At 38.0% G+C, this 576,716-nt stretch overlaps 2 protein-coding genes across 4 annotated transcripts in view; one reads left to right on the top strand and one right to left on the bottom strand.

The window, feature by feature from the left end:
- Positions 1 to 95,598: 95,598 nt before the first annotated feature.
- On the top strand, positions 95,599 to 482,915 carry UNC5C (unc-5 netrin receptor C). Its single transcript, XM_060147584.1, has 16 exons — positions 95,599 to 95,722; positions 328,567 to 328,788; positions 355,411 to 355,554; positions 373,551 to 373,654; positions 414,010 to 414,190; positions 419,288 to 419,455; positions 422,181 to 422,345; positions 439,702 to 439,893; positions 440,910 to 441,254; positions 444,319 to 444,406; positions 454,648 to 454,816; positions 458,713 to 458,946; positions 472,232 to 472,381; positions 474,348 to 474,512; positions 480,177 to 480,355; positions 481,113 to 482,915. Exons 1-16 carry the CDS (start codon positions 95,599 to 95,601, stop codon positions 481,276 to 481,278), a joined length of 2,796 nt encoding a protein of 931 aa, XP_060003567.1. The 3' UTR covers positions 481,279 to 482,915.
- A 16,403-nt stretch (positions 482,916 to 499,318) lies between these two features.
- BMPR1B (bone morphogenetic protein receptor type 1B) overlaps positions 499,319 to 576,716 on the bottom strand; it is a 424,915-nt gene continuing 347,517 nt past the window's right edge. For 2 of the 3 annotated variants that reach the window (XM_060147586.1, XM_060147587.1), the window contains 10 exons: positions 561,293 to 561,452; positions 544,310 to 544,412; positions 543,674 to 543,776; positions 532,059 to 532,155; positions 530,868 to 531,006; positions 524,275 to 524,467; positions 523,187 to 523,484; positions 505,439 to 505,614; positions 501,252 to 501,382; positions 499,319 to 499,790 (listed from right to left, as the gene is read on the bottom strand). In XM_060147586.1, the coding sequence (XP_060003569.1) occupies positions 499,665 to 499,790; positions 501,252 to 501,382; positions 505,439 to 505,614; positions 523,187 to 523,484; positions 524,275 to 524,467; positions 530,868 to 531,006; positions 532,059 to 532,155; positions 543,674 to 543,776; positions 544,310 to 544,412; positions 561,293 to 561,452 (1,526 nt within the window). In that variant the 3' untranslated portion in view covers positions 499,319 to 499,664. Of the gene's footprint in view, positions 499,791 to 501,251; positions 501,383 to 505,438; positions 505,615 to 523,186; positions 523,485 to 524,274; positions 524,468 to 530,867; positions 531,007 to 532,058; positions 532,156 to 543,673; positions 543,777 to 544,309; positions 544,413 to 561,292; positions 561,453 to 576,716 lie in introns of those variants that run through there. The other variant, XM_060147588.1, reaches the window with a different exon arrangement.

Here is a 576,716-nt window from a genome sequence, read left to right as displayed (position 1 = left end):
CTTTTGACACCCAAGGAGCCTTTCTGCGCATGTGTAATGTCTCCCTTGCCCCAAGGAAGGGCGGGGGGAGTGGTGTTCTCTTGATCCTTTACTCAAACAAGGTTTTGCCTCTCTTTGTTCTTGCCTTGACTGTTATCTTAAGGTGTCCACAGGAGACAAATCCTGGCTATTTACCCTGTTTCTGTTGTTACTTCCATTTCGGAGGGCAAACAGGAGGCTGATTGTAAATGCCTAACCTGGAACCCACCTACCTCCTGTCTCAGGAAATACAAACCAAAGGCTAGTTTTAAGTGTCTGGCCTGAAGTCCCTCTATCTCCTGCCTCAATGTTAGGACCCAGTGAGACAGTACCTGTCTGTACCTGTCTGCAACCCAGGAAGAGAGCTCTCGCCAGACACCAAACCCTCCTGGACCTTGATCTAGGATATTTAACCTCCAAAAATATGAGAAATAAATTTCTATTGTTTAAGCCATCCAGTCTGTGGTATTTTGTTGCAAAATAATATAATGTTGCAAACTAATTACTTGGCTCTTCAGACTAAATGTACATATATATGCTTATTTCCAATTTTGTCTCATTATAGTTTTTATTGGTTAAGTCACTGCTTAATTCCATTGTGGACATTATTTTCATACCACCACTCTACGGGCTTCTTACATTTTCTTGGAATTTTCCATTTTATATTATAGTCTTATGAGTAATGGCACTGCTTTTTTCTTGACTCTCCCCTAGTTCATTTTCCCAAAGCAGGCCTACAGCTTTTGGCAACAACGTCAAATACTTTCAGAGAAAATTCTTACAAAATCCCGTTGAATCAGCCACGATTATTTTGAGGCTTCTAAGAAACTTTATCAAATCCACAGACTATCTCCTTTTCTTATTCCCTATGATTTCCCTAGTGCCTAACAGCATGGTAAATCTTACATGATATTGGCTAAATCAATGAACAAACAAAAGAGTATGCTTTTTCATCCTTCTCTCGCTATCAAAGGTAGCATCAACCCAATCTAGTTTCCAAAAGCAGCAAAAGTCAAATTTTCTGCAGTAGCTTGCAGTGTTGGTGATACAAGCCCTGGGTGGGCAATGACATACAGTGGTGTGTTTGGGGCACTGTTCTGAACTACATAGCCACCTAGCCTAATTCTCTGACCCACTCAAAGATTCTGTAAGCTACTTACAATCTTTTAGTAAGTCATGTCTCTACTTTAGCTAACCAGAATTGGTCCTGGTGGTTCACAGTGAAGACTTTGGTTGACATAGCACTTTTACCTAAGCAGAGGAGTCACCACTTTCAACAGATACCAAAGAGGATCAGTGACCCAATAAAGGGTAGGAACTACAACTTAAAGGAAAACAATTTGCTTGAGAAAACTGTGGTGAAATTTTTTTTTCCAATTAAATTGGGTTTTAAAACTTTGAATGTGAAACATTTAAGAAAAGAGACTGTAGAGACAAAATGGCAGGCTATAGTAAAAAGATTAATACTGGAATACCTTCTCTATTTTAACCAAATAAATGCCTTTATTCTTTTAATCATGTAACACATTAAAAATGTGAATAATTTTATTTTATAGTCACTCATTCATTGTGAAACACCTGCCTATGTTGTATAATAAATGCTTTGTCTTAGGTTTCAACCTGAGTTCAGAGTTCTATGTATAGTGGGAACACAAAATACCTATATACTTGAAATTTTATAATACAAATTAAAAGAAGGCAAGTAAATTCTTTATATTTACATCTCTAGCCATTTACAAGTGAGCCTGAATCAAATGACAATACCTTTCTCTAAGGAGCTACAGAAACTTGACAGGCATTATCTAATTCATGTTCTCACAAATCTTGGTGATTAGTGAGATTATTTTAACACTGGTGTAACTGAAGGACAGAAAAATTAAACATTAGTCCAAAGCCTCCCTCCCACATACACACTGTCTACTTCTCTTAAATCCAAGCTCATGAGAAAGGAAAGAACAAGTGAAAAATGAATCCTTTCTACAACATCATCTTCAGTTAGTATGAGTGTACCTAGTGGTAGGAAGGAAAATTATCTGCTCTGAAAACTTGAATTTTATTGTTAAAATTTCATCTTGCTGATTGAATTATGAGACTATTCAGAACATGTCTATACTGCAGTTAATCTTAGGTTTCTTGAGTTAACAAACTGTTATTACGTTTACTCATCATCTTGTACCATAATTGCTCCTCCATCAATCCATGAAGAATAGAAATTAACAGACAGTTCAATAACATCCAGAGCTTCTGATCTAGTTTCCTGTCTTCTTGCTTATCCTAATGTGACAGCTAGCCCACAAAGCTAAAAGTCTTCTTTAAGCATATAGAAAAGTGCATGACACAGTGATTGGCATAGTTAGATTTTTCTTTTCTGTAATTCTACAACCACATCTAAGCAGTTAGCTCTTCATTTTATTTTAATTTGGTCTACCCCAGATAAAAAGAGGAAGGCATCCTACCTTGTACTATATAAGAATAAAAATAAGAAAGGAAAATACATTGTTTGTTTATTTGTTTGTTTTTTAAGTTCCTAATGCTTCAATTAATAGCTGAAGCAAATTCAGAAAATTCAGCAGGAAATTTCAGGAGAGTTACCTGTGTGGTTGAAGGCGCTGGACTGCAGGAAGCAGTGCGAAGAAGAGAGAAGGAAAGGGGGTAATGGGAGAAACAGTTTAGCCTAAGATCAACTGACAGCTTTCATCACACTCAGAAGTCAAAAGGGAGTTCTGAACAAGGAGAATAAATTTATTCAACAATTGTAATTTGAATCTCAGAAAGGTGAAAATAGAACTGCCTTGTTCCTAATTTGTACTAGAGTCCCTCAGTGTCTACTAAGTGGGGCAGACAGGCAAACCTCCTGCAGCAGAGGAAGAAACAAAAATCCAGAAACAAAACCCCCATGCCCTTGGGTATGGGCAGTAGTGTGGTGGCAGGAAGTATGGAAAAGGGAGAGACATGACAGTAGTTCAAATACTCAACAAACTTCATAAGCTGAAATCAAAATTAGTCATCATTCCACTTAATGGGATATCTTTGCAGTAAGTGGAGCTTATAGGTTTTTATTCTCCCCCTCTTTCTCTCTCTCTCCCTCTCCCTCTCCCTCTCTCCCTCTCTCTTCCCCTTTCTCCCTCTCTCCAATCTTGGCAAAATTCTACAACCTTTACATTACAATAACAACAAAAAAAGGATGTGACTTAATCTTTCACATAGCCAGTTTCTGGAATATTAATATTTCTTTTCTTCTTCAGAAATGGTCAATATGCAATTGACCACTGAGGGGGGTGGATTGGAGAGAGATTGAAACAACAAAATTGTGATATGCAGGTAACCCCAGGACTTTAAAAAATTTAGCTAATGTGTTACTCCTAAGGAGATATAGGTTATGTCAATTAAAGTATTTTGAAGACCCTTCTTACCATGCAGCTGTCTATCTCCTAATGCAGTTACATTTCCTAACCATCTCAAATAGCCCCTGGGTTCCACTGAATATCAACAGGAGGATCTCATTTATCACTTCCTAATCCAAACCATAATTCATGTTTTCAGTGCTGTACCCTCTTCTTAGACTAATCTTCTTGGACAAAGGACCTCTCTCCTTGAGGCTATTCCATTTAGTGATCACTCCTGTATTGTTTGTGACTTTCCATAATCAATCATATCAAGAATGGAGAAGTCAGACATCACTAGATTCTTTATATTTCTGCTCATCATTGTTTGTGGGAGCTTTATGCCTATTCTAAGGCTTTGCAAATCACATCAATGACTTGTTCTTTGAAAGGCCCTGTAGCCATTTTGACATGGCATAACCTGGCAACCTCTGCCCAAAGAATCACATCTTAGAAATTAGAAAGAGATATGTGTGCCAGACATTTAAAACTACAGAAATACATCTTGATGCAAGGTCAGTTCTCTATTTTTACCATATTTTTTTTGCCCTATTTTTACCACATAGATGGCTAGATTTCTCTATACAGACAGAATGAGTCTAGTTAGCTCACCTCATATGTAACTCAATCTATTCCCATTAAATATGGTGTGTTTACTCTTCAAAGGGATGATAACTGTACTTAAAAGTACTTCACCTCTAATTCTGCATTGAAACTGCAGAGCTATATTTAAAAAGGAGCAGAGTAGAGCTCTGAAATCCTCTAAACATTGTTTGAATCTTTGCTTTGCCAATTATTTCTTGTGAGGCTATGAACAAGATCTTCACCTCTCTGAGCCTCAGTTTCCTTAATATGGACATGTTAATACCAATTTTCAGAGTAGTAAGAGCTCTGTGACAGTGTTTATGAAGCATATACCCTATATTTTTTAGTTTTAAAATTTATTATTATTATTAATGACACATTTCAGAGTTGTTTCCTCATGTGACATTCTAAGAAGTCAAAGTTCCCAGAGCTCAGTCTTTTAAAAGGATAGCAGTCATATAATAATGCAAATTATTTACATATGTAAACATATATACACAAATGTATATAATATATAAATATAAAGTATATACATGTAAATATATATAATATGAATATATAATATTTTCATACAAATATATATGTTAATATACAATATATAGATATGGATATCTATATGCATATATATACACATATGTATAAATACATATGTGCAGAACCTGGTTTAATTATTAACAAACTCAGGTCTACAAAACTTGGAAATTAAATAATTTTTAACTGATCAAAATGACTTTCACAATATAGTCAGTGACTTAAAAGTAACATCTAAGAAATTGTATATTTTTAATGATGGATCAATAACACTGCTGTTCTTTACTCAAGAAAGCTCATGATAAAGTATGCATTACTGAAAGTGCTGTTAAAAAATGTATAAACAAGCTTTTTTCCCTTGTCGCTTTAAAATGTCTTCTATTGGTCCTAAAATGGAAGTGGCTCCAAAGTCATTTTTAAATCCCTCCATACCCTCCTATAAAAACAGAGAAACTAAGATAACTAGACTAAAATTAACAAATAAAAGCACAGGCCACAAGCACAGGAAATAAAAATTACGCTGGAAATGAATAAAATGGAGAATAGAAAAACAATAGTGATAAATCGACAAAAACAAAAATTGGGTTTCAAAAAGATCAACAAAAATGACTCACCCTAACTATACTGACAAAAAAAAAATCCATATTAAGAAAATCAGGAATGAAAGAGGTGACATCACAACTAACTTTACAAAAATAAAAAATATTATGAGGAATACTATGAATAGTTGTATGCTAACAAATCAGATAACACAGATAAAATGGATTTATTCCTAAAGGGACATAAAATATCAAATTAACTCAATAAGAAATAGAAAATATGACTAGACCTATATCAAGTAAAGAGAATTAATTAATAATTAAAAACCTTTCAACTTCAAAGAAATCCAAAACCCAGATATTATCACTGGTTAATTTTACCAAAAATTTAAAAAGCTATGACCAATTCTTCACAAACTCTTTCAAAAACAATAAGAATGGCATGCTTTCCTACTCATTCTATGGGGCTAGTATTTCCATGAAATCAAAACAAGATATTACAAGAAAAGCAAAACAAAACAAATTTTTAAAAAACTACAGACCAACAGGCTTTATGAATATAGACAGAAAAAATCCAAGATAATACTGGAACATCAAATCCAGAAACATGTAAAAAAGAATTATGCACCATTACCAAGTGAGATTTACGCCAGGAATGCAAGGTTGGTTTAACATATCAAAATAAATCAACATAATATGCCATATTAATAGAAAAAAGTGCAAGAAACACATGATAACTTCAAAAGACACAGGATATATATTTGACAAAATCTCACACCCTGTCATGATAAAAATCACTCAACAAATTAGAAATAGAAAGGAACTCTATTAGTCTGATAAAGGGATCTATGAAAACCCCAGAGCTAACATCATACTTAATGGGACTGACTGCTAATAGGTTTCCATTGGGGTTGATGAAAATGTTCTAAAATTGACTGTGGCGCTGGTTGTAAAATTCTGTGAATATAATGAAACCCATTAAATTGTATACTTTAAATGGATGAATTGTATGGTATGTGAAATAAAGCTATTAAAAACAAAGAAGACATGCAGATGGCCACCAGGCACATGAAAAGATGTCCAACATCACTAATAATCAAAGAAATGCAAATCAAAACCACAATGAGCTATCACCTCCCACCTCTCAGAATGGCTATCATCAAAAAGACCACAAATAACAAATGTTGGCGAGGATGTGGAGAAAAGAGCTCCCTTATACCCTGTTGATGGGAATGTAAATTGGTGCAGTCACTGTAGAAAACAGTATGGAGGTTTCTCATAAAAACTGAAAATAAAACTACCTTATGACCCAGCAATTTCACTCCTGGGTATTTATCCAAAATAAGCAAAAACACTAATTGAAAAAGGTACATGCACCCCAATCAGAGTAGCATTGGTAACAACTGCCAAGATATGGAACAACCTAAGTGTCTGTCAACAAATGAATCAATAAAGAAGATGTTGTATATATACACAATGGACTACAACTCAGCCATAAAAAAGAATAAAATAATGCTATTTGCAACAACATGGATGTACTTGGAGGATATTACACTAAGTGAAATAAGTCAGAGAAATACAAATATTGTATGTTATCACTTATAGTGGAATCAAAAAAATACAACAAACTAGTGAACATAACAAAACAGAAACAGACTCACAGATGTAGAGAACAAACTAGTGGTTACCAATAGAGAGAGGGAAGCGGGGGGCAAGATAGGTATAAGGAATTAAGAGGTACAAACTACTCTGTATAAAATAAATATGATACAAGCATATACAGTACAACACAGGGAATATAGCCACTACTTTATAATAACTATAAATGGAATATAACCTTTAAATATTGAATCCCTATATTGTACACCTGAAACATATAATATTATAGATCAACTATACCTCAATAAAAAAAGAAAAGATACATGCAGCCCAATGTTCATAGCAGCATTATTTACAACTGCCAAGATATGAAAGCAACCTGTGTCCAGCAACAAATAACTGGATAAGGAAGATGTGAGATGTACACACACACACACACACACACACACACACACACACACACACGCAATGGAATACTACTCAGCCATTAAAAAGAATGAAATTTGCAACAATATGGATGGACCTGGAAGGTATTATGCTTAGTGAAATAAGTCAGACGGAGAAAGACAAATACTGTATGTTATCAGTTACAGTGGAATCTAAAAAATAAAACAAACGAATGAATACAACAAAACAGAAACAGACTCACAGATATAGAGAACAAACTAGAGGTTACCAGTGGGGAGAGGGAAAGGGTGAAGGGTAAGATAGAGGTATCAACTATACTTCAATTTTTAAAAAATCCGACAGACAACTTCTACAGCAAGATCAATGACAGAGTATTCTCCAAATAACAACACACGAAGGTGGGGCCGAAGCACAACTGCCAAAAGGACTGTGTGGTAGCAGCAACCATGCAGGAGGACACAGAAAGAAGCCAAAGAGATTCCCACTAGCCAAGAGTCAGAGACATCAGGAAGGGAACTATCAACCATACTCTTTCCCAAATAAAAAGAGTCTGAGCAGCATGCAAAATTTCACAGGTGAATAAAGGAGACACTGGAAAATGTGGACAGTACATGGCAGTCCGGACCCTATAAACTCTAGAAACCAACCAAATGTAGCTGGTTTAAAGGATTCAGTCCATCTTGAAAAAAAAACTCCTGGAAAGAGAAACTTCATTGAGAAGGAAGGAGACACCGGTGCAAAGTAAAAAGAAGTTCCACGTAAAAGAGGGAGAGAAGCAGATGACACAGATCTCAAAGAACACATGTCTATATTGTTGAACACTTAGTGTTAACAACAGAGGAAGGAGCCCTAGAGATGTGAAGCCGGAGCACATATCCCTCCCCAACTAAGAAAACAGAAAACTGGTAATCGTGCCAGTCACTGATTTATCAACCTTTAGTTTCAAATCTGTCCTTCTGTACTCTCCCCTTTGATGCTGAATCTGGGACTCTGCAAACTATCGTCAAATGGCAACCCATTACATTCTATCAATAGTATTAGGACTTGAAGGCAGAGGAGGGGAGAATGAATTTATTCTTTTCCTCTCTTCATACTGTTCCTGATAGAAATGCCCTAGTCAGGACATTTCAACACAACAGTAGGAGTTGTTTCCAGACTCTAACTGCCTTGAGCATTCCCAGACCTGCTCCATTGTCCCCACTCACCACTATCCTTGGCAGTTGGACAGGCGTCCCATAAGAAATTCTAAATTATAACTACATGATGCCTTCCCTTAATCGTCTACGTACTGATAACCTCAAGCTCTTGCCTGTAAATGTAGTAGTTATTTTCTGCAGTTATTATCATCATCTTACCCAAGGGTTCCGTTTCTCATTCAGACTTTCAACACCTGTGTAATCAATTCACTTATTAAATTCCTTCTGTTGAAATACCTAGTTTGGTTGCTCTATTCCAGTATGAATCTTGACTGAGAAGATTACTGGGTTGGTTGGCAATGTGTTAGAATGCAGGCTAGATTCCATGTCAATGTGAAATAAGATTCTAGCAATCCACCGTATTCAGAGTCATCATGGTAAATTAAATTGTAAGCAGTTGTTTGTAACAAAGTGCCTACTGAAGTAAGTACCTTAAGAGATCAAATGGTTGTTGCACTTTACAGCTGTAAAGTGGTGGTAATGGTGACTTTCAAAGCTGTGAGGAAGGATAGATATTTCTTATTGCACTAGAGAGCTTTACAAAAAGAAGACAAGATTGGGACTTTAACTCTATTTAAATCAGATTCTATGGCAGACCTAAAGAAATTACTTATACTTACAGCCAACAGAGTGAAGCCTGCTGAATATAAGACCCAACATTTAGTTGTGCAAGTTAAAGCCAATTACTCTCTTGAGTAAGTTATTCTGAATTTTATGGTAAAGGGGCATAAGAGAAATTAGCTAACAACTAGGAAGCATGTATCTCCAAGGAAAACATTTGTAAAGGGAGATATTTTAGTATATTTGGATGCTAATGGGAAGTGAAGGAAATATTCTAAAAAGCAGATGAGAAAGGGGACAATCAATGGCTGGAATGGTGTCTCTGAATGCATGGTATCCAGAGACTGGAGGAATTGGACTTCCATAGGTGCATGGAGAGTGCATCCATGATAAAAGGACAAATATAGTTAGACTATGAAATGTGGTGGTAAGAGTGAGTGAAAACTCTTTGGATTGCTTCTGTTTTCTCAGTGAAATAGGAAGAAAGGTTATCAGCCAAGAAAGAGGATGGGAGAAAAAATATTGCAGGTTCAAAGAGTGATTGTGGAATGAATGTGAGCTAGGACCAGATCAGAAGGGCTAGTGTAGCTGCTTATGGGGCTATAGTCCTGAAGTAGTATATTTAGAGCAGACAAACCAAGGTGTTACACCTATTAGGTGGGGTCAGACCACTGTTAATCTTCAGGTTCAAGTGATGTTACAGGTTGAACTAGGGTAGATAGGCAAACGTGAACACTTATATGACAACTCAAACTCTTCATTTAAGAGCAGAAAATAGCACCTATGCCCATTTTGAAAGGCCTTAGAATAGAGTGAGATGGTTGTTGGTTCTCTAATCCTCCCAAATCATGGGAGTCAGTCAAATTTAATGTCTTCTTCATTATTGGGAATAAGCATGGGGATATGGCAATGGTGTGAGGACTGTGGGGAACTATATGTAAGTAGTGAGTAATTAATTAAATTTCAAGCCTAACTTTTGCTGTGCTGTTTTGATGGAGCAACAAATCTTGTAAACTAAAAGAATCTGGGGAGGAAAAGTAAGATCTTAGCTCTTCTGTGAACTTTGTTCTTTTACAGTTAATCTCTCTAGACCTAATTTAGTCACCTCTCTGGGACCCATGTTAATAATTTGCCCATGGTTTATTAAAATTAAGAAAAACACATCAAATGCCACCTGTTTAACATCATCATTTCATTGTTGATTGTTGGTTGTTGGTTATTTTCTTAAGACATGGATATAGAAATTAAAGGTATGCTTAGTTTTCACTACAAATGTTTTATGGATTTAATAATTTAGTTATCATCCTTGTGGCTTTTTATTTAAAGTGTAACAACTCTGATAATCGGAAGAACATAGTGTTATAATCACTCCTTCAAGTTGAATTTTATGAACAAGAGGAAATTTTTAAAATGCTAGAGTTTCACAAGCCTCTTAGATAGCCTCATCCACCAGAGGGCAGACAGCAGAAACAAGAATTAGAACCCTGCAGCCTGTGAAACGAAAACCACATTCACAGAAAGACAGACAAAATGAAAAGGCAGAGGACTAAGTATCAGTTGAAGGAACAAGATAAAACCCCAGAAAAACAATTAAATGAAGTAGAGATAGGAAACCTTCCAGAAAAAGAACTCTGAATAATGATAGTGAAGGTGATCCAGGACCTCAGAAAAAGAATGGAGGCAAAGATTGAGAAGATGCAAGAAATGTTTAACAAAGACCTAGAAGAATTAAAGAACAAACAGAGATGAACAATACAATAATTGAAATGAAAAATACACTAGAAGGAAACAATAACAGAATAACTGAGGCAGAAGAACAGATAAGTGACCTGGATGACAGAATTGTGGAATTGACTGCCATGGAACAGAATATAAAGAAAAAAGAATGAAAGGAAATGCAGACAACCTAAGAGAACTCTGGGACATTAAATGCACCAACACTCACATTACAGGGGTCCCAGAAGGAGAAGAAAGGACCCGAGAAAGTATTTGAGGAGATTATATTCAAAAACTTCCCTAACATGGGAAAGGAAACAGCCACCCAAGTCCAGGAAGTGCAGAGAGTCCCAGGCAGGATAAACCCAAGAAGAAACATGCCAAGATACATAGTAATCAAACTGACAAAAAATAGAGAAAAAGAAAAATTATTGAAAACAACAAGGGAAAAATGACAACATACAAGGGAACTCATGAGGTTAACAGCTGATTTCTCAGCAGAAACTCTATAAGCCAGAAGGAAGTGGCATGATATATTTAAAGTGATGAAAGGGAAGAAACTACAACCAAGATTACTCTACCTGGCAAGGATCTCATTCACATTCAGCGGAGAAATCAAAAGCTTTACAAACAAGCAAAAGCTAAGCGAATTCAGCACCACCAAACCAGCTCTACAACAAATGCGAAAGGAACTTCTCTAAGTGGGAAACACAAGAGAAGAAAAGAACCTACAAAAAAACCCCCAAACAAATAAGAAAATGGTAAGAGGAACATACATATTGATAATTACCTTAAATGGGAATGGATTAAATGTTCCAACCAAATGACACAGGCTAGCTGAATGGATACAAAAAGAAGACCCATACATATGCTGTCTACAAGACACCCACTTCAGACCTAGGGACACATACAGACTGAAAGTGAGGGGGTGGAAGAAGATATTCCATGGAAATGGAAATCAAAAGAAAGCTGGAGTAGCAATACTCATATCAGATAAAATAGACTTTAAAATAAAGAATGTTACAAGAGACAAGGAAGGACACTACATAATGATCAAGAGATCAATCCAAGAAGAAGATATAACAATTATAAATATATATGCACCCAACATAGGAGCACCTCAATATGTAAGGCAAATGCTAACAGCTATAAAAGAGGAAATCGACACTAACACAATAATAGTGGGGGACTTTAACACCTCACTTACACCAACGGACAGATCATCCAGAAAATTAATAAACACAAGCTTTAAATGACACAATAGACCAGATAGATTTAATTGGTATTTATAGGATATTCCATCTGAAAAGAGAAGATGACACTTTCTTCTCAAGTGCACACGGAACATTCTCCAGGATAGATCACATCTTGGGTCACAAATCAAGCCTTAGTAAATTTAAGAAAATTGAAATCATATCAATCATCTTTTCTGACCACAACACTATGAGATTAGAAATAAATTACAGGGGGAAAAAATTAAAAAACACAAACACATGGAGGCTAAACAATATGTTACTAAATAACCTGAGCTGAAGAAATCAAAAAATACCTAGAGACAAATGACAACAACAACATGATAATCCAAAACCTATGGGATGCAGCAAAAGCAGTTTTAAGTGGGAAGTTTATAGCGATACAATCCTACCTCTATAAACAAGAAAAATCTCAAATAAACAATCTAGCCTTACATCTAAAGGAACCAGACAGAGAAGAAAAAAAAAAAGAAACCCAAAGTTAGTAGAAGGAAAGAAATCAAAGATCAGAGCAGAAATAAATGAAATAGAGACAAAGAACACAATAGCAAAGATCAATAAAACTAAAAGCTGGTTCTTTGAGAAGATGAACAAAATGGATAAACCTTTAGCCAGACTCATCAAGAAAAAGGGGGAGAGGGCTCAAATCAATAAAATTAGAAATGAAAAAGGAGAAGTTACAACAGACACCTCAGACACCTCAAAAATACAAAGCATCATTAAGAGACTACTTACAAGCTACTCTATGCCAATAAAATGGACAACCTGGAAGAAATGGACAAATTCTTAGAAAGGTATAGTCTTCCAAGACTGAACCAGGAAGAAATAGAAAATATGAATAGACCAATCACAAGTAATGAAATTGAAACTGTGATTAAAAATCTTCCAAAAAACAAAAGTACAGGACCAGATGGCTTCACAGGCGAATTCTATCAAACATTTAGAGAAGAGCCAACACCGATCCTTCTCAGACTCTTACAAAAAATTGCAGAGTAAGGAACACTTTGAAACTCATTCTATGAGGCCACCATCACCCTGATACCAAAGGCAGACAAAGATACCACAAACAAAATTACAGAGCCATATCACTGATGAATATAGATGCAAAAGTCCTCAACAAAATACTAGCAAACAGAATCCAACAGCACATTAAAAGGATCATACACCATGATCAAGTGGGATTTATCCCAGGGATGCAAGGATTCTTCAATATGCACAAAACAATCAATGTGATACACCATAGTAACAAATTGAAGAATCAAAACCATATAATTATCTCAATAGATGCAGAAAGAGCTTTTGACAAAATTCTACACCTATTTAGGATAAAAACTCTCCAGAGTGGGCATAGAGGGAACCTGCCTTGACATAATAAAGGCCATATATGAGAAATCCACAGCAAACATTCTCAATGGTGAAAAACTGAAAGCATTTCCTCTAAGATCAGGAACAAGACAAGGATGTCCACTCTCGCCACTATTATTCAACATAGCTTTGGAAGTCCTAGCTATGGCAATCAGAGAAGAAAAAGAAAAAAAAGGAATGCAAACTGGAAAAGAAGAAGTAAAACTGTCACTGTTTGCAGATGACATGATAGTATACATAGAAAATCCTAAAGATGCCACCAGAAAACTACTGGAGCTAATCAAATGAATTTGGTAAAGTTGCAGGATACAAAATTTATGCATGGGAATTTCTTGCATTCCTATACACTAACAATGAAAGATCAGAAAGAGAAATTAAGGAAACAATCCCATTCACCACTGCAACAAAAAGAATAAAATACCTAGGAATAAACCTACCTAAGGAGGTAAAAGACCTGTAGTCAGAAAACTATAAGACACTAATGAAAGAAATCAAAGATGACACAAACCGATGGAGAGATATAAAATGTTCTTGGATTGGAAGAATCAATATTGTTAAATTGACTATGCTACCCAAAGCAGTCTACAGATTCAGTGTAATCCCTCTCAAACTACCAACAGCATTTTTCACAGAACTAGAAGAAAAAATTTCACAATTTGTATGGAAACACAAAAGACCCCGAATAGTCAAAGCAATCTTCAGAAAGAAAAACAGAACTGGAGGAATCAGGCTCCCGTACTTCAGAGTATGCTACAAAGCTACAGTAATCAAGACAATATGGTACTGGCACAAAAACAGAAATATAGATCAATGGAACAGGAAAGAAAGCCCAGAGATAAACACATGCACCTACGGTCAACCAATCTATGACAAAAGAGGCAAGGATATACAATGGAGAAAAGAGAGTCTTTTCAATAATTCCTGCTGGGAAAACTGGACAGCTACATGTAAAATAATGCAATTAGAACACTCCCTAAAATCATACACAAAAATAAACTCAAAATGGATTAAAGACCTAAATGTAAGACCGGATACTCTTAAAATTCTTAGAGGAAAACATAGGAAGAACACTCTTTGACATAAACCACAGCAATATCTTTTTTAACCCACCTCCTAGAGTAATGGAAATGAAAACAAAAATAAACAAATGGGACCTAATGAAACTTAAAAGCTTTCGCACAGCAAAGGAAGCTATAAAAAAGATGAAAAGACAACCCTCATAATGGGAGAACATATTTGCAAATGAATCAACGGACAAAGGATTAATCTCCAAAGTGTATAAACAGCCCATGCAGCTCAATATTAAAAAAAAACAAACAACCCAATCCAAAAATGGGCAGAAGACCTAAACAGACACTTCTCCAAAGAAGACATACAGATGGCCAAGAGACACATGAAAAGTCGCTCAACGTCACTAATTATTAGAGAAATGCAAATCAAAACTACAATGAGGTAACACCTCACACCAGTCAGAATGGCCATCATAAAAAAATCTACAAACAACAAATGTTGGAGAGAGTGTGGAGAAAAGGGAACCCTCTTGCACTGTTGGTGGGAATGTAAATTTATACAGCCGCTATGCAGAACACTATGGAGCTTCCTTAAAAAGTAAAAACAGAATTACCATATGACCCAACAATCCCACTACTGGGCATATCCTCAGAGAAAACCATAATTCAAAAAGACACATGCACCCCAATGTTCATTGTAGCACTATTTACAATAGCCAGGTCATGGAAGCAACCTAAATGCCCATTGACAGACAAATGGATAAAGAAGACGTGGTACATATATACAATGGAATATTACTCAGCCATGAAAAGGAACAAAATTGGGTCATTTGTAGAGATGTGGATGGACCTAGAGACTGTCATACAGAGTGAAGTAAGTCAGAAAGAGAAGAACAAATATCGTATATTAACATATATATGTGGAATCTAGAAAAATGGTACAGATGAACCAGTTTGCAAGGCAGAAATACAGATGTAGAGAACAAACCAGGTCACCAGGTGGGGAAAGCGGCTGCAGGGGGTGGGTGGTGTGATGAATTGGGAGATTGGGATTGACATATATACACTAATGTGTATAAAACAGATAACTAATAACCTGCTGTGTAAAAAAGAAATTAAAAAAATAAAATGCTACAGTTTCTACTATACTTTTTTTTTTTTTTTTTTTTTTGCAGTACGCAGGCCTCTCACTGTTGTGGCCTCTCCCGCTGCGGAGCAGAACCTCCGGACGCGCAGGCTCAGTGGCCATGGCTCATGAGCCCAGCCGCTCCGCGGCATGTGGGATCTTCCCAGGCCAGGGCACAAACCCACGTCCCCTGCATTGGCAGGCAGACTCTCAACCACTGCGCCACCAGGGAAGCCCTATACTATGTTTTAAATTTGTACACTTAAATGACCTTTTTAATTTCATTTATAATCATGCTAAATGAGACTTTTTCTCGTAACATTTTTAAGTATTAGAAAAGCCTTTATACTCAGTTGGCTCTAAAGATCAATCTTTAACATTTAGTAGATGTAAGTACAAAAGACATGATCTCATCAAACCCTTGATATGAAATTTCTTTTTATTTTATAGTTTGTAATTTTACTTTTTCACTACCTAATAAGAATGTTGTTCAGGGTTAGACTTTGCTATTCTAAAGTTCTATATTCCACCTGTTGTATTGACATTTGAAATACAGAGAAGTTGTTGAATGGCTAGTATCATATAAGGCTTAAGTAGGAGTCATTACTTCACAATTGATTTTTTTAAGTTTTTTTTAAAAAATCATTTATTTATTTGATTTTTGTGTGTGTCGGGTCTTTGTTGCTGCACGTGGGCTTTCTCTAGTTGCAGTGAGTGGGGGCTACACTTCGTTGCAGTGCATGAGCTTCTCATCGCGGTGGCTTCTGTTGCAGAGCACGGGCTCTAGGCATGCAGGCTTCAGTAGTTGTGGTGCACAGGCTTAGTTGCTCCACGGCATGTGGGATCATCCTGGACCAGGGCTCAAACCGGTGTCCCCTGCATTGGCAGATGGATTCTTAACCACTGCACCACAAGGGAAGCCCCTCAATTGATTTTGGTGTGCACCAAAATTAACCAAATCTTCCCACTAAATTGTACCTTTAAAAATTACAATGTGTTATAAATTTAGTTGCTGCTGTCTATCTCAGAACAATGTCATATGGGGAGAATTTTGGGACTGGTATACCTTCCGTATATTACTTAACTGACCAGACCCTCAGTGTCCTTTTGTACACTGAGGGGATAAATGAGATGGCTTTGGAATCTAAGCTTTTCTGACTCTAAGATCCCATGAATCCATTTGAAGTTATGTAATAAGTCTTTGCACATTTAAAAGAGTTGTCTAATATTTACCTAATTGATAAGCAAGACCAATTAAACTTTCCCTATCCAATTAAACGTCTCCTAGATTCATTATTTACTCTCCTCCTTTCATTGCCACTACTTGACTTGTGGAACTAAGCACTTGGACTTTTGCATTGGCTTCCAAGCTGCTTTTTGGTGATATCTATACTAAACTCCAATAACAGATTGCTCATTAATTACTTCATTCAACAATTTTTTTTTTTTTTTTTTTTTTTGCGGTACCCGGGCCTCTCACTGCTGTGGCCTCTCCCGTTGTGGAGCACAGGCTCTGGATGCACAGGCTCAGCGGCCATGGCTCACGGGCCCAGCCGCTCCGCGGCATGTGGAATCTTCCTGGACCGGGGCACGAACCCGTGTCCCCTGCATCGGCAGGCGGACTCTCAACCACTGTGCCACCAGGGAAGCCCCAACAAATATTTTTTAAATGTCTACTATGTTCCAGGCACTATTTTGCTTCAGCAGAGGTAGCAGTGAATAAAATAGACAAAACTACTTTATTTCATAGAGCTCACTTTCTAGTGACAGAAGAAAGACAATTATAAACCAGTATAGTATACGTGTTGAATAGTCATAAGTGGAATGAGAAAAATAAGCAGGGTTTAAATTTAGGGAAAACTGGGGTAGCGTAGGGTGGAGGAATCATTTAAAGTAGGATGATCAGGGAAGGCCCACTGATAAAAGGACTTTTCAACTGAGACTGCTCAAGTATTTATTGTAACACATTTAGTGAGTGTCAGATAATGTGTCATGTGAAGCATCTGCAAGAGGAGGAAAATGCAGAAGCACAATCTTAAAATTCAAGATTAGAGTTTGGTGGGAAAAATGAACAAATAAAGCATACAGTAAAAAAGGTGTTTATGATATAATCTCAAAAACTTGAGTCCAGGGGCTTCCCTGGTGGCGCAGTGGTTGAGAGTCCGCCTGCCGATGCAGGGGACACGGGTTTGTGTCCCGGTCCGGGAAGATCCCACATGCCGCGGAGAGGCTGGGCCCCTGAGCCATGGCCGCTGAGCCTGCGCGTCAGGAGCCTGTGCTCCGCAATGGGAGAGTCCACAGTAGTGAGAGGCCCACGTACCACAAAAAAAAAAAAAAAAAAAAAAAAACCATGAGTCCAGATTCATTCTCTGCCACGTTTCAGTTGTACTGTCTGGAAATTGATTAACATTGCTAAACTTCAGTGTGTTCATCTATAAAACTGATATTATAACAGTACCCACACCAGTATCCTAATATAAGTAAAAAGGTTAAACGCACTCATACATTTTATTTTGTATCTCATAAACTGAGTGTTGTAGCCAGCATACAAGTTGGTACTTAATATGTGTTCAGTGATTAAATAAAAGAACAATAATTTGTTTTTTAAAAAGTGATTTTTGTTTTACAGTTTTACCCATTGTACATAAACAGTTGTAGAATTTTTTAATGGTAAACTTTTTTTTTTTTTTTTTTTGCGGTACACGGGCCTCTCCCTGTTGTGGCCTCTTCCATTGCGGAGCACAGGCTCCAGACACGCAGGCCCAGCGGCCATGGCTCAAGGACCCAGCCGCTCCACGGCATGTGGAATCCTCCTGGACCGGGGCACGAACCCGCGTCCCCCCACTGCGCCACCAGGGAAGCCCAATGGTAAACTTTTTAAGCTTTTAAAATTTATGCTTATCTTTTGAATTATATGAGCTATAAAATAATCTGAGCAGAATAGTAACTGTGAATTCAAATAAAAACAACCTTAACAACACTGATTAAAATGTTAAATCTTTGGTCTATAAATATAATTTTCTATGAACAAAAAAAATTTTGACTTTAAATCCACAGCAATTTTTGTTAGCCTCTAGGATCCTTACGTAGCGTGAAAGAGTGTTACTTTACAAGATGAACAAGTCTGTTTCGTTCTGCTACATGAAGGTTTAATTTTGATGACAATGAAGGCTATCCCTAGTACATAGGTAACAGCTATTTACATATTGGACTGAAGTTAGCATTTAAAACCATTTTTAGATAGAGTGAAACAAGCTGTAACTCCTTTTAGCCGAAATTGGGTTAATCAAAGACACCAGTCACTTTCATACTATAAAAGAGGTAATATGAAAAGAATGCAATATAAGTACTGTATGTATTTGTTTTGCTGCTCAGCTGTGCAGTACAACTATAGAACCCACTATGAAATATCATGTAGCAAACGACATTACTTTTTATCTCACACTCTTCCATATTTCAGTATGTTGAAATCAAAAGCCAAGTTTAGGATTTTGTGAAAAGCCACAACTCTTTCATCAAATTGCTATACCTAGTGCATTTCTAAAATGGTAAACCTGATACAAATAAAACCAGGAAAATTGTTTTTGATGCATTTTAGCTTTGCATCAGAAAATATTGAAATAAGCACTTAAGGTAAATAGTTGTCTCTCAAGGCAATAGTAGCTATTTTCCCCCTCACAAAATCCATCAGCTTTTGAAGAGGAATGAGTCATTCACTTGAAAACAGAGGTTATATCAGCAAAAAAGACAATACATGCTTGACAAACAAAATCCTCCCATTCATGAGAAGAATTTTATTTAAATTTCAGGTCAGTAGCAAACCCTATCCAAACAATTTTGACCAGAAAAGAAAATGAACTCTGTATTTCTATGGAGAGTTTGTGAAGCATAACATATGATAGATGTTATCTTTCTTATACCCTTGCTTACCACTGGAAAGAACCGTAGGTCATGAAAAAGTACAGCACAATTCATAATGTTTACTTCAGTTTGATAGTACTCATCATTCTGCATGGAGCCAAATAAGTAATCCTTGAACCCAATTATTATAATTTAATTATCCTTAAACAAACCCTTATAGTACACAGCAGGAAATATTTTTTGATGGTTACAAATAAGCTTTAATATAAGTTTTTAGCAAACAAGTGTAAATCATATCAAATCACAGAAATTCTTTATTTTCAAGGATGAGGCAGGGCTAATGTCACTTTAAATTTTTATACCCAGCATCTTTATTTGCAAGATTAGCAAGCCATCTTTGACTTTTTTAATATTATACAACTTGTTCGGGAAAATACTTGTAGAAAAATACATTATAAAAACTATAGTTAGTATATCATTTGGGAAATAAAAAGAAACATGTTATTGGAAATGGAGGTTACTGAAATTTTCAGTCTGAAAGTGATTTTGAATTAAACTCTGTGAAATAATCTGACATTGTAAGAAACACATGAAAGGCATTTTAATATTTTCAAGTTCTGGATATTAAACATTTTATAGACCAGATAATTAATTATATTTTTCACTTTCAGTCTAATGTTTGGTATTGTGCATTCATTGCCATCCTGGAAAAAATGTTTGATGGGGCCACAGATTATGTAGTTTGGGCAACATATTTTCCTTTGGATTACATCAAATGCACATGACTACCAACCCTCTAATCACAAATACAACCTGTCATTGTAGAATAATAAAATATGACTTGTTGGAGATATTTTTCAGGAAAGAGTCATAAATAGCATGTTTTTTCCACACATAAGTTCTGAACCAGAATCAGACAGATAGAAACCAAAATAACTCACTTATTGATTGTGAGAATTACAGGACTTGGTTTATATCTGAAGGCAAGAGGGCTTCTTAAATTCAACCACAAGTTACCTAGAATTCTTCCCATAGGGACAGACTTCCTAGAGGAACAGAGTGGAGTGAAAATATTTTTGACGTAAGTCTGTTCTCTTACGAGAAAGAGAAATAGAGGGATGGGATTGTAAGTACCCAGTTTCTTCTCCCATGCTTACTAGTTAGAAAAATCAATTCCACCTAAACTGGAGTCAAAATATGATTAGAGAGGGCAAGAATATTAGCCAATGAGTGATCCTTTCCCATGCAAGGAAACATCAGGGACTGGAGAAGCAGACTAATGCTTGCTTCACCTAAAACGTCTCTTGGATATAGGATAATGGAGACAAATAAGGAATGGTGCTACGTAGACAAGGAATCTGACCAAGACTGCTACTTAAACCAACATTTATTAAGTAGCTGCCATGCACAAAAGACAAAGCTTTATACAGATGTTTACAAAGAGGCTGAACTCAGTAAATAAAGTTAATTAATAAAAAATGATATAAAACCTCCAACTGAACATAAAAATCCAACGCAAGAGTTAATTAATTGGTGCCACAATTCCAACTGTCTTTGTTTATGTTTTGGAAAAAGAAAAAGCAAGCAAGCAATAAGCAGAGTACCAAGCTGCACTGTCATGTATTTAACATCTTTATTCTTTTGCTATAGATTGCAAAAACTGGCCTCAATTCTTCCCTGCATCATGCATCCATGATCTTTTCAATCTAGCTTTGCAGTATTCTGGGATTGGCCATGGGGCTTGGTTGGGTCAGTAACATGTAGCAAACGTGACTAAGTAGAAGCTGGAGAAGTGCTTGAAAGAGTAAGCTTACCCTCTCTCTTGCATTGCTGTCAGTACCAGGCCTGGTCTACAGCCTGCTAGAGTGTAGAAGGCATGTAGTAGAGTTAATTTATTCCAATTGTCCCAACTGAAGCTGGCCTAGGTAAGCCTGATGCCAATAAAGGGAGTGCAGCAAAGTTCAACAGATACAACTAGAAAGTAACCCATACACTTGGGCATCGAAAGCTTACTGTTACAGCCACTGAAGTTTTTTATTTTTTTTAATTTTTAACATCTTTACTGGAATATGATAGCTTTATAATGTTATGTTAGTTTCTGCTGTATAACAAAGTGAATCAGCTATACATATACATATATCCCCATATCCCCTCCCTCTTGCGTCTCCCACCCTCCCTATCCCACCCCTCTAGGTAGTGACAAAGCACCAAGCTGATCTCCCTGTGCTATGCGGCTGCTTCCCACTAGCTATCTATTTTACATTTGGTAGTGTATATATGTCCATGCCACTCTCTCACTTCGTCCCAGCTTCCCCTTCCCCCTCCCCATGTCCTCAAGTCCATTCTCTACGTCTGCATCTTTATTCCTGTCCTGCTCCTAGGTTCTTCAGAACCATTTTTTTTCTAGATTCCATATATATGTGTTACCATATGATATTTGTTTTTCTCTTTCTCACTTACTTCACTCTGTATGACAGACTCTAGGTCCATCCACCTCACTACAAATAACTCAATTTTGTTTCTTTTTATGGCTGAGTAATATTCCATTGTATATATGAGCCACATCTTCTTTATCTATTCATCTGTCGATGGACACTTAGGTTGCTTCCATGTCCTGGCTCTTGCTCTCCCAACTCCCTGCCTTCAAATTTATTCTCCATAGAGAAAAGTCCCAACTACCCTTTTAAAGTCTAAATCATATTATTTTAATCCTATGCTAAAAGCCTGCAATCACTTCCTGTCTCATTCAGAATAAAAGTCAAAAACATCCTCTACATCTGGTTCCCTGCCACTTCTCTAACCTCACCTTCTCCACTTGGTTGCATTAACTACTTGGTTGCATTAACTACTTGGTTGCATTAACTTCCTTGCTATTCTTTGAAAAGACCATGCTTCCACCTTGATATCTTGGCTTTTTGCAGTTCCTTCTGCATAAAATGCTCCTGTCCCAATATCAATGCTCATACTTCCTTCCTCTCTCTACTCTACTGTCATCTCATCAGCCAGGCTTTCCTTAAACTCTCCACGTAAAATAGCAACATTCCCTCTTTGACTCTTCCTATCTCCCTTTCTCTATTTTATTTACCACCGTAACACTTACCATCACCTAACATGTGCCAGCCTCCCACACTAAAATGATGTGTCAAGGTGTGAACATTATTCTGTTCACCGTTTCATCTTAGTACCTAGAACAATGCTTGGTAAACAATATATGAAGGTAACTGCTCTTTGCAGCCAAAAGGACGATTCTATGCCTTCCAAATGCAGTCAACTCTTTTTTTTCAGGCATTTTCATCAAAACAACAGAAAACTTAGTGGAGGTCTACACAGTTTTATATTCCTGATGGATGAATCTTGGCAAATTGTCTTTCTCACTTTTATAATCCCCTTGGCTTCCCACCTTGGCCCACCCTTCTTTTATTTGCCAGCATAAATTTAGAAACTTAGCACTGTCTATTTTATTAATGATCTTCTATACTCCATAGTAAACTGCTGCAAATAATTGCCACCAGCACCTAGGGGCAGAGAGCAAAAGCGACAAACACTGTACTATCAAGTGCAAAGGAGGCCTCAAGCTCTGCTGTAATCAGAAGAACAGATAAATAGTAGGGTTGGCTTACTATTTGAAGTGGCAACTGAAACTTTGTCCTCAGATTTATATAAGGAAGTCACTTTGAAAAGATTAAATTCCTGGTACAGAAGCCAAAGACAGAAGAGCTAATTTCTCTAATAATTAGGTAAATAGCCTTCTTTGAAGGCTAGCTAGCCATATTGGTGCAGCCTTTTGGCTGATGGCAAGTAGATCTGTGGGTGCTACCATTCCGGCTGGCTGGATATCTTTTAGAGCAGGGTTCAGCAATCTCTTCCTCCAAAGGGCCAGACAGAATGTAAATATTTTAGGCTTTATTAGCCAAATACTGTCTCTATCCCTGATCACTTTTATTTAAACAACCCTTTAGAAAACGTAAAATCCACTCTTAGCTCCAGAACTATAGAAAAACAGGCCACTTGCTGGATTTGACCCATTGTCAATAATTTTCTGACTTCTGTCTTAAGAGTTTAGCATTTGTTGTAACAAGTGAAATGGGTCAAGTGTAAGATTCCCTGGACATGGGAGAGGAAAGACCTATAGAGATGGGTTATTTAATAAAAGAAACAACAATTAATAAGCAACTGAGGAATGTCCCAGCCAGTCATCAGTAGCAGACAAGGCAATGGAAACTGTAAGTATAGACCACTGTATGTTATAAAGAATGTTGTTTGAAGTTGTCTTACAAGATGCAGTGGATGAAAAAACTAGGCAGGTGGAGTATATTTACTGTATAATATTGATCATATCAGGAAAATGAAGAAGACCAGAGAACTGGCATTAACAGCCTGAATCTTATTCCTATCCTTGTGAGAAGCATGGTGCACACAGATCTGCCTGCTGGGAAGAGCCCAGATGAAGCAGAGTTTACCAGGTATGTATGCCATGTATTCAGTGTTCATATTTCCACTGAAGACCTAATATATGCCAGGTACCCGTCTGGGTACTGCAGATGTAGCAGTAGACAGAGCAGACAGAGTCCCTAGAATCGTGGAGCTTGCATTCAAGTCAGGAAATGGAGGCAGTAAACAAGACCAATAAACAAACAAGATAATTTCAAATATTCATAAGTTCTTAGTGTCAACTGCTCATGGGCAATGAAGCAAACATAAAATAACAATCAAGCCTTTATTCACCCACTGAAACAGTGCAAGCAAGAGGCAAAAAGAAGCATCAATTTACCAATGTTCCATTTTTCCCCACAGAAAGCACAGGGTGAGTGTCAGATGGATGAAGCACAGATGAGGGAATCATCTCACTGAAGAGGAGCCCATACAGCAATGCTTCTTTCTCTTTCTAGATCCATGGGCTGGGAGAAGGTAGAGGGGGAAGGGCTAGGAGGAGAAAGATGCTGTGTCAAAGTACATGTGCCTCAGCCAAAGTCCCCAAGAAAGAGACCTTAGAATGGAGAAGCCTGGGCTAGGAACACACAGATGAGAGTATGAGCGTGCTTGACCTGGTCGGGGGGAGGGAGGGGCTGACTCCTGTCTGCAACTCCCTCCAGAAAACTGCAATACACTTGTGGTGTGCAGAGGGCGAATGTTCCACTGTCACCCCACCCTTGTTATGGTCTGTGGTTAGGTCTGAAAGATCACACAGAAGGTGAGCACCTGGAGGGGACTCCTCACTTAGAGGAAAGCTGTTTGTATATAAATATAACTGGGAAGGCTTCCCCAAGGAGTTAGGCAGTTAAGCTGGTACCCAAATAACAAAGAGAAGGCCACAGTATCTAGAGCTGTGGAACTGCTGTGGAAAAGAAAAGCGCAGCTGTAAAATGCAAAAGATGTGGCAAGGAGCTTGAAAGATGCAAGGGAAAGAGGAAAGGGCAGTGCGCGTGGAGCGCTGTGCATGAGGCGAGGCTACGAAATGAGACCTCTTATCTCCTGAGTTCCTGTCACGTTCTAGGCAATTTTCTGGGAGCTGGAGATTTTGTCTGAAAACGAACAGTCTCTGCCACCACCACAAACGTTCAGACTCAGGTACAGTTATTGCAAACAAAGAACAAACATTTAGTGAGCTCCACACTCTCGGGGGCTGTGCCAGGAGCATTAATATGAAGTCCTCAAAGCAACCTTGCGAACTGGGTTTTATAGTACGTGTCAAAACACATATAAAGCAAGTAAGTCTCAGAGAGGTTAAGAAAAGTGTCGAGGGCAACCACTTCAGTGAAACTACAGCCCACATTCTTGCTTCGACACCACAAGCAGCTGGAAGTTTGGAGCCCATGTTCCTGGCAAAGCCCACTGAGGTGTCCGGGAAAAACAAGACGGAATCTAAATGATAAAATAAGGTCTGACCTCTTGTTTTGTCCTTAGTCCAGTTTCACTTGCCTGTAGGGGGCCGTGTGCAGAGGCCTTGCACCTGCCTCGTCGGACTGGCTTTCCCGGCGCAGGACCGCCGCGGGGACACACCTCGGCGCCTGTGTGGAGAAGCGCTGCGCACACCACCACAAGCCAAGATGGCGGCGGCCGGCTGTGCACAGCGACGCTGCGTCAGCTCTGCGCGCAGGCGCCGGCGCTGTGAGCAGCGAGACTGTGCCCGCCGAGAGCTCCACCCCCTCCCCACGGAGGAGAACCGGGGAAAGCAGCTCTGCCTGAGGGGACAGCATGTGCTCTAGAGCGTGAGCTCGCACCTCTCCATCCTCTGATCAAAGAAAAACGCTGTCCTTTGCTTCTGAACCGAACTCTGTCTATTGGCGAGAGTGACACCGGGCAGGAGGGCCCTTGTTGGAGCCCTTCTTGAAAGGGTAGGTAACAATTGGTCGTTACAAATTAGGGCGCAAAGCTAGAGAAGGCCCAGGAACTCAAGTGACGTGCTGTTAAGCTTCTTCCTCTTCTCTTAGGACTCCTTCTCTACCTTTGTCTCAGGAGTGATTTGAGAGTGTTGGAAGATGCCGAATGGATGGCAATAGTCCAAGTGGCTGATACTGCAAACGCTAGAAGCTGCTTAAGTTGGTAAAGCAGACTGTGACTCCAGTGAGCCTCACAACAGCCCACAAAGTGCCCGGGTCCTTTGCCCCTGGACACCATGAGAGCCTATGCCTCACCTTGTACCATGACTCAATTTTATGCCCACATGGTTTCAGAAACAACGCTGTTTAAGCGAACATCTTTAACCGGAACACAATCCTTTTAGAAGGATTCATGACTGATTAAAAGAAAGAAGCGGTAGGAAGCGACAGAATAAGCAAAAGCCTAAGACTGAAGAGCTCAGTGTTATTAACCTGCCTCAGAAATTAATTTCTGAGTCTTCCTTGGTGATTTAGTCCATCTTCTTTTCAACTTTGGCTCTGTTTTACTAAGAATGTTAATGTATCAAGCCATGGCAAAAAGAAATGTGTCTTAGTGTTTTTATCTTTGAAATGGGAATAATATATACTTACATTAGAGAATCTGGGTGAGATAGAAGCAATGCGTGTTGCCTAAGTACAGAGGAATCTGATTATACAATAATTAGGGTCTTTTTCTGGTCTGAATATTTTTCCTCATTGCTTAGAACATTTCCTAAGGCTCAAGGGGAAGGTCCCTATTACCATCTGCTTTTGTTATAATATTTTTTCACTGGCATACCATCTTCCAGGCCTACAAAGAGAATGATTAATATTTTAGAGCAGCAGCACAGAGTGTTATTATAGACTGTCATTCTACCCGGGGCATTTTAATGCAATTTTGCAATGTGACTGGAGTGGAGACCTCAGGTTAATGTCTACTGTCTTTCACTTTCAATTTAAACAGTAGATTAAAGATGATTTGCTCTTTTTGAACATGACAGGGACCTTTCGAGATGAAATGTTTTTAAGCCAATTTGGTTGCTGGACTTGTTGGGCCCAACTCCCTGGGTAAACATTATGGTGACTGCTGGGGTATACCTCTCAAGTTCTTAGAAATGACTGTGTTTCAACCGTAGCGGTTACAGACAGGAATACCAAGACAAGACTCAACATCAGCTCCTTCCTTTACCAACTTATCTATTCATAACAAGAGAACGTTTTCCTTAGGAAAAGAGGTTAGAGCTTCTCTCCATTCACCACGTCTTTTACTTTTCCTTGTATTGATTGGTGCATCACTGATTCCTTTTTCTTTCCTGAAAATATGCTATACATCCTTATCCACCATAGTTATTTAAGCCTGCATCACCCAACTCTTAGTTGGTTTCCTATTCAATTAATTCAGTGTTACCACAGGCTGTCAGGCATTACTCATGCAAGCTTAGGCAATTAACCCCTCTTTTGTATTGTGTTTTTCTCAATTCTTTCAGTGGGGTGAACCAATATAAACTCAAAAAAAAAAAAAAAGTCACGACGTCATGAACTAGATACATTTTGTGCTAGAAAACCATAGGAAAACATTAATTATTCTAGCCATTCATATGCAGATTGATTTTTTTTCCTACTGTTGTAGAGATGTGCACAAATGAAGCGCTCAAAAATTATCTTTTGCTTTATTTTGTTTGTTTTTAAGGAGCATAAATGAATGATGCATTTTTATCAAAAATTTCCCTGGATTAATTTAAATAAATCTAAGCATATACATTTGATCTCTGATGTTTTAGTTATTATAAGCATAATTCGTTCAGTGATTAAGTCACTTACATTTCATAATCTAAAATACTTTGAGTCAAGTTTCATGACTTTCTCACTACTGAACAGCTTTCAAACAAAAATGTTGACAGTGTTTAAAATTGTTAAAAACGGTGTTTAAAACAGAAAAGAGAATACAACATTAGAGAAAGTATTCTAAAGAATTACAATGAAGGGGGGAAAAGCTAAATCCACATAATACCTAAGACTAAAATAATCTCTTCTAATCTTTTCCAGCTTGCTCAGTGAGAAATGAGAAAGTTCAGCAGAACCTGATTACAAAAGATTCAGTAAGGAAAAACAAAGGTAAAACTGTGCCATGCATGTGCATTCTATCTTAATTTTTTTCTTGCAGTAAGTTTAATATATTGTTAATTGAATCATAAACATACCATAATAAAGTTTTTAAATTGCTTTTATACTTTTTAATTTTAATTTTTAAAGATAGCTTATTTTAAAAAATCAAATGTGGATTAAGAGTTTCTACTAGAAGAAATCTAGACTAAGAAAAATAAGTAATGGCTTAAGTAAGTTCTTATTTGTTTAAATGACATTATTTCTCTTAATTCACACAGTCAGATGTACATCCTTTGTTCCTCTTGCTTCTAGTTTCAGAAGTGTTAACTTCATATCACACACAAGGCAGGATGTTTCGTAGTGTAGTTCCCAGCTGGAGAGGGAACATGGGGTGACTTCTTGACTACCTCTCCTGGGCATGCTCCTCCTATGGCTTTTGACTATATCACAGTGATGTAAATGGCACTGGGCCTTTTTCATCCTAGATTCCTTGTGATCAGAAAAGTAGCTCAGTCAGAGCAACAACCTCTGGAGCTCAAAATTCCACACCTAACTTCAACATGATCTCAAAGAGTTTCTTATTTGAAAAGAAGCTGGCAATACTATTACTTCATAATACACAGTATTGTTTAGGACAATACTTAAAGGTAGAAAAAAAATCTCTAACTTATCTATGCTGTGACTGTCTCCTCTGTATTCATTCTCTCTCCTCCTCCCTTCCTTCTCCCCTTACCCCTCTTGTTGATTGAATTCCTGAAGGATGCAGAAGGCACACACAGCTGGGCCTAAGAAAGTTGTATGCAATATGGGTTGTGTGTGTTAAACTATTTACACTGGTGTGTGGGAGGAAGCGAGAGATTTTATTGCCCGATAAAGAGCAAGGCTAACACAGAAATGGGAATTGGAATAATAAGCATTAAGAACCTCAACAGCTGACATTTAAAATGTTTACAAACCACAAAATTTCCATTAACATAAGCAGTGTTATTATAAAGCAGTAAGGCACAACATAAAGAGACACACATGCACAAATAATCTCTGTGCATTTCGTACATCAGAACAAATTGTACAAGATGACCTCTAAGATTCTTATGGGACGACCTAATTTACTCTTAGTTCATGTGTAGTGTGAATATTGGTAACGTTCAGAAAAAGCATAAAGCATGAGGACATTTTCTTTTCAGATTGCAACTGATTCTTCCACAGAACATTATGTTCCTGTGTTCCCTAATGGCCCAGTCAACCCCTATAAAGTATCTATTTATATTAGAAGATTAAGCTCTAATAATGTGTTTAAATTTTTTTCTTAGTTCTCAACAAAGTACATTAGTGCAATGCAGACTCCTTGATTTTTATAATCATGTTTGCTAATCTGCAAAATTCAGTAATTTGCAATGGATCTCCCAGTCATTAGTGTCAATTAAGGAGGCACTCCCTTATACCAGATGGTACTGAGGGAACAGAACAAGAGAGTGGGAATAAAATGTGTTTTCTAAAACCTCCTACATGCCAGTTTAAACAAAACCTGTGTGATTTTTTTACGGAAAAAATATAGTAAGAAAAAAAAATATAGTAAGACTTGAGAACATAACGCCTTGTACTCATGGAGCATCTTAAATCCAGGAAATCCACAAAAAAAGAATTTACTAATGCCACCCTTATGAGCTGGGTGTAGAGAGTCCATATGGCAATGATTTCCCTTTGCATATGAAACAAAAATGGTAGTCTACACAGATAGGGTCCTGTTTTAGCTCTGCCCTGTGCTTATGTTTAAAACCTCCATTATTTGTAAAGGAAGAATTAGCCAATCCCCCTTATTCCATCTTGTCAATTTAGAGTTTGGTTCCTAGCACAGGGGAAAAAATTGTAATAGTGTCAGCCTTTTAAAGCCTTCAAAGGCCAGATATTTTGTTAACCGTGAGCTTCCCTTGAATGGGAGTGAAATATTTATTAGTCATTACAAGGTCTACCTTAATTATGGTAACATTACAGACTCTTATCAAGTAAATGATGAATGAGGAAGTGAATGAATGAATAAATGAACAAATGAAATGGTCTACCCTTATCCGTAAGTTACTCTTTCTGAAATCCTACCCACAACGCTTCTGCATTTTTTATGACTCCATGTCTTCAGTTAGGATCCCTCTGGAGGGAGAGCTAAAGATAATTATTTGAGTGAAATATCAATAGTTTATTTGATAAGTGATCCCAGGAAGCATAAGTACTGGGGTAGAGAAGTGAGACAGGAAAGGAAGTTTATACGGAGTGTGTAATGAGTAGATTGTCAATGAGCAGATTATCACAGTGTGCTGCACAGCTAGGGCTCAGTCCTGTTGGGGACTTCTGGGAGACCCAATAATGTAAGCTTCATAGTTATCCCACCCAAGGGGAAAGAATGCTGGGGTATTTATCCACCAACTCCTGTCCAGCATTGGTTAAGATCTACTCCTGGAATTGTTAGCAACAAGGCAATTCAAGCTTGTCCCACAAAAAACTGAGAGAGACAAGAGTCACAGGTGTTTGTATACACCATTAATGTATACAAATGATGAGAAGAAATGGGCAATGCATCCAAATTAACTGGTATACTCTCATATTTCAACAGACCTTGCAGCCTTTTTCCACCACTCTATGACAAAAATGGCATAGACTTAAATTTTGGCAATCCAAACCAATTACAATTTTACTATCATTTTGAGACAAATTATCTATACAGGTATAAATATGTATGCAGATAAGTGCAGCGTCCTTTTTGCCCTAATAAGCAAACAACTTAACTTCATTGCTTCTTAAATTGTTTTCCATTAAGACCAACTGAATCAAGGCCCAAGTGTAAACATCATGATAGCAAAATAGGTCAAAAAATAAAAAAGAAAGACCATTTTCTTTTGTCATCAGTCCTGTTAAAATCTGTGAAGTCATGGGAAAATGGGCATCACATCACAACTCCTGTGGGAAGATCATTTTCACAGACTCATCCAGTAACATTTTCCTAACCCTTTTTCATTCTACCCCTCCACACGCCTCCACCATTTTAGGACCCATCATCCCAAAAGACTTCAATAAGATATGTTTAATTGGTATTCAAAAGTGAGAAATTAACTCCACCTTGGCACACAGTTGACTTTTGGACTTTCTGTTCCCATCAAAGTTGTTTACTAAAATAGCATCTATAATAACTTGATTTTCTCCCAGAATTATCCCACATATCTTCACCTTCCTATTGAGTAAGTTTAGAGCTCTCAGCATGGAATGATCTATGTGCTGCGGTTTAAAGGAGGAATATGCACCAAGTAGGAGTTTTTGGATGGAAGAACTAGTCTGAGAAGGTGTGTTAGTATGCCACTATACTTAAAGTCCACAGGCCCATCTGGCCCCAGCAATCTGTGTCTGCCCACGTAGGAGCTCCCGAGGTGCTTCAGAATGTAGTCAAACGTTCCCTGAAGAACACACATATTTAAGGCATTTGTTAAAGTCCAAATAGTAAGAACAACCACAGAAGGGCTTATTGATGTAGTTACTAATGGATATAACAGCTTTTTTCTGTTATAAAGGCTGCTGCTGAAACTTAAACCTGAGATCCATGCCATGACTTTAAAATTCACTCCTTTTGCCAATTGTCATCAAGGTTAGTCTATGAACACTCCTTTTTATGATTTTCTAATCCCCACTGTCTAGCCAAGGTAAGTTTTGTGATTCCCTTTTTCCTATATTCTTTCTCTTGCTCTATTCTAAACTGAAAAATAAATTTTACAGGTTAGAAAAGAATAAGGCTTAAAAACGTTAATCAAGTTTTCCCAGGACACACAGCTAGTTAGTGGCTGAGTCAGGAGCTCACACGTGACTGACCACAGAGCTTGAGCCATTGTCACCACGCAGCTCTGGCTCCTGCGTCATGTTTGCAGCAGTGACGTGACAGTGCCCAAAAGAGATGAAAGAGGAGATTTGTGGTGCAACTAATAAGAAATTAAGGGAGCACTCATTAACAGTTGGGAAGAAAGGAAAGGCCCATAGGAGAAAAATAATTAAATAACAGAGAAATAAGGGAAGAGGTAATTGCAATAAAATTTTTAATGTAAGTGATAATATTTTTCCTTCATTGTATCAAAGCATTTTGTTCATGTAAATTATCCAACATCCATACATGCCTACTGTGTTCCAGGCACTATTCTAGACACTGCTGATACCAAAAAATTACCTGACTTCATAGATTTTCCATTGTAGTGGGGCAGAGAAACAACAGGCAAAGAAATAAATGGATAGCGTATATAACTTCGTATGGTGAAGAATGGATCATGATCAAGGAAGAAGGGATTATTGAATTACGCAAATTTATTGAACTAATTATTTAACTTATTTAACTATTGAATTAAAAGTACTCAGTGCATCTAGTTTACTACTCCAATTCCAGTTCTAGTTTAAGCATCTAGTTAAAAAGCATCTAGTTTAGGCATCTAGTTCATTGTTGCATTAATGAACTCGATACTATTTCAGATGGGCCGGCTTCACTGAAGAAATAGCCTTTAAATATCACTTTATTGTTATTGTTATTCAAACATTGCTTTTGGGAAGCAGAGCAGAGGAGAGGATTCTTATTTTCCTAAGAGGAACTGAGGTCCCAGATCAGTAAAATGACTTGCTTACTCTGTCATTATAAAACCTAGAATGAAGTAGGGAAGTTCAGAAATTCAATTTGCTGGTAATGATAATTGTGTTTGTTTGTTTGTTATATATATTATCTCATTTGCAATTGCTTAGACAGGGCTTATACCATCATCCAAATTTTTTTTTTAACTGAGGAAAGAATTATTAAGAAACAACCAAAAGTCAGAGAGGGAAGGTTCTGAGTCCAAGTAGAATTCAATCCTCACACCTCTGTGTTCTTACCACACACTCCAGAACCACCCAATGGAGCAACAGGCTTCTAGTGAATACTGACTTGACCTTTCTCCGATAGTAATTTAAAGTAGTGGATATATTTCAACAAGTCTCACCCGCTCACCCACTCAAGTTTCTTAAAAAGAGCAGTGCCGTGTTTCAAAGGAATATATGAACATGTTTCTTACCAGCTTGTCATGTTGATCATTCATGAATATTTATTGATTTTTTAGAGTTTTAGGTGTTTAGTAATCAAAGATCCTTGTAAGAATCTGATGAAGGCTATAAACATTCTCCCTAAATAAATGTTTAGAATTTCAGGAAGTTCATAGGCACAAAGCATATTCTGGAACCCACTGGGGTCAATGACCTCAAGTGAAAAACTTTTGATAAGGTGTGAACCCACACCTTCCATAAAAGCGAAAAAAAAATTAGCCAGATATCCTTAGATATATTTTCTGGGTTTTTTAATTAATGTAATGTCCATCAAGACAAATGTCCATCAAGATTAAGGGGAAGGCAGGCAGATATGCACACAGTCTAGAACGGGATAAGACCTGAGTCACAGAGACTTGGTTTGATTCGGTGAGCTTTATATTCTTGGATATAATGCTTAATAGCTTTAATTTAGTTTCCTCATCAATGAAATGTGAAAATGATCACCGATCATTTTCAAGTAGATAATGCATGTCAAGTACCAAGGTCACTGCCTACACTTCTATAAATACTCCATAATTGATTGTTATTTGGTTTATTTTTAATGTTGTCATGGTTTTATGTCTATATGAATATGGATTATGTTACTACATTACTGTACATCAATGTGATAGAATTTTGACAAAAGCTTCTACTTGAGATGAGAAGTTATTACTAAACCAAAAGTTCCAAATTTGCCCAAAAGGAAAAACAAAGGACATGATCAGAAGATAAACCTCTACACATTGTACAGATATTTTGTAAGCACAGAATGCTATGTAATTGTAATAAGGTATAACAAAACACACAAATAGTAGATGATATTTCAGCCTTTCATCTTACTTTAAAAATTTGTTTTGTGAGCAAAACGTGTTTATGTGGATGAGATTTTAATTAGGCACATTTTCTATTAGCAGGATTGTATCTCCAAATTTTGAAACATTATACAATGATAAAAAGGATTAACCGAAAGGAAAGAACACCCCCAAAATGTTTTCCGCTGCATCTGGGGATATGCTAAACAACATCTGAGCAAAGATAGCTGACTTTTCACTGCCCCCATTGATATGTTTGGATTTATCTATGAGAAAGATGAGGCAGTCAGTGTTGATATATTTGGATATATTTGTCTTAAATATTTACACTGTGCAAACTGCTTAAGCATTTTGAGGATGTTTTGTGAATTCCTCATTAAGTTTTAGTTCAAATGAAATTTGTTGAAAATGTCAACATAAATGAAATCATTTGTTGACCAGAATGAGCCTTATGTTATTAGGGTGACAGGAAGTAAGAAAGTGTGTAGATACAGATATTCATTCTAACTGACCTCATTTTTTCATTTATAAAATGAGATATAGTGGAGCTCATCTAATCAGAACTGAGTGCTCAAGACTTCTAAAAGATGGCTCATGTTTGTTCTACTCTCTCTGTTTTCATTATAACCACCATATGGCGGAGACCGCTCATGGTCCACACCCACACTCTCATTCTCTCCTTCTTTCTTGATAACAGAACCCCAATCGTTTCTGGGAAAACATACTCCTAGAGCCTTTGAAACTAGTTATGACCACTTAATATTTGTCCGACGCGATGTAAAGAGTAGTGTTCTGTGGAAGTTCTGGAAAACCTTAAAGAGAGGGTGCATGCCCTTTGCCTCCCCTTCCATTTCTCTACTGCCTGGGATGTAGCCCTGTTGCTAGAATTTGTGTGTCCATCTTGGTTCAGATAGTGCCATGCTTGGGAAAGCAGGTCAGTAAAATACATGGCAGCTAGGAATCTGATGAGTGTGGAGCTGCTGTATTTGTCTAGGACCACCTACCTCATGAAATGAAAATGATAAATTTTTATCTTATTTTTCTATAGCATACAATTGCACCAAATTCCAACTTTCACTATTTTTTATTACCAAGTTTTTTAAACAGATTTTCTTTCTTCAAACTTGATACCTGGCTTTCACATCATTGACTGTCATTCCTTTATTCACTTATTCATCAGGTTTTAAGAAGAACCTACTTGTGCCAATGCTTGGGATAGCAGCTAGTGACTGATCAAAAAACAGAATAGATATGATTATGGAGTTTATAATCTACCAGGGGAGCCAAACATTAAACAAATCAACAAATAAATTAATATATAAGTATAAGCTATGATGTAAAAAAGGAAATGATGTGATGAACGTTAAAACAAGGTCTTAATTTGAATTGCGATTCAAAGCAGAATTCTCTAGGAATGATATTAATTGAAACCAAAGGATGTTTAAAGTTACCAGAAAGAGAGTTGGAAGAGAGGAATATGTGAAAATACCATCAGCTAGGAAAGAGCTTAATTCATTTCAGCAACTGGAAGAAAGTCAGTATAGCTGAAGATTAAAGGGTAAAGTAAGGAGAGGCAAGAGATGCCACTGGAAAGGTACGCAAGGGGCATATAACACAGGGCCTGTTGGTAATGTTGACTTGAGATTTTTTTCTAAGGGTCATAAGGAGGGACTGAAGGAATTTAAGCAGAGCATGCATGAGCTTACTTTGGCTTTAGAAATGTTTTTCTTGCTATAGTGGGAAAAATGGATTGAAAGAGGCAAGAGTAGAAGATGGAGAAAAGTAGAGTCAATTGCAAGGATCCAGATGAGGAGAGCTGGTGACTTGGACTAGAAGTGAAGGCAGGGAAGTTGAAGATAAGTGTGCATATTTGAAATCTGTTTTGCTAGTAATGTTGACACAGTAGAAAAAAAAAGCTAAATATAGAGGGGTAAATGGAGCAAGGGCATTGTGGCATGAACATATAAAGGAAAGGAAGTGTCATTTCCTGGACTAGAGAAGCCCGAAAGAGAAGATATGGAAGGAAGTCAAGAATTTACCCTTAAACTGGTTTAGTTTACCTGTCTGTGAGACATCCAAGTGGGAATGTCAAGTAGGAAGTTGGATAAACCAGCATAGTACTTAGAAGAGTAACTTATGAAAATGCAAGCAATTTATATCTCTTCCCTGCTCAAAATCTTTCAACAGCCTCTCATTGTCTGCAGGTAGGAAAATATCCAAACTCATAAGAATAGTGTTCTTTTCCATTCATGATAAAACAACTTTTCTTGTTATATATCCTGCTATGCCCTCCAAAAGCCCTATGCTCTAGTCACACTGGTCCCTGAAGACAACAATTTTCGCAGCTATGTGCCTTCTTTGTTCATATTGTCTGCAGCTGGTATACAGTTTCCACCCCTGCCTCTCTCCCATATTTTTTTGTCTAATAATGCTATTCACATTTCAAGGCTCAATTCAGAACCCAAATCCTCTGAGAAGTTTTCCCTAATTTCTCAATATAATCTTCCTTCTTTACTATGATGTTGTTAGTCTACTTATCTGAAAATACAGGAAATATTTAACTGCTTTATATTTTCCAAACTGAACTCGGTTTCTATTTCAAGCCCTTCTTCCACATGATGATAGAAAACTCAGTTAACTCCAGTTTTTCCTAGTCAGTTTCTCAAACGTAATAGATTTAATTCAATTGCCAAAATGTTTTCAGTCAGTTCAAGATGGATGCAGTCACTTCAGGATCTGACACCCCTTCCTCTTTTCTCTGAAACACATTTAACTTCCTTGGGTACATACATGGTAATTGGGAAGTCAGTTACTTGTTATTCTATAACCTCCTCCATATTGACTGATAGTTCTGTATTTCTTCTGACATCAGGTTATCACCATCCACCTTTCCGGGTCCCTCTATTTGATGCCCTTTTACTCTGCATTCTCCTTATCCTAAACTTGAGCCTACCCCCAAATTAAAGTCCCTCTTACCTAACTTCCACACACTCTGTGACGGCACAGGAAAAATGAAGTGTTCTTCCATGTTGACACAAGTTCAGAAATTTGTGGAGTTTGCCTCCAACCCCCTGGTTCTTCTATGGAGGCATATTCACTCTAGATATCTATTTCATAGATATCACCATTCCATGAGGATCTTCTGAGAGGCTGACACTCCCAGGGTTCCAGCCAAAAATATCACCTACATCTCCACTACTCTCTAGTTCCCTAGAAGAGTTATTTGGGGCCTCTATCAGTTGCTCCTTCCCCAATATTTTCAGACCCAGGAGAATAGGTCATAGATCCCTTTTCCTCAGCTCTAGCTCCCTTCCTTCCTTTCTGACTCTTCTTCTCTGTCTAGGCTACTGTACCTCCTAATTTCTGAGTAAGATGTAGACTTGTTCTCATGCCCTTTTAAATCCATTGATAAAGACATGAACTTCATTTCAATACTCCTAGGATCCTAACTATTTAAAAGTTTAAAATCCTGGCTCTTAAATATCACAAGTCTGACTCAAAAACTAATTAACTCACTATAGTTTAAAAAGTCAATTTAGATATTCAAAAGCCAAAAATCTGGCTCATTGTTCTCTATAGTCTACATAATCATTGCCCTGAAGAAATGCTTGCCTCTTATGAGTAAGAGTAAGGAAATTACCAGGTTTATAAAGTCTCAAAATTTAATCCCACCACAGATATTCATTAAACAGTATTTCATTCTACTTACATTATAATTCACTCTACAATTCTGCCCACTCTTTGGGAGAGGTAGGCTTGTGAGATGGTTAAGAGATCTCAGCTTTTGTGTCAGATGGCAAGGTAAGCTCCACCGCTTACCAACTGAGATCCTCTGAGCATTTTAATTAGCTTTTTAATTGTCAGTGTCTTTATCTGCAATATTAATTGTACCAAAATTCAAAGGGTTGTTGTGAGGATTAAATTTTACATGATCCATATTAAGCACTTATAACGGTGTTCTGAAATGTAACTAGAAGAGCTGAAAATAAAAGGTTAGTTTTAAATATTGTTGGCCAAAAAAAAATATTCCTTGAGTTTCAGAGTGAAAAAGAGCATATGGATCATCTAATTGAATACTGTCAATCTGTAGAGAAGGAAAACAATTTTGTAAAGGACAAAAACAATTTTGCAAAGACCATAAAGCCTGGATGCACTCAGCCTCCTAAGTGTTGTGCTTTGTTTTCTCTGCTTTATCTATTATACCACACTAACTGCTGTACTTAGTGGAATGATCACAAGGTCTGATTCCATTTGAGTGATTATATTATATTTGTCAGTGACAATCACGACCTAAAGATGTATAAAAGGGTCATTTTTAATACTGAACATTGATAATGAAAATATATAAGAACATTTGGCTAGATCCTGAATATGCAAATCCATGAGCAGTCCTCTTCACTATATCCATGAGAAAGATGTGCTCAAGGGCACTCAGGGCAAATAAATCCAGATTTGTTGCTGACCCAAGCTTTGGAGTTAATTCCCCACCCTCTTTTGAAATGTTTCTCAAACTCTAGTCCTAGATTTAGGAATCTAGAAATTGTGTGAATTTTAAATATATTTTCCTTTTGGTGATAATCTAATAATATAAATGTGTTCTTGGTCAATCTGATATTTACCTTTTAACGGAGTATGATCTATGTTTAGAATTTCTATATACAGTGCATAGAAAAAAGTTGGGGCCATGATATTCCATTAAGTGACATTGTTAATGTATATGTGTTGGCAATATGTTTAATTTTAATGTCTAACTGAAGTAAAATTAGAACGATTGAAAAATGAAGGCAACCAGCCCGCTATTAATTGTGTGTATGTTGTTTGTTTTGCATGGAAAATATTATATTGTGTTTGCAAGGTAGTGGGAATAATCCTTTAATAGGAAAATTTTGATGATGCAGAAAAGAGGTAATATATTTGCAGGAGCAAAAGTCCTTGAGTAGAAGAAATTGAATGAGATCAAATATGTAAGTATAGTGCCCTCAGTAAGAATAGGACTGTTCGATGCTTTGGCAGGAGGAAACATAGAGTATACAGATACATAGGTATGTATGTGGTAAAGTTGTTGGCAGGAGGATAAAGTTTTCTTCTCACTGATATCATATTCTCAGTGAAATAAAAAGCAAAGTCATCAGCTGAGTCTATTTAAGAATGTTAGAGTGAATTGACTGGGAAATACTGTGGATATTACCTGGAAGTGCTGAGAACCCACTTGAAGTTTGACCTAAGCCACAGAAATGTTCCTGTAATAAACAGAAGTACTCACTGAAGGAAAAGAGAGAGTATGAATAGAAATGTAACCGATCTGCTGTCCCTAAAATATAAAATGTTGGCAAAAATAATTTGTATATTTTTTGGTAATAATGTGGTAAAGGATGAATGCAGAACAGCAAAAGCACTCAGATTGACACTAGCCTTGCAAAGGTTGTCTGTTGCAAGTTGACGATGTACTTGAGAAAAATGGGGACAGCAAAGTAATCTACTAAATGGCTCAGGCGACTGACAAGTATAGGAAGTGGCAGAAATGCCAAGCCAGGAAATATAGACAAATTCTTCCAGACATATACTAGAGGCATAAAAGCAAAATCAATGTTTGCAGTGGTTTGCAGTAAATGAAGATCTTGATGTAATTGATATCCATGACATGTTTATTCAGTTTCAGAAAAGAGAATACCAAAGTAAAAGTTAAGCATTTAATAGGAGAAAAATGAAAAGAGTGGCTCTGACTATCTAAAGAAACTTTTACAAATAATAAAGAATAGCAAGACGAGTGTGAACATTTAGGCACCCCTAGCTGATACTTGCTATGTGAGATACAATCTATGAAAAGACTGTTCTCTAAATAAATTGAAAGGTGGAATCATTGGGACCATTTGGTCTTTATGGTACCAAATTTGTGCTCAAGAATGACAAGGAAATAGCAAACACTCTATAAACTCTATTTTGGTATTTATGGAAAAAAATTTACAGACCATTCCCATCTCAAATAATCTTTTAGCAGATGTACAAAAACTGCATCTCTAACCAAAATTTTGGGAAAGCCTTAAGTATATATGTAGAAAACATGGTTAATGTACATGGCCTTACAAGTAGCAACTTTCTGAGAACCAGAGACTTGCCAAGATATGCCCCAACTCTCAGAAAGCTTCCAGAAGAAGCAACAGATAACACAGTTAAATTAACTTTATCTCCATGGCAAGGAAGTTATAGGCATAGAGCTATTTTTTGAAATGCAATCTACTGATATAAAGCAACGTTAGTTTTCACTAATCTACTATAGTTCTTTGGAAAGAACAAGTAAATGGTTGAAGAAGGAGGAACTTGAAGGGAATAGTTTTTGACAGGAAAATTTTTCAATATGTTATTAAACCTGTAGTAGAATAGATTATATAATAAAATCCCTTTTGTTGTCAAGGCAAGAGAGAAAGTAATTTTTAAAAAACTCTGTAAAATAGCCAGGTGAACCTAGACTTCTAATTCACCTCACCTCCAACCCATTCCAGATCCCAAAGGAAATTTGTAATATAATATAAAAATAGGGATCAGTACTTGAAAATATTACCCATATTTCAAAAACTTAATGAGAAATAACTACAATATTATAGTGCAATTAGTTTCAAAAGATGTCATAACTTCTTTGCTTAAGAAATGAAGGAAGCAAGAAGAGGCAATTTTGATCCCTATAATTTGAAAATACAAGAGCTGGAGTTGAGAGAACGTCCTAGTACAAATTGGATCCACTCTTCCTGGTTCATTCTCCCCACTAGAATTCCACAGCAGTGTGCTAGACAGACAGGTTCTATAAGCCTCACCTAGTGGAAGGGCAGTGGGCTTCCACCAGACATGAGAGTGAAAGCAATATCAATAAGGAGGTCAGATATCATCATGCCACACATCTGGGGAAAAAAAGCCAGCCCAGACAGAGTATAGATATTTGATCTTTCAACATAAATTCACTGAGCATGAAGTCTCCTGGAATTACACACCTAGGTTGTGCTCCCTTCTCACACTCTGGCTCCAGGATCTCTGTACTAATACTATAAGCTTACATCAACCAGCCCTTCAGTCAAAAAAAAATGAATTAATTAAAAAAACTTTAATAAACATGCACACCAAAAGGCGCGCACACACATACACCTACACACACAAACAGAAACTATATAGATCACAATCTGTGACTTATATTCAAAATAGAGATCACAGAAGGAGAAGCAGTTTTAGGAGCAATAACAATGAAGTCACTTCTGGACATGTTGAATTTCAAGTACCTGTGATACACTGGAAAGAAATGTTTGGTTCATACGTGTGGTAGGCTACCTCTACGATGGCCCTGGATGTCCGCTTCCTGGTATTCAGGCCCTTGAGTAACCCCTTCACCTGAGGGGGGACTGGACCAAATGATTTACTCCTAATGAAGAGAATATGGCGACAGTGATGGGTTGACACTTGCAAGATTATATTTTAATAAGACTGGCTTGTTGCTTGCTCCTCTCTCACTGTCTTGCTCAGAGGGAAGCCAGCTGCCAAACTGTGAGCTGCCCAATGGAGAGGCCTATGGGGCAAGATACTGAGAGAAGCCTCAGGTCAACAGCTTCATGGAAGTGAATCCTGGAAACATGAGAGTGCTCTTGGAAGCAAAGCCGCCTTCAGTTGAGTCTTTAGATGAGCGCAGAGTCAAGGCCTACAAGTGCTTGCAGCCTTGTTTTCTGTGAGACCCTCAGTCAGAAGACCCCACTAAGCTAGGCCCAGATGCCTGACTCCCAGAAAATGTGAGATAATTAAAGTTTGTTGTTTTATGCCCTTAAGTTTTGGGTAATCTGTTACACAGCAGTAGATAACTAATACAATACAGTACAGGCATACCTTAGCGATATTCAGTTCCAGACAATCGCAGTAGAGTGAGTATTTCAATAAAGTGAGTCACATGAATATTTTTGCTTTCTCCAAAAAGCATATAAAAGTTATGTTTACACTATACTATAGTCTATTAAGTGTGTAATAGCATTATGTCTAAAAAAATGTACGTATGTTAACTAAAAAATACTCTATTGCTAAAAAATGCTAACCATCATTTGACAATGCAGATTTGTCACCATCTTCAATTTCAAAGAATACAGTATCTGTGAAGTGCACTAAAATAAAGTGCGATAAAATGAGGGATGCCTGTAACTGAACATAGCAGTTTGGAGTTCAGGATAGAGAATGATTTGAAATCTTAGTTGGCATTCTAGGAATATCAGTGTATAGGTGATAGTTGAAGTCACAGTTGAGAATGAAATAACACAGGGAAAAAATAAGAATGGGAAAGGACCAATGATAGAAGTTTCCACACTAATCTTGTCAACTTACCTGCTAACAACTTCAAAACAATAATGTCTTTGTCTTTCTATGGGGTTCTCTTGTTTTAAAACGGATTCACCACACATTTGAATGCACAGTGATAAATAATCTCATTCAAAGACATGTCAACTTCACATGGTTCATGACTCTATTAGCTTTAGATCATACTCTTTCATAAGTATGTAATGAACACAAATATCACCCTGGGTTTTTCCTCTCAGGACCAACTATAACATATAAAATTGCTAACATTGGGATGTCTGTATTCGTGGACAGAATGCTCACCAAAAGTGCCTTTGAGTTGTTCTTAATCAAGGCTGCTTTCCGAGAAAAGGCAAAATATCAGCAACAAGCCAGTTAAACAGGGTTTTTTGTTCTTTTTATTTCGTGTTTTTGGATCATATGCTATGCTGTTTGGGGAAAACAATAAAGAATAGAAAAACAGTGGCAGTGAAAATTAAATCATTTCACTTTTTTCCTAAATGACGGTAGGAACAGTAAACCTTATACTATGATGAGACTTTAATTATCAATATTTCCATGCTGACATCCACAGCCCATGCTTCCTTAAAGCTACCACAACTGCTGACATTTAAGTTCCAAAAATACCATAGAAACAATCTCCATGTGATAGATAAAAGCTGTTTGTATAATTTGTCATTCATATGTCAACTAGACTGATTATACTGCAACAATAATTGGAGAAGAATCTTAAGCCATGCTGAGTATCTAAATGTTTGTTGCAAAAACTTAATTTTCCTGAACTTGTTCTTTCTAGATTATGAAATAGACTGTTATGATCTACCTCTAAAATGTTCACATCTGCAATATATACTTCCATTCATGATAATTTACCAAGATATATAGAAATTGCTATTTCCCAGGGGATTCTATTTTGATTCCTACCTACTGTCTAATGTTCCAGGTGATCCTGTATGTAGATTATAAAGGAAGTAAAGTACAGAACCACTCCTCCTTCTTTTATTCAAATGTCGACCCATCCTTTCTCCTGTGAGCCAGTAAATAAGCAAGCTGGAGCTCTATGTTCGTTCATCAAATAACATCTTCACTCTTCACAGTAACACCTAAGAATTCTGAAAATTTCTAAGTGCTGAATTTGAGACTTGGTGTTTTCTCCAGGAAAAGTCTCTTTTCTATGTCTCTAGTTGGCATTTAAAAACCTCAAACTGTGCTATGAACGGCAACGTAAATGTGCTTTCCTACAAAACATAAAATATCAAAGTGATATTTACAGAACTGTAAAAATTTTCCTCATTGAATTGGAATTGTTATATGAAAGGGCAAGAAGTCACTCCTCAGTAATGCTAGGAAAATTAGGACAAAGTGAAATAGGCAAGTTTTCAGTCACAGTTCAGTCTCACCACTGCAAATGTCGTCATGATGAAAAGTCAAATAAGAAACAAGCATGCTGTGGCAAGACCTAAGGAATCATTCTTCTTTCAATACGTGGAATCCTGGCCTGGAGATTAAATTTTATCAGAATTTTTTCAAAGTAGAATTCAAAACATCAACGGTCACTAGACCTTTCTGGGCCTCCCTCTCTGTAGAATGAAATTAATGCTGTCACATACAGTTCTTGAGAAGATACTGTGCTTGCTCCATTGGAGTCCTCATTAAATGTTAGTTCTCTTCTCCATCACAATTTAATAGATAAGACATGACCACAGAAAACAAATTAAGTGAACTATACTCCATAAAAGATGTATACCTTCCTATTAGAAAGGAGGTAATAATGTCAGATATATATTTGGGTAAGGCTAGGTAATAAAGAAAGGAAAAGAGAGAGAGCAGAATTAGAAAACCATGTGACACATTTTTTTAAATAAAAAACAAGATATTTTTAAGAAATGGAAATAGTCTAGTTTACCAGCTGAGTGGGCTACTTGCAAAAAGAGCTTGTGGAAGACTAGCCTAGAAAGATGAGTTTGATTCAAATTATGAATGGTCTTGATGGTTTAAAAGAGTCCTTGTAAAATATTGATCTAAAGTTGGTAGGTAGGTAAAAGGACCCCGTAGTGTTCACAGGTTGCTTTTGTTCTTTCGTTTTCTTCTAAATGATTAGAGATGGGCTTTAGGATAAATCCATCTGGAAGTTATACATTGATTGGATCAAAAGAAGAGAAGCTAATAGATGAGGGAGATGAGTCAAGAACTACTGAAGATAGCCCAGGTATTGATGTTATAAGTCAGAATAGATGCAGAACTAGAAAGTGGAGGAGAAACAGGAGAGATGCACTAGTGGTGGCAATAAAGGAGGGCTCACAAATGGCTGAGTGTTACTCTCCAAGAAGAGCAAGTCTAAGAAGTTTCTTAGGTTTCATACGCAAGTAATTAGAATAGCAATATCCTAGCCAGAAGAAGGAGTAGTTTTGTGAGGAAAGATGAGTTTAGGATCTGACTTAATGACTTTGAAGTGTATGAAGACATCAAGGTAGCTCTATTCAGCAGATAGTTGAAAATAAGACTCTGAAATACAGTAGGGCCCTCAAGTCTGGAGATGTAAATCTAAGAACAATAAAGGAGAATGCTGAAGACATGGATTTAGATAAGATCATAAGACAAGGAGAAAGAGGATAAAGGGCTGGGAGTTTAAGAAATGTCTATAGTTAGCAAGTAAAAGAGAAGCTATTAGAAGAGATATAATTAAAGAGTTCATGGGATTAGGAAGAAAACCCATGAATTTGGGTGAGATTAAATCCAATAACTCAAGACAAACATCTAGTAGCATGTTTGGCATAGAGTTAGTAACCTATAAATTTTAGTAATAAAATAATAATGAAAGAGTATTTTTATAAAAAATAAAAATGTGAAACTGATGGGATAAATATCCTTATTGTCCCTATTTTACAGATGTGGAAAGAAGCCAACAATGCCCAAAGTGTGATAAAAGATGGCTCCAGGCTCTAACCTGGATCTGTCTGATTCTAGAACTTTCTTGCTGGTAGTAATTATTCTTCAGTGAAGCAATGTGGACTCAAAATTCTTTGGAATACGATTCTTAATTTTAAGAGTGTTTATCCCCACTTGCTTTCTGAAACTTCCATTTTTGTTTACACAAACTGTTTTGCTCAGAAGTCTGGAAACCTTAGCTTAAAATAGCATTTATAGTCAAACGTGTTTGTATTATTAATACACACACTTGGCCTCTGGCACCCACACATTTTGCCTCTAAAAAGTTGCCTAGACAACTTAAATTTGTTTCCTAGTACTGTTCCAGGGTTTACAGGAAGCACTAGAAATCATGTGCTTTCCAGTTTGTGAAACATTTATATTCAGGGTTTCCATTTTGAGATTAAATTGGGAAATGAATTAAACTAATACCATTAGCTCTCCTTTGATTAGACATCTGCTTTGATGAGATATAAAAATATTCTCAGCAAAAGGCTAGTACATCAACCCCCCAAAAACCTTTTTATTATGTTCCCTACTGACCAGGTATGCCAACATAAGCCAGGCTAGAAAACCTAAGATAAATATATGTAGATCCATACACACCCATATGTATACATCTATAAGTTGATTAAATCTCTACCCTGAAATGCTCTCAAAAGAAAAATATGTTTTTCAAAATCTAATAAATACCAGCCAATATACTCTTTATAAGAAACACACCTAAATCATAAGTAAACGTGTAAAAAAAGAGATATTTAGGCAAACATTAGTCAGAAAAAACTTTGATATAGCTCTATTAATAGCAAATAAAAGAGGGCTTAAAGCAAAAAGCACTTCAAGAGATATTGATCACTATATGAAAATAAAACTTTCAAATCACCAGGAATCTAATCATTCTAAATGTGTATGTCCTTAATAATGTGGCTTCAAAATTGAAAAATCAATCATAATCGGTGGAGTTTTTAATACATCTCTCCCAGTAGTTGATAGATTAAGCAAAGAAAATCAACAATGAAAATAAATTAATGTTACTTGCATCAACATAGATACATTTCATAAGCATAATAATGAGTGAAAAAGCAAGTCACACAGAACATAGATCAGTGATTGCACAGGGCTAGGGGCTCTGAGGAGGTATAGGGAGTGAGTGTTAATGAGTACAGGGTTCTTTGGGAAGTGATTAAAATGTTCTAAAATTAGTTTGTGTCCATGGTTGCACAAGTCTGAGTATACTAAAAACTATTGAATTATACACTTTAAATAGGTGAATTTATACTACATGGATTACATCACAATAAAGCAGTTCCTTTTAAAGTCACAGAGAATGCCCAAAGTGTGTTATCATTTTAATAAAATTTTAAATGCATTATTCATGGTAATAAATATATGCACAAGATAACAATAAGCAGAAAATCAAAATCATGATGCCTCTTATCTCTGGAGGCAAGCCAGGAGAGGGTTATGGAAACATGGCACACAGGAAGCTGCAACAGTAATGCTCTGTTTTTCTGGTTGGGTGCTCTCATAATTTTATTATTACAAATTTAAATTTTACATTTTTTTTTTTTTTTTTTTTTTTTTTGCGGTACGCGGGCCTCTCACTGCTGTGGCTTCTTCCCTTGTGGAGCACAGGCTCCGGATGCGCAGGCCCAGCGGCTATGGCCCACGGGCCCAGCCGCTCCGCGGCATGTGGGATCTTCCCGGACCGGGGCACGAACCCGTGTCCCCTGCATCGGCAGGCAGACTCTCAACCACTGTGCCACCAGGGAAGCCCCATAATTTTAAAATACTGATAATATAACTGGTTTCACATCAATTCTAAGCATTTTTGTATTTGAGACTAAATATGATGGATATTGATACTTCTCAACATAAATTCCCACATGTTATTTTACTATCCTCACAACTAACTGAGCTGGGGGCTCAAATATCATCATCCTATTCTACAAATCAGGAAACAAAAAAAGCGCAGTTTAACTGACTTCTACAGAGTCATTGAATGAACCTGTAAGTTCTTCTTGGAGTCAAAACTAACACCCTATGTTCTGATTTTAGTTTAGTGCATTTTCCAGTACAACTGACATTCTGTCGTTTGTTTGTTTCCTTTAATTTTCACCTCTAGAAAAACTCTGTAAAGATTATAGATAAAATAATCACAACAAAAATAAGTACCACTCACTGAGTCCTTACTATGAGCAAGGATCTCTACTCTTGTTATCTTACTTAATATTAAACAACTCTGTGTTGCTGCTGTTGATATCCTGAATTTATAAGTGAGGAAAAGGAAGAACAGAAAATTTTACTTAACCAAGGGTATAAAACTAATAATTGGTAAAGATGTGATTCTGAAATCCAGGCTTGCATTGCATTAAAACCAACATTTTAAATCACTGTAATAGATTATCTGCCTAAAATTCAATTCCAAAATCCACACTGCAAGTTAGGAGTGTGCAAAAAAAAGTTATAGGAACTCTTTGAGAATACATTACATGCATGTAATTGACAGTACATAGCAATAATACAAGAACTGGTACTCTAGAATCTGAAAGTTTTAGTTTGTCTTCTGTTTACCTACACTTAAGTGGATAATTTAGGCCCAAAATAGAACACTGACCACATCTACTCCCTGATACAGATTCGTATAATTTCTAAAGTTTAAGTTTACATGTCTCTTTTAACAGATGAACTTTCTAAATTTCATTTATATCAATATAATCTCCAATGCCTGGGATAAATAAATGTCTCAGTTTGGAGCTTAAATTAATTCATTTTAAGTAGTAGTTTAATTATTGTCCTAAAAGAAATGCCATGCATTAGAACATGAGATTGGCAGAGTCAGCAAAAGGTAAGCAATGGGCTTTCAAGACGAGATGGAGCCGTTGGGTTAGACCGCCTACGTAAATCAAAGCTCTGTTTAAGCCAAGGAATTTGTAAAACACCTGTTTTTTGTAATGTGTTTTATTTTGAGCCATACAAGCTATATTTTGAAGGACAGGTAATTTGGATAGTATATTTGGCTTCTCCCTAGGGTTTACTACTGTCAATGAGAGAATGTGTTACCTGTAACTTCTAAGATTAAGTCACTAGTACCCTTATCACATGTCTAGATATCAAGTTCACACTCAGGCAAATTATACTTGAACATTTGGAATTTTAAGAGCATTTCCCATCATTGCTTTTTAAAAACAGTTGTAAAGTGCACCAACAGAATTGCAACAACATCAGTGACTTTCAACTGTATTTGGAGATATTGGTGAAGAGGGAAATTACGTTTTCAAATGACACATGCTTCATACTCCCTTAAGTCCTCTCCTGCCTCTATGAGACTGTTCTGCCCAACTTGAGAATAAAGAGATAAGATTATGTCCTACTACACTTGGTGAGTAGTGTTTTGTCAACAAAAAGATTGTGAATTATATACTTTGCAATTATTCTGTGAAGACTTTAAGATGTCTTCATGGAGAATAGCATGGAGAGTCCTTAAAAAACTAAAAATAGAATTACCATACGACCCAGCAAATATCCATAGAATTACCATATGACTGGGCATATATCCAGAGAAAACTATAATTCAAAAAGACACATGTATCCCAATGTTCATTTGTAGAGACATGGATGGACCTAGAGACTGTCCTAAAGAGTGAAGTAGGTCAGAAAGAGAAAAATAAATATTGTATATTAACGCATATATGTGGAGTCTAGAAAAATGGTACAAATGAACTTGTTTGCAAGGCAGAAATAGGGACACAGATGTAGAGAACAAACGTATGGACATCGGGGTGGGATGAATTGGGAGATTGGGATTGATATATATACACTAATATACATTTCTTATACTAAAATATGTATAAAATACATAACTAGTGAGAACCTGCTGTATAGCACAGGGAAGTCCACTGTACAGTAGAAACTAACACAATATTGTAAAACAACTATACCCCTATTAAAAAAAAAATCAGGCTTATTTAATCACTCTGACATAATCAGATAGTAAAGAAAATATATGACCATACAAAAGTTCAAATATTTTTTTAAATTAAAAACTTTAAAGGGAATGTTGGTATATTCTACTTCAGTGGTCTATGATATTAATAAAGATACTAAAATTTCCTTTGGATTATATTTCACTAAGTTCCACTTTATACAGTAAAAATAATTACTTTGGTAAAATGCCTAGAAATTATTTAAACATGTTTGCTCTAGTTTAATGTGTATGCTTAGTTTTATATTATTGTTTCCTAATGTACTTATTAGAGATTTTTATTAATTGATGCATTTTAATTCTATTTGACTAAATTTGACTATGAAATATAGATATATTAAGGGATTAATGTTGAATAGGTAATTTTGGAGTTCAGTACAGAGTGAGAAAAAGAACAAAATATAAAAGTTTGAAAAATTATATTAGGTTCTTTTAAATATTTTTATGTAAAATAATTCTAGGACTAGAAGAGTATATGGGCCAGAGACATGACTTCAAGATAAACCCTTATAGTTAATACAGCCAAGAAGAAAATCCCTGGAACATTTAAGAGGATTAAAAACTTCATCACCCAGGAATATGCCAGGTCAAATTCAAGGTGGATTGTTCGTTGACATCTTAATAGGTGCCAATTAAATACGGTAATGGGTACATTTTACACAAAGTAAGATCCCTTACAGTCAAACTACAATGAAGCTCTTTTTTTTTTTGAGAATAAAACAAGATAAACACTCAGGAATGTCTAATACAGAAGGAAAGGTGACCATAAAATGACAAGATTTTGGTAATCAAACCACATTTCCTGCGTGGACGTTTTGTCTGAGGGATGGAGAAGAGACTCAGCTATGCAGAAAAACTCAAGGACTGTATTTTGAACACTTTCTTGAATTGGATATTTGAGAATCAGGAAATCCTGTTTACTTCTTATCGTAAAAGGCTTGTATGATGTGGGAATAAAGAGAATAGAAGACTTCCATATTGACAGCTTTATCTTCAGAGGTCACATGGCAACGGAAGCTTAAGCTGAGGAAGGCAGATCCATTGAGTGATGGAGGCGAACAACTGTGATGTGATAACAGCTATAAATGCAAAGTTTTCATACCTTTAGGAGTAGACTTTTAATTCCTTTGCATAGTGAAAAAGAACTTGGGGCTCCCTAATGAAGCCTTAAACTTAACTGCTCTACTTAAGCCTAGTACCAAAGGGAATGTAATTGTATTGAAGGTTTTCAGAGGCTGTGACTTCCTGGAGCAAAGTGATCAATGGCAATGGAAACCTTTGAGGAAGTTACAGATCTTGGTAAATACATACTAAGTGTATTGCAAAGTGAGCCTTAGAATTGTGTAAACTGCAAATAAGTGATATGGCTGCTTTGAAAAATGCTCAATGAAAGAGGACTTGAAGACCAGTTGAAGGGGTCAAAAGACATCTATCATTGGTTATGTCATGGAAAGGTGAAGAAATAAATTCCCTGGAGGGAGAAAATAAAACTCAAAAAGAAAAGAAGAGTTTGAGAAAGAGAAATTGATGCTTAGTAAAGAAAAGAAAGAAATCACATAAGAGACAGGAAAAGATCAAAAAAGCTGATGGGGGGGCTTCCCTGGTGGCGCAGTGGTTGAGGGTCCGCCTGCCAATGCAGGAGACGTGGGTTCGTGCCCCAGTCCGGGAAGATCCCACATGCCGCGGAGCGGCTGGGCCCGTGAGCCATGGCCGCTGTGCCTGCGCATCCGGAGCCTGTGCTCCGCAACGGGAGAGGCCACGACAGTGAGAGGCTCGCGTACCGCAAAAAAAAAAAAAAAAAAAAAGAAGATGATGGGGTCTTAAAACAAAATCTGCTAAATACTGCAGTATCTCATTACACTAAAGTTGAACTGTAGTGTCCTCGGGCCCCAGGTAAGAGGAGCTCCTGCTCTGGTTCCCATGTTTTATAGGTCCCCATGTTATCACGTGCACACTCACACACACAGTTGTTTTGAACCACACATAGGCAACTGTGTGCTTGGATGTTACGCTTAGCACTGGCAGAGTATGACCATTGACATACCACAGAAAGTACTTCTCCACATCTCTTGCCCTATGACCTCAAAACAGGTCATTGTGTACAAATTCCATGAGGCCTGCAAGTTGTCCTGCTGCAGATGTAAGAGAAGAACACAGTTATTACTAAGTGGGGAGGATTGAGCTGTGTCATTGTTCACATAAGAAAAATGGCAAATTTTCTTATCAAATCTTTCCTCTCAGATAGCATGAAGAAATAAATTCCTATGTAAAAAAGTATCGGCCTCAGTAATGCCAAACATTCACTTTATTATTTTGCTTGGTATTTCAAATAATGTCTCTGGCAGTAGTCTTGAATTTGGGCGATATTTACAACAGTTTCCCGTGATGGTTGAGAAACATTTTGCAACATTAGACAATTTATTTATATTACTCTTAAATATGCATATGCCTAGGTCTAAACATAACTAGATGGATATTGAATACTATAATTGATAATTTTTATAAAATATTTAATAAGATTTCATATTATCTTTTAAAGATAAAATTAATTTTAATATAAAATTTGAGTACTTTCAAAGAATATATATTTATATTTAATAGCATAGTAGTCAGGGTGCAATCAGGAAAACAGAATACACACCAGTTATTTTCACAGAAAGAATTCAATATGCCAAATGAGTTAAATAGATTCTAGAGAAGAAAAAGGGCAAAAATATAACACAGAGATAGTTACTGCTTAAATAAGCCAATACTCCTAGGACTGGGAGAACAAAGAAAAGAGATTGGGTGTTTAGAACCTAGAAGTTTATATGGAGCCCTACAGAGCTGGGACATAAAACTTTAAAGCCAGTTCTTCAGGAGCTTGGAAGAGTGCCCCCATGGAGCTGGAACTAAGATATGTGGAGGGGCTTCCCTGGTGGCGCAGTGGTTGAGAGTCCGCCTGCCGATGCAGGGGACACGGGTTCGTGCCCCAGTCCGGGAAGATCCCACATGCCACGGAGCGGCTGGGCCCGTGAGCCATGGCCGCTGGGCCTGCGCATCCGGAGCCTGTGCTCCGCAACGGGAGAGGCCACAACAGTGAGAGGCCCGCGTACCGCAGAAAAAAAAAAGATACGTGGAGACTACACTAGCTTTCTGGAGCTGATATCTCTTGGGACACAAGACCAAATTCTTCATACTGAATAAAACAAAACAGAAAGATGAGTTTATGGCAAGGCTTTTGACCTGCAAGCCAGGAAACTCAAGGCTAAGGGAGCATTGAATTCCAAGTTGCTCACAGACTAAGGGATTTTTAAGGGATCCATATGGAAGTTATTCGGCTTTTGGTTACCTGATTGGTTACCTAGTGGTCTTCTTTCTTACTTGGATCAGAGTAGCTGAGCCAGGGCAATAAGGAAGTCCAGAGATGGCATGAACAGACTTGGCATTTGGGAATTGGCTGGTGTTCTCTGCTGCTTTCTGAAAAGTGTTATAAATTCCTATAAGGTTAGGTTAAGATTCCTTTATGTGCCTGAGCTGATCATCTTCATTTTGTCCCTGACATAGGTGACTCCATTTTAGTTTGGTTGGTTTTGAATGTGAAACAAACAACAACAATAACAAAGGAAATTGAAGCCAGCAGCCACTACTAGGGTGCAGAAACATTGCCAGAGAGATTCTGACAGCAACAGGAATTAAAATCATAAGAGACCCTAGTCCTTCTTCTTCCTTTTGCTTTCCAGTCTTCCCTAGTGCCCCTACTGGGACAACCTAACAGGGAACTAGCTGACAAAGAAGAAATGGGCATTGCCAAGTCCTAGACTCAGCATAAAAATGTAGTGTAGAAAAGGGTGATTTTGAAGCGGAGAACCAAAAACTTAGTAAGTAACCTACATGGTTCATACCCCTTTAGTACTCATATTATCTTCTGCATATATTTGAACTTTCTTGTAACAATAACAATTTTTTTTGGCCTACCAAAATACATCTCTTCTTAAACAAAACTCTCACTTTCTCTTGTAAAAGGAGGAATATATATATATATATATATATATATATATATATATAAACAGTCATTGCTACTCAGTATAGGTACTTTAGCATATTCTGTGACAATCGCAGTATTTGTCTCTGGAAATTATTAATACCTCCTTAAAAATCAGTCAAGTTTCCACCTGAGTATTCTGTAACCTAAAGATTAAACAGCAGGATTAAACAATGCCAACCAACCTTATGGAAAACAATAAGGTGACGTGCACACATAAACAGCAAAGGACACTATGCCTAGAGTTTAAATCCCTCATTCCAGTCATCAGCCATGAGGACATAGTTATTCCTCTTTCACTATTCACTTTATGTTACCTTTGCCCCCAGGCAGAATCTTGGCTAATTGGGGTTCTTTACGTGGTGAGGTGATCCCAAACTTCATTCCTAAAGAGTCTGAATCTGCAGCGTTTCTACCTTTTTTTTTTCCCCTGGGTATAGTTTTTCATTAACTGTTACTATTTGATATGGAAATAATTAAATGTACCTCAGGAATCTACAGGGTGCCAGATACAGTCCACCATACCCCCATTGTAAAGAGGATTCTAATTTCTTCTTGATTAATACCACATCCATTAGAGTGGCACCCGGCCCTGTTTTCTTTGCCTGTTGGTTCAAAACAATGAAAATCCAGAACGGCCACAAAGCTGTCCAGTTCACTGGACTTCTTGTCATGACCCCTGGTAGAGGCAATCCCTCCTTTAGAAACTAAGAGCTCCAAAGCAACATAACTCCAAGTTGCAGGAAATGGAAGCAAAAAGAAATTCTGTAAGTGGGTTGTAAGATGTAGTATGAGAAGAACTATTACCGTATTTACCCTTGATTCCAAGACCAGTATTCTGGCTATAGGAGTAAATATTGTAATGAATTTGTCACTGATTCAAGCATAGACTGCACCCTCTTGGATAGAACTCCGTTGTTTCAGGATACTATCTCCCAACTGCTGCAATCACATATTATTGAGAAAATAACTTACTAACCAACACATATATGGAATATAATTTTTAAAATTTGATATTTTCTGTTTCATATACATTTTTGATGAAAATATATTCAATTCTGAATTCTTTAAATGCAATTACATTTTATTTTTTAAACCTTTAGGTTATGATTGATCTCAAGTTGAGATCATGATAGCAATAAAAGATATGTAAATGGAACTCAAAAATAAGATGCTGAAAAGAAAAAAATAGGAAATCTTCCAAGAGTTAGTCTTCTCAAGTTTTTAAAATTCTAAGAATAAAAATGAATAATATAGGGATATATGTATATTTATAGCTGATTCACTTTAAGCAGAAACTAACACACCATTGTAAAGCAATTATACTCCAATAAAGATGTTAAAAAAAATGAATAGACTTCTGTCAAATATGACAGATAAAATCCACAAATGAGATGTTACTAAATATTTAATTATGCTGTAGTTACTAATCAAAATAATAAAAATAAGCATTATAAAATTATAAAAGTTTATCATCTAATTTTCAACTTAAATAAGTCAGCTGAAACCAGACATATTATACTATTTACTAGATATGTAATTAATGATCAAAATAATTCGAATTAAAAAAGAATTACTCATGTCAAATTTATGATTCAGAAGCAACAAATGCAACCTTGGACTGCCTGTTATAATATGAAAAAAACATATTCATGAAGTTGGTAAATTAGGCAGGAAAACACAAAAGTTCTTGGTGATTTACTGTGTCTACTGGGTGTTAATTCTGGAAAGTGGTAATCATCATTCTGAGAACATGAAAATATTTCTAACAAAACATAATCCTATTCAAATTTACTATCACAATTTTCCTTTCTATTATCCTGACAGAATATTTTTATTTAAATTTATGTCAAAATTATTTCAAATGGAGAAACAATAGAAATGGGCTTTTTAAAAATTGTGGCAAAAGGTACATAATATAAAATTTGCCATTTTACGCATTAAGTGTATAGCTCAGTGGCACTAAATATATTCATATCATTGTGCAACCATCATCACTATCCATCTCCAAGATTTTTTCATCACCCCAAACTGAAACTCTGTACCCATTAAACAATAACTTCCCGTTCTTTCCCCCCACGCCCCCGGAGAAACAGGTTTTTATATTATAAATTCCAAAGCAAAATATTTTGTTTCTCCCATTACATTTCTCACAACCAATCTTCAAGATCAACTTTGGACTTCATTTATAACTGGAAACATTTAAACTAGCAAATAAAAGAATAAAACAGGAAATATCGCTTGCACAGAAATACACACAAGCAATTACTAGAACGGGGTAGGGGTAAGTGAATAAACAATAAGAAAACAATAGTATTCAACACAGACAAGTAATTGCCAAAATAGAGCAATGTTGCTCTTAAAGATTAATAATGTTTCTTCAATATTTAGCTAAGCACAATAGCGTTTTGTGGCAATAGCAGTACAATATTTTTGGAAAAATTTGGAAAAATTTTTCCATTGGAAAAAGCAGTGGAAAATGATTAGCTTTAATAGAAATGATTCAGAAATATGATGGTAGAATGATCAAATATTAAGGCAGGTAAAATATTAAGACAGACTATTACTATCTAAGATAATTCAGAATGATATTATTAACATAAAGGGCATTAAAGTGAGAGAATGTATTATACCTACAATAAAAAAAGAAATAGTACACAGTTCAACTAGTTTGTAGCAAAAATCATGCTGAATAATATTTATGGTGGTGTGATGAATTGGGAGATTGGGATTGACATATATACACTAATATGTTTAAAATGGATAACTAATAAGAACCTGCTGTATAAAAAAATAAATAAAATACAATTCAAAAAAAACCCCAATATTTATTATCAAAATATTGAACTACCAGACAAAAATATGGAAGTCAAAGTTAAAGAGATTTTCATTGGATTGGTTTTTTTGCCTGATGTAAAAAGGATATATTTTGAATGAAATGAAAAACAGAGAAAACAGCTTTCAGTTTTAGGCATTGATTTTCAAGATAATTGCATAATGGTTCAAAGGAAAGTGTCTACAAGCTGGAATTTTGGCTAAAACTCTAGGTATATTCTAGGTGCCAAGCATGGCTTATAGTTTGAAATTGTTGTGCAGAAACATGGTCTCAATTATGCCAGTAGCAGTAATGATCTTTAGAACAAGTCAAGATTATATGATATTTTCCAGATCTCTCCAAAGGTAGAACAGCTTGGTGAAAAATGTATCTTATTCAATCTTATAATGACTCTCAGACACATTATGGAATGCTGACTAAGTTTGGTTAATACCATTAGAATTAATTTAGACAAGACAGAATTCATTAGCAGAATTAAGGAAATATACTAACAACCCTCAAATCAAAATTGAATCATGTTTTTGGTAGAAATTAAATGAATTTTTAACTTGAGCTACGTGCAGTTATTTGTTATGAAGTACTAATAATATTAATCATGATAGGAATAGGCTATAAAAAGTAATTAAGCTTTATTATTTTACTTTACATTCCTAAATTTATTTTAACTTTGGGGATTTTTTTTCTAAAGTGAAGCAAATTTTATGTGCGCTATGACATTTCAATAAAATGTAAGGAAATTGGAGCATATACAAATCCTGAAATTAATTCCTATACAGACTTTTCTATTACAGATCAAGATTTAATCTTGAGTTAAGATATGTGGCCAAGTTTAGCAATATGTTGTTATTTAATTCCTCTACTACCATAGCTTTGAAATACTTAAAAGAAAAGTATCAACAAATACTGTGATTTATATACTGCTTTGGCAGTAAAAGCTGTGAGGTACATTGAACTGTAAGATAAAATATTTTGTAGTATTTTCTGTGATCATGAAAATTTATATTTGATTCCATTACAATGTATGATCATAGTATCAAATTTATTGTATGTTTCCTATTTTAAATATGGCTTTAGTAATTTTATTCCATCTGCTACTGCCTGAGTCAAGAGAAAATTCTCTAACTTGAAATTAATAAAATAAAACTGTAAGAACTGTAATGCTTCAAGAAATGTTCAATATAAAAATATGAACATCTTAATTATAATAAACTAGTCAGTGATTTTATTATGATGAAGGTAAGAAAATTAAATGTTATGGAATAAATATATAAAATATGTGAATTATACATGATTTTATTACTTACCCAGATGTCGCCAACCTATCAACAGACCACCCAGTAATGAACAATAATAATTAATTAAACTCTCAATTATTTTACTGACTTTCATTGATAAGAAAAAAATAATGTCACTACATTTGTCATCAATTTTGTCATTCTGAAGGTATACTTGCCGAGGTTGGGGGAAGTAGAGACATCCCCACGTGTCCTCAGGTAGCATTGGAAAGTAATTACAGTGGCCTTACTAGAACTCCAGACCTTTTCCAACTCACCTACCTCACTCTTTTGTAGCTCCGGGACAGGCAGGAGGGAGCAGGTAGAGGTGGACCAAAGCCAGCAGACCCAACACAAAACATACAGGCTGTTGAGTCCAATTTAGGGGCACAGAGCATTCTCACAGCTTTCAGATTATTACAAGCACTGAAACCAGCAAATGCAAATGAAATAGCTGATGCTGGTCATTTTCTGGAATTCTACCAGAAAGCAACCTTGTAGGAAAGGCCCAAGGCCAGGGATTAGGAAACACTCAGAACGAATTCCGAGAATTCTCCAATAAGTAATTGATGAGGATAATTAAGTTTTTTAATGAATAAGAAATGTGAGAAAGGAAAATGAGAGAGGACAAGTTATATCATTATAGATGTGCTTAATTAGATGAAGTTTAGCCTGTGTGGTTTCAGTTTAGGACAGTTTTTTTTAATTAATTAATTTATTTTATTTATTTATTTTTGGCTATGTGGGGTCTTTGTTGCTGCCTGCGGGCTTTCTCTAGTTGCGATGAGCGGGGGGCTACTCTTCGTTGCGATGCGCAGGCCTCTCATTGTGGTGGTTGTGGCACGTGGGCTCAGTAGTTGTGGCTCGTGGGCTCTAGAGCACAGGCTTCAGTAGTTGTGGCACACGGGCTTAGTTGCTCCGCAGCATGTGGAATCTTCCTGGACCAGGGCTCGAACCTGTGTCCCCTGCATTGGCAGGCAGATTCTCAACCACTGTGCCACCAGGGAAGCCCTAGGACAGTTTTCAAACAACAGTTACTGGTCAGTAGAGAAGCATAAAATGGGATTATCATCCTATGGGCCCTTAGTAGAAGTCAAGAAGCCTCTGGCCCATGGGACAATAGAATTTGTCTTATGAGGCCAGAACTCATCTAAGGAATAAACAGATCCCTGGGCTTCTGAGCTTTACTCTTATACTCTGGATACCTACATCTGTACCTAGTTTTAAATTGTATATCTAAATTATGTTTTATTAAACGGTGTGTATTTAATCTTTTGTAAAAGCTGTTTCTTCAGTATAAAATAAACTCTCCCTTAGAGTTTCTATGGTTTACTTAAAAAGGTATTAAGGAAATCATTCAGTATTCAGAAACTGCAGAGTAAAAATAAAAAGGAGTTTTCATGTGGAAACAGAGTTCTATTGTTAAATTTATGAAAGCCCTTCTCCTATGAGCATGTGGTTTGTAACAATTATGTGGTCTGGCTGGGCTGCTTACCCATGTTTGTTTGTTCTCCATTTCCCTCTTTCACATGGGCTGAGAACATACATTCAACAATTAATTCTTCCTAATGCTAGTGAAAATCACACAACTTGAGGTGGCTTTGTGTTCAGATTTGCTGGAGAAATATCTGATCTTTGAATAATTAAACCAAAATTAGTTTACTCACATGCTTTGTTGTGATTTTCTTTTCCTGTTTTAGGTGTAGGAAATTCTCCTTGTCTGGGAGAAGATTTTTCTTTTCATTTATGCATATGTTTCCTTTTTTGAGGAGTGGGAGTAGATAGACTTTTTAACATGTCAGTAAAAAATTTTTCCTTGTATTATTTGGGAAATGGGACACTCTTTTTGCTTTTTAGGACTAATTTCCATTTCTGTTTCATGGAAGAAGACTCTCAGTACCAGAAGCAGGCTCTAGTGACCCAGTGGGGTGGATGTCAACTATAAAAAGGCAAATGTATTAAAAAGGCCATATGCCTTCAGTGAGTTATTAGGTGAAAGATTTGTGCCTTTGGATTTTTTCCCTGAAGACATTGTCTCTTCCTCTGAAAGAAAAGGGAAACAGAACATCAATTTTCCTCTTTTAGAGAATGCCAAATATAAAGTATGTTTTAGAATTTATTATATTCTTAAAGATTACAAAAGTATATGGCATAAAGAACAGAAATATATCACTCCTTAGTTCAGAGTTTCTTGCCTGATGATCGCAGCTGAGATAAACTTTTCTGAGGTGAGAATGTGCTTCACCTCTGTGGTAACTTGTGACTAATACTGAACACAAAATTCAAGGAAGTAACGTGGGTTTTATAATTCATGAAAAAGAAAAAGCTGATGCTAGCACTGAAATATTTGATGTTTGTGATACGATTCACTGTGAACATCTAGAAAGAAAGGGAGGGAGGGCGGGAAGGAGGGAAGAAGGAGGGAAGGGAGGGAGGGAGGGAGGGAGGGAGGGAAAGGAAGAAGAAATTAACCTTCATGGGGTTCCATGTAGTGGGATTAGGATATTGTAAAGTCAATGTACAGTGTAACTACGATTTTGGCAATTTGATTTTTTGTAGAGCTAGGTGATGTTTAAAAGATTGTATGGAAATTGTTTCATGTGAATTTTCTAGATAAGAATTTTTATATTCTAGCTCTACATTTTCCCCCCAGAAATTCTTAATATGACTTCAATGTTGTCCTCTAAGTGCCTTTAAGCAACTAAATTTAGGTGAAAGTTTCACTGGAAAAACCTCAGCTCAGATACCTTAGTCGCTCACCTGAAAAGATTAGCCTAATTAGCCTAAGTATGAAACAGAGTTTGCCTAGGACTTGCTTTGCCTGGTAAGATTTGTTGCTTTAGATATGGGTAGGAAACCTTTGATTTTTTTTTTTTTTTTGACTCTATAGTCAAACTACAGACCTTTGTACTATTCAGGGGAAAAGGGCACAGACACATACATAAGAAGAATTGAAATGATGTTATGGGGGAAAGAATGGGAAGGGAGTGGTTTTATAGAAATGCTAAAAGATACAAGTTTTTCAAAATAAGAGAAATAAGCATCTCTAAACTTACTTCTGGAAAAAGAAGGGAAAAGGACAATCCTAATGCGATCGATAAATAACACACGTGCAAAAAGTAGGGGCTCTTTTGTCAGCCTGGGGACTTATGTCCTAATGGTTGGGAACCAGGTTGGGAATTTCTTTTTCTTTTCAGATAGCTAGAAGTTGACTCTGGTAGGGCTGACAGAAATAATCAGGAGAATCTGCACTCTTCTGGGCCACTTTCCAAACACATAACTGAAGGTCAAGAAAAAGAAAAGAAGGAACAAGAAAAAGCAGACAAGCATTTTACCACACTATTTCCATGAAGGCTCTACTCATACATTCTATGTGTAAGTCATGTTAATCTTCAAAAAGCCAGTCATAGAATGGCTAATGCACAAGCGATGATCTGTTTTGGCATAAGTGGATGATGCCCAGAACTCTGAACAGCACTCTTTAATTTAAACACATGGATTGGGGAGCAACTTCTAGCATTATAATGCTAAATTTAGCAGGATAATTAATATATGTATGATGCCTTAACCAATCATATTGAGAAATTAACTGAAAAAGAAATTGTAGAGCTTTGTTCAGGTAACTTATAAATATCAACTCAAGTGCATCACATTAAGGAATTTTCTTTTGTCTTCTTCCCTGTCTACCAACACAACCAAACAGTTCTGTGTGGTCTCACCCAGTGACCAATATGTTATGTCTAAAGAGGCCAGCTACATCCAGATTTTTTTCCTTCCCTGCACCACCCTCCATTAACGTAAACCAGGTCTTCTAGGAAGGTGTTTGAAACCAGATTTGGGGGTAGTAAAAGAGGAAGAAAATGGCAGAAAATTCCTGTTGCTCTCACACATATGAAAAAATAATAAAAAACTATAGTATTATAGTATATAAACTTATATACTATATTATAGTATATAAACTAGTGAATTATAGTATTATAAGCTATAGTAACTCCACTGTGGTAGGACAGTGATATACTGAGGATTTAAAATAATAGCACAGTAATTATAATTCTGTAATAAATAGAAATTGTTGTATAATCAATATTGTAATCATTTGGAGTTGTTGAGTCTACCAGAAGAGATGTGCGTACACACATACACACACAAACACATACACACACACAGTGTGTGTATGGATTTTCTAGTATTTACATAATTTTCAATGTTTTTATTCAAAAGTTTGTATCTTAATCAAAACAAACTATTCATTTATTCAACAAATTTTATTGCTTTCCTGCTAAATGCCAGGCACTGTTCTACTGGTGATACAACAATATACAGACATAAAATCCTTACCCTTATCAAACTAGTATTCCATTATAGATTTTATTCTCTGGTTTTGATCAACATTCATCCTCCAAATTATAATTGGTAAATAGACGTAGAGGGGAAATAAAATTAAGTGCCTTCAGAAATCAAAATATGCTTATATTTGTAGCATAGTCTATTCATTTTAAGTTAGGATGCGTAAGTGCATGAGTGTTAGGACATATGAGGATCATTTAATGTTGAAACCAGTTAACTTCAGTCTCTGATAAAATTCAGTGTGGTTCCAAGCAGTAATAAGTTGCAGATCACTGGCCATATCCAAATCTCTTAAGAGTTCTAGGGAGAACAGCCCCCAGTAAAGCTGATCAGAAAGCTGTGTGTTTTTAAGAGTTCATTTTGGCTCTATGTACAAGTTGACCTCTAATACCCTGGGTGGTTCTCTACTCACCTAACTACAGCTGTCACACTTTAAGACCAGTTCACTTAACATTACGTATATGAAAAGATAACCATCAAAAAAAAATCCAATGCTACAGCTGAAATACAAACTGGATCTCCCTTTAGGGGACTAAATAAAATTCAACCAAAATCAATTTTAGGTTACTGACCAGAGAGAAAAGTTTCCCTTAGCTGTCTGCTTGCCTTGGTTACCACTGTAAGCAAATATGGAACTTGATGATAACCATTTGGGAATTGCATGATATAAAAAGAGGAGGCAATAAAACATGGATTTTATGATAAACTTTTGATTCTTAAGTAGGGATTGGACAATGACCACAAATGTGAATCCCAAGAGATCAATCCATGAGGCTTTCTGCATTGGATTTTCTGAGCTTTCAGAGTCTTGTTACCACCTGTTTACCTTCTTCTCTGGAAGGTCACCCTGGAGTGGAGACAGAGAGCCCAGGACTTCTCAGAGGTCGAAGGCTTAGATAACTTGTAGTTACATGAATGTAAGAAGCCTCTAGGCTCTCCAAACTCAAGACGTGTGGGGCAGTTATTTTATGCTGTGGATATGAAATAGTGACAACAGCTAAGTCAGTGAAACCAGAGCCACACAATTTAAGAGAATATGACCGGTCACTCTGACTGAAATGTATTAAAATATCCCAGCCAAATACGAATTCCGTTTTCAATGATATACATATAGAGAGGCTACTTTTCATAATATCCACATCTTGTCTTAATACCTGTCTTACTTTTAATTTTTCTTGTTCTGTTTTCATTGGTGAAAATTTTACCTCCATATTTTATATATATATATATATTATATGTACATAATATGTATACACACACATAACTTGTGTATGAAAATTGCTGTCACTCTTGAGCCCTATGTTTCCCATATCAAATAAATTGTGTCTCTTCTTATACTCTTTTAACCATTTTTTTCACTCATATTTTGTCAAGAGGTAATTCATTAAAACTTGTATTTAGAAATACTTAATTCTGATATAAAAATTTTTCAGAGAGAAATTTATTTTATAGATGAGTTAAAAGTTGCCCCTAGCTCAATGTTACAAAAACTATATCTGCTCCATTTCACATTAATTTTTCTACCTTTTAAATTCTGCTTAATATTGCTAGCACTTCCATTCCACCTCTACTCAGACTGAAAACTTTCAGGTTTTCAAAATGGTGCCTTGCTTCTTATCTTCCCTTCTTTCCTTTCTATTTCCCCCAAACTTCTATCTGTGTCTCATTACTAAATCTTAAATGAAACTTTCCCTGTCTCTAACTTCCTTCCCAAGCTTCATCCTGAGCCCCGTTTCTTGGACTTCTGTAATGTGATCTACATTCTTGCTCTTTCTCTTGTCTCTGCACTATTCTCTGTGATTGCTTATCTCTGAGGTGGGATTTAGTCCTTTAATCCAACCAGTTTATACCTTTCAGTAACAGAATTCCTAGTCAATCCCTGCATGGTCTGTGTCTCAAAGATAGCTTTCAGATCCTCTGATTCTTAGGAATTAAACACAAAGCATTTGGGCTTGACCCTCAGTTGACATAACAAAGTGGCACCAGTCTCAGCTCCTTAATGTTAAGCCTGTTCCACAGTGCATCCCTCCAATGCTTACAATCCTCCAAAATCCCCAGTGCATGCTAAGTGCCTCTCTGGTTACTCTTTAAGTTCTGGAACCAGGCCACCTGGATTGGAAATCTTGGATTTGGAATCCTGGATCTACTGCTCACTAGATGTGTGACCCTAGGCAAGAATAGCACCTCCCTCATATGAAGTTGCTGTGAGGTCTGAGTTAGCACAAAGTTCTTAGAACAATGTCTGGCATTTGAAGGCACTAATCAAATATCATTTTATTTGAAGGATAGATGAATTAGAAACACCTCAGTGTTCTATTTTAGTTGAGACCTCCAGTTCTTCTTTACAGAACATTCATGCCTCTCCTTTAACTCTCATACCCTTAAACTCGTGTCACTTGTCACCTTAATGTATTGTAACACACCTGCTCCCAGAAATCCTTGTGTGTATACCACTCTCTCTCTTATTACTTTTTTATTCTTAGTCCTCATTTAGAAATGTATCTGTATCTGTATATATGTATATATGTGTGTGTGTGTGTGTGTATCATTGCATAATTTTTAACATGTATTACAATTGTCCTAAAATCATTTTATATTTCGGTCTTTTGTCTCCTCAGATTTTAAACTCTCAATCCACTCATCTCTCCTATATAGTACAGGACTCTATCCTAATAAGATCAATAGCATAATAATCCATTTTTAAAACTCTTCCTTACTATGTGTCAGGTCTATCACATGGAATATCACAATCTTTATGGTGGCCCATGAGGTGAGCATTATTACCCCCACGTTGATGAGTAAACTGAAATACAGAGACATTATCTGCTCAAGCAGGATTTATATCTGAGATTCTGATGCCCTTAATCATTTCTTCTCCTACAGAGAGTTCACCTAAGGTACTTAGAAAGCACTCCTAGACCAAATGAGTAACTAATCTGAATGCTGTCATGATGTAACATGATTTTCTCTTGGACGAAACCTGGAGAATTAAATTTTAAAAGTTTATGTAGTGGTAGGAGTATGAGTTTTAGAGTCTGAATGACTTAAGGTTAATTCCTGGCTCCAGTACTTTCTGGTGCATAAGCTTAAGAAAGTAATCTAATCTCAGCAAGTCTCAGTTTCTTAATTTATAAAACAGAGTACTATTCATCTCATGGTGTTTTTTTACAATTTATTTTATTGAAGTCTAGTTGATTTACAATGTTGTGTTAATTTCTACAATACAGCAAAATGATTCAGTTACACACATATATACATTCTTTTTCATATTCTTTTCCATTATGGTTTATTACAGGATATTGAATATAGTTCCCTGTGCTACACAGTAGGACCTTGTTGTCCTTATAGTGTTCTTTAGGGAGTAAATGGACTAATGTTTTAAAGCACAAAGCATGGTGCTTGCCTCTTTAAGAAGTCTCAAGACGTGAGAAAAAAAAACTCACTTAAAGGGGGGACTTAAATGTGGATTGATGTTTGAAATGAACACTAAAATATAAATAAGAAGCCCCTGGAGGGGCAGGACAGTAGGATGTGGGAGGGTAGCGGAAGGACAGAGGGCAGAGTGTGGGAGAATTTAACAAAATTGTCTCTACCTCAGGAACCCAATTTTGCTTCTGTATGAAAAAGCATTAAAACAATTTATCGTTTGTTTAAATATTCTCAAGGAAACTTAATGATTCATTATATAATTTTGTTTCCATATAGTTGTCATGGAAACACTCTATTTGGCTTATGTTATTTATTTATATGTTCTTCCTGTCAGTAAAAACGGATAACTTTTCTCCAAGAGGCAACCAATTTCACAACTTGGACAATTCCTCCCACTTCCTGAAACTCCAGATTATTGAGTTTTGATTTCAATATAATGGGTCAAACTGAAGAAGGGAGAAAAATAGCAAATTAAAAGTCATGGGAAGCAAAGAAATTCTGAGCTCCTAAGCAAATATAAACATGCTTCTGGATATTTTCCTATGACGTTTTTCTTACCAAACTCATCCTAATGTCATGAGTCACTAACGTGGTAAAACGCTAGAAAACAGATTGCAAAATCACATAATCTCATAAGTCTTTCTCTTCCAGACTCACATTTAGAGTCCTAATTCTTTCTATGTACAGTATACACTGGAGAAGGATGATATGATTAGATAATCAACAAAAACCGGCCTCACTCCAGTGCCTTCCTCTGCAATGAGGCAAGTGAATTTTGCATGTTTGCAATGAAAAGTACTTTATATATGAATGAAGAGCACAATAAACTGATACAGATAACACTTAACCTGTTTTATTTCAATCAATAGCAAGATTATTACTTAGATATCTTTCACAACATCGAACTTGGGCCTCACACACTTGTGTCATCATTTTCTGCATCTTCACTTTTGCTAGAGTCTTGAGTATTTCCAAACAGAAAAAGAGATTATTTTTGGTAGGTGAAATATGGTGCTCAAAAAAGCACAATGTTTGACACAAGTCATCAAAATTACATATTATATCTTGCTCTTATCAAAATATTAATACTGCTTCACCAAACAGACATGAACTTATTACCCATGAAGGGAAATTTCTTTTTCTTTTTTTTTAAGGCCAAAGCAGCAACAATGCTATGCTTAAAGATTGTGCTAAAATTTGTAATATAATATTCTTATCTCCTTTCATCATAGTGCAATATATTTTTTCATGTGGATAAGACTGAGAGGAATATACTATCTCTTTGTTGTAATATTCAGGAAAAGGGTATTTTGATAGTTTTCAATTTTCTAAAAGTATAGCACAGGTATCAAATTTAATTATAATAAATATGTACAAATAAAAGTTGTAGAAAATCAATTTGAATGTATATTGACCCCAGATCTTATATTAGAAATGTTATTTTTAATTTAAAGTAGGGATGCTTAAAAACCTAATTTTCTGATATCTACTTATTTCCCTGTGATTTTCTCCTTAAAAATTCAGTGTGGATAACAATCTGATCAACTGAGTGTACTTTCGTTGAATGCATTCATGTGTATATGTATACATATGTCTGTATGTATGTCTGTATTTGACAAATGTCATATACATGTTAGTACAGTGCCTGACATATAGGAATGACTTAATAATTTTAAATAATTAAATTTGGATCTTTTGGATGTGTGGGGGGGCATCCAATAATATTTGTATAAAATAAAAATCTTTGATTATACAGCGAAATTGGGTCATTTTAAAAAGTCCTAAAAATTCTAGTTGGTTGACAGGACATATTTTCCAACATTATTTAAAGTAGAAATACTGGGGACAAAAGTTCTATGCAGCTCAAATATTTAGACAAACCTATAGAGTGAAGCCTATGAAATACACCTAATGGATATTTTATATGAAACATGATGCAATACATTTTTTAATCCTGATTTTTTCCTTTTATTTTTTGCATTGCTGGCTAACCTACTTCATGCATATACTAGATAAACATAAAATTGTCTGTTGTGAACAGAGAGACTATAAAGCCTAACATTCAGATGATAGATGATAGATAGATTCAGATAGATTCTTTAGGCGTTTTGGTATTATTTAAACATGAATTTAATGATCAAAGCAAACAAAATATGCATTTATCTAGCATATGGTTTCTCCTCACAGATTAATGCTCTTTAGGCACTCACCTATCTTAACCTCTACAAGACAATATTACTACTAGATTTCATAACTCACACTACCTTTCAACCCATAGACCTTTCTTATAACTGCCCTTCATTGCCTTATTCTAAACCACACCATTGTCCTATGACCTATTTCACAAAAGGCCGAAAATTGTCAGGAATGAACTACTTCAAATCAATATGCTTCTTATTTCTAAAGCCACCTTCTGTAAGTCTTTTATGCTCCCTTCCCGCCCCCCCCCCTTTGTTTTTGGTTAAATCAACCAGGATATTTTATTTAATTGATGCTTTTTATGGTCAGTGGCTCTTCTAAAAAATACTTCTATTATTTGGCACATATTTTGAAATTTTATTTGCATTTTAAGTCATATTTCTATTGGCCTCTTCTCTTTTCATGGAGTCACTGGAATAACTAGGAACAAAAATCATATAATTTGATATATTGGTTCACAGGAGATTTAATTTTCTATGGGTTTCTGCTTTTACATTTGGTTACAGTTTAAGAGCTCAAAGTATTATTCCTGACAACATGTTAAACGTTTGATGTATGGATGTATAATGAAATAAAGCAATAAATGTCTTGTGTCCATATTGATTTTGTAGATGAATCTGCTTTGAAAATTCTGGCACCCAGTAGTCCAATATCATTTAACTGGTAACCCTTTACTTTTTTAAAAGAGTGTGGCACCTCCATACCCAGGTATGATCCCCAGCAGACTCTTAGTGACAGGAAGAGAACTGATTCTCATCCTCTCATGCTATAAGGTCATTTCAAGGAATCTGGCTCTCAAGAGCTGCACTTCCAGCAAAGCTAGGCAGTGCCAAAAAGTTGAGACATGATCTGAGTTCTCTACAATATCTGTTATTATTTTCAAGAAGAAAATGTTCCTCAAGAATTAAGGAATTACTGTGTCATGTGGCTTTGAGGTGTGACAAATAGGAAGCAAGAGTTCATGCCTTGGCATTAGACTTATTCATATGAGGTTTTTGATGATATTCTGATATCCATCAAAGATGTGGATAAACCTGATGGAACCAGTGAAAGGACTCTCTGTTCAATGAACGTAACTGAAGCACCAAGAAAATGTGGAGAATCAAGGCAGGTATTTATCATGCACCATAGATGCTTCAGGATTAGTGTAAAAGTGTAATAGGAGAGACAGACTGTGAAGGGAATGAGCAAGTCAAGGAAGATAGGGGAATTTTAGAGTTCCCTTTGTTTCCAAATCCCTGTACTTTCCTGGCTCATATCCTTGGCACCTGTTAAAGTGAATAGATTCCTCTGAAAGTGCCTTACGCCTGTCCAGCTCTCAAAGCAGATGCTTGAATCTTTTTATAAGGCTTCCATTTGCCTGGAGTTCAACAGGGAGGAAGGAAAGAACAAAGAGAGGAAGGGAGGGAGGGAGGAAGGAAAGAAGAAGGAGCAAACTAAGGAACAAAATGGTCTTTATTGATAAATTTTGATGAAAGAATTAAAACCACAAACTATGTTGCACTGTAGTTTTGCTGTGGATCCACCACCTTTTTATTTCTGTCTTCTCTTGGTCTCTTTTCCTATCAAGGTGAAATTTTCCAAAACCAAAACATAACAAAAAAACAGTGATGTATTCCTTTTAAGTGTTTCTCTTTATCTGTTCCTACAATTGAGGATACGTAAGTGATTTTAAATTCATATTTAGAGTACTTTTAATTTTTTATTACTTGCTTTTCCCTACAGAATTGATGGTAGAAATTGTTTGGGAGAACTATAACATCTTCTATTCATGATCAGTTTGGCAAAACTCTGCTTTCATCCTCCTGAACTCAATTTTTCATATCCATATCATTTCTATCCATTCATATCTATTCAGAATGCTTCATATTCAGTCATATCTTGCTTTTCTGTGCTCATTTTCTTATTAGGGCTTTTATCCATATATTCAACAAAAATGTCTTGAGGGTTCAAGGGTTTATTGTGTGCCCACACTTGTCCAGCTCCTGGAACTACAGCAGTGAACCACACCCCTGCTCTCAGATACTCAAGAGACTGATCCAATAGAACAGAATGATTCAAGACATAAATATTCAATTTATATGAGATCTTTTCAATAATTCACCTAAATCACTAGGCAGTTAATCACACATACTGTGCTCTCTTTAAAATACCATAAGTAAGCAATTTAGAGAAATAATCCTAAGCCATTTCCCTGAAATAGGAAAAAAAATAATTTTTATAAACTTCTAAACTTTGCTTCTAATACAAATAAATTTTTTTGTTTGTTTGCTTTTCATTTTTCAACTTGGTAAAATGTCTCTAATGTTAATTGGGCCATTTTTCAGTTGTCAGCATGTTAGTTTTTTCAAATTTAAATTCTGTTCTCAGCATTCATTTTTCATATCATTTAATATTACAGAGTGCACTCTTTTAAACTGTATGCCCTACATACAAAACCATCTAGCATAAATAATACCTGAAAACTGGAGTAATGCTAAATTCTTCAACTAATAGGATTGAGCCCTATGAAAGCAATATGTAGGCCAATGAAAACAAGTTTGATTGGCCAATCCTGAATCAAAGAAAGGACTTTTTAAAGTACAAACATTATCCATATCACCAGCAGTAGAAATAAATCATAACTTTTAAATTTGTATGTCCCCTTGGCCTAAATTTTATTGGATTATGTGGCATTTAAGAAAAAATAGATATGTTCAATATCCCTTTTACACTATTTCACAACTGCTAAAAGATTTTAAACTATCAAGTGACCCAAAGGAAAAGCGTTACAACTATGAAGGACTCAGAAGCAATTTGGTGAAATACTATTTGAAGTCTCTGAGGCTGCTAAACGCCAAACACATGGAAGTTTATTTTCCATTTTTATTGACTGTAGTTTTATCCAGACCAATGGTCCTTTCATTTCATGGTATTTTCTCAATCCATTGCTGTAAGTTCTCAGCTCTCACCACATTCAAGATGACGGAAAAAAGCAGAGCTACAATTATCACCGCGAGAGCCTATCTGCAGTGGCCTCAATTGACATCACTACTTTCCAAGCCGCTATGAATGTGTTAGGCTGCCTTTGACCTTTTTCCTCATTTCAGTGAGCTACAAAAGAGAAACTTTCACTGAACTGTTATTTTTCTCCTAAGATCCATAACTTGTAAAGCCTTCAAACTGATATATCCTGATCATAAGAGAATATAATCACAATCTAGTGCCTCCAGAAGCTTCCTGGAGATTCCAGCTTGCTGCTTCTACATTTTTTTTTTTTTTTTTTTAGTAATACAAAACTCTACTTAGCAGTTATTGCTCACCAGAAATCACAGCCTAGCCAGTGAATTTTATCTGGTATAACTTAAATTTGTGGCTGCGCTGCTTTTATCTTGCTGAATAAGGAGTATATTGAAAATAACTGGGGTGAGGAAAAGTTTCCTTGTTTTCTTCTTTTATGTTCACTTTTTACTATACTTTGTGGAGATATAGCCTCATATTGTTTCATTTATGTTGTCTCTCTATGTGAACTATAAATTCCTCAAACCAGTGAAGAGGTTTCCTAATTTGTTAAACCTCCCTTCATGTTCAATACTGAACAAAATGTGGTGAATACTGGCTTCCTGAAATAATTAATTAATGACCACTTGTTTTAAAAGAAGTAAAATTTACAACCATTATCTATAAAAGTTTAATTTCCCAAATAGTAAGACTAATTTTGAATAAATCCATTAATGCTTTCAAGGTAAAATATTAGTTTACACCTTCTGTGGAGGATAGTATATAACCTACTTATGTTGTCACACATAACATACATGTGCACTGTACATATTTATATATGCATAAAATATACATGCTCAAATATACATGTATATTTTAATGTACTATCAACTAAGTTGTGAAATCATAAGGCATGAAATGAGCCAAGTTCTCTGTAAATTGTAAATGTAGAGTAGTGTGTATTTTTGTCAAAGGACCGTTTTTATATAGTCTTCTATCTAATCTTACATTTCTAAGAATTATTAGAAACCTCAACATTGAAAAATCTGTGGGAATACAGTTGTATACCTAGTGAAATTATCAATCTAATCTAAACATCCAGATAATGGCTTAACTTTCTAAGTATAGTATAAACTAGCAGGAATCTTTGTTTAATCTCCCTTGAGGGCAAGTTCTCTTTGACCTGTTTTGTTTGGTCCTGTAATCCAAACAATTAGAATAATGCTTGGTTCATATTAGGAGCTCAATAAATATTTGTTGAGTAAATGACTGAATGGCTTGTGATTGTGTACCAGAGGGCAACTTGTGAGTTTATGCTGATGGAGTTATCTAGATGAAGGGAGAAGGGCTGAAGAGCTTAGCAAGGAGAGAGAACTGGCATGTGCAAAGGCCCTGTTGCAGAAGATAATATGTAATGGTCCAGTGCTGAAAATCCTCAGAGTAGCTGGAATATAGAAAATGGGGAAAGTGATTTGAGATAGCCATGGAGATAGAAATGGACTATATTATAAAAATCTTTTCAGGCTGTGTTAAGAATAGTGGTCTTTATCTTTAGAGCAATCAGAAGCATTGCAGGATTTCGGGCAGGGTGGATTCCTGATCTGATTTGCATTTTGAGGAAATTATGCTTGTGGAGTTGAGAAAGGGTTAGCGTTCAGCATGAGTAGAAACAGGGAGGGCAGTTAGTAGGCTGTGTGGTACTCCAGGTAAAAGATGATGTGGGCTGCACTAGATGGTAATGGTGAAATGGATAGAAGCTTGTAGCTTTGACTAAGGTCACAAAATACTCTGCCCTTTCTCCATACCATTTATCAAAGTTTGTAATTGCCCATTTGTTTATATGACTATTGAGTAATGTCTGCCTCTACTAAGCTCTGACCTGCATAAGGCTGATTCTGTGTCTAGTCTGGTTCACCATTCTACACCAGCATTTAACTCCACACCTGGCATGTAGTAACTGCTCCAAAAAAAATTGTTGATTGAATGAATGAAAGTGCATTCAAAATTAAAACTGTTTTGTACCATAGATAAAAGTAAAGAGAGATTTTCTAAACAATCTATGTGTGAAACACTGAATTTTAGAATTTTTAAAGAAATTTCAAAAAACTATAAAAACCTTAAAATATATAGCAATTCTAGAGTTTACTGTGTTTTATAATGTTTCTGAAAGATGATTGGCTGGGATAGCTCCATCTTGAGTAGCCCACTAACTTACGAGGCAATTTATTCCATTGCCAAAGAACTGGGCTTTGAAGGTAATTCTTACGATAAGACAAAGTCTATATTCTTTTCACTCCCACTATTAATCCTAGTTCTGAATTCTTGGAGCATCATAGGAAAAATCTAATCCTTTCATTACTTTTAAAATTATTTAAATATTTAAAGGTGGTTCTCTTGAGTCTACTCTTTCAAGGCTAAATAATTTCAGGTGCTTCCAGATGACATGCTTTCTAGACTTTTTATAATCCTAAATGCCTTCTTCTGGAGGCATTCTATTTTGCTAGTGCTCCTAAAATGTACACTTACATTTGGAGAGCACTAAATTGTATATACACACAATTACACAGTTTTTAAATTTATGAGGCAAAGGGTCAACACAGTACTGCAATTGTGATTTGACCAGCCAAGTGTGTAGTGGGTTTATAGTTTCCCACGATCTGAGCATCGTCTTTAAACAATATTAAAAACTAAAATTGAGGATAAGTCACATGCCTAAATTGAGATCTCCTCATTCAGAGCTCATGCTTCTACCTATATGATTATTTCCCACTACATGTGAACCTCAAGATTTTCACAGTAAAAACATTATGATCAGAAAAATAAATGATCCTTGCCATAATACACTTACACTGATTAAAAAACAATAATTATCAGTATATTTCTAATTTCCAAGCAGGATCTCAAAGCAATTAATTTAAATGCAAATACTTTCTAATAAATTAGGCTGGTTTTCACATGGAAGCATAGATAATGTTGCACTTGTAAGTCGTCCTCTTTATATAAAATATGGCTCATCCAAGGAATGCACATGTTTTCTGAAAGACAATTCTAAACTAAGGACGTTTTCAATTTTAATTAGGATAATAATACACACCACACTAATATGGTTATTTTCTCACATCTAATAAGCCTGTCGCTAAAAATCTAAAAATGTATTTAAAGCACATAAAATCATGTCCAATTATTAAGGGCAGCTGCTATTTTCATCCATTTGTAGTTTTTCAACCCAAATACAAATAATTTTTTAAGCCATTATATCGATATACTGAAGTCTAAATACTATAGGATAATTGAGTAAGTTGTTAACTGTGGAATATAACTGAATCAGAATCAATTATAAACTATAGTACCTATTATTAAATGATAATCACTGCTATAAATATTAACATTGTCATAATAAATATAATGAAAAATGTTAAGAAATTTCTAATTTTGAAGTGTATTGCTTTGTATCTTGTCTTATTGGATCTTCTAATAATAGATAAAATAGAACTTGCATGAATTCTTTAAAAGGAACTGATATGGATAGAAACAGAAAAAATTGAACCTGTGTAGGAAAAATATGTCATAATATATCAAAAACTAACAATATATTTTATAATCAACAATTTTTACTGAGTAGGTACTATATGTAATATATTATCCTAACAAGAAATTTAACATCTATTGTATGTATGTATTATATCATTTAATAATAACTAATAATGTTTAATAATATACCTATACTATATTTAATAATAGTATGTAATCTCTACATACTATATATAAACGTATATATGTTTTCATAGGTACATAATTTTTTTGTACTGGATCACATTCAGATTCAGTAGTCCCCTCTTATCCTTAGGGGATTAGTTCCAAGACCCCCAATGGATGCCTGAAACAACAGATAGTGCTGAACCCTATGTACACTACATTTTTCCCTAGACACACATACCTATGGTAAAGTTTAATTTATAAATTAGGCACAGTAAGAGATTAACAGTGATACCTAATAATGATATAGAATAATTATAACAATATACTATAATAAAAGTTATGTGAATGTGGTCTCTCTCGCAAAATATCTTGTGGTACAAATATAATGGCTTTTTCATCTTAACTAAGCACTTACCACACACTGTGGCCATAACTTGTGCAGTTTGAAGTGCGACAACAAATCTCTTTTTCCTTCTTTACAATTCCATGGATAGAAGATTCCTTCTTACCATAGATTTTAGCAACCTCAGCACACAATTTTTTTCCCTTTCCTTACTAAGTTGAGAACTCTCACCTTTTAATTTAAAGGAAACATTTATAGCTTCTCTTTGACATATATGAATTGCCAGCATCTCTACTCTTGTACTTTGGAACCATTATTAAGTAAAATAAAGGCTACTTGAAGACAGGCACTGTGATACTAAGACTGTCCATCTGATGACCAAGTTGCCTGCCAAGTGAGTAACCAGCAGGATACACAGGACAAGGAGGGGTCACGTCCTGGGAGGGATAGTGTGAGATTTCATAACACTACTCACAACAGCACACAATTTAAAACTTACGAATTGTTTATTTTTGGAACCCTTCATTTAATATTTTCATACTGGGGCCAACTGCAGGTAACTGAAACCTCAGAAATCGAAACTGTGGATAATAAGAAACTACTATAATTACATTTATTCATTTTTCCATAGGCTGAGCAGTTAGTTTTTCAGTAAATAAGTACTAAGTGTAACTAAGTTCAGATTCATATTCACAAGATTCTTTTAACATAACAAGTGCATTTGGTACAACAATTGTTAGTTTGTACAATAAATAAGTCTCAGCTCATAAAATTAAAAAAATAATACCATCTGGACAGTCACCTAAAAGCTGGACCAGATGGTCACTTGAGGTTTCATTCATTTGTATTAGTCTTCATTTCTGGGTTGTAATTTCTACTGGTTGAATAAATTTTCTTTTATTGTGGATAAGAAGCATCCCATAAATAGATCAGAACTAGCCCAAAGGTCCTTGAACTTTTGCTTCAATACTTAGATACTATGAATTTTGAATGACTATATAATTCCTTCACACAGTCTTTAGTCAGTGTTTAATTTCTTCATAAAACCTTAAGTAGCTTCAATTTATACTTTCTAACATGCTATAATTATTGACAGTTTTTTAAAAATCCAGTGTCATTTTAAAATGTAACAAATGGAATCTAAATATCATAGCAGCATTATACTTGCTATCATTCATATTTTAAAAATACGTGAAAAAATTTCAAGTCAGAAATTTAACATCATGAATTTTCTCTTGAACTCATACATCCATTCTACTTACCCAATTTGATTAAGATGTAATAAATTATTAGGTTTTGTCTTTTATTGCCCCACTATCATAATTTTCAACACTAAAATATTTATATAAATTGAAATTTAATTTTTAAAAAATTTTGTGACTACAAGGCTCTCAAGTCCTAAAAGTTTCTTTTGGATTGAGTTAGAATTATTTGTCTTACAACCCTGAGTAATACAACATGAACATATTACATGTTTTGTAATAGTTATCTGCAAAATTTTATTAGAAATGCATCTCTTAATGAGATGAATGCAGTTTTATTCCCCAATTAATTTGTGTATCCAGGGATGAATATTATTTATTGCTAGAATAGGGTAGAGTTCACTATCAATTCTATTCTATTTGATCTATCATCAAATAGCAATCAATTAGGTACTTTTTCAATTTCGTTGAAAGCAAAAGATTAGAAACCATGTGATATGCAAATGGATTTGGTGCTGTTATTAGACTCATTTACTTCATCAGTACAAATACCAAAATTTGTAATGGTCATTTTATTTAATGCAGAGAGTGGGGCTTCTACACTAAGACAATTCAACAGTGGCTGCAACACAGGATGGAAGAGAAGTGTGATTTTCTTTTGTGAAGTAAGAGAAGGGCAGTTGTGAAGGGGGAAGTGGGAAAGGAAGCCAGGTTTGATACAAGTATGCCTACTCAAGCTGATCTTTCATGTGTGTATATGTTGTTGTTTTCTAGTACTTAAGGATGTTTGAAGACCTCTGATCAAGTCCAGTGTTCCACTAGCAAAATAATGCATTTTAAGACAACCTTGAGAGATATTAAAAGCTATTGGTAGCCCTCCATGTCCACATTACCTCAATTTGTTTCAATGTCAAAGATACTCTCAGGTTTGAGAAGAGGAAATAATGTGGAGAAAGTAATTTTATTCCACTCACTGGTACCCAAACTTTCCACCCAAATGTGCTGAATTTCCAATTCCTCTTAATTGTTCTGGACAATAGTGGGTCTGAGCACAACATTAATATGTATCACACCATCTTGAGGATTCCCTGCCTCAAATGATTTTAACCGGAACTAACATTCTGGAGAAGCAGTCTGTACTTTTAAGAGGAAACTCTACCGCTCTCAGCCCCAAACATACTCACCACTCAATATCAGAAATCCATTTCTGCAATCACTGAAGATTCAACATTTGGTGGATTAACTTTGTTTTACTAATAACACTGATTATAGTTACTCCCTTTAGTTATTATTATTACATAGGTCACATTTTATCATTTTGTTCAAACATACATCAGAAAAAATACCAGCCCATATAGGGTATGTATGGCATTCCCTTGAGATAATCTAGACAACTGTCCTAAAAGAAAATGGTGTTACTTAAATGTAAAGTTTTCTTAAAGATTCATGCTGACTACTAGTAAACTTTAACTTGTATATAAGCTCACAACTCATTGGACCTAGAATTTTTCCATGGATTGATGTAAGCTTACCAAAATGAAATATGTAGGATTTACCTATCTCCTTTTTTGGAAAATACTGTAACATTTGCCAGTTTTTCAGCCTTATGTCATCTCTACCACTTATATTGATTTACCAGCTATCACAAGAGTTTATATGAGAGTTTATATATATACATATATGTATATGTGTATACATGTATTCTTCTCTGCTCTAGGGTTTGATTTTACATGGACACTGCTAATGTAAGACATCTAGGTGATTTATCATCTGTCTTGATTTTAATATCTTTTAAAATAAATAATTAATACTCTTCACTTTTAAAATATCTTTCTGACAGAAAATGAGGAAGCAAAATACTAATTTTATAAAATGAATTAGACTGTGCTGCATCTCTATACTAATGACAATATTAGAACTTTTTTGTTTTAATCATTTGAACAAAAATATATTTGAATATGGCATTTTAAGTATTGGGCGTCATCCACTTAAGCTGACATTCAAGTATGGATGATTAATGTGTGGACTGTAAACCCCATTCATAAGCGCGTTTAAGCCACTGGTGTGTATTCTGTTCAGTGTAGTCCAGTGAGGTTGTTATTGTCTGAGTACATAATTTCCCTTAGGGTAGTTCTGACACTCTAACATGGTCATTATCATAATAAGTGCACCAGGATTTTTTTTCTTCTCTTACCTCGTATGATATCTGTTATCAAAACTCTATCCTAAAATGTTCTTCTCCGAATGACATCTTTCTTTAATAGTGTTCATAAAATGAAGCTAGTATTTAATTTTAATAATTGTTTGTAATGAATGGAAATATCAAATTATTGTCAATGTCCCAATATTTAATAATTATAAATATTTAATAATTCAGGAAAGACTAAAAGTGAATGGAGAATTTAAAATTCCAAATTCTTAAAAAGTTCTGGAAATGGAAAAGGGTTCTTTTCCATTGAGTAATTCAAGTAGTTACTGGGTGCCTACTATGTGTCAGGCACTGTGAGAGGTACTATGGAGTGTGTGGGGAATACGATAGAAAGATCCGTGGCTTCATGACACTTTCATTTAGTGGGAGAACACAGAGAGGTCTGGTGGTGGTTAAGTGTGATGAAAGAAGTAAACAAGAAAATGTGATGAAGAGTGGAGATGGAAGTGGGCACCCTCTTTAGGTAGCCAATTATGGACGACCTCTGAGATACTGGAGGGCAGGAAGTCGCAGTAATGAAATGAAACATCGCTGCCAAGCCTTAAACATTTCTGACCTACACGACTGCCATCTTTTTAATTGACTCAGTCTAATTTTACAATTTGTCCTGCCCTGTCCTTTTTAAACTATATCTTCTCTCCATGTCCTTCTGTGTTTCCTTCTGCCAGATCTTCATTTTTATTTTATTCCTGTTATATGGAGAAATATAGCAGTCCTGTAACTCTCGAGTTTTCTCTTGGGAGATTATGGAAATGGGGAGGCTGGCAAAACTCAGAACCAATAATCCAGCTAGCATTGGCTAGTGTGTCTGATATGGAAAATCTCCATGGGCAAGGAAGGGGTCCCACACCAGAACTGTAGTTTTTATAGGGGAGATGCAAGAGAGTAGAAAGGCCAGAGTTAACACCAAATCCAGATCTGACCTGAAAAAGCAGAGCCATACAAACAGGGTGAGTTGGAGCCCACAGTCCTTCTGTTACTATGTGTGCAGGTCTCGGATGGATGACTATCAAGATTAGCATATTTCTAAGCTATTACACAAATCAAGTGCTATAGTATTTTGGGGGACCCCACTCTGCTGTGCTGGCATCTGGGGATACAAAGCTCAAAACCATGGAAGCTATCCACCGTGTCTTCACATTAAAGAAGTAGGCACAGATATGCAAACAAATAATATGCCCAGGGAAGGGAGTGGCTCTCTTTCTCTCTCTCTCTCTCTCTCTCTCTCTCTCTCTCTCTCAGAGGGGTCAGTGATTATTTCAGAGACAGCTAAGCTGATTTGGCACATGAACAGTAATTTGACGGGGAACTCTGTAACAAGTGGACATTAATGAGTTCTCTTCTGCTCATGTGAGGTAAAAAGTGTCTTAGGAAGTAAATCAGGAAATTATGCAGGGCTGGGCTAAAGAGATAATCTGAAGAAGGAGAATAAGATCACACATTTCTTCAAACTCCACAGCCTAGCCACAGACTGTGGAGCACATAATTTGGGACTGAAGGTTTGTACTGATTTAGAGGGTATAAAGGAATTGGGATGAAGCCTTCTACCTTTGACCTTGAAGGGAAAGAGACGTCCAGGTGTCCCCATGCATGTCAGGAGAAAAGATGTCATCCAATGAATCCATCTATGACCCAGGGGAACATGAAGTTAAAGGAGATGCTTTAAAAAGCAAAGCAGCACCATCCAGAAGGGACAGGAAACTACGGTTTTGAAACATGACTCTTTATCTACTGTTTGTATTATATTTCGTACTTCCTTATCATGTAGCAAAGGCACTTTTGAAAATGTCGTATTGTCTCAACTGTTTTAAGGGAAACAGGCTGCTGTCCAGGCTCAGGTCAAAACGCAAGCAAAGGTATAGATGGCAGCATGAGAAAAAAACTCCGTAATGAAATGGACTCTAGCTGTATGTGAGGGCTGGGAGTATGGAGTGGAAGATTCAGGAGTAGGTGCTCAGAAATGACCCCAAAACATCACCCTGACTCTGCCCTTGAAGTTGACAGTGTCCTTATAGAGACCTATCAAACCTTGGTATCTTGGCCCTTCTGTGAGGTTAACAGTTATCAGGAGAGGCTGGAGAACCAGCTGCTTAACATCTAAGATGTTAGATGAGGCTAACATCTAAGATCTAAGATGTTAAGAGAGGCTGCTGTTTCATCCAAGTCCTGCACAGACGGGCCCACAAGTAAATCACCAGATGTAAAATCCTGCATAAAAACACTTCCTCCCCACTCTGCTTAGTGAGAGAAGCAAGGACTAATATATTTATTCAATCATTTATTCCTTTATGAATTTCATAAATATTTATTGACTACCTGCTAAGCTTTGTGTTTTCTGCCAGTGGCCAGAGAAAGGCAGCGCCCCTGTGATGGTGCTATAGGTAAAAGTCAAGTCCTCCAGAGAGTTCAGCAACTCCAAACACTTGCAAGAGGGGGAGCCACTGCAGCTCTGGGCTACCTCAGCATGCAGAGGTGCAGGTTGCTCTGCGAGGCCTGTCACTGTATGATTTTCCATCTGCTCAGCTTCAGACAAGCCTGCAGACAGGAAACGGCTCTGTCATTCAAGATGTCGTTAAGAGATTTGGAAAAGGTTCCTCCAGCCTCTGAAGTCTGAGCATGGACATTGAATGAGAGAAAAGACAGTAAACTCATAAGAAAAAAAAGAGTAATTTTGCAGAAGATAAAAGAGTGAACCAAAAAGGGAGATAGCAAGGAGGTGATGTGACCTAAAAGACAAAGCATTGAACTTGGTAGGAAAATCATATTTATCGTGCACTTAGTATATTCCATGCATCGTATTAGGTCATTTGATATCCATTCACACAGTGATGCTTGATAACAACTCTATTTATTCAGGTTTTATCATTCCCTATTTAAAGATAAGTAAACCAAAGTTTATTTGGTTGGGTTAAGTAACTCACCCAAAATCATATCAAAACCTAATATCAAGAGTGGAACTGATACCAGAAATCTCTATTCTAGGATCTTTCCAATATGACTAGAAAACAGAAGACATGGTTATCGGTACTGATTCTATCATTAAAATATCTTGATTTGGATTAAGTCAATTTGACATTCTGAAGCTCGGTTTCCTTATCTATAAAATTACATTCCCTAGGGTCATCTTCTAATCATGATAGAAAACTAAGTCATGCTTTGGCTCTTTAGAAGCTCTGTAGAAGACAGATGGAGACAAAAGGGGGAAATGTGGAAAGAGAAAGACTAAAGTAGTAGTAAAATGGGTGGTGGAAGGACACAGTATAAGCAATTAAAAATGTTAGAAGGGAACTGGGAGTCCTAGGTTGCAAGAGGGGTAAAATTGTGAATATATATACGTGTGTGTGAGAGGGAGAGATCTACTGAAGCATTACCTCTTAATGCTGGAAAATGGGTGATAGAGGAGCATTTGGTCTGAATCTCAGGAGAAACAGCTAGTTGACGTACCCTCTATGCATATAAGCACACACACTCACCACCCCCCCCCCACCAGCATACACATGGATCACTAACCTTGAAAATCAGGGCAAGTTACCTCACAAGGCAAACACAAAATGCAGAGACCATTGCAGGCCAAGTGTCATTTGGCCTGGAGGACAGACGTACCCTCAGTGATAAACTAGAGTTTCTATGCCCCAGCACGGTCATGGATTCTGGCATGGTTTTCAATGGCTTCAGTCCTTTTCTCTCTTTACATATACAGTCCTCTCCAGGAAACAGGTGAGCTCAGAACTGGGCTAGAAGGGCTCTTGCATCCACTGCCTTGTCAAACCAGGACTTGACACCCAATCTTTCCTGTAGCTTACTCATCCAATTCTGACCATTTCTTCTCTTTAGATATTCCACATTCATCTGATTACAACGCCATCTAAAAAAAAGAAAAGGAGTTGTCCTCTTATCCTCTTACCTTCCCAAGAATGGGAAAATCTGATGCCTCCAAGGGAACACAGGCAACTCCTTTTGGGTGTAACAAAGGTTACTTACCCCCGATGGAAACCAGGGTAACTTTCTGGCACTTCTTCCTGGCATCTTTCACTTCTTTGGATTCAATAATCACTTGAAAGTCATAATGGTTTAAATGCTCGAACATCTGCATATAGATGTTTTCCTCTTATCCTTTAGTTTAACAAGATCTTAGATTTTTAGAATGCATAAGAATTACTGGGCAAATTTGTACACACAAAACATATACCATGCTTGATATATACCATGATATGACTTAAAGGATTTTTCAAAGGTAATTTTGGTAATTACCGAAAGGTAATTATTTTAATTATTCTGATTCTCAAACTTACTTCAGTGGCTCCACTAATAAGACTTGCGGATGTGGTTACTTACATTATAATGACATATATGTGTGATCCGTTTTATTGTGACCTATGTATATGGAAACCTATCTAAAATAAAAATTAGCTTTGAATGACCATGTGGGACCTGCCATTTAATGCCACCATACAAATGGAAATAATGTAGTATTTGAACTAATCAGAAGTTTTAAAATGAGTCAATTTTAAGACATTGTTGGGAGGTTCAGGCTTTGAAAATTATGGCATAAATGCAAAGAAATGCAATCAGACAAGTTTCTACCAGGAAAAGAGTTCATTTTTTACTCTGCAGCTCAAATTAGTGTCTACATGACATTTATGTATCTTTAAGCTTTAAATCAGTGCTGCACAGTAGGGGCGAGGTGGGAGGCTCTCAGAATCACCCAGGAAGCCTTTTCAAACTACACCAGCCCTCCTCGTCCCACAGTCCCCCTCCCCCTGAGATTCTGCCTATGACGTGTCTCTGAACTTGAGCAACACCATCTGTTCACTTACAAATAGGCATTTTTATCTCCAAAAGGGCAGGTTTCTGCACATGAGCCTCTAACGTGTGGGGGAGGAGGGGGGCTGAAACATACATCAATGACATAATCTTTCAATCGAATGCTGACATGTTAAAAAATGGATACGTCTATATTTTCTGAGTGATATATTCAGTCGGTGAGCCCCTTGTACTAATGAGATGAAAATTGCTGCTTTAAATACTCATATAGGTCAGTAAGCTTCATTCTGGGAATGTTCCATGAATTCAGGCTTCATTCTGTGAGATTTTCATAAATGCAAGCATTTGTAAAATTAAGTAAAAAAGTGTGGCAGACTCAGCTCAAATCAACTGCTACTATTAGAAAAGCATGGTGAGTAAGTAACATCAACTTTATATCACAAGCAGTGTTAAAAGCCATTTTTATTATACACATGTTTCCCATAGCTTAAATTCCTATGACAACTATGTTACATTCCCTGGAGTGCATTTTTTTCCCTTTAAAAAACATTGTGAGGCTTGGTAGATATTGTTCTATTCTCCATGGAACTGACCTTTGAGGCCTCCTTTGCTGCAAGCGTTATCTTGACTTTGTGAACATAAGGTATCAACATAAACACATACGCTGCTCACATTTTTATGTTGTAATCACATAATTGAATCATTTTATTCTAGCATGCTTTTGCCAAATTTTTGGAATATAGAATACGTTGAGTTTTTTAAACTAAATATTCATAAATTATAATTTTCATTTTTGAAAGGAAAAATATTCATATGAATGGAGATAACACATTAAAGTACTTATGGAATTAAAATATTCAAAATATTACAAATATATTTGATATAACAAGTTTTTATATTGGTGAAATGACTAAAAGATTTCTGAAGCTCTTTGACAGATGGATACATATTTACTGAAATTTCAATAATAATATTTTAAATATAGGTAACATTTATTAATGTTTATTCAGTCCCATGCATGGTTAGTAGTTTTTATGTGAATTAATGTGTTCAACTCTTACAACAGTACTATAAAGTAGGTACTGTTAGTATCCCAATTTAGAGACCAGAGTGCTGATGAAAAACAGGAATTTTTCTAATGTCACAAGGTTAGTCAGGGGCAGAGCAGGGATTGGAACCCAGGCACTTTCACTGCAGAGCCTGTGCTCTGAGGCACTTGATGACTTTCAAGGTCCTCTGGTGCTCTGGGGCTCATCCTCAGGTTGAGCCCTGCTAGCCCTGCAGAGCACTCTGATTCCCACTCATGCCCATGGCATCCCAGAGTGGGTATTGTGGAAGTTACCATGGCTTTCAAATCAGTGCTACCCTGTGTGTCTTTTTTTCATTAAGGCCACTCTGGGTGCCTTTCTGACACAAAACTGTCTTTGAAATACAAAGTAGTTTCCATTTAAAATTTGTTTCCACTGAGGTACATCATGCTGACGTAAGGTGATCTTGTTGTCTCCTCTTCTTAATCCGTAGGGTTTCTATCTTCCTCTCCCTCATATGTAGACACCATGAAAAAAAAAGACACTGGAAAAAAGACCTGACATCCTGGCTCTTCCTTACTCTTTCTGCTTTTTGCCACAATACCTGGAGATAGACATGGTGAGATTTGGATTTCCAGTTTTTTTACTTCCCCGTATTATATCCTCTAAATCAGCAAGTTCAATAGCCTCGATCTTACTTAGAAGTAGCATCTTCTCTACACTATAGAAGCTGATTTAAAAATCCATTGTTTGGCTACAGACATAGAAATGTTACCTTGGTGTTCAGAAACTAAATATGAATTGTTTCCCATATGCATTTCTGCTCTATCCATAAGTATGCCCATTTCCTGCACCTTTCCCCTCTTCCTCAAATCAATGAGTGCCTTGAGATGACAGGGAGGACTATTCTGTTCATGAAAAGAGCCCATTAATATCTAAATAAAACTATTATCGATTTACTATATGTCAACCAACAAGTTAGCTGTTGTTAAAGAGTCCAAAGGTGTCTGAGACCCAAACTTGAATCATACGGGCCATATAAATTAGTAAAAGGAAACGATACATTTGTAGAGGTATGAATAGAAGGTGATACAAATGCATGTGGACATCAGAGAAGGGCTGAGCACTTCCAGCTGTAGCACCCAGGGAAAGCTTGATACCTGGGTTAGCATTTGAACTAGACTTTGAAGAACCGTTGGTCTGTTTGTCAGGAAGGAAATTTCAGGTAGAGTAAGGGTCATGAGAAAATGCAGAGACTTGAAGCTGTCAATTTGCCAACTTATAGGCTGTGACCAGACAAAAGTTTTGATTCCTGGGAGAATGAAAGTTGGCCATGGCAAGCATGGAGGCAGAGGTACGGTTCCCACACCAGGATCCAGATGCTAACACCCCTCCTCAAATAACTTATTTTCAGTTTCTTGAGAGATTTTAGCCTTCTCAGATATTCAAATAGATTTTTTTTCAAGTTATTTGGCTCTATCTCCTACAACCACAAATTTGCTCAATAGATTCCTCAATCTATAAACCAGAACAATTGGTAGCCTTTGGTTAGACAGGTCAATAAAATGAAAAGTGAACCATTGCCTGTAAATGGTCTCCTTGTATTTTTAAAAAGCAATATATTCACAAACAAACAAAAAGTCTGTGAAGAATGAGGTCCCCTTTGATCTACTAGTGTCAAAAATGTAGGGTGAAATTTATCTTTGAGAATAATAATCATCAAAAGATCTTTCTGGGGCTTCCCTGGTGGCGCAGTGGTTGAGAGTCCGCCTGCCGATGCAGGGGACACGGGTTCATGACCCGGTCCGGGAGGATCCCACATGCCGCGGAGCGGCTGGGCCCGTGAGCCATGGCCACTGAGCCTGTGCGTCCGGAGCCTGTGCTCTGCAATGAGAGAGGCCACAGCAGTGAGAGGCCCGTGTACCGCAAAAAAAAAAAAAAAAAAAGCTCTTTCTGGTTGGTCCTAAAAAGAAATACAATAGCAAGCAGCAACAACAACAAAATAGCACTGATTAAATTAAAATGTACATAAATTATTCTATCATTTACTTATTTTTAGACTTATTTTTTCATTATGTGGTCACTCTTAGGGTCTTCTAACACTTCGGCGTTGGGTAGGTGATGTTGATGATTAAAATATTATTACAGTAGGGGAAAAGCCTTCTTAAGAAGCTCAAAGTCTAGAGAACTACACATGTAAACAAGCAAGCAAATAAGCTTTAAGGCCTCTCTTCTTAAGAGTGGTTATTTATAATATTCTCATAAATCTTAATGCTAGGTTGCCCCCTGAATTCTACTCTACAACACCAGGCTGTTCTTGGCCCATGGGGCCATCTGGTGGACCGTGTGGGTAATCATCTGAACCATTCTTGCTTCCTCACTATTCATCTCAGGCTTTTTAACTTGTTTCACACAGTTCTGTTTAAAATACCTCTGGAAAATTCTCACTTTAATTATTTTACTCCTTCTTTCTTTCCCTGAATTTTTCATTTGTTTTCCTCAATTTTATCAGAAAAAAAAAGTATTCCTTCTTTACCTTCTTTGCTCCTTGTAATGAAAACTGTTAACCAAAAAATAAACAAAAAACAACTATGATCAACATGAGGCTAGTTAACACTAGTGCAACATCTCTGTTAAAGAAAATAAAATGTCCCTATTTCCAACTGAAATTAAACATGAAGTAGAAAAAAATGGCTTCATTGTTGAGCATTATTGGAACTATCATGAAATAAACTTAGGAATCTCAATAATATTTACCTTTTTTTCTCATTCTTCTTTATTTATACCATAAGCACAAAGATCAAATGTCTTGCTTTTTGTCTGATTTAATTATAAATTATTTTTAAAAATTTTTGGTAAAATTGCATATGCTGTAATATCATTGTTTTCCATATAATTATGCATGATGAACGTGATTTTGTGGGCTGAAGTCTAGATTATAACTTATGTTATGTTTCTGTAAAATAAAGCACAACACATTTATAACAGTGAACTCACAAATAAATTCGGGAAAAAATTGAAAGTAAAAATCTCTAGTATATAATAACTGATTTAATTTATATATTTTAAAAGTTTCTTATAATTGTTATCCATTTATTCTTTAAATGTCTATCAATTACATTTTCTGTGCCAGTCACAGTATTAGGGACTATGAAAAAACTCTTGTTATATAATCAAAATCTTAGTGAATCATTGCAATATTGCTTGAACAAACCACTTCAAGTCCCAAGTAGTCCTAGGAAATTAATGTGACCCTCTCACCCTTTAAATCTTATTTCTAATTCTTTAATGCCTTTAATTAAGTTAAGGATAGTTTACTGTTGCAAGTAGCTTTGGGGGATTACATAGTTTATTCTTAATTATATCATGAATATTTAATGATATAAATTTGTCACCCTGCGTTCTGGAATTAGTAACCCACCATCCCAACTGAATGTCCCATTTTTCTGTTTGCTACTTGTTATGTTAAGGCTTTCACTGCTTTTCATCTTAATTATTAGAAAAGACTCCATGACTTTTCCTCCCACTTTAATTCATTTTTCACGTTAATACAAGACTTGGTCATGATAGTATCTCATTGCCCAAAGCCCTTTGGTACCTTTCTAGTATATTCATGATGTAGGATAGACCACTTAGCAAACTACAAAGAGCCTTTCAAAAATTAGCCCTACCTTCCTGTCCAAATTTACCTTGCTGTATTTGTCTGTATCCAGACAAACTTAAGTTCAGATCCCAATGTGACACTAATTTAGGTACGCTAGTTACTCAACTCCTCTAAGCCGTGACTTCCTTATTCATCCTTGAAGTGAGGGTATTAATAATACCTACTTCATATAGAGTATTGTAGTGTGTATCAAATGAATATATATGTAAGATGTCAGACTACTGAGAGTTCAAAAATGTTAACTGTAAGAATTTTTTAAAAATGATAATTAGTGGGTTTCCCTGGTGGCGCAGTTGTTGGGAGTCCGCCTGTCAATGCAGGGGACGCGGGTTCGTGCCCCGGTCCGGGAAGGTCCCGAGTGCCGCAGAGCGGCTGGGCCCGTGAGCCATGGCTGCTGAGCCTGCGCATCCGGAGCCTGTTGCTCCGCGGCGGGAGAGGCCATGGCAGTGAGAGGCCCGCGTACCGCAAAAAAAAAAAAAAAAAAGATACTTAGTAATTACATTAAGCGTAATGCTTTCTGGACTCCAGACAAAGCCACTCAGTATTTGACATCCGCGCTCTACCCTTCTTTCCTGCTTTTGCCCCAGTAGTTTCTTCTGCCTGAAACGCTAACCTTTCCAACTTCACAAATTCTATTTATTTTTCAAGGCCTAGGCCTAATGTGCTCTCATTTAAGTCATTTCAATTTGAAGTCCTCTTTCCTCTCACCTACCATAGCTATGTTTCCATACCTTCCTGTTGCACTTCTCAGGGTCACCCTATTTAGTTCTCTATTCCGTCTTATTTTCTACTAGCTTATTAGCACCACAGGGGAGATTACCATCTGATTTATCTTTAACTTAATCTGAGGACATGATTTCTCACACTATGCATATCAAGTACTTCTTGCTATGATACCGCTGCATAAAAAAATCACCCCAGAACTTGGTAGCTGAACTCAACAAGCTTGTTTTTGTTTGTAATTTCTTGCTCATGGGTCACTGGGTCTGCTACCACTCAGTTAAGCTGGGCTGGATGCAGGCACCAGGCTCCAGGCTACACATCTCTTCATGGGTCTTTCACTCACTCTGAGTGGCTACCTGGGAAATGTTCTTCTCATGACTAGTGGCAGGAGCACATCAAAATGAGTAGAAGTATGCAACGGAAGGAACTGGCACTCTGTAGCATCTGCCCACATTCATTGGCAAAAGGCAGTCCCATGGCTAAGCTGTCATCAGTAAGGCAGAGAAGTCCATCCCACTGTGGTGGGTGGGACTTCAAAGGCAAAAGGCAAATCTATTAACAGAAAAGGAGTAAAAATCTGGAATAATGCAATCTAGCACGATATGCTTACTCCAGAACTCCTTTTTTAAGGACAGGAGTTCCCTGTAATGGACTTTGAGAAAGGGGGCCTAAGACGATGAGGAATCAATGGACAGGTTTTGGGGACAGTCAAATGACAGGATTGGCATTTTATAAGGTCATTCTGGGGTGTGTGGAGACGATGGATTGGGGTGTGAGGGCAGACTAGCTACTGAGGAAGTAACTACGAGAGATCACTGAAAACATGCCAATATATTGTGTGGCTGTGGTGTTGTAGATAATGGGATAGGTCTCCAAGACCTATCAGGAGTAAAACTGGATTTTAGTAATGGAATAGGTGATGTGGGAACAAGTGAGGAAGATACTGAGAATAGCTCCAGGGTTACACTTAGAAGGTATAATTCATGTATGGAGAGCCACATCACTAATATTATTCCTTAGATGATTATGCAAGTTAAGTACTATGGACAATACAGAACATATCATAATAATGTCCTAAGTACAGACACATTACAAAGCACCTTCACACACATTTCATCTTCAGGGCACTTTATGTGTTCATATTGTTTCTGGTTTTTATAACAAAGAAATTAAAGTGCAAAGAAGTTGCAGGAATATCTGAGTAAATAACTTAGATAAATGGAGACTTAAATCTGTATTTCCTGATTCAGAATCTTCCCACCATTCCATAAAGTATCTCATTTCTTCAATCTGTAACATGAAAAAAAAAACAACTGTGGTCCAGTTTGGCAGATAAATTTAAAATAAAATGAAGTATTTGAAGGGCTCCAGTCAGCAAGAAGTTATAATATCTATCCCCAGTAATATTCTAAATTACATATTCTATTAGTTTTCTTCTAATTTTTATTGGGTCTTTCATTGTTTTCTCCCTCTTACAGCAGTTACAGCCTGCTACACAAATGCAGAAATCACCCTGGAATTTCTTTCTCTTCCTTTATTTATTGTTTTTATTCTCTTCCTACTTTTCCTTTTGCCTTTCTTCCTTCCTTTGTTCCTTGCATCCTTACTTCCTCCTTTCTCTCTCTCCTTTCTCTTTTCAATCTTTTGTGTTACCTTTCCTTTTTTTGTTTTATTTCTTCTTTTTTGTAAATATTATCTCTACACCTCAGTTATAAAATCCTTGAGGAGAAGATGCTATCTCAGGGCTACACACCTCCTAAATTTTCAAAAATAATCTCTAGTGGACTGAAGAATACAGTCTGTTTCATCCTTTTATTTCCCAGCATGATAGAAAACACTTCCTCCCTTTTACTCAACTAAAAACAGAAAAATGACTTTCCATCTACTTACAATTCTCTAAATAAACTGTCATCTTCTGTCTTCATGTTTTTCTCTTTGTGCCTTCGTCTTGTCCTTTCTCTCCAATAAAATTGTCTCCAACATAGATGATCGAGCCAGCGTTCACAGCACCCTTTTCCTTATTCACTACACATGACTGGTCTAGGAGGGTCATTTGACAGGCCATTGAGAAAATGCAAACTTCTTGGGCTGAGAAGTTCCAGAAATGTGATTTGGAAGGCAGCTATGCTGGCTGTATCCCCTAGGGCCTGTTGTTCCTTCTTCTTCCTGCCTGGGAAGTGGACCATGATGCCTGGAGGCGGAAAAGCCGTCAAGAAACTGTGAGAATGTAAGTCACACATTGTGGAACATGGAGCCAAGCCATGAAAAGAGCATAACTGAGCTGCTTTTAGTCCAAAGTGGCTCTGAAGTGCCCACTCCCAGATTTCTTATTGTTTGAGATGAATACACCTTTTGTGTTAAGCTTATCATTACTGATACACAAGTGCTTAAGTCTTCCTTCTGGGTAATTTTCTTCTCAGATTCCCCTAGTTAAGATTTTCTCATATCTTTATATTTCCACCTTATTTTTGTATTTATGTGAAATCCTTTTGTTTATTCATCTATATTATCTGTTAGACTGTAAACCCTTGGTGCACAAGGACCCTTACTGATTTGTGTTCTTTGCCAGGGATCCTGGAATGGAGCCTCAATGTAACAGGGACTGAGTGAAAGTTTTCTGAATTGAATTGAATTGAGTTGACTTGAACTTAATTGAATTGTTTTGAACCGAATGGAACTGAATTGAATAGTACTCAATTTTCCCAATTAATGGAAAAAGCAATCTACTAGGAGCTGTCCTTCAGCTCTTCATTTGGTGCAGTGATGTGTTACGGGACAAAACTCAAGCTTGAAGAAGAACTCATTCTCCCCTTCCACACCACAGAATAGGCAGAGTTATTTTGTCTGCCCTACATCCATTTTCTTGGCATCTGTTCTTTCATATTACTTATTCCTTCTCAGTATATTGATTTTCCTCTCGGGAACCCCTTCTCCCTGCTGTCAATCCAAGTTTCCAGGTCCCAAAAATTGGCACATGATCCAGGCCTTGCCACTCAGTATATTCTAATCACCTGGCCACGGTGATTGGCTCAGGTTTGGGTATGTGTCCCAAGATAGGCCAGGGTCATGATTCTGGTATTTTGTCCGCTAGATGGGAACGAGAGTGCTCTTTTTGCTGAGACTGATAATGCTAAAGGCACTATAAACCTGGAGCTGCCAGACATCCCAGTGTGGACACCATGGGTTTGTGAAAACAGAGGAGAGCAGAACTAAGAGACTAGGGGGAACTGGGGAGGGACTAAGTCCTGTGAGTGGTGGTATTTAAGTTCTTGGATCTAGAACATGATCCCTGAAATCAGATTGGGCAAAGTTACTTAAGCCCTCTGTTTCCTCATGTATAAAATGGAGATAATAATAGTACTTTAATTTAATCTTCATTTTGAGGATTAACTGAGATAGGACACGTAAAAGGCCTAGCACAGTGCCCAACACACAGTGTGTGACTAATAAACACTAGCCATTATTAACGTAGATATTTTTATCTATGTCTTTTTTTTTTTTCTTTTTGCGGTACGCGGGCCTCTCACTGTTGTGGCCTCTCCCGTTGCGGAGCACAGGCTCCAGATGCGCAGGCTCAGCGGCCATGTCTCACGGGCCCAGCTGCTCCGCAGCAGGTGGGATCTTCCCGGACCGGGGCACGAACCCGTGTCCCCTGCATCAGTAGGCAGACTCTCAACCACTGCGCCACCAGGGAAGCCCTATCTATGTCTTTTGAGTTATGTACAGCAATAAATTATCTTTTTTGCTTAAGGTGGTTTGAGTTGGGTTTCCCTCACTTGGCAACCTAAAGGGTCTTGTCTAATACAATTAATATAAAGCCCCAGAGTGTATGGGTTTATGGCAGGCCAAATTTCCTTCTGTGGGCTGAGGCAGAGAATGGGCATTGAATCAATTGAATCTGGACCATCTGGCTCTCCTCAGTTGATGTCTATCAGTAATTTTACCTGAGGCCTATGAACCGCCAACTCCTAAGTGAGTTTCCTCATCACTATCCTCTTTATATTCACTAAAATCCTCCTTCTTATATGTTGCCAGTTAATAATATCTCTGATATGATTTATTTTTAAAAATATATAAAAAGACAAAAAATGGGGAATCAAACATATGAGATAAAATGAAAGAAAATATTTCTATAATTAAAATAAATTTTCACTGTTTTTTATGTCTTAAGCCTTAAGCTGGAAACTTTTTCCATACTAGTTTAAAGTAAATAATACTATAACTAAGCAGCCTACATGCTAAATAGCATACTTTTCTAGGTGTAGATTTCTGGAGGGATATGCAGGGATTTGCATGTTTAATTCCCATTAGCACCTGTCACTGGTGTTTATTATCTCAGAGCTAATTCTCCACTCACTGCAGCCAAGAAAAAGGAAGCCCTTGTACATGGATTTAAATGAAGCTTTTTATTTTTCAAAATGAGATGAATTTCATGTCTGTTCCTTAAACACCTGCAGTATTCCAATCCTGAAAAAGTCATAGTTAAATTCATTTTTGTGAAAATTTGCCCCAATATGATTTTAGCCAATGACTAGAAAACCCTATTCATAATTTGAAAATTTGTCTTGGGGGAAATAAAAGAAGTTTTAATTGAGGACTTAGTTTTAAGATCCATTGGCTCTCATTCATCCATTCAATGTTCAAGAAATGTTTATTGACCAACTATTACGAGCCAGGCAGTTTTCTAGGTTCTGGGTATAGACCAGCGAAAGTGTTAAGAAAAAAATTCCTCCCCTTGAGAGGCATACATTCTTTTGGAGAGTATTCAACAGATATACATATACCTATACACATACATATACATATACATACATACATCTATGTATACTTGAACATAAACATATGTTTTTTATAAAATAAGTACTATATGGAAAATCAGAGCAGGTATATGCTGTTGAGGGTGATATGGTAGGTGCTATTTTAGGTAAATTGGTCAGAGAAGGAATCTCTAAGTAGTGACACGTGAGCCCAGATCTAAGTGAGGTAAGTTAGCAGTTCTAGCTCAGAGGCCTATGCAACACTGCATTCTCTCTTCCATAAAAAAAAACTAGGCAGGATGTTGATACACAAGGCAAGTTCCATCTGCAATTACAGATTTCAGAAAAGTCACCTGTTTGGTAAAGCGGATTGATTTGCTGGTACTTTTTCTGTCCTTGTTCTTGTGCACTAACTCTTCCCTCTCTTTCCCACCTCATCTCTACATACCATTTCTCAAAACATTCTCCTGCTCTCTATAGACTGAATTTCAGTATTGAACTACTTTTCCCCTTGTCTCTTACTCTTTCTTTCAAAGCATTAATTTTATGCAGTGTCTGTCATTGAGCACTTCAATAACCCAAATAGAATTATGTAACAATTTAATTCTATTTAACTAACTAGACTTTGAGGATTCTTCTCTACTGAGCTTTTCTAACAATCAATCAACCAATACTGACTGAGCACTAACTCTACATTGGGTTCTGTGTTTCGAGCTGGGGCTGAAATGGTGAACAAGGCAAAGTCTCTGCCTTAAAGAGTTAAATTCTAGTTGGAAAAGATAACCGATAAAATTGCAAATGAATAAACAAATTTTAGATGTTAATAGAGTGAGTATACGTGAGGGTTTCTTAGTATTTAAGCTGCTGTCCTTCTTGGAAAAAATTGTAAGGACAGGTATGAAATATAAACAGAACCCTTTCTATTGATGCCATCCTCAAAATAAATGACATGTTATAAGTGGCCGAGCTGCACTGTCCAACATGGTAGCCCCTAGCCATGTGGCAATTAAAATTAATTAATTACATGAAAATTCCCAATTCACACTAGTCACATTGCAAGTGCTCAGTAGCCACATGTGTCTAATGACTACCATTTTGGAAAGCATAGATACAAATATGTTTCTCACTGCAGAACGTTCTGTTGGACAGCACTGGTCTAGCCAGCATGCAGCTGATGGGAATCTTTCCTCAAAAATAAGAACAGGAGCTAACAATTTTATGTGTCAGGCACTTCACACATGTTTAACTCATTTATCTCTCACAAAAACCTAGAAGATAGCTACTGCAAATAGACCCATCTTACAGATTAAGAAACTGAAGCATCAAGCTTTATTTTTCAATATCGGTCAGCTAGTAATACGAAATGCTAAGAATTAAGCTCAGACAGTCTGACACAGGAACTTCTGACCTTCTTACCAAAACATCTTGGTATCTTGGTGTAGCGAAGCTGAAAAGGGAGAAGAAGTGGTTTTAGCAGGGCAGGCTGTGCCTCCACAGAAATGAGAAGTGGCCAGATTTGTCAATGTCTCTGCCAAGAATGACCTTTTCAGATCTACCAGACTCATCCAAGACAGGTATTATTGGCTAGAGGTTTAGATGGAGGTTAACTTTGAAACTATCTAATAAAATATTTCACAGATGGAGAAACTGAGACATGCAGTTCACCTGACCTGTCCAGGATGACAGAATGAGTTAGGACCACAGCCAAGATGAGACCACAAGCTTCCTGCCTGTGTGTGTGTTTACACATTGCCCCCTTGGCACCAAGAGCTTAAAATTTCTCTGATATATTATTTAATATTAGTTTAGAAATGTAATAATCTTGGGAAGTGGTTTTCTTCTTCCTGGAAGGTCAGTGTGCCAATGTGTATTGGACTTTCCATCCATCCACTTTCCTTTTGTCCAGCCTTTCCTTATTTTATCCACCCATTATTACATTTCCCCTTCACCATTACAACAGGGATCCACGACTTAGCTACCCAGGCAATTCTTTCCTGAGGAAAAATAATAAAAACGCACTGCAGTTTGAGTCCTTACACACACACGGTTAGGAATCTGGAAAACATGTCATAGGTTCCACCATCACTTTAAGTGAGTATCTACAAATTTTGTTGTGCATCGTTTCTGGGAGTTTCTCCGGTTTCATCTCACCACTCTTTACATACTCAACCTTGCCAGCCACCAAGGTGCACGAAAATAAAGCTCTGTTGAAGAATGAGTTTTCCTTGAGCTTTTGGTTTCTGTTCCACTACAGAGGAGTCATAGGCACCCAGAGCATAAAGCAGTCTGAGTGGCACTGACCACTCCAAGACTGCCGCGGGCTGGGGCTCTGCAAAAGCTTCATGCCTTCTTCCCGGCCCCGCAGGACTTCAGCTCGAGCCCGCCCCCGCCCCCACCCGCCCCCACCCCCGCCTAATCAACCGCAAGACCCGAAGTCTTAGAGCGAGTCCAGTCTCGGCGAGTCTGGCTCAGGCTCTGGCGGCGCCGTGGAGGAGCTGGGAGGCGGCAGACTGGACACAGCCAAGGGGCTCGGGGCGCGCCCGCTGCGCTCTCGAAGTCCGGGTCTGGCGCACGGCGTGAGGCCGGCGCGCTCCCACGCTCCCAATACGCTTCGTTCCTCAGGTCGCTCTCGCCTCAGCTTCCGCAGAGAAACCAACAGCCGCTCTCCACCTCCGGCTCCGGGCACGCCGCTCCCGCAGTCCTCGTTTCCCTAATGCGGGCGGGCGGGCGCGCTCCCGCCGCCTCTCACATCCCAGCGGAGTTGGGCTGGGCCCTCCACGCCTCCTGGGCGAACCCCTCGGCGCGCCCGTGCGCCCCGCACTACTAGGTGACCCTCTTCGGCCACCCAGCAGCCGCAGCCGCAGCCGGGAAGTCTCTCCGCCCGCGTGAGAACCCCGAGACTGGAGCCGGGAGCGCCTCACTGTGCACAACTCCCACCCTCCGCTCCCTCCTCCTCTTGCTCTCTCTTCCTCTCCCTCCGCCCGCCCCCCGCCCCGCGTGCCTGTGTGTGTTCGGCACAGGCGAGGGGACCCGGGGAACAGTCCGGGCTCGGCGCGCGGCGGAGCGGCGGCTGCTCCCGCTGCTGAGGGGAGCGGCGAGGTGGCCGCCCTGCGCCTTCCCGGACTTCCCAAGTGGGGGCACAGCCGCCGCTCACGGAGCCGCCTGTTAGCAGGCACAGGGAAAGCGGGACCTCCAAACTCCTCCTCAGCGACTCCTCTCCACCCTCTTTTGGCCCCTGCCCTTGGAGAAAGTGGAGTGTGGCGCTCGGTTGTCGTTACTCCTTCAGACAGCTTCGCGGTGCACAGATTCCGCTGCTGCCCGGTGGGGCTCTCCGCTGTCGGCGCTCCTCCGTGTGTGCCTCCCCCCCGGCGCACCTCTGTCGACGATGAGGAAAGGTCTGCGGACGACAGCGGCCCGCTGCGGACTGGGGCTGGGATACGTGCTGCAGATGCTCGTGCTACCTGCCCTAGCCCTGCTCAGCGCCAGCGGCACCGGCTCGGCCGCTCAAGGTAAGGGGGTCCGCCGAGCTCCGCGCCACCTCCCTTCGCTTCTTCCTTTCCTCCTCCCCACTTCCCCTGGCTTCCTTAACCCGCCTCGTCTCCCTCAACTGGAAACCACTTTAAATTCTACTTTCCCAACTAGTCAAGAAGCTTTGGTTAGGATGATTTTGAATCTGTCTTCCGAGATGGGCACGGATGGGCCCGGACGCGCGGGGTGTCGGACCCACGTCTGTCTCCGGGCATGTGTCTCTTGCACTTTCTGCTGCACGCTCACACGTTGTTGTACCTTGCGCACAGCGAGGTTTGGAGAGACTCTGGGCGCGGGTGGCTGCGTGGCCTGCAGTAGAGGCCCCATGACGCGCAGAGGCTCCCCGCGCTGTGCCACGTCGGGGGTTGCCGGATCCTCGCTGAGTCTCTGAGCGCCACACGCCGAAGGGCGCTCCGCTACGGAAACGTGTCCGTGGCGGCCGAGGACCCGCTGGCGCCGGTGGCCCTCGGCTGCTGCTCGGGCTGCTGCGGAGACTGGCGGCGCCCCCGGACCCGCGCGCCGCAGCCCGCAGCAGGCCCCGGGGTGTGCGCGCCTCCTCCGCCCTCTTACCCTCTCCTCTCCGGCTCTCCCTCCCAGCCGGCGACGGAGAAACGTACCTCCCCTGCCGCCGCCCCCCACCTCCCCGGCTCTAGAGGAAACGGACTGGTCGTTCAAACCAAAGCCGAAACTCCCCGGGGTAACCGGCCACTTTATAACTCTGACATTTTAATTTGATGCGTCTGAGCTTGAAAATAAGTGTCCGGGGCTCTGGGCAAAACCGGGATGGGGGAGAAGCTCGGCCAGGAGTTGCGTGTGGGTAAGGGAGAAGGGGAGGCCCGGGGGCTGGCTGCCTAGTTTCCTTCTCGCCCTTCGAGGGTGAGGTGATAGAGGCAAATCCCAGCCTTCCGAGCCTGGGAAGCTGAGTGGAAGGGAGACTGCGAGGAAGGAGCCCAGGCGCCCCTCTCCGGGGTCTCTCTCGGGTCGTCTGGGTCCCCAGTGCCCCCGCCACCTTCTGGACAAGCCGAGGGCCCACCTGGGTCTTAACCGCCCAGTTTTGTGGCGGTCGCTGGCACAGGGGAGGGAGCTCAGCTCTTCCTTGTGATGGGCGTGCGAGGGATGGAGGAGGCTTCTGCAGCGTTCGGAGGTAATCCAGGCATCCCATCCTCTCGGTTACACTCGCTCCAGAGTTGGAAAGCAGAGGAGGTGCGGCGATAGCCTCAACTCCCCGGAGATGCTCAGACACTCCGGAGGTTACCGACAGCATCCCCCTCAGATCTGCGGAGGCGCTGGGGACCAGGGCGTTGGAGGCGGAGGGGGGCGCTGAGCGTAGGCTAGTGTGTTCCGGGTCGGGAGGTACGTGATCAGCGAGGCTCTGCGGATTAGCCACAGCTACTTCGGGAGTAAATTGTCCTGCTGCCTCGCTAAGTAGCCACGCTCATAAATCCTTCCTTCCCTTCTTGCCAAATGCCTCCCATCCCCGAGGTTTGGCCCTGGTTTTCTCAGTCATATGTCTAAAGCTCATCTGCCTGTCCATTTTACAAAGGAGTCTCCCCTGAGAATCATAAACTTATTGCAGGTTTCTTGAAATTGGGAGAAGTTCTCAGGACGGCTGCTGAGGGTGCTTAGAGGGGGTGTTTGGAAGTTGAAGGGAGCAACCTGATGAATTGTTGTGGAATCAACCGCGTGACTCCCTGTGGAATTCGCCTGCTGTTATTGGTCGCACAAAGGACTAAGCTATAGGGTGCGAGTGGGAGGGGGACCAGGCGGTGAGAGAACTGTTTGGGAAAAGGACAAGTTAAAGTCCCCAAAGATGCCAAATAGGAGACATAGGATCCCTGCCGAGAGCTTCCTACAGCCAAATTAAAAAGACTGGGTAGGAAAAAGGATCAATAAAGATCAGCAGACAGGAGATTGTGAGTGGATTAATATTGAAAGAAGAAGGGAGAAGAGATGAAAAGAAAAGACAGTCAGGACAGACTGAGCGTTTGCCACTTACACTTTTTTCATCTTATAGACCAGGCAAGCCAGAGATTGAGGATTGAACCTACTCTTCTGATCTTAAGTGGAATAATTAAATGTATTCTTTTGGGTGTGTGCATTTCACTGCTGTTCTTCTCCGTTTAGTATAGTTTTTTTCTTTCAGTTCCTGGTGAGCAAACTATTTATATTTGAATCTGTGGTCTTTGAGAGACACTATTCCACCACTTTAATCTTTGTTTTCCTCCATGTTGCAGGATACCAGCTATTCCTGTGTTGTGTGTTAGGTATCAAAAATGTAGAAAGCACCAAACCCTACTTTCAGCTTCTATCACTATCACTCTATTCCATTCCCCTAGCCTGTTTACTATTGAACTACTAATACATACACTTTCTTCTCAGAGTCACACTCCTATAATTCTCTGATAGTCAGACCTTCCTTTCCTTCTAATGTCTTCTCCTTTCTCCTCTCTCTTCGGACTAGATCACTAGGTAAATCAAAGATGCTGTTGCTCCCTCAAGGTATGATTTCCTTGTGCCGAGGACTTAAAGATGGGAATAAACTACTTTTTATGGATGGAAGTATGTATGCAGTTAAGATGAGAAAGTTAATTTAAGCACTTTACACAGTGGAAAAGGTTTTTATTCTGTTGTTGGAAAGATACTAGAAAATTGGAAGTTTTAGGAAATATGTGTCTCTTCAGAGAGAGCCAAGAAAATAACAGGTGTTTAAGATAAAAAAGCAGAATGGGTGTTATTTGTGAGTGTACTTCATTTTGTAAGTGTGGTTTGAAGAAGGACATCAGTCATTTTAAACAGGTCCTTGGGAGATTCTCTAGACTTTAGGCAACAGCTTTCTCCTATCTGGCTATGTTCTAATTGTTTCGTTCAGGACTGCTGGGAACTCCTAGCTGCAGGGAATTTGTGGTGTTTCTGACTTTAAAGAATGAAAGATTTTACCAGGAAAAGGCAGCGTGTGTGTGTGTGTGTGTGTGTGTAGGGGTGTGTGTGTGTGTGTGTGTGTGTGCACGCACTTGATCAGTTTGCTTCAGAATTAGTGCCCTCCTGTTTTATAAATGCATTTTATTTCTGGATTTACACAGCATTGATATTCCGCTTATCTAGCACCAACTAGTGTTATGAGTGTTAACACCATACTCAGAACAGGAAATTACTGAAGATTCTAATTATATTGGGATAATTCTCTATTATCGTAAGATAATTTGTAATGTTTTTAAAATAATATACTTCTTCTGAGAAAAGAGTAAAAATTACTTTCGTGCATTTATGCATATTGGGGTGGTACAAATAGACAGTTGGCATGAAAGATTGAATTTCATGACAAGTATACCATATATTTTCCTATTTTAGGAGCAGAGTAAATTCATAAATTCACGTTTGGAATTTGCAGTAAGGAAAAGTAGGCTAGTTTACCTTTGTTTAGAACAATAATTTCGTGTATTCTAGCTTAGGGAATACTTAAAAGGCTTCAGAGAGCAAACTTTTCAAGTACTTGCAGAGAATGAGGAACCACAAAATTGTTAACATTTATTGACTTCCTGGCCTTCTGTGTTCTGGATACTGGGGATTCCAAATTCAACAAGACAGGGTCCTAGAGCATCTCCCATTGTAGTCTGGTTGTCCTGATCAGAATACATACTGATCCTTTTTTGAGCAACCCCCCTGAGGACCTGAAGGAGGCACCGAGCTGTCCTAAATAAACTTTCTTAGCTTTCTTAGAATTATTGTTGAGACTTAAAAATAACTTCTCTAATGTATGCTGCGTTCTCCAATTAGTGCAAATAGCCAGAGTGCCTTAACTGCGTTTAGCACTTTTCTGATTTAGGTCATGGCTTTGCTGGAGCAGCAGAGGGAGTCACTCTGAGAAGAAACATTAAAATTACAGGCTGCAACCACTTCATGGAGATAATGGGGACGCTTGTGGGGTGGGGATTGAGGCAGTGCTCTTCCCTTGCTCTTTTAGCCTATATCTTTTTAGTTTGACTTTGGTGTTTGTGGCAGTTAAAAACAAACCTGTTCACATCCCCACGAATTAGAAACCCATTAGCTCATTTGGATAGTGTATGCTATTAGAAGTAAAGTTCTGAACAATTATTGTGCATTTATTATGTCCCACACTGTATGCTATTTGTTAGGGACACAGAGTTGAGGAGACAGTTTCACCCTTCGAGGAAGACTGACTTACAAGCATAGAATTATAATTTACTTTCTGAAATATAACAGTGGGAATAGGTATAGTATCTTCTGGATTTAAGCATCCAATGTTAGTAAACATAAGACTAGCTAGGGTTGTAGTGTGAGTGGTAGCAGGACTTCCATGATTTCTGTGCAGAGAAACTTAAGGGTGGCAGTTTGGTTGGAAGTGGGTTGTTCTTAAAGCTGAGTTTGCATTGTAACTGTCTTATTAAATCTTACTTAGATTTAATATATAATCGGTCTGGCTTTGGGGAGCCACATGCTAGAGACTGTTAGTGGTGTGTGCCCATCCTCCCTGGTAGTTTAGTGGTTACCACTGCCTCATAATGCTGCCTCCACCACCTCCTAGCTGTGTGGCCATTGGTCAGTTACTTAGCATCTCCGTGCCTCAGTTTCCTCGGATATAAAAGGAGGATAAGATATACTGTAAGTCATATTAGGGTTGAATGAATTAATACATCTAAAGTATGTAGAGCAGAATTCTTTGGCTTCCAACTCTGTAAACCATGGGCAAAGAAATCTAGAAGTTAAAGAAATTAAAGGTCAATAATTTTGAACTCAGAGTAGAGGGATTGCTGCAGACACTGCTTCCCCCAAAGCAACAAATGGAGCTGTCTGAGGAGATGCTCCAAAGTACTGCAAACTCCTGGACATGGTGTGGTTCTTTGAACGGCCTGTGGGAAGCTCTCTCTTTTCATAGCCGCATTTCTTCCTTTCTGCACAATCTGGGAAAATTAACCTAATACCAGTTCTAAAAATGCCATTTTAAGTCAGAGCCTGTTAAACCCTGGCTACAACCTCCACTCTTGACTTTCTATCTTTACAATGAATATTGAAAGATAACTGCATAAATCCATAAACACTTTTATGAAAAAAAAACATGCAAGTTCCATGTTTTCAGATAATGGTTTTGAGAAAACCAGCCCTTTATGCAAATGTGGATTGTTTTTCTTAAAAAAAAAGACACAAGTGTGTCTAACGAGCATAATTCAATACATGATAAAACAACACCAAAAAATAGAGTAAGTCTCATATATACTGAGTTCTGTTCCAAGAGTGCAGTCGTTAAGTCCAACAAAGTTAGCCAAGGTACCCAACTAACATAATAGGCTATATAGTACTGTAGTGTAACAGGTTTATAATACTTTTCACACAAATAGTACGTTAAAAAAATGAACAAACACAAAAAATAAAGAAAACATTTTTACTTTTACAGTATGGTACCTTGTAAAGTACAGTAGTACCAGCTACATCACCGCTGCTTTTACGCTTGCTTCCGGACATCCTGGGCTTGAAATAAGGACACTGTACTACTGTACTCTATACAGTACTGTACAGTAAAGTACACAAAAGCACAACCACTCGTAGAGGATGCATGCACGTGACAGTGTACACCAGGCACGTGAATAACTTACGCGATTGGACATGCGAATGCACGTTCGCCTCTTTGAAAAGTTCTCAGCTTGAAGGTTCATATGTAGGGGACTTACTGTATAGAAAAATAGGTTGACTTGAAGGCAAAGCAAATTCACCAGGACTTTCATATTTTCAAATTATATTTGCAATAGAAGGTTTCAGCATCATAATTTAGAACAACATGAATAATCTAGGTAATATATATTTTGAAAGTGTCACATGTAATTACTTCTATTTGTTTAATGGTTATTGGCATTTTTTTCATGTTTGGTGTATTTTTTTTTTTTTTTTTTGGTCGAGCTACGCAGCTTTCAGGATCTTAGTTTCCCGACCGGGGATGTAACTCGGGGCCCTGGCAGTGAGAGCACTGGGCCCTGACCACTGGACAGTGAGGGAATTCCCTTATGCTTGGTATAAATGTTGTTTTCTAGCAGAATTTAAGATAAAACTAGACATTTGTGGGAGTTTTATGTTATTTAGAGTTAAGACACATCTTTCTCTTACAGTATTTTCATTCTGCTTTTATTTTTGGATTGCCTGGTCTGCAGTTACAAAGCCCCACATTTCTCATTCTTTTTCTTTCTTAACCTAGCTCCTTAAAGCAATGTATGGGCTCTTCTTTGATTTCAGATTGTATTTGGTTTTGTTACTGCTTATATATTTGTGGAAGAGAGCTCCATGAATCTGAGACCTTGGATATTGTTCCAGTATCACTCACTTAGTTCAAGGATGTTTAAACTAGAACAGAAACTCACAGAAACTCAGTGCTGTGTTTTATGTGACTTTTTTGAAGTACCGTAAGTTTGCCTTGAGCAATATTAATAGATCTACTGTCTCCTTTTTTCTAGTTTTTAAAAAGAAATCCAATAATTTAAAAATTTATAGTTTCTCTTATTTTTAATATTATAATCTCTAAATTTGTGGAGATTTTAATTTTAAAAACTTTATAGTAATAATTTTATGAGCTAACAAGATCAAAAATAGTATCTTTTTTTTCCTCTTCTCTACCTGATTAGAACTCTCAGAAGAATTTCTGCCTTTTCATGATAACCCAAAACATATTGGGCTGGCCACAAAGTTCCTTTGGGTTTTCCGTAACATCTTACAGAAAAACCTGAAGGAACTTTTTGGCCAACCCAATATATTCTGTTGCAAATATTTGGATGCTTTATAAACAAAACGTTAGAAAATATTGTTATAATTTTATAATTAAAAACAAGTTTTGAGTTGAAGTTTTAATGTGGTTTCTCACTTTGAGTATTCCTGCCCCCAAAAAAGTTGCTCCCTTAGGTTTATATAATGAGGTTTTGAAAGACACAGAAGAGTATCTCCAGGTACTTAAAACATATCTAGCCTTCTACACATAGTGTTAAAGTTACTGTGACATTAAATTGAAGTTAATTTGGAAAGTGAGCTGTAGCTTTGAAAATGCCAAATATGCAGATATTTGTCCTTATGTCAGTATACATTTTATGAGCAGTGAGCAGTGATTCAAAAGTGCTTTGCGTGGCAAAAGTATAAGTCTAACATCTGAAAACTCCAATGTTTGGGGACTACCCTCTTCTAATTAAATAACTAACCATGTTTCATTGCCAGTGTGGGAGTGGAATGAGAGAGAGAGAGAGAGAGAGAGAGAGAGAGAGAGAGAGAGAGGAGACAGGTGAGACTTCATTTCATTGATGTGCCTGTTACAGTTCTTACTTAAAATGTGAGGGCACCAGATAATCATGTTAACAGGTGATACTGATTAATCAAATTTAACTCCAGAGTTTCCAGTCTTATTTATTTTAAAATGTTGTGAGGATAAGGGTTTTATCTTCATTAATCATTGTCATTTGGGTCCTGTGGCTAGATTCATTTCTCAGCAATTATGAGAGCCATAAAAACGCCTCATGTAGATGAACGTGTATTATCTCTTCTTCTAACTGAGGATGTTAAACAACAGAAACTCCCTCAGCACATTAAACAAGTTTATTGATGAATGCTAACATTTCTCAGTTTTAGTCAATGTCTTAATTGATTATTTAATCATGGACTGACTGAACTCAAATGTAATTTATTGTCTTCTCTTTTTTTCTCTGTTCAGAATAAAACCCTTTTGTATGAACATTCATTTCCAGTAAAAACACATTAGTGCTTGCACATTAAAATGCATCTGTAGCCCAGTTATAAGGGTAAATATATCTATGAGTAGAAATGGATTCAAAATTCAAGAAAATTAGTTTGCCTAATATAAAATATGAAAGAGCAGTAAAGAAGTAAATTATACCATTTGTACAGAAAAGTAATTATTTTAAAATAGTGCATAATATATATTCTCTTAGACAATAAAAGTTTAGTGCAATATGATAGGGCATGTGGTGTAATAATATCCTCTTATAAAGTACAGGCATAGTGAAATATGTTCATGTATCAGATAAAAGTAAAGGGGAACAGTTTGGGACTATTCTAGTCTCTATGAATTTGCAAGTTCATTTTTTGTATTCAAATTGAATATTTTAGATGATTCTAATATCTTTCTGGAATTTCAAGAACCTAAAAACATTATTTCAAGATCTAGATCAAAGACTACACTTTAACAAATGGTATTCTCTAACTTTTACAGGAACAAAAAGTGACAGTCAGTGAAAAAAGCACTGTTGCTGTTTTATTATATGTGCTTGTCAAAGACCTGTGTTATCCCTGATCCAAACCAAACAAATAACCAGATTACTACCACAACAAAAACTTTATGATTGGAAAGACATAGTAAATAATGGTAATTTCACTTTAAGCATTATGTCTGTGTGAAATATGTTGACATTTGAATTTAACTTTTGCTAAGGGAAAATGATATATTTTATCTTCCGTTGAATAAAGAGGTTGCCAAGTATCCACATTGTAGCCACCCAGTGGAAAGAGGCAAGTTTGGCAAGCAGCAATCTTGGAGTCATTCTAAATAAAACAGTAATTACGTTACCTGTCCTTTTCTTTAGCAACTTTCCTTCTTCCTTCTGTATCTCCATAAGGTGATGAGACGGTATAAGCTTTAAAAATGTGTTAAGGATCAAATGCAAGGATTGAAAGAGCCTAAGACATTTTCCTCCCAACCTACTACAGCCATCACCTACAGAGCATGCAACTTGGTGGAAAACAGAAGCCCATTTCAGAAACTGCTCTCAGAAGCTGAGGAAAAACAGGCATGTTCAAATGATTTATTGCTTGTGCTATCGGAATAGAGACCTAAGATCAGTATTTCATCATAATATTATTCAACGGGCACTCTGACTTGAACCTTTATATAAATAGAGTCTTGATACACACCTACTTCAATTAACAGAGCAAACGAGTTTCTAAAGTATTTAAAAGATGTATTTTTGAAAGAAGTTACGTTTGGAGTTTACTTGAACCAGTTTGAGTAGGATGTACTTGTTTGAGAAATCTACACTTAAATCAGTGGTATACTGATACACAGCATCCTTCAAAGGTCTTTATAAAATGCATTGATATTTCCTCAGCTACTCTTAAACAGTGTCATTAATAATGTCAGCGTTGTAAGTTAAATCTCACCTGTACATCAGAAATTGAAAAGCATTCTTAGGATTATATGGGAGTTATTAGGGACAGTTGTCCCAGAAAAGAATTTGCTTAAATGGAGTTTTATCTTTAATATAATTACATTTTTAGGAAATGTTGCCAATATCTTTCTCTTATATATTGATCAAAATATGTTTATTTTTGTTATACACACACACACACCCCCCCCACAGTGGAGAAAGTTAGAGCTTACTTACTATAACCTGATGAAAAAATAGAGAAGAAAGATGGCTAGAAAATGTTTTAACAATAGATATGTTTTCCCAATAGGGATGGGGGTAATCAGTTTATTGGATTTATTAGAAATGATGATCACATGAAAGATCTACATATTTTTTAATCAAATTAAATAACTATGGAATTATTTCCTAGCAGGGCATTTCCAAGCAGAAATGGAGTAAAGAGTTATAAGAAGTAGACATATATAGTTCAGTAATTCTCTGTGAGCATATATATATATGTGTATATATATATATATGTACACACACACACACACACACATATGCTTGCACAAATTGTGTGTGTGTGTAACTTTTTGTTTTAGGAGAGTTTATTTTCAAACAGCCTTGGCAATATCCTTAAAAAACAGCAAAACCTATCAAAGAAATGAAAACAAACTTTTATTAAAAAAAAAATTCATAAGTAGTCATTGAATACGTAATCAGGTTTCATCACTGGTTTCTCACTGCAAAATTATATTCTTTTCTGGAAAAAGTGCCTTGTTGTCGACCAGTAGCTAAGTTGTTTACAATAGCATACAGTAGAGATACCTCTGCCTCAGGTGGCTTATCTGATAGAAACAGTTTCTTCCTGTCCTCCAGATGACAGAGACTGGGGGATCTCCACGTTCACTGGCTTATTTCAAACACGTGGAGAAGAACTTCTGTATTTTCCTACACAGTAGACTATAATTTTTTGACCAAAGGAGGTCAGCTATCCTGTGTGCATGAGTAAAGTCCTTCATTTACATGTGGGAACCCCCTCTTCAGGAGAGACAAAGTTTCCCCTGGTAAGCACCCTGCCTGAGGTGACCTCTTAGGATCGGGCTGATTGAAGGCAAAGTCAGTTGTGTTGTTTTTCCCTGAATTCGGTGACGATTTGAGTATTTTTTTTTATAAAAAATAAAATGGAGTTAATAAAATGGAGTTATGTTTCCAGGCTGCAGAATGTTTAATTTTCTTGGAGTCCCTCAGGTGCCATACAGGTGGCTTGATTTCCAGATGTCTCCATTACATCCATTGATACCTTGATTTAAATGAATAAAGATAAAGTTAGTTGAGGGGGGAAGAGAAGGTTGTTACTAATGAAAGAATATAAAAAATTTAATTACACGTAGAGGGATAATGTACTTTCTTGCTTATTTTTAATATTATACTAAATGCAGATTAATATATATTTACATGACACATCAGTATGTAAATGTTAATTATTGCCATATGTTTCCACATCACTTGGCATTTATGAGCTAGGATTTTAAAAGATGCAATAAATTCTAGTGTGCAGGGAATTGTTTCCTGTGTTCCCTGTCTTACATATCATATGTTCATGGATGATATGGGGTTTTCATAAGAAAATATGTAGTACTCTGTTAAGAAGAGCAAGGTAATAATAATGTTCCACAGAGTTTTCTGACTGCAAGTCTAAATGCTCATGAGAGAGGTTTCCTGTTGAATGCTGAATGGCAAGGTTAAAAAGAGGGTCTTAAAGATAAGAGTGGATTCCACAGTCCTTGAGTTTGTTTTGCATTCAGTGACAGTCACTAAATTAGGGAAAGGAATGTTCAAACAACACACTTGAGGAAAAGTGATTTTTATAGAAAGGAGCCATTTCTGCTAATAGCCAGTAACTGCACGTAACCCTGCTGACATTAAAAGTCCATTAGCTAAGCCCAGTTTAAATAGCAGCTGATGCAGTGTCAGCTAAATGTACCTTGGAATTTTTTCATATAATGCAGTAATAGCAGTTCCATAATTTTTTTCTAAAACTACATGCATTAAGTAAAACAAATGTCATCTGATAGTAGTGGCAGGGCTGCTAATAAGCAGGCAGAGATTTGTGATGAAACAAAAGTAACAGTCTATATAACAAGAAGATAATAAATGGTAGTGATGGTTTTAAAAGGGAGCCTTTGAGAAAAATCATATGGAGAAGCTTAAGCTGAAATCCAGAAAGAGTTGTTTGCATAGAAGCGCATATTAATGTGCACTACTTAGAGATGCTCATTTGAAGTGAAGTGACTTTTTACTGTCAGCCTCAGAGTTTAGTATCGCAGTGTATTTTGAAACAACAGGGAGCCCTCTCCTTAGACCCTGATATGTGTGTAAATGGCAGGGAAGTGGGGAGAGGCGGTAAAAGGGGATTGAAAAAGGAAAACGAGTGAAAAGGTGAAAACAGAGATATAACTTCATGTGTGTTAATACCTTTAAGGTGATTACTGTGGTACTATTTTTAAGCAATATGATTTATTAATGCTGCCTACAATGAAATCAGAGGTTGAACTGTTGATATTCTTCCCCCATCCTGTTTTTCCATCCTTTGAATATTTCCCAATCTCCATTTGAATACTCTGAAACACAGGAAGTTTTACTGCAAATTTATAGTAGAATCCAAGAATTTTGAATAACTCCTCTTAAAGAATTCTCTAAGACAGTGTTCTGTAACTATGAGACCATTGTGAAGACAGTGAGGATTGCTCAGTAATCTAGTGTGTGAGCTGACAAGAGGGCAGTAATTAATGAGTGACTGTCGTACTCACACCACTATGAAGTACTACGAGAACCTCCATGCTGACCACCCCTCCCCATTATCAGACCATTAGTAAAACCCTGTACAGGCAACAGTGGGGAGCTCTGCTTAAGCTTATGACCCTAATCACTTGGGTATAAAGCTTCGTGCATATTTTCAGAATGGTCACTCGAATTCTCATCACACTTTGTAGTACTCAGAATTATTTATCATTCTAACCTGAGAATTTATTTATAAGTCTAACCTGAGATATCACATCTTTTGTTTATTTTTATTTTAAAGTTAACTCAGTTTTCTTTACATGATTAAAAAAATACCTCACATAACCCTGCGTTGCTTGAAATGGGGGGAAAAAGAAAAAGAAAGGAAAAGGAAAAAAGAAGAAAAGGACTACTGTTTAATCACAATGGGGTGGCAGAGATCTCCCTTTTATGTTCACAGATTTTCATACAAGCATTTCATAATAAAATCAAGAAGTTCTCTTTGGTGTTGGTAACTGTTTTAATTCAGTTCAGGCCACTGTAAAGGCTTATTTTGAATGAATTGGAAGCTTCTAGAGACAGACTTTATGCAATTAAACTCCTAACCAAAATCCCATTTACTAACATATTGCATGAGGGACTGATGAATAATCTTGTCTTTAGTATGTAACTCAAACATTAATAACAGATGCAAATATGCCTCAGTTCAACCAGTGGGCTTTGATTTTTAATTCTAAACTGACTTAAGTTTTTTCAAACTAAGACATCTGTTAAAAGTGACTATTTCCCGTATGTTTTTCCTTTTCTGTTGCATAAATCTATTGCAGGAAGAAAAGAGAATGCCATAATATTTGGCCGCACAGTAAATTTGTACGCATCTATGAACGAGTGTTGTGAAATTGAATTATGTTGAAAATTACGAGATGATGCTAGACTGATTGAAATAAGACAATTATTACATTAGAGTTTGGAACAGTTTTTAGAAAAACATTACCTTGCAATGTTAATATACTGTTACTTTCTTGGAAGTTTTACAGTGTATCTCTTTTTGGGTAAAGAATTACATTTTTAAAAATTTTGAGTGAACACAATATATAGTTTGGTTTGGTGCTAAATTCATTCATTTATGCTTGGAAAACTTTTCTTAAAATAGTCTTTAATAATGTCTATTCTTTACTGTGATTTTATGGCTGTGTTTAGAATAGTGAATGGTTTAGATCACTTCTTTTTTCTTTTTTTCTGTTTAACATTTCTTTGACTGTTAGGGAATTAAAACGTATTAGATACATGCACGTATGTGTGGGTCTGATAATTTCCTGGTATAGGAAATTAATCAAAATGCATTGAAAAAAATGAATCAATCAAATCAGTTGTTTATAATCAAGAGTATTCTTGGCAACTATGCTAGGGAAATACTAATGCAACCTTTATATAAATAAGTCTTTTGGTAAAAGTGAATAAACTGTGCTAAACTCTAAGCTTGAAAATTGCGTACAAGTTTAAAATCTCTTAGCATCACTCCACATTTGTAAGTAGAATGTCAGAATCATAATACTATTAACATCACAGAATTGTGGGGATTAACAGGGTTATCAAAAGTGAAGAATTGAGAGCAGTGCCTGGCACCAGATAAGCGCTTAATGCCATTAGCGACTGTCATTGCTGTTGCTGTTGTATTTTCATTATGTAAGTCTATACACCATACAACAACTTTCACTTGGCACCATTATGAAAATAATTGAATCTATCACAAGAATGAGAGGATTGCACTCAATTGGGGGTACCATCAGGTGGAAGAACATCACGTGAACCAACAAAAGCATGTTGCCAAAGGTGAAATACTTAAAAAGGAATTGGTAGATTTAAAAATCACATTTAAAAATACCCTGTTAAATTATCAGATTTTAGTTGTGCATTAAAACTATGTGGAAACTCAACACAGGTGTGTTTGGTTTTATGGACAAGTTTTAGATGATTTTTTTTCCTATGCTAGATTCTGAAGGTAGAATATATTCCATTAAAACTAGTATCTAATAAATGTTAAGGAAATAATCAGTTTATATTTTTCTCTACTATACATTGGCTATACTTATAAAGACAAATATTAGTACAAAGACTGGAAAAAACAATTGGCAAATTCTTTGTTTTTTGAATTTAATTTAATTAAAAATTTTTTTATACAGCAGGTTCTTATTAGTTATCTATTTTATACACATCAGTGTATACATGTCAATCCCAATCTCCCAATTCATCCCACCCCCCACCCCCCCCACCCCCACCGCTTTCTGCCCTTGGTTTCCATATGTTTGTTCTCTACATCTGTGTCTCTGTTTCTGCCCTGCAAACCGGTTCATCTGCACATTTTTCTAGGTTCCACACATATGTGTTAATATACGATATTTGTTTTTCTCTTTCTGACTTACTTCACTCTGTATGACAGTCTCTAGATCCGTCCACGTCTCTACAAATGACCCAATTTCGTTCCTTTTTATGGCTGAGTAATATTCCATTGTATATATGTACCACATCTTCTTTATCCATTTGCCTGTTGATGGGCATTTAGGTTGCTTCCATGAGCTGGCTATTGTAAATAGTGCTGCAGTGAACACTGGGGTGCATGTGTCTTTTTGAATTATGGTTTTCTCTGGGTATATGCCCAGTAGTGGGATTGCTGGGTCTAATTCTATTTTTAGTTTATTAAGGAACCTCCACACTGTTCTCCATAGTGGCTGCACCAGTTTACATTCCTACCAACAGTGCAAGAGGGTTCCGTTTCCTCACACCCTCTCCAGCATTTGCTGTTTGTAGATTTCTGATGATGCCCATTCTAACTGGTGTGAGGCGATACCTCATTGTAGTTTTGATTTGCATTTCTCTAATAATTAGTGATGTTGAGCAGCTTTTCATGTGCTTCTTGGCCATCTGTATGTCTTCTATGGAGAAATGTCTATTTAGGTCTTCTGCCCATTTTTGGACTGGGTTATTTGTTTTTTTAATATTGAGCTGCATAAGCTGTTTATATATTTTGGAGATTAACCCTTTGTCCGTTGATCCATTTGCAAATATTTTCTCCCATTCTGAGGGCTGTCTTTTCATCTTGTTTGTAGTTTCCTTTGCTTTGCAAAAACTTTTAAGTTTCATTAGGTCCCATTTGTTTATTTTTGTTTTTATTTCCATTCCTCTAGGAGGTGGATCAAAAAAATCTTGCTGTGATTTATGTCAAAGAGTGTTCTTCCTATGTTTTCCTCTAGGAGTTTTATAGTGTCTGGTCTTACACTTAGGTCTCTAATCCATTTTGAGTTTATTTTTGTGTATGGGGCAAATTCTTTACTTTTTGCTAATTTAAACTTTTCCTAGAGGAATGGAAACAACCTTCATTTATCTTAGAAATTTTAATATAGCAAAGCATTTACTGATCCTAAGGTGGAAGCAAGATTTATTAAATTAAACTGAAATTTCCAAGCAAAGTTAAAGTTCTTATATGTGCAAGAGACATGTTATAATATAGGCAAAAAGAGAAATTAGATACCAGACTGTTAAATGTATATGTTGTGATTGACACTTTCATTTAATAAAGTAGTATTCTAATGGATTAGTTCATGAACAAACTGTAGCTGAACTCATAGTTTCTCATAGGTATACACATGTTAATTATGAAGTATAAGAAGGGAAAGGGGAAAAAAGTGCAGATCATAGTTTTGCTTGAAAAAAGTTTTCTAGTGTGCATTTATAAAATGAAAGTGTACTGTTGCTTAAGTAACAACTATTTTGAAAACAGTGGGCATAGAAAATGCTTTCAGCTATAAACAATTTTCAGTACTATATTTTTTAGTTTACTGTGTCATTAAATAATCTTGTTTGTTCTTCTTTATAATACTCTTTAAAATGCTTCATTTTAAAATTAAAATAAGACAAAACATAGAGAACTTTTTCCTCAAAATGTGTCAACTTGATAGGAAGAGTATAACCCAAAATATTTATAACGGAAAATAATGCAATTGTGGACCCTTAGCAAACAGAATGTAATAGATGCATTAACTAACTAAATAAACAAGGATAACTCCTTCACCACACTAAAATGATACCCACACAGGAAGCACTTTAAAAAGCCCACTGAACACTGATCCCGTTACCTTTTTCTTTGTCCAAAAGGCAGAGTTTATACCTTTTTCTTTGTCCAAAAGGCAGAGTTTATACCTTTTTCTTTGTCCAAAAGGCAGAGTTTAACACTCTTAGTTTTTAACTTCAGCCCTCCCCCCCACATCCCCCTCACTTGCCCAAGTCCAGCACTGTAGGAAACATCCCACTTATAAAAGATAAAATTAATAAGAACTCTGGAATCAACAGCGTGGTTTAGTTCCTACGTAACTATGAATACTTCTTATCTTTATAGAATCTTAGTCCATTTAAAAAACCCAACAGAAGCAACCTATAATGTTTTAATGATTGATTAAACTGCTTATTTTGGGTTTTCTGCTGTATATAGCATTGGTTTGTAGTAGTTTTCTTTGAAGATTTCCAGGGGAAATCAACCATTAAAAAGATGAGACTGTATTTATAACCCCTTCTTCTAGGCTATACCTGTTTTTTTGTTTATTTGCTTTTTTTAAAATAAAGACAAACTTCTCAAAACTTTAATTTTCTGAACACTAAACAGTCTTAGGAAGTTCTGTCATGTGATTACTGAGGTTTTGGAGTTTTAAAAGAATTGATACAACAGTATTTATTTTGTGCCAGAATGTATTTTTATTTGTTATTATTATATTGAGGGAGGAGAGGAGCAATTTAGAAAGCCAAGTTGTTAAAACAAACAAAAAAATTATTTCAGTCTCATATATTTAGAGATTTGCATTTAAACATATTCAACCCTTTAATGTTATATTAGCAAAGATGATATACATTACCTAAACATGTTTCGAATATGTCCATTTCTCCCAGCTGGATCACTAAGGAAGGTTCTTCCTGCTTCCTGTCCTGCCCCACTCTCCTCTATCCTCCCCACACAGAAGTGAGGCAAATCCTAGCAAACATCATCAGTAAAGCTCTTCTCCTGAAAACGCTTTGATGCCTTTCCATTGCCTCTAGAATCAGATCTAAACTTCTTAACATAGCTGATGGAGATATTTATTCTTATACCTCTAATTCCATTCCTGGAACTCCTCTGTGGTTATAGTCTCCTCTGACCATGCACCTTTCCCAAACCTGGCACAGGTTGTTCCAGTGCAGCCCTAGAAGGGGACATCCTTCAGGTATTTTTAACAAGCTGGCAGTGAGTGAGTAAGCGGCTTACACTCATTCCTTTGCTGTGAACAAGTGTTCAATCCTCATATTCTATCACTTTCTGCTAGCTGACTTTTGTTCCATCTTGATGTTTAGTTTAGATCTGTATTTCTTCATAAAGCTACCTTTCACACCCAACGGCAACACTCTTTCCTTTTCCCTGTGTCCCCAGCTAGCATGTCAGCATAGGGAGGGCAGGAACCATTTCATTGTGCTATCTCTAGCACGTAAACTCGTGGTTCACACAAACAGTTGACATGCAGTATAGATCTTTTGAATGATGTTGGATGAATGCATATTGGTTCATGCATAAATAACACGTCGTAGAAGGGCTTTTGGTGACTACTTATTGTGGTGGAGTTAGCAGGGACTTTCCAGGTTCCCTCCATCACCCACTTGGAGAGCTACTGGACAGAGTGAGCTGACTATGAAGTTGTAGGTGGAAAGGACAGTCTCAGGAGTGAAAGTTCACCATCTCTTAGGTGCCTAAAAGACCAGTCTCCTTACCCTGCTTTCAGAAATCCATTCTGATCCATTCAGAAATCCATCCAGATCATCTGCCCTATAATTTGGGGCTGTTAAGTAATGAAGAACTTGGATTCTCATATAGTTGAAGGAAATAAACCTGAGACAATTGATGGGTAAGCAGTGTGAGCACAACTAGACTGTTAACCGCTTTGGTCAAGTTGCCTAAACATAGAATGGGGAGTTAAAGAGGTCTACAAGTCAAAACAGCACCCTAGCACACCCCAGAGAACATTTCTGATTATTTAGTTGTAGAATTCTATCATATGGAATATGGTGAAAATAGACTTTCTACTGGGTGATGAAATTGTTTTATATTAGGATTGTTGTGTCAAAAATTGCCCTATTGAGTATTTCTTCTTCTTTCTCTTCACTACAAAGTAAATCAGTCTCTTGCAGGGTATGTGTCTTAGTCTGTTCAGGCTGCTATAACAAAATAACGCAGACTGGATGGTTTATAAACAGCAGAAATTTGTTTCTCACAGTTTTGGAGGCTGGGAGTCCAAGATCAAGACACCAGCATGGTCATGTGGGTAAGGATCCACTTTCTGGTTCACAGACAGCCATCTTCTCTCTGTGTCCTCACATGGCAGTAGGGCATAGGATCTCTGTGGGGTCTCTTTTGTAAGAACACTAATCCCATTCATGAAGGTTCCACCCTAACAACCTAAGTATCTCCCAAAGGCCTCACCTCCTAAAACCATCAATTTAGGGGATTAGGACTCAGCATATAAATTTGAGCTGTGGCATCTGAGCTGTGGCAGTATGATAGTATGAATATGAGGTGGGAGGGCCGGGGGGAGGGGGAAGAGTAGCCCAGAGTCAAGAAAAATCAATCTGTTTGGGAGTGCATATTAAACCAGTTGTCTTCCTGTAATTGACTATTGTTTGAAAGTTATTTTGCTAGGACCACAGTCTATTATATTGAGGCAGGGTATTTTGTTTCTTAGACTAGGAAATAGTACAGTGAAATATAACATTATAAAGCATTATTGAATCAGATATTCTCATAGGCACTTTCTTTTTTTAATACATTTATTTATTTATTTTTGGCTGCGTTGGGTGTTTGTTGACACATGTGGGTTTTCTCTAGTTGAGGTGAGCGGGGGCTACTCTTCGTTGCGCTGTGAGGTTTTCTCATTGTGGTGGCTTCTCTTGTTGCGGAGCGCGGACTTTAGGCCCCATGGGCTTCAGTAGTTGCGGCCCATGGGCTTAGTTGCTCTGCGGCATGTGGGATCTTCCCAGACCAGGGCTCAAACCCGTGTCCCCTGCATTGGCAGGCGGATTCTTAACCACTGCACCACCAGGGAAGTCCTCATAGGCACTTTTAAGGTCACCAAGATATGTTACGGATTATGCTACACTGCCAGCAAAGAGGAAATTATAACAAGTAACTACTTCTTTTTGTTAAGACTTCAGTAAACACAGGCCCAACTTGCCCTGAGTAATTACCACAGAGAGCTATGCAGTGGTGTTTAACTGGTAGTTGTATGTGATCAAGAAGCCTGAATCTTGCCTTGACATAAAGCAGAGGAAGTGGTTAGGAGACAGACCTGTAATTATCAGCAGCAGGTGCCCATAATGGAATGCCAGAGAGATGTTTAAAGAGGCAAATATTACTTTAGGAAAGCTTTCAAGACTGGCAATTTAGACCAAAAGACATCTAAATAAAAACTGGCTTGAGAGCAGTATTAAAAGAATGCTTCTTTGAAAACAAAAGAAAATGTAATAAATTCCTTTTATGCAGATTAACCCCTTCTTCCATATGCCGAAGTATTATCAAGATATGAAGTCTGAAACAGGACTGGACTCCATATTCAGAAAAGGGGTAATTTAACAACTTTAGACATTTTTTGTTTATTAAAAGGTTTATGGTGTAAACAAAAGCTTTGCTCTTTAAAGTATCACATGAATAAATTGAATGAAAAATTAGTTTTTCTAAAATGAATGTTCATGGCTTCAAAGAACACTGGATCATTGACTCCATAATCATATAAGACCAAAAGTTTTTACTTTAATTATATAAGTTAACAGTCTTCTCCATTGTAACTTTTAATTTGAAGAATAAAAACAAAAGAAACTCAGTATTAAATGGGAACCAAAACCTTACTATACATTTTACTAGTTTACTATATATTAATTTATTACACATTTGTCAATTGTTGTACAGAATTTCACCCTTCAGTGATAATGTTTTTCAATTTTCACCTTTTTTCCAAAAGAAATAAAATATTATCATCCCTTCTGGGTGGTACTATGAAGGAATAAAGATCTATATGATAAACTATATTCAATAAAAACTTGTAATCAAGTTATAAAACAGATGTTAAATGTAGGTTTATAATGCCAATTCCCCTTTAAGAAATGCACTTAGCTAAGTTGTTTTGATAGTGCACTATTATTTCAATATTTTACTTTCATCTTAAACTGTAGACCAAAGGCTGTGGTTTATATTAAAGGAAATTCTACTCTATGAGGCATAGACAGACTAAAGGAAACCAACAAAACGTAATTGCCTGGGTAGCTTTTTACGTTTTTAAACGGGGAGTTTTGCTTTTTCTTTCTTTTCCAAGTAAGCATACACTTCGGCTGTTTTTATGTTGTGGGAGTGAATGAACTGAATGGAACTGAACACCTTCTAATTGAGAGGAGTCATGATATCTCTGTAAGACCACGTTCATTCTCAGATGTGCTTAGTATGTATTTTGGGGAATATTTGTTTTCCTGCCTAATGCTAACCATATATTTACCACTATGAAAACATGTGGAGAAGTCAGTCATTCACTGCTCTTGCCAGAAATGCCTTCAGCTCCCACAGTACTTGTATGTCAAGATTTTGCCCTACTTAAAAGGAAGACATAAGGTTTATTCTGGAAATTTACCAGGACAGACCAGCCCTCAAAAATGTGAAGGAAAAGATCTCTGTAGCTAAATTAAAATAAACATAAGTCACACTTGATCCATTATGCTTAAGATAACTCCATCTAAAAATATATATGTAAGTTGTAGAGGGTATCAGTCCTTGTTCAAGGTGGACCCCAAATATGGAAGAGAGATTCAAGAATCACCTAAAAACGGATGGATAAAAACAAGGAAAATAATAGTTTTATGACTTGAAATTTATCTGCACGTTTTGACTTATCTGGAGTTCTTTTCCTTCAGATTGTGAAGTAAAATTAAACCAAGCTGGACATAGGGCTCATTTTATATAGGTGTAACAAAGCATCCAAGTACTTACCTGCATTCTCACTAACAAAATTTAAAATTTATGTAGAGGAGAAAGATGTGGTTAGAGCTGGTGGATGTGTAAGTTAGAATATGTTTCTAACTATTTTAACATGTAGTATATCCTCTCAAACCACAGTTCCATTTAACCTTTTTTTTTTTTTAATGGAGAAAAATTCCAGTACAGCTGAGATCAATTCAATTTAGGAAGTATGAATTGCTGTAACCTATAGAGATAAATGAGATAAAATAGAATAAGATGTGGTACCGGTTTTTAAGAAACTTAAACATCTTGTTTAGAAGATGAATATTGCAGATAAAATATACAAAACTACAAGATGGCAAATAAAAATATTTTGAAAGAGATAAAAGGAGAGATAAATGTGATTTGGTGCTAGAACTTTCCGCTGGGATAAACTCTTAGCCAATTTTAAGAAAGGAATTAAAGCAACATATCTCATTCCCTTTTATAAGTACCGCTGCCACTTAACTTAGAGGCCACTGGAAATGTTTTGTTGTAGCTGTGCAAGATTCTATTCTCTCTTCACCTCTTCCCATTTTCTTCCCCTTTCAGTTTTGAGAGCAATTCTTCCCTCGGGCTTTCTCCTATTAACAGCACTTGTCTTTGCCTTGAAGTGAGGAGTTACAGAGACCTGGTTTCTGATTTCTTGAGTAGCTGTTGCCTTTGCTCTCCCAGGGCTACGTTACACTTCTTCAGTGCAAAGTGAGTCTCCAATCCAAATTTAGCTGTTTTATTACATACTCCGTAGCCAAGCTACTTTAGGCCAGACATTACCGCATCTCTCAGCAACAGAGTTTGAGTTTGTCAAGTTGCACAGGTTTGTTGTCTCCTTTGAAATACAGTTTTACATGTTTTAAAACTTGTTTGGCTTTTGAGTAAGGGTCTCCTTGGTGCTCTGATGTTTATAAAATGATGTCAGTGCTTGAAGGTAGACGATTGCTAAGGCAGATATTTGCCCTTCTCTATAAAGGATATATGAAGGGGAGGAGGATCTTTTGCATGAATCTCCAGGGTGGGGAAATGGATAAAGTTAAGCGTATGTAACCTGAAGAACTACTTCAAAGTCAATTGTAGAGCCTTCTATACTTAACTAAAATTCTTCAGGTAAATTTAAATTGAAAGGGCCAGAGGGATCTATGTGAACAGTTCTGAAACTTTGATTTAAAATTTAAAACATAGGAATATCTTGCCAAACATCTTTCACAAATGTTTGAAAATATAGATAGATGGTTAGATAGATACATTGATAGATATTAATTTTAAATTAGGTAGTATAATAATTTTTAGAACTCTAATGTTCTTACTCCTTAGATCTCCCTTTACTAAAGGCTTTTTAACTTTTTCACTTGCTTTTTGTCATTTGGAGAAACTAAGAGTATTGCTAGGGTAAACTATATGGGATGCCAATGAATATTTCTGAAGCTCTGGTATCTTCCAGTTTTAGAATTGTGAAAACGAAAATGTGGGAAGAATGTGGGAGATTATTGTAAAGTGATTTTTCAGTATAGTGTGACAGCCATGCATGTGGTAGGATCTTATTAAAAGTTTCTGAAATAACTGGATTAAAAAATACATATAAAGAAAGTTCATGTTTTAGATTAATAAGAAAACCACCTCATAGTCTTTCAGATGAAGCCTTCATAATTTTTAACAACTGCTGTTCTTCTCATCTGTCCCGCTAATGAAAAACAGTCTGTGAAAATAGACAATTCAATTTTCCTAAATATATGAAAATAACAGTCATTAGAGCAATTATGAATGCTTTACTGTGTTAAATGACATACATAAAAATATATATTGATATTGATAGCTCTATAGAATACCAGCTTCAGGACTATGAAGAAAGATATGGAGGATAAGAGCTACTCCAGTATTTCAAAAATCCTAAGGTTGCACAGCTTGCCAAACAAGAACCTGGAGTTTTTCATTAATTTAACAGTATTGACTCAATTTGATAACACTGATCAGAAACCCTAATTTGTAGCATATCTTTGTGATTAAAAGTGAGTTAATCTATTATTTTTCAATAAATATAATTATTAAGTAGTTAGTATAAAACAATGTCAAAGGCATGGGAAAATATGAAGAGTCCTAAGTAGTGTAAAATATGCAAAATACAGATATATTTCGTTTATTAATGTGTGTGTTTTTATCATTTGTTAAAATATTTAGAATCGAAATTGACCACATTACATTCAGTCAATTTTTGTCATTTGATTTTGTTTATTTGAATTTATTTGTAAAAATTTTTTATACTGAATTTTAAATATTGTCACTTGGCTCAAAATTTTATCCTAAAAAGCTGTGATACCATATCTGTATGAAAGATATGTTTTCGTTCCTATTATTGGTTTCTTCAGTGCTACATGTTCTTTTAAAAAAACTAAAATTGAACTCTCAGTTACTTTTATTCATGAGGGAATTAATGCAAGTAATTATTCTTCTGCACCTTCATTGTTAGTCTAATGTTGGTAATATAACTATATGTTAGGATCATTTTCCAATCCATATGATTAGTTTCAGAGACCCCAACACAGAACAAAATTGGCTTATTGTGAGAATATCATTTCAACTTTGGAAAATGAGAGGCCCATTTAGGGCACATATTCAACTTCTTTAAAAACTTGACTTAATTATACAGTTTTTGGAATATAGTTCTTTTGTGGAGATTACTTAAATAGTTTGGGCTTTAATTTTGACTTTAAGATACAAATTTAAAACTTCATAGATATTGCAAGTAATGCATTTGTTCTTATATTACATACTAGTTTAGTTATTTTGAACTATTTCTGACCATTCTTCATTAAAAACTTTTATTTTCATTATCGAACTAACCTAAATTTAAGTATATCTTAACTAAAATTTGTATAGGAGTATATTTATTTATATTTTATATCATAACCTCTTTTATTGAGCATTTTCTTTTATTAGGTGCAATTTTATCACTGAATCTACATGTCTGTCTATCTGCAGCATGTTGAATGGAAGACTAAATTCATTACAATGCTCCGGAGGTAGGGAGACCACATAATTACTGACTAGGTCATTTCTGTGAATGAATGGGAAAGCTATTAAGTATTATTTCTGGAAACAAGCATAAACTGGGATTGTCCTGGGTTAACAGGATGAATAATCACCCTACCAGGACACTGCAGGGTCCTGCAGTACCTTCTAAATCACTAGGTTAAAAAGTTAGTTTATATTCATAGTGGTTTTATAATTAAATATACTTTATTCCCTGTTTTTGAAGTGATTTCCCATTCTTGATGTTGAAGAAAATAATAGATAACCAGAATAGCTACTTTCTTGCCTGTGTCAAATAATAGAGTGTGCTTTACATGTGCACCTTCACTCTTTCATAAAACCTATTTGAATGTTTTATTAAATGTATTGTAGGACGTAAAACAGATCGCTTCCAGTAACAGATTATTTTTCAAAAAGTATTAAAAATCAAGATTTGTTTTAAAACACCTAGTAGATTCTTTGCCAGGGTTGGTCTTGCCCCCTTTTCTCCCATATTTGTTAGTTGTCATTCTACTGCTTGGAATTGTCACCAAATGGCCATATGATTTGAGAGGCTCTGTCAACACGTTCATTTGGGGCAGCTCCATAGATACTCAACAACAGAACACAAAGCAGAGAAAACCTTGACAGTAACCTTCTCTAAGTTGGTTTATTTGTCTTTGTTGATTTTTACTTCAGAGCATATTGAAACTCAACTGAAAGGAACAAAATGCATTTTTGAACTGAAAAGAAGTAATATTTGCAAGCAAGTATGGACAAAGGCAAGATATATTTGCCATATACTGTATTATGTCTTCCAGTCTTAGCTCACTGATATGAGAATTGCATAAGGTTGTTTTTTTAAACAGTACTTACCTTGGATGAAAATTTTGGTGAAACATATTTGAGCTACATGTGTTTCACATCTTTTTATCTTGTGGAATTTACAAAAGTCATTTTATTAAAATTTTCTAGAATGAAAAACACACACAAACACACACAATCATCAAGTTTCAAAAGGTTGTTCTGCAAAGTTATAGGAGGATAAGGTTGGAATTTCCCCCAAGAAGAATTATAAAACTGATCTAATTACTTTAGTACTTGAGCAATCATTAGTATTTTAGGAAGAAGAATAAATGTGGGGAAACAATTAGTTGTATTTACTCAGTTAAAACTGATGCATGAGGCCAGCAACACAGGGGAGAGCATTCTCAAAATTGCTACGATTATGTCTATTATACTTCCTTTTGGCGTTTGAGCTTCCAAAGGTATTCCATCAAGTCGGTGTGCAATGCTTCTTTTTTTGACAGGGGCATGTGGAGGGAGGGCTTTCTCTAATTCAGCCAGGCTTCAGTGACCCGCTAATTTGGCATCATCTTTAAAAAAGAACACATGAGAAGCTGAAACCCAGATGGGGAACTGACTAGCCTTGTGTTCAGAAACTTGACCTACCCAGAACATATATTTTACAGATGAGGAAACAGACCCCCATGGAGCCCAGAGTTCACACAGGTGTTAATGTAGACGGGGGATGCAACTCAGGTCCCCTGGCTCCTGTGGTCCCAGCTGCTTTCTGCCATGCAGCACTGCATCTGCAACTGCCCCTGTGCAGATCTATATTTCACGCCTCTGAGTCTTATTCTTCCTCGGCAGATCCAGCAGTCACAGGCTCCAGTGCCTACTGGGACCAGTGAAGTTACGTAAGTGGGCTGAGTGGAGGATGACAGATACTGCTGGGGAGTGTGGCACACCAGAGAGCACACGTCCTGCCTGACAGAAGGCTCTAGTCCTCACTGAAGGAGTGTGGGCCTGATACGGTGACGGCTTCCAGTTTTTCAAGGAAAGCCAGAAATCTCAGTTTTTATTTGAAATTTCTCGGGCAGGACAGGCCAAAGAAAACTTGCACTCCCGTGGACATCTGCCAGCTGCCTGCAGATTGCAACCTCCATCTCAGTGCATGCTTCTCATCTCCCTAACAGCAGTCATAATAGGCCCTGTTGTTTAAAACATACAAGGCACCATTTGTACATTATGTCTTGTAATCCTCTCGCTATCCCAGGAAAATATTGAAGGTGAGAGACTGAGGCTCTGACAGTTTGAAGTCATTTTCCAAAGTCCAACAGCTAAATGCAGGGCTAGGATTGAAGCCTAGCCTTGTCTGATCCACAGCTTTTAATCTTATTCTCACACCCTACATCCTCCCTGGTAGTTCAGCCATCACTGGTTGAATTAAAGCTACTGGTGAACCTACAGAGTTTTCCAATGTCCATTTCATCTCAGCTTTTCAAACATGTATTGAATTATCACTATCGAAAAAGCATTTTGGGTAACATTGCATAAAGCATGCTATTTGGCCTGGTGAACAAGCTACATTTGTAAACTAATAATTATTTTAAACATGGAGAGTGATAATTTCTAGAATTTAAATCACATCTCTGGTGTAATAAATTTCTAACTGGCTATTTAGTTGAGTCCTAGCTGGGATGACACTTTTTTTTTTTAATTAATACATTATTTCTATACATGTAATGGAGATGAAATCCAGGCTTTTAAAAATCTTATTAGGCGACTGATACTTTTGACATTTTATTGCTAAAGGTAACATTGTTTCAATTTGATTTATTATGTATTTGGAATTGGAACTCTGACTCTAAGTTCACATTTGTTGTTTTATTGCACTTCGTTTTAAAAGAAATTATAAAAATTATTTTGTTATTATTTTGATCTTTCAGCTTTGAATACAGTACTGTCATTGTCAGTTTAGTGGAGCTAGTAGAATCATTTAAAAATATATTTCTAATATTTTTATTATTATTATCTTCTCTCTCTCTCTCTCTCTCTCTAAGCATGGCCACACATTCTTTCACAACGTATATCCCTAATTAATTGCACGGGCACATTTCATTTCAACTACAGTCTTAACTTTTCATCTGTCCTAACGTCTGTTTCGGCTACATGCAGAGATGATCAGTTATATCAGAAGCGAGGTGACAGGAGATCTCTGAGGAATGGGCACCACAGTGGATGATCTTGGTTCCCTGTCATGATCTTCTTTACTGGCCCAGTGCACGCATCCCTCAGCTGCTATGATGCTGGCGGCTAAAGGCTTACAGCTGTCCCTTTCTCCAAAGAATTTCCATTGGCTGAAGCAGGAGCTGCCTTGCCTTGTAGGTTTCTTCAAGGTGGGAACAGCACTGTGGGGCAGTTCATGCTCCCTGTCTGCAAGGCTGAAGCCTGACTCTAGCTAAGAGCAGATTTTTGCTTAGTTCCTCCTCTGCCCTGTCCTGCTCCCTCAACTCCATTTCTTCTGAGAGTGTCCTTCAGTGAATCAAAGGCACAGGAATCCCTGTATCAGGCTCTTCTCTGAGGGAACCCAGGTAAAGAAGACACAAGAGTACCCATCAGTGTTCTTGAAATACACTGTAATTTGCTAGAAAATGTGCCTACAAGTGAGGAGCCCTTTAATTTCTTGTGCTTTGCTCTGGTCCCTGGTGGTGTTCAAAAGTAGAAACTATACAAGACTTTGGGGTATTTGAATACAACAGTTATGAGAACATATGGCTTGAAACACAGGCTCTTCTGCTCTGTGGTGTCTAATAGAGATACAAATCCACTATTAGGAGAAAAAGAAAGGTTAAGATGAAAATACTGAAGTGATTTTAAGAATTCTGCTGGGGATTTCAGGAGCCCTTTGTTTTGAAGGTAATAACAGAATCCACTGTGATTTTGGATGTTGACTCTCAACTCTAAACCTTAAATGATTGATTGAAAATGCAGAACACTTTATTTACTACAACGGCAAAAAAAAGAAAAATTACAGGTTTTTTGGTAGTGGTGTTTCATGTTAATAACTTGTTAGTAATGATGAAGTTGTTAAAATTTTAATAAAACATCTCTTTCTCTCCCTCCTCTTTCTCATTTTCCCTCCTTTCTACCCCCCTCTACCACCCTCACCTCCTTTCATACACACCTTTCACTCTCTCTCATACCTTCTTTCAGAATGCCTTTCATCCAGCTTTGTTTATTTTTACTTAAAGAAATATTACCATTGCACTTTAAAAATGATCATTTAAATTCTCTGGCCATTTTAAGGTACCAATATATGAATAATTGAGGGATTTTTGTTTTTAATTCTTTTATGAAAAAGGTATTTTACAAAAACTGTTTTACATATAATTTAATATCTGTAAATCAAATATATAAACTGTACCTTAATAAAATACTTAAATAATATCTTTTTTCATATGCATTGGTTCAGCCAGGGAGTATTTGTAGATGATCTGGGAAAATTGAATATGATATAGAATGTAATATTAAATTATTTCAGAAATAAATTACTAGAAGAAATTTGGTCATTTTTTTCTTAGGAAAAAATGCATATTTCTGACAGTTATTTTCAGTTTGATATTCATTAAGTTGAATTACATAATTTGTAGCTGCCGTTTTCTCATTCACCATGCCAAGATCAAATTGAATGATAAAATTGAATAGGGAATTATGTTTACTTTTACATAATTTTACTCATTTTGTTCTCCCTTGCATTCTGTAATATATAAAGATGGGTGGGAACTTTTAAAAATAAACAATTATTTCTTTCTAGAGTTCATATTTTTAACCAAGTATTTTGGGAAATTTATGAAGATCTACGTACCTTTCTTGCATTTTTCACGTGGATATCTCTACTTAGGGTGCCAAGACAGAGAGGAGAATTATTGCTTTATAAGGGTACATAGTAAAAGATACCCAAATTACCAAAAAGCAGCATTTACTTTTAAAAATTTTTCTGAAAATAATTTTTAAAATGCAGCTTCCTCAATGACTAAAGAAATCTCACTTTCATGTTCTATTTTTAGTCACTTATCCAAAGAGATAATGAATATTTCTTTAGATCAAGCTATTTATATCAGAGTTCAGGTATAAATTTCTATCACGTTTCACCATTCTGGATTTTGGAGTTTGTTCTAGTAACTAATATAACCTGAACAAATACAATGAGTCAATTAATTATAAAAAATGAAAAGGATAAGTCTTGAATTTTACTCTTGACTTAGGTTTAAACTTTACTTGAAATAGCAACTATCTTTTTGTCTTGAATTAATTGGAGTATCTTAGAACAATGACATAACAAAGCATCAATACACCTGTAAATATATTTCATATTCTGTATGTGGAAGTGGTGTGATCTATAAAGAGATCTAGATATCTCTTTCTAGGTTGGGTATCTAGAGACCTGAGAAGCTCTGTGACTTTGGGCAAGTTATTTTACCTTTTTGGGGCCTCAGTTTCTTCATCTCAATGTTTTAGGGAGTTGATAGAGGCCCCTATATACTTCAGCATGTCTGAAAGGCTAAGAATCCATTTTGGCATCACTAACAGAATAGTTTCCCACTGGTTCCCAGTGGTTCAGGCCCTGGTGATGTCTGGGTTAATGACTCCTCTGGGAGTAGAGCTTCTTTATTATGAAGTCAGCATGCTCCAAAAGCTCTTCATAAATAATTTCTTTTAAAGATGCAGGCATTAGGAGCTATGCAAGACAAAAATACCTTCAGCTATGTTTGCAATTTAGGTTTGAAGGTAAGTAGGGCAGACAGTGGAAGAAATGGGAAATTCATAAAAGTCTCCTCTTTCTGTTCCCTTATGCATTCTGGACAATTCAGACATTTATTGAATGCTCCCACAATTAATTCCATCACTTGTATTGATATAGGAAAGTGTTTGCTGTGAGGCAATTAGGTAGGTTGATTGTACTTTATGCCAGTGAATTCCAGTCAAAATGTTGCCTGAATCATCATTTGAAGGAGGAGAGAGTTAAACAAGAAAGGAGGGAGACACAAGAGGGAAGAGATGTGGGGATATATGTATATGTATAGCTGATTCACTTTGTTATAAAGCAGAAACTAACACACCATTGTAGAGCAATTATACTCCAATAAAGATGTTTAAAAAAAAAAAAGAAAGAAAATGTGTGTGTGTGTGTGTGTGTGTGTGTGTGTGTGTGTGAGGGGGGGTATTTATTTTTGCTTTTCTGTTGAAGTTTTCTGAACTAGTAAGTGAAGCAATGTTTTGGGTCATTGGGTGTAAGTAATGGTAATGGTAGTGTTGATGAAATAATCTTGTCTATTTTATGGTCTGTAAAGGGGAGAAATCATTTAATCACTCCGGAATGATAAGGTGGTATTATGGCCTGAAGGGAGATCTCTAGTTTCTCCCATCAAATGATCCTTAATTGTCTGGGGGATTCCGGCCTTGCTCTAAAACCAAGCACCCAGTCCCACTTCTCAGTGGGTTCAGGTGTCAATTACCACTCTCCTAGAATGTTTTTTTTCTTAACCAGCTGCTTGCAGGTTAACAGTATACCCAAGCAGCATCATAAAATTCTCTTTAACTCCCTTTTTTCTGTGTCTTTGAAGCAACATTCCCCAAATGTTTAACCTTGAAGCTACATTTCCCAAAGTGTGTGACCCTTAGGAAATAGGAGCTGATTCTCTAGCCAAACTTCTCCCTCTCTCTTTCTTTCTCTCTGTCTCTTTCACTCTTTCTCTCTCAGCTTCAAAATGAATTTCAAATAAGACACTTTCCGAAATAATACTCTGAACCAATCTCTCTAATTCTCTATCCCTAAGACACCCAAGTCACTATATTTTGTGTGTGTTGCACATGTATTTTTAAATATTAAATTATATTTCTCACTAGAGTCTCATCTATGCCTCCTTTAAAAAAATTGCATAAGTTTATACGGACTTATACCTCAGGAAAATAACCTCTTCATCAAAGGAATGGTCATACTTTACTTAATTATTCTTTGAACTCAGTCACCAAGTAAACCCTACACAAAACTGATATTATTTGATTACTTTCTTATAAATGAAATAAAAATATAATTCTTCTAGACTAAATGGCTGAAAAGCTCTTTTTAAAGTGAGATGGTTGTTCTTTTGCATATTGAAAATGACAAAGTTCTTCCAACTGTAGTGAGCTACTACAGTTGTAGTTAATTTCCTAGGCCTTCCTCCATATTTACATACCTGACATTGGATCTTCATATAGTTTTCTCTATAAATGTGCATATTTAAGGTCAATATTTTAAAATATTTTAACTATATTTCGTAGCATAATTACTAAGTCAGGTTTTTCTGTGTATGTTATGAAGAGCTTAAATCTTATCATTGTATATGGAGTCTTGTCTGTAGTGACCTCTTCTTTAGGTTAGTCAGTTAACAGATGAATGAAGTGTTGCTCGAAGAAAGGGAACAAAGATCATCGTCTTGTTCAGTGTAAATATGGGGCGCTGGGTAGCTGATGATTTATTTGCAGTAAGAAAGTGGGCCTTGTTTTTTCAGACACCATCACCAGTGACATGTAGGCCAAACATAAAGGAGATTGTGTGGCCTTAGTTCTGGAAATCTGGTGGGGCAAGGCCTTCTTCTAGTGCTTTATCAGTTCTCGGACAAGGACTTCAGGGTTATGTTGAGTAACACATTCACTATCACAGTCTTTTCTCCTCATTAAGGAAAAAAAATTCTGCCATAATGTGATCCATGATTAGAGTTAATGCAGTCTCTAACATCTCCCAGATGTTTTAACGTCACTCACGTCACTTGCAGAGTTTATAAATGTGATTTGTCTACTGGCTTTTTCTTTTTTGGACCAAACATTATCTTTCTGCTTGAGGGGAAAAAAAGCTAAATCAGAGACTCAGTGAGTTACTTAACATAATTTACAGTATGTTTAGAAACAGTGCTAAAATGCAGAGTATGTAGTCAATGGCACATTCGCATAAAGAATGTATTTGCACTCCCTAACAGAAGCGTGACCATGCCAAAATGATGTCTCTTCTTAATGGTGTCCCTTTTTCCATACTGTGCCTCAGTTCCAACTTTTCATGACTATAAAATATTTTTCTTTTCCAGTACAAGGATAGAAATAGCATAATCCCAGCCTGGAAGAGTATATATTTGTGATGTTGAGTTAGTATTTTAATTTTCAAAATTGTTGTCTTGGTCATGATATTTTTAGGAGGACTTTACCACAGTTATCCTTTTTGGTCATGTTTCAAGTTTCTATGTTGTTTCAGTTTTTAGGAGTGTGTGTGTGTGTGTGTGTCTGTTTATGATACAGATGGAACACCTTCTTTTTCCTTTTTATTGTATATGCTAGGCACCCTATATCAGGTAGTTATATATCTATATGTAGTAACCATGACTCCAACATAAGGTCATTGGAGCTTAGAAACCCCCTAATTCATAGATTAAAACATAAATCAACAACAGAATGAGGAAGGTACAACTTTCAAAGAATTTTCTGAGTTAGATTTAAGGAATAAGATACTTGTATCTTGCATTTGAAGAACACTTTAATATTTTTATTACTATTAGTTTTTTATCTAACTTTATAATTTATAAAGCAATGCCTATATGTTATTACATTTAACCTTCTTAATTAATCTTTGAGTCAGGTAAAATAGGTATTATCCTCCAATCTATAGAGGAGGAAACTGATCAGTGAGTGACTGAGCCATGTACACATCCTTTCCCTTCTTACACTCTTTCATTACTTCATGGGACCTATAAACCTCTATGCTGGGGACTTCAGTACTCTTTACCTAGTGCCCTCCATGTGGATGTGCCATGGGAAACACAGTAACTTGGCACTCACTGTATGTCCTTTAGGACACACAGGAAGTGTCATTCCAAGTAGAGATTTTAAAATGCGGGGTTGAAATGAAGCCTTCTGTTGCTTGGCTCTCCAAGAGGTAAACACCAGATGCAGACATTGATGTAACAATGATTATCCAGGCTGACGAGCACATTACTTTGATTGCAGGGACAGTGGACTTAGAGGCAGTGCTTGGGAAAGCTTTGGGAGCAGTGGGAGATTTTGCAAATCCATCACTTCCTCCGCTCTAAAGGGTCATGTGCCCACTCTGACCAGGGCAGCTGACCAGCACTGTGTGTTCACACACACTCCTCCCCAAACTTTTACTGTCAGCCAGCTGAAAATCTTGGAAAACAAGGCGCTTGATCTTCATAATCTGAAAAACTGGCCCAACTTCCAGCAGTTTCACTAAAAGTATGGGCCATGTGTTTTTACTCTTCATTGCATATTCACTGCTGACTATGTTTTGGTTAAATGAATAAAAGCTATTCCAAACCATAGAATATTCTGTCCTTGTCAGTACTGTTTTCATTTGCTTAGTATTTAGAACCTCCAGTCCAGAATTTATATATAAAAATTTTCTGTGAGGAGCTGTATTTTGGGGTCAAATTGTGATATCACATCACATTTTAGGCAAGTATCAAATATTTCTAATTTTAATTACATTTTGTTCTAGTCCAAATAAAGTGATTGACTATGGCAATTGTTTTTAAGGATTAGGTTTGAACATTTAGGTAAACATTATTACTACAGTATTGAGAAAAACATAATGAAGATTTTTCTGCATAGGTGATCCAAACCAAAAGCGCAGACAGTTACAGTGGCTTAATTTTAAGTTGTCCTATGTAGGCACAGTTTATAAGTTGTAATAAAAAATTTAATTTGTGCACACATGCATGCACTTATAGAATATGTATACATGCACAATGCCACATCATTTAAAGATTGGTTAATATTTATAAAAATTTTGCAACATCTAATACGCTCTTTAGACAGCCAAGTTTTACTTGTCTGAAGCCACGATACAGCCCTACAATAGAAAAACATGACCTCTAAAAGTATAAGAATTGCTGAAATTTATTATTTTTTGGTGAAAATTGTCCTTTTTTTTTGAGGTGCAATCCGATTAGACATGTAAGGTGTTTTTTCCTTTAGATCTTTGTTGAACATCTGTTGACTATTGGCTATGCATAGTAGATGATTAGAGCTACTTAACTACATTATTCATTCTTATTTTTTTAATTAATTAATTTATTTATTTATTTTGGGCTGTGTTGGGTCTTTGTTTCTGTGCGAGGGCTTTCTCCAGTTGCGGCGAGCGGGGGCCACTCTTCATCGCGGTGCACGGGCCTCTCACTGTTGCGGCCTCTCTTGTTGCAGAGCACAGGCTCCAGACGCGCAGCCTCAGTAGTTGTGGCTCACGGGCCTAGTTGCTCTGCGGCATGTGGGATCTTCCCAGACCAGGGCTTGAACCCGTGTCCCCTGCATTGGCAGGCAGATTCTCAACCACTGCACCACCAGGGAAGCCTGCATTATTCATTCTTAACATTCATTTATTTCTCTATCATAAAGGAAATTTTAGATGCTTTTAATTATCCATTTTATTCAGCTAACTAAAACTTTGGCTCACTGAGGAAAACCTAAGAGGCTAAGCACAAATACCTTATTTTAAGGGCAAACTATGGAATACTTTTCAAATTCTGTCGTTGGGATTTCAATCAGAATACAGGCTGTGCAGATTTCATTCTGTCATTATCACTTACCAGTTGTTTAAATTTGGGCAGGTCCTTAACATTCTGAGACTCAGTTTGTCCATCTGTAAAACAGAAACCATAAAACCTTACCCTAAGACCCTTGTGATAAGTTATTGAGAAGACATATGTGAAAGCAGCGTGTTCTATGGAATTGGATTACAATCAGTAAATTCATTGCATGTATACCAGTAGAAGATATACTGCATAAGAGAAATATTCTCAATGCTATTTTTGAATTATTCTTAGTTTTCCATATTACTTATGTAAAGCAATTGACTTCTTTCCTGTCGTCTGTATGTAAATAGTCCTCTGGTCTTTCTCTACAAATTGAGGAATGCCTCAAGAAATTGAACCACACAGTCTGTATGTAAGAATTACTTCCTTCAGAAACAAGAAATTAGATACATTTAAAAGAGTACATTATTAAAATGGGGGAACTATCAAGGAATACATGAGCATTCATATGTTTATTCATTTGATAAATATTTATTGAACCTCTACTGTTTGCCTGGCACCTTTCTTGTATCTAAGGATTCACTGTAAATAAGACTGATGTGTAGTTCCTGCCCTTATGGTAATGTAAGAAATAAGCAGTGAAGAGTGATACAGAAAATGATTTAATTGCAACTGTGGTAAGTGCCTTGAAGAAAAAGTACAATAAATTATAGAAACATACGATAACTTGTAGAGGCTGCCTAGGAAGACTTTTGAGAGGAGGCTTTTTGACCCCTAGAAGAGTTCTAAGAATTAACCCAGCATACAGGGAATTCCAATCCACTGCAGGGACCAGTAGAACTACTATAAAATTCTATAAATTTGTCAAAGCATACTAAGGTCACGCATATGTTTTTGAAGTCTGGATTTATTCTGTTTGTACTTAATTTAGAGAATAAATTTTTTAAAAAAAGTTAGATACACAAACTGTATATAGCCATTTAAATATAAATGCATATTTTGTTAGTTGAGTTACTCCTTAGCTAATCAAGCTAATCTCTAACAGATTTGATCTTGAGTTATTATATGCTCTCTCTGATTTTTGAATGATTTTCCTGTATCAATAACTTCTGGTGAAAGAGACCATGGAAAAATGAGGGAAGTGGTACTGGGACTGGCAAAACTGGTTAATCTCAGAAAGCTGCTTGGAGAAACAAGTTAAGAGGTTTGTCATGATGATTGGCAGTGCCTGAGCATCCAAGAAAAACATCCTGAGGCTTGAATTTTCAAACTCCCAGAATATTCCAAAGGGATTTGCCAAGCTGTTCTACAGCTATTGCCTTATTCTGCTTCCCACATTGCCTGTCTCTCTTTTAAATTCGGTGTGATCTATCTAATATATTCAGCTATAGAAATAAAATCGTTGAGATGAACATTTCAATACTGTTTGGTTCATGTGTCTTGATAAATATATAATAAGCTTGAACTTTGTGAAGAAATTAATATGGATTACTATTAAAATTTTAACATGACGGGTCTGCTTGTGAAGGAAAAGGAAAAGTAGTACTGATACATAGTAATGCTGGCAGATCTTTATGTCTCTGAGAGATTTCAGTCTGCATCCTGAGATGGTATTACAGAAAGGGAAGTTTGTGAGAGAAAATTGCTCCCTGATGCAGTTGGATCATAATGTATTTGTTTCTCTAACCATTATCTTCTTATCACGTTATGAATGGAAGTACCACTTAGCACACCAGGTCTGTGTGCGCCTGGCATTCTGAACCTTAATCTGACTAATGCCCCCATTGCAAGATGTAAATAGATTACAAAGAAGAATTCAATATTTTCGCCTTTCTCCCACCAGAGCAGCCCACATTAGTTGTTTCCTGCCACATAATTGCATTACCTGCCAGGATGTGATCCATGGTTAATGGCAGTCACAGTCAACTGTCACTTTGCTTTTAGCCTCGGTCATTCAGTGTGATTTACATATTTAGCACCATGACAAGAACTAGTTCTGTCAAACCACTTGTGGAGGCAGGATACCAGGCTCTATCAAGAAAATAGGTTTTTAAATTTTTTCCCAGAGGGACACCTTCGCCAGAGAGTAAAGAACATATACGCACAGCATCTATAAGGTAGATTAATTAATTTGTGAAGGATTTTTATGTCCTTAAAAATACTAGATTTCTGGGTCAGCACTTCTGAGAAATGATTTTTATTACCTGAAAAGGTAATTTTTGTTTTAACCTAATTTTTAAGAACAAAACAAAATTACTTTTAAGTGGTAGTGGCACATACCCGAGCAGTTTTCTATGAATCTGGCATGAAAAAGTTGAACATCTAGTTTATCATAGTCGTTAACAAAACAAATATAATTTCAGGTAGAGAATCTTTAAACCCTATTGAAATGTAAGAAATGGTAAATTTTAGGAGATCTTATTTTTATGTGTAAGCAGATATCAATTTAAATGTACTTAAATCATTCAGGAAAGTTTCCTCCCGGGGGTGACTTGAATATCAAAAGATTTTTGAGGATGAAGGGTGAATTTCTTTCATTGTCTTATTTTATATTTGGATTCTTCAGAAGCCTGCCCAGTTTCCCTCACTACATTGTCTGGGGGAAGAGGATTAGACAGTTGCTGGCTGTGAATGAGAAATTCTCCATGCTTGGTTGAAAACAGTCCATCCAATTTCTGTCAATATCCTGATCTGTAAGCATAGGAAGAACTGCCTGATTCTAATCTGTTTTTCATATTTTCATCAGGGTATTTTTTTGTGCATGTGAAATGCAAATGTAATTATTTTTTTCATGTGTTCCCTCATAAAGTTCAAGCTTGACTGTCTACTTTAAATCTTAAAATGGTCCTTTATCACCAACTAAATGAAGACCCAGGTCCCTGTAGTCATGGGGCATGCTAGGTCCTTCACATTCTGGTCCTGCCTCCTGCCCTCTTTTTCAGCCCCATTTTTATTTCCATATTCCACTTGTATCGCTATGCTGTTCAACTACTTGGTGCCCAGTATCTGGCATCCTGCTTCCACCCTGTCTAACAAATATTCTTCACTCATTCTTCACTTTTCTTCCCAAACAGGATGAACTTGACAAAGCAATCTCCGTCCCTCGTCCCCCCCTTGACAAAGCAATCTTCCAGACAATGCCCAGAATGTTACCCCCAGCCACACCCCTGAACTCCTCAGAAGAAAACTTCCACCACTTCTATTCCACAGTCATTGGTACACATTGCTGTTTCTCTCAATTTTTCCATTGCATAGTTCTGAATCCCTGTGTCTTTCTCCCACACGTGCAAGGAAACCCTTGAAAGGAAGGGACCAGGGACCATTTGATCCGTTTATATCTTGTGCATCTAGTGAGGACCGTACAGGTTCTCTCTCTAGGATGTAGACAGGAGAGCAAATCTGCTGTCCGTAGAGCTTAACCAGGAGCTCTGTACGTATCTTCTGAAGGTATGAATCAGTGTAAATATTAAGTGAAGAAACCACTAGCTAAACAAATGTAGATTGTTGTCTGGTGGTTAAACATTTCTCTATCAATTTCTACATCTTGTGCTTTTTTCTCCCTAGGTAATTCAATTACGTTGAATTTTTAACATTTACAACACTAGTTCTGTGTGCCTCATTTTTGGCATGTGGAAGAGAGGCAGATTCCATTTTCCTTAGTCATTTGGCAGAGATAGTCTAGAACTCTAGTGTGCCATGAAAGTGTTGAGGTTAGAAAACGCTCTGAACCTGAGATGAATAAGAATTAACAGCAATCTCTTGTTAGAGAAAACACACACATGCGAACACAATTAAAAATATGTGTGTATTACTAAACTCTCCTTTGCGGTATTTGGGTTGGGCTTCTACCCTGGAATTCTTAGCTCCTGCCAATTTGACAGGGTCATCAATGGCACTGTCTGCCTTGCGGTTATCAAGGGTTGTAAGGAGTTTCTCTTGAGTGAATCACAAAATCATTAGCTTTTCTGTCACTGAAAGAGTTTCCAGCTCTTCTTTCTGTTTTTCTGGACCAGTATCCCGGTCCAGGGTATCAGTGTCCTATTATATTCACTAGGAATTATGAAATCATTTCCCCCGTTTCTCAGGGCACTGGCTGATGGGGACCTGAAGAAACCTTGAGTTATCTCTGACAATAACTCAACCTCTTTTCTCTCTGTATATCAATTTATCTCTCTGGACCACCTAATAAAATAAGGGACAAACTTAGGAAAATGCTGAGGTACAAATTTTGTACAGGGTTATAGAATGTTCTATGGGCTATTGGTTTTATTTATTAGTAAGCTTGATACCAAAAGGTGCTCTTTGATTTTCATTATTGGCGACGTCCGAGTTTCTCTACTACAACCTGTCTGCTAAGTCTGAATTCTGATTTTGCTATCACACACTATATTTATGATAACATTTTAAAAGTAAGAAATTGTGAAGGGATAAAATAACACTGAAGGAATGTATTAAAAACATTTTTCAAATATATATGCATATATGTACATGGAGAGAGAGAGACCCAAGGATAGAGAGAGCCATATTTGATTGCTTTAATTCTGGATTCCCAGTGTCTGGCACACAATAAGCACTGAAAAAATAGTTGTTGAATGAAATAATAAAGCGAAGAAGGAAAGAAAGAATGTGCATTAGGTATAATTAGTTATTTTAAAGAGCTCTGTCCATTTACTTATTTATAACTGAGATCAGAGTGTTGCTTGCCCTCTAGTGGTCTGTTTTAATGAAATAGGAAAGTAAAACTTTAAGCTGGCTTTTAAAAGATGAACATTCACTTGATAATATAAAGTATTTATAGATGGATAGTAGGGTCATTTTAATTTTTAATGAATATATGTCTAATAAAATTTTCTTTTGACAATGTTAAAATTTTTGCAGTGAAACATATCAGGGAGAATTTGGGAAACCAAAAAAAAAAAGGGGGGGATTTTCCCTTTAGAAAGATGCAGATATTTTATGTTTGATGTTGATATCTTAAACCTGATATTATTATATTTTAGGTATATCCCCAATTTGTTGTGCCTCAAAAAATATAGATGGAATTCAAATTGTGTTTCATGTCTTGCAAGAATCAATCAGGTATTTCACAGGTGGAAAACAAAATCTGTTTAACACAGTATTGTAATTATAGACATGAAATGCAAACACACTCTTCTTGTGGAATATTCTGATTATAGATATTTAGAAAACTACTGACAAGTTAGACACCAGTGTGGCTGATTAATACTTACTTAGTTTTTTAAATATTATTTCTATTGTTCATGTTTGGTTACTATTATGCAAATAATTATTTGGATGAAAATGGCCTTCTAGTCTAACAAGTATAATAATCTAATGAGAATAAAATTAAATGAACATTCATAAAAATTTATGTTATGAAGAATGTGTTTTTCTCTTAACGACTCTAATTGTCTAATAATTGTCTTTAGTCTACATAATTGCAATTATTTTTTAATTGAATTAATAACAGGGTATATACAGTTTTAGTCAGCAGCAGTGGTTGAATCAGTTATTTAAAAGACTGGATGTCAATCTTCAAATTTTCATTAAATCTCTTTCTTTGCTTCAGTTTATAGCTTATATAATAGAAATAAAGATGGATTTTTTTCTAGTGATAATAAACATTGGATTATATTTCTTTGACTGGCTGCCATCAGATACAGCAAAATAATTCCACTGAAAAATGTGGGCAGATATTTTTATGGGTACTAAAAGAAAGCTTTTAAAAAATCTTTCTCTGGGCTTCCAAAGTTTTTAATTGATATAGTAACATAAGTGAGGAGTATACTTAATTAAATGTTATTAAACACTTTTTGTGTCATATGATATGTTGACCCTTTTACTGAATTGAAAATTGTTTCCACATTCTCAATTCTCTAGGATTTACTTGAACTCACTTTTGAAATTTAGAATTATAGTGAGAAACTGTGAATACAACAGTTTAAAAATTTAAAGGTTTTCAGTTCTTTTCTTGACTCTTGAATGTTAGTGTCCAGATTTCTAATAGTTTCTAGAAGGAAAAAAATGTTTCATCTTCAAATAAATTTGGGACACTGTGTTTAATAAAAGCCGTTTATGGTAGGACTTCACAGATTATTATTAACACAATAATATTAATATTTAATTAAGTAATGTGCATTATTAAACTCCAAGATGGGTTATAACATACAGCTCTGTCCAAGTTTGAGGAACACTTTTTCTAGAAACTTTGTGCCTCAAGAAATGCTTATCTGGTTCACCCTCTTTAGGAACAAAGAAGACTTAAGTAGGGCATTGAAGAAAGAGTAGTAAAGGTGGACAGAAAAAGAAATGTTAAGTGAAGAGAGAAACATCAGAGTCACAGCAAGAACGAAAATATAATTTCCAATATGTTTTATTAGTTCACCCTGACTGGACCAGAGGATTTATATTAGCAAATACTATTCATTGAATATGGACCGTTAACAGGGGCCAGACTGTCCAGAGCCTTGATTAAGGATCTGGACTTCATACATTGTGTACAGTAAGCTGTTAAACGTTTTTAATGAGGAAATTGATAATAGTAATGATAAAAGTAGTCATCATTTATTGAACACTTGTCTTAGGAACTTTTCTAATTGCCTTTCTTGTATTAACCCATGTATTTCTCTCAACGACAGGAAGTGGCAGGTAGGAAATAAGGCAACAAAATACCAAGTAAATTTGACAAGATTAGTAACCTAGTGAAAGTTGGAGCTGGCATGCATGCATGCATTCCCAAGCAGTGTGATTCCAGAACCTTTGCTCTTAAACTCTATTCCATGGTATAAAAACAGTGTTGTATAAGGAGATTAAAGTGGAATCATATGAAGGTTGGTTACAAGTGGAAGTAGACTGGAAGAAAAATTGGTCGGTTCAGAGGTTCTTTTAGTAAACCAAGTGTGAGATCCTAATACAGAGTATTTTTCACTAATGTGGTGGTAGTGGAAATGTACAGGAAGGGGTGAAGTTCAGAGATCCTAAGAAGAAAACATTAATGCTGAATATTTTGACTTAATTGATGGCTTCACATTGATCTAGGGAAATAAAGGAGTTCCCTGTATCAGTTACAGCTGACTGTGGCCTTTTGAACAAGATGATGGGAAGAATTATGATACCACTGACAAAACTGAGGAACTCATACAGATGAAATAGTTATAGGGGAAAATGATGCCTCTGAATTTTAAAGCTCTGTAGTTGGAAATGACGTCAGCATACTAGAATCATGCGACTGTATATTGGGAGGGAGAAATGGCTATACAAAGAGAATTGGAGTCACCAGCACCATTGTGATAATTGAGATCCACTGGAGGCATGAGGCTTTTTTAAGGCTAAGGAGAAGATAAGAGCCAAGGTTAGAGAAAGGGGTCTTGGGATCTGCTCAGTGTTACAAGTCTGTGGAAGAAGAAAAATCAGAGAAGGAAACTAAGAATGTGTAGAAAACAGAAAATGTAATGTTGCAGAGGTTACATAGAAAAAAGATACTTAAAGTGAAGACATCCAACATTGTTAAAGAGGACAAAGCGGGGGTGTGGAAAGGGACAGAACTGGAATGAGGGAGGAAGGGTTAAGCCATTTCATTGATTGGTCTGTTTGGCTGTCATTAGAAAGAACTTAGTCACTCCAGAGTTACCAGCTGTCAGTTATCTATCCTAATTATCTAATGGTGTATCATTAGCTCATTTTCTTCAGGCAGTTTAAATAGATGATACTGTCCTTTGTCTCTGTCAGTTAATTTGCTCACTATGATATTATATTAGAGAAGAAATGAAATTGCATGCTTTATTTTTCTGGTATGTTCGATAGTCTCAAATTCATGAGAGTAAAAACTTTGAAAACTGAAAAATGCAACACATTTATTGGACTCTTACATCTTTATTGAATTCCTAACCTGTACCTCAAAATAAAATTGGTTAGAGTGCAATTTCTATTTATTTAGTGTATATGTATGTGTTGTGTACACACCTATATAAGTATACCATTTATTATGTCACTCATACCTTGTTTGTATTATATTTATTAATATACTTGCACTCAGAATCTAAGAATGAAGACATTAGAAGACAATAAGAAGGGAAGAAATTGAGATATATCCTGGATATTATCATTGCCATATACATAAGCAAGCATTTTATTCTATTTCATTCTTCTTATAGATATAGTACAACTTAAAAAAAAACCAGATTGATGATATGGTTTCTGATTAATTTTCCCCAGATCTACCATCTGTGTAGACCAACTACATAGTCATTTTGTTAGGTCTTCTTTCCAATTAGCCTTTACTCAACATGCTGGGTTTTTAAAAAAATATAAGTAACACCTAATATGTTATTACACCAAAGACCACTCAAAATAGCAACTTTCAAATGTGTGAGTGACAGGATGAATTACTACTGAGTATTAGGGTTAATATCACTATCACCTAGGGGCAAAAAACATCATGCAATGTTGATGGTTTGGTGACATATTTTGACTGGAATGTGCTGCACTATTGGGCATCAGTCAAATGTAGTAATTTATGATAATTACTGAATCTGAGGAAGATGAAAGCAACATCGTAAATACAAATACTTTCATAGCATTATTGCTCTGAAGTTAGTTCCCCAGAGTTGAATATCGTGCAAGTACCTAATGGTTTTGCTTCTAAATTATTTTTTGGTTATTTTCATATAACTATAGAATGTTTTTACTTTGTCTATATTTCTTGGGAAGGCCATAAAAATAAATTTAGCTAGTTGTTGCGATTACAATGAATTTATAATGAAAATACAAATTCGATGAATGAAGTAAATAAATGAAACATGATTTTCGTCCTCTTCTTTTTGCCAGCTATTAGGAGAAAGGATCCAGGTCAGCACATAGCCTAGTCTTCTCTAGCATTCCCAAGAAAGAAAGCCCTTAAGAGTGACTCTTCACCCTTGAAATGAGTTCAGTCTTGTGTTCTTTGAATCTGCTCTTGGATTTCCTCAGAGAAAGAGATAAAATCAGAGTTGTGACCTTAATGCTTCCTCTTTGCAGAAGACATAGTTTCTCACTTCTTGCAGAAAAGATGGTGTTGCTTTTTCAACATCCCCTATATTTCAACTAGAGGGGCAGCAGTTTCACCATTAGATATAAGGTTATATAGACACATATTTTTCCCCAGTAGCATAGTAAGTGATAAATTCATTTGGATATCATTAAAATTTCTAGAACACAAACACAATGTGCTCCCATAACCTAAATTTGACGTGTTGAGGAGGAACTTTTCATAATAATGATCAAACCAATTTGCTTTACCCGCTTAAAATATTATGTCACCCAATGACAGGAAAAAAAAAAGTGTTTATAAGGCATACTGCATAATTAGGAAGTAAATTCCTAAGATATATGGCTAATACAGCAGGGTTTGAATAGCACCATTTCTAAAGCTGAATCGTGGTCTTTGATGAGAGTGGGCTGTAACAATGCAGGCTTTGAGAGCCTTGCAAAATCTCAATTAAGCTGCTGAAATGTTTCCACAGTTTATTTTTCTAGGATCTTTTCCATGACTGCTTGCTCATAAAGACCTGGTTGTGGAAGGAAATTGGGCAGGAACTCTTGAATTGGCCTCTTGTTTGCCTAGTTCTGTTGACCTGTACCAGGGTGGTAACACTTTGGGGGCCTTAAGTTGTTCATTTGCTACTGTTCTTAATCGATAAATAGTGATAAATTGTTCTCTGTTAACAAATAATTAAAATCAAATTCTAGTAATGGACTCATTGAAGCAGGGAGCAAAATTTCAAAATTGAGAAGTGAATATTTGTTGATTTTTCTCTTTGAGTCCCTGCCATATCTAGCATTGTTATTTTCATTTTTTTAAGGAGAATATCAGGAATATTTGGATAAATAAGCTAAGCCCCTGAGCTTTAGACTGCTTGAATTTGAATAATTCAAAAAATATAGAAATCCTTTGTTGAAAATAATTGTAAAAAAAATAAAAATTAAATATCATAAGAAAAGATCGTCAAAATTATAAAACAGACCACCCCCAAATGTAAACTGAAATATATGACATCATGAAGCAGACATTAGTCAATGATTCACGTGAGTGTATTGCATACATATATGCATATATATCTTTGCAAAATACATTTTTTAAAAATTTTGCCATAAGGGTTAACTTTTCATTCCCTATGTGTCAGCATCTCTTTTGAAACCACAGCTTGATTTTGATACTGTGTGTGTAGACGAAGTAGTGTGTGTTTTTCTCCCATTAAAAACATTTTTTCTACTTATCTTCAAATAATAGGGGAAATCAGTAATGAAATACTCCCTAAATTATTCAATACCATGGTTGTGATTATGATTCATGCTAGTTTTTTCAGGAGTACTACTAAGAAGTTGGGTTCACAAAGATGTGATTCATATAACAAATGTGTATGTCCTTTATATATATTTGCCGCAGACATGGGGTCAGGAGGAAATGAGAGGTGCCCGAAAGGGACAACTGGGGATTTAAAGACAGGAGGTTAAAGAAATGCTTAAAATTTTCAGTTTATTTTGTGCTATATTTAGAAATGAGTGGTGGGGAAATTTGCTCAGAGGGGAATTCTGTTTGCAGTAAGAAAGGGGAAGAAGCCCTAGTATAGAAAGGCAGAGAAAAATGGAGAACTTTTTCCAGGATCTGAGAACCGGAAGTGCCATCTTACATTACCATACACTGAATGTTCATTATTTCATAGAAAATGTCAGTGGGATTTCAAGAACAAATGTCTTGGCTTTACTGTATATTGTGAATGGGATTAAGATAAAATCATATATCGTAAAACCTGTAGGAAATAAAATTTCAGGATTCTTACTGATAGTAGATAACAGTGATTGATTAACGTTAATTTGAAGTTCCTCTTAGGTTGATATGAAGTGATAATTAGGGGCTGAGGTGAAAGAGAAGAAAATGCCATAGGTCGGAAACTAAAGTTACATAAGGATACTAGTGAAAAATTTCCACTGAGTATAAGCAAAATGAAATTGGAGAGGATACAAGCAGTGTTCAGTGTCAAACAACAGTAAAGAATTTAGAGGACTGGGGGCGGGGCGTGCTATTTTATGCTTTTTAAGAGTTGGCTAGATGGTTTTGCATATTCTGCAAGTGAAAAGAGCAGAAATAAAATAAAAAGCACATAAATCATATGGCTTCTATTCTATTATTTTAGTGCCTCTTAATAAATTTGCTGAAGTTTTTATTTCATTTGGCTTCTGTTCTGCAATAACTTTCAGAAGGTTTGTGTCCTGATGGCAGCCAAACACTGAGAAAAAAAAGAAACTGAATTTATTGCATTAAGAGAAGAATTATGTCAAATCACTCTAGCAGACAATAAATTACAATAAGAATCTAAATGAATGTCAACCTATTAATGTTCAGAAAGAAAAGTTAGATGTAGTGTCCAATAATTACAAATTTGAAGATAATGGAAGACATATGAATTAAACTTTTTTCCTCAATAGGAAGTTAAGATATGGAATACATTTTGGCAATATTAATAAAGGTCAAATGAATTTTTTTATGAAGAAGGAGGAAAGGTAAAACTAGTTAGAATCCAGCATAACATCATTTGAAAAACCTGGGATAGGAGATGTGTGGAGTCTTGGCAGGGTGGAAATTTTAAAGATTCTGGTGGTAACATTTCATAACACTACAATATTCAAAATAATCTGGACTGAAATTTATGTTTTACCCTAAAAGGAAGCTATGGGGGACGATTCTATTAAGCATTCAATGTAATGAAAATGTCTACTTCCATTGTTAATAATGCTAAAAATGGTAACAGGTATATACTGAGTGCTGTCCACAGGCAGTGAAGCCTGTGCTGAACATTAGAGGTCATCATGTAGTTATGTTCTGTAATTATGTCATGTAACAGTTTGCAATTATGTATAAGTCAAAAACATGTTTATGTGAAAATTATTTTTGTTACATTTTTAGCAGAGTTTCTGATCCCATTTTTACTAGGTGATCAGGGCTGAATCAAATCCACTGTAATAAAACAATCAAACAAACTAGGAAAAATTGTATTTGTCAGTAAAAGATCAAGTGTAAGTGCTCATTAACTTGTGTCAAAATTAGTGATGAAGTTTGAATATACCACCATGGCAAGAATTTGAAAATATGAGTATTCTTCAAACTAATGAACCACAGTTTTTGAATTAAAAAAAAGACCAATTCTTAGAACCCTAATTTGTCAAAATAAGAGTAGGATTAATTTGTAATATTTACTTGACATTTTTTATAAACTGAAGGAAATAAATCTCCTCTTTCCTCTTACAGTAGGGTTTGTGTGTGGCTGCATCACCACAGGCTTCCAATCAAGAAATAAACATTTCAGCATTTCCAACATAAGAGGAAAGGAGCTTTGTTAAACGTACATATATTTCAAAAACTGTTTTATATGGAAGAAGTCATTCATCACTGTGAGAATATTGTCAAAGGTGGTATCAGATGTGAAATTCAAAACTGCCTCAAAGCTGAATCCTGAAAAAGGAACTGTAATAGACAAAAGAATCCTGTGTCCTACTCATGTTCCTAGGATTCTGATTTGCCTTTTTAATATTTGTACAAGTTATAGGGTGGTATTTTAAAAGCGATTTCACTTCAAAATTATTTTATTTCAGATATATATGTATTAACAAGAGTCAAAGAATTTATTAATTTAACAACAGTGATTGAGATTTTTACAGTCTTTAGTATGTATCAGTAATAACACTAATATTTGACAGGCTGGAAATGACATTTCAGCTATGAAAGGGTTCATTAAGCTAACCAGTAACAAAAAATATGTTGCAAGTGGAGATGGTTAGACTTCTTAGAAAGCAAACTCCTTTCAACTTGTCTTAATTAAATAGTAAAATTATATGTAAATACCATATTTATAGAATGGTTGCTGACAATAAAAGCCCTATATAATGATCTGATCCTAACAGTGCTGAGCCAGTGAAATTTGCCTCGAGCTGGTCCTTCTTTTAAAGGGCACAGGCACATTACAGAGCAGAGGACTAGCTGTATATATATCTTTAAGAAGGAAAATCTAATTGTACTATCTATTTCAGTATTTCAAACACAAAGCACTTTCTAAGAAGTAAAATAAGTACATTAATTTGTCCCTCTGTGTCAAGGCAGAATTAGAATCACATCTCTTTTAGTGTCTGTGAATAAGGTTTTTTATCTCTAACCCAAATTACCTAAATTCTGCAAATACTTATTAGCACATAGGAAACAGCATTATTCTGGGAGTTCACTAATGGTCATGTAGTTCTATTTGTAATAGCTATTAATATTAGAACGCTGGAAAATTTATGTCTCCATGTTATGGCACATGGCTTGCCCAAGGGAAAGAATATACCATACTTGTATGTAAACCCAATCAAGGTGATATCAATAGGACTGAATTTTCCCTCCTTAAATAACCAGTAAATGAAAATTACTCTCTAGTATTTCAAAGAAGAAAGTGCTAAAAACTATTAGCTAAAAGAGCTTTCTGCCTGACTGCATTAATTTCCTATTCATTTCATTAAAGAGAAAGTTTTGATAGAGCTTATAAATTACAGCATGTTCCTAGAAGACTAATAGCTTGAGGAAAAACATATAATGGTTCTCCTTAATCAAAATAAGAGCAAGTTGTTGTTTATCCAGCGGAGGAGCCCTGGATCAAGGGTACTCATTTTATTATTTCTATGGCAAATCAAAAGTAACCCATAGAAACATGACCAATGAAATAAGTATAAAAAGTTAGGAAAAAAACACTAATGTGGCTATGATAGACATAGTTTCTTGGGAAATCATCTATTCATTAACCAGCTTATTTATTTAGGACTTAATGTAGGCCATTTATTGTGCTATAAGTAGTGGGGCTGTCATGGTAAGCAAAACACTTATAGTCCCTGGTCCTCATGAAATTTATTGTCTGGGAGGACATTGAATGGGTAGGATGAGGCTTGTAGAGGCTTTTGACTCCTTTGAAACTGGAGAGCCTAATATTCTTTGCAGCATAACAAAGTGCTAAGAATGAAACCATAATGGAAATTAATTTTCTATTAAAAAGAAAATATTACAGCACTCTGTGAACTAGGGGTTAAAGGATTGGCTGCTCCAAAAACAAAATAAACCTCCAAATTTTATATCATTTATATTGTCTCCATGTCAACTGGCTTTACAGACTGCCTTTAAAGTACTTTAGCTACTAATGAGTCAGACACTAAAGGTGTATTCAGTGTTCGGAGGATGGAGGGATTCTCCCTCATGTGCCTTCTGTTTTCTGACATGCGGGTCTGCACTTAATGGCCTAGGAGGTAGCCAGTTAACCTTTCTGAAACACAGCCCTGTCTGGTCATGTTAATCACAGTGAATGACTGTCCTTTCACTCCTACTTTTTCCTCCCCAGCGTCTTCACCTTCCATATGTGCACACACATACCAGCTTCTAACTGGACATCACTGTAAACTCACCGTAATGGCTTAGGCAAATGTCCGTGAATGAGGAGAGGGGGCATATGGAGTGCGTTTAGCCTCTTTACAAGACTTACAGGCCTTTAGGTTTCCTGTGATTAACTGCTGTGCTCCTCCCTCCATCTCCCCACAGCTTCACTTCCCTGGCCCAGATCAGTGTCAGTAGTTAAGTGAATCTGTTATATGAATGCTGTCTGTTGACTTTGCCTTCCTCATTGATTGCATGAACAGTGCACAGGAGTGAGGTTTCTAGGGGAAGAGAGCTGTCCTGCCACTTGCCCTTGCCACCCTCCCTGAGATCACTGGGGTTTCCCACAGAAATGTGGGCTACTTGTGCAGAAGCAGGACCTGAGAACACTCAGGTAACCACAAGAAAGCTGAAAGCCACATCCAGCCTTTCTCCATAGCCTGTGGGAATCATTTATAAAGGGAAAACAGCAGTAGAGTGGTTTGTTGGCCTTCAAAACATTCCTGAAAGGGACACTGACCAGATCCTCAGTTGCCTAAGGGTATCAAGCTGACTTTTTAACCTCCACCCATTACATCCAGAATATTCCTCCCACCTTGAACTCTGAGAATCACTGGAATTTGTGCTTTTTCAACTTGGAAATAACATAATGAATGGGATTTGACCTAGAATAAGAAGTACGTTTTGAAACTGTATGTCTGAAAATATTTTCCTCACTTGAGTGCATTTCACCTTGTAGTTGATAAACTTAACCTTTTGCTCCATTTCCATGAGGGGAAAGAGGTTTTACTAGCAAAACACTTTACCAATACAGAATGCTGTAAACTTGCTTGTTTTTTCTTCGCTAAGCATAGAGAAGTGCTTTTTTTCATTTGAAAAGGACAACAGATTTATGGCAGTAAAAGATAGAAAAGTATCAGCAGTTAAAGTAGCATTTCTCTGTGTCTCGCCCCACCTGAGTTTTCATGAAGTGTTACATGTCACTTCACATAAATCAACTCTGAAATAAAATATTTAAATGTAAAATATGAACTTGGTTATAATGATACATGACCCCCAGAAAAAATTGTATTTCCCAATCAGAAAATATTTTGGAAGAAATAAAATTATGTAACAGATTTTTTCACAGATTTTTAAAATTCCAAATATGTAGAGATTGACTCAAAATTTGAGCTACAACCAATCTGTGGAGAAAAAAATGCTACAATTAAATGATAGTATTAGCTAACAATTGTGTACACATTTAAATTTTTAGAGCACTTTGACAGATAGTATCATTTGGTATCTTTAGAGAAGATAGAATGCTTTTCTTATGTAATACTTGTCAACTAGTCAGGGAGGAATGTTGTATTTTAAGTACAGCTACTCTTGTCCTTCTTCCCTTATGACTCCCTGAATGATCTTTCTTTTTGCCAAAATAACTACTATAATATATTTCTGATTTGAGGTTAGAAAATAAGAAATTCAGTGATTATAAAAATGATAGGCAAAATTATGCATGTTCCTCAATAAAACAATCTAAAAGGAATAATTATTTAAAATATTGTAATCTAATTCTACAACATTCAGGGAATAATAATAAGTAATAGCTGCTGTTTCTTAGTTCTTTACTGAGTTTCAGCATCTGCGGTAGGTGCTTCAAAAATTAATAGTCTCTGATGTTTGAGAAGCCTGAAAGGTATATATTATCATTCCCATTTTATAGAGAAGAAAACAGTCCAGTTAAGTGATAGTGGAGCAATTACAAAATCTAAACCCAGGTCCGTGAGATTGAAAGATTGTGGTTTTAGCCTTATTCTATGATTATGATTTATCTGATCACTGAATGAAATATTATGTAGCTACTTAAAAGGTTATCATAAAATTATGTGAGATTATCTGAAAATGCCTATGAGGGAGTAAATAAAAATGTAGGTGAAAATAAAATGCATATTTTTAGAAAGACTGGGGAAAAACATGTAAGATTAAAGTACTTTCTGTATTATGCTTTTTCTTTGCTGTACCTTCTAAATTTTCCTTAATATCATTAAATTATATTGTTCATAAATACCTATCTTTAAATAATAAGTGAATCAAATGCCTGAGTGATTAATTAGTGTGTGGAGAATATTAATTATTATTTGTGTTTCCTGTGTGCCTTTTGTACCATGAGTTTACACTTACTACATTAAGCCTTACAATTTGTTTACACCCCTTAATGATTAAACCGTTAATGATTTCCACACGAGTGTGGGATCCAGGATCCAGCATGGCCTAGAGTGTTCACTAAAATATACCCCAGGTGAATCACTGTTGAATAAACAAGGGTCTTTCTTAAAGCTCATTAACAATACAGAGTTCATGGAATAAGCATAGAATTAATGAATATAATCTCTCATAAATGCCTTACATTACATATATCAGTATGGGTTTGTATTTCAAAAAATATATAAATATATATTTCTTGTTATACTTGTTTTCAGTGCTATTGTCACTTAGTGCCCAGTGTTTATGCCACTTGATCAAATTAGAGTTATCCTGGATATGAATAATGTCTCTATTTTAAACCTATAGTGGGCTAAAAGTGATTCTTTTGTTAGTAGCAAACTTGAAAATATTTTAGGTTAAACCTTACAAATGGGCTGAAAATGTGCAGTTTATAGTTTCCTAATTAAAATAAAAACAACCTATAATTATTTCTAGTTCTATATTCTTCAGGTATTTTAACACACCACAATATTCAGATATGGTACAGTTTGAAATAGTTAATACTTTTAATTTCTTATCTGATACTAATATACCTTTTCTTGGCCCATCTGGGTTATTCACTAGTTTGAAAGAGAAAAGAAAAAGACCGTTAGACACATTTGGTTAAATCCTAATTTCTGAGGCTCACTAAATGTCTCCGTTGAAAATTGGGGAAAGCTAAAGCATGTAAGTAGTGTGCATACACAGGCAACAGAGGAGGCCACTCTGCTAAGTTGATAAGTAAGGATTTATGCAAACTAATTTATGTATAGAATGGCCAATACTGTTTTTCTCCAGAATAGTGTAATATCCCAGGCCTTGGATTTTCAGTTTTCTTGTAGTAGTTTTCCATTTAAAAAATTTCTTTAACTAACATTTATTGAATTGCTCCTATGTGCAATATAAATGGGGTAATGTATGTATGACACCTTGGAAAGGACAAAGTCCTATACAAATGAAAAGTCTTGCTATTAATATTATGTCCCTGAATAATTTTCTAATTTCTCCAGATTACAGAGTGTTGCCTGTAATCTGGATCCTTTGTCATGCATTTGAACTTTGATAAATCCTTACATTAAAGCTTCTTATTTTTGGCCCTTTATGTTGTTGCTGCATATGACAGAGATTTCCACTAGATTCATAATTTAAAAATGAAGATGACTTGAGTTGGCCACTAAAAGAATATGAGTTTTACAGTCAGAACTCCAGATTTTAAGTCCTAGATGTGCCATTTAATAACTGTTCAAACTTGGGCTTCTGTTTAAGCTGCTGGAGTCTTAGTTCCCTGTCCATAAAATATGGATTATAACCTGTGTCTTAATTTACTCACTGATATTGTTGTGAAAGTGCAGAGAAATAGTATATATGAAACTAATGTTATCTTAATGATAAGTACATATCAATTATTATCTGTTTTATTTTAAATATGTGGATCTCAACTCCATATAATGTCCACCCTTTTCCTCAGAGGTTCTATAAATGCCCCCCCCAAAAAAGTCAATGCTTAATTTAATCTTGAAATTGACAAACTCCTCCCTTCTGGTGTTAGAGACAACAGCTTTGTCAATTTCCGGGCACCCTCTATAGACCAGCAGAACCTGCCCTCTATACTGGTGCAATTTGTCTGTCTTAAAACTGACCAAAGCTACAGGTGATATCCAAAAGGAATATCCTATTGTTAAGAACTTTCACAATAGAGGAGAGTGGGAAATGTGTTACAATCTTCATTTCAGTTAGGCTTGGAAAATACAGTATTATGTAGAAAGAGAGAAATAGAGAGCAATACTTTCTTCTTTCCAGCTTAATGACTTGCTGATTTCCATTAAAAATAATTAGAAATACCCATACAAATGACAAAAGTGGGTCACTTTTGTTACATTTGGAGAAATATCCTATATAAATCTAATTTCCAAATAGCTCTATACATGGGAACCATATGTTTTATTATAAAATATTCTAATTTATAATGAAATCACCTTTTCCTCAATTTTTTTCAATCAGTTTAAAAAAAAAAGGTAATAGTTACTTCCGGGTACTAAGTTTAATGAAGACACTCACAATAGGTACTGACTTAAAAAATTGTATCAATTCTGCACTTTAAGAGCATACGAATACATTGTATGAACATCTTCATTTTAAAATTGGATTTTAAAATGTTTTAAGTTTAGCTAAGATTTAGTTTCATAAGTTTTAATTTTAGCATTGACTTTTTGAAACAGAAAACACCCCTCCTTCCTTCATCAAATTTGCTTTTTCTCATCTAAATTTTACATCTGTAATTTTGAGAATTCCATTTAATGTGAGAAAGCATTCTAAACAGACATACATTACATACACTTTATTTGATAAAAGCATTGAATTCTCTTAACTATATATAAAGGTGGAGGGGTGGGGAATAGCAACAAGATCTGAAAAAGATCTCTAAGGCCCAAAGCAAATTATGGGGGCCTTTTTGGTCTAATTTTTAACATCTGAAAAATCTCATCAATAGTAATTTTTTTTTACAGTTTCTGAAATCTTTGAATGAATTATGGGTTATTATTATATGCCAGTTGAATATCTGAATATACAGACCCACCTTGACACTGTCATTAAATTATAAATGGTTTGCTCTTTTATAAAATTTAAATGGATTTAAATATCATTTGATTTGTGCTTTTACGTTCTCCAAATAGTACCTAAAGCCTATCCAGTGATTTAAGCTCTATTTAGTCGATCATCTTTTTTTTTTTTTACTCACTGACCATATGAGTGATTTTTCTTTCTTGCCCTTTTCAATCTGGGGAACATTTTTTAAGAACCTTAGAGTGAGTCAAGATAACTGACTCCTGCAGTTTTAATATCTCCTTATTGAATTTTGATATCATACTTTTGATTTAATCATAAAATACACCATATATTTGGCATCTTTGGCAGATTCAATTTTTTAAAACTTAAAAAATGGCATTGTAGTTTAAATAGAATACTAACTGGGAATGGTAGTGGAGATTTCCTATCTATCATTTGCTTTCAGATTGTTTATTAATAACAGGATTGGCCTTCAGGTTGGAATATTGTTGATCAGCCAGACATATTTAACTTTGAATTTAAAAATTAATGGCTTGCAAAGATCTCTGAAACAAGCAGGAATATGCAGCAAGTTTTGTCAACATTTTAAAAATTCCTAACCCAGTTACTAGATGCCTTAAAAATGTAGACAACTTTTGCCCTACAGTAAATGTTGGAAATTAAAAGAAAGATTTATTGAAAAGCAAGTAGTGCGTTTAATTTTTACCATTTATATTACTATTGGCTTTTTCACAGATTAAAAAAGCTGTTCAAGTTTAATAAAACTCACCATCTATTGTTTTCATCCACTGACTAAAAAATGCATTGTTGGGTAAAGACATTTAGAAAACCCTCTTTATTTTTTTTTAAATTTTTTATTGGAGTAGTTGATTTACAATATTGTGTTAGTTTCAGGTGTACAGCAAAGTGAATCCCTCTTTAGAAAGAGTGTACACACTAGAACCTTAATTTGAAATTTGGTGTATAACAGTCTGTTTCTAACTTACATTTCCTGACATCTTTCCAACCATGAAGTTCTGCATAGTAATTGGATTGTTGTGCTCACAGTTTTCCAAAGAGGTTTTGTGAATTCCTCCTTCAAAACTGTGTCCTTACTCTTGGTTTGGAATTTTTCGCACCTTCTTTCCACTCCATTATGGTCTCAGATTCTAGCTTTGGGAGCAGCTCATCGCTGCTATCCCCAGCCCATTGTCATTTCACGTTTATCTGAAATTATATTGCAATTATTATCTCTTTTCTAATTTGGGATTAAGCTTATATTACCATATATTAATGCACCTCTAAAGCTGCCCCCCCAGTAAATCGTCGTATGTACTTATAAATTCTCTCCAACATATATCCCAACATTTAATAGTGGTTTAATAAATACGTGAGCTATTCTCTAGTTGAAAAGAGTAGTATGAATCAGTCAAAATCAGAATTATTTATTAATGTAAAAGAAATAAAGCTGTCTACTGCTATATATGTGTCTAGCTATACGAGTACTACCTAATAGGAATCCTCGGACAATTAATACATAAATGAGAATGAAGTAAAATAAACCTAAAAATCTTATCTAAGTTAATTGAAAGCTTGTTCTAAGTTAAACATTGCATTTGTAGGAATTTACTCTGCTGATTTCATTATGTGATGAATTTATCTTAGAACAACAGTAAACTTCACCATGGGCCTCTCCATTAGTAAACTAATGTGCATTAAAGATGAAGTTCACATTTTTTTTTGCGTGATAACATGGATGAAAGATTAAATTTATTTTTTCCTACATTGAATAAAATATACTTTTGAATCTTAAGCAGGGTTAAAAATGTTTAAGGCACAATGCTACCTAAAGACAAAATCTTTAAGCTATATGGTATATGTTTTGAGAGTATCATAAAAAAAAAAAAAAGAGCAGAAAATTCAGGTTTCTAATGCTGGAAAAGGAAGGCCCATAACTGTGGATAGTTTCTGCTAAGTTGATTACCTATTATTTTTAACAAGATGCAGAAACAACTTTTTAAGTTATACAACAAAGTATTGCAAACAGTCTTTTTTAAAAAAGCTAACAATAAATGGTGGAAGCATGATAGAAACAAACACATAAAGAGTCCTGAGCTATCATAATCTTGGCTACTCAGATAGTGCAAGAAAAAAAGTACTTTATTAAAATAATGTGGGTAAGCATAAAATAAAAGTATAATTCATCCAAAAACCCTATGACTATATAAACAGCATAGGAAATATATCCCATTTTACATCAGATTTTTATTTCTGTCATTCATTTCCTTTCTTCTCACAACTACACCATCTCCCTCACACACACAGACACAAGCAAACTTTCCTATAAAATTTTGCACAATGAATGGTAACTAGATAACTAATGAGCTATTGTCAAGAGTTTCAGTATATTTCCTTAATCTTATATGCACATATTGATATAAGCCAAGATTTTCTCGCTAATCTTGATGTTAACTGAACAGTGCCAGGGATAATGACATTTGTACACATATTGGTATTCAATTGGCCATTTCTGTTTGAGAGTAGAACGAATCAGTAACTGTCTCAGGAATGTCTTATTTAAAAAATGGAACAAAACAAAATGCATAAATAAAATCATTTTCTTTGGAACTCAACACTAACATTTCAATATTTATAATTTATAGAGTACTTCCATGTAAATTATCTCATTTGATCTCTGAAACTATCTTAGGTGATAATTATCATTTCTCACTGGACAGCTTGGTAAACGGGTTCACTGACGAGTGAATGAATCCGGATTTGGGTACATGTTCTTTGTGATTATCTAGTGGTCTTCTCTCTCTATCACAATGTCACAGTAAACAGAATGAATTGTCTCAGAAATAGAACGCCTTTTTCTGACTTGCCCAATTTTCTGCATATAGGTCTTCAAAATGTTCATGAAAATCACATATCTTTGGCCTCTTTGCCGAAACTCTGAATGTTTGTTATCCTAAATTCTGCATATTTTTTCCCTATCAGTGAGTGACTGAGATCACTTCTATGAAATACTGACCCGTTTCCATCTTTAAAATGGCAATACAGTACTATATTGCATTTGTGCCTGTGATTATTCTGTCAGTCTCAAGTTAAATATTACTATGTTCACATTTTTCCTTGTTTCATGCAAATAGATAGATAGATATTGGGTTGACCAAAAAGTTCATTCGGGGTTTTCTGTAAGATGGTATGAAAAACCCAAACGAACTTTTAGGCCAACCCGATAGATAGATAGGTAGGTAGGTAGGTAGGTAGGTAGGTAGGTAGGTAGATAGATAGATAGATAGATAGATAGATAGAAAGAATAGATAGATAGAATATACATATATCACTTTTTTGGCCAGTCATTGAAAAATGTTTTATTTGCCAATATTATAACCTTAGAAAGGACGCAATTTGTATATTCCCTCTTATTTTTGTGGTACCACCTGCCTATTCATTTGTTCATTCACCAGATGTGTATTAAGTTCCTACTCTATCCCATGAGCTAAGTACTGGAGAATTAGATAAACCTAGTTGCTGCCATGAAGACCCTTTTATCTAGTGAGAGAAAGAGGAAATATATAAAAATTACAGAAATAAAGTATATTCTATAATTGATCTAGTACAGTGAAATGAGACCTGCCTGGGTATGTAATTCAGTAGTTCAGTTTAAAGCATTTTATACTTACAGAATATTTTATCTTTTAAAGTGTTTTGTTGTTTATTTTTTAGCACAAATTAAAAACTGAGACAATGGACTAGGTCTTAGATGTTCTTTTAATCAATATTACTAATGGATACATGTATTCAGAAACAAAATTTTCCTCTTAGTAGGAAGATTATTGACAGATAACTACTGAATGGTAATTTTCTTTTCCATTTATATTTGTAATTATGCTGACATTTCAGTAAGGTTTTATTGAAGCAATAAGGTCACTCACTAAAATGCTGATTATGAATCTAATAATAATGTTAATTATGCTTTATTCATACATATAGACATTCAGAATCTGAGTCATAGTCAAGATGTTAATTACTTTATAAGGATTAGAATAAATTAATGTAGGGGCTCCTTTTATGTATTAATTAAAAGTTCACAATGGGATCAGCAATTCAGGTAAGCAATAAAATGTGGTTGAATGCTTATTTCACTATGAACTTCAGGATGTTTATTGGCAGAAATATCTTGAAAAGTTCAAAATATTTAGCATTGTCACATTTTAATGGCTTTTCCCCTTTGAGTTGCTTCTATAAAGACTTTTGGTAACTTGCTATATTTGAATTTGACCCTTTCAACCCCTTCCATCTTCTTGAAATACTTGTTTTGACTGCTCTGAAATCATATTCTTTCATGTTTCCCTCCATCTCTCTACCTCTCAGATCTTTTTTTCAGTCTCCTTTTCTGACTCCTCTTTTTCTTTACAACTCTTAAGTGTTGAGGTCTGAGAGCTCCATCCTGAGTCCGTCTCTGGTCTCTATCTATGTATTAGGGCTTCCGCATGTATTATTTCAGTTGTGTGCTATGACTCTGATTATCTTTTTTAGGTAATCTCATTTAGTCCCGTGGATTGAAATTTCAACTCTATGATGCCTCCTAAATTCACAATTTCAGCCTGAAATCCAGAATCATATAGTCAACTGCATATTTGATATCTCTACCTGGAATAGGCTGTCCATGACAGAATTCTTGATTTCTCTCCCTTCTTCCTTCACCCCAAAACTCGTCTTCTGCATCCCATCCCACTCCTCATTTTCTCCCTGTGCACTTCACCATTTCTCACTGAGCTCCACTTGCCTTCATTCTGTTCCTTATAAATGCCACTGTACTTTGCACCTAGAGCCTTTGGTTCTTCTGCCTGCAATTCCCTGTCGCCAGAAATTGACCTCTGCCTTCTTAACAGGCATCACTATTGCGTTACTCTATCATAACTTCTTAGATCTTGAAAAGTGTATTTCTTACTTATTTCCTTCCTCCCGCCCTCCCTTACCTTCTTCCTTTCCTGAATTCTCTCATTTTCCTTACATTGTTATACCCTCATCCCCTTTGTTCATAACACAATTTAATGTAGCAGAGAATAAATAAATACCTGCCAAATGGCATGGTTTAGTCAAATTCTCATTTTTCTAACTGATCTTTTCTGAGGCTACCGCAGAAAGCTGGAGGGCATGCATATCCATGTGAGAGTGAGCTACTACTTTACCTAACATTATCATTATCTAAAGTTGTCTAAATATTTGAAATATTCTGTGCTAACAACTCTTGCTTCCTCCTGAGACTGTGAATAGAATTATTTCCAGATGGTCCTGAAGTTTCAGCATATTGCTACAGTTAACAAAAAGCTTTTGTAAATGTTATATTAACCACTAAGGAGCGTGTGCTACCATTAATTTGTGTTATGAGTTCCTGTTGCTAATGGTAGAATTTGCCTGTACATGCATTTTTCTCCTTAAAAATCATATATAATAATTAGAGTACTGGTTGCGAAGAATCACAGATTCCAAAGGATTGACGTTGCAGTACTCAAAAACATGTTAGGTATGCCTCTTAGCAAAGAACTAATTTTCAGAAGTTATGGAAGTATTGCACTGTTTGATCGTAAGAAAAATTTTTTTTAAAAATCTCCTAAAACAAAGCTAGGAAGACCTGGGTTATTGTTGTTAGGGAGTATATAAAGTGTAATTCATTTATCTTTTTCTTTTCTTATATTTATATCAAATAAATTAATGGAAAATTCTCTTCAGAACATTGTATTTCTCTTTGTTACTATGAATAATAATATTATGAATAATAGTAGCAGCATATTGCATTCAGTAGTACAGTATTTTTCGAAGTTCTTTAATGTGAACATAAATAAAGAAATAAGTTTAACATCAATATTCCTGCTATTGCCTTCATTATTTCCAGAACATTTCCAGGATAGAGTATTTAAAAAATCATTTGGGCTCACTGTAGTTTGACTGAAGGAAGCTGAAGATTGCTTTATTGATTGGACCAGTGTATTAATCGAAGAAATAAGAAAGGTTATCACAGAACATCTGAAAAGTTTTAAAGAAAATGGGATGGCATTTACTAAAAGTCTCTTCCACCTACCTGTAAACAGGTAATTTAAATGAAAAAGACAAACTTAAAATCACCAGGAGGAAGGAGTTAACCAATAAAGAATTCAAGGTCATAAAGTATACTTACTATTTCTTTACAAGAACCTAGGGCTATAGTTTCTTTTGCTGCTTGCCAACTTATACATGGTTACCAGGGAAACTTCCTGTTCTAAATTATGCTGCATGAAACTTACATGTATTCTCTTAATTTAGACCCCATATTTAGATTCCATTTAAAATAACTAGGATGTGGTAGGAAGGAGTTCTGTAATATATCATTTAACATTTGTAGTTTCTTTCTTAAAAAGAAAAACTTTGGTGGCACGTAAGTGTAATGCTGTAAATCAATACATAGCACGTTTAACCATCTCATAAATCTAACCAGTCTGGTTTCTTTGTCTAAAGAGAATAAATTAGGCAAAAAGCAATGTTTTACTTTGAGTGATTTTATGTATGAATATTAAAAAGTATACCACAGAGTGTAGTGTTTATATGGTATTTCCCTTTTGTATCTCTCGTGGCAAAATATGTGCTGGAGGTTTGTGGGCGTATTTTCAAATGGGAATAAATATTTGTAACATCTTAGAGAATATGGTACTTCAGTCCTTTATGAAAACCTTGTATTCAGGTATCAGAGATGTCTATTCATTCACATCTTTGTTCATTCAACAAGCACATACTGTTCACTATCAGGTACAGGGCAATGTGATAAACACAAAGGATCCCAAATCAAATGTTTTACCCACTCTCAAGGAGACTAGCAGGAAGGATGGCAATAAATCAATCATCATAGTACATTGTGATAAATTCTATAAAAGGGAAATATACTGGGGGCCAGGGGTCATGGTGGAGGAGCATTCAGATTAGGTGGTAAGACCCAGGACCATCTGGGTTCTTCCAGGATCTGGAAGAAGAAATACGTTAAAGACTTTTTAAGCCAAGGAGTAACTCAGATGATCAGACTTGCATTAGAGAATAACTCTGATCGCAGTGTGGCGGCTGATGGGGATGAGTCCAGATTAGAGATAAGAACACAGTATGCTTGGGAAACCTCTGTGTTATTCAAGTTTGGGTGATGAGAACCTGAATGAAGGCAGTTGCAGTAGGAGTATCAAGAAGGGATGCCAAAGGGTGTTGACATGGCAATGATTTGGAGTCAAAGAATGTTAGAGAGGCAAGAGACTGTAGATGGTGAACGCCTGTATTTTATAGGTTAGGAAAAGATAGCCTAGAAAGTGATGCTTACATATAGTTTAAAACTTAGACGGAGGGGATATTGTCAGTGGTGAGTATGCAGTATTTTCAGGAACATTTTGTACACTGGGTTAAAATAATTAAAACTTTCTGTAATGGTTATAAATTATGAAATTATACATTTAATTTCTTTCATGTATATTTGACATTTTGAAATTGAACAAATCAGAAACTAAAAAGGTAAAGACTGATTTTTTAAAAATCAAAGCTGATTAAATCAGATAAAAATATTTCAGCAAAGGGTGCCCCTTAAGAAACCTGATATTTTTCAGAAAAATATTTTTTAGAGTTCGTTTCTGACATAAATTTATAAAATCAGTTAATGTCATCTAACATTTTCTTAACTATAACAATATTCTTAATGGAAAAGATAATGGAAGGTTGTATAATTAAATGCATATTTGAACCTGTGGTTATTCTGTTCCTAGTATTACTCATAAAAGTGACCATCTGGGTAAAGCAGAAATGTAGTTTACAGAACCCTAGCTGATACCTTGAACCTTTAAACCCATAGCTGAGATTTAATTTCAAAATAAATTATAGAAAAATATGATGACAAAACATCAAAACAACATCTCTTTTCTTTTCCCCTTTAAAAATAGTTAAAACTCAGGATGTATTGCATATCTGGCCTCTACTAATTTAGGACCATTTTATAATCATCAATATCATAATCATTCAGTTTTAAAGTACTTGTGAAATGCACAGAGAAAATATGAGTATTCCACTGACTTGTGAGGAGGGAGTCTATATTATATAATGTTATGACACTGTTAATTTACTTTGGGACCACATGAAGGTCCTTATACATCGTGTTTTTCTAAACACCATAAAGTACATACTTCAGGCTGTAGGCATTGATCTTAGAAAGTTCAGTAATTTTTTATTTGATCATGACTCATGTGCCCTGCATAGATTCTCACACATAATTGTTTCCTTACTACATTTTTGCTAAATAAATAGCTTATGATATTTAACTTTAGGCACAATTTTAAGCATAACTCACTTAGTATCACTATAATAGACATTGTCATATTCTGTCTCAGCATAAGATATCTAGTAATTCTCAATGCAGTTTAGTGCAGTGAGTTTTTAAAAATTAAATGTCTTTTTATTGGAAATCGTTGCTGGAACATGTAATTAATAACATACCATGTTGCATTAAATGGAAATTTATGTATTTTTTTCAAAATATATGCTCATACTAAAGAAAGGAAGGCAGAATATAAATGTCAGATATTCATCACTGCATTTGTTTTGAGACCACTTTATAGGAATTACATTGCCTCAACCAAAAGAGATTTATATATGTTTGGATGAATTATATTTGTCATTTGCTAAATATTTTGTAAGCAAGGACAAAAGTTTAGAAAGTGTTTTCAGGTTAAAAAATAATTTCTTATCAAAATAACAGGAATTTGTCAAAAGGTTTGGTTTTACCTTCAAAATTTATCCAGAATCTTGCCTCCACTCCTTTCACCTTGGTCTGAGCTACTGGCATCGCTGGACTGAGTCATATTTCCTAACTAGTTGATTTCATCGGAACAGACCAGGCTTTTGCAGCAATGACTCTCAACTCTCCAAACCTCACTGGCTTAATACAAAAAAATTCATATATCTTTTTAAAAAAAAATTTATTGGAGTATAGTTGATTTACAACGTTGTGTTAGTTTCTGCTGTACAACAAAGTGAATCAGTTATACATATACCTATACCCACTCTTTTTTATATTCTATTCCCATATAGGTCATTACAGAGTATTGAGTAGAGCTCCCTGTGCTATACAATAGGCTCTTATTAGTTATCTATTTTACATACAGTAGTGTGTAGATGTCAATCCCAATCTCCCAATTTATCCCTCCTCCCCTTCCCCCTTGGTAACCATATGTTTGTTTTCTACATCTGTGACTCTATTTCTGTTTTGTAAATAGGTTCATTTGTACCATTTTTTAGATTCCACATATAAGCAATATCATATCACATTTGTTTGTTTTTATTAAATTTTTTAATTTTTGGCTGCGTTGGGTCTCTGTTTCTGCACGTGGGCTTTCTCTAGTTGCAGTGAGCGGGGGCTACTCTTCGTTGCAGTGCGCGGGCTTCTCTTGCTGTGGAGCACGGGCTCTAGGCACGGGGGCTTCAGTAGTTGCAGCACGTGGGCTCAGTAGTTGTGGCACACAGGCTCTAGGTCATGCAGACTCAGTAGTTGTGGCGCATGGGCTTAGTTGCTCCATGGCACATGGGATCTTCCTGGACCAGGGATCAAACCCGTGTCCCCTGCATTAACAGGCGGATTCTTAACCACTGTGCCACCGGGAAAGTCCCTCATATGATATTTGTCTTTCTCTTTCTGACTTATTTCACTCAGTATGATAATCTCTAGGTCCATCCGTGTTGCTGCAGTGGCATTATTTCATTCTTTTTATGGCTGAGTAATATTCCATTGTTTATATATATACCACATCGTCTTTATGCATTCCTCTGTTGATGGACATTTAGATTGCTTCCATGTCCTGGCTATTGTAAATAGTGCTGCAATGAACATTGGGGTGCATGTATCTTTTCGAATTATGGTTTTCTCCGGATATATGCCCAGGAGTGGGATTGCTGGATCATATGGTAGCTCTATTTTTAGTTTTTTAAGGAACCTCCATACTGTTCTCCGTAGTGGCTGCACCAATTTACATTCCCATCAATGGTGTAGGAGGGTTCCCTTTTCTCCACACCCTCTCCAGCATTTATTGTTTGTAGATTTTTTGATACAATTTTATGATACAATTCATATATCTTATTCACAAATGTCTACTTTATTTCGACAAGATGAAAGGGGCTGGGGACAACTTCTTATAGTCATTCAGGGATCCAGGCTGATGGAGGCTGCACCATTCACTGTCGCCAGCTGAAGCAGTAGGTGATGAGACTGGAGAATCCTAGAGCATAAAAGTGACACAGGCCACTACTGCTCCCATCTCATTGTCCAACCCCAGTCCTGTGGCCCCGCTAACTGCAGAGGGGCTTGGAAATGTACTTCTTGTATGCCCAGGCAGAAAAAGGGGACCGGGAACTCCTGAGCACTGATAATGTCTTTACACCTGTTTGGAAGATCAAACCCTTCCTTGCTACAAGACAATCTCAGTAGAATGGTAAAATGATCATTTTAATGTGTCAGATCATGTCACTCTTCTGCTTGAAATCATTGAATGGCTCCCTATTTCACTCAGAGGGAAAACCAGTGTCCTTACTATGAACCACAAAGCCTAACGTAGACCCCCCTTCATGGCTCACTCCCTCACTTCCTTTAGGTCTCCTTGTTAGAGAAGCCCTTCTTCATCACCATTCTTTATTTTTCTCAGTGGCACCTACCACTCTTTGATGTACTATGGTTGTTGGTTTTGCCTATTTATTGTCTCTTGACTACTAGAATATAAGCAACAAAAGGGCAAGAACTCTGTTTACTTCACCCCAATGCCTAGAATGGTGCCTGACATGTTAGAACATGAATTAATGGATGAATGAATGAATGGGCTGCCCCTAAGAATTGTATTGAGAATCTCATTTTCTCTGTATAGTTAACTTGTTTGTCATATATTATTCTTCAAGAAGCATATTTTCTTTTTTTTTTTTCCTTGATTTTTTTCCTTGTTTCTGAGGGTATCACTAAAATTAGTTATACACAGATTTGCCCCATGCTTAATGGGATCCAGGTTGAAAACAGTAAAAATAAGAAATCAAGGGAAAATCTGGGAGTACATTTACTTTATTCAGAGATTGTATCAAGGGGAGCAAACCTGCAGGTCAGCAGAGGCCTGATTTGGGGTGATTTTTTTAAGGTAGCTTCTGAGCCGTAGAGAATCATTAATAGAATATAGAACCATAAATGGATCTTTTTCTTAGGTTTATTTCATTTATTCCTAGAATGGGACTGTATCTGATTGTTGAAGTAAGAAAAGCTTATCACTGCCATTTTTTATACTAAAGTCATATTCCACCAACTTAAAATTATAATTGTTTAAGATTTCTAGTAAGCAGTTCCTAACTAACATAACGAGTAGAGAGAAATATACATTCCTTTAAATATACACGTTTACACTGGTAGAGTTAAGGAGTACATCTTTATTTTATAAAGAGAAGGGGTTAAAGGTAATATGAAAAATGCTGATTTGACTTTAATAGTTGCAAAATGAAGAACGTTAATATCCTTTTTAGTTCACTTGACAGGAGATGAACTGTCAAAGAAGGGAAGACAGAAGGGAGTCTGGGTGAATTATTTGCTAGTGTGAGACTGATGATTTATTATGCCTGAATGAAACTTGAGTTCTTTGCCAGGGGACAGTCTAATATACCAGAACCAAACCCAGGCATTGACTATTAGCAGGAGGTCTTGAAAACAAGGTAGTGATGGGCTGGTGCTTATAAAGGGCTGGCTTGTGGGAACTGCTGGAACTCCCTGCTGCTATTCCATCGAATTCCATTGTGGTCATCTTAACATGCTTTTTTTTTTTTTTTTCCGTCTGAGGCATAACGAGCAGGCTGTGTGCAATGGCAGAAAAGTGACAGGGGGTGATCTTTGAGAAAATTCTCAGCCAGATTCCGTCATATATACGTGCAAATGGTAGCATTTATTGCCCATTTCTGAGGACAGGGCAGCTAGTATTTTTAGGCAACTGTTTCCTAAAGTAACAAGTATCTCAGAAGTAATAAACCAATGTTCCTTTGTATGTCAGAGTTCTCCAGAGAAACAGAACCAATATATAAAAACAGATTTTTATAAAGAATTGGCTTACATGATTATGGAGGCTGAGAAGTCCCCAGATCTGCAGCCAGCAAGCTAGAGACCCAGGGGAGCTGATAGTAAAGTCCCATTCTGAACTGAAGGCTTGAGAAACAGGAGAGTCAATGGTATATGTTCCAGCTCAAGACTGATGTTCACAGCTCAAAGATAGGCAGAGAGAGCTAATGCTCCCTTACTCAGCCTTTTTGTTCTCTTCAGGCCTTCGAAGGACTCGGTAAGCCCCACTGACATTGGGGAAGGCAGTCTGCTTTACTAAGTCTACCTCTACTGATTCAAATGTTAATCTCCTCCAGAAACATCCTCACAGATACACCCAGAATAATATTTAACCAAATATCTGGGCACTCTTTCGCCCCATCTGTTGACACATAAAATTAACCACCACATCCATGAAAGGTAAATTACTTTTTGGCGGAGAGGGAAGGTTTCTGGGTGGAAAATACATTCACATTCTTGGGTCTCTTATAAACTAAGCTATTCCTTAGAGTATGAGGACTCATCTCTGTTAAATGCCAGTTCATCTGGCATTTCAGACTTTCCACTGGGTATTGTAGTTGCTACATTCTAAACCACCATATTGTTTCAAATATACATTTAGGTAACTAAGGGGGAAAATACAGTCCACTCAAATGATAACCTAGTTTCTATCCTCTGCTCTGGTTTACACTACAAGATCTCAATCCTGGCTGCATGTTTGTACTATCTAGGGGACCTTTTACAAATACTCAGCCTTGGTCTGCCATCCAGAACAATTGGATTCATTGGGGTGAGACCTGGCATCCATGTTTGGTAAAAGTCCTCCAGGTGATGCCAGTGGGCAGCCAGGATTGAAATCCCCTAATTCCATAAACCAGAGTTGATGTTGCAGCCCTTTACTGTGAGTTGCCTTCTGCTTAAGTAGTGCCCTGTGCTGTGTGTATTGTCTGGTAGTCTAGAGGTCCCACTTCACCTCCTTAGATTGTAATGTCTGCACTTTGTCAAATAAATGCCAATTCTTGGGCTCTCAGATGCTCTTACAGGCTATGTTGGCAAGTACTTCAAAGTTTCTCACCTCTATCATTATTTCACAAAGTCTGTCGGTGGCTGACTAAACACTCCCCAGGTCATGATTGTTGGACAACTCAGGGAACCTCTAAATTTAGCACCTCCAAGTCCAGATTAAGCTTGGATTCCATCTCCTGCTGAAAGAAGATTAAAACTCTAGTGTTGCATGACAATGTCAGGAAGCAGACAGCGGTGTCTTTGAGGAGTTTGCTCCAGTCCTGTGGAATTTGGAAAATTCCAAATTCCAAATTTGCTCCAGTCATTTGGAAAACAAGCCTGAGGAGTATCTCTGTAAAACCTTAATTTCTTTGTCCTATACCTTGATTATAGGGCTTAGCAGTCATTCATCTTAAGAGTGACTGACTTTCTTTCCCGTATCACAGGATACAAAACGTATCTCTTGCTTCTGGCATGATCTTTAGTCATACACTCAGGGATCTATCCAGTGGCCTAAAACTCCATATCATATAAGCTCACACAGGAACATTGATAAGTTTTTTTTAACCAAAAAACACAGACACATGACAAGAAAGAATGTGCATATAAAGATAATGGGGGGGCTTCCCTGGTGGCGCAGTGGTTGGGAATCCGCCTGCCAATGCAGGGGACACGGGTTCAAGCCCTGGTCCGGGAAGATCCCACATGCCGCGGAGCAACTAAGCCCCTGCGCCACAACTACTGAGCCTGCGCTCTAGAGCCCGCGAGCCACAACTGCTGAGCCTGTGCACCACAACTACTGAGCCTGCGCTCTAGAACCCGCGAGCCACAACTGCTGTGCCTGTGCACCACAACTACTGAGCCCGCGCGCCTAGAGCCCCTGCTCTGCAACAAGAGAAGCCACCACAATGAGAAGCCCGCGCACCGCAACGAAGACCCAACGCAGCCAAAAACAAATAAAAAAAAAAAAAAAAAAAAAAAGATAATGGGGGAGACTATTTAAAATCAAGAATGACCTGGAAAATAAAAATTCATGTAAGTCTGCATACAAATAGACATAAGAATAAAGCTGCTATTTATCTGTGCTGCTATAACAAAATACCACAGACTGGGTGGTAGCTTATAACAGAAATTTATTTCTCATGGTTCTGGGGGCTGGAAGTCCAAGATCAAGGCACCAGCATAGTCGGGTAAGGGCCACTTCCTGGTTCACAGCTAGCAACTTCTCACTGTGTCTTCACATGGTGGAAACACTAGAGGTCTCTCTGGATCCTCTTCTGTAAGGCATTAATCCCATTCATGAGGGTTCCATCCTCATGACTTCATCACCTCCCAAAGGCCCCACCTACTAATACCATCACCTTGGATTTCAACGTGTGAATTTGGGGAGAGGAGGGACACATCGTCAGACCATAAGAAGCATACCACAGTTCTTAAAGGTAGATGTTCAAATAAAATATAAACCTAGATTCTGGACATCATAGACCATTGTGTCTGTTATTGACAGAACTAAATAATAAAATAATAAAAACCAGATCAATTAAAGAAAAGGCACTTGTGCCAGTTTAAACTAACTGAACCGTTTGTGGGGGAGCATATGCATCAGTTTAATTTACAACAAGGGTGTGGAATAGAAACAACCACCCAGATAGTAGAAGGATCATCAGGATTGTCCATAAAGTTGACAGGAGGGATATATAGGGAAGGTGAAGCAGTCCCGAACCACTGAAATACATGGAAGAGTATCATTAACTGATTATGGAAAGTAAATGTCAGGTAGCACAGATATTAAAAGAGGAGAGGTTGGTGAGTGACCTTGGGAAAAGTGATAGCGAGAAACAAGAAGAATGACAATCTCTTACCCTTGTCCTGTGAGTCAGAAAGATTGATGACAGAGGCACTAGGCCCACCCTTCGTTAGCAAGGGTTATTACAGAAAAGAAGTGATGTTAATTGAGAATGAATGACGTGGTGGAAGGAGCTTTGGGAGCAAAAACCAAAAGGTAGGAGCTTGTCAGTATAGAGAGGGGATGGTGTAAGGACTGAATAAGGGGTTGAGGTTGGGTATTGGGTTTGGAGAATGGTAGAACTGAGCTAAATTAAAAATCTAGACTAGTAACAATAAAATCAATATCAATAATAATAATAGTTAAAATGTATCAATATCAACAAAATGTATGAATAAATTTAATAAAATGTATCAATAAATTTAAATGTATCAACATAATGTATCAATATCAACAATAATAGTTAAAATATATTGAGCACTATGTTCCATGCACCATTCTAAGCATTTACACATATTAACTTATTTAAATTGCATATCAGTCTATAAACTAGGTACTATTATTGGTCCCAGAGAGAGGCTACATAATTGGTCAGGATCACATGACTAGTGAACACTAGGGCTGCGATTCCAGCCCAGGTAATTGAGCTACAAAGTCTGTGCTCTGAAGTATGAGAATGTGCGCTTAGGTGTGAAAACAGCTGAAAGCAGTTGTGTCTAGATGACAGTTTTTTCACAAAAATCATGCTTTTTGCAAAGACAGTACTATTCTAAATTTAGGAAAGTTCTAATGTAATGTACACTTGATGAAGAAAAAGGCTGGTGTGTGGTCTACCCTTTTGGGAAGTTGTCTGGTGAATGTGGATGGATCAGAGTGGGAGCATCCAAAGGAGTTCCGGTTAGAAGGTGGCGAGAGCTCTGACAGCTCGGCGTCTCCATCTCATGCGGGGTATACCTGTCTGGCAGATCACAGAGCCCTCTCCTCAGACAGTACTCTTAGCATGGTTACACCAGCTTCAGTTTCTCGGACTTTTTCCCTTTCTTCGATCCACATTATTTGCCCCCTTACACTGACTTATTCTTTTCTTGGTTATGTCATCACTTAAGTCTTTGGCCTGGGAAGCAGGAGTCTTTTTAATTTTGCAGTTTTCTTTCCTGTGATCTATTTTGTATTGATCTCATAGTTTTTACTCTCACAATGCAATCTTATTTCCAAATTAGTAGTCTGCCTATGTGTGTAACATACAAAGAATAACAAAATCACTGGGCGAAAGGGGATCTCAAGAGGGTACCTAATCTGTGTCACAACCAGTTGGCAAAATCGTTCTCCAGGTTTTAGGAAGATGGTTCCCTGCATCCTTTTACCGTCTGTTCCTTCCCCAAATATATGAGCAGTCTGACTTAATCATCCTAATGGTTAGCTTTAGACATTTTTATTCAAGTTAAAATCCATATTGTGTTTTGCTGGCTGTCTTTCTCATACTTGTGCCTGTTGTGTGTGCACAGGAACACATACACATCGTCACAAACTATCGTAATTCAGATTCTGGATATGTCCAAATGAGTGAATTTGGTATCAGATAACTTTTCCCCATACAAGGTTATAGAAAAGAGCACAAGCTCTGGAGGCAGGCAGACCTGGATGAAAAGGCTCTGGGTGACCCTGAAGAGCTACTTTATCGCTACCAGCCTTGGTTTTCTTTTCTGTAAACTTGGGATAAGAATAGTATATAACTCAGAGGGTTAAGAAGATTTTTTTTAAAAGTATGGAAAAATTCTTACTGCTATAATATGTATTATATAATATTAAACAACTATAATTTTTTTCACATATCACCTCCACCGTTTAATATGTGATCTTAGACAAATTACTTAATATTACAGAACTTCAGTTCTCCAACTTTTTTTTATTGGAGTATAATTGATTAGTTAATTTACAATGTGTTAGTTTCAGATGTACAGCAAAGTGATTCAGTTATACATGTACATATATTCATTCTTTTTAGATTCTTTTCTCATATAGGGTATCACAGAATGTTGAGTAGAGTTCCCTGTGCTATACAGTAGGTCCTTGTTGGTTATCTATCTTATATGTAGTATAGTTTTTATTAGTAGAGTCATATGACTTCTCTTCAAAGCAATACTGTTGTTGTTTTTTTTTAAAAAAAAGGTGGGGGGAACTCTTCCCAAACAGTACTAACCACGTACGTGATCACATTGGCTTGATCTGATCTGACCAGAATGCCACCCCAAACCAATATGTATTGGGGATTTTTTTCACATACGAACACCTGAGTGTTTTAAGTTCCCAAATTAGTAATGATAGTCTGCTTTCATTGGGCACTTAATCTTGTTGTGAGACACAACTTAATATATGTAAAACAATGGATAAATAAGCCATTGCTAAATCTTCATGACAAATTGCAATTCAAGTCTCCCTGTTCTTATTTTATGAATGAGGATGTGAGAAACTTGCCCAAGTTCCCACAGCTAGGAACGGCCATGGACTTGGAACTCAGGCCTGGTCTGGGCTGTTCTCATTACATCAGCTGCTTTTCAGCCTGTGCAATTTTTATGTCATACAGGACTTTTTGGTATATTTTGGGGTTTTTTTCTTTTTTTTTTTGATTAATATGAGATGTATGGTTCTTTGTAGCATATGAAAAAATTATAACATTTTAGAAACTATATCAAAATATCAATTGTGTTTTTAAATTTAGGAAAAGTGATAGAGGTAAAGGAAATGTTCTCTGACAAAACTAATGGACACCCCAGTTCTAAAAAGTTTTATTGTTTTTCACTTGGTTATGTGAAATTTTATGTCATTTGTGCAATGTTTTATCCGTAATCTACTGTTACCTTCTGGGGCAAAGAAAATAACTCACTGTCATCTCCAAACTGCCATTCCTTTTACAACTGCAAAATACCCTGTGGAGATGATATATGCCAGGCCTTTTTAAGACTTTACAAAGACTGGAGACCAACTGCTTTCAAACAGAAATATTTACTGAGAAGCTAATCCATGTATCAGAGATCTGAAGCAAGAGAGCATAACTAACAGCTGAAAAATAGGGCTTATTTACTGGAGAAATCTGCAATGAGCCCAGGGGGAAGTTCTCTAATTCTAGAAAGGATGTGTTTAAAAGGAAAGACCAAGAAATGGAGTGAGATCGAATGATACATTTGAAGTAAGAAGTTGGACAAACAGACTTCAGTTAGTGAATATTAATAGAAGTGAATAAAATGGGCCCTATTATTACAATGCATCATATGATCTTTAATCAGAAGTATTTGCTTATCTGACTGGGAATCTTGGCCTGTACTCAATAGTATGTAGTAATGCAGGGAAACATAGTACGTGCCTGGCATAATTACATGAACTTTTAAAAGTACTTCATTCCTCTGAGAAATGTAGTGGGGACCTTCTTGTTATCACTAGTGATCATGCTGCCTATTCAGGGAATGAATAAGCTGGTAATAGTTTTTATTCAGGGTCAAGCATTGAGAGAATGAAAACAACTAATGAATTAATCGTATGAAAAATTAATACTGACCATGGAGATTTCCTAGGAGCAAGTTGTGCTTGCTGTTTTTGTTTTTGAATATTCTAATGTCATAGAACAAAAGTGAAGAGAAAGGGCCCGGCATGTAAAATTCATAGCGCCACTTGTATTTTTAATATATGCCATCATTTAGTCCTCTCAGCAACTCTTCAAATTGGGTGTCATTATTACTTCCTCTTTATAGATTGGGAGATGGAGCAAAGAAGAGGGAATGACTGAAGCAAGACCCCAAATGGGTCTCTGATTCATATTCCATGTTCTCATATGTTCTCTTCAATCATGGGTTTTTCACAGGGTCCCTGGAGTTTCTATCATCCTTAAGTCAGTTTTCAGAGCACAGAGTATACAGACACCTCCTAATTTAAAATTAGATTATGCCTTTGTCTTCGGGAAAGCGGAGACATTTGACCTCAGACACGAGTGAACAGAGCAGGAGGTAGAACCCCAGCTTGACTCCCAGCTGCGGCTGCTTGTTAGCGTGCAGAGCAGGCTGTGGTGAAGACAAGAAGGTGGAAACGCCTTCACCAGGAATGTGCTTGGTGATGTAGGTAAACCAGTGTAAACCAAGGCATTGTAAAGCAAACACAAAAAATTCAAAAACGGGGAAAACTAATCTGTGGTGTTAGAAGTCAAAATAGTGATTACACTTGGATGTTGTGAGTAGTGACTTGAAGACAGCATGAGGGGGACTTCTGGGATTCTGGTAAATTCCTCTTTCTTGCTCTGGTGCTGTATGGGCAAATGTGTTCAATTTATGTAATTTAATGAGCTCTACATTATAATCCGTGTGTTTTTCTAAGTGTTTTTTATTATTTATTTCTATGTTTTTGTTTGTATATAATTATGTCTTTGTTTCTACATTTTCTGGTTCTTAGGTTTTACTCTTTACCCTGTTGTTCCATGTCTTTTTTTAACTATATGTATGACCAAAAAAATGTGTGTGTGTGTTTATGTATTTATATATATGTCTATGTTTGTGTATATATATATATATATATATATATATATGCGTATATATGTGTGTATATATGTGTGTGTGTGTATATGTCAAGCCCAGTTGGACTGCGTCTCAACTTTGTGGCTGAGGACCAGTCACAGAAGACAAATAACTCTGAGGAATGCAATATAAACATCAGAGGGTAAAAATAACACTAATGCTTTCTGAGTGAAAGGAAAAATATCAAGTACAGAACCATTGAAGGAAGAATTTATTGCTGAAGGTTTAGGTGATATAAGTAAGCAATTTGATTATATGAAATATCATTGTCTTCAACACAGAAAACATTGAAGGCTGAGGAAAAATGTGTTTTGTGATTGCAGCCTATCAGGGTTGAAAAACCCTGTGATCTATGTGAGGCAGTTGGACTGCGAAAAGAAACAGACTGTCAGGTGGGAGCTATTATCCTAACAAACAGTTCCCTTCCAGAATGCTGCCCTTCTGAGACACTATATTGACCTCGCTCTCTCACAATTAAGTCATTAATGGCTACTGTCTCCCCCATGAAGAAGTCTTCAGTGCAAGTGATATTAGACTTGGAATATGCCACAGAAGAGTGGAGATTTTAATATTTCTGGAGTAATTTCAGCATAGGGCACTGACTTTGAAAATCTGCCTGAATGTGACCATCTCTAGTAACATTTCATCTTTTGATAGCTTTCTTGAAGATGAATACTTAAGAACAGGTCACCTCAATTTAACATAAAGTTATACTTGTATCAGGAGAAAATGAAAGAAAATTATACCATTGTTAAAGTCATGAATTCTAAATGGAATTTTCTCTTACCGTGAACTCTAAAGATAAATGCAGGGACATTTCCCAGCAAAAGGAAGAAAGGATGCAACACACTGTTCATAAAGCACAAAGAAGCAGCAAGCTCTCAAGAGAGAAAAAGGGCATATTTTGCTCAGCTACATAGTGAGAACTTCAGTATTCACAAGTGAACTTCCCATTCGTAGATGTTAAAACAGATGGGGACGGGGCAGAAATCTTAGGCAAGCACATCTTTATTAAAATCATGTCTTAGATATTTGCGGTACAACAGGTCCCTGATCACAATTTCCAAGGGCAAATTTTAAGGCAACTTGTAAGGAGAAAGTCAAAACCAAAAGAAGAGGCTTCATCATTAATTATCATTGGGTGAGTCTGTCATCAGATTATATTTTGAGGAACCTAATAGGAGTTAAATTCCAAATGCTCTGTACCGTTGGCAGCAAAATATAAGATATTTGAGTAACAGTTTTGTTATTAACCAATTTATGATCCTTTTATTTCAGTGAAGCATAAGGGACATGATAAGAATTTGCTCTAAATAAATGACAGCTTTGTTGAATAGGGGCATTTTTTTTAATATTTTAAAACAATAGAATGGGCCAAATATCCTTGTAAATTACATTAATGAGATGGATTGCTGCTTTTAATGGAGGCTCTGTGCTCTATGCTGTGCCTTATGCAGATTTGCCAGTTAATAAGCCTGAACAGTGTTTCTGTTTGTGGAAAATGAATCTGAAACGATTGTCAGATTATCTGTTTGGCATGCCTGGCTGGTGTCTGGAATGGCACTTTGCTAATGTGCTATTACTCAGTGTCATTAACCCACACAAGTGATTGAAAGGTGAATTTATATGTGTACCATGGGGCTCAGCACAGGGAACATGATGCAGTGAAATGATGCTACAAAGGATAAAATGAACCATCCATTCTGGATTTCCATTCTTTAGTCTTCATGTCCTCACTAAAGAAACATAGGATATTGAAATAAATGGAGAATAATGAGACAAAACTACTACCTAAAAATCACAACTTAGTATTGCCTCAGTGGTTGAAAAGTTATATAGTTGAAAAGTGAGTAGTCATCTGTCTCTCATGATTCCCATATTGGAGGAATATTTGTGAAAAAAAGTCAGATAAAAACTTTAGAACTTATTTCATACACGAATATTTTGGAAAACTTAAACAGAAAAGTAGAACTTGTGATGGAAATGTGAAATGAAAGGCCTCTCACTCCTTCATCACAGGAATTTAATTTATACTTTTGTGGATTAATTAAAATACTTTAGAATGCAAAGTATTTTTTCTTTAAATAACGTATCTATGACAGACTATTACAGCAAAAACATAAAATGGAAGCTACCAAAGATTTTTCATTTTGATCTTTTTGGTGAGTTTTGCTTAATATTCCTTCAGCAGATATTTTAATATACACCGATTCTTTAAAATTGCAGTCTCTGTAAATTTTGAATAGATTTGTAAATAGGTTGTATCCTTATCCTTAAGGAAATAAACAGAAACTATGCAAAATATGCTCTGACTCTGATTCCCATTATCTGCAGAGCTAGATTTTGTTTAGATTTAACAGAGATGTTTGAGGCCTTTATTTATTTATATTTATAACAATATAAAATAAATATAATAATATATTATTTTTATTAATCCAATTTCAAACCAAAATCAATAGTCTCAAGGGAAATCTTTTTTTCTGCTTTAAATTCAAGACTCCTCACCACTGGCTCCCTCATTCTTGGCCCTCAGAAATATTAAGAGTTTTAAGTTTCAGCCATTTTTCTTATATTTAAATTTAAGAAGTTGTATGAAAAGTATTTTTAAATTTCCTAATTTGGCTTCATTTTACTTGGATAATGGTTTCCATCTTTGTATCTTTTCTTTGACAAGGTTAAACATAAAAAAATTTGTTTCCCGACATAGCAAGAACTTTTTCAGCACCATTAATCTATCTTGTTGAGAGATTAAATATTTCATATATTTTTTAAAAACAGGACAGTTTCTTGCAATTTAAAAAGAATAATTAGTAATTTCTGCTTAGCTAAGCAAATAGACCATAAGGGTAATTTGGCCTTGCTAGAAATAGGTTTTCTTTATCACCTCTATAAAATATTTATCAAACCAGAATGTTGCTTGTTTTTCTGCTCTAGTTATAAATGTGTGTTAAGCATAAAATTTGATAAATATCTGACCCATCTCAAAACCTATTATGAAATAGCCTTACTTTGTTTTGAGTCCTCACTTTATTCACTCTTATAATTTATTGCCATCACATATTGCTGCAGTTTTTTTCCTGGCCCTTCTATCTGCCCTTTATTATCCATCAGCTTTCCTTTATCCCCACACTAGAGCTACTCAAGGAGGGTTCCCACTTCTAGGGCAGTATCTCATTCAAAAGTGCAGTCCCCATCTTCCCTAGTGTTGTGATGTCCTTGTGGTGTGTTCCATCCTCCGCTGACCAGGCAGTACCAGCTAAACTGATAAATGGATCCATGTTACATTGCTCACTCATCCTTCCCTTTAAAATATTGACCCTTCCTCAGAGGCCCTCCTGGAAACAATACTTTATGCAGTGAATATTTGGACACAGGGCTTCACTTAACTTTCACATAATTTTGTGGCTTTTCAAAACAGTTTTAGAATCTATGCAGCGGTTTTGGTCAACTATGGAATATGTTGCTACAGAATGATGATTGTAAATTCCAGGGACAATCTGAAAAGAAAATAAATATATATTGCAAAGCTCCTATTCTCTCTCTCCTCTTCTGTTTATATCTATGATTGTTCTTTATGTGACTCTCTTTTCCACACACACACACACACACACACACACACACACACACATCGATTGCATTTCCTGGAATCCTATGCCTTCTCTACCCTCCAAAAATAGTGTTATTGCATTAGTTATCTATTGCTGCATAACAAGTTACCCCAAAATTTAGCAGCTTAAAACAAAAACATTTTATAACATTTGTAAACAATATGTTTATACAGGTTCTGAAGATCAGGTATCGTGGATGAGCTTAGTTGGTTGGGTCTAACAGAATCTTTCATGAGGAAGCAGTCAAGCTAACAGCAGGGACCAGAGTCATCTGAAAGCTTGACTAGGGCTGGAGGGTCTGCTTCCAAGTTGGCTACTCCAAAGTGTGTCAGTATGCCAGTTTTCATAGTTAAGCCTCTTTATTCCTTCATTTTTTTTAAGTTTATTAATTAATTTATTTATTTTTGCCGTGTTGGGTCTTCGTTTCTGTGCGAGGGTTTTCTCTAGTTGTGGCAAGGGGGGGCCACTCTTCATCGTGGTGCACGGGCCTCTCACTATCGCAGCCTCTCTAGTTGCGGAGCACAGGCTCCAGACGCGCAGGCTCAGTAGTTATGGCTCATGGGCCTAGTTGCTTCACGGCATGTGGGATCCTCCCAGACCAGGGCGCGAACCCGGGTCCCCTGCATTAGCAGGCCGATTCTCAACCACTGCACCACCAGGGAAGCCCCCATTTCTTCATTTTTTTGGGAGACGGAAGTTATAGGCAACAATATGGCTTGAGAAGCTATCCCCTGACAGGGATGGATAATATAGGGAGTCTATTTAAAATAATTCATCCTATTCCCCTCATGAGTGTTCCGAAGTCTTTATGGCCATTTGTTTTACATTTTTTATTGTTTACTTAAAATGGCCTGCAAGTGACCCATACAGTTTCATTTGGGACTCTGTGCCATGGTAGTAGGATGTCAGGCAGTCACGTGGTTCTCGGTGAACCACGTGAAACAGGCGAACCACGCTGGGAATGCATCGCTGGGAATGCATGTTCAGCCTGGATCATCTCTCTGTGAAAAGCTCCAAAAGAATTTCTTTTTTTATTATTTAACACCTGATAATATTATTTCATGTGAACATCAGAACTCTTCACTTATTTTTCCCAAAGTTAAAACATAGCGCTTAACCCTATTCAGAATACTAATAAATGTCCTAAGTTCTGAAAATGATTCTTTTATTTATTGTTTTAAATCATTATTATTTTTTTTTCAGTTTCACAACTTACAGGAAGGATAGGTGGGAAGATACTCTTCAATAGATTCAGGTTGAAGCAAAAGCCAATTTGGAATTTTTTTCATGTTCATGATAAGAAAGTAAGACAATGACTTTTAAGAGAACTTCAAACAAATAATTGCCATAAGTCATTTCAGTTACAAAATGATGTGAATTTATTTATATTTAAGAAATGCATCTGTGACATTTGGAAGTATTATTAGTGAAATGGTGTCCTATATTTAATTATACTTTCTGTAGATAACGCATGAGAGTACACGTATTATGTTCATGAGTTGAAGAATTTAAAATACTACTATTTTAGATTCTCTTACTTTTCTAGCTTAAAAAAAGCCTTTCACGTACCACACAGGATACTGTCAAATAGCAATTCCTAAGGCTTGGAAAGAAACTTCTCTAATCAGACTCTTCTTAATAATGCTGTGCTCGATACTTGTCATCTTTTAACTGTCTTTAACTAATTCTCACATCTTAAAGAAAGATGGAAAGGCTTGCAAATGCTAAGATTAAAATGCCAGATGCAGCACATGAATCAATTGTAAATGACAAAAACGAACAGTAACAATTTCACTTTGGTAGGAACCAATTCATTATTATGCAGCCTGCCAGTGATGTTCCAACTCCTCCCAGCAGCCCTACTTAGCCTTCACCAAGTATGTTCCTTAAAAGTAAAAGCAAAATAGAGCTTTTTAGATGAGCCCTATGCTGTAGTTCACTATCAGTAGTTTCCACATCGATCGTATTAGGTCACTAAAATGAGATTTGCTTTGCATCCACACATCCAGTGCTTTTCTGTGATGTGGTAAAAATGGTAGCTTGTGAATAATAAAGCTCTATGTAAGCACATGTTTTCACCTTACATAAAAGTACTAATACTGATGAATTTCGTCTTGTACGTCCTGAGAATGCTCGTTTATAATAATCATCAGCAATCATTTTATTCAAATGCTCCTTTATTGAACTGAATATTAGCAATTTAATAATATGGTTGTAGAGTTTAAAAATACTTAGGTGAGAAATCTCCAGTTTGTTTACATATTTCTTTCCGTCCCTAGACTATCCCCAGAGGGCAGAACCTGCTTCTTATTCATCTTTGTGTAGGAAGTACCCAAAACTGTGGTTTGAAAATCGGGAGTCAACATAGGCCTGTTGATCAAGTGAATGAATGGTTAAACGGAGGTAAATGTTGCTCTAAGACTTATGCCTAAGATTTACATTTACAGTGACATAAGAGTTATAATCCCACATTTTCTTAAGCCCCGTCACCGTTTCTCTCTGTCTCAAAAGTCATGTAAGTCACGGGGATTATTTGTAGTTTCGACTTGGAGGATTTTGCAGTACTAAGATTCTGTAGGCTTCCAGCCCTATCCTCTACTCCATCTTCTATTTTCCTACTTTCAGTGAGAGTGGGTTTGTGTATCCTTCTGCTTCATGGTTTGTCACCTGAGCATCAGCCTCTGCTTGTGCCTCATCTGTGTCCACCACTGATTGCACACTTGGGCCTCTTGCCCTTTGAATCGGAAGAGGCTGCTGTCTTCCTAAGCTGAGACCTCTTCTGCCCCTACTGCTTCCTGAGAACCCTTCCTCTTAGCAGCAGAAGCTTCTTGTTCTCACTTGTTACCAATGCTTCTACACATTTAGCTGCTCCACCGTCCCTGTGACCACTTGTCCCAGGACAGAGGTTGTAACTGGATCCTGCAGCTTGGTTGCCACTCCAATCACTGGCTTTATTCATCAGCCCTTTCTTTAGCCCTCTTTGTGACTGGAAGCCTGGTTTTTCTCCAACGTAAAAGCCCAGGGTTTAGCCGGTGGGGAGCCACAGCATGTTGGAGGGTGGCAGCCGGAGGACTACCTGCCCCACCAGAAACAGATCAAATGATCATTGGAGATTTTTCCAGGTTTCCTGTTTAAAAGGCAGACAGATCAAAGACACTGCCACCCTCTAAGATTTGAAGACTAGCAGAGCAAGTCCTTTACCCCTCAAGGCCTTCACCCCTTTGTGACCCCTAAATGTTCACCAACTGTGTGTTATTTCACGTTCAAGTGCCTGAATGCATGTGGTGACTTTGTAGTATGCGATTTGAGTATCCACCTTAATCAAGTAATCTGGAGAATCAAAGAGCACACTTACATATACATGTAAATTTCTTGAATACACTTAACGAGAGAAAGGCCATTCATTAATTATTTGAATACATTGGAAAAAAATCATCTGCATAAGTTGTTTTTAAATTTGTCACCTAAACCCAGGATGCTTGGTAGTAATAACTGTATTTTTTCGGGAAGGGCTAAAACATTACAGATTTAATTCTTACTCATATCCAGAAAGCTTTATCTGACTTTCCCTTAAGACAGTTACCTCCTGTATGTTTCCATATTATAAGAACTTACCCTTGAACTAGGAATTTCTCCTGAGGATTTCATTATTATATTCAAGGCTAACTTGACTATATTCTCCACTAGAATGTTTTTAGGCCGATAAGGGCCTTTATGGGCAGGGAAAGGGTCTTGTTCATGATTTTATCGCTAATGCCTAATATAGTACCAAGAACATATTTATCACTCAATAAATATTTCTTGAATTTATAAGTAAATCCATAGTGTACATTATGCCATTATCCTGTGACTGGTTTGAGTGTTTTATTTTTTGTTGTCTAAATTTATAATTATTTACTGTGTATCCACTTAGGTATAATCTGTTTACACATGCATATGTCAAAGAGAAGGTATTTATAGAGAGAGAGGGAGGGAAAGTGAGCAAGTATTGAGGAAATATTTTACCCATTCAATAGCAGTTTAAAAGCAGCACTAACTGTTTTTGAATGTGGTTATATTTTATGTTAGTACAGCATATCATCTTCTTTCTATTCCCTCACCTAAAAAACCCCAAGGCTCTATCAAGTTGATTGAGGGAAGAATTGTGGGAATCAGTAAACAAATAAAAAGTCAATAAGTAATTCCAAGTGCCAGTCACATAACCACACGATAAAAATGAGAAAATCAAAAGGGACAAAGAAATGTTTCCTCTTATTTGGCCAAATTCCCACACATGAAAGAACATCTTAGGTGAGGAAGCAGCCTGATTTTGCCAGCAGCATTACAAGCACCATCGGTATCATCACATGCATCAGCTCTGACAGACTTCCTCCTGTGTGGCAGGCACTGGGACCAACAAAGGATTAAGAAAAACACTTGGTTTGAGCTGTGCAACTGCAAGCTGAAGGTGACTTGCCCAATGAAAGACCCAGTGTTTTCGCTGGTGTTTTTTTTTAGTAGAAAAAGACTCAGTAAACAACTTAACTGACTAGAAAATAATGATAATGTATTGTTTTCATACTACCATTAATCCCGTTTTATCACCTTGAGATATTTCTAAGGTAAAACTGAAATTTTATTTAGATTAATGTGAATACTTGATTCTCTCTCTTCTGGATGTTAATTGTATTTTGAATGAGCCAACAAGAATTTATAATTTTACTTAGGAGAATATTGTCGTATCGTCATTTGTTTATAATGTGTTCATAATACAGTATTTTAATCACAAAGAGAGCAAAAATTTCTTTCTCTGATTTCTCTCTTCTGACATCTATTCAACTAATTTCTGCCTCTGCTCCAAATTGTTAAAGGACTGTATCACATCTTAACTTCACAGGAAGATCAGTCTAATAATATGTGAGGTATTATAAATTTCATGCCTTACATTGTCCTTGGAGGAAGAGATATTTTGCTTTAAGAAGTCTTCTCTTCAAGGTTTTCTGAAAAAATAAACAGAGGACCTGTTTACCTCATCAGAGTACTTAACAAAGTGAAATAGTTGTCACTGTCAATAATTTAAAATTAATACTTATCAATATTTTCTATGATAAAATGTGACTTTTCAGAATGTAATATGCCAAAATATCAAAAAAAATCTGAAATATTTTAAACCATCTGCTGTGCGTGTGTAGAAAATATTACTCTGTTTATAATTTTTGTAAATAATAAGAATCTTTTATCTACATGTGGTAGATAGAATTCTAAGATGGCCTACAAGATTACTTCCCTCTGGTATATACACCCTTGTAGAATCCTCTCCCATTGAGTGTGGGTGGACCTATGAAAATGATGGGATGTCCCTTCCGTGATTACGTTACATTATTTGGCAAAAGAGATTTTGTAGCTGTAATTAAGATCCGTAAACAGTTGGCATTGACTTAGAAGAGAAAAAAGCAGATTGCTAACTGTCTTGGTTATTCTACAAAGAAAAATTATTATAATATTATTTAAATTAATATATAAAATATATTTATATGTTTATAAATTATATTTATATTATATATAAATGTGTAATAATATAACATATAAAATAATTATATTTTAAATTTAATATTTACATATGCATAAGTATAAATGGATGGAACTCTTCAAAAAGCAAGTTTATTTCAAGGAAATATGAAAAACACACTTTATCCTTAATCTCCCCCCAAAAGTTTGAGTTTTGATACCATCCATCCAGACAGTTTCAGAAGCAGGCTTGTAAGATGTACGTACACACAGCCATGAGGGCTCTCTGGTCACTTGTTACTCTTACCCTTTTTTAAAAATGCAGATTTCTTGTATTTGATCCAAAGAAAAACTCATTTTCACAAGAAAGAAATGGAATCTGAATCTAGTACCTGTCGGTAGATTTTGACTCATTGGCTATTATGAAAAATAACTTCAGTCACTGTTTAAAGTAATTGGTAAAGTGCTTAATGTTATATGAATTATAGTTCATACAAATTCTTAATCCATGAGTAAGTAATTACGGTACTTATGTAGAAAATTGTTGAAAATACTTAGATATTTATAACATTGCTAGTTGCTCGCAAAGTTGAGAACAGCATTGTTACTAGTTCACCACACTGTATTGCAATAAACGGTATCACAGTAAATGATTGCAGTTCTGCATGAAGAGTCTTCTGGGGGAATTGTTTTAGACTACCCTGGGGTCACATGATCTACCACCATTGCAACGTGATGTGAGTTAATGCCACATTCAAGACCCTTCATTTATTTCCAAAGGAATTGGAGCCCACATTAACTGCTCTGCCTCTAATTCTGTTATCCTTGATAAAACTGTGGGCAGAGACATTAACAAGGTTGTAAGAATATTTATAACTTATAAAGAAGTATATCAAATCCATTGTAGTATTGAACTGGGTTGTAATTATAGTCTATTTGTATATATTGATTGTATTTTGTCCATTTACAATGTGACTTATGGGTCTGATATATTCTCAATCAATAATATGTGCCTAATCATTATTGAACCAAAACAGACAATGGCAGGTCTGGAGCCAGTATAGTCTGATACCCTGATGGGCCTTTGGGGACTTTTAATACACTTATTACTGGAATGATACAGCGTCAATCTACTGAATGACTGTGCATTTTGATGTTGTTTTAATCTTCAGGTACGCACCAAAGTCAGTTCTTAGGAACATAAAGTAACTATTACAATGCCATATGAAAGGAATTAAATTGAATTCCAGGTGTATTTCACTATACTAAATATAGGAAGGGATTAGCGATTTGAAGGGAAATTCAAGAGTTGGAAGGAGCAGGAAAAACACTGCACCATTGTAGTACTTTTGCCTCTAATGGAAGATAATTTTCAAATGGAACACAGGGTTCCTTTTAACTGTAATTTTTTCTTAAAATAGATGTAGTGAGTAAATAACCCAGGAAAATTCCTAGGTGGTTAGCTGGGCTTAAATGAGAAGGTGCTAGGAATGTCCACGTTACTTTTCTGGAATTATAAGAGAAGTTGGAAATCTTTTAACAGCAAGCCAAAGGAAATTGTAATTTTAGAGTTCATTCATTCATTGATTTATATATTAATGAATAAAAGCTTGGAGTAAAAGACAAACTAATGGTTATAAATTCCTGCCATACCATTTAAATTTGGGGGCCGCTGTGAACTTCAGTGTTCTATTAAATAATACAAATAATAGTAGTCACTCATTCAATCATTATGAGGATTAAAGGAGTTAACGTGTAAAGCTAGAGTAGGTACTCAATAAAATTAAATCATTGTTATTTATTTAAACCAAATCTTTTGTGAGTACTAATTACCTGTCTGACAGAGAAGATCTACTTTTGTAATCAACCTACTCTGAAACAGTAATGGTAATTTTGAAAGGCTTTAGCAGAGATCTCATTGAAGTCCTTTCCTTCTTCAATTGGCTCTGGTAGGAGGCTATATATTTTGAGGTTGAAAAAAGGAGAGACGAGTTTTATAACTTTAGGGAAAAAAAAAAGGAAGAAATGGAAAAAGCAAATTGAAACTATGTGTTAGCTTTTGTGGAAAGCAAAACAGGTATGTAAGGAAAATTACAGAAAATTCTATTCTCATGTTTGTTTTCCACCTGACTGAAAAATCATTCAGCAAAAATGCTGTTGGTAGAAAGATGTGGTATAGACATTCTCTAAACCATCTTTTTTTTTTTAAACATCTTTATTGGAGTATAATTGCTTTACAATGGTATGTTAGTCTCTGCTGTATAACAAAGTGAATCAGCTATACCTATACATATAGCCCCATATCTCCTCCCTCTTGCATCTCCCTCCCACCCTCCCTATCCTACCCCTCTAGACGGACACAAAGCACTGAGCTGATCTCCCTGTGCTATGCGGCTGCTTCCCCCTAGCTATCTATTTTACATTTGGTAGTGTATATATGTCACGCCACTCTCTCACTTCGTCCCAGCTTACCCTTCCCCTTCCCCATGTCCTCAAGTCCATTCTGTACGTCTGCATCTTTATTCCTGTCCTGCCCCTAGGTTCTTCAGAACCATATTTTTTTTTTTAGATTCCATATATGTGTTAGCATATGGTATTTGTTTTTCTCTGAGTTCACTCTGTATTACAGTCTCTAGGTCCATCCACCTCACTACAAATAACTCATTTTGTTTCTTTTTATGGCTGAGTAATATTCCATTGTATATATGTGCCACATCTTCTTTATCCATTCATCTGTTGATGGACACTTAGGTTGCTTCCATGTCCTGGCTGTTGTAAATAGAGCTGCAATGTACATTGTGGTACATGACTCTTTTTGAATTATGGTTTTCTCAGGGTATATGCCCAGTAGTGGGATTGCTGGGTCGTATGGTAGTTCTGTTTTCTAAACCATCTTTTTTATCTCAGTGATCCCTATTTCATGGCCAACACAGAGGTAAAAATGTAATATTTAAGGCAACAAATACTATTTAAATATTATTGTAATATTTAAATATTTAATTTTATGGGGCAGGCTCTCTTACTCCTACCCTAGGTTCCATTTTTGGTAATTTGAAACTCCTAAACCCCTAAAAAAAAAATCCCAGCCCTAGATTAATAATGTGTAGTTTGGAGCCTCATTTCTTTGTAAAATGCATTGAAACAATGTAATAAAAAATTGTAAATGAGAGGGTAACATATACACACACACAGCCCACACGTTCAGGCAGAAACAGAAATACAAAGGAAAAGTAGATGAAAACACAAAAATATCTCCACAATAAGTAAATATTCTTGGACATGAGATGCCATATCACATATTACATGCTGTTCACTTTTTCTCCTATTCCTTATGAAGCAAACAAACTGATCTTAGACTGGAAATTTTGAACTCACTTCTAAGGATTGATTCTCCTAGTTTAGCACCACAAAGAAAGCTGTTCACATTTCTGAGTTGTGTAAGACAGAACTCTGGGAATGGGCTAGCAGGGTTCTTGGCCCAGAGTCTTCTCAGGCAGAAATCAAGGTGTCAGCCTGACCTGTGCTGCAATGCCTTCTAGGGTATAGGTCCTTGACCAGGGTCTTTGTTTGTTGGCAGAATTCAGTTCCTGTGGTTGTTAGACTGATGTCCCTATTTTCTTGCTGACTGTTAGTTCTTAAAAAGTGAATCTCTCTCTCTCTTTCTTTCTCTTTCTTTCCCTCCCCTCTCACTCACTGTCAGTCTCAATCTCTTTCTCTCCAATATGACTGAGATTCAGAATTAAATAGATAAAAATTTCAGTTTGACCCTAGTACTGCAGTTGCTGAAATATTAACATTAAATGTGTAAATAGGAAATGTGAGTGCTCTTGTCTGGTTGGTTACTTGGAGTTCCCTTCCCAGACAAATGAAAAGTGACAAAGATGGTAAGAGTATTTGATATGGTCACCTCAATTCTTTGACAGCACAATTTGGTAAATGGATAAAGAGGACAAGGCAAGTCACTCTTTTCATGTTTGTTTATTTCAAGAAACAAGTTTCTTAAAAGAGTGTCTCACAAAGCAATGTTCTATATGGAAAATGGTTCCCTTCTGTACTTTAAAAAACGTATTTGTTTACAATCAGTGAAATAGCAGGTGTGAAAAAAGGAAATAACAAAAAATAAGTGCATTCCTAATGTTCCTGAATTCAAGTTGAATAAACTCAAAAAACAGTATTGAATAGTGTGACATAGATTATTTTTTAAATAGGTACATAAACATGTAAGTGAAGACATTTTAAATTATGTCAACTGATTTGTAATTCATTCAGGAGTATCTATTAAGTATGTTAAAATGCACGGTATTTTCTGGGAACATTGAAGTTAGAGATGCTTGTGTTACTCTTATTAAATTTCTTTGATTTTAAGTACTTATAGACTTAGAAAATACTCTCATTTGCTTTTAATTTTCTAAACAATTTCATGTTTATATAGGAAATATAATTTTAATAGTATTTTTTAAAATCTCTTGTCAATTTGTTATGCCTATTAAATATGTAATTATATTTTTAAGAGAAAACCTTTCTGTTTATATCTAGGTACATAACTTTACCTTCTTCAACTTACCTGAAATTTCCAATGTCCAAATTTTGGATAAGTCCTTGAATATTTGTAATCTTTATATGCCTTCCAATAATTTTTTTTAATCAGAAAATACTGGTTATCTGAAGATCAAGTCTAAAAAAACCATTCACTTCATTTTCAGGATTTATATTAAACATCAGCACCAAATTACTATCTTGCATCCAAAAATTAAGAAGTTTCTAATGACACAGTCAGTGAAAATGTATAGACTTATGACAGCTGAGTTTGCCAAAGCAAATTAGTCTATTTCTACTATTGCTGTGGTTGAGTTCCTTCAACTCAGTGAATTCTCTACGCCTACAACTGACTTTCCTGCAGTCCTGTTATGCTATTTGTGCACAGTCCTCATACCTGTGGAATTTAAAGGTGAAATTAACTTAGCCTGTAATTTTATTTTACTTGAGCAGATTTTCTTTTCTTGATTTTGTGATTTTAACCTCTCTTGGATAGTTGGTGGTCTGCTCCATTTGTTAATATTATACTGTGAATTAACGTTGCCTTATTATAATCATGACCATCATATAGAGAGCAATTAAAATTGGGAGGCAGAGATACCTCTACATAAGGGGAGACTGTATGTTGTTAACCTGGGACAAAGCCCCTAACTGTCACCCACAAGCCTCGAGGGGCAGCAGTCATTATCTTAGCAGATAAATTAGCATCTAGGGCCTGGCTGTCACACTTGTGGTTTCAGACACCAGTGGATTCAGTCCTCTCTCATGGGTATAGTAAGGTATCAAACCAAAATTCCAGTTTAAAATGGAAAACATAACCATTATAGGGATGGAGTACTCCCATGGACCATAGTGGTGCATTCTCTCCCCATAGTCTAGACACATGAGAAGTCAAATGAATGCTAAGTTATTCAAAGCTAATAAGAACTAATATCTCAAGGAAAAGATTATCAAAGTCTGTATGACAGAAGCATTTTGTCTCTGTAGGCAAATGTGCATGGAAAAATAAGTAATAAATGTTGCTTGGAATCAGGGCAAGGAGAATTAGGTAAATCATATGGCTCTGGGCCATTGCACAGAGCTACCAAATGCAGTAGAGAAGGTTTTGCTAGTGGAAAGGGAACAATACAAGCCCCTCATCTATCTCCAGTTTAGACATGACTTTGCCAATGGGAAGAAATTCATGAAGTTTATTGCCCAAAGCTCATACTCTCCTGAACAAAGTTTGGAAGATACTTTGAGTACTGACCTCTGTGACTCCTCTTTTAATATGATCTTACGGATGATTAATGGTCCTCTGCCTTCTCCAGGGATTGAGACACTATTTTTAATACATATATACATTTTGAATAGCCCTTTCTTGTTCCATTATGTTTCCATTTTATAGTTTAACATTAAGAGGACAATATTTTATTGCTATTTTCAGGTTTGGGGGAATATCTCATTCTGGTCTGCAAATATCGACAAGTATATATTTCTTAATGTCCTTTCCATAGACTTAATTGTAAAATTAGAAATGTTCAGCAGATATTTGGGTACTGATATATTCAAATCATTAGAAAATGAGTTTTACAGATACAGAAAATGTATGTATATATATGTAAAAAAATATATGTATATGTTATTAACCACAACTGCAACCAGAACATGATTAATTCTAAGTCCCATTCTATGTTCAAGAACACCTAGTAGATATTTTCTGCTGGGTTAAAAAGTGAATCAGCTGGGGCTTCCCTGGTGGCGCAGTAGTTGAGAGTCCACCTGCCGATGCAGGGGACACGGGTTTGTGCCCCGGTCCGGGAAGATCCCACATGACGCGGAGCGGCTAGGCCCGTGAGCCATGGCCGCTGAGCCTGCGCATCCGGAGCCTGTTGCTCCGCAACGGAAGAGGCTACAGCAGTGAGAGGCCCGTGTACCGCAAAAAAAAAAAAAAAAAAAAAAAAAAAAGTGAATCAGCTATATCTGCAGCTTATTATATATTACTTCTAATTCTCCTCTTCCTCAGTACACTGTTTCCCCTCCTCCACAAATCCCAGTTGCTTGTTTTCTTGCAAAGCTGCCAAGAAACTGTGAACAAATTTAACGTCTGAATAACTGCTTGCTCTCTCAATGACCTTGAAACATTACTTGCATCATTAAAAATTCATAGAAAAGAATTTTTTTGAGAAGACTGACATATGTAATCATAGTACCTCCTGTTATGCTACTGTACTATTACAGTCTTATGAACTTCAGAAATTATCTCAAAGACATTAACTTTGCTCTCGTTACCCAATTATATCAAAAGTTTTTGATTTTTTTCCGAGAGAATAGCACTATTTTCTGCTAGAGAGTGAGAAAGGTAAAACAGAAGACTGATTGATGCTATAAATTTTTGTGGTATTTCACAATGACTGTTTCAAACAGTGACACAAAATTTCAAGTGAGGTGTTTCGATTGCTTTTTTCATTGAGGTGAGGCCCGCATAGCGTACGATTAACCGTTTTAAACTGTACAGTTCAGTGGCACTTAGTGCATTCACCGTGTGTCTCTCTAGTTTCAGAACTTTTTCATCCCTCTAGAAGAAGGCCTTGTAATCACTCTCCAGGCCTCTCTCCTCCCTTCCCTTGGCAACCACTAATGTGTTCCCTGTCTCTGTGGATTTACCTGTTCTGGATTTCAGTGGTTCTAATTGTAAATATGTATAAATTTTGAAATCTGTATATGCATTGATTTTATTCCCCATTTTTCTTGAGGAAAGAGATAGGGAGGAAAAGGATATAAAATCCTAAGAATAAGTTATGAAAAATCTGACAAGATGGTAAAACGTCATCAGAAGAAGCCTTCTGATACCCCTTCCAGAGCGGGTACCACACTGTATTGTAATCACCTCCTTACTTGTCTGTTTCTCTTCTAGACTGAAATCACTGAACTTTTTTCACTTTGGCCCTAGTGCTTGGCGCTGTGCTTTCATACATTTGAATGCTTGCTGTTTGCTGAAGGGGATGGGAGGTGTGAAAAGAAGAGGTAGAGCTCGTTGACAATATTTTGCACTAAGTTGATAAGTAAATAATCATGCTGGATCCCTCTTCTTTTTTTCTTTTCTTCTCTTTCCTTTCTTTTCCTTTCCTTTCCTTTTTTTCTTTCTTCATTTCTTTCTCTCCCTTGCGTGTGCGTGCGTATGTGTGTGGTTTTGTTTTTGAGGTCTGTTTTCCAGAATTCACTTTGAAGCATATAAACTTGGTTCCAAAATGTATTTATAGAATTAAGATTGGCCTTACCTTCATTTATCCAACATTTAGCTTTATTGGCATACCGGCAGTAATTATGATCATGTATATTACTGTCTAATATGTGACAGAGCATCAATTATCTGGGCAATGCAGTCTGACTTTGTTCTGTCTCTTTTCTTTCTTTAGGCGTTCTGTCCTTTTGGTACAGCCTTTGTCTTCCAGCTCCAGCCCCATCCCCTTGCCCAAAGCATTAAGACTCAGTCTGGTGGGATCAGTCACTGAACACTAGGTACTACATTGAAAGACACATAGTTAGAAAAGTGCCTATGAAAAAGGGGGAAAAACTAGATCTAAATCACTTCCTTCTGTATAATTTCCCTAAAATATGATTTTTATTTTGCATGGGGTAGTGGGAAACACAATCATTTAAAAACCCAATGTCGATCCCATTCAGTTTCCTACAAGGCAGCTCTCTTTGGGTAGACAAATTGCCAACCATGGAGAACCGTGGATATCATTTCAGCAATGGCTAAGATGAGCATTTTCCTTTACCTTACCTTATTTTTCATTTCATGTTTGAGGATAATTCCACTAATGCTGGCAGATCTGTTTGTTGTGTCTGAAGAAAGTCAGTGGGATATAATAGCCTTTTCCATAATTCTTTAAACATCAGTGTCTATGAGCCCTCATTCTGTGTTGGTTTAGACAGACTGCTCCTTCACAGGTGGGGCGTTCGGAGTGTATTTTAATCTTCTGTTTCCAAGGTTCTGTGAAGATACCTCTGATTTATGGGCAAGAATAGGTCATTGTTTATTTCACTGAATTCCTAAGGAAGTTGTTTTCTGCTCATTTTGTCTTTCCTCTGGGTAACACATCACATTATCGTGTTTGGGGGTGTCTGCTTCTTGCTGCTCGGCACCATTAACATACATCTGGGCCACCCTTTGTGTGGAACTGTCCCCTGGTGAAAACCTCGGTGGTCTGGGATAGAGAAAGACTGCAATTTACAGAGTCCATTATCACCTCTGGACGTGTAGAATGATAATGGAAGTGACAGAGGTGCAGCTGAAAATTGGCTCTTAATATTTTATGTGCTCAAGCAAAGGATTAGAAATCTCATGCTGCTCTTTAGGGAAAATGAAGTATGTGGGATTTTTTTTTTCTATTAGAAAGTTATATGCAAAAGATTGACTGCAGGGTTTCAAAGAAAGTATTACAGCACATTCATTTTGTGTTAACCAATACTTCTCACTGGAGGTTTAGAGAGAAAAAAAAAAAAAACAAACTTCTGCATGAAACATTAAAATATGGGAACAAAGTATATCCAACATCGAAGCAAAGTTTTAGAACTGACAATTCTAAAATAATGCACCATATACATTACCACCTTGTTTTAACTGCTGTGTTATGTCTAAAACATCACAAATATTTGCCTAAAAAGATTATCTTAAAATTTGGGAGTTTTGTTTCTCATTTTTCCCCCAACATATATTTCTTCTGACTTACAACTTAGGATAAAATTTCAAGAGCAATCATTGCCACATTGATTTTGAAAACAGAAATTCTGTCAGAATTTTTAAGCGTTTAAGACATATAAGATAGAAAATAAATACAGTTTCTGATACAGTCATATTAATAATTTAACATTTATCTTAATATATTACAGTGCTTATAATAGCACTGAAGAGATGCTTGTTGAAATAATTCTTTCTTGAAAAATGTAGTTTCTGACTTGACTAAGATGAGACACAATACAGTGCCCTTTTCATAAGTGTTTTATTACTTGTCACCCATCTTATTTCAGACAAAACAAAAGTAGCAAGGTAGTAGATTTTCTTAATAATAAAAGACTAAATATTATTGAAATTTAGCAAATGTTAGGTCCTGTCTGTATTTCCTTGATGGGTATTTATGATATCAAGGATTTCTAAGTTGTCTACTTTACCAATAGAGTGTACATTAGTGACGTTACTATATCACTATTACCTGATGATTAATATGTCTAGATTTTACATTTTGAGGCATTTGGAGATGATGGAATAAGGCTGGTGGAGTTTTTCTTTAGTTGCTTTTCAGAAATGACAGCCTACTTTCTCTTGTATGTTTCTGTCCGTGTTTCTTTTCTGGATATGAATGAAGATCAGTTTACTCAACTGTGAGTAGGAAAAGTTTGAAGCTGCTCTGGTGGATTCCAAGCCTCATTTAAATCAGCAATGCCTGCCTTTTGAATAAGGTCTCTGTAGATCAGTTTATTTAGATGTGTCATTTGATTTAGTTGCCACTGACAGGATCAATGTAACAAGACTCCAGATTGAGACTTAAGGAGAATTCTAAATACTACAAACACCCTGTCAGTGATGCTCAACGAACTACTTGGATTATAAATTTCTCATATTTTCGACACAAATGAAGTCTTTATATTGTATGGAATCATTATTAGTTAATATCATTAAGTTTTATCAGTACAAAGTTATTGAGCATTATATGCCAAGCAAATATATATTCTCTATATGACATTAGTCTTTTGGGGCTTCCAAGTTTATGAGGGAGAAGATGGTTACCTTGGGCACTGTTAGCCTGAGAGCTAATCCAGTTCCTGGAAATTAATAAAAACTCAACAAATATTTGTTGAATGAGATAAAAGCATTACTTTATTTAATTCTAGACATGATAACAGGATAACTATGTAAACATTTTAAGGGGCAGTTTCATTAAAGATCTGGAGTTCTGGTATTGATGACAGGGCAGTGGTCCTCTCTTTGCTTTTGGGTACCTAGAATGTAAACAAATAGAATTCCAGAGATAAAAACTTCTTCACCAAATTGGGGCTTAGTTGGTTTGCTATTTAGCGGTGAGCCAGGTAGCAGTGGTCTTTCCTTTAGTTATCAGATACAGTTGCTCCCACTGGGTCTTGCCAGGTCTAGAACGAAGTGTCAATATTTAAAGTGTCTTTTTTTCCTTTTTAAATAATTGAATCATACGATGAGAAAATATTCATCTCAAAAGAGTGTATCTGTTGCTGACAGCTTTTCTCTGTAAACATGTATTTCCCAGGTGTTATTACCTTACCATACCTCTGTGTTAAAAATCTGCAGGCATTATTGGTAGTTGTGAAAAGGAAAATATGTAGAAAATTCCATGACTTCACACTTTCTCACACTACTGAACATTATGAACACTTGTGAACAGGTCTGCATCCATCGCCACCATTTTCTCTCAGCTCCATGCTGTGGTAGAGCTGCTCTGTGCACTGCACATCTGGTAAAACCAGGCCAGGAAAGCAGGATATGGACACTTTTTTATAGTCTATCCGTAAATTGCTCCATTGTGTGCCATCATTAGAATTTATTTTATTTATATATGTATAATATATATGTAAATTACATATATAGTCCACAGATGAGGGAAGTAAGTCCCAGCTAGTCTGTATGGTTTGCCCCTGATAACGAGATTTTCAAATGTTGCATGTGGGGCTAAAACCCTTGCTCAGAGTTCTTCCACAGAAGCTATAGTACAGTGTCCAGAAATCAGGCTTAGGTGTCTTTTTTGAGTGAGAGAAGGTCTTGACCATAGGAGAAGTCACACTCTAAACTGGACATTAGCTAAAAAAGTGTGAGCATGGAAGTGATTGTTTCCTCTATTGGCAAAGTCTTCCGTCTTGCTTTCACTGATCAAAGCTGTATCCATCCTATAGGGTCAGCTCCCAAGCCCCTTCTTCCTGGAAGAAGAGCCTTTTTCCTGCAGATTCCTTTTCCTCTTTTAAAATATTCTTCACAGGCTGCCTTGTGGTAACCTTTTTTGTTTTCTATCATTGTGTCTCAATGAATCTACAATTAGTCAGGCCTGAATTTTAATCTCAGATCTGCCACTTTAAATTAGCTGTGTGTCACTGGGCAAGTTGCTAAATTTTCTAGTGTAACTTTCCTTGTTTATAAATTAGGTCACCTGCCTCATAGTCGAGTTTTCAAGCTTTAAACATGTAAATAGCTTTGCAAAATGTGTGACACAGAGTAAGTGCTCAATAAATAGTAGCTATTATTATTTTTGGCCTTTGTATCTCACTAGAGTTTAATTCAGATATTCATCTGTCTATGAATCTAACACACTACTTGGATACTGGCTTTTTTAAAGAATATCTATCTAATCTCCAACGATTCAGCTATTACTGGACAAACTAGATTCAGGTCTAAGCAAATGTTTCTAGATAAAATGTAGTATTTTCAACATGTTATATAGGAACTCTTTTATCTTGATTCCATGGTTCAAGGTACTATGAATATATTTTAAAATAATTTTTATAGAGAGTTAATTCTTTTTTTTTTTTTTTTTTTTGCGGTACGTGAGCTTCTCACTGTTGTGGCCTCTCCCGTTGCGGAGCACAGGCTCCAGACGCGCAGGCTCAGCGGCCATGGCTCACGGGCCCAGCCGCTCTGCGGCATGTGGGATCTTCCCGGACCGGGGCACGAACCCGTGTCCCCTGCCTCGGCAGGCGGACTCTCAACCACTGTGCCACCAGGGAAGCCTAGAGTTAATTCTTGATTGGGGTCAGAGAAAGAGATGAGCATAGATAATGTTAAGCCCCACCCAGTCTACTGAACTGTGCATAGGGAATGAGAGAGAAATGCAGCAAGGACCGCCACGTGAATGGATAGCCAAGATTCAGCAGTGGTGCCCGAGTCATACTCAGTCAAGAGACATATTTAATGCTCCACTATTTACAAACCAGAAAATGAACTGATTTTTAAATTGTGGTATCATTTACATAGAGTCAAAGTCCCCCTTTTTAGTTTACAGTCCTGTGAGATTTGACAAACACATTCAGTTATGTAACCATCACAGTTGTGTAGCCAACACGATCAAGATATTACAACGCTTATCACTGTCACTGAATCTGGAAATAGGCAGGCCTAAGTTTAATTCTTGGATCTGCCATTTTCAGGCTGCTGGTCACTGACTGCTTCCCTCACATCCAAAATATGGCTTCATGTCCACTCTTTGCCAATCCCTTTCCGTACTCCCAGCTTCTGGCAATACTTAGCTGTTTCCTGTCCCTATAGTTTTGCCTTTACCAGAATGTCATATAAATCTAATCATATAGCAGCTTCTCTCTCTGGTTTCTTTCATGTAGCATCATTATTTGATATTCACCCCAATTTTTGTGTATGTCAATAGCTAATTCCTTTCGTTCCTAAGTAGTGTTCCATTGTATGGATGTATCATGGTTTGTTTATTCACTCACCAGTTGAAGGTTGCCTACAGTTTTTAGTAATTATGAGTAAAAACACTACAAGCATTTGTGGACAGGTTTTTTAAGTTTTTATTTCTCTTGGGTAAATACCTAGAAGTGGATTGCTGGGTCACATGGTAAGTGTTTTGGACTATTTCTTAGAGTGATTTTTTAAAAAATATAATGAAAGACATACTGATTTTTTAATTGAAAAATTATAGATTTACTCTGACTCATAATATTAAGCATCGTGTAAGATTTTCTTAAATAGTCATCATCTTGAGCATCGCTTATTGAGTATTGAGTAATTATTATATGTGAGAGTTTGTATTACGTGATCCTTCAGATCATCGCCATATAGAGTGCTACTTTTCCTTGATTCAGGCAACTATGGATTCCCATCTTCTATTTTGTAGATTTTTTCCTTCTGTCTTTACAACTTGCTTTCAGTTTGCCCTCTGGCTACCTCTTGCTGCACTCTGCCCTTCTTATTTACTATGTTTTATCTATTGCTTAATAGTAAATTAGACTAAATAACTTGTTAAATTGTTGGTTACTTAAGAACAGGTAAGCTGTGAACAAGAGCCTGTCTCTTTTAGTCACTCTTGAGAAGATGTGTCCTTTTATCATTTTAAATACTTTTCATAAAATCTTTTGTAAAAACCAACCACTTCTTTGCATGTTCTTTGTCATCTTCCAGAAACTTTATATTCTTGATAAGTAACTCCTGGTGGTACTATCTTAATGATAACATAAATTCACATCCCCATTGTACCCTCTCTTCCACTCCAGCAGTGAATACCCATCCTGCCCAAGGTTACTTAAGACTTACTTCCTTCCTCTTCAAGAATGTATCTGGATGACTCCATTGATCTTGATTTCTCTAACTCAGATTGTTCAGAAAACTCATCTACTGCTTTATTACAGACTCTGTTTTATAATAATTTTAGGCTTATCTTAGCAACCAAATTGCCAAAAACGTTCACATTCTTCTCTGAAATGCTTCCCTTTGCACTAGATATACCAACCAATTGTCAAACCAATAAATATTTATAGATATTATTATTGATTAGATAGTATAAAGCAACATTACTGAGAGCATTTTCTTACTGAATTTGCATACCTAATGTTCTGAGTCTATCACAGGGTGCTATTAAAAAACAAATCCTATATTCTGGCTGTTGCTGTCACAGGGTGATGAAAAAAAGCCCTATCTGATTCCAGATGGAATGCAACAGACACCTAAGCCGTATTCAGCTACACTCGCCTCCCTTTTTCACCATTACTCACCTAAAAGAAAAAAAAAGAATCCATCCCTTTAACTGATGTGTCTAAGAAAAGAAAGAAGGGGGGACAGATGGAATTAAGGAGTAAAAAGTAAGAATGAAAATGATATATACTTATATGTAAGGAGGGAACAAATAAACCTTGCTTATTTAGTTTGCAAAGCATCCCCTGCAATTTGATACATATTTGATATATGAATTGTCTGTAAACTCTCTCCTTTGCAAAAATAGAAAAGCAAAAGACAAATAATAATGAAAATAAGCTGAGTGAGGTGGCAGCTTTGTTGTTTTGTTAAATTGGATTTGCTCTCTACTTCCCTTCCGGAATGACCCAAGCACCCAAGGCTCAGCCTCCACCACTGTCAGTTTAGTTTCCTCCAATGTTATTAAACCCTGCCGTGAGAGTTCCCTTATAATAATTCTACTAAGAGGCGCTATTTATATGCTTCTTGGTACATTTCTAAATATATTTGAAGACTGAGTCTAATATTTCAGTTAATTTTTTAAGGAAACAAAATCTTGGATTTGCACAATGGTGATGATCCCCCTAAAACACATAAATATCAGAGCTAGACCAGAGGCACTGAGTACCAGTAGCCACTGGAAGAAAGAGTTATTAATCCACTGCTCCAACCTGAGTACCATTCTCCTTAAACCTATGGTACTTTTAATGTCCCCTTGGCTAATCGTACAGGTGCCTAAAGGACTTCACAAGGCAATCCATTCCTGCTACCTATTGTCAGACAAGCAGGTATCCCCGTTTTATAAATGGGATTGCTGAGGCCCAAAGTTAACTTCCCAAGATCCTGTAGTGAATAAAGGAAGATGAGGTTAATGAGAACCAGGTCTCCATCTAACCAGTGCTGTTTTCACTGTAAAAACCCCTGTTACCAAGGGTAACCCCAATTCTGTTGCTTGTCGTCCGTTTTCACTATAATGTATAAAGAAATTTTTGTGCTCTCAAACTTTCAGTAGACTATCGGTATATATGGAGATGTACTATTTTAATAGCCATCGCCATGATAAAAGACTAAGGAATTCATTCTGTGGTATTTAAAAAGGGTGATGGAGTCTTTTTTTTTAAGGTTATTTTTATTTACAAGTTTTGAAAAATGTACATTTTTTACATGGGTTACTCATGCAAAGTTAGATTTAGAAGAGTGATAAATGCACAAAAGGTGGCAATGGAACATCAGACAAAACATTTACAAGCCTTGTCTCACACTGCTACTTAAAGATACTGTCTATCTAAAAATATACATATCAGAAGAAAGATTGCAAGTATTGACTGTAAGGTTCTTATAGTACTGAAAGGGAGGAAGAAACTAAAGCATGCAGCATTAACTGAGGATTTGAGTGGAAAATAGTTTGCCACAGATATGTTCCCTTCCTTGGGTTAATTAAAACTCTAAAAAAAACCAAGGAGGGATTATAATTTGTTTATCTAAGGTAGCACTGCTCCTTTAAAAAGATTAAAGGATCTCCAACCTTCCTTAGCTTAAAAACTAATGATTGGCTCCAGTCCTCTGGGAGTATGGAAAGGGATTGGCAAAGAGTGGACATGAAGCCATATTTTGGATGTGAGGGAAGCAGTCAGTGACCAGCAGCCTGAAAATGGCAGATCCAAGAATTAAACTTAGGCCTGCCTATTTCCAGATTCAGTGACAGTGATAAGTGTTGTAATATCTTGATCGTGTTGGCTACACAACTGTGATGGTTACATAACTGAATGTGTTTGTCAAATCTCACAGGACTGTAAACTAAAAAGGGGGACTTTGACTCTATGTAAACGATTCCACAATTTAAAAATCAGTTCATTTTCTGATTTGTAAATAGTGGAGCATTAAATATGTCTCTTGACTGAGTATGACTCGGGCACCACTGCTGAATCTTGGCTATCCATTCACGTGGTGGTCCTTGATGCATTTCTCTCTCATTCCCTATGCACAGTTCAGTAGACTGGGTGGGGCTTAACATTATCTATGCTCATCTCTTTCTCTGACCCCAATCAAGAATTAACTCTAGGCTTCCCTGGTGGCACAGTGGTTGAGAGTCCGCCTGCCGAGGCAGGGGACACGGATTCTTTCCCCGGTCCGAGAAGATCCCACATGCCGCAGAGTGGCTGGGCCCGTGAGCCATGGCCGCTGAGCCTGCGTGTCTGGAGCCTGTGCTCCGCAACGGGAGACGCCACAACAGTGAGAGGCCCGCGTACCGCAAAAAAAAAAAAAAAAAAAAAAGTTTAGTGTAAAGTACAGTAACACAATACTGCCCTAAAACTGGAAATGAGATACAACAGAAAAGGAATTAAGCATTAGTAATTTTTGCATGTAACCCAGGTACAGTACCTTTGATCTCATAGAGGGTGTTTTCTGATGTTTAAGGAGGGGGTAGAAGGGGTAGGAAAAGCTTGGTAAGGGAAGATGAAAACAGCACAACAGCTATTTTGCTTTTAATAAAGCAAATGTAATGACACTGAAGAATAGGAAGGTGATAAACACATGAATATATATTTTTCTTATGACCAGCTTCTTCTCTTCCTACACCCAGGTCAACAGTCACACCAGCTCTGTTCTACTGTCGCAGAAACATGTTTTTCATACTCCTGCTTATTCTCCTGGTGCAACTGAGCAGCCTGGCTGTTTGCTGGCCTGTTGGGGTTGGGTTCATCCAATAGAGACTGTATGGATGTTAAAATGGAAGACACATCATAGGTTGGACTCCAACGGTTCTGAAGTATGTCCAGACATATACTACCATCTGCATAGACCTCATGAGGTGCCACTGAGCTGGGGTGGACACGTCTCTAGCGGGGTCAGGGGTGGGGCGTACACCGAGATCTGGGGTCCCTGCAGGCGGTAAGGTGGCCAGGGAGGCTGAGGAAGCTGAAGGAGCTGAGGGGGAAGTGCCCAGAGGAACTGCACTGCCTCTCCGAATGGGTGATGGAGTCATAATGGATTAATATAAGATTATATATGTAAAAAACATTCATGATTTAATTTAAAATTTTTCTAAACTTGGCTTGAGTTTATCTTTAGTGAAAAATATAGTATTTGTATCATACAGGAAGGAACAGTTCAAATCCTATTAGCATTTAGACTTAAAATTCAATAATCCCACAGAAACCCAAATAAAGAACAATATTTTAAAACAACAGCAAATATATAGCCCAAATAAACTTTGCTGTCCTCCCTTAAAACTGGTAAAATTCTATTTAGAAACATCAGTTTTCACACTGTAGTTCTGAAAAAGTATAAACTTAAAATAAAAGAATAAAATAACAAAAAGGAATATTGATAAAAACCAAATTTTCAGTAAGTTCCAAAAGGAGGAATTACTTATTAAATTCTCAAAGGTTGTAGATTCCACCGAGGCTGGGTAGGGGAAAGAGGACCAGCCAATCGCTTTGATTGTTCATATAATACCTAAGTATATTTAGGTTAGCAGATAGCAGTAGATCATTCACAGGAATCGCTTGAAAGTTAGTAAGGCTTAAGGAAAGAGTATTTCAAACACTGATTCATACTGTGAGTAGAAAAAAATAGGTAGCTTATTGCCCTTTAGTAACTTTTAATTACACTTGAAAAATAACAACAAAAACAAGCAAAGGCCTCTGAGCCCTCTGTAATCTTTCAGTGGCCTCTGCCTGACTGTGTCCTGTCTAATCTGGTCAGTACCATTCTCCCCTTGCTGTGTCACACTGGCCTCCTGATGTCTCTTGGCCTATCCAAGCTGGTTCCTTCAAGCCTTCTGCATTAGCTGTTCCGTCTCCTGGGGATATTCTCAGGGCAGAATCCTTCCTTATTCTCATCATCTAGTCCTTTCCTGACCAGTCCCACTAAAATATCACCAACTTCCGACTTGCTTTCTCTCCAATTAGCTTACTTCTTTATATGTTCCCTCCAACTAGAATGTAAGCTCTTTGAGGGCAAGGACTGTCTTGTTCATCATTATGTCCCATAACCCTAGGAAACGCCTGCCTGGGTTATTAGTATGATAAATAGTACAGGAAGAAACTATGCATAGTATATATTTATATGAATATGTGCACGGGACTTCTATGAAAAAAGTAAAGGGCACATCTACATATATTACTAATTATTTAGAATATATTGCTAATTATTCTTTGTAGGATAGCTATTATTTTACCTCACCAAAATTTTTCCAAGTACAAACGTTAGAGGCAGAAGAGAACATACATTGTTAAAAAATAGTAGGGACCTTCAAGACTTTGTAATTTGGTTTCTTTCTCTCTACTTCTGTTGTACGGCTAAGGTAAATGGGATCCAAAAAAGGTGACAGTAGTGCACTGGGTCACATGTTTGGTAAACTATACAAGCCATTCTCCAAACTGGGCTTCTGAATGGAAGTCAGTTGAACATCCTTTCTGCTTATCCAGGCTGTCTTTCTTTCCTCTGTGCAGGATGAGCCATTGATCTACCTGCCTGGCATCTCTTGGTCTAGGTAGTTTCCTATACTAGTTGGCTTCATGTAAGTGACTTATTGTGAAACAGTGCTTAAGAGTCCAGACTTCAGAAGCAGACTGTCTGGTTTGAATCCTGACTGTACTATTCACTAGATATAATATCCTAGTTAAGTACGTTACGTGACTGTGTTTCAGTTAATTCGCCCATAAAACAGTGATAGAAGTACTTATTTTTTTCTCCGAGAATTAAAACAACTTATGTAATTAAAACAGTTGTTATATGTATTTTTTATAAGGGCTTTAAAACATTTGTTTGTAGAGTTATTTTAGATAAATAAAAATTGAGTACTAACATATTAAACAAATAATACCTAGCAAAAGTAATTTAGAAATTTCTTTGTTAAATATTGATTTAAGAAAAAAGCACCCTGGACAGATTTTTTTTACCACAAACCAAGGAGTTCTCTTTCACCATTCATTAAATGTAAAACAATTTTAGTATTGTCTTTTGAAACATACAGTTTTAAATTTACTGCAAGGAAAGTAATAAATTCATTTGAAGTCCATTATGAATGATTTTTATATTATGTCTTGCATCAGCAGTGCCATTGCTTCTTTTCATTAAGCCAGGTAATGAGGAGATAGACGTAGTTGACTCTTCAGGAAATGGATGGAAACAAGATGCAAAAATGGAAGTCTGCTGGCTTTAAATTGCAGTTAGCCCCTTTGTATCCATTTTTGAACCAGTTTCTCAAGCACTCTTGAATTTAAGCAACCTCCATGAAGGAATGCTTTTGTGTCAAAAACTAAATTTAGATATCAGGAATTCTAAATTCTAATGTTATACTAAGTCTATTTCCAATGGCCTGATAAGTTTTTTTTAAAGTGTTTGTTCCTCTTCTTTTTAAAATCAGTTGAGTATGGCTTAAGTTTAATGTCTGTGAAGTCCTTTTATATTCTTCAAATGAGTGACTCTATATAAATGCAAGATATCATTGTTACTTCTCAGGAGTGTTATAAAAATTACTTAATGTTTGTAAAATACATTGAAGATGAAAATTGAGATATAAGCACTGAGTGATAAGTTTGATTTATTAAAGAAAACCATGTTAGAGCTAAGTTTGCTGATGAACACTTATTAAATTTCATTTCCCTGAACTCCTTTCAAAAGTTCACTGAGGCATGCATGCCATGCTATTCAAGCACTTCAGGAATCTTTCCCTTCTTTTTCTTTTCCCCCTTTTTTTGTTTTGTTTGTTTGTTTTGTTTTCTTTAGTGTCAGGTCTCAGGAATTTTAATTTTCTCTTCTTAACCATCACCATTATAAACATCTAGAAACCTATATGTAACATTGTATGCAAATGAGATTAGCTGTGTAGGTACTGTTGCCTTTTTACTATAAAGAAATAAGTAGAGTTTTCTACTCAGACTTTATTAATTAAAATCATACCGATATTTGAAATAATTATGAGAGTATTGAGAGAGACTCTTAACGTCCTCTCTTGATGGTAAATGATGTGAATGATCACTACTAACTGTTGAAAGTTATGAAAAAGTGGTCTGTTTCTCACATTTCTCACATGTAGAGAGCAAAATACCTTTTTTAGATGTGACTAAGTTCACCTGGGGTATCTCTTTTTTTGTTTTCATTCCTTCTCTAATACTAGTGGTGGTGGTGGGGAACCAACAAACACAGATAAGTGACCTCCCACTGAAAATAATCTGTAACCTGGTATCTCCATTTATCCCATTACGTATATTTCTGGCAACTCTGTCCATGTAGAACAACAGTGAGCCTATCTGTGGTTTTTACATGTCCAAACAGTAACACAAACAAAAATCGCTGAAGGTAGCTGCCCTGCCAAACAAAGAATGGAAGTGGCAGAAATGCCAATAAAAAGCAGAAACAGCAACAACTGGCCAAATCTGTGGCCACAGAGAGCTGGAAGACAGGAGAGAAATGTGAAGGAGAGAAAACAGACAATCGGTATTATGGGTGTGGAAGCTTTGGGCTTGTCTTCTCCTTCTGCACCCTTCTCTCTCCCTTTCTAATATTTCAGCCTCTGGTAAGGAGTGGGTGAAGGAGCAGTGCTATGAGATTACAAGAGAAAGACTGACATTCCATTTCCTTGTGCTTGTGGGGTCACTACACACTCTGACATATGGGTTTATGTTTCCCACCCAGTTAGCCAGCCAAATGGGAATGTTCATTGTTTTAAGAAAATCCAAGTTGACATCAGAATCTCCTAAATTTATTTGACCTCAGAACACATTTTTTTTCCTGAAACACCATTAACATCCTACTTCTAGAGCTAGTGTTCCATAGAATGCACTCGGGGGGGTGATGCTTTAAATAATCAAAAAAGGTTTAATTACATTTTCAACATACCACACAAACAAGGAAGTATGTGATTTGGTTTTAGAAAGTTTCCTTCAAAAAAAGTTTGAATAAAAATGCTTGTTTCTAAAAGCGTTTCTCTTTCATCTATCAGAAGCTTATCTATAACCCTAGCCATATCTGATAACTAAGGGGATGCATATGTGTTGTGTTAAATAAACTTTGTCTTAAACCATAAAAAGGAAAAGAGGAAAGAAAGAAAACGAAAACTCACATAACACTCTTCTTTTTGCTAAATGATTCAGATTTTTCATCTTGAGTTTATGGTTCGAATGGCCTCTGAATCCTTCTTCATGTCATCCATGCCAGCCGTGCTTATAAATCTTTTACATTCTAGAAGCTTAGGATGTTTCATTATTTATTTGTATGAGTTGGGGCCAGCCTTGATGAGGAAGACTGTTTATAATGGACTGCTTATCGCAAGGGCCTGTAAGAGAAAAATAAGCTGAACTTGGCCTGTGAACTTGGATATGCACCAGAGGTGCAGTTTTTCTTCCTACATGACAGGGCAGAAGGAGACTGAAATTACTGATGGGAGTTTTTGAGGATTTTAGGGATTAAAAACAAAGCTACCTTGTATCATCTTCACTTGGGGAGAAGGAAAGACATTTAGCATTTAGGGATGACCTAGTACTACATAATGGCCCTCAGTTTATTGCTGAGTTTCCTCACTGTTTATGGATAACGTAAAAAAGAGATGGTATCTGTAGATCATTTCTGGAAAACAGTATTTTCAGAAGTTAGAACTACTATTTGTAAATTTTTCAAATAAATCAGTCAATACAAGCAGCTGTTTAGGAAGCTCCACATGTGCTGAGCATTTTCTATTCCAGCACATTATCTGAGGATACTGTGTGCTTAGATTCCTTAGATGCAAAATGCAGACAATAAGAAATACCTATCTCTTAAGACTGTTTGAGTGACAACTGTATTTTTGCTCTTATTATTTATCAGTGAAAAGTTAAAAGCATTTTTCACAAATTGTGTTTTTCTGGAATATGAGTATGTTTTTTGCCTCATACTATACTTTTTAATATATTTTTAAGATCGTTTCATTTACAGATATTTTTAAAAAGAGACTTTTACATGGTTGAATTATTAACTAAGAGGGTACTTATTCTCAGACAGTCATCTTGACTCCGAAGCCACCAGAATTCGTTCTTCTAATCTGCACTGCTAAATAGTGATATGTGGTTTGGGGGAACTTTGTTTTAACAGAGGAATGAGAGGTATGGTTTTGATTTTTACTTGTATTAGTTTAAAATGCTCATGGAATCTCTAAGTTTAGGTCTAGGGCCATCTGTGTGAGGAGCGACTTGTTAAAAATAGAGCAATCCCTGGAAGAACAGATTTTATTTTTTAGTTATGTTGGTAGACTTCAAAACTCTGATCTAGTAAAGCAGTGGCAACATCTGTAAATGGAGTTCCTTTGTGGCAGTTTCTTTTACCATGTGTTTTGTTATAGTAATAGAAAAGAAAACCCAGACGATTATTAATGAATTTAGAAGCATGAATGTGCAAAGCTTACCTGCAGCTCTGCCTTTATTTCTACACCTAAATAAACTCCAGCTAAATTGTGAAATTAATCACCCTGAAGTCCTAGGCTCTGATAAGGATCCTGCCACTCAATTTTATTTCTTTTGATGGTGCAAAACAATTTAGCAAAGTTTTCTTAGTTGGGTTTTTGCTTTCATTGCAGAATCGTATAGCACCACATGAGACCTTATCTTGATGCTGTATCATTCCAGTGATTGGATCCAGCTTATTCAACTTCTTTGCTAAATTGCCATGTTGCAGGAAAGCTAATTATAATTCTCCATCGGACTGGCCCTTATTATCTACTCTACCCACTACAAAATATGGTGATCTCTATGATAATCACAATTTTTCAGTATTTTATTTTATAGTTTCTCGCTTTATCATCTCTATTTATGAGAGGACTATATTGTTTATTAAAGATTATTTAGCACATCTTCAAAATTCTAGACTTTCTCCCTAGTGTTCCAGGTTCTTAATACAATATGTCACAGAATAAAGACAGACTTTTATTTTCTCATTTATATGACTCTATTATTTATGAATCTTCAATAAATAAAAATATTGAACTTAATAATTTAAAATCTTTTGCATTTCTTGAATCCTTGAGAATTTTAGGTTATACAAAAAGGACTGTGGTGATAAAATACCACCAGTTCAAGTATTCAGGGCCATCTAAATATGAATTTTTAACAATATTTTTAATAAAGTATAATGAATATATTAGAATTGACATGATATACTTATGTAAATTTCACAATTAGAGCTACATAATTTATTCACATCAATATTAAACCTATATTTGATGTTCAGCTATGCTTTTATTCACTTTAAAATGGTTTCTGTTCTGCTTAATTGGTTTGGATTTGCTCTGTCAGGTTTTTTTCCTTAGTGAGAAAGTTGCAGACCTGCTGTTTTATATTAAGTCTCTATTTTTCTTTAACAAAAAAGAAAAAGGCAAGCAAAAATCCAAGCCTGATTAAAAACAGTTTATTCAGAGTTTATGAGCACTTCAAAAATTACTACCGGCCTTCATTGAAGCATTATGAAAATCCCATGATACATCCTTCATAGAAAATAGACATGAGAAAAAATGTAAGCCATAAAATTCCGTTAAAGATCATTATTTCTAAGATCATAATATTGACCATGTTCTAGAAAAATAGAGCATAATGTCATGGGGACACCTCCCCCTCACACCCATCCTTAATTAGTTTGCTAACTATTTCTATATTTCTATTGGCTATAGATCAATTTGCATTATTCTAGTATATATTGGTAAAATATTGTGTTATCCTAGTAGCTTGAAAGTGTTTATTTAATTCTGAGTTATTCTTAGAGTTAATTAGCAGAAACAGCCTACAGCCTTTTGTCATGAGTGACCAGTCTTCACACTTTTAGCAAGATGACTGCTTCAGAAATGCCCAAACAAGAACTGTTCATCCATTGCAGTTTCTGCAGTTATTTGTATATCTTTGCAATATTCAGTGTAATATTTGAACAATCACCATAGTTACAATTTTCCTTTAATTTCATAATTATGATTTTTTTCCACTCTGTTATACTGAGGAATCTGTTTTAGTTTCAAATGAGTGTTGGAGTTCACCTCCAAGAAAATAACTCATGAACTTCTAAAAGATATTATTATGTCATAGAGGAGGATTTTCTCAATTTCAGAGAAATAGACTATGGGTTATTATTTTTAATCTACTAGTTAATGATTGCTACAGATAATTTTCTCTTTAGATTGTTTTTCCATCAAAGAAATTGTAATTTATTATATCCATAGTTATTACCAATCCTGCAAATGGATAATCACAGAAAATTATTAGAATAAAATTATTTTAAGTTAAATTTGCATTTAATATCATAAGGCACTTTTAAACCGTGGAGAGCGTCTTCATAAAAATCATACAAAGAGCAATAAGAAATTGTACAACTGGTTCTGCTACAACATAATATGTATGTTCCTAAAATTCACCTCTTTATGCAAAATCATGAAATTAAAAGTCACAAACACTTAATGGGAAAGGTGGGGTTGGGGCATAACACTCAAAATCGGAAATAGGCGCACACACATACAGAGACAGTAACCTAATAAAAATGGTAGCATAGGGACTTCCCTGGCAGTCCAGTGGTAGAGAATCCGCCTTCCAATGAAGGAGATGTGGGTTTGATCCCTGGTGGGGGAACTAAGATCCCCCATGCCCTGGGGCAACTAAGCCCACATGCCACAACAATTGAGCTCGCGTGCCTCAAGGGACGGCCCTCATGCCACAATACAGAGTCCACATGCCCTGGGGCCTGGGCGCCACAAGCAGAGAGGGGAAACCCGCATGCCACCACTGGAGGGAAGTCCACGCACTGCAACTGGAGAGAAACCCTAGCAGACCGCACGCCGTAATGAAAAAGATCCCGCATGCCTTGGCAAAGATCCCTGTGTACCGCAATTAAGACCCAATGCAGCCAAAAAAAAGGAAAATAAGTAAAATAAATAGATATTCAAAATAAGAAGAACTAAAAAAAATTATTATAAAAAAGTGGTAGCATAGTTTAACACATGTAAATGGTTAAAGAAATACATGAATGCTACAATAAATATGGACTTTACCTTGAAAGAGACCTAAAGTTTTGCTTATAGAAGAGTTGCACATAGACAGTTATTGTGAAGGGGTAGAAGGAAGGTTATCTGAAACCTGTTAGGAAGCTCTAACACCGGGTGTGGATGGATGTGCTTCTTAACACATGTGATGAACTGCAGTAGCTGGTAGATGTTTGAGGGGCGTTGTGTGTGTGTGAGTGTGTGTGTGTGTCTGTTTGCATTTTGTGGATTCCTATATAACCAATTCAGTCGGGTGCAGTTTTCTGTGTTCCTCTATTGTCTGTCACAAGCAAAATAATGCATAATCAAATAGGAAATTTATGTCACCCTCAAATTATTTCCTGTTGGGAGTTTGCATTTTCAAAACAAGAGTTACAGCGGAATTGACTATACATTTAAAAGATAGGCACAATAACTTCCTAACTGAAGATGATGAGCTTTATGGTAGAAAGAGGTGACTGTTCAATATTGTCAAAACCATCAGTATAATCAGTATGCTGCATTTTGATTTTTTCCCTCAACTGTCATGCAGAATTGAACTTCAGCTTCACTGTCCAACTTGATTCATTCATTCAAATTGTTTTGCACTGAGAAATAATATCTCACCTGGAAGAGATATCAGAATCGGGAAGACTACTGAGAATTCATGTAACATTTAAAAATCTTTTGTTTGTCTGCTTTCTTTTCTTTTTATCCAGAGATAAATTCTTTTATCTCTGGAATTTATGCTTCCCACACTGGTCAGTACAAGTAAACATGGAATTCTCTATTCATTTAATGAATGAATGAATTTAAAGGACTAAGTGAAAGTATGGGAAATGCAGAATTTATTCAACCTATCCTATTGCTGCAAGAGCAAGAATGTCCTGTGATGTATTTCTGTACTGTGAGAGAACTTAACAAATATTGGAAGGAATGAGCTGTGACAGACTTCAGTGTTTCTGTGGCCCTTGAAATGTGCTTTCATATTATGGAGCTAGACTCCAGTGCACAGAGTAGAATAATAATAAGTTCTTTGAGCTGAAACTTCATAGTCACTGTGGGATATTCAAGAAGGAGACCAATGGGGAGAAAGATAACATGGTTTTAACTTTGAACTTGTCCTGGGTTTTACTTGCTACAAGCCACGTGAAAGTCACTCTGAAAGAGCTAGTTATTATTACTAGCTCTTTCTCCATATAGGGAAAAGTGCTCTACAGTCCATGGTGATAAAACTGAAAGAGAGTTCCACACATGAGAAAGTAGGTGGTCTTGATTTTAGTGTGTAAAAGAAGGATAGTAAGACTAAGATCCACTCCAAGCCTCAGCTTGGAGGCCACTTTCAATGGCAAGTCTTTGCTACCCATCTGATCCAAGATAGGTATCCCTTCTTGCATTCCCAAAGCACTTTTCAGGCAGTAGTGTATTTCTCTGTTTCCTGTGTCCTGTTGTGGAATGAGAATAGGTACATTTCTGTCTCATTCCCTATTTATTGCCCCTGTTATTAATTGTTTAGTTAATTGTGTGGGGCAGAGTAGGTGCTTAATAAACATATATGAATGAATGAATATGCATTGGAACTCAAAAGCTTACTATCTAGAGAAAGAGAGAAAAGATAAACATACAAATTGGCTGGGAAATAATATGGCTCATTATTATAGAATGAACAAGTAGTGTCTGAGAAAGAAGCAATCAAAGATACTATAATTCATTCAGTTAATAGTTATATGCTATATGCCTACTGTGTTTCAACATGTTAGATGACATAGTGAATTAGAAATATATAGTCCTGGTATTGAGTGTGGTGGAAAATGTTCTCCAGCTCCTGTAGCTGAAACTGGGTGAACGCAGAATGGTAGCAGCGCTGCTTTCTCGCTACAGTCTGTGGCCCCTCAGCGGCTGGGGAAGGCCAGCTCCTCCTGATGCCGCGGGGGCTCAAGACCACTGCTGTTGCCCTCACGGTTTTCATCCAAGGGGCTGGGCCTGGCCGCATCAAGGTAGTCTGCTGCTGCTGCTGCTTCTCTGGGCTCAAGTTTGGACGGCATATCCTAGACCTCCTATTCTCCGGTTACAGCCTCCAAGGTCGAGGTTCTAGGGGAAGGACATGAGAGAACATGAAAGAAAGAGGAGTTCATTTTTCAGATTGCAGTGAGTAAATGAGCCACAGTACCTGAAAAATGATGCACCATTTCCTTGTGGCCTCCTTGGTTTCGGATGAGACGTCTGCTGTCATTTGAATTGCTCTTCACTTACAGCTGCCAAGGGAAGTGAACAATGAAGCCACCATCTTTTGGCCCTTGTGTCTATTCTGTAGTCAACACAGATTTGAAGATGGTGTCGAAGAGAAATTCTGCCGTGTGGCTCACAGGGTCTTGGTGTTCAGGCCGGGTGTCAGGCCTGAGCCTCTGAGGTGGGAGAGCCGAGTTCAGGACATTGGTCCACCAGAGAATGCTGGCTCCTTGTAATATCAGATGGTGAAAGCTCTCTCAGAGATCTCCACCTCAACACTAAGACTCAGCTCCACTCAATAACCAGCACACTACAGTGTTGGAAACCCTATGCCAAACAACAAGCAAGAAAGGAACGTAACCCCATCCATTAGCAGAGAGGCTGCCTAAAATCATAATAAGGTCACAGACACCCCAAAACACACCACTGGATGTGGTCCTACCCACCAGAAAGACAAGATCCAGACTTATCCACAAGAACACAGGCACCAGTCCCCTCCACCAGGAAGCCTACACAACCCAGTGAACCAACCTTAGCCACTGGGGGCAGACACCAAAAACAATGGGAACTACGAACCTGCAGCCTGTGAAAAGGAGACTCGAAACACAGTAAGTTAAGCAAAATGAGAAGACAGAGAAACACACAGCAGATGAAGGAGCAAGATAAAAACCCACCAGACCTAACAAATGAAGAGGAAATAGGTGGTCTACCTGAAAAAGAATTCAGAGTAATGATAGTAAAGATGATCCAAAATCTTGGAAATAGAATGGAGAAAATACAAGTAATGTTTAACAAGGACCTAGAAGAACTAAAGAGCAAACAAACCATGATGAACAACACAATAAATGAAAGTAAAAATGCTCTAGAAAGAATCAATAGCAGAATAACTGAGGCAGAAGAATGAATAAGTGACCTGGAAGATAAAATAGTGGAAATGATGACCACAGAGCAGAATAAAGAAAAAAGAATGAAAACAATTGAGCACAGACTTAGAGACCTCTGGGAAAACATTAAACGCACCAACATTCGAATCATAAGGTTCCAGAAGAAGAAGAGAAAAAGAAAGGGACTGAGGAAATATTTGAAGAGATTATAGTTGAAAACTTCCCTAATATGGGAAAGGAAATAGTCAAGTCCAGGAACTGCAGAGAGTCCCATTCAGGATAAATCCAAAGAGAAACACGCCAAGACACATATTAATCAAACTACCAAAAATTAAATACAAAGAAAAACTATTAAAAGCAGCAAGGGAAAAACAACAAATACCATACAAGGGATTCCCCATAAGGTTAACAGCTGATGTTTCAGCAGAAACTCTGCAAGCCAGAAGGGAGTGGCAGGGCATATTTAAAGTGATGAAAGGGAAAAACCTACAACCAAGATTACAACCCAGCAAGGAACTGGAACTACAACCCAGCAAGGATCTCATTCAGATTCGACGGAGAAATTAAAACCTTTACAGACAAGCAAAAGCTAAGAGAATTCAATACCACCAAACCAACTTTACAACAAATGCTAAAGAAACTTCTCTAGGTAGGAAAAACAAGAGAAGGGAAAGACCTACACTAAGAACCCAAAACAATTAAGAAAATGGTAATAGGAACATACATATCAATAACTACCTTAAATGTAAATGAATTAAATGCTCCAACCAAAAGACATAGACTGGCTGAATGGACAGAAAAACAAGACCCATATATATGCTGTCTACAAGAGACCCACTTCAGACCTAGGGACACATACAGACTGAAAATGAGGGGATGGGAAAAGATATTCCATGCAAATGGATATCAAAAGAAAGCTGGAGTAGCAATTCTCATATCAGACAAAATAGACTTTAAAATAAAGACTGTTACAAGAGACAAAGAAGGACACTACATAATGATCAAGGGATCAATCCAAGAAGAAGATATAACAATTGTAAATAATATTTATGCACCCAACATAGGAGCACCTCAAACCATAAGGCAAATGCTAACAGCCATAAAAGGGGAAATCGACAGTAACACAATCATAGTAGGGGACTTTAACACCCCACTTTCACCAATGGACAGATCATCCAAAATGAAAATAAATAAGGAAACACAAGCTTTAAATGACACATTAAATAAGATGGACTTAATTGATATTTATAGGACATTCCATCCAAAAACAACAGAATACACTTTCTTCTCAAGTGCTCATGGAACATTCTCCAGGATAGATCATATCTTGGGTCACAAATCAAGCCTTGGTAAATTTAAGAAAAGTGAAATCATATCAAGTATCTTTTCTGACCACAATGCTATGAGACTAGATATCAGTTACAGGAAAAAATCTGTAAAAAATACAAACACATGGAGGCTAAACAATACACTACTAAATAACCAAGAGATCACTGAAGAAATCAAAGAGGAAATCAAAAAATACCTAGAAACAACTGACAATATTGTAAAGCAATTATACCCCAATAAAGATGTTTAAAAAAAAAAAATGACAATGAAAGCACAACAGCCCCAAACCTATGGGATGCAACGAAAGCAGTTCTAAGAGGGAAGTTTATAGCAATACAGTCCTACCTCAAGAAACAAGAAACTTCTCAAATAAACAACCTAACCTTACATCTAAAGCAATTTGAGAAAGAAGAACCAAAAAACCCTGAAGTTAGCAGAAGGAAAGAAACCATAAAGATCAGATAAATAAATGAAAAAGGACTGAAGGAGACAGCAGCAGAGATCAATAAAACTAAAAGCTGTTTCTTTGAGAAGATAAACAAAATTGATAAACCATTAGCCAGACTCATCAAGAAAATAAGGGAGAAAACTCAAATCAATAGAATTAGGAATGAAAAAGGAAAAGTAACAACTCATAAGAGATTACTACAAGCAACTATAGGCCGATAAAATGGACAACCTGGAAGAAATGGACAAATTCTTGGAAAAGTGGGGCTTCCCTGATGGCACAGTGGTTGAGAGTCCGCCTGCCGATGCAGGGGACACGGGTTGGTGCCCCAGTCCGGGAAGACCCCACATGCCGCGGAGCAGCTGGGCCCGTGAGCCATGGCTGCTGGGCCTGCGCATCCGGAGCCTGTACTTCGCAACGGGAGAGGCCACAGCAGGGAGAGGCCACAGCAGTGAGAGGGCCGCGTACCGGTAAAAAAAAAAAAAAATTCTTGGAAAAGCACAACCTTTCGAGACTGAACCAGGAAGAAATAGAAAATATGAACAGACCAATCACAAGCACTGAAATTGAAACTGTGATTAAACATCTTCCAACAAACAAAAGCCCAAGACCAGATGGCTTCACAGGGGAATTCTCTCAAACATTTAGAGAAGAGCTAACATCCATCCTTCTCAAACTCTTCCAAGATATATCAGAGGGAGGAACACTCCCAAACTCATTCTATGAGGTCACCATCACCCTGATACCAAAACCAGACAAAGATGTCACAAAGAAAGAAAACTACAGACCAATATCACTGATGAACATAGATGCAAAAATCCTCAACAAAATACTAGCAAAGAGAATCCAGCAGCACATTAAAAGGATCATACACAATGATCAAGTGGGGTTTATCCCAGGAATGCAAGGCTTCTTCAATATTCGCAAATCAATCAATGTGATACACCATATTAACAAACTGAAGGAGAAAAACCATATGATCATCTCAATAGATGCAGAGAAAGCTTTTGACAAAATTCAACATCCATTTACAACAAAAACTCTCCAGAAAGTAGGCACAGAGAGAACTTACCTCAACATAATAGAGGCCATATATGACAAACCCACAGCCAACATTGTTCTCAATGGTGAAAAACTGAAACCATTTCCACTAAGATCAGGAACAAGACAAGGTTGCCCACTCTCACCACTATTATTCAACATAGTTTTGGAAGTTTTAGCCACAGCAATCAGAGAAGAAAAAGAAATAAAAGGAATCCAAATAGGAAAAGAAGTAGTAAATCTGTCACTGTTTGCAGATGACATGATACTATACGTAGAGAATCCTAAAGATGTTACCAGAAAACTACTAGAGCTAATCAATGAATTTGGGAAAGTAGCAGGATACAAAATTGCTGCACGGAAATCCCTTGCATTCCTATACACTAATGACGAAAAATCTGAAAGAGAAATTAAGGAAACACTCCCAATTACCTTTGCAACAAACAGAATAAAATACCTAGGAATAAACCTACCTACGGACACAAAAGACCTGTATGCAGAAAACTGTAAGACACTGATGAAAGAAATTAAAGTTGATACAAACAGATGGAGAAATATACCATGTTCTTGGATTGGAATAATCAACATTGTGAAAATGACTATCCTACCCAAAGCAATCTACAGATTCCATGCAATCCCTATCAAACTACCAATGACATTTTCCACAAAACTAGAACAAAAAATTTCACAAATTGTATGCAAACACTAAAGACCCCGAATAGCCAAAGCAATCTTGAGAAAGAAAAACAGAGCTGGAGTAATCAGGCTCCCTTACTTCAGACTATATTACAAAGTTACAGTCATCAAGACAAGTATGGTACTGTCACAAAAACAGAAATATAGATCAATGGAACGGGATAGAAAGCCCAGAGATAAACCCATGCACATATGGTCACCATATCTTTGATAAAGGAGGCAAGAATATACAGTGGAGAAAAGACAGTCTCTTCAATAAGTGGTGCTGGGGAAACTGGACAGCTACATATAAAAGAATGAAATTAGAACACTCCCTAAACACCATACACAAAAATGTATTAAAGATTAAAGACCTAAATGTAAGGATTAAAGACCTAAATGTAAGGCCAGACACTATCAAACTCTTAGAGGAAATCATAGGCAGAACACTCCATGACATAAATCACAGCAAGATCCTTTTTGACCCATCTCCTAGGGAAATGGAAATAAAAACAAAAATAAACAAATGGGACCTAATGAAACTTAAAAGGTTTTGCACAGCAAAGGAAACCATAAACGACAAAAAGACAACCCTCAGAATGAGAGGAAACATTTACAAATGAAACAACAGACAAAGGATTCATCTCCAAAATATACAAGCAGCTCATGCAGCTCAATATCAAAAAAACAAACAACCCAATCCAAAAACGGGCAGAAGACCTAGGCATTTCGCCAAAGAAGATATACAGGTTGCCAACAAACACATGAAAGGATGCTCAACATCATTAATCATTAGAAAAATGCAAATCAAAACTACAATGAGGTATCACCTCACACTAGTCAGAATGGCCATCATCAAAAAATCTACAAACAATAAATGCTGGAAAGGGTGTGGAGAAAAGGGAACCCTCTTACACTGTTGGTGGAAATGTAAATTGATACAGGCTCTATGGAGAACAGTATGGAGGTTCCTTAAAAAACTAAAAATAGAACTACCATATGACCCAGCATCCCACTACTGGGCATATCCCTTGAGGAAACCATAATTCAAAAAGAGTCATGTACCTTAATGTTCATTGCAGCTCTGTTTACAATAGCCAGGACATGGAAGCAACCTAAGAGTCTATCGACAGATGAATGGATAAAGACGATGTGGCACATATATACAACGGCATATTACTCAGCCATAAGAAGAAACTGAGTTATTTGTAGTGACGTGGATGGGCCTAGAGTCTGTCCTACAGAGTGAAGTAAGTCATAAAGAGAAAAACAAATACTGTATGCTAACATATATATATATAGAATCTAAAAAATGGTTCTGAAGAACCTAGGGGCAGGACAGGAATAAAGAGGCAGATGTAGAGAATGGACTCGAGGACACGTGGAGGGGGAAGGTTAAGCTGGGACGAAATGAGGGAGTGGCATGGACATATATACACTACCAAATGTAAAAAAATAGCTAGTGGGAAGCAGCCACATAGCACAGGGAGATTAGCTCAGTGCTTTGTGACCAACTGGGTCGGGGGGGCAGATAGGGAGGGTGGGAGGGAGACGGAAGAGGTAGGAGATATGGGGATATATGTTTATGTATAGCTGATTCACTTTGCTATAAAGCAGAAACTAACACACCATTGTAAAGCAATTGTACTCCAGTAAAGATGTTAAAAATAAATAAGAAATATATAGTCCCCGCAGTCATGGAGTTTCTAGTCTAGTGAAGTACACAGACATTAAATAAAGAAAACCTAAACAAATGTTTAATTCAGAATTTGATAGGAACAATTACAGAGCATAACTGGGAAGACAATCTACATGAGCAGGCAGTAAGGGCATTTTTTTAAGGAGGTGATATTTAAAAGTGACAATTGAAGAATGCCGAGGGGCAAAAAGAAGGATTAACCTGTGTGTAGGCTGTGAAGATAACAGGAGCTCAGCTTGTGTGAGAAATAGAAAGAAGGCTGGTGTAACTGGAGATGAGTGAGCTAGAAATGATGGACTGGAGTTGCGGTTAGAGAAACAGCCTGGAGCCAGATCATGCTTGGTGTAGAGGGTTTGGATTTTAATCAAGATGAGTTGCATGCATTTGGCAAAACATAGTGAGTTTTAATAAAGTGAGTTTGGGATTAACAGATATACACGACTATGTATAAAATAAACAACAAGGACCTTGCTGTATAGCACAGGGAACTATATTCAATATCTTGTAATAACCTATAATGAAAAAGTCTGGAAAAGAATACACACACACACACACACACACACACACACACTCATATATAACTGAATCACTTTGCTGTATACCTGAAACTAACACAATATTGTAAATCAACTATACTTCAATTAGAAAACAGAACTTTTACTCAGAAAAAAAAAAGTGAATTTAGTCTTAGTATTTGTGAATTCTATTTTGTGTAAATGTTACATAAAAAACTAAGCAAATATTGAACATATAATGATATGCATTCTTAAATATTTACAGGGAAGTGTACCAGAGTCTGTAATTTACTTTGAAGTGCATCCAAAATATAAGATTGATTGATAGGTAGAGGAATGGATAGATGTATAGAAATGTGTAAGGTTACTAGTAAAATATAGGTGGTGGATATGTAGATATTTTCTGTAAAGTTTCTTCAACTTTGCTGTATGTTTGTATTAATATTCATAATAAAGTATTGGGAAAGGAAAGGGAATGCTCAAAATGATAATAAGGAGCGACATGATAATCATAAAATCTTACAACCGTAAGGAAGGATTATTCTAGCATATGACCACTTGATTCTTTTCCTATGAGTTTTTATTTTTATGGAATTGGTACCTCTTTCATGGTAATAAGCATATCTCGTAGCTTTAAAAAACATTTTAAATTATTTGCATGATTTACCTCACTTAAACTATCAAATCTTTGGATGAGGTATTTCTCTGAGTAAGTACAAAGATAAATCTGTTAGACTAAGAACTCATGAATCCTCAGCTGTCCACCAGCACCTACCAGTACCTACCAGTATAGTAGAAAGGAAATGAGCACACTTGAGTCTATTAGTGTGATCAGCTATCTGCAGAAGATTCTACTTTAAATTTTGTTTTTAGTTTTGTGGTTGACTTAAATGATATAAAAGGAAGAACTTCCGTTTCTTTGAAAGTGTGCCTGAGAGGCTTGGTGTACTTAGGAGTCTGGCTTCTAACCTTTCTGTGAGAATTTAAGTAGCATGATTCTGAGGCTGTGGAACAGAGATTACTCTTCTCCTTGATTCCTTACCCACCGTGAGCATTTCACTGATAAATTAGTGCATCACAGAATTACATCAGAAACCTCATGCTTGATCTCCCTGTGTTTTCAATAAAAACATTTCTCTTTTATTGATGTTTGTTCTTATTGACCCTTTGAGGTCAGAAGACAGAGTTTCTTTATTAAATCAGTAAATCAGGGGTATTTAATTGGCTCTAGAAACTTCTGAGTGATCTTGGCCTATTCCAGCCCCAAACAGGGTTCTGACCAACCACTGTGAGTTCTGCTTTTCCAAGAAGGTAGGGGGTAAGAGATTATAACAGACTCTGTGTAAGTAGTCAGTCACTTACTGCCTTCAAAGCACTGATTTTCTTGGTGTAGGCAAAATGCCAAAATCAATGTTTTTGTCACATATAAAGAAATAATTTAGCATGTAGAAAACTATATGGTTATTTCCTTTTTTCTGAAAAACCATCAGACATTTTTAAAGTAAAATATGTGGTAGGTTTTACAGAGGAACTTATTTTTATTCTCCGTGTTGCAGAGAAAATAATTAGATGCTTGTTGGTATTAGCAACTGCGCTAAGATCAATTATACTGCAGGAACGATGAAAGCAGACTTTCATAATGAGAGCAAATGGCCTGGAGTCTATGAGAAATTGCTGAGAATCTTTTTAGGGTGGCACCATTGCTAATTAAAACCTGAGAAACAATACCAAAATTGTTCAGGAAACATGAATACTCATTGCAGAACCAACCTTGAGGGTCATTCCAATTTCTAAACCATCTTCATTGGAATTTGAGTTTTAAAAAATGTCTTCAGAGCTGCATAACCTCATTTATACTCATTTCTTCTATCTTTTTCATTTGGTTTCCTTGGTTTTCTGTTCTTGTGCTTGACATCATTATTACTTGATATGGGGCATTGAGAAGTGAGGGAGGCAAGTTGTTCAGAAATCATGCCTGTGGCAATTATTTTAGACTGGAGAATGTAGCCTCATTTATCATCATCATTATCACTAAAAAGCTATAGGTCACAAGTGTCTTAAGTCCCCTGTGTTTCAGCATTGTCTGCTAAATTGAGGTTAATTAAAATGTCGCTTTTAAAAGTACTTCACTTGAATACACACACACACACACACACACATTTTTGCTCCAATCTTCTTTAAAGGAGTCATTATTCTGTGTCTTGCAGGGAAGAATGAAATGGACATGTATAGGGTATTATTTCATTTTTCTAGACTAGAAAAGGAAAGAAATCATGTAGAGAATTGTGACTTTCAGATGTGTGTATGGTTCTACCCCCCTGTAAAGGCTAGATTCCATTTTTAAAATAATATGTTTTTGAGCCATTACCCTTATTCTCTTGATATTTTAAAACAGCAAAAGTATCTTCAATCTGTGCTTTTACGCCTCCAAAGAATGTAGCCTCTGAAGCCAGGATGGGTATTATCTGGGAAGCTTATTTATAAAGGGCAGCTTTCTCAGCTCCATTCCCAGAGATGTTGATTCAGTAGGACAGTGGTGGAACCCAGAAGGCTGTGTTTTAACAAGCCTTTGAGGAGGTTCTGATGCACGTGATATTTGGACACATTTTGAAAACCTCTGCTTCATACCATCACTCTTGAGTGTTATGGGAGTGAGTGAGGGGTGCCATTAAACTGCACAGGAGGGGAACCTAAATTGCCATGGTGGTAGCACTGGATTCAAGTTGAGTACTGAAGGTTGAGTGACAGTTACCTAATCAGGAAGGTGGGATTAATAAGAATGAGAAGGTGAGTGTATTTTAGGTAGAAATAAATTTAAGTGCAAAGACTTAGGGGCTAGAGAGAAAATGGTGCTTTCTAGAGTCCACAAATAGATCTATCTGGATGAAATATGTCATATGAGTGGTTGAGGAGGCGTGACGTAAAGCTGAGGTTGGAGAAGTGGGTTGAGATCAGATTACAGAGTTCTTGTAGCCAACTCAAGGATTTAGGGCAGCATCCTGCCAGCCATCACAACTACCGTAGGCTGGGTGCCCTTGCCAACATTCCTGTGCTTGTTCATGTTCTTAAGCTCCGTATAATCTTGGGTCTATCACCACCTTAAGAAGATAGTAGCTTTTGGTACAGTTACAGTACTGCAATTTCCAAGGGTGGAAACCCTACAGAAATAGCAAGTCATGATGTAACATGCAAGAAGAATGACTTTTTGAATATATTTTATTTGGAGATAACTTTTACCTAATAATTCAGACTGCTCTCTTCATTAACTATGTTTGTAAAGATTAGGAAATGAACAGTAGCACTATGGCAAAACAATGTCTTGTGACAAAAGTAAAAGGAAAAAAATTGATCTAAAATTCTGCCGTTTAGGTCCATGGCCTGAATTTTTAAGTGCATTTCTTTTCTACTTAGTAATAGAAGGTAAACCAGACATTTTTTAATATTTTATTTTGAATACATTTTACCTTGAAATTTAAGTAAGTAAATATCACCATCCTGCTTCACAAATTAACATTAAGATACACATTAACATTCAGACTGAAGAAATTTCGTGTTTTGTTCGTGTCATTTGGCCATTAGTTTTTCAGTCAGTTACCCATTCCTGTTTTCTTTTCCTGGTTAAGGACATGTATGTGTTTAAATGTGTACTTATGCGTCAAGAATTGCCAGTCAAGAAATGGCAGGTAAATGTGCACTAAATGTAAGAAATGTAAGAAGACACCTGCCTTGAATTTAAACTTGATGTGTTAACATCAAGCAGGAAGCAACTTTTTTTTTCTCCTCTCCTTTTTCTCCATTTAACTTTGAAAGCAGGAGATTTGGTTTTTTGAGCTGCCAAGTAGCTGTCAACTAGATTTTATTTTCTAGTGTTTGATTTCTTGATCTGGATTTAGACTTGAACACGGAAACATCTACCAATCTAAACAGGTATTGGGTCAAGAAAAACTAAAGCTTTTACTCTATGAGTTCTTGATAGAATGCAGACACAACCTGTAGTCTGTATGATTAGACAGAAACTCCAAGTTTTTTTTTTTTTTCTGAAAGCATCACTAACTGTTATTTAAAGGAAGATGCAAAGTATTCCTTCAAGTAGAAATTAAATCCTTCAGGCAGTTTTTAAAGACAGTTTCAGACCTGTCATTTAGATGCTACTTTTAAAGTGCCACCTAATGAACTGGAAAAGGCCTTTATTAGCAAATTTACTTGCATTTGGCCTACCATAGTGAAAGGCTTGTTTAGGGTGGGTTCTGCTTTCTCAAATTGCCCTCTTTAAATAAACAGAGCAAGGGAAGAAAGCTTTTAGATGTATAACATGAAGCCATTACAAAAAACTGAAAGTCAACCCATGAAAGAAAGGAGCTGTTTAGTGCATTTCCAGTTAAGGATCTGGGTGGTGCTGGAGGGAGAATGGAAGATAATAGACTCCTAGAGATGGGGCTGTCAGGGGACAGAAAACTGTAGCAGCTTTGTGGGAAAACAGAATTGCTGGCTTTGCCCACTTGACCTTTAGTCTGAATAGATGGGCTTAAGAAGATCACAAAGGGTTTGCAAAAAAGTGGTCTGCTCAGTTCTTTTGGTTCCTGAAACTTCTCTTTTATTCAGGGGAGTTTTAAGTTTGTTTCTTGGTATCCTTAAAGGGATTCCCTGAAATGTCTATTATCATAGCATAGATATGTGTTACTCACTGTATGGCCATCATGTTTCCTGTGCAGCCGTGGGATGGAGTGTGTTTATGAGGAAGGGTTACTGAATAGGGACTCCAGCATCTGTACACTCCACATTATCACTCCTATCAAAGGCATGCATTGGGTCCCCTTCTGTGTTTCTGGGTAAATGCATAAGCTTATTTAAATCAGAAACACAATCACCATTTGAAAGCACAATGTATGTCAAATGCATAAGCATCTACTGCTCTGTAGATGAAAGACTTATAGATTAATTGCCAGCATTTTCAGAAAATGGGGCTTGACAGTAGTGGTTCGTGTGAAAAAGATCTGGGAGACTGTAGTTAAGTACCAGTTGAATTCGTGCAGAGGTTATGATGTGGTAGCCTACAACTCTATTTAATCTTAGTTGCATTTATGGAATTATAATTTCCTGCCCTAAGATACATGGACACTGATGGTGCAGTTAAACAATTGTATCCAGTTGTGAACATTCCACTCCCAAATAAAACTGGCATATCTGTGAACATACAGAGGAGACTACTTTCCAAACCCCATTTGAAAAAAGAAGGAATTGGTCGTATTTAACAGAGACGATTTGTGATTTGAATGGAAGAGAAATGATAGGCATGATCATAGATTTCAGATATCTGAAGACCTGTTATATAGAAGAATATCATTTGTGGGGTTTCAGAAATTTATAGTTTCTCAACCCATATGAATATATGCCAGAATAAATGACAGATGGATTAAAGAGATAACACAGAAAATATTGAGAAACCATAAAAATTACACAAGAAAATAGAAACAAATATTTTCTTTTGGAGTTGAAATGGATGATACTAATGAAGAAACCATAAAGAAAATATTGATAGTTATGAGTAGGATTATCTGATTTACTCAAAAATTATTAAGTTATAATAAAAAAATTTTAAATATAAAGCTAAAACAATTAAAAAAATCATATTCACCAACAGTAGTTAATGGCATGAATAAATGTTCACATTATACTGTTGAGTAAAAAGATCACTAGATCAAAGTTTAATTCTTAAAGTTGAAATATGTATATTAAAATAACTGCCAAAATATCCTTTTTAATGGATTTCTCTGAGTGGTTAAATTTAAGTTTTTAAAATTTATTTTTAGTATTCCTGTATTTTCCAAAACTTTACATAATAATCCTGTTTTCTTCATGTTTGTAGAAAGTTATATAAAAAGCAAAGGATACAAAAAAACAAAAGAAGTGAGTTAATATTTAAGCCTTAAGGGTAGATATAGTTAAGGTAAATAAGAAGAAGCTATTTCTAACTATTAAACTTTTAACAGTGTCTCTTGTCCTGTGGGCTATATGCCCTTCATTGGAAAAATTCATGTAGAAAAATCACAGTAAATCAGAGATAATATAGGATGAATTGCCTTAGTGGAGAGAGGGACTCCGGATTTGGGCATCTCAAATGCGCTTTCAGCACTAAACTTCCGGGGGCAATTTACAATTTGAAAGATTATGCAGATTGGAGCTGGAAAGTGACATAGAAATCTACAACTTCATGTTATTTAGATATTTTTGAAGTGAGGAGATTGAGCTTCAGAGAGTCATTATAATGGAAAAGAAAGCAGCTAATTAAAATTTCCTGAGCCCTATTCCAGTTCTTTTCCCTCCAGTAGAGACAGAATAATTGTTTGGTAGTTAAAAGTGCGTGGATTTGGATCCCAGTCCAGTCACTTGCACTTTCTATAGTTCTCTGTGCCTCGGTTTCCTCATCTGTAAAACTAAAAGGGTTATTTTACTTGTGAGATTGCTGAGAGGATTGAATAATATATATAAAGCACTCAGCAGAGTTCCTATCATATATGAGCAATCGATATTACCTATTCTTTATACATTAAAGATATATATATAGCTATATGATAAGTTTACTGTTACAATTTGGGAGGAGAGGAATGTCAAGGGTTATTCCTATTTATTTATTTATTTTAATGATATCTTAGTACCTTCAGAAGTCTCTAACCACGTTTCTCATCCCTCAATCAGATTTAAAATTTGAAAAATTAAAAATTTAAACAATTCATGAAAAATTTCATCAATCAGGGAGAGAAAAAGTGGAGCCTGTTATGTTGCCCTCGTGGAATAAGAAAGAAGGTGGCAGTTTTTTATGTGTGCATTCATGCTTTCCTTTCATTTAGTGTTTAACGTTTACGGAACTGGCTAATTTTGTTGTATAGTTATCCATGCTGAGAGCTTCTAGCTTAGACCGTGAGCATATTTCTATTCATTCTAGAAACAATAGTAACTCTTGAAAAGCTTGTTTCACTGCCATTTGTGTCTTCAACTTTAGAAGATTATGGAGGTGTTATGGAATGTTTACTTTAGAGTTAACTAGAGCCTGGCTCTTAATCACATCAATACAGATGCTCACTTGTCCCAGTACTTCTCTCTCAGGCACACAGGAATGGGCATAGAGTCTGTACATTTAAAGGAAAAAACTAAGATTCTTACGGCTTTGGAAGTCTACTCTCTATTTTAAAGGACATTTCTCCGTAAATGCTTTTTAAAATACCTCTTATTTGTGATTTATCTTCCCCAAGTTCCAAACATATTTTAAATATTAAAAGCTGAAACAGAAAATTTATAGAAAAGGACAATGTAAAAATGTTCTTTTCTATCTTGAGGATGTATTTTCTTATGAAAGCTTTTTCAGATCTTATAGTGGCCCATGGTTGGAATCCCTAACCTGCAATTTCATGACCTCATAATTCCATGGTGTTACTCACAAGTATTTAAAATTTTAAAGCACAACTGCATAGGAAAAGGTGAGCCGAGAGCAGACACCTTGCTTCCTCCTGCCGTATAAAAGCGCCCACTGGGATAAGCTGCCTGTGAACACAGGTGGAGGTGATGCCCTTGTATTCTGGGTAGCATGGCCAAATCACTGTTGTCTTAGTGTCACAGAGGTCCAAGATGCAGTTTTGTTTCCTCCAACTCCCAGAGAGCTACTGCTATTGGGATGCTCAGGTGATATTCAGTTCAGGAAATTCTCTTCTAGCAGAAGACATAGTCATTTCATATAGAAAGTATCATCATTGCAGTAGGGTTTGTCAAAGGATTTATCTGCATTGGTAAAGGTATTCCCTGGAAGTAGCAGGGAGAAGTCTCATTGTTGAGCCTAGACCACCACTACTTTATGTATATTTAATAATGATGTTCCTGAGATTTAAAAATCAGCAAATTATAGTTCTGAAATTGTGGGTTGATATTTTTGTCTCATATGCATGATGCCTGTAGTCATCCTTGGGATTCCATTTTCAAGAATTCTGTTCTTAACGACTTCCCTCATAGTTCTGTTGTTGGTTTGTATCTGGAAGAGGAAATACACCTAACCACGCATGTGAGTACAAACACACATATAAGTCCAGCAGAATCATCCACTGGCAGCCATTATCTGTAAAACTAATTAAAGAGAATAGCATATTAACATGCACACCGTGAAGCAAACTGCATTCTCTCTAGAGTATTCTCTCATTGAGATACAAGGACTTTATCTTTGGCACAGTGGGTCTGAACTAATTGAGATGTCATTAAAAAAAAAAGAAGTCGGTTAAGAAGGTTAGAGGAGAGGGATGTTCTTGCAAAGTTGTCAGTTTGCAAGAATACATTTTTTAGCAAAAATACAGCCCCCAGTTGCAGATCTGATCAGTGCCAGGAATGGGGGAGGGATGAGAGGGAGATAACAGAGAAAACTAACGTCTCAAAGAGAAAAAAAACCCAAAAAAACAGCAAGACCCTAATTGAAATGGGAAGCACTCTCATTTTAGAAAATGTTTCCTTAACAGATTGTTCTAGTCCTCTGCCTCAAGGTTTTTGATTAAATTAATGATAGTAGTGATAAGCTCCATTAGCGTTGCTGTTTCCAGAGGGACATTTTCTACAGCCTTCTCTTCTCTTTCCTTCCCCAAATCTCAGGTATGACAGTAGCATTGCTAATTGAGGCCAGAACAAGCCGAGAAGGTGAACTTATTATTACTATGCAAATGCAGACGATCCAGGAAATTAATATTTCATGTGTGCCTACCTAAACGAGTAATGTCTGCATCATAGGCTTCGTGTCACTCAGCTGGGAAGCTGTTGCTGCAGCTTTTTGCCGTCAGTGAGGTCTTGAACTTCTCTTTTTTGTTGCATGTTGCCTGCTGTCTGGGGACCAGTCAGCACGTCTGACATGTTGTGTTCGGCTGGCCCTTGCTGTTACCACAGATCTTCCACCAGTGCAAACAGATGAACTTGTTATGATCCATAGGCCACTATCAACTTGATTTCCTGTCTTGGTAGTAAAGTATTAGAGGAAAGAAAGCATCCAAGTCTAGATAATAAAGAAGGGAAGAAGTATTTCAGTAAAATGAACCATAAAATTCATCATAGGGGATATATTAGGGGCTCTTCCGTGCAGCATAATTATCTTACTGAGAGCTTTGGAAAACACAGTAAAAAGAGTATTACATTGGGGGCCTGAAATAGTTACATTAAATTATTCATAAACATTTGTTTGCTAAACACCATAATATTTCATATTCTGATGAAAGCTATTGTAGTTAACAATTAACATTGTTGTGTGTATGAAAAACAGAGTGTGTAGTAGAAATGAGTGAGAAGTAATTTTGATTATAACTTTCTGATTCTTGTTTTGTATTAGATGTCTAATAATAGATATGCTACTTAAGAGCAGAAACCAAAAGAAAATTTCTTTTTCATCACCATAGTGCCTGAAAATAAGATTAAGCATTGAAATAGTTGTCCAATCAATATGTTGAATTTAATTTATTTTTACTTCCCTAACCATGTTGAAAAATAAATTCCAGAAATGGAGGAAGGAGACGAGTGACAGAGAAAAGTGGGCTTGTTGTGGTGTCCACTATTCTCTGTCATTCTGTCTGCAAAGCCATTGATTCAGACATTATCCTTCACATTTTGCTAGGTCTTTCTTTACCTTTATGAAGAATACTCTATAGGTATAAGTGGTATTCAATAGGAAAGAGACTTTTACAGTAACTAGAGGCAGGAAAGTCTGTTCCAAAAAGATCATGTGGAAGTTTTGAGGATGCAGAGTAATTTGTTTAGACAGAAATGAGTGGAAAGTACATGTGTGATAACTGGGAAAAGGAAAAGCATTACTTATATTGATATTTGCCCAGATGGAGTAGAAAGACTGAACTAGAACATTATAGAGATTGAGGTTAGTTAGATCTTTCAGAGAAGTGGCCCCAAATCTCAACATCTAATATATGGTAGACCTGAAATCAAATTCTGGAATGGCCTTGCTTTGCTAATCTCAAGTGTTCATCATGTGATTTATAGAATTTGATCAAAGTAGCCTTTACTGGAGAATTTTCTTCATTTAAACTCTTTTAAAAATGTAACCCGGATTATATATATTTCCCTTTTCTGGTCCTTCTTTGAGTCTCATGTATCTTTTCCATGTTATTCACAGAACAAGTATATAGATCCCTCCATGAAAGAGTATGTTTTCTACTAAGTTTGCAGGACCTCTGTGTTGAAGGCAATTTTTGTTAGATTTTTTTAAATTATTATAGCTCATTGTAATAAAAACTGCAAAAGATTCCCATTTAAAATAAAGGAAAACAAAATGAACAAATAAATGAATTTAAACCAATTCAGAACTCTAAAAAATATTTCATATGTTTTAGCATATGCATCAATAAAACATACTTGCATAAAGTTTTCCTGGGAAATATTTATCAATCCTCTTTTCAAAAATAAAAGTGTGCAAGTATGGGTAGCTAAAACAAATTAAATTTCTTGAATCTCTAGACTTATGAAAATATTGATTTTTTTTGGTTACATTGGTTACACCATCTCTTCTTAATTTTCACACATTAATTTTCTTTCTCTTTGATACAAATATATCTGACATTCTCAATGAAATTGCTTACAAAATAGACTAAATCTGCCTGAATTTTATGTCAGACAGAGATACTGACTTGGTACTTGTTCAGTGAGTTTTCGTCATATTTTAGAGGGTAGACATTTGTAATACTTTTCAAATAAGACTAATTTAACCTGATCCATCTTTTTTCAGACACACAGTAAGTGCAGAATAAACTAACAAATTCTAAATACTTACTAACGCTTTGTTTTTATATTTGATTCTTTGTATTTATTCTCAGGCCCTCTCAAGTGGAAATGTTGAAAATGTCATTTCTTCATAAAAAGAACATCAAAATTATGGAGATATTGTGTTGCATATCAAGTTCTTTTTATTTATCTTGTAACCAAGATCATGCTACCCATTTCTAAAAGAACTATGGAATTATTCTGGGCTTATATTTTAGAAGGCAAGAATCCTAGGGGGCAAGAATCCTTTGTTGTACATATTTATATTGTCTGGTATATCCATTATAGCATCAGGAGTAATTAGTATTTTATAAATGTTCAACATGTACCAGAAAACCACTCCAGGAATGAATTCCCTGGGTGCCAAGCTCTGAAAGAAGAAAAGTTGTGAGGGTCTTTAGGGTGGGAAGGTGGTGACTGCATTACCACATTACTGCAACATTCTGTCTTCTGTACAGCTCAGTGAATATCTGTTTACTTTAATTGAGTGGGCATAAATAGCATTTACCAGAAATCCTTTGCTGGCAGCCAGCTGCATTAGGCTGCAGAGAACCATAGAATATTGTCCCTGGAGTTGGAGGGAAAACAACCTCTTTTTAGTGTTCACCTCTGCTCAAAGGGAAGACTCAAGTTGAAAGATCAATTATGATTTCATTCTGATCACTAGTAAATGGTTTACTAGAAAACAAAGTTCATATTATCATAAAGAATCTATGGGCAAAAAGGCAAATGGAGTAAAATACTGGGTTTTCAGATAATTATTTGAGTTTTTTGTGGTTTTCATCGTCTTAGGAAATTAAGAATTACTTTATATATGTTTACATAATAGCAAGGTTACTTTGTCATCTGAATTTCCCTGATATAAAACCAGGTGAGCTACAGGGAATATTTAGAAACCAACGAAAAAACTGCATGGATGTAGTTTACTCCATCTCCATCAATCATTTATCACAAACTTGATATCTTAATGTTTCAGCTGTCAGAATATTGACTTTAAGGAAGTCTATCTTTTGTTTACATTATCTCAATTCCAAGTATCTATGAGAAGAAAATTAAGGGATGTCAAAAATATCAAAGATTATTATGTCTCACCTAATGAGATGGACGCTCCCGAAACAAACTCAAGTCAATGACACAGAAAGTGAGCAGCAGAAAAACATTCTGAAGTCCAGGAAGGCTGGCGTGCGGGGAGGGCAGTGGAGTGGAGTTAGTCTGAGATATTTGCCTGGTGTTGGCCTCTCACTGTCACAAAGAACAGGGACTGTCTTGTAATCATTTCTTATCTTTCTAAAGAAAGTTATATTTTCTCTTGTTAGCGCTGAAAGTTTTACTTTTTCTCCAAAGTTTTACCTCTTCTCTTTATAAATGCTCAGGAGTCAGAGCCATGGGCATCTGGTGCTTGTTCAATAAACGATATTCATATTAATGTAGCAGAAGATAGTTGTGCACATACTTCCCATCCCCAGCTGGCATCCCTATGCAGATGGATTGAGATCGCAGCATGATTACTTGTAATACATTTTCTTTTTATTCTTTCTTAATTTTGTGTTTCTTAAAATTCGTAACCAAGTTTATTCTAAAAATTGCCTAAAAGGTAACATAAACTCTTTCTCATTTCCAAAAACCATCAGTAAATTAAAGCGAAAACGTCTTATCATGGCATTTCTTATGCTTGTATAGTTTGGGAATTGAATTCTGAAAGAGAACAGTAACCTCATACTGATATTTCAAGGGAGGACACAGTCGTTTTTGAAATGTGCTATCATTCACTCTGGCCAGACGAAGACTCTAAAGCTATCAGAGTCCCCAGTCAAGGGCGAGTGGGTGGGGTCCTCACTGCTCCTTCACCTGAGTGGAGGAACTGTCCACAAGATGAGTTTGGAGGGTGAAGCCTATTGAGAAAACAGTTTCCCAGGGACTTTTTGCTCACTCCCAAGCTACCACTTCTCCATACTAAAGGAGTAAGAATAAAGTTTCTAATCACTTCACATGATCACCAAGTATCTTAATTTATCAGTAAGTCATTTTCTTTGGGAGAAGCAGCAGCCAGAGATTACCTGGTGCCTGGAGGGAACGGTGGCTTATAAGGAGGATTACAGGTACAGAAAAGGAAGCGCAGGAAGACAAATTTCAGTTGCTTTAACTTTCTCTTAGAACTGACAGGATAACAAGCAGGTAAGTCCATTTCATGAAATCCCACAATTTGAAAGCATTCTGAGAAGTTTGGAGGAGATGCATATAAGTCAAATGAAGTGAAATCCTAAAGAAGATTGTAAACAGATTACTAAACAGAAGACTATAACTGTCTTGAGGAGTAAAACTAAAAATATAAATAGACTCAGAAAGCATTTAGCTAACGCCTTGGATGAACTGTACTTATTTATTTAGGGAGTGCTTGTGTGTGTGTCCCTAATCTCTTGCCATTGATATTATGGGAGAGAAAACAGGTATTGCTTATCTCAAAGCGCCATTATATCCAAATTCTTTGCATAAAATTGACACAGCATTCTTGGATTTTTAAGGACTCTCTCGTGCTTTGCATTTTGTGTATAGTTGTTTCAAATGTGCTTGGTACCAGGTCAGGGGAGAGGAAATGACTGGTGTGGCTCTGACAGAACGACAGGTAACAATGAGTGTTTATTCAGACTTGGTATAGTGCCAGAGGCATACCCTCAGTCCTCGGCATGCACATTCACTTATTCATTCCCTTTGTGCCTGCCCCCATTTCCTTCCTGCCTTGGCTCTACTTCATGAATAATCACCGTATGAATGATGAAATACAGCTATGAAATGTTATGTCAATTCCAGAGACTTTATATTAGGCTAATCAGCTTAGGAACTGAAGATGCTTGCCTCCTTTTTCCTCTAAATTAGTTTTAATCAATCTAAACAACATCCCAAGGAAACATTTTCAAGGAGAATTACAAAATGGTCATCAAGAGGATGATTTTTCCTGCTCACTAAATGTGAAAATCACTATGCAACAAGTGCACGATGTCAAACACTGGAGTTTATTAATAATGAAAATACAGGTCAAAGAGTTCTGTCGTGGAGGGAGGCACGTTTAAAACAAATGATTAAACTTAATGCACATTTAGGACTTACAGTGCTAAGTTATGTAAAACGATGTATTAAATCTCTACCTGGCAAAATCATTTTCATATACAATTCATTTTTCTGTGTGCCATTAGAGCTATAGTTTCTCAGACTTACAGAGGTCCTGATGGGGCTCCTTCTGAAATATATAAAAATAAAATAAGCTAGAGCAAGAGGAGTCTGAAGATCACTCAGCCCAGACTTACAAGTGGGTAAGCATGTGGTTTGGGCTATTGAACAGACTTCGGTTCAGTTCTTCTTTCTAGCACTTAACTTACCTTGGGCAAGTTGGCCTCAGTTTGTCACCAATAAGAGAGTTTCATAGAATCTACCTCATAGGGCTATTTAAAGAAATAAATGAGAGAATAGATTTAACACCCCTTGAATTCCTGGAACAGAAGTTTGAGCTATCATAAGCACTCATCTAGTTCTACTATATGCATTCCATACATCTTTATGGAGTATTTACCTTGTGCAGGATAGGCACTCTGCTGGGTCCTTTCAAACAGCTTTAAATACTATTTATTAAATACTATAAATGCTTATTTTTTCAAGAAGCACAAGCTATTTAATTATGTCATATATTTTGTTCTGCTGCCCAGTGACTTGGAAGTGGTATGTAGACATTTTGATAATGATGTCATAGAAGTTTTGGAAATGAAAGCATATTTCTGTAATGCTGATAAAAATATATTTAAGCGAACTGGACCTAACTTCTAATTGCCCGACAAATCCAATTTATCTTGAATCGAATTGTATCTCTTCTTAATTTTCACACATTAATTTTCTTTCTATCCCCTGGAGCCAGGGAATCAATGTAGCACTTATACATGACAGCAGAGATTTTGTATCATATCCACACCCTTATTGCCTCCTTTTTTTGTTGATGTTTAAATCACTGTCCCCAGGATAGTCTCTAGTTATTTGGTGTTCCACTTGATTCTTAAGGATGCACTGAAGAGTGAACTTTCCTTAAATTAAACTTTCTAATTCTCTAGGGAAGCTGCAGTGCACACCACCATTTCAGGTGCTTCCTCACTCTAAAAACTCATATTTAGCCAGTAATCTTTCAAAACCCTTAGTCCGAGTGCCCACAGAAACACTGGGAGATGGTACCCTTGTTTCTGCTGACATGCCGGCCCATCCTTGAAATAAGTGCTTAAACGTTCTTCCTTACATTGACTTAAATCTTTCTAAATTCCATTAACCATTCTTTTTCTAACTTCCATTCTATTTCTGATCTCTGGATGTTCATAAATAAATTACAAAACCCCCTTTCTCCCACTTATTCTCTGCTGTTTTAATCTTAACATGCCCAGTTCCATCAATGTTTTTACATCATCTGATGAAGTTTTAAGTTGGGGTTGAGGGACTTAGGGACATTATTATCTTTCAGTTATCGCCAGAGTAAAAACCAACAATTTTAAGCAAATTTCAGAGCACTTGAAAACTGGTCTCAAAGCAAGTGCCTTTTTTCAGAATGATGGGTTCACACTTCAGGTTGCCTTTAAACACCTGCATTTCCTGAACTCAATAAGTTCACCCTGTTTATCCTGTACTTTCTAATGACTCATCATGGACACTCTCCAAGGTTGTTAATCAGTAAGGTTATTTAGGAAATGAATTCTGATACATGTAATAAGCCTTATTTTAAAAATCATCATTGCTTTAATGAAAGTGAGACATTGAACTTGTTAAAACCAGACAATTAATCTAATGAATAATGTGTAAATAGTGCCCAGGGACTAGAAAAGAACTGACACATAAAAGAACCTCAATAAATATCAACTCAATCAGTGAACAATCATTTTAACATATTCATTCTATTTTTCATTGATTTGCTTTTTTATTTGTTGTTTTTCTTAGAAACCTGTGTTCTGGGAGCAAACTCCAGGTGTTTGCTATGAATCATCTGTATTCCCAGCCCCACCTGAGATTTGGTTTCAGAAAGTCAAATTAGGGCTAGGAAGCTATAATCACCGAAACAATTCCAGTGATTCCTTTTGCCAAGTCATTTGAGGATCATTGTCCTAATGCATTTGTAAACTTGAACTAAAAAGTTGTGACTAGAAGAAGGAAGTAGGGTGTAAGTAAAAATAGGCTAGGTTAAGACGAGTATTAGTGGCTAATGAACCTTTTGTATGCCTAGTATTTTAAAAAATTATTTACGTGGTACTTTCACATTTATTTTTCTGGTACTCCCTTTAAGAGTTAAAAGGGTCTGTGACAGCTCAGGCTAGAGTACCAAAAAGATGAGAAAAGAAATAAATCTTTAGTTGTGGTGGCCAGGGCTTAGATGGATTTATAATCAAGGAGGAGGCTTAAGGTTGTATGAATTTAATATGATGAGTAAATATTATTGTACTGAAGATTTGGACTTTATTTCCCACTTGTAAAAGAAAGGTCACAATAATCTCCAAAGTTCTTTTCTTTATATTTTCAGCATAATTATCCAGATCATTTTTTCTCCTTCACTGCACTATATAACCTCCTTGAAGAAAACGTGTTTAAGTTCAAAGGCATATTACTGAACCTAAAAGAATTACCTTAAAATATTAAGTTATGAGTTTCTACCTGCCTAATTACAAAACGCAAAACAGTTGGGTCTAAGTACCTTCATTGCTAAGTGTTTTCTTTATACTCTGCATTTTGCCATCATATGCCAGTAAGTTCAGGTAATACCACCCGTTGCCTGACAGAATTCAAATCATTGCCGATGATCTTCATAGTAAAGCCAGTTGAGTTCCACACTCAGCTTGTGTCTTCAGAAACTCATAAGCAATCATGGAGGTGCTGGGAGCACAGAGTCAGCTTTGCAGGCAGGGTAGACCTTAAGATGCATGCCCAATTTCTTTGTTGGTATGACTTTCTACATTTTCATTTCATCTGTCCTTTTTTTTTTGGAGGGGTGGTAACTTTCTGGAAAGAAAAAGAAATGGAAACTGAAACAGGAAATTTGAGAGGTTTATAAAGAACTAAAGAAGACTCTCCTTAATTTCAGAATTTTTCCCAACCATATGAGTGATTCAATAAGTTAACTTCATGTGCTATTTAATGTGATACTTCGATCTAATTGTAAAAAAAAAAATCCGTATTTGTCTGTGCCTCCACTATTTGATAAGATCCAGAGAAGTTTTACAGTGCCTTTGGGCCTCAGTGCAAATTAAGAAACAGCTTTTCTCTGAAGGTGAGGACTCATCCTTCCCATTTGCAGGCTGTGTCTCTTGTTCTAAAAGAAAAACCAGGGAACCATTCTGCACCTAAGTGCACACTATACATTTGCAGGGTTTGCCGTGGGGAGCTGTGTAGTCTAATAATGCAGGAATGAGAAATGTATGATCTTCTGATTCCTTGGCTATTGCACAGACTTACAAATAGATTATGAGGAAAAGTTTTCAACTCTTTGGAAGCAACATGTTTTTATATGCAGAAATTATTATTGTGATAAGAACAAAAATGAGGTATATGACAGAGCTGCAAAACACCTTCTCCAATCTGTGTAGCTTTAAAACCTTCATTCCCACCACTGGGAGAGTGAATTCAGTTGATTATTCTGAATTGCATCGTCTTCAACAAAGTACAAAGGTAATAAGACCCTCCACACGAATGTGGTATAATCAGAATAATTAGATGTTAGATCCCATTTGAATGATGAGGCAGATGAATGGCAATTCTGGAAAGCAGTGTAACCTTCTGTGGGAAAATGTTGGAGGCCAGGCTCCACCATGGGTGGCCTTGAGAAGGCAGGGCTGAGGAGGTAGGCAAGGAAATATGGTTCAGTGCTCTCTCTAGTCGGCACCTCTAGAGGGCATAAGAAGAAGCCCACTTGGCTTACGTTAGTGATGTTATGAGAGATGCTGGAAGCAGAGGAAGGGCCATACCAAAAATTGAACAGGATATGCCTCAGGTATATTAAAGTAGTAGCTCCAAAAAAGTCAATGAAGTGTAAGACCAGGAGGCTGGAGTATGGCAAAGGCATTGGGATATGAGTGGGGAATTGAGTTTGGTGAAGAGGGAAGGTGGGTTTATCAGAGGTTCACCTGGGATTCTCCATTCTTTGTTTACCAAGATCTGTTGTACCTTCAAAAACAATTGCCCTGTTCACTTTTGTTCAATTCCCGTAAGTGAAAGAAGTCAGGGAGAATCCTGGCTTTGTAGATGGAAAGCGAGAGCTGATGCCGGGGAAAATTCTGAAGCTGAAGACTTTTACTCTTCTCTGCTCCGTGTGCAATGTAGCCTCACTCTTTTGCTATCTGCCCTTTCTCTTATCTCCTGTCTTATGCTCTCAGTTCTTTCTGGTGACAGTGGGAACCTAAAACTAGTCAAGGTCAGGAGTTGGTGACTTTCTTTGCTAATTCTCACAACAGTATTTACACTTTAATACTCTTCCAGGAATGAGGCAATAAATCATTTACCGAGTAAATCATGAATGATAGATTTTCAGGCATCAGTGTAATTTTGGGGGGAGACATTTGACTTTTCACTGCTCATTTTATACCAAATACAGTGAATTTCAACTCAATATACTCTTAATATATTCATTTATCCAACAAACATTATCAAGTGTCTACTAATATATATCAGGCACAACTTTTGGTACTTGAAAAACAGCTATAAGATAAAGGTTGGTTCCTTCAGGGAGCTCACAGTCCAGAAAAGGGGGAAAAGGCTACCATAAAATTATAATAAAGTGTGAGAAAAGAAAAGCAGATCCAGGGGCTTCCCTGGTGGCGCAGTGGTTGAGAGTCCGCCTGCCGATGCAGGGGACACGGGTTCATGCCCCTGTCCAGGAAGATCCCACATGTCGCGGAGTGGCTGGGCCCGTGAGCCATGGACGCTGAGCCTGTGCTCCACAACGGGAGAGGCCACAACAGTGAGAGGCCCGCATACCGCAAAAAAAAAAAAAAAAAGAAAGAGAAAAGCAGATCCAGTGGGAACCCCCAGTGGGACAGTTGCACCACACAGAATGTGTTCAGAGAAGGCTTCATGGAAAAGGTAATATCTGAGCTGAATTTTGTGTAGTGATATGAACCCAGGGAACAGAATTGAGGAGGGGGAGTCTTGAGAAGGGGGAGACGTGTGTATGAACATAAAAAGGCTTAAAGAGCATATCCCATTGCAAGTCATTTGGCCTGACTCACACATGAGATAAGGATAAGGACACAGACAGGAGGGGACCTGCTGGGGGAAAATAATGACTAGTTTAGGATCCATGATTGCCCCTGCTGAAAGCCATCAGAAAAGCTCCAACTTAATAACCAGCTGTATTCTCCTAGACATCACTTAGCCAACTATGAGGATTTAAAACTTATGAATAAAGAGAAAAGACAGAGATCCAATTTAATTGCAGCTTTTTCATTTGCCTAATTTCCTTCAGTGTAATACAAGCTCATATTGTGTTATGTGAATTATTTAAAATATGTGTGCTTTTCCTCTCGTGTGCAGATTTATGGGTGGATGTGAGGGAGCCTGATGTTAAACATATGCGTACATTCATTTTTGAAAATCGGGAAACTAGAGAGTTACTGTCTCCTGCAGGAACTTCTAACAGAAACCAAAAAGTAATATAATGTGCCATAAGGGCCAAAGGAATGTATAAAAGCAAATTGCAAGGAAGAGAAACCTGGCCACCCAAAGGAAGATAACTTTCTCTTTAAAATGCTGCCCTCTGTGCCCCTAATCAGGTAGGCTGAGTGACTGACACAGGACCCTTTATGGACGTCCAAGTTTCTTTTGCTCCCTAGACCAGAAACATAAATCTTACTTCTCTAATAGGGACATTTAAAGCAGAAAGTTATGGTAGTATCCTCAATATCTTAAAGTTAGATGTGTCAAGACATTGGAAGACATCCATCTTCCTTGTCCTGGCCATTCTCTGGTTTGTCCTGAGGGGCCGTGGCATGTGTTTTCCTTGAAATTTTCAATAAAAGATAAGAAAATAATTTTGGTTCATCAGCTTTCCAGCTTAACTCCTGAAAGTTGACTTGTAGAGACAATTAAACTAAGCATTTGCTCAGTTTACGTGGACATTGTTATTGCAGCATTTGTCCCTTTCCTGACAAATTGCATTATTCCTTTGCCCTCTGAACCATTAGAAGGTCCAGAGGGGATCAGGTGGTGATGAGGAAGGGCCGATCTCACATTTGTCAACCCTGAGGCAGAGCCAGGCTGAACCACGAGCTCCCTTTGATTCTTTACACTGGTGAAGGGGGCAGGGGCTGAGTTTGCGGGGGGCGGGGGGGGGGGGGACACACACATTTGAATGCTGTCATTTGCCTTTGAGCAGAAGGCCATCATCTCTTTAGTGTTCAGAGTGAATGCGATGCCCCAGATTTGTTCAATAATTGCCCTGATTTCTGCCTGAGGCTTGACTTTCTTCTAGCTCGGTGTTGTGTCCCCTAACCCTCTCCCCCATTACTAACAAAGTGCCTCTTTCATTTGCTCTGGGCAGTAGCTGCATCCTCTGCCTGTGCTTCAACTCTGAGTCTGATTCAACATCACAGACTTCCCTTTGTGAGCATCCTGCCTCTCTTCCCTCTTCTCTCCCCTCCTCCAGGAATTGAAAAAATAATAGGGGATTTTAGGTAATGCTGAAACATCTGTTGAATTCTAAAGGAGTAGAGTTTGTAATGAATGCACAAAAATAGGAGAGGACAGGTAGCCCCTTGAATGGAATCTGTTGGTCTTCTCTTTTTTATTAAAAAGCTGTGACCGAGTGTGGGATGCCATGTATTTGGAGTGGTACCAGGGACAATATAACCCAGTGGATTAGGACAGTTTTTAGGAACATGCAGATGTTGTTAGGAGGTGCATTAGTACCTCTTCCTGGTGTGGTCCAGGGTATGGTGTCTAACTCCTCTGAGAATCAGTTTGTCATCTGTAAAGTAGAGGTAGTAATACCCATCTTACAGACCAGGAAGCAAATACAATACATATGTAAGGTACTAACACGATGTGCTAAGCACCCCAAAACTATCAGCAGTCACCATTTTCATTGGCATAGTTGTTTTACTACTTACGCTGTGATCATCTGCTCTCTAAGAGGATAGAGCCAGGAGCCAGCTGGGAGAATGGGTGTGGCAACATTCCTTCCATATGAAGTCTGCAGAGCTTGGTGAAGCCCATCCTTTGCCCCAGGCCAATCCTGGGTGCACACAACACTGACTCTGCCCTCATGGATCACACCCTTTTGTGGCAGGTGAGAGACGGATCCAAGTGGACTCCAGAACAAGTCAGAAGGTAAAAGGAATGCTTGTAAGTGTGGTGAGTGCTGTGAAGAGAAAAAGGGGCTAAGCTAGAGAACAGTGCATGGAGTGGGTGCTTACTTTAGTTTGGCTAGTCAAGTAGGGCCTCTCTGAGAGCATGGTGTAAAGTTCCCCAACTTTATTCATGTAGCATCCCTTTCAACAACCAAAACTGTGACCACCTCCACAGAATTAGTGGTACTTTCAATTCTCATTGATTTGAGAATACACAGAGATAAAAGGCTATTGTGAATTGAGTAAAAACTTTTGCACAAATGTATATTTTATTCATCAGAGCAACATCAATGTATATTTGAAAAGTAAAAGTACACATGTGCGTAGGATATGTTGTTACTGGTTCTTCTGAAGGTAATGCCAGGATTGCATTTGGGCCTGAGGATTTGAACACTAAAATTAGTCTGAGTCTCTTGGCTTGTTTGAGGGCAGTATGTTGGAAATCACTGACAGCGTGAAAAAAGATTTGGGTGGAGAAGATAGGAGACCTGAGCCCTGTTTTCTGCTTTTTCTAAAACTAAACAAAGAGCAAAGAAGCCAGTTAACTTTTTTGAGTCTGTTTCCTCGTTATTGCAATGAGGATAATAACATCTGTCATTTAACCTCCTAATGATTGTGTAAGGTTGAACTAATCTGACAGATAGGAAAGTTCTTACAAAGCATTTCAAATTATATGAAGATATTAGCAGTGGCTTGAAATAAGAAATTCTAATAATCTAGAATGCAGTTCAAACGTTAAAAAAGCAAATTTGTCAAACTACCTACGTTACCTGCCTCTTCTTGGATTAGGGTCCCAGAAACTATACTGGCATCAGCTGCTTTAGCCTGTGTCCGCTTCTCTAATGATGTGAATGTGGGTCAGATCATGGGCTCAAAAGAGTAAATGGATTATTATCTTTAACTCTCTAATCTTTGGGGAGGTTATACTATGTAGGCTACTTAAATGCTACAGAAGTGGCATATTTGAAGTAGCTAGAAATGTCTCTTTCTCTCTTTCTATATATACAGGTGGATAGATATTTATAGAAATGAACAATTTATTTAGCAATAAATGTATTTAACAATACATTTAACAAGGCAGAGACATTTATTTTAATTTACATATTAATAAATGTGTAATATTTTTATAGTAATAGTCAAAGATAACATTTTCAGAAGTCAAATTATTCCTTACCTTTCCCTTTCAAACCTCTGAGCCAACCACTTTTGACACTTTTAATTGTTTCTTCTGGTTTTTACCTATTTATTCCTAAATAAACTGTTGGTTCTATTATTTCTTAGCATTTTTAGCTATCCGTGATTGACTTTCAACTATTGCAAACTGCAATTTAGCTCTATTATAGCTCCCTTTTCCACCCCACATGCTCCCCTCACTTATCTTCCCCATCTAGTTATAAAACACTTTTTGGTTAAATTAGTATTGCTTACAGCCTCATGATTGTGTATATATCATCATATTTATTTATTTTCTTGTCCAACTTTTTGTTTTTATTGAAATAATAATTGCCTCTCTCTCCACCTCTCTCTGTATTTCTCTCTCTTTCTCTGTCTCCCTGTCTTTGTTTGTTACCCCCTCACTTTAGATTTCTAAGTACTAACATTAACGTATCCCCAAAGCCTTCCACCAAATTCTAAAATTCCTCCCGGCAAGGCCAGATGCATCGTGTAATCTATCTGTTGTCCCTTGGAAACAATTGTTTTGGAGCCCGCTGTCCTCTGTCCCAGCTCCAGTGTTCTTGGTGCCCCTCCAGGCTTGCCACACAGCTGTCTACCTAAGATTCCCTTGCCTGTTGCCCCAGAAATACCCTCTGCTTTTACTGGACATTCTGCCTCTTGAAATACCTCACTTCTTCTTGTCTGGTTTACTCTCTAGTGTTGGTGAAATACACCCTTTAGCATCTTCCTAAGAGTAAATGTGTAAAAGATAAAAGATGAGGGGCTTCCCTGGTGGCGCAGTGGTTGGAAGTCCGCCTGCCGATGCAGGGGACGCGGGTTCGTGCCCCGGTGCGGGAAGATCCCACATGCCGCGGAGCGGCTGGGCGCGTGAGCCATGGCCGCTGAGCCTGAGCATCCGGTGCCTGTGCTCCCCAACGGGAGAGGCCACAACAGTGAGAGGCCCACGTACCGCAAAAAAAGAAAAAGATAAAGATGAGAAAGATTAAATTTCAGTGTCCTTGGTATATATGAAAACATCTTTATTCGCTTCAGATAGTCAGTTGGTCAACTGAGCTGTATATAGATTTCTAGATAAGAACTTTATTATCTAAAACCTTAGCTTTTAATAATTCATCATCTTATTTCCATATTACTTTTTTTTTCTTACAACCAACACCTCCTATGGCCTATTCTCCCATTCTCTTTTTTTCTACTGTGCTTGTAGCTTTTCATTAGAATTAAAGAGTTTCAGGAGTGAGGTGCAACCATCCACTTATAATCAATAAGTTGTTCCTCCTTCATGAAACCCCTAAAATATGCCCATTTAACATCATATTTGTTGAATTTACCATCAATAACCATTGAATTATTTTAATTTTAAAAGAAAATGTTTGAATTTTTGAATGGGCCTATTTTTTAAATAATTAAATTGCTGAAAATATAGTTGGGAGTGAACCAGCTTTTGAAAAATATAAAAATTATTTTTAGTTAACAATTTTAACCACTAAGATTTAAATGTCACTTTCATTCTCCAGGAGTATATCACTATATTTCTCATTGTTTGAATTGCTTTATAAATTATACTCAGAAATTTAAACTTGGAAATAAGGAATGAATATACTTTGTTACTGAAGTAGAGTGGCTTAAAGGACTAAGTGTAAAAGAAGTCAAGGTTATGACCTATTTTTTGTTATATAACCTATTTTTTTGCCACATTCTGATAATTTTGGACTATGACTCAAGTCTGCCCTACTTGCATCACATATAAGCCATGCCTAAGTCGCAGTTGTCAGGTTTCATTTTAGAGAAATGAGATCAGGCCTGGCCCTAATGGAATCAAACAGTAACTTTTCAGATGAGTTCAAGGTCTTTGAAAAGCCTGCCACAGTACCTGCAGATTATGGCATTGTCTCCAAGAAGCTCACGCTATATATTGCAGCCTATTAACTGGAGGGCAGGCAACTTCTCACCCAACTTAACATTGATACAGATGATGTATTCCTACAGGTGGGCAGAACATTGGAAAGTAGTGAAATGGGAAATAGAACTAGTAAATGATTAATGTGGGAGTGGAGTCAGAAGTCAAGATCTGGGGAAGTCAAGTAGTCTTGGAATCATACCTTGATCTAACACGGAAATAGAGTTGTTCCTGTTTCTCAGAACTCATTATGACAAGAGTTTCTATGTTTTGCTACTTGGCTGACATCTCCTAACATTTGCTAATTTCTGTTTTTAACAGAAAGAGTCTGCCTTAGGCCCCAGGCTTATGGCAAACAAAAGTATTTTACTAAATGATGAAGCATTGTTTTGTGTTCATTTTACATATTATGGTAACCTTCTGTTGAGGGCAGTCGATGCTATTTCCATTTAAAGTGATGATATACAGAATCCTCTTGTAATAAATACGCTGAAGTAAAAACATGAATTGATTTCAATTTAAAAAATCACAAATAATAGTTCAAGACGAGCAAATATATCAGAAACTGTGAACATGGAGCTAAGGTTTAGAATGCAGGATGGGAGGCCTGGACTTCGGTTCTGTCCATAGCAAATGTATAGCATGGGCAGGCCATCTAACTTCTCCATCTAAAATGAGGCATCAGACCAGATTTCTTATTTTTAAACCCCTCATATTTCTTAAATTTTTTGATTTAAAAGATTTTTTTTTCTGACACTTAATATATGTATAGGTTGTTTTTAGTTTGATGCATCTGGGGAGGAGTGAAAAATTATGAAGAAGCTGGTGATAAGCATCAACAGCATTGCACTAAGGAACAGAGGGATTACAGAAGAACAAACTGACTTCGTTTCATAGAACTTCAGAGCTGGTAGCACCCTTAGCAAACATAAAGACTAACTTCCCCGGTCAATACTCATTTAATAAATGAGAAAACTAAAGTATCTCAGAAAACTTACAAAGCTCGTTATCATACAGCTTAGCAGTTAGAGGCAAAAAAACTCCTTGGATCCTTGACTTTGGCCTAGAACCTTGGGCCCACTTTGATCCTCTCCGTATGGCCTTGTGATATGATTTTCTCAAACTTGTCGAACGTAGTGTGGATCATGCCAGGATGCTGAATTTTTTTACATCCAACACAATCAGAAGTGAAACAAGGCTCGGCCAAGTAGGCACTTGAAGAATCATGTGATTTGCTTCATCAGTACCAGCAGCTAATAAAAATAACTCAAGACTACTAATTTTTATCTAACATACCTTTGGGTAGTTTTGTTCAAAAATATTCCATTTCCCTTCAGTGGTTAGATATAAATGAAATATGAGCAGGTATAATCAGACCTCCTTCCAGGAGAACATAGAAAGATTAGCAGACATTGTAAATTACTTCAGAATTGTAAACAGTTGCATTATTCATTTGTTTTTGTAGCTGACATATTGACAAATGACATTGTTTTTGTAGTAACATAAAATAAGTTACTTTTAAGGAAAAATAGAGCAGGGGAATGTTTATGTGCTTTTTTATTTTTTCCTGCCAGTCTGTTAGAGTCTATTGACTCTTCATCAATTTAATTATTGTGTTATATATGTCTAATGTACTTGCCACACAGGAGGCTAAGTAGTTTCCTTCCCCCAAGGTAGCTTTCTATTGCTAGAAAGCCATCTATCTGTGAGCCACACTGGCTACTTTGGAAATATGCCCCTATTGATTACAAGAAAGAACTTTAAAAGATGACTCAAGAAACACTACTGAGGAAGCATACCAGTGTTTCCTTCTTTAATTATGACCTAAAGGAAATCCTTGAAACAAGAAATTGTAAAAGAGCCATAGAGCAGTGCAGTGACACAGACACTGAGGAAAATGGAAAGAGATAGACTTCGGCCAGAAGAAAAGAACTTGTGAAATAGCGATTGATCTGCAGCTGACAATGAGTATGGAAAATATATATTTATTTTATTTCCACAATGAAAGTATTATATTTAAAATGTTTACAGTGACTCCTGAGGGGGAGCAAGGCATTGAAAGGTAGTAGAAATCAAACAAAAATATTAAGAAATATTTATTGAGCACTATTGACTTCCTGAGTAGAAGCTTTCAGTGGCTTCCCACTATCTGTCAAATTAAACACCTTCTCTTCAGCTCCACACTGAGCTTCTTCCCAAGTGTGAGTCCCAGCCACACTGACATGTTCAAGAACATGCTCTCAGTTGCTCTACCAACACATTTTTTCTCAGGCTGTTTCCTTAAATGTTCTCTTCCCAGCTGACTCCCTGTCTCTTACTTTTGAAATGTCATTAATACTGACAGGCTTATTTAAAGACCTTACTCTGAGAAGCCTTACCTGATTCTCCCAACCAGATGCAATCTATTGCTCCTTTCTTATTTTTAATGCCTACTGTATTTACTCTTGCATTCCACTTATTAAATATTGGTGCCCTTGTCTAATTCTCTCTCACTGCCTCTAAGATTGTGAATTTCTTGCCCTCCTGAGCATAGAAGTAATTTATACTCCTAAAGTTGAAAAGATATCTTAAATACCTTACAGTGTATTTTAAAGAATTGCTGTTTAATACATGAAAAAGTATATAACTCAGAGTTTAGATCACTCTTAGGAGCACAGAAGAAATGTCCCAAGGAGACTTTAGATTGTTTAATAACATTAGAAAAAAAGGAGAAATCTATTTAGACTAAGGGGCTCTAGAGAAGTTGCTGCCAAGGAATCAGGATTTCAAATAGGTTTCGAAAGAACTAGCCTGAACTAAAGTGGAAAGGAGGAAAGTATAGGGTACAACCCCGAAATAGATAGTAAATACTTGTTATAGTATATTTATATAGTGATAGAGGATTTTTATAGTTTGTAAATTATTTTTGTGTATATATTATCTTTGTCCTCAATACCACCCTGTTAACACTTAGGTACTATAACCCTTTAAGGCCATCTGGGATTATCTGTTTATTCCTCTCCCCTATTGGTCTTGCATCATCAGAATCAGGGAGAAGCATTTGTGTGCATTTTTATTCCCTCAAGGCTAAGCAGTTCTTCAAGAAATAAACAAATGGAGAAAGATTATACCTATTATACAAAATAAGTTCCTGAGAGAAGTGTGCTTGATCACAGAGCCTAGATTTAAACATAGGTCTTCTTTGTCCATGCCCAGAGCTCTTTCTTCCACGTCAAGGTCTCCGTGTGCTAGGACAGCAGGCCCAGGCAGAAGAGAGGAACGTGGAAATGCGTAGCTGATGGATGCTACACAGGGGGTAGGAGTCATTTAAAAATTATATCCAGCAGAGTGAAACATAGGTAATATCTTTAAGTTGCATAATAACATTGATCAGAAAGCATTCTGAAAACTATTACCAGGAGGTAGAGGTGGAATTAAGTGAAGATGCTGCATTAATAGTATTACATTTCACCAAATGAATAAAACTACAAATGATACATGTTTAGAAACAGCTTTTAGGGGAAAACTAGATAATTATTACCTGAAATTACATAAAGACAGGAGAAGAGCTATTTCTCAAATCTCTCTATTAATAACTGCTGTCCACATCTTCAAAAACCAACTAGGACACCACTTTCAAGATGCTATCCTTGATGTGCTCCATCATTCTCTGATATCTCTCAGACTTTCAGTTAAAAATCAGTATTTCCTGAATATCAAATACTCATCGGAGAATACACAAGTGGAAAAAAAAAATCGTTCCTGGCCTCATATGAGAAGGACTCATATCAGACAGTTCTGCATGCTGAGGTCTAATTAGCCTCACCACTCTCAGGCACTTGACCACTTGTTCTGCCCCAAATACCAGCAGGGGCTCCACCCCAGCCTCTTATAGATGAGGACTAGAATAAAAATATCATGAAGAGGCACGAAATATATATGATTGAGTTCTTTGTATTACTCTCCAGTCTGTTTTATATTATTGAATTATGTGTTTTCTCCAGCAGCTTCAATACTCCCCCCCTCAAAGAGTGCACTCTAACTTATGCATCCTGTAGTGCACTCAATTATTAACAAGTTAAAGCCTCCCAATCACAAAATATATTGAAAAGAAAAGTACCTCTAAGATTATATCTTAAGGAAAAAAAATATTTCTTTTAGTGAGAGAATCATCTCTTTAAAAATAAAAAAGGAAAACACGCTACCATCCAAAACTCAGTTGATAAAGTAGAATAAAAAAGAACACATTTGATGGTTATTTGGCTTTGGAGGTGATGAAATTTAGCAGTTGTATTAGTTTCCTGCTACAGAAAAAAATACCACAAAAGTAGCAGCTTAAAATAGCACCGGTCTTCTGTCTCACACTGTCTGCAGGTAAGGAGTCTAGGCATGGGTACCTCAGTTCCCTGCCCAGTGTCTACCAGGCTATAGCACAGTTGTCAGCCAGAAGGGAGTTTTTATCAGAGGCTTGATGGGGTGGGAGAAAGGTCCACTTCTCGGCTCCCATAGGTTGTTGGAATAATTCCTTTCCTTATGGCCATAGGACTGAGGGCCATATTTCTTTGCTGACTGTTGGTGAGGTCTGCTCTCAGCTCCTACCACCTGCCCACAGCACTTTGCCACACGCCTCTCTCAGACCATGGCAGCCTGCTTCTTCAAAACCAACACAGGGAGTCTCTACCTGCTAAGACAGAATCTTTTATAATGTAACCTAATCATAAGAGAGACATTCCATCACCTTTGCTATATATTCTGCTGGTCAGAAGCAAGTCACAGGTTTCTCCTGCACTCAAAGAAAGGGGATTATACAAGGATGTAAGTCACTGGAATTAGTTTAGGATATGTCCACTACAAGAGTTTTGTCCACTAGAGTGTGTGTGTGTGTATGTGTGTTTCTCAAAAATTGGTTACCTTTTTCTATAGCAATTTTAGGAACCAAATCCAATGATTGAGAAGTTAACCATTATTTCAAAAAATATATGCAGACAGCAGAAGCAAGAAGAACTGCAGTTCTGCAGCCTGTGGAAGGAAAACCACATTCACAGAAAGACAAAATGAAAAGGCAGAGGACTTTGTACCAGATGAAGGGACAAGATAAAATCCCAGAAAAACAACTAAATGAAGTAGAGATAGGCAAACTTCCAGAAAAAGAATTCAGAATAGTGATAGTGAAGATGATCCAGGACCTCGGGAAAAGAATGGAGGCAGGGATCAAGAAGATGCAAGAAATGTTTAACAAAGACCTAGAAGAATTAAAGAACAAATAAACAGGGATGAACAATACGATAACTGAAATGAGAAATACACTAGAAGGAATCAATAGCAGAACAACTGAGGCAGAAGAAGGGATAAGTGACCTGGAAGACAGAATTGGGGAATTCACTGCTGCAGAACAGAATAAAGAAAAAAGAATGAAAAGAAATGAAGACACCCTAAGAGGCCTCTGGGACAACATTAAACACAAAAACGTTCACATTATAGGGGTCCCAGAAGGAGAAGAGAGAGAGAAAGAGATTGAAGAGATTATAGTTGAAAACTTCCCTAACATGGGAAAGGAAATAGCCAGCCAAGTCCAGGAAGTGCAGAGAGTCCCAGGCAGGATAAACCCAAGGAGAAACAAGCTGAGACACATAGTAATCAAATTGACAAAAATTAAAGACAAAGAAAAATTATAACAAGCAACAAGGGAAAAATGACAAATAACATACAAGGGAATTCCCATAAGGTTAACAGCTGTTTTCTCAGCAGAAACTCTACAAGCCAGAAGGTAGTGGCATGATATATTTAAAGTGATGAAAGGGAAGAACCTACAACCAAGATTACTCTACCTGGCAAGGATTTCATTCACATTCAATGGAGAAATCAAAAGCTTTTCAGACAAGCAAAAGCTAAGAGAATTCAGCACCACCAAACCAGCTCTACAACAAATGCTAAAGGAACTTCTCTAAGTGGGAAACACAAGAGAAGAAAAGGACCTACAAAAACAAACCCATTACAATTAAAAAAATGGTCATAGGAACATACATATTGATAATTACCTTAAACGTGGATGGATTAAATGCTCCAACCAAAAGACACAGGCTCGCTAAATGGATATAAAAACAAGACCCATATATATGCTGTCTACAAGAGACCCACTTCAACCCTAGGGAGGCATACAGACTGAAAGTGAGAGGATGGAAAAAGATATTCAATGCCAATGAAAACCAAAAGAAAGCTGGAGTAGCAATACTCATATCAGATAAAATAGACTTTAAAATAAAGAATGTTACAAGAGACAAGGAAGGACACTACATAATGATCAAGGGATCAATCCAAGAAGAAGATATAACAATTATAAATATATATGCACCCAACATAGGAGCACCTCAATACATAAGGCAACTGCTAACAGCTATAAAAGAGGAAATCGACAGTAACACATTAATAGTGGGGGACTTTAACACCTCACTTACACCAATGGACAGATCATCCAGACAGAAAATTAATAAGGAAACACAAGCTTTAAATGACACAATAGACCAGATAGATTTAATTGATACTTATAGGACATTCCATTCAAAAAGAGCAGATTACACTTTCTTCTCAAGTGCACACTGAACATTCTCCAGGATAGATCACATCCTGGGTCAAAAATCAAGCCTTGGTAAATTTAAGAAAATTGAAATCATATCAAGCATCTTTTCTGACCACAATGCTATGAAATTAGAAATCAATTACAGGGACAAAAAACATAAAAATCCACAAACACATGGAGGCTAAACAGTATGTTACTAAATAACCAAGAGATCACTGAAGAAATCGAAGAGGAAATAAAAAAATACCTAGAGTCAAATTACAATGAAAACACAACAATCCAAAACCTATGGGATGCAGCAAAAGCAGTTCTAAGAGGGAAGTTTATAGCAATACAAGCCTACCTCAAGAAACAAGAAAAATCTCCAGGAAAAACCATAACCTTACACTAAAGGAACTAGAGGAGGAAGAACAAAGAAAACCCAAAGTTAGTAGAAGGAAAGAAATCATAAATATCAGAGCAGAAGTAAGTGAAATAGAAACAAAGAAAACAATAGCAAAGATCAATAAAGCTAAAAGCTTGTTCCTTGAGAAGATAAACAAAATTGATAAAGCTTTAGCCAGACTCATCAAAAAAAAGAGGGAGAGGACTCAAATTAATAAAATTAGAAATGAAAAAGGATAAGTTACAATGGACACCGCAGAAATACAAAGTGTCATAAAAGAATAGTACAAGGAACTCTATGCCAATAAAATGGACAATCTGGAAGAAATGGACAAACTCTTAGAATGTTATAACCTTCCAAGACTGAACCAGGAAGAAATAGAAAATATGAACAGACCAATCACAAGTAATAAAATTGAAAGTGTGATTAAAAATCTTCCAACAAACAAAAGTTCAGGACTAAATGGCTTCACAGATGAATTCTATCAAACATTTAGAGAAGAGCTAACACTCATCCTTCTCAAACTCTTCAAAAAATTGCAGAGGAAGGAACACTCCCAAACTCATTCTATGAGGTCACCATCACCCTGATACCAAAACCAGACAAACATGTCACAAAGAAAGAAAAGTATAGGCCAGTATCGCTGATGAAAATAGATGTAAAAATCCTCAACAAAATACTAGCAAACAGAATCCAACAGGATATTAAAAGGATCATACACCATGATCAAGTGGGATTTATCCCAGGGATGAAAGGCTTCTTCAATATACGCAAATAAATCAATGTGATACACCATATTAACATATTGAAGGAGAAAAACCATATGATCATCTCAACAGAAGTAGCAAAAGCTTTTGACAAAATTCAACACCCATTTATAATAAAAACTCTCCAGAAAGTGGGCATAGAGGGAACCTACGTTAACATAATAAAGACCATATACAACAAACCCACAGCAAACATCGTTCTCAATTTTGAAAATCTGAAAACATTTCCTCTAAGATCAGGAACATGACAAGGATGTCCACTCTCGCCACTAGTATTCAACATGGTTTTGGAGGTTTTAGCCACAGCAGTCAGACAAGAAAAAGAAATAAAAGGAATACAAATTGGAAAAGAAGTAAAGCTGTCACTGTTTGCAGATGACGTGATACTATACATAGAGAATCCTAAAGATGCCACCAGGAAACTACTAGAGCTAATCAATGAATTTGGTAAAGTTGCAAGATACAGAATTAATGCACAGAAATCTCTTGCATTCCTATACACTAATGATGAAAAATCTGAAAGAGAAATTATGGAAACAATCCCATTCACCATTGCAACAAAAAGAATAAAATACCTAGGTTAAACCTACTTAAGGAAGTAAAAGACCTGTACTCAGAAAACTAAAAGACACTGTTGAAAGAAATCAAAGATGACACAAACATATGGAGAGATATATCATGTTCTTGTTTTGGAAGAATCAATACTGTGAAAATGTCTATAGTACCCAAAGCAATCTACAGATTCAGTGCAATCCCTATCAAATTACCTGTGGCATTTTTTACAGAACTAGAACAAAAAATCTTAAAATTTGTATGGAGACATAAAAGACCCTGAATCACCAAAGCAGTCTTGAGAGAAAAAAACGGAGCTGGAGGAATCAAACTCCCTGACTTCAGACTATACTACAAAGCTACAGTAATCAAGACAATATGGTACTGGCACAAAAACAGAAATAAAGATCAATGGAGCAGGATAGAAAGCCCAGAGGTAAACCCACACACCTATGGTCAACTAATCTATGACAAAGGAGGCAGGGATATACAATGGAGAAAAGACAGTCTCTTCAATAAGTGGTGCTGGGAAAACTGGACAGCTACATGTAAAAGAATGAAATTAGAACACTCCCTAACACCATACACAAAAATAAACTCAAAATGGATTAGAGACCTAAATGTAAGACTGGACACTATAAAACTCTTAGAGGAAAACATAGGAAGAATACTCTTTGACATAAATCACAGCAAGATTTTTTTTGATCCACCTCCTAGAGTAATGGAAATAAAAACAAAAATAAAACAATGGGACCTAATGAAACTTAAAAGCTTTTGCAAAGCAAAGGAAGCTACAAACAAGATGAAAAGACAGCCGTCAGAATGGGAGGAAATATTTGCAAATGAATCAACGGACAAAGAATTAATTTCCAAAATATATAAACAGCTCATGCAGCTCAATATTAAAAAAACAAACAACCAATCAAAAAATGGGCAGAAGACCTAAACAGACATTTCTCCAAAGAAGACATACAGATGGCCAAGAAGCACATGAAAAGCTTCTCAGCATCACTAATTATTAGAGAAATGTAAAGCAAAACTACAATGAGATATCACCTCACACCAGTTAGAATGGGCATCATCAAAAAATCTACAAACAACAGATGCTGGAGAGGGTGTGGAGAAAAGGGAAGCCTCTTGCACTGTTGGTGGGAATGTAAATTGATACAGCCACTATGGAGAACAGTATGGAGGTTCCTTAAAAAACTAAAAATAGAATTACCATACAACCCAGAAATCCCACTACTGCACATATACCCAAAGAAAGCCATAATTCAAAAAGACATGTGCACCCCAATATTCATTGCAGCACTGTTTATAATAGCCAGATCATGGAAGCAACCTAAATGCCCATCGAGAGATGAATGTATTAAGAAGAAGTGGTACATATATACAATGGAATATTACTCAGCCATAAAAAGGAATGAAATTGGGTCATTTGTAGAGACGTGGATGGATCTAGAGACTGCCATACAGAGTGAAGTAAGTCAGAAAGAGAAAAACAAATATCGTATATTAATGCATATATGTGGAACCTAGAAAAATGGTACAGATGAACCAGTTTGCAGGGCAGAAATAGAGATGTAGAGAACAAAAGTATGGACACCAAGGGGGGCAAGCCGTGGCGGGGAGGTGGTGGTGATGGGATGAATTGGGAGATTTTGATTGACATATATACACTAATATGTATAAAATACATAACTAATAAGAGTGTGCTGAAATAAGCAAAATAAATTTTTTTTAAAAAAGAAATATATAAGTGAATATATGCAAACATATAGGTTTGGTAAACAGTGCTAGGTTAGGGTAAACAATGAAGACAGTCCCTACAGTTGAGGAGCATATACTCTAATGGGGAAGACTAATATTAAAGACAAACAAAAAATCCTACTCACATATATAATTATAGTTTCTAGTAAGTGCTGAGAAGGAAAGTAGCAAGGTTCTCAGAAGAAGATTAATGAAGGAAACCACTTGGGTGTTATGAGAGAATAAATAGCAAAAAGTACTCTGGATTTGGTGATCATGGTATGTTTCCTTAAAGAAATGTCATCTGACCACCTAAAGAATGCCTAGAAGTTATTCAAGAGGAAGGAAAGGGAACTTTAAGTTGGAAGAACAGTTGTGCAAAGGCCTTGAGGCAGAAAAGACTAAGCCCCTCTGAGAGACTGAAAAAGATCAGTGTAACTAGAGAAGACGCACTGTGGATATAGATGAAGATAGGGAGGTAAAAAGGGGCTGTGGACCTTGATGAGGATTTTACATTTATCCTGAGTGCAGTGGGAATCCACTGAAGGGTTTTTCAGTGGGCAACCGACATGATTCAATTTGAAAACACTAATGGAGAAAAAAATACTTTGCATGTTTTTTTTTATCCTCAATAACTTAACGATTCTTGCCTGTTGTATGCAATACAATGTCTTTTTGTGAAGTTGTTGACAAGGTTTCCCTGGTAGTCTCTAGGGAAGGCCCTACTTAAAGTAATTGCTACTTAATCATGTCTCATTTAACATTTTTAGAATACTTTTTTGGCATGATAATTTCTGTGTCTTGGTTTTTTTCTTATTTTCTACTGATTGCATTTTTATTTTAGGGGCATAGCATTGCAGGTGAAATACTTCATATTTGTTATCCTAATTATGTTGAAGATGTTAGAAAGAGCTGTGATATAAATAGCATGTTTAAAGTAAATTGACCTTATTTTGGAAGATTTCAGTGGAGAAACACAGAACCTAAGTTCTATATTTTTCCAGTATTATTCAGGGAATTCATGGAGTAAAATAATGTTTAGTTTCCTCACAAGTAATTAGCAGTATTTTTCCTGTGATTTTTACCTAATTAATTCCAGAGCTGCATTTATATCTGAAAGCCTTCTGCAGCAACCTCATTCCCACATAGAATTCACCGTTGGCAGAAAAAGGACATGCTGCTGAAGTTTTTTTCCTACCAATTAAATAGCAAAAACCATCCCACTGAGAAAGCACAGACTAAACTTTATCTCATTAAGACAAAGTCCAGATGCCTTGTTTACTTGCGGCTGAAAATCAATGCCCTATTGTCTTCTAGAAATACATAATTTGCAACAGAAACAAGAAATAGGAGGTATGTGTTCATTGCTTTGTCTAAACTAGTAATTAAAATGCAAGTTTTTATTTTCAGATGGACAGTTTTAGCAAATCAACAGTGGTTTAGAATGATATAAGCACTCAGTGGGGAGAATCCTCTGCTATGGTAGAACCTCACTTACTACCTTGTGCCTAGGCTGACACTCAAATAACTGTTGAATGAATGAATAATGAGTGGCTGAATGAAGTTAGACTTCTGACTTGCAGCTGTTATTCTCACTAATTTGGCAGACAGTTTACAGAATCTGGCAACCGAAACTGAGCAGGACTGGTATCACAATTGGGGGTGATCTTGGTTGCAACTTTGGTAAAATGCAGAACAGATTCAATTACTCAGCAGTACAGAATACCTTGCATTAAAATTCTGGAGAGATAATTTCTTCTGATTACCCAAGTCACTTTGATGTCCCAAGTAAACGGTTTTGATTATAACCATGGAATCCTTTATTTCAATTTGCATATGGTTAGAAATAAAAATTTTCTTCCTGCCCTTTGGGAGCAGGGATGTATATTATCCACTGTAGCATCTTACATAGGAAGCAAAAAAAGCTACATTTGGCTAGTTCTTCTTGGGAAATTGTGTCCCAAGGGTGCAATAAAGATGCCAATTTTATGAACAGACTGTAGAACTAGACACATTGAATTATGAAGATGGAGCAAAATGCAGACAGTGAATAATACTACTACTCTAAAATATAGATGAGAGTTTCCAAGAAGTGTTTTGTTGTTGTTGTTGTTGTTTTGTTTTTTTGCGATACGTGGACCTCTCAGTGTTGTGGCCTCTCCTGTTGCGGAGCACAGGCTCTGGACACGCAGGCTCAGCGGCCATGGCTCACGGGCCCAGCCGCTCCGCGGCATGTGGGATCTTCCCAGACCGGGGCACAAACCCGTGTCCCCTGCATCGGCAGGCGGACTCTCAACTACTGCGCCACCAGGGAAGCCCCCAAGAAGTGTTTTTGATTGTTGTCTCAATGTTGTGTGATGAGATGATCTCTGCTCTCTGCCTTGCACAGCTAATTTAAATGTGCTTTATTCCCTGAAGCCTATGTCTAAAAATTTGAAGGGCAGTAGAAATGCATACATTGTTTCTTCAGTAGATGGACATTTGTCCAAAGAACTGAATTTTAAGGAAGTTACTGGACACATTGTGTACATTCATGTCCTAGGCATCTGATGATATAGATAAACAAAAGCTATCAAAAGAGCTACTTAAGTTTCTACTTGTAGTGTATCCTGTACAGTGTACTTTTTTCTATTTTGGCAGAATATATTTGGTGTTTATTTGAAAACTAATTGTTAGTTTAATGTCTAATGAAAAACCAGGAGGGATATAAAGATAAGAGTTTCTTTGTCGAGACCATAATTACATAAATCCTTTAGATGCCTAAGTGTTTTCTTACTAACTTTAATGTTACTGTTTAAAAATCATTAATGGAATGAGATTAACAGAAAAACAAATGTGAGTTCTCATGTCCATAGTTGTTTAGTTGAAAATAATACTGATTGGCAAAGATATAAATACATCAATTTATTAACCTCGGAATTTGGTAGACATTCTTACTTTTTGTAAAGCACTTGGGTTTCTCAGAGTCATGAGTGAAATTTATTTTATATTCATTGGGAAAATTCTTTCTTCCCACTTGTCAAACCCCTACTTTTTCCTTCTGTGCTCTGCTCCTCCCGGGGGCACCCAGACAGCACAGGTAGATTTCTCACCTTTCCTCTTCTTCCCCTCGCTTCTCTGGCACCCAGCCTCCTGGCTTCCCTGTCTGAATGCACTGAACCCATGGGCTCTGCCATAAATCCTAGCACACAGTACGTAGGAGGTGAATGTCAGTGTCTTTAAGCTCTTTGGGCCTCAACTCCCTTATCTGTAAAACAGGCATAATTATAGTACTTACCTCACCAAGTATCTATAAGATTAGATGAGCTAAATATAAACTAAATTAGTTAAATGTAACATGTGAAGCACTTAAACAAAGCTTGGCATATAGTATTATCATCATCATCATTACCCTTCTACAAACATAAATGCCCATCAAAAGTAGAGGTGTTATATATATGGAATCTAAAAAAGAAAAAATGGTTCTGATGAACCTAGGGGCAGGACAGGAATAAATACACAGAGGTAGAGAATGGATTTGAGGACCCAGGGCGGGGTTGGGGGTGTGTGTGGAGGGGGAAGGGTGAGCTGGGACGAAGTAAGAGAGTGGCATGGACATATATACACTACCAAATGTAAACTAGATAGCTAGTGGGAAGCAGCTGCATAGCACAGGAGATCAGCTCGGTGCTTTGTGACCACCTAGAGGGGTGGGATAGGGAGGGTGGGAGGGAGACGCAAGAGGGAGGGGATATGGGGATATATGTATATGTATAGCTGATTCACCTTGTTATACAGCAGCAGCTAACACAACACTGTAAAGCAATTATACTCCAATAAAGATGTAAAAAAAAAAAAGTAGATGTGTTCCACTAGGATGGCTATAATGAAAAATAAAAAGTGTTGGTGAAGTTGTAGAGAAATTGGAATGCTTATACATTGTTGGCAGGAATGTAAAATGGTTCGGCCATTGTGGAAAACAGTTGAGCTGCTCCTCAAAAAGTTAAACATAGAATATTCATATCACCCAGATATTCCACTCCTAGGGATATACCCAAAAGAATTGAAAACATGTATTCAAACAAATACATGTACATGCATGTTCATAGCATCACTATCGACAACAGCCAAAAGGTAGGAACAGCCCAAAGGTCCATCAGTGGATAAACAAGTTGAGGTATATACGTACGATGGGATACTGTTCAGCCATAAAAAGGGATGAAGACGTGATTCACAACGTGGATGAACCTGAAAACATTATGCTGAGTGAAAGAAGCCAGACCTAAAAGGTCACATATGATTCCGTTTATATGAAATATCCAGAATAGGTAAATCCACAGGGATAGGAAGCAGAATGGAGGTTGCTAGGGTCGAGGGATGGGGAGAAAAGGGGGAGGAACTACTTAATGAGTACAGGGTTTCCTTCTGGGGTGATAAAAATGTTTCTGAACTAGATAAAGTAGTGGTTGTACAACATTATGAATGTACTAAAATACTACTGAATTGTTTGCTTTAAAATGATTAATTTTATGTGATGTGAATTTCACGTAAAAAATATTGGAGAAAAAAGGATGAGAAAAAGCCAAGAGTGGACCAAAATACTGCACAAAGTGTTATAATTTCCAAAAAAAAAAAGTAGAGTTGTTTCCCTCTTTGAGAAAAGTGAATACAGGTCATCTCTCTTTTTTTCCCATCACACAGGTTTAGCAAATATTTCAGGGACCCTTGGAATCATATATCTGACACTTTTACTTTATAAGTGAGAAAAAGGAGCTCCAGAGAGCTGGAATATCTTTACAAGATCACATAGCTAGTTAATGAGCATCAGATCCTGAATCCAAGTGTTCTGATATCTATAGGGTCATCACATGTTTTCTACTCATCAGAATCTCTTCCTTTCTTTGTAGCTTCCCAGGGTCCTAAAGGCACAAACCCTCAGGGTCATATCCTGTGAGTTTATCTCAAGCTGAAACTCCTTGCCCTATTTATCAGTTACCTGTTTATAATAGTCTGCAGGTTATTTCCTAGGTCTTTTACCATAAAGGTACCATATTTTTCTGATTCAGAAAAATAAAGAAATTGCTTTGGGATGAAGTCAGAGAAACTATGCTGCTCTGAAAGCTGCCCACAGCCTCATGCCAGGTCAGTGAGACACAGACACAGGGCCAGCTTCTCGAGTGTGCCACTGGAAGGGTTGCGGCCCTTAAAAGGGTCCCAAGATTAGTTTAATGCTCTGCTGTTGCTATCTTGAAATTTGTAGTATTTTTCAAGTAAGGAATATCACATTTTCATGATCTCTTGGCCTTACAACTTATTTGCCCAGTCCTCTGATGAAGTAGCGGATCTTTGTGGTAAATCCCTTGGTACTCAGGAAACTTTAGATCTGCTCTGCATGGAAGGAACCAAGATGCAAAACTCAGGACTATTAAACCCCTCAATTAGTACTATAGATAAGAAGTGTATTTTCATTAAAGCAGCCTGCCGCATTTTATTTAACAAGAGGATTCTTTCGCTTTGATATGGCAGCTAAGGAGGAAGAAACCTGCTCTGTGACAGCTGTACCCTTTGACAGGTCATGGAGGAAACTCTATAGATTTAACCTGGACTAATTCCTCGCGAGCTCTATTGAAAGGGACTTTGTTCTGATTTTTTGAAATAATGAATATAGTTTTACATATAAGAATAAAGTTAATAGTGCGTTATTAGAACCTATGCAGAAGAAAAATTGCTTTACTGTGATGATCAGCATTTAACCATACAACTGAATTAGCGACTCTGTTGGAAAAGTAAGGCAGTAACTAAAGAAAAATCACAGAAGTACATTGCTGAAAGGCAAATAACTGGATCCAGTTAGCAGTCGGTTAGCTTTTCAATGTAGACCACTCACAGAGCTCAAACTAATAGTCTACAGTACAAGGGGCCACTTTTACACTGATGTAAAGAGAGACCTGGCCAAATGACCTGCCCACCGTGGAGGGCTCCTCCAAACCATTTAGCTCCTGGGCAGAGAGGAGGGCTGAAAAAGCAAACTGGTGGGAAATGGGGGGGCTCACTGTGAATCTTTGCCCTTTGAATTAATTCTAGTTGACCTACTTGAGCAATGATTGAGGAATTTTTGATTCAGTTTGCCCTGATCTATCCCCTGGTGAGCCTGGACTTGTTATTTTTTAATGAAACCATTTTCACTGCCTGTTGTTTTAGGTGTCAGCAATAGAAGAGAGTAAGGTTCTTACTCCATTTTTTAATCAGTTCTTCTAGTGCTGTTTGTGCTGTCGAATTGCTTTGAACCAGCATCTTTCTGCAGAGCGTATTTTCTAGCAAACAGCTGGATAATACTAACAAAGGATAAAAATAATCCCAGATAAGGACAGATGAGAAACATCTATATAGCAAATACCTTTTTTGGAATTATGACTGTATATTTTTTTCATCCCTTCTGATTTATGTAGAGAAATCTGTTGGGAGGTACTTGTCCCAGTACTGAACTTTTCCAGCCCAACTCATAGCCTATCTCTGGAAATCAATGGAAAAATATTACATTATATTTTTTGCTGTTAAGGTTTATTTACTCCAGTTTTCATCCTTTGGCAGTCAGAATAAGTAAAGGTCAAACTTTGTTCTACCAACAGGAATTTTCCAATTAGAAACATTTTATTCATAGTACAAGGAGGGACTGACTGCACAGTTAGCTCCTTCTGGTTTGTGAGATTTCATTACTGCCTTTCAAAAATTGCGTTAGTAGGATTGAAGGTGCCTTCACAAATTATTTAGAAAGCTTCAGGCGTTGACAGAAGTCTCAGTTAGATGGTTAGAGAGCAGCTGCGTACAGAAGTCAAGCTTAGCTAACTCGTAAAATAAAACAAATGGAGCAACAATACTGCAGAGAATAGCGGATTTATTTCACTGTGTCAGTATGAGCTTCGGTCCATCAAAGCACCACTAAGGGCAAAGCATTAACAGTACTTGGTACAGGTTTGCAGATAAGACGTCCTTAGCCACTCAGCCATACATCTTCATTTATTTTTCTGTTTCTTAATAAAACTATCAGATAATAGGTTTTCAAAAGTGAGTGCCATTATCATGGCACTTTGTGGAGCACAGGCTCAGCGGCCATGGCTCACGGGCCCAGCCGCTCAGCGGCATGTGGGATCTTCCCGGACTGGGGCACGAACCCGCGTCCCCTGCATCGGCAGGCGGACTCTCAACCACTGGCGCCACCAGGGAAGCCCCCTGCTTTCTTTCTTGATATTCCCCCCTTGATTCCTCCAACAGTGTTCTACAGCCAAGGAGGAGGATTAGGTCAGAAAAGTTCCATCTCGGAAAATTCAAATTACTTACATTCACTCAACTTTTGTTTTATCCTTTGACCTTCTTAAAATAGTAACTCCTAATATATTGGTGTGGGGGAGTTAACATTGCAGCCAGCAGGCATGACTGTTAGATTCCTTCTGAACCATCTAATTCCTCCATCTGTCCTACTCCCACCTTGCATTTTATCATGAAGTGACACACAATAGAAGAGCAGTATAGTAAATCTAAGCCTGTGACTTACTATGTTTCCCCAAGGATGGAGATCTCTTCTGTTTCTTTTCTCTTTTGTTTCCAGGTTAAAGGGTGCATGTGTGAACATCTAATACCATGAATGTTGATCTGAAGGAATTTCCCCAGGGAATGTGAGATGTATATATCTTATTTATAGTCTCCTGGGAGATTTTTACTTTTAGATAGTCACAATTAAATCAATATGGCCTCAGTCCTTCCGAACAAGTAATATACATTTAGCTGAATTGGTTTACAAAACATCTGATAAATAGAAGTTTTCTTATTTTCTATCTTGTGACACTTTTAATCACTTTTCAGTGATAAGATTTTTATGGTAAAATAGTTTATTGGAAAAGTGTTTAGATAATTCAAAGTCTTTTAAAAACAGCTTTGCCAATTGTTTAAATTTTACCAAATTTTGTACCAGTTTTAGACTAATTAATGACTAATCATTTACTGGAATGCTTTCTCCCTGCCTAAAAATGGTATCAATTATATAATTATTTTCTACTCACTCACAGAAAATGTTAGAAGTAACTGTATAATTACTCATTAATGAACCTGGTTTCTGGGGGGAGGAGGTTCTTGGTTGAAAACTGGGTAAATTTTTAAGCAATTTAGTTCTTCTAGGTCTCAAAGATATAATTCTGTAAAAACAAATGCATTTAGTTTTCAACCTACATTAAAAAATATTATGACTACCTATTACAAAGTTACTGCTTTTCCTCATGTAAAGAACATGGCTCACATCATAGTTTGTATAACACGGTAGTTGAAAAAGTTAAGAGATTTGTCATCATTAAGATAGTTATGACACTGTCTACCAAATAGTTTTTATCCATATTTAATAGATATTCTCACTGAGTTCTAATAGTTTACGTGTAAAATAAGTGGTGTTGACAGTGAAAGAAAAGGAAAGAGTGGAAGATATATTTGAGAGAAAGAAATGACAGTCATCTGACTGTCTAGCTCATCTCTTGTAAATGATTTAATATATGGTAACTGTTCAGCATAATTTATGCAATTGTCAAGAGAATGACAATCAGTATAATATACTAGAAAGTGATTTAGATTAGTTGTTGTCCCAGGCTCCCTAGTTTCTAAAAATGTGTCAGTTTGGAGGACGTTTAGCCACTTTGCATCTCAGATTTCTCCTCTGTAGAAGGGGGTTAAAAAGCCTGTCACCAGGTTGTTGTGAATTAAACATGGAAAGTGCTATGAAAAATGGAAAGCATTCTGTAAGAGTTAGCTTTTTAGAATCTGTTTAGAATCACCCACTTTAAGAGCTATAACGAGCCTTTGGAGATAATGAGCCTCCCGGTCTCCATTTGGGAAATCAGAGAACAGGCCAGGGCGGTAGTGATCTTTGCTCCATGGCACACAGAACTTGGACCTCAATTTAGACCTGTTGATACACTGAGCCATCTCATTTGTTTACTTGTATGTTTATTTGTTTTGTTTGATTATATCTACTTTTAGAATGTAGCCCAGAAAATAGAACGCCATTGGGGTTATTAAGAACTGTATTAAGGGTATTAAGAAGTTCAAGCAATGAACTTTTAACTTTACCTTCTAGAACAGCTCTATCCAGTAGAACTAGAATGCACACTGAGTATGTAATTTAAAATTTTCTTGTAGTCACACTAAAAAAGTAAAAGGAAGCAGTGTTAAAATTAATTTTAACATTTTTAACTCAATATATCTAAAATATCATCTTAACATGTAATCAGCATTTTAAAACTATTAATGAGATACTTTACATTCTCTTTTTAAAATAAGTCTTTGAAATCCACAACACATCTTAATTCAGATGCTAAATTTTCATTGGAAGGGCCTGATCTGTATTTGATTTCATAAAATTTGCATTTGAAAAAAATACCTTTGCACATTCCAGCTGCTCCAAAGATACTTTAAAAAAAGTCCTATTACTAAATTAAATATCAGTTCAGTTTGCCAGTTCTATTAGCCAGATTTTCAGTGCTCAATAGCCTCAGGTGCCTAGTGGCTACCATATAGGATAGCACAATTTCAGAAGCCTGTGCAATGCTCTTATGTTAGCATATTCCTATTTATGTGAGAGAAAAAAAGAGTCAAAAATCCATCTATCCATCTACTTTATTTCATTGACTATTGCTTTATTTTGTTACGCAGACACCTTCTCCATACTTTCTGTAGTAAATACTTAGATTTTCCTTTTCATACTGACTAGTAAAACATCCATTATAAGAACTGATGGGAAGCTAAATGTTGGGAAATTGCCTTAACTGTGATTGTTAGTACTTGAATTGACCAGATTTCCTCTCCCACAGCTTTGAATGTTTTGTGGGTTTGTATAACTGTGTGCCCTGCTTTGTTTCACTTGATTGCTCTAGTATGGTTAAGGACAAATGTTTTGGAATAATAACAGACCTATCAAATTGCCAACTGGGAGATCCATGGAGTATGCTTAGGGCAGCTTTTTGTAGCATTTCCTGTACCTGGCAAATCATTTTAGAAAAAATGTTCTTAACTGGCAGATTCTAGAAAATACTTTTTAATATAATATATAGGCTTATTAGTTACCATTACCTTCTTAAAAATTAGTGTTCTGGGGCCATGTATAGAGATGGTATAACAAAGGAATTAAGAGCATGGTTCATGAGTCAGGCTGGCTGTGTTTGTATCATGATTCCACTACTTATAAATTATATGAATTTGTGCAAAGTTACTTCACCTTTCCAAGCTTAGTTTTCTCATTCTAGAATGGAGATAGGAATTGGATCTACTTAACGGGGTTGTTAGAGAATCAAATGAGAATATATCTTCAGCCCTGTGCCTGGCACAGAATAAGTGCTCAGAATATGAATTATTACTATACAAAGCTGCTACAACTATAGGCATTGTCACACTTTAAACCCATTTCCAAAGGATAAAAAGAGGAACAGCACATGCTATACATGGCCATGGTAAAGGAAAGTCAAAGGGTATAAACCTTGAAGAGTGGAGTGTCAAAGTGGAGAGTCTCCAGTTTCTTCTTTTCGTTGTTTTTCTTTTGAATTAGTGTGCAAGTTCTTTCTCCCAAGACACAAAAGGAATTGTTCATCACTTTCACTGTGAAAATTTTGCTTTTCCTACCTGTTCCAAGATGACTAGTTTGCATCTGTTTTGAAACAAGACTTTATAAACAACTTCTCAAAAATTGTTCTATGAATAATAATAGATCAGACTTTTAATCAACCTATGGTTTTACGTTCTGAAAATTATAGCAAAGATAAACATCAGGAAGTACATTTGCTAGTTTTATGTAGTGCCAGACTGGTAAATTACTGTACTTTTTTGCTGTCCTATTATTGTTGTTGTTGGTTGTGTTTTAATTTACATCATTCTTCATGTTCCTCAACTCCTATTTCCCAGAACTCTTTTCTGTATTATTATTATTATTAATGAGGCATGTGTTATATTTATAGTGTTTGCATAAAAATAGATCATCTCTGTTAGGTAGTTTTCAATGTTTAAAACAAGTTTGCTTACTCACTGACTATGAAAAATATCCTGGAACAAATGTAGAACCATCCATCTCCTGAACGGAATTCTTACGGGCTTTGCTTATCTATGTAACTGCCTTGATAACATAGCTTGGAAATCATTCCCATACTTTTGGAGAGGAGTCAATCATTTTAAGCATTTTCCACTAAACAGCAAAATCCTTGAGATAATCAGGTTATTACAAGTAAAAATATTTTAGGAAGGGGGTCTTTGTCAGCTAAAGTGAAAACCTACACTGAACCAATGTTTAAGATGCATTATCATGGGCAGAAAAGAAATCTTACTTCACTCTTTGACAGGGTTAGTTACAAAAGTTCATAGTCAGGTCAGCAAAGGAAGAAACGGGGCTTTAGAATTTATTCAGCATGATTTTTAAAATATTGAGTTGTTAGCTTTGTATGTGGATGGAGCTTCAGAACACTTTTTTTTTTACATTTTAAAAGTAGAACTAAGTCAGAAAGGTGCACAAAATTAGAAATGTCAGGATATTTAATTCAACGTGTGGCTGTTTATCCTAAAAGATACTGGGTTCAAACAAATAGAGCACAGAGTCACATAAAACATGAACACATTTTTAAAAATATTATTTCTTTGAGTTAGAATGCATGTTTTTTCTTCCGTATTTGAATTAATATTCTTTAGATTTGACATTTTATTTGTGTGAGGAGTGAAAGAGAAGTGAGTGTATCTAGAAGACCAGAGTTTAGATTAAACATTATCATAAATGTCCAAGCCTTGGTAATATACCTTTTATTTCATTGACATCTTGTGTAGGTTTCTAATCTTGGATTCTAACCCATATGAATGTCCATTAAGATCCACAAGAAGATTTTCATGGAGAGAAAAAAAAAAATACTACATTAAATTAAGTATAAGAGGAGCATAAGATAAGGACATTTTTGGTGGGAAGTGAGAACAGCTCCAGCATTTGCCATTCCCAACAAGGCAAGGACATGGTCATGGTGTCTCCTGCTATCAACATTCTTGTCCCCAAGAGCGACTAGCAAGTCACAGCCCTGCAGAGTTTGTCCATTTTTTTTAAAGAGAACATCATCACCAGGGAGACTGAGAGATCGTCTGCATCTCAAAGTATAAACAGGCATTAGATAGAGGACAGAGGGCTTCAGAGAGAAACAGCAGAATGATCAAAGGCATTCATGTCCAAATTATGCAGCTGTGCTAAATGTGCTCAGAAGAAAGAAATATTTGAGTGCATCAAAAGATGAGTGCTATAGTGAGGAAGGAGATAAGACTGAAAAAATACGGAGACATGAATGCTTGACCAGCAGTACATGCGAACAGAGTATCTGGGCATAACGGTAGTGTCAGAGAGACCAGTTAGAAATTGGATGTAATTATACAAGAGTGAGCTGGGGGAATGAAGAAACAGATGGAAGAAGCATTAGAAAAATTGCAGGGAGAGACACTGCAAGTTATGAATGGATGACTCACTGATGAGTCAAGATGGGTTTCAAAATGGGTACCAGCAGTAACAGTGGCACCATTAACAGACTCTGTATGTAGAGAGAATGTTAGATGTCTTTTGAAGAGAATTGGGGCTTTTTGATGTTTCAGCTTTGGATAAATCTGATTCAGCCCTTGACCAGCTTTTTGGCTTGGGATGATGCAACAATTGTCATCCTAATAGAGCCTGATTTTTCTCAGGTCACTACTAAAATATAGGCAAAGAAAAGAATTCTGGACATATCAGAGCACAAAAGGATATTAAATAAAAAACAAGACTGACATGGTGTATTTCTTAAATATGTATAACTTGAGGTCCCAGGAGGACATCCAGACTGGAGTTGTTTGTTATCATGGGACTAGACCTTCAGCCACTGGCCAGCTCTGGAGATAAAGTTTGTGTAGCCATTAGCAAAATATAATAATTTTGTTGTAAGAATATAAGTATTTGCAAGTCTATAAGCACTTTTTTTGTGTGTGTGGTACGCGGGCCTCTCACTGTTGTGGCCTCTCCCATTGCGGAGCACAGGCTCCGGACGCGCAGGCTCAGCGGCCATGGCTCACGGGCCCAGCCGCTCCGCAGCATGTGGGATCCTCCCGGACCGGGACACGAACCCGTGTCCCCTGCATCGGCAGGTGGACTCTCAACCACTGCGCCACCAGGGAAGCCCTATAAGCACTTTTTTGTCTCTTCTTTTTCATGTAAAAACTGTCTACTTGATAGCAATAGAAACTTCTGACACTTTTAATTGCAGAATCCTGGAATAATACACTGTGCTATTAAAATTCCTCTTTCTATGTTCTATAGTTCTCTGAAGTATCACTGAAAATCATTTGGCTTTAGTTCTTACTTGTTTAGTGATGATAAAAATGAATTTTAATGAAAATATAAATTTTTTATAAGAACAAAATGAAATTGAGCAGTACAACATTATATATTCTTCTATCTTTCTGCAGATGGTAATCTACAACTTTCTGTAAGTATGAGTAATTCAACATATCTACACAATAGGGAAAAAAACATGAGCAGCACAGTTTGTTTTCAGAGCATGTTTGAAATAAAATGAAGTCTTTGTGTGCATGAAAAGTTTTTCTTTCTGTAATTCAGAGTCTACAAAGCACTGAGTGAATGAATGATATAAACAGGGACCCATAATCTTTCTAGTGATTGAAGACATTTCACTTCACTCTGGGAGAGCTCCTACTGCCACTTCCAAATGGGTTCCAGACCTCCCTCTGGGCGTGAATGCAATGTGAGGGAACTCATCGCCCTTCTCCCCTCTTTAAACTCTTTTCTTCTTACATTCTTTGTCTAATTTATTGGTAGAACTATTGGGCCAAGTCAGACACTTCATCTCTCTTCTCCAGTATCCATATTCAATCGAATATCTAACCATCTCAATTCAGCCTTTATGGATCTTTTAAAGTTTCTTCCTCATCTTCTTCAAAGCCACTGTTTTGGTACGGCCTCCGTAATCTCTCACCAGATTTGCAATATCCTGCCTACTCATCCCTGTTTCTGTCTTCCACCCCTTTCAGTCCCTCCTCCACACAGCTTCCAGAGTAATTATTTTTAAATGGAAATATGAACCTGTCTCTCTCCTCTGGAAAATTCTTTATTGGTCTCTTGCCAGGATGTCATTCAAGTTTCTTGGTTCCACCCGCCAGGCCCTTATCTATTCTCTAGCCTTTACCCAAACTCATACACATGAGGCCTGTGTTCCAGCTCTGCCACATTTCCTGTGCTGCTTCACAGCTGCTCTGTTTGGCCCTACTTCTGTAACATGGCAAGTGTGTAGAGTGCCGTGTGTAGAGTGCCCTTTACCCACTTGCTGACCTAACCAGGTCATCTTTCAAGATTCTGCTAAAACATAATCTTCTCTGACCTCCTCCCTTGTAGGCACAATTTGTTCCTTTTGTTTTATACTACTATCTATTATTCCTATAATTTTAATTATTTTTCAATCTCTCCTTCCATTTTACTGTGAATTTTTTGGACTTTCCATAAGCACATTGTATATATGAGCCCAAGCACGGGACCTGGTACATAATAGTTACTCAATAAATATAAATAAATAAACTCCCTCATGAGTTTATTTAAGAAAGTAGATGGGCTTGATGTGGGAAAATACTCAGTTCTGTTCTTAAACTTACCATTGACAAGCTTTCATATAAAGCTTATTGGAAAAAAAAAAAAGTATATATCCATATATACCTATATATATTACATCTGTATTTAGGATATATATAATTAGTTATAGTTATGTACAGTAAAATATTTGAAATATACTGTTTTAGTTATTACTTTATTTTAGAGTAAATTATTTTTTTCAACACTACTGCTCATTTAATAAGTGACACTTTATGAAGTAAATTAGTTAATGCTATTTACAAAAGTGTATAATATACTAAAGTAAAATAATGTTTGGAAAGAATCTAGTGCTCTTTTTAAAATGAAAGATGAAAGAGACAAATTAGAGTATCCTGACATGAAGAGGAAACCCGTGGTCTTATTGAAAATTAAGATGAAAAGGTTATGTGTACAGTTATTTGCCAGTGTAATGAGAATGTCCATGTCTCAGCTTGTTAAAAATTGGGAAGTTTATATTAAAACTAGTTGTCATGCTTCAATTAAGTTAGCAAATATGAATGTCAGTATTATCACAAATGCAATATTAGAACTGATGTTTAGTCCTAACTTGAATGCAATGAGTGATTAAGTCTAGTACTCAACTCTCTCATATTGAATAAGGAGTAAACAGCTTGTTTTCCTTATCACAGAAATCTCTTTGGTGTGCTGTTGTTTAGTATTTATATAAATAAGCAGTTAGAAAAAGTTAAATAGACTCATCATTAAGTTGTTGTGTTGAATCAGTAAAGTGATAACTGAAACAGAAATCTTGAGGATGACTATTATGGAAATAGTTTTTAAAAGGAGAAAACATTAAATCACCCAAAGAGATTTAACATCCCATTACTTTTATGCATTTAACAACAACAATAAGGAAAATCCATACACACAGAGTTTATAGTACTTACCCTTTTGTAACTGTTTATCAGTTTGAAAAAGATGTCTAACTAAAGGTAAATATATATATCTCACAGATAATTTGCTTGTCTTTTTTTGGAAGAAGAAAAAATGAGAATGTGTTGATGATTTAGCTTTTTTTCTTCAACCTCTTCTTTTGATTTGTTATTTTCACACTTATCTTCAGCTTTGATATTGCATTAAGCTTTGGCAGCATTGTTTACTGTTTATTCTAGGGATGCTTCTTGTATAGAGCCTCTGTTATTGTATCCTGCTAACAATACAGTAAATGGAAATTTGGGAAAAGCAACAGTAGGAACTGCTGTGTATCTGCAGTAAGTTAATCAGATTTAGATACCCACAAACTAACACAGCCCACAAGACTGATAGCCAAATGCTACAGTAAATTGTTTCTTAGCAGGAAATCTACAGTACCAGTGTAATTTGGACAATGGAGCATTTGACAGCTAACTCATCAAAAGCAGTGCACCCTGAGGAAGTTGCTCACTTCTAGTTTTACATTCAGCCAAGCATTGATAAAGCAGTGGCTAATAGGAGAATCAACTTAGAAGCAAATGATGGCAAGGCTACTTATCCCATGGCCAAAAGGAGACACAAGCAGATAGTAGATTACTCTGCCTGGGGACTCTATACTATGTACTTACCCAAATTAGAAGGTGGGTCACCTATGCCTTATGAATTCCTTTTGAATGCCAGTTTGATCATATATTAATAAGCACGATTAAAAGCTAAGCTATTTTCTGTTCCCCAAAGGTTGACTTATGCAAAATGACACAGGATAGTTCTGAGTTGTCTCTCATGCAAGTGTACTAGAAGTAATCAGATAAGCAAGATGATGTTTGTGACTTCAAAGAAAAGAGATCTTTGGAGAATATGTACATTATGTTTCTATATGGAAGTTTATCTTATATAGTGGGCCAAAAAGTGTTAAAATATTTAAAGCAAATAAAGATGCTTCCAATTCCCAAATTTGGGAGAGCACTTCTTTGAATGTGAGCTTTTATGTTTTATCATATTAAACAAAGTACACAGAGTTATCATCTATTCTTTTCTGCTTAAAGAAGGATTTCAGGTTCAGGTTCCCTGCTCTGTATCCCAACTTGCTATAAGGAAAGGCCAGAGATACAAGTCACAGTGGAGTCAGGAGAGAGAGCAAAGCTGTCACAGGGAGAAAGACAGTGGTGGCAGTGAAACCAAACCCATTGTCACATCTGCCGGGCAGTGTAACTGAGAAGAGTGATTCACTGAAGTAGGTGTACTAACCAGGCCAATGACCTCCTGCCATCAAAAGTAGAACAACAACAACAAAAAAGATGTTTGGAGAAATTAAAAAGAAAAAAATCTTCTCTTACAACTGTAGACCTTATGAAATCCTTATACAAATCAAATATAACTGATCAAACTTAACTTTTGAATTGAGATGTGCTATAATCGAAGAACAGTGTATTTCAGGCTCAGAAAGAACAAAAGGATATAATATACCTTGTTCTTCATTCTGATGTAGACTACATTTTGAATAAAAATGTTTCAATTTATTTGGTTAAATAAAAATGTTATTTAAAAAAAACAAGTAGAACCAAGCATGTGCGTTTAGGAATAAAAAGCTAAAAGGAAGTAGCATTGAAAAACGTTTCAAAGACCAACATGAAAATGGACTTCAAGCTTGAAATTATAACCCAAGGGAAGGAGACCTTACATTGATATATACTAAACACAAAACCTTTGTTACATGGAAAAGCCATCAAAGAGCAGGTAAATTAAAAAATACAAGAATAAAAAGTATTATAGAAGTGTGATACGCAGTTACTTAAAAGGAAAAAAATGTTACTTTTCTGAATTGTGATATTTGTCATTTTTTCAGATTTTTAATTTGTTATTTCTTTTCTCATTGTAAATAAAATATCTAATTTGTATGTAAATGTATATACGTGATTTTGGATTCTTCTTTTTTTTTTTAATTTATTTATTTATTTTTGGCTGCGTTGGGTCTTTGCTGCTGCACGCGGGCCCTCTCTAGTTGTGGCGAGCGGGGGCCACTCCTCGTTGCGATGTGCAGGCCTCTCACTGCAGTGTCCTCTCTTGTTGCGGAGCACGGGCTCTAGGTGCACAGGCTTCAGTAGTTGTGGCTCGCAGGCCCCAGAGCACAGGCCCAGCAACTGTGGAGCATGGGCCTAGTCGCTCTGCAGCATATGGGATCTTCGTGGACCAGGGCTCGAACCCGCATCCCCTGCACTGACAGGCGAATTTTCAACCACTGCGCCACCAGGGAAGCCCTGGATTCTCCTTCTTATTGGGGCCTCCCAAATTTTTAAAGCTTAGGTGCCACAAAACCTGGACATATTCCTGCAGGTCTGAGGTGATGATCCTGGTAAAAAGTGCTGACACTGGACTTTGAAATAGGCCACTCTTGACCTGAACCCATTCATTGGCATCAATTCCGGATTGACTGGGAAACCTAGAGACCAGATTCTCACCCAGCTTTGTCTGCAGCTCCTGAGCTTCTGGGTGGATGCTTTAGCAACCCTAGAGTGTGGGCTTTGCTCTTTTCTTCTAGAAACACTCTCTTACAGACCAGCTGACCCTACCCACCCCGCACACATATATTCATACTTATATTCAGGGTTGTGTCAACAGCCAATCACTATTAAACTGATAGCATAATAGCATGAGAAGACCCCATACTAGCGTGTCTGAATATCTTAATAGTTTTGTAAATTTATAGTTTTCATTTAATGCTTTAGCAGGATTTGGGTGTTTTTTGGTTTTTTGGGGTTATTTTAATATCTAGGCACATATGTTGCCATTTAGGTAGTTGGTAAGTGTATGTGCAGTATTTTTCACAATTTTCCAAGTCTTCATTATTGACAGTAACATACTTAAAATTTAGACATAAAGTATCAAAAAATTAAGTTGTACAATTTAATTTGATATTCTGATATCTGAGCTTTAGACATATTCTTCAAAATTTAATTACTTTTTGTTAAAGTTAATGCTAACCAAGGTTACTGTCTCACAGACGGGGATATATGGTGGTGGCGGTGTGGATATATAGTGGTGGCGGTGTGGTGTTTTTCTTGGTTTTTTTGGTGGAGGGGAAGTTAAGAAAGGCATGTTTATTTGAAATAAGATAAAATAAGAAGAAATAAGAATAGGAATAGTTACTCCTTCCACTTCCATTTTCTTCTAGCAACATGGCACCCACACAGGCATATTTTCCTTTTACAGCCGATCTGCTGTGAACTTCAAGCCATTCAGCACCTTCATGAATAATTTCACAGAAATATACAATCGACACATCACATCAGCTCCATGATGTAACTCTTCAAAGTGACTCGCTTAGCAGCACTATTATGCTCAATAATGATGAGTGTTCATATTCAGAGGCAAAGCATGCATCTCATTCTGTGCCTATGAGAAATTCAAGTTGTGCCTTTAACGTTAGAGGATAGTGCAGTAAAAATTTTAAAAAACATATGATTCTAAAATAAAAAGCTCATTAAGAATCTATTTATAAGCAATAAGGGTATTACATATTAGCATTTAAAGATGCTGAAATCCTAAGTGTCTTGTTTTTCGGTCTTCTCGTGTACTAAGTTAAATCCTCTCTCGTATAAATTATATACATAACAAATATTCATATGAAGATTTAACAATGAAGATTTAAAATTGGCCTGGTAAAATCGAACAAAATATGAACTTTTACATTTCACTTGTCACATGGTCCCTGGGAAAGAGATCCTTTCTTTAATGAGGTTAAATTAGTTAAAGTGGGCTCAGTGCTATTAGCTACATGCAAAATCTGAAGCTAAGTGCTTAATCATAGAAATTAGAAATGATCATTTAATGAATTCTGAACAAATAGTGTGGTTTTACTCCAGTATATTCACAAAAGGGAGTCATTTGTCACGTAGAAAGAAAGGTGAGAAAAATAGCTTCACAACAAATCTCGAGCTTTAGTTTGCAGGGTTTTTTTTTTAATGGCTACTTTTAAAAAGTTATCTTAAAGATGGTTACATAAGGAATATAAAGTCTTAGACATCAGGAAACACAGTAATTTGTAATCATAATTATATTAGTGATTTTGAGTGTTCTTTATAATGTATTATTTATATTCTGCCCAAATTTGACCATATTAATGAGCCATAAAATACAAATTGATAACCTTGATTTTGTTTTAAATAAATTTAAATGTTTTATATTGTTTTAATTATTAAAAGTAATTTTAAAAATACTTGGAAAGAAACTAGATATACAACTATAGTTCAAATGAAAATTCGTGCATGAGAAAATGGGACAAAATATGATTGCTTTTCATTGAAGAGAGTTAAGTCAACATGGAGAGCATGAAAATAAAGTAAGGAACAAAGAGAATCGTCAGATCGGAAACTTTAAAGAGGATATTTCAGAAAGCTTCCTAATGGAGGAGGAGCAGAGTGATAAATGCAACAAATGCTATAATACATATTTTTTGGTCATCAAGCCACAAGTCTTTCAGGGACTACTCATGGCTCTTATCCATCTACTGGCCCCATCTAAGGACCCTCTCCTAGGAGTAGTTGACAGAACTAACAAAGACAGGAGGCAAGGCTGCCATTTTGTCACCTCCTTATCTTCTGCCTGTGCTCCCTGAGGTTCCTTATCACGCCTCAGAAGTGCCAGGTCCTTGTTACTCTGTTGGCTGCTGAGCACTGATCTACCGCCATGTGAAACTAAATCATGTGAAACTAAATCCAAAATTCCACAAGGAATGGGGTCAACCTATCAGTGAAAACAATAGCCCATTTGAGTGCTTCTTCTTTCTCTGACCGGAAGGCAAGCTCTCCAGAGTCCACTGGGGATACTTCCTAAAAACACTTTGAAAGCTCACACATGTGTGCTGTGATTTTTTAGAAAGCAGGATGCTCTGCTTGGGGAATAGGAAAGCCTCTAAAACAATGAAAAATGGTAGAAACGGGAAAGATCCATGAGCATGTTCAGAGAGGTGTTTGCATAATTTAATGTTGTTTATGTTTTCTAAAGTTTAGATAATTGCTCAGTGAAGACTTCATCGAGTTTATAGATACAGTGCTTGCTACATGGTAGTCACTGTATGGCATAAACCTATTGTAGCAAATTTTCCAATAGTGCACAGCATGCATCTGTGACTGAGACAAAAATCAATGCTTATGGATTTAGCAGTGTAATCCTATCACTAGTTCTGTAAGATATGATTTGAAATGTAAAGTACGTTACGACTTAAGTGAACTTGGAGGCATGGAGTCTCTGGGGTGTTTCTTAGTATCCTATTTATTATTGATCAGACTATTTCTTTATTGTCTGTCGTCTCCTGGCCCCAGTTATCCTTCTTCCCCTATTCGTCAATAGCTTTTAAATTATGTGTACCAGAACCAATAAATTATCCTCAGTAAAAATATTTACTTCCTACTTTCAGAACAAGTAATAATTTCTAAAGTTTTCAAAGCAAGAACATTATCATGTGACCAATTGGGTTAAGTCTTAAAACAAAAATACTAGTAAAATGTTAGGTGAAGTTTCTAAGTTTTACCAAGAAACTTTAGTGTTTTCTCTAGAAATATACACAAAGTAAGTCAACTACTTTTAAGTAACCTTAAATGACCCTAAATTACTGTGTTTTGTATTTATAGGAAGTTCCTAATGTAAAATTTGAGAAATTGTGGGATATAATCTAATTAAGATTTTAAAAATTAGATGCCTGCCCTCAAATTTACTATGAAAGAATATTAAATACAGTTTAAAATAGTCATAGCTACCTGGAGTCATTCGTTCATTCAATCAAGAAATATCTACAGAGACCTGATGTTCCAGGCACTGAGAGAAAGTAGAACAAGGTCTCCTACTATTATAATGATGTTCCAGTGATTCCTCGTAAGCTTGGTACCGGAGGCTATTACTCACTGGAATTTATAAAAGTCATGTTTGTAACATGCAAAAGGTTTGACTTTCTTTTTGCTCCTCAAATGATCATTCACCATAATAGCCTTAGGGTATCATAAAAATTGTTAGAGTTATGTAGGTTTTTATCAGTACTTTAACCTGATTTGTGATAAAATTCTGCCAGTTTAATAAAATGTTCCTTCCATTAATAGATTATATCTCTATCTGAGTATCTGAGTTTTAGTCCTTATTCTGAAAGTGAGTTATGTTTTCCATTTACTGTATTCTTTTGATATGGATGATTCATTTGCAAAATAATCTCTATTCTAAAAGCTATAATTTCCATTTTCATCAGCATATTCTTAATTTGGGGAAGAGCATGAACTGCCAATGAAAGTTAGGCCATCATCTACATAAACTACTAAATCTTGAGTTTAATTAGGTGGCTTTGAGATGTAGACAGAGAAATGAAAGAAAAAAATATAGGAAAATCATTCAAAACACTTCTGTCCAGTCTGTGTGTGTGAAAATAATTGTGGGGAAAAAACCTGCCCCATTGATGTGAGAGCTTCCTGCTTGGATGCATGTGTATATATTTAAAGCTTGTCACTTACTTAGAAGGAATCCTGAATTTGATTGGATAGTATCTCCTTACACATGCAGTGTGAGTCTTCTAAAAGTTATTTTGGCTTTAAAAGAGCAAATTCACAGAATGACCTTCAGCTACTATTAATCCATCTAAATATAAGACGTGAATGCAGAACACATCTGCCATCTGTCAGCTGAGAACTCCCCTGCCACTACCTCAGCCGCTACTCCCCACAACCTCTTGGGGCTGAGATAACTTAGGGAGAGGTCTTTCCTGGCTGGCAAGGAAAGAGTGCATTTAGACTAATCATTAAAATCCATTACCTAACAAAGTGCATGTTCTTAAGGAATACACTGATACTTGCCAATGAATTAATGAGCAAAATAGACTATGAGAAGGTGAGATTAACAGTCTCAGAAAAGAACAGAATCCATGAGAGGCCAAAGCACTTTCTGGTAGCCATAAATCTTAGCCCAATTAGAGGGATTTTTCTCTTAGCAATTTAGAATTCTATCTGGATTTGGTCTCTTTGTTGCTCCACCCTGTGTTTTATATCAGAGGCTTGAACAACGACCAGGCCTTTCCTGGAGCTTGATAGGAAGAATCATTTATTTGAATAATTGATCATTCAATTAGTAGAGCAAATGTTGAACAGTTAGACAGCTCTTTTTATCAGTGTTGATGGGAAGTAATTGGCTGTAGTTCCTTATAAAGCAGAAAATTGAAAAGTGTGATTTTAAAATAATAATATTAAAATAAAACTTCCCCCTCATGATAAAACCTTCTTACCTGCTCTTTTTGTCATAGCTGTTTGATTTTCTTTTCCCTCAGTGTTATTACATTCCAAAATATAATCAAGCAAGTAATTACATTCCCTGAATATTACTGAATAGTGATTTGCTTATACAAAGTGTGTCTAATGTTAAATAATTCTGTAGAGTTGAGGGCTATGAGTAGAGAATGATATTAGCACTTCACTGGGTTTAAAATACCAGAGAAAAGGCAGGCAACCCAAACTGTTCTCTAGGGGCTCTGGGGATACCTTTGGGCTATGCTTACTCTCAGCTCAATTTGTAGGAAGAAACAATATTTTCAAGAAAAATCCATACATCTTAAATGGTCAAATTTGAATTTTTAACAATAAAATAATGGATGTATGGTGTGTTATGGACAATAACATTATGTTATCTTGAAATAGTTTGAAAATACTTAATCAAGGAAAACCCTATGTTATTGCAGCCGACACTTTTTTTCATGTTAAGTTTAATCTAATGTCAAAGACTGTAATTTGACTTAGGATAATAAGCTCATAACTCAGTTATCATACTAAAACTTTAAAAACATATTTAAAAAAAGAGGAAACTTCTAAAGGTATACATGATTGCTAATTCTTACGCTGACCCTGTTTTAAACCAACATAAATATTGATATACCAGCATATCTACTTGTTCATATAGAACATGGGAACAATCTTAATATTTAAAAACAACCTATTTCCTTCTAGTTTTTAATATATAACCTGCTTCTTTTATTTATTTATTTATTTATAGATCTTTATTGGAGTGTAATTGCTTTACAATACGGTGTTAGTTTCTATTGTACAACATAGTGAATCAGCTGTATGTATACATATATCCCCATATCCCATCCCTCTTGAGCCTCCCTCCCGCCCTCCCTATCCCACCTCTCTATGTCACGTCTGCAAAGCACCAAGCTGATCTCCCTGTGCTGTTCAGCTGCTTCCCACTAGCTAACTATTTTATATTTGCTAATGTATATTTGTCACTGCTACTCGCACTTCAACCCAGCTTCCACCTCCCCGTGTGTCCTCAAGTCCATTCTCTATGTCTACGTCTTTATTCCTTTGCTTCCATTAGGTTGATCAGTGCCATTTTTTTTTTTTTTTTTAGATTCCATATATATATGTCTTAGCATACGGTATTGGTTTTTCTCTTTCTGACTAACTTCACTCTGTGTGACAGACTCTAGGTCCATCCACCTCACTACAAATAACTCAATTTCGTTTCTTTTTATGGCTGAGTAATATTCCATTGTATATATGTGCCACGTCTTCTTTATCCCTTCATCTGTCGATGGACACTTAGGTTGCTTCCATCACCTGGCTATTGTAAATAGTGCTGCAATGAACATTGTGGTACATGTCTCTTTTTGAATTATAGTTTTCTCAGGGTATACGCCAAGTAGTGGGATTGCGGGGTCATATGGTAGTTCTGTTTTTAGTTTTTTAAGGAACCTCCATACTGCTCTCCATAGTGGCTGTATCAATTTACATTCCCACCAACAGTGCAAGAGGGTTCCCTTTTCACCACACCCTCTCCAGCATTTGTTTCTAGATTTTTTGATAATGACCGCCATTCTGACTGGTATGAGGTGATACCTCATTGTAGTTTTGATTTGCATTTCTCAAATAATTAGTGGTGTTGAGCATCCTTTCATGTGCCTCTTGACCATCTGAATGTCTTCTTGGAGGAATGTCTATTTAGGTCTTCCACCCATTTTTTGACTGGGTTATTTGTTTTTTTGATATTGAGCTCCACAAGCTGTTTGTATATTTTGGAGACTAACCCTTTGTCTGTTGTTTCATCTGCAAATATTTTCTCCCATACTGAGTGTTGTCTTTTTGCCTTGTTTATGGTTTCCTTTGCTGTGCAAAAGCTTTTCAGTTTAATTAGGTCCCATTTGTTTATTTTTCTTTCTATTTCCATTATTCTAGGAGGTGGTCAAAAAAGATCTTGCTGTGGTTTATGTCAAAGAGTGTTTTTCCTATGTTTTCCTCTAAGAGTTTTTTAGTGTCTGGTCTTACACTTAGGTCTTTGATGCATTTGGAGTTTATTTTTGTGTACGGTGTTCTAATTTCATTCTTTTACATGTAGCTGTCCCGTTTTCCCAGCACCACTTATTGAAGAGGCTGTCTTTTCTCCATTGTATGTTCTTGTCTCCTTTATTATAAATTAGGTGCCCATATGTGTGTGGGTTTATCTCTGGGCACTCTATCCTGTACCATTGATCTATATTTCTGTTTTTGTGCCAGTATCCTACTGTCTTGATTACTGTAGCTTTGTGGTATACTTTGAAGTCAGGGAGCCTGATTCCTCCAGCTCCATTTTTCTTTCTCAAGATTGCTTTGGCTATTCAGGGTCTTTCGTGTTTCCATATGAATTGTAAAAATTTTTGTACTAATTCTGTGAAGAATGCCATTGGTAGTTGATAGGGATTGCATTGAATCTGTAGATTGCTTTGGGTAGTATAGTCATGTTCGCAATATTGATTCTTCCCATCCAAGAACATGCTATATTTCTTCGTCTGTTTATGTCATCTTTGATTTCTTTCATCAGTGTCTTATAGTTTTCTGAGTACAAGTCTTTTGCCTCCTTAGGCAGGTTTATTCCTAGGTATTTTATTCTTTTTGTTGCAGTGGTAAATGGGGGTGTTTCCTTAATTCCTCTTTCTGATTTTTCATTATTGGTGTGTAAGAATGCCAGAGATTTCTGTGCATTAATTTTGTATCCTGCAACCTTACCAAATCCATTGATTAGTTCTAGTAGTTTTCTGGTGGCATCTCTAGGATTTTCTATGTATAGTCTCATGTCAACTGCAAACAGTGAGTTTTACTTCTTCTTTTCTGATTTGTATTCCTTTTATTTCTTTTTCTTCTCTGATAGCCATGGCTAGGACTTCCAAAACTATGTTGAATAAGAGTGGCGAGAGTGGACATCCTTGTCTTTTTCCTGATCTTAGAGGAAATGCTTTCAGTTTTTCACCATTGAGTATAATGCTTGCTGTGGGTTTGTCATGTATGGCCTTTATTATGTTGAGGTAGTCTCCCTCTATGCCCATTTTCTGGAGAGTTTTTATCATAAATGGGTGTTGAATTTTGTCAAAAGCTTTTCATGCATCTATTGAGATGATCATATGGTTTTTATTCTTTAGTTTGTTAATATGGTGTATCAAATTGATTTGCGTATATTGAAGAATTCTTGCATTCCTGGGATAAATCCCTCTTAATCATGGTGTATGATCCTTTTAATGTGTTGTTGGATTCTGTTTGCTACTATTTTGCTCAGGATTTTTGCATCTGTGTGCATCAGTGATATTGGCCTGTAGTTTTGTTTTTTTGTGATATCTTTGTCTGGTTTTGGTATCAAGGTGATGGTGGCCTCATAGAATGAGTTTGGGAGTGCTCCTCCCTGTGCTATATTTTGGAAGAGTTTGAGAAGGATAGGTGTTAGCTCTTCTCTAAGTGTCTGATAGAATTCGACTGTGAAGCCTTCTGATCCTGGGCCTGTGTTTGTTGGAAGACTTTTATCACAGTTTCAATTTCATTACTCTTGATAGGTCTGTTTATATTTTCTATTTTTTCCTGGTTCAACCTTGGAAGGTTGTGCTTTTCTAAGCATTTGTCCATTTCTTCCAGGTTGTCCATTTTATTGGCATATAGTTGTTTGTAGTAGTCTCTAATAATCCTTTGTATTTCTGTGGTGTCAGTTGTAATTTCTCCTTTTTCATTTCTAATTTTATTAATTTGCGTATTGTCCCTTTTTTTCTTGATTAGTCTGGCTAAGGGTTTATACATTTTGTTAATCTTCTCAGAGAACCAGCTTTTAGTTTTATTGATCTTTGCTATTGTTTTCTTCATTTCTATTTCATTTATTTCTGCTCTGATTTTTATGACTCTTTCCTTCTACTGACTTTGGGTTTTCTTTGTTCTTCTTTCTCTAGTTGCTTTAGGTTTAGGGTTAGATTGTTTATTTGAGATTTTTCCTGTTTCTTGAGGTGAGATTGAATTGCTATAAACTTCCCTCTTAGAACTGCTTTTGCTGCATACTGTAGGTTTTGGGTCATCGTGTTTTCATTGTCATTTGTTTCTATGTATTTTTTACTTCTTCTTTGATTTCTTCAGTGATCTCTTGGTTATTTAGTAGCACACTGTTTAGCCTCCATGTATTTGTGTTTTTTACAGTTTTTTTCCTGTAACTGATTTCCAGTCTCATAGCATTGTGGTCAGAAAAGGTGCTTGATATGATTTCAATTTTCTTAAATTTTCCGAGGCTTGATTTGTGACCCAAGTTATGATCTACCCTGGAGAATGTTCTGTGTGCACTTGAGAAGAAAGTGTATTCTGCCACTTTCGGGTGGAATGTTCTATAAATACCAATTAAATCTCTCTGGTCTGTTGTGTCATTTAAAGCTTGTGTTCCCTTATTTATTTTCTGTTTGGATGATCTGTCTGTTGATGTAAGGGGGATGTTAAAGTCCCCTACTATTATTGTGTTACTGTTGATTTCCCCTTTCATGGTTGTTAATATTTGCCTTATGTATTGAGGTGCTCCTATGTTGGGTGAATAAATACTTATAATGTTAGATCTTCTTCTTGGATTGATCCCTTTATCATTGTGTAGTGTCCTTCCTTATCTCTTGTAACAGTCTTTATTTTAAAGTCTATTTTATCAGATATGAGTATTGCTACTCCAGCTTTCTTCTGATTTCCATTTGCATGGAATATCCTTTTCCGTCCCTTCACTTTCAGTCTGTATGTGTCCCTAGGTCTGAAGTGGGTCTCTTGTAGACAGCATATATATGGGTCTTGTTTTTGTATCCAGTTAGTGAACCTGTGTCTTTTGGTTGGAGCATTTAATCCATTTATGTTTAAGGTAATTATCGATATGTATATTCCTATTACCATTTTCTTATTTGTTATGGGTTTGTTTTTGTAGGTCGTTTTCTTCTCTTCTGTTTCCCACTTAGAGAAGTTCCTTTAGCATTTGTTGTAGAGCTGGTTTGGTGGTGCTGAATTCTCTTAGCTTTTGCGTGTCTGAAAAGCTATTGATCTCTCTGTAGAATCAGAATGAGATCCTTGCTGGGTAGAGTAATCTTGGTTATAGGTTTTTCTCTTTCATCACTTTAATTATATCCTGCCCCTCCCTTCTGGCCTGCAGTTCCTGCTGAAAAATCAGCTGATAACATTATGGGGATTCCTTTGTATGTGATTTTTTGTTTTTCCCTTGCTGCTTTTAATATTTTTTCTTTGAATTTAATTTTTGTTAGTTTGATGAGTTTGTGTCTTGGTGTGTTTCTCCTATGGTTTATCCAGTGTGGGACTCTCTATGCTTCCTGGACTTGGATGACTATTTCCTTTCCCATGTTAGGGAAGTTTTCCACTATAATCTCTTCAGATATTTTCTCAGACCCTTTCTTTTTCTCTTCTTCTTCTGGGACCCCTATAATTTGAATGTTGGTATGTTTAATGTTGTCCCAGAGGTCTCTGAGATTGTCTTCAATTCTTTTTTCTTTATTCTGCTCCTCAGCAGTTATTTCCACCATTTTGTCTTCCAGCTCACTTATTCGTTCTTCTACCTCAGTTATTCTGTTATTGATTCCTTTTAGTGTATTTTTCCTTTCAGTTATTGTGTTGTTCATCTCTGTTTGTTTGTTCTTTAGTTCTTCTAGATCTTTGTAAAACATTTCTTGTATTTTCTCAATCTGTGCCTCCATTCTATTTCTAAGATTCTGCATCACCTTTACTGTCATTACTCTGAATTCTTTTTCAGGTAAGTTACCTATTTCCTCTGCATTTTTTGGTCTTATAGGATTTTACCTTGCTGCTTCATCTGTGACATATTTCTCTGTCATCTCATATCTACTTGTTTTATAGAACATGGGAACAATCTTAATATTTAAAAACAACCTATTTCCTTCTGTTTGTTAATATATATTCTGCTTCTTAGAGTAGAAATTGTGAATCACTTTATAGCTCAATAATACATGATATAGAGCAAGCATATTTCACTGAAAAAAGTATGTGTTTGTATACATATATATGAGATATATCTATATGTCAAGGGCAAAATTTTAAAAATACATATATATTTATATATCAAGGACATTAAAAGTACATGAATTAATGGATCAAATATCATTTATGTTTATTCTCTTTATTTTAAAAACATTTTGTATAAGAAATATTAAATAATACATTCTAATTATGTAGTTTAAATTAATATAATATAAAATAATGTTAAATAGTGAGCACTCGTTTTTCATTGCTGCATTTAAAGGGACTTTCTTAAGAATTTTGCCATTGAGAATATTGCTTTTAATTTTAAAATAGACACTTTGCTCTTAGAAAATTGTCCTTCTAATCTTATTTTCAGTGGTTTTATTAAGGATAAGTGTTAAAAGTTATCAAATACTTTTTTGGCTTTAATTAATTATATGATATTTTGGTTGCTGTTTAATTAGCATGTTACATTAACACATTTGCTTTATAATAATCACATTTGCATTTCTACTGTTGTTTCTTCTTCACTACAGAAAGAATATCTACACATTTCTTGATAATGGTTTCTGTTAAAATAATCCATTGTTGTTTCTTTCACCCTGTTTGGGAATGTGAAGTTACAAAATCTTAAGAGAAGGTATTTTGATAATTTTTTTTCTTGTTAATTTAAACTAAGTTTTAAAATATTTTCTTCAATTATGTCCTTAATAACCAATTATAATTCATCTTTATATTGATTTAGAATCCTGATTATTCTTTCTGTCTGTCATCTTCTCTCACCTGTTTTTTTTTGGCTGTATGTGGGCCTCTCACTGTTGTGGCCTCTCCCATTGCGGAGCACAGGCTCTGGACGTGCAGGCTCACCAGCCATGGCTCATGGGCTCAGCTGCTCCGCGGCATGTGGGATCTTCCCGGAACGGGGCATGAACCCATGTCTCCTGCACCGGCAGGCGGACTCTCAACCACTGTGCCACCAGGGAGCCCTCACCTTTTTCTTAATAACTTTTTATTTGTTTATCCACTTCTTACCCAAATGTTAATTGAAAATCAGCTGTGACAAGCCACTACGCAAGGTGGATGAAGGCAAGACAAATAGGATAAAGTGCTCACTTCCCAGTTTCTGTTAAGTACTTTTGGTGTATATTACCCCAATCTATGTTGTTTTCCATGTCAATTCTATTATTTAATACTTGAGGTGCTGATTTAAATATTCAGTATTACAATTCAACCTATTATATCATTGTAGTTTAGCTTCCGTGATGTTTTAAACTTCCTTATAGTTAATCTGATTCTAAACTTTGTATTTACTTTATATGTCCTATGTACTGTGTTTGATTTCCATACTTTTCTGCTTCCGTCTTTCCTTATTATACAGAAAGATTCTGACTGGTGCTGGACCATACACCTTCAGGCCTGGATGAGAGGGCCTGCAGCCCTGTGCCTCCCACTCTAGAGGGTCTCCATTCTAGTCCTCCTCCAGCTATGCCTCTCCTTACCCACCTCCTCTTCTAGATTATGCTGTGGGCACCCAGGACTCCAGAATTCCTTGCTCAAATGGCTCTAGCTTGATTTCAGGGATGGCCATGTAAGGCAAGGCCACTCATGGCAACAGGGGATGTGCAGGTGGAAAGAGAATAATCAGTTCTTCTCATGCCCCATGGAACTCACCATGGAAATCAGAGCACTTAAAGAATGATAATTTAGAATTTAGCCATATAGTAAATCCCTGGAAGGTATATTTGTCAAGATCAGAGAAACCACATATTTTATTTATTAATTTGTTAGCTTGATTTATAACTTTAAACTGTTTAGACATATGGTATGCAGGCTTCCATTTGTATTCTCATCCTGAGTCCTGCAAATGTTGGTGGCAAGTGTGTGTTGAAATATTACTTTCCTTTGTTTTCTTGGTTATTTTCCTAATTCATTGACATCTGTACTGAGGGAGGTTGCTTTGACATCACTTTCCTCTTTTCTTGACATCAAACTGCACACTTCCCGAGTTTGCATTGTGATGCAGACCAGCTTACAATACAAGTGAAGGGCTGACTCAGATCCATTCTTCAGACTTACGGAGAGATGACAGTTGGGGGCCAACTAGAGAGCGGGTCTCATATCTGGTGATTTGATTAGAGATTGTCATCAAAAGGACTCAGTTATATTTAGAATTGCTTCTGAAACCAAGATGAAACAATGTATTTACTCTTGCCTTTTATCTTGAAGCTTAGCATATTTCAGGGAACAAAGGGGAGTTAATGGATGTATTCCCTCATCTTCCCACATTTGTAGAAAGAGTCAGTGTCTTTCAGCCTCTATGTCATAGTCCAACAGCTAAGCCATTTATTTCCTATAAACTGGAGATCAGTTCACTTACTAATGGTCTTCTGTTGGTATCTACTATGTGCCAGCCTCTGTGCTGGTGCTGAGGAGACAGCAGTGAAACAAATACTCTTAGGACATTTGAGAGGAGGAACTAGATGAAAATCATATTAACAAATCAACATATATCATAATGTTGGGTGAAAAATAAGGCCATGAAGAAGAATGAAGTAGTAGATAAGGAGACAGAGAAGAGTCAGGGAAGGTTTCTCTGGGTAAGTGAGAAGGGGAAGGGGATCCTCTATGAGTTGAGAGAGCAGAGTGGAAGGAGAAATGTCCCAGCCGACAGAACCACAAACAACCCTGAGGCAGGAGATTGTTTGGCAATTGTCAAAGGAACACCAGAAAAGCCCAGTGGCTGGAACTGAGTTGAGGAGGGAGAGAGTAGTAGAAAGGATGGGAAGATAGTAACGAGTTGTGTAGATACAGGGCGTTCAAAGTCCTGGTGAAGTGAAGCCATCAGGGGTCTTAAGTGGCATGTGTTCATTTATGTTTTAAAAATATCACTTTGTTGTTGGGAGATAGTGGTGTTTAGGAGTTTGACGTCAAAGTAGGGAGAGCTGAAGGAGGCTCCTATAGTAGTTACAAGACAAAAGATCATGGTGGCTTGTACTCTGCTGGTAGCAGAGGATGCTGCAAGAAATGAATTTGAGGATATCTGGTTTGCAGAAGTCAGCTCTTAATTCTAGCTGCAAGGAGTGTTGGTAGAATCCTGCAACCTTTCTTCATTTTTTTTTTGCACTCTTCTCTCTCATGTGATAGTATAGCTTCCTGAGGGCCTAGAGTCTGGTATTATCTCTTACACGCAATTGTACAGAAATCGAGACCATCTCTTTTTGTTATATTTGCATTCTCTGAGTGTGATAGAAGGATTTTGGGGTACTTTACTTAGAAGCAGAGCAAGAGAGTCTCCTCTGTGTTCACAAACCAACAAACGCACATTAGTTCCAGCTTTAAGTCCTATGTTGTATATCTCTTTTTGAATGTGCAATGAATACTGATTTTTAATAAAAATGTAGTATTGCCCAAAAGAGGCTGAAGAAATTGAAAATCAGGATGCTTTACCTCGTAAAATGTTTTTCACTATTTCTCAATTGTGTAGACTAAGAAAGTAAGAGGAAGGATTAAGAAATCTCTTTGGAATCAGTGGTGCCTGTTAGAGCAAATACTTCCTGTTTGAAAATTAGTTTTGTGTATGTGGCTGGGGAGGGAGGACTAGATACAGAATCTGAAATATCGTGGAGACCGTTTTGTCTGCACTTGTGCCTCTGAGTTCATCTAATTTGGGCCTCAAATAAAATACATGGATGCCAAACACTTAGAAAGCAGCTGTTCTTCTAAATATATTAAGCAATTTACCTTAGGTAATGTAGCCTATAAAATTTTAATTTGGGATTAAATAAACCATATCCTTCACCATGCCTATTGCACCTTGACATTCAAAAGATGAAATATGGGCATATTTAGTGAATTTCTTTTCAGGATGCTCCACTGAAGAAGGGTCAGTCGTTTCCTAATGAAAGTCATCAACAGCAATTCCTCTTCGGAAGCTCAAGGAAATTAGCATTAAACAACAGGCATGGGTGTCTTGGGTGTTACATAATTATGTGATAGGATTGTTACATGTTCTAGGAAATGGCTTCAGGAGTCATTGCATTGAAGAGGTAACTGATAGGTAATTGTAATTTTCTGGGCTCTGGTGCTAGTTGCATTATAATCTAGAAACCAGGGAGACAGATAGCTTGAAAACCTTTACTAAGAAATGTAGAACACGGTTTTTATAAATAAATTGCCAAAGTTTAGTAAGGGTTATTGCATTTTAATGTTTTATTTGGATGGAACATATGTTATACTGGATAAAATTGGAAATAAATACCATTTTGATGTATTGCCTCTCATGTATGCCATATGCCGTAAGGTTCTGAGCTTGCTTCCTTCTATGAAAAGCTGTTCGCTTAACAAACACTGACAGAGTTCTTGTGTTCCCAGTGCTTTTACACATTAACTCATTTAATCTATATAACAATGCTTTGAAGTTGGTAATAAAATTATCCCTATTTCTCAAATGAAAACATGTGGAACAGAGAGGTTAGTTAACTTGCCCAAATTCACACAGGTATTAAATGGTGAGCTCAGGCAATGTACATGCAGAGATATGGCTCTTAACAGACAGATTGTGCTGCCATCTTCCTTATGCTTTAGAGGAACCAAAGGGTTTGATCTTTTCCAATTCTAATCTCATTTCCATCTGCTTTCACCAAAAGCAACAACAATAAAACCCTTAAGTGTTTTTATTTTCTTTCTTGTTATAACTATAAGCTCAGCAAATGCTGAAGCACAATGGCAAATCTACCTTATGCAAAGTGTCTGCATCAGTTTAAAAAGCAGTCTGGATTTTCTTATCTTTTGCATTTCTTACTTATTTTATGACACTATTTCTGTAAGATAAAACCCATGAAAAAATACTCCACCAAGTGGCACTATGGTGAGGAGCCTGTTGTAGCTGGGAAAAAGCTGCTTAACTGAAGCATTCTTGAAAACAGACAGGCTTTCAATTGGCCTATGAAGACACCTGCTTTTATGAAGACACAGTTAAAAGAGGAAGATAGGTCATAAATATTTTTTTAACATCTTTATTGGAGTATACTTGCTTTACAATGTTGTGTTAGTTTCTGCTGTATAACAAAGTGAATCAGCTATATGTATACATATATCCCCATATCCCCGCCCTCTTGCATCTCCCTCCCACCCTCCCTATCCCACCCCTCTAGGTGGTCACAAAGCACTGGGCTGATCTCTCCGTGCTACGCAGCTGCTTCCCACTAGCTATCTATTTTATATTTGGTAGTGTATATATGTCAACGCCACTCTCACTTCGTCCCAGCTTACCCTTCCCCCTCCCCGTGTCCTCAAGTTTATTCTCTACGTCTGCGTCTTTATTTCTATCCTGTCCCTAGGTTCTTCAGAACCCTTTTTTTTAGATCCATATATATCTGTTAACAAACGGTATTTGTTTTTCTCTTTCTGACTTATTACTTCACTCTGTAGGACAGACTCTAGGTCCATCCATCTCACTACAGATAACTCAATTTCATTTCTTTTTATGGCTGAGTAATATTCCATTGTATATATGTGCCACATCTTCATTATACATTCATCTGTCGATGGACATTAAGGTTGCTTCCATGTCCTGGCTATTGTAAATAGTGCTGCAATGAACATTGTGATACATGACTCTTTTTGAATTATGGATTTCTCAGGGTATATGGCCAGTACTGGGATTGCTGGGTCGTATGGTAGTTCTATTTTTAGTTTTTTAAGGAACCTCCATAATGTTCTCCATAGTGGTTGTATCAATTTACATTCCCACCAACAGTGCAAGAGAGTTCCCTTTTCACCACACCCTCTCCAGCATTTATTGTTTGTAGATTTTTTGATGATGGCCATTCTGACCGGTGTGAGGTGGTACCTCATTGTAGTTTGGATTTGTAGTTCTCTAATCATTAGTGATGTTGAGCATCCTTCCATGTGTTTGTTGGCAATCTGGATATCTTCTATGTCTATTTAGGTGTTCTGCCCAGTTTTGGATTGGGTTGTTTGTTTTTTTGATATTGAGCTACATGAGCTGCTTGTATATTTTGGAGATTAATCCTTTGTCAGTTGCTTCATTTGCAAATATTTTCATTGACTTTTTACCTTGTTTGTGGTTTCCTTTGCTGTGCAAAAGCTTTTAAGTTTAATTAGGTCCCATTTGTTTATTTTTGGTTTTATTTCCCTTTCTCTAGGAGGTGGGTCAAAAAGGATCTTGCTGTGATTTATGTCATAGAGTGTTTTTCCTATGTTTTCCTCTAAGGGTTTTATAGTGTCTGGCCTTTCATTTAGGTCTTTTTAATCCATTTTGAGTTTATTTTTGTGTATGGTGTTAGGGAGTGTTCTAATTTCATTCTTTTACAAGTAGCTGTCCAGTTTTCCCAGCACCACTTATTGAAGAGACTGTCTTTTCTCCATTGTATATTCTTGCCTCCTTTATCAAAGTTATGGTGACCATATGTGCGTGGGTTTATCTCTGGGCTTTCTATCCTGTTCCACTGATCTATATTTCTGTTTTTGTGCCAGTACCATACTGTCTTGATTACTGTAGCTTTGTAGTATAGTCTAAAGTCCAGGAGCCTGACTCCTCCAGCTCCATTTTCCTTTCTCAAGATTGCTTTGGCTATTCGGGGTCTTCTGTGTTTCCATAAGAATTGTGAATTTTTTTGTTCTAGTTCTGTAAAAACTGCCATTGATAGTTTGACAGGGATTGCATTGAATCTGTAGATTGCTTTGGGTAGTATAGTCATTTTCACAATGTTGATTCTTCCAATCCAAGAACATGGTATATCTCTCCATCTGTTTGTATCATCTTTAATTTATTTCATCAGTGTTATAGTTTTCTGCACACAGGTCTTTTGTGTCCTTAGGTAGGTTTATTCCTAGGTATTTTATTCTGTTTGTTGCAATGGTAAATGGGAGTGTTCCCTTAATTTCTCTTTCAGATTTTTCATCATTAGTGTATAGGAATGCAAGAGATTTCTGTGCATTAATTTTGTATCCTGCTACTTTACCAAATTCATTGACTAGCTCTAGTACTTTTCTGGTAGCATCTTTAGGATTCTGTATGTATAGTCTTATGTAATCTGCAAACAGTGACAGTTTTATTTCTTCTTTTCCAATTTGGATTCCTTTTATTTCTTTTTCTTCTTTGATTGCTGTGGCTAAAACTCCCAAAAGTATGTTGAATAATAGTGATGAGAGTGGGCAGCCTTGTCTTGTTCTTGATCTTAGTGGAAATGGTTTCAGTTTTTCACCATAATGATGTTGGCTGTGGGCTTGTCATATATGGCCTTTATCATGATGAGGTAGGTTCCCTCTATGCCTACTTCCTGGAGGGTTTTTATCATAAATGGGTGTTGAATTTTGTCAAAAGCTTTTTCTGCATCTGCTGAGATGATCATATGGTTTTTCTCATTCAGTTTGTTAATATGGTGTATTAAATTGATTGATTAGTGTATATTGAAGAATCCTTGCATTCCTGGGATGAGCCCCACTTGATCATGGTGTATGATCCTTTTAATATGCTGTTGGATTCTGTTTGCTAGTATTTTGCTCAGGATTTTTGCATCTATGTTCATCAGTGACATTGGCCTGTAGTTTTCTTTTTTTGTGACATCTTTGTCTGGTTTTGGTATCTGTTTTTGTGCCAGTACCATACTGTCTTGATTACTGTAGCTTTGTAGTATAGTCTAAAGTCCAGGAGCCTGATTCCTCCAGCTCCATTTTCCTTGGTGGAAAATGGGTGGAAAAAAGGGTGATGGTGGCCTCATAGAATGAGTTTAGAGTGTTCCTCCCTCTGCTATATTTTGGAAGAGTTTGATAAAGGTAGGTGTTAGCTCTTCTCTAAATGTTTGATAGAATTCACCTATGAAGCCATCTGGTCCTGGGCTTTTGTTTGTTGGAAGATTTTTAATCACAGTTTCAAATTCATTACTTGTGATTGGTCTGTTTATATTTTCTATTTCTTCTTGGTTCAGCCTTGGAAGGTTGTGCTTTTCTAAGAATTTGTCCATTTCTTCCAGGTTGTCTATTTTATTGGCATAGAGTTGCTTGTAGTAATCTCTCATGATCCTTTGTATTTCTGTAGTTTCAGTTGTTACTTCTCCTTTTTCATTTCCAATTCTGTTGATTTGAGTCTTCTCCCGTTTTTTCTTGATGATTCTGGCTAATGGTTTGTCAATTTTGTTTATCTTCTCAAAGAACCAGCTTTTAGTTTTATTGATCTTTGCTATTGTTTCCTTCATTCCTTTTTCATTTATTTCTGATCTGATCTCTATGATTTCTTTCCTTCTGCTAACTTTGGGGGTTTTTTGTTCTTCTCCCTCTAATTGCTTTAGGTGTAACGTTAGGTTGTTTATTTGAGAACTTCCTTGTGGTAGGATTGTATTGCTGTAAACTTCCCACTTAGAACTGCTTTTGCTGTGTACCGTAGGTTTTGGGTTATTGTGTTTTCATTGTCATTTGTTTCTAGGTATTTTTTAGATTTCCTCTTTGATTTCTTCAGTGATATCTTAGTTATTTAGTAGCATATTTAGCCTCCATGTGTTTGTGTTGTTTACAGTTTTTTTCCTGTAATTGATATCTAGTCTCATAGCATTGTGGTCAGAAAGATACTTGATACGATTTCACTTTTCTTAAATTTACCGAGGCTTGATTTGTGACCCAAGATATGATCTATCCTGGAGAATGTTCCATGAGCACTTGAGAAGAAAGTGCATTCTGTTGTTTTTGGATGGAATGACGTATAAATATCAATTAAGTCCATCTCGTTTAATGTGTCATTTAAAGCTTGTGTTTATTTATTTATTTTAATTTTGGATGATCTGTCCATTGGTGAAAGTGGGGTGTCAAAGTCCCCTACTATGATTGTGTTACTGTTGGTTTCCCCTTTTATGGCTGTTAGTATTTGCCTTATGTATTGAGGTGCTCCTGTGTTGGGTGCGTAAATATTTACAGTTGTTATATCTTCTTCTTGGATTTATCCCTTGATCATTATGTAGTGTCCTTCTTTGTCTCTTGTAATAGTCTTTATTTTAAAGTCTATTTTGTCTGATATGAGAAGTGCTACTCCAGCTTTCTTTTGATTTCCATTTGCATGGAATATCTTTTTCCATTCCTTCACTTTCAGTCTCTGCGTGTCCCTAGGTCTGAAGTGTGTCTCTTGTAGACAGCATATATACCAGTTTTGTTTTTCCCTCCATTCAGCCAGTCAGTGTCTTTTGGTTGGAGCATTTAATCCATTTATCTTTAAGGTAATTATCGATATGTATTTTCCTATTACATTTTCTTAACTGTTTTGAGTTTGTTTTTGTAGATCTTTTCCTTTTCTTGTTTTTCCTGCCTAGAGACATTCCTTTAGCATTCGTTTTAAAGCTGGTTTGGTGGTACTAAATTCTCTTAGCTTTTGCCTGTCTGTAAAGGTTTTAATTTCTCCGTCGAATCTGAATGAGATCCTTGTTGGGAAGAGTACTGTTATTTGTAGGTTCTTCCCTTCCATCACTTTAAGTATATCCTGCCACTCCCTTCTGGCCTGCAGAGTTTCTGCTGAAAGATCAGCCGTTAACCTTACGGGGATCCCCTTGTATGTTATTTCTTGCTTTTCCCTTGCTGCTTTTAATATTTTTTCTTTGTATTTAAATTTTGGTAGTTTGATTAATATGTGTCTTGGCGTGTTTCTCCTTGATATAACCTGTATGGGACCTCTGCACTTCCTGGACTTGACTGATTATTTCCTTTCCCGTATTAGGGAAATTTTCAACTATAATCTCTTCAAATATTTTCTCAGTCCCTTTCTTTTTATCTTCTTCTTCTGGGACCCCTATAATTCGAATGTTGGTGCATTTAAATTATTCCAGAGGTCTCTGAGACTGTCCTCAATTCTTTTCATTCTTTTATCTTTATTCTGCTCTGCTGTAGTTATTTCCACTATTTCATCTTCCAGGTCACTTATCCGTTCTTCTGCCTCAGTTATTCTGCTATTGATTCCTTCTAGAGAATTTTTCATTCCAGTTATTGTGTTGGTCATATTGTTTGTCTGCTCTTTATTTCTCTAGGTCATTTTTAAACGTTTCTTGTATTTTCTCCATTCTATTTCCAAGATTTTGGATCATCTTACTCTCATTACTTTGAGTTCTTTTTCAGGTAGACTGCCTATTTCCTCTTCATTTGTTTGGTCTGGTGGGTTTTTACTTTGTTCCTTCATCTGCTGTGTATTTTTCTGTCTTCTCATTTTGCTTAACTTACTGTGTTTGGGGTCTCCTTTTCGCAGGCTGCACATTTGTAATTCCTGTTGTTTTTTGTGTCTGCCCTCATTGGGTAAGGTTGGTTCAGTGGGTTGTGTAGGCTTCCTGGTGGAGGGGACTGGTGCCTGTATTCTGGTGGTTGAGGCTGGATCTTGTCTTGCTGGTGGGCAGGACCTCATCTGGTGGTGTGTTTTGGGGTGTCTGTGAACTTATTATGATTTTAGGCAGCCTCTCTGCTAATGGGTGGGTTGTGTTCCCGTCTTGCTAGTTGTTTGGCATGTTGTGTCCAGCACTGGAGCTTGCTGGTCGTTGAGTGGAGCTGGGTCTTAGCGCTGAGACAGAGATCTTTGGGAGAGCTCTCGCCGATTGATATTACATGAAGCCAGGAGATTTCTAGTGGTCCAATTTCCTGAACTCAGCTCTCTTGACTCAGAGGCTCAGGCCTGACACCCCACCAGAGCATCAAGACCCTGTCAGCCACACAGAGGTACTAGAGAGGAGGTGCAACAGGGTACGCCATGCAGGACCACGTGGAAGATCACCCGGATGTTCACAGGTAGAAGACAGGAGTTCAAAGAGAGGTTAGGCCTCCAATTTTATTGGGGTTTCTTTCTTTTACGGTCTGTCTCTCAGGGCATTTTTCCCTTTTTCGGTCATAAAAACTGAGCCAAGAAAGTTTATCTGTTTCCTCTTTAACATTTTAATAAAAAAGTGAAAAGAAAATCAATGCTTGCCTATTTTCTAATGCCAACTCTGGTTTATTTCATTGTCTACTTAACATTTGGCTTACCATGTAGAGTCTTAGAGCACACAGAATTGACTAGTGGCCTGAAGCAAATTCCATTGCTGTGATATCGTTAGATCACTTAAGCTAACCTGTGATAGATAAAGGTAGTTGCAAAAACACTAAGGACTATTTTAATGCTCTAGAAATCTTGCTTTCATAGATGGCATTTGTCCTGTTAAGTATATCCAAAATTAATATCAGCTGTTCTAAAAGTATTAAATGATGAGTCTCCAAATATCCTGTTATTGGCTGAATACAGGTCATTCGATCTAGTCCTTTCTCCCTGAGGAGTGAATACAGATTTAGGAAATGACAGCTTGTCTCCCTTTGTCCTTGCTGTTTCTCAACCAAAATAGTAGCCTTACCATGATTCCATTTGATAAACCCGTGTCTTATTTTCCTCAGTTTATTTCCCATCTAGACCTTTGTTTAAAGTCAATTTACTGAACATGTATTAAGCTCCTACTGTGTGTAAGGCTGGACAGATGGGAAGATGCATTGCTCAGTTTGATAATGGAGCATAACCCAAGGTAGACTGGGTTAAGTGCTATGGAGGCATAGGATAAGTATTGATCAATTACACCAAAGGAATCAAGAAAAATCTCAAAAATAAGGCCATGTTAAATTTATGAGTTTAAGGATAGGTGAGACTTTTGCCAGCTAAAGGATGGGTAACTAGGCAAGGCATGAGGGTGTCTTGGAAACAGAAGATGCAAGGAACAGTGTCATTCGAAGGGAATTTATTTATTCATTCAACAGATATGTATTGAATACTCACTATGTTTTAGATACTGTTCTAGTCATTTGCAATGATAAGTATATAGGTAAGCAAAACAGACAAAAATCCCTGTTTTAGTGAGGCCTGAATTCTAGTGACATAAAAATTAACAGTAAATAATAGAGAAGTAAGTAAAACATTGATAGGTTAGAAGGTGATTGATGTTGTAGGAGAAAAGGATAGAGCAGAGTAAGAGGAATTAAGAGTGCTAGATAGGGGACAAGAGTTGTAATTATAATAAGTTAAATGAAGATTAAAAATAAAAATTAGAGGCCAAGAATTAAGGATTAAGGCCAGGATTTAGATTAAGGCCAAGAATAAAAGTCCTATAAGACCAAAGTAGGGTGGGGTGGTGTCAGATGAGGCTTGAAAAGTTGGGCTTCCCTGGTGGTGCAGTGGTTGGGGGTCCGCCTGCCGATGCAGGGGACACGGGTTCGTGCCCCGGTCCGGGAGGATCCCACATGCCGCGGAGAGGCTGGCCCGTGAGCCACGGCCGCTGAGCCTGCGCGTCCGGAGCCTGTGCTCCTCAACGGGAAGAGGACACAGCAGTGAGAGGCCCGCGTACCGCAAAAAAAAAAAAAAGAGAAGTGAACCAGAGCCGTATTATGAAATACTTTGAATGTAAATACAAGATGCTTGACTTTAATGCCAGAGATAAAGACGAACATAAAAGGATTTTGGAGAAAGTTAGTAATATGATTAGATTGCATTAGAAAAACAAACAAAAAACCACAGGCAGTGTGGTGTTTCCATTAAGGCAAGAAGAACAGATAGGCAGTTCTGGTAGTAATTCATTCAGGTGAAGCCCAGGAGGATCCAACTAAAAGTTGGTGGCAAAGGAAAACGGGGGTGAAATGTGGAAACATGTCAGGTGTACAATGGACAGGACTTGAAAATGGAGTGATTGTGAGGAGTAAAGGAGAGGGAAGAATTAAACTTGATTCCCATGTTTCTAACTTTGTTGACTTAAGAGAAAAGGTGTATTTAATTTAACTATATTTGAGCTAAGGAACACAGGAAGAGAGTCAGACTGGGGGACATCATATAAAACTTGTGTAAATATTAATTACCTCGTTCATGGTTTTTTTAACACCCTCCCTTCTCTCCACCTTGGACAGGTTGAATTTGGTGATGTGAGTTGCATATTTAGGTAAAGGTGTCCAATAAGATGGCAACTTGCACTTGACCCATAGAGGTTTAGAGACATAGTTTATGAGTTATGAACTAAAGTCAAGGAAGGGAATAAGAGCATGCAGGGAAAGAAGTCAACTTTAAGGAACAGAACAATCTTCAGCCAATCACAAGAATTGAAACGTTAACTCAAATTTCAAGTCTTTGATTTGATTAAAGAGATTTTCCTACCAACCTTTCCAACAGTTTTCCTTGGTAACTCTATAATATACAGTTTGTACTATGTTATCAAATATATGTAAAATCATAAATTATCCACCTAGTATCCCTTCCACAGTTTGAGCATTTAACATGCTTCCATTATAAAACTTTTTTATTTTTTTTTTCCAGATCATCCAGGATTGGTTCAAATCAACAATTGAGTCAGAGAAAAAAAACCACTTAAGTTTACTCTTTGCCTTACTTTAACTTAATAATCTTAAACAAAGCTGGCTTATTTTTCTTAAATGCCCTCATGCTACCTGAAGAGTGTAACAGAAAAATGCATATATACATAGAGACATGTACATATAGAATTATGAACTACTAGGAAAGTTATGACATTTCCTTTAGAAGGCCATAAACGTGGACAATTCAGCATTTGATAGGAGGTTATTCACTGAACAGTCTTTCAATTTGTTATCAGACCAAAGACTGAAGGGATCCCATGGTTAATGTCAGCCATGTGCTGTTTCTTGCCTGACTGATTTAAAGATTGTTCTGTTTCATAACTAGAATAACCTATATGTGAATTGCTTAAAATTAGTATTAAAGGTTAGAGAGTGAGTTATGAGCAAAAAATTTTGTAGCTTTGTTGTCACTAAAATATAGACGTATTGTGCTCTATATGACTAAAAGCATGTGGTAGTTTCTTTATAGGTTTATTTTTTATTTATCTCTACAGTATTTAGAACATTATGTAAGCAAAGGGTAATGCCAAGGACTTAGAGATTAGCAACTTCTATCTGTTTATTGATAAACAGTTACTGCGAACATTATTCAATCCAAAAATTTTAGCTCACTAAAATCAATCCTAAGCTTAATCAACATGCTATTCCAAGCAATTTAAAAAAATCATATTGTCACCAAGCTTGAAAAAGCAACCTCAGTACTCACTTTTGAATAATTGCTACAGTAATGCTAGTAGGTAATCACTCAACTTTATCTCAGGTGCATTTTTTCAACATAAAGAGCCAGTCTGTTGGCTCAGTAGAAGTGGGTGATAGAAATTATAACTTTGAGTTGAGTGATAGAAGTAAGGACATTACAAGCTGCAAGCCTTGGAATCATATTTTTGATTCTTCATCTTGCCGATTCTGGAAAGGAAGACTGAGAAACATACTTCTGTCTATCACCAGAGAGATTTGACATTATTTTCTATTACCAGGGAACAAGTGCTTGAGGGCTTCTGCAGCCTAGATTAATACTCTGTCTGATGATAACAAATAGTAACATATCTCTAAAATTTCATATTTATCATTGCATAACTCCTTTCGCGGTAGCAGTGTAGCTTAATGGAAAGCCCCAGGCTCTACAGTCAGGCACACCGGCATCCTGTCTGCGTTCTGTACATACAAGTTATGTGGCCTTGAAGAAACTGCTCTCACTTGCCCTTGGTTTCCTCATCTATACATGAAGCTCATACTTGAGCTGACTGTTATAAGGATTAAGAAAGCCAGGTACTTAAGTGCCAAGTACTGTGTCTGCATACAGGAGGCTCTCAACAAATGTAATATTATTTAATTCAAAATCTTGGAAATTCTCTCTGAGAAAGTAGGCCCAATTAAATGTGGCCATAACAACAAAGAAAGAATATCAAACTGTTTAATGATGTCAGCTGTATATTATTCAAGCCATAAATTAATTGACAAATGTTAGGCGTGGTCCCGAATGTATTCCTTCTTTTCTTGTCCATCTCTACAACACTTATTACATTTTTATTAGAAAAACAAATGTATTAAAATCCCATGCCTTTCACATTCTGTTCCCAAGGATATGCCTCTTCTATTTATAAGTGAGATTTCGGGTAAATAATTCTGAGAGAAAAAGGCAGATATTATGTAATTAATATCCCAGCTTGACTCTTCTGGAAATTCACTGGAATTAGTAATTAGAAAAATAATTATTTCTTAAAACTAGAGAGTGTGTTGTTATATGCATTTGAAATACACATAGGTACCCACATGGGGCGCTAAAGTCAGTGTTTATATAAACTGCCTTTCAGCTTCTTGTCTTCCAGCAAGATTAACCTTTAAAAAGGTGAATTACATTAGCTATTTTCCGTTTCAGTCATACACACAACCTCACCAACCCTTTAAAAGGAAGTACTGAAGTTGATGGACCTCCAGTGGGCATTCTCTATAACTCTGTCCTTTTATGTTTCCTGTTGAAAGTCTGTGCTTGTAAATGGTGTTGTTAAATGGTATATTTTTAACGAGGTTTGACTGTTTCATATTCTAAGGGCCCCCCTCATGGGATCCTTAGAGGCACATCACCACAGTGTTACAGAGCAGGGAGAGATCTGCTCCTTATTACCTGGGCCATGCAAGAGTGTGTTGTATTAGAACCCCAGAGCTACAGTCAAAATTCCTTTCTAGGGCCAAATGCAGAGAGTCTGGTGTGGAAGCAAACTTTCTATGTTCATGATAGGTGCCAGGAAACATCACAAAGGGTGATGCGCATCAGATGTGGTGTTGGCAACTCAGCAAAATCAGCAAGCACCCTCTGTGTCACTTTGCACTGAGGAATCGGTGACAGTGCACTGTGCTAAGACAGAGTGCTGAGGCCACATGTGGTTGAATCACTTATCAAAGAAGGCCCAAAAGCCTGCTGTGAAAAGGCCACTTTTAGAGATTTTCCAAACTGAAGTTCCCAGATGCCGCTTCTTCAGTCTGTGTATAAACAACGTAAGCAACACAGGCTGAAACAATCACTAAGCACCTTGGTATCATACTGTTGAAGCTGTTTTCCCCTCCTTCCCAACCAACGAGAGTGTAGTAGAGGGGGCAACAGGAGAAGTCCTTTCAACTTTCCTGACAACCTCAGGACCATGCTACAAAGATCATCTGATAACCAGATAGGCAATGGAAAGACTGAGGCTTAAGGAAAACTATAGCTTTCCTTCTAGACTGCCTGCCTGTTAAGGAATGCATGACCACTTTGAACTGCAGATTCTTTTTAATTACATGCTCTTCTGAAAAACCTGATGTTTCATGATTTCATTTCATTCATATAATCATTCATATAGTGCTTTTCTTATGATGCCTTTGTCCTACAGTGATAAAAATGTGAAACTGCATGCAGTGATTGCATGACGCCACCCGCAATGGGGGGTGCAGTTTGTTACCTTTGCAACTCCTAAAGGATGAAAAGCACCCGTCAAGCTGCCAAACATAAGTGAGCAAAAGAAGGTTAACAGAACAAAACAGCACCTAGTTGAAAATGAGTACAGGTAAACCTTCCTTTTCATGTAGGCCCTGGAGTCCGCCCTAACTTTGCTTGGGAAAGCCCGCACAGGAAACCAGGTCATAAAGCCCCACTGTGGCTTAGAATATGCATCCTTTTCTTGGCAGCATACTGGTAAAGAAGAGTTCTGGGAATGTCAGAAATCACATGCCCAGGGTAAACCAAAAGCCAAGCAATGCAGCCTCAGGAGTCAACTCTGTGATGCAAGCAAATGCAAGCTCTCTCTCTAGACAGCGCAGTCCAATAAAAATATAATAGGACCACATAGGAAACTTTAAATTTCTAGTAGCTGTGTTAAAAAAGAAACCAGTAAAATTAACTTTAATAATATAATTATATAGTCTTAATATATCCAAACTATGATTACTTTAGCATGTATTCCATCTTAAAACACTATTAACGAGACATTTTACCTTTGTGTGTGTGTGTGTGTGTGTGTGTGTGATAAGTCTTTGAAATCCATTGTGTATTTTATACTTACATCACTTCTCAGTTTGGACGAACCATGTTTCAAGTGCCCAGTAGCCACATGTGGTTAGTGGCCAATGTATTGGACAGTTCAACTGTAGACTAAATTTTTCTTATTGATAAAATGGTTTTGAAATGTATGCTCATTAGCTCCATTCTAACCTTAAAACTGTGTTCTGTATTTTCTTTTGGATAGCAAATAGATGGCAAAATTATCCTGGAAACCACAAAATGCTAGAATAATCCTAGAAACAGTTTTTTTTTTTAGTTCGGCTTACAAAAGGTAGCTTTATCCATATTTACCATTTCTACTGTTGTTTTTCTTCCTCTAGAATGCCATCCTTCATATTTTGTCCTATTTTACATACTGATCCACTTGAAACTTCTGTTTAATTTGTTTAGTTTGTGCTGTCTAATTCATAACCCTAGCTATACTGAATGACTGAGGACTTAAAATGTTGCTAGTATGACAGGAATTGAATTCATTTTATTTAATTTTCATTAATTTAAATTTAAAACTGTTACTGGAGTCAATTGTTAGTAAATATTTAAGTATGTTTGGAATATTTTGGGTATATGAATCTACTATAGTTATTGAACTATAAATTTTATGAAAACCAAATTTCTAGTGAAAATTTAGCTCTCAAATTAAGATCGCTAGAATTACAAATATAATACACACTGGACTGCATAGACTTAGTGCAAGGAAAAGAAGGTAAAACGTCAATAAATTTTTATGTTGAGTGTATGTTACAGTGACAATATTTTTGATATATTGGGTTAAATAAAATACTATTAAAGCTAACTTCATTTGTTTCTTTTTAGTTTTTTGTAATATGACTGCTGAAAAATATTAACTTGCCTATGTGGTTTGCATTATATTTGTACTGGGTAGCTCTGGCTTAGGTTCTGATACTTAGCTGAGCTTTGGGAAAGTCTCAAACACTTGGTTTGAAGCATAATGGCTGAGAGTAGAACACATTCCTAAAAGTTACAAATCATAACTGGTTTATAGGTGGCCCCTTGAAAAAGTCAAAGGGTTTAATGAAGTGCATTATAAACAAACATTAGCAGTCAACAGAGCTGGCCTAGCTTTCAACATACTGCTCTGTGAAATGTTCTTGCTTCTTTTGTTTCTGGGCTTTTTATGTATTCATATTTTTAAAATCAATTAATAATTCTGACCAATTCCATAAAGCAACCTGAAATATAGGAATAAGTCTATATTTTGTTAAAGTGTCTTGAAATTAACAGTCAAAAAAAAAACTACTATAATAACACAAGTTTTTGCTTAAATTCTATGGGTAGAGGGAAAAAACATAGACTTATCATGCTATTGAATTTGCTTTGCCAAATACCTCAGTGTTCAGTCGAACTGCTCAGTTATGATGTATTATAATTTCATACATCAGAGATAACTAGATTTAATGTTATTTTAGATGTCAAAATGTTTTTAAATCATGAAAGGGGTATTCATACACGAGGCTGAACAGGCTGTCAGCACACCAGAGGCTAATTTAGACTGTCTGGGTTATTTTCATGGGCTCCAATGCTTCTGTGAAAGCATCTATTCAGTGCACCGTATCTGTCTTTCATCAGAATGAATTTGTCAGCCATTTCTAGGGAAGATAATACAAAAGAATTTTCTGAATGTTCTAGTCGTATTCCATTGCTAACACAATCTATAATCGTGTCCTTAGATAGAAGCTGCTCAATTAAAAAAAGAATTTCTTAAACACCTACTATGAGCTAAGTATGGTAGGCCATCTAACCATTTTCTTGAAACAACTAAAATCTATGTGAATCATTCACATTAACTATGTGAAAAATTTAGACGTGAGAACAAAGAAAGATAATATTAGTATAATATGTAGTAATGTTCAAAAATTTGAATATAATAAGGAAAACATCATCAATATTAGAATATTCCAGTTTTCTTGGAGGAACCATGAGATTTATGAGGAGGGAAGATCAAAATTTTAGAGGATAAGTGTAGATATTTAATATGTAGAATGTTTAGAATATCTAATATCTAAATTCAAGTAAAGTGGCACAAGACATAATATTAAAAAGGACTGCAGAAGAAGTGAGAAGATCCAGATTTGAGTTCTGACCTACCCTTGATCAGAAGCATGACCTAGGGATTTGTTAGTAACCTTTCTGAGCCTCCGTATCATTACATTAAAATGGGAATTAATAAACACTTCCCTGCCTGATCTTACGGGGTCTCACTGAAGATAAAACGAGGTAGGTTTTTGAAGGGTTCTTTCTGAACTTTAAATGACTAATCAAATGCAAGATATTATTACCAATCTAACTTCTTAAATTCCTTTAAAGGTTTATAATATTCCTCTGCTTTCTTCAGCTGCTTGTAGACCTGATATCATTGCAAATTATACTTGGGCACAAATAGAAATGTTTTGACATAAACTGCCTCACAAAGAAAAGTTATTATTTTAAAATAACAAACAGTGTTCAGCTCTGCTGTCAAGTGTGACCAAAATAAGTTTAACAATTAAAAAATACAAAGTTAGGTTTGACTGGACATACTCAGAAGATCACAGAGGGTTTTAATATGGAACTATAGTTGGCCCTTGAACAACATGGGGGGTGAGGGGTGTCAGCCCTCCACACAGTCGAAAATCTGAGTAGAATTTATCATCGGTCCTCTGTATCTGAGGTTCCTCTGATCCATGGATTCAACCTACTGCAGATCGTGCAGTACTGCAGTATTTATTTTTGAAAATCTGCATGTAAGTGGACTTGCACAGTTCAAACCGTTGTTGTTCGGGGGTCAACTGCACTTTACAAATTATTTTACAATCAGGTTTCCAGCTAGCATTTTACTGTAACAAAGGTCCTACCAGTAATAGCTTCTTGTTACATTTTATAATGAACTGTATGTCTAGTTTAGTATTTAATTTTTTATTTAAATGAGGAATTTTAGACTCTGAAGCAATTTCTCAAGACTTAGAAAAATCCAGGAAGAAGACTGGGATTTTAACTGTGTTGTCTGTGTTATTGTTGAACACTCCAGGCAGTTTAGATTTCTCAAGAAGTTTAAGATAAAAGGATATAGTGACTTATCCATTTCTTAATTTGTGGTGAAATATAATTTGTAAGTTGATTAGTGTTTTCAATATCACATGTATTTTATTAACATAAAATTAATGCTTACCTTGACTTCATTTCTTAAAAAACATAAGCTTGTACCTTTCTCTTTTTTTTTTTTTTTTTTTTGCGGTACGCGGGCCTCTCACTGTTGTGGCCTCTCCCGTTGCGGAGCACAGGCTCCAGCCGCGTAAGCTCAGCGGCCATGGCTCACGGGCCCAGCCGCTCGCGGCATGTGGGATCCTCCCAGACAGGGGCACGAACCCGTGTCCCCTGCATCGGCAGGCGGACTCTCAACCACTGCACCACCAGGGAAGCCCCGTACCTTTCTCTTTTGAAAAGTAGGTAATTCCATGCCCTTTCATTGACAGGATCAGACAGTGGGTTTGCATTATCTTTGCTCCATGATATTCTACAGAACCAAATTTAATTTTTCTTCAAATAGAAGAAAGACATAGATTATTGCTTATAATTTGGATATGAAAAAACTACTTCTCAGAAAATTCCTTAGAATGAAGAAATCCTTGGGGGAAAAGCTACTTGGTACATAATAGTTAAATCCTGGATTACAAGGAAGATACTACCCTGTAGATGAGTGCCCCTGCCAGAGCTCAGATCTCTAGAAATGACAAGTTATCTCAGAAAACCCAGGTCTTGTTATTTCACTTGCCTTTTTATTTACTGTTATTTACTTTCAATAATTTTTCATATGCATTGGCATTTGAAGCATGTGTAGTTTTAACTTTATGAATGTTAGAAATTGCTCTGTGTTTGAAAAGACCACTTGACATTTCAGCACATATTTGGATGTTGAGAAGACCAGTTTTAAATATGGTATGAGCCATTAGCAGTAGCATTATGAAATTGAATCTTCAAATTTTATTATGAAATAAAACTTTCAATGAGGATGTGCTTATAAAAGCAAAATGGAGTACTATTTCTGTTAGAAAATTGAAAGAATAAATTATGTGGTTTTATTTTGTTTATACTGAACTGTGCTCAATAAAGAATTTGGCAATGCTTAGAAAAATACATAAACCACAATGAATAAGATAAATCATAGAGGAAGTTGGTAAGGCAGGAAAATCATCAAGGCTATGATGATGAGGACATGTTTATTCCGTGTGTACTCAAGGCCAGGCCCTGTTGCAAACACTTTTCACGTAGAAACTCATTTAATCCTCACAGTAACCTTAGCTGGTCAAACATCTTACAGATGAAGAAAAGACATTAAGATGCATATTCTAAGTCACAGAGTTAAAGAGGCAGAACCCATGTTGGAAACTTGCCACCTGGCCTTTGAGCCTGGGCTCCGGGTCACTGAGCTCCGCTGCCTTCTCTGTAAACCCAGCATGCGGTTTACCCACAGGGTACCACAGATTTGGCTCTAAGACTTTTAGCAGCTAAACCAAAGCTGCAAATATAATCATAGTGTCAATAGGAATAATATGTCAATCATCCCGGGGAATTAAAAGTCATAACACGTTATAGATGTATTTGAAACTACCTCACTGCACCATGTATTGAATCATATCAAGAGTCAAACTGCAGCCCCATATCAATAATGGGACATAGCTCTTGAAAATATCCATACCTCTGAACAGCAGCATATTAGTACAAGCCAACTGAGCACAGTTGTATTTTGCTAGCTCAGCTGAGTCAAATCTTTCAGCCTCCAGACCATGGTATTTTGTGGCACGCAGGCCAGAGGGTATTTTAGAAAATTTCACATCCTGGGTAAGGACGGCAGCAGGTTGGACTAGGAATGATGGAAATGGGTAATTTTGAACATGCAGCCAAACTAGTGGCAACGCTTACTGTGTTCATAAATACAGATGTGAATGTATATGGATTTGCCATCCCAATACTTTATCCAAAGAACTTGGCCAGCATGGTTGAAATGCTGGGTTACAATTGCTTCCTCCAAAAGAGTAAGATTCACCATCTAAGTAAAGCAATCCATCCAAGCCCAGGGGCTGGAGCTGTCTTGTCCTGTGAGCTAGAGGTAGCCTAGTCTGAGTCTGACTCCAGGAGTGAGGCATCAGGCAGGCTCACCCAGGTTACCAGGGGAGCTGTGGCTGTTAATCCACCAGGGAAGAAAAGCAGCAGCGTCGCCCTGAAGGTCTCAGAGTATTTTTTTGTAAATAAACAATGAACTACCTTGGCACTGCTTCAGAGAGGCATTATATCAAAGCACTTCTTTTCTCTCTCTCTCTTTTGTGACTGAGAACAAGAGAGAAGCAAAGCCTCTTTTATACAGTGCATATTAATCACTATCAGAACACAGCTGTTGGATTAATTTGGGTACTAATTTACTTATAGTTTGATTTTGCCACTTAAAATGAAGTACTATCGCTGAGGCAACAGTGTGAAAGTATGTTGTTGTAAATGACCTTTGAGTCATAAAAGCTCCACTTGTTTTGCCAAATAATTAATCTGATGTTCAATGAATCTCCAGCGGCCCAAAGACCTCTGTAATCCTGAGAGGCAACATTTTATGTTTGCAGATGCTTGATTTAGTGGTGTTTCTGCTAGCTGATCACTAACACATGATAGCACAGCCAAGGAAGACCAGCGAGATTTGTGTCTTGTTTGTGTAATTGTAAACCCGTGGGTGCCAGCTGCCTGCCAGAAACTCTCCTTGCAAACTCAGATATAGTGGGCAATAATCAGCTCATTAAAAAATGCCACGGCCAAGCACCATTATGGAGATTGAAGATACTTGCTGTGCAAGTGTTTGGCTGGCCCAGTCCACTGGCTGAGAGAGGTATCGTTGAGTTGGGTTTCTAGGTATGACTCCAGGGGACGACCCTTACATAAGCTATGGTGTGAATGGTGCCCCCTAGAGTTGTGTAATATGGTAGTTCTACATTTTATATTGTCCATGGTTTTTACTGTTTTAACAGTATCCTGTAATTAGTTAACACATGTTTGTGTCCCTACTTGCCTATAAACTCCTTCCGGATTAATTTTGTTTTCTTATTCGTAATATTGCCAAGCCGTGGTAGAGTCCCTATGGCATCAGGAACTTTTTAAAAAGCTTATACATTTAATTGAACAAAAGTGCAAATATATTTTATAAAGCCAAGGATCTTAACTTTTGTGTTTAAACAAATAAGAACTTTCCCAAAACGTTATTCGTATTGGTATATCAGCTCAGCCTTCACACTGTAATAGTTAGGAATCTTTAGGATGCAAGTGAAAGAAGACCAAATCAAACAAGTCTAAGTCAAAAGAAGAAAATGAATATAGTGGTTCACATAACAGAAAATCCCAGAATAGGACCCATCTGACTTCAGCTGCAGCCAAGTCCATTGACCCGAGTGATGATCTCAACACATTCTCCCTACAGCTCTCAGCTCTGCCTTTCTCTGCATTGGCTCTTTCAACCTGGCTCTTTCTGTCCCACATCAAGATGGCCACTAATAGCCAGTCCTTTCAGCAGTCATTTTCTTTCCATGACAACAAAATCCCAGATGTCATTTTGATGACACTACCTTGGGTCACATGCTCACCTTGCACCAGTAATTGTGATCACAGGACTGGAATGCTCTCATGGGCTGGAGGAGAAGTGAATGGGAAACTGAATCACATGGCCTGAGAGTGTAGGAGACATTTCTGTGGCAAAAAAAAAGAGGAAATGGATGACGGGCAGAGAAAAACAGTATGTTTCCACTACAGTATCTTCCATTAACAGGTGATGAAACTAATGCTCAGAGAGGATAGATGTCTTGACACTGTTGGTCTTCTGACACTGAGTCCAGTATGTTTTGCGCATTTTCTCTCATTCATTCAGTCATTCCTGTAAAGATTCAGGTTTGTACGTAATTTACAGCAAGGACTTTTTTTTTTTTTTTTTTTTTTTGGCGGTACGCGGGCCTCTCACTGTTGTGGCCTCTCCCGTTGCGGAGCACAGGCTCCGGACGTTCAGGCTCAGCGGCCATGGCTCACGGGCCTAGCCGCTCCACATCATGTGGGATCTTCCTGGACCGGGACACGAACCCGCGTCCCCTGCATCGGCAGGTGGACTCAACCACTGCGCCACCAGGGAAGCCCTACAGCAAGGACTTTTTTAGACCTGCAACATGGTACTCCGAGATACTGAAGAATCAGAAGTAGTGACTGGGTAAATTGACAATAGGAAACATGAGAATATTTTTTGAATCTTTGGTTCAGTAGGATTCAACCTGATTTCCCAATTTATGGAAAAAGGCACCTTGATTTTCCTGACAGATCATACAAGTGAAAGCTGTCCCTGAAGTACTGGCAGTGATTTCAACAGAAACAAGCTCGGATAGCTCCTTTCTTTCTCTGCTCTCCTGACTATTGAAAGGATTTTATTTGCTTTGCTTTGGATGTGGTTCTGGTTTTGGTGAGAGTGAAGTGGCACTTTGGCTGAGGAACTTGCGTGTGTTTTCAAGAGTCACAGACATGCGAGCTGTCTGCAGCTCCCACTGCATAGGAGACATCTTCATAAATTCTGCATGACTCTGCATCCACATTTGCACAGAGCTGCACATCCTTGATAAGCACATTTTATTTCAGTTTAGTTTTGTTGACTTCCTGATTCACTTCTTGCAGCAGTCAGTCTGGAAGGTAGGAAAAGGATAATGATTTCACAAGAACTTGAGTTGAACCCATACAGAGGAAGAGGGAGTTGGGGCTGGGAGGTCTGCCCTGAAATCAACCTGCTTATTTAAGTAGATTTGAAGGAAAACAGAGCATGAAAACAACAAATCAGCCTGACTTATCTAGGAGGAGTGGATAAAATAGTCCCTGCAGGAGGAAACGTGTAACCCAATCTAGTAGTTTATCACATCTTCCTGAAACCTTGAAATAGCTCTATGAATTTATATTGTTTCCGAAAGCCATGTGAGCCGTGCTGTCTTGCCCTGCCCCACTGTGAACCCTGAAATCAATCCACTGCTCTCTCAAACTCTGGGAAAATTGATATGCCGCTAATGTCAATGAACTAGCTGCATTCCCAGAATGGTTTTTCACTCCCCGAGTTTACTGAAGTGGAAGACGGAGCCTTCCTGAAAATAACCACATGTGCTCAAAGACCTGGATTTTCTAGGCATGAATGCATTTCCGATAAAATACCTCTTTAGCATGAGGAAACCTTGTTGTTCTTCCTCTCCACAAATCGTTTGCCTCCTTTATATTTGTAAAGATTGTCAACTCCTATTTCTCTTTCGGAGGTTTGATAAAACAGAGGCCTTGGTGAAAGGAAAATGGATGCCGTTCAAGGAAATCTACCTCCTGTAACAGAAGAGGTCAGAGGTGTTTCCTCAGTGCCCCGTCTTTCCACAAATCTCCCTCCTCTGCCTCATTTACATTAGTTCATAGTCATTATTTATATTATAGATATTCTGAAGAGGCAGTTCGTAGATGGATAAAATGCAAGTTTAGATTTCTGGCTCAAGAATAACAGCTAAAAGTTGTCAGATTTTTCATTTGAGTTGCACCACATGTCTTAGAATATTTTCCTTATGTTCTTTTTGCAAATTATCTTAGCTTGTGATTACTTGTTTGACAATAATTTTAACAGTGCTAATACCTTATTCTGAGGAGTAGTTAACAATTTTCAAATTTCTTACACGTATTATGTGCCACTATGTTTTATTGTTCCTCTCTGTATTGTGGACAATGATTTGTTAAGTCTTTTTCCTTTAAATTAGATTATATTGGATTGGCCAAAATGTTCCTTTGGTTTTTAAGTAAAAATAAAAGACACATTTTTCATTTTCACCAAGAACTTTATTGAACACTGTATTCACCCTTTTGTTCCACTACCTTCTGCCATTTTTCAGGCAACTTCATAATTCCATCTTCCCAAAACTTTTTATCTTTTTGAGCAAAGAATTGTTCTAGGTGCATTTTACAGTCTTCCAGGGAATTGAAATTTTTTCCATTAAGAGAATTTTGTAAAGAACAAAATAAATGGAAATCCGAAGGTACAATGTCTGGTGACTACTACGGATGAATCAGAACTTCCCAGCCAAGTTGGTCATCAAAGAAACATGCAGTCTTGCGTTATCCTGATAGAAGATTATGCATTTTCTATTGACTAATTCTGGATGCTTTTCCTCAAGTGCTGCTTTCAGTTGGTCTAATTAGGAGCAGTAGTTGTTGGAATTAATCATTTGGTTTCTGGAAGGAGCTCATAATAGAGGACTCCCTTCCAGTCTCACTATACACACATCACCTTCTTTGGATGAAGACCGGCCTTTGGTGTGGTTGGTGGTGGTTCATTTCACTTGCCCCACGATCTCTTCCATTCCGCATTATTGTACAGTATCCACTTTTCTTCACTCGTCAAAATTTGTTTTAAAAACAGAACGTTTTCATTACCTTTCAGTAGAGAATCGCATGTGGAAATATGGTCAATAAGGTTTTTTTCATTTAACTTATGTGGAACCCAAACGTCAAAGCAATTAACATAACCAAGCTGGTGAAAATGATTTTCAACACTTGATTTGGATATTTCGAGTATGTTAGCCATCTCCCGCATGGTATAACATTGATTGTTCTCAATTAATGTCTCAATTTGATTGCTATCAACTTCAACTGGTCTACCCAACCATGGTGCATCGTCCACTGAGAAATCTCCAGCACGAAAATTCACAAACTACTTTTGACACATTCGATCAGTCACAGCAACTTCTCCATACACTGCACAAATCTTTTTTTGCATTTCAGTTTTGCCTTTCTTGAAATAATAAAGCATAATATGCCAAAAATGTTGCTTTTTTCTTCCATCTTCAATATGAAAGTGGCTACACAAAAAGTCACCAATTTTGATGTCTTTTTTAATGCATGTTGATATGACAGCTGTCACATACAATCTAACAAAATTGTTTCAAATGAAGTTAAAGACAACAAAGTGCTACTAGAGCCATCTTATGGAAGAAAACCAAATGAACCTTTTGGCCAACCCAATAGTTTTTACAGATAATTTAAAGCAATTATTATAAATATGTTTGAATAAATTAGAAAGTAAACAAAATAAGAGAGCAATAAGAACACATCATTGTGATCTCTGTAGAGACTAGCAGATAAGTAGGTATAAAATTATGTATTGAAACAGTAACATCTATATATCTCATTTTGACCTATAACTAATAAATAGATGTTGGTACCTCCATGAGAAACTCCACAGAGCTGATTATTCATCATCACGTGATTCCCTAAGTATGTGAGTTGAGTGTCAATCAAAGGAAATTTCTGATACTTATTAGCTATGTGGACCTAGGGCGAGTTCATTCTCTGTGCCTCTGTTTTTTTTATCTTTACAGTGAAGATAACTGTATTACCTATGGTGCTGTTGTGTGAGTTAAGTGAGGGTATAAGTCTAAAGCACTTAGTGGGCCACCTGGCATTTTGTAAATGCTTTAAAAGTACTTGTTATTTTTTCATAGTTTCTATGTTGCTGTCAACAGTAGTACTGTAAGAGAATTGGGGACAGTGATTTGCTAAGTTACAAGTTTTCACATTGTGGGAGGCAGCATCGCTCGTAAAGCACACAGGCTTACCAAGCCAAGAGTACCTGGATTCCTTTCCTAGCTCTTCCATTAAACGGATGGATAATCTTAGGAAACATATTCAAAATTTCAAAATCCAAGTTTTCATCTGAGAAGAACATAGGGAGCTCATTATAAAAAGCCACATCCCATAGGGTAGCTAAAAATTAAACAGCAATATCATGTTATTACATAATATAGGAAACAATTGGTTTCATGAAGAAAGCTTCACCTCTTCTTAGAAAGTTTCTGGCTTTAAGCAAGTGATAGTAGAGCCATCATTAAATCTCATTCAATCTTTTGCCCTAGAGCTGAGTATCCTGGATCAACAACAAATGGTACATGCCTGATCTTTACGCTGTAAAACAAAATTAAAGTAATATTTTCTGTTTATTTATAAAACATAGGAATACGTTTAAAGTAATTGGCAACTTGGCAAGTTTTAATTTTACCTCAGCAGAGAAAACACTTAAGCAGTGCCATAGTCTCAATCTTAATCCCTTATTTTATTTGATCTTCACTTTCGTCTTCTAAATAGATAACAACAGTAAAAGTGCTGCTTAATTCTTCAGTCCTGTATGATTTCCAAAACAGACTTATCAGGAGTGAGTTCAGCTATCCTGGTCGGTTAATCTTTTTGTGTTTTTGTTGAAGAATTTAATTATAGACCCCAATTAAACTCCTTCTAAAAATAATAAAACATTGTTTAAAGTTTAACTGTTTTTACGTGAGACCATAGTCTTTGGAACTTTTTGTTTACTTGTAAACTTCTAGAAATGCTGAAGCGTTTGTCATATATCAAAATATACTCTTTATCTGAAACATCAAGGTAGATTTAGTTTTTTGAAAGATTTTTTATTTTATAAAAATGGATCACCTCTTTTACCTTCATGTAAAGATGGCAGGCTAGGCTAAAGTGACAAAGAATGCCTTAAGGGGAACTTTGACTGAATAATGTTGAAAGAAAACTATTTTCACCAAAGACTTGTCCAGATTTAATTAGTTATGGGAGTTAAAGGCAGGGAGAAAAGGCCAGGAGCCTAAAGGGATTTCAGGAGTAAAGTGTCAAGGAGAAGTAAGGTCTCACATAGAGAAGAAAGTGTTGCTGCTTTAAGGTTTAATAATTTTGTGACCTAGTGTCAAGTGTTGTGATTTCCAGTGGCAGAACAGGTGAAAACGTGAAAAATTAACCAACCCTGTATCTTGCTGGTGGTGATTCGTACCCTTACCATCTTCTTTAGTATGCTGGGTATATTATCTTTCGAAACAGTAAATTTTGGAAGAATGTCATTTGCTCCATCAAAAAGGATAAAAATGTATGTATTGTTACATAATCAGTAGAATCCAGAATCCATAAAATATGGAGATATATATATATATATATATATATATATAGCACACAAATACCTGCATAAGTAACTGCATAGAGAAAGTTCTGGAACAAAACTCACTAGTGTTAACAGTAGGTAGGTGTGGGGAGTGGGATGGAGCTCGAGGAGTGACTTTCCGTTTTTGTTATTTGTTGTAGAATTTTAGCAACTAAAATCTATACGTATTATAACTTTTAGTAAGGAAAAATAACAGCCTAAATAAGCAATGCCCATGGGGTAAATCAGAAATAAGAAGACAGCAAATAAACTGTCAGGTGAATTAGAAGGGGGTGTTGAGACAGTGCCACAGAGTTTACATAATCAGAAAATACATACTAGAGCCGTGAAATTTCAATATTGGCCTGGGAGGTCTGTGTCTGCTACTTAATAGCTGTGCAGTCTCAGACAAACCACTCAAAGTGCTGGGCGTCAGTTTCCTTTTCTATAAAATGGGCCAACTCTGGAATTTTATGTAGATATTGAATTATGCAGCAAGTTACTTCTCTACAACTGCAAGCAGCACTCATCATGTTTTCCCCACCCCACAGTTCAGTGACAGCCACCTAGCCAGTGAGGTAGGGCACAAGGAGATGAGAAAATTCCCTTAGCATCTTTCTCCCACCATTGGAACCCTGGCCTCCCTCGCATAGGCCTGACACACAGTTGTGATGGAAGCCCAGGCTTCTAGACTAGAGGACTTCTAGAGTCTCTTTCTGGAAGCTCTGCTATCTGTACTTATGGTATTCTCACAAATTGGATTTTAGTTCTCATGGTACAAACCTTCCTATCAACCTACCTAACCACACTTACAGAAAGCAATAAATCATTGGGAAGTGACTGGGACCAGCCCCAGGTTCCCAACTTACGGTGCAGTGTTTCTTTTACCACCTCCTGCTGGCTCCTCCAAAGCAGCAAAATAAACATATTTGGGGAAGTGATATGGTAACTGAAGTTTGTATGTATGGAGACTATTATGAGAGAGCAAATCCAAAAATTTTTTTTTATAAATTATGTCCAGATTTCTGAAAGAGAGAATTAAGGCAAGACAAAACTATTTTACATACCCACAATAAAGAAGGACTCTTAAAAAGTGCTAACACAAAATCTAGTCTCATTTGTTACAAAGTAGAAAAATGAAGAGTATTGACGTTAACATTTTAAAAAATGTATAACATAGTTTCAGTAATTTCTGTATCTCTTCATCAATTCATTCAATAAACATAATCTTTTATTTATATTTTGGTTCTGCTGTGTACCAAACATGGCTGGGTACTACAAATTCTTAAATGAAATACACATTATCTTGTTCAGAGAAGCTCTCTGTGCAGTGGGGGAACAGAAGAGGTCAGTATGACATATTACTGTGTGAGGAGTGCAACAATATAATAGTGTATGTTGTGCCTTGGTGGCAGAGAAAGAGGACAACAAACGCATGCTGGAAGGGTCTAGAATGACTTCCTGGAGGAGAGAAAGCTTAAGGTAAACTTGGAAAGAAGAGTTTATTAGGCACAGGAGGAAAAGGGCATTTCAGGAAAATGGATTAAAGAGATACTAGCTCTAAAGTGTGTTTAGGAAAATGAGAGAAGCTTAGTATCCACAGTAGCAATTATAGCAAGAAAATAACACAAATAGTTACCAAATATGAAGATTTTATCTGTAGTCAGCTCTATGCTCAGTTCTTCCTATTACCTTATTTTATGGAACCTGCACCCATCACCACATTGCTATACCTACCCATTTTATAGCCATGTAAGCTGAGATTGGGTGAAACCCCAAAAGTCATACATATATAGTAAATAGAGGTGCAGAGATTCAAACCCAAGTCTGTGGGGTCCCAATAGGGGTTTCTATTTTTGTGGCAATTACACAGTTCCTAGTCTATGAGAACCCAAAGTCTGTGGGTTCTTCCCTAGATACAGACAGCCCTGCAACCATGTATTCAGAAAATGTATATTCAGCTCCAAAGACTATAATAAGCACCAAGTATACAAAGATGAATAAGAGCCAGTTAGTTAGCTACAAAGTTAATTATAAAATGCAGTTCTAAAAATATGTATATGTGGGGCTTCCCTGGTGGCGCAGTGGTTGAGAGTCCGCCTGCCGATGCAGGAGACACGGGTTCGTGCCCCGGTCCGGGAGGATCCCACATGCCGCGGAGCGGCTGGGCCCGTGAGCCATGGCCGCTGAGCCTGCATATCCGGAGCCTGTGCTCTGCAGCGGGAGAGGCCACAACAGTGAGAGGCCCATGTACCGCAAAAAAAAAAAAAAAAAAAAAAAAAAAAAAAGGAGAGGAATGTCACTGAAGGCAGAACGGGTAGAAACTGCATACTGTGTCCAGAGCAGGGTAGACAGTCTGTATTGTTGGAATGTAGAGGCCAAGGCAGGGACTGGTGAGAGAAGAAGGTAGAGTGGCAGGCATGCTTCAGATTAGGAAGGGGTTTGTATACCATGCAGATGAGCTTGGATTTACCTCATAGGAAACGAGGAGCTTTAGGATTTTAAATAGAGAAGTAAGTATAGACAGGAAACAAAGGATACCAATTACGAGGCTGTGAAAGTGTTCTGACAAGAAGTGGCGATAGCAGTGGAATCAGAAATGGAGGAAGAGACAGATTCAAGAAGCATGTAGGTGGAAAAATTAGTAGGACTTGATTGTTTTTATGTTGGAAGTGAGGGAGAGGAAAGACTCAATGGCAATTCTTAGATTTCTGGCTTGAGAAAGACTGAGATTTCATAATTGTGAAGTTTCCTATACTCATGAACTTCATCATTGACTTATGGACTACTATATTGTTCAGCTATATTATTAATTATTTCATTAAATTTAAGGGATAATTTCTTCACTTTAAAGTCACTAAACAGGGTCTCTAATTTGTGTGGGAAATGTCAGATAGGCGTTTTTTAATGGTTATGTCTTGTCAAATATACTTTAATCTATGTGGTCTATCATTGATCATTATTATTTTTAGATCTTTAGTTTATGGATGAACACTGTACCCATAAACCAAGTACTCTTATTTTCCATGTATTACCATAGATTTTATTTTCATAGTTTCTGATATTATGAATTTAATTCTTATTCTTAATTTGGTGATATTTCTCCTTCATCATCTCAGCCTAGTACTCTGATATGTTGTTTCCCTTATTTATGAATTCTAAATGCTTAAAAAAATTTTGTGTGTGTATATAAAACAAAATTAGCACACTGTTGAAATTCTTTGAAATTAGGCCATGGATAATTGAGGTTCTTTTCTATAATTTTGCATAGACTTGAAATTTTCCATCATAGTTAAAAATATATACAGATTTTTGATCAGTAGATAGATATAGATTATATTCTGATAATTTGAATTATATATTATCTATGGAAATGACATTAATTTTCTTCATAATTCTTGAAACAAGTAATTAATTTTAGATATGTTTACCTCAATTGAGAAACAGTTTTAGAGTCTACTGGATGTATGTTTGAGCCAGGCTGCAGTAAGGAATACGAAAATGATTGGGACTCTCAAATTAAAGGATTTTTACAATTGAACAGCAAAGAATGGTCTTCTCTGGAGCATTAAGAATAGATTTTTGGGTGGTACTGAGATAGGCATTGAAGAGTCAACAGGGAATAAGGCACTATGTGCAGAGCAAATGTATGGAAGTGAGAAGAGATTTTAAAGCTACGTTTATGGAAAACGGAATTACCAAATTTAGCTTTGGTGAAGTGGTGGTAAATAAGCTGAAAATTAAATTAATTTGGGGCCATGTTTTGTTGAATACTGAAAGTTTCCAGCAAAAGCTGTTATGATTCCATTTTCTGTTTAGAAATGCTAATATAATGACGTGATATAGATGGGATTGAGAAAGGAAAGTCAGGAGCAAGCCCAATCAGTTCCAAGGGTCTTGTAATAATCTCAGTGAAAATGGGAGGACCTCAGCTTGAGGTCTGGTGATGAAAAAGGAGAATAAGAGTTGATTGTGAGAGAGACAATTTAGAGCAGATTTTATGCACTGTACATGTAGGTGAGTTCAACTTGATGGAGAGATGGGACTCCAGGCTTTTGACTTGAGGATATTACAGTCAGAAATAAGGAGTTGAGTCAAAAGAAGAAGCTAGTTTTAGAGGGAAGGTAAGTTTATCTGATGTTGATGCTGAGGCTAGAGTGTTAAACAAAATGAGTAAAATTTCTGATCTCAGAAAGCTTGGAGTTTTCTGGGAGGGGAAAAGAAAATAGGCAACTAACTTGGTAAACAAGCTAATTTGAGATAGTGATTGCTGATAGTGTAATAGGGAAGAACATTTGTATTCTATTACAAGTTAATCACTAAAGGGATGTTGCCTGTAAGTTTAAATTATACATAATGGCCCATCTCCAGGAACCCTGCCTCCCAGGTAATAAGCATTAAAGTAAAATGCCTTTGTTTAGCTCACAGGAAACATCCTGACCAGGCCCACCTGTGAATGACTGCTGGAAGGAAGAAATTAACACATACCCTCCAGGGGCTGACCAAAATCAGGAAATGTTTGACTTTACTCCCTCTACTTTTAGTATAAAAGAAGCCTGAATTCTAACTCAGGCAAGATGGTTCTTTGGGGCATGATTACTCCCTCTAGTTTTAGTATAAAAGAAGCCTGAATTCTAACTCAGGCAAGATGGTTCTTTGGGACATGATTACTCCCTCTACTTTTAGTATAAAAGAAGCCTGAATTCTAACTCAGGCAAGATGGTTCTTTGGGACATGAGTTCACCATCTTCTCAGTCTGCCTGCTTTCCAAATAAAGTCACTATTCTTTGCCTCAACAACTCATCTCTCGATTTATTGTCCTGTTGTGCAGTGAGCAGTACGAGCTTGGACTCGGTAACAATAAGAAGAAATCAAATACAATGATGTGTTCTTAGAGAGAGATATCAAGAGATTGAGATTGGGGGGTCAAGAATATCTCTCTGGGGCTTCCCTGGTGGCGCAGTGGTTGAGAGTCCGCCTGCCGGTGCAGGGGACATGGGTTCGTGCCCCGGTCTGGGAAGATCCCACATGCCCCGGATCGGCTGGGTCCGTGAGGCATGGCCGCTGAGCCTGTGCGTCCGGAGCCTGTGCTCCGCAACGGGAGAGGCCACAGCGGTGAGAGGCCCGCGTACCGTCAAAAAAAAAAAAAAAAAAAAAAGCCTTCTGGACAAAGAGTTTTTTTTTTTTTTTTTTTTTTTTTTGCTGTACGCGGGCCTCTCACCGCTGTGGCCTATCCCGTTGCGGAGCACAGGCTCCGGACGCACAGGCTCAGCGGCCACGGCTCACGGGCCCTGCATCGGCAGGCGGATTCTCAACCACTGCGCCACCAGCGAAGCCCCAGAAGGCATCTTGAGCTGAAATGTAAGTGGCAAAAAGAAGAGGGAAGATCTTTCCTAAAGAAATGAGGTGCAAGTGCAAATGACCTTGGGTGGGACTGAGTTTGGTGTGTTCAGAGATATAAATACCAGTCTGTCTGTCTCGAGCATGGTGAGGAAAGGACAGGAGGATTGGAAAGGAGACATAGAGGCTGGCAGCAATCAGGTCATGTGGGTCCTCCTTGGCCTTGGTAAAGAATCTGATTTCATTCTCAGTCAATGCAAAGGCATTGAAGGATTTTAAGAAGCAGGGGCGGGGGATGGAATGGAAGGTTGTGTGTGTGACATGATCTGATAATTGTAGCCAGAGTTGTGGATGAGATGCCCAGGGGAGGAACTAAAGGAGAGAAACTTGGTAAGTACCTCACTGTATTTGAGCAGCGAAGAAAGAAGAGAAAGGTCAAAGAGATAGGATGGGAAGCAATCTAGTGCTAATGCACAGTCCCCAAGAGAGGAGGAAGTTTCAAAAAGGATGGGGTGGTGCAATGAAGTCAAGTGTCAAATGAGGCCAAGAGGTTGAAGAGGCACTGTAATCAGTGGTATCGTATTATTTCTCACTCACAAAATGTTTTAAATTCAACTTTGATTAGTGAGGGAATGTATTTAGTTGAAAGCTGTGTACACCTCATGATATATGACATTTACACTTGCTTAGAGGATAGATATAATTTTTTATACAGGAACTGGATCCGTACTTATAAACACTGAAGGACCACCTTTCAAATATGTGTATTCCTGGTGTATTTCATGCAAGGATTTCTTCTCATGCTTTCTATTGATAGAGTAATTCCTATATACGTCTACTCTATAGAACTTCTTTAGGAACAACAATTCAAATGGCAAAGAAAAAATAACCCTGAAGTTCATGCCAGGCACTGGACTAGATGTCAGTTATGCAGAAATGAATAAGAGAAACACTGTTCCTAACTCTTGAACTTGTCTTCTAGTGGGGAAGAAATATAAACAAGAAGAGTAGAGAGCAATGGGAGACGATCTCAGGGGTTTATGTCCAGGCTTTGAAGCGGGGAGGCCTTCAGAAGAAGGGGTGTTTGATGTCTGAAGAATGCGTAAGAGTTACCAAACAAATGGTGATGAAGTTGTGGGAAGTGTGATGTCCAGCTTCATGTGTCAGCTTGGCTGGGCTACAGTCCCCATGATTCAACCAAACATTAATCTAGGTGCTGCTCAGGGAAGCCTTAGCTCTGCTTACTAGGCCTTTTCAACGGATGGAATCAGGCACACACATTATCTAGGATAATTTCTCTTACTCAAGGAAACTCATTTTGTACTTAATCACATCCAGAAAATACTTTCACAGCAACATCTAGATTAGTGTTTGATTGAATAAGAATATATTCCTAGCAACTTGACATATAAAACTGACCATCACAAAGAGTTTTCCAGGGAAGAGATAAGCATGTGCTATGTGAATGTAATGTTGGATTTTCAGATCTTTATTGGATTCTTTTAAACTATAAATCATTGTTTTAGTTAACAAGTGAGGGTTAACTTTAAATTTATGCTGTCTCATTTATCTATTAATAATTGTTTAATTTCTTTAATATTCTTCTGAGTGATCTTGTTTTATTCTTTAGATTCCTGAAGTTCAAAATAATAGTACAGGATTTGTAACTCTAACCATTAATAGGAAGAAAACGGTAGACCTTTTCCTTAATTCACTGTGTAAGTCTCTATACGTGTTAGCAAACCTTTCTGACAACCTAAAATTAAGCACTTTAAAGTGAAAGTCAAGTACTAATGAATTATAAACATGTTATTTACATAACCAGACTAATAGGCCAATTTTTATTATAAATTCGGATTTTCATAAATTTAGTATCTTTTATTTCATTATTTCATTTTATAAGAAAAAAGGATGAGACATAAAGTTCAGCTTGGCTCTGACAGCTAGGACAGTCTTAGCATATAGAAGATGATCCATCAATATTTATTTTTGAACAAATTTTGAGAAAGAGAGTAAACTAGTCTAGTTCAAAGTCAGAGATCACAGAGATGAGGAAATTACCACAATGGAATATAAGAGAAAACTGATATGAAACTAGGCAGAATGAAATAAATGCTGTACAGCTACAAGTAATATGGTCTTTGAACACAAGTTGTAGTGGAGACATCACATAAGGCTTTATGGAGTCAGGATCATTGATTCGGTAAGGTTTAGTTTAGTACAGAAACCTGTAGTGGTTATTCTAGGCTGAAAAGTTGCACATGGGATTATTTAAATTCTCCATCTCTTAATTTAAATAAAAACTCAAAAAACACATTAAAAAATAGAAATCATCCATAATCTAGCATTTGAAAAACCCACTCCAAATGGAGGATAAAAGTTCCCCCTAAAGCTCTTCAGTTCTTCTCGCCAGGAGTAATTACTGTCACTATTTTTGAGTTTTGGGTTCTAGGCTTTGCCTTATGCTTCTTGTGATTTATTGATGTAGCCATCTACACATTCACAGACACACGCGCGCGCGCGCGCGCGCGCACGCACGCACACACACTTCTTTCTCCCCTCTCTCCCTCCTTTTTCTTCCTTTTCTTTCTTCTTTAACAAAAAGCAGCATCACGCTATACAGATTGACCGAAACCTTGTTTTATTTGCCTACTGAATAATGGATGCCCTTCTAGTTTAATACATACAAATCTGTCTCCTTATTTATATTGGTGAAATAGTGTTCTCTTGAACGGATGTATCATAAATAATTATCTAATCATTCCTCAGTTTGCTGTTAAGTTGTTCTCAGACTCATTTAAATAGTTAATTATAGCTGCTTTTTGTTGCAATATATCATTTCTTTTTTAAATAAACAATGCTGCAGTGAACATCTTTGTATACATTTACATTTTAATGCCATATGTCTGTAACATGGATTCCAAGAAGTGGGATAACCTATTTGGAGGTTTGCATAGATTTAATTTTTACTTTTATTGTCAAATATTCTCTACTGTGATACCAGTTTACACTACAGTCAGTATATGCAAATACACATTTCCTCAACACCTCATCAGTCATTCAGTATTTTTTTAGCTAATCTGATAAACAAAAAGAAAGTTACTATCTTGCTTTACACTGCATTTATTAAATTGTTTGAAGGAGGGAGCAAATGTATTTTTGAAAAATTTTTCTAAGAGCATGGCGTATAGACCACATGGCAGAAGTAGACATTGCAGGCAGGAGAACACTTAGGAGGATTTTATGTTAGCAAAAGTCAGAAATAATAAAGGCTTAAACTGGGACAGAAGGAGGTGCCTCTCTTTCACAGCTAAGTGCATGTCAAATAGCACGCTGACTTCATGTCACTATTAATGCATGGGCATTATTTGGAGATTATTTCTTTAAAAGCAGAAAAAAAGTTTTTTCTTTTGGAGTTAGAAATCATGCAGTACCTTCAAATTGTGCAGTACATTTAAGGCATTATATCTTCAGCTACTTAAATTTAAATGATGAATCCATTAATATGTTACTTGAAATATAAGCCATAGTCTTTGTCTTTCAAAGGATATTTTAATCAAAATATTAAAAATAAGCTAGAGTTTCATTCAAATAGTTAATTCCGGTTGCCTTTTGTTGTAATATGTCATGAATTATCTCTCTGATGGATGGGCAGCCAAATGCAGATAAAATTAGCTTTGCAGTCATTCATTTTAAATTGCTCTTGAATCATTTGGAAGTAAATTCCATTTCAGAAGAATATGCTTCAGGTCTCAGACAAAGAGATAATAGTCCTATATTTTATGATATAAGCAATAATAGTTTGTCTTATGATTTAGAAATATAGAAACATGTATTAAGTTGATGAAAATTAAGGCTTGATATATAGCAATAAAACCAGAAACCTAAAGCTTCATAGATGGATGTTCATGGCATAATATTTTCCTGTCAAGAATTAGGTGGAATGAAAATCTATAAAAATAATACATGGTGCAAAGCTTTCTCTTCTTGTATGTAATGAGAAAACAAAAGGCTATATGAGATAACAGAAGAGGAAATGCTAAGATTTACCTGATATTAAGATAAAAATGGCAATAGCATTACTGAGTAATGCTAAGAAGTAGAAACTTAAGTGTTAGGGGAGGGTAAAATGAATAATAATGTTGCATCTAAATCAAAAAGGCAGTATAGCTTTAAGTTGATACTGAATTCAATGTACAGAATAAAACCAACTTTGGAAATTTTACTTTGTTAATTTGAATGAACTACACGTAGAAAACTTGTTTAGAAATTTAATTAATCAAGTCAGTTTGCCCAAGTAGCATAACGCAGGCAATACCAGCATCTGGAAGGTGCCTTTATACAACATGTAATAACTTAGGATAGCTGTGGCATATTATCAGAAATAAGTTCACAGTCTGAAGTGGCTATTCACAAATCGGGTTCCTATCATGTCCCCGAAGACTTCAGGAGGCTATTTGGATATTTATATTAAGAAATAAAGTGGTAAGAGGATGCACTCACTGGTATCCCTTGCTGGAAAAGCAAATTGTTCTTTTATAGCTTCAAGTTTTGCAGCTTGACCTTAATAGTATCAAAAAGCTAGTTTATTTGTGTAGTAAAATGAATTGCACGCTAGGAAATGATCTCAGTAAACAGTCCACCAGTTCAAGGTAGAATCTCAAACCTTCTTTGTTATTCTTATGTACTAAACAGCCCTCTAGTGCCCTAAAAAAGTTAACTTCGATGTGACAGGAATTTTACTTGTTTTGAAGCAGGCCCTTGGATGGGCACTGGAGTATATCCAAAGGGAAAGCCAGGAACAGATAAAATCACACCTTTCCCTTGTACACCATTGCAAACACACTTGCTTAGAGAATTGATTGGCAGCTGGGTCTCTCAGTCAGAAAAGCCATTTCATCTTCTAGAAAACATCTGATCATTGTACGAAGCCAGGAAATACTAAATAAGTTTTAAAACGGCTATCCACTAAGATGTAGTTTCAATTCTCAGACTTCACATGAAGTGGGACAGTCAACTAAATGACATTTGTATACAGGGCCAGCTTCGTGGTATGTGACCTGTGCTGTCACACAGGACCTGTGCTTGGTTAAATACTCTGCTGCCACATCTCAAATTTTCTTTTTAATGGATCTTTATTGGAGTATAATTGCTTAACAATACTGTGTTAGTTTCTGTAGTACACCAAAGTGAATCAGCCATATGCATACGTAGATCCCCACATCCCCTCTGTCTTGAGCCTCCCTCCCACCCTCCCTATCCCACCCCTCTAGGTCATTGCAGAGCACCGAACTGATCTCTCTGTGCTGTGCGGCTGCTTCCCACTAGCTATCTATTTTACATTTGGCAGTGTATGTATGTCGATGCTACTCGCACTTTGCCTCAGCTTCCCCCTCCCTGCCCTTGTCCTCAGGTCCATGCTCTATGTCTACATCTTTATTCCTGCCCTGCAACTGGGTTCATCATACCATTTTTTTTTTTTTAGATTTCATATATATGCATTAGCATATGGTATTTGTTTTGCTCTTTCTGACTTACTTCACTCTCTATGACAGACTCTAGGTCCACACCTCACTACAAATAACTCAATTTCGTTTCTTCTTATGGCTGAGTAATATTCCACTGTATATATGTGCCACATCTTCTTTGTCCATTCATCTGTCGATGGACACTTAGGTAGTTTCCATGTCCTGGCTATTGTAAATAGTGCTGCAGTGAACATTGTGGTACATGACTCTTTTTGAATTCTGGTTTTCTCAGGGTATTTGCCCAGTAGTGGGATTGCTGGGTCCTATGGTAATTCTATTTTTAGTTTTTAAGGAACCTCCATACTGTTCTCCATAGTGGTTGTATCAATTTACATTCCCACCAACAGTGCAGGAGGGTTCCCTTTTTACCACACCCTTTCCAGCATTTATTGTTTCTAGATTTTTTGATGATGGCCATTCTGACTGGTGTGAGGTGATATCTCATTGTAGTTTTGATTTGCATTTCTCTGATAATTAATGATGTTGAGCATCTTTTCATATGCCTCTTGGCCATCTGTATCTCTTCCTTGGTGAAATGTCTATTTAGATCTTCTGCCCATTTTTTAAGTGGATTGTTTGCTTTTCGATTTTGAGCTCCATGAGCTGTTTGTATATTTTGGAGATTAATCCCCTGTCTGTTGTTTCATTTGCAAATAGTTTCTCCCATACTGAGGGTTGTCTCTTTGCCTTGTTTATGGTTTCCTTTGCTGTGCAAAAGTTTTTAAGTTTAATTAAGTACCATTTGTTTATTTTTGCTTTTATTTCCATTACTCTAGGAGGTGGGTCAAAAAAGATCTTGCTGTGGTTTATGTCAAAGAGTGTTCTTCCTATGTTCTCCTCTAAGAGTTTTATAGTGTCTGGCCTTACATTTAGGTCTTTAAACATTTTGAGTTTATTTTTCTGTTTGGTGTTAGGGAGTGTTCTAATTTCATTCTTTTACATGTAGCTGTCCAGTTTTCCCAGCACCACTTATCGAAGAGGCTGTCTTTTCTCCATTGTATGTTCTTGCCTCATTGTCAGAAATTAGGTGCCCATATGTGCATGGGTTTATCTCTGGGCATTCTATTCTGTACCATTGATCTATATTTCTGTTTCTGTGCCAGTACCATACTGTCTTGATTACTGTAGCTTTGTGGTATACTTTGAGGTCAGGGAGCCTGATTCCTTCAGCTCTGTTTTTCTTTCTCAAGATTGCTTTGGCTATTCAGGGTCTTTTATGTTTCCATACAAATTGTAAAATATTTTGTTCTAATTCTGTGAAGAATGACATTGGTAGTTTGATAGGGATTGCATTGAATCTGTAGATTGCTTTGGGGAGTATAGTCATTTTCACAATATTGATTCTTCCAATCCAAGAACATGGTATATGTCTCCATCTGTTTATGTCATCTTTGATTTCTTTCATCAGTGTTCTATAGTTTTCTGAGTACAAGTCTTTCGCCTCCTTAGGCAGGTTTATTCCTAGGTATTTTATTCTTTTTGTTGCAATGATAAATGGAAGTGTTTCCTTAATTTCTCTTTCTGATTTTTCATTGTTGGTGTATAGGAATGCCAGAGATTTCTGTGCATTAATTTTGTATCCTGCAACCTTACCAAATTCATTGATTAGTTCTAGTAGTTTTCTGGTGCATCTCTAGGATTCTCTATGTATAGTATCATGTCATCTGCAAACAGTGACAGTTTTACTTCTTCTTTTTCAATTTGTATTCCTTTAATTTCTTTTTCTTATCTGATTGCCATGGCTAGGACTTGCAAAACTATGTTGAATAAGAGTGGCGAGAGTAGACATCCTTGTCTTTTTCCTCATCTTAGTGGAAATGCTTTCAGTTTTTTACCATTGAGTATGATGCTTGCTGTGGGTTTGCCATATATAGCCTTTATTTTGTTGAGGTAGGTTTCCTCTTTGCCCATTTTCTGGAGAGTTTTTGTCATAAATGGGTGTTGAACTTTGTCAAAAGCTTTTTCTGCATCTATTGAGATGATCATATGGTTTTTATTCCTTAATTTGTTAATGTGGTGTTTCACATTGATTGATTTGCAAATATTGAAAGAATCATTGCATCTCTGGGATAAATCCCACTTGATCATGGTGTATGATCCTTTTAATGTGCTGTGGGATTCTATTTGCTAGTATTTTGTTTAGGATTATTGAATCTATGTTAATCAGTGATAGTGGTCTATAATTTTCTTTTTGTGTGATATCTTTTTCTTGTTTTGGTATCAGGGTGATGGTGGCTTCGCAGAATGAATTTGGAAGTGTTTCTCCCTCTGCTGTTTTTTGGAAGAGTTTGAGAAGTGTTGGTGTTAGCTCTTCTCTAAATGTTTCATAGAATTTGCCTGTGAAGCCATCTGGTCCTGGACTTTTTGTTTGTTGCAAGATTTTTAATTATGGTTTTAATTTCATTACTTGTGATAAGTCTGTTTATATTTTCTAATTATTCCTGGTTCAGTCTTGGAAAATTGTACCTTTCCAAGAATTTGGCCATTTCTTCATGGTTGTCCATTTTATTGCCATATAGTTGTTTGTAGTAGTCTCCTATAACCTTTTGTGTTTCTGTAGTGTCAGTTGTGATTTCTCCTTTTTCATTTCTAATTTTATTGATTTGCATACTGCCCCTTTTTTTTCTTGATGAGTCTGGCTGATGGTTTATCAATTTTATCTTCTCAGAGAACCAGCTTTTAGTTTTATTGATCTTTGCTATTGTTTTCTTTATTTCCATTTCATTTATTTCTGCTCTGATCTTCATGATTTCTTTCCTTCTACTGACTTTGAGTTTTCTTTGCTCTTCTTTCTCTAGTTGTTTTAAGTGTAGCGTTAGATTATTTATTTGAGGTTTTTCTTGTTTCTTGAGGTGAGATTGAATTGCTATAAACTTCCCTCTTAGAACTGCTTTTGCTGCGTACCATAGGTTTTGGGTCATCGTGTTTTCATTGTCATTTGTTTCTATGTATTTTTTATTTCTTCTTTGATTTCTTCAGTGATCTCTTGGTTATTTTGTAGCACACTGTTTAGCCTCCATGTGTTTGTGTTTTTTACATTTTTTTCCCTGTAATTGATTTCCAATCTCATAGCGTTGTGGTCAGAAAAGATGCTTGATACGATTTCAATTTTCTTAAATTTTCCGAGGCTTGATTTGTGACCCAAGATGTGGTCTATTCTGGAGAATGTTCCATGTGCACTTGAGAAGAAAGTGTATTCTGCCAGTTTCAGGTGGAATGTTCTATAAAAGTCAATTAAACCTATCTGGTCTGTTGTGTCATTTAAAGCTTGTGTTTCTTTATTTATTTTCTGTTTGGATGATCTGTCCATTGGTGTAAGTGGCGTGTTAAAGTCTCTTACTATTATTTTGTTACTGTAAATTTCCCCTTTCATGGTTGTTAGCATTTGCCTTATGTATTAAGGTGTTCCTATGTTGGATGCATAACATTTATAATTGTTATATCTTCTTCTTGGAATGATCCTTTGGTCATTATGTAGTGTCTCTCCATATCTCTTGTAACAGTCCTTATTTTAAAGTCTTTTTTATCTGATATGAGAATTGCTACTCCAGCTTTCTTTTGATTTCCATTTGCATGGAATATCTTTTTCCATCCCTTCACTTTCAGTCTGTATGTGTCCCAAGGTCTGAAGTGGGTCTCTTGTAGACAACATATATATGGGTCTTGTTTTTGTATCCATTCAGCCAGTCTGTGTCTTTTGGTTGGGGCATTTAATCCATTTACATTCAAGGTTATTATTGATATGTATTTTCCTATTACCATTCTCTTAATTGTTTTGGTTTTGTTTCTGTGGGTCTTTTTCTTCCCTTGTGTTTCCAGCCTAGAGAAGTTTATTGAGCATTTGTTGTAAAGCTGGTTTGGTGTTGCTGAATTCTCTTAGCTTTTGCTTTCCTGAAAAGCTTTGATTTCTCCCTCAAATCTGAATGAGATCCTTGCCTGGTAGAGTAATCTTGGTTGTAGTTTTTTCTCTTTCATCACTTTATGTATATCCTGCCACTCCCTTCTGGCCTGCAGAGTTTCTGCTGAAAAATCAGCTGGTAACATTATGGGGATTCCTTTGTATGTTATTCTTTGTTTTTCCCTTGCTGCTTTTAATATTTTTTCTTTGATTTTAATATTTTTTAGTTTGATTAATATGTGTCTTGGTGTGTTTCTCCTAGGATTTATCCTGCCTGGGACTCTCTCTGCTTCCTGGACTTAGGTGACTATTTCCTTTCCCATGTTAGTGAAGTTTTCCACTATAATCTCTTCAAATATTTTCTCAGACCCTTTATTTTTCTCTTCTTCTCTTGGGACCCCTATAATTCGAATATTGGTCCATTTAGTGTTGTCCTAGAGGTTTCTGAGATTGACTTGAATTCATTCTTTTTTCTTTATTCTGCTCCTTGGCAGGTATTTCCACCATTTTGTCTTCCAGCTCACTTATTCGTTCTTCTGCCTCAGTTATTCTGTTATTGATTCCTTTTAGTGTATTTTTCTTTTCAGTTGTTGTGTTTGTCTGTTCTTTAGTTCTTCTAGATCTTTGTTTAACATTACTTGTATTTTCTCAGTCTGTGCCTCCATTCTATTTCCGAGATTCTGGATCATCTTTACTATCATTACTCTGAATTCTTTTTCAGGTAGACTGCCTATTTCCTCTTCATTTATTTGGTCTTGTAGGTTTTTACCTTGCTCCTTCATCTGTGACATATTTTTTTGCCATCTCTTTTTTTTTTTTTAATGAGTGAGACTGTGTTCCTGTCTTACTGGTTGTTTGGCCTGAGAATTCCCACAGTGCAGTTTGTAGGCTGTTGGGTAGAGCTGGGTCTTGGTGCTGAGATGAGGACCTCCATGACACCTCACTCCAATGAATATTCCCCGGGGTCTGAGGTTCTCTGTTAGTCCAGTGGTTTGGACTCAGAGCTCCCACTGCAGGAGCTTCAGCCCAACCCCCAGCTTGTGAAGCAAGATCCTGCAAGCCATGTGGCATGGCAAAAAAAAGAACAATAACGAAGTAAATAATAAAATTAGATTTGGAAACTAACAGATATGTTAGAAAGAATATAAAAATAAAAATATACATAAATCAACAACCAGAAGGTACTTCAGTGCCACAATAGTAAAAAAAAAGAAAAGGAGGAAGAAAAAAAAAAAAAGAAAGGAAAAAAAAGGGGAGTGAAGCCTTGGCTGTGGAGGGCGGGGCCTAAGCCAGGGCGAAGTTTGGGTGGTGGGTGGGGCCAATGTTCAGGACCCACAGGGCTGGAAAAGGCCCTGGGGGTCATCGGGGGTGGGGCTTAGGCTCAAGGAACAGAAGGGGCCCAGGCGTTCCCCCCAGCTCTGGTCTCAGAGGGCAGGGGACCTCACCTGGGAGCCCAGCAGGCTTCCTGGACTCAAATGGGCGGGGCAAATGCCCTCCTCTCCTCTCCTGCTCCTCCCATCCTGGAGGGCCCCTCCCACCTGCCTCTCCTGATCTCTCCAGCCTCCCTCCTATGCCCCCCCAGGACCCACACAGCTGGGATGGGGCTTTGGAGGGCAGGGGACTGACTGAGAGCTCAGCAGGCTGTCCAGTCCCAGTGGGCCAGGCAGTCGCCCTCTGCTCTTCTCCTGCTCTTCCCAGAGCATCCCTCCCGCCTGCGTCTCCTCATCTTCCCGCTCTCAGGGGCGCCAATCCTGTCTGCCCTCCAATTCTCCTCCTGCCTTAGTCCCCCCACGTCCTACTGGTTTACTTGGGGGTTCCTCCCATCTCCTAGGGCAGCAGGGTATCCCACCAATGGCTGGCAGGCACCCTAGTTGTGGGGAGATGCTAACTCAGTGTCTTCCCACACCACCATCTTCACCATCTCAGAATTCTTAATACATTTTTATACAAGGATCCCCAAATTGTCATTGCACTGGGCCACACAAATTTCATAGCCAGTCCAGTTTGTAGGTATTACTATTGTTATGACACCCTATATTTGTAAATGAGTTTGAAGCACTATAAACTCTAAAATATCTTGTGCATCTGTTAAGCATAATCAAAGTTACCATTAGTGTAAGCATTTTATTGATCTCCTATAAGTGCCTGACACTATACTAGACTTATGGAAAATAAAAATGAAAACTCAGCAGTCCCTGTCTTCAAAGAACTTTCATACTAGAGTTAAGCATTTGTTATGTATTTCTGGCTTTTGAAAATCAGGAAGAGTTGCATTACTCTGGTTTCCAAAACTGAAAAGTAGATTTCTCCATATGTGAGAGGCAAATTTATAGTGCAAAACAGTTAAATGTTCATTTGTAGGTGATCATTTGCAGATAATAATTTTTTCCTTATAAAATACACATACTTGGAGATGATCACTTTTTCCTTGTTAAATACATGTAGATGTAACCATACTGGAGACTTAAATACTCAGCCATTTTCCTTTATAGATTTTGGTTGAAGAGAATCGACTTGCTTGTTTGATTTTTAAAAATTACTCCAGAAAAAAATAGAAGATGAAATTTCAAAGAAAGGAAATTTATGAAATACCACTATATCTGGAAATTAATGCTGACACTTACCGTTTTTTGTCCAGAGCAAAGAGAGTATTCTCTTAGCATGCTTAACCTGATGGTGGGGGAGTTGTTATCTGGGCCAGTTTCCATGGTTGAGCATAGTACCCAGGCCATCTGTTGCAAATGAGGAAGGGAAGAATTTCACAACAGCCTGTGAGCCCACTGGTAATCAGTTCATTTGCATTTTGTCATGTCAGTTTCACTATGTATATTTTACTGACTCAGGGTCTTGAAAATTATCTTTATAAAAGTCATTCTTACATCTGACTTGAGTACTAGAAGTGATGTACCATATTGCCTGATGTGAATTAATCTAGGGCATAGACTTAAATACACTGTATATGTATTACAAGGAATATTAATAAACTAATATCCTGTGGCTGGTTAAGGCATCTCTGTAGATCAAATTTAAGAGATGGGGTTCATACAGAGACTAGGATGATATATTAACGAAACACTGGATTTATGACATGATGAAAACATTCCAAATGATAGAAATAATTTCTTAATAAGTTACATATTAAGTGTCATTTAACAAATACCTTGAAAAATCAATACTTTATGAAGCCTCAAACCAAGACATAGAATTACTTCTCTTTTCTTGGAGTGATCCTCTTGTTTTAAAATTCCAAATTAAGGAAATGCAAAATTAGTTTGTCTATACATTTTCTAAATGTATCATATCATTACGGGTTTTTTTCCCCCAGCACTTAACAGAACGCTGTTTGACTTGAAAACACACATGTGACTTTTTCTCAGCGTCCATTTGTCTTTCCAATAGTTTACAGTAAAATAATCAGAAGAATTTTTTTTGAAAGCAGTTCATATCATTTTATCCACATTTGAACTTCCCTGAAGTCAGGGATGAAGTGAAGGATGAAGAGATACACGCATTGGCCTGGCAGGGTAATCAATTTTTAGTGCTTCTCTATCTTTCTATAGGATGTGAATATATAAGTACTTTTGCTACATTACTGAATAAGGTAAGGTGGTATACAATCATCTTTCCTGCTACAGGAACAAGGTGTCTTACAATCATCCTTCCTTCTAAAGGAACAAGTCTCACCTTCTAAAACAATGACTGAAAGAAAGGCTTTTTATATTTTACATACCTGAATAAACATATTGTTATGAAATACATACATGTTGTTGTATGTATAAATATACACCTATAGTAAAAAAAATCAAGTTGACCCTCTGCCTTCATGAGTCATAAAATTAAAAACAACAGTAACATTTTACAGGATTTGAGTCTGATATTTTGTGGCACTTTTATTGATTATCAGCACTGTCCGTCATTACATATAACAGTAAGCGCTTTGGAAGAGAAAAACAAGAAAAACAATCCTTTTAATGTGCTGTCGGATTCTGAATGCTAGTACTTTGTTGAGGATATTTGCATATATGTTCATCAGTGATATTGGCCTGTTGTTTTCTTTCTTTGTGACGTCTGGTTTTGGTAACAGGGTGATGGTGGCCTCATAGAATGAATTTTGGAGTGTTCCTCCCTCTGCTATATTTTGGAAGAGTTTGAGAAGTATAGGTGTTAGCTCTTCTCTAAATGTTTGATAGAATTCGCCTGTGAAGCCATCAGTCTCAATTTCAGTGCTTGTGATTGGTCTGTTTATATTTTCTATTTCTTCCTGGTTCAGTCTTGGAAGGTTGTGCTTTTCTAAGAATTTGTCCATTTCTTCCAGGTTGTCCATTTTATTGGCCTATAGTTGCTTGTAGTAATCTCTTATGATCCTTTGTATTTTTGCAGTATCAGTTGTTACTTCTCCTTTTTCATTTCTAATTGTATTGATTTGAGTCTTCTCCCTTTTTTTTTTGTTGTTGTTGTTTTTTGCCGTACGCGGGCCTCTCACTGTTGTGGCCTCTCCAGTTGCGAAGCACGGGCTCCAGACGTGCAGGCTCAGCGGCCATGGCTCACGAGCCTAGCTGCTCTGTGGCATGTGGGATCTTCCCAGACTGGGGCACGAACCCGCGTCCCCTGCATCGGCAGGTGAACTCTCAACCACTGCGCCACCAGGGAAGCCCAAGTCTTCTCCCTATTTTTCTTGATGAGTCTGGCTAATGGTTTATCAATTTTGTTTATCTTCTCAAAGAACCAGTTTTTAGTTTTATTGATCTTTGCTGCTGTTTCCTTCAGTTCTTTTTCATTTATTTCTGATCTGATCTTCATGATTTCCTTCCTTCTGCTAACTTTGGGGTTTTTTTGTTCTTCTTTCTCTAATTGCTTTAGGTGTAAGGTTAGGTTTTTTATTTGAGGTGTTTCTTGTTTCTTGAGGTAGGATTGTATTGCTATAAACTTCCCCCTTAGAACTGCTTTTGTTGCATCCCATAGGTTTTGGATCATCTTATTTTCATTGTCATTTGTTTCTAGGTATTTTTTGGTTTCCTCTTTGATTTCTTCAGTGATCTCTTGGGTATTAAGTAGTATATTGTTTAACCTCCATGTGTTTGTATTTTCTACAGGTTTTTTCCTGTAATTGATATCTAGTTTCATAGCATTGCAGTCGGAAAAGATGCTTGATATGATTTCAATTTTCTTAAATTTACCAAGGCTTGATTTGTGACCCAGGATATGGTCTATCCTGGAAAACATTCCATGAACACTTGAGAAGAAAGTGTATTCTGTTATTTTTGGATGGAATGTTCTATAAATATCAGTTAAGTCCATCTTGTTTAATGTGTCATTTAAAGCTTGTATTTCCTTATTTCTTTTCATTTTGGATGATCTGTCCAGTGGTGAAAGTGGGATGTTAAAGTCCCCTACTATGATTGTGTTACTGTCAATTTCCCCTTTTATGGCTGTTAGCATTTGCCTTATGGTTTGAGGTGCTCCTATGTTGGGTGCCTAAATATTTAAAATTGTTATTTCTTCTTCTTGAATTGATCCCTTGATCATTATGTAGTGCCCTTTTTTGTCTCTTGTAATAGTCTTTATTTTAAAGTCTGTTTTGTCTAATATGAGAATTGCTACTCCAGTGTTCTTTTGATTTCCATTTGCATGGAATATCTTTTTCCATCCCCTCACTTTCTGTCTGTATGTGTCCCTAGGTCTGAAGTGGGTCTTTTGTAACAGCATTTATATGGGTCTTGTTTTTCTGTCCATTTAACCAGTTTATGTCGTTTGGTTGGAGCATTTAATCCATTTACATTTAAGGTAATTATTGATATGTATATTCCTATGACCATTTTCTTAATTGTTGGGTTTGTTATTGTAGATCTTTTCCTTCTCTTGTGTTTCCTGCCTAGAGAAGTTACTTTAGCATTTGTTGTAAAGCTGGTTTGGTGGTGCTTAATTCTCCTAGCTTTTGCTTGTCTCTAAAGGTTTTTATTTCTCCATTGAATCTGAGTGAGATCCTTGTTGCACAGAGTAATCTTGGTTTTAGGTTTTTCCCTTTCATCACTTTAAATATGTCCTGCCACTCCCTTCTGGCTTGAATAGTTTCTGCTGAAAGATCAGCTGTTAACCTTATGGGGATTCCCTTGTATGTCATTTGTTGTTTTTCCCTTGCTGCTTTTAATATTTTTTCTGTGTATTTAATTTTTGATAGTCTGATTAATAAGTGTCTTGGCATGTTTCTCCTTGGCTTTATCCTGTATGGGACTCTCTGTGCTTCCTGGAGTTGAGTGACTATTTCCTTTCCCATATTAGGGAAGTTTTCAACTATGATCTCTTCAAATATTTTCTCAGTCCCTTTCTTTTTGTCTTCTTTTTCTGGGACCCCTATAATTCAACTGTTGGTGCATTTAATTGTTGTCCCAGACGTCTCTTAAACTGTCCTCAATTCTTTATTTTCTTTATTCTACTCTGCAGTAGTCATTTCCACTATTTTATCTAACAGGTCACTTATCCGTTCTTCTGCATCAGTTATTCTGCTATTGTTTCCTTCTAGAGAATTTTTAATTTCATTTATTGTGTTGTTCATCATTGTTTGCTCATTAATTCTTCTAGGTCCTTGTTAAACGTTTCTTGTATTTTCTCCATTCTATTTCCAGAATTTTGGATCATCTTTACTATCACTACTCTGAATTCTTTTTCAGGTAGACTGCCTATTTCCTCTTCATTTGTTTAGTCTGGTGGGTTTTTACCTTGCTCCTTCATCTGCTGTGTGTTTCTCTGTCTTCTCATTTTGCTTAACTTACTGTGTTTGGGGTCTCCTTTTCACAGGCTATAGGTTTGTAGTTCCCGTTGTTTTTGGTGTCTGCCCCCAGTGGCTATGGTTGGTTCAATGGGTTTTGTAGGCTTCATCGTGCAGCGTACTAGTGCCTGTGGTCTGGTGGATTAGGCTGGATCTTGTCTTTCTGGTGGACAGGACCACGTCCGGTGTTGTGTTTTGGGGTGTCTGTGACCTAATTATGCTTTTAGGCAGCCTCTCTGCTAATGGGTGGTGTTGTGTTCCTGTCTTGCTAGTTGTTTGGCATGGGGTGTCCAGCACTGCAGCTTTCTGGTCGTTAGGTGGAGCTGGGTCTTAGAATTGAGACGGAGAACTCTCGGAGAGCTTTCGCCATTTCATATTACGTGGAGCCAGGAGGTCTCTGGTGGACCGATGTCCTGAACTTGGCTCTGCCACCTCAGAGGCCGAGGTGTGACATCCGGCCAGAGCACCAAGACCCTGTCAGCCACACGGCTCAAAAGAAAAGGGAGCAAAAAGAAATTAAGAAAGAAAGAAAAAAACAAAATAAAATAATGTTAGTAAAAGTAAAAAAAATTAAAATGTAATTTAAAAAAAGAAAAGAAAGAAAGAAGAGAGCAACTAAACCAAAACACAAATCTACCATGGTAACAAGCGCTAAAAACTATACTAAAAGAATAACAAAAATAAACCAAAAAAAAGGAAAAAAAGGGCAGAGCTATACAGACCAAATCACACAAAGAAGCATGCACATACACACTTACAAAAAGACAAAAAGGAAAAAAATATATATCATTGCTCCCAAAGTCCACTGCCTCAATTTTGGGATGATTCATTGTCTTTTCAGGTATTCTGCAGATGTAGGGTACATCAAGTTGATTGTGGACATTTAATCCACTACTCCTGAGGCTGCAGGGAGAGATTTCCCTCTCTTCTTTGTTCACACAGTTCCTGGGATTCAGCTTTGGATCTGAACCCGCCTCTGCGTGTAGGTCGCCTGAGGGCATCTGTTCTTCGCTCAGACAGGACGGGGTTAAAGGAGCCGCTGATTCGGGGGCTCTGGCTCACTCCGGCCAGGCGGGAGTGGGGGCACGGATGCGGGGCGAGCCTGCAGCGGCAGAGGCCGGCATGACGTTGAACCAGCATGAGGCACGCCGTGCGTTCTCCCGGGGAAGTTGTCCCTGGTTCACGGGACCCTGGCGGTGGCAGGCTGCACAGGCTCCCCAGAAGGGAGGTGTGGATAGTGACCTGTGCTCGCACACAGGCTTCTTGGTGGCGGCAGCAGCAGCCTTAACGTCTCATGCCCATCTCTGGGGTCCACGCTGATAGCCGCAGCTCGCGCCCGTCTCTGGAGCTCCTTTAAGCAGCACTCTTAATCCCCTCTCCTCACGCACCAGGAAACAAAGAGGGAAGAAAAAGTCTCTTGCCTCTTCGGCAGCTCCAGACTTTTCCCCGGACTCCCTCCTGGCTAGCCCTGGCTCACTAACCCCCTGCAGGCTGTGTTCACGCCGCCAACCCCAGTCCTCTCCATGGGATCCGACTGAAGCCCGAGCCTCAGCTCCCAGCCCCGCCCGCCCTGGCGGGTGAGCAGACAAGCCTCTCGGGCTGGTGAGTGCCAGTCGGCCCCGATCCTCTGTGCGGGAATCTCCCCGCTTTGCCCTCCGCACCCCTGTTGCTGCGCTCTCCTCCGCGGCTCCAAAGCTTCCCCCTTCCGCCACTCGCAGTCTCTGCCCGCCAAGGGGCTTCCTAGTGTGTGGAAACCTTTCCTCCTTCACAGCTCCCTCCCACTGGTGCAGGTCCCGTCCCTATTCTTTTGTCTCTGTTTAGTCTTTTTTCTTTTGCCCTACCCAGGTACTTAGGGAGTTTCTTGCCTTTTGGGATGTCTGAGGTCTTCTGCCAGCATTCAGTAGGTGTTCTGTAGGAATTGTTCCACATCTAGACGTATTTCTGATGTATTTGTGCGGGGGGAAGGTGGTCTTCATGTCTTACTCTTCCGCCATCTTGAAGGTCGAGCCTTATACTTTTCAAATACATTTTTCTAATGAAGTTCCTCTTGCTTTTGTCAGCTCTCAAGGCTAACACAGTGTAGTGGGAGGTGCAGTGCTATGTTGGAAAGATCACAGTTTTCGATGGTGACAAAACTGGGTTCTGATCCCAGTTTAGCTATTTACCACCTGAGTTTTCAGGTAGTAAATAGCAGAACTGGGATCAGGTATCCTCCTGGATGTTGAGTTTTGCCATGTGTAAAAATGAGAATAATCATCTAAATCCTTAATTGAACAACCAGTCAATAGACCTAACATACTGCCTGGTTCATAGCAGGCCCTCAAATTACTTAACTAGATGATATAGGAATCATTATTGTTATCCAACCAGGTTTGTTTGCCCAATATGCAGCAAGTCAAAATGCAGAGATGCCTTGGTCTGCAGGAAAGAGAGGATTTATTCACAAGGCAGCCAAGTAAGGAAATTAGGAATAAGTCTCAGAAGCACTTCCACAAAGGCAAGGGCTTGGGGGTATTTATGAGGAAAAATAAAGAAACAGGGTGGTCTAAGGCATGGGGAGCATGGGGAAGGGTGATTGGAAAAAGATGCAGTAATTGTTGTTCCACACAGGCGTAACTCATCTACAGGCTTCTGTTCACTCAAAAATGAAGGCCTGGGCTTCCCTGGTGGCGCAGTGGTTGAGAGTCTGCCTGCTGATGCAGGGGACACGGGTTCGTGCCCCAGTCCGGGAAGATCCCACATGCTGCGGAGAGGCTGGGCCAGTGAGCCATGGCCACTGAGCCTGCGCGTCCGGAGCCTGTGCTCCGCAACAGGAGAGGCCACCACAATGAGAGACCCACGTACCACAAAAAAAAAAAAAAAAAAAAAGAAGGCCCTTTGCAAGATCTGAGGGTGGAGTTTTCAGCCCTCTGATGTCAAAAGATCACCCAGTGTACACTCACGTGTGCCCAGTTGAAGGGTCAGTGGTCCTATCCAGTTTTAACCAGCTTAGCTCAGAGTAGACACAGCTAACTCCAAGTTCCTAGAAAATGACTCAAGCAAACATCTTATTGTTTAGGTGAGGTGCTCTTGGAGGACATGCAAGTCTTTTGTAGACCTTGATTAATGAAGGCAGGTGAAATGGATTTGACTAATGAATACCCACAGTTTCATTATTTTTGAAAGAGTAGCAAGTGAAAAGAAAATGGCTACAATGTTTTGAACATTTTTCACTTTCTTCTTGTTTTACCAGAGGACGACTTTTTTCATGAACTCCCAGAAACCTTTCCATCTGATCCACCTGAGCCTCTGCCACATTTCCTTATTGAGCCTGAAGAAGCTTATATTGTGAAGAATAAGCCTGTGAACCTGTATTGTAAAGCCAGTCCTGCCACCCAGATCTACTTCAAGTGCAATAGTGAATGGGTTCATCAGAAAGACCACATAGTAGATGAAAGGGTAGACGAAACCTCTGGTGAGTTTTCCATTGCATTTGGACTGCTGTTTAGGATTCACTTACTACTTTGGCATGTTGTCATATTGTTCTTTCAATTATTGAAATTGAAAATAGAATTACTATCCTTTGGTAAAAAGTTTTAAATCAGTTTGGTTAAGATTTGGTGATCTCTTTCCATGCATTGCAAAGTAAAACGTGATGAGTAAATCTTGATTTGATTCCTGTTAGACTGCATAGAATTAAGGCATGGTTCATGCTTAAGAAGATAAATAATGAGAGTGAATAGACTGAATTATGGTAAATAAATACCCCAGTAAAAGATGACCTTGAATTTCACTTGTGTGTCAAGTCTGGTGTCAGGTCTAAATATCCTGGGATTGAGGAACATGTTCAATTAAGGATAAATTATAGATGTTTACATGACTGTCAAATGTTAATTTCCATGCATTGTTTCCCCTTATATATTTTTAAACAATTTGTAAACATTGTAGACTCAAAATATTCTGTACCTTTAACTTACATCTAAAAATGAATCCTAATTACCTAATTCTTGGCTAAAGTTAAATCAGGAGTGATTGAGAATAGTGATATTGTGGGATCCACAAAGAGAAGTTGGGGGTGTAGACTCCATCTGGGTGGGTCTTCATCAGAGTATCTTTGCTTCTGGCATTGTTAAAACTCCTGGCTTTATTGCTCTGTAAACATCATTCTTAATAGTAAAATACTAAAGGCAAAGAGGATGAAGTAGATCTTAATAAACGGTGGGATTTACACTGGCTATAAAGGAAACTTTCTTGATAGGAAATCTTTATTCCACAATGGGTAAGTTAAGATAGTTCTGGAAACCCCTAGAGTTATTTTAAACTTAAAAGATATATATCTTTCTATAGAGATTCAACATTTTTTGGTCTCCAGTAGGAAGAATAACAATTTGAACTTTCACATCCCTTCTAGATCTGTGATTTTACATTGACATGTATTTTAAAAATTAAGACTTTATTGATCAATATGTCCAAGCTAAATAGTGACAAATATGATAAAAGTGAAAGCATTTAAATATCTTCATTTTCTTTCATAAATATCTCTACGTACCAAAATGGATACATGTTTTCAAAATTCAATTGTAATTAATTCATATTTGTATCCAAATGTTGGTTAATGAGGGGCAAGCAGTGACCAGCATTTGAAGGAAATCTGCTTTCAGTGTCTCTAATAATAAAGAGCTATTAGGTGATGGAGCATAAATATAACAGACTGTGAGAGGCCTGAGAAGAGGCATCTTTAAAAAAAAATGCATGTGAGACATATACTTATGTAACACAAATGGTCTTAGAAAATCAGGTGGCAGCTCTACATAATTGTCAACTTGTGAATCAATATGCTCACTGCATGCAAGCTGATGACTATAGAAATAACTGGGTATCCAACTGTATGGTCTCTTCCTTCAGGGAATTGGTCTGTTACACCTCTTGGTCTAATTACTCAGTAAATAACTCCACCAGATGTCTTCAAAATCTCGTGAATTGAGTTTTATTTGTTTCAGCTCATTTATTTGTAAAGATTTCAAACACACACATTTTAATAGTAGGAGGAAAAGAAAGAAATCACAAAACTAAAATGAGAGTCATAAACATACTTAGGCTTGTCTTTACTAGATTAATGAAAAAGCTTTTATAGGAAGATTGTAAATAAAGACAAAAGTGCTCTGATATGGAGCACCTCTAGCAGCTTTATGCTATCTTGGTAATGTGTGTGTGTGTATGTGTTTGTGTGTGTGTGTATTTTTATTTTCTTTTTAAAAGACATTTCCTCTCCATAAAGCATTATATTTTTTTTACTATTTCCACATAAAATTAATTACTATTGTATATACCAATGATTAAAAATACTTCTTAAAGCAACTATAAATGAAAATATATGGCATGTTTCAAGTTCAGAAGGGAATAGAGTAGAGCTAAGGAAAGACTTATCAGCCCTAATACTTGCATAGTATTCATATTTGGAGTGGAACACAACATACATTTTTGTTGTCTTTTGTTTTGATGCAAAACTGTACAAGATAGTGAGCATCCAGGGGAATGATTACCTTTAGATTTAGGAAAAAGACAGAGATACCCACAGATACTAGTATTATTTGGTATTGTTCTTAACACACTAGCCAATGCAATTAGACAAGACAAATAATTGAAAAACATAAAAATTATAAAGCAAGTTGAAAACTATCATTTGGACAAATATGATTTTGTAGGTCTGGAAAACTTATGCAGTTTCATAGGAAAAAATTGAAAAAACATTAAGAGAATATAGAAAAGTGGCTGATAAAAGATATACATAACCCATCAACTTTTCTAAGTACAGTCGATTCAAATTATAATGGAATAAAATACATAATTTACAATAACAATGTAAAAAATGTAGATACAAAGCTATCAAGAAATTTGTAGAATTTTAGAAGAATATAAAAATCTAGGGCTTCCCTGGTGGCGCAGTGGTTGAGGGTCCGCCTGCCGATGCAGGGGACACAGGTTCGTGCCCTGGTCTGGGAAGATCCCACATGCCGCGGAGTGGCTGGGCCCATGAGCCATGGCCGCTGAGCCTGCACATCCGGAGCCTGTGCTCCACAACGGGAGAGGCCACAACAGTGAGAGGCCCGCGTACCGCAAAAAAAAAAATCTACTCAGAGACCAAAAAAAATAGAATGACTTGAATAAATAGAAAGACATATCTTGTTCTTAGATAGAAAGACAATATTTTTAAATGTTTGCTATTTGTAAATGAATCCATAAAGTCGCCAACATTGTATGAAAAATAATTTGTGAAAATAGCTGGAAGAATTATAAAATAGTAGCATAATAAGGAAATACCAGCTTTTTATAAGTGTATTATAAGGCTAAAGAAGTTTGATCATAGCAAAGAATAAGATACACAGATTAAAGGACCAAAATAGAAACTAGGAAATAAAATCTAAGGCGTTTTACAATATGTTGAAGATGATTTTTAAACCCACAACGTAGGCAGTTAGAAAAGTAATAAATAAATAAATAAAGCTTGAGTTCTAGATCATTCTTTAGAATAAAATAAATTCTAGATGTTAGGGCTTAACATCATCATCATTATCATCATCACTGTCATCATTGTTGTCATTGGTAGTCATCACCATCGTCACTAGGAGAAAATTTTGGCAGTTTTTTGGTTGGTTGTTTGGTTTCAATGGTGATCAAAGCTTTTTTAATGAAGACAAAATCCAGAAGCTTTATAAGAAAACATTATTTTTTGAAAAAGCATTATTAAATTTAAATAAAGCAAGAAAAGCACAAAAACCAAGGGACAGATATATACTAATCAAAGGGCTAATTTAATTAATATATTACTAGCTCTTAAAATATGTTAAGAAAAAGATCTGCAACCCAGTATAAAAAATTGAGCAGAGTTTCAAAATGGAGATATAGGAAGAGAAATGTAAATGGTAAATACGCATCTAAGAAAATGTTGTCAAGATCAGAACAGTTCTTAGTATACAGTGTTGATGAAGGAGTGGGATAGGGGTATTTCATACTTTGTTGATGAGGTTGCAAATTGATGTAATCTTTTTGAAGATCAATTTGAAAATACCTATCAATATTTAAATGTATACACTCTTTCACTCAGTAACTACAAGTTTAGGAACTATCTAAAAATAAAATTCCTAATGAGCACAAAGACTTGTGTGAAAGGTGGTCCATTGCACCCTTGTTGCAGTTAGCATATCAAGGGCTGATCAACTCTAGGATGGAATACTGTGCTGCTTTGTAAAACAGTGAGGTTTCTCCATATGTGAAGCTGTAGAAAAATCTCTCAGATAAAATATGAAATGAAAACCAAAGTACAGAACATTGTGTGCAATATGTCCTTATTATGGAAAAAAGAGAATGCACATGTATTTGTCTATGCATTGGGATTTTTTTGAAAAACATACAAGCAGTTGACAGGTCAGAATCTGGGGCAGTAAGATACTTCTTTTATTGTTTGATTTTTGTTCAATCCTGTGAACATTTTATTTTCTTGATAGATAATGAAACCTGAATTTTAAAAGCCCAAACTACTTCATTGCATCTTTTTGCCTGTTATCATAAATCTCCAATCTGTACAACTACTGGAAGTGGGGGGGTTTGTAGGCCTCATATTAGAGCTCTTTGCTTTCCTGTGAGACCAGAACAGTGTGAATGGAATTGAACTGCTCGGTTTGGGGGTTTTTTCCTCTGAAGTTAGATTCACCTGCAACTTTGGTGCTCAACTCTTTATTTAATACAGTCTGAGTATTGTTTTGTTATGGGCCTTAGTGATTCTTAATATCAAGAAACGTTAGGATACATTGTCTTGAAATATATTACAAATTAGAGAAATTTTCTTGGCATTTTAAAAATCAGATTGGTTCTTAGATGATAGGACAGAGAGAAGTCATTGCAAAAAGTTTGTTTTTATAGGTCCCTCTACCTTAGAATAATGATATCTGGAAGCGTGTGGCAATCAGGTACACAGCCTTGCAACTAAGAAAAATCAACTGCATTCAGTAAAATCTCCATCAGAAGTACGTTTTAATTAAAAAACTACAAAAGAACAAAACAAAAAAGAACAAAAGTTTCTCTCCAGTTCACAAAATTCTTCCTTTTAATATGCTCTCTTGCTCTGAAGTATTAAGTAAATGATTATTTATATTCACTGAGCAAAGCTATATACCATTGATCATAAAATATACTGATTAAAGATCATTCATTACTGTTACTGTTTGCTTTTCCATCATTTAAATCACGTTTGCATTTCTTGCAAACATGTAATATTAAGAAACAGAAAAGTGGAAAGCAGCATATATTAGATGGTTTAGAAATTTTCAATGTTGAGAAGCTCTTGATTTGATAATATAGTAATAAGTACCCATGTTCCTTTCAGGATTCCAAAGAAATTTTGATGTACTCAAAATTTTATGGTTACATTTTTACGAAAAGCTCAGGCTTGGTTGCTTGCTTTCTATTTACTTGAAGCCTTTTCAACCCTTGTTTCCATGGTACCTAAGATTCACCATTGAAAAGTAAATATTTCCCCTCTGTGAAGAACCAAGGGAGTTCAGAAAACCTCAGTTGGCTTGAAATTTTACTAAACCCTAGGTTTTCCCTTTTCATCTTTTTTGCTCACAATAGCAGAATATTATCAATAGAACCAACACAGAGAGTTCCGAGCTTTATACTGAATGTCATGTATTATGACATTTAGTCATCACAGCAATCTTATGAGATAATTTTGGGATTCTCCTTTTGCAAATGAGAAAACTGAGGCTCAGAACCCAGGGTTCTCTGATTCCAAAGCCTCTGCTCTTGGCCCTGTAGTCAGTGTCTCCCTAAATTCTACCATAACTTTGAACACATAACTAAATTGAGCTAAAAAAAGAGCTATGTAATACAATTATCCCTTTTCTCAGGAAAGGAAATCTGGTTCCAAATGTCAGCTAAACATTTATCTTTCATGATATTCATCTCCCTTCTTGCCTTGTGTCAAGTTTTTCATATGTGACCCTTTGTGGTTCTTTAATAATTAAGATAGTGCTCCTTAGGATTTGATTATTTTTATTTGTGAAGGTATTTAACATTTGGACAAATAGCAAAATTGGAAAGAATTTCAATTGGTGAGCAAAAGGTGAGCCTTAACAGAAAAAAAAGAAATTGATGAAGAGAAACTATACTTGGATACAAATTAAAGTAAATTGCCTTTACTCAAGACAGAGCTTTTAAAAAATATATTGTGCTCACTCAGATCCCTATTTGTTACAAGAGTGGCACAGTTGAAATTCTTTGTCCTCTTGTCTTCCTATTTTAGATACCTCTTTATTCCATTCCATCAGCCAAAACAGAAATCTCAGCTTTATCCCTTCTTTCAGTAGCCAAAGTGATCATCAAATACTGCTAATTCCTTCTCAGAATTCTCCCATAAAACATCCTTCTGTTTTTAATTCTTGATGCTACTCCCCTAGTATAGGCCTTAATTATATACCTCTTAGATTATTTAAATAGCCTCCTACACTTTCTTGGTGTCAGCCTTTCTCCTCAGCAATTAATTCTCCAGGTAGTTATAGGCCTAAAGAACAGGCCCAAGTGTTTATATCATTCCATTTCTTAAAATATATGTCTTTCCTTTGTCCATGGAATAAAGCATATCCTCCTTGGTCATATATTCAAAAGCTTCAGTACAGTCTGTTCTTAATCAAACTTTCTAGCCTTATTTTAATAGTTTCTCCCCCACCGCATGCTCCGTATGCTAGGCCAGTTTGGTTTTTCCTCTTAAACTGTGTTCAGTGAACCACCACTGTCTTATAAGTGCTATTTGGGAAAAAAACAAAAAGGAAACAAACAAAAATCTTTGTGGTCAAATAATTTCAGAAACACTGCAATAATTATATTACTCTTTTGGAGAAAATATAAAGTATATTTGCATGTAGAAGTCCCAGGAAGGTCCCAGAAGTGGAAAAATATTTTTTAACCTCATATTGTTTGGTAGCTGAACTCTTTTTCTCAGAACCTCTGTTAAAATATCATGAGAACTTAATGTCACACCAAGACATGGTTTAGAAAATGCTGCTCATACATTTTCAAAGGGAAATTATGTAAGATTTGTTTAAATTTTATTAAATGAATGCAAATACTCTACACTTTTGTGTCTTAGGATCCTAGAAGGTTTAAGCTGTGAGACTGTAACAGTCATTTAAACTCAATGAATTATTGGCATGCTTCTCATTCAATTATATTAAAGTGAGCATAATCAGTTTTCTGTTATCATGACTTAATGGTGCTACTTTTGTCATATGGAACTTTAGGAAATAGGTCTGGTCATCTCCTGGCCTATTCCTAATTTTAGTTATTTGAAAGGGACAGTTATCACTTCTCCTTTCCCAAGTTCTCTCTCCTCTTCAGTCTAAGCATTATGAGCTGAAGAGTAAGCTCCATGAATTCAGGGATTATGTCTATCTTTTTTGCTATCTAGCTCCATGCTTAACTTGGTGTTGGGTTCTTAGTAGGTGCTCAATAAATGTGTGTTGTATGAAATAATGTTTCTTTATACCATACTTTCCTCCATCCTACCTCTGTTAAAATCCTACTCATTTTTTTTTTTTTTTTTTTTTTTTTTTGCGGTACGCGGGGCTCTCCCTCCCTGTTGTGGCCTCTCCCGTTGCGGAGCACAGGCTCCGGACGCGTAGGCCCAGCAGCCATGGCCCATGGGCCTAGCCGCTCCGCGGCATGTGGGATCTTCCCGGACCAGGGCACGAACCCGTGTCCCCTGCATCGGCAGGCGGACTCTCAACCTGTGCCACCAGGGAAACCCCAAAAATCCTACTCATTCTTAAAGAAGTATCTCAAAAGCAATATCATAGGTGAATCCTTCTATAAAACCCCAAGTCATAGCATAAACATGTCCGCATTTCACTTATGTGTGCTTCCATTTTCATTATACTCATAAATGTGAAATGTATATGTGTATTATACATAAGAAGTTATCAATATTCAGTCATTTTTGAGGTACAAAAATGGCAGTTTCTTGTAATTCAATATCATGTTATTTATGATATATATAAAATCTCTGTCTCTTCAACTAGATTGGAATGGTATGGTAGGGCCTGTGTTTTGTAAAGCTTTGCCTTTTGTAGTTTATAACATATGGCATTAAGCACAAGAGATGATGAATAAAAGTTTGTGAGATTGTAGCCATTCATCCTACTAAATTTGGGTAACTGAAATGTAGTGATACAAACTAATGATGTTTTTATTTGGAATACTTCGTGAATAGGTAATTTGAGAAATGCACAAAGCATAATCTTCTATAAGAGGAGTTACTTTACACATTAAATACACACAATTTTCAGACCAGTTGTTATTCTCCATGCAAAATAATTACTGTAAACTTAGTTCTCATTAATAGAATTAATATTTTCTAAAGGAAGTTCGGTGGGCTTTGTTTAAATTTTAGTGAATGATGCATAAAATTTGGAAGCCCTATTTGAACTTTATTCCATATTTTGTTATGTAATTCAGTGGGAGTATTGCCTTTGCAAGATAGAGCCTTATATTTATAATATGTTTGTCTGCCAATGAAGATAAATGATTCCGGAATATAAATCAATTATTTATTTGATTTCCTTCTCAAAGGTCCTTCTTTCAATACTAGAAACTAACAATTTTTCTTTTTGGTATGAGGCTAGCCCCAAAATAAAAATAGAAAACTGTCAAGGATCCATGTAGTACATTAAGGCTTTTCCACTGAGTCAATCAGGTAACTTGGCAAGAAACTAGTTACCAGTTAGTGATAACAGAATATTAATTATCCCGAAATATATACTTTTTCATACTCTTCATTTTTTAGTGCTCACAATTGATTTATCCTAATTTCACATCGACGTTTTTTTTAAACACCTGAGTTCACATGGCCAACATATCCCAGCTGCAATTACAAAAGTTGGTTGGATTGGAGTTCTAGAACTTGGATTTTAGTTGCTTTCATTCCATTCTAGCATGAAAATAGTCTTGGCTAGCTGAGTGATTTGGGCTCTCACTGTGTATAAAGCTGGCTTTTGTTTCCATTCTTTTCCTAACTTACGAACAGAAGTGAGTACTTGAAAAATTGGGGGCTACACATTTGGATTCCTTTTGTTTCTAATATGTCATTGTCATGAAGTTTTTATTGTTGTTGTTGTGTGTTTTATAATTCCAATATTTGCAAACATCAATATTATAGATTCTGTACATACTGCATGCAAAACACCCTGACTACACCATATTTACAGAACTATATAATTTTAATTCAGTTTTATCCCATGGGGAAGATTTTTAAGATTTGAATTACATACTGTATAGAAAAATGTAACACCATGTATTTTTTAATACATGATTGTATTAAACATGATTGTAGAGTAAGAACATGATTAAAGTAAAGGCAAGAACACATCACATCTTTCAATGCAGTTTTAGCTAGCTGTGTTTCATTAGAGGAAAACAGAAATTTTCTAAAATTATATACAGCGAGAGTTTTTAATGTAATGAACACAAAGGAATTCTCCCTTGCCAGATAACACTTAGGGCAAGGTTACTTGTAATGCATTGCTCCTTTCTCTTCCTACCGTTAAGATGAAAGCATTGATTAATACAGTGTAATCAAGAATATGCATATAAGTTGATATGTAAGGACATACATATGTATATTTGTGTGAGTGTGTTTGTGTGTGTGCCTTTCTAAATTTTGAGAAGAGAAGATCAAATGCTACCCACCCCTAGGCTCATACAGAGACTACAATAAGAAACAGGAGTCCAAGAACCATTCTTCACTAGATTACTTGCTACCCAAACAGGGCATTTCAGGAGCACAACTAGTGACTGTGTTGCTATAGCAATTTTGCCATGTGCCCAGCAACCATGCATATGCCGTGGCTTAGAGTTTTAATATGCCCACTTCAAGGTGAGAATAGCACAAGTGTTAAAAGCCATAATGTATTTTTAATCTAATGTTTGGCTAAAATATGTAAGGGGTTTTTTTGTTTGTTTGTTTTTGTTTTTGTTTTGCGGTACGCGGGCCTCTCACTGTTGTGGCCTCTCCCGTTGCGGAGCACAGGCTCCGGATGCACAGGCTCAGCGGCCATGGCTCACGGGCTCCGTGGCATGTGGCATCTTCCCGGACCGGGGCACAAACCTGTGTCCCCTGCATCGGCAGGCGGACTCTCAACCACTGCGCCACCAGGGAAGCCCTATGTAAGGGTTTTAAAGAGAGTTTCTTGTTCTTTATTTTCATGGGAAGGAACATACTTAACAGAGTTCCAGATTATAATATGAAGTGGATTTATCATCTTATTTAAGGAAGTTTGAGAACAATTTCAGCTTAAAAAAGAGGGTTAGCTTCCTAAAGAGCATGCCTTTCTCTCCAAATTTAAATGTTCTTTTTTGGTGTCTGTACCTATTATGCTAAATATAAATAAACCTGGTTGATAATTATGCAATAACGACCCAGGTTATTGTCCTTCTTATGTTGTGATGTCAGGAATTGTTATCCATTCTGTTTGAGGCTCTGTATCTATCACTAAATCTTCCTATTCAATATTCTCCCAATACTTGGCTCAAAATTTTCTCCCTCCTCACCCCACGTTTTTGGGGCATCTTAAAAAATGGAACAGATAAGTTTTTAGTTAAAAAAATATTGCAATCAATGAATAATGCTGAAATTTGAGGGGTGAAGCCTTTACTTGCTCTGGATTCTTTAGTCTTCGCCCCCTAATTTCGTCAATCCAGAATCATCCCTTAGCTAGGGATTTTCAGAGCCCTCTTGGGGATGCCTGTTGAAATAACCAGTCTTGCCAGTTCCTCTGAAAAGCACTATTTGGAGATACAAAACCAGCATATAAAACATGAGAACTACAGTTAGCAGAATATCAGGGTCTGGCAAAAAAGCAAGCACAGCATGTAGGAAGTATAATATCTAGCAATGAAAAACAATTCAGATTAGGGAAGTCTTAGACTCATTTCTAATTTCATTGAGGGCTTAACCTGATTTTTGAAATCTGTTTCGGAAGAAATCTCCAAGAACATGAAAGCAAGAGCAGCAAGGAAATATTAAGGCATTTGCTGTCAACCCTGTGGCTGCATTTGACAATCATCAGTGGGAGATTTTTGAAAATACGTATGTCCTGGCCTCACCCCCAGAGAGAATGGTTTAATTGGGAACAGGGCATAGCTTTTTCTTTGTCTGTCTGCTTGTTTTAAGCTCACTAGCAATGCTAATGTACAACCAGGCTTGAAAATTGTTGAGACACTGCTGTGAAAATGCAGCATAGAGGAAGTACATAGACTTTCTATTCAAAAACCATGACCCAGATACTTTACTTGGTGCTGTAAGTAGAGATAAAACTAAGACCTGATGCACTTAAGGAGATCACAGTCTAGAGAGGTCAAAATAGAGGAGGGAAAAGAGAGAGTGGAAAAGAGTATGCTTTACTGTTTGCTTGGGTTCTCCTTTCATTATGAGAATAAATTTGTGAAACCCCTTGATATTTCCATGGTATAGAGTTACATGGTAGAGAGCCCCTGCTTTCTTCAATATCCTTTCGCCTGTCTCTGCCTATTAAACTTCTCAGGCTGAGAGATAGCAGCCTCCTGACGGAAGAAGGGGGAACTCCAGCGCTTGAGTGAATTAAAATTTAGCTGGAAAAACCCAGGGGAATGTTCTGTGCAAGGCAGTTCCAGGAATGGCAGGGAATGAATGACATGCCTCTTTTTATAGCTACAGCCTTGATGATTCTAGACAATGATGCCCTCTGTTTGAAATGACATTAGTGACTAAAAGGCTACCTCCCCACACCCATCCCATGGGGCATTTGTGAAACCAGAAAAACACTGCGTGGCAGACAGCTTTTCCTCACCTTTTTGCTCTGTCAGATTCTTGAGTCTACTCTTTGAATGTACAGACAGAGAATAAATGCCCTTAGTCACTGTATTAGTTTCTGACGGCTGCCACAATAAATTACTATGAAATTCGTAGCTTAAAACAACAGAAATTTATTCTCTTCCAGTTTTGGAGACTAGAAGTCTGAAATCCAGCAGAGTCACACTCCTTCTGGGGAGTCTGGAGGAAAATCTGTTCCTTGTCTCTTCTAGCTTCTGGTGGGGGTCCCGGCATTCCTGGGCTTGTGGCCCCATCACTTCAATCTCTGCCTCTGTCTTCACATCACTTTCTCTTCTTTGTCTGTCTTATCTGTATGTCTCTTACAAAGACACTTATCACTGGATTTAGGGCCCACCTTGATAATTCAAGGTCTCAAAATCCTTAATTTAACTCTATCTGCAAAACCCGTTTACCAAATAAGGTAACATTCACCTGTTCTGGGGACTCATATGTGAACATAATCTTGTTAGGGGCCACCATTTAGCCCACTATAGTCACCAAACATCTGTCAAGAAGAAGTCACTTAATATGACAGTTGAAAAGGGCAACAAACCTTAACAGACACCACACCAACAGGACAAATAGGTGGCAAGTAAACATATGAAAAGATGCTCCACATCATATATCAGGAAAATGCAAATTGAAACAATGAAATACCACTACAAATCTATTCAAATGGCCAAAATTCAGAACACTGACAACACCAGTGCTGGCAAGAATGTGGAACAGCGTGAACTCTCATTTATTTCTGGTTGGAAAGCAGAATGGTACAGCCACTTGGAAGGCAGTTTAGCGGTTTTTTACAAAACAAAACATACTCTTACCATATGACACAGCCATTGCACTCCTTGGTATTTACCCAAAGGAACTGAAAACTTATGTTCACACAAAATCATGGATGTTTATAGCAACTTTATTCATAATTGCCAAGACTTGGAAGCAACCAAGATGTCCTTCAGTAGGTGAATGGGTAAATAAGCTTTAGTCCATCCGGACAAGGGAATATTATTCAGTGCTAAAAAAAAAAAAATAAGTTGTCATGTCATGGCAGGATAGAGAGGAACCTTAAAGGTATATTACTACGTGAAAGAAATCAATCTGAAAAGGCTACATACTGTGTGATTTCAACTATTTGACATTTGGGTAAAGGGAAAACTATGGAGACAGTAAAAAAATCAGTGGTTGCCGGGGAAGGGAAGGACGAATAGGTGGAGCACAAGAGGATTTTTAGGGCAGTGAAACCACTCTGTATCATACTTTAATGGTGGGTACGTGTCATTACATATGTCCAAATCCATAGAACGTACAATACCCAGAGTGAACCTTAATGTGAACTATGGACTTTGGGTGATGATGCGTCAATGTAAGCCCATCAATTGTAAAAAAAATGTACCACTCTGGTGGGAGATGTTGACAATAGGGGAGGCTATGCATGTGTGGGAGCAGTAGGTATATGGGAAATTTCTGTACCTGTCTCTCAATTTTGCTGGGAACCTAAAACTGCTCTAAAAAATAGTAGTAGTCTATTAAATACCAGGACCAGAAAAGGCCATGATAGTGGAGGCATGAGTAGGGCTGCTGGGGGCTGAAAGAGAAGGCACTTACCTGGCTATTTCCCCTCGTTTAGTCAGTATTTCTAAGTTAACTATACATGTAGCAGGCAATGAAAGCATTTACCAGCTTTCTGAAGCCTCTCCCAATCTGTTGCGTTGTCCTGTGGGCCAGATGCAGGGAAAGAGCTGCACAGCCAGGCTCTTGTGTCGCTCACTTTTCTCATGCCACGGCATCCTTGCCAGCCTCTGTGCTCTAACAGTTGTCCTGTCTCATGGAAACCTAAAAATTCTCATAACTACGTTTCTCATGAAAACTCTTGCCCCACAGAGTTGCCAAAACCAAATTGAAATAGCCAATACAACCTAAAGAGCTACACTTGATAATTTCTTCTACACACACACACACGCACGCACGCACGCACGCGCGCGCGCGCACACACACACACACACTTTCGCTTGACCTAGCAACACAATAGAAATGTAAACACATTGTTAATGCAGTCGCTCTCAGTTGGCTTCCCAGATGGCTTAAGTTCAATAGATTTTTCCCCCTGATTTCCTCAGCTTCTCCTAGTAAGTGCTAAACAACCATTATGCCTTTTCCTGCACATTGAAATTCATCTGCAGCTACTAAACTGCCTCCAAAGTGCTTCAATTTTGCATGAGTGCTAAGCTGGGGACTGGGAGACATTACCCAGTGCTGAAGGCCCAGATCATTAGAAAGAGCATGTAAATCCTCTGAACCAGAAATAAAAAGTGCAGAGATTTCCTTTGTGAAGTCCCAACTGCAGCTTTACGTAAAACATGAACCTTTGGCAAGATTTTAGGTGTTTCTTTTCACCTTCTCAACTGTAATTTTGCCTGACTTCGGCTTATGTGTTCTCATTTTTTTAAACATTTATTTCACAGTCAGAAGCGTATGAAATAATAGCCATGCGGTGTCATTATTTCTCTTCTTAGGACAACCGGAGCCCTCTTCACTTTTAACGGGGATGGAACTTCAAAGGATTGCTAAGGGATCACCCACATGATATGTTTTTAAAACAAACCTGAGACCAGCTTTGGGGGGATGGGTGGAGATATATGAGATATGTGCAGGGGACATAAATCTACATTATTTAAATATAGATGTAGGAAGTGTACCGATACTGGATTATGGAGAGAGGTTGGGGTAGAATCAGAAGAGGATAGGGAAAATTATTAATGAGAAAGAGGTGGTTGTGTTCTCATTTTTCAATAGATACATCCCTGTACATTATTACCTAGAAGTCTTATTTGTGTTTTTCAAGGTGAACATCATTTTATCTGTACTTGACCTGTTTCCACCTCTGCTATCCTCCCAGCCTGCTTGTCAGACTACCTCGCTGCAAATTAGAAGCGAGCGTGTGGTCAGCTAGAGCAGTACCTGTGGGAGAGCGGGCCCAGGAGGGCTGGAATTCTGAGTGTCCTGCAGCTCTGTCTGCTGTGGGCTGGGCTGGGGCCCTAAGCCCGTGGAGTCGTGACAAAAGCTCTATGATGGGAAGGTTGACTCTCCATCCTCATTCAGTATTTCCTTTGCAGCAAAATTTTGTGAACAGTTATGAGAACATTTTACATTTTCGTCTATAGTATATCCATTCAAGAGTAATAAACCAGGCTCCTTTCACATGATTGGTCTGTAATTATTTCTCTTTTTCCATATATGTATGTAATAACTCAGGCTATCTTTAAGATTCTGATAGCAAAAATATACATTTAAGATGAGATACAGCAGTTCACTATTTATCTCTAAACATATTTCCAAGGACATTTATTTATTTATTTTAATTAATTAATTAATTATATTTCTGGCTGCGTTTGGTCTTCGTTGCGGTGCGCGGGCTTCTCATTGCGGTGGCTTCTCTTGTTGCGGAGCACGGGCTCTAGGCCTGCGGGCTTCCGTAGTTGTGGCTCATGGGCTCTAGAGCGCAGGCTCAGTAGTTGTGGTACACGGGCTTAGTTGCTCCCTGGCATGTGAGATCTTCCTGGACCAGGGCTCGAACCCGTGTCCCCTGCAGTGTCCACTGCCCCACCAGGGGAGTCCTCCAAGGACATTTATTAACCACTGATTTATTCAACACTGCGTATGCAAGTGGGATCTGACAGAAATGTGACTAAATGGGCTTGTAGGGTAAGAAGTAAATGCATTCCAACTTGGAAGTGAAAAGAAAATACTAGATGAATGATATGCATGTAAATACACATAGTATTATTTGGTGCGTATGTATACTGCCTGTATAACATACCCACTTTATGCTGAAGCCCAGTTTTGTTTGTCAGCATGTTGTATCTGTCCTTCAGACTGCACAGTCCTATCCATTAATTTCATTTTACTATTTTTTTCTGAAAACCCAGCTAATCATGCAAATGTCATCTTTATTAGTGTATCATCACAAAATATTAATTATTGTGGTTCCACACCTTATGACACTGAACTGCACATATGAAATAGCTAGCTTTCCCGTTCTCCCATAGAGATTGTCTATCCACTAGGGTATGTATCCTTTGAAGGGAATACATTTATAAAAGAAAGGAAAAGAACAAAACTTTACCTGGAGATATGAACAGAGACATGATTGAAGCTGTTGGTTCAGTTGGCAGTATTATACAGTTACATAAATATCTCAGGAAATCGGAGCTCGTGGTGGGAAACAATCATTTTTCCTTCTTAATTTTTCTTTGTGGTGCTGGTGCAGAATGGACGTGAAGACATTACAAGTTACACACGACATTCAGAATCAGGCATCACTCGTACATTATTTCAAGTTTTAGTTTTCTTATCTCTTGTGAAAACATCAAAATAAGATGTTGGACTGTAAAGAAAATTATAATAGTAACTAAACATTATAACCTAGATTTTCACATCAATTTCTTCAACATTTATTTTAGAAATAGTATTTTGAAAAACTGCAAGTACACTATTTGAAAATATTTTTCTTACATAATAAGCCAATTATACTGTTTTATAACATTTGGGGCATAATATTAAAATCACACATTCAGATATTTGAAAACTGAATTATATGGTAGAAGGCCATCTAATATTTATGTCGTATTCTCTCCTTCCTGGGCACACAGGAATATTACAAGTCCCACTTCCTTGCTGTGCAGCTTGGCCAAGTGATTACTTCTAGCCCATGGGCTATGAGTGAGCTATGTTGAACTTCAGAGACAACCAAGCCTTTTAAGAGCAGGTGTGAGCTCTCTGTGCTCTCTTCTCCTTGCTTGGAGACCCTGGTAGCCATAGTTGAGAAGATGTAGGTTGAAGAAGGATGTAGCCTGAAAATAGCTGCCCTGAAGACTTCTGTGATGGAAACATAGACTTTAATTTTGTAAAGCTCTGAAATGAAGGGCACTGTGTAGTACACAGCATGGCATAAACTATTTTAGCTTCTGAAATCACGTTAGGCCAGTTAGTATCGTATTAAGGGCTTACTCTGCTAAGAGTTTTACATGTATCACCTCATTTAATCCTTAAAATAACCCATTGAGTTAGGAATTTTAATTCCTATTTTCTTGTTGAGGAAAGTGCTATTTAGTGAGGTAGAGGAATTTTCCCAAGGTCATACATCTAGTCATTTGAGGAACTAGAATTTGAACCAAGTCCTTCTCCAAAGATCATACTCTCAATTAAGTTAATTGCCAAGGATGAATTAAACATAAGGTTTTACTGGCAAATAATGTAGCAGTATTGTCTTCTGGAATTCTACCTAAAGCCTTATGTTTATCGAAAACTAAGTATATGTAACTTAGAATCAGCAGAAGGTCAAAGAGACATTCTCTGCATTTAAAAAAAGGAAAAACAGTTTAAGTGCATTATACTCATTTGCATTATTTTATTAAGTCATCTTTCCCTTTGGAATAATAAAAGAAAAATTTGAGGCAGGGATCTCAGAATATATAAAAATATTTTGGAAATATCAGAACAAATAGTTATTTCTCAGTCTCTATAAAGTTCAAATTGAAAATTGTTTCAGCAGGAGTTCAGTACATACTCCTGGCTTGAAAATAGGAACTGCTAATATTTTTCATCTCTACTTAGAATTTCACAAGTTAAATTTTTTCCTTCTTGTAAATTGAGTCATTCTCGCATACTGGAATTCTTTTTTAAAAGGATAAGAAAAAAGGATCTTCTCACTGACACTTGATCTGTTTTCACTCCGCTATTACTGGAGGCCCAACAATTTTGGAGGCTCTAAAAAGCATTACAATAACTCCACTTTTTGTTCCCTGTTCTTAGTGCGAATAGCAAACATGTTCAAAATTTAAATCAGAGCTGTGTTTGATTATGTCTTTCTGGCTAGGATAGGAGGTACAATTGCCATCATGACTGAAAGTTCCTTTCCTCTAAAGTCTAAGGGAACACAATCACATATCTTTTAAATAAGTATATCATAGTGTCCTGGGGGAAATATTCTTTCATTAATTCAACAAATATTTATTGTATGCCTACAATATGTACCAGGTATTATTTTAGGCCACAGCAACATCAGGTAACACACAAAAATTTCTACCCTGATGGAACTCGCATCCTAGTTGGAAAGTGAAGAAAGACTCTAGAAAACGTGATTGTGTTTATCAATTTTAAATCTTCTCTAAACGATGGAAATTTGCTTATTCTGCCCCAAATTAGTCAGAACTACCCTAGTTAGTTATTTCTATTCAGTTGCTTTGTGTCCCTGCCTCACCTGGGAACTGGGATAGGGATGTAAGAAACTCCTAATGGGTGAGCTGTGCAAGCTTCTTCGTTACTGAAATCAGTGGACTCTTCACTCATCCCATCAGGGTAGCTTTACTCTATCTGTGCTTTAATATAGTAGGGACCTAGGGGGTGAGTAAAGTCCTGGGTGATTTGGCTGAAGGACAGGAAACTTAAAGGCAAATCACTAGAACTTATTCCTGCTGTTCGGATTTCATTTCTAAATATCATAGCCACATCTGCATTGCCCTGGACAGTTCACATCCCCACCCAGACTGAACTCTCCCAACTCTGTTGAAAATTTCCCAAACCAGCCATGTCTTTCTCATCTGGGTATGTGACTAATACAATTTCCAGTCAGGGTGTTCTTCCCCCCCTTCCCCTCCCTTAAAACTATGTTAGTACCTCCAATGGTAATTTTGTTAACAGAATATAGTTTTATTCTCAATTACTATTTTATAGGATATTTAAAAGGAATTTTATAGATTTCAAGATCTTTTGTAGGTGCTATTCCATTTCTTTCCTCACAAACCAATGGAACGAACAAATTCTTAACTTTATTTTACAAGTTGGGAAACCAGGGCTTGATGGATTTAAGACTTTCCAGAAGTCAGATAGTATATACAAAGCAGGAATTTATTCTCTTATCTAAATAAATCACTGGGTTGCTGTGTATTAGACAAGTATTTGTCTAGTCCCTCAGTTGTCATAATAATTGTCTGGATGATTTGAATTTTTTTTAAATGAGCATTTATAGTTTGACTTAAAAATTTTTTTTAAAGAATATGAAATGTATTGCTTTTAAGATAAACCAGTAGCTGTCCCCAATATCCTACATATGAACTGTTGTAAGTGGCAGTCACTCCAGAGGTGATGGCTCTTAATGCTTGTTTCTAAATCATTTGGGATAAGAAAAAACTAAAAGCCTGACAGTATGAGTAATTAGTATTCTGAATATATGTACCTGATTTTTATCATCAGACTCTTTTCAGAGGGTCACCAAGAATATTGCTCTTAACACTTATGATTAATGACTTGTTGTAAGATCATTGATCTGAAAAGAAATTTATAATGATAATTAAAATTAAAATTGGTAAAATTCAATTTAAGTAAATCAGATTAGTTTTGCTTACTAGTAAAGTCATATTAATCTTCCTAAAGGATATGTCATTTTTAAAATTGTCATTTCACCACTGTACAATTTTCACAGGCTCCCTTCTCCACAATACAGTCTTCTGTAACTTGCATACAAGGCTCTCCAGGAATCTCTCTTCTAATTCCATGGTCTTATTTCTTTACTTAATTCATGTAAACTACTCTGCACAGTGGTCACCATGCTTTTTCATCTCTGCCCTTTGGCTTCTTGCTGTTCTCTTCTCCTCAAGTGTCTTTGATTCCTCTTTAAAATTTTAAACCCAAACCATGCTTCAGCTTAAAACTCAAATATTCCATTCCCCAGGTTTCCCGTGATCTCTCCTTCTAAAGCAATTTCACTATAGCTTTCTTTATGGGGTTTTCAGAATTTTCCAAACAATGGATTACTTTTATTCAATAGATCAACATCTGGTGAGTGCTAAACAAAACCTCATTGAAAGCCATGATGAAATGGGTTCTGTGTTTATGTTGACTGTAGGGTTCTATGGTTTAATAAATTTGGGGGGAATGGTGGCAGTCCGAATTAAACCTACTTCTTTATGTCAGAACTTCTGACCAATGTCTTCAGTATACTAATGGGCACTGAGTTTCTAAGAGAAAGTTGTATTAAGCAGAAATCCCCAAACTTATTTGAGCAAAACCCACTTTTTTAAGACACAGTTTAAGGAATATTGGTGTAGTGAAAGGAATAGGAACAGTGGATTCAGACAAATGTGGATCTAAATCCTGATTTCAGTAGTTATTAGCTGTGTGAACAATTGTTTAAATTCTGACCTCCACGCCTTACCTGTATTAGAGGTGTAACAATATTAATCCCAAGGATTATTATGCAGATTAACTGAGACCCATGGTAGATGTTCAATAAATACTGGTTCCCTTTACTGTTCTGAGTTACAATTAAATTTACCTGTAGCTTGGATTTAACACTACTTTGTATTATAGCTATAACAAACAAATCACTCATTCATTTAACTTACATTAACTAGACAAATATTTGTGCCAATTACTATACTGATGGATATACAGTGCACATGACAGAGCCCCTTTACTCAGTAAGCTACTATTTTTATCTCTAGTATCAGACAGTAAACTTCTGCAAAAGGGATCCATAAGCATTTCATCTCTATGCCCACCTTGGAAACTACTATGCCTGAAACAGTTGCTCAAGAGCAAGCCCCATAATAGAATGTAACCCATAGGAGGACAGAATCCTTATCTATCTTCTTTACCACTGTGTCCTCAGCACGTAGAAGAGTGCGTGGCATATAGTAGAGTCTCAGCAAATACCTATTGAATGAATGACTGGACAAAAGTAATAGTAAGGTCTATAATTCATAAGTCCACAGTTCACTAATCTACAATAACGTGTTATTATTCCCCACCCTTATTGACAGGAATCTTTTTTTAAAATTTTGTTAAAATTACTTCTATTGAAATTACTGACAAATTACATGAAATAGGGACAGAAAGGAATGCATGTAGTTAGATTTAAATAATGATTAAGAATTATACTTTTAAAGAAAAATGTTGGAATATACATTCAAATATATATAATGTTTGATGTTTTAGGAAAACTATTTAGATGAGTAATATGTTTGCTTTCTCAGTGGAATGTGCTTTGTGTCCTTCCAAACTGAACACATTACCATCATCATATTTTCACAGAATAGCTTCTTTATATTCTAAAGAACATTGACATATGAGAAGAGATTAATTACAGAAAGCATTTTAGTTCCCATTTTGGTCTCAGAAAGGCTTCTTGGAACAGAGATTCAATAGGTTTTTCATCACCAAAGTCAAGAATTGGAATTACATGATGGGCCAAAGCTGGTAAGATTAATTTCTGTCAACTCATTCATACAACTCTATAAGTAAGAGAAAATACTTCGTATACCCACCACTCCAATTATCCTTCATACTTACAGCCCTAGGTTTGATGGGGTTAGAAAGTCAAATCAGAAGTAGGGGGCTTCCCTGATGGCGCAGTGGATGAGAGTCCGCCTGCCGATGCAGGGGATACGGGTTCGTGCCCCGGTCTGGGAAGACCCCACATGCCGCAGAGCGGCTGGCCCATGAGCCATGGCCGCTGAGCCTGCGTGTCCGGAGCCTGTGCTCCGCAACGGGAGAGGCCACAACAGTGAGAGGCCTGCGTACCACAAAAGGAAAAAAAATAAATAAATAAAAAGTAGGAGCACTGGTTCTCCTGTAACATCTAAAACCTGACACTCCTAAAAAGAAAAGGGAAAAACAGTGTTAGCATTGTCAGGGTAAGTATCATTTGTCATTCTATTTTAATATAATCTTGCAATTAAATTTTCAAGTTTCCGGGGGAAGACTGCATTTATCTATGGTTGTCATATAGCTTTCTAGAAGCACTAGATGTCTTCCCACTCCAGATACATAATCCAATGAATAATTTTTTCTCAGCTCTAGACAAAACAAAAATAAAACAAAACACAAATCCCCATTGGACACAGAATGCCAAACCAGAACCAAGTGACTAGAAACTATCACATAAAAGGTAATCAAGTCAATGGCCTAGGTATGAAATGCTTCCAAGCAAATCTCTTGAACCACTCAGTCCCAGCCATGTTATTCCTTGACTTTTAGGTAAATTCATCTTGATCACAAAGATAGTAAACGTAACTTTAACAGAATTATACTCATAATAAATCAAATACACTGGTAAGTTGCAATTCCCAATTACACAAAATAATTTTAGTTAATTAGATGGACTGTTTATATATTAAATATTATATTAAAATTTCAAGGAAAACATTTCAGAGAGAAGTTGGTAAATTATGCGTTTACAGTGTCTTCTTTTCCTGATGTACTTTAAAGATTGTCAAATGACTTCATGTGGCATAAAACAATGTCTTAATTATAAAGTTCTACCTTTTGAGTTTTCATATTTTGATTATCTTAGTAAGAGTTATAAGTTGCTAAAATAACTATCAGTTTATTTATGGTATGACATCCTTTTAAACAATGATAGCATTTTGTGTGGTTAAATTTATATTAAGACATCTTGAGCTGATATGTTTCATATTTTAGATATTAGTGAAAACTAATAGGGTCAAGCTCTGGAAAAAAGCATGAAAGAGAGACCACACTAATTCAATAAAATGTAATATATTCCAGAACATCCTTCCCTGCAGCTTTGTGCATTTCCCACCAATCTGTGTACTAACTTTGAATATACTGTAATGAGATTTGGTAGAGTCACCTCTGCAGCTCTTCTCCCGATAGAGAGAGTGCTGGAAGAAATAGAATTGCCAGGTCTGCACAACATGGTGTCTCAAAACTTCCCTTTGCGTATGAAAGATAAAGTAATTGGGAGGAATGAGAAATGCAACTCAGGTGCACATAATGCTTAAGTCTAACATGAGGTGAGGATGCTTGTTAGTGAAACATACATGGGGTATAAGAAGATGCAGACTTGATGAGCATATTTAAAAAATATTTAAGATAATGCATGATTTTTGAGTATCACCTAATAAACACGATAAATGAATAGCACAAGGCTGGATGTGATATTTTATACATCTTTACATTTCTGGAGCAACATAATTTTTGACATTAGTGGACTTTTAATATTTGTTGACAGCACTGCAGATTACATTTCTGGGGGAATTTGGATATTGTTTTAAATAATTATGCAACAAGATTAATCATGGATTTTTGATCACATTATAATAATCTCTAGAAAAACATTATTTGTGGTGCTTGACTTATGAAGTTAAATTTATGCTAAAGATAAGGAATAAATGCCAATTACCAGATTTTATTGCTAAATTTATGTATAGCCTCACAAAGATCCAATCAGAAGGTGGCATTTGCATCTGAATTTCTAAAATCATGTGCAACTCCCTATTAACAAGTTCGTGCTCATTATGAAACTTTTCGTAAAGTATGCTAATTACTTTGCTGCACTCTGTCTCCCAAATCACAACGATTCCTATTATAAAAGCAAATCACTGCAAACTTCAAACAGCATGCATCCTTGAGATGCCGCTATTAAAGGAAGAACAGTGATGGGAAATCTTTGACGTTGTGAGACAGGATGGAAAATACACATTTGTATTTGAGTAAATCCTGTAGACCGAAGCATTTCCCCCCACCCTTAAATAACCTGAAACCAATTTCAAGTTCCCAAATGCTCTTCAAAGGAACCTGCTTGGAAGTAATGCTGATGGCATTTCAAATTTCAAGGCAGGTTGCTTTTTCCATCTCAAGACTTCAAGCAGATTGGAAATTGCACTTTCAAAGAAAAAGGATATTACCTACTTTTAGCCAAACCACTAGCCTCTGGTTTGATGAACAAAATGTCATAGGTAACGAACTTACCTATGGTAATGAAAAGATGATATGTGACCGAGTAACTCAGAGTCTGAATAATGCAGCTAAGTCTAGAGAATTCTAAAATGTAAGTGTTTAGATAACTTCATGCTCCAGTTTTTTCTTGTTCTGGTGTTGTTGACCACACGTTGGAGTGTAAACTTTGGGCATGTGGCAGGTCCAGTGTACAGAGCTGTAATTAATCCATCTCCTCCTGGATGGGGCATCTGTGAAGCTGAAGACAAAAATCGGTGTGTGCTTGACTCCTGTGCCCATGGGGAGCCTGGGCCACACAATTCAGAACATTCATATGATGAATAATCCCTGTAGCAGGCGGGTCTGTGACTTCTTAAAAGGATTTAGATGTGTGCTCAGTAGAAACATCCATGAGCCTCTTAGGGCAAAAGGATACAGTGGCCCTCATGAAGTTCTCCTAGCATTTAATTAGGTTTCCTGTAATTGCTTTAAGTAAAAGGGGGCGGGGCGGTGGGGGGGCGGGTGGGGAATGAAACCTGAAGTTATCATCTTGGGACACAAAATATTTGTATGCGGTTTTACTATCCTGAGCCCGTTTGTTGCTGCTCTACATTTTGGAAAGAACCATTATAGTTCTAAGGAAATACTGCAGGTTTATCCGCCCTTTGGTGACTGCAGCAACCTTTAGAGGAAGAGTTTCGTTTCCAGTAACTGACTTTCTGCATGAACAGAGAAGGTATAAACAAGTAAAACAGACAAAAGTATTAAACACCAGAGAGTGGAGTAAAAAGAAAGGAGGCAGGAGAGGAGGGAAGGCTCTGCCCCATCTTTGCACAGATTTCTAGATATCAGAAAAATGAGAACAATTACAATGAGACAGGAAAATGAAAGGCCCAAGCAAGGACCAGGAAAAAGGAAGGAAATTAGTGTTATTTGTTAATAAGTTGGTTTTTTACTGTGGAGACTTGTTTTATTGGCTAAATTAATAGAGTAATCTTTTCATAGAAGGGTGGGAGATTGGGATATGCCAGTTACTTGAAAATTCTTTTTAAACTGATCACTCTATAAGCATAAAAACGTTACTAATTTCCAAAATGTTAAAATAATACTTAATAAACTTTTGTAAATAGAGTCGCCCCATCAGGATTTTGCCATGCCTTGGGCTTCTCAAACCCACTTTCCTGGGCTTCATTCCAGTTCAGGGACTCACAAGTGGACCTAAGGACTTAGTTGTTTCTGTGACTCAACTCCCAGCAGCTTGTGACAGGAAGAATTGTTTATCCTCCAGTGGGTCGGCACCTACTATCGTTGGGTGGTTGTTAATTTCCCTGAGTGCTTTTACCCGTATGAACATGTCCTAGATTTTAGGGTAAGTACTGGAATACCCCTTTTTAGGCTCTCCAGATGACACCTCTTTCATGTTACTTATACCAAGAAGTCATGATCAAACATTTTAAAATATCATAACTTTTAGGAACTAGTTAAACTTTATATCTTGTACATATCATTATACCATATATATCGTATATATATTTATATATGTATATTTTTAAATTCTCATCTGATTATGTCATCTTCTTGCTTAAAACACTTGGTTCTCAGAAAGAAATCCCAGATCCTAAATATGGTGTACAACAGTGGTTCTCAAACTGTAGCATGCATCAGAATTCTTGGAGGGCTTGTTAAAATATTGCTGGGCCGAACTCTCAATTTTTCTTGTTCACGGAGTCTGGAGTGGGGCCCAGGAATTTGCATTTTCAACAAGTTCCCAAGTGATGTTGATAAAGCTGTTTTGTGGGCCATACTTGGAGAACTGCGGGTTTACAAGAATGTATATAAAGTGGTCCCTTTCTTGTCTCTAGTTTCATCTCATGCTAGTATTCTCTGTGTCCAGTGCTCAGTTGTCTTCTCCTGGGTTCTCAGTCTGCTCCTTCCCTTTCCTACTTCTTCCCATGCACCCTGTCCATCACCCCATAGGATTTAATCAACCTAAATCATGTTGGAGCCTTTTATGTATCCTCCTCCCCAAAATAAAAGTTCATTGAGGGCAATGACTATTTTACTCATCAGAGTTTCACAAGTACCTAGTGCAATATGTTCTACATAATTGATGCTCAGTAGATATTTGGTGAATGAATGAATGAATGAACAGTACAGAGTAATACATTTAACTTTTCTTACTGTGCTCATACTTGACCCAGAGCAAATTCTCCTACTCCCTAAATGGTGCCCCTGCCAGTTCTCTCAGTAGACACTCCATGCTGGAAGTATGTGCAAGAGAACTGGCAGTTGCCCACATATATTGTTCAGATAATCCTTCTTGCTCGTGCAAAGAGGCATACTGCAGGATGAATACCCCTAAAATGATAATCCCAGATTCTTAGTTCAATTTTTGTTATTTTAGGATTACATAATACTGTGAAATAAATTCCAATTATTTGAGCATTTTAACTAGAAGCCACTTTATTTTTAACAGGATTTTGGTTACATTGTTAGTATAGAGAAACACTTGGGCTTTCAAAATATTACTCATGAAAACCTTAAAAGTCATACATTCTTTGGATAGAACAGCAGAGGTTTGTTAACTAAGGCTAGTATTTCTTTTAAGAAAAACAATGTGCCTTAATAATAAACAAAACTGGGCTTCCCTGGTGGTTCAGTGGTTGAGAGTCCGCCTGCCGATGCAGGGGACACGGGTTCGTGCCCCAGTCCAGGAAGATCCCACATGCCACGGAGCGGCTGGGCCCATGAGCCATGACTGCTGAGCCTGCGCGTCTGGAGCCTGTGCTCCGTAGCGGGAGAGGCCACAACAGTGAGAGGCCCGCGTACCGCGTACCGCAAAAAAAAAAAAATAATAATAATAAACAAAGCTGTTTAAAATGACTTAGTTTTAAAAAACCACCACATATTTATAAAGGACTAGGTCATATAATAAAAACTGATACACATATTTGTGCATATAAATATATATATATTGACGATTTATATACTTATGATTATAGTTTTTTGGTCATTCTCTCTCATTTCATGTAAAGAATTAGGTAGACTTAGTTATTGTAAAGCTATGTACAGCATATGGGTATCTTACCCACAACCTGTATAATTAAGATAGAATCCTTAGAAGATGTTAAATTCAAGTTACTGTTTCAATACACAGAGGAAGATACCTTGGTGGAGGGTGAATGTTATGCTGTAACGGGAAAGGTGTAATTCTGTGGAGTGATAGACCAAGTCCACTTTCATTATCTGGTGAATCCAGAGACTTGAAATAGCAAATAAGAGAATGAAAAAAGTGTGGACAAGTAACTGGATCGAGAGGAAAATCAGAGGAGATAAGAGGTAATATCTAGGACGTTGGTCTATGGCATCAAGAAGGATCACTGGAAGAAAAATATATGTATGGTGTTTTGTTAATACAAGTCTTCTCCTGACTTAAATCTTCCTTTGCCTTGGCAGGTCTCATTGTCCGGGAAGTAAGCATTGAGATTTCACGCCAGCAAGTGGAAGAACTCTTCGGGCCTGAAGATTACTGGTGCCAGTGTGTAGCCTGGAGCTCGGCGGGTACCACCAAGAGCCGGAAGGCCTACGTGCGCATTGCATGTGAGTCACAGTGCAGGGGCACCGTGGATCCCAGAAACTGATGGAAAATGGGAAAATTTAGACCATAAGTGCTCTAGTGTCAAAGAACCCTGGTTAAAAATTGCTCCCAGATTTCTGAATTTGAGCTACACTTTCCCTTTAAGTCACCAGAATATCATTTTATTTTGTTTCAAGCACTGAGTAATTTTCCTTTATGGGTGTGAAAGAATTCGTGCTACTTTCAAAAGATTGAATTTTCTTTTTTAATCTGGTAGTAATTAGGCTATGGGAAAACCAACTGTATTCCTTTAATGAGTTTATTCTGCCAGTCTGTTAGGACAGTGTTGACTAGTTTTGCTCTTAGAAATAGAAATTACCCAGACAGTTTCTCTGTTTATTTTAGAACTGTTCTAGTGCATCAGAATACACCACTATTTTCCAAACTGTGCTAATTTCTAGAGTATTTGTGTTGAAGGAGAGGTTAAAAGGTGCCTCACACACAAAAAGAGTGTTCCATAATCAATAAACGTGGGGAATACCTTTTTTTTGGACAAAGTTAAAGAGGTTTCTTCATTGCAAAACTTTCCAGATTCCTTAATATGCTAACGTGCATATTATCCCCAAGGAGGAGATGTAGTCTGCAGCTCTTTCTGCAGACCCTTTTCTCAACAAGTACTATTCACACCTTGAGCGGCATGAATGCTGCTTTAATCTGTCTTTAGGTTCCATACTGAGAAATTTTCTCAAGTATGAGACCACTGAAACCCATGTAAATTTTATTACCTGAATTCCTTTGCATGTCTGTATTTTACTAAATTTCAATTTGCATTGATGTCAATTGTCACTTACCTGTAATATGTCACTAAGTCCCAACAATTTTGGCTCTGATGCTTCCCCCAATTCTGTTCTCACCTCTTCCTTCCCTTCTGCTTGATCTAGATCCCAACCGTTGCAAACACTTCCCGGTTAGTCTCCGTGACTCGAGTCTTTTCCCTTTTCTAATCCTTCCTCCATATTACCACAAATGCAAGATTTCAGAAGATTCCTAAAACTCAGGTCTCATCTCAGCTCCCTCCATCTCTGCTAAATTTTTATAGTGGCTCGTGAGATAAAGTCAAAATTTCTAACAATGGTATATATCACTGTATTAGTTTGCTAGGGCTGCCATAACAAAATTCCACCGACTGGTGGCTTAAACAACAGAAATTTATTTTCTCACAGTTCTGGAAGCTAGAAGTCCAAGATCAAGGTGCTGGAAGTATTGGCTTCTTCTGAGGCCTCTCTCCTTGGCTTGTACATGGTCATCTTCTCCATGTCTTCATACTGTCTTCCTTCTGTAACTGTCCACATCCAAATCTCTCTTCTCATACGGATGCCAGTCATATTGTTTAAGGCTACCAGTATGGCCTTAATGGCCTCGTTTTAACTTAATCACCTCTTTAAAGGCCATATCTCCAAATAAAGTCACATTCTGAGGTACTAAGGGCTAGGATTTCAACATGTGAATTTTGGCGGGGAGTACACATTTCAGCCCATAACAACCATATTTCATTGTTTACATAAGGTAACCTAAATTTCCAGCTCTGACCACAAAGAATGTCTCCAATCGAGTCACACTAGATTAGAAATACTTCCATTTCTATACTTTCCAGCTATTGTTCATACTGAAAGTTTTCACCTTTCTCTTACTTCCTTTCATTATTTGTAAAAACTTATTTATTCAATGAATATTTAGTAAGCATTTACTCTGTTCTTGGGACAATTGTAGGTATTGGGTATGGAGCCAAAATCAAAACATATAACGATCCCTGCCCTCAGGAGGCTTATGTCTGGTGAGCAAGGGCACACTCTATATGAAATAAATAATCAGAGACAGAGCAGATGTTAAGTGCTATGAAGAAAGATAAGTCGGAAAAGGGGGTATGTTGTGCTGGGGAGGGTGGTCAGGGAAGGCCTCCAGAAGAAGTTGACAGTTGAAGAAGCCTGAAAGAAGGGAGAGAGGAAGTCAGGCAGAGGGGACAGCAAGTGGCATAAGTACAGATGCCCTGAGGCAGGAATGTGCTGGCGGGTACCAAGAAGATCGAATTAGCCAGAGTGGCTGGAAGAGAGTGAGCAAAAGTAGACCCCTGGGTGAGCTGAGAAAGGTATGGACAGGAGGGCAGTGTGGAGATGGCCTAGGCCCTCTGGGTGTAACATCTGTGGTCCACAGTATGAAATGAGAACTTTGGAATGTTTTCAGCAGAGGAATTCATGACACGACTTCCATTTTAGCAGAACACCTGACTGCTGTGTTGAGAATAGACCATGAGAAGCAAGAGTAGAAGCAGGGAGACCAGTTACGAGGCTGTGGATGTGGGAGATGTTAGGATACATAGATTAGAAGATGTGGAGCAGTGAGACCTGGATTCTAGATATATTTAAAGGCAGAGGTAGTAGCTTTTTTTGAGAGGTTAGATGTGGGATGTGAGAGAAAGAAAGGAGAGAATGATTCGAAAGGCCTTAGCCTGTTGAAGGATTTCTTTCAGTTGTCCTTAGTGAAGTCATTCCTGCCTCATCAGTTTCCAGAATGATAGGTGTTCCTTTCTCAAACCTTTCAGAGCAGTTCATCCATCCTCTTAATACAGGGTTGTCTCCTTTGAATTATATTCAATTGTCGTAATGTCTGTGTTTCATGCCAGTGAGTGCTCTGAGATCAGTTTTGCTTAATTCAGGTTTGCTTAACTGTATATCTTCAGTGCTTAGCACAATGCCTAGAACATCAAAGATGTTTAATAAATTTTGTTGAATTAAAACCATTAAAAAGGGCTTCCCTGGTGGCTCAGTGATTGAGAGCCCACCTGCCAATGCAGGGGACGTAGGTTCGAGCCCTGGTCCGGGAAGATCCCACATGCTGCAGAGCAGCTGGATACGTGTGCCACAGCTGCTGAGCCTGCGCTCTGGAGTCTGTGAGCCACAACTACTGAGCCCACGTGCCACAACTACAGAAGCCCATGTGCCTAGAACCCGTGCTCTGCAACAAGGGAAGCCACCGCAATGAGAGGCCCGCGCACCACAACGAAGAGTGGCCCGCGCTGCTGCAACTAGAGAAAGCCCACGAGCAGCAATGAAGACCCAGTGCAGCCAAAAATAAATAAATAAAATAAATTTATTTTAAAAAACCACAAAAAACATTATAAAGACTTGCTCTATATTAATCATTCCTCTCTGAGCATGTCTAAAGGGATTTTTCTCTTTGTCTTATGTGGATTCTCCATGAAATAGACTCTGAGATGGAGACACGCACGCGGGCAATGTATTAGTGAGGGCTCTCCGGAAAGACGTCTGTGGAGGAATAGAAATGGGCAGAGGGAGAAATTGAACTGCCGTACAGGTACAACAAACGATGACCCCATAGGGACCTCCGGAACTAGGACGGCCCTTCAGAGTTGTCCCACCTTGAGGCACAGGAGGTGAGCAGACCGTTCTCCCCAACATTGACTAGTCAATGGATGTGGGCCCATCCTTTTCTCCTCACTGTCACCAACTTGTATGACCTAGGTCAAGTCAGCTCTTCTCAACTGAGGGCAAGTCCAGGAGGGAGAGGCTGGGAACCTTCACCTGCAACACTCCCAACAGGTAGGATCAGTCCTGAAAACGTATGTAATCCACTACAATTGTCTACCACGAATCTTGAAGATTTTATGTTATTAATTTTATTTTGTGTTTTATGTTATGAAAGTATCTTGAACATACTTTCAAACATTTTAAAAAGAAACAAAAAACATACTGTTTTGGTCAGATAATTAAATGAATTCAAAATTAGCTTCTAGTTATAATCAAAAGAGGCACAATGATATAAAACTATATCTTGCATTACTATGTGGTCATTAATATCAAGTATAATGAATATTTAAAATTGCCAATCTACACTCTATACTAAATTGGCTTGCCTAAAAGCTGAAGTTTAAGGGCTTCATAGTTACAAATGATGACTCTTGTGTGGTGCCAATTTTATATATGTATACATAAACAATATATAGTATTTAATAAAATAGCATATATAATATTATCTTTATATAACCCTATTCACCACATTAAAAATTAAAAACATATAAGAACCTCATCTTCCTTTGCAACATATTACATAAACTTTGCTATTTACTTCACAGTTTTTATACGTAGTTTGACATTTTCAAATAAGACAAACTTTTCTTCTAGTAAGACATTAATTTGCCCATAGTACGTTTTCGTCTTCATGTATTAAGACTGAAGAGAAGTTTGCTTGTACTTCCATAAGTAACTGAACTTATATGTGTGTGGCCAAGGAATAACATCCAATATATAAAGATTTACTCACATAGATTTACATCATGATGAAAAAAAAGTTAAATTTCAAATTCTCTCTGTCAGGACTGATCCCTACCAAGTGAGTCCTTGCTAACGTTGCAGGAAGGTTGCAGATTTTCTGTTTTGCTCTGTTTCAAGTGAGCTGTGGTGCTTTGCCCAGTAATATCTGACCGATGGCTGTCACATCAACTGCAATTAAAGTTTAAATTTTTCTCAGGTAAAGGTAACCATGACACTAAAGTTAAATAAGTGCAATTACCTCTCACCTAATTCGATCTATACTCATTATGTGTTCTGTGGAGGGGCCCATAGTTCTTTCATGAAAAAGCTCTATTTTCAGAAGTTTATAAAGCAGAAATGAATATTAGCTGTTCACTCATTTATTTTTTCTTATATTTTATACATTCAAACTACATAAAATACAAAAATAAGTTTGTGAGACAATCTGGGCAGAGGGAAAACGGGAAACGGGAAAAAGTTAGGATTCGGCCAGGTATGAGCTGAGAACAGGATATGCCTGCTCTAGAACCGAACACATCTAGCAGAGGGCGGTGTCAGGTGTCCGTAGTGGGTGCTGCAGCTTCCACTGCAGAGAGAGGAGTTCCTTCTGAGGGGACTCAAGTGGACACTCTGATGACTGTCCAAAGTAGAACCCTTATGGTGATGCAGCCGCCCGTTTCATTGGGTTGTTTCTTCCAATGTCCCTTGTTATAGGCCAATGGGAGAATTCTGAGTGTTAAGGTAGGAAAACGTAATTCAGGCAAAATGTCAGCAAACACTGTCTTTCTTCAGGAAATGTCTTGGCTGCTGTTTCTGCTGCTGGTTGTGATCGTTGATGATGTTGTTCATGGTTGCTTTTGTCAGGGGATGGTGGGTATAATGTGAAAAGAGTAGCAGGCTGGAGTAGTTAGAGCACACATTTGGGGCCAGGTTAGAGCACACATTTGGGGCCAGGTATTCACACCCTGGTTCCATCACTTACTAGTGTGACCTTCGTCAAGCGACTTAACCCCTCTGAGACTTAGTTCCATCAACCATGAAATGAAAATGATAGGGTTATTTTAAGACTAAACTAGAATAAACTTGTAAAGCCTATGGCATAGTGCCACACACAAAGCAAATGCTCAGTGTATGATAATAATGTTCATAACCACAGAGATAATGAGTCATACAACTTTATTTGTGCATTTTGAAACTTATCAATGCTAAGTTAACTTTAAAAACTAAAACGTTTTTCCTTCTTTCACCACTTCCTGTACCAGGCCTGGGCTGTCAGTCCTAGAGGTTGAAGTTCTCTGCCGATTCAAGTATAATTAGACTGTAATTTTGTCCCTAAGCCTGAGGCCAGAGGAGCCCTGTATACGGTCACCCTTCTCCTCAATTCAGTAGTTACAATGGATTTATGTGCACGGACAATCCGTCTTCCTGGGAATGTCAGGATAGTTCCTGAGGAGTTTCTCGTTCTTATGTGTGCAAAATCCACTGACTACAGATTGGAATAGGATGGTTTCTGGGAGGAATTAAGGAGGATCAGAGTGGCCCTCTCTGCCCTCCTCTCATAGCTCACTCATCCTTTTCCCTGAGATCGGAGCCACCTTGTGAGCCATGTGTAGGTTTGGACCAAGCCATGTTTACATCTTTGAGTCTGTAGTGTCTAGCATGCTGTCCAGAACAACAGTGTACGAGGAAATACAATGCCAGCCACACGTTATTTCAACTTTTCTAGGAGCCACTCTTTAAAAAGTAAAAAGAGGGCTTCCCTGGTGGCACAGTAGTTGAGAGTCCACCTGCCGATTGCAGGGGACATGGGTTCGTGCCCTGGTCCGGGAGGATCCCACGTGCCGCGGAGCGGCTGGGCCCGTGAGCCATGGCCGCTGAGCCTGCGCGTCCGGAGCCTGTGCTCTGCAACGGGAGAGGCCACAGCAGTGAGAAGCCCGCGTACCGCAAAAAAAAAAAAAAAAAAAAAAAAAGTAAAAAGTAAAAAGAAAGAAGCAGAATTAAACTATCATTTCAATAAAATAATCAATGTAATATTCTTTTTTCATATTAATCTTTACGATCTGGTGAGATCTACAGTACTTCTCAGTTGAGACTAGCCACGTGTCAACTGCTCCATAGCCACGTGTGGCTCATATTGGAGAGATGGGCTATAGAATAATAATAATAGATACACTGTTTCAATCACTTTTTCACCTCACATAGTTACCGTGTGTGTGTGTGTGTGTGTGTGTGTGTGTGTGTGTGTGTGTGTGTGTGGTGAAAACACTTAGCCTCTACTCTCTTAGCAAATTTTAACTATGCAATACAGTATGATTAACTATAATAACCACGCTGCACAAAAATATCCCCAGAACTTATTCATCTTGTACCTGAAAGTTGGTACCCTTTGACCAACACTTACATGAATTAGCTCATTCAGTACTTGCAACAATTCTGTGTGACAGGTGTTATTATCCTCATTTTACGAATGAGGAAATGTAGGACAAAGGGAGATTAAAAAGCTGCCTGAGTTCAAAGCTCATATGTGGAGAAGTAGGTCAGACCAGCAAAGGAGTCCATGCTTTTAACCAACACACTGGATACAAATAAGAGAGGAGGTGACCATGATTTTGTGTCTGGTGGCAGTTCACAAAAATATCTTATTTTCCACATGTGTCATGATATAGGCTCACTATTATTTACCATGCAGAAGTGAAAGAAGGCTTTGGGTTCCTGCCTCTCTCCTGTTGCTTGGTCTGCTCCAACTATACCAGTTTGTTTTTAGAATGTTTAATACACTCATTCCAGATACAGGCTATTTGCAATAACGCTTCCCTCCCACCTGGAACATTCTTCCCCAACTCCACCAGTGGCTCACCTCCTTCAGATTTCATTCAGATTTCTGCTGAGATGTCAGCTCTTCAGACGGATTAACCCTGACCAATTTACCTAACACCCACTGTCGCCAACTCTGTCACTCTTCTTACCCCAAGCCTGCTTTATTTTTCTTGAGAGCATTTCTCTTCATCATTATTCATGATCTTTTAGGCTGACTAGCTCCACCACTGGAATATAAGCTTCACTAGAGTAGGCACTTTATTTTCTTCATCATTATATCCCCAGTGCCTAAAAACAGTGCCTTGGATGTGGCTGGTACTAAATAACTGAAGACGTAAGTCAATGGAATGAAACTGAATTAAATTGTAAGCATATGATAAGGCAAAGTGACGCTGCTATTTCATGCCAATGATTTGTTGTTTCAGTAAAAATGTTTTATCACCCAAGGAATTTGAGGACATCAGATAGACTGAACTGATTGCCCCTGTGCTCCCCCTACTTCAAATTCCCATTACACTTTTGTCTTATTTATTTTCTCCATAGCACTTATCAACTTCGAACCTACTATATACTTATTTATTATGTTCATGACTAGTGGTCTATTTCCGCCAGCCCCTTAGAAAGTAAGATCCACGTGGGCAAAAATTTTTGTTTGGTTTGTTCCTCATGAATTCAGAATGCCTACAGTGATGCCTGACACTGTGTAGGAACTCAATAAATATCTTAAAGGAATGGATGAACTAATATTTCTATAGTAGGGGTAGTAGTATCTCCAGTTAAATATATACGTGATCTTGTCGATTATTGTGTTAGTTTATATATACAGAGGTCATTATTTGTGGCCTTGTATGTTACTTTTCCTACCTGCCTACTCTACTTGACATAATCAAAATTAAAAGTACAGTTTAACCAAATAATGCAGGTGTTCTGCATTAACCAGGTGTTCTGCAAGACTTAGGTTATACCATGAGAGGATCTGGCAGCCTAACACCAATGTCTTGGTAGAGCTCAGCAAGCTTGCCACCACACCAGAATAAATGGCCCGTTTACCAACGTGCACTTCTGAGCTGTGGTTTGATCCCCTGTATGACCATTTAAGTCCCCAGTAAACCCACTGTCAGTTACAGGGGCCAGTTTTTGAATTAGATGAGATTAATTGCACAATTTAGACACTTTTAGATAATGAGACAAAATTTTTAACAATAAATGTCTCCTTGTTTCATATAAATCTCAACCGTTATGTTAATTAGTCCATCATGTGGTTCCTATTTCAAAATTAGAAACCATAGCACATACCTGATTGCATCAGTCTGTATTTTTCCAAACTTATTTGCTTTTGTGTTTAGACAGAAGTTCTCAAGATTCATGGAGGCCCCACAAATCCATAGGCATTTATAGCTCATATTTGTTCTGAGAGGTAGACATCTAATTGATAAAATACTGTCTCATAAGTTATAGTTTGGGAAAAATCATCCATCTATGTGCTATAGGAAGGGCTGGGAACCCACTGGACTAAAATATGTCATTAAAGTAATGTTTTATGCTGTATGAAATGGGAAATTTATGGCTAAACTACTTTTTTGCAAAAAAGCTTGTCTGCAATCATTGTGTTCTTTTTCTGTACTCTGAGAAAAGAGCCTTAACTTTTTGATATATCGGGTTCTCATCCATAAAGTTGGCATGTTTCTTATTATTTACCCCTAAGACATACCTTAAAAAATATTGTGATGACATATGATCATTTTTTTCTGAAAATAAAGATGCAGTGTGAATAGAAGAGTAGCTTATATGGGTTTTTTTTTTTCTTCCTCTTCTCTGTAATGGATGTCTTTGGAGTTCTAGCTGTAAAATATTTATTTTTTTAAAAACCCTTTAGCAAAACTATCTGAATACAATATATTTGTCCTATAAATGCCCCAAAGCCAAGAAATAAAGAAGAATGGCTGAAATTGTACTTCCCTTTGCAGGGACTTTGCTTATTCAGGATTTCTGTTTAAATGACCCGGTGCAGTAAGGGATAGCCATGCCTTGACAAAACTAAAGACATTGCCAGATAATCTTTCTGCTGATTTGCTCAAATTATTCTAACCTCTGTCCCTGCCCATAACTATGATATTATGAAAGTGTTTGTGGTAAATTCATAAGATTGGTCAAAAACATTAGTTTTTTAAAACGTAAAAAGAGGTTGCAAAACAATAATAGGAACAAAATAAAAATCTTTCATCTTCATTCTTTTGTCTTTAAATAACGCTGTGTCCTAGTAACCAACATTTATGGCATGCTTACTGTATGCCTAATTCTATAAGCCCCTGTGCATGTTAACTTTTGTGATGCCTCCAACAATCCTTTGGGTAGGATCTGTTATTATCCTTATTTTGCAAATAACGAAACAGAAGCATGGAAACGAAATACTAGATAACTTACCCTAGTCACTTGTTTAGGAAATGGTAAATCTGAGTTTTAAACTTTCCTTTTTACAGTCCAATTCATTGTACAGGTTTGCAGAAATGTGATAGTTCACTTTGCAATCTAACCATAGAGGAAACTTCATGTTTTTGTTGGTTGGTTCGTGGGTTTTTGTTTTGTTTTGTTTTATCTTTTACAGTATTTGAGAAGAAAAAGCAAGTGAAAAAGAAAACTCCTTCCAACATTTTTTATATACTGTGTCCCTTCCTTTTAAAAACCACATTAGGAGTTGCTGAATATAACTTTTTTTTTCATGATTTTTTTTTTTTAATTCCAGCAAAGATACTCTATTCCTGGAAAAGAAAACCGTGGCAAACTTTTTAGGGTTCTATAGCATTGTCGGGACTTTCACTTTTAATAAATGCTCAAAGCTCAGAAGTCTAATCCAGTTTTCCCAAAGTATGCTATACTGGTTGCTTCATGCCAGTTATTTCCTGTTAACAGCCAGATTTGGTGATTTAAGCATAAGTTATACTCTACTGTGACAACATAATTATCCCCTTTTATCATTATTGGAAGAAAGGCACATTTTTTCCCTCTAAGAACACAAGTATTGTTACTATATGTGACCATAGAATTATTTTATTTGCTAGAGGAACACTTTGAAAGTACAGTAAAACAGAATTTTAAAAACTAAAAAATGTTTTTACTACCTCTGTTCATTGAGCATGAAAAGAATTGATTACTAGTTTCTGTCAAATATGGGGTCTGTGGCCCACCAAACCTGAATTCCTATATGGCAGCATAGAGCTGAGTAGCAAGTAAAAAGTTAAGTGAATTGGTTTTGTATCCATGTCTCTATTAAAATTTGGAAAACCTAAGACAGCCCAGGTTGGTGCTATGTTTTAAGAAAAAAATAATTCTTGTGCCTAACTTTCTTTAAGTTACCTGCCTGTCCCCTAGACACATATGAAATTTCAGTGTCTGTGTTAGACAATGTCAGCCGCCAACCTGCACAAAAGTAAGTACTGACACTGGGGAAACACCAACAGGGACTCACTGTCTTAAGAGCCACAGTGTAGAAGCAGGTCTTCTTGGTTCTCACGGCCTCCCAGGCCTCTCTCTCCCTCTGCCTACAGAGTCTAGCACAGTGCCACGCATATCATGGGTGTTCGGTAAATAATCCATCAATCAATCGGTAGTTCTCAGATTTTAGTGCTGTGTGTAAAACACACTTGGGGGCAAATAAAAACTGTGGATTCCTGGAGCCAAGTCTTATTATGAAATCTGCATTTTTTCAAGCACAGCATGGTAATCCCTAAGTTTTTCTTTGTGACACATCACTTTCAATCATTAGTCTCCCACGCTCGTAATTAATTTGTCTCACTTGTTTATGATTATTTTGACTAACAATGATAATGCCTAATGTTTGTATAGCATACTAAAATTCACTAATACTGGGGGAGAAATGGTGTGGGGATTACTATCTTTTGAGTACATATTATATGTAAGGCATGATGCTAGAGTTTTATAGGTGCCTCTTCCTATAAAACCCCGTAAAATAGTTACTATTATCATACCCATTTCTTAGCTGAAGGAACTAAAGTAAGAAGAGGTTAAGCAGTGTGCTCAAGGTCACACAGCTAGTCAAGGGGTAAAGTCAGAACCGGAACCCACGTTTGTCCTTCCTGAAGATCTTGCTCTTGGCTGCAATGTTATCTTACTTTGCAGGAGCTTTCAGACCTCTTTCACAGTGACCTATAATAAAAAATATGTTTATATCATGATCTACTAGATAAACGTATACCCATCTCTTCATACATACAAATACACAGAGGTGTGTGTGTGTATGTACATATAAACATACATGATAATACTATGTATGATCACTTGACATTTTCTATTTATTCCATTTCCTATTTTTAATGCTGGTTTTTAATCCCCTAAATTGAATTCATAATCCTCTAAGGGGTCATGACACACAGTTTGAAAAACTCAACAATAAACCTTAAATTCCATAAGAATAGTAAGGAATATTAGATCCTATAGTTTATAGACCAAATGGCCCAAGTGTGTAAGAGAATGACATGTTGAAATTTACTCAGATGAGTAATCATCTTTCATGCCAGAACTCTCTAATAGTAATAGAAACAGTCGTAATGATTTATTACATGTGTTTTGTGCTTCATAATCTTCCGAAACCTTTTCAGTTTCAATAACTCTTCTAATATTCACAAAACTCTATGAGATCTAATATTCACAAAACCCGATCAGATCTAAAACAAAAAGCACCCAACCTTAATAAGGTAATACTATGTCATTTATATCTTATTACTCAATGGAATTTAAAGACTTTAATTTCCATTAGAATAATCTATTGAAGTATACCCATCGGCGAACCCTTAACTTCATAATATCAGTTTATCACATTGTCAAGATTTTGTCTTTTAAAAAATATTTTATTCTAATAAATCTTTCTGCATAATGAAGTAGCATTGCTAAGGGAATAAACATTTTTAACAAATGTAAGTTATTTTTTTTTTAACTTGGAGTGAGAACCTGTTTATTTTCTTTTTCAAAGACAATAGTATCAGCAGCCTACCTGCTTAGACACCATAGGGAGATCTTTTGCTGGTAGTTTCTCCTGATTTCCTTCCCGAATCAGCAGGGCTCACAGGGGCTTGGTAGTATGACCTGTTATAGTCAAAGCTCCCACCTGTCCAGCCTCGACTTTCCCATTGTAGGCCACTTTCACCCTTTTCAGATGGTGTCAGGCAAAGATGCTCGAGGGAGGTCACTGTGGAGGAGACTTGATTTGGGGCCCCTTTCGTAGATATGCCCTTTGGTGTGACAGGCTTTCTTGCGTGCTATTTTGGGTAGGCATTTCCTTCCCATCTCTCCATGGAGAGAGAAAATTAGTTTTGTCAAAGTAATTCTCAATGCATTCATAATCATCAAAGCTTTAATATTCATCTGCTTTTGTGATGTATATTATATTGCTCCCTTGGATTTGTACAAAGAATTTTCTGATATTTTTAATGTGGAATCTTCTGGAACCCATCCATCATCCCATTTTTCTAACTCTTACCCATACCTGTATATTGAAGTGTACAAAAGTTGCATGAAGATTGTCGTAGAGGAAAATATATAAGCTGTTCTTTTCAAAGATACATCATCTCCTAGATTATTGAAAAATAATTTCTTCTATTATTTCTCTTTGATAATTGGTATAAATCCTTAAAGATCTTATCTTATTTCACAAAGGATAGGCTGTTTTCCCCTAAAATGCATATTTAAAATGTTAGTCTACTCAGGCATAGGCCCTTATGACAAAAGAGACCTTCAAAAGCATCCCGTCATTTACTTTCATTTTACAAATGAGGAAGGTGAGGCCACAGAGTCTTCAAGCTCCCAGGTAGCCTTCTTTTCTGCCTACCACATTGTCAAAAAGCAGAGTCCATGTTTGTAGAATGCCATGAAATTAGTGGGTTTCACATCATAAATAATTTGTAACCACAGTATTATTATTGTGCAAAAAAATTCATTGAGAGCATCAAAATTCTACCATAAAAAATGAGATGCCGGGCTTCCCTGGTGGCGCAGTGGTTGAGAGTCTGCCCGCCTGCCAATGCAGGGGACGCGGGTTCATGCCCCGGTCCGGGAGGATCCCACGTGCCGTGGAGCGGCTGGGCCCGAGGGCCATGGTTGCTGAGCCTGTGCGTCCGGGGCCTGTGCTCCGCGGTGGGAGAGGCCACAGCGGTGAGAGGCCCGCGTACTGCCAAAAAAAAAAAAAAAAAAGAAAAAAAGAAATGAGATGCCGTGTACACCCACACATGTGTGTGTTCTAAAAGGCTTTCTTTGATTACTGTGTAAATGGTAAATAGAAGTCCATATAGTTTCAGGTCTGATTCTACATCTGCTAATTGGATTTCTCTGTATGGATTTAGTAAGCCAATATTCATGTTCTTAAGTAAACATGTCTCTGAATGCATGCATATGACAAAGCTGATTTTTCTTTTAATTGATGGAGTCAATGACTAAATCAGAGGTAAGCCAAGTTTACTTTGCAAAAGTAATCTAGGTTATAATGAAAGGACTTTATACTTATTTTAGTAGCAGCCTTAGAACTAATGGAAAGAAAACAGAAATGTAGAATCCTAAAGGTCTTCCAAGGGCAAAAAATTCATCTTTTTCCTGACAGGAATGCCCACATTATTCTAAAACATTCTGTTTTACATCTAATTCCTAGCTGACAAGTGTCCATTTTTCATGCTTATCCATTCGTCACCCTCGTGTTCTCTCTGCCTGCAAGTCATCCAGCCTGCCTTCTATCACATCTCTCCAAATGATAAAGGATATGCTTAAAATGCTACTCACCCCCTTACAGAGTACCGTGGAGGCATATGAAAGGAGCAGCTGCCATGCTGGACAGCACAATATATTCTATGCTCTTTACACAACCTGAAAGCTAGAGAAGAGGTTTTTGGCAGGAATTAAAAGGATTTTTCAGGAAGCAGTACTACTTTGTGGGGGGTTAAATGTGAATCATTTTAGGAATTAGATAAAATTTACATAGAGTTTAAAATTAAATAACATCAAAACAACAGAATTATATGGTATTCAGTGATAGTTCAGTTAAACCTGTCTTTTGAAGTACATGACTCCGATGTGTGGTCACCATTCTCAATTAGGAAATGAGGATTCTCAAAAGGTGTGCCTTCATATGGCAGGAATTTGAAGACTGTGCCCAAAACTATACCATATCCTAAGAAGAATTATAGCGTGCTCCATTCAAACCCATCATCCCTTAATGCTGACTTCCATCACCATAAAATCTTGCAAAAGAGTAGGAGTTCTCCTGATGGTCATTTTCCCAATTCCTGTGCACCCTCAACTCAGCTGGGCTTCTACTCCCCCTTCACTCCTAAATTCCCCAAACTTCCTCTCCTTCTGAGTCCTTTGCTGCATTTGTCCTGTTGGCCTCCCAACTTCTTAAAACTTTATTCTCCTCTTGGCTTCTCTGACACTTGTCTCTTGGTTTTTCTCTGACGTCTTTGCTCACGCCATATCATTTTTGCAGGCAGGTTTTCCTCTTGAATGTTGGTGTCCTCTTTTTTTTTTTTCCCTGCCCTGGTAGTGTCATCTATTTCTAGTGCTTCAGCTATCTCCTAGACAATGAAGCACAGATCTTTCACCAGGCCTTCTTTTCCAAACTCTAGACCAGTGGTTCTCTACTTGAGGTGATTTTTCATGTCAGGAGACATTTGGCATTATCTGGAGGCATTTGTTTTGCCATGGCTTGGAAGGGTGCTACTGGTATCTGTTGGGTAGAGTCCAAGGATGCTGCTAAGCAACTTACTGTGCACAGGGCAACCTCACAGCAGAGTTATCCAGTCCCAAATGTCAGTCGTGCTGAGGTTGAGAAATCATGATATGGACCTACTGGACTTTTCCGCTTGAATAGCTTACAGCTGCACCAAACTGAACATGTACCAAAATAAATTTGCTAACTTTCTCACCACTTTCCTGCCCAATTTGGTATTATTTCATTTAATGATGGTATCAACTTAACAATTGCAGTAGCTAAGAATATAGTATTATCTTTTCCTCTTCTCACTCTCCAAATACCTAGGTCTTCCTCAACATATGATCTATTTATTACTAGAATCTGCTTTCTCCCCTTCCTGTCCACTGTCACTAGCTGAGTTCAGGACCCTGTTATCCCTCCTGATGTATTCAAATGGGTTCCTAACTACCTTCTGCTTCTTCACCACCACCTCAGTCACACCGAGGGCAATATGACATCCTATCTCCCTCCTCTGCTTAAAAGCCTTTGAGGGTTTGCCATTCCTTAGCATGGCAGGAAGGCTTTTCATAAATAGATCTCAGCTTACCGTTCTAGTCTTGATTCTGAATCTTACATATCTTCATCCTAAGTACCTAATAAAGTGCCTACCTTAAGGAGATAATTTACAAATGTTAAAGGAATTTGTTTTGACTATTTGGATATATATGTGCCTCATTCTTTCTAATTCTCAATCCTTATTTTGTGATATGCTGGTTAGTTTAACTGAGAGTCAATATGTTATTTGATTTGAGAACTAATTCCAGTCTTTAGGTCTTCACCCTACCCTGCATCAGATGGGAGTTTTGGGTTTCTTTTGCAGTACACGGGCCTCTCACTGCTGTGGCCTCTCCCATTGCAGTGCACAGGCTCCGGACACGCAGGCTCAGCGGCCATGGCTCACGGGCCCAGCCGCTCTGCAGCATATGGGATCTTCCCGGCAGGGGCACGAACCCGCGTCCCCTGCATTGGCAGGTGGACTCTCAACCACTGCGCCACCAGGGAAGCCCAGATGGGTGTTTTTTAGAATCATTTTTCACCAACAAGATATACCCTGTCAAGAACATTTTATCCCATTAAAGTTATTCACTGCTGCTATTGCTTTTATTAATATTTGGTGTTTTGCCAAAATTTCATCTTAATGCAGATTAAAAACAAAGAGAAGCTACTATATGAGAAAAGAAAGAGTAGAAGAAGTTTTAATGTTTCTGTTGAAAGGACACAAATCAACCAAAAGAGATGTGAAGGGATGTGTGGGATAGAAAAATATGTATCAAATCAGCAGGTTCTAACGCAGCATCAGTTATTTTGCTGTGAGGCTTTGAGTAACTTGAGAAATGTGTTTCTCATATGTAAAATAAGGACCTGATTTAGATAACTTTCAAGTTCTAATAACTCTGGATTTTAAGTGTTCATTCCTGCAACATACTCAATTTCTTGATAATCAAATTAGAAATGCCCTTCTGACAGAAATTCTGTCACCATTTGTAGAGTCTCTTGTCTTACTTCAGACCCACCTAGATCCAGTTATCTTTTCACAGCCCCTAAGCTCTTGAAGGTTTTCTTCTGCCAAGAAATTCAACCAAATGGCAAATACATGACAATGAATTTTTTTCTCAGTGCATTTTCCAAGTGGTGCTTTCTAATAGCTCTTTGAAAGACATTAGAGGCACACCTCCAGAGTCTTCAGATTTCCACTCATTAGTTCAGTAGGCTGAAATTGTGCTTTTAGATTCTGAAGTCGTTGCTGGGGACATGGGATGAAAGGAAAGAGGCATTAACTTTTTACTAAAATCAACTGGGTAAAATTCCAATAACTTTTAATGGGAAGGAGCTGAAGAGTACATATATGAAATAATTTTTTTGCTTTGCTTTAAAAAAAATGCTGCTTCAAAGCTCTATGACTGACTCATGTACTTTTTAGCTTTGGTGTTTAAAATGACAAACTGGTTTCTAACATTTTCGTGTCCATCAATAGCAGTTTTTAAAATTGTACTGCATATTGCTGTAGCAACTATAACTATATAAATCAGGGGTCCCCAACCCCTGATCCGTGGCCTGTTAGGAACCAGGCCGCAGAGCCGGAGGTGGGCAGCGAGTGAGCAAAGCTTCATGCGCGTCTCCCCGTCGCTCGCAGTACCGCCTGAACCGTCCCTCCCCCGCCAACCCTCCCCCGACCCTGGTCCGTAGAAAAACTGTCTTCCACGAAACCGGTCCCTGGTGCCCAAAAGGTTGGGGACCACTGATATAAATACATAATTAGATTCTTGGTATATTTGAGCAGAAATGACTTTAATCTTCTAATTGCAGAATGGTCACATAATTTACATATTGAGATATTTCTGGACTCATCCCAATAGTTACTCTTTTCCCTGTCTTGTGTTTGAGACACCTCAAGAAGCTATATTCATTCTTTCAGGACTCCAGCATTCTGTTTTTCACTCTGAACAGAAACTTGCTTTTGAGTTATTTATCAAAAGATCTCAGAGTTATTACAACTACAATAGTTATCTATTGGGAAGAAAGACAAAATAAGAATATACCTAAGGGACTTTATGAATAAACATCATGACAATGGGATTCTCTTGATTAAAAATGTGATCATTGGGCTTCCCTGGTGGCGCAGTGGTTGAGAGTCCGCCTGCCGATGCAGGGGACGTGGGTTCGTGCCCCGGTCCGGGAAGATCCCACCTGCTGCGGAGCGGCTGGGCCTGTGAGCCATGGCCGCTGAGCCTGCGCGTCCGGAGCCTGTGCTCCGCAACGGGAGAGGCCACAACAGTGAGAGGCCCGCGTAACGCAAAAAAAAAAAAAAAAAAAAAGAAAAAAGTTATCATTATAGTTGATTATTAAGAAATAATAAGGAAATGCAACGAATGAGTTTCACTAATTGTTAGAATGAGGATCTACAAAGCATTCCAGTGAAGATTAAAGTAGGAAGTTAATAGCCTCCAAGTCTCATAATTTCCAGTACACAGAATATAATCACCCACATTATGGTACAGTACTACCATGATTAAAAATTACAAAGAAACATAAAATAAGCTGCAGAATGTTTATTGTACTTCCAATAAATGAATAAATGTTAATTAGTTTTGTCTTATATTTTATTACTGGTGCTTTCCAGATCTGCGGAAGACATTTGAGCAGGAACCCCTGGGAAAGGAAGTATCCTTGGAACAGGAAGTCTTGCTCCAGTGTCGACCACCAGAAGGGATCCCAGTGGCTGAAGTGAGTAGCAAAAATTCTTCACATTTAGCAATTGGCACTTAAGTTATTCTAACGGAGGCCTAGTCCATGGCTAATGGTGCAGTGAATTAGGGTATGGCATGATGAATGGTTGGTAATGGAGTCCTAACTGCTTTCTACTGGCAAAATAGATTGATTGGGAACTGATTAATGACTTGGAGTCAATTAGAATGCCCCACTGGACAAAGCCACAGGCAGCTTGGTTTAATTTTGTCACTGTCTTTTAAGAAATCAGAAACACTGTTTTATTTTATCTGGCACTAATCATAGAGAAAGGTGGTATGCCTTAATAATGTACCATCGATTTTATTATTTTTCTTGATACTATGCAAAAAATGTAAGAAAGGCGTGTGTGTGTGTGTGTGTGTGTGTGTGTGTGTATGTGTGTGAGCGTGTGCACTCCACGTATATATTTCCTGCTCTGTGATATATTTATGGACATACCTAAAAGCCATAGCCACACACCATGAATAAAAACATGTTTGAGGAATGTCCGTTAGTTTCATCCTGTAAGCTTTCCATTAGCTCTTTATTTTCATTTTCTGTTTTTGGTGAAACAAAGCCTATTGATAGTTAATGAAATATTACAAATCAGATTTATACCATGACTTTTTATTAGCACCAAACAATACAATGCCCATTTTTCTGTCACAGTCATCCATATCTCCAATGTATCAATGCAAAGGCTCTAAGTGGCACTCTTAATGAAATTTCCTTTTTTCTTTGAAAGAAGAGAGCTGTTTTTTGCCTTGTTCCTGGCATCCCATGGCACTTTCTAGCACTGTATCAGAGACTTTGTATGATTATTGCTGTTTTATCCAGCCAGTCCAAAATCTTATCTTCCAACACTGACACACAATATGATTTATTGTGATTATAAAGTAGGCAGCTCTTCTCTATTCAATATTTCCTTTCACTTAGGACAATAAGTGCATCTGTCTCCTTAACTGTATTTCTAAAATTCTAATGCAAACCTCCACCATTAAACTATCTTGAAGACCAAAACATATCCTGAGTAACATAGGTATCCATAGACTCTTCTTGACCTGATGTTTCTTAAAGAGAGCAAATCCCTGCAGAGATTTTCAGTGAGGAGATTCTATAACTTCTTCATTTTCTTGGTCTCCTCAGCAAAGTGGTTCACTTTGTCAAGGAGTAAAGATTCAAGAGTGCAAACTAACTGGCTGTGAATTTTATCTGTATCATCACTGGGGAAGAGACCAATTAACACTTGGCAAGCTCAAAAATCATATACCCATTTGACATTCACAGAACTATAATGTGAATATTTTTTCTTTTTCTGGAAGTCAGGAGAGAGATCAAACACACATGCTTGAGAGCAGGCTAATAAACTCCTGTGTCGATTATTTTCAGCACCCTTAGAATCACCAAGATCAGAAATCTAATGAATACTTTAACGTGACATGTTACAACTGTCATTTGCTCAGGAGGGGCAGATAAATTAAAGAAGAAAGAGATGAAATGTAATGTGGTGAGTTAAGGGATTATACGATTATTTTAATTTAATGATATATATATATTTATCATTTAATATTTATTTATTTGAGGAATTTAAAAGCATGAAAATAGCATAAAATGGAATATTGATCTTAAAAGGAAACCAGCAGGTAAAACTCTCATGTTTTACTATAAACAAAATCAGTCCTTAAGACATCAGGCCATGCTGACAAGGATTTATGCTTCTTTTGTATGCAAGGCAAATGAATCTGAAAAACTCAGTAAACACTCAACAAATACATAGTTGACTGATTCAATTTATCTTTGTTTAATAAGTATATATCTAGCATCATTGAATAAGTAGTCAAGTTCATTCTTTGCAGAATATCAGGAGACAATAATTTCCTTCCCATAAAAGTCAGTAGGGGGCTTCCCTGGTGGCGCAGTGGTTGAGAGTCTGCCTGCCGATTCGGGGGACACGGGTTCGTGCCCCAGTCTGGGAATATCCCACATGCCACGGAGCGGCTGGGCCCGTGAGCCATGGCCGCTGAGCCTGCGCGTCTGGAGCCTGTGCTCCACAAAGGGAGAGGCCACAGCAGTGAGAGGCCCGCGTACCAAAAAAAAAGAAAAAAGTCAGTAGGTTTCCAAAGAGCTCTACTAATCTTAAGTTACAGAAGCATCACCTTTGGTGCAAATAATGGCACAGGCATATCTGAGGTAATAAATAACATTTAATTTTCTCCCCTATTTTGGCTATAATTTCTGCTATAGAACGTTAAACTAATTTCCTTACAGAACTCTAGGTTTAAACTCAAGTGTCCCCATTTTTAAGTCTTGGACTTTAAGCAAGGTATTTCAGCTCTCGGTATCTAAGTTTCCTCAATTAAATTACAAAATGGATATAATAACGAATGGTGTCTCTCCAGAATGTGGCTGAAGGTTAAATGAGATATATGCAAATCACTTAGACCATGTAGAAGCAGTCACTAGCATTATTAGTGCTATTATTCTATCACCTATTGATTCACAGAAGACTCAGTTCGACCTCTTGAATTCGGAGTGGTCACTGAGCACAGTGCAGCTCTGTTGGGCGCTGTGGGGTATGCAGAGATGAAGCTTCTGTCCTATGAAGAAGCACAAAGGTGCCCTCCTGTGTTTTCTAGCCAGTTACTTTGGTTAGAGTCCATAAATGCTACAAATGAAGATAACGTTTGAGCTTTAAAACCGGGAAATTCCCTTATTGATGTAACATATTTACTTTACAAATGACTTGTTAACGTGAATATCTACAGCAAGTCCTGATGTGCTGCTGTCCTTACTCTGATTTTTCAAGTTGTCTGTTTAGTCATAATGGACCCAAGACATTGGACCAGACTTCATATTTTCTCCCAAAGAGGAAATCTGGGCTGGGGCTACTGTTGGTAGCTCTCCTTTTCCAAGCCAAAGGAAAGAGAGGGACAAAGAAAGTGTCAGAGGAGGAAGAGGCCAACCCAGGATTCCTTACATGCTATCTCTCCAGGTCGTAGCAGTGTTGACTAAGAACTCCTCTCAGTACTCATTGGTTAAGAAAAAAAATATGTCAGCTATTAAGTAGTGGATGCAGAACTATTCAGTATTTAACATCTGGTATGAATGAACCAGTATAACTGCCTGAACATCAGCCCCTAGGTACCCTGATTTTTTACAGCTCCAACTATTATCTGTGTTGAAATATATCTGTTTACTACTGTCCTACCTGATTAGACTGGGATGAAATAAGGAACAAAACGGGATTTTTGTTCATGTTTCTCTCTAACACCAGCAGACTGTAGGTTGCATAGTAGATTCTCTAAGTATATTTAACTAAATGAAATAAAGAGTCCCTGTTGGATGTGACACAGAGGCGGCACCTCAGGACATGGAACTTCTCAGAGAAAAGATGTTTGTCACCTCTGAAGACGCATACTGAGAGAACTCAGTGAGGGTGGAGTAAGGGAATCTATCCGTCTAGTGCTTCTGACCCACTAGATGGGAATAAAAGGCCATTGAGAGTTACTTCAGTTCAAGGACTGTAGGACAGGTTAATAATAATTATATTTAAATGAAAAGTAGACTAGGTGAAAGAAAGAATAACAAATCCCAGAAATACTCTAAAATGGTATTGCTCAGTATTTTTAATACCTCTTTTGCTAGGATCAAGCCAAAAATATAATGCTTTTCTCCCATGTCTGGGGAGACATTTGCCTGCCTTTTGGCAGAAACCCACCATCTCCCCAAAGAAGCCAGAAGATTAATATGCCCGTGCACGGGTGCTGGGTTGCTCCAGTGGCATAACAGCAACACTGTATGAAATGAACCCCTCTTTGCTCATTTTAGTTTACGCCTGGAAAATGTTGCTGTCATATGGTGAGCCAGAAATATACTCAGAGATGCTTTATTTCATCAGATTATCTCTTTTGGAGAGTACTGGTATCAGAACATCAGTGGATACAAGATTTGTTGGCATGGCAGAAGGAGCAAAGCTGAATTTTTCACTAAAACAAACCTGTGATTTGTTTCACCTTAAACAAGGGGATAATTGCTCCTCTAATTATAATCGAACTATTTCTCATAGGAGTCTAATTGGAGGAACAGGGCACAATGTTCAACATATTGACCCAGTTGTGCTTGAAAACCGTCATCTTACTTATCCACATTTGCATCTCTAATTAGCAAGTGGGAAAATATGGGGTGAAGTGCAAAAGAATAGATGATTTTGCTGAGTTTAGTCTTGCTGAACAGGAAAGAGAGTTTTTTAAAGCAGCATCAGCTTTATCAGGGGAAAAAGCTGCTGGCAGCTGGAGGCCTCACCAGATGTATAGCATCAGGTAGCTCTCCATCTAATTGATTATTAATAGGGCCAATGAACATTTTGTTTCATGAGAGGAGTGCATGTTTGGCTGCCCCTTCCCTCATAACTGGAACTTTGTGTCGACGCATTTCCATGCAGGTGCATTTTCTCCCAAGCTGTGCTCTATATTCCTTGCAGACAAAAAAGGTTTAGAGAGAAAAGGAGAGTTTGAATACTAATTTGGAGGGAGACATTGCTTTCAGTGCCCAGTGATATCTGCTGGAATTTTCTCCTAGCATGTGTGTAGCAACAAGAAAGTGTTTTGCTTATGAGATGAGTATCAGCCGTACAAACAGGTTTGCCACAAGTATCAGGTTCCCTGACAGGGAGTCAGCTTGCAAGCTTTGCATTGGTCCAGTCAATATTTGCCAACGTCATCTCTATATTTTGGTCACTTGATATGTTTTTCTGCCAATGTAAATAATATGCCTCTAATAGTTATGCACAGAGAGCACCACAAGCACAGATAACTTTGTGAACCAAGTTAAAATTTATAATAAAATTAAACACAGGAATAAATAACAAACCTCTGATTTATAATAGATTTGTGGCTTGACTTCTGCATATACACAGTGGTTCCTTTGAGCCTACAGTACAAAATCCCATTTTTACCTTTTTTTTAAAATATTTTTTTAATTTTTTTTTTTTTTTTTTTTTGCGGTACGCGGACCTCTCACTGCTGTGGCCTCTCCCGTTGCGGAGCACAGGCTCTGGATGTGCAGGCTCAGCGGCCATGGCTCACGGGCCCAGCTGCTCTGCGGCATGTGGGATCTTCCCAGACCGGGGCACGAACCCATGTCCCCTGCATCGGTAGGCGGACTCTCAGCCACTGCACCACCAGGGAAGCCCCCCATTTTTATTTTTAATTACTAATTCATTTATTCAAGGAATATTCATTGTCCACTCACCGTGTGCTGGATACTTTTCTAGTTGAAGGAGATACATGTCAGTCAGAGTCCCTAAAGGGTAACAAAACCATAAACAAGAATAGAAATAAAGGAGCAAGATATTGTCAGATAATTGCAAGTTAAAGGAAGTAAGGCAAAGTCATATCTGAGAGGTTGATGGTTGTTGGTGATCAGAAGTCACTTTAAAGTTTAAGGAGAATCTATATCTGAAGAAATAACATTTGAGCTGAGATCTGAATGACAGGAAAGAGCCAGACTTGAAAAGATCTGGGTCAGGAAGCTCCAGGTAGGGGAGCAGAATACCTCAGAATGTGGTTATGGTTTAAAAAGGAGGCCAGTGTCTCTGAGACACAGTGAGCCATCAGGAGGGCAGGAAGCCCTTCAGTCAAAGGGTTAGGATGAGCTTGGGGACTAACACGTGGTAATGGTAAGGGATTTGGAATTGTTTCTGAATATATGCAGAGTCATTGGAGATTTTAAGTAAGGAATTGTCATGACCTGATATATATTTATTTCAAAGATCATTCTTGCTGCTCTAGGGAGTATAGATTTTAGAAGTGTAAAAATGGAAACAGAGACACCATTGAGGAGATGATTTTGCCTTACTTCAAGTAAGATAGTTGATGGTCTTAGGGTAGAAGTAGAAGAGAGAGAGAAAGGTGGAGAAATAAAGGATATATTTTAATTCCTGTGGGAACAGAAAGTTCTGAACTTGGATTTTACATCTGATTTTATTAAATGAATAAAATCTAGAAAATATTTGGTCCTTCAGAAGAAAGTGAAATCTTCCATGCTAACGGTCAGCAAACGCAGTAGAGTGAGCTTTTCTTAGATGACCTAAAATCAGTGGTCAGTAGACTTCAATGTTTTCAGATACATTCTTTCTCTCTCAGTGATGCTTCAGCAACAGGCAGTGACCTCGCCTGAATACATAATCGCAGGGCAGGAGGGTCTTTTATTTCCACAGCCTTTATTTCATGAAAAAAAGGTTTTTTCTTGGGTAAGTTCTTTGCTTTTGAAATTTCTTTCAATGATTCTTCATATGCCTAGAGGCACTATTTATTGTAAACTGATTGTGGATGAAAAATGACAGTCATAACAGAAAGAGCAAAAAGCCAGTGTTTTTTAAAGGCGGTCAGACTTAGCAAGAGTCCCAACACCCTTAATTGCTAAATATGAGGAAATGCTGAGAGTTACTTAACCTGAAAGGCAAGTTTACAGTAAAGACCGGTTAGGAACTATCTCAGGACTAATCAATTTATACTCCTTTTGCCCTGGAAAATTTAGCATTTTAAGGACATTTCAGTGCCATTTTGCTCCCTTGTAAGATATTATCAGATTGAGTCATTCTACTTTGGGCTCTTCTGGTGGTTGTCACTATTAATTCACTTAACGTGCTTTCATCTCCTCATAGTTGAATTTAAGGCTTCAGAAATGTTTTCAGATTCCAATACAAGTTCATCTCTACAGCGTGGTCTGCACACATTCAACTCTCAAAAGCAATGAGCCAGACATATGTGCAATTAAAGAGGTGTTTCCCCAGCAGGAAAACAACATCCCTTTCTTTGAAAATTCCTTCCCTTTGCAGAAGTTGCAACAACTGAGCAAAATGTCACTCCAGTTTCTGTTAGGTTACTAACCACGCCCCTATGCCAGACTTGCAGTGAACCAATCCCTGAGACGCTGAGGTTTGCAGCTGAGAAGAGTTTCCTCACAAGGCAACCTACTAAGAAGATAGAGAACAAGTCTTAGCTCCGCCTCCCCGAGGTCAGGGGGGTTGGGATACGTATGGGATACCCAAGGCGGTCTTAGGCTGGGGAAAACTGATTGGAGGTGGGAAAAGACGAGGAAATGGGTGTACTGCGCAGCCGTATCGCCGTGCGCCGCTGCTGCCTGTTCGCAATGGCGGCGCCCAGCGTGAGCTGAGGGTAGGTTTCCAGGCTTCTGAAGTCAACAGGCCACTCATCGACTGAAAAACTGGCCTCAGGCCCAGCTTTAGGGTCAGAGGTCCCAAGCAGTCTTACCCGCTCGCACTGGTCAGGAGCTGACTTCAAGTTCCTGTGGAACAGCTGGACTGAGTGGAAGCTGGGGAGGTATGTGATTAAAGAGGTGAAAAAAGAACGAAATACGAAAACGGGCTTAATCAGTGAAGGAGTTTACAAGCAAAGGGGTTTGGACAAGCTGTTGCCGTATCTGCGGTTCTGTAAGATAAGCTCAAGAATTTCTATTAGTTATCAGCTTCTGTTAAGTCTGTGGGACATGGTTTCATTTTTACTTGCTTTTTTTTAATCCTTTGGCTGTTTTTTTGGGGGGGTACAGTTGTCTAAAGATATAATTTCAACTTGCTTGAAGTCCAATTCTTTTTACAGTATAAAAATACAAATACTTTCACAAAGCTACTGAAAGGCACAAAGTATATTGGACAGTAGTCAATGCAGAAGTGAATGAGTGTCTTACTGCTGTTGCCAATCTGAGAAGCAAATAGCTGCATAAACAAAGTAGCCTTCTATTCTTGACAAGAGACAGCATCTAGAACAATGTCTCCACAATGGACCTGGGGTCGGGGAGAGTTTCTTTGTACACTTTTTTTTTTTTAATGGCGTTTTGATTCTTGTCTTTTAAGATACTTTTTACCCACAACTTTAATGGGTAAACAACATTCATTTGCATTCTATAATGAAGACTTTCTTGGTTGGTCATATGAAACACCTGTTGTCAGTGTGAGACACCAGCAGAAAATAATTTTGTGATTTCGAACTCTGAAGCAATGGAGCTGAATCCTACCTGGTGAAAGTCTACAGAAAGCTTATTAGCTAGAGGTATCTTTTAGCGTTGTGAAGGCTTTACTATTCAAGGTGCGATGCATAGATTATCTGTACTGACTTGACCTGGGAGCTTCTTAGAAAGGTAGAATCTGAAGCCCCATCCAGGGCACTTAATCAGAATCTGTATTTCAGCAAAATTATCAGAACCAGTCTGCAATACGGTGTGCAAACTAGGATGCACATTGGGATCACCTGGGAATCATTAGAAACTACTGATGCTTATAGCCCACGCTAAAGATACTGATTTAATAGGTATTGTATGCAGCCTGGGTTATCACTATTTTCAATAGGTTTTTAATAGCTCCGCAGGTGATTCTAAAATGCAACAAAGTTTGAGAAACACCGGTCTAAAGGGCAAGGTTAAAACAAATGAATACAGGAAAAGTTTCAAACTTCTGACTTCTAAACCATCCAGTAAAACTTGGCCGACACCCAGCTTCTCGCTAATGCTTCTTCTAGAATCTTGGCTGAGTGTGCATTTGATCATTGCCCCATAATTGTTTTTCCCATTTATTTGATTAATGTACCTGCATAAAACAATTGTAGGCTGAATCGCCATTCTCTTAGGTGTACACGTGCTTCTCAACTCTGTTGTGTCATTTTCAGCCTCAGTGTTGGGACTTGAGGGACTCCAGTTTGAGTTTAGCAGAGTAACCTCTCTGATTGACATGGATTTTTCTAGCTAATGCTTGCTGCACTCACTTTTCATATTGGGTGGTATGTGGCAATTTCCCTTCGTTAATTAGAACAAATGCGCCAATTATGTTAATGTTTCTCCAGATACCAATCAGTTAATAATTAGATGCAACACATCTGTCTTTCACAAGGGCGTAGAATAGAAAACTGCAAGGTGCTTTGCTCTTTATTATTGGCATATATGATTAGATTCCTTAGCCAGTCACATGGTTAACAAGTTCATGTATCAAAAGGGCAAAGGGTGACAATAGCTACTTGGGGGTCTGGGCACCTCTCCTTGTTAGCAATTTCCTAACCGGAAGTCTGACTATCTCTAAAGGATCTCTGCAAAGAATTTAAGTGGTCTGTCTTTCCTTTTTTTTTTTAAATAAATTTACATTTCCTCTTCAGTAAAATGGAGGTTTGTCATTTACCCTGAACTACAGAAAGAAACAAGGTCTTAAGAAGAAGTATTTACAGCTCTCAAAAAGAATTCAGCTTAATTGATATGAAAGATCACACTGAAAGAAATCACAAAATTTAACCTATAGGATTATATCAAAGGTATTGTAAACATGTGTAAATCACCATTGGATTTATAATTTGTTACAGTTTCTGCTTATATGTCTCCCTGTGTCTTAACTTCGGAGCTTTCTGATTAATGGAAAAAAATGGATTTTGCTTCTTTTGTTGTATTGGTATTTGCAGTTCATACTTGGCAGGGGTTTAGAGAGAAGTAGTTGTAGCTAAATTATTTCATAATGTGAGTAAAGCCTCTACCCTTGTATTGACTCTGGAGAAGAGACTTACGAAACCAACACATTAGCCTTCTTGAAGGTAGTCAAAACATATCCTAACCACTTTCCGGATAAAACTTTTTGTTTAGTTTAGAATTTAAAGTATATGCACTCTAGCAAATATGGTTTACATTCCTAATGTTCGATAATATTAAACTATATACTTTTGTCATCTAAAAGTAAAACATTATCATTGTTTTTATAATGTCTATATTATTGTGGTTCCAAACATATTGTCACTGTTGTTCTTTTATAAACAGTTGGCCAGAAAAGAAGAATGAATTTCAGATTATAAATTCTTTTTTCTTACTGTGACACTTAAAGGAATAACTGAGCAGACATTTAATATATTTGGAAATAGTTGTGCTTGCTAATACTAGTGCCAGACATTTCTAGAAAGCCCCTAATACATGAATCATCCTGCGATATGTTCCTTTTGCCCAGGGAGTTAGAAGGGATGAGGCAACAAGAAAGTGGATGTGGTTGTTGATTTATTTTTATTACATCATGCTGCCCCAAATATTTGTCTTTTATTTTTTAATAGTAAAACATGAACAGAGTTAGGTTTTAAATAATTTTAGTAGTAAGCCATGAAATAAATTCTGGATATAAGTAATTTTTGGAAAATAATTGTCTTGTGTAAATGGGTCCCCCACTTTACATACTCTTAACATTGGAAGTTTTGGAATCTGTTTTAGGTAGCCTAGTTTTACGATGTTTAATCAGAAAGAGAGGAGGAAAGTGAATAAAGGTGAGAAAGTGAGTATAGGAAGTCAGGATTAAATGTGGGGATTACTTACCCCATCTGGAATGTTAATCCACTTTTCTCTGTGTTTGCTGATGATATAAATCAAAAATTAAATTTAAAATGAACAATAAAGTATTCAGGGAAAAGATAATAGAAATTTTGAAACATGAATGTTGTTGGATGCTCAAGGAGCTGCTCAGAAGAGATCATGCAAGCCTGAGCCATTGAAAAATGATCTCCATGTTTTCCTGCAAAACTTCTCTTCCCCTGACAGCCCTTATGTAGCCAATAGTTCTGAATTTTATAAAGTATCAGTAACAATAAAACTATAAAACCATGCATGTAAGAGCCATAAAAAAAGTGGATCCTTAAATCACACCACACACAGGGTGGGATGGCAGTTTTACACACCTTTTCTGGGCACACACAATATGGGGTCAGTATACTCTAGTCCTAAAACTTATCATGAAATTGGGACTCACTCATCTTCATTAATAAAGTCATATTGGGCACAATGTTGTAAATCAACTATACTCCAATAAAAATTAAAAAAAAATCATATGGGGTTTTCAGAACTCTGTGCCAGGCTGAAGGCATCAATAGGACTGAAAGACCTAACCGTTGGAGGGATTTCTAAACAGTTTATCCTCTTTCTGTCCTTACAATATAAGAGCTAGGAAGCAGTCCTCTTATAGGATGGCTAGAAATATGACATCTCTTCTGGTACATACACTAGGAGGGATTGAGCTTGTAAGTAGGGAGAAACTTTCCTCACCAGGAGAGTTTTTTTTCCGGTACGCGGGCCTCTCACTGTTGTGGCCTTTCCCGTTGCGGAGCACAGGCTCCGGACGCGCAGGCTCAGCGGCCATGGCTCACGGGCCCTGCCGCTCCGCAGCAGGTGGGATCTTCCCGGACCGGGGCACGAACCCGTGTCCCCTGCATCGGCAGGCGGACTCTTAACCACTGCGCCACCAGGGAAGCCCCACCAGGAGAGTTTTATGAATGAAATCTCATAAACCCACACCAGTAGTCCTATGTAATGGAAAATTGAAAGATTTCTCCCAGTTTTTTGTTTTTTTTTCCTGATTGGTATTATGAATATAGAGGTATGTACTTCTTAATAATAAGGAGCACTGAATCATCAACATTTAAAATACATTTCATGCAGATATAGTTCTGTTTGGGATAAACTTAGGGAAGAGGCAATTAAATTAAATTTATTGACTGTCTCCTAATTCTAAGTGCTTTACCTTCCATATGAAATCCTCCTACAACCCTGGGAGGGATGGTCTCTCCCTTTGCACAGGTGAGGATTGTGATTCTAGGAACTTAGAGCCTACGAGGCTGCAGACTCAGCAAGTGGGGGAGCCAGAATACAGAGCCAAGTCTAGCCAACTCCAAAGCCCATGTTCTTCCCTGCAACAAAAAACGTTTTATTGACTGTATGGTTTTGAAATTTAGTTCATTAGAATGACACAAATTGTGTGTAGCCTTATTTGGTCAGTTTTCATGAATTAAATCATATAATATCCAAAGATATCTTTGGGGAAAAGTTCTTTATTTTAAAAGTGTTATATCATCTCATCGATTTTCCAAAAGTGGAGTACTCACATTTATTTGAATTGCTACTATTTACACACACTTCGTAAAATAATTAGAATTTTACAATGTAAAAGAGAAATTAAACTCAACTTCAGGTCCGTTAATAAAGAATATCTCAGTGATTTTCAAACATATTTGATGTTCAAGCATTTTTCCAAAATATTTTTCTAAAATGAAATTAATTGGTATGTACTATAGGTTCACAGGTCACTTTCTTTTTTTTGTCTATCATTAGTACTGCTCTTAGTTTTGTGATAAATAGTACTAAGAAAAAATAGTACTTCTTAGTACATAGAAGTCATCTGAATATTTCAGCTTCTAGAAATCAAAATATACATATATAACTAAGAATTAATGGAATCCAGCATTGTAATTGTCTAAACCTTCAGAAGTCATAATTATTAAACATTTTGCCTAATTTCTGGCACCTGCAGTAGTGCTTGGTGCATAGATATTCATAGAGTAAACTAATTTTGAGTAGATCCTACTGACTTTTATTTTCCTGTGCAATCATGTCTTTGTTTCTTCTCTTTGAATGTGGCAACATATCTCAACTGAGGGAATGCTTATTTATTACTTAGGGTAATAATTTTTATTTTCCATATGGATGAAGTTCACTCATTCATGCCTCTGTTTATATATTCATCCATCCTTTCTTTCACCACACTTCATCATGAAGGCTTTATTTCTGCTTCTCAAACAACAGCTTTTGCAAGTGCTCTTACCTGTACCTGGAACATTCTGGCTGAGGATTGGCTCTTTCTAGGTATTCATGTCCTAGTGTGTAGTCACCTCTTCAGAGAAGCCATGCCTGTTATCTAAAGCAGGGGTCAGCAAACCACAGTCTACAGGCCAAATATGGCCCACCTCCTATTTTTGTAAGCAAATATTTATTGGAATACAACCATGCTCATTCATTTACATATTGTCTGTGGTTTTTGTTCAGAGACCATGTGGCCCCCAAAGCCTAAAATATTAAATATATAGTCCTTTACAGAAAAAGTTTTCTGACTCCTGATCTAAAGCACTCTATAATGCTGATTTATTTTTTTCTAGACCGTAGGACCACTGAAATTATCCAGTATGTTTGTTTATACATTGTTTATTTGTTTATACATTGGTTTTTTTCTCCTGAGAATCACTTTGAGAACAGTCTTTGTTTGGTTTATTTATGCATCCCAGGTACCAGAAATAGTGAGGCCACATTGTAGATGTTCAACAAATATGCATTAGATAAATAATACATTTTTGAACATCTCTGCTAGGGCATTATGCTTGATTCTGTGCATACAAAATATATTGTTCAAAATGTATCATATTGTATGTATCATATATACATATACAAGGTATATATTATAAATACATATTTTAAATATAACATACATATATGTAAAATCATGCTCTCAAGAGCTTTTATGGTAGGAGTCCACAAACTCTACATAAATTATTACAGTACAATATGATAAGTGGTTTGAAGAGAGTGCTAGAGCTGCTCATAAAAGGAAAACACTGACTCTGCTGGGGAGCAGCTACAAATACAGATTGTCATTAGCAGAGAGGTTTGACTGCACAGAGACCATAATAAATCAGTTGCTTGCAGACTCATATCAAAACCCTGTCACTGGGTGGCAAGTGAAAACAAGCTCAGGGCTCCCACTGATTCTGCATTATGTTGAGTTGTATAATTATTTCATTATATATTACAATGTAATAATAATAGTAATAAAGTACACAATAAATATAATGTGCTTGAATCATCCTGAAACCTTCCCCACCCTGCCATCCGTGGAAAAACTGTCTTGCACGAAACCAGTCCCTGGTGCCAAAACGTTGGGGACCGCTGGTCTGTAGGGTTCTGCTAAGTTCCAATAGAACCTATAACTTAATGGAATGATTTTGAAGAGAGCTGTGAGGATTACTAGAAGCTTTGAGTTTAGAAATGGGAGGATAATGACTGAATTAAGAAGACCAAAGTTACAGGAAGAGGACCAGTGTGAGGAGATACTGAGATCAATTCAGTTTACTGCCTGAGGCTTTTCATATTTGTTGAGCGTTCAGGTGGAATTATCTAGAAGGTAATTGGAAATGTGAATGTAGTTTAACAAAACTTGGGACTGAAATGAATGGTTTTGGGTTAGAAGCCATGAGAGGGAATCACTCAGCCAGTGCATAGAGGCTGGTTGTTTGAAAACCTGGCTGTACTTTATTATCACCTGGGGAGGACTGTGTGAAAATGGTGGATGAAATGAAGGGACCAGTGAAAGAGGTTTGAGAAAAAACAGATACATGGCAAGAACACAGCAGAGGGAGAGAAAATGCTCTTGGACTGGGCAGTTGGGGAGGTCTCTGGTCACCTCTGAAAGTGAAGTTTGAGTGGTGAGTGTGAATCCAGACAGCAGAGTGAATGGGCAGGGGAATAGCTGGAGACTGAATGTTCTGCTCTTTCAAGCAGTTCAGCCACTAAGGGAAGGAGAATGCGGAAGCATAAATGAGAAGGGGTGGGCTTGTTGTGGGTAGTTTTGTTGGTGGTTTGTTTTGGGGCTGGAGGAGATGTATGTGTATGTGGGTGACTTGACAGAAGAAAAGAAGAGCTTTGAGAGGAGTTTGTGTATTTTTTTTTTTTTTTTTGCGGTACGCGGGCCTCTCACTGTTGTGGCCTCTCCCGTTGCGGAGCACAGGCTCCGGACGCGCAGGCTCAGCGGCCATGGCTCACGGGCCCAGCCGCTCCGCCGCATGTGGGATCTTCCCAGACTGGGGCACGAACCCGTGTCCCCTGCATTGGCAGGCGGACTCCCAACCACTGCGCCACCAGGGAAACCCCGAGTTTGTTTCTTTTAAACACATACATTATCAGCTGTGATTAAGGAAGATCACAGCAATATTGAGTAATTCATTGATGACCTAGGGCCTGAAAAAGCCTAAGAGGTGGAGGAAGTGACTAGTGAGTGCAAATCTGAATGCAGGATTCAGCAAGGCGGAGAAGTTTGTCATATATGGCCTTTATTAGGTTGAGGTAGGTTCCCTGTATGCCCACTTTCTGGAGAGTTTTTATCATAAATGGGTGTTGAATTTTATCAAAAGCTTTTTCTGCATCTATTGAGATGATCATATGGTTTTTATCCTTTAATTTGTTAATATGGTGTATAACATTGCTTGATTATCATATATTGAAGAATCCTTGCATCCCTGGGGTAAATCCCACTTGATCCTGGTGTATTATCCTTTTAATGTGCTGCTGGATTCTGTTTGCTAGAATTTTGTTGAGGATTTTTGCCTCTATGTTCATCAGTGATACTGGTCTATTATTTACTTTTTTTGTGATATCTTTGGTTTTGGTATCAGCTTGATGGTGGCCTCATAGAATGAGTTTGGGAGTGCTTCTCCCTCTGAAATTTTTGGAAGAGTTTGAGAAGGATAGGTGTTAGCTCTTCTCTAAATGTTGATAGAATTCGCCTGTGAAGCCATCTGGTCCTGGACTATTTTTCCTCGAAGATTTTTAATTACTGTTTCAATTTCATTACTTGTGATTGGTCTGTTTATATTTTCTAATTCTTCCTGGTTCAGTCTTGGAAAGTTGTGCCTTTCCAAGAATTTGTCCGTTTCTGCTTGTCCATTTTATTGGCATATAGTTGCCTATGGTAGTCTCTTATGATCCTTTGTATTTCTGCGGTATCAGTTATAATTTCTCCTTTTTCATTTCTAATTTCCTTGAATTGAATCATCTCCCTTTTTTCTTGATAAATCTGGCTAAAGGTTTATCAATTTTATTTATCTTCTCAAAGAACCAACTTTTAGTTTTATTGATCTTTGCTATTGTTTTCTTCATTTCTGTTTCATTTATTCCTGCTCTGATCTTTTTGATTTCATTCCTTCTACTAACTTTGGGTGGGTTGTTGTTGTTGTTGATTTGGTTTTCTTTCTCTAGTTGCTTTTAAGTGTAAGGTTAGATTGTTTATTTGAAATTTTTCTTGTTTCCTGAGGTGAGATTGAATTGCTATAAACTTCCCTCTTAGAACTGATTTTGCTGCATCCAACAGGTTTTAGGTTGTCGTGTTTTTGTTGTCATTTGTCTCTAGGTATTTTTTGATTTCCTCTTTTATTTTTTTCAGTCATCTCTTGGTTATTTAGTAGCATATTGTTTAGCCTCCATGTGTTTGTTTCTTTTACAGGTTTTTTTTTTTTTTCTTGTAGGTGATTTCTAATCTCATAGTGTTGTGGTCAGAAAAGATGCTTGATATGATTTCAATTTTGTTAAATTTTCCAAGGCTTGATTTGTGACCCAAGATGTGATCTATCTAGGAGAATGTTCCATGTGCGCTTGAGAAGAAAAAGTATTCTGCTGTGTTTGGATGGAATGTCCTATAAATATCAATTGAATCCATCTTGTATAATGTGTCATTTAAAGCTTGTGTTTCCTTATTTATTTTCTGTGTGGATGATCTGTCCATTAGTGTAAGTGAGGTGTTAAAGTCCCCACTATTATTGTGTTACTGTCGATTTCCCTTTTTATGGCTGTTAGCATTTGCTCCTTGTATTGAGGTGCTCATATGTTGGGTGCATTAGTATTTATAATTGTTATATCTTCTTCTTGGATTGATCCTTGATCAGTATGTAGTGCCCTTTCTTATCTCTTGTAACAGTCTATGTTTTAAAGTCTATTTTATCTTATATGAGTTTTGCCACTCCAGCTTTCTTTAGATTTCCATTTGCATGGTATATCTTTTTCCATCCCCTCACTTTCAGTCTGTATGTGTTGCTAGGTCTGAAGTGGGTGTCTTGTAGGCAGCATATATATGGGTCTTGTTTTTGTATCCATTCAGCCAGTCTGTCTTTGGTTGGAGCATTTTATCCATTTACATTTAAGGTAGTTATCGATATGTATGTTCCTATCACCATTTTCTTAGTTGTTTTGGGTTTGTTTTTGTGGGTCTTTTTCCTCTCTTGTGTTACCCTCCTAGAGAAGTTCCTTTAGCATTTGTTGTAAAGCTCGTTTGTTGGTGCTGAATTCTCTTAGCTTTTGCTTGTCTGTAAAGCTTTTGATTTCTCTGTTGAATCTGAATGAGAACCTTGCTGGGTAGAGAAATCTTGGTTGTAGGTTTTTCGCTCTCATCACTTTAAATATATCCTGCCACTCCTTTCTGGCCTTTAGAGTATCTGCTGAAAAATCAGATGGTAAACTTATGGGGATTCCCTTGTATATTGTTGCTTTTCCCTTGCTGCTTTTAATATTTTTTCTTTGAATTTAAGTTTTGTTAGTTTGATTAATATGTGTCTTGGTGTGTCTCTGCTAGAATTTATCCTGTATGGGACTCTTCCTGGACTTGGGTGGACTCTTCCTGGACTTGGGGGACACTTCCTGGACTTGGGTGGCTATTTCCTTTCCTGTGTTAGTGAAGTTTTCAACTATAATCCTTCAAATATTTTCTCAGGCCCTTTCTCCTTCTCTTTTCTTCTGGGATCACTACAATTCATATGTTGGTTCGTTTAATGTTGTCCCAGAGGTCTGTGAGACTGTTGTCATTTCTTTTCATTCTTTTTTCTCCATTGTTCTCCTCAACAGTTATTTCCACAATTCTGTCTTTCAACTCACTCATTTGTTTTCCTGCTTCAGTTATTCTGCTGTCGATTCCTTCTAGTGTATTTTTCATTTCAGTTATTGTGTTGTTCATCAATGTTTGTTCCTTAGTTCTTTTAGGTCCTTGTTAAATATTTCTTGTATTTTCTTGATCCGTGCCTCCATTCTGTTTGAGATTTTGGGTCATCTTTACTATCATTACTCTGAATTCTTTTTCAGGTAGGTTGCATATTTCCTCTTCATTTATTTGGTCTTGTAGGTTTCAGCCTTGCTCCTTCATCTGTAACATATTTTTTTGCCATCTCTCTTTAAATTTTTTTCCCTGATGGTTGGGTCTGTGTTCCTATCTTACTGGTTGTTTGTCCTGAGGCATCCAGTACTGGAGTTTGCAGGCAGTTGGGTAGAGCCGGGTCTTGGTGCTGAAATGAGGATATCCGGGAGACCTCACACTGATTAATATTCCCTGTGGTCTGAGGTTCTCTGTTAGTCCAGTGGTTTGGACTCGGTGCTCCTACCACAGGAGCTCAGGCCCGACCACTGGACCAGCCACTTGGGGATTTCTCTCATCCCTTAGGTGTCTGAGGTCCCCCACCAGTGACTGGTAGGTGCCCTAGTTGTGAGGAGACACAAACTCCCCATCTTCCTACTCCGCCATCTTGAGTCCTCCTCCATACTTCTCTGTAATAAAAGTATGCGTATAAATTTTATTTCTTATGACCATAGAGATCTAAGTGTTAAATTTCTTTTGGGTTAAGTTGTCAGTACATTTTTTATGATTGGCGCATGATTTGTCTAAAGAACTCAAATATATTGCAAATTTTGATAAATAATTAGTGTAGAGACTGAATTTTTATTGGAATTTCATCTTTAAGTAGGAGCAATGAGATTGTCATCCTCCCCATTTAGCTCATTTAGCCATGTTTGAATGTTACTTTCCACTGAAATGAGACTGGATAACATCAAGTTTATTTCTGTCATTATAATTGATTCAAATACTGAGATTCTCTTCATCCATAAATAAGTAAATAGGAATACATGGAGTTATATTGTAACAATGTCCCCCAACTTTTTGCACATTTTCTGAATTATACACCAAAAATCTTAGTGAACTATCATCAAAATTTATGTTCAGTGACCCACTGTCTGGCATATTAGGTCCTTGTTCAATTTTGATGAAAACAGAATTGTAGACCACTGATTTTTTTTTTTTAATCCGGTACGTGGGCCTCTCACTGTTGGGGCCTCTCCCGTTGTGGAGCACAGGCTCCAGATACGCAGGCTCAGCGGCCATGGCTCACGGGCCCAGGTGCTCTGCAGCATATGGGATCTTCCCAGACCGGGGCACGAACCTGTGTCCCCAGCATCAGCAGGCGGACTCTCAACCACTGCACCACCAGGGAAGCCCTAGACCACTGATTTTTAAGAGGGTTTTTTTCGCTGTCATTATAGTCCCTTACTCTCTCAACTACCAAGCTAATATTTCTAATTATTTCCTTGTTTGGCCACCCTGGGGTTCTTTACACCCTCACTGTGCACCATGGTAAGATTGCGATACACAAGAGGTACCTTTATTTTGAAAAGTAGAGAGCAGCTTCTTAAGGCAGTTAGTTTTAGGATGCATATGGGTATTCAAGTTAGAAATATTAATTCCCTTAAATACTTTTTTGCTCCCGTAACCCTCAGAAAATCTTGAATGCTGCTGGGTACTTGAATCCCAGTTTGAAATCCTCATACCTTCAAACTCTTCTTTGTCTAAGTTGAAAATGGTTTTCCCTTAGTTGCTTCTATTACTATGTTTTATAATATTTCATATGGTTGAAGATTTTATTTCTTCAGGTCATTTGCATGTGAAGAGGACCTTCTAATGGTGGAATTAAAAACCAGCTCCACTTAAATACATTTCAGGTCACTGCCAAAAATTCGGGGGACAGTTTTGGAGAGCAAGGAGGTTTTCCTGATACCTCTGAAGTACACCTAGTCCTAGTGTTAGCTCTGAAAGTAAGTCTCAGTTGGTCCTTGAAGACAGGCCAGGGTAGTGGTGATAACAGAGGGTGGATCCTCTGTCTCTTTCCAGTGGCTCTCACTGCCTCCCGGAAGAACATCAGCCAGAGGCTAGCCCAGGCCCATGTCCTGGAGTAGCTAAGGTGATTTTTGGTGTCCCAGCTTCCTCCAGCCACCATCACATGATCTGGAGCCCACTCTGTCAGTGCTGAGGTCTGTGGCACTGTAGTTGCCTCCTCTGAGTTCTATGCTTAGTAGACAAAAAAGAGCCCAGAGCGCAAGTCAGTCCTTAACTCAGATCTATACTACTTTGCAAGCTTTGTAAGCCTGTGCAGGTTCTTCTCTATGAGCATCATTTTTCTTACCTGAAAAATGGGTATATAAATACCTGCCTCACAGAGCTGTTGTGAGGAACAGAGGTGGTTATGTACACGAAGTACCCTGCTAGGTGCCTGAAGTGCCCCCAACGTGCTGTTTTCCTCCTTTTCACTCAAGGCCAACATGCTCCATCCCTCTCACCCCTTTCTGTTCTCTAAATTACAGCACAGGGAAAATACTCTGCTTTTGAACTCTCCTTAAACCAGGTCACTATTAGCTTGCAGCGTGCTCAGGAGCTTCCTGGGTGAAATTCGAAACTGGCCCCCATAGGGGGAGGTCAGGAAGAGACCCAAGAAAGAGATCACTCTAGATCGGTATGTGGCAGGTTTAATAAGCAAGGAAACTTACATACAAGGCTTGTCTTGGATGGCCCCAGTATGAGATCTCCACAACTGCACACCAGAATCTTAAAAATTAATATAGAGGCCTAAACTGGGTTCTGTCATGTATACCATCCAGATGGTCTCAACATCACATTACTGTCTCAAAGCTACATCCTCGGGCAGCTTCTAGTGTGAGAAAGGCAAGCGGAGCGTACATTCCAAGAACGGGAGGGGGTGAAGGACCTCCAGCAGCCCAGGTCCAGCTCGCAGGTCAGCTGTGGGCCCGTCCTCTTGATTACCTCCCCCAACAGTCATGATTCGCATTAGAGACTAGAGGGTGCCCTTTCCACCTCCGGGTTGAATCCCTACTTGCCCCATTTGTTGACTTTTGCTATCCTTTTCCTTTGCCTTAGGAGACAAATCCAAACAATATTGCTATGATTTATGTCTGAGAGTGTTCTGCCTATGTTTTTTTCTAGTATTTTATGGGTGCCAGTCTTACATTTCGGTTTTTAATCCATTTTGAGTATATTTTTATATATAATGTAAGAAGATGTTCCAATTTGATTGTTTTACATCTAGCTGTACATTTTCCCCAGCACCACTTACTGAAGATATTGTCTTTACTCCATTGTATATTGTTATCATAGATTAATTGACCATAGGTGTGTGCGTTTATTTGTAGGGTCTTTATTCTGTTCCATTTATCCATGTCTGTTTTTGTGCCATTCCCATACCAGGTTTTTTTTACATTTAAAAGAAAATTTTATTTTATATTGGAGTACAGTTGATTAACAATGTTGTGTTAGCTTCAGGTGTACAGCAAAGTGATTCAGTTGTACATATACATGTATCTACTCTATTTCAATTTTTTTTCCCCCATTTAGGTTATTGCAGAGTATTGAGCAGAGTTCCCTGTGCAATACAGTAGATCCTTCTTGGTTATCTATTTTATATATAGCAGTATGTACATGTCAATCCCAAGCTCCCAGTCTATCCCTCCTCCCCACCCTTCCCCCCGGTAGCCATAAATTCATTCTCTAAGTCTGTGAGTCTGTTTCTGTTTTGTAAATAAGTTCATTTGTATCATTTTTTTTTAGATTCCACATATAAGTGATATCATATGATATTTTTCTTTCTCTGTTAGACTTACTTCAAGTAGGATGATAATCTCCAGGTCCATTCATGTCGCTGCAAATGGCATTATTTCATTCTTTTTAATGGCCGAGTAATATTCCATTATATATATGTACATCTTCTTTATCCATTCATCTGTTGATGGACATTTAGGTTGCTTCCGTGTCTTGGCTATTGTAAACAGCACTGCAGTGAACATTGGAGTATCCTTTTGAACCATGTTTTTCTCCAGATATATGCCCAGGAGTGGAATTGCTGGATCATATGATAGCTCTTCTTTTAGTTTCTTAAGGAACCTCCATACTGTTCTCCATAATGTCTGTACCAGTTTACATTCCCCCAACAGTGGGAGGAGGATTCCCTTCTCTCCACACCCTCTCCAGCATATATTGTTTGCCCATTCTGTTTTGATTACTGTAGATTTGTTGTCTAGTCTGAAGTCAGGGGGCATGATACCTCCAGGTTTGTTCTTCTTTCTCAAGACTGCTTTGGCTCTTCAGAGCCTTTTGTGCCTCCATAAAACATTTAGGATTATTTGTTCTAGTTCTGTGACAAAATGTCATGGGTGTTTTGATTGGAATTGCATTAAATCTGTAGTTTGTCTTGGGTTGTATGGACATTTTAGCAATATTAATTCTTCCTTCCATGAACATGGGATATCGTTCCATTTATTTGTATCATCTTCAGTTTCCTTCATCAGTGTCTTATATTTTTCAGAGTATAGGTCTTTCACCTTCTTGGTTAAATTTATTCCTATGTATTTTACTCTTTTTGATGTGATTTTAAATGGCATTGTTTTCTTGCTTTCTATTTCTGATAGTTAATTATTAGCATATACAAAAGCAAAAAAATTTTGTATATTATCTTGGATCCTGCAACTTTACTGATTTCATTTATCCTAATAGTTTTTTGGTGGAGACTTTAGGGTTTTCTGTATATAGTATCATGTTATCCACAAATACTTCTTCCCCTCCAATTGGGATGCATTTCCTTTTTTGTGTCTCATTCCTGTGGCTAGGACTTGTAATACTGTGTTAAGTAGAAGTGTCAAGGGTGGGCATCCTTGTCTTGTTCCTAATTTTAGAGGAAAAGCTTTCAAGTTTTCACTGTTGAGCATGATGTTAGTTGTGGGTTTGTCATAAATGGTCTTTATTATATTGGGATATATTTCTTCCATACCAATTTTGATGGCAGTTTTTATCATGAATGGATGTTGAAATTTGTGAAATGCTTTTTGTGTGTCTGTTGAGATGATCATGTGATTTTTATCCTTCCTCTTGCTAATGTGGTGTGTCACATTGATTTGCAGGTACTGAATCATCCTTACATCACTGGAATAAGTCCCTCTTCATCATGGTGTATGATTCCTTGTATATATTGTTGAATTCAGTTTGCTAATATTTTGTTGAGAATTTTTGCATCTATAATCTCAGAGGTATTGTAATTTCTTGTAGTGTCTTTGCCTGGTTTTGGTATTAGGGTCATAGTGGCCTCATACAATGAATTTGGGAGTGTTTCCACCTCTTCAAATTTTTGGACTACTTTGAGAAGGGTAGGTATTAGCTCTTCTTTATATGTTTGGCAGAATTCCCCTATGAAGGCATCTGGTCCTGGACTTTTGTTTGCTGGGAGGTTTTTTTGTTTTGTTTTTACAAATTCAGTTTTACTGCTAGTGATTGATCTGTTCAGACTGTTTCTTCCTGGTTCAGTTTTGGAAGATTTTATATTTTTAGAAATTTTTCTGTTACTTCTAGGTTGTCCAATGTGTTGACATATAACCATTTATAGTGTTCTTTTATGACTTTTTTTGTATCTCTGTTGTATTGGTTATTTGTCCTTTTTCATTTCTTATTTTGTTTGGGTCCTCCCTCTCCTTCTTGATGAACCTGGTTAAAGTTTTATCAGTTTTGTTTATCTTTTGGAAAAAACAGCTCTTGGTTTCATTGATCTTTTCTATCTTTTTTTAGTCAATATTTTAAAAAATTTCCTCTTTAATCTTTATTATATCTTTCTGCTGACTTTGGGCTTTATTTGTTCTTTTTCTAATTCCTTAGATGGTAAATTAGGTTGTTTATTTGAGGTTTTTTCTTGTTTTTTGAGGAAGGCCTTAATTATTATAAACTTCCTTTTTAGAACTGCGTTTGCTGCATCCTGTAGATTTTGGAAAGTTGTTTTGGTAAGTTTTGTTTTCATTTGTCTCAAGGTATTTTCTGTTTTCCTCTGTGATTTATTCATTGACCCACTGGTTTTGTAGTAGCATTTTGTTTAGTCCCCACATTTTTGTGTTTTTCCCATTGTAATTACTGTAGTTGATTTCTAGTTTCATATTGTTGTAGTCAGAAAAATGCTTGATATAATTTCTATCCTCTTAAATTTGGTGGGACTTGTTTTGTGGCCTAGAACGTGATCTTTCCTGGAGAATGTTCTGCATGCACTTGAAAATGTGTTATCTGCTGTTTTTGTATGGAATATCCCATAGATACCTATTAAGTCCACCTGGTCTGTTGTGTCATTTAAGATGGCTGTTTCCTTATTGGCTTTCTGTCTGGATGATCTGTCCATTGATATAGTGGGGTGTTAAAGTTCCCTACAGTTACTGTTTTATTGTCAGTTTCTCCCTTTATGTTTGTTAATATTTGCTTTGTATATTTTCATGCTCCTGTCTTACATGCATATGTGATGATGAGTATAATATCCTCTTCTTGCATTGATCCCCTTTTCATTATACAGTGCCCTGTGACTTTTGTTATAGACTTTGGTTTAAAGTCTGTGTTGCCTGATATGAGTATTGCTGCCCCTGCTTTCTTGTTGTTTCCATTTGCATGAAATACCTTTTTCCATCCCCTCACTTTCAATCTGTGTGTGATTAGCTCTGAAGTGTCTTTTAAATAGCATATCAGTGGTTCTTGTTTTTTATATACAGTCAGCCACCCTACGTCTTTTGACTGGAGCCTTTGGTCCATTGACATTTAAAGTGATTATTGATAGGTATGTTCTTATTGCCATTTTGTTACTTCTTTTCTTTTTTTAATTTTTATTTTATATTGGAGTATAGTTGATTAACAACGTTCTGTTAGTTTCAGGTGTACAGAAAAGTGACTCTGTTATACAAATACATGTATCCACACTTATTTTAGATTCTTTCCCCATATAGGCCATTACAGAGTACTGAGTAGAGTTCCTTGTGCTATACACTAGGTATTTCTTAATTATCTGTTTTACATATAGTAATGTGTATGTGTCAATACCAGTCTTCCAATTTTTAGCCCCCCCACCCCAGTAGCCATAAGTTTATTTTCTACATCTGTAACTCTCTTTCGGTTTTGTAGATAAGTTCACTTGTAGTCTCTTTTTAGATTCCACATAAAAGCAGTATCATATGATATTTTTCTTTGTCTCACTTCACACAGTATGACAATCTCTAGTTCAAACCATGTTGCTGCAAATGGCATTATTTTGTTCTTTTTTATGGCTGAGTAATATTCCATGGTATATATGTACCACATCTTCTTTATCCACTCATCTCCTGATGGACATTTAGATTGCTTCCATGCCTTGGCTATTGTAAACAGTGCTGCAGTGAACATTGGGGTGCATGTATCCTTTCAAACCATGCTTTTTTTCCAGATATATGCCCAGGAGTGGGATTGTTGGATCATATGATAGCTCTGTTTTTAGTTTCTTAAGGAACTTCCATACTGTTCTCCATGATGGCTGTACCAATTTACATTCCCATCAGCAGTGTAGGAGGATTCCCTTCTCTCCACACCCTCTCCAGCATATATTGTTTGTCCATACTGTTTTGATTACTCTAGTTTTGTTGTATAGTCTGAAGTCAGGGAGCATGACACCTTCAGGTTTGTTCTTTTTTCTCAAGATTGCTTTGGCTATTCGGAGCCTTTTGTGGTTCCATAAAACATTTAGGATTATTTGTTCTAGTTCATTCTGTGTGTTGTCTTTTTGTTTTGTTTATGTTTTTCTTTGCTGTACAAAAGGTTGTCAGTTTAATTAGGTCCCATTTGTTTATTGTTGGTTTTATTTCCATTGCTCCAGGAGATGTACCTAAAAAGATCTTTCTGTGATTTATGTCAGAGAGTGTTGTGCGTATGTTTTCCTCTAAGGGTTTTTTTAGTATCCAGTCTTACATTTAGGTCTTTAATCCATTTTGAGTTTATTTTTATGTATGGTGTTTAAGAGTTTTCTAATTTCCTTTTTTGTTACATGCAGGTGTCCAGTTTTCCCAGCATCATTTGTTGAAGAGTATGTCTTTCCTCCATTATATAGTTTTGCCTCCTTTTTCATAGATTAATTGAGCATACGTGCATGGGTTTATTTCTGGGCTTTCTATTCTGTTCCATTGATCTATATTTCTGTTTTTGTGTTAGTACCATTACTATTTTGATGACTGTAACTTTGTAGTATATATAGTCTGAAGTCAGGGAGCCTGATTCCTCCAGCTCCATTTTTCTTTCTCAAGATTGCTTTGGCTATTTGGGGTCTTTTGTGTCTTCATCTGAGTTTTAAGATTTTTTTTTTGTTCTAGTTCTGTGAAGAATGTCATTGGTAAGTTGATAGGGATTGCATTAAATCTCTAGATTGCCTTGGGCAGTATAATCATTTTGACAATATTGATTCTTCCAATCCAAGAACATGGTATATCTTTCCATTTTTTTTGTGTTGTCTTCGATTTCTTTCATCAGTCTCCTATAGTTTTCAGAATACAGGTTGTCTCATGAGGTAAGTTGATTCCTAAGTATTTTATTCTTTTTGATGTGATGGTAAATGGTGTAGTTTCTTGAATTTCTCTTTCTGATCTTTCATTGTTAGTGTATAGAAATGCAACAGATTTCTGTGTATTAATTTTGTAACCTGCAACTTTACCAAATTCATTGATGATCTCTAGTAGTTTTCTGGTAGCATCTTTAGGATTTTTATGTGTAGTATTATGTCATCTGCAAACAGTGAGTTTTTTTTCTTTTCTAGTTTGGATTCCTTTTATTTCTTATTCTTTTCTGATTTCTGTGGCTAGAACGTCCAATACTATGTTGAATAAAAGTGGCAAGAGTGGGCATCCTTGTTTTGTTCTTGATCTTAGAGGAAATGCTTTTACATTTTCACCATTGAGTATGATGTTAGCTGTAGGTTTGTCATATATAGCCTTTATTATGTTGAGGTATGTTCTCTCTGTGCCCACTTTCTAGACAGTTTTTATCATAAATGGGTGTTGGGTTTTGTCAAAAGCCTTTTCTTCTATGAGATGATCATATGGTTTTCATTCTTCAGTTTGTTGATGTGTTGTGTCACATTGATTGATTTGGGGATAATGAAAACTCCTTGCATCCCTGGAATAAATCCCACTTGATCATGGTGTATGATCCTTTTAAAGTATCGTTGGATTTGGATTGCTAGTATTTTGTTGAGGATTTTTGTGTCTATGTTGATCAGTGATATTGGCTTGTAATTTTCTTTTTTGTGTGTGATATCTTTGTCTGGTTTTGGTATCAGGGTGATTGTAGGCTCATAGAATGAGTTTGGGAGTGTTCCTTTGTCTGCGATTTTTTGGAATAGTTTCAGAAGGATAGGTGTTAACTCTTCTCAAAATGTTTGATAGAATTCACCTGTGAAGCTATCTGGTCCTGGACTTTTGTTTGTTGGAAGTTTTTAAATCACAGTTTCAATTTCAGTTTTTGTCATAGGTCTGTTTGTATTTTCTGTTTATTCCTGGTTCAGTCTTGGGAGATTGTACCTATCTAAGAATTTGTCCATTTCTTCCAATTTGTCCATTTAATTGGCATATAGTTGCTTGTGGTAGTCTCTTATGATCCTTTGTATTTCTGTGGTGTCCGTTGTAGCTTCTCTGTTTTCATTTCTAATTTTATTGATCTGAGTCCTCTTCCTTTTTTTCTTGATGAGTTTGAGTAAAGGTTTTTCAATTTTGTTTATCTTTTCAAAGAAGCAGTTTTTAGATTCATTGATCTTTTCTGTTGTTTTCTTCATTTCTATTTCTATTTATTTCTGCTCTGATTTTTATGCTTTCATTCCTTCTACTAACTTTGAGTTTTGTTTGTTCTTCTTTCTCTAGTTGCTTTAGGTGTAAGGATAGGTTCTTTATTTGTGATTTTTCTTGTTTCCTGAAGTAAGATTGTATTGCTATAAACTTCTCTCTTAGAACAGCTTTTGCCATGTCCCATAGATTTTGGATCATTGTGCTTTCGTTTTCATTTGTCTCTAGGTATTTTTTGATTTCCTCTTTGATTTCTTCAGTGATCCATTGGTTGTTCAGTAGCATATTTTGTAGTCTCCATGTGTTTGTGTGCTTTACAGTTTCTTTTTTTCTTGTAGGTGATTTCTAATCTCATAGTGTTGTGCTTGGAAAAGATGCTTGGTATGATTTCAATGATCTTAAATTTACCGAGGCTCACTTCATGGCCCAGCATGTGATCATCCTGGAGGATGTTCCATGTACTTGAGAAGAATGTATATTCTGCTGCTTTTGGATGGGATGCTCTATAAATATCACTTAAGTCTATCTGGTCTAATGTGTCATTTAAGGCCTATGTTTTCTTATTGATTTTCTGTCTGAATGGTCTATCCATCGATTAAAGTGGGGTGTTAAAGTCTCAGCTATTACTGTGTTACTTTCAATTTCTTCTTTTATGGCTGTTTGTATTTGCCTTATATATTGAGGTGCTCCTATGTTGGGTGCATATATGTTTACAATTGCTACATCTTCTTGGATTGATCCCTTGATTATTATGTAGTGTCTTTCTTTATCTCTTGTAACAGTCTTTATTTTGTAGTCTATTTTGTGATATGAGTATTTCTGCTCCAGCTTTCTTCTGATTTCCATTTGCATGGTATATCTTTTCCCATCCCCTCATTTTCAGTCTGTGTGTGTCCCTAGGTCTGAAGTGGGTCTCTTGTAGACATAATGTATATGGGTCTTATTTTTGTATCCATTCAGCCAATCTATGTCTTTTGGTTGGAGCATTTAATCCATTTATATTTGAGGTAGTTATTGATATGTATGTTCTTATTGCCATTTTGTTAATTGTTTTGGATTTGTTTTTGTAAGTTTTTTTTTTCTTTCCTTCCTCTTTTGTTCTCTTCTCTTGTGATTTGATGACTGACTTTAGTGTTGTGTTTGGATTACTTTTTCTTTTGTGTGTGTGTATCTATTGTAGATTTTTGGTTTGTGGTTACCATGAGGTTATGATTTAGCAGTGTGTATATAAATAAGATTGTTTTAAGTTGCTGTTCTTTTCATTTCAAATGCATTTCCAATATCCTGCATTTGTGCCCTCTTCCTCACAGTTGCTGGTTTTGATATCATATTTGTGTGTGGATGATTTCCTACCTTTACTGTTTGTCTTTACTGGTGAGCTTAACTATTAACTTACTTACAATAGCTTAACTATTGTTACTCTGAATTCTTTTTCAGGTAGACTGCCTATCTCCACTTCACTTAGTTGTTCTTCTGGGGTTTTATCTTGTTCCTTCATCTGGCACATAATCCTCTGCTATCTCATTTTGTCTAACTTTCTGTGATTGTGGTTTCCGTGCCACAGGCTGCATGGTTGTAGTTGTTCTTGCTTCTTCTGTCTGCCCTCTGGTGAATAAGGCTGTCCAAGAGGCTTGTGTGGGTTTCCTGGTGGGAAGGACTGTTTCCTCCCCAGTTGTGGGTGAAGCTGGGTCTTGTCCCTCTGGTGTGTTGGGCCATGTTGAGGGGTGAGGGGTGTGTTTAGGGGACATCTGTGTGCTCAGGAAGACTCTAAGCCGCCCACCTGCTGATAGGTGGGAATGTGTTCCCAGCCTTTCAGCCATTTGGCCTGAGGCATCCCAGCACTGGAGCCCACATACTGTTGAGTGGGGTCAGGTCCTGGCAAGAAAATGGCAGCCTCCAGGAGGGCTCATGCCAATGAGTACATCCCAGAACTACTTCCACCTGTGTCTTTGTCCCCTCAGTGAGCCATAGTCGCCCCCCATGTCCACAGGAGACCCTCCAATACTAGCAGGTAGGTCTGTCCCAGTCTCATATGAGGTCACTACTTTTTACCCTGAGTCCTGGTGCACACAAAACCTTATTTGCGGCCTCCAATAGTGGAGTTTCCATTTCCCCCAGTCCTGTGGAATTTCTGTGATGAAACCCTGGTAACCTCAAAGCCAGATTCTCTGGGGACTCCTCTTCCTGTTACCAGACCCCAAGGCTGGGGTACCTGACGTGGAGCTCAGAACTTTTACTCCTGTGGGAGAATTTCTGTGGTATAATTATCTTCCAGTTTGTTGGTCACCCACTCAGTAGGTATCGGATTTGATTTTATCACAATTGTGCCCCTCCTACGTCTTGTGGCTTCTTCTTTGTCTTTGGATGTAGGGCACCATTTTTGGTAGGTTCCAGCATTTTTTTGTCAATGGTTTTTCAGCAGTTAGTTGTAATTTTGGTGTTTTTGTAAGAAGAGGGGAGCTCATGTCCTTCTACTCCACTGTTTTGTCTCTGTACCCTTGTTACTTCTTTTCTGGTTGTTTTTGTAGTTCTTCTCTGTTCTTCTCTTTTAGTTTCTTCTCTTGTGGTTTGATGATTTTCTTTATTGGTATGCTGGTGTTCCTTTCTCTGGCTCTTGTGTATTTGTTGTAGGCTTTGATTTGTGGTAACCATGCGGTCCATATATGTTGACCTATAACTATATCTACTTGTTTTAAGATAGTAGTCATTTAAGTTCAAAACCATTCCAAAATATCTACATTTTTTTATTCCTCTCCCTCACATGTCATGTTCTTGATGTCATATTTTACATCTTTATGTTTGTCTGTTCAGTGTCTGTTGTAGTTATACTTGATTTAAATTTTTTTTTTCTTTTAGTCTTCGTACTAGCTTATTTAAGTAGTTGATTCATAGCCTTTACTCGTGGGATTTTTCTTTTCCTTTAGATTCTTACTAATTGTTGTAGTCTTTTCACTGACCCTTTAACATTTCTTTTAGGGTAGGTTTAGCACTGATGAACTCCTTAGTTATTGCTTTCTGAGAAGTTCTTTACCTCTCCTTCAATTCTGAATTATAATCTTGTTGGATAGTGTATCCTAAGTTGGAGGTTTTTCTCTTTCAGCGCTTTAAATATACCATGCCACACCCTTTTGGCCTGCAATGTTTCTGCAGGAAAATCAGCTAATAGCCTTGTGGAGGTTCCCTTGTATATGATTCATTTTTTTTTCTTGCTGCCTTTCGAACTCTCTTTAATTAACTCTTGCCGTTTTAATTATGACATGTCTTGGTGTGGGTCTGTTTGGGTTTGTCTGTATCTGAATATCTGTTTCCTTCTTCAGGTTCAGGAAGTGTTTAGCAATAATTTCCTCAAATGCATTTTCAGTCCTTTTCTCTCTCTCCTCACCTTCTGGGCCCCCTATAATTCTCGTATTGGTACACTTGTTGCCTCAAAGGTCTGTTAAATTACTTTCATTAAAAAAATTTTTTTTCTGTTCTGGTTGGGTGATTTCCATTCTATCTTCTGGATCACTTATGCATTCTTACGTATCACTTAGTCTGCTGTTAATTCCTTGTAGTGTGTTTTTCATTTCAGTTACTGTATTCTTATGTTCTGACTGGTTTTTTATTTTCTAGTTCTTTGTTAAAATTCTCATTGTGTTCATCTGTTATTTTCCCTAATTCAGTTAGCATTCTCATTACCAATCTTTGAACTCTTTATCTGATAAATTATTTGTTTCATTGCTTGCTTTTCCAGGGTTTTTCTCTTATTCTTTCATTTGAAACAAATTTCTCTGTCTTCTCATTTTGCTTAACTTTCTCTGTCTCTATGGTATTAGGTGAAACAATTTCCTATTCTGGTTTTGAAGTAGTGTTCTTGTATGGGAGCATCCCTATATTATATGTGTGTGCCCAGTGGCTTTGGTGGAAGAGCTGGATCTGACATGATTATGACTCACGTCTTCCCTGAGGGTATGGCAGCTTTCACCTTTGTAGGAGGTGGAGCTGAGATGGAGGTGCTAGAGGCAAAGCCAAGTGTGAGCTGGGGTTTCTCCTCTGCTCCGTGGCCAACACCACCCTATTAGGGGCAGAGGCAGGTCCCAAGTTGCTGGAGCAGAAACCTTGAGGGTCAGTTCTCAGCTGGTTCCATTTCCTCTAAGTGTCTGCTCTCTCCGCTCCCAGCACCTGCACCCTCACCCCATCGGGGAGCAGTGCTGGAGCAAGAGAAGTGGGTACTTGGTGTGGTTGGGGCACAGGCTGTGATGGCTCCAGCCCCATGCAGGGTCCGGGACCACTCCCCACGCGCTGCCTCCGCAGGCACCGGCAGTGGCTGCCCTCGCCCCATGCGGATGCGTTCTGGGTCCCAGTCCGCTCTGTCTTTCACAGCTGTGCACTCCCCTCGGCCACTGCGGCACTCCTCCTAGCGTGGAGCTGTGCTGTGGAGCAGGAGGGTCCAGAGCAGGTGCTTGGCTCAGGCTCCGGCATGTGCTGGGGCAGTCACGGGACACTGGCCAAGGCCCTGGAAGTTTCAACCCGCTTCTTCTGCCTTGTTTCTGGGAGTAAGGAAGCGTCTGCACAGTCTTCACAAGCAGAGTTTAGGTTCCTTACAGCCCTCCTGTTTGTCCCACTTGTTTTCAAACCAGCTAAGGGGACTTGTCTTCCTACTGTTGGACCCTAGGGCTGGGGCACCCAATATGTGGCTTGAACTGCCCACTGCCTAGGGCAGATCTTTCTCCTTGTAATCACCCTTTTTCTCTATGTCCCCTTCCAGGGGCACAGGTCCTGACCCGATCGTGCGTCTCTTCCCTTCTTACTCGATTCTGTGAGGATCTTTCTTATAGCCTTGGTAGTACAAGAGTCTTTCTGCCAGTCTCCAATTTGTTTTCAGTGAGAATTGCTTCACATGTAGATATGTTTTTGATGTGTTCATGGGGGGAGGTGAACGCCACATCCTCCTACTCCACCATTTTTTTTTTTTTTTTTTTGGCGGTACACGGGCCTCTCACTGCTGTGGCGTCTCCTGTTGTGGAGCACAGGCTCCGGACGCGCAGGCTCAGTGGCCATGGCTCATGGGCCCAGAAGCTCCGCGGCACGTGGGATCTTCCCGCACCGGGGCATGAACCCATGTCCCCTGCATCAGCAGGCGGACTCTCAACCACTGCGCCACCAGGGAAGCCCCCTACTCCACCATTTTGATCTCTCCTTTCCTTTTTGTTTTTAGATGAATGCCACTTCTCTGTTTTTTTGTAGAGTTGTTTGGATTTTGTCCCAGCTCCTTTAGAATATTCCTTTTTTTTTTTTTTTTTTTTTTTTGCGGTACGCGGGGCTCTCACTGCTGTGGCCTCTCCCATTGCGGAGCACAGGCTCAGCGGCCATGGCTCACGGGCTGAGCCGCTCCGCGGCATGTGGGATCTTCCCGGACCGGGGCACGAACCCGCGTCCCCCGCATCGGCAGGCGGACTCTCAACCACTGCGCCACCAGGGAAGCCCCCTTTAGAATATTCTTAATGTAATACTAATAATAATTTAAGAATATTGACTATATGCCAAGCACTAAGTAATTTGTGTATTAACTCATTTGATCCTCAAAAACCTTATGGAGTCAATGTTATAATTATCCTCATGTTATAAATGAGGACTCTGGGGCACACAGAAGAAAAGAAATTTGCCCAAGAGAGGCACAGAAATGGGTTTTGAACCCAGGGAGTCTGGCCTGAGGGCAGCCCTCTCATCTGGTACTGGAGGAACTGCTGCTTACGGTAAGATTGTCAGTGGCACACAATGGGATAATCAGTACCAAACAGCAACCAAATGTGCACACAGGATGTCCTAACATTTCCTCCTAATTATTCTTATTACCTGTTAACAAAATCCTATGTCTTCATAAACACTTGAGTAAATTACTTCAAATATACTCCAAATTATTGAAAAGACCGCAGTTACTGAGCCACAAGGACAGAAGCAGTGCTTTGCCTCACTGCAACCCTGACAAGTTATGGTTTATGGGCGAAGCCTTTTATTGTTTTCTGAACTTCAACCTATTTTTCTCTCTTTTTGAATGTTTTGTACATAGCTAAAAATAACTTCTAACTCAGAAAGACTTCTCCCTTGTATAAATCAAATGGTTTGCTAAATGGGAGGGGTGAGAAGTAGCCAAGTCTCAGGGTGAAGTCAACAAGAAGCACTGAAATGAACAAAATATGAACAGAATTCAGAGGCCAGACCCGAGTACTGACTCCTGATTAACCAAGATTAGCTTACAAATAAGTAGCATTGCAAAAGTATAATTAAATACTTAAATACTCAATACAATTAATTTCTAGCACTACAGAAGACACTGTATTGTTTCTTGGGATTTTACATACAGTTTATGTAAGGAGACTCACTGTAAAATTACTTCAAATGGAAGAGTGTCACTTTATTTGATGGTGTTGAGTGCTGGAGATACTGCATGAAAAGGATATATATTTTTAATAAAATAATATATCCGTAAGGCTTTTATATTGATATATCTTGCTGATTCAGACAACCCTTTACACGATAAACAGAATTATTCTCACACTTTGTTTTCCCTCCCATACATCCTCTCCTGAGTTTTTAATTAACCAAAATGGGAATAAATGTTGTTTTATCCTTTTAATCAATATCTGTGTTCTGTTCTTAGTGCTGTGATCTAAGAGAAGCAGAAGTAATGAGGGTTTTATTGTTGTTATTTTTGTATTTCAGAACTTTAGAGGAAAAAAATCCCCCTTTTCATGGAAATAACTGGAGTATTTTGAGCCATTTAGCTATTGTGGAGAATCATGTTGTACTATCTGGATTCCTTGTAAGATCAGCCAAATCAACTCATCATTATCCTTTCAGCCCTTAAATCTTGTCTGCCTGCTTTATCCCTGATCTACACACAGGTCCCCAAGCCAGAAACGAGATGGGTTTGTCTTGCACCCTCCTTTCCACATACAGGCAACTCTTCTGCCATATCCCTTGCCCCTTCAAATTACTTTCTGTATCCATTCTTTTCTCCCCAGTCCCCTTGGTCCTTCCTTAATTCAGTCTTCATGGTCTTTCACCAGGACTACGACAGTAGCCTTTTTAACTGCTTTCCAGCTTCCACTGTGCCTCCCTAGTAATCCACACTGCCCCCTAAAATAGTCATTCTAAAGCAAAGCATCGTAATGCCTGTTCTCTTTAAACCCCTCAGTGGATCACAGCATGGGAGTCCCTCAGTGATTTCCTGAAAGCAACTTCTCCATCCTTGTTCAGCTTGCCCTGGCTGTGCAGCTAAGACCACTGTCCAGTGCTCAGACTTCCCAAGAGGGTTCAAGCCTGTGTGAAGCACCTGCTGCTTCCTCTTCCTGAAATATCCTCTTCATCCTTCATCCCACGCTTTCCTTTGCCTTCCCAACAAGCTTAATTCCATCCCTGAGAAACTGGTTCAAATGTCCTCTCCTCACATAATTTGAACCCCAATATGCTTCCATCCTTGCACATGTCTGTTGTTTCTCTGTCACATTGTAATTACTAGTTTATAGGTTTGTCTTCTTACGTAGCGAATGCTACATAAGCATAAGGGAAGCACTTATCTGATTTTTTCCCTTTATCCCGCAACACTTGACACATAGTACATAGTACTGTGCATAGTACATAGTACGTACTCAGTGTTTGCGGAATGGAATTGAAATTACAAGGTGCATCTTTGTTTATTGAAATTGAAGGTTCTTGGGAAGCTGTGTTACAGTCTCAGGTTTACTGTGATCACCTAGATTCTGTGCTTACTAGATGAAATTCCGCAATAATTACTCAAACACCTTAAAATTCTGAAGCAGACCTACAGGTAGAATGTGGGCTAGAGAGAGTTCCATTTTCAGAGAATCCTTAGTTACGACATGTTGGCCACTGGACACTTCAGACTCATAAATGGCAGTGAAACACTGGAGGTCCCCCAGCATCATTCCACGGGCCCTCTTCTATGTCATGATTTCTCCAATGAGTCCACTTGGAGGCCAGGCCAGCTCTGTAGGATTTGACCTTAGGCAGTGGAGACTTGTGTTCTTAATCTCCAGCAGAACTTAGCTAGAAGGGATGTTTCAAATTGCTCTCACCATATATATTCATTATTAAATTTGACAGTTAAAGCACCAACTTTATGGAGATCTAAAAATACGTATAACAGACTTGACCCTACTACATGTGTTGTTTTGTCCTTACATTTAGCAAATACTAATTAAGCACCTACTATCTGCCAATTCCAGGCCACGGGACTATAACAGTGATCAAAAAATAGACCCAAGTCCGTGGAGCTTACATTCTGGTAGAGGAGACTACTAACAAGTAACATACAGACTATATGAGATGAAGAAAATAAAAGAGAGTGAGGGATTGCAAGCATACTCAGAGGGAGATGTTGCAGTTTTAAAGGTTGATTAGGAAGTGACTCACTGAGAAGGTGACATCTGAGTAAAGACCTGAAGGAGAGAAGAGAGCAGACTTATTGGGGGAAAGATTTTTCCAGGCAGGTGCACCAGCAGACTCAACATCCCCAAGGCAAGAGCACCCGTGATGTGTGTAAGAACCAGCAAAGGAGTCAGCATCTAAAAAGATGAGAGAAAGGGCGAGAGTAAACTAGGTGATCTCAGAGAGGTCAGGGTTCCTGGTGATGCAGGACCTTGTGGGTCCTTGTAAGGATTTGGGGGTTGACACTGAGCAACATAGGGGGCCACTGGAGGGTTGGAGATGAGGTATAGCATGATCTGACTTAGGGTTTAAGGATCACTCTACTGTGTTGAGAATAGATGTTAGGACCAAGGGGAAAAGTAAAGATATAGACAGAAAGTTGTCGCAGTAATCCAGGAGAGAAATGATGGTGATCTGCTCGGGGAAGGGAGTGGTGCTGAGGGGACAAGAAGTGGTTAGATTCTGATATGCTGCTCTGACATCAAATCAGCAAAGGGGAGGGGAAGAGAGTAGTCAAGGCCAAGCCTGAGGTTTCTGTCTAAGTTACTAGAAGGATGGAGTTGGCCTTGACTGAGACGGGTAAGGTGGTGGGAGGGACAGCTTTGGAGGGCGGTTCGGGGGATCGTTATCAGACAACCCAGTGGAGTTGCAAGGAGGCAGTCGGATTAATGAGTCTGAAGTTCAAGGACGGGGTCTAGACTGGAGATAAATTTAGGAGTCATCCGCATGAGACTGGATGAGCTCACCAAGAAAGTGCATATGGATGGGAAATAGAAAAAAGAAGAGGTCCAAGGACAGAGCTACCCAGGAAGAACAGACCTAAACCCCAAGGAAGCTGTGGGGGAATGGGAGGAGATGGGACAAAAACTAAGAAAGTGCCCTGTCTGGAGAAAGCAGGAAAGGAGGAGGGAGAAACCGATGGGGTCAAATGCTGCTGCTGAGTCAAGTTAAGTCAAGTGCTAAAACCTCACCAGTCCATCTAACAAAGTAAAAGTGACTGGTACCTTGGAAAGAGAGCAGTTCTGACATTGGAGGTCAGTGTGAATTAGAGTGGACTCAGTAGAGATGAAGAGGACAGGAACTGGAGAGAATGTACAAACAAGTATTCCAAGGTGTCTTTTAAGGTGAGCAAAGGAACGTGGGGGTGACTAAAGGCAGAAATGAGTGGGGAGGGATTTTCTTTTAAGTTGTGTAAAGTAACCACGTGTCTGTATGCTGGTGGAAAGGATTCTGTGTAGTGGGAAATTCATGATGTAAGAGAGGAGAATTCCTGGGGCTTGCCCTTGAATAAGAGAACAGGATTGGGATGCAGACTACAAGTGAGAGGTGACACGTAGGAGCAGAGAGCTGCCCTAGTAATAGGAGGGAGGGTGCAGAACAGTGGTGGTAGGTGGGTAGTGGGAGCTTTGGGAGATGTCTGGTGATGGTCGGTTTTCTCCGTGACATGGAAATCTTGGTCATTGGCCGAAAGTGAGGATAGCAGGGGAGGTAGTGTTTAAGCAGAGAGGAGAAGGTGTGAAATAGCTGTCTAGGAGTGTGCAACAGTGAACAGACGTTGGAAATACCATACCATCTTTTGGCAGAATTTAGGGCCCACTTGAGTTCTGTCATCATGAACGTAAGATTACACCATGCAACATGGCTTTGCACAGCCACGTTTCACTGCAAGGATGCGAAGGTAGAGCAGACAATGTGGATCAAGGAGGCCACTTACTGAATCCCCAGTCCTTGTGGTACGTTGGGTGTGGGAAATCAGACATCCCCACTTGAGAGGACTCTAGAAGAAACAGCAGCATCATGAAAGAGCTAGGATTTAGTTAGAGAAAAGCGAAGAAAACAATCTGAACAGAGGTTGAAATTTTGGAAGATGTTGGTGCCGTGTTCCAAGGTAGTGAGGAAGGGTTTCAAAAGTTTTGGAGGGTGGGTGATGGAGATGTGCTGAGCAAGATGGTGATTCTAGCGCAGGAGGTGAGTGATGACCTGTGGTCCAGACCTGAGCTTCTCCTGGAGATCAGGTCTCAAAACAGGACTTGGTGACAAGACTGGGAGTTCTGGGGCATAGGGAACTGGGAGGGGGGCATCTTGCTAAATGCCCGAGTCCTTGGGTCCTTTCTTCATTCCTACAGCTCTTTTCTCTCTGTAGATGTCATTGTTTCTTCAAACAAAGACATACAGGCAAGCCCAGTGTAGAGAATAAATCGAAGCAGAGTTTCCCTGGGTGAAAGCCAGAGTTAGGGGAGGAGGGCCATGTCCCTCACAGGGTTCAGGGTTACTGCCTCAGCATTTCTAGGGGTCCTCGTATCTCAGGTCATAATCACTGCTCCGATGTTGATGAGAGACACCTGAGGAAAATAATAGAGTCCTGTATGAGAAAGTAGAGATCATATATACCCAGTAATCACGCAAGTCTTTTTAAATGTTTTGCCAGCAGTGCAGAATCCTTTTTTTCTTCCACATAATAAACTTCTCAAATAAACAGGTGGTTTGCAGTATCCCTTGGGATCTCTCTGTGTCATTTACGATCAGTATAACATTACTGTTGTTAACTATTATGTACATAGAAGAAACCATAGTTTCGAACAGTCCTGACTTAGATCAGGTTCTCCAGAAGTAAACCACGAGGCAGAGGTTTGAATGCAAATGGTTTGTTATAGAAGTGCTGCCAGGAGAGTCCTGTAAGTGGGTGGAGCAAGCAGGAGAGAAAAGAAGGAGCCCAGAAAGTATACATTTAGAAGATGTCTCAGGGAGGTAGCTCTGGAGAGTAGCAGCTCAGGTTCCAACCTGATTGGACACAGGGCTTGTTTCCATACCTGTGAGGTCACAACAAAGGAGAAAGTGGTGGTCGGGGGAGCTGTGAACCCCTAGGTACTTCGAAGCAAAACATCTAGGAGCCTGAGGGCCATCCTTCAAAGCAAAGTAGAAGGTATGGGTCCTTGAAAGAAAATTGCGCATGCCCACGCGTGTGCCCCCCCCACCCCCCCACCCCCACGGGATCTAAGAACAAATCAGGGGAGCCACAGGACCTTCTGTAAGTGGAAAGCTTTCTTTCGAACGGCAAAGATAATCTGTGTAAAGATTAGCTTCAGGAGATATTAACGTCAGCTTTCAATTATCATCAAGCAGTTTTCTAATAGTTTGAATCTTGCTCCCTTTCCTCTTGCACTTGTAGCAAGATCATATTACCGCACATGTAGGGCCGAAGTTTGAGAAAATCCAGGTCAAGTGAGTGTGCATCTCTCATCAAATATATCCAAGCACAGGACTGAATGTGCTGTCTTTATTGAAAACAAAATGCATGTTTTAAAACTCCACTATTTTAGATGGATTTTACGCTTTCTCACTTCCATTAGTGTAAATATCAACACTGTTTAGCTATTTCAAAATTTACGTCTTTACAAATAGTTACTCTTATCTACATCCTCATATGTTTATTTTAAGATGATTGTATTTTATTTTTCCCTTTAAATTTTGTCCTCTCTTCTAAGGATTAGGGAATCATTGTTTTAGAGTCCCTGTGTTAGATGTAATTTAGAGCTGTGTAACATCCAGCCCACTGACAGATTTAGAGATTAATTTCCAGACCTCTTGTGGTGCAAGGGAAGCTCCTTAAGATTTTGAAAATGGCAATACTATTGACTCCCTACCACTAAAGGTTACTTGTATGGGTATCCACACTAATGTAAAAGGAAAGTTTAAGTGTGGTAAATATCAATGTTGTTTTGCTTTATGGAAAAACCTGTGCATAGGGGAAAAAGGCAATTTATGGAATAAGAAATAGTTTATCCTTCATAAGGACATCTTATACAGATATATGTCCCTCCTTTCATTCTGTAAGGCTAACATTGCTGTTGCTAAACTGATATTTGCACAGGAAAAATAGTTCAGTAGTTTTGAACAGTCATGTCTTAGGTCAGGTTCTCCAGAAGCAAACCGTAAGCCAAAGATTTGATGCTAGAGATAGACAGAAAGAGAAATTTGACTATGACTTACATGCTATTTAGATTATATTGAGAGTTAGTAGAAAACCTTTTTTTTTTTTTCCTCCCAAGATTTTGGCTTAGATACATCTCTAAATATGTGTTTGCTATATTTTAAAGTAAGTGCACTTTTAGGGGAATTTAATCCATGTTACACATAAATCATCCAAATGTTTTATTAGAGCTACACGATGTCTAAGATGCCTTTTGAGCTTTTTTAATAGTCCTTATATTCTCTGCTGAAAAGCAGCAGGTACGTTGCCAAGAGTAAACAAATCAAATAGCAAAAGGTTTGAGTTCAGTTTGAAATGCTTAGCCTATTATTTTTGATGGGGTTCTGAACTTGGCAATGCACATTCCCGATTCCTGCCTGGAGGGCAAAGTGAAAACAATTTGAACACTGTATTTCCCAGTCGGGTCATTGACATTTGAGAATAATGTAGTACAGACAGAATCAGCATGTTTGGCAGGTGAGTGATACTTAATGTGACCTCAGAAAGTTACTTTCTCCACTTTGCAGAAGTCCGTGGCGTGGAACAATGTTATCCACACTGCAAAACAAAAGTTAGGACAGACAGCCATCAGGGGATCCATACTGGGAATTTATCCGTTTCTCTCGTGCATCTTTAGGTGGAATGGTTGAAAAATGAAGACATCATTGATCCTGTTGAAGATCGGAATTTTTATATTACTATTGATCACAACCTCATCATCAAGCAGGCCCGCCTCTCGGATACTGCCAACTATACTTGTGTTGCCAAAAACATTGTCGCCAAGAGGAAAAGCACGACCGCAACTGTCATAGTCTATGGTGAGTGAGCTTTTGGGGTCTTGATCTAGTTGAGGTCAAACTGCAGCTTCTCATTTTAATCTTAAAATACCAGGTGAAGAAGCCCCTTTTCAATCCCCATGGCGGCTCTCTTCCAGCTTCTCATGTGGACGTTGAGGTTTAACAGCCTTCCTGATACTCATAGAAAAACTAGACTTAGAAATCCCTAGTCCTTTGTCAGTCAGTTTATAGGAAAATGAAGGAAATCTACCTAAGTACCAGGACGGTTCCCTGCTTCCCTAGGCCCTCCCGCTCTCCATAGCCTGGACTACAGAGATCTAGAGGGAATTCCGAGATGAAGATGCTTCAGGCAGTCTGTGGGCCTCAGGAGAGTGATTGCAAAACCTCAGGTAAACTGGAGCTGACACGCTCTCCGAACACATCAGAGCAACTTGAACTCCCTAGAACTTGCTTTACACTCCACCAGGGGCATCCAGAGTGAAGACAAGGGCTGCCATTGTCAAGCAGCCCTAATCCTAACCCTGTAGCAAGTTTCGACATGATGACTTCTTCAGAAAGCTGCTCTTCCACTCTCTGGCCCTTTCTAATCCATCTCATCCCTAAGCCTATCATTTCTGCAGAAGTACTAAATGATTCTGCCCCCAGTTTTGGTGCAGCACGTGATGCTTTCATCTGCCTGTCTGCTTTGGCACTCAGTGGTTTTCTCATCATTTCACTAGTAGTTCCATCTCCCCAGCTAAGCTTTTAAGCTCCTTGGTAGACTAAGAGAACAGCCCTGTAAATTTATGTATTTCTCACAGTGTTAGATACATAGTAGGTCTTCATATTCTTGATGAGTTATTGTCTCAGAGGAAACTGAATGACCCTGAGAAATATTTTGAGGTTCTGCCACCTCCGGAATGACATGGCTACCACTTAGGATGTAAGGAAGCTCTTCATGGCTGCTTCAGTGTTAAATGGCCCTCCAGGAGATTTGTCTAAATGACTACGAAGGAAGGACAGCCACGAGTATGTGGCTCATGGCCCTCGCTTACTGCAGGTAGTGCCATTTGGCTGGATGTGTCCTCACGCTATAGGGTGTTATGAGAACAGAAACCACTGTGATGTGTTCGAAAGGCTGAATGTAGTGATGCTTTAAAACCGTCATTTTCATTACAGGACAGATGCCTAATATTTTTTTAAAATCCTCTGAATACTCTGAAGTTAAATTTCCTTAAGTCACAATGAAACGTTTCCCACTTTGTCTTTTTCTAAACTCTCTGAACGACTTAATTAACAGCATTGGAAATGGAAAAGAGAAGTGGGGCACATCACAGCTTGTATCAGTCATAAATAACTAATGAAGGCAGACTCTAAATAGATGTGTTACATAGATGTTTAATATACATGCATATCTCTTTTCCTATGTGTGGCATGCTTTCAGTATCCATAAGCACAAGCTGAACATTGTCTTTAGGAAGAATCAAATACAACCAACTAAAGCATTCTGAGTTTAGAAAACAGCATGGGACTAGGGGTCAGGACTTTTATGTTCTAGGCCTAGTTCTATCACCAACTGACCTTCAGTTGGTCACTTAAACAGAATGCTCGGAGCCCGTATCTCCTTCTCTGTAAAATGAGGGAATAAGCCTAGGATCTTCAAGACCTGTCTTTTCTCTATAAAAGTTTATGATATTGGCTTGCCAGTGTGTTGGTAAGCAATTTATACTGACAATTCCATGACATTTTGAGTTTTGTGAAGTTAAGTGGATTAAATTGCTTTTTGGAATGCTAAATGCAACTCTACCTGTCAAACATCAGCTTGTCCTTTTCATGGCCTCGTAAAATAAGTTGTCCAAGGCTCATAGGTTGGACTCACTAATAGTCCACAGAAAAACATATATATGTAACCGGTATTTCATTTTAGAGTCTGTTGTATATATTTAATTTTGTTAGCATCATTTTTAGTTTGCAAATGTACATTATAGAAAATTTGGGAAACACAGAAAAATGTTCAAAGAAAAAAATACCTATAATCCTGTCATTTTGTCATCCAGAGGTAGCTTTAAAAAAGATTGATGTGTATACTACTGGAATTTTCTTGGCATAAATAGGATTTTAAAATAAGGATTCTAAATATATTTTTTTACTTAAAGCATAATGTTGCAATATCCATGTATTATTAAATAGACTTCTACAGCATCATTTTTTAAATTTATTTTTTAATTGAAGTATAATTAAATTACAATGTTGTGTTAATTACTGCTATACAGCAAAGTGACTCAGTTATACATACATATATATATACACACACATTCTTTTCTGTTATGGTTTATCACAGGATATTGAATATAGTTCCCTGTTCTATACAGTAGGACCTTGTTGTTTATCCATTCTCTATATAATAGTTTGCATCTGCTAATCCCAAACTCCCAATCCCTCCTTCCCCCACCCCCCTCCCCCTTGACAACCGTAAGTCTCTTCTCTATATCCCTTATTCTGTTTCTGTTTCATAGATAGGTTCATTTGTGTCATATTTTAGATTCTACCTGTAAGTAGTATTGTATTTACCTTTCTGACTCACTTCACTTAGTATGATAATCTATAGGTACATCCATGTTGCTGCACATGGCATTATTTTGTCCTTTTTTATGGCTAAGTAGTATTCTATTGTGTATATGTACCACGTTTTTTTTTTAAATAAGGCTGTGATGGCTAGCCCTTTCTTCCCCTTTATTTATTTTTTGGCTGCATCGGGTCTTAGGTGCGGCATACGGGATCTTTTTTGAGGCACGCGGGATCTTTTGTTGCGGCGCGCAGGCCTCTCTCTAGTTGTGGCATGTGGGTTTTTCTCTCTCTAGTTGTGTGCGGGCTCCAGAGCATGTGCGCTCTGTAGTTTGCAGCACGTGGGCTCTCTCGTTGAGGTGCACAAGCTCAGCAGTTGTAGCACACAGGCTTATCTGTCCCACGGCGTGTGAGGTCTTAATTCCCCCACGAGGGATCGAACCCGCGTCCCCTGCATTGGAAGGAAGATTCTTTACCACTGGACAACAAGGGAAGTCCCTGTACATCTTCTTTATCCATTCACCTGTCGATTGACATTTAGGTTGTTGACGTGTCTTGGCTATTGTGAATAGTGCTGCTATGAACATAGGGTGCATGTATACTGAGTCATTTTCAGTAGCTGCCTGGGAGTCAATCTCACGAACATACATGTTTACCATGTTCCTATTATTGAACATCACAATTGATTTCAGTTTATCTTTATATAAAAAATAACTCTCCAGTGAAAAATAGTCTATGTCTGTATGTATAACACATTCATGATTATTGTCTATTGCATAAGTTTCTAGAGAAGGAGATGATGGGCATATGATGTTCACATGTAAGGTTTGTGTTATCTGAGTAACACTATTCTTTACCATCAGGAAGCAGATACATATACCAGTTGTGCCGTGTTTTAACCACCAGCAAATAATTTTTGTTAGAAATTGCTTAATTAAAATGATTTCACAGACTCATATATTGAAATACAAAAGTATGTCAGAGTATTTTCTAGAGCAAGATCTACAGACGTAGTGAACATAGTGTTAGGGAGTAGGTTTTTTTAAAAAATATTTATTTATTTATTTATTTATTGGCTGTGTTGGGTCTTCGTTGCTGTGCGTGGGCTTCCTCTAACTGTGGCGAGCAGGGGCTACTCTTCATTGCGGTGCACGGGCTTCTCATTGCTGTGGCTTCTCTTGTTGCAGAGCACCGGCCCTAGGCATGCAAGCTTCAGTAGTTGTGGCTCACGAACTCCAGAGCGCAGGCTCAGTAGTTGCGGCGCACGGGCTTAGTTGCTCCGTGGCATGTGGGATCTTCCTGGACCAGGGCTCGAACCTGTGTCCCCTGCATTGGCAGGCGGATTCTTAACCACTGCACCACCAGGGAAGTCCCAGGGAGTAGGTTTTATCATCACACCTATACTGACAGCTCCACCAAACACCATAAATACCCTTTATACACAAAATAAGTGTCCATTTCAGTTACATCAACTAATCGCCAATTCATTCAAATAGATACTCAATTAGTTAAAAATCCAGCTATCAAGACTTCTTTAAAAACTAGATTCACTTATTAATGAAACTAACTAAAAGTCCTTAAAAGGTTATAAAGTTTACATATGCTAAAGAAAAATAATCAGTCATCTGTTATTAAGAAAAGGCTCAATGATTTTATCAATTCCCATGCTTCATAGTCACTCACAGCCTTGGTGTAAGGATGTAAACATATATTATTTGAGATAAGTTGCCCAAAGTAATTTTTGGAGCTTTACTAGGTAAGGGGATTTTTTTTAAAACAACACTGGCTAAGGAGAGGAGAACACAGTCCTATTTTCTGAATAGGTAAATAGATGTTGATAATTCATTTTATTTGTCTCTGTGCTTAGATTCTTCAGCTCTGCAATTTTATTTTATTTTATTTTTTTAACATCTTTATTGGAATATAATTGCTTTACAATGATGTGTTAGTTTCTGCTTTATAACAAAGTGAACCAGCTATACATATACATATATCCCTGTATCTCCTCCGTCTTGCGTCTCCCTCCCACCCTCCCTATCCCACCCCTCTAGGTGGTCTCAAAGCACCAAGCTGATCTCCCTGTGCCATGTGGCTGCTTCCCACTAGCTATCTGTTTTACATTTGGTAGTGTATATATGCCCATGCCACTCTCTCACTTCGTCCCAGCTTACCCTTCCCCCTCCCCGTGTCCTCAAGTCCATTCTCTATGTCTGCATCTTTATTCCTGTCCTGCCCCTAGGTTCTTCAGAAACTTTTTTTTTCTTTTTTAGATTCCATATATATGTGTTAGCATATGGTATTTGTTTTTCTCTTACTGACTTACTTCACTCTGTATGACAGACTCTAGGTCCATCCACCTCACTACAAATAACTCAATTTCATTTCTTTTTATGCCTGAGTAATAGTCCATTGTGTATACGTGTGAAATGATATCCAGGGTCTCTTATAGCTTTGAAGTTTTTGATTTTTTTATGGTCACTTGGGATACAACTTTTATGTGTTGTGTGTGGTTTGTGTGTCTCTGTGTGTATGCACATATGTTTAATTCACATTTTATTTTTTATCTCTTTCCAGTAAACGGTGGCTGGTCTACCTGGACAGAGTGGTCCGTGTGTAATAGCCGCTGTGGACGAGGGTATCAGAAGCGCACAAGGACCTGCACCAACCCAGCCCCACTCAATGGTGGTGCCTTCTGTGAAGGGCAGAGTGTGCAGAAAATAGCCTGCACCACGTTATGCCCAGGTAAGCAACCCAGCGCTCTCCTTCCAAATGTCTCCTCCCATTCTAGAAATGTTTTAGGGTATATATACAAATCTTTAGTCTTTTTTTTTTCTTTTGGCTGTGTTGGGTCTTCATTGCTGCTCATGGGCTTTTTCTAGTTGCAGTGAGAGGGGGCTACTCTTCCTTGCGGTGCGCAGGCTTCTCATTGCGGTGGCTTCTCTTGTTGCAGAGCACAGGTTCTAGGCATGCGGGCTTCAGTAGTTGCAGCACACGGGCTCAGTAGTTGTGGCTCACAGGCTCTAGAGCCCAGGCTCAGTAGTTGTGGTGCATGGGCTTAGTTGCTCCGCAGCATGTGGGATCTTCCCGGACCAGGGCTCGAACCTGTGTCCCCTGCCCTGGCAGGTGGATTCTTAACCACTGTGCCACCAGGGAAGTCCCACAAAGCCTTATTCTTCGCAGGAGTGTGTGGTAAACATTATTTAAATCCATCATCCCATTCAGTGCTTACATTGCTGGAACCTCAGGTCTTTTCCCCCAAAAGAGTACTTAACTTTATTACCCTAACATACAAAATAGTATAAAACAAGAGATTAAACACACATAAACATAATCCCTCTCTATTACTCAACAAAACTGTTGGAACCAAGATTGCAGGATCTGTAATTCAAGGCATTTGAGCAGCATTGAAAGCCACACATTTAGGATAACAACCTTGATCTCCAGAAAGCCATGGAAATTAATTGGAACTGAAATTTAGAAAATGTTTTAGGTGAAGTACTTGATATTTGGTGTCAGTTTCTGGGCAAAGGCAAATAAAACATCTGGAATGAATTAAAAGGAAGTCTAAGCTTTCTGACACATGAGCTAATGGATTTTGAAAATACAGTGCAGTCATCTATTATCTGTACATGTTGGTCACCTATTTTTGAGTTATTTGCAATGGTACCTATAGCAAGATTGCATCCCTTTGCCTCTGAACATCTTTCTGTGCTATCTCATGTTGTCCCAAGGTCTTATCCTGTGGGAAATTGAAGTTAATATTTGCCAAAACCAAAACCCACTAAAATGTCCAATTATAAAATGTATTTTAAAAATTAAGCTAAAATTATTTTGAAATAACCCATAAATTTATCGTATCCCATTGGGGTAGCTATTATATTGTCACGTTCATTATTTAGATACAAAGACTACTTACTTCCCTTTATTGTGCCTAACTTATGTCAGGTTCGTCCTTTTAGTAGAACTTTCTCAGAGATGGGTTGGAGAAGTGAACTGGAGAGAAAACCATAATATAAATTTTATATTCCTGTTTTCATTTCTGAATATCAAAACAGTATCCCACACTGAACCCTTTGAGAGCTTTTATTTATGGAACAAATTTTGACACTTAGCTAGGCTAAGTATTTCAGTATTTTCTCTTGTACGCTCCTATATTTTGTCTGCATACTGACTCCCATAATTAGAAATGCACTGAGCATTTAGTGGAAATAGAAATGTGTGTTTGTGTGTGTACTTTGGGATGGTCTAGGTCAAAGCAAATGTCTTTTCTTCAGATGGCTGGGAGTTGCTTATATAGCTAACTGTACAATTGAAATATTAATACTTTCATCATTTTTTCATGTGGGCATATTTATATCTCTATACATATTATGCATAATACATATAGTTACACAATAATTTGAATATGAAATCACACAGATTTCCCAAACTATGTAGATTATTAAAATTGATCTAATTTCTGTCAATATGTAGGTATAACACGTGTACATTGCATGTTCAATAAATGATGTTTGCGATTGTCTTACATTGAATCCTAGATGATTATTTATGTATTTCAGGGAAATTTTTAAAAATTTAACTCTTATTTTAATATTTTCCTCTTATTTATGTAAGAACCTTTAAAGAATGTACTAGAGTATTTAAGTTATGTGTTTTTAAAATAGAGATATCTTAGCTCTTTATCACTGAAGTTTACTAACAAGTCAAGCACAAAAATTAAGAAGAAAGTGAATCTATTCTAAATGACTGAATCACAGGAATTCAGGAATGTGAATTAATTCACATTAAGGAATGTGCTTAAATATTATTTTTAAAATAAAAATAGCAACATATATCATCAAATAATGGAATGAAATTATCAAATAATAAATGGAAAATAATATAGACTTCAAGAAGTCATTGCAGAAGATGTTAGAATCAAGCAGCATGGATGAAAAAATAAAAAGAGTGTATAGGATGTAGATGAGGGGTGCAGGTAGATGGATGGATGGATGGATGGATGGATGGATGGATTTCTTCCACACTCTACCAGCCTCTTCTCCTGAACCCCACAGAGGTTTACTTGCACTACCCACATTACATTATGCAGGAAGGAATCTTGGATCCAAAAAGAGGTTCCCTAATTTTCAATCCAAAATCCAGACATTTCCCCTTTAATAGAGAAACCACCAGGATTTACTTTTATGCAGCTCCTGGTGACAGCTTTGGTTTCTGTGTGTCCCATTAAGCTTCCGTTTGCTTGGTCAGTGAAGAAATAGTCACACACCTCGTAAGGGAAGTTCGAAGAGCCCACACAATGTATGTAGAGCATGCACTACTTCAGCAGTTAAAATGAATGCAGTGTTCCTCGGCGGGGGGGCATTTTCTTCAGTGTTTGGTGTTGTTTTGTTTCTGCTTGTGCTCTGCTCCTCTCTGCCCTCAAAAAGTTCCTTCTCCCTTTGACCCGATGCTGGTTTTTGTGTGGCAGTGGATGGCAGGTGGACCTCATGGAGCAAGTGGTCAACTTGTGGGACCGAGTGCACGCACTGGCGCAGGAGGGAGTGCACGGCACCAGCCCCCAAGAACGGAGGCAAGGACTGCGACGGCCTCGTCCTGCAATCCAAGAACTGCACGGATGGTCTGTGCATGCAGAGTAAGTCTATTTGAGCAAACGACAGACACTGGGGAGGTCTGGGGTTTAACCATTTGGATTTCTTTAAAGGAAATATCAAAAAATAAAAATTTCTTAAACAGAAATGCAGTACTATACCAATATCATGGGTCTCTGTCAAAATTGAAAAAAATGAATCTCCCAGAACACAGTATGAAAAATAACTGTATCCAGTTAACAAATGACACACACAGTATTGCTTTTCCATGAGCAAAAAGGGATTTAGTTGTTTCCATGGAGGGGCTGTCATTCTTTTCAGGGCAGGGAAGTGCTACTCAGTTTTATTATAGTGCACAAAAGGGCACCCTAAACTCCTCATAGAGTCACATGACTTCCAAAAAGTAAGCTATTTATTTCTAATTCATGGCTGTTACTGAACCAGTGTCCATGAAATTTAAAATATATGTATAAGGACAGGAAATATTTCTGCAAGTAGATTTACCAGTTTACAGGTGTTTAGTGTGAACATCTTCACAACACCTTGAATATGCTGGGTTTGTATTAGAAATTATAACATTTATCTAAAGGGACTAATGTTTATAAAACATAAATTTTTAAAAATGGGTGTAGACGATTGGCTCAAGAATATAATAGGTGCTATAAGCTAAATATTCCACATTTTTCATGGCCTTTTTCCTTAGATTTTCTTAATGAGATGGTTTGATTTGCATATTTGCAGACTCTCACTCCTCTATTGAGGAGCCCTTAGATGTACAGAATTTACCATCCCTTTTATGACCATGAATTAAGGTACTAAGAATTGTTCTGAAATCACACCTATACCAGACGAATGGATCAAACAGTGTGCTGTCTTTGGATTTTACCTAATGGCAGCCAAATGTTGACATTTCTTATAACACATTACAGATTGCTTGTGGAATATATTTGTATTTGTCATTTAAGAATAAGATATTTTCAGCACATTTATGAAATTCTGTTTACTTTCCAGAGTCTATACACACAGGGACCTTTAAAAAGAAACCTTACTTAAAATACAAATAGGTAATTACATTGCTGACACAGAATAAAAATCCAGTGGGCCTCTTATTTTTCTGTCCACGGTACATGGTATTCTTTGAGAACAGACTGCAGCTGGGTGTAAAGCATAGCTTCTGGTTGTGATTTGGGAACGACTGCTGTGCATCTGAGTTTGTACCAGAAACACAGAATGAAAAGAATACAGCCCTTTTACTAACCATTTATCCAGAGATCCAGGGTTTGTTCCTCTTGGTGTTAGTCTGAGTTGACGATTAAAATGAAAACATACCATACACAAGTTATTTTTTAACATTTTTATAATTTAGTATTCTTGTAGTGCTGAGCAAATTGATTCATGTGATTGAAAGTAGCAATATTTGAAGTTTCTCTCTGTCACTCCCTTTCTCAATATTATACTTTTCAACTTTGGGTGATTTAATGCCTACTGTTTCTATTGTGCATAATTTTAAATTCCTAAAGCAACGTATTTAACAAGGAGTACAATGCTGCAAGATGGAACATTGGGCCTTTTATTACTTACACAAATGACACATTATAAATTATGACATTTGTCAAATACAAGCACGAAATATTCAAGTTAAGACTTTCATGACATAGCATCCCCTTAGCATCTAGCTGATTTCTTACAGCATTAATAGAATTTTTTCTAATGATTGGATGTTTACCAATAATGATGGCATGAGGTGTGTGTGTAAGTAAGGAAAGGAAATGAGGCTACAAGAGGTGTTATTTGTTTATTTATCAAGTCTCCTATTAGCCTGGAACATTTGGGTGTTTGAATTAATTAGTTAAAAAGCTGTTTCCTTTCATAATTCTGATTTGCTGTAGTAACAGTCTCTACTAGGTCAATAAACTCTTTCATCTGCCCTGCTGTATCTACTCTAGTGCAAAGGAGAACTGTAGTTTGTGCTATTATTGATTTCCTCAGTGATAAAAACCTCAGATACTGTTGCACTGAATGATTATAGTATTTTACAGTGAAAGCTATAGTTTCTGTTTACCAGTAAGCTGGGTGTTTCTGGCATAGTATTGCTGACAAAGTTTTGCAAAGAAATGATAATGTTCTTGGTCCTTATTTTGGAAAACAAAAGGCTTTCTGATAGTGTAAGTACCAAACTTGTAAGAGGGACATGGTCTGCATTAAGAAAAAGAATGGGAGTAGAAAAGAGCTAGAAACTTGCAGTTGACAATTAGGAGTTATCATTTAATGTTTATGTACTTTAGGAAAATTAGTGTCTTCAATGCACTGATAATATTGCAATACTGATAAAGAGCTATTTATCTCAAAGTAAAGCTAGCCTACTTACCATTGGACTAGGGAGGCAGTACAACCTCTGAATCTACTCATAATTGTCTACAAATGATTTGGATATAAATGTAGATATACTGCTAGGAAGGAGAAATTTGGAATTCATAATGGATGTCAGTAGAATTCAGAGTTACGTAGATAACACAGTGTAGTATATTTTAAAAGTCAGATTGGTACTTAAGAGCAATACAATGTGAAATATATAGAAAATATTGCTTCAGTGTTTATTCACTAATTTGTTCAAAATAATATTCAGACATATTTCTTCCTTAGCCATTTCTCTCATTATAAATACCTTTGACTCAAAATATGTAGAAATATTGGATAAAATGTTTAAACTTAAAAGACATACACACATTTGGAGTGTGTGTGTGTGTGTGGGGGGGGGGGGGGCATATCAAGCTCAAAAGAAAGAGAAATCCTCAAGTGGCAGAAATGAAGTAGGAACTCAAATCTAGAGAAGTATACCTCTGTGAGTGGACACCAGAATAACCAAGAGGAGCATTAGACATGGATGTAAGTCCTAGGGATTAGGCTTTAGGATTTCAGTTCTGAGGCTGAGAGTTGAAAGCCAGAACCTTGAATAAAACTGGGTCTCATAAATGGCTGCTCTCACCATGAAAAATAACTAGAAATTTTTTACCCATCAGCCCAGCAAAGCTACAGGAAAATTCACGGTAGAGAAGAGAAAAATGAAGTCTTCACTTAAACCTGTGATAAAACCACACTCCGACACCCAGTTCTGGGTATGGAGTCTAAGATACAGTACAGGGAACAAAAAGCAAAGTATGTGCAGTTTATAAAGTTAGTAAAACTGGGGTACCAGCGGAAGTGAACAGCAAGCCATTTTCTAGAGTTCTTTTCACAACCCAAGTGCATTGGTCTATGATAAAGATAACCCACTCCTGAAAATGAATTTACAACATAAAGTTTTATATCACCCAAGGGAATAGTCTGCTGTAAGAGAGAGTTGGCAACATAATAAATAGGTGAGTTAGTATTTTAATAACATGGACTCCTACAGCAATCTGAGTGAGGCTATAAAATAAATAAAAATTAAAAGACAGACTATTTTTAAAAGGAATATAAGCACAAATGAAAGAAAAGAATATTATAAAAAGGACAGACAGATTTGGGGAAAAATCAAATGGGATGCGATCCATTGAAAGTTAGAACTCAATGGAAAATTAAACATCAGATCAGATCAGAGACAGCTTTAGATAAAGCTGAAGAGAAAATTGGTAAACTGGAATGTAGATCTCATGAAACTTTTCAGAATACAAGGAGGAAAGATAGAATGAGTGATTATATAAAGGGTAGGTTAAAACACATGGAAGATAGAATGAAAAAGTCCCACTTTTGTTATTCAAGAGAGCAAAATTTAAAGTTTTTGAGATAATCAAGATTAGAGCTTACTACTCACAAACTCTTAATGAATAAACTACTAAAAATATGAAAATTCATTCTTTAAAAAATTGAGGGACCAGTTAAAAATAAAATGTAACTAAACTATAGATGGCATTAACACAGAATATGGGAAGGTGTAATCTAAGTTAAAATGTTCTAATTTTTGTGTGTTGTTCAGGAAAAGAACAGTAATACTACTTGTGTTAAGCTTTACTGATTCAAGTGTCCCAATTAAAATGTTAAGACTGACTACACACATAAAGGTTGAATATATAAATTCAAAATAAGATTTTTAAGGGCAGAAAAGGAGCAAAAAGGAAAGAAAAAGTATAGTTAAATGAAAACAAATAAGATGGTATATATTAGGGATTATCATATATCAAGGATAATAATGTAAATGAATTAAATTTACCTGTTAAAGGAAATTCAAAATTACAGGAAAAATCCAGTTTTACATTGTTTATGAGAGACATACTTAAATCACAATTATAGAGAAATATTGAAAGTTAAGAAATGGAACTTACAGTGTAGTTCTATATTTTAAAATGTCCAATTAATGGCTTTGACTATCTAATTGGGCCATTCTTAATTCCATTTCCCATTTTGCCTAAGTAACACATATTAGAGATTGGTTTTGCTCATAGTTTTAATTTAGATACTTTTTTTCCCTTAGACTTTATAGTTTTTAGAATGTTTAATTTTTTTTTTTTTTTTGCGGTACACGGGCCTCTCACTGCTGTGGCCTCTCCCGCTGCGGAGCACAGGCTCTGGACGCGCAGGCTCAGCGGCCATGGCTCACGGGTCCAGTGGCTCTGCGGCATGTGGGATCTTCCCGGACTGGGGCACGAACCCGCGTCCCCTGCATCGGCAGGCGGACCCTCAACCACTGCGCCACCAGGGAAGCTCCTAGAATATTTAATTTTTTGTTGGATAATTAAAAGTTTTCTAAATTGTTTACCAAATTTTTTGTGTAAGACATCTTAAAAATACAGATATTTCCTCAATGCCAACTGAAGTTTTTAACCAAAAGACTTCGAGGTTATTTATTTAAAAATTATTCAATATTTTAAAGATATAATAATGCTAAATGTTAACAAATGTGCACTAAAGTAGAATCTCTTGTATTTTGCAAATGGGAACACAAATTTTTGTGATTATTTGAGGAAGCAGTTTGACAATATGAGTTAAGAGCTTTAAAATTATTCCTCTCCTTTGATCCAAGAATCCTGTATCAGTGAATAAGTTTTAAGTAATTAACATGAATACCTAAAATATATGTGCCAAATACGTTCATATTCTTTGTAAGTTTATTGTAAAAAACACAAAAGTCCAATACTAGAGCAATGATTAAGTAATAAATGCTATTTCCATAAGGTGGAATATCATATAGCCACTAAAATATTTATGGTGGTTTAACATGGAAAAGCAGAATATGGATTTATGTATGCATTCAGTCATAACTATATAAAAGTAAGCTTAGGGAAAAAGATGAATGAAATTTATTTATTTACGCTAGTGAGATTACAGGTAATTTTTTTCTTTTTCAATATGCTTTCAATTCTCAATATTCTTTAGTATTTCATTATGCTTATAACTGTAAATGACTTTTTAAAAAGGAGTGTTGAGGATTGGCTAGAACAACTGCATGATCTTGGAAACAGGAGTCTCATTTCGTTATTTGAGATGTAGCAATATCACTGATCTGTCCTGGGAATTTGGTCACATTGATTCAAATTAGATTAGATTTAGATTAGGTTACATAAAAAGTAATTGCATAAAATACTTGTATAAAATCCTAGTTGTATAAAATCCTTGGTGGCAAGAGTTACTTATAGCCAGTAAACCAAGTACATGTACAAAAGGATTGTGAAGACATGGGGATTTGGAACTGAATTACACTTTTGCATTATTTCCTAGTTGCTTATCATATACCTATCACTCTGTCCTTGCAACCATACTTATTCTTAAACTCTTTAGTAAATTGGATTCATTATGTGATGCTATATAATTTCATTTGTGAAAAAAGGTCATGGTCTTTAAGCAATTTCAGAAGCTCCACTAAATTTTTAAGCTGTCCAAACACATTAGTTATTGAAGTATAACATGTATCATGTATATATTACACTGGGTATATCTTCAGTGGTCTGGAAAAGTACTTACACTGGAGACACCACTTTCAAATTAAGAACTTCCAGGAATTGGTGTTATTTCACTAGAATACATTGTTAAAGGATAATTAAAAACTGTTAAGCGTCACTTAATATACCAGAAAGAAGTTGGGCATTATTGGTTTATAAGCACATTGCTAATTAGAAAACAAAATTTAATATTGGAGTTCTTAGGTATGCTAAGAGATACGGATTGCATTGAACAAGAAAGGGTAAATGACTTGGAGTGTTTTTCACTACTGAAAATAAGCACACATGTCTGGTATCTTGGATACAAGAAAGTTAACATTAATAATAGATAAGACCGTTTTTTACTTAACAATACTATAGAATAGTGTATCTTATTCAGAAGGCAGTAATGGAAGGTCTCTTGTGCTGCGTACCCATTTAGGTTTCTTTATATCATCTCTAAGATTATATGAAAGTAGCTCCAGTTCTTGCCATATGGTTTTGAAATAGGATTTGCATAAAATGGTTTAGGGGAGAAAGAGAGCGGACACACTAGACACAGAAAGAGGTACAAGAGAATAAAAAAAAGCACTTAAGACAATCCCCCAAACTGCTAAGCCAATAAGCGTATTTACCATTTATGTTGAAATACGACTGTATTACCAAGACCTGATAACTTTTAACTTTTATAATCTTTCTAATGAATTTGTAGTAAGATCTGCTCTGTTGTGGTTGGCATATAATGGTTTAATCCATGCTTACCTCTTACTTTTGAAAATAGCAACCTAAGGACTATATATGTGGTTTGGTCCAGAAATGGTACATATTTCTGGTATATACTTATGTATATACTTACACTTATGAATACACTCAAGTAGATTATTACGTTACCGCAGCTCTTCCTACAGACTTTGGTTTTTAATCCCATTTGAAGATTGGAGTCTCACATAGAGATACGTAAGAGTTCAAATCTGAATTTAGAATTACTCCTTCTTGCTGAAGAGGGTTTATGCCACAGTAGACAAATTAGAAATTGCAATTTACAAACAAGAACTGCCTAGAATTGTGCCTGCATCAGTGAACTGCCTGACTTTGGGAAATTAAAATGTCATGCAGTCTGCAAATTTAGCACTTTCTACTCATTAAAAAATTTACATGTCACCCTGCTCTTCCATTAATTCTCACTTACAGAGGAAGTGGCAGAACTCTGTGTGTGAACTGTAGTCTGGACACACTGCATACCAGGGCCCCCAGAATCCCAGGTGCATTTAATGTGAGGAAGTAATTTACTTTACAAATAGGCTGCTCTTCACTTTAGCCTGGTGCGTTTATCACCGCTATGGTAGGCGTTTGAGACGGCGTTAGTCAGTTTCCAGTGAAATTCTTGTCAACACAGCAGTTTGATAGGAAAGCATAATTGTGAGTGTCAGACAGTGAGTGCTTTTATCTATAGTTTGGAAGAAGTTGATGTCATAGCTGTGTTTGTATAGTCCTTGATATGCGTAGTGTCCCAGCTGGCAAATAAATATTCTGTCCGTGGACTGGCTGCCCAACACAGTGCTCTGCTGTCTCCGGTATAATGAGTGTGGTTTACTTTTTCATTTTTTCCTTTCTGGTAAAACATTTTCCTGATTTTGAAAGCACGGATGTGGTTAGGAACTTTAGCCCGCAGAAACCTGCTGAACACCTAGGGAGCCCCAAACAGATTGGTGTGAGAGGACAAATGCAAAGTCTTCAGCTTCCAGGATGCAAAGTAAACTCCAGGGGGATTAAGAAGGGTACCACCTTTCACAACTGCAGCAAAGCTAGGACTCCTTCAAGATCACATAGGGGCAGGCCAGCGCTTTTGCTTGTTTTCTTTTTGCCTAAAAACCCAGCAGATAGGGTAATGTATACTAGGAATTGGCCTCTTTACTTCAGGACTTTTCATCACTTTACTTTTTCTATCAGATGTCTTTAATACTATGGATTTATTTATCACTGCCTTTGGATTTAATAATTTATCCTTTTTCTGAAGGAGCGTTGATGGGAATAGAAAATACTGCACTGAAAACGCTTGGGCAGCTGATCTGTGGGTTTGATTTTACTCAACTGTTGGATTAAATTTCAGACATTTATTCGTCACCTTCTGTGGGTCACGAGATAAGGGGTTTATATTTGAGATGTCCATTCCCTGCTGTTCACTTTCAGAAGGGTGTGGTTGTCAATGTTAGGAACAGGGCTGTGGATCAGTTAGTGAAGCATGGCCCACTGTCCTGTGAAAGCTGGAGCACAAATTACCATGGCAATTTAGATAACTGACATCAGTGATAAGCAAATGTTCTTTTCAATTTTTGTTGTCATGTCCTAGGATTTATGTATTCATTTATTTGGAGTTCCTTTAGCCCTTGTCAATAAATAAACCCTCAGAAGAGTGGTAAATTATAATAAATGACTGTGAGGGTCTTTGACAGACCTGACCTTTGACATCATTAGTGCGGTCCTGATGGGCTGGTTAGATAAGAACCAACCTAAAAGAAAAAAAAAAAATCTGGTCATGTTTATTTTGAATAGCCCTTGAGGTTTTTAATGAGAACATTTGCATCACAAGAAATGTAATTGGAATGAGAAAAGTCACATATGTTGGCTTGGTGTAAGGTCACTGGCAAAATGAAAGACCAAGCAGCCAGGTCAAGGAGAGAGGAAAATCCATGGAGAAGAGAGATTCTTCTAATGCTCGGGTCATAAAAGTGAGGACAGATCTTCTGAAGTGGCCTATTGTACTTCAGATAGATAAATATTCTAAAACTAACCAAAAGCTTGATGATTTAAAAACAAGGACTTTTACAGAACACACTTACTGCTTTTATAAATTAGAATTGAGTTATGTCATATTCATAATTTATATACTACTCCCCATATGAGATATGAATTCATCATCTATTTTATTTAATCCTCACAATATCATAAAATCTGTCTACATGTATTAAGGCCATAGACACAGCTCCATATTGAAATATAATAAGTAACCTTGAAGGCAAGCAGGAACACCGTAAAAAAAACTCCACCCATCTTCCTTTTGGCTACAAACTTGATAGCTAATCTAAAGACAGAGTTAATTCCAAGACAGCTACATAAAGACTTTCCTTTTATGTCTCTCTTGAATCTGGCTCAATGGTTCTCAAACTCTAGAGAGTGTAAAAATTACTGTATCATATATATAGTTTAGTTTAAAGCAATTGCAGATGTAATTTTAATTTTATTCACTTTCCACCTAATATAATGACTTAAGGCCCTGGCATTAATTGCTTCTAACTCTGATCTACTATGTTAGACATGGCAAAACTGAAGCAAAATTGACCTGAGTTCAACTTAATAAAACTCAAAAGGTACAAAAAATAATCTTACAAACAGAACTTTGGATATTCCGCTAATAATAGCTCTATCTTGGTAAGGAAGGAACCGAGGCATAAAATTGAAAGAGCCCACCAGCATCCACAAGTTAGTATAAGAGCCAGTATATGAACCCACATCTGTCTCATTTTGAAATAAGCCTTTTTCCATGTGGGCTCTTGGAGGCTGAAAGCAAGTGGTGATCAGCTTTCAATGTGCTTTCATTGCTTTAAAATGTGATTTTCTTCTTATGTGTAGTGTCCCTTCAATTTTTGATGTTTATTCCTTTTTTCCTGTTGGCAACATTTTTGAGGGAAACAATGTTTCTCTTTTAAATATTTACATTTATGGTAGGTTCTGTGCCAAATACAAAGTGATTATCATACATTAACAACTACATCATTCTAGCACGGCTCTCCAATTACATTAGAGTAGAGATGCCCAAGTCTGGTATACCTCTTTGCTTACCCCACACTTGCAACAGAAGACACTATTTAGAAGTTGTTTTATTTAAGGGCGAAAATCTCTGTTTTAACTTTCTCATGGGTATCAATGATAACATGTCAAATGGAGAGGTTATTTTCTAGTCTAAATAATTAGCATTACCTCATTCAATAACTGAATTGCAAATTAAGCCATGAACATATCAAGCCCTTTTCTATTATTTCCTTGTCTCTCCTCATTCAAATCTATTCATTAGACAATACGTATAAAAATGACGGGGCTGTAGCCTAAGAGCTGGGATCTGCCCCTCGCTTTGCTGTTTCACCAGCTTTGTGATGTCAGGCAAGTCCCTTCATTGCTCTGTGCTCTGGCTCCTCTGTCTACAGGTACAGAGGGGTTAGAAGAGGGAATTCTAAAAATGATCTATTTTAACTCTAACATCCTGGGGGTTTGCGAGTTAGTAAGGGCATAGACTTGGGTTTGAGGAACTTAAACCTGGCTAGTGATGCTTGGAAGTTCTAACGTGTCTCACATGGGCATATTTGCTTGATAACTTTTCTATTAAAACACTACTTATGACATAAAAACAGTTTGCATTATCTTTTAAAAATTTAGTCATAAAATCATTTTTACTCTTGTCTATTATTCGTATTGCATGACAAGAAAATTTAAAAGACTAGAAATATCTAGTTGGTGTTTATTAGGGAAATGAAGATTTGCATATAGTTCCTGGTGGTGTTCCTGAGATTTCCCAAATAGAGACCCACCAAACAGGCTATATTCAGACATTGCACAATTAAGAGCCATGCACTTAAGGATAACTTGATATTACTTGCTGCTGTATAAAACCAAGGAAGGCTCACTTTCCTTTTTAAGATGCTTGGGATGGGCTCTCATCTTTTATAACAGTTGAACATCAGCTGAAAAATATGGGCAAACCCCATCTCTAGTCTAAAGGATGACTTGGTGAAAATTAGGAAAGTCATTCCTTCCTCAAGTCATTTAACTACCGTCAGCCGCAACATTGTTACATTAACAGTCCAGATCCACGGTGGACACAACCGTGAACAGGGCCTCCCAGAGCTGGACAGTGCAAAACCTGCACTGTCAGCTTTACTCACAGGAGGATGGAAACCAACTTTGAGTCTCAGCACTTTCTTTAACTTGAAAATATCACTTCCCGTTTGGGGGACTGATTCTCCTCATCTGAATAAAAGTTGAACTGGATAATCTCTTAAACAGATGTTTTGAGCAATTATGACGTGGCTTAGCATAAGAAGCATTTCACCAACTATTTAAGAACAACCCACTATTGTTCTGTGCTCCTTCTGTCAGTCCATGGGAGGTGATTTTGGAAAGTTGTTATCAATGGAGGTACATTTTGTTCCAGACGATTCTTCCATGGCAAGACTGTTCCTCCCATTGCAGGACATTTAGTACCCTTGGCCCTCACTCACCAAATGCCTCAAACAACCCCCTAATCATTATGAGAAGCAAAAGCACCTCTTCTGCCCTATTTCCAAACACCCCATTTAGAAGTGGCACCACCTCTGGCTGAGAAGTCATTTTAGTATCAAGTTGCTCTCTGGCCTTGGAAATTTGCTTCTGAAACATGCCCTTGTATCTTTGCCAGAAGCCACAAAGGCCAGGAATAAACCTCTTTAAAAGGAGAGGGTGAGAGAGTAGACAGTACTTAAAAGAAAGCCATTTTTTTGTGGCTTTTCAGAAAAACTGGGCTCCTTGTCTCTGTCATAACTAGGAATCCTGAAATTCAAACAAATTTCCTACTGATTTTATTGAATAATAGGCTGTGTCAACTCTACTGCTCTTAAGAGCCATCGTCTTCGTGTACTTATAATGTGCATCATAATGATATTGATATGGTTGTCACTGATTGATTGCTTTCAATGTACCAGCACTTTATAAATCTCATTTATCCTTTCCACAACTGTATGGAAGTGCATATTTATAATCCCTTACACAGATTAGAAAACTGAGGCTTAGAGAAATGAAGTATTTAGTTTGACCAAGCTCTCATAGTTAAGGAACTGACAGGGCTAGGATTCAAACTGAAGTCCATGAGATTGAAAAACTCAGTTTCACTGCCTTGGCCAATAGCTGAGGTGCTTTTTCAATTGACCTGCCTTTCAAGTAGGAGGAAAGTTAACTGAAATCCCTAACTTATGAACCAGGCTGTTGATAGTGACACTAAAAACAATTATTTTGCACTGTGTTCTGCCAGAGATGCGATTTTTCATTATTGCTAGGACTGCTCTCAACAGGATCACCTCATTAACTGAAGAAATTGTTCCCTGTTGTTCCGTGAAAGACGGATCAGGTGGAGAAGTATAAAAACAAACTCTAGAAAGTGATTCTATATTCCCCTCATTTGGGGGATAGAACAGTAATCCCCTTCTATTCTGATACCCAGCTTCCTAAGGGATGTTTTAGTTGTGTAGTTGCAGAAGGGTTTTGAAAAGGATGGAAAAAGTTTTACAGAGTTGCCTTCCAAAACTCTTTATCAGTGTTTCTTTAACAGAGTAAATTGGGGTGTTGAACCACATTGGTGAGTGTACTTAATACTTGTCTGTTTTAAATTTTCCCATGTAGGAAAATAACAGTGTGGCTAGATTGGTCACTATTAGCCGTGAGAAATAACTAATAGACTTTTTTTTTTTTAATTTTAGAGGAACCTTGCACATACAAACACTTCATTAAATATATTGATACACCTATTGATAGACATCTCCCAGGCCAAGTTTTGTAGAAACCATCCATAAAATCCTGTCACTTCGCTGCCCAAAGTGATCTTTTCAGCATTACGTCTGATGACAGGATTTGCATTTCAGTTAGAATAAAATTGAAACTCCTCCTGGTGGACCACCAGGCCTACAAGATCTGGCTGCTACCCACTCTGAGCCTACCCCTTCCCTCTTTCCTTTCACTCACTACCATCCGACTGCTTCGTTTTATTTATTTATTTTTTTGCGGTACGCGGGCCTCTCACTGTTGTGGCCTCTCCCGTTGCAGAGCACAGGCTCAGCGGCCATGGCTCACAGGCCCAGCCGCTCTGCGGCATGTGGGCTCCTCCTGGACCGGGGCACGAACCCGTGTCCCCTGCATCGGCAGGCAGACTCTCTACCACGGCGCCGCCAGGGAAGCCCTGCTTCGTTTTTATGTCAGGAATTTTGCATCCACTGTCCCTCTTCATGGAACATTGTTCCCTCCAGATCTTTACTTGGCTGATTCTTTCTCCTTGTGCAAGCTTCAGTTTAAATTTCATTTCAACAGAAAATTCTTCCCTGATTCCCTAAGTTGGTCATTTTTTAATCTCCAATCACATTACATTTGTTTTTTATTTTCCAAGAGGACTTTTTTTGGCATTTGAAATGACCTTGATAATTTTGTTTACTTGTTTATTTTGTTAAACAAGAATGAAAGCAGTGACTTTTCCCATCTTGTTTGTCATTGTGCCCCTATGCCTAAAATAGAACCCAGCATATAGTAATAGGGTTCAAGAGTATTTGTTAGGTGAATGAATGAACGAACGAATGAATAGATTCCAGTTCTGTGCCTGGAAATAGAAGTCTCAGATAAATTACCACAAGGCACAAAAGTATTTATTGAGTGGTCCAGATCTACAGAAACATGGGAAAGTAGAGATTATAAATTTCCTTTTTATTATTCCTTGATCTGCCTGTCAAGAGCCGGGATTGTGTTGGGAAGTAGAGATGAAAGCCAAGGAGAACCCAGAACTGCTTCACAGCATGAAATTTCAGACCTATCTCTCTGGAGATCGGCTTCTGCCTTTACAAGATACAGCTCTTCTGCTTACTCCAGCAGGCCCACCCTCATTCTTATCAAAATTTTCATGGTGAACATCAGACCATCCCCAAATACCCTATTTGACGCTTGTTTCTGGGCCCTCTCACGTGCAAAGGAAAACAAAAGAAGAAAAATCTTTTGACATCCTTCCGCTTAAAATCACCCCTACAACAATGACATCACTTATCTGGTCCCTGTACTAGCAGTGAAATTATATTGTCTTAAGTCTTTGGGTTTCAAAAATAACCTTTTTTCTTGTGCCTGTGTATGTCCCAGATGTCCTTTTATTGAGTTCACAGAATACAAATGGAAAAAGGTTATTCCCAGACAGAAGTGTTTAAAAATGAAAATCAAACCTAATACATGGACTCAGACAACTGGAACAAGGAATATAATATTTATAAAACTGAGTAGGAGGTTGCAATCATTGCTCTAAAATAAATCATTAAAAATTAATTGAGAGCAAACCTGTCTGTGCTACAGCAAACCTCTCTTTCATTAAGGTAGCACTGCATGTTTTTCCCGAATTAGTTCCCCAAAATAGGTAAATAGCTTGTGAGAACTGCGTGTTCAGCAAATTACGGAAGATCTACATAAGGCACGATTTAGAGTTACCTTTAGTGTTAAAGCATTAGAGGCCTTTAATTTTGAACCAATTAATTGTGATTCTTGCAGTTTCTCTACATTTTTTGCCCTTGAGTATTACTCGGAAAGTTTAATTCACCTGGCTTTTATTCCTCTTCATTCCATTAATCCAAATGGTGCTGTGTCATTTGATTAATTCATATGATACAGAATGTTAAATATTAGGAAACCGTGGGTGCCAGCTATGTGATACTTTAAATTTTTCCACAGATTTTCATTTCAAAAAGTTTACGTTCCACATTTTAAAAATGTTTTCTCCCAATCTTCTACTTCACATTATTACTATTATTTATTGTTATTATCATCAGTCATCATCATCACCACCATCATCATCCTCAGTTTCCTCCTTGGAATACACTAAAAAGAAAGAAGAAAAAAACTGCTAGTGTTATTTCTGCATTTACTGTTGGGATGAGATTTTTATTTTGCCCAATTTACACTATTCCTCTGAAGCCCTAAAATAAACAACCTTATAACCTCTAGGCCTTATTGATTTTTGAATGATTTCAAGTAAAAAGCATCCAGTTTCCATTGCATTGACAAACTGCTCAGTCCCTGGGCAAAACCTATTGGATTCCTATTAAATGGAGGGACAAGAAACAACTGAAAATCCAAAAGGTAGATTTGAGATGGAAGGAGGAGAGGTGGTCTTACTCAGCTCTGTAAATGGATATTTAACCTTTGACCAATGACGACAGGCCTTCTTTAGTTCTGTTAGACCGAGAGCAAGCTGTTATGATTAAATAAAAGAGGAAAAAACTGTTTAGACCCTTCCTGAATATGTCCTGGGAATTAAGGCATATGGCAGGGATAAGGAAAAAAGATTTTCCTTATGCTAATGACCCTTGATGTCTGAAATAAATTAGATCCATTAGAGTTTATGCTCAATAAAAGAGGGACTTTAAGCACTCCAAAGTTAGTGACTCGAGACCCGTTTGGGCTCTGAAATTCAATCTGCCTACTTATTAATTCTTAGGGAGACTCCAGAGCAGACAGGCGATGCAAAATCATAATTCTGAACCAGAATTTTAAAGGACCCAGGTTTCTTCTCCTTTTATTTTAATTAAACCATTTTTCATGCTTCTCATTTTGTTTCCCTCATTAATTTGATTTTGTTCCCATTTTTGTTTCATTTTTTTTGTTTCTTTTCAAGGTTTCATTTATCCTATTTCAACTGAGCAGAGAACCCAGAATGAATATGGATTTTCTTGTAAGTTTGATGTTTGGTTTTTATGTTGCTGAATAATCGTTTAACGTTATTGCCCCCAGTTCAAGTTTACCTTTCTTTGGATCACAGATGTGCACACAGGAAATAGGCGCCTAATATATTCTAACATGAAAAACAAATTAGATTTTCACTGCTGAAAAGAAGAAAGGGTCATTTCAAGCCTCTGCCAGCTTTAAAATCTATCAGTCTCCCATTCAAAGCTTAAGTCCCAGTAGCTGACAAACCATATCATGAAATACGTGGATCTAAATAAAGGGCAGGGTTCAAATGCTCAAAAGAAAAGCGCTGAGAAAATGCAGATCTGTTGACTTAGAAATCACGAATATTGAATAAGTAATTACAGCCTGGTAAAGTAAAACATTAAAGATTTAGATACACTTTCTGACCAGAGTTCAGAATGCTGCTGTAGGGCCTCAAATAAAACCCAGCAGCAAAGTGAAGTCCGCACTTTGAAAGTAGTGCTCACACAACCAGGAGGGCTTGGTATGTCACTGGTTTCCTGAAAAGATCCGTCAATATTGACTTGATTGATGCTTGAGCAGGTATTATAGAAACTTTGGGAAAGACAGTTGTTTAAAAAGAAGGGATTCTTTTACATACAGTACATTTAAACACAAAATCCTAAAAGAGATGGAACGATTTCCCGTAGGGAATTCTCTTTTACTGTTAGTGTGTTGAAGATACATGACATGAGAGTGTGGGTGATCACGTGGGCCGGTGGCAATCAAAATGAAGAGTCATTTCACCACATAAACCACGTGGCTGTGAGTCTTAGGAGAGAGTAGTGGTCCCATGACTTTTAGGAAGCCATGGGACCTACAAACCTGAAAATTCCCTTCCTGCAAAATGCACATGTAGAAAATTGAGCATAAGAAGGTTGTTCTTGACCATCTGAAGTACCAGTTTAATCCCCTTTCACAGTGACGGGACCAGCTTTGGTTAATTTTGCTGACAGTTTTTGTGGGTCACGGAAAACTAATGATAGAGACTCAAAGATGTCTGAGGGATTCAGGAAAGGTTTCATTTTATCGGTTTGTTGTCTCTAAATGATCAGCTTTTATCACCATTTGCCGTTGGATCAGAGCATGTTCTGATGCCACTAAGGCAACATGCAACATTTACAGGATTTTTCTTCTTGCCTTACCCAGAGATAGACCTCCCAGCTGACCTCACACCATGTTAATCAAATGCTTAATTGCCTTTTTGGGGAGTAGGCTGACCTTTCTGATCACTGAACCAGGCCTTTATCTTACTGGGTACACCATAGAGCTGTATTTTATTCCAGTAATGAGTAGCTCAAATGTAAATCTCTGACAAGTAACCGTGAGAAGCTCAGGGTTCTCAGAGGTAATACTGAATCTGTAGCAAAAGCCTGGAGTTATCAGCGTTAACCTCTGCTCCCCAGATCTGGGTCTTCTGAAAGCCCACCTTTCAAACCCAACATGTTTGCTTCCAATGTTTGCTTTGCTTAGTTCCACTGTTCCCACCCACCCCTTCATTGATTTAGGGGAAAGTGAGAAGAGTGCTGTGGAAGGTAATTTGTGACTTGGAATGATACTTAGAAAAATATTCTGGTTCAATAAATATACAGATTCAGAACATGCCAGACGTTTCTAATAGAGTGTTTATGTTTATAAAGAACTATAAGAGAATTCAAAGCTGCCTTCCAAACTTTTCCACCTGAAATTAGTAATAAACTTTTTTTTCCTGTGGGTTGAGAGGGTTTTAGCTCCAGTTTCTTTTTACGCCTTGTAATAAATGGTCTGTTATGTTGCCCAGTTTAAGATAGATTAGTGAGTGGATAGATGCAGAGTGAGAAAGAAAAAGAAAGAAATCAGAGATAATTTTCTACTGAAAGACCACAGTTTTATATAGCTTTGAAATTAACCTATAAAAAAGGCAATAAATGTCTAAAAAAATGATAGCAATACCTATGTGTACTGTGGGCAATTTCTCTAACCATTTAATTCAATGTTTCCTTCTCCCCTTTAGCTGCTCCTGATTCAGATGATGTTGCTCTGTATGTTGGCATTGTGATAGCTGTGATAGTGTGCCTGGCCATTTCTGTAGTTGTGGCCCTCTTTGTGTATCGGAAGAATCATCGTGACTTTGAGTCTGATATTATTGACTCTTCTGCACTCAATGGAGGCTTTCAGCCTGTGAACATCAAGGCAGCAAGGCAAGGTCAGTTGACATTGCACTTCCCACTTGGACTTATGCATGTAAGCAGCCTCCCTGTGTGTCTTCAAAATCAGTGAAATCACCGGGTTGGAATGCAGTTACATCAGCTGGAATGTAAACTCCATGAAGACAGAGATTTTCGTCTGTTTTGTTGATTATAACAAATTAGAGTTGACAAGGTGCACAGATCTTTTTTTTTTTCTTCTCTAACAGGTTGCTCTGTCATACTTTTTTTTTTAATATATTTATTTATTTTAATTTTGGCCGCGTTGGGTCTTCGTTGCTGCACGCAGGCTTTCTCTAGTTGCGACGAGTGGCGGCTACTCATTGTTGCGGTGCGCGGGCTTCTCGTTGCAGTGGCTTCTCTTGTTGCGGAGTACAGACTCTAGGCGCGCGGGCTTCAGTAGTTGTGGCTCATGAGCTCTAAAGCGCAGGCTCAGTAGTTGTGGCACACGGGCTTGGTTGCTTTGCGGCATGTGGAATCTTCCCGGCCCAGGGCTTGAACCTGTGTCCCCTGCATTGGCAGGTGGATTCTTAACCACTGTGCCACCAGGGAAGCCCTCTCTGTCATACTTTTAAACTTTTATTCGAAGAGTACACAGATTGGTTGATTGATTTCTTGAGTTTCCTTTTTTTTCCTTTTGATAAGACATCTTGTATTGCTATGAATACAGTGGTCTACAGATGAACCCAAATCCAGTATAGACAGGAGAAACTGTTACCTAGTCAGCTAGTGAGGATCACGAATCCAATTTGTTGAAATAACTAAGTACCATAGACACAATAAGTAGACTTCAAGGCGAAATACAGAATGAACTTGTCTGTTTATTTGTAGCCAATAATAAAACAGATCCTAGTTATCTAATTGTGCTGTTCTCAGCAGAATTTTAGAGTCTTTCCAGTGCTAATATTTGTTGACTTGCTTTGCTCTTGGCTCAGAAAGTGTTGGGGGGCGTCTGGCTGGTGTAGGTTGCCTGAATGAAGAATGCAAATGGACGTTCCTTCTCCTTCTGACTCAGATCTCCTGGCAGTACCCCCAGACCTCACGTCAGCTGCAGCCATGTACAGAGGACCCGTTTATGCCTTGCATGATGTTTCGGACAAAATCCCAATGACCAACTCTCCGATTCTGGATCCACTGCCTAACCTGAAAATCAAAGTGTACAATACCTCAGGGGCTGTCACACCCCAAGATGACCTCTCTGAGTTTGCATCAAAGCTGTCCCCTCAGATGACCCAATCCTTGTTGGAGAATGAGGCCCTCAACCTGAAGAATCAGAGTCTAGCAAGGCAGACGGACCCATCCTGCACTGCGTTTGGCACCTTCAACTCCCTCGGCGGTCACCTTATCATTCCCAATTCAGGTAATTCTTAAAGGTCTTTACATTGCAGAGACAGAGCTTGAAAACTTATCCTTGTGCCAAAATCTTTATTATTTATTTTCATGAGGCCTGAAAAGTTAAATGTATCCTGTCTAACCCAAACCTACTTTCAGTGTAAACCAAACATTACCTCAGTCAAAATCAGCAAAACCGTTTATCTTTCTCCAACCAACTCTGAAAACACTTCCTCTAGAAATATTACACTCACAGCTTTCTGCTGAGGCATAATTTAGAACTGTCATTGACCTTCTTTTTAATAGCGCTTCAGAAGGCAACATTAAGCCAGAAGCCCTCACTGTTGTCATCACACTTTAAAAGGACAAATTAATTAGAAAACATATCAGTTGGTTCAGTGCCAATTTCCTACAGGAAGCAGTACTTCAGAATATGAATGTTTAGATGATCAGAGGACATGATAACAGACATCAGATCTTCATTTGTTAGCTCTTGATTACACAGTCTTCAGGCTCAAGGTATTTACAAGGTACTCACTCCAACCTCTGATATATCTACCGAGAATCACAGCTTTGTCACGTGTCTTTTTGTAGTATTACTCAGCTTTCAGTTTGTTTAGTTATCTGCTTCTAGAGCATAAAGCCCCATAACGCTCTTAAATAGTGAACTGAAGTTAGTGACTCGTAACGTTTGATTAAAGTTTGGTAGTCAATAATCAGTAGTTGCAATGGGCTGGGAACTATCAGTTATGTGAGGGTTTAATGGATTCCTCTGTAAATGTACAGTAGCTCTTTTGGATCAGGCAGATTATTTTGTGAACACAGTAAAAAGAAACAATTTGATTGAACTAAGGTTTATATGTAGCATAAGAAGAGAATATAATTTGTAAACAGCCATAGAGCCAAGTAATATACAGAGCCAGTTGATCTTCACGTCTAAATATGAACTTGTCTTTGACTCTTCCTCTAATTCAGTCCCCCATTTCAGCACCTTGGCAATTTTTCACCCTATATCTTTAGAAGTATATTTCAATAAAGTGAAATATTTAATGGAATATCAGTTTTCCTTTTTTTTTTTTTTATGCGGTACGCGGGCCTCTCACCGCTGTGGCCTCTCCCGTTGCGGAGCACAGGCTCTGGACGCACAGGCTCAGTGGCCATGGCTCACGGGCCCAGCCGCTCCACGGCATGTAGGATCCTCCCGGACCGGGGCACAAACTCGTGCCCCTTGCATCGGCAGGCGGACTCTCAACCACTGCACCATCAGGGAAGCCCCCATTTTTCCTTTTTTAAAATATATTTTACATAGCTGAGATCACACATTACATAAAGTGCTTTTATTCAGATTTTTCTCACTCTCATGCTATTGCATGCTTTTTAAAATCATGATTTTAAATATATTTTTAATAGTCTACCAAATGAATAGATCAAAATATACTCTATTGTTCTTTCATTGTTTAAACATTATATTATTCCCAAGACAGTCTCATTTTTTCATGATATCCACTGGATTCTACCTCTCCTTTGCACTTCTACATCTGTCACTTTTTCACATATGAATTATTATAAAGGCTTCTTAAGTGGAAAGGAGGGAGCTAGCATGTTTTAAATATGTTCTGGGCATCGGTGATCTGCATGCATTATTTTATTTAATACAGTAACGGTAGTTACCTAATAATGTGTCAGGCCTTATTCTTGTTACTTTACATCCATAGTCTGTTTCATCCCCATAACAAACATAAAGGTACATTTCATTGTTTCCATTGGAAAAAATAAAAGTACTGAGGCTTGGGTGCCTCACGTGTGGTCTTCCTGCTTCCACTCTGTGCCTCACCAAACCATCCTGACACGAGCGTGACATTCCACTTCCCACAACACCACAAGGCTCATGTTACTTTCCTTCTCAAGAAGGCCATGCCTCAACACTTTCAACCAGATATACAAAGGCTTTGAATAACTATACCTCTTTAACTCTCTGTCCTTTACTCTTGAGACTTTCCAGCGTGGTTGGGCAGGTTCCTTATTGTCTTGTGCTCATATGGTGTATTCCATTGCCTTGCTAATTAAATAAGCTACTCAAAGACGAGAATGCTGTCTTTTACTTCTTGGCATTCACAGCATGCAAAATACTGTCCTCACAATCATGTCTGTAAAGTTTTATTGAGTTGAAATTAACTGCATTTATTAGAATAAAATCATGGAGCTACGTATCTTCAAGTTGCTGCCCACCGTGAATTACTCTCTGATGACACCGCAGCAGTGCAAGCCCATGGTTCCTACAGTGTGGTCTACAGACCACCATCATTGCCATCACCTGGCGATTTGTTAGAACTACAGTTTCCCCAGACCTTCTGAATAGAAACTCTGGGCATAGGATCCAGTAATCTGGGCTTTAGCAAAACCTGCAGGTGATTTTGCTGCAAGCTCAAGTTGCAGACCACTGCTATCAGCACAGTTAACTTAGAACAGAGCTCAATCTAATAGTCCTACAAAATGCACCAATTAGCAACTAAGTAAAAACTTGCTTGACCTGCTGTGACTAAAACTAGCAGTTGTGTTCACTCTCTAGAGTTATGTATGATGAAAGCAGTTCTTCACCAATTATTATTCTGTTGCAGGAAAACACTGATGCTAACCAGATACTTCAGAAATAAACATTTTTTGATACAGTTGAGGTTAGCATCTCCCTGACTTTGAATCTTGTGGGGATTTTTTTTTTAATTAGAAACGATACATCATTACAGCTGTTTGAGATTTTAAGAGCAGTTGTTGATTTTCCCCTCCTTTTACAAGGAAAACAACAGTGAAACCATCTGTCTATTCCTTAAATAAAACAGGAGTTTACACGTTATATCATTCCTTGCAGTAATTCCATAACAGTTCAGAGGGAGCTGTGGTAACAAATAAGGCCAATAGGGAAGGAAAGCAGGGCAGGTATGAATATTTACATGTCTTTAGAGAAAAAGCAGCAGGATCATGGCTGTGGGGCCACAGAATCTCCTCATTCCTTTTCACTTGCTTCAGAGGCATTCTGGGAAGTTCCCTGTTGATTCCTAGGTCTTATGTGACTGCTTTTCTCTTTTGCTATTCAGGAGTAAGCATGCTGGTTCCCGCTGGGGCCATTCCCCAAGGGAGAGTCTACGAAATGTATGTGACTGTACACAGGAAGGAAAATATGAGGTAAATATGCTTTTTCTGGTGCACTTGACTTTATCAATGTCTGACTTGGAGGAGAATTGTACATGAGAAAGAATAAACCCAACATATTTTGGTCCTTACTGCCCTGCTTCTGGCATGTCCTTTTTCACCGAGACCTGTAAAAGGTCAGTTTTTACTTCTCTTTATCTTTGAAGCTCCGGACGCTTTTGCAGATCTTAAATATGGGCAGAAGGCCAGAGATCTTTTCCCAAGTGGAAATGTGGCCATGTTAACTGAAAAAAAATGGCCAGAAATGTGATCCATAGATTGTGCAAGAGATGCAAAGAGACATCAGCTTCACGTGGCCTGGTTCAGGAATCCATCCTGTTGCCATTATAGGGTTAAAGGCCACAGAGAATTAGACAACCCCTTAATCCCTGATTTGCCATCCCCACCTCAGCCTAGCACTTTATTCTCACCTGTAGATTCTTCTTTTTGGGACTGTCTTCTAGCTTTTAAGTGTTATCGACCTCTCCTTCTTATGTTTAGCACGTATAAAATCTATATTTCTAAATGGATCTAGGGTTGATTAAAACTAGATTGAATCTAAGGGCTATTTTGAATGTGTCATAATCGTAAAGATGAAGTTACTTTAAGTAAAAATAGCAGGAGGAGTTTCAAAGTCCTAAATTCAGTTTTCAGTTTGGCTTCTAACAAATTGTTTCTGGTCTGTCTTGATGAGTTCTCACATAAAGTGTGTGTGTTAAACAGTGCTTTATAGGCCTGACTGATGAATGCTTCTAAAGTGCACTGAGATCTTAAAATAAGAGATGACGTTGACATGAAGATCCTTACGTGTAATTATCATTATTTTTCCTAAGGGTAAAGGCATTGGTTCCTCTGCCCTGAGCTCTGAATGCAAAGCATGAGTGACAAATGTAGAACTAGGTTTTCATTGTAAGGCATCATACCTTTTCTCTTCCCCTCTGTCATCCTCAGAAAAACATCTCTTTTTAGTCTCGTTCTTCAGTAGCTGAAAAGCTCTTCCATTATGCTCTCAGGTGGAGATGTTGGTATTTATAATCTGTAGGAGCCAGAACATTGTTTTCTTCAGGTGGTGTACTTTCACCTACACAAACACTAGCCTGTCTAAGAAAATAATAAAAATTCCTTGAGCATTATTCATGTGCCTTAAATTTGAGCAAGAGAAAATCACAAAGAGGCTTGTATTTGCTCACATCAAATATTCATTTTTCCATTCTCAATGCAAAGTAACATTCACAGGCCCTCAGAGTGCCCTTCTTTTGCAGCAGGAGAAATTAAGATTAGCAGACTCCAAGATTCCCTTTATATTTTTGTTTACTTCTTTCTTTTGTCCGGAGTCAAGGTTAGCACTAAACTAAGTACATCCATCCCTCAAGGCCTTTTGCCAACATGGACGTTTTGTTTAAACAGAAATGAGTATTGGCTTGTGCTTTATGCTGAGACTAGTGAGGTGTTCGTGGTCTCTTATTTTTCATCTGATCGCCATTATCTTTAGAAGATCAAGCCTTAAGGGGCTGCTGCAGGGCATGCTAAAACTGAAAGACATGGGCACTTAGGTGCCTCGTATGATTTTTCTTCCCACAATTTAGTCCGCACCCTGACCAGGATAATTTTACACTTTGGATGAAGGAGGGAGAAAACAGGAAATGGATAAAGCCAGACACTTCTGCTTTTAGTTTCCTCTGCCTTTGACTTTAAAGAAAAGGAAACTATAAATCACTCTTGCTATGCCTACCACCTGAAGTTAGGTGCAGAGGGAATTACTCTATTAAATTTGGTGTGCATCAAAGAAGTTCTGTTGATAAAAATGAAGCTAGAGGAACCTCAAGATCTCAAAAGAAAATATACACACAGAAGACCATGAAACAAGGAAAAAACAAAAGACAACTGTCGCAAATAAATGAGAAAGTCCTCTCCACTAATTTTCTGTTGTGAACTAGATACGTTTTTCTTATAAAAACACAATGACAAGAATGTTGTCTTAGGGTATAGTGATAATACAAAACATAGCTACCATATAGTCAGCATACTTTTTTTTTGACAAATGATGATAAGATATACAATACTTTTTATTATAACTTTCATATAGTCAATTGATTCTCCCAGAAGGCTTTTACTGAGTTTTGCCAAACTCTTTTATGGTTATAATTCAGCCACAATTGGACAAAATCAGGCTATGAATAAATGCTTTATTACTATCTGATTTAGCAAAGAATTTATGTTATTGATGAACAGAGGCAGTTCTGACCTGCATGTTCATTGTTATTTTCTTTTACATTTAAGACCAAAGTGAAACAAAAAAGATATACCTTGGAACTTCACTTGTTCGTCAATGACATGAGTGAATTCTTTGGGTAGTCTGATGATAGTTTTCGAATACTGGAAGAATATGCTTTGCCTCAATTTTTTGGTGCTATTTACGATGTACATCTACACACACGATATACTTTTAACTGCATTAACATTTTCTTAAGTCTAGGAAGTCAACAAAACAATAAACTTTAATTTCATTTATTCCTCACTACAACTCTGCAAGTTATGATGAGCTCCACCTTTGAACGTGAAAAGACTAGGGCTCAGGGAAATTGTCACAGAGCCAAGGTTTCACAGTTAGCAACTGAGGGAAGGCAGAATTCACACCCAGCTTATCTCCACGAAAAGCTCCTCTGCTGACCTGCCATCCCTCCTCCATAGCACCCAGTACACAAACAGAGCCTCTGCCTTCGTATTATAGAGCATTGCGGGACACAGCTTCTTTTTATTGCTCACCAAAGACCCTTTCTAGCCTCACCTGATCTTAGAACTTCTTTCAGAGAAGACACTGTGGGGACAACAGGAGATATGTTACTTCAAGGCGTTTATAGGAAAATTCTGATTGTTTTTCTCCATTTTCCCTCTCTCTGATGGCCTTTATTGCATCCCAAACTGGGTGTTTTTCCAGCTGGATGGTATCCAGCTAGTCATCTGGTGTTGTGAACTGTCTAAAGGGAGGTGTGAACTTAATTGCATGTGGCAAGTGAATGTGACAAGAGGGGGCCTTATCATTACGGAATATGCTCTAAAAGAAAGCACGGGATAGCAGATGAGCAGCCTGAATGAGCTGCAGAAACGGGACAGGCTGTCTCTGACCAAAAGGGATCTGAGCTGTGAGGCTGCGCTCGTGATTTCTACTTCTTCTGCTTTACACATCCCTGGAAAGGCTGCAAAGCCCCCCCCCCCCCGCCACGCCCCCGTGGATAAAGTTCCCACAATTAACGGCACTAACATGGACCTTTTTTGCCTTGTTTCCAGCAGCAGTTTAAAAAAATGAATCTGACTCAGACTGAAATTTTGCCTTTCATCATTTCTTATTGAAAAACGAATTGAAGTTATGAACGTTAATTTTTTTCTTTCTCTGTATTCTGTACTTGCCTAGCAGTTTTCTCAAAAGGCCAAAAAATCAATTTAGACATTCCAAATATAAACTGTGGGGAACCGTGGAAGGTCTTTGAGCAGTCAAGTGCTGCAGGAATAACAGTGCTTTTAAAAGATTGATGTGGTGATGGTGTGCAGGATGAATTGGTAAAGGAAACAGAAAGACCCCCCTCAAAGGCTGGGGGCCCTGGTTGGCCCATGGCAATAATCAAGGTGTGAGGGGTGGGGGGAAGGAGCCAGGCCTGAGTCTGGAGAATGGAAAGAAAAATACGTTTCAGAAGAAAAAGTGTTTCACAACTGATTAGAAGTGTGGCAAAACACAAAGAATGTATTTAGGAATCAAGCCCTGGGCACTGCGAAAATTGTGAGAGCAATACGAAGGGGTCAGAAGCAGCGACTGGTTCAAGGAGAGAAAGGACAAATTCTGATTTAGCTGTGCACGGTGTGCGTGAATGGGGACGTAGGATTCTTGCTGGAGACGCAAATGGGAAGTCACCAGTGAGTGGATCTTCCAGGGAAAAAGTGCAGAGGCAGAAAGAAGAGGACTGGGGAAAGAACTTTGGGAAATATTCTTATTTAAGGTTTGGGTATGATGGGCAAAACTAAATAGAACGTGAAAGGATAAGGCAGATAAATAGAGTTGGCATCTAGCAAGGTGCTTAATACATAGTTGCTTCTCAATGAATATTTTTGAATGAAAGACTGAATGATTGTAATCATAATAGGAACAAATCAAAGGTAAAAAGAGTTTCAAGATGGAGGAGTGATTGACAGAGGTATTACTAAAATTAAACTGTAAAGAAGGAGAATGATAATTTAAAAGTTATTGGATTCGTCAACTTTAGGACATTGGTTGCCTTAAGGATTTTTTTTTTTAAGGATGAAATCCCAGTAGGAAGCATTTAAGGTGTTAGTGGTGAGGCAATGAAGACTATCGTCATATTTACTGAATATAAATAGTAAAGTAAAATGTTAGGATAGTGGGCCAAAATGTCTTTTGTATGTAATCATATAGCAGAAAGTTTTCATTTATTTTAATGTGTTGTTTGGAACTTTGTATAATAGTAGGTGACATTTATTATTTCTCAGTGAAACTCAGTGATATTATCCTTTTAGGTAGAGTCCTGAATTTCTTGTTTGAAGTAACAGCTATAAAAAGACTGAAGGTAGAGGGCGGAAGGGTGTGGAATCCAGGTATATTTAAATCTTATTCTCTCACTGTTCTCCACAGTGTTTATTTATTGAAGTCCTACTTCTAAAGAAATGATTCAAGGTGATTCTTTTCAATGGGAGGAAAATTGTTTTTAAATAAGTGGATTAAAAAATGAGAAAATAGAAAACATAAGATTAGAAAGATAAGATAAATTCAGGTGAGCAGTTAGAATATAAAATATCTGGTGGAATTCCCAGCATATTTCTTATTAGTAGGTCATGAATTTACTATTTCAAAGCTTTCAAGAGGGAAACATGGTAGGTTATAAGATCCATGTGTCCAAAAGGGGAAAATATGCCTGGAGGAAGCTCAATTATTTCTCCTTCGGTTCCTCATAAAGAAAAAGAAATTTTTTTTTTAATACAGTGAACAACATTCAAAAGATCAAAATAGCAGTGAGCTACACAGGGCTACTTCTGTTAGTGTCCCTCAGTGTGAGTAGATGATATAAAGCCCAGGGATAAATTCGGTAAAATGATTCCACAAGGATTCAGGAGTTCAATCCAGGGCACAGTATTTAGCTGTTCAGGCTTAATCCAGGGACACATTTTGGTCTGTCTGGGGAAATGGGGGCACGCCCTTCAAAGTGGCTTCCATAAATATTCTTTTTTGCTCAATTGATCTTTTGATAGCAAGTGAGTTAGATATTCCTTGTCAGATACCTAGAGTGCAAGTATTTCAAGTTGCTGGTTATACATGAAACTGTGTGCTTTGAAAGACAGCTGAGCCTAGGGTGGGATTGTCATCCTGAGGGACCTGACAAAAGACATGTGTGTTAATAGAAGGCATCTCGTCTCTACACAGAGGTAGATGGAGAAAGATTCTTTTCAGGAAGCAGTTTTGAGCTTGCTGTAGCAAACAGATCACAGACATTTCTCAAGGCCGTAAATCTAGATAAGCAACCCAGAATATACCACTGTGTGAAAGAAACCAATTTACTTGTTTTGGGATCCTAGCTTTGCCTATGACTAGCTTTGTGGCTTTGGGCAAGTGTGTTAATTTCTCTAGCTTTCAGTTTCCTCTTTTAGGGAAAAAAAAAAGGTAATATAAACACTTATCTTGACTACCTTAGCAGGTGTGCCCTGGGCAGCAAATGCAATAGCTTTTATGAAAGTTTTGTGAATTGTGCACTATGTGTAGGAGGAGTTGTCCTCGCTGATAACAGCAAGCAAAGGATAAGAAAATCTGACAGGAAACTAAAACTCCTCTCTGAGGGCTTTGTCCTAGAGTCCTCAGAACGCATCCGACATTTACCATATTATCCTTGTTGGACTTTGAAAAGCCTTTAAAACTTTAATCATTGTTCATTACTGGATTTCTACTTAATTGCTGTTTCTGCAGCTAATTTTTGCTTTGAGTTTATTTCCATATCATCTGCAATTAATATTTACAGAATGTTTGCTTAAATATCTTAGAAAACACATGAGACATAATGAAGTAAAGCCCTTCTCTGCAAAAGCATAAAACAGATTTTTTTATATTTATTTTATACTATTTTTGTTTTATGTATTTTAATATCCTCCCTTTATGTAAATAAAGGAAATGTGGATTTAAATGCTCTGACCTTTGGTTTCACATAGTTAAATCTTAACCTTCCCTAGGTGGCTCCTTCCATATATGCTTGGAAATGTTTCCAATTTCAGGGCTACTTCTTTCATCTTGAAAACCCAAAAAGATTCTTATCATTATTACTTCTTTGTTTTCCATTCCCTGTTATGAATTCCACATCACCAATTCCCTATTCATTACATTCTTGCACCTCACTGGGTAAATAAATTCTTTTGACACCTACTGCCCCTTCCTTCCCTTGCTATCCCTCCTCCAATAATGGTGCCCATCAGTATTGCATGCCAGGGGAGTGCAGGTCTGACGGCACCCCAGCGCAGCAGGGAGTCTTCTCCCTTCTGTTCCAACTCAGTGATGAGAAGAATCCCTCCTCCTCCTGCCTCAAGCACCCGCTGCTAACAGCAGACTGAGAGACAGATGCTTCCAATCCCCAACTCTATTGCAAGGACCACTTGAAATGGATTCCACTTTACTCTCTTTCTTTAAAAGTTTAATGCTCGTTCTCAAGATACACTTGTAACTAAAAGGTAAGGGTAGCGCTCAGGAAAATGCAGCCATTGCTTTTTTTGCCCCGGTAGGAAAAGTAGAATTAAACAAGAGTAGAGTTACTGTTTAAGGCAGATAGTGTAATATCAGCTGTGGCACAATGAAAGCAAGACTTCACTCATGTTCTAAGAGAATGAATTTCAGACTGGAACAAAGGAGGACAAATTGCGTAAAGGGGAAATGAAAACCAAAAGGGGATAGTAATGAGTTCTCAAGCTACCACTCACCTTATAATTCCAAATATAAGTACATTTCCAAGTACTTTGATAACTTTAGATTTAATAAAACTATGTTATTATTCAGTGAGAATGGAGATGATATTAAAAGACTAAAAAGAGATAATTAAAAAAAATATTTTCCTGAATAGGAGGAAAAGAAAGTCACGGGTTGGGAGATTCTAGTGAAATTTTACAATAAAAGAAGAAGCACTGATAGCCAAGTTTTACTAAGGGGAAAATATGCCAAATTTTAACTGAGTTTTTAGAACTGATGATAATAATCACCAAGAACTTAGGAATTTCTAAGATTTGACCTTACTTGTGACCTACCAAGTTGGCTGCCACAGTTTTGTAGATGCTGATAAATGACACAAGACTCCTGAGTCAGAGACAAAGGATGCTTTATTGCTCACAGCAATAGCACTATCTAAAGTATTGCCATTTTTGTGCCAGTTTCCCAAGTTCTGAAAGGGTGATGTAAAGACAGAGGACGCCTACGCACTCAGCGGTTCCATTCCAGGGATATACCGTTGAGTTTAGGGAACCTGAGGGTTTTATAATGGGAGGTAGACATGTCTGCCATTTGCTCCAGAGGTAAGCACTATCTTTATCTTCCAAGGAGATTGCTATACAGTTGTCTTGAAAGACAGCCGGGACCATGCAGGAACATGAGAGATCCGTGGAGAATAGTTTTCCAACAATATTAAAAAAAATAATAACAGCTTCTATCATTCATTGAGTGTTAAGTGAGGGTAAGCCATAGATAGAAGCTAACTTCTAGATTACGTAGTATTTCTATATTAACCATAGATAAAGACTAGAGGAAAAGCCATTTCAAGTGACGGTGGCGACTGTAAAGGAATTTGATATGACCTTTGTAATATCCATGTGAATGAAATGGAAAGATAGGAACTGGACAATTTTAATGGGTTTGTGTTTGACTGTACTAAACTCAAAGTATTGATGTCAGACTAGAGAGAGGTTTCAAGTAGTGTCCTTGAAAAGGTCTCTGTCTTTGCCCTGTTCTTGTATTACAGTGTTATCAGTGATTGGAATGAGAACATAAATGGCAGGCATATCAAATTTATGGAAGATAAAAGACTAGAAGAGATAGCCAATATATGGAGGAAAGACATAGCATTAAGAAATAGATGACCTGAAAATTTTCCTAAAACAATTAAAGTAAAATTAGATGGCTAAATATAAATTTCTCTATATAGGTTCAAAAGCCATCATTGCAACCACAGACCTATAAAGAGAGACTAAGAGCCTTTCATGTTAGGAATACATAGTGGTTAGCTTTAACAAATTACTTAACCTTCTTGGGGCTTCATTGCCTCCTTTTATAAAGGACATGTTTAACCATGTTATCTCTTATCTTCCCATCTAACTCAATTCTGCTAAATAATACTTATAAATAATTGAGAATAATCTAAGGCAACAATTTTGTGAGGCACTGATATAACTACATGTCCCAAGCAGAGAAAACAGTAGTCCCCCTATACTGTATACCTGAGAACAGTCAGCCTTCTGTATCTGTGAGTTCTATATCCGCAGATTCAACCAACCTTGGATCAATAATATTTGGAAAAAACAATTTTTTCCAGGAAGTTCCAAAAACCAGAACTTGAATTTGCAGCACACTGGCAACTGTTTACATAGCATTTACGTTGTATTAGGTATCATAAGTAATCTAGAGATGATTTAAAGTATGTGGGAGGATGTGCATAGATTATATTCCATTTTATATCATGGTTATATAATTTTTTGGTTATAAATGGCTATAAAAATTTTATAATGGTTATATAATTTTTATATAATGGTTATATGCCATTTTATATAATACCGTGCCCTTTTATATAGGGAACTTGAACCTCCAGGGATTTTGGTGTCTGCCGGGGGGGTCCTTGGAACCAACCTTCCATGGATACTAAGGGGTGACTGTCTTACACTCATTTCAAGATGCCTCACTCTAGGGAAGATAGTGAAACACTGACAGACATCTCTATGAAAATAAAGATAGAATTATAGGGAGAGATCAAGAAACCATGCTTTTCTAGTTGAAATTGCAAAAATTGAGGAGCTTTCATCTGGAAGAAGATGACGTTTTAGAGATACCGTAATAATCTCTAAGTGCTTGAGAGGCTCTTTCATGCCAAAGTGGAGAGAAAGCCGGTCAGGATATGTGGAGAGAAGTGTCAGGAAGACAGATTGTATTCATTCTAAGTATTGAGTTGATAATAGATGAGTTGACCCCTCAGTAGTAGTGGACTGCAATTTTGGATGAGTTTAAAGCACTAACCACATGTCAGCATCTTGTAGAGAAGCTCTGTGCTTGTTGGCCCTGAGGGCCCTTCCTCCTCTAAAATTTTGTGAGTCCAGGATTTCTTAACTCATACTATTCTGACAACATAGTTGTATTGTTTTTGCAAAGGCATTGGTTGTAGTCCCAGCACCAGTGCTTGTTAGTTGTGAGACGTGGGGCAATCCACTCAACACTTTGGGGCTACTTCCTCACATATCAACTGACAGCTTGGGTTAATTTATTCATTGGCTGTTGGTTACAATCTTGTTGGGGGAAAAAATAGGCAATTAAAAAAAAACATGTAAAAATAAAGAATTTGGATCTTTGAAGTTCGTTCTACCCAAATTCTCAGAGTATGAAGTATACATGTAGAGAAACATCATTTTAAATTGCTATAGAAATACAGTTCTACATTCTTTCTTGGTCATGTTTGAAAAAAATGAATCTGCTGTACTAGCCTGAATTATTCCTGAAAGTCATTTGGAAGAAGTTTAGCTCTAGTGTGTCCTTATTCTAAAGTGATTTTTTGAAGTGTTTTTCAAGTTAGGTCCTAAAAACACGGAAGTATGTAAAACTCTGTGAAACGACTGGCAAGTATTATCAGAAAAGATGCTTATGTAACTTCATAAGGACCCTGTTCCTTCTCATTCCATCCTGAAAGTATCAGTACATGAATTCAGAGGAAATTAGCAAAGGCAGACCTGTATCTGAAGGGAGGGATCAAAGATATGCAGGCAGATTCACTATTATTAGAAAGACCTCAAGTCTTGCAAGATCAAAGTCTTGGTATAAAGTGCATGTCTTCCCATTTAATTCTGCCTCAACCCCACCACTGCCCCCTGCCCCCGACAAAAAAAAAAACAAAAAAACTCCAAGAAGAAGCTATTTGTGCAACTTTAGATCTGAAATCTCAGTGAGTACGTAGTACATAAATACTATGGAACTTGCATGACGCAGATCTCTGCTCTCCTCCTAGGCCGCCCATGGAGGACTCTCAGACACTCCTGACCCCTGTGGTGAGCTGTGGGCCTCCAGGAGCTCTGCTGACCCGCCCTGTCATCCTCACTATGCATCACTGCGCAGATCCCAATACCGAGGACTGGAAGATACAGCTCAAGAACCAGGCAGCGCAGGGACAGTGGGAGGTGAGCTTCTGTTGAGATAAAGATAGAACCCAGGAGCAATCCATGCAGATAAGCAAGGGCAATTATGGGAAGGCTTTTATTTTTAAAGCAACACATGAGTGGAATTTTAGCTTATACTCAAAATGAAAGAGAGAGGAACAGAGAGAGGAAGACAAAGAGGGGAGAGGGGGAGACAGATAGACAGACACTGGTTCCTGAGTGTTTTATCTACTGACTGATAGGCACAAAGAAAAAGATGGTCAAGCATTAGCTAACTCATAGGGAAAGTGTACTTAAGAGTCTTACATAAGTCCCATTTGCATATACATACTATCTTGGGAAGGGAAACTATATATATATATTTTATTATTTTAATTTTCAGGTAGAGAAACATTGCACCTGGGTCAGAAAATGTTAGACACTTACTTGCTAACAGGTCCCAGGAATATAGGTCTGAACTTAACCTGGCAAAACAGGAAGGGTGTATCCTAAGCTCCAGTACAATGAAGAACGTCTTTGGCAACTTGACTGTCTGTAACTGCTGCCATCAGAACTTCTTAAGGACAGTGCCTTAAACAGATCGTGTTCTTTACATCAGAACCCTGCAGTTAGCACCTGAAATTAAGTGCAAAAGGATGTGTTATATTTACCATGAATATTTTATACCTAATACTTAAAAAAAAATGATTTGTGTAGTCATTATAAAGAGAATTATCCAATATGCATGTTGGATATATTTTGTGATTACTTACAGTATTTTTCTATTTTTATTTATTTATTTTGGCGGCATTGGGTCTTCATTGCTGTGTGCAGGCTTTCTCTAGTTGCGGAGAGCGGGGGCTACTCTTGCTTGTGGTGCGCAAGCTTCTCATTGCTGTGGCTCCTCTTGTTGCAAAACATGGGCTTTAGTAGTTGTGGCACGCGGGCTCTAGAGCTCAGGCTCAGTAGTTGTGGCCCATGGGCTCAGTTGCTCCGTGGTATGTGGGGTCTTCCCGGACCAGAGCTCGAACCCATGTCCCCTGCATTGGCAGGCGGATTCTTAACCACTGCGCCACCAGGGAAGTCCCTCAGTATTTTTCTTTTAGGAAAAAAAAATATGCATGAACACTCAAACCCCTAATATTTTAGGAAGAAGTAGTAGTGGAGGTAGAAGCATAGCAGGGCATACCTGGGATTACCTGGAGTGTCCCCTCTATATGGATGTGCTCTCCTCTTGACCACATGAAGGTGAAGGGTCACTCATTGCCAGAGGTCCTGGATTGACGTCTAGGGCTATACATTACGTTAAGAGTGGACTTTACCAGATCGAACTTCAATTCCATTTAAGTTGAAATGATTTATCTCAAAAACATCCCAAAGTCTTTATCTCAAGGGATCCTAAATTATTTGCACAATTCTCTGCCTATTACCCTAATACCCTATTTCTGGATTTGAGTAATAACAACAATAGTAAGAGGAAAAGAAAAAAAAAGATGTGAAGAGTAGAAGAAGGAAGTCCTTAGGAAAACACTCTTCTATTTGTGACAGGAACATGGAGCATCTTTATTCTCCACCGTTTCTTCTAGGAGATTTTTTGTAACATGCCATCAGGAAATGGCACTTGAGCCTTGCCCTTGCCGTGCTGGAGAAAGCAGCTTCTCTGCAGGTGTCCTTTTGGGGCTGGAATAAACGTGGAAGTGCTGAGCTCCTTTTTCTCCTTTCCAGTTCAGTTTAAGCTTTATCTTTGGGTACAGGTTTAGCTGAAGAAATGATTTCGTGGATGCTATTAAAACACAGTCCTTACTTTAGTTTGGGTGATGTTGCATGGCCTAACAGCTACCTGAGGTGGCTCCTTTCATAGCTTTGTCCAGCCCCAGGGACTCAATTTATGATGAAACATTTGTTCATGTTTTTGACAAATAACCATTCGTTCACCATGATCCAGGCCCACTGAGATACAGTATGAAGCAAAGAAACTATGGTTGCTGTCTCTGCAGAGATTAAGTAGCCTAATGCAGAGGCTGAATCATGCCCACACATGGGTTTTATTTCTCCCAACTGAAATTTTCTTTTAAATTTGAATTAGTTAAAAGTTGGAAGATTTCACATAATAATCTGAACTTCCAGCCTCTCTTGAAAAACTAAAGGCTGTGTCCTGACTGGTCCTGCATTCCTGCCATGCCTGGTACTTTTACTGTAAGCATCTTTGCCATAGACATCTTTACCGCAAGCATTTTTGCCACATAACTAATTGGCCTTAAGGCAATTTTGCTGTAAAAGGTAAAATAACTGGTGGACAGTTTGGTTTCAACTGGTTGACAGCTTGGTTTCATCTCTCCACTGACACGGTACTACCATTTTTAATATTACATAAATCTGAAAGAGGCCAACGGCCAAAAAGGCACCGAGTCGAGCCCACATGTCCCATAGAACTTTGGAACATCTGTCAAGGGACATGTAACAATATGTACCAAGAACAAACAACAGTGTAGGGGCTTTCACACCATAATACAAAGCTCAGTTATAAATATGCATCCCAGTATGTGGAAACTGATACCTCTCTTAATGAAGAAGAAATTTTAGCGAAAAAGAAAAGTGGAATGCCAGATGAGGAGCTGAATCAACAAGCAAAAATATGTATAATCCTACAAATGAAAGACTTTGAAGACAAGTGCTTAGGTGCAACCCACTAAATAAAATCATTTGTTTGCACAGTACTGCCATGAATCTACACACATTTCAAATGTTTTAAAATATTTTGTAGTTCATAATAAAGTCTTTTTACTTTTGTTATTCATTTTTCATGTTTTTTTATTTTTGTTAATGTCCCTCTTTTATTTATTGCTGTTTCATCTTTTACAGCAAAATTGCTTTACAGCCAATCAGTTATGTGGCAAAAATGCCTACGGCAAAGACGCTTACAGTTCAAGTACTGAGAGCCCACCCCTGCATGGCCGCAATGGCTAAAGCCAAGCGGAGACTGAGCTCTTTAGACAGGCTTGTGCTCTGCTTCACCACAGTCTCCACCACTCCTTATTACCCTCTGCCCTGCCTGCTTCACACATTCCTGTTACCATTCTGCCCTGGGAGGCATGTGGAACTGTGACCCTTGTTTTATGGATTCTATGCTTGGTCTTTCAGATGATTCCTTCTATGGCTTGAGTCATTTGGCTAAATCAAAACCTAGTTAAGTTAGTAACTATTTTTATAAAACTCATCAGTTTCACTTATTTTTATTTCTTGCTGAATGTTAACAATCTAAAACGTGAGACTGCTTAAAGGCTTACATGAAAAATAACAGAAAAATAATGTGTCAAATGCATAGAGTTTGCCATGCTGTGCTTTTCGCAAAGTCCAAGAGCCCAGATTATGAGGAAAAGCAGTGTATTGCTTTGGAAAGTAAGTGATGGGTGAGTTTGGAAGAACTTAGTAGAATGGTATTGCATAATTCTTTAATTTCCCTCATTCTTTTTTAAAAATTCTTTTCAAACCCCTAGATTTTCAGGGGAAAATACTATGCTAAAATGACATTGAAATAAGATAGTACTTTTGGATGAAATTAGCAATTTAGAGATTAAAGCAAATGATCAGAAACAGATAATCAACTCAAATATGCTGAAGTTAAAAGGATAACTTATACATTTCTTTTGGAATTTTAGGTAGATTCCAGCAATGTAGATTCCTAGAAGATCAAAAAAGACTAAATGAAGATCTTCTACATAAAGCATGTTATCAGCATAAAGGCAAGGGAAGTAAGGGAGAGAATGATTAAGAATGGAAATATTGATAGAAGTATAATAAAGACAGAGAAGGAAAAAAAGAGCAGGAAAAGGAGTAATCAGAACTTGAGAGGAGAAGTGCTGATCTGTGCACCCCTGTTGGCCACCGTCATGGCAGCCAGGAGGCTCAGTCGCTGCCCCTTCCTTCTCGTCCCACAGGATGTGGTGGTGGTCGGAGAGGAAAACTTCACCACCCCCTGCTACATCCAGCTGGACGCAGAGGCCTGCCACCTCCTCTCCGAGAACCTTGGCACCTACTCCCTGGTCGGGCAGTCCACCACCAAAGCAGCCACCAAGCGCCTGACGCTGGCCATCTTCGGGCCGCTCTGCTGCTCCTCTCTGGAGTACAGCCTCCGAGTCTACTGTCTGGATGACACTCAGGATGCCCTGAAGGTAAGTGACTCCAGCCTGACCTGCCCACCTCACACCTAGAGACGACATGCGTTATGTACGCGCACCCGTGTGCGTGAACACAAGTGTCTGGCCCCAGAACATGGCAGTTACAAAAACAAATTAGACATTTCCTGAAGCCATGCTGATAAAGAAGCTGTTTCCATTACGCTGATTCCTCCCGAGGGCTACTTTTGTTTATTACCCTCCTTGATTTCTTTTAATGAACAATTTAGAAGTGGAAGAATTTGGCAGTGAGACCTGTGGATGGTAAATAATCTGCTTCCTTGTTTGTCTCAGCTGCGTTCTTCCTATAAAAGGAACTGGCATAATTGCTCACACTCTATGTTCCTCTTGTGTGCAACTTCCTTATATGCTCTCCCATTCTTTTTATGAGGACCGTGAGGAAGAGGGTTAGCATTTGACAACAGGCTGCTGCTTTAGAGAATAAATAGGCTTAATTCTCGGTGCCATTATTGCCATTCATTTTCTCCCATTTGAAGCTTTAAAGGATATAGTAAGTGCCTCTGAAGAAGTTATGATCTGGAAAGAGGAATAAAAGAAGTATGCAAAGGATTACGAAGCAAGTCAGAGTGTGACACGTGCCGTAGATGAATGCAGAGCTCTGTGGGAATTCAGGAGAAGGAGGCATCATATTATTTTGAGAAAATCTGAAAAGGAGCTAACATTTGAGATTGACCTTAAAGGAAGGCAGGGTTTGACCAACAGTTATGGGGAAAAAAATACAGGATTTCTGGGTGAAGGGAACAGCATGAAGAAGCACAAAGGGAACAGTAAATACAGATTCTATGCGGCATGTTATTTCCAGAAAGCCTAGAATGATTGATACGAGGTTTTTTGGGATGGACCTTGACAACCAGAGAGAGGAGTGGAGATTCAGTTTCTTGAGTTAATGGAGAACCACTAGAGAGATGTAACTAGAAGATAGACATGACTGGAAATACATGTTAGAAATACTAGTCTGCTGTCAATGAAAAGATAGAATCGAGTCAGGAAAAGCATGGTAGAGCTGGAGTGAAGACAGAGGAGTTAGAGGAAGGGAATAGGTACGAAAGCCCTATTAAGTAACTCTTGCAGGCCCTGGTGACTAACCCTGAATGGGTGGAGCAGAAGATCAAGTCTGCCTGTAAGTAACAGTAGCAAACTCAGGGGCAGGTAGCTCTGGACTGTGGATATGGTGACTTTGCATTTGGAATATTGAATTAGAGGTATGGATTAGACATCAGGACAAAGGTGCCCCATGGACAGTTAGAAATATAGGGGTGGCTCTTTGAACAGAGAGCAGTTCCTGAGACAGAGACTCAGGAACCAACTATATAATATTGATATTTGTCCTCCATGGTGATTGAGGAGAATATCAAGGGAGAGTAGAGGGAGAAAATAATAATAAAGCTAATAAACATCACCGAGAATTTCTTACGTGCCGGGCAAGATCCTAAGTATCTTTTCTTAACTCATTGAATCTTTACGACAACCTGTAGGACACCGTTATCCCTATTTTACAGATGTGCAGGGCACAGAAAGGTTAAGTAAGTTGCCCTAGGCCACACAGCTGCTGAGTGGAGAAAGCAGGCTTCATTCCCCGGGCAGCTGGCTGCAGTCTGGACTCTGCTCCTAAAGTGGGCTGCTCAGAGAGCCACAGCCTAGAGCCCAGGGACCAGGGGAGCCCTGCCATTGCAAGGGAGGAGGGGGGCAGCCAGCAAAAGACCTACAGAAAGAGGAGTACCCAGAGGAAGAAGGGGAGAAGTAGGAGAAGGATGCATCTAGGAAGCCAAGAGAAGAATTTTTTTTTTTTTTTTCCTGAAATTCAGGGTATTTCCTTCTGGAGTTTCCATCCAGAGAATAGTTCCGGGTCATGAAAACTGAGTGTTGTAGGTTGTGTCCATGGAGAAGATGAGACATATTCGGTCCCTGGGTATATTTTTGATGGTTGAGCCTGTAGGAGTTTCTGATGTTAAATAAATGATGCGAACACACAGCTCTAGTGTAAAGCTTAAGGTTATGTCTTTTGTATTCCTTGCAAATGCGATACTGTTAAGGCACTGTCTGGATAGAAATCATCGTAGGCTTAAATCCTTCTTAGGAGAAACTGTATTTGTAGGCGAGCCATGGGGTCTGATGAAGGCAAATCTTCTTAATAATTCAAAGAGAAATCATTGCAAAAAGCATCTGTAGAAGATCTACATCATATTTGAAATATCTGAAACACATTTTATATTCACACAAATAGTTCTTATACTCAGTCACTCTCGACCTTTCTTCTCAAAAGACGTACAATCCATGCAAAAAAAGTAATATTTCATAAAATAATTTTGATTATGTTAATTAGTGAAAAGAGATGAGAAAGACTGACAGACAGGTTTGAGAAGTAAAAACAACCCAAGAGCAGTTTATGTCATGGTCAGTGCTTTCCAAATAGACATATATAAATTCTCAGCATCTGGGGATCCAGCACTTAGTCTGAAAGAAAGATGAATAATGGATAAGGCTTTCTTGTACCTCATGATCGTTTAATAATGCAGAAGTACCAAAATCCTAGTTATAGGTAAACCAACATACCGAAGAGACAGCTCAGTCCAGCCAAAACTGCCTCATGCCCATGCTTGAATGCGAACTTCGGGGCCAATTAACTGAGAAAGGCCCTTCATTACCTAAATTCTGCCCTCTTGGCACCTCGCCTGCTAATGCTCCCGCCAGCCTCTCTCCCATCGCCCTGCTCCTCTAACTTACCCATAAATACTGTCTTTTGCATCTCTTCTCCAAATACCTCCTCCTTCAGGCCCACCGCACTCTTCACTTATGCTCGTCCTAAATCCTAAATAATAATTCTCTATCCAGCGCACATAGGAGTCAGTTGGGAAGCTTTAAAAAGAGACTTGTTGGAGGGTCCCAACCCAAAGGTTCTGATCTGATCGGTGTAGGTATTGGGTTTGGTTTTTTGTTTGTTTGAGCACTGCCTGGGTTATTCTGTGCAACCAAGGTTAAGATCTATTACACTAAACAATTTCAGGGGTCTTTTGGGAACTTTAATCCTACTTAGGACACACTTTCCTGTATCCTCAAATCATTTTCTCACCCATTCCTTCACCTGCTCACATTAACTGCAGCTGGATCTCCCAACTAACATGTATCACTTATAGTCCCTGCAGTGAGGACCACATCCCCTAACCAACCACAAGTCCAAGAGGAAAAGTTCCAATACGTCTCATATCCCTGACCACTTCTGGGGCGTCGCTCTACTTCTGGGCTGGCCTTTTGGTTGGTTTTTCTTTATTCTGTTACTCTGTGTTCCATTACCCACTTCAGTTCCTCAGCACAGAGTCCCCTTAGTTCAAATCTCCACCCTAGCGGTACCTACCTCGTCTTCTTTCTTGCCCCTCCTTTTATTCCCCTCATCCTCTCAAATTCAAAGTCACCTCTTATTCACAGTTCCTTTGCCCAAGTGTACTCTAGTAACCTTTACATCATTCTTCATTATCTACCCACTAGTGTAGATGTACTGCATCCTCAGTAGGAACTGCACCAAGATCTCCACCAGCCAAGGTCTCTCCCTGTGCAAGCATCTGACCTTCCATCTCTCTCCCACAAGGTGCACGAAAGCTGCTCTTTGTTTTGAAGGAAAACCTCCGTCAACTGTCCCTGGTCTCCTGGTCCACAAACCTTCATCTGCTCTTACCCGTATCTACAGGGAACTCACTTCCACTCAGAAATCTCTTGCCATCTAAAGCTGCTGCAGGCTTTTCTAATTTCCATCGCTACATATGACCTCCACTGAACAAGCCCTCTATGTCTACTTGCGGCCTGTTGAGCTTCTCTAAAAAAAATCACAAATTCCTGATGGAGTCCATTATACTGTCAAGACATCTGCCCTAAGCTGTGGCTCTCCTGCTTCTCCACAGTCCTTTTATGTGTTTCTCCTTGACTCCTGAGATTTCACACAGCACTTCTTCCGAGCCTCTCCCACTCTCCCCAAATCCCTGACGGTACCGCAGCCCCTTCATGTGTTGCAATGATCTAGCGCCTGTGGTACCACTCAAGGGACACTCCCTCAGCTGCTGTCCTTTACCTTTCAAACCTTTTATTTCAGCCTCTTCTCACCTAGTCTGGGCTCTGATGAGAAGGAGCTCGACTTCCTTGTTTGGGCTTTAATCTAACTCCTCCACCACCTGTGTCTCCAGCTAGCAAGTGATGCCTGCAAGTGGGCCTTCCCAGACTTGACGTTTTCTTAGAGTTACTACTGCGCACTGGGGATTCTTTCTGAATTGCAGAAACCCTCACAGAAGGTTGGACGAGGGCAGAGAGGGAAGCTCAGTGCAGCACTCATTCTCGGGGGTCAGAACTACACAGTCTGGAGAGCTATTAGAAAGAAGACTGGCCCCGTGTCTGGATCTGAACATATTGATAACATTAATTCCCACTTATTATCATATTGTCCATGTGGATGGGGGAAAAAAGATACCACATCAGTCAGTCTCAGCAACCCTGATGCATTCTTTCATCTTCCCACCCACCTCTTTGAGTTTGGTAGCTTTTGTAACAATTTCCCTGAGTTTTGTTAAACCTGGAAGCAAAAGTGGTCATCTGAAACTTAAAAGCTGTATTTAGCAACGTGGAAGCATTAGTGCTGAATTAGAATGCTGGCAGTGACTGCTGGAGTAAAAGTCAAGGCTGCCAGGAGACAGTGGAATTCTTTTACATACCTTTCAGGTGTTTTTTGTTTGTTTTGTTTGTTTTTTTCCATGCATGTGCAAGAAGGACCAGTGAGAGCAGTGAGTTGAGTTCATGTAAAGGGATAAAGGTGCTATGAATTGTGAGAATACCTTAGAATCAGTTCCATTCTCAAATAAAGAGGTCACATCTATTGAAAGGATTGAGTTGGGTAGGTCACAGCTTTTCTCGTTACCTCCTCTTCAGGTGATTAAAGTAGTATTGTTTTTTTCCTTTCACTGTTTGCAAAGACTTAAATCCTAATATAAATAGACCAGAAATTAATAGAGAGCAAGGTTATATTTGGGGTAAGTTTAAAAACACTTCAGGGAGAAATATACATCAGCATTGATGTAAGTAATTTCTGTCCCACTATGTTAGGGGTACAATTATAAGATTCTCCTTTCCTAATAAAGGGTTTTATACTAAACTCTGAACCTAAAAGAGGAGTTATTTGCATAGAATATGAGTAGTCTCACATATCATAACATTCAACGTTGTTAATTGAATTTCTGACAAATGTATATGTGATACAAACCAAATGACGTGTACTAGCTTTCTTTATGTAGTCATTTGGCATGGGAGAGAGTCGTCTTTGGATTACTTCATTTTTCACATACCCTAATCTAGGCTGTAACATAGTAACTCTGTGAAAAATCGTTATTATGAGAAAAGATGAGAGAAAAATGAAAGAGACACTGAAAATGAAAACAGGAATCCTAGTTGAGAATTGCATGATACTCAGTTTCTTGGGCCACAGTCGTAGATAGTCATAGGTAGCCCATTACAAGTTCTATCTCATCCTGAAACCTGGTGCTTCTTCACCTGTGTCCTTCCGATATCTCCTCCATGGCCAGCTGTGACCCTGCTGAACCAAGAACACCTCACGCCTGCCTCTTCCGGGCCAACAAAGGCTGGCCCTCCATTGGATTGGCCCCATGAACCATATCTTTTCTTTCACTTCCCTCAAAGCACCTCAAAACTAGCATAACCTATGTTTCATATTCTCAGGATCCTGGTCTCTGGAATGATATTAATATATTCATACATGTAACACAGGCATTAGATAGCAGCAACAACAAATGTGTTAAAGGTGACAAGTGTGTTTTCCCTGCTCAGTGTATGGAAGGAAGTGTGGTGTCAAAGGAAAGCCTGAGTCCAGCTGGCCGACTTGATGGCTTCTGCCGCTCTTCAGCTCTGCGGCCCTGGTCATTGAACTTGACCTCTTAGGGACTTCATTTGGTCTGAATCAGGGACCCTTAAAAGATTGAAAGAGAGTAAAGTTATTAAACTTCCTGGCATAAAACAGTCACTAGGTAATGTTAATTGTGCCTAGGTGGGCATTTAGATTATAATGGCATTTGAAGATAAGGGCTCAGTGAAGATATTAACTCTAATTGTGATCTAACTGTGGGGTGAGTGTCAGGTTCGGTAGCAGGCTGGTTGGTCAGCTATTTAGGGACAGGGTTATTTTTGGTGCCTCTAAATTTACTCCATCTTTATCATCTTCTCATGAGACTTGGCTCTGGCCCCATCATATATTTTCGAAATGATCTGCAGTGCTGAATTTATGTTTTGAGAGAGAGGGGGGAAAGAGAGAAGAGGAGATAGAAGTTTTGGTAGATGAAGTAATGAGTCCCCAAAGATACCTGCACACAGATGTTACCTCACATGGCAAAGGAGACTACAAACATGAGAGTATAGACCTTGAGATGGAGAGATTATCCTGGATGGTCAGAATGGGTCTGATCTCATTACTTTGTGCTTAAAAATGGGGAACCTTTCCCAGCTATGGTCAGAGGGAAATATGACCATGAAAGAAGGATCAGAGATGTGCCATTGCTGGCTCTGAAGAGGGAGGAAGGGGACCACAAGCCAAGGAATGTCGGCGACTCTGGAAGGTGGAAAAGACAAAAAAGCGGATTCTTCCCTAGAGCCTCCAGAAAGGAAGGCAGCCTTACTACCACTTGATTTTAGCCCAGTGGGACCTGCGTCAGACTTTTGACCCACAGAACTGTCAGGAAACAAATGTGTGTTATTTAAGTCACTTAAGCTTATGGTAATTTACTGCAGAAACAGGACACTAATATAGAAGTTAAAAAATAAATGTTCAAGGGGTGAAAAGGAATACAAGAGTGACTCCAGAAGTTCTAGAACAATCTAAAAAGTCTCATTCCTAATACTCAGATGCGTGAGACCATCTTTTCCTTAGAAGTAAGCCCAGAGGTGGACAAGCCACACGGCGACTTCCCTGGGTGCTGCCCTTCGGCATTTTGCTTCAAAGGTGTCACAAACTGACCTGACTGGGCAGCTGGGAGTGGCAGCTCAGACCAAGCATCCGTGGTGACAGCAGCTGTGGGAACAGCAGGCAGAGCCCTAGAAATAAGGTGGCTTGACAGGAAATGTTTGCACATGGTCACCCGAGTCCAACTTTGTTATTATTAGGGACGAAGTACGGCAGACAAACTCGGGGAGAGCGGAGCACCCCAGCATGAGCCCGGAAAGAGAAAGTGTGGCGAGGCTGGGCGCCTGTGACGATGACCCAAGCAGGTGGGAGAGGCCGGCTGATGGTCAGATGTTGCCACAGCTGGCCGTGCAGCCCCAGGGAGCTGAGCTTGGTGTCGCTGGGAGCTGGCGCGGGGCAGGGGAGACGGTGGCCCTGCCTCTTTGGCCTCTGCTTTGGAAGAGGACGGCCCACTGCTGTGATAGGGACAGCAGAGATAAGATAGCCTCTGGCAAAGAGAGACATTCCTCATCCCCAGATGACAGGGGCAGGTTCCAACACAGGTTTAAAGAGTGAACAGGAGCAAAGGAGGTTCCATAAAGTCTGATGGGAGGAGATGTGATTTTTATTTTTAAAACAGGCAGCACAGTCCTTGGGGGTTGGTCTTCTGAGGTCTGACCTGTGTGGCATGTTGACCGTCTGCCGGTGTGTTCTTTGTGCCTGGAGAGCCCTGAGTCCGTATGGCAGAAGCTTGGTGGAGGTGGGCGCGAGTCTGCAAGCGCACGACTTGGCCTTCCGTGCTTGGTCCAGGGCCCGCCCTGCGTGAGCGTGGAGTGAGGGTTCCTCCCCCTGGAGCCGCACGGCCAAACCAAAGCGAACACCCCTGGCGTGCAAGGCTGGCTGCTGCTCCATTCGCTGCCCTTGGTGATCTTGCCCTGTGGAAATCTTAGCGCGTCCCCACGAGAGCTGCGTCTTCCTGCCCAGGCTCCAGGCGCTGCCCCCAGGCTCCCTGGCAGCGGTGAGCAGCCGATGCAGGGCTCTGGGCTTCTGTCCAGAGGAAAGAATGCAAGGACAGGTCCCATCCAGACAGCACCGAGAAAGAAGAGAGAGAAAACGGAGCAAAGCCCTGGCTTCACCGCCCCCACCCTTCTCTTCCAGAAGCGATTTGAATGTGTCATACGGGATTTAAGTTTCATTATTTGTGTCTTCCTTTCTGTAGCCGGTAAGAGTCGTTGGAGGGAAAATGAGAGACAACAGAGGGAGAAGCTAAAGGCTGGAGAACCCACAAATTGGATTGTATTCCTGAGAAACCAGATGTTAAAAAAAGTGCCTTCGGGCTTCCCTGGTTGAGAGTCTGCCTGCCGGTGCGGGGGACATGGGTTCGTGCCCAGATCCGGGAGGATCCCACATGCCGCGGAACGGCTGGGCCCGTGAGCCATGGCCGCTGAGCCTGCGCGTCCGGAGCCTGTGCTCCGCAACGGGAGAGGCCACAACAGTGAGAGGCCCGCGTACCGCAAAAAAAAAAAAAAGTTCCTTCAAAGAAGAAGGCATAGTTGGGAGCAGCGGTGCGAGAGAGGAGGCGCGTCCTCGAGCAGGGCCAGGGGGGTCCGAGCGCAGGGCGAGGGGGACGGCGGACGAGGGTGAGCACGGAGTGCAGAGGCGAAGCCAGGGCCCGGCGCCTCACGCAGGTCCTGGGACACAGTCAGTGCTTTGCACACAGACGGAGACTCGTCACGTTCCCGAACATGAGCTTCAGGCATCTCAGCGTAGGCAGCCCCGCCACCGGGGGCACTCGTGTGCGCTAGCTGTGAGGCTGACACCTGCCCGGGCTGGGAAGGGCCCGGAGGAGGAAGAACACGGGCGGGCGGCAGCGGAGTCAGGCGTGGTCTGGCCCGGCAGTAACGCGGAGTGAAGAGCCGTGGGCTTACGGGGCCGGAGGGTAGGAGTCGTAGGGCTCCTCCCGCGCGCCGTAATGAGGGCGCGGCGCCCGGGGTGGGGGGTGGTGCTGGGTAGAGGCCAGAGGTGCTCCCTTTGTACGCGTAGTCCTTTAAAACAGCTTGCGTTTTTTGTGGCTCTAAAGCGGCCAGGGCTAATGGCTTGGCATGGCTAATGTCTTGGCTTAATTGGTTATTGTGAATGCTCCTTGTTTCTCCTGTGGAGTCCCTCGTCCCTGCCTTTCGAACAGTCCCTCACAGGCTCCTTGAATCCATACAGCCCGTGCTCAGGGCCACCGGGGAGCCTGCGCTCTCCGAGCAGCCGCCAGACTGGGAAGCGGCTGCCCCACGGGGTTGCCCAGATCCCGGCGGGCTCCGGCTCTGACGCACAGGCCTGCTCCCTGCGGCATGGGGTTCACGTGCGTGTTCCCATGGAAGAATGGGCTGGAGACGTTTCTGTTGATAACTGACCCCTGCAAGAGTCTTTCAAGGTTACGCTGGAGGGGTGGAGATAGAACTGACAAAGGCAGGCAGAAAGGGACCCCTTCTATAGAAGCAGAGCCCGAACAAGGCACCGAGGCAGGGGTGCTTCCGGCAGGGAGGACAGCCTTTGCAGAGGAAGGCGACATCTGTATTTCTGAGAACAAAGAGCCTAGACGATCCTAATTCCTGTTACGGCATTTCTTTCCAAGGTCACGATATTTTTCTTAAGTCTTCTTAACTCTTTTGACCTTAAATATATCTTGTTCCTTTCCTCTCATAAGGTGTGTGAAATATCCCAACTTTGGGACCCAAAAGCAGCTGTCTTAGAGCTGGGCACACTGCGTTGGGGTTACGTGTTTATATGTCGGTCTCCCCACAGCTGAGGTTTGTGAGTGTGGTTTGAGGCTGGGACGGAGGCTGACTTGTGTGTGCGTCCCAGAACCCGATGTGGTTCCTGGCAGGTGTGTTGAATGAATGCTCCCAGGAAGATTAAGGAGAGGAAAGCATGTGACTCTGAAGCTGTATTTTGTTGATTCACACATCTGTTATTTGTATGTTCTCTGTATCATGTATAATAACCAAAATGATGTCATGCAGAAGGAATTCAGAGAATCAAGCTTTTTAAAATGTTACATTAATTTTAAGTGGGATCAGCTATAAAATATCTGAAATTATGATACTTAAACCATAACAGTATGGAACAAAACCCCGAGTAGCCTATCAAGTGGGCTTGCCTCTTCTGTTTTCTGACGTAAAATTTATACGTGGGATTTGCTATATGTGGCAGGTCATCTCCCTCTCATGTGGCTCTAGGTGATTTTAGTTTCCAAGGAGTTGTTTTAGTTTTTGATTGTCATATCTTTAATTCACACTTCAATGTTTTTAATCTGTGCTTTGGTTATTGTCTTATCCTTTATTTTGTTGTGTTCCCTTGAAGTTGAACATCCTGGGTGCGATGATACCAGTTGCTACTTTTCAGAAAAAAAATGTTAAATTTAAGTGTGGTGATCTTCTTACTGAATCATTTACTCCTGGCTGATTTCTCCCAGAGTACTAGTGGAGGGACAGCTGCCCCAGCCAGCAGTCTCCAAAATGGACTTCACAACCCCCAGGCCAATGAGATTTGGGGGGTAAAAATAGACACTATTAAAGACTTCTGTGTCTGTTCATCTTAGCACATACTTTTAACCTTAGGTATATTTTATAACATTAACATATTGATGTGTTAATGTAGGTATATAACTTATAAAGAAACAGAAACAGAATGCAGGCTTGATTTCTTTTTGATTGATGGCATGTGCAGTCCAATATGTTTAGAGACCTTGCTCCAAGCATGGTGAGCGGTTCATCTCTCACCAGGGTTCCTGTCCATCTGAACGGGACAGAGAAGTCAGGTTCCTCCCAGCTGTTTGCAGCAGCTTTGTGTCGCTCCTGGTTAGCGGAGAGATGGAGAAATTAAGAATATGGAGAGAGAGTGTGTTCTCCAGCACCATGTTCTTTAAAATGGCACTTTACTTGGTCCCTTCTCTCAAAAAAAGGCTTGAGCCAGCCCAGTCTCTTTCCTCACTGGGAGAACTCTTTACCATGACTTTCGGGGTCAGTGCCGAAGAAGCCAAGGACTGAGCCTTATTCTTGGGCTGCCTCCTACGCAGACTTTGCACTCACAATGTGGTACTGTATGAGATTTGTTGACCTCAAGGTCATGGCCAATAGGCAGTTTAGGTTTTTTTCAGTGGTCATCCCTGCCAAGAAAACTGATCGTGTCCTCCATCTCCCCTGGCGATCTGTGTTGATTGTAGGAATGGGGTGTGGATTATACATCGTTGGGTACAGTTACCTCCCGGAATACAATGCGTCTTCTTTTAGACATCCCAGGGAGATAATTTGGACATAATGAAGATCTATAGTAATCAGATAATTACTATCGATTGCTCTTTGGATGTCTTGATGAGGTAATTAGGGTGTACTGGAGAGAAGCTAGAACTGATTGATTGGCATGACTGTAATCTCAAAGATTTCTAATTATGTTTCTTTTCTTCTAATGGCTTATAAACAAACATCATTTTAGCTTTAGAATTTGTCAGGTGCCAGGTTCACCGGGAACATCAGCTTTCTCTATTATGCTAACTAGACCCTGAACATGATCAACATAAGCTCATTACACGCCTTCCTGCTGAAGCAGAAGAAACTGCAATTAACCCTCGCTCCTCGCTTTTCTTATCCGTCTTTATTCCCGCACGGCCAGATTCTCCTCGAGGACTGGAGTGTGAAGGGTTGTGGGAGGGTGTTTCATGAGGAGCGTGTACGGCTCTGTGCTGGGTACGTCTAGAGGCCTATGGGGACTCTTGGAGGCTGCTGAGCTGCGGGCACAGCAGAGCCAGGGCACAGTGACACAGCGTCTGTGTCGGGGTGGCTGAGTGCTGTCTCCTGTCACAGGTAACAGCCGCTCATCAGCCAGCAAGGTTGAATATTCTCAATGTCAGTGCTCTCAAGCAGCTGGACCACTCCCATCTCTCTGTCGATGTGCTATTGCCTCATCTCTTCCATTACACACTAACTAGAGGAGTCCCCGCCTGAGACCACATTCCACATCACCCTCACATTCCCTACACCTTATAGGACCTTTCGGCAGCTTGCATCGTGCAGAATAGTGGCCGGACTCAAAGATGGAGGGTGCTAAGAACCGGTAAAGGAGCAGTTTGAAATGAGCTGTTTCCATCTAATCAGTGATGTTGGTAAGCTCTGCACTTACTGGACCACAGTTCTGCACTGTGACCATCTATCTGTGCGGGAGTAGGTTCCCTGTACATGCCTGTGGGATGGCCTGAGTGATCACCTGTGTTATTGAACCCCGTGCTTCCGACTGAAATCTCACCAAAGAAGAAAATCGTATTTTGTTTTTATATTGTTATAAAATCCGTTATTTTCCTGAACCCATTTGGGAAAAAAGGTCACAGATGTCTGCGTATTCTTATCACTGAAACTTTTACAGCACGAGAGGGACAAACTGCACCAGGACAGTTCAGACAGCAGAGGAGACTCGGGGTGTTTGTTCATTGAGAACTTATGGTTTGCTGATGTTTGGATAATTGCAGCTGTAGCTGGAAATGCTTCATTAACTCCCATTAGCTAGCTTGAGGAGTGGAAGTAGATACAGAATTTATCTTCATGTTATATCTTTATAGCATAAGTAAAGTTACATAGCAAATTTAATCAGCCATGGTTCTTGAAAAATGAGGTGGTTTTTTAAAAAATTTAATCTGAGTGACTATTGAGATCAATAGTTGGTGCTGAAAAATCCTCCTAATCTGTATCAGTGTACTTTCCTCTGTTAGAATATTTAATGAGCATATTTTTATTTTTTAATAATTGGGAATTGTGCAGTGGATCATTTTAAGCACAAATTTTATTTCTGTAGGTAAAGAAACTGAAAAAAATAGAAAAAGTGCCCAAAACACATTCCAGATTTTTATTTGTTAGCTGGTATTTCCAATCTAAGAGCTGGTTTGTTTTCTAGTTGTTTGCCCCTTTCCCTAAAAGTTCATTGAAAATCTACTTACGTATCTGTTTATCTACGTTTCTACCGATTTTTTCTTTTTGGGGGGATTCTCCCCATTTTGGGTTCTGATTGTCGTTGCCCCGTATTTGATTAAATACCCGACTTGTTCGTCAGGAAGTGTAGACTGTACTGAATGTACCGCACAACAGCGTCGTGTGGCTTGCTGACCCAGTCCATGGCCAGTAGGGCCCAGTCATGTGCAGACTGGCGGGGCCCTCAGTTGGAGGGTCTCGGGGCTGCAGGATGGAGGTCACGTGCTGCACAGTTAGGTTTGGGGGCTGGGGGCAGAGTGAGGAAGCATACTATGGAAGTGATGCCAGTCATTCATATTTGCTTTTGGTTTGGGACGTGTCGTCGCAGGAAGTCTTGCAGCTCGAGAGACAGATGGGAGGACAGCTCCTAGAAGAACCTAAGGCTCTTCACTTCAAAGGCAGCACCCACAACCTGCGCCTGTCCATTCATGATGTCGCCCATTCCCTCTGGAAGAGCAAATTGCTGGCCAAATATCAGGTAAGGTTCCCAAGCTGAACCAAAGGCTTGGAGACACCTGCAAGAGGGCTAGAATGATTTAGACAGAAGACACTCCCTTCCTTGAAAGTAATCCTATCTCAGTACTCATTTGTCCAAAATAGTTGGGGGGTGTTTAGGAGTTTTTGAAAAATACTCTAGACATACTGGAGGAAATGCTTTTTTCTGAATTCTCTTTCAGATAACTTTACTATCAATGTTTTAGTAAATAAGATTTCCAAGTCCATCATGTCTGTGCATTCTCAGAGTAATGTTAACATTGAATTGGTAAAAACCAGCCTCAGATGCATTCAAAGGAGAAAGGGAACATTGTTATCCCACATGCCACAAATTAGGCTTCCGCCTGGCTAGGAGAGTGCCTTTACATTGAAAACTTAGAAGGAAGCTCAGCTTGGAAGCTGGGATAGCAAGTGAAAATAAAACCTGGTCAGGATTTTATTAAATAACAGCATAAAATTACTGGTCCCAAGTCCCACTGTACGTAGCTGTGTGTGGGAAAAACAAGACTCCCCCGAGGTGTTCACCTCATCCTCCATCAGCCAGCCCACGCTCTCAGGAGACTGTGTGATGGGATCCCGAGCCTCAGACCCATCCTAGGAGTCGTCGACACCCTTAGGATCAGCAGTGAATCCTTGTCTACACACGTGCGAATCCAATCCCACACCCTGCACTGTAGCTGCACTGGTTGTGATTTCCTGATGTAGTAAGTCATGAACATACTAGAAGGGATGAAGGGAAGAGTTTCAGCTGTATTCTTACTCTCAGATGTCTGGTACTTACACAGAAATTGTGGGAAACAAACCCACTGGTTTGCTTACAGTCTCGAGCTGTGATGGGGGTACACGCTCAGCGCTTGATTGAAAGATTGGCTTTAACTTGCTCATTAAACAACCTCCCTTGCTTTCTTCTTTCTCTGATTTTGCAACTGCCATAAAAGTCCACAGATCTTCCCCTTTTATGAACAATTCTTTTTGTGCAACCATAATGGAAAGTTGTTTTTATAATAATGATAACCTGATGTTAGTTTAAGCTAAGCCTGGCTGAGTTCTCACCATCTGCCAGACTCTCGTGTACTTTGATTAATCTCATTTAACCCCCTCCATTCAGGTACTCTGTTGCTTAGGTACAGTCTTTCACAGATGAAGAAACTGAGGAAAGGTTAAGTAACTTGCCCCAAATCACCAAGTGAGCAAGGGGAAGGCATCCTATTTGTACTGGATTTGGCTCCAGAGCCTATGTTCTTAACCAACATGGTCTACCATTTTGTATCAATCCTTCTTCTTCCTTTATTGAAAAAAAGATTCTTGGGCTCTGTGAGGTGATCTAGACTCATAGACAATTGGGTCTGTTAGAGGCTTGGTGCCTTTTAGGCCAAGAACTTTTCTCTGGCAGCTAATCAAGCCTCCGGTTTCCAACCTGTAGTGAGTTTTGACTTTCCCCATCCTGTGCAGAGGGAGGACGTAGGCATGAAAGGGAACTGGGTCAGTGCGTCATCCTTTAGACTTTGCTTTTCTCCAGGGTACCATGGCAGGGGTTCCTTTTAATGGGCAATGACTGGAGTGTGTAGGTTTTATTTGGGCAATTGTCTAAACCTTAAAAAAAAAGACCATTTACGATGTTTTCTTTGTTTTGGGGGGGTTTTTTGGTAAGTGACAGAGAAGCGGCAGGCTGGTTAGGTATAAGGATTCTGGGCTGATTCCCTGGGTTCAGACCTCAACTCTGCCACTTTCTAGCTGTGGCACTTTGGGTGAGTTCTTTAACATCTCTGGGCCTCAGTTTTTTTCACCTGAAAAGGAGGTTGGGATGTGCTTGTGCATGGACCCATCGTGAGGATTAAAGAAGGTAATTAACATGTGCGGTACTGAGATGAGTACTCTGCAGCGTGCTGTCTGATAGCTTCCTTGAGCGTTAGTCCCTCATTTGTGGCTCACCCTTTTATATGCTTCAGGAAATTCCTTTCTACCACATCTGGAGTGGGTCTCAGAGAAACCTCCACTGCACGTTCACTCTGGAGAGATTTAGCCTGAACACAGTGGAGCTGGTCTGCAAACTGTGTGTGCGGCAGGTAGAGGGAGAAGGGCAGATCTTCCAGCTAAACTGCACCGTGTCCGAGGTAAGAGGCGCTCATTGGTCTCAGACCAGAGGAGGGACCGACCTCCGGGAGGGCCAGTGGGGTATAAGGTATCTCAGCGTGGGAAGTCCTGAAACGCTCTCTGGAGGGCCTGCTGGTTCACAGAATGGTATTTTTAATGAACACAGGGAGCTAAAATCACATGAAAGTGTAATCGAGGATCCCTTGCAAAAAACAGGACTTCTACGTTTTGTGACATGAACTTAAGGATCTTGTCCTAACTTTTTACACAGATCTGAACTTCGAGTATAAGGTTCAATTTAAGTATCGCACACATAGAGTAACTTTCCCAAAGCATCCCTGCTGTCCCCTGTTCCTTGTATCCTCCGCCTCTCCTCCTGTTCTGGTTCTTTCCTGGGAACTCACCTGCTTTGCCTGACCGTGCACTCCCTGCCCCCTCCTTTTGCCTCCTTTCCTTTTATCTCCATGTCGAAAGGAGAAGTCTCTTGGTCTCGGTGCTCTCTTATACATCATCCTCCAAATAGAAGAGATGGCCTTCTCCCCGAGGTAGGAGAGACAGTCCAGAAATAGAAGTAAAATCGACGCATTTCCCCACTGGCGCCCATCACGCTGCCTTTCCTCGCTGTGACCCTCACTTCCTTCAGGTGGGACTCTGTCATTTCTGAGATAGAGACATATAAAATCATCACTGCTATTTCAGACTTCTCTGGGTGGAAAGAGGGGGTGCTCGTGACCTTATTGGTTACCTGGGACCCCAGGGCTTGGAGTTAGAACCATGGAAACGCTTCAGGCTGGAGGGACAAAAGGAAAAGGACAGGGTGAGAGGAAGGGGGCAGCACCGTCTGGGGCCTGTGGAGCTGAGCTTGCCGTTGCTTTTTGAGCCCCAGCACAGAATTGTCATATTTTAGAAGTACAGCCGGACGGTATATGATTTAAAAGACTACTTCTTCCTCGCTGTCTCATGCACAGCGACGAATGAAACGTCACCCTGTTGGGCGTGTCTCGCTCCACATGTATTTAAAGACAGTCTTCCTTAGCAAACCGAGGGGGGGAGCACGTCAGCCTTGACGCTGCCACCTCCTCCTTTCCCACAGCCTGGCGAGCGGCGGTCATCGTTTCCTCCCTCCGTTTCATGAGACTTTTGACTCATAAACAACTTTAGTCACAGGCCCTGGTGACATTCATAAGGCATGATCTTGGTGTCAGGGCGCCATGGCAACCGCCGGGCCTTTCTGTGCGCGGGCCCATCTACCGGGCCCGCAGCACCACCCCTGCTGGCTCGGGAGGGTGTTTTCACTTTCCAGGCCCAGCAGGTCTGCAAAGCTCAATACCCACCCAGCTCCAGCCACAACAAAGGCTGCGGAATTTTGGAGGGGGCGGCGAGGAGGTCTGCTCCTTTGATGCTTGCTTTCCGTTCAGCATGAGCGATGTGATGAAAAGGCAGACGAGCTGTGGCCGCGAATGAAAGCGCGCTGGTCAGGGCTGACCCCCCCCCCCGCCCCCCGCCAGGCCAGCCAACCCCTCACCGAAGAGATAGTGTCGCGTCATAGTGGGATCAGTTTAAGGACTTTCTTTCCTGTGCCAACACAGGGGAAAGATGATTTCTTTTGCAATCTGGTGGCAGTCAGCTCAGGGAGGCCGACCCTTTAGTCTCCTCAGAGGCCTGTGACAGACAAGCACACTTAGCGGGAGGAGGGGGGAGGCAGAAATGACCCGAGTCGGATGACTTTGGGGATTAGGGGCCACTCTGCTGCTTTTCCTTCTGGGTCACCGAGTCCCACTGTTGGTGTTAGCATTTGAATGCGGTGCATGTGGCCCGCAGAGCGGGGAGAGTTGGGCTGGTACTGATGTCGGGAGCCAGGCTGTGTGCTGGTGAACAATTGGCTCTGGAGAGCCCCGAGACCTGGATTCTCATCAAAAGCTCGAGGAGGGGTTCCCTGTGGCTACAAGCCACAACCAACCAGAGAAAAGGCTCCACTGGTGGTGCCTGTCTTCTGGACAGGGCTCCTCCCTAGGGTCACGTGGCAGGCTGGCAGGTGGCCCGGGGCTGCAGTTCCAGCGTCCCATCTCCTGAAAATGAGCTGACTTGCCAGGAATGCGCTGCTGCCCTCCCCCTGCCACCCACTGCTCAAGGCGTCACCAGCGCTCCTTTCTAAAGCTCCTCGGCCCTTGGCCTCTGCAGTCAGGCACAGGGCCTGCTGCCCCCCAGGGAGACCAGGCTGTGCTTGACACAGACCGGGGTGATGTCAAGAGCTGGACGATTGTTCCTCTCTAGGGGCCTTGGCCAGAGATTCCTTACCTAGAGATAAAGCCTTTAGTCTCACAGAGATGAAGTTTAAGAATGAAAATGCCTAGAAGAGTTAAAAGTATGAGGATAAATGATGATAAAAGGTTTTTTCCTTAGAGGGACAGGGGAGGTAATAAAGGAGAAGCTGCCCATCACCAGCAAGAGGAAAAAAAAGTAGAGGAGAGAAAGAAGCTTCAGTCTCGTTAGGACTTTTAGTTTTAGCTACAGTATAGACAAAGACGTTATAACCCTGTTAACTACGGACACACAGCACTTTCGTGCACACAAAGAACAATATTGAAGATGTACAAAGCCTCACTCTGCTATAGCCATCCTATCTATTCACCTCCTCTGTTTTCTATAACCTGTTCAAAAAGGACCCTTGGGAAAATCTAGTTTTTCTAAGTGACTTCAGGAAGAGTCAGAATACAGGAAAGGAAAGTCGTCTCTCCCATGGAGTGTTGAAAACGTGTGCCACAGCAGCTGTTTGGTTAATGGTGAAAAATCATGTTTAACCAAGGGAAGCATAACATCAAAGACAGGTGGTACCAATATCATAAACAATTATTATAGTAAGTGTTCTGTGAGAGCATACCTGGAAGTAAAAGAAGAACTAACAGCAACAGAAATTACTAGATGAAATTTGAATGTAAATGTATGTATGTATTTTTCTTTTACCTCCAAGGCTGCTGTCAGCCATCTGATAAGAGAGACAAGGGCTTGTCTCATGCACAAGGAGATAAACAGGCGCAGTAGCCAAGGCTGGAGACTCAGGGTTTGAAGGCCCACGTAAAGTGCTGACAGTTCTTTATTCACCAAGAGAAGGGGGACAACATGTATGTGTGAGCAGACCTTCCTGAGAGTCGTGCCTGCCTTACCTTCAGGACTGAACAGTGAGGAGAGCCTTACCTTTAGCCACGTTTAGTTGGAATGTGGCAGCACTATTCTGTGAGGTGGGCTTCTGTTAGGAACTGGCTTCATCCTCTTGCTCTACCAGAAAACATACCTTCCTCTCTTCAACAACTATGAATTGAGTAGCTTCCACGTTCAGGGCACTGCCCTGAGGGTCAAAGAAGTTCTGAGGATGACAAAAATACTCTCATCTCCAAGAACTTTGGGAAATCAGAGGAATTCGTCCGTAAGTACAACCAGCGTGCATAGAGCAGATGTAGGAGGAGGACAGGGGCTGTGGGAAGTGCTGTAGGAGGGCTCCAGGCGGAGGGCTCTGGGCGGCTTTGCTCAGGGAACATGCTTTTCAGCCCACGTTTTGAGGTGTTTGCCTGACAAGAGGTTAAGGGAAAGGGCAGAAGAACTCTCGAAGGTACATCCTTAAGAAAGGTGCTAGGAACAGTGAATGGTCCGGTCATGCCAGTGCAACCTGAGAAAGACAGGAGCCAGGCTGCCAGGTGGAGGGAACACAGGGGCCCCTCGTCCACGGCAGGCCTGGCTCTGCAGGTTACAGGCATCCCAGGCTTCAGGCCGGCCTGCCAGGCAGGCCCTGCAGATAACCTCATGGCCTGATAAGGAGTTGGGAATCCATGTGGTAGGAGAGCCATTTAACACTTACCAAGAGAAGGCAGGAGAAACGTCAGCGCTGGGCTTTAGGAAGATGAGTCTGGCATAAGGGATAGACCACAGGGAAGCAGCAGGGAGCTGGTGAGGGCACGAGGCAGCGCTACACCAAGCAGAACCCTCCCCCCCCACTCCCCGTGCAGACAGCCTCCACCGCAGGCCAGGGATGGGCAGGCTGGGTTTCCTTCCAGGCCCCATTGTTACGGTCCAGACAAGAAGCAAGCAGGACTTGCAAGTGGGCCGGAGCGCTAAGCTGTGGAATGAGGTGTGATTTCTCCACGCCTCTGCCCGCCCCCGCTCCCAATTTTATACCTGAGAGAAGTGCTGGCCACTTGGGTGCAGACGTTCCCAACGTAAATCTGTTGAAAAGCACGGACATGTGCCTTCAGTCCTCTCTTCTGGTTTAAGCCCTTTGTTTAAGCCCTATGCCGTTGAGGTCAGGAGCCCTCTGTCCTCGTGGTCCCTCGGAAAGAGCTCTGTGCCCAGTGCAGGGAAAGCTCTTTGGGATTCAGGGACTCCAACATATCTCATACCAGTCTTCTCAGTCCTGCTGTGTGCTGGAGTTGTTAACATAAAGGAGCCACTGGAATCCTCCGAGGCTCAGTTTGCCAAGCTTTGGGTTCTGAGGCCAGATATTGTGATCACAGCCAACACCACTTGATGGTCTGTGGCAAAAAAATTTGTTTTGCTCTAACGTGCCCTCCAGAGCCCCCGGACGGACCCTGTGCCGTGTGATCGCACAAGCCTCGCAGTGGGCCTGGGCTGCTGATCCTGGAACACAGACAGTGGCCCCCAGGTGTAGGAACGGCAGGGTCTGGGAGGCTCTGGAGGGCGGGGGCACTGACGTCTGAGCGGAGCCCTCCACCAGACCCCGAGACTTCCTGATGGCTGGACCGGCGTGTGGCTGTTTTATCCTCCAGCAACTAATTATGTTCACCACGGAGTTACCTGCTCTGAAAAAGAGAGAGATGACATTTAAAGTAGATTAAGTGGATTTTCTTTTATTGCTTTAATAGTCCCCAGGCAACATTTGCTTTTGCTTTTCCAACCAGCAGAAGTGATCAGAAAATGATTAGAGTTTCTCCTGCAGATGAATTTCAGGTTTTGCAATCGTGCTGTTTTATGAGCTGAAACTATCTCAAGAGCCAATCTGTGGTTTTCTCTACTAAAATTAGATTTAAAAACAAGGGTGCACAGCAATTGGAGGATTCTGTTAGCAGCTTGCCCTAAAGCCAGGTACTGTGTTCGCCATTTTCTTTTAAATAATTAGTCTTAATTCGATGTCATTTAGAGGAGAGCTGTGTTCCATTTCATTCAACAAAAGCAGGCCCCGAGCCATCTTCTGCAGAGGTTAGAGGGAGAATTTACTCAAGCGTTTGCCCAGGGCTTCCCCTCAGGGTCAGACAGCCTCTAGAATCTCAGATCTAGATCAGTTCATTCTCAAAGAGCTGCCCTTTTGAACATTTCTCCCCACCCCCCCAAACCTAAACCTTTAGCAGTATTGATATTCCCTTGCTCATCCTGGAGAATCCCATTAGAAAAGCTGTAATTGAATTACACCCGAGCTTTCCAGCTAGCCCAGTCCTTACAGAAGACCCGTACATCCAAGGCTATGCAAAAATCAGCTCAGAATGTACCTCTTCCTCTCAGCCAGGTTACAGAGAATCACAGCCGTCAGCCAGAAAGAAGCCATTCTCACTAAGGAGAATATAATAACATTCATTCTCTTCTTACCATTCAAAGCAAGGCATTATGTTGATTGGCTCAATAAGGATTGCTTTTGTCTTCAGAAATAATGCTGTGTTGTTCCCGTGCCTGAACTACAGGAACCTACTGGCATCGATCTGCCTCTGCTGGATCCAGCGAGCACCGTCACCACCATGACGGGACCCAGTGCTTTCAGCATCCCTCCCCCGATCCGGCAGAAGCTCTGTAGCAGCCTGGATGCCCCACAGACGAGGGGTCATGACTGGAGGATGCTGGCCCATAAGCTAAACCTGGACAGGTGGGTATGGCCAGGCTTCAGAACTAGTTAGACCATCGGGCTCCAGGACTGATAGAGCTGACTTAGGGCAACGTTCATTCTTTTTCTCCATCTGTACATTTACTTACTTTTCATTATGACAACATGTATTAAGCTCCTACCTTGTATCTTGCACCATGGTCTTGCAAACACGTTGTTGAGAGACATCCTGGGCTTACCTGACATTTGTAAATATCAGGTTTTGTGATCCACTTCGCAAAGCTGACAGGCTAAATCCCCCTAAGTGATATATCCATTCGCTAACTTGTTCCTCGCCTCCTGCTGAGCAGGACCTAATGCTGGATGGGTAATGAACATGCTAAACACAGCGCCGCCAGGAAGTTACGAAGAGACCTCCGGAGGCTCTTCTTTGTAGAACGTTGCCGTCACGACCAAGCAAAAGGCGTGGCATAACCTGTCAAAGATGATCAGAGCCTGGGCTGGAAAGAAAACATAAGTCTCTTGGTTTCCTGTTTAGGATGTGACCCACAGACATCTTGTCTCTTAAATTATCTTACTCAGAGTTGAGGTTAAAGTTAAGGCATCACGTCTCCTGTCCGGGGCTGACCTAATTAAGTATGGGCTAGTTGTTCAGAACGGCTCACTGCAAGCCACAGTTTCCCAAGTGGGTCCAGTTATACTTACAGAAATGCAGTAACGAAAAGGTTTAGTAAAAACTGAAAGGAAAAGAGATCCGTACATCACACCATTCAGCACATTTTCCCATTACCAATTACAGGTACTTGAATTACTTTGCCACCAAATCAAGTCCAACTGGCGTCATCCTGGATCTCTGGGAGGCACAGAACTTCCCAGATGGAAACCTGAGCGTGCTGGCAGCTGTCTTGGAGGAGATGGGAAGACATGAAACAGTAGTGTCGTTAGCAGCAGAAGGGCAGTATTGACCCAGGCTGGGGCTGAGAGTGAAGCAGGAGAGTCACAGGGAGTCTGTGGACGTCCAGGGGCTCAGAGCTGAGGAGGAAACCCAGTCTAGACCAGTGAGCTCCACAGGCAAGATTGCAGCGGGAGAGAGAAGGAAAACAGACACAACTACCAATATACATGCCCACTCTACTCGGACATCGTCACAGGAGTTAAGAACAATTGTACAAATGTGTATCTTGAATTTAGAAATCAACCTAATTTTCCTCTTAGTTGGGCTGTATGCTGTGTGGTACAGGATCTTACAGTTTCCTAGGAAACGCTTTTTATTGCTATCCAGATCTATGGATAAACTTTCTTAACAAACCCAGTTTCTACAAACGTTGTTTACATCCAATTGGACAGGGATGCAGACACTGTCCATGGCTCGTTCTATTTTTGTTTAAATCATTTGAAGTTGAAGCTGTGGACGGTTTGCTGTGTCTCTTTCAGATTAGTAATTTACAGAGAAATCACAGACTTTTCCTACAAATCATGTGCATCAAGTGTCTCAGAGATAATCCTCCCATCAGTGTTCTGTTTCTAGAACTTGTAGAACCAGTGTTACTGTTTGTATCGGGGAAGTGGAGAACCTAAGTATAAAGGAGAGAGAGCTAAGACTTCCTTATTCCTTGAGGGTACCCACCTCACGCCCTTGGGGAATAAAGCTATAGCGTGGCAGGGAAGACAGGGATTCACGTTCAGCCACACAAACAAGCATTTTTTCCACAACATGTGTGTTTGTAATATGCAACTTGAAGTGTTTTTTTTTTTTTTAAAAGAAAGGTATTATTATTATCATCATCATTATTATTGATGAGTATTTACAAGTATTCTAGTAAAAGGATTTTCTTTTAACTTGTTTTTGTTAGCAGTACTGTTAGTATTTAGGTATTGACCTGACCCGGGCACCTTCTCATAACAAGGTGGGCGTGGTCGCCAGTTTAATTAAACAGGCATTGCTTCCCTGACCTTTTATCTTTCTCCCATCATTCTGCCTGGAAAGGAGGTAAATGCTCACTGGCCTTGTCAGTCTGGTCTCTGAGCTTGCTCAGGCAGGGGCTTTGTCCTCTGAGTCTCGTCACGAGAAGCGTTCAAGTGTTCTGATTCAGGCTTTACTCAGCATTGTGGTCACACAGCCCCACACGCCTCTCGTGGGTCCTCTGTCTACCTTGGAGGCAGTGTGGTTGAAGGAACAGCCTCTGAGCTGGAAACCGGTTCTCATTCTGGGTTTGTCACTGTCTAGCTGTGCTACCTTGGGAGAGTCATTTACCCTCACTGGACCTCAGCTTCCTCACCTGTAAACTGAAGGGATGGGATTAGATCAGCTCAAGGTTCTAAAATGCTTGACTTCCACTGTGATGCTCCCAGTCTCCGTCATCAGTATGAAGACCACAATGGACGCTGACCTGGATCATTTAAAGATTCAACTAGCCTTTCGCCCAGGCTACATTATGCCTTTCAAATAGTTCCCACTTGGAAGATAATTATTCTAACCTGTAACATATTTGTCATGCTTTCAAGTCTTGTCTTTGTGTCATTGCATCACGCTGTTCACCCAGAGATGGCATCCCTTTATTATCACTTTCTTTCCTCTCTTGGGACCAGTTGCCTTCCTGACTAGTTGCAAATTATGTTCTATTATTGTCCTGGTCAAAATTTTTTTAATTAAAAAAATTTTTAACTGAAAAATAGTCAACAGACTACTTTGTGTAAACTATGATATTTCCTGAGGACCATCACAGGCTCTTTGTTTTAACACAGGGACTCAATTCATTCAGCAGGTGGGGAATAAAGAGTCAACAGCCCAGGAGCCAAACCAAGATTGAACAACAAGCACCCGTGCGTATGAATCAGAACTTCCAAAACATGGCTGTGGTTAACTTTTGGGCTGGAGGTATCCAAGTTGCTGACAGGATTTGAATTAGAAATAATTTTATACCCTTTCCCCCTTCTTTCCACATATATTTCCTCTCCTGACTATTTTGGTAACTTTTTGATATTCCCAGGTTCCTCCATCCTCATCATCGAGAAACTGCTGATACCTTGTAGGGAGCCTTTTCTTTCCTGCCTTTTATTTCTTACCTTTTGTTTTAGATGCATATTCCATAATCTCTCTCAGACCACCCCCTGTACCATATATAAGAATATGTTACACTTATTGTGAAAGGGAAAGATTGCACTAACAAGTTCAGTGGATAATGCTTATACCAATGCATCTTTGACCAAAAGATAGTAAAATTCTACATGAAAAAAAATTTAATACATAATTTTTAAAAAGGAGGAGGAGGAAAGACTGTTGTCCATTGCTGCATCTTAAAAGAACTTCTCAAGGTTACTCACCATTACTGGTTTGGGGGGGCTGTCATCTGTGGAAGTCAAGAATTAGAAATCTGATACCTAAGGAGAAATAGAAAGGAGTAACTATGTAGTATTCAGATAAATCAATTCCAAAACTGACTAAAAAAAGTCATCAACACAGAACTACAGAACACAGCAGGAATTGTATTTTTGAGGCTCCCCCATTGGGGGGGGCTTTGGGGTTCACTTCGGATGCTTCGTGGTTTTCGGTTAACGGGCAGAGCGGTTGATTCCCTATAAGTGAGGTATTCATCTGTCATCAGGTGAAGGGCAACTTCCATATGTACGGCACAGCATTTACATTTATATCAAATGATTTTCCCTGCGAATTCTGATTTCCTTCCTTGGAGGGAGTGAAGTAATGGCTGTTAGACTGCTCTCAAACTCGGAAGACCCAGACTCAGCAGTTCAGCACGTAGGGAGCCGCCTTCTCAGCCATCCTGTGACACGTCCCGCCTGTCATTCCTAGGGCTTCTATGTAGGTTGTGAGCAAAGACCAGTTTACTTCATCCGGAAGGAAAATAAATCGATCACTCGTGCATGATGCCATCTAGTGGTGGATAACGCAATCTACCCTGCGTCTAATAGGAAAACTTGGGAAAAGTTGTTTGACCAAGGGAATGGATACCTATAGCGTCTGCAGGACCTTTATGACAAACAGACGTGGGGAAATTTTCACTTCTAGTTTTCTTACTCTCACATTGTTTGTCACTTAAATTAGCCATACCAAAAATTGCATGTCCTTATGAGCCTCGTACATTTGTTACTAACTCGTTCATACACAACACGTCTCAAGTTGGGTTTTGGTTATAGGAATAACAGAAGTACGTAACAATCTGTACGAAACAGTTTTTGAAGAGTTGTCATTTTTAATATTTATATTTTTCATTGGGCTTTATATGTTTTAAATCTTTTAGTTCTCTAGTATTTATTTTTGAGGGTGTAAGAAGCACCCACTTAGAAATAAGTTTTACATATGCAAATGAAAATAGTGCGTCTAATGAAGTGGAAACTGTGCTTGATAACCAAGGAGAAGAAATTAGCCTCCTGAATTTGGGGATCTAAAGGCAGAGGTTTCCTCCTGTTTTCACTTTCCTCTCACCAAACTCACTGAAATTTCCTTTAAGTGATCTGGAAGGAACAGAAGTTAGATTCAGAGTTGATAACTGGGCACAAGGTGATGCCAAACAGGTAACACCGAGGTGCTCACAGCCAGTAGTCTTTTCATAAACAGCATGAACACCAGTGTGGATACTCACCTCAGCTACCCAGAAAAATCCCCATATTATCACAGGAGCAATGTAAGCTCTTCCAAGGCAGGGCAATATTTGGGGTGAGATGTCCATTGTTAAGTTGCATAACCATTAGCCATTTTTACATACACTATTATTTTGTAGATTTTAATCTCCCAACTTTCAAATAGTAGAACCATTGTTTAGGAAGAACTCATGGAGACTGAGTTCAGGACACTCGAGAAACTACACAGTAATAATTTTTTAGAGGTATTTCTCCTATAAGAAGGATATCTTAAACATTCCAATAGTATACTCGTTTTTTTTGTTGTTGTTGTTTTTAACTTCTTCTGGAGAAGAGCAGACAAGGCTCTTGCTTATGTGTCCGTAAGTGTGTCTCTGTCGGGGACACAGCAGCTGTGTTCCTGGTCCGCTTACTCCGCTGTCTCTATCATTAATGTTTGAGGAAGGAAGCAGTAGGTGATCACTGGCTCTTCAGAATTCACAGCCTTTGCCACTACAAGGTCTGCCCCCGTGAGGTCAAGCAAATAAAAATACTGACCTGCAAGAGAGTGTAAAGTAGGTAGAAAAAGTTTAGTTGTCGAATTCTCAGTCTGCAGGTCGAATGGGAGCATTGGCTCTCGCTGAGCAGTTGCTCTGGTCAAGGTGTCAGTCTCGCACAGAGGCCTCAGTCCTCGGTCCAGGTCCACGGCCGATGAAAGCAAGGATGACTGTGGAAACAGCCAAAGTGAAATTGGGTTTTATCCATCTTCTCTGAGAACAGGCGAGCTCTCGTGAGTCAGAATGCCATTGCTCAAAGCCAGTTATCTGTAAAGATGATAATGGTCAATGAGCATTAGATTTTATGGATCCAATAAGGAAAATATTTTTATTATTATCTCAAGGTAATCAAACATTGTTTTACCTTTTGAGTGTCTCATAGCACCAACTATTACACTTTGCTTTTTCGCTTTTTTTCTATTGTTTTTTTTTAACCTTACTGAGCTACTCTTGACTGAAATCCTTAGAACTTGGCCTCTGTGCACTGAAGTGCTGTTTCATTACCCTAAGAAATCTATCTGTATTATAATCTCTGGCTGTAATGATGACTTTGAAATAGTTCCTTTGCCTCTCAAATGATTCCCCCCCCCATGGTATAGGCATGAGGGGAATACATACATTGTAAGCATTGTTCATTTAAGTCTGTATTCATACAGGTCAAGTAAGCCAAATGGGGTCATAAATATCTCCAGAATTCATGCCTGAAACCTCCTATTTTTGAAAAGTAGGGAGATGGCCTTGTATGTCACTGGGTGGGTTTCCGATACAGGCTAACAATTAACTTCCTGATCCTGTAGTCTTATAAACCTTGTGATTGCTCCCATTTTGGGAAATCCTGCTCTAAAAATCTGTCTTCAGAAGAGTTCATGGCGCCCAGCTTTTTCAGTGGCCCCGTCACCTCCCTGTACTGATCTACAGGTAGGATATTTATGGGCTCATGAAACAAAACATAACGTACACTCCCAGCCCTATTTTAGCATGGTCGAGGGCAGTGTTGCCAGGACAGACAGGAACTCCACAAATGCACTAGCACACAAAACCAAGCAGGTATAAGAGGCTACTACTTCCCAGCCCGCTGTATACTTAGATTTTTGCGTATTGCAGAGAACTGTCCAGAGATCTTCCGGTATCCCTGCAGAGTGTCAGGAGAGTCTTGGCCTACCAGCTATGGAGTAGGAAACAAGGAAGGTGCCCTGAGATAAGGTCAGCTGCCCACCAGGCAAAGCATTTGCTACCATATGCCAGCCTCTAAACATGCCATTTCAGATTGTGCCTCAGCAAAATTCTAAGTTGCTGAGGCCGTAGCACTTCAGGGTCTTTAATTTAACAAACATGCTCAAATCCTTGGTGCCAACCTTAAATTCCAGAAGTCTACTGGACTCGGCACTATCACAGCTGCTGCTGAACCTCATGGCATCTACCCAGGGTGGAAAACCCCTCAGTACTGAGCTCAGAATGTGAATCGTAGGCAATTTTTGCTGATCGGCAGCCTAAGAATTGATGAGCCCTTGACCTCTGCATATCAGCACTTCCGGGAGGCAACATCCAAGAATCATGACCTGAACTATGTCCTGGATGCTAAACCTGCTCAGAGCAGCATAAAAGAGCAAGAAATCCACAGCCAGTGGAAAATGCTGGACAGCAATCGGAACAAGCTGAATGTGCGATCTGCATTCTCCCCTTTGCTCTTTCCCAGGCCTCCCGTTGGTAGTGAGACCCTCACCCTCCCGATGGGATGCGTTTAGCCCAGTTGCAGGGACTAGCATCCCTGGGTGTGTGTGTGTGTGTGTGTGTGTGTGTTGTGTGTCAATGTGTTGTATGTGTTCACTGAGTTTAATGTTGACCTGTCGCAAGTTGGTGACCTTCCTCTTGGCTCTTTCTAAAGAAGACAACCAATGTTTGTCAGAGGAAACTCCCCAGCAGTCTGCGGTGCAGTGCCGTGTCATCCACCTGCTACTCCCTGGGGAACAGTTCAACTGCAGAAATGTCACATTAAGGTTTTGTGCTTTGTTGTCTTTCTTTTTTTAAACACGACACAACGCTGGCTTTTCGGATACGGAACACTTCTTTTGCTGTTGTGGAGTCCCCTCTTGCCGTATCTTCTATGCAATTCCTTTTCTAGAAAACCCCTGCGGAGGCTCGCTCTCTGGGGTCCTGTCCGTGTTCCCCGTGTGCTGGAAGCGAGGGATGCCGGCTCTGGCTGTGTCTCTCCTCTCTCCCTGGCTGCCTCTCCCCATTTTCCTGCAGTCCCTCGGTTTGTAAATTTGGCTCTTTCTAAAGAAGACAACCAATGTTTGTCAGAGGAAACTCCCCAGCAGTCTGCGGTGCAGTGCCGTGTCATCCACCTGCTACTCCCTGGGGAACAGTTCAACTGCAGAAATGTCACATTAAGGTTTTGTGCTTTGTTGTCTTTCTTTTTTTAAACACGACACAACGCTGGCTTTTCGGATACGGAACACTTCTTTTGCTGTTGTGGAGTCCCCTCTTGCCGTATCTTCTATGCAATTCCTTTTCTAGAAAACCCCTGCGGAGGCTTGCTCTCTGGGGTCCTGTCCGTGTTCCCCGTGTGCTGGAAGCGAGGGATGCCGGCTCTGGCTGTGTCTCTCCTCTCTCCCTGGCTGCCTCTCCCCATTTTCCTGCAGTCCCTCGGTTTGTAAATTTGCCTGCATTTATCCTGTCAGCCAACATGTACAAAATGTAAAAGAATTTTTAAACACGTGATAAATTATATTTATAAGCAACAGAGAGCGCCACCCCCCTTGTTTCTTCACAGCAAAGCCCTCTGCGTGAAGAGTCACGTGGTGGCCCCGTAACAGGACAGAAAAGCTCTTGGATTCTGCACAGACAGTAATCCCAACGCCCCTCGGGCCAGGATGAGGTTCTAGAACGGTGCTTCTCAAGCGTCTCCACACACTTGAGTCACGGGAGGAGCTTTACCAAACACAACTGCCTGGATCTCACCCTCAGAGAACCTGGGTCTGGGGTGTGGCCTGGGTGTTGGGACTGTTTTAAGCCCCCAGGTTAGCAGTTATGGGGGGACCGGGTCTGGGGACTGCTGTCAGAGGTGCTGGGGAGTTGGGAAGAAAGCAAGTGGGAGGCCAGACCCTCAGAGACTCGATTTTAAATGAAGTCTGCACGGAGAGAATGGACCTGTGGTTGCCAAGGGGGAGGGGGAGAGGCGGAGGGATGGACTGGGAGTTTGGGATTAGCAGATGCAGACTGGTATACTATACAGGATGGATACACAGCAAGGTCCTATTGTATAGCACAGGAAACTGCATTCAACATCCTGTGATAGGGGAGGACCTTAAGAAGGGCAGGGGAAGAAGATGTGGAGATCACCTTCCTCCCAACAAATACATCAGAAATACATCTACACGTGGAACAACTCCTACAGAACACCTACTGAACGCTGGCAGAAGACCTCAGACCTCCCAAAAGGCAAGAAACCCCCCACGTACCTGGGTAGGGCAAAAGAAAAAAGAAACAACAGAGACAAAAGGATAGGGATGGGACCTGCACCAGTGGGAGGGAGCTGTGAAGGAGGAAAGGTTTCCACACACTAGGAAGCCCCTTCGCGGGCGGAGACAGCGGGTGGTGGAGGGGAAGCTTCGGAGCCGCGGAGGAGAGCGCAGCAACAGGGGTGCGGAGGGCAAAGCGGGGAGATTTCCGCCCAGAGGATCGGCGCCGACCAGCACTCACCAGCCCGAGAGGCTTGTCTGCTCACCTGCCGGGGCGGGCGGGGCTGGGAGCTGAGGCTCCGGCTTTTTCGGAGGTCAGATCCCAGGGAGAGGCTGCGTGAACACAGCCTGAAGGGGCTAGTGCACCACAGCTAGCCGGGAGGGAGTCCGGGAAAAAGTCCTGAGCTGCCGAAGAGGCAAGAGACCATTGTTTCGGGGTGCGCGAGGAGAGGGGATTCAGAGCAGCACCTAAACGAGCTCCAGAGACTGGTGCGAGCCGCGGCTATCAGCGCAGACACCACAGACAGGCAGGAAACGCTAAGGCTGCTGCTGCCGCCACGAAGAAGCCTGTGTGCGAGCACAGGTCACTGTCCGCACGCCCCTTCCGGGGAGCCTGTGCAGCCCGCCACTGCCAGGGTCCCGGGATCCAGGGTCAACTCCTCCGGGAGAACGCACGGCGCGCCTCAGGCTGGTGCAACGTCACGCCGGCCTCTGCCGCTGCAGGCTCGCCCAGCATCCGTACCCCTTCCCCCCGCCCCCCCCCCCCCGCCTGAGTGAGCCAGAGCCCCCGAATCAGCTATTACTTTAACCCTGTCCTGTCTGGGTGGGAACAGATGCCCTCAGGTGACCTATATGCAGAGGCAGGGCCAAATCCAAAGCTGAACCCCAGGAACTGTGCGGACAAAGAAGAGAAAGGGAAATCTCTCCCAGCAGCCTCAGAAGCAGCGGATTAAAGCTCCACAATCAACTTGATGTAGCCTGCATCTGTGGAATACATGAATAGACAACGAATCATCCCAAATTGAGGAGGTGGACTGTGGGAGCACCTGTAGACTTGGGGTTTGCTGTCTGCACCTAATTTGTCTCTGGCTTTGTGTTTATCTTAGTTTAGTATTTAGAGTTCATTATCATTGGTAGATTTGTTTATTGATTTGGTTGCTCTTTTTTTTAAATATATATATATATTTTTTTTCCTTTTTCTCTTTTTGTGAGTGTGTATCTGTATGCTTCTTTGAGTGATTTTGTCTGTATAGGTTTGCTTTTACTATTTGTCCTAGGGTTCTGTCTATCTGTTTTTTATTAGTATAGTTTTTAGTACTTTTATCATTGGTGGATTTGTTTATTGGTTTGGTTGCTGTCTTTTTTTAATTCCTTTTTTATTTTTTTAATAATTTATTTTTTATTTGAACAACTTTATTTTATTTCTTTCTCCCTCTTCTTGTGAGCCATGTGGCTGACAGGGTCTTGGTGTACTGGCCAGGTGTCAGGCACGAGCCTGTGAGCTGGGAGAGCTGAGTTCAGGATGTTGGTCCACTGGAGACCTCCCGAACCCTCATAATATCAATGGACAAGAGATCTCCTTCTCAACACTAAGACCCAGCTCCACTCAACAACCAGCACGCTACAGTGCTAGACACCCCATGCCAAACAACTAGCAAGACAGGAACACAACTCCACCCATGATGCAGAGAAAGCTATCGACAAAATTCAACACCCATTTATGATAAAAACCCTCCAGAAAGTAGGCATAGAGGGAACTTACCTCAACATAATAAAGGCCATATATGACAAACAAACAGCCAACATCATTCTCAATGGTGAAAAACTGAAACCATTTCCACTAAGATCAGGAACAAGACAAGGTTGCCCACTCTCATCACTATTATTCAACATAGTTTTGGAAGTTTTAGCCACAGCAATCAAGAGAAGGCAAACAAATAAAAGGAATCCAAATTGGAAAAGAAGAAGTAAAACGGTCACTGTTTACAGGTGACATGATACTATACATAGAGAATCCTAAAGATGCTACCAGAAAGCTACTAGAGCTAATCAATGAATTTAGTAAAGTAGCAGGATACAAAATTAATGCACAGAAATCTCTAGCATTCCTATACACTAATGATGAAAAACCTGAAAGAGATTAAGGAATCACTCCCATTTACCACTGCAACAAAAAGAATAAAATACCTAGGAATAAACCTACCTAAGGAGACAAAAGACCTGTAAGCAGAAAACTATAGGACACCCATGAAAGAAAGTAAAGATGATACAAACAGATGGAGAGATATACCATGTTCTTGGATTAGAAGAATCAACATTGTGAGAATGACTATACTACCCAAAGCAATCTACAGATTCAATGCAATCCCTACCAAACTACCACTGGCATTTTTCACAGAAGTAGAACAAAAACTTTCACAATTTGTATGGAAACACAAAAGACCCCGAATAGCCAAAGCAGTCTTGAGGGAAAAAAACGGAGCTGGAGGAATCAGGCTCCCTGACTTCAGACTATACTACAAAGCTACAGTAATCATGACAGTATGGTACTGGCACAAAAACAGAGATAGAGATCAACGGAACAGGATAGAAAGCCCAGAGATAAACCCACGCACATATGGTCATCTTATCTTTGACAAAGGATGCAAGAATATACAATGGAGAAAAGACAGCCTCTTCAATAAGTGGTGCTGGGAAAAGTGGACAGCTACATGTAAAAGAATGAAATTAGAACACTGCCTAACACCATACACAATAATAAACTCAAAACGGATTAAAGACTTAAATGTAAGGCCAGACACTATAAAACTCTTAGAGGAAAACAAAGGTAAGAACACTGAATGACATAAATCACAGCAAGATCCTTTATGACCCACCTCCTAGAGAAATGGAAATTAAAACAAAAATAAACAAATGGGACCTAATGAAACTTAAAAACTTTTGCACAGCAAAGGAAACCATAAACAAGATGAAAAGACAACTCTCAGAATGGGAGAAAATATTTGCAGATGAAGCAACTGACAAAGGATTAATTTCCAAAATATACAAGCAGCTCATGCAGCTGAATATCAAAAAAACAAACAACCCAATCCAAGTATGGGCAGAAGGCCTAAATAGACATTTCTCCAAAGCAGATATACAGATTGCCAACAAACACAGGAAAGGATGCTCAAATCAGTAATCATTAGAGAAATGCAAATCAAAACTACAATGAGGTATCACCTCACACCAGTCAGAATGGCCATCAGCAAAAAGTCTACAAACCATAAATCCTGGAGAGGGTGTGGAGAAAAGGGAACCCTCTTGCACTGTTGGTGGGGATGTAAATTGATACAGCCACTGTGGAGAACAGTATGGAGGTTCCTTAAAAAACTACAAATAGAACTACCATATGACCCAGAAATCCCACTACTGGGCATATACCCTGAGAAAACCATAATTCAAAAAGAGTCATGTACCACAGTGTTCACTGCAGCTCTATTTACAATAGCCAGGACATGGAAGCAACCTAAGTGTCCATGGACAGATGAATGGATAAAGAAGATGTGGCACATATATACAATGGAATATTACTCAGCCATAAAAAGAAACGAAACTGAGTTATTTGTAGTGGGGTGGATGGACCTAGAGTCTGTCATACAGAGTGACGTAAATCAGAAAGAGAAAAACAAATACCATATGCTAACACATATATATGGAATCTGAAAAAGAAAAAAAGAAAGGTTCTGATGAACCTAGGGGCAGGACAGGAATAAATATGCAGACGTAGAGAATGAACTTGAGGACACAGGGAGGGGGAAGGGTAAGCTGGGACGAAGTAAGAGTGGCATGGACATATATACACTACCAAACGTAAAATAGATAGCTAGTGGGAAGCAGCCGCATAGCGCAGGGAGATCAGCTCGGTGCTTTGTGACCGCCTGGAGGGGTGGGATAGGGAGGGTGTGGGGGCAGACGCAAGAGGGAGGGGATATGGGGATATATGTGTACATATAGCTGATTCACTTTGTTATAAAGCAGGAACTAACAGAGCAATGTAAAGCAATTATACGCCAATAGAGATGTTAAAAAATGTATACCCTGTGATAAACCATAATGGAAAAGAATATGAAAAAATATATGTATAACTGAGTCACTTTGCTATACAGTAGAAATTAACACACCATTGTAAATCAACTGTACTTCAATAAAATTTAAAAAGATAAGTAAATCAAGTCTGCCAACAGCTGCACTAGTAGGTAGGAAATGAAAGGGGAGGATGCCCAGAGCTACAGCGAATGCCCGGCAGAGCTGCTCAACCTGCCGGAGCACAGCCAGCCACTGCCTCAGGGTGATGAGCACAGGACAGACTCGGATGTGCGAGGAGAGGTCTGAGGCAGCCCTTTCCTAATGAAGGAGCTGAGCCGAGAAGCGCCTTTGATGGGAGGCTCCCGTCCCATCCCGTCCCTCAGGCTTGAGCCAAAGAGCTTGGGAGCAGCCCTGAGGCACAGCCCCCCCGACTTAAGACTGATCCAAGACTGGGGTCGCAAAACCCGCTGTGGGTCAGGGCTGAGCAAGTGGTGGCGATGTGTACACTGGAACCACTTTAAAACAGAAGGGAGAAGTGGGTCCTATGGCTGAGAATTTAACTCCATTAAAAGAATGGAAACTCAGTAGAGAACAAAATGGTACTGCGCACAGAAAGCACATGGCAGCAGAGACTCTGCCCACCACCATCCCGCGAACCTTGCTTTGGAGCTTTGGTGGCCGGCATTCCTGTTGGGAAGACCGCACTCAAGAAAGCGCGCGCACATTTTCCGAGTCACGTCGCGGGTGGGAGGCTGCCCGAGCTCCTCTCGGGGGTAGAGTCACTGGAGGGTTCAGGAGAGTGGCCGGGGCAAAGAACCCCCATCAGCCCCAGAGCTCCCTGTAGCCGGTTACAACCACCACCGGGGGCGGGGGTGGGGGGAATTACTCTGCAGGAAGAGAAGTCCTTCTGAGAGCAGGGTCACCTGTACTTTGCTGCTGTGACAAGAAGGAACCACCAAGCTTGCAACTTAAAAGTGAGCAGAGCAAGAGAAGATGCTGTTCGCCTCAGCTGGGATTTACTCTCTCTCTGCCTTTGAGTCCCGGGAAAGCCCACAGCATAGAGAAGTGGGGTGCAGAGAGGGTGGGAGAGGTGTCACCCCACTCCCACCACTGCAAACTCTGGCTTGTTTTAAACGTTGCCATCTTTACATCCTGTAAAACTAATGTCAGCGAGGAAAAGCAGTATTTATGAGCACCTGCTGTGTAGCTGGTGCGGGGCCATCACATTCTTCACACGCTCACCTCACTTGTTCCTCCTAAGAGCTCTGTGAGGTGGGAATTTTGTCCCAATTTACTCGGGAGAAGATTGGGGCTCAGACTATGTTCTTCCACAGAACTGAGATGGTGAAAACCATGGGATGGGAGTTAAATCGATCTGAATCCCAATGCTGGGATGAATTCTCTTGGCGTAAGTGCAGCTGGCTAAACACAGCCAATCACACAAAAACTTCAGAGTCCCTGGTAACTGAGATGCAAGCCCGCCTGTAGTCTCTGTGCCCAAACAACTCTGGATTTCCTCTCTCCTAATCGTCTCCAGTGGATGCCCTCAAAACCAAACTTTGCTCTCTGCCCACCAGGATTCCCAGTCCATGGACAAACAACCTAGCAAGTTCCCTCTCCCTCTGCAGAGGGTTTTCTCCTCTCCAGGGGCCACTGACTCAGAAACAACAGCAACAACTGGGTTGTTCCGCACCCCACGTACCTCACAGCTGGATGGAGTCTTTCTCCTACGGCTGTGCTCCTTCCAGGCTGCTGCCCCTGCATGGAACCCCACTCCTTTGTACGTCAGGCCATCAGGCCCCACCAGCCTCTGTCTGCACTTTCTGCCCTTCACTGACTGCCCCCCATTCCCGTGCAGCCCCGGAGAACCCTGCCTCACAATCTTCATGTCATTAGACTGCCACCATCCTGGGAGGCTTCAGAATCCCCAGAGACAGATCCAATGGCCCGGCTTTTGCGTTCCTCTTTCATCAGCAATAATCTTATCCACCCCTGTGATCACACCTTCAGCCTGTCCTTGACCTTGCTACTCCCTCTTGGAAATCTTGATTCTGAACACAGACCCTTTCTCAGTAACCGCTATCGCACCCTCTCAAACCCAGCATGGTCCCCTGTCCTCTGACCTTGTTTCTTTGGGCCTATCAGCCGCCTCTTCTTTAATCCCCCTCCTTCCTCTGGACCACATCAGCCATCACCTTGATGATGATAATTCTGATTTTCCATGACTCATTGCTGCATATGCCTGGTAACCCTGAATGAATCCAGTGGCCGCAGTCTCCATGCCTACATTGGGTTGCTGATAGAAAAATAAAATCATAAAATTACAGAGAAGAGTAGCACAAGGAATTTGTAATAATAGCTAAGAGTTAGTAACTGAGTGTTAGTTGAATGCTTACCTCATGCTTGGTGCATGGATTATTTCATTTCATCTTCAGAACCACTCCATGCAGTAGAGATTAATATTATTCCCACCTTCAAGGGGAAGACACTGAGTCTTCGAGAGGGAACAACATGCCTACCGTCACAGAGTGGAGAGAATGAGGGAGCCCGGGTTCACATGCGGGCTGTACGGTGGTCCAGGGGCCACACCTTGGCCACTAAGCCACAGTTAGCGTCATCCATCTTAACGGGGCCCTCGGCGCTGCCTGTAGCCATCCGGCTGTGATATCCTACGATGCAATTTTAGACCTTGTCACCAACTTTTCTACCCTTCCTCCCACTCTCAACAGATGACCGTGCCTCCTAATTATAGAGAAAACAGGAGACATCAGACCGTTCGTCTTGCTCTCCTGCCACCAGATGTACACACTTACCTGCAACGCTCTCCATGGCTGCCTTTCCCGCCTGCTACAATGTGAATTTTTTAAAGAGGAAAAAAGGCACAACTATAAGATAACAGACATGTTCTTTCCAAGGGGAGAATAAAACCATTTTATTCCGGGGGAATGTTAAAACAAAGCCATATACAATTTGTAACAAATACAATACAATTGTTTGTTCCCTAGTCCTGAATAATTACAGTATATACAAATTCAATAAGGCACTGGTTCCCCAAAAGAACACAAATGAGTCTTCTTTTGAAACAGACAGACAACAAAATCCCGTATATATTCTAACTTTTCTCCAAAAAATATGGCATTGTTTTTTTGTTTTGTTTTACAAAAGGAATGATGACTGCTAAACTGAGTCACTTCTGACGCCTTCTTTCATTTCCACGGCTATGTGACTAAGTTTTCTAAGGAGATATAACTACAGAATTATTCAAGTTTTAAAAAACTGTACTTCTTTCAGTGCCTTTCGCCTACAAAGGAGAACCAGAACAGACCAACAACATAAAACACTAAACTTCTAATGAACAGGCGTGACTGCAGAAACGTGAAAGTCGGTCATGACTCAGGACTTGCTCTACCTGACTACACAGCAATTGAAATGTGTCAGAGAATTCCCTGTAAATAAAACCTTAGCGTGTTTTCTGAGAAGCTTTGTTCTGAGAATAAAAAGAATGGTCGCTAGTGACTCCTGAGCTGTGCTTTCCAGGGGGTCAAAGGCCGGTCTCCTCACACACAATGTTCATAGCACTGCCGCCTGTGATTTAACAATCTACACCTTTTATAAATAAATATTACGTTTCATTTAGTACTTTATCCTAATAATATTTTACGCTCTAATCCACATAATGGAGTTGTGTCAGACTCCAAACTGAACATAATATTTATATATACATATATATTTATATAATATATACAAACATACATAAACTATAAAACCAAACATCTTAGCATACAAAACTTATATTAGCCAACAAGTAGTATTTTAGGATTCCTTTGCAGGGAAAAGATTAGAAGAAAATTTTAGGCTTTGAAATAGTCCTAAAAGTAAGCATCAACTACATTATTTCCAGGTTCCCACTCTTCTGTTGAAAGACAAAACGAAAAAATAAAATTCGCTTCTGAGCTACCAGAAATTTAAAAATCAAAATGAATTATTTGCAAGTGAGTAGGTAGTCTCTTTAAGAACAATTTAATATTCCCTAAGCAAGGTGGATTTTGGTAAGATACAAGGAAAACTCTGTTCATAAGTAAATTCTTGTTTCATTGAAAGACTATAGTAACTAAATGGGTCTTTTTAAGTATCTCTGGAATACCTTTTAAATGTTCATAGTGAGTAAATCAGGTTGGGGATTAGAAAGTAAGCTAGTCATTCTTCCAAAGCAACCAAACACATAACAGAGAAGAAATTTGGCTACTATTTTAATCTCTTCCCATTCTTCACAGGAACCAACACCTCCCTAGAAATCTAGTTTACTTTGAAATTATCACCTCTCCACAATATATTCTGATTTGAAGTTATCCATGTATAAGAACTTCCCTAAAAGAAAACATATTTTTACCTAAGAGATAAGCCCAGCATCGCTTAAATTTAGGGAAAATCAAGAAACAGAAACATGTCCCCACTTAACGGACATAAATGTGTACTTATTTGTTTCGTAGACAATCTGATTGGAGGCGCTTAAGTTGCTCTCCTAGGCTCAGATGACTACCATGCTTAGCTCTAGCCACATACTCCTTCTAAGCTATCACAAAGAATACGATTTGACGCAAGAGAAAGGAACCTTTACACTGCTATTGAGGTTATCTTAATATCAATAAAAGCAGCATTCTGATTATATGTGGAACCAACTGTTTTTAATCTTTGAAAAATGCAGAAACCTTTTTCGTCTTCAAGGATTAAGGAAATATTCTTTCTTTGTTACAAAGGAGATGTGGTTATGAAGCACTGGGGAGTGAGTGCTGAATACAGAAACCGTTTCTCCTTATGCTTCTCCCAAGCCGTAAGCACAGCTCACAGCTGGTCTCTGCTCTAGGATGCTTTTCTGGAGGAACAACTCACCAGTGCAAGCCCACTTCAGAAGTGAGGAAAATGTTTTCTCGTTTTTAATGCAGCTGTAACATTTTCAAAACCCTCCACCCTTCAGCCACCAAGTGGTGAAATGAAAATGTGTTATAGAACACTGCCCCCTGGAGTATTCTGGAAGGAACATCTTTTTTTTTTTTTTTTTTAAAGGGCTGGGCAAGGGGGTACTTGCCAGTTCTTTACTAAACACTACAGAATTTCTAAGAAGCAAAAGAAAACCACAGTCAGGAAGTAAATGAATGAAGTTGAGAGGGATGTGTACAATTTTAACCTTTATTAGGTTCCTGTTGCTAAGGAATACTGGCCCTGTCAATGATCTGAGTCACGTTGCTCAAAAGTTAAAACCCCGCGTGAGTGAATGGGTGAAAAGATGTTTTGCACAAGTGCCACAGAGAAGAAAAAATAATAAATTAAAAAGTGAATTGAACGTTATGAGAATAAAATAAACGGAGTCAGCATTCCTAAGATGTGAAGCTATCACATAAGATATTAAGATATACATATTCGATCCGTATCTATTCTAGAATAATAAATCAGCAGCCGTAACAGTCTGTGGCCTCCACCAGCATTCCTCTGCTGTCCCATCTGGAGGTTATATTTATCTATTTAAAAATTAAAATTAGTTAAATTAACCTAACATGTTTCCTCTCCTTCCCTTAACTCAGACACATAAAAGGCAGATAATAACAAAAAGAAACCGTATTTGTCTGTACGTAATAAGTTGTGCATACATTTCCCCTTGCGCTTCTGTGAAGGGCTCTTCCACGTACAGAAGAAACAAGCCATGTGCACCTGTACCCTCATCCCCTACCTTGCTGACACTATCTTCTCACAGCACAAGAGCAAAGTATCTCTATTCTAAAGCGCCTTGTCTTCAACACAACTGATGGCAATTTTATACTTAATATTGATCCCTTCATTTGAGAGATCAAAAGCATGTATGGGTCAATTCTCTGCCCATAAAAAAAAAAAAGCTTTGTTCGTGTTTAATGAAAAGGAAGGGACTTTACCGTGAAAGAAAAAGCCTACCAGAATCAGAAACACAAAGCGGTTCTGAGGAACAGTGTCAACATTTACTTCTAACAGAGTCACATAAAACCTTCATTTGTTCCATATCCTATAAAGCTGCAAAAGGTCACCTGTAGGAATCCCCAAACGTGGTCCCAGACAGGTGGTGCTTGTACCCGGGTGCATTCACATTGCTGCGGCCGCCCCGGTGCAGGCCTGGCCCGAGTGGTCTGAAGAGGCGCAGGGCGCAGGGGCTCTGAAGGTGAGTTCCATGCTGTTCTCCAACTTCACCGACTGTTGGTTGGTAGAGTGCAACAGAATTTTACCAATGGAAACACGTATTTGAATTTACCTTCCAGGAGAGTTTCTGGGAAGAACTTTGCTGTTATTATTTAAACTATAATCGTATAAACCTTAAAACATCTACATTATTTGTTTTATTTTGGCAAAATTAAAGCATCTTTTGAAAAAAAAAAAAAAAAGGCAATCCCAACATACAGGGCTTTCTTAGAAAGCAACATGCATCATATCTTGAACAAGTTACCCAAACAGTTTCTCCCTCCTACAAACAGACACGATGAATCCGTGTTTCTGGGAACTTCTCTTTGTCCAAGCTGCTCCCTGAGAGGTGAGGCTAAACTTACTGGGAAGCAGGACGATGTTCACGGCTTGTACTGTGGATGCTTCTGGAACATCTTTTGCTCTGCCCACAGACAGAAGAGTAGCTACTGGCTTTCTCCAGAGATGCTTATTTTTGCCCTCAATTCAGAGTTTAATGTCCTGGGACTCTGACATTTTGGCAAGTGTTTTCTTAACCCGCAGTGCTGTCAGTCTGGAAGCAGGATTGTGAGCCCAGCATTCTGTCATGAGTTTCCCCATCTGCCTTAGACACTGCGGGAAGGAAAAGGAAAAGGAGTTAGAGAAATGTATTATCTGTAAGGCTGGCACTTGGGATTGGCGTTTAGTTTTGGGTTTCTGAAGTTTGAATATATATTTTTAAAGATACTCTTAAAACCATGTAGGCGTAAAATTCCATAAAATTTCTTCTCTCATCATGCAAAGCTTAAATGATGAAAACAGATTTTCATGGCTTCCTTGTGATAGGAGCAAGCAGGTGGTTTTGCTGATCGTACAAGAGCGCCTCTGAAGTCAGATTAAACACATACAAAAATACCCAGGGAGTCTGTGTTCCACTGCACACTCCCAGAGTGTTTCTAACACCCGGTGAGCTCAAATCTTTTATCTAATTCCATACTATTCAAACAAACATGGTTATTCCTAAATCACAGCTGTCTGCTATAATAATAGCATCACACTGTACCATTTAACAAGATTAATGACCTGTGCACAGCCTCACTACAACTTTCTCCTGTGTTCTCCTGTGGTACATCAATTATTGGCCTTCCTGTTGAAAAGCACAATTTCACTTCATTAGAAATCCTCAGTGAAGGGATTTTGAGTAATACCAATGCCCATAACCACCTTCAAAATAATATAAATTCCAGCATTTCATAAAGCTTTCTGCACAGCTCACTGGAAAACATATGTATTATTTAGCATTTCAGTAACTGGCCACAAAACCAATGAACCAAAGGTTATTTTGAAATGCATTTAACAGTGAAGAACTCATTTATAAACAGTGTTCTGTCCACTTGTCTGCACTGACTTTGGTACATTTTTGGGGGGGATGCTTCAAACTCCTCTCTGAATGTTCCTGGACAGGTTTAGAGGCTCAGAGGGCAGGTGGGGCAGGAAAGGCAAGGCTGGCCGGCTCACTCCTTCCTCTGGGCAGCTCCTTGTTAGATCTGGTTAGGTTTCACCAGGACGGGCTCAGAGCCAGGCCAAATGTGGATTTTTCCCACAGCATTGCGTCATCCTTATTGACGGAGATCCACAGCACAGTCGGGCAGCTCGACTAGGTCAACTTGCACCACTTCTGTGTATAGAAAACCGAATTCTTCAGATGCCCTACTTTTCTCTCATCAAAACGGGAGAATGCTGTACGTGAGTTTGTCATGGAGAAAATTCACGATGCTTTACAAACACACGTGCAGTTATTTAACGGCCTTTATGCAAGTGTCAGGACATCACCAACACATGAAATAACGTTACCGATTATGCAGGCTAAATGCTGACCCATTCAATGTATTTTGGAAGTGGCAAAATCAAAGAGGAGAGAGGAACAGATAATTTAACACACTGCGCTTAGCTCCATATAAATTACTGCCATGAGGCACCCTTACCATCACAGCAAAGAAAAAGAATTCCTGTGATAAATATTTGGAATTTTGGCAAAAGGAGAAAAGTCTGTTTTGACACTGGTCACAACCACATGGTGACCTACAGCCTCACCTCATCACTGCTCCACCGGTTGGGGAAGGAGGGACGCAGCTTCTTGATACACACGATCTCTCTCATGTCCTCATAAGAGGGATCGCTGGGCACTAGATCATGATAGGGAAGCTGATATTCTTCCACTATACCTGAAAATATGGTTTCATTAACGTTATTATTTTCTGTGAAGAGGAAATAAAAGTCTCACAAATAAACTATTCTCTAGGGAAAGTTCTATCGGTACCAAAGACAAGTTCAGGTTGAAAAACAGCAAAAACAAAAGCAAAACCAGCACCAACCTTGAAAACAATGTGCCCGAACGATACGATCTAAGTTTTAAAAGTGAAAAGAAAGCATAATGAAACATATTATATGCCTTCAAGCCTTTTTTCTAACTTCCAAAAGCTAAGTAAACAAGCATCTCAAGTGTACTTCTGATTTTATAAAGGCTCTTGTACCGTGCACCAACGTTTTAAAATCTATATTAAATCTCGTTGCGAATTTGCCAGACACACCCCAAATGCATACTGCACAATATGTAACTATTTCTACTACTGCAGCATACGTTTATGAACCTCATAATAAATTTGCCAGTGTATCCTACTTGAACAAAATGTCAGATTTACATTTTTTCTGCTTAATCATAAGAATGCATTTTTGCACATTTAAAATTTAGAAAACTATACACACCTAAAAATATTAACCATGATTTTTAGGTACAATGACTGTCTGATTTTTCTTCTTTAAATGTCCTGCATCTATCTGAACTGTCTACAAGAAATATATCACTATTAGAAAAAAAAATATGTAGTGTTGAAAGAACGGTTAAGAAATACAAAAGAATGTCATCTTTAAGGAAAGGTACTTATCGTGCTAAATTCTATCCCATTTCATTTCCCTAGTATCTTATTTCTACCTTTTTTCCTCTTGTCCTTTAAAATAGCAGGCTGCCTGTGTCTTCTTTCTGACATTATTTGAGGAACTCCTCACAGTAATTATAAGCAGCCTCTGTCCTCAGAGGATGCTGCTCTGAACAGTCTTTCCAGAGAACCATTTCTCCCTATCCTAAATCATCTTTTATGGAAATTTCATTGCTTTTTATCTGAACAAGATGATACTGTGGTGCTCCAAAGACAATGGTGCTTCAAGGACAAAGGACAACCCTGCCTGAAAAAGTTTCAGCGTTACACCCCCTACCAGACTCTTAATCGCCCTCCCCACTATGTTGCCATGGTTACGAAATTCCTGAGCCCACCTGGGTGACGCCCACCTGGGCAACAGGACCTGTCCCAAATAAGAAAAGGCATATGCCCTGTCCCACTCCCACCCTATAGAAGGAAGGTACATGTGTCTCTACCAGTCAGTAAATGACATTTTCACCTCGGACCATTCCTTTGTTTTCTGGCTATAAAAACTGATCAATAGCACATGTTCAGGCTCGACTCTCCCAGACTACTAGGAAGTCTGCCCGCTGTTCTGGCAGCGACCCTTCCCGCTAATAAATTCTATCTTCTTTACATTCTGCCTTGTGTCTGGAAATTCTTTTCCAACCTGCGTGTGGACCACGACAGCCACCACCAGGTCGGAAGATAATACACTACATCATAAAATTCACTGAGGGTTTACTTTAAAAAAAATCTGGAGCCTGTATTATGTCCTTTCTTGTAAACTCAAACCCATTTATAATCATAAAGGACTAGAAGGTTCGACAGTTTTTTCAGACCATTCCAACTCACCATTTATTCTGTCCCCTGCTGAGATCACAGAGCATAATTATATGTATTATCTATGTTACTATTTCCTTCCACTGTGTGTCATCTCTACAGAAGATCATGAAAGCACAAGGTCTAATGGATAGGAGATGCTCACTTCATTCCCGTTCTTCCTCCTTTTCTAATTCTCAAGGCAATGGCTCAGGAAACATCTTGAGAGAAAGGATGATGTCAATCTAATTTATCTCAAATTTCCCTCAGTGCCTAATGCTGGTGCCATTATCTGGATGGACTAATGCATGGATGGTGGGGTAGGTGCATATATGAAAACAGATATAGAGCCAACCACATAAAATTATCAACTGATCTAAGTCCGTCTTTGAACTCTAGGCCTTACTCCTTTCTCCTTATCATGCAATTAAGTTATCAAAATTTCCCATGTCTGCTGCCTTTGTGTTTGAAACTTCAAAACTTTCTTTTGCTTCCAAAGTTTGAAAGGCCTACAGCTGGATGTGTCTATTCACCCAAAAGTACCTGGACTAGAAAGATGAGCCCCCAAACTTGCAATATCTTCATAAAGGAAAGTGTTAGAGAATAGAATGTGTGTGCTTTGCCTGCCTGGAAGAGAAAAGAAACTCATTTATTGCGAGTCTACTATCTACCAGGCATGGAGGTAGGCATGTTATATAATTTATCTTATTAAATTCTCACAAACACATTTATGAGATAGCATTATTATACACACTCTACAGATGAGGAAAGTTGGCTTCGAAGGATTAAGTAACTTGCCCAAGGCCATACAGTTGCTATGAGGTAGAGCTGGGAATCTCTGACAAATATACATCAATCTCATACACTTTATTTAGTACCAAAGGTAACATTTTAGTACCTCTTGAACCTCCACAGGCAAAGACAGCCCTAGCAAGGCAATTAATATCCTGCTGTTTACGTAAGGCTGGCTTTTTTTTTAAGCAGAGAATCATTTCTCCTTTATTCCGGTCCTCCTCCGGTTTTCAAATATAGGCCTCCTGTAGCCCTATTCGCTTTAGATGTTTAGGAAAACATAATTAGAAAAGTAATCTTGTACTTTACTACTCCTTTAACTTCTATAAACCTGTCAATAAAATAAGTGTAGGCATATTATTCAAAAATAGGCTCATTTATTCTTAATAAAGCATGAGATCATAATTATGATGGGAGATTTATAGAATATCTGGTTAGGAAAATTTTCCTACATACATTAACTTTCCTTTTGGACTAAAGACTTCTCTTACTTTAGAGGGAATGTGTTCTATTTAAGAGGCACAGAATTCCCAGAGTGATTAGAAGGCACGACATCATTGAAGATGATCTTTCTACAAAAGTGTGAACGCCTGTTGATTTACTGTTTCTCCTTCCTATTTAAATATTAATCTAAATTAAGTTAAGTCTCTACCAACCAAAATGAAAATTCAAAATAATAGCTAACACGTATTGAGTGCTAGTTATACGCCAGGCAGTTTTTATTCTTTCTACAATCATTGAAACCTCACAACCATCTGAGGTAGATCCAATAATTCACCTCTTTCTGACAATAAAAAAACGGAAGCAGAAAAATTTAGTAACCTGTCACAGGTTCACAGATAATAGATGGCAGGTCCAAGAAAAAGAATCCCCTACTAGTTAAGGGCATGCTGCACTTTCTCACTCTTGGACAAGCTCAACTAGCCGTCACGAGGAAAGGCAGCAGTGTCAAGGTTTCTGAACGAGCACAATCGTGAGTAGAGGCATAAACAGGGTGCTTGATACTGAAGAGCCTGCAACTCAGCCCCTCCCCTACTCAAAAACAGATCATGCGGCAGTAAGCAAAATACTACAAGCAACAATGTTACCTCTGAATATTTAAGAATGTCTTCTTAGTCTTACTAGGGAATCCTTACGTTTGTAGAAAAGTTATCATGAACAATCATGATACTCTTATGCTTGAACTTCCTTTTGATACAAACTGATGCTTTCAAACTGCTTCATGAGGAAGTATTACAGAAAGTCAAGAAGTAGAGGGGTTCCACAATGGGTGCCCCGCCCTACATTTCTGTGTCTCCCTTCATCTGTGCACAGGAAGCCACAGGGAAAGCGTCACCGATGTTGGGGGTGGAGCCAGGAGGTTGGTAGGAAGAAGCTGGAAGGGGCAGGAGAGGGGGGTCTGACTTGACGGAGCAACTGCTGGAGGAAGAGCTCAAGAGAGAAAGGAGAAAACACATATGGTGGAAGGGGGTGCTCTCTGAAAAGGCAAGAGGAAGCTCTGGAAGGGACTCATCAGTAGCTGGCGAAGGGAAGGAGGCAGTCAAAGATAATTCTAAGAGGTTAAATATCGTTTCCTGGGAGGACTGAGACTGCGTCAACAGAAATAAAGGGGAAAATCAAATCAAACCTGATTCTGTAAACAAGACAACTCTGATTTCTGATCAGAAAGAAAGGGTTTGTAGCAGCTCCAACAGTATCGCTGTCACTTACCTCCTGATACACATCTCCTAGCAACCTCCCACAGGATGAGTCCAAAACTGTACATGTCCGCCATGATGTAAGACTGAAAGTGATTTCTATTCAAGCTCTCATCCAACACTTCTGGAGGCATATAGCGTTTGGTGCCAACTCGAGTGTTGGGTGGTATGTCAACTTCATTCGTATCACTAAGGAAGAAGTAAAGCAAAGCACCATAAGCACTGAAGAGGACCAACAAATGACAATCAAGGTGATTCCTGACCCAGGGCTTTAATGAAAGGTGGGAAAGGATATCCTTCCAGGGTTCCTTAAAAAATATTTCCTGCCAAAAGTTAAATATTCACAGGTAAAAACTCAATGTAGATGATGTTCAATCAGAATGAAGCTGCCACATATAGGACAGCATTGCCACTAGATCAAGTGTAAGCTCTAAGATATTGCTAAATATCTAGAAAATACCATCCTTCCCTTCATATTTTAGTCGCTTTGCTCTTAAAATTGGCAGGTACACATGCCAATTTGGTTTGAGACAGTATTTCTCAAGCCAAGTGTTGGGAGGCTTTTATAGCTACAAACAAGTAAAAAGGGATGGGAGGAGAGGACCAACGAAGATTTGCAAATGTTTTATTTTGATAAGCAGAGACCTACAAAAGAGCTTTCTACTATCACTATTATTTCATAAACCGAATAACATGTATTTTTAATAACAAAAGGAAGTCATTGAATATAATATCTTTAGTTTTAAGAAAATTTCACAACATGATCCATTCGTTATTATTCCCCACAGATGGGGAAGAAATTCCTGATGGAAGGACATCGATCTAGAGGCTGGTACACGGGAACCACGGCCTCGGTGCCGCGAGCTGGAGCCGGAGCTACGAACCCATGTTGCAAAGCTGCTAAACTATGATGACTCGAGGGGCGGACCATTAAATGAGAGGATGCGTGTGACATCGCTGCCAGTGCAGCACCGAGCACACATCCCAAGTCTAACAAGTCCCACAGCTCAACAGAAACTACTGGGACTGAGGGGTGATGAGCCCCCATTTAGACGGATGATGAAACTATGAGACAGAAAAGGTCTTGTACAAAAACTCACAATTAAACTGAAGTTTGTGGAAAATCTTGGATAAACCTTCCTCTCTCCCGATTCCCAAGAAAGAGTTTTTCTTTTTCTTTTCATCACACTCCACTGACTCTCAAGCATTTACATGTTCTTTTTCCTCAACGTGGAAAACAGTTGCATAAGTCAGATATCACATTTATCATGCTGTGTCACAGACAACTGCAAACTTAGCAAAACACTAGTGGCTTTTGGGGAAAAAAACCTCTGGGCCTGATCTTATCGCCTCAATCTCTGTCTTCTAAAACTCTGTATATCTCAACACTATTTACATTTACTAACACTTATAGGGCTTCATTCTTACGACCCTTTAAAATTCACTTCCAGCTAAAATCCTTAAGCTAAAGCTATTTCATCAGACGTGTCACTAGGATACTCATTAGGCCCCTTGGGATCTTCTCAAAGCAACAACTCTCAAGGAGCCTCTTTTCCTAAAATAAAAGTTAAGGTGGAAATTGTTTAAAATGAAAAAAAACTAACGAGCTGGTACTCCTTACCATCTGTGAACGTAGGTCTTAGTGCTCTGGGCTCTTTTCTGAGACTAGAACGAGTTTAAAACGTGAATCATAGTATTTACCAGCAGGATACAATAGAAAAATGTCACCTGTGTACCTAAATAGTACATAGTAAGGAAGGAACGTTGAGCAGAGAAGAGGCTTAATGATAACCATTAGATTTAAAAGATGCCACAAAGGCTCCATCTTCAATTATAAAGCAATTTCTCTCCTCTTCTACCCACTGACACCTCTTATGTGAACACACAGTGGATATTTCATTAATATGTTATATGTGTGTGTTATAATTTATAATTTTGAATCATTAGAGAAAGACAGTGCTGGGATTGGATAGAGGATTCTGGGTTCTATGCAGAGAAACGAACATGGGGGTTTGCAGATGGAAAGAAGATGGTAAGGGGCCTAAATTACATTCCAGAACATGTCCTGGGAAGGGAAACCAGAAACAGTCCTAGCATGGGCCCTACAGGGGCGCATTTAAGCCAAAGACATACTCTGACCACGGGCGATAAAGATTTTAGGCAATTCCTTTCCATTCTTACACTTAGGTCCTTAATGTTTTATTTGGATTTGGGAAGCCAGGAAGGGCTGATGGAATTCGTGACATGGAGACATCTATTGGAAAACTAAGAGGTAACTGGTATTCTATGATAATGGAATTAAGATTTGTGATGGGCAGACTATACACAGTTCTCTAAACTCTCATTCCCTCAAACACTGAAAAAACATATAGTCAAGGATGTGGCTTGCCCATCAAAGGCCCCCAAACCAGTCCCTTACACAGGCCACGTGTGCTCGGCACAGCTGTACCTCTTCAACCTTCCTCCCCCCATCCTAGGGGTTCCCCCACTAGTATCTGAATAAACATCTCCCCTGGGAGTCTCTGAGTAAATATCTTCCCCTAGAAGAATCTGAATAAATATTCTCCCTTGTAGTATCTCAATAAATATCCATCTTCCACCCTAAGACAGTAAACTCCTCTGAGCTCTGAATAACTGTCATAATCATTTGTTATGTCCCTAAAGAGCACAGCCCCCTTTGTCTCCACTCACAGTGTGCCTTGCACATGGCAGATAAAGAATATACTTTAAACGGAAGAAGGAAAAGGCCTTTTTATAGTAAACTTCACTGTGGGTGATTTAAAGAGATACGTAAAAATCTCTGTAGACCATAAAAGGAGACATTACAGGTATACAGGAAGATAAACTGAATTTTGTTAAGCAAATTAATTTTGTAACAGGTGACTATTAACCTAACGGCACACGCCTTTAGCACTATATTTAAAGAACAAACATACTAACTATAAGTAATTCCCATCTGACATGACAAAGTATCAGATCCTCCAAGATACACAGCTCTGTCCCTTCTTCCCTTGGGAGGGTTTCTCTACTTGAAAGTAATTATACTGTATTTCTCTCCCAGGTCTTCAGTCACATCATCTTACCCGTCCTCAAATAAGGGCAGAGAAAAATGGAACTTGTATTAATCTTCAAGACCAAAAAGAGAAATTAAAGTGATTTAACACTCGGGCAGCAAGAGTAAAAGAAGAAAAAGAGACGGACAGTGCAGAGCCTTGAGGCTAGGTACGGAGTCACTGAAGGAAAGGGCCAAGCAGAAGGGAGGAAGAAGAAAAGGCCAGGTTGCCTTCAGCTTTCCCTGCCTTCCTTTTCCATGGAGGCCGGGAGGGCTGAGAGCCGATGTTGGCAAGAAAAGATGGATACAGCACAAGGGGGCAGAGTCGGAGAAGAACTCCGAACCCACAACATAATTCCATGTGCCGCAGTGGCTACACGTACACATATGTGTGTAAATTGTCAAATCACATACCGGAAATATAAATGCCAACCGGGATACTGGTTACTTCTGGGTGGAAAAGGGAGGATAAAACAGGGAGGAGAGTACAAAAGGGTTCTTTAACACTGGATTTTTTAAAAAAAAAAAGACCAGACAAAAATAAGGCCAATTGTTAATATCATTCTTAAATTATTACATGAGTGACTCATTATTTTTTATATTATCTGTATGTTTAAAATATATTATAAATAAAAAGAACAGCAGGATGAGGACCAAGAAAAGTATACATGTCAAGGATTAAGGCACAGGTTAGAGGCACAAGGCTCTGAAGATCAAAAGTCCTCTAAATAAACTGGACAAAAGTACAGAAAAGATACATTTCTACCATCAAAATGAGGGTGCTGCATTCACTGTAGAGGAAACACGATCTCTCTTCTCCTTTCCCATAGAGAAGGGATGGAAATATTTGCACAAAAGGGTCATGATTAAAGAACTGGGTTTAGAGAATTACAGGGGCACTGTTACCCAATCATGTTTTTACAACTAATACTTCTACTAGATCCAACAAGGCTTTTGTCCCTGTTAATGTGAGTACCACTAAGATACAGATTTAAGTGGAACTGGAAGAAAATAAAAGTAAGATTTGAATAAAATAAGTTAAGATATGTAGAGTAAATTCCTCTCCAGGAAAAAACCCTGTGCTAGAATCATACTTTAATGGGTACTTTTCTTATGAACTTTAGAGACAGCAGAGCTGGGACAGGATAAAATAAAAATACCTAAAAACAGTCAGAGACCTTCAAGATGGCAGAAGAGTAAGACGTGAAGATCACCTTCCTCCCCACAAATACATCAGAAATACATCTACACGTGGAACAACTCCTACAGAACACCTACTGAACGCTGGCAGAAGACCTCAGACCTCCCAAAAGGCAAGAAACCCCCCACGTACCTGGGTAGGGCAAAAGAAAAAAGAAAAAACAGAGACAAAAGGATAGGGACAGGACCTGCACCAGTGGGAGGAAGCCGTGAAGGAGGAAAGGTTTCCACACACTAGGAGCCCCTTCGCGGGCGGAGACTGCGGGTGGCGGAGGGGGAAGCTTCAGAGCCGCGGAGGAGAGCACAGCAACAGGGGTGCGGAGGGCAAAACGGAGAGATTCCCGCACAGAGGATCGGCGCCGACCGGCACTCGCCAGCCGGAGAGGCTTGTCTGCTCACCCGCCGGGGCGGGCGGGGCTGGGAGCTGAGGCTCAGGCTTCGGTCTGAGCGCAGGGAGAGGACTGGGGTTGGCGTGAACACAGCCTGCAGGGGGTTAGTGCGCCACGGCTAGCCGGGAGGGAGTCCGGGGAAATGTCTGGACATGCCGAAGAGGCAAGAGACTTTTTCTTGCCTCTTTGTTTCCTAGTGCGTGAGGAGAGGGGATTAAGAGCGCTGCTTAAAGGAGCTCCAGAGACGGGCGCGAGCCGCGGCTAAAAGCACGGATTCCAGAGACGGGCATGAGACGCTAAGGCTGCTGCTGCCGCCACCAAGAAGCCTGTGTGCGAGCACAGGTCACTATCCACACCCCCCTTCAGGGGAGCCTGTGCAGCCCGTCACTGCCAGGGTCCCAGGATCCAGGGAAAACTTCCCCAGGAGAACGCACGGCCTGAGTGAGCCAGAGCCCCCGAATCAGCGGCTCCTTTAACCCTGTCCTGTCTGAGCGAAGAACAGATGCCCTCCGGCGACCTACACGCAGAGGTGGGGCCAAATCCAAAGCTGAGCCCCCGGGAGCTGTGCGAACAAAGAAGAGAAAGGGAAATCTCTCCCAGCAGCCTCAGCAGCAGCGGATTAAAGCTCCACAGTCAACTTGATGTACCTGCATCTGTGGAACACCTGAATAGACAACGAATCATCCCAAAATTGAGGCAGTGAACTTAGGGAGCAACGATATTTTTTTTTTCCTTTTTCTCTATTTGTGAGTATGTGTATGCTTCTGTGTGTGATTTTGTCTGTATAGCTTTGCTTTTACCATTTGCCCTAAGGTTCTGTCTGTCTGCTTTCTTTTTTTAGTATAGTTTTTAGCGCTTGTTATCATAGATGGATTTGTTTTTTGGTTTGGTTGCTCTTTTCTTTATTTTATAATTACTTATAAATATTTAAAAATTTTTTATTTTTTAATAACTTTATTTTATTTTATTTTTCTTTCTTTTTCTCTCCCTTTTCTTCTGAGCCATGTGTCTGACAGGGTCTTTGTGCTCTGACCAGGTGTCAGCCCTGTGCCTCTGAGGTGGGAGACCCAAGTTCAGGATATTGGTCCACCAGAGACCTCCCAGCTCCACGTAATATCAAACAGCAAGAGCTCTCCCAGACATCTCCATCTCAGTGCTAAGACCCAGCTCCACTCAAAGACCAGCAAGCTCCAGTGCTGGACACCCTATGCCAAACAACTAGCAAGACAGGAACACAACCCACCCATTAGCAGGGAGGCTTCATAAAATCATAATAAGGTCACAGACACCCCAAAACACACAACCGGATGTGGTCCTGCCCATCAGAAAGACAAGATCCAGATTCACCCACCAGAACAGAGGCACTACACACCTCCACCAGGAAGCCTGCATAACCCACTGAACCAACCTTAGCCACTGGGGGCAGACACCAAAAACAACGGGAACTACGAACTTGCAGGCTGTGAAAAGGAGACCCCAAACACAGTAAGTTAAGCAAAATGAGAAGACAGAAAAACACACAGCAGATGAAGGAGCAAGGTAAAAACCCACCAGACCAAACAAATGAAGAGCAAATAGGCAGTCTACCTGAAAAAGAATTCAGAATATTAATAGTAAAGATGATCCAAAATCGTGGAAACACAGTGGAGAAAATACAAGAAGCATTTAACAAGGACCTAGAAGAACTGAAGAGCAAACAAACAATGATGAACAACACAATAAATGAAATTAAAAATTCTCTAGAAAGAATCAATAGCAGAATAACTGAGGCAGAAGAACCGATAAGAGACCTGGAAGATAAAATACTGGAAATAACTACTGCAGAGCAGAATAAAGAAAAAAGAATGAAAAGAATGAAGACAGTCTCAGAGACCTCTGGGACAACATTAAACACACCAATATTCGAATTATAGGGGTCCCAGAAGAAGAAGAGAAAAAGAAAGGGACTGAGAAAATATTTGAAGAGATTACAGTTCAAAACTTTCCTAATATGGGAAAGGAAATAGTTAATCAAGTCCAGGAAGCACAGAGACTCCCATACAGGATAAATCCAAGGAGAAACAGGCCAAGACACATATTAATCAAACTATCAAAAATTAAATACAAAGAAAAAGTATTAAAATCAGCAAGCGAAAAACAACAAATAATATACAAGGAAATCCCCATAAGGTTAAAAGCTGATCTTTCAGAAGAAACTCTGCAAGCCAGAAGGGAGTGGCAGAACATATTTAAAGTGATAAAAGGCAAAAACCTACAACCAAGATTACTCTACCCAGCAAGGATCTCATTCAGATTTGATGGAGAAATTAAACCTTTACAGAGAAGCGAAAGCTAAAAGAATTCAGCACCACCAAACAAGCTTTACAACAAATGCTAAAGGAACTACTCTAGGCAGGAAACACAAGAGAAGGAAAAGACCTACAATAACAAAGCAAACAATTAAGAATATGGTAATAAGAAAATACATATAGAAAATTACCTTAAATGTAAATGGATTAAATGCTCCAACCAAAAGAAACAGACTGGCTGAATGGATACAAAAACGAGACCCATACATATGCTGCCTACAAGAGACCCACTTCAGACCTAGGGACACATACAGACTGAAAGTGAGGGGATGGAAAAAGACATTCCGTGCAAATGGAAATCAAAAGAAAGCTGGGGCTTCACTGGTGGCGCAGTGATTGGGGGTCCGCCTGCCGATGCAAGGGATGTGGGTCCGTGCCCTGGTCCAGGAGGATCCCACATGCCGCGGAGCGGCTGGGCCCGTGGGCCATGGCCGCTGAACCTGCGCGTCTGGAACCTGTGCTCCTCAGCGGGAGGGGCTGCAACAGTGGGAGGCCCGCGTATCACAAAAAAGAAATACAAGAAAGTTGAAGTAGCAATTCTCCTATCACACAAAATAGACTTTAAAACAAAGAGTATTACAAGAGACAAAGAAGGACACTACATAAGGATCAAGGGATCAATCCAAAAGAAAATGTAAAAATTGTAAATATTTGTGCACCCAACATAGTAGCACCTCAATACATAAGGCAAATGCTAACAGCCATAAAAGGGGAAATTGAGAGTAACACAATCATAGTAGGGGACTTTAACACCCCACTTTCACCAATGGACAGATCATCCAAACTGAAAATAAATAAGGAAATACAAGATTTAAATGACACATTAAACAAGATGGACTTAATTTATATTTATAGGGCATTCCATCCATAAACAGAATACACTCTCTTCTCAAGTGCTCATGGAACATTCTCCAGGATAGATCATATCTTGGGTCACAAATCAAGCCTCGGTAAATTTAAGAAAGTTGAGATCGTATCAAGTATCTTTTCCGACCACAATGCTATGAGGCTAGGTATATCAACTACAGGAAAAAAATCTGTAAAAAGTACAAGCACATGGAGACTAAACAATACACTACTTAATAACAAAGAGATCACTGAAGCAATCAAAGAGGATATCAAAAAATACCTAGAAACAAATGACAATGAAAACACGATGACCCCAAACCTATGGGATGCAGCAAAAGCAGTTCTAAGAGGGAAGTTTATAGTAATACAATCCTACCTCAAGGAACAAGAAAAATCTCAAATAAAAAACCTAACCTTACACATAAAGCCATTACAGAAAGAACAACAAAAAACCCCCAAAGTTAGCAAAGGAAAGAAATCATAAAGATCAGATCAGCAATAAATGAAAAAGAAATGAATGAAATGATAGCAAAGATCAATAAAACTAAGAGCTGCTTCTTTGAGAAGATAAACAAAATTGATAAACCATTAGCTGGACTCATCAAGAAAAAAAGGGAGAAGACTCAAATCAATAGAATTAGAAATGAAAAAGGAGAAGTAACAACTGACACTGCAGAAATACAAAGGATCATGAGAGATTACTACAAGCAACTATATACCAATAAAATGGACAACCTGGAAGAAATGGACAAATTCATAGAAAAGCACAACCTTCCAAGACTGAACCAGGAAGAAATAGAAAATATAAATAGACCAACCACAAGAAATGAAACTGAGACTGTGATTAAAAATCTTGCAACAAACAAAAGTGCAGGACCAGATGCCTTCACAGGTGAATTCTATCAAACATTTAGAGAAGCGTTAACACCTATCCTTCTCAAACTCTTCCAAAATATAGCAGAGGGAGGAACACTTCCAAACTCCTTCAACAAGGCCACCATCACCCTGATAGCAAAACCAAAGATGTCACAAAAGAAAGAAAACTACATGCCAATATCACTGATGAACATAGATGCAAAAATCCTCAACTAAATACTAGCAAACAGAATCCAACAGCACATTTAAAGGATCATACACCATGATCAAGTGGGGTTTATCCCAGGAATGCAAGAATTCTTCAATATATGCAAATCAATCAATGTGATACACCATATTAACAAACTGAAGGAGAAAAACTATATGATCATCTCAAGAGATGCAGAAAAAGCTTTTGACAAAATTCAACACCCATTTATGAAAAAAACCCTCCAGAAAGTAGGCACAGAGGGAACTTACCTCAACATACTAAAAGCCATATATGACAAACACATAGCCAGCATCGTTCTCAATGGTGAAAAACTGAAACCATTTCCACTAAGATCAGGAACAAGACAAGGTTGCCCACTTTCACCACTATTATTCAACACAGTTTTGGAACTTTTAGCCACAGCAATCAGAGAACAAAAAGAAATAAAAGGAATCTAAATCGGAAAAGAAGAAGTAAAGCTGTCACTGTTTGCAGATGAAATGATACTATATATAGAGAATCTTAAAGAAGCTACCAGAAAACTACTAGAGCTAATCAAAGAATTTGGTTATGTAGCAGGATTCAAAATTAATGCACAGAAATCTCTTGCATTCCTATACACTAATGATGAAAAATGAAAGAGAAATTAAGGAAACACTCCCATTTACCATTGCAACAAAAAGAATAAAATACCTAAGAATAAACCTACCTGAGGAGACAAAAGACCTGTAAGCAGAGAACTGTAAGACACTGATGAAAGAAATTAAAGATTATACAAACAAATGGAGAGATATACCATGTTCTTGGATTGGAAGAATCAACATTGTGAAATAGACTATACTACCCAAAGCAATCTACAAATTCAGTGCAATGTGTATCAAACTACCAATGGCAATTTTCACAGAAGTAGAACAAAAAATTTCACAATTTGTATGGAAACACAAAAGACCCCGAATAGCCAAAGCAGTCTTGAGGGAAAAAAACGGAGCTGGAGGAATCAGGCTCCCTGACTTCAGACTATACTACAAAGCTACAGTAATCAAGACAGTATGGTACTGGCACAAAAACAGAAATATAGATCGATGGAACAGGACAGAAAGACCAGAGATAAACCCATGCACATATGGTCACCTTATTTTTGATAAAGGAGGCAAGAATATATAATGGAGAAAAGATAGTCTCTTCAATAAATGGTGCTGGGAAAACTGGACAGCTACATGTAAAAGAATGAAATTAGAACACTCCCTAATATCATACACAAAAATAAACTCAAAATGGATTAAAGACTTAAATGTAAGGCCAGACACCATAAAACTCTTAGAGGAAAACATAGGCAGAACACTTCCTGACATAAATCACAGCAAGATCCTTTTTGACCCACCTCCTAGAGAAGTGGAAATAAAAACAAAAATGAACAAATGGGACCTAATGAAACTTAAAAGCTTTTGCACAGCAAAGGAAAACATAAACAAGACGAAAAGACAACCCTCGGAATGGGAGAAAATATTTGCAAATGAAGCAACTGACAAAGGATTAATCTGCAAAATTTTACAAGCAGCTCATGCAGCTCAATATCAAAAAAACAAACAACCCAATCCAAGTACGGGCAGAAGACCTAAACAGACATTTATCCAAAGAAGATATACAGATTGCCAACAAACACATGAAAGAATGCTCAACATCACACATCATTAGAGAAATGCAAATGAAAACTACAATGAGGTATCACCTCACACTGGTCAGAATGGCCATCATCAAAAAATCTACAAACAGTAAATGCTGGAGAGGGTGTGGAGAAAAGGGAACCCTCTTGCACTGTTGGTGGGAATGTAAATTGATACAGCCACTATGGAGAATATGGAGGTTGCTTAAAAAACTACAAATAGAACTACCATATGACCCAGCAATCCTACTACTGGGCATATACCCTGAGAAAACCATAATCAAAAAGAGTCATGTACTAAAATGTTCATTGCAGCTCTACTTACAATAGCCAGGACATGGAAGCAACCTAAGTGTCCTCGACATATGAATGGATAAAGAAGATGTGGCAAATATATACAACGGACTATTACTCAGTGATAAAAAGAAACGAAATTGAGTTATTTGTAGTGAGGTGGATGGACCTAGAGTCTGTCATACAGAGTGAAGTAAGTCAGAAAGAGAAAAACAAATACTGCATGCTAACACATATATATGGAATAAAAAAAAAATAGGGTTCTGATGAACCTAGGGGCCGTACAGGAATAAATACGCAGACGTAGAGAATGCACTTGAGGACACGGGGAGGGGGAAGGGTAAGCTGGGACGGAGTGAGAGAGTGGCATGGACTTATATACACTACCAAATGTAAAATAGATAGCTAGTGGAGGCAGCCGCATAGCACACGGAGATCAGCTCGGTGCTTTGTGACCACTTAGAGGGGTGGGATATGGAGGGTGGGAGGGAGATGCAAGAGGGAGAAGCCATAGGGATATATGTATATGTGCAGCTGATTCACTTTGTTATACAGCAGAAACTAACACAGCATTGTAAAGCAATTATACGCCTATAAAGATGTAAATAAATAAATAAATGAATAAATAGAGGGAAGTAAGGAAAGGAGGGAGGGAGGGAGGGAGGAAGGAAAGATGGGTAACTTGGGAGGTTGGGGGTAAGGGGCAAGCCACCTGGAGAGAAGAGGCCCAGGGTTATGACAAGACACTAAGGTCCTATAGGAAAAAAAAAAAGGGAAAAATGTTCTGGTAGTGTGAATTTTAATAACTAAATTTCATGCAATACCCTACAACACACCCCAGTAAAGATGTGTTCAATCTTGAGCTGACAGTGTTTGCGGAAGAAAAGAATCAGCAGCTGCATCATGTAGAAAAGGTACAACATGTATCAGAGATGTAAGGCTGACGTGACAAAGAGGCAAACAAGCTCCTTAGGATCCACAGATGTGCTGTGAATGACACTGAGTTCCCTGCTGCACTAGGGAGGAATAGGGACAATAAGGCCTAATTTTATTTGAATCTCAAAACCTAGGGTGCCCTCAGCTGGGGTTCCATAAAGAGGCATGACAACCAAGTTCCTATTTCTGACCAACGTCACTTGACTGACAGTGGCAGGATATAAAAAAAAAGCCAGCATGGTGAAGGAAGAGGTCCACACTGATGACAAAGGGCCCCCTACACGGATGCACACTGTGAGTGGCTCCTCTCACCTGGAGCCACCAAGTAAGTGAGGGATCCTAAGGCAACGGCTCCAAATGGGGAAGTAAAGCAAAGATGACTTTGATACTGTGTGTGTGTGTGTGTGTGTGTGTGAGAGAGAGAGAGAGAGAGGGAGAGAGGGAGGGAGGGAGGGAGAGAGAGAGAGAGAGAGAGAGAGAGAGAGAGAGAGAGAGAGAGAGAGAGAGAAGAGAGAGAAAGAGAGAGAAAGAGAGAAAAGAAAAAGATACGAAACTAAGATTTTCCTCTTCTCTTCTGAAGGTGCAAGGGAGGGGCATACTAAGGAGAAGACAGCAGAAGAAATGCACGCTACTGGAGATGTCACTTTGTCACTGACACCGTTTAAAACTTTGCACATAGCGATAATGTTAATTGGTTTTATTGTCTAAAACTTACTGCTCGTACGCAGGCGGCTGCCTGTAGTGTCCCCCCCTTGGTCCAGCACTGGTGTCTACAGTGGTGTGTGCACTGCAGGCATTAGCATAACTGAGAGAAAGAATCAAAGAGCTCCCGTGGGTGCAGAAGGCTGAAAGTGGGGCCTCCCACCAGGATCCTGAGGGGACCGGAGAATGAATCTGAGCGCCCATACAACCCGGTGGAGCAGGGTGTGCCCTACACTCTTGACTATCATGTGCTGGAAGAAGGGCAGGAGGAAGATTATTATTTTGGTGGCAGGAAGTAAAGGGGATATTTAAAAATACAGTATTTATCTTAACCTGACTTTAAATATTTTTACACTAATTAAGCTTCTAATTATAAATCCATAGCAGGAATTCTTGCAAGAAGTGTTACGTAGAGGAAAAAGCCACAGCATGTGTCAGCACGGTGCACACTCCCCGTGTCCCATCAACTGAAGGGGGAGTTTCATGGAGTCACAGGCAGAGCCCACTGTGGCCAGAGGCCAGCTGGGAAATCAAGCTGTTAGCTCCAGCAAGGTGGCTCTACCTCACTGAGCCTTTGGGCACGTGTGGGTGGTCTTCTGCTGGACGTTGTTGATGCCTTACACAGGGAGAGAGGGAGAGAGGGAGAAGGGAGATAAAAAGGTAATAGAGAAAGAGGAGAAGCAAACATCATACACCTTTAATAATATAAAAAGCTTTTTTAAAAATATGAACTGAACTTTAAAGAACAATGAAAAAAGGGCACGAGGGGGCTTCCCTGGTGGCGCAGTGGTTGAGAGTCCGCCTGCCGATGCAGGGGACACGGGTTCGTGCCCTGGGCCGGGAGCATCCCACATGCCGCGGAGCGGCTGGGCCCGTGAGCCATGGCCGCTGAGCCTGCGCGTCTGGAGCCTGTGCTCTGCAACGGGAGAGGCCACAACAGTGAGAGGCCCGCGTACCGCAAAAAAAAAAAAGGGCAGGAGGCAGAAGACGTGAAGGAGGCCACTGGTTTGCTTGTGGCTCACAACTGATGTTTGAAATTAACTACACATGAAACATAACAGAGAATACTGAATTATCTCTTAGAGAGACTAAGATGACCTCCCAGAGCATGAAATATTCTCACGAGCCTTCAGAAGAAGGGGCTGTGCACATCCTTTGTGTTTCCTGAAGTACCTTGCAAACAGCCATGGAACTGATTTGCTGAACTGAGCTCCGCCCGGTCAGATGTTAACCAAGCAGGAGAGTTTTCTACAGCAATTTACAACAGAACTCATTACTCCTATGATTAAATATTGAGAAATCTCAGGGCTTCTTAGAAACAGAACGCTGACATAAAAATTCTTCCACAGAAGATAGATAAGGCGGCAGGAACCCTGACTGGGAGTGCGGACTCTGCCACTACAGCTTGGTCTATGACTTTGGCCAGTGATTTAACCACGTCACTTTTTTAAAAAAACCACCAAGTATACAAACCAGAAGCAGTGGTAAAAATAATGACATTGAAAGACTGAGGACATTCAGTACCCTCTTGTCCTCTGCACTTGGACAATTCGATAATCATCAACTGGGAGATGTGTGTTACAGCCCAGTCTTCATTGTAGGTTTTCTATTTAAAATTTAATACCTGAGAGGCCCTAAGCCAGGATTTATTTCCCCCCTAAGAAAATATATCATTCTGTCACTGAAGTACCAGAAGGGTTGCTTGAGCCTCCAGAGGGAAAAGTGAAAAGCTCTGTAAGTTCCTTCAAGGGATTTCACACGTCTTTGTTTTCTCCTCCCAAGAGAGATTTGGGGTAACGGTAATGTCTGCCACGGCATCACCCGGATTAAACTTCTGTGGGCAGGAAATGCATCAGCACTTACATCATTTACAAGAGCATGCATGAAGAAACCAATACAGCATTAAAAACAAATTAAATGAGCAGGAAATTTCTAATGCACAGGCTGCTTTCTCTGTGGCTCTCAACTTCCCTGGGAACCTCCCAGAAACGATTTAAAAGCCTGAGAGAACACTTACCACATAGAGACCAGGGTAAAGATTAAGTTCTCACAGGAAGTTCACATATGAAGTCTGAGAACTCAACACTGGGTTAGCTTTGACCCCACTTATTATAAAATGCTGTAAATATCTGTGTGAGCACATGCACCACACCCCAAAACAGGAAAGCCAGGAAAAGAGTGAAAAACCAAAGAAACGTATATAGCAAGGTTTAAAAGTGAGGCTCAAAAGATGAGAAGACCAAAGTTCTGTTGAAACATATAAAATAAAAACAGGAAAAGGACCTCAAATTATCAAATGCAACCTCCATTTAATGTAGAGGAACCTGAGGCCCAGGATTGCAACTGGTCCCACAGCTGCTCTTCAGCCATATGAGGTCTGTGCACCCAACAGGTGCAGGTATACATCAGAGGCAGTATCCTCATAGCCTTCCTCTCTTGATGAATTAGTCAATATACGCCAAATAAAACTCTGATTTATTTCTTAAAGCACTTCCTTCCACTTCCTAAATCAGGGTTTGCATGAAATTTGAGAGTTCATTTAGTTCATTCCTGTTACATTAAGCAGAACGAAGTTTCAGAAATATAACAGATACTCACTCTCCTTGTTTGTTTTGGGGTCTATAAAGAAGATGAGCTCTTAATTACTTTGATATTGCCAACATTTATTGATTCAAAACAATGCCGGAATACCTATAATGGGTAACTCACCATGTCATGTCCAATGGGAAATACGTTAATTAATGTGGCATAGATCCTGCTCTCAAGATGCCCAAGGACGAGGAGGGCAAGACGAGGCATGTACTAAAATCATCATAATATCAGGCAGACAAGGGCCAGGAAATTACTACAGGAGTAGAATAGATGATGTCATTATTCCTACCTGGGGGATGAGTAAAGTGACATAAACGCAACTCTGAGACTGGATTACATTACATGGAGAAGCAAGGGCATTCCAAGCTAGATGCTGTTCAGTCAAAAGCAAGGCAGTAGCAAACGTGGAGTATATATGGAGAAAACACAAATAGGTTCAGTTTTGCAAAAGAAGGCATACAAACTGGAGAGTCTGTGCGCTATAGAACTAGAAAGGTAGATTTAATCCGGAGCACGCTAGATCTCTGGAGCTACGGAAAAAATGCTTTTCCCCTTCATCCTATAGTCCATATGGAATCATTCATTTATCCTTTATACAAAATTCTGAAGCAAGCCCTAAGTAATGGGCACCAAGGAAAGGCACGAGGCATGTAATGTGAGAAAAACACGGTCTCTACCTCAAGGAACTTAGTCTCCACTAGGAATGACACATAAGCAGCCCATGATGACCACACAATAGTGTGAGAAATGTCATGACAGCATGCCAGGGTCACATAGAAGTGTATGAGGAACGTCACTGAAAATCAGGCTTGTAAGGGAAGAATAACAGGGGTCCCAAAGGAAGAAACCGAAGATAAGCAGTAGTTATTGAAATAGAAGAGGGGATGTTGGGTATTCAGAATAAGATAAAAGTATGTTAAAAACACTTGAAGGTGTGAGAAAGTATAAACTGTTCAGAACAGAAACTACCTTTTAACCCAAAGCCATAGGAAACTATGAAATCATGATGATGTCCAAAACTATGATTCAGGAAAATATATCTGGCAGCAGCATGTAGAAAATAATTGGAAAGCGGAAATCACTACAAAATGTTTGACTCCAGAATCTAGAAAAATGGTAGGGAGGACCCAAACTGGCCCGGTTCCAGTGAGAATACCACGGACACAGAATTCATGCGACTGAGCAAATCACAAACTTAGGGAACAAAGGAAATGCCAGGCGCCTCACATTTTAGAATGGATCGATCAAAACTGGGAACTAGGAAGGAAAAGCATCTGCAGCAGGAAATCGAGACGTGGGAAAATATTCAAGAAGCAGACAGAGAGCAGAACCCATAGAGAGAAAGGAGGAGAAGCTGGAATAAAGGTCCAACAGGAACACAGGAGGAAGAAAGGTGTGGGTACTGCGGGGAGTGCGATGACAGGAAGAAAGGCTTCTGGCGACAAAACCAACGCTGTCCCTCAGTAAAGGAGCTTCGGGAGAAAACAGAGCAGAAGCCAAATTGTGAAATATCATGAAGTACTAGACTGTGAAAGCAGATTACTCTTTGGAACTCCTGAGAAACTGAACAAGGGAGGCAAGGAGAAAGGCTGGTAATTTGAGAAGCATCATGGGAAATTTTTTTGGTAGAGGAGACTTGAAAAAGGTCAGAAAAAATAATTCAGAAGAGAGAGAATTTAATGATCTTTATTGGCAGGCAATTCACATTTCTAACTTAAATCTACAGTCTGAAGCATTTCCTCCTGCTTTGCTTTTAAAGACTGAGAACTTCCATCTGCCATCCTCTAAATGGTGAAGACCTTCATATAGTTGGGACCTATCATTTTTATCACTCCTCAGTCTTCAATTCTGGGTGAAAATACCAATCCATTAGTCCTTTCTCGTGAGTTTTATTCTTTGCCATGGCGTTTCCTTTGAACCCTCTCTATATTCTAGAGTCTTTGGGGGAAAAAAGCCATAAGAGGGTCCAACAATTTAATAAAGGCTAAGTCTAAACTGACATTTTAAAAAGGTAGGTGTATGATGATCCCTCTATTCTTGTGCTTTGCAAACTCGTTTTGTTTTCAAAGCAGAAGAACCATTTCTTCTAACTACATCATATACAAGATCCAAGGAGCTGCTATGAATAGAGCAAAGGTAAGCAAAATAGAGCCTCAACCATGGGGCTTTCCTCCCCATCCCACAGAAGCTATTGTAAAATAGTGCTGAACACTGGCAGTGTGTTGCTTATTAGTTTTTAACATTTCTCATAGAATATCTATGCAAGTTATCTTTCTTATATCATATAAAAATCACCTTCATCACTATATAATCTGGAGCTCTTTCCTGAAACCTTTCCCTACTTACAAATGTTATGCAGAATTCTGACCACACAATCCCGGACATGAGCGACCTCTTTTCTAAATAGCTTCATGACAGCTCAAACCTATGTGAACACTGTCTTGAAGTCAGGTCACTGATGAGCTTAGAAACAGTAGGACTGACCCAAATACTGTTTATCTGTTGTAAAGAAAATGTTTCTTCTTCTTCCCTCCACAGAGAAGTCAAAATTAATAAAATTTCTCCTCCACTAAATATCCTAAAAGCCCTGAGCTACAAAATGTATCATCTGTAAAAAGTGATAGAAAAGAACCGTAAAACGTATATTTGTTGTTCGCATTTGATACTAACCTAATAAATTTAACAGCCAAGCCCAGATCGGCTATACAGCAAGTTCCATTTTTCTTCACCAGGATGTTCTTACTTTTCAGATCTCGATGGGCAATTGCTGGTTTGCCTTGAGTACTAAAGATTTCGGTGTGTAAGTGACATAGGCCACTGACAGAAGAATAGGCTAACTTCAGCATCGACTTAGTATCTAGGGTGGTGGACTTCAGGTAATCATAGAGGGAACCATTTTCATGATAATCTGTGATTAGGTACAACTGGGTCCAGGACCCCGTTCCTTTGATATCTGCAGCAATGAACCCTACAAGGAAAAAAAGACAAAAAGGGTTGGTGCTATGTGTTTTCTGAATATTATCGGGATAATTATTTTTTTCAACTATCACTCTTTGTCATAGGTGTCTTTTGTTTGGCATTTCATTCAGTTTTCTGATTGTGCCTATGACAGTATTAAATCACTAATACCAATCAGAGGCCATCAAAACAGCAGGCGTGGAGAAACACTAAGAGTTTGTATCTGAAAACAGGATCCCTTTCTAATCAGCAGTTGATATTTAAATGATCTTGAGGTTAACAGTAAATAGTTCCTGGTATTACAGTTACACATAAGACACTGTTTACAAAACAGGCACACACTCCATGATTAGCTTATACTCTTTCTACTTGAATGATCCAGCTAGATCATTTCTAACTTGAGAAAATAAAAAGGAAATCAATTATCAATATAAACTCTGGACATAAATAAACCCTGCAGCTAAAATTCCCATAACTTTTCACAGCACTTAGGCAAAAATGTGCTCCTTCAATCCCTAAGAAACCTTAAGAAATTCTGGTTTTGCATTTCCCGTCCCGGAAGAAAAAGCTTTTTGAACATGTTCCATTTCCAACCCACCGTTCATTCACAGAAGTGCCTTAGTCACTCCTCCTGCGAGGTCTCCCATTAGAAGCGTATGACGTTCTTGGGCTCATGCCAAGAGGAAAATGTCTATATATTTCATAACAGGTCTACACAGATGAGTTAATATGCAGATGTTAACAGAAAAAGAGAGGAAAGCTAGGAAACCCTGAACACTGCTATACAGACTTTTACTCACCCAAAATGTTTTCATGCCTCATCAACACTGTCTGATATATTTCTGTCTCTCGGAACCAGCTGGCTTCCTCTGTGGTGAAGAACACTTTCACAGCTACCTTTTCGCCACGCCACTTTCCCATCCAAACTTCCCCATAGCGCCCTTTTCCAATCTGTTTCACCATCTGAATCTGCTTAGCTATAGTCCTCTGGACCTGTTAAATCCCAAAACACATTGTTAGTGTATTCACAGCACAACAGCTTTGTTTAATCTTTTTTTTTTTTCCTCCGGAGAAGAAATGCATGTAAAATATATTTAGCCAGTAGTTTTTCTTTACAGAGACAACTTATTTGCATTTATTTATTAATTTATGCTGTCCTCTTTTAAATGTATTTGAAATTGAATGTGGATTTTGAGTGTTTGAAGTATTGCTTCCAAATTATTAAGTATTTTATTCTACCTATTATTATTTTCACAGAGAAAAAACCTGAATGGGTTCACAGTAATTGGCAGAACACAATACTTTTCACTTCTACCACTATAGTGGGATACTAGATACTCTGAAGGGAATCATGTCACTATATGTTTGGATAAAATACAACCAAAGAAAAATGTAATGCACTGTTGGGCACACATAGAAAGAAAGGAAATCTCTGATCAGGGAGGAATGCAGGGAGGGAGGAAAAGAGGAAGGACAGAGTTAAGACCAGAGCAGGGATAGATAAGCATTCAGCAGCATATTCAAAAGCCAGGTTGCTGTCTGGACAAAGAATAATACCAGCACTGAGATCTAGAATATGAACTTTGACCCCTTTAAAATTAGAGAAACTGAACCCTGGGCTTTAGCATTAAGCCGGAACCACTGAATGGTACCAAATTTGTCCTAGGTTGGTAGCACACCATCACCATGGCTCCTGGCATAAGCAAATACAAATCCTCTCTTGAGGAAATCATTCGCAGAATACATTTCACTCCACCACTATGGTGAGATACTAGATGCTCTAAAGGAGCTCTTGCCACCATACAACTTTGATCGTGGATAAAATATAAGAAACAAAACACTGATAACACATTGTTGGGCTCACAAGGAAATAAAGGAAAGCCCCAAGGTGGGGTTGGGGGAGAAGGAGAGAAGGAAGAGAAGAAAATGGAGGGAGAGAAAGAAAGGAAAGAGAAAGAGATCTACAGAGTAAAACGCCTTAAAACAAAAGGAAACAGCCACTGCAAATGAGAGGCAGGAGAAACAATCCAAGCAGATTTAACCCCTTCAGATTACAGATACTGGAATACAAATACAAAATGCCAAGAACACTACAGGAGATGTGTGAAGAAATGAGACAGAATGAAATACAAGGAAACAGTAAGAAATTACTGAAAATTATACTTTGAGGTGGAAGAGTTGTCATAACAAGAAATGTAAAATGGAGACGTAAAACAGCCGATTAGAGCTGGGGAGAAAGTTAAACTGTGAGGGAGCTCTGAAGAATTATAGAGTGCAGCAGAGACAAAGAGAAGGAAAATAGGAGAGCTAAACGGCATAAAGGTTGTAAGTCTCTTTACACATGATCTTCATTCTACCTCTGCTTAAATGTTTTAAGAACTCCATGACTGAAGGAGCTAAGTATTGGTGACCATTTACATAATTTGGGAGACCTATATAAAGAATCTAACATAGAACTCTCATAAGACCTGGTCAGAAAATTGGAATGTACTCTTCGCAGAGACATGCTTTGCATCAAGTAAACCCAAAGTGTTTTTTCTGTATTTGCACTTTTAAGGGCCATGTAATTATACTGAGTCCACCTAGATAATCCAGAATAATCTCACTTCAAGGACAGCTGATAAGCAACCTTCGTTCCCCTTTACCATGTAAAATAACAGATTCTAGGGATTAGGACATGGACATTTTGGGGGGGGGCAGTATTCTGCCTACCACAGATGTCTATCAGCTGGGATGTGCTCTGTTTTTGCATAATGGACGATTTTATCAATTCAAGAGGTAATGCTATCCATTGCCAGAACCATTACCAGCACTAATATCAGACTGAAAGCTTTTGGGGACAAGATAAAGTCCTTTTTTCTTTTCCTGTGAAAGAAGAATTAAAAAATAAAAGCATTACTGACATGCCATTTAGCCACTCAGCCTGAAGGAAATGAGGAAGTATGTATGAAGAGCAGCCTTCCTCCCTTTAGGAGTCAGAAAGGCTCTGTGAGGAAACCTTCAGCACATTTCCATTCCTAAATAAGGGAACAGAAGCGTCAAGGGCACTAAGCAGTTGAGAGCCAAATCCGTAAGTAGTTAAATTATTGACTTGAGGAGACTTCCTACATTTATTAAAGAAATATTACTAATTTATAGATGTTACAAAGCAGTACTTACGTAAATCTACAGAACATTTCCTAACAAACAGCTTTATATCCACTTCTTTTCTAATGATAACATATATAATTAATTTCATGAAAGCATAGTTGGAATTGGCAATGCTCACAAGAATAGGAACAACTTATCTCAAAGATAAAAAGTCTCACTAAATTATATTCAGAAATTTAAAATATACTTATATTTTGAGATTTATTATAACATCTATGGACCTGAAAATATAATTTGAAAAATGCTTTAACTATGTTATTTGAGTTTTTATTTCATTTAGTTAATGTTTCAGGTCTTTCTGTACTTAAACTTTCCCTCTGTATTACATTCTTAGATATCAATTTTGAAAGTTAGATTGTATAAATAAAAAACATCACTATAATTGTGATTCCAAAAAGAGATGAATTATTTCATGCAAAATGGGTACAATTAGCTGTATAAGGATTGTAAGGAGTTATCACTATTTCAGAAATGTCCTCTTATCTAGTGATCAGCTATCTGATAGTGTCTAACGGTTAAGCCCGTGTATACGATGGACACTAAAAACCATGTAGTTGTAAGTAATGCTCTGTGCTCTCTACATGTCCCTGAATTAACAAAACACACACCCCTACACACAAATATACTGTTTAAAATACTTTGCTTAGTAAGGCTGACTTAATGATACATATTGGAAATATTTTTCACGAAAGATTCCTCAACTAAGAGGTTTGATGTTCAGTTAGACAATTTACTTCACCTTTTGTTCCTTTACAAGGTCAGATAAATAAGGTATAAATAAATAATAGTGTTACCATTTACTGAGTGCATACTATGTATGTATTAAATGTGCCAGGCATGTTTATATGTATATTTATATATGTATGTGTATATTTATTTATATATATGTATATTTATTTATATATGTGTGTATATTTATTTATATATATATTTATATATGTATATTTATTTATGTATGTTTATTTATATATATGTATATTTGTTTATATATCTGTATATGTATATTTATCTTTTTATATATATATATATACATATATATACATATATATATATATATATATGGTAGGCAAACTATCTTAATTCTTACAACCACCCTATGATATTCCTCCCTTAAAGGATTTATATACAAAGTCACTTGGCAAATATTAGGTCCAAGTATGTGTTTATACACATGGCATGAACTTTCCCTTTACGTTAATGAAATAAACCACAAATCAGAATTAATATGCAGAGAGACTATCGTGCATTTCTGCATTGTTTATCTTAAAAATCAAATCTTAAAACAGGATCTTAAATCTGTACTACTGAGAATTTCCCCTCACTAAACTGAGTTTGACAGGATCCTTCTTCCCATCCTGTTGCTATCGAACGCAATTCTTTGTTTTATTTAATATTTGGTTCACAAACATGAAGAGCACAGATTCTACAGGCAGATCATCTGGGTTTGAATCCTGGCTTCTCCACATATTAACCAGTTGGCCCAAGTCAGGGGCCTACGCCCCTGCTGTGTGATACAGGGATACATTTCTAGTACTACCTCACAGCTGCTATGAGGATTAAATGAGAGTCTGGCCAGGACTGGACCAGTTAATAGTCAAATGCTGGGTTTTTTTGGTGTCTAGATTACAGAAGTAAGATATTATAGTTTTCACAGATATTAAAAGTTAGAGTGGAAAAAACAAATTATTGAGCAGCCTCTTTAATCACTCAGGTATGCTACTAAGGATACAAAGTGAAAAAATGTAGTCTCCACCCCAAAGAGATGAGAGTCTACCTAAAGACACAGGTACACTAACACCAATTACAATGTTATTTTAAACTGCTACACTGGTACAATAAGCAAACTGTTAAGACAGAAGTTAAACAGACTGGCTCAGTCTGGGCTAATCTGTCACAGAGATAAAACATGGGGTAAGCCTTGAGCCATAGTCTGAGGAACTCTCCAGAAAGACATTACATTTGCAAAGGCATGGATTTTAAAAACACGTTGTATTTTCGAAACAATTACTCAAGGCTGACGCTAGAGCTCAAGAAGCAGGTGGGGAAGAGGTGGGAGGAGAGGGATGTCGTGCTCACCAAGCTAAGAAAGAAGACCCATAACCACTACTAGATTTTAGAATGTGTTATCCAGGGAAGTAAAAGAGTTAATAGGGGGCTTCCCTGGTGGTGCAGTGGTTGAGAGTCCACCTGCCTATGCAGGGGACGCGGGTTCGTGCCCCGGTCCGGGAGGATCCCACATGCCGCGGAGCGGCTGGGCCCGTGAGCCATGGCCGCTGAGCCTGCACGTCCGGAGCCTGTGCTCCGCAGTGGGAGAGGCCGCAGCAGTGAGAGGGCCGCATACCGCACAAAAAAAAAAAAAAAAAAAAGGTCTAGAAGGAGGAAAACAGGTAGTCTTCAATTCTAACAGTGTACCTGATTGATTAATATCAAAAGGGGTTTTAATATCTGTACTTGAAAAAGAAGTGTAATAAAACATTTTTAAATATAAGAATGATATTTGCTATATATGAGTTAAATTCTAAGAATGAAAAGGCAAGCAATTTGATAAGAACTTTTACATGTAAGTTTAAAAAAAAAAAACTTACATCCTAAGTAGCATTGGTTTGGTCATAGTGACTACTTCACAAGTGGTTTTCTGTCTGGTGTATCACCTCCAGGGGAGGTACTAGTCGAAGAGTAGAGTTTCAGTTATGCAAGGTGAATAAGTCCTAGAGATCTACCGTACAGCACAGTATCTACAGTTAACAATACTGTATTGTATACTCTTCTTCCTAGTTCAGAGCTAAAAGCTGACACTAACTTTATTTTTAGTTAGACACAATTGACATATAACATTTTGTAAGTTTAAGGTATACAATGTGTTGATTTGATATATTTATATATTGTGATCTGATTATCACAGTAGTGTTAGCTAACACCTCTATTACGGGTGTATTGTATTTTTTAAATTTTGCTAAGAGCTAAGAGATTAGATCTTACATTGTGTGGGGTTTTTAAAATAATTTTATTTATTTATTTTTTGGCTGCGTTGGGTCTTCGTTGCTGCGTGGGCCTTCTCTACCTGTGGCGAGCGGGGACTACTCTTTGTTGCGGTGCCTGGGCTTCTCATTGTGGTGGCATCTCTTGTTGCGGAGCATGGGCTCTAGGCACACGGGCTTCAGTAGTTGTGGCGCATGGGCTCTAGAACGCAGCCTCAGTAGTTGTGAGGCACAGGCTTAGTTGCTCCGTGGCATGTGGGATCTTCCCGGACCAGGGCTCGAACCCGTGTCCCCTGCATTGGCAGGTGGATTCTTAACCACTGTACCACCAGGGAAGTCCCTTATGTTGTGTTCTTATCATAAAATAATAATAATAAATGAATGAATGGGGCAGGAGGAAAGTTTTGGAGGTGATGGATATGTTCATGGCCTCGATTGTGGTGATGGCTTCACAGATGTGTACTCACCTCCAAACTCTTCAAGTTATAAATGTATACAGCTTTCTGGATGTTAAAAATAAAAAGAGTTATAAAATAAATTCTTGGCTTGAGATTTTTTTTAAGTTACTTTTAGTACTAAATAAAAGGTCACCAAAAGAATCAAGTAAACAAGATATCCAAAGTCAGAACCAGACAATAAAGATTAGGAAAATTAGTCTTAAGAGTTTATAAAGGAAAATATTTCTCATTGATATTGTTATTTCCATTCCAAGTCCCAACAATCTTTTTGCATGGTCCATAAAGTAACCAAATGCTTTTCTCATTAAAGCAAGTGCCTTGGGTTCAGTATATATTTTCTTCCAAGTTGGCAGTGTTGACCATCAGAAAATTAAAACTCTCCTGAATGGAAAAGCCAGGGCTTCACCCTGAAACATAAACCCTCCAGCTGAGATGCAGCCTTCTTCTCTTGTAGAAGTACTCAGATCCCATTTGGTTGTAATACTTTTGCCTTCAAAAGCCAGGCCAAAGTGCAGTAATGTTATCCTTACTGAAAACAGAGGGAAGATGGTCCCATACTGAATGTTTTCTAATCTGCTCTTTATCAGAACATCTGAGGGTCTGGATTGCAACCATACACTTACATTAAAGAACAATGACCTCACCCCCAATATGTCAAAATGTTATCAGGAAACCCTGTATCTGAGATCTGATGTCTGACTGACTGCAGAGAGCTTTCTCTTTGTCCACTGCCCTATCTGTTTCAGTAAAATGAAACCCAGCAGTTATTGACATTTCCTCTAAATTCAAGGCATGTTCTCCTCATACCAGCAGAGGGAGGCCTGAGCCGCTTCCTGAGCTCTGAGACTGCTCAATTAAGTCTCTCAGGGATTCTCCAGGAGGAATGTAAGTTTCATCCTGTTCTAATCCAATGCTGTACCGAGGTCTGGTTTCTTGTCTTTTATACCTGAAGATGCACAAAGAAAGATAATGTTAGACACTGGATTGCAATGATAGTGGCAAACATGCAGATAAAACAGTAACCACAGCAGGTTTTATCTTTGCACATAATACAAGATTAGATGCTCAGTATTTATTACCCTTAGTTATGATTTCCAGCACAAAATCGTAATTACTCTTCTAACCTATATTTTAAAGTAAACTACATGTTTTTACTCACTCACAACCACATATGATTTTTCTTCTCTATTCCTATCAAATGCATATATCCAAGCAGGCTACATTCCATTAATGTTTCTATACAGTTCCAATATTCATTCCCTAAAATCTTTTCTCATAAGGTCCCTGATCAACTACAGATGCAAATTTTTGGTTTACAAAACACATTACAATTTTCTCATCCAAGGCAATGTATAGATAAATGAGATAAATTGAAACTTTAAAAACTTTTATCAATAATTATGCCTTCAATTAGAAATGATGTTATTTGAATCAACTCCTACTTGTAGAAAAGTAACCTAAATTACTATTACAAAAAGCCAATGATAAGAATTTGAAGGTCCTTGATATTTCACAAAGTAGAAAATGAGTTCTTAGGTGACTGAAAATAATTTGTAATGACCATACTGTAATTTAATAACTGAACATAATTTATTTTAATAATTGATCTATAAATTATCTTTAAAATCTTTCAGTGCTAAGAGGATATTGTTAGCTCATAAAATAAGGAATTACTAAAGCAATTCTAAGTTCACCATGGTCATTTCTCTGCTTTGAGTCAAACCTCAGTAGCAACTAGTTGCTGAATTTCCTAGCTACCATAAATTTCCTAGGGATGAAAATTTTTCTGGGTGGTTTTGATATCTGAAGCAGAAATGAGATAGGTATCTATTAATAGCTTCATTAGGACAAATATTTATCAATAGTAACTGATATTATCAGTGAAATCTAAGATCTAATTAGGTCAAGGAAAGCTGTGGTAAAAAATGTCAACAGGTAGAAGAGTATGAGAATGATATTATAAACTCAAAATTCTATACCTACATGTTAGAAACTTACCTGAAGTAACAGAATAAAATGATAAGGACCAAGAGCAAACTACAGACAGTCACAGATATAAGTAAGGCCTTGTGGTGTACAGGTCCATCAACAAAATCTGAAATTAAAAATAAAGTAAAAAGAGCCATGATACAGAGATTATTTTCATTTAAAATTTAGGAAGCAACTCTTTCCTAAAAGTGCTTGCTGCTCCATGTGCAAGATTTGAGAGGTCCTTTTAATCTGCTAATTGATAAGAAATATATATATATATATATATATATACTCTCTAAATTAAATAAGTCTGAGTAACATGAATCATTGTTCATCTAGCCACTCACTTCAAGAGCATGCATTTCTTCTTCTCTGGAAGGAATAGGTTTGACATAGGATAAAAGCACAGGATATAAATAAATGTAAATGGATCAATACCCCTAAAATATAAGCAGGTTGTTCATCTTTATTTCAGATCCAGCTGATGCGTTTACAGATTTTTCTCATGTGGTTTCTGGAGCACTCTATATCATGAATTTGGATAAAAAAACAAATTTATATTCATTGTACATAAAAACCAAAGTAATCCTATGATGGATACAAAGGATCAGAATTCCTCAAATATTGCCAAATAAATAGAATACGTGATTTGCATTACTTTAAACAAAGATGCCCTTCAAAAATACACAGCTTAATTTTTCATAAACGGCATCCTATTTTAAAAGAATGGGTATGTTCCACTCAAAGAATTACCGTGTGATCCTTTTAAAGAACAAATTATTAAACAGTATTCACGCTGTTTTAACTCCAGTTCCTGACAAATAAGATTTATAATATTACGGCATGAGTTTTCAAATGTTGTAAAAATAAGAATGACCTGGAGAGCTTTATACAGATGCATATTTACTGACTTCAACCCCAGAGATTTTTATTCAAAGTATATTTTTTCTTTTTTACAACCATCCCAGGTGATTTTCATGCAGGGAGTCTCTGGAACGTATTTTGAGGAAACTGACTGAAAACCTGGTGCACTTACCTAGTAATAGAACTAGCACCGTTCTTATGAAGGGCACCATACATCCTTGAGAGAGTAATTACTGCTATTTAATGTTAAAAGGTATTGTAATTTATGACTTTGGTTACCTACAAACAAGATGTTTTCCAACTGTGCTGTATACTTTTAATGGTACGGCTACCTAAACATTTTGGCTGGGGACCTTACCCCACTAAATGTAAATTTCTTTTTTTCATTCAAAAGTATTATATGTTCCCTGAAGAAAAACTGAAAAGCACCAACTAACTAAAATAAAATTAAAAAAATTGCCACCACCTCACTATTTACAAAAATTACTGCTAACATTTTAGTGTATGCCTTTCCAGTACCATTTCAATGAACAAAAAAAAAGTTCATGAACAAAATAGTTCACAAAAAGGCATTGTATACACCCATGCCCATAGCTGTATTATTCACAACAGCTAAAACATGGAAGAAACCCAAGTGTCCACTGACATATGAATGGATAAGCAAAATGTGGTATATACATAAGACGTGGTTTAGCCTTAAAAGGAAAGAGATTCTAACATATATTACAACATGAATGAACCTTAAGGACACTGTGCTAAGTGAAACAAGCCAGTCACAAAACGACAAACACTCCACTTATATGAGATACTTAGAGAAGTCAAAACGAGAAAGACAAAAAGAAGAATGGTAGTTGCCAGGGGTTGTGGGGAGGAGAGATGGGGGAAGTTAATATTTAATGGGTAAGAGTTTCAGTTCTACAAGATGAACACAGCTATAGAGATGGATGGTGGTTATGGCTGTATAACATTATAAACATATTTAATATCACTGAACTGTACACCTGAAAGTGATTAAGACGGTAAACTTTACGTTATGTATATTTCACCACAAATAAAAAATCTGGGGAAAAAAATAATTAAAATTGCCTTGTAACTAGATTGTTTTCATTTATAATATTGTAAACATTTTCCAAAACAATAAAAATTTTTCTGCAAAATGAGTTTCAAAGATTACACAGTACACATACAGACACATCCTAATTAGAAAGTCAGTCTTCTGATGATGTATATTTAGGAGATTGCAAAGATTCTGCTACAATACATCTTTGCTGTGATACATAAAATTCTGTGATGAACGTTCTTACACATACATCATTGCACATGTCAATGATTATTTTCTTAATCTAGATTTGAAGAAGTAGAATTATTAGTTTGAAGGATATATATTTTAAGGTTCTTCATACATGTTGTCAAAGCACCCTTTAAAAAAGATTACTAGTTTCTTTTTTACCATCAATGTGAACATATGTCTTAATTATTCTGAAATAATCTCAGTCTTATAAAAAACCTGTAAGGATAAAGGACTCCAATATGCCCTTTAGAGAGTTTTCATTTTAAAAATTTTACCATATTTACTTTATAATTCTCTTGCTCTCTCAGTATGTATGTGTGTGCCTATCTCCCTCTCTATATAAAGATATGTATATGTACATGTTTGTATTCATATTTATTTATTTATATGTATGTATACTCTGTGGATCATCTGAAGTTACAGACATAATGTCTCCACCCATAAACACTTCAGAGTGAACTTCCTAAGAACAAGGACATTGTCTTACCAAATGGTAATGCAATTACCAAAATCAGGAAAGTAACACGAACACATGAAATGAAAATAAATCTTACTGTGAAATCTATCAGAGAAACTTTGGATTATTTATTATAAACTAAAATCCACAGATTTTTATACTAATTTCTCATCCAAATCTTATGATGGTTAATGTTATGATTTACTCCTCAGTCTAAAATATATGTTTAATAATTATTTATGATCTACACTACTTATAAAATATTAATGGAAGTAGTCTGTCTGCATCTGAAAAGACTAAATGAGAGACCATTTTTTAAAAAGCAGTTTTATATTAAATTCAGAAACACTGCCAATTGAGCAGAGAAACAGTTCAAGACCGTGATCTACTGGAGTACATATTCAAAGAGCCATTCAGCCTTTAACAACAACAGGTATCATATATAATTACCACATGCATTATCCAAAAAGTGTTGCTTAGGATATCTTGAAAATAATTTGTAAGCTCTTAAAATTATGTGGGCTAAGATTTTACACCATGAATTTTCTCAGTAAAATTTCCCTCCTTACCTCCCCCACTCCTCTGGGTTATAGGCAAAGTCAACAATAACCCAAAATGAGCACAATACCTCCGCCAGTGAGAGAGCAATTAACAACATTTGTACACATGCATGTATACAAATACCATGGTGCAAATAATGTCACTGCAAACAGCTTAAAATCTATTTCCAATTTTAAGGACAACAAAAGCAAAAAAGCCTGATTTTGCAGAAAATCAAAGAGAACGCTGGATACTCTATCAAAACTAGAGTAACTAACTACATATGCACAACATATTTTCCGTATACAAATACAGAACACTTTTTCATTCAAGTGATATAATTTTACTAAAAACTATCAGCCTCATCGACTTTCACTCTTCCACGTAAATGCAGAACACGCTGAACCGTAAGAACAGTGTATTTATTTTATTTTATATTTTTCTCGGTACGCGGGCCTCTCACTGTTGTGGCCTCTCCCATTGGGGAGCACAGGCTCCGGACACACAAGCTCAGCGGCCATGGCTCACGGGCCCAGCCGCTCCGCGGCATGTGGGATCTTCCCCGACCGGGGCATGAACCCGTGTCCCCTGCATCGGCAGGCGGACTCCCAACCACTGCGCCACCAGGGAAGCCCAAGAACAGTGTATGTATTACTCATCATATTAGATTTCTGATTTATGAGAGCAATGAGACCAGAAAGAATCTAAGGGATTTTTTCCTTACCATCAAGCACTTTTTTTAAAGGCTAGCATTACCTTCCCATTTTCCTTTTCTTTGCCCCAATAAACCTGTCCCCTGCTGCCTCCCTGTCTTTTGTCATAAACAGGGAGCCGTATCAATATGCCTTTTGTTTCTGTTGGTCGTGCCTGTCATGTTTTAATCTGCCATTACCTGTGCTCAGAGCATTAACAATGTAAACATTCAAGTCACTGCCAGAGTCTTGGAAAGCGAACACTTCCAGATACATATCAGGAAAAGAACAGAGCCCACAGTTCTCTCTAGGCCAGCAGATTTCTACCTGGCTGTCACTCCAACCGCTCAGGGAAGCAGAATGGAGAACTCTCTAGGGAAGTCTGGTTCACTCTGAGAGGCAAGTAAGAATCACCAATGGTTTCCTAACAAAACAGCATTCTGTCATTACTTGTCTCCTCTCTGATAATTAACTGGTTTGCAACTGCTTAAAATGCCAGGACTGTTTCTGTAAGGCTAGAAGATAGCTCATAATTGCAATAAGAAATAAAAAACCATATTGCTAGAAAGAGTCTTGGAAATACGATGGCCCAAAGACATCTTTATATGTGCTCTCAGTGTCATAACCACAGATAAATTGGAGACGTCTTTCTATTAATAGAGCACAAAGTGCCTGAAAAGCATATTCTTGTCAGAGGATTTTAGTCAACCAACAATACTGTAAAGTAATTTACCTTCACCATATATTGGGATGTCATCTTACAGTAACATCTAGAAATAAATTCACTATAAGAACAGACATAATATGCTAGTTATTTTCCTGCAGAAAAAGATTTAGCATTATATTTTCTGGTAACAAAGATGTTAAGACAGAATTGTTATATCCAGATTACTGTGTTCAGTGAGAAAGGAAAAGTCTAATTATTTATAAATTTCTTTCACCTATCCCAAATATGAAGTTAACCAGAATTTCCAAAATAGTTAGAAGCTGCACATTTCCAGAAATGTTAAGAGCTATTCCCTGGCCAGGAATTCGGCTCAGACTCATGTACCGGTTTATACTGCCACAAACATAATATATGTGTCAGAAGGAAAATTCTGCAACTGACCTTTGCATTCTAGATGCTATCATATATTCAACCTATCTGTGTTATAGAGAATACGGGAGACGGTTTCACTGATTAAATACCTGTTACCTATTGAGTTTAATTTGTAATTGGCAATACCCGAAGCTAAGCAATAGCATTTTTAAACAAATCTGTAAACTGATCAGAATATATTTTTTAGTGGAGTAAGAAAATAATAAGGTAAAGTTTAGCTTTGGAAATCCTGTATTATAATTTTACTTAAACTACATTGAAATTACCCTATTTCGAAACAGAAACAGTTGTTTCGGATACATTTTCCATGAAGTATACATGTAGCGTATATTAGTAATTCCCATATTTAAACACACAAACTATACGTATTCCAAAAAATTATATGAACTTTATTTGCTCTTGTAAAAGCCAAGTTTAAGGATCCCATTTAATAAAGCAAAGGGCTTCTGTTCATTTCAACACCAGTCTTTCACTTCTTTAAGTGCTCATTTGAAAAAAAAAAATTAAACAAACATAAGTAATTTGGGAGGAGGAAAAAAACCTCATCAAATTCTCTTGCCTACACACCATTTCAAGAGAACATTTAACTCACAATATCTTGGTCAAACCATGTGACGCTGGAACCATACATCATCCCTTCCAGCATCTCAGTGCCCCTTCAGCACTAATTCTGCAGGCAGGAAGCCAGACACCAGGGCACCACGACTTCTCCCTACAAGCCTCTGCATCAAAAGAGACATGTCTCCCTCCTCTTTGCACCAGCTGCAGTGTGACTGGGCTTCCTGAATCATATCTTATTGTTTATAATGAAGGTGCTGCATTTGATCTAATTACTTTTCGTATTTCTTCCTTCAGGAGAAAGAATATTGTCCCAGGGTATTCTGCTTTGCTGGTGCTGAAATGGAATAAGCAAAGCAAAAGGAAAACTAATATTCATAAAAGAATTTCCGCTGCTTTCTGGTCACTCTTCATCATCTTTTTTTGAAACAGAAGATGACAAATAAAATTTCAAGGATCTAAATATACATTGATAAATATTTGTTGGATGTGATTTTGTATCTCTAATTTCCTGCTAAATGCATCTAAGTTGGAAAAAAAAGTGAAAAAACTCTGGATCAGTAGAAAAGGTTTTCTTGTTTATTTTTTAATAAGACAATTTATTTGTAGGTATCTACCCCTACGCTTAGTACTTCTCTGATGTCTAATAACAGAACCTCACCTAAGCCTGTTATTATTTAGCACCTAGTAATACAGATGTTTTGAGATAAGGTTAATCATTTAACTTTTTCAGAAAAGCTATTATTAAGAAAAAAAGAACAACAACAACAAAATGGTGAGCTGGATTTTTTAACCCTCTCATCTTTTAATAATACAGTGTCTGCTTTGTACTAGTTTGACACATAGGTTTATAGGAAGTCTACTATAATAATATGTAACAATCTATCAGGCAACGCCTAGCCCAGGGGTCTCAAAGTGTGGTCTCTGGACCAACATCATCAGTATCACCTGGAAACTCCTTAGAAAGGCAAATCATTGGGGTCCACTCAGATCTACTGAATCAGAAACTCTAGGTGGGGGCCCGTAATCCGTGTTTTAATAAGCCCCCCAGGTGATTCTGATGCACCTAAGTTTGAAAACCACTAGCCTAGTATTAATACGTAAGTGGGCCTTATTTTTTATTTTATTTTTTTTGCGGTACGCGGGCCTCTCACCGATGTGGCCTCTCCCGTTGCGGAGCACAGGCTCCGGACGCGCAGGCTCAGCGGCCATGGCTCACGGGCCCAGCCGCTCCGCGGCATGTGGGATCTTCCCAGACCGGGGCACGAACCCATGTCCCCTGCATCGGTAGGCGGACTCTCAGCCACTGCGCCACCAGGGAAGCCCGTAAGTGAGCCTTAATAAATGATAAATTAGAAGGAAGAGGACGAGAGAGGAGGAGCGGAGAGAGAGCGTGTGTGCAAGAGAGAGAGGGAGCAACCCTCTAACACCATATTCTAAGAATGGAGAAAATGCTAATTGTGCAAACATAATACACAGGAGGCTTCAAAGTAATCATCTTGTTTATTGTTTTGTGACATGGCTAACCACTACTCACTTAGAGTCTTCTAACTCTTAGATACATAAACGCTTTTTTCTTTTTTTGAGAATGTCATTTAAGGCTCTTTATAGACAATTCAGGGAGATGAGGTCATAGGCCGATTTCCCATCTCCAGTACTTACTGCAGCTGTGTAACCTTCACACAGTACTTGACCTCACTATTCCTTAGGTGCATGTCTGAGAAATTGGGGTGATGCTCATGGTGCTTTCCCTACTGAGCTGCTATGAGGATTAAATGAGTCAGTGTATGTACAGTACTTAGAAAAGAGCCACAGTAAGCAAGCACTCCATTCACAGTTACCTAGGCCCTGAGCTTTAGAGGGTCCTGCTCTGGCTCCCTTTAACTGGGCCCCTTCCCACTGAGCAGTGGTCTGCAGAACACAGGCAACGTGTCCACCCAGAATTTGTCCCATCCTGCTCTCCATTTAAAACACTGGCCGTTGCCCCAAAGTCTGGAATTCTACCTAAATGGCCCCAGGCCTGTGTCTGGAAACTATGAGGCCCCCTGTCTCCCTGAGGGTGGACCAAGGAGCTGGTGTTCTTACCCAAAGGCCTGTGGGGTGACCAAGCAGTGGCCAAGGGGTGTCTGGGGCAAGACATGTGGGCAGAGCATAAACCAGAGGGCTGGGGTGTTGTAATGTGGGTGCCTGACATTAAGCTTCTGATTACTGAGGCATCTGTTGCAAAGACATCTATCTCAAATAAGCACATTGCCAGCTGTATGACACACTACTAGTAAAACAACTAGATAAGAAAGCAGGTCACCCCATCCATGAAGTTCCCTGGATAACCGACCGCTTGAATAATTCTGTTTTTCCCTTCCCGTGCCCTAATTCCCACTCTTACGTTTTAAACTTGCCAATATTTTTGTAACCGTGTATGGTGACAAATGTTAGCTAGACTTACTGTGGTGATGATTTTTGCAACATATACAAATATCAAGTCATTATGTTATACACCTGAAACTAATATAATGTTATATTTCAGTCATAACTCAACTTTCAAAATTAATTAATTTGCCAATACAAAGAGAAACTGTGAAACCCTAGGCACCCCACCTTTGACCCCAGTAAAGGGGGAACCCCAGGTCCCCACCCCCCCATGCCTGTGACCTTGCTGTGTGGCCCTCAGGTGTGCTGTGTACCCTCTGGTTCTTGCAAATAATACATCTTATCTTTCAGATTTCTCTGACAGTGGCTGCTGAGGTGCATTTTAGATAATAAGAACCACACGGGTCAGTCTAGCCACAACATTAGCTCCAGTCAGAGAAACATCTATGGGGGCTGCCACAGTGGTATGGACCCCGGTAAGTGATTCAGACTTTCCCAGCCGACAGTATCACTGCCAACAGGCTGAGACAGACACAAAACAGGTGTCCAGCTGCATGCATGAGAGACCTCTCCCAGTGCCAGACAGAACCAAGAACGGGGCTCCCAATCACTCCCACTCCCACACTGGAATGAGTAAGTCTAAGTAGTTCAAGCGTTCTGAATGCCAAGCTGGTGTTCCCCATCACTATGAAAATATTCTTGTTAAGCCTGGTTAACAGAACGTATTTTATTTACCAGTCTTCTACATTGGTTTATGAGTTTTAAATAATTAGGTAAATGGTATGTGGACTTCCATTTATACCATTGCCCCGGCTCCACAAAAGTTAGGGTTGTTCGTAAGTATAAAAACAACAGCTAAAGTTAAAAATATCAAAATAAGATGGTTCCATGTCTCTTTAACATCCCTGTTCTTTATTGGGGGTTTTATACCAAAACATAAATATACCTATCTCCAATATGACTATATAAAGACATATATCCAATATGGCTGCAATGCAAATTATTTCTGACCAATGCATTACTGATATTCAGTAAACATGTACAGTCCACTTCCAAAAAAAATGCTGCCCATGTGTATATATGGCAGAGGCAAAAACAAGAAAGGCAGCAGCTCTGTGGTATATTTGTGTAAGAAAGACCAGTGCTCCCAGACCACAGCCTGCAGTGACTTTTACTGGACCCCAAAACGACTGTGCCAAAATGGTGAGGTGGAATCTGCAGAGACCTCACCCAGGCGCTACCTGGGATCCTCAGAGTTCAAAATGGTAAACCCTACAGCCACTAAACTCCCCCCACGTCCGTCACCTTGTATAATCCTCAACATAATCCACCAGCCACAGTAACATCCTCTTTCCCTTACTGTCCTGACCAAGGACCTGTCTTCCCAATACTACTACCCTTCTTTTCAAAGCCTTTTCACCGAGTTCTCTAGGAGACTTACTCTGCTTTTAAAAGTCCCTAGCACTCAACCTCTTCAGAGAATCCACCCCCGCCTGCCGGGTCTTAACTAGAATCTGGCTCCATCTACAGGACAGTATGTGCACTGCAGCATTTGAGTCAGTTTTCCTAAACCCTACCGCTACTACTAGAACGCATCTCTTCCACTTACAGGTAATAAAACCTTTTTCTCCTTGAGCGAAGCGATTCTGGCACAACTGCCTTCATTTCCAGCACTCCTCACCCACCCCCCGCCCCACTCCCAACACATTAGTGTCGTCTACAGATGCTATTCAAAATGTTGTCTACAGATCACCTACTTTTTGCAACTGATTCACAAGGCAATAACTACAAAAAACTGAAAGTAAGCATTTAGAATTTTACAGCAACCTGACATCAGTGGAATTGTGTTCGAACAAGGTGTTGTCGAACTCACGTGCCGAGACACAGCGGCACTAGCTATATCCTCGTATAGGTGTTTTTCTACCAAAAGTGTTGCCCAAACTTTAATGTGCATGTAAATCACTTGGGGAATCTCATTAAAAATGCAGGCTTGGTAGTCTGGGGTGGGGCCAGAGAGTCTGCATTTCTAATGAGCTCCAAGCCATGCTGTTGCTGCTGACCCACAGGCCCACTCTGAACTGTGAGCCTTCAGACAACTGAATTAGGGGACTTTCTCCAACCAGCCACGCTGTTTCATATGCCTGTATTTTGCAAATCTTTCTCAGATATTACAAACTAAACCTCTGCACTTACTAGATTGCCTCTGTTTAGAGTCACAGGCTACTCACAGGCTGTGTGCAACCTTGGGAAAGTTAATTAACCTCTGTGTGCTGCAATCTCCTCACCTTTAAGTGGGGAATAAGCAGCCTAAGTACTCCACAGCTCAAATGGGTTAATTAATGTAACAGTTATTAGCATAATTCTTGGCTTATGTCAGCCACTTTAATGTTTAAATTTTTTATTCCTGCCTTATCCATTTGGCAGACTTCTGTTCCGCCTTGAAGTCTGCTCAGGTATCACTTCTATGAAGCTATTCTGACATCCTCCCACCCCAAAGTGAGCCACTCACTCTTTTGTGTCCTTAATACACTTTATAATCTAACTCTACAGAGATTTTCCTGCCTGAGTATAATTTAATTATTTCCATGTTTCTCTCTCATAACCTAGTGTGCATGTGTTGAGAGCAAGAACTTTCTTCATCCATTTCTGTTATCTGTAACACCTAGCACGTTGACTGGCAAAATTAGAATCTGTCTGTGAATTTTTGATGTGAATTATTATGAACCAATCTTACAGAGTTTTCTAGGCTACAGGATGAACAAATGTTATAAAATATTATCATCAAAACCCAGAAATGTCATTGTATTTTGTTGGGAAGATTTTCTCTCTCAAGAAATAAAAATCAATCATGACAAATCATTTTAAGCTACTTATATAAGACTTAGGACTCTATGACAATTACAAATCATTTATTTTTATGGTGAGAACAAGAAGAAAGGAAACATGGGAGCTGCTTTTAACCAGGAGTCTTTGGGGATGCAGTATGTGTCTTTTTTAATGAGCAACACTAAATGTATAGTCTTAGAATTAAACTTTCTAGATATTTTCTCCATTTTACCAATACGTATGAATTGACTAAAAAGTAGTTACTCTAGCATAAATAAAAGGAAATGCCATCCAGCAAATTATCTGAATTAGTCCTTTAAAAGGTCCTTATTCTTAAAACGAATGTAGCCAAATAGCAGTTTTTGAGTGAAGTGTAACTTCTGAATAACATTTAGGGGTAAACGGAAAACACTATCTCCCTCCTCTATCCTCCTGAAACCCACTCCAAGCTCTAGACACCGTAGTTTTCTGAAGGAAATGAGGACAGGTTAAAGAAGTAAGAATCTTTTCTTTTTCTTTTTTTTTTTTTTTTTGCGGTACACGGGCCTCTCACTGCTGTGGCCTCTCCCATTGCGGAGCACAGGCTCCAGACGCGCAGGCTCAGCGGCCATGGCTCACGGGCCCAGCCGCTCCGCGGCATGTGGGATCTTCCCGGACCGGGGCACGAACCCGCGTCCCCTGCATCGGCAGGCGGACCCTCAACCACTGTGCCACCAGGGAAGCCCAGAAGTAAGAATCTTAAGAGTGAAGGCACATGCAACTATTTTCCTGAGAACTCCTTGCACATGTCTTTGAACGACCGTTTCATTATGTCATCTTGCCTCAGTCCTCTGCCCCAGTAGCGGAAAATGGTACAGGTAGATGCGTTTAGAAAAGAGCATAATTCAAGTTTTTATTTTCTTTCCATCTAAAGCTTTTCCAGCCTGGAAGCCTTCCTCTCCTTACCTCTGTTTTTCAGTGGAGGCAGTGTAGGGTGTAGATCTTTATTACACTCATTCCGCTCTGTGCAGCATTCAATTGATCTTCTTTGATGAGGAATGGGCGTGTCCTAAAATCGAACCCAAACAGCTATTAGTAGGTCTCCCCTAAATTTCAAAGTCATACCATCCAAAACTAGTAAATTAACTCTATTTAGAGAAGTCACTTAAAATTCTGATAGTTTTATTCAAACATGGTGAAACTGAGGTATTGTATTAGGTAATTTCTTTCAAATCATCATGTATTATCTTACTGCAACTTTTGCATTTCAACAAAATTACTATTCTATTTGTAATAACCAACGTGTGTAGCGTAAACTGAGGAAGAAGGTTTGGCTTAATGCAATTAACCAAACTGGAATTTGAGCAAGATGATCTAATCAGTCACTAAACCAGAAGTTAACGGCAAAAATAAAATGAATATTTGATTTCTAAAGGAAGGAAGAATTGACCCAATGCGAATTTTCAAATTATTTTCCAAATTACTGAAAACAAGAGAGTAAAAAAAAAACCCCAAAACAATTGTTATATCTTGTTTGAAATTTGGCTGTTTGAAATCTAGCCAATGAAAGGTTACAAAGTAGAATCAAATTATCTTCCTTACCCGACACTGAAAATCTGAGCCTTCTAGTCCTAGACATCCAGAAGTGACCACAGGCATCCCAGAATCATCTTCTTCTATCATTGTGAAACAATATCCATCTGTGCTAAAGACCAAACAGGCAAAGTAAGTGTGTGCGTGTGCGTGTGCGTGTGCGTGTGCGTGTGCGTGTGTGTGTCTATGGTAAAAGGAAATGAAGATGTTTATCACTTGCTTCATTACAAACAAGAAGAAAGTCAATTATCGTTACAGGTCACCATCTGTTTAAAGAATCCCCAAACTTCCTTTTATGAAAGTTGACTTAATTATCATAAAATATTTAGTAATATCTCCTCTGTCCAGAAACTTGCAAGAAAGAAGGATCCAAACTTTCCATATAACATATAAATTACTAACCATATACACTAAATGCTAAACACTTATTTGGTCCTTCACAGGTATCACCTTCAGAAATCCACTCTAAGAAGAAGGCAGTACTATGCTTACTTTCTATATGAGGAAACTGAGGCTCAGAGACCTTGAGTAATTCTCAAAGGCTGTACAGCTAGTGAGAGGCACAGCAGGGGTTTGAACCCGTGCAGGTGAACATTTATTCTGGTTCTACTTGCTCTGAGGTAGTGAAATAAATTTATCTCTTACTAAGGCACACAGACTAAGGACAGGTAGGAGCTGGGATCAGCACAGCCTAAGTGAAGTGAGTAAGATTCTGCCATGTGGTACCCTCTGCTTCCGGGCAGGCATATGAAAACATCAGGCTTTGTGGTTGTCTTATTTGGGTGTGGGGTAAGGATGGACAGCAGAAAGAAGGGTTTTTAACAAGATCATGGTAAGGCAAAGAAACAATACTTTTCATTTCTGTCTGGTTTTCTACATTGAAAAGAACTTTCACTTATTCTACCTCATTTAATCCTCTCAACAACAATGAGAAGTGATATTATTTCTATTTTACAAATGGGTAAATTAAAGTTATGAGAGTCTAACAAACTTGTACAAGGTCACAAAACAAAACAGTTACAGAATCAAGCCTTGAATCAAGGACTTCTTGCTTCATTTCCACAGGGATTAAAAATGAAAACCAAGGACTATTATATGTAGAACTATTTATAAACAGACACTACTGTCTTCACAAGCTCGGGTGATAAACACCCACAGACGCCCAATATAAGTCATAAACCACTACTGCATGTCTAAGAAATAAAGAACTAAAGTACTAAAGTACTATCTATCTTTCTCTCATATATATGCACGTTCGGCACCCAACATAGATGTGACAACATAGTCCTGAAAGGTCATGGGAAGAAAGCTCTGAGCATGGTGATAGCCGTGATTTGTGTGTTGGTCTATTTTATGTTAGCGGTAGCGGCATTCTGCCATACATTAGCGCGTCAGTTATCATCAACACCCTTAGAACTGTTTACTTGGTTTGTAAGCCTCAAGCGATCCAAAACGCCTCAGTTTATAAGAAGTAGCACAGCAAAGTTCAAACATACTAATGAATGGCTAGGAACGGCCAATGATAATAAATCTCTTTGTTAGACTAAGGTCAAATGCATGAATATTGCTGTAGGAGAAAGACTGCCTTGGAACAGCCCATGCTCTAAATTCTTTGGGGCTTTTTAGCCAATGTACTGAAATCGCTATGAAAATCTAAAGCATGTAAACGCCAAAGGCAATAAATAAAAGACCTGTCCCTTAGAAATTTACTTTAAACAATATAAGCAAACAATACCCATGTGATTTTTTTTATCCCTTTCCTATACATTTGGACTATATGTATAACTTACACTTCTCATCAAAAGTAAAATTCAGGAGTTAGGAATAAAGTCAGTTTAAGTTTCTGACACTAGGAAATCATAGAGCAGCTAGAAAAGTTTGATACAACAGGTTAAATCTAAAAAGACTAATTTCTCCTTAATCAGGAGGCCTCCTTAAATCAAAATCTGAGAATACAGAAATGTACTGTTAGGCAACTTGAAGAATCAAGAAAGAAGAGAGAAAGCTGGTAAAGCTGTTGGCAGGTTACTGTCACAATGTCCTGGGAAATATAAAGAAACATCAGGAAGAGTAAATTCAAGCTTTAAAAATGCACTCCCTCACCTGTGAAGTGGGGGGAGCTAAGAATAAAAAGAGAGGATGGAAACTACATTTTTGGTGGAGAGTACGCTGTAATGTACACAGAAGTAGAAATAAAATGTTGCACACATGAAACTTATATAATGTTATAAACCAATGTTACTTCAATGAAAACTAAATTTAAAAAAGAGGGGATGGAGAGGGAGAGAGACCCTGGAAAGAAGAGTTGGTGTCCCATAAGTCATAAATTTGGATAGGAACTCAAATATGTAGTTGGAGGACAAGCAAAGAGGTAAGAGAACCATTTCAAGTGCATATTACTGACAAGAAAGCAAAAATAATTTATAAGCTTCTTACTGAAATTGCTAGCTACTAAGGGACATTAACTGGAAACCCGCAGTACACTTACAGAAGCTTAAGAATTACTTGAGAACTTTCAACTCTCGAGCAAGCACAAAGGTAAACACAGCTACGCTCTGGAGTCAAAGCTGATCCACGTCACCCATCGCTACGAGCCATTCACCTCTTAACCATGGGCTTATTTGAAACTTTTGTTGCTGGTTGCCATATTTAAGCTTAGTTTTTAAATGTTTTATATAGATTATTACCCCAACATCCCCCGAGTGTTGAAAGTGGTAACAAGAAGAGATGAAGAATTATGAAGGAAGCAAAAGCTGAAATAATTTTAAACAAAATTGAAAGTAGTGAGATGTATACATGAATGCAGGATGAACCATTTGATTACAGTAATGATTATGAATTTTAAAAGAAGACAAGGGGGGAGAGGCAAGGTAGGGGTGGGCGAATAAGAGGTACAAACTACCATGTATAAATAATCCACAAGGATATACTGTACAGCACAGGGAAATTCAGCCATTATTTTTTAATAACTTTAAATGGAGTATAACCTATAAAAATACTGAATCATTATGTGGTACACATAAAACTAATATAATATTGTAAATCAACTATACTTCAATAAAAAAGAAGACAACGTACATTTCAAAAATTCTGCCCCTGGGTTATAGGTAAAGTAATTGACAAAACAGAACAGTTGCATAGGAACATGATCAGTCATCAGTACTGAACGCCTCTCAACATAATGCTAATCCATGAAAAAGCAAAGCATTTGAAAATGAAAAGGTCATATGAGGTCAAAGTAGTTGATAATAAAACTTCGGTTACAACCCTTGGATTGGTCTACAGTTTCATGACTCCTTGAATCTGCCCAGTATTCCAAAGGCAAAGGAGTGCCTGGAACATCTTGAGAGATCAGCAGGGATAAACTGCCTCAAGAGATCTTCAGTGTGCCCAAGTGAACATTTACTAGCAAGTAAGAAAGGGATATACTTAGTTTAAAGCTTTGAGGAACCAAATAATACTCTTTAGGTGGACGTGCATCCGGAGCCCGAAAGTTCTGCCCGTTTTCATTTGGGGTCAAATGGGTTTATGAACAGTCTTCTGGGCCCCAACTCATTCATTGTAGAGTGAGTACAGGGTTTATAATGTTCACCCAAGTTTTGGTCCCTTTAACTCTATGTTTCCACTAAGATCTTATGCTTCTTTATTGTAAACCCCAGGACTGTCCAGAAACAATAACCACCACAGTTGAGAAGGGACTGTTGTAGAAGTTTTCTTCTAACTAATTTTGATCTTTATAAAGATTATTTTAACTATAAGATAATTTTTTTAAGTATTAGTTAAAAAGAGTTTATCTGATCTATCCAATCAGGGTGATAGGAAATTTTAGAGCACTAACAAAATAATCTAAAAATTATTAAATAACTCAAAATTATTATTTAGTTATTAAATAGTTTAAAATTTTGCTCTTGACAAAAACTCATTAAATAAATGGATACTTGCTCAAGTGCATCTGCACACAGGGATTAATTGTTCTCTATACCAATCAATTTATTTATTCCGATCAAACTGAATCAAATTATTTATTCCACTTTTTCTTCCAGTATGTAAGAAATACTAGAATTCGTAAATTTCTTTTACGTTTCAGTCAGAATCTATTTGAAAGGGTTCTTGTTTTAGGTCAATTATAAACAGGTCCTTGAGAACACTGTCTTCTAAAATATCTATTTCACATTGAAGGGGACAAACAAAGTTTTCAAAGTTTCTGTCACAGGTAAATTGAAAGATACATACAACTTTTAGAGTTGCTATTTAAATCATGTAGATTTTAGTCAGTTAACTAAAACAGCTGTAAGCTGCTTAGAGCTTTGTTAACAAATAGGTAATTTTACAAACATTTATTAGCACACTATGCCTCAGACTGAGTTGGATGATGAGAAGCAAGGGTGAGGAAGATGCAGGCTTTGCTTTCGAGGAGCTCAACTTCTATGAACCAGTTCTAGGAAAAACAAAGTGGTTCAACTTCAAGCAGGAGGGACAGAAATCACCAGCTAATCAAGTGCTTTCTACTGACTGGGGGGAAAAAGGCAAAGAAGAATGTTATGCAAAGGTAATGACCAGAGTAACAGAACCCTAAGGTTTATATTTGTTTTTTTCTCCTATCTTAGGTGAGTGGGTTCCCATAGTAGTAGAGGGAAAGCGGGTAAAATAGATATGACTACCACTGCTCCCCTTCTCTGGTTTTTCCTCTGAGAGGTCATAGCGCTGTGGGGAAGGTGAAGTTGCAACATTAATGATGAGGTTCCAGTGTGGGAGAGGCCTTTTTACTTCAACCTCAAGAAAGTGTAACTATCATACATCCTTCTCTGGCAGCCATACCAAGTGATTGAGCATTTTGTTCACTTTTGGTCATTTTTCGTAGGAGGTACAAGATTTTTTGAACTTGTCTCACTTTTTATGTTAAACAAGCATTTGCATATTCTCACCTCCACCACCCTGTGCAGACCCTCCCTACCTCTCACCTAGACTGCTCTGATAGCTTCAGGCAGGAAGCCCCCTCTTCTCTCTCAAGACTCTAGCCCATTCCTCACAGCACTGCCTGATAAATCTTATTTTCCTTCCTGCTCAAATATCTTCAATGGTTCTCTATGTATGACTGTACAGAGCCCTACAATGTTCACTTCCTACTAAGTCCAACAGCAAATGGACCCACTTAAGTATCACTTATAACTGAGAGCCACAAAGCAGAGTTATTCCTTATAAAAGACTTCATAAGTGAAGTTGAAACCATATCCTCATCCAACTGAAGTATAAGTTCTAAAGAAGGACCCACCATTCTCATAAATGAAATGATTTTAACTCAACATCTTCTACTGGAAAAAAAAAAAAGATCATAAAGCTCAATGTTCGGGTGGCCGGGGCAACAGTGGAATAAACTAGATGAATAGAAGATGTACAAACAAATGAGAAGAATGCTCACTTTAAACACTCTGAGACCTGGGTCAGAAGTACCTCTCTAAAAGCGCATACCACTGCATTCAGGTTTAGAAGCTCTGGGTCAATACAAACTGTATAAGGGCTCTGTACAGCATTGCCTGATAAATCTTACATTTTCCTTCCTGCTCAAAAACCTTCGATGGTTCTCTATGTATAGTTGTAAAGAGCTGTATATTGTTCACTTCCTAGTAAGCCCCTAAGCCTTCCCTTCTGCCGCCTCTGACTCTTCAGGATACAGTTGGAGACTTATCAAATTTCTCATTTAGGCACCTGGTGTCATGTGCACATCCTTCATGCAATCATCCAATGTGATTTATTACACCTACAAACCCTGAAAACTGCCCAGGTAGGAGAATTTTGGGTCAGAACCCAATAAGATAAATGAGGAAGTTTTAAAAATTACCTTGAAAGAGAGTAAAAAAATTTTCAGAACTGGATAGACTTGTATGAGAGAGGAGAACTTGAGGGAGGTGGTGAGAAAGGGACAAAAATGACTGTCACAGACAACATCATGTAAAACAAGGAAGGATACATAAAGTAGGACCGAATTCTATACAGAAAAGAATCATCAAGGCTGAGATTACGCCTGTTAGGACAGGAAAACAAGACAAAACACTGGCATGTTGAAAGTCATACACAAAGAATTATTAAGGAGACGATGCAGCTTTCAAGGCATGCAGTGAGAGTCTGAGGTCCTAGGAATAGAATCTGAAAATGGAATAAGAAGGATACACCATGAAAAGTAACACCTAGAAAGGTAAATATTTAGAAGATAGATATTATAATGAGGGAGACTGAACAACGGCTTCGCCTCTTATTTTGAATTATGGATATTAAAAAATGGTTATAACATTGTATTCAGCATGATATATTTGTAGTACAGCCTCTAATATGCACGCCATTAGGCAACGTAAATGGCATGGATATTGGAAGCAGACACATCTGCACCTGATAGGAATCAAGGACAAGAATGACATGATCAACATTCCAATAAGAATGCTGGCTGGTAAAGTGATTGATGGTACTCATGAAAAGTTAAAAAAAAAAAAAAAAAGGGACTTCCCTGGTGGCACAGTGGATAAGACTCTGCGCTCCCAATGCAGGGGGCCTGGGTTCGATCCCTGGTCAGGGAACTAGATCCCAAATGCATGCAGCAACTAAGTAGCCTGCCTGCTGCCACGAAGACCCGGCACAACCAAATAAATATTTTTTTTTAAAAACCAAAACCCTCTAAACTTTGTATATGTTCTCTGAATTATCATGTGGGATTTCAGAATCTCTTTTAGGTATGATGCAATTCTGATTTGGGCCACTTTTTGGATTATTCTCTCCAGGAAAGTGGGAGTGGTAATGAGCATGAGATCTACCTAGGACACCCAGCTTGGCTACAATCTGCCTGGTACCAGCCCTTATCTAAGCCCCAAGCAAGCACACCATTGTCGTTAGAACTGTTTTACCTAGAAGTGCAAGATTTAGTGCAGTATTACTCAAAGTGTGTTCCCTTGCAAACTACTTGTTACTGGTCTGTGAGGATGTTAATACAGAAATTGAAACTTGTATATACTGCAATAAATTTAGCTCTGTTGAATTTAATTAACAGACAATAGAAAAATGAAGCATGCAATTTGTAGGTATTTTTAAATTAATTTTCCTAGTAATTCATTTTTATTGTAGTTTAGAAAGTATCAGTGCACAACTTATTGGGGGAAAAAACTTTGACCAGTGCTGATTTGGAGTGCTTATAGGAATGGAGGTAGAAAGGCCTGGACCTATTTAGGTCTAGGGGCACAGGAACAAAAACCAGCCCTGTGATTCAGACATGACTGACCTCAGCTCACAGGAGACTCAACTGGAGTCAATAGAGAAAAATGTATGTATAGTTTACTCAAGAATGAATATTTTTGCTCGAGAGTCAGGGGTTAGCTGTTTGTCAAAAATTCAGTACTTTGTAAACTGGGCCACAATTTCTTTTCACTCATTTGGGCATGAACACTGAGTGACCTACTAAAAATTACTTAACCTCTCAGAGCCTCAGATTTCTCACCTGGGAAGTACAGATAATGCTACATTCTTTAGAGGAGTGCTGTGATGATTAAAGATAGGTGAAAGTGGGGCTTCCCTGGTGGCGCACTGGTTGAGAGTCCGCCTGCCAATGCAGGGGACACGGGTTCGTGCCCTGGTCCGGGAGGATCCCACATGCCGCGGAGCGGATGGGCCCGTGAGCCATGGCCGCTGAACCTGCGCGTCCGGAGCCTGTGCTCCGCAACGGGAGAGGCCACAGCAGTGAGAGGCCCGCGTACCGCAAAAAAAAAAAAAAAAAAAAAAAAAAAAAGATAGGTGAAAGTAAGCGTGCTAGAGGTAAAAAAGCTCAATAAATATTAGTTTTCTGTTGACTTCTACAAGTTAACCGATGCATGCTATCATGGTATACCAACGTTTTTTGAGGGGTTCCATTGTTACTGATTGCTGGCTTTGTTGTATTTTTCTTTTCTTCTTCTTTGCTATTATAAATCAAAGGTTGGAAACCATACAATTCACAACCCATTCCAATCTGCCCTCCATATCTACTTCCACATTAAATATTTCTAAACTGCAGTTATCAAGGTCAATAAATCTGATGGCTGGATTTCAGTTCTTCTCCTAACAGCATCTAATATGGTTGACCTTACTTCTTCCTCCCTCAGTAAACTTGGCCTCAGTGACACTATACTCACTGCTTCACTGCTAATTCTGAGTTTCCTAGGGAGAGCCTCCTTCACCCAAGCATTCGAGTCTCAAGGCTCAGCTGTACTCTGGTAGATTAGGTTGTCCTATTATTGTTCTCAATTGTTACTGTTCTCAATTGTTATTGTTATTGAGAATTATGGTTCTCAATTGTTCTCAATGGCTTCCCTTTCACTTTGAGCTTGAGGATGTCACTTGATTTGGTAAATGGAATGTTAGAGGACATGACACAAGCAGAAGCTTTAAAAGGTTCCTCCCTCAAACTCATTTGAGAAAGAATTTTGGGGCTTCCCTAACGGTGCAGTGATTAAGGATCTGCCTGCTAATGCGGGGGACACGGTTTGATCCCTGGTCCGGGAAGATCCCACATGCTGTGGAGCAACTAAGCCTGTGCGCCATAACTACTGAGCCTACACTCTAGAACCCACGAGCCACAGCTTCTGAAGCCCGCGTGCCTAGAGCCCAAGCTCCGCAACAAGAGAAGCCACTGCAATGAGAAGCCCGCGCACCACAACCAAGAATAGCTCCCACTCACTGCAACTAGAGAAAGCCCGCGTGCATGCAGCAACGAAGAACCAATGCAGTCATTAATTAATTAATTAGTTTGCTTGTTTATTAAAACAAACAAAAACAATATGCCCTTGGTAGCTGCCAGTCCAAGAAGAATGAAGAAACGTTGGGAGCAGGCCGGAAGCCAAGCCCACCCAGGCCAGCACAGCCCAGCACAGCTGCAACCCACAGGAAGACACAGGAGTGAAATAATAAATGTCTTCAGTGGTAAGAATCACTGTGATTTTAAGGATGCTTATTTCACAGCGAAAAACTGACGAACGGACATTGGTTCAAGATGGCAGAGTAGAAGGACACGCTCTCACTCCCTCTTTCGAGAACACCGGAATGACAACTAACTGCTGAAAAATCATCAACAGGAAGACACTGGAACTCACCAAAAAAGATACCCCCCATGCAAAGACAAAGGACAAGCTGCAGTGAGATGGTAGGAGGGGCGCTATCACAATAAAATCAAATCCCGTAACTGCTGGGTGGGTGACTCACAAACTGGAGAACACTTATACCACAGAAGTCCACCCACTGGAGTGAAGGTTCTGAGCCCCACGTCAGGCTTCCCAACCTGGGGGTCCGGCAATGGGAGGAGGAATTCCTAGAGAATCAGACGTTGAAGGCTAGCGGGATTTGATTGCAGGACTTCAGCAGGACTCGGGGAAACAGAGACTCCACTCTTGGAGGGCACACACAAGGTAGTGTGCACGTCAGGATGCAGGAGAAGGAGCAGTGACCCCATAGGAGACTGAACCAGACCTACCTGCTAGTGTTGGAGGGTCATCGGCAGAGGTGGGGGGTGGCTGTGGCTCACCAAGGGACAAGGACACTGGCAACAGAAGTTCTGGGAAGTACTCCTTGGCTTGAGCCCCCCAGAGTCTGCCATTAGCCCTACCAAAGAGCCCGGGTAGGCTCCAGTGTTGGGTCACCTCAGGCCAAACAACCAACAGGGAGGGAACCCAGCCCCACCCATCAGCAGACAATCGGATTAAAGTTTTACTGAGCTCTGCCCACCTGAGCAACAGCCAGCTCTACCCACCATCAGTCCCTCCCAGCAGGAAACTTCCACAAGCCTCTTAGATAGCCTCATCCACCAGAGGGCAGACAGCAGAAGCAAGAAGAACTACAATCCTGCAGCCTGTGGAACAAAAAACACATTCACAGAAAGACAGACAAGATGAAAAGGCAGAGGGCTATGTACCAGATGAAGGAACAAGGTAAAACCCCAGAAAAACAACTAAATGAAGTGGAGATAGGCAACCTTCCAGAAAAAGATTTCAGAATAATGAGAGTGAAGATGATCCAGGACCTCGGAAAAAGAATGGAGGCAAAGATCAAGAAGATGCAAGAAATGTTTAACAAAGATCTAGAAGAATTAAAGAACAAACAAACAGAGATGAACAATACAATAACTGAAATGAAAACTACACGAGAAGGAATCAATAGCAGAATAACTGAGGCAGAAGAACGGATAAGTGACCTGGAAGACAGAATGATGGAATTCACTGCTGCAGAACAGGATAAAGAAAAAAGAATGAAAAGAAATGAAGACAGCCTATGAGACCTCTGGGACAACATTAAACACAACAACATTCGCATCATAGGGGTCCCAGAAGGAGAAGAGAGAGAGAGAGAGGACCTGTGAAAATATCTGAAGAGATTATAGTTGAAAACTTTCCTAACATGGGAAAGGAAAGGGCCACCCAAGTCCAGGAAGTGCAGAGAGTCCAATACAGGATAAACCCAAGGAGAAACACGCCAAGACTCAGAGTAATCAAATTGGCAAAAATTAAAGACAAAGAAAAATTACTGAAGGCAGCAAGGGAAAAACGACAAATAACAAACACAGGAACTCCCATAAGGTTAACAGCTAATTTCTCAGCAGAAATTCTACAAGCCAGAAGGGAGTGGCATGACATACTTAAAGTGATGAAAGGGAAGAACCTACAACCAAGATTACTCTACCCGGCAAGGATCTCATTCAGATTTGATGGAGAAATCAAAAGCTTTACAGACAAGCAACAGCTAAGAGAATTCAGCACCACCAAACCAGCTGTACAACAAATGCTAAAGGAACTTCTCTAAGTGGGAAACACAAGAGAAGAAAAGGACCTACAAAAACAAACCCAAACAATTAAGAAAACAGTCATAGGAACATACATATCAATAATTACCTTAACGTGAATGGATTAAATGCTCCAACCAAAAGACACAGACTTGCTGAATGGATACAAAAACAAGACCCATATATATGCTGTCTACAAGAGACCCACTTCAGACCTAGGGACACATACAGACTGAAAGTGAGGGGATGAAAAAAATATTCCATGCAAATGGAAATCAAAAGAAAGCTGGAGTAGCAATACTCATATCAGATGAAATACACTTTAAAATAAAGAATGTTACCAAAAAAAAGGAAGGACACTATGTAATGATCAACAGATCAATCCAAGAAGAAAATATAACAATTATAAATATATATGCACCCAACATAGGAGCACCTCGATACAGAAGGAAACTGCTAACAGCTATAAAAGAGGAAATTGACAGTAACAATAATAGTGGGGGATTTTAACACCTCACTTACACCAAATGAAACGTCATCCAAACAGAAAATCAATAAGGAAACACAAGCTTTAAATGACACAATAGACCAGATAGATTTAATTGATATTTATAAGACATTCCATCCAAAAACAGCAGATTACACTTTCTTCTCAAGTGCGCACAGAACATTCTCCAGGATAGATCACATCCTAGGTCACAAATCAAGCCTCAGTAAATTTAAGAAAATTGAAATCATATCAAGCATCTTTTCTGAGCACAACGCTATGAGATTAGAAACCAATTATAGGGAAAAAAACACAAACACAGGGAGGATAAACAATACATTACTAAATAACCAAGAGAGCACTGAAGAAATCAAAGAGGAAATCAAAAAATACCTAGAGACAAATGACAACGAAAACACGACGAGCCAAAACCTATGGGATGCAGCAAAAGCAGTTCTAAGAGGGAAGTTTATAGCTATACAAGCCTACCTCAAGAAACAAGAAAAATCTCAAATAAACAATCTAACGTTACACCTAAAGTAACTAGAGAATGAAGAACAAAAAAACCCCAAAGTTAGCAGAAGGAAGGAAATCATAAAGATCAGAGCAGAAATAAATGAAATAAAAACAAAGAAAACAATAGCAAAGATCAATAAAACTAAAAGCTGGCTCTTTGAGAAGATAAACAAAATTGATAAACCATTAGCCACACTCATCAAGAAAGAGGGGGAGAGGACTCAAATCAATAAAATCAGAAATGAAAAAGGAGAAGTTACAACAGACACAGCAGAAATACAAAGCATCCTAAGAGACTACTACAAGCAACTCTATGCCAATAAAATGGACAAGCTGGAAGAAATGGAAAAATTCTTGGAAAGGTATCTTTCCAAGACTGAACCAGGAAGAAATAGAAAATATGAACAGACCTATCACAAGTAATGAAATTGAAACTGTGATTTAAAATCTTCCAACAAACAAAAGTCCAGGACCAGATGGCTTCACAGGTGAATTCTATCAAACATTTAGAGAAGAGCTAACACCCGTCCTTCTCAAACTTTTCCAAAATTTGCAGAGGAAGGGACACTCCCAAACTCATTCTACGAGGCCACCATCACCCTGATACCAAAACCAGACAAAGATACTACAAAAAAAGAAAATTACAAACCAATATCACTGATAAATGTAGATGCAAAAATCCTCAACAAAATACCAGCAAACACAATCCAACAACACATAAAAAGGATCATACACCATGATCAAGTGGGATTTATCCCAGAAATGCAAGGATTCTTCAATATATGCAAAACAATCAATGTGATACACCATATTAACAAACTGAAGAATAAAAACCATATGATCATCTCAACAGATGCAGAAAAAGCTTCTGACAAAATTCAACACCCATTTATGATAAAAACTCTCCAGAAAGTGGTCATAGAGGGAAACTACTTCAATATAATAAAGGCCATATATGACAAACCCACAGCAAACATCATTCTCAATGATGAAAAACTGAAAGCATTTCCTCTAAAATCAGGAACAAGACAAGGATGTCCACTCTCAATGGTGAAACACTGCAAGTATTTCTTCTAAGATCAGGAACAAGACAAGGATGTCCACTCTCACCACTATTATTCAACATAGTTTTGGAAGCAATCAGAAAAGAAAAAGAAATAAAAGAGATACAAATTGGAAAAGAAGAAGTAAAACTGTCACTGTTTTCAGATGACATGATACTATACATAGAGAATCTTAAAGATGCCACCAGAAAACTACTAGAGCTAATCAATGAATTTGGTAAAGTTGCAGGAAACAAAATTAATGCACAGAAATCTCTTGCATTCCTATATACTAATGATCAAACATCTGAAACAGAAATTAAGGAAACACTCCCATTTACCATTGCAACAAAAAGAATGAAATACCTAGGAATAAACCTACCTAGGGAAACAAAAGACCTGTATGCAGAAAACTATAAGATACTGATGAAAGAAATTAAAGATGATACCAACAGATGGAGACATATACCATGTTCTTGGATTGGAAGAATCAATATTGTGAAAATGACTATACTACCCAAAGCAATCTACAGATTCAATGCAATCCCTATCAAATTACCAATGGCATTTTTTTACAGAACTAGAACAAAAAATCTTAAAATTTGTATGGAGACACAACAGACCCCGAATAGCCAAAGCAGTCTTGAGGGAAAAAAACGGAGCTGGAGGAATCAGACTCCCTGACTTCAGACTATACTACAAAGCTACAGTAATCAAGACAATATGGTGCTGTCACAAAAACAGAAATATAGATCAATGGAGCAGGATAGAAAGCCCAGAGATAAAACTATGCACCTATGTTCAACTAATCTATGACAAAGGAGGCAAGGATATACAATGGAGAAAACACAGTCTCTTCAGTAAGTGGTGCTGGGAAAACTGGACAGCTACATGTAAAAGAATGAAATTAGAACACTCCCTAACACCATACACAAAAATAAACTCAAAATGGATTAGAGACCTAAATGTAAGACCAGGCACTATAAAACTCTTAGTGGAAAACATAGGAAGAACACTCTTTGACATAAATCACAGCAAGATCTTTTTAGATCCACCTCCTAGAGTAATGGAACTAAAAACAAAAATAAACAAATGGCACCTAATGAAACTTTAAAAGCTTTTGCACAGCAAAGGAAACCATAAACAAGATGAAAAGACAACCCTCAGAATGGGAGAAAATATTTGCAAATGAATCATCGGACAAAGGATTAATCTCCAAAATATATAAACAGCACATGCAGCTCAATATTAAAAAAACAAACAACCCAATCCAGAAGTAGGCAGAAGACCTAAATAGACATCTCTCCAAAGAAGACATACAGATGGCCAAGAAGCACATGAAAAGCTGCTCAACATCACTAATTATTAGAGGAATGCAAATCAAAACTACAATGAGGTATCACCTCACACCAGTTAGAATGGGCATCATCAGAAAATCTACAAACAACAAATGCTGGAGAGGGTGTGGAGAAAAGGGAAGCCTCTTGCACTGTTGGTGGGAATGTAAATTGATTCAGCCACTATGGAGAACAGTATGGAGGTTCCTTAAAAAACTAAAAATAGAACTACCATGTGACCCAGCAATCCCACTAATGGGCATATACCCAGAGAAAACCATAATTCAAAAAGACACATGCACCCCAATGTTCATTGCAGCACTATTTACAATAGCCAGGTCATGGAAGCAACCTAATTGTCCATCGACAGATGATTGGATAAAGAAGATGTGGTACATATATACAATGGAATATTACTCAGCCATAAAAAGGAAAGAAAATTGGGTCATTTGTAGAGATGTGGATGGATCTAGAGACTGTCATACAGTGTGAAGTAAGTCAGAAGGAGAAAAACAAATATCACATATTCATGCATATATGTGGAACCTAGAAAATGGTACAATGGTACAGAAAATGAACCAGTCTGCAGAGCAGAAACTGAGACACAGATGTAGAGAACAAACGTATGGACACCAAGGGGGGAAAGCGGCAGGGGGGTGGTGGTGTGCTGAATTGGGAGATTGAAAACAAAAACAAAAAAACTGACTAATGTTCTACTTTCTCTACTCTCTCCCCAACCTCTTACCTGAGCTCCAAATCCATATTCTATTGATAGGCCTACTCTCGGAGATCTCTACTTGGATGTGTCAGAAACCTTAAACTTAGTATATCCAGATTGAAACTCGATTCTTTTCCTCTGTCGTCTTTCATCAAAAGGCTACAATATGCACCTAAGTGTACCCCTGCCAACTTGTGAAGCTCCTCTTGGTCCCCTCTCATCTCCGTGGCGTCAACATAAAACTTTCCTTCTAAATATGCCTCCAATACGTCCAACTCTCTCCTGCACCAGCATCACCCTCATCCTAGAACATTTTCTCTCACATAAACTGTCCTTCCTGAATCTACTTTTCAATTTCTCTTACTCGTCTGCTGTTGTTCTTGAACTTACTTTTGTCTCCCTCTAATACATTCAATACTCTGCAGAGGAGAAAATTTTTCTAAAAAGCAAATCAAATCACCTCAATCTCCACTGCCACTCCTGCTTAAACATCCCCTTTAGAACACAGACAAATTTCCCCTGTCTCCAGGCTTAAATCCCACCACGTCTCCTCCTATATGCCAAGCTTCTCCTTCCCACCACAAAGAACTTGCACTGCAGTTAACCATGCCTCAGCACCTTCTTCCAAATCAACTTCAATGGCCTATAAGGAAAATAGGACAAAATATTTGAAATTGGGATAATTTTGGAAAACCTGAACGTATGATCACCCAAACTACAGCTCAAAGGGCACACACAGATTCACACTTAATTACTACAGACCCACACAAAATAGTAAAACATCTCCCTAATATGCTTCAGCCTGCTAATTTTCTCTTCTTCAGAAAACTTTGTAATTTTCCTGATACTTTTTCTGTTTACTGCAAAAAGGTAGTGTTCCCAGGAAACACTGTATGAGCTTTGGAGTCATTTTATCTTGGCGTAAGCGCTCAGAGATTGCAACCTTGTTCTATCATACAAGGGCCAAGTTACTAGACCTCTCTGGGCCCTGAATTCCTTAGGTCTAAAGGTAAGAAAGAAGAATTCCCTACCATGCTGAGTTGTTGTGCTGATTAAATGAGACATATGTTTATGAATACACCCAAATTTCCTCCTTGTGTCATTCAGTTAATACATATTTCTTGAGCTACGTATTTCAGGATACACTGGTGAGCTTATATTAGATATATCCCACTTCATAGGAAACTTTAAAAAAAAAAAAAAAAAGGTCTCAGCATGAAAAAGAAAAGCATTCAACTCAGCTTCATGCTCCTTCCTGGGGAATGAGGTCCCAAATGGTTGCCCAGATATTCTGCCCAGAGTTCAAACCCAGCAGCCCATCTTCCTATTTGGGTCCATTATCCTCCTTGAGGGAGACTCTGCTTTTCTGACATTTTAACTCCTGAGACCCACACTTGTCTTGTTATCTCAGCCACTTTGCCCTGGACACACTCTGGCCTCTTTATTTACTGTTGTCCTCACCCTGGGGAGTCAGTGCAGGGACAGTGACCAAAAAAATGGATGTGGCTGCATAAAGATGTGTAAGGAAGAAAGAGGCAAATGGTCCAGTTTCAAATATTAGAAAGTATTTATACAAACATGATTAGCTACTGAGGAGTTTATTCTCTAGTATTTAGCGTCTTAATCTTAACTTCTGGTGGACTCACATAAACTCTATTACTACGCTGTTTCCCAGAGGCAGTTTATAAATATTCCTAACAGCTTAGGTGTTCTTTCCAAAACACTAACACCATGACCACAATAAATGTTAGAACAAACAAACAAACAAACAAAAACCACATTTGACACCACTGCTATTGCATTTATTTTGGGGGCTGAGGTCTTTTGAAAGAAAATAATTGGTTCTTGCTCCTTGACAGGGACCCTGGGATCTGTGCTCTCTGTTTATGTGCACATGTGATGTTTGCAGGAAGAATGACCTCAGAACAACATTTCAGGGCAAAATGCGATTCAGTACTTCTCTACATACAGGCACAGCTCTGAGAGTTAATGGGTTTAGGACCTATTCCCCAAAATGTGTTCTTGGAAACACTAGCCTACAAGTCTGTAGTCAAAAAAGGATGGCTTTCTATTAAAACTAGAGTGAAATAATTTATATGACCAACCTGCAAATATTGTTGACTGAGTCTTCTGGACAATGGTGGTGGCATTTACATCGCAAGATCTTTGGGCGAGGGGTGAGGGCTGTACTCTCACCATCCTCTTTCCTGGTGCCCACGTTCAATTTTCCTGAACTTCGCAAAAGCATGTTATCAAGGAAGTTTGCTGAAAAGAAGAAACAGTAAGAGTTTAAGCATCTTTGGGATAGCCCAGCCACAGTCTTCTGTCCAAAGAATGATGATATTAAACAAAATATTAAGTATTCATAATAGTTAAACGTTTAAACAGAAAACATATTCTGATGTTTTGACACTAAAAATTATACTTTCTATATGATATATATGTCTCATTAGAAATTCTCATAATCCTTTCAGAATAGTTTCTACATTAAGTTATAATAGTTGTATTTGATTGAGTGCAAGCAGTTCAATGACCCACTATTATATAGATTATCTCTACTCTGTGCGGTAATGCTGTGAGTAAATATAACCATTCCCATTTTCAGATGAGAACATTAAGACTCGAAGTTTAAGTGATCTGCACCCTGCTAATAAGTCATGAAGCCAGCATTTACACCCAGATCATCTGGGCCCTAAAACTTTCTACCAGTCTCTTTACTTTAGGGTTCTCTTCACTTTAGGTATACCATGTATTTTTTAAAGAAATCATTAAGCATATTTAATCTGCAACATTCATTAGGAAGATAAAAATTTAATTATCAAGATATACAAGCGAAAGTGACGACCTATTACAGAGCAATGTTTCTACATCTTCAGTGGAAGATACGATAGTAGACATGATGTTTAGAGACAGATTTTTCTGGTTCTAAAGTAGGCTTTGCTGTTTACCAGTTAGTTGACATTGAATAGCTTTACAAATAATCCCACTGTGCTTCATTTTCTTATCATCAAAATGGAGATAATTATAAGCACCTACCTCATGTCAAGAGCTTAGAGTGGGTATGTTACATAGTATTACTTGATAAATGTTAGCTAATGTTATTGGAGAAATCTAATTTTTTACCTTTTAAATAGTAAGACAATGTTGCACAACCTAGGGTGACATATCACTGAGACAGTTTTCATGTTTTCTTCTTTACCACCACTTTTGGAAAGAAAGGATGCTTCAGAAGGAGGCATAGATTAATTGACACCAGGTTTCAGGCATTGTGGTAAGAGCTCTCCTACATGCTATGTCACTGTATAAATTGTCACCCTGAGCAATGTTTGATTTAAAACCTAACAACACATCCAGTTTGCCTACAGTTAAATACAATTTCAACAAAAATATTATCTAAAAGATACTGGGTTAAAAAATTGAAATTCTAGATCAGAAGTACAGTATACACAATAGATATGTACAGTGTACGTTTGTTATTTTTTTTTTTTTAACTACAAATTAGTGCCTCCAACCACTGGTTATATCAAAGAATGAAGAGTTTAGAAAAAGGTCTGTGATGATTTATCCTGACTTTTTCTATGTTATGCTAATTAGTTGAATTTGTAGAAAGTAGTAATTAAAGGAAAAACGAATATGTTAGATCCATTTACCAGAATTTCCCCCAATCATTAATTCTAATATTTCATTAGATTTTTCAAATTTATGTAAGATGTGCACCTAACTTTCTCAAACAGTTCCTTATATTTTAGTCTGCAGAAGACATATCAATTGTAATATATGAAGAGCCTGTTATATTCAGAATCCTGGGCCACCCACAGTGATTCTGATTCCACAGGTCTCAGGTGAGCCAAGGGAAAGGCATTATTCCACAAGACCCCAGGTGACTGAGACAGATGATGTGCAGACTCCACTTTGAGAAAACTAGGACTAGATTAAGTAAATATTTATTTAAGCCAACCACAAAATTAATCCCAATAGGTGTTTATTATTTCTATAAAATCGGTGCTCATCCTTAAGTTAAATTCCAAAATAAAGTGAAGTTAAACACAGTTCATGTTAGTATCTTGTATTTAAAGTCTGCACACGGCTTGCTATCCAGGTGCAGTGGGTATTGGTATGCCTATATATCACCCTGCCATGCTGGTTTCCTTCTTTTTAAATCTGTTTCTCAGTCTTACTAACTTTATGACCTAAATTTCCTCAAAGTAACTCAAAGTGATGAAGGTAAGATATTTAAAACTTATTACATCCTGCTTTCTTCCATATCAGGCCCCGTTCTTTGAAGTTTTTAAAACAAAATAATAAAAATTCATTTATTATGCATATGTCTACTTAGCAAACACATATTGGGTGCCTACCTTGTTCCAGACACAGCCTAGGTAAGTAGGATGAACTAAACATACACAGAATTTACAACCTGGTGAAAAAATTGTTAAATGGAATATTCACACAGAATGGTCTACAGTATAAAAAGAAACATCTTTATACTACTGGAAATAAGATATTTTGTAAAAAACATTTTAATACAGGATTCATGATTTTCTCACATTTTAAATTTATTTAAACAAAATAATGATATAAAATTTAGTTAGAAGGAGATTCTTTGCGATATTGCTTAACAATCCGTGTTTACAACAAGAGGGGGATAAGTCAGGTCTCTTAAAAGAGATTCCTATGTAGTCATTAAAATGTAGATGTGAAAGTATATTTACTGACAAGGAAGACTGTTAAAATGTAATTTTTGTTGAAAAGGGCAGTTTACAGAACATTTTAATTACAAAATCCCACTATATGAACAAGAAAAGGGGCTAAAACAAACAAAGAAACAAAAAACCCAACAATATAGAAGAGGTCCAGAGGAGACACTAGCAATAAAAACTTGGTAATCAGAAGGTAAAAATCATCCTTTCTATAGAGATTGTGAAGATGAAATATTGCTGCATAATCCTTCTAAAATGTTTAACACTTCAACATGCAGTCAGAATACATGATATTTTACCAAAAACTTATTCATAAGAACAAAAAGATAAGTATAGCTAGCTCATAATAGACACCATTTCTATAAACTGAGTTAACAGACAACATACTGAATGAACATATAAGGCTTCCTTCATACAATATGACCCAAACAAGTAAAAGTAGTGAGATGATAAATGATTGCTTTTAATTAGCATTAAATACATGGATAATTAAATGCAAATCTGAGACAGGTGGAGAGTTCTTTATTTGCTTTTGCCAAAATAATCAAGGGAGTAATCCATAAAAGTATGTAATTGCTACTTAGGAGTCAATTAATCTATATGTGTTTAATTCCTTATGAAATGAAAATCATTATCACATGATTCACAACATTTCCAATCACAAGATTAAACTAAAATAATTAAGTGATAATTTGGAGGCTAAAAAGCGAAGACAAGGGAGAAGAGAAGCAGTAGCAATAGAACGAATAAATATGATTAGACTCAACTTAAAAGCCAAAAGCACAGTTAAAAAGAAAGATTATGATATCTAAATTGAGGTATAGTTGCCATACAATATTACTTTCAGGTGTACAACAATGTACCACATCTTCTTTATACATCCCTTGCTGGATACTTTGGTTGTTCTATATTTTGGCCATTGTAAATAATGCTGCAATGAACATAGAGGTGCATATATCTTTTCAAGTTAGTGTTTTTGTTTCCTTGGATAAATACCCAGAATTGGAATTGCTGGATTTCATGGTAGTTCTATTTTTAATTTTTTTAGGGAGCTGCATACTGTTTTCCATAGTGGCTGCACCAATTTACATTCCCATCAACAATGTACAAGGGTTTCCTTTTCTCCACATCCTCACCAGCATTTGTTATCACTTGTCTTTTTGAGAACAGCCATTCTAACAGGTGTGAGGTGATATCTCACTGAGGTTTTGATACATATTTCCCTATTGATTAGTGATGTTAAGCATTTTTTCATGTACCTGTTGGCCATCTGTATGTCTTCTTTGGAAAAATGAATATTATTCAGATCCTCTGCCCATTTTTTGTAAATGGAACTTTGTTTTTTTGCTACTGAGTTGTATGAGTTCTTTATATATTCTGGATATCAACCCCTTATCAGATATACGATTTGTAAGTATCCTCTCCCATTCAGTAGGTTGCCTTTTCATTTTGTTGAGGGTTTCCTTTGCTGTGCAGAAGCTTTTTAGTTTAAGGTAGTCTCACTCGTTTCTTTTTGCTTGGCTTTGCTTTTGGTGTCAAATCCAAAATACCAACACCAAGACCTATGTTAAAGAGCTTACAACCTATGTTTTCTTTGATGAGTTACATGCTTTCAGGTCTTACATTCAAGTCTTTAATACATTTTGAGTTACTTTTTGTGTATGGTGTAAGATAATGGTCCAGTTTCATTCTACTGCATGTAGCTATCCGGTTTTCCCAACACCGTTTATTGAAGAGACTATCATTTTACCATGGTATATTCTTGGCTCCTTTGTCATAGATTAACTGACCATAAGAGTGTGGGTTTATTTCTGGGCTCTCTATTCTGTTCCATTGATCTATGTGTCTGTTTTTCTGCCAATAGCATACTGTTTCGGTGACTATAGCTCTGTAATATAGTTTGCAAGCTGGGAGCATGATGCCTCGAGCTTTGTTCTTCTTTCTCAAGATTGCTTTGGCTACTCAGGGTCTTTTGTGGTTCTATACAGATTTTAGGGCTGTTTGTTCTATTACTGTGAAAAATGCCATTGGAATTTTGATAGGGATTATATTGAATCTGTAGACTATTTTGGGTAATATGGACATTTTAACAATATTAATTCTCCCAGTCTGTGAGCATGGATTAGCTTTACATTTGTTTTTGTCTTCTTCAGTTTGTTGCATCAATGTCTGATAGTTTTTAGTGCACAGGTCTTTCACCTCCTTGGTTAAATTTATTCCTAGGTATTCTATTCTTTTTGATGCAATTGTAAATGGAAATCGTTTTCTTAATTTCTCTTTCTGATAGTTCATTCATTATTAGTGTATAGAAATGCAACATATTTCTCTACGCTGCTTTTATAACCTTCAATTTTACTGAATTCATTTATTAGTTCCAACAGTTTTTGGTGGAGTTTTTAGGGTTTTCTATATATAACATCATGTCATCTGCCAGTAGTGACAGTTTTACTTCTTCCTTTCCAATTCAGATGCCTTTTATTTATTTATTTTTTGCCTAATTATTCTGGCTAGCATTTCCAATACTATGTTGAATAAAAATGGCCAGAGTTGGGCTCCCCTGGTGGCGCAGTGGTTGAGAGGCATGGGTTCATGCCCCAGTCTGGGAAGATCCCACATGCCGCAGAGCAGCTAGGCCCGTGAGCCACGGCCGCTGAGCCTGCGTGTCTGGAGCCTGTGCTCTGCAACAGGAGAGGCCACAACAGGGAGAGGCCCGCATACCGCAAAAAAAAAAAAAAAAGGCCAGAGTGGGCATCCTGGTCTTGGTTCTAATCTTAAAGGAAAAGCTTTCAGCTTTTCACTGTTGAGTATGATGTTAGCTGTGGGCTTGCCATATATATAGCCTTTCCTGTGTTGAAGCATATTCTTTCTATACCTGTTTTGAGAGTTGTTGTTGTTTTTATCATAAATGGATGTTGCATTTTCTCAAATGCTTTTTCTGCATGTATTTAGATAAGATTTTCATCCTTCATTTTGTTCATGTGGTAAATCACATTGATTGATTTGTGGATGTTGTAACACCCTTACATCCCTGGAATAAATCCCATTTGATCACGGTGTATGATCCTTTTAATATATTGTTGAATTTGGTTTGTTAATATTTTGTTGAGGATTTTTAGATATGTTCATCAGGGATATTGGTCTGTAATTTTCTTTTCTTATGGTGTCCTTGTCTGGTTTTGATATCAAGGAAATGCTGGCCTCATAACATGATTCTGGAAGTGTTTCCTCTTCTATTTTTTGGAAGAGTTTGAGAAGGATTGGTATTAATTCTTCTTTGAATGTTTGATAGAATTGACCAGTGAAGCCATCTGGAACTAGACTTTTGTTTGTTGGGAGGTTTTAAATTATTGGTTCAATTTCCTTAAGATCTTCCTAGTACCTAGTCCACATTTGAAATAAAGGGTCAATAAGAAACTGAACTGTTTTATTTACTGTTATAATTATGAAAAGGGATTTATAAAAGGATCACTTTCATATAAAGTCATTCTAAATTTATGCCAAATCTAGCCAGCTTCATATAGGCAAGCTTAGGCATTTTAGATCAAAAACAAGACTGAACACATCAGCTAAGGCATAAAAAAGACAATTACATGTATATAAAATTAATAATCATCTCATAAAAACATGAATTTAGCCTGACTTTCTCATAAATTTATATAAAAGAAGATAATCATTAAAAACAATGGCAAGATTACTAATTATGAGAGAAACATTACATATAATTTAGTACATTATATTTTCTAAATCAGCAAATTAAAAGGAATTTTTTTCCACCAAGGAAAGCTAAATAGTGAATGGTTTCTACTTAGGTTGAAAAGAATTTCAACAAAATTGATTATTTCTTCCCAGTACCTTTCCAGACAGTTAAGGCTTTTTTAATATTTAGTAATAGAATTATAAATAAATCTGACAGAAAAATGTAAGAGGGAAAAAAAACTGAGAAAAGTCAGACTGTCCGGAAATGTCTTAGGAATAAATACTACACCCTCTTTAGTTCAGTCCATTTTCAGTTTCCTTCCTCCCTCCTACCTTCCCCCTCCCCTAACTCCCCACCCCTTTTGCTCCCTAATACCAATCTTTAGCTTAACAGTGTGAATCCAGACACTTCAGATGCTGCCTGGTTAGCTTAGCTAGTTACATTATAGTTAATCCAGGTTAACTATCCAAATTACCATGATAATACAAAGTAGGGCCTGTGGAAGCCAATCTAAAATTGTTTCTCATTTTTCAGAGGATCAGTAGATTTTTTTAGGGAGCAACTGAACCACAAGATCACTTCCAAACATGTTTCTGTGTGTGTGTGTGTGTGTGTGTGTGTGTGTGTGTGTGCGCGCGTGTGTGTTCTTAATGAACTAAATTATATTCCTTATGATTTTCATATATGAGATAGATTTACAAATTTTCAGGCAAATTACTCAAACTTCACAAAATAATATAATGATCAGCATGCAATAGTGTGACTTCCATTCAATTACAGAAGCTAAGCAGATGGTTATCTTCCTTGAATATCTTTTCATGGATATATGTTACAGTTACACACATGTTTTCAGCTATTTTGTATGTCTGTATATAGTTATACACAAGTTTTCTATGGCATCTCTTCTTGTGTAAGTTAGGAAGTAAGGCAGAGTTATAAAGAATTTCTTTAAAGTACTCATCTGGAATCAGTGGACAATTATTAGTTGGCAGCCTGGTATAAACACTATAAAATAACTCATTTTTGATGTATATACTTAACAAATCAATTATTTTTACTATTTCTATATTATTTTATATTATAGTGTACCCTTCCATATGATTTTTACAGAAAAATGAAACAAGATTTTTATAGAAAAATCAGAAAACACAGGACAACAGTAAATTGCAAAAAAAAATGCAACACTACAACTCTGCAAGAAATAAATTTTAGCTTCCATATGCATCCACTATATCCTAAAGTACATTTTAGTTAATGTACTAGTTTTGATTATTTTTTTCTCGGTAACATTCTTATTTCAAAAATAGAATAAAACATTTTAAGTTTTTGGTATAAAATATTGTTGTATGATATATGTCATAGTGAAGAGGATATCAGAATCTACTGTCACATTAAAACACATGGAGAACGATCTTTATGAACAGCAATAATTCAAGGAAATTAAACCTCAAATACACTATGTATTAATACTAAGAAATGGATGTGAGTCTTCAAAATTCATTTAAAGATGACATGTAATTATTTTGTGCCACAGGATCTGCTAGTAATCTATTTTCCTTTCTTCATTTTATTTTTAGCTCTCTAAATATCTCAAGAATTAACAAAATTCTGAGTGTCTTCTCTGTTCTACCTCATCTTCACAAGAGGGCAGGCCGGACCAAGAAGAGAAATTGAAATTCATGTCACACAAGTCTGTACTTCAAGTATCTTGGGTAAAAAGATTAGTGGAAGAAAATTTGAAAGTACTACTGAACTGTCCAGCAATGCTTTGGGACTGATCCAGTCTAACACTATCCATGTTGCTATGATAATAAATAATGTGAATCAATGCTCATTTCCTTTCTCAACCAAAACTGGTTTAAAGAGTACACTGGTTAAAAACCAAAACCTATAACACACAGGAATAAAACTTGAATCAGAGCTTGAAAACAATATTAATTTTCAAGCTAACTTTCAGTGATCCTGAATGGTGGGTTTAAATAGATAACTAACTTTTATTTTCATCACTTAAGCCTTGAATCATTTAACTCAATAATTTAATTTACTGTCTAATAAGCATACTCAATTCAAAAGTCCTGACCTCAATTTTCATTGCCTAACCCTCTTTCATTATACTAAGACATTTTCAAACAATTTTTCTATGTTGTTTGCAACAAGAACTTAGAAAAAAATATAAACAACATGAAACGCAATCATTAATAAAAAGCTGAAATACGGGCCTAAACTCTTTTGAAAACAAAATATAAATACAACGTAGATTCAAAAATACCAAAGCAAAATCACATGCATTACAAAGAAAGAGTAGACTTTCAATTATTAATAGTGAAGTGAACTGCACAGGAGTTTCTTTCTCCTTCGAGTCTCAGAAGTCAGAGGAGAGAGGGACAAGGGAGGCTGTAGGTGGTAAGTTCTGGGGCTACCATGCTATAGAGGGGGATGAAATGCCAGGTGAGAAACCAACACCAGGTGTGGTCACCAAGCAGTAGACTCAGACTTGACCAGGATATAACGTAAAACGGACAAAACAGTTCAAACCCCAGCTTAGCTACTGCCATGCTCTGTTGCCTTAGCAAGTCACTTACCTCTCTAACAGAGGATGTGGAAAGTGGCAGCACACACTGGCTTGCTAGGAGAACTGGATGAGAGACTCCAAGTAAAGCACCTATCACAGTTCCTTGCACATACTAAGAGTGAATAACAGTAAACTGTTTTCTGTGCTGCTGAAGCTTACTATTCAGTTTTTTTGTTTTCATTCTTCAGATTTTTCTCTTTCTCCCCCTCAATTGTTTTTGTTCCTTTTCTCTACTGCTTCATCTCCTAAATGTTTCTATTTCTCTTCCATTTCTTCTTTCCCCAACCTCTTTCTCTCATCCTGATTCTCTCTTCAATTCCCCTTTCTTTTGCTTCATGTTACTTCCATTAACTTTGCCATTCTGGGCTCATCACTGTGCACAGAAAGTCTATAAAAATATTGAGCTTTTTGGTTTACGAAACATTGACACTTTGTTCACAGCTGAGTAATACATTGTTATTCATTATTCATTTATTTAGCAAATAATCATTAAATCCATTCCATCTACATAACACAATGGCGCAGAGCACCTGAAGTACCTTCAGTAATATAACAATCTTGCTGGTGAGACAAATCAACTGCATGTGGAATATAGTGAGACAAATCAGCTACATATGGAAAACCAAAAACAGTATATGAACATAATAAAATAGAAGTCAAAATGCCACATATAATTGTCAAATGTAAGTAAGTCCTAGGTAGGAGGCACAGGAGGGAAGATTACTAGGGGTGACAGTAATCACCAATAAATTTTATGGAAAACATAAGCACCAGGGATACTGACGGTTTTTCATTTCAGTGGCTCACTGTTGACACTACTGAATAGGGTAAGAAAAACACATTAGTTTTACAATGTTAAAGATTTCCTGGATCTCTATAGAAACCAGAGCTTTTATAATAAAATATTTTACATGTTCCCATCTGCCAGCAATTGTTTCTCTTTTTACCATACTTACACATCCACATGACCATATCACTCAGTGTCTGTATGATAATCATGTTTTCAACATTTTATATCATAAAAGTTCTGCCCAGAGACCCCAAAACATCTGGATAAAAAGTGAAAGCTTCAATAATTCATGTTTTATATTCTGGGATGCTAGATTATGAGTTGAACAAATCATAAAAAGGTGAAATATTACATAAATGTGAACATACAACATATATATTCATATTTGTTTGTTTTACCGGTAACTAATACAGAGTTATGAGCCTGAGTAAGCATCATAATTGATTATAACATGATTTATAGTTCTCAGGACATCACATTTATACTCTTTAAAGGTAGAACAGTAGCTAGCTTTCCCACAGGTTTTAATATGCTTTCGAATTTGGAGAAACTCAACCAAAATGTTCATATAAATTAAAAATCTTTGAAAATACTCTAAAACATGACATGACAACAAGTATCTTAATAAAAGTATCAACATAAGGAATAATAAACTTTACAAGCAAGTAACCACCATGTTTAAAGATAGTTTAACATCAAACTGAATCTATATCCATAAAATAGCATAATCACAGCTAATAGGATGATTTTAAAAGTTACAAAAATCTCTGCATTTAAAAATACTTAATATGTCTGTTCTTTTCTTTGTTGGAAAAGAAACTGAACCACAGCCTCTTTGACAATAATGTCAAAGAATCAACCAGGACATGGCAGACTGCCAAGCCAGGAGCTATGGTTTATTCGGTGACTTTCAATCAATGCTCTGCTTCACAGAGTTCTAAAGCTAATCAAAGCGGATGTTCAACTAGCCACCACACCAAAACTTACTCCGCAGCTTTGCAAAGCACTCCCAAGACAGCTTGAAGTGTAACACTACTTTGAACAGACTTCTATGTAAAGAAGAGAAGTGACAATGAAGCCAGACATCAGAAACCCAATCACCAGGTTCATGCTGTTCTTTTTCCCCAAAGAAAAAACCTGGAAAGCATTTAGGATCTCTCTGTTTCTAATCCTTTCTGGATCCTCTAATTGGATAATTGTTAAAGGATACTTTAGTAAGGAGCATACTGATCTTGAAAATGTAAATATATTGCTACTACAAATGTTCAAATATTTGAGGCATAAAATATATGGAATATATATATTTAAAAACTTAACTTACAATGCACTATTATCAACTACTATCATCACCAATGAGCTTAAAGGTCTATGAAGAAACAACATAGAATAATGATAACCAGCAGCAAAATGAATTAAAACGATCTGAATATTAGAAAGCCATTATAGAGTTTTAAGAGAAAAACTAAAGAATCTGAAGAAACAACTGTACAAAACCTGCAGTGCTATCTACATAGCTTTGTTTACAGTTATGTCATGCTTCATAGGAAAGTTTTCTAAGATAGACACCAAAAATGACATGAATTACTAAAATATACTTGCCTTAGCTTCTCTGACTGTATACTTTACCTTAAAACACAAAACCTGCAGTGCTATCTACATAGCTTTGTTTACAGTTATGTCATGCTTCATAGGAAAGTTTTCTAAGATAGACACCAAAAATGACATGAATTACTAAAATATACTTGCCTTAGCTTCTCTGACTGTATACTTTACCTTAAAACAATTTATAACCTTCCTGATCAAATTAAATGACTTAGAAACTGAATTTTCAGAACATTCATTTCTTCTAATGTTTAAATCATTAATTTGTACTTTAAAATATTTTTGCATTTTTAAAAACCATATTAGCAAGAAAGCAACTTTGACTTATAATCTATGAATTGAGACATATATCATAGATAGCAGAAGAATTTACAACATCAAAAACTACAAACTCTACCACAGGACGTTACACAGCCAAAACACTTGGTTTTAACCATGATAGTATTGGAAAATGTGTAGGGGCAAACACACATACCCACTCCAACACACAGACAACACAGAAGGTATAATAATATATGCAACATTTGTAGTAGTTTAAAAGTAGCCTAAATTACACATTGCTGGGACATTTAAGCTAAACTGCATCTTCTTGCCGTGTAATTTTTGTGCGCGAAAGTTTTGAACCCCTGGATTGTTCTATTCCCAAACCTCTATGCCAAGAAAGACTAAGTTCTATCATCTCTTGTGTGTGTACCAGAATTGGCTTAACTGATCTTGCTTACATTTCTGGAGGGAAAAAACAGCCTCTGTAAGATATAAAGCTTCTCCTACTACTCACTTTTGATTTCTGTACGCTTGATAGATCGTTGCCAGGTTCCTTGGGACGAGACATGAGGAGGACACACAGAATTGCTAGGGGTGTCCACTAAAAAGCACAGCACCGTAGGCAACACTAATCCTGCACCTGTGATGTGTTATTCACCAGTTAAGAAATGCAGTCCAGACGGTGGTTGCCTAATACAGCTCAGCTGTTTTTCTCAGTACTCCCTTTGATTATAAGCTGGCAAGAGAGATTATTCTGGTCAAGCATTGAGCTATGTTCAAGATACATGGCATATGACAGTGGAAAGGTGAAAGAGAAAGGAAACCTTAGAATCAAAAAAAAGTAAGTAAAAAGAAAAGAAAAAAAAGTCACTGACCACAGTGTATTATGTAACAATTCCAGATGGTTCAAAGCTGCCTCTGATTATACACAGGCAGAAAAATATACAACGTTTAAGTATCTAGAAATCTATTTTTTGATATTACCCTTTTGACTTTTAGCATGGTAGTTCAACATGCAATTCTTTGGTTTATTTTAAAATCAGCACAACTTCACAAATTGATCAGCTACATAAACATTTAAAAATCTTTCTTTAAAGAGGTTTACCTATTCTAGGCATCAAACTCCTTTTATAATGTTGGGAAAACTGAAACCAAATGATTCCCGTTAATTTTATCTTTTTATTAAGTCAACCACAGTATTGGACTTGACTCATTAAAATATGTGATATAAAATTTATGTTTGAGACACAACTATCCTATTCATCATATATGGCTTAAGCCAGCATAAAATATTTATTTTAACCAGCATAAAATTGCTAGCAACTCCAAATTGATTTAAGAAATATTTATTATACACAAAGCTGTCTACAAAGCATGTTGGTTTCACAGAGATGAAGAAGAAACCGCCACTATGCTCACAAACCTTAAAATCTAATGGAGGAGAGTAAATAAAAGTTACTTTTTCTGTTATTGTTGTTTTTTTGTCATAAAAGGGCTGCTGACCATTCACTCATACCAAAACTTTCACTCTTTTTCCTTTTACACTCTATATAAACACAAAACCATCTGTCCCCCAGGCCAGTATCCGTGCCATTTTAAATAATCTAAAACCTTACCCCAAAACCAGACACCCTTTCCTAATAGCAGATGGTTAAAAAACAAAAACCAAAAATTCAATTATATATACCCAAAGAGCTGAAATGAAGAAAATATATCAATTTCAAAATGTACATATGTAAGGTATATATTTTAAAATGTTTAAAATTTCAAGTTATTTTTTTGTTTTCATTGATTAGATACTAATTAGCTGCTAAGCAAAGCAGTATATTAAGAAAAATTAGAAAAATTCCATATGATATATATTAGGCGCAAAAGGGTCAAAAGAAATTCCTATGTCCATAAAAGCATTCTCTCTCATCAGAATTTGACAAGTCTTAGAGCCTTCCTTTATATTTAGACATTAGTGTTAAAGATAATACTGCATTTAAAATTCCAAATAACACTATGAGGCTAACTGGAGGAGGACCAAGATTTAGGCAGTACGCCACAAAATGTTATATTAAAATTTTAACGATTCCCATACTCTGGTCTGTGCGTCCAAAGTAAAATAAGACGGCTGAATTGGGTCCTGGGTACGTATATGACTAGCAAAAAATATAGACTCCTGATATTTTTTTGGACAAAAAAAATTTTTTTTCTGAAATTATACTTAATTGGCCATTAAAATAGTGCTGAGATTCTGAACCACCCTCCACTTTGTTTGATTTATTGGAATAAGATTTGCCAAAGGCAAAAGTCTTGTTGACATTTGGGCAGAAACACCGAGGAAAGATCCAAACTGAGACTATGTTATTGTAACGACTGTGTTATCTTAAATCTGTGTATGGCACACACTGGAACATTCTGGCCTCATGTTGCTCAAGCTGTCCCTCTTTCAATAAACAAATGGCTTCAGTTTTCAAAACATTCTTCAAAAGCAATCTTATTTTTTAAATTTTTTAATCGCATAAAGCCTAGTAGACTCAGAGGCCCAGCCTTTGAAAAGCCTGATCTTACCTTTAAATTTTCCTGCTTTATATTTCTTTATTCAACTCGTATCTCCTCATTTATGCCAAAAATTATATTTTTGCCCATACATTACATTCTAAGGTAAAAATATTTCCTTCCTCCTTTTTAAAATAATTCTCAACATGGTATCTCATGAGAAACAACTGAAAAAAAGAACAACGAAAACCCTGAATCTAAGAGGCTACATGAAAAATAACTACCTCTCATAAGCCCTTTCTTCATATGGTTCTTTATCTTCAACCACACCAACATAAGGCGGACATATCCCTGTGCGTTATGTTTTTTCACCCTGAAATATTTTGATAAATTGGGGATATGATTTTAAATTTCAGTATCAGAGTAAGAAGGTATGAAATACATACTTACTCATGTTCTATTTAAATGACCGAAGTACTTACTCCCAAACAATAATATTAATATGGGAGGAAAGGACAGTGGCTACCTTAAATGGTCACTTCAGTTAGAAAGTTTTCCACTTTGACAAAGAATATATGAGATCAAACCAAATATTTTCCCAGAATTTAAGGGTCTGTACTTCAGCTATTAAGAAACCATTCTCTATGTTCACCTACAGAATGTCCTATTCTCTACCTAAAAACCCCAAAATTCAGTATGGGAGGCAAGAACTCTTATTATTTAATGAATCAGAGATTGGCAAAGCTTGTCAGCTTTAACTCTTACAGTCGTCAGGCCTGCTGATTCTCATGAGGAATGAAGTCTCATAGACTTTTGTTTTATCCTTCAGGGAAGAGCATGCGGGTCTTTTAGAATGAATAGGCCCCACTTAGGATATATGATTAGTTAACTAGGAAAGTTATTTATTTTCTTTTCATCTTTCTTAGCAGACAAAAAAAATATCTGCTTTCATCATTAAAACCACAGTAACTATCTGGTGGTAATATGAAAATGTCCGGGTGGCACCCCTTCTCTACTATCAAGTCTAATAGCCTGACCAGAAAAGTATCAAACTTGTGCTAATTATTAATTAGAGAGATAATCTGGAATAAAACAAACCTCTCTAATAGCTATTTCCCCCAAAATTTTCACCCCAGTCCTTAGAATACAGCACTTTGTGACAGCTTTTGTGCCTGCCGAAATCATGGTAAAGTACAAATTTCTCTTCTCATTTCGTACCAATGAGGGGAAAATGAGCCTCGTCCAACAGGCATCATCCCAAATAATCCCCCCACCCCCAAGTGTTCAGGGCTCTTCCCTTTGTAGAGTTCAGTGTCTCCTCACTAGCAAGAAAGTATAAGCAGAGAGATCATTAGTTATGACATGTAGACGTTAGCAGATAATGTTGACTCACTTCAGGAACTATTAAACTATAAACAGT

This window comes from Lagenorhynchus albirostris, chromosome 4 (genome assembly GCF_949774975.1).
Source record: "Lagenorhynchus albirostris chromosome 4, mLagAlb1.1, whole genome shotgun sequence".
NCBI lineage: Eukaryota > Metazoa > Chordata > Mammalia > Artiodactyla > Delphinidae > Lagenorhynchus > Lagenorhynchus albirostris.
This window is presented reverse-complemented; position numbering and strand designations above follow the sequence as displayed.

What these genes read in the sequence shown, in the direction of transcription:
- UNC5C (XM_060147584.1), top strand. Translation starts at nt 95,599, where the DNA reads ATGAGGAAAGGTCTGCGGACGACAGCGGCCCGCTGCGGACTGGGGCTG. An exon ending in AAGGGTAGACGAAACCTCTG is followed by an intron (nt 328,789 to 355,410) that starts GTGAGTTTTCCA and finishes TTGCCTTGGCAG; the next exon opens with GTCTCATTGTCCGGGAAGTA. An exon ending in CCTTATCATTCCCAATTCAG is followed by an intron (nt 441,255 to 444,318) that starts GTAATTCTTAAA and finishes TTTGCTATTCAG; the next exon opens with GAGTAAGCATGCTGGTTCCC.